We start from the raw sequence: 538,852 nt of genomic DNA on the forward strand, positions 1-538,852 counted from the left end.
GTCTTCCTTCCGTTGGTTCACTCCCCAGTTGGCTGCAATGGCTGGAGCTGTGCTAATCTGAAGCCAGGAGCCAGGAGTTTCTTCTGGGTCTCCCATGTGGGTGCAGGGGCCCAGGGAGTTGGGCCATCTTCTACTGCTTTCCCAGGCCATAGCAGAGAGCTGGGTTGGAAGTAGAGCAGCTGAGACTAGAACTGGTGCTCATATGGGATGCCAGCGCCGCAGGCGGAGGATTAACCTGTGCCACGGCACCGGCCCCTGGTGCAAAAAAATTTTTTAAGTCTGGGGCCGGTGCCCTGGCGCAGTGTGTTAAGCCGCTGCCTGCAGTTCCAGCATCCATATGGCACTGGGCTGCTCCACTTCCAATCCAGCTCCCTGTTAATATGCCTGGGAGAGCAACAGAGGGTGGCCCACGAGCTCGAGCCCCTGCACTCACGTAGGAGGCGGAGATGAAGCTGCTGGTTCCCGGCTTCAGCCTGGTCTAGCCCTGATCGGTGTCTCTGCAGCCATTTTGGGAGGGAACTAGTGGATGAAAGATCTCTCTCTCTCTCTTTCTCCCCACCTTGCTGCAACTCTGACTTTCAAATAAATAAATAAATAAATCTTTTTTTTTTTTTTTGACAGAGTGGACAGTGAGAGAGAGAGACAGAGAGAAAGGTCTTCCTTTTTCCATTGGTTCACCCTCCAATGGCCGCCGTGACTGGGGCACTGTGGCCGGCGCATCGCGCTGATCCAAAGCCAGGAGCCAGGTGCTTTTCCTGGTCTCCCATGGGGTGCAGGGCCCAAGCACTTGGGCCATCCTCCACTGCACTCCCTGGCCACAGCAGAGAGCTGGCCTGGAAGAGGGGCAACCGGGACAGAATCCGGCACCCCGACCGGGACTAGAACCCAGTGTGCCAGCACCGCAAGGCGGAGGATTAGCCTATTGAGCCACTGCGCCAGCCAATAAATAAATCTTTATAAAAATTTTTTTGAAGTCTGAAAAATTTTTTTCGTAGTATATATTTTCCATGGACATTTTTAATCATAAAGATAATTAATTAATCTGGGAGGTATAGAGAGAGGGAGAGAGAGACCCCTCCCCAAATTCCTACAACCACTGGAACTGGGCTGAGCTGAAGCTGGGATCTGGGAACTCCAACCAAGTGTCCTGTGTGGGTGGCAGGAACCACTGGACCATCACTGCTGCCTCCCATAGTCTGTATCAGCAGGAAGCTGGAGTCAGGAGCCGGAGCTGGGAATTGAACCCGGGTACTCCAGTGTGGGACATGGACATCTTAAGTGCTAGATCCTTTGGAAACTTTTTGAAACACCATTATATATGCACAATTTTATCATGAATGTATAATAAACACACACCTTGTGTCATATATGTAAGGATCACTCGGTTTTGGTCATTGTTATACCCAAGGTGAAACATATACATACTTTGGTCATCTTTTCCAACTCAATAAATTTCACGTGTCAGTCCTTCACCTGATAAAGGTCTAAATAATTTTTTTTTTTTTTTTTTTGACAGGCAGAGTGGACAGTGAGAGAGAGAGAGACAGAGAGAAAGGTCTTCCTTTTGCCGTTGGTTCACCCTCCAATGGCCGCCGCTGCAGCCGGCGCACCGCGCTGATCCTGGCAGGAGCCAGGAGCCAGGTGCTTTTTTCCTGGTCTCCCATGGGGTGCAGGGCCCAAGCACCTGGGCCATCCTCCACTGCACTCCCTGGCCATAGCAGAGAGCTGGCCTGGAAGAGGGGCAACCGGGACAGAATCCGGCGTCCCGACCGGGACTAGAACCCGGTGTGCCGGCGCCGCAAGGTGGAGGATTAGCCTATTGAGCCACGGCGCCGGCTCGGTCTAAATAATTTTTAAAAAATATTTTATTTAGGCGCCGGCGCTATGGTGCAGCGGGTTAATGCCCTGCCTGAAGCGCCTGCATCCCATATGGGCACTGGTTCGAGTCCCGGCTGCTCCACTTTGATCCAGCTCTCTGCTACGGCCTGGGAAAGCACTAGAAGATGGTCCAAGTCCTTGGACCCCTGCACCTGCGTGGGAGGCCTGGAGGAGGCTCCTGGCTTCAGATTGGCGCAGCTGCGGCTGTTGCGGCCAGTTGGGGAGTGAACCATCAGATGGAAGACCTCTCTCTCTCTCTGCCTCTCTTCTCTCTGTGTAACTCTGACTCTCAAGTAAAAAATAAATAAAATCTCTAAAAATATTATTTATTTATTTGAAAGGCAGACTTACAGAGAGACAGGGACAAAGCCATCCTCCATCTGTTTGTTCACTCTCCCAAATAGCCGCAATGGCCAGGGCTGGGCCAGACTGAAGCCAGCAGCCAGGACCTCCTTCCTGGTCTCCCACACGGGTACAGGGCCCTAACCACTTGGGCCATCTTCCACTGCTTTCCTAGGCACAGTAGCAAGTAGCTGGATGGGAAGTGCAGCCGGGACACAACATGAACCAGCACTCACATGGGATGCCAAGTGTTGCAGGTGGCTTAACCTGCTGGGCCACAATGCTGACTCCCTAAGTTATTTCTTACATATTTTGTTTTTGTTTATTCGTTTTTTATCCCTTTTTTAATCTGCTAGAGCTCCTTGACAATTTTGACATAAACCTTCCATGTAACAAAATTTTCCCTAATCTGTTGTTCCCCTCTTCACTTTGTGGCATCTTGTGTTATTAAACATTTTGTTTTTTAAAGATTTACCTACTGAAAAGGCACAATGACAGAGAGAGGCAGAGAGATTAAGATCTTCATTCACTGGCTCATTCCCCCGAAGTCTGTAGCAGCCAGAGCTAAGCCAGGCCAAGAACTCCATCTGGGTCTCCCTTGAGGGTGGCACAAACCCAAGGACTTGGGTCATCACCTGCTGTCTCCCAGATGCATTAGCAGGGAGCGGGGCTGGAAGTGCCAGGACTTGAACTGGCACTCTGATTTGGGATGCTGGTGTTGCAAGCTGTGGCTTAACCCACCGCACCTCAGTGTTGGCCCCTATTTTTAATTTTTAAAATACATTTAAAAATTATTTTTAATTTGCTTTTTTAAAAAAAGATTTACTTACTTATTTGAAAGTAAGAGTTATATATAGAGAGGGAGAGAGTGTGCTTCTATCCACTGATTCACTTCCCAGTTAGCCTCAACAGCCAGGGCTTGGCCAGGCTGAAGCCAGGAGCCAGGGACTCTATCTGGGTCCCCCACATGAGTGGCAGGGGCCATCTTCTGCTACTTTCCCAGGCACATTAGCAGGGAGCTGGAATGGAATGCAACAGCTAGGACTCGAACTGGCGCCCATATGGAATGCCAACATTACAAATGGCAGGGTAACATATTGTGCCACAATGCCAGCCCATTGGGTAATATTTTTAAAAATTTATTTATTTATTTGAAAGTCAAAGTTACACAGAGAGGCACAGAGAGGTCTTCCATCTGATGGTTCACTCCCCAATTGGCCGCAACGGCCGGAGCTGCACCAATCCAAAACCAGGAGCCAGGAGCTTCTTCTGGGTCTCCCACATGGGTGCAGGGGCCCAAGGACTTGGGCCATCTTCCACTGCTATCCCAGGCCATAGCAGAAAGCTGGATCAGAAGTGGAGCAGCCGGGTCTCGAATAGGCGACCATATGGGATGCCGGCGCTTCAGGCCAGGGCGTTAACCCGCTGTGCCACAGCGCTGGCCCCCCATTGGATAATTTTTAAAAAAGATTTATTTGTTAGGTAGAGTTACAAAAAAAGAGATCTTTTTCATCTGCTGGTTCATTCCCCAAATGGCCCCAATGACCAGGACTGGGCCAGGCAGGAGCCAGGAGCTTTATCCTGGTCTCCTTCATGGGTGGCAGGGACCCAAGCACTTGCGTCATCTGCTGCTGCTTTCCCAGGTGCATTAGCAGAGAGCTGGGTTGGAAGAGGAACAGCTGGGACTCAAACCAGTGCCCATATGGGATGCTGGTGTTTGCAGGCAGGTGGCTTACACTACACCATAGTGCAGGCCCTGCGTAAGTATTTCTAAAAATGTTCATTTTCAACTAAAAAGTAAAAAGCAAAGTGACGCAAAGAGAGCGAGAGAGAGATCTTATTCTGGTTCACTCCCACAAGTTAGGGCTGGGCTGGGCTGGAGCCAGGAACCCCATTCAGGTCTTCAGATGTGTGTGGCATTTGAGCCCGTATCTGCTTCTTTCCAGGTACCTTAGTAGGAAGCTGGAGCAGAGGCAGGGCAGCCAGAACTGGGACTGGCACTCTGTGTGGTGCGTGGGTGTCCAAGCAGGGGCTTCGTCTGCTGTGCCGCTTCTGCTCCTATTAATTGACTTGCAGCAGTTTTGCACATGTATTGGGTACAGTGCAAGATTCTAATACGTGTATACAGTATGTAATGATCATCCCTCAGATTTTTATTTCTATGTGTTGGAAACATTCAAAATCCTCTTTACTAGCTATTTTGAAATGCACATTATTATTTGTTATCAATGATAATTATCCTGTGCTATAGGACGTAAGTTTTCCCTTCTATCCAACTGTACCCCTGTAGTTTTGGAGAGGAGGTATAATTTTTTTTTTCAATTATTTATTTATTTGAAAGGCAGAGTTACAGAGAGGCAGAGACAGAGAGTCTTCCATCTGCTGGCTTACTCCTCAGGTGGCAGCAACAGCCAAAGCTGCACCAATCTGAAGCCAGGAGTCAGGAGCTTCTTCCAGGTCTCCCATGCAGGTCAGGGGTCCAAGCACTTGGGCCATCTTCCACTGCTGTCCCAGGCCACCCCAGAGAGCTGGATCAGAAGTGGAGCAGCTGGGACTCAAACTGGAGACCATATGGGAAGCTGGCACTGCAGGCAGCAGTTTTACCTGCTAAGCCACAGTGCCAGCCCTGGAGGTATAATATTTTTAATCCAGTGTATTCTATTTAGAGATTTTGCATCTATATTTATTAATTTGTTTTTTAATATATTCATCAGGCTTTGTTAATATTAGCAAAGCCAGCATAATTGTAAATTAATTTGGGATTTCATTCTTTTTTTCTTATGACCCATAAATATTTAATCTTTTTTTTTCTTTTTTCCTTTAAGACTTATTTACTTGGAAGGCAGAGAGGTCCTCCATCTGCTGGTTCACTCCCCTGTTGGTCACAATGGCCGGAGCTGCGCCAATTGGAAGCCAGGAGCCAGGAACTCCATCTGGGCCTCCCATGTGGGTTCAGGGACTGAAGCACTGGGAGCATCCTCTGCTTCTCACTGCTTTCCCAGGCACATTATCAGGGAGCTGGATCAAAAGTGGCACAGCTGGAACTTGAACTGGCTCCTGTATGGGAGGCCAGCATTGCAGGCAGTGGCTTTATCCACCACCCCACAGTGCCAGCCCCAAACTCTTTGTTTTTTGATCATTCTTTTTTCCCTCAGTCCAGTGCTCCAGTTTTTCTTTTAAAACATATCTCAGTAATTAAAAAAAAAAAAAAAAACTCCTGTTTTTAAGTTTATCTTTTTACTCAAATTTTCCTTTTTGCGCTATTTCAGTTTGTATCGCTGATGTCGGGATGCATTCCAGATTTTTCCCCTTTTTGCTCTTTAATTCTTTTTATTTGCGAGGCAGATGGAGAAGGGCACAGGCAGAGAAATCTCATCTGCCATCAGTTCGCCCTCGGATGCCTGCAACAGTCAGGACTGGGCCAGGCTGAAGCCAGGATCCAGAAACTCAATCCAGGTTTCCCACATGGTTGGCAGGGACAAGAGCACTTGAACTACCTGCTTCCCAGTTTCTGAATTGGCAGGAAGCTGGAATCAGGGAAACACTGCCCCACACTCTGCTACTTATTTATTTGAAAGGCAGAGTTAGAGGGAGAGATGGAATCTTCCATCCACTGGTTCACTCCCCACGGGCCACAGTGACAAGGGCCAGGCCGGGCCCAGGCCAGGAGCCAGGAGCTTCTTTTCATCTCCCACACGGGTGCAGAGGCCCAGGGACTCGGCCCATCTTCCAGATGCATTAACAGGCAGCTGAATCAGAAGTGGAGCAGCCGGGACTTAATGCCGGTGCTGCAGGCTGCAGCTTAACCTGCTGAGCCACAGTGCCTGGACCCCAGAATACAACTTGCTCTCTGCTATGGCCTGGGAAAGCAGTGGAAGATGGCCCAAGTCCTTGGGCCCCTGCACCCACGTGGGAGACCCAGAAGCTCCTGGCTCCTGGTTTCAGATCAGATCAGCTCTGGCCATTACAGCCAAAGCCAACTGGGGAGTGAACCTGTAGATGGAAGACTCTCTCTCTCCTTCTCTGTTACTGACCTTCAAGTAATTAAATCAATCTTAGAACAAACAAACAAACAAACAAAAAAAACCAGAAGCCAATAAGTGGAACCAGAGAGGTTAAAGATTCACTGAGGGTCAAACAGCTCATAGCAGAGCCGGCCTGAACACCCAGGCCTCAGGGTTCTCAGGGCACACAGATCCATCAGCTCGCACCGGAGGGGATCCGTGGAGGCAGAGTGGATCTACTTCCCAGGGAAGAGCGGCAGTGCAGCCAGAGCCAGGGACACCGCCTGAAGTGCTGAGGGCGCGCGGACGCTGGCTGTGCATCAGAACCGGTGGTTTCTGCTCCCCTGGATTTTGCAGAGTCCTTGCCCTCAGCCCGGGTGGTGACTGTGTGAGGCTGGAACCTGATTACAAGGAGCATTGCACAGCGCATGCATGCGGCACATCACCAACCTGTGAATCCCGGCGTCCTGGGCTCAACTGTGCTCCCAGAAGGAAAAGAGGGGGAAAAAGGGGGGTTCTCGAGGTGACCTGTCCACAGGAGCGAGGAGACGGAGTTTCAGGAGCGGGTAGGGTGGGAGCCGAGTTAAGTGTCGGCTCTGGCATTCCCAAGCTAGGAAAGAAAAACGTGGTCTCGAAGGCAGGGACCCTGCGTGGCAAGGCGAGGGCTCAGGGGTGCGGGTGTTCTGGGCCTGGCTGATGGGCCTGGCAAGACGGTGGCCTTGGAGTCCCTCCACCCCCGAGGAGGCAGGACAGCCAAGTAGCGTCTCAGGCCGCAGTGGGTGGTGGGGAGAGCCCGCCCTGCCCCCTCCCTGGGAGCTGGCCACACTGAAGAACAGAGCGGGCAGGGGTACCCGAGCTCCCCAACCCCGACTCTCCTCCCTACCCCAAGAAGCCCTTTGAAAGGTTTTCCTGGCAGGGTTTAAAGCTTCAATTCATCCAGCCACCTGGCATGAGGCCCAGGATGAGGGGATGCCGGGAAGGCCCCAACCCTCACCTTAGCTGCCCCTACTTTCCTAGGACCCCGGCTGGCAAGTCTCCCACTTCATTCAGTAGCGCCCAACCCCTCTGTCCCCTTGGGAACCCAGGTACCCTGGCCCTTCCCTGCGGAGCAGATGGCCACCCCAGAGGCTCAGGCTTGCTAAATCAGACATTTAAATCCCATAATCCTTGGTGAGAGGCTGCCGAGGGGGCAGCAGCCCAACCCTAGAAGCAGGGGCGGGAGGGAACCTTGTGCCAGCCCTGGTGGGAGGGGAGGAGGGACAGTTGGTTCCCAGTTATGAATGGTCACCCCCTCCCTTGTTGTCATGCAGCCCGCAGGCTGACCCAGTCTCCAGCCTTTGTTTCCCTCCTGGAACTCGGGCCTCAGGCCCCCCCACAACCCCCTCCAGCTCACACTCTCTGGAGACTCAGGTGGCCGGCTCCCAAGTTCACCTCCTCACTTGGCCCTGCACCTGTGGCCCCGGCAGCCCGCACAGGCACCTGCCTCTGAGACACAGGATGGTAGTCAAGTTTTATTGCAAAATAAGAAACCGATATAAAAAGGGGATATAAAAAGGGAAGTGGACTGGGGGTGACAAATGCAAGGTGCAAAAGAAATTGACCCTGAGCATTGGGGGGAAAGTGAAACAGGTCTTGGTAGACACAGATGGTACACGATGGAATCCTCCAGGCGTGGGATGGGGCCATTGTCACTAAGAGGCTGGGCAGGATTTGGCTGCACCAGCGCAGACCAGCTGCCCAACCAGTGAAGCTATCAACCCAGCCGGCAGAAGGGTAGGGAACCAGCACCCATGAGGGGGCCACGTCCCAGCCACCCTATAATAAAGGGTGCTTTCCAGGCCAGTCACACAGCATTTCATTAATCCTCACAGCAGACCCCGTGAGGTAGGCATGATCAGCATTTCATGAAGTCGTGGCCGTGTCCCTGGTCAGCACAGCGGGAGGGCTGGGCTTCCCACCCGGCCTAGGGCTGCTTCTCAGAGCCTTTTTTTTTTTTCTTTAATTTCCCCAAACATTCCTCACAGTCAAAATTTTAAAAGCTAAGGCTGGCCCGTCCTAGCTCCCACCACCTCCCCCCCAATACCACCAGTGCAGGCCAAGCAAGTGGAAGAATTCCTGGGAGTTCTGAGGCACACCTCTACCAAGTGGGGTTCAAGCACCTGAGTCCCAAAATGCCAGGGTAGGAGGGCGTGGGGGTTGTCAACGGGGGCCAGAGGGTGAGGACATCAGTCTGAGTCAGGCCCCTCTCTCTTGAACATTGGTTTTTTATGGCGGGAGGTAGACTGCCCCTTCTTGGCCTTCAGGTAGCTGTAGGGGAGACAGGAGATGAGAGGGAGAGATATCACATGAGTGACAGTGCCTGGGGCCTCTCCCCTCCACCTAAGGCTGGGAGAAGGGGAATTTAAGTTCCGATGGTAGAGCACTATTGATGGTGGAGCACTATTGTGCTGTCACTCTCTTCATGGTCCCACCCCCATTTTATCAGCCACCGGAGCAGGGGTAGAAGAGGGCCCAGCACTCACCTGGAGTGAGCCCTGCTCCCCCCGGGCTCCTTCTCGGCCTGGGCATCCTTGAGCTCCAGGGCCTCGTTCAGCTCTCGGAACATCTCGAAGCGTTCACGCCCGCGGATCTGCAGCAGGGGAGAACGGGGTGGAGGATCACCGGCCAAAGCCACATCCATTTTCCTGCTCTCTTGAACAATTTTCTCTTTGAAAGGTGGTCCTTTAAAATGATTACAGATGGTCCCTGACTTGGATCGTCTGAACGAAGGCATACAGGCCACAGGCATCCAGCAGGAACCATCCTTCCAAAGTGGCTCCAAGCAGGCCCCAGGACAAACAACTGCTCTGCCCCAGCGCTGCTAGGCGGTGGTGTCTGGTAGGTCAGGTGTATTCAATGCCTCTGACTTAATGACCGACTCAGTAGGCTTAACAGGATGTGACCCCATCCGAAGTGCAGGGGCAACTTTAATGTGCTACAATGTGTCCTGTCCTGTGTCCTGTGTGTCCTGTCTCTGGGCCCTAACTACAGGCAAAGCAGCCAGGATGGAAACTGCATTTTGAGTGCCTGACTAGGAACTTAACCCAACAGTGTTTCGGGAGTCAGGGCCGCCAACAAAGCAAAGAATGGGCACAGGAACTGGCCATAATCGGGTAGTCCCTCCGTGTCCATCTTTTCTTCCCTTACCCAATCCCACTTGGTCTACACAGGAGACTGCGCATCTGCCTGTCTTAGACGTGATACCTTAAGGATGAAATATTCTCCATCCAGCGGCTTCTTCTTTGTCTGGGGAGAGGAGTCGGTGGTGGTGGTCGGCAGTGCTGGGGAGGATGAGAAAACGGTGATTATGGGATGGAACTGCACCTCCCTGGCCTTCTGTGCCTCCTCCTGTCCTGTCCACTCACCTCGCTTAGAGCTCCCAGGGGGCAGTTCGGGGCAGGGCTCCCCTTTCTTGCGGAAATTTTCTTCCTCCGTGCGGCGGTCCCTCCCAGGACAGGCACACACTCGCACCTCAAAGCTGTTCCGTCCCAGCAGGTTCCCACTGCGTGGAGCAAGGAGAGAGCAGCGGGCCCCATCAGCCCTGTTCTGATGCCCAACCACCCCGTCATCTAGAGGGTGAGCTCCAAGTGCCCGGCACCCTGGGAGAGGTCTCAGAGCCGAAGGAAGGAAAATCGACAGAGAACAGCAGGGGGCAGTCGCATGATGGGTGAGACAGAGAGTAGGGCCGAGGGGACAGCAGCCAGGCAGAGGCGGGGAGGGCAGCAGGCGGCTCCTGTCCCTACCTGGAGTCTTCCAGTGTGATGATGGTGAGGATGGGCCGCCGGTTCATGCCCCCCATGCAGGAGCTGTTACACATGTAATTATAGTGGATGGTGGTACAGTCAGAGCCAACCTGCAGAACAGAGGGCCCAGATGAGGCCGGCCAGCCCTGCGAACTTGAGTTGCCCACTTAGGGGAAGACCCACCTGTTCACACACCTCAAGGATGGCGGGGAGATGGAGAAGGCCCTCTTGCACCCAACGTCTGTGACACCCACCTCCAGCCCCTCCCCACCGAGGCCCCAGCCGCCAAACCAGACCTCAGGCGGCTCGTAGGGCACCACCACACTGTGTCGGAAGGTGTTTCTGTCATCCAAATACTCCGCACGCAGATTTCCCTCCACCCGGATGAGATGCTGAGGGGGGGCCAGACCTACGAGAGATCAGGGAGGAATTAGAGACCTGGGGACCCAGCTGGCCGGCTGCCCAGTCTCCCAGCCCCTGCCCGCTCACCATCGCTGTCGGAGCAGCGCTCGTGGTGGGGGCAGCGTCTGACAACTTCCGTCATGTGCTGAGACTTCTTGTAGATGGCCATGGCCCGGACGCGGGTGCCAGGTGGGGGCGTCGAGTCGACCCACAGCTGCACAGGGCAGGTCTTTGCTAGCTGGCAGAACAGCTTGTTGAGGCAGGGGGAGTACTGTAGGGACGGAAGGCCAGAGTTCAAGGTCAGGAGACAAGTGAATGGGGGGGGTCAAGTCAACTACTAGAAACGGAGCGCTGTGTGGGAGGGAGCCAGAGACCGCAGCCTCATTGGGGTCTACACCTCGCAAGCTCATTTTCAAAGGCTAAGAAACACATGGAGTGGCTCCCCCGTGAGAGAAATCAAGTATGATGGGATGGATTTTCATATAGGGTCAAGTGGAAAACTCAGCTTTGGGACAGAGGTCAAAGGTCAGACTAAGGGGGCAAAATGCAGTAAGGCTGATAAGACACCAAAGGCTGAAGAGGAACCCCAAAGTTCTGGGGGCTGGGGATGGGGGTAGGGCATGGATTGTGGGCGCGCACTGGACGGTCACCCAGGAACCAGCCCCACAGGGACACTGACCGTGCAGGTGACAGACTTGGCCGTCCCAGAGTGCAGGAAGCCCAGCCGGAAACCGTAGTTGCCATGGTAGGTCTTTTGGGAAGGGACAGAGGATGACAGGGGCCAGGAGGTGGCTGGTGCAGGGGCCGCCAGCGCAGGGGCAGCTGGGGCGGGGGCCTCTGGCGCAGGAGCTGCTGGTACTCGGAGCCCTTCTTCTGGGTCTTCGTTGAGCCAGTTTGCAACGTCTTCTGCAGACAGCAGATCATCCACGGGAGGGTTCAGCGAGGTGGTCTGCGGATGGACCAGCCAGGAGTCAAGAGGGCCGGGATCCCAGGCCCCTCGCCCCCCTCATCCCCGCCTACTCCCAGGCCTTACCAGCAGGTTGTTCTCAGGAAGCCTGAAAGACAAGAGCAGAAAGTTAGTGCTGGCTTCTGTGGGGGGCGGGGCGGGGGGAGGGGGCTGTGCGCCAGGCAGGGAGCCCACTCTTCCGGAGAGCCACTCACAGTTTCCACAGGTCTGAAAACGTCTCCTGACTCAGGGGAGGCTCGAGGCTGAGATCCGACTGTGACTCCTCCATGGCGGCGGCCGGGTCGCTGTGAGGGCAAAGGGAGACGTGGCCCATCTGGAGCCGCCAGGTGGGAGCCACGGCTCAGGGAAGGGGCTCCTCCTCCCTTCTCTCTTTCTGTCTTTTACCACCAGCCAGGCTGCCCCTGTCCTAGCCCTCACCAGGCTGAGAAGGCCGCCGGGCCGAGACCTCCAGCCTCCCTGGCACTGAAGGCAGGTGCCTCCGCCCTGCGCTCTGGGGCCACCCCCTCCACAGGGAGGTCACCTCCTGCCCACAGCGTCCTAGTGCTGCCACACAGCTCACAGGTCTCTCAAATCTTTAGTATGTGAATGGCAGAGAAAGAGAGAGACAATCAGGGAGAGCGCGCCCACCCTCTGGTTCACCCTCCAAGGGCCTACCACAGCCCGGTGCTGGGCCTGGCTTTTGCCAGGAGCCAGGAGCCTAGTACTTGCACCATCCCTACCTGCTGTCTCCCAGGCTGTGGATTTGCAGGAGGCTGGGATGGGGCGCAGAGCCAGGACTTGAACCCAGGCGCTCCGAGAGCGGAAGCCGGAATCCTAAGCAGTGTCTTAACTGCTCTGACAAATGCTCACCTCTTATCACAAATCTGTTTCACCTCTCCCTCCCTCAGCCCTCAGGGCTCCTGGCTCCTGAGTCCCCTACCTCCTGCCCCAGAAGTCTTGGTGAGCCGGCCCCACCCTCCCTCTCCATCTCCTCCTCCCAACCACTCCCTCTGGTTCCCAGGGCTCTATCCATCCTGGCTTCCCTATTCAACATTGATGGGTGGCTCCTCCACCAGGCACACCCCCCTTCCCTAGCCGGCCAGCCACCTGTCTTAACCCTCACGGTAAGTACACTCTGATTTTTTGCTTGCTGGTTCCCTGTGGCCTCTAGTTAAGATAGAAACTTGCTCCCTGCAGGGAGGGGCTCTACCCCGTTCACCATGCCCTTAGTGCAGCGCCATGCACCTGGGCGGGCTCCCTGTGTTTTAACAGCAAATCGCTCTGCTCTGGTTGTGAATGGTGGCGAGTGGGTAAGGGAGCAAGGCGGTCAGCTGGCCAGGTCTTGCACGACACCATGCGCTGTCATCTCACTCCCCCCGACCAGCTTCCCAACTGCTTCTCTGAGCTTTTCTTGATGCAGTCTTTGCCATTAGCTTTAAGAAACACACGCAGCACCTGTACCTTGCACTGGCCGAGCCTCCCTACCAAGCAGCTTCCTTAAGGGCAGGGCGTTCTAATCTGCCTTCACCTGACTTCCACCCTTATGTAGATAGAGGGCTTGCTTGCTTATGTGCTTAAGAGTTTGCAAAATCCTTTCACATGGCTTATCTGATTTGTTCTGATAACTACACCTGCCGTTTGACAGGTGAAGAGCTCCCTGAGGGGTCAAGCAGCCTGCCTTCAGGCACACAGGCAAGTGAATGACCTTTTATTAAAAAGGAGGATTCAAACATCCATGATTAAAAGAAGAAACTTATGGGAAGGGGCTCAGAAGTCAAAAGCTTCGGGCCGTGTGTTATGGCACAGCTGGTTAGGCTGTCACTGTGACACGGGCAGCCCATACCGGAGAGCCGGTTCAGGCCCCAGCAGCTCTACTTTCAATCCAGCTTGGGAAAGCAGCAGAAGATGGCACAGGTACTTGGGCCCCTGCCACTCGTGGGAGACCGGGGTGGAGTTCTAGGCTCCTGGCTTCAATCCAGCTTGGGAAAGCAGCAGAAGATGGCACAGGTACTTGGGCCCCTGCCACTCGTGGGAGACCTGGGTGGAGTTCTAGGCTCCTGGCTTCAGCCTGGCCCAGCCTCAGCTGCTGCAGCCAAATAAATTTGGGGAGAGAACTAGTGGATGGAAGATTCTTTCTCTGTAACTCTGCCTTTCAAATAAACAAACAAACCTTAAAAAACAAAGACAAAACCCTGGGTCTGACATTGCACTGTTCTTAACTTTACCCATCTTAAAAAGATGACTCTTTTTTGGGGGGCCGGTGCTGCGGTATAGTGGGTAATGCCACCACTTGCAGTGCCGGCATCCCATATGGGCGCTGGTTCAAGTCCTGGTGCTCCACTCCTGACCCAGCTCTCACTAGGCCTGGGAAAGCAGCAGATGGCCCAAGTCCATGGGCCCCTGCTGCCGTGTGGGAGACCCAGAAGAAGCTCCTGGCTCTGGACTGGCCCAGCTTTAGCCATTGTGGCAACTTGGGGCGTGAACCTGTGGATGGAAGATCTCTCTCTCTGTCTCTCTGCAACTCTGCCTTTCAAATAAATAAATCAATCCTTTAAAAAAAAAAATGAAATTTTGGCTCCTAAGTTCTAAGAATTGAAGGTTACCCTTCTTTGCATCTTCGGTGTAAATCACCTAGGGGCTGGGAAACACAGGCAGCCATAGCAGGCCATGGGCCGTGGAGGCAGCGGGTAGACCTGCACCCTAACCTCACCATCTCACAGTGGGGCTGCCTTGGGGACTACTGAGGTCAGCCTCAGTGTCCCCCGGGTCTTACTTATTTACTGCTGGAAATACAGACAGCCGAGAAAACTGCCTGGCACGTGGTAAGTGCTCAACAAACGCTGGCTGCTCATGGAACTGTTCTGTTTGCTCTCAGGGGAACTCTGTGACCAGGAGTTAGGGCAGCACTGTGGCCTCTCCCCACCTTAGGAGTGCACATTGACCTCTGTCAGGGAACGGGACTGCTCTGAGGTCACAGTCCCCCGGGGAGGGAGCAGCCCGACAGAGGTGTCCCTTCGGGACATCCCCTGCCTCTCAGCAGCAACACGGTCAGCGTTTCCCTGCTGGGCAGGCAGGTACCACTAACAGATCAGAGCACACACCGGCGCCAGGGCCCCCGGAACACATGTGTCAGGTGGAAGGGCACCTTCGAGATGGTTAGCGCAGGGCAACGCAGGCCCCTGGGAGGGACAGGCCCAGCCCTGACTGTGACAATGGTCGCACTCAGAGGTCCTAGTGGCTGACAAGGCACTGCTTTCCACCGCAATCTCATTTAATCCTCTCAAAAATCAGCAAAGCAGGTATGACAGATGTGGGAAATGAGAGTTAAAGGAATTAAAGTCGCTTACCAGGCTCCTAAAGCTCCCAAGTGACAGAACTAGAGCTCTAACTGGACTGTCTGAAAGCACATTCAAGGGCTAAATAATTATGCTCCTACGGTTTCCCCGAGTCTGAAATAAAAGCTTTTCTGGATGAGAGCTACTTGACTGGCAAGTGACAAGAAACGGGAATCCGTGGGCAGGGAGCAGGTGGTTAAGACGTGTATACACAATTTGCAGGAAAATGCAAAACAGTCATGGAAGCAAACAGTTTACACAAATTAAAAAGACACAGAACCATTTATTGCTTAGGAATGTATGGATGTAAAAGTGTGAGTGCCGATCAAGAATACAAGTTCCTAAAACCTACGGCCGCACAGCAGGGACATGCAACATGTTCACAGGGCTAGGAGTGAAAGCCAGAGCACCGCAGCTTTATTAACAAAGGGAAATGAACAGGGGGTAACCCAGGCAGGTGAACCACCCAGGTGAAGTTAAAACACAGAGGGACTGGTCTTGTGGCACAGTGAGTTAAGCCGCTGCTTCCCGTAGCAGCATCCCCTATCAGAGGGTTGGTGTGAAGCCCGGCTGCTCTGTGTCTGATCCAGCTCCCTGCTAAGACGGCTGGGAAGGCAGCAGATGATGGCCCAAGTACTTGGGCCTCTGCCACACAAGTGGGAGACCCGGATGGAGTTCAGGGCTTCGACCTGGCCCAGCCCCAACTGTTGTGGCCATTTGGGGAGCGAACCAGCGGAGAGAAGATCTCAGTCACTCCGCCTTTCAAATAAATAAATAAACAGATATTAGAAAAAACAGAAACAACAAACAGCGTTACGTGTACGCATCACCCAGCTTTGCCAACAATCACCATTCAGCCTGCTACGTCTCCTTCTCTTTAAAGGTTTCAGTCTACTCCCATCTCAAACTGATTATTGTGTGTTGCGGGTGTGAAGCAGGGGTCAGGGGTCATTTTTCCCTTCAAGTTGTTCCACCACCTTTTGTTGATTTCGCTTTCTCCCTAGATTTGCTTGGGCACTTTTGAAGAAAGTCATTTGGCCACATTTATTTGTTTTTCTGACTGCAACATGTTCATTCGTTCTTACGTCTTACCACAGCCTCAACGTTACCTTGAAATCAAGACAGTGTTAGACTCCCAACTTCACACTACTTTTTCGTTTTGGAACCAGCTTGTTAATCTCAACAGAGGAGCCAGGGCCAGGAGCCTCATCCGGGTCTCCCATGTGGGTGGAAGGGGCCTGAGCACTTGCGAGAGACAGAATCTTCTGCTGCCTTTTCCAGGCCATTAGCAGGGAGCTGGATTGGAAGTGGAGTGGCTGGGACTTGAACCAGTGCCCATATGGGATGCTGGTGTTGCAGGCTTTACCTGCTATGCCACAATGCCGGCCCAAGTTAGGATTTTTAATGTACACAATCAAACCGGCTGTAAGAGTTTTACTCCTTCCCTTTAATATGTCTGGATGTCCTCTTAGCAGACTAAACTTCTTTTCTCCAATTTGCTAGGAAGTTTCTTTGAAATCATGAGCAGCCATTGAATATTGGCAATTGTTTTCCCTGCAGTTGTTGAAATGACCATAAGATTTCTTATCCTTCAATCTGTTAATGCAGTAAATTACCTGGATTAATTTTTGAATGTTAAACCAACATTGCAATCCTGGGATAAGCCCCACTTGGTCAGAAGGCATAAATCATTTTTATACATTGCCAGATTTAATTTGCTAAAACTTATTATACTTTTGCATGTACTGTATTGAAAAAAGCAAAAGTGAGCACTGTGGCTCACTAGACTAATCCTCCACCTTGCGGCGCCGGCACCCGGGTTCTAGTCCCGGTTGGGGCGCCGGATTCTGTCCCAGTTGCCCCTCTTCCAGGCCAGCTCTCTGCTGTGGCCAGGGAGTGCAGTGGAGGATGGCCCAAGTGCTTGGGCCCTGCACCTCATGGGAGACCAGGATAAGCACCTGGCTCCTGCCTTCGGATCAGTCCGGTGCGACGGCTGCAACGGCCATTGGGGGGTGAACCAATGGAAGGAAGACCTTTCTCTCTGTCTCTTTCACTGTTTGTAACTCTACCTGTCAAACAAATAAAATTTTAAAAACAAACAAACAAAACAATGTTGCATTGTTGACCAAGTATACCAGGTAGGCAGATGTGTGGTGGTTGGGAACCCTTTATCTTGTCATTATTCCCTGAGCAACACGGTGAAGCAACAATTTACATGGTATTCACAATGAATTGGGAACCGCAAGTATCCCCGAGAGACTGTAACTATATGGAGAGTGTACCCAAGTTATATGCAAGCACTATCCATTAAAAGTATCCCAGCACTCGGATTTTGTTATCTGCAGGGTTCTAGGAAAGCTGAATAAAAAGGACAAGTACAGACATATGTGACAACATGGGTAGGTATCACTTCACACACACATACAGGGCTGTTTGGGCACAGCTGGTGAAACCACGGGTTTGCATCCCACACGGGCCTGCAGGTCTGAGTCCTGGCTGCTCTGCTTCGGATCCAACTTCCTGCTACTGTGCCTGGAAAGGCGGCAGATTAATGCTCCGACTGCCTGGGCCCCAACCACCCCCATGGGAGACAAGGACAGAGTACCTGGCTTCCTGGTTTCCCCCTGGCCCAGCCTGGGCTGTTGCCGACATTTGCAGAGTGAACCAGCAGATGGAAGAGCTCCCTTGCAAATAAATGAAATTCTCCAACAAGCCAAAAAAAAAAAAAAAAAAAAAAGGACCGAAACAGAACAAGCACGGATGACCAGGGAGAAGCTGCGTCTTTGGTCTGTATCTAGGTGGTTAGAGAAACCGCCGCTTTGAGAATAGCTTCAAAAAGCTGTCTTTCCGCGCACAAAAATTTATATTTACCCACATTAGTGCACTGCAAAGGCAAATCAAGTGGATATTCCGTCTTTTGTGCCCTGAAAAGATCTTTTCACATTCAAACGATGGCGGGGGTCTGACAGCCCGCCCCGCGGAGCCCACCAGGGCCGGTTCCCGGGGAGACGCCATCCGCCGCCTCCCGCAAGGCCATTTCCACCTTGCCTTGCCTATCTCCCGTTCATCTCACAGGCTGAAATTACGCCAGGTGCCGAGGGGAAGAGAAGCACTTAAGCTTCCGCAAAGGACAGTTTAGAAAAGAGACAGGCACATCGGGCCACGGCGCCCAGGGCCTGGGACACACCGGGGCACCGCCACGCCCCGCGCGGTGCAGCAGCAGGACACACGGACCCCGCCGGCCCCGCCGCCGCCCGCGGGCAGGACCCCGCCGGCCCGCCCCTTCCGCTTTTACGACGTCCGGACTGCGTTTGGAATTGGTATGGCTTAGCCCAAAACCGGATACTAGAGAAGCTGTTTCCCCTACACAGACGAAAGGCCTGTCATTGCACACTTCCAGAATTCGATTCCCCAGCGGACCCATTTCCGAAAATACTTGGTTTTGCCATCTGTAACGTGTTCGCCTCCCCCCCCCGTCCCACAGAATGGTAGCGTCCACCTAGGCTACGAGGGGGGCAGGGTGGAGCGCACCATTCAGAGGCGGGGGGAGGGACGGAGGTGTGCATCAAAACAAATCCTCCCTCCTTAGCAAAAGCAGGAGCCAAGTCATCCAGAGGGCAGAAAAGGTGGGAAATGATAGACACCTCTCCCGCAAGGAACAGAAATCAGCCTGAAAGACACTAGTTTCTCTCTCCCCCCACCCCCCGCATAGGGGGAACCGTGAGCCGCTCCGCAAAAAAGAAACCGGAAATGCTCCTGCAAGTGGCAGAAATGTAAATGTGGAGCCAAACAATAACAGGGCTGCCGAGCCTCTCAGGCCGGGACGGTCTCCCCGGCTGCCGTGAGCAAACCCTCTGCTCGGCGCGTCCCACGGCCGCCCGGCTTTGATCGGAGTTTCTCCATCCGGCGGAGCCGGCGGCCGGCTGCGATGACCACTTCGGGGAGACAAAGGTCCGGAAGTCCCGAGACCCGAGCGCTCTCTTCGGAACGGAGCCCGAGGTTTCCCTCCGCTGCCCTGGACCCTACCATCTCGGGCCTAGAGGTCCGAGTCTCGCGATGTGGAAACCTCAGCCCCCAAGGCTTAGTGCATGTTATTTCGGGGGCGAAGTAAACCTGGGGCTGGCTCAGGTCCCCCCGAAAGCCCCACTCCCCTGCCCAGCGTTCGCACCCAGGCCTCCCGACGCGGCACTCCTCTGTTCCTCCCGCCAGCCGGCCTCTCGCTCCCACCGAGCCCCCGTCCACCCCCACTGCCCCACCCCCAGCTGCGCCCCTAGATGAAAATGCAAGGTGCCCAGAGCCAAATCCCTTAGAAGGGACGCATCAGTCCCAGTCAAGGCCTTACCCAGTCCTCAGGAGAGCGTGTCACGGCCCCGGGCGGCACGCTCCGGCCACGGACGCCAGGTGCCCCCGCAGCCCAGCGGCTACCTGCTTCCCGGACGGTGGCCCCGGACTTTTGAGGCGCTCAAAACTTTTAGCGCCAGTCCGAGCACATGGGAGGGGAAAACCCCAATCCCATCAGCCCCCGCGAGGCTCCTGGACGGTCGCCATGACAAGTAAGGGCAAGTCATTCGCCTGCCGGCGTGAGGCGAAGGAAATGGAGGGTGTGTGTGTGGAGAGAGTCCGGGTTCTTGCAGTCTCGGTGCTGTAGCGGCTAACATTTTGTCGCGGCGAAGTTCTGCAGGCCAGGGCTGTGAGGGCAGAATTGGCGGAAACCATTTTGAATATAAAGGGTGGAAGGAAGAAAGCTCTTTCTTCGCCGCTTCCCTCTTGTCCGCAACACTGCCCTGATAGCTAGTTTCTTCTCATCAGCTCAACCGTAACCTTCTAGAAGGGCTTTCCTTAACGTCCCAGTCTAACGCGTCCCCCAAGTACTTCATATCACACCATCTTGTTTAGTTTCCCTCACAACCGTTCTCACTATCTGCAGATCTAGTCACCCTTTCCCACACAGCAATGCAACCTTCTGAGGACAGAGAACCTGTCTATTGTCATCGTTGTGTTCCCCAGTGCCTCGTGCAGTGCTGGGTAGCAAGAGCTTGATAATACATATTTACTGAATGAATGGAGAGAGACAGAGGGCTGAGGAATTGGCGAATGGGATGCAGAAGAGGTGTAAAAGCTGCAAGGTCAGGCGCCCTCTGCAGGCTGTGGCGGGTAGGCGCTTTGAAATTGTCGTGGGAGACGGTAGGGGGCGCTCTGGTACTTCTCGCCGAGGCGGACGCGTTCAGACTACAACTCCCAGCAGCCACGAGGAGCCGTAGGGCTTTATGGGAATTGTAAGTCTTAAACCTGTAAGGCCCCCGCCTCGCCCCGACGTGGTTCGCCCGCGAAATCCGCTCCGGGGTGCGGAGGTCCAATCGGGACGAAGGTGGGCCCAAGTCCCGCGAGAGCCAGTGGCGTGTAGCTACCACGGTGCTGAGAGACGCCGGCTCTCAGTGCTGTTCTCGCCTCCCGCTCCCGGAGGAGGCGGGAAGGCGCGGGTGGGCTCCTCCAGGTCTGCGTCGCGGTTCCCGGGAGCTTCGGAGCCGTCCTGGCCGCCCGGCCGAGGCCAATGCCTGCCGCACTGCTTCTGCAGTATGAAGGCGTCGGAGGCTCAGCCCTCAGCTCCGGGGGACCAGGCCCCCGCTGCAGCCGGTCAGTCTCCGCGGGCTTCCTCGGTGGATAAAACTCCGGATCCCGAACCGATGCCGCCGGCGCCCGAAGGCAGCGATCGGCCCCGGGCGTCCCCGGGTGCGGTGCCTGGCTCAGGGTTCCCCCAGGAGCTGGGCGCAGGAGACCCAGATTCTCTGTCCGCTCTGCAAGCCGAGTTCGATACCGAGCTGGGTCCGCCGGTGCAGGAGCAAGAACTTGGCGAAGAGGCGAGCCTCGCTGCAGAAGCCGCGGACGGGGCGGCCGCGGAAGGCCTGTCGGAGGAGGGAGACACGTAAGTGGTGGCGGCGGCTGGCCGTGGCCTCCGAGGCGAGTGCAGGTGTGAGCAGGACCTTGACCGCCGGCCCCCAGGCCCGTCTGCCCGTGGCTCAGCGCCCCAGGTTTGTTGTTCCTCCGTCTTCATTCCAGCCTTTGGAACTACAGCTTCTCCCAGCTGCCCCGATTTCTCAGCGGCTCCTGGTCGGAGTTCTGCGCCCAACCCGAGAACTTTCTGAAAGGCTGTAAGTGGTGAGTAAGGGTAGCGGGGCCAGAGGTTTGCACCTTAAAGCAGCGTGGGAGAGGGGTGAGGCGCCCTTTTTAGGACCTAGGCCTTTGTGTCTTGCACCCCCAGAGGTCAGCTTAGCCCTAGCGCTCAGCTTGGGCCGCTTGGCTCTGGCCAGGATTCTAACCCTTTCTTAATTTTAGGGCTCCTGACGGTTCCTGCATCTTGACCAACAGTGCTGATAACATCCTGCGGATTTACAACCTGCCCCCGGAGCTGTACACTGGGGAGGAGCAGGTGGAATATGCCGAAATGGTAAGGGGAGGGGCTTGGCAGGCACCTTCATGTAGCTGGAGAAAGTGTAGACCACGGCTTTCCTGTTCACACACTTGTCTTCCCTGTGAATTTACAGATCTACATATCTGTTTGAAAGGCAGAGTTATAGAGAGAGGGGGAGAGTGGGAGAGAGATCTTCCGTCCACTGTTTCACTCCCCAGATGGCCGCCAACAGCCATGGCTGGCCAATGCTGGGAGCCAGGAACTCTGCCTGGTCTCCCACATGGGTGGCAGGGGCCTAAGCACTGGGGCCATCTTCCGCTGCCTTCCCAGGCGCATTGGCAGTGAGTTTGGATAGGAAGTGGAGCAGCGGGACTGGCATTCATATGGGATGCTGGTGTCACAGGTGGCAGCTTAACCCACTGTGTCACAATGTCGCCCCTATATGTAACATTTTCTGCTTTGAATCGTGAAGTTATTCAAAAGGGTGTTTGTCCCTTCTTAGGTATAGGATGTGTTGTTTCTTTTTTCTTTTTCTTTTTTTTCTTTTTTTTGACAGGCAGAGTGGACAGGGAGAGAGAGAGAGACAGAGAGAAAGGTCTTCCTTTGCCATTGGTTCACTTTCCAATGGCCGTCGCGGCCAGTGTGCTGCGGCCAGTGTGCTGCGGCCGGCGCACCGCGCTGATCCAAAGCCAGGAGCCAGGTGCTTCTCCTGGTCTCCCATGGGGTGTGGGGCCCAAGCACTTGGGCCATCCTCCACTGCACTCCCTGGCCACAGCAGAGAGCTGGCCTGGAAGAGGGGCAACCGGGACAGAATCCGGCGCCCCGGCCAGGACTAGAACCCAGTGTGCCTGCGCCGCAAGGTGGAAGATTAGCCTGTTGAGCTGTGGCGCTGGCCAGGTATAGGATGTGTTTGTCCGAAAAAAAAAAGGTAGTAGATTTCTCGGAACAGTATGTATGTATCCAGATGTTTACTGAATGACTGCCAATACAGTAGGCATTGTTTTTGGTGCTGGGGTAACGTGGCGATCGATATAGACAAGAGCTGTTTGCTTTCTTGTGTGGGAAATGGATAACACACAGGTTAACCGATAAGATCATTACAAATGGTAATGAGTGCCTGTACAGTTATTATGTACTAAAAGAATATATATAACATCCTTGTGGAATATTAAAACATGAACAAGTCGCTGGCAGTGAAATAATTGTTTTTTTCCACACAAAATTTGTTCTCGAATTGGCTGTGAAGGAAATAGAAGGCGAGATGAGCTAGTGTTTCAGAGGAAGTGGGCAGGAAAGGACATGATGAGCCTTGGGCCAGCCTTGGAGAGAGCCTTCCAGGAAGAGGCAGGGAGATCAGGGAGACCAGAGCCGGGAAGAAATTCCGTGTTTGGAGAACAGAAAGAACACCTGTGGGGCTGGGCTGCAGCCAGTGAGGGGGAGGTAGGTGAGGGCAAGGGGTGCCCCCAGCTGCGGCCTGTGGGATCTCCTGATGCGGCCTTTGGAGATGACTTGGGAAGCCACGGAAGAGCTTTGGAATGGAAGAGTGGAGAGACTGAGGGTGGGCCAGAGTGAAATCGGCTCCCAGGTGAGAGGTGGGTGATGTCAGGAGGGGCGTGGGTGGGTTTGGGGTGTCTTTTGTAGGACTGGGAGATACGTTGGGCGTGGAGGTGCAGGGAAGGAAGCAGTCGAAGGTGGCAGGGTTTGCAGCAAGTTTGGGGGGGGGCCCAGTGTACGCCGAGGAGGAAACGGGGACAGGAGCAGGCAATGGGACAAATCGGGGGTTTCTAAGGACACTAACTGAAATGTGGGGCTACGGGGAGAAGGGGGCTGGGGCTGTAACTCGAGAAATGGGAGGGTGTGTCCATGGCATCTCATGGCTGGACAAGTGGGTTCAGTCCTGGGAGTGTGGACCCAGGAGGAGAAGGCCCCAGCGGAGCCCGAGTGCTGCAGTGTGTGGAGGGGGTGCAGGAGAAGTGACAAAGGCGGAGGCCGAGACGCACGACTGGCGCTGCCGAGAGACCGGAGCTGGGTCTGGAGAAGGCCCGAGAGCACGTCAGGACCGCCCTGGAGATGCGGTGGAGGCAGAGCCGAGCAGGGTGGGGGGGTAAAGAGCGTGGACAACTCTTCGTAGTGGTGCTTTGAAAGGGAGCCTAGAAATGGATTGGTGACCAGAGGGAATGTGGGCTTTTAGGGTACATCTGTGATGTCAGGAACAACCAAGCAGACAGGGAGGCCTTGGTGCTACAGGGGAGAGCAGAGCCCCCAGTGGTGGCCCAAGGAAGGCAGGGTCTGGATCACGCTGGAGAACTTGGCCTTGAGAGGCAGAGTCCAGCCTCACGGCAGCAAGAGGTTGGAAGGTTTGTGTCTGCCTCGGCAGAAAAGGAGAGCCACGGAGGAATGTTCTCTGCTCAGCGCCTCTCAGAGTTGCAGTCATTTTTTTTTTTTTTTTTAAGATTCATTTTATTTATTCGAAAGAGTTAGAGAGGTAGAGACAGAGAGAGAGGTCTTACATCTGCTGGTTCACTCTCCAGATGGCTGCAACGGCCGGAGCTACACCAATCTGAAGCCAGGAGCCAGAGCTTCTTCCACGTCTCCCACGTGGGTGCAGGGGCCCAAGGACTTGTCCCATCTTCTACTGCTTTCCCAGGCCATAGCAGAGAGATGGATAGGAAGAGGAGCAGCTGGGACTCGAACCAACGCCCATATGGGATTCCGGCGCCTCAGGCCAGGGCTTTAACCCGCTATGCCACAGCACCGGCCCCAAGAGTTGCCATCATTTAAAGCAACACTAGTGACAGGCATTTGTCACCGCAGTGAGAAGCCACAGCGTGGGGCTCCTGCATCCGTCCGGGTGTGCCTTGTTTGAGCTCTGGCGACTCCACTTCTGTTTTAGCTTCCTGCTGATGTGCGTCTTGGGAGGCAGCAGGTGGTGCCTCAAGCACTTGGTCCTTGCAGGTGGAGGTCTATGCTCTGGCTTTGGCCTGGCCCCAGCTATTGGGAGTATTTGGGGAGTGAACCAGCAGACAGATGATCTCTCTCTCTCTATTTTTCTGCCTTTCAAAGAAAATAATACATAAAAATTTTGAAAAGTGAGACTACTATAGTTGTACATCTTTTCCAGTGAGTTAAATGACTGGAGTTTTTCAGTTTGTAAAACAAGGATGATTAATAGAACTGAGAGAATTTAACAGGGGGCCAGTGTTGTGATGCAGTGGGTTAAGCTGTGACTTGTGACGCCAGCATCTGTACTGGAGCAGGGTGTCTTGGCGGACTAGAGAGAGATTGTGGATGTTCCCGGAATAGCAGAGCGAGCGAGCTGCGTGGGCCAGAGGTGATCCTCCGAGGCTGCAATGGCGGTGCACTGCCGCCGGGATGAGTGGGAAGAGGAGGCTGATGTGGACCCAAGGCGGCGGCTGTGGGGGCCAAGGAGATCAAGGCACAGAGAGGCCAGCGTTGGGCAGATCCATCCATCCTTTTTTCTTTTTTAAAGATTCATTTATTTATTTGAAAGAGTTACACAGAGAGAGAAGGAGAGACAGAGAGTCTTCCATCTGCTGGTTCACTCCCTAGTTGGCCGCAATGGCCAGAGCTGTGCCGATCTGAAGCCAGGAGCCTCTTCCAGGTCTCCCACACGGGTGCAGGGGCCCAAGGACTTGGGCCATCCTCTACTGCTTTCCCAGGCCATAGCAGAGAGCTGGATCGGAAGTGGAGCAGCCGGGACTCGAACCTGCATCCATATGGGATGTGGGCACTGCAGCTGGCAGCTTTACCCGCTACACCACAGCACCGGCCCCCCATTCATTCTTCTGCTGATTCATTCATTCAGCGCATTTTTGTGGAGCATGTTCTGGGTACCAGGCTTTGCCCCCGGGCCTTGGGGATTAGTCAGATGCAAGCCTGGCACGAATCCTCGTCCTTATGAAGCTTCTATTCCAGCGTGGGTGACAGGCGGTGAGGAGGTAACCAGGTAAACTGCACGTGTGATGAGGGCAGCGGGGAGGGCTGGCAGTGAGGAGGTAACCAGGTAAACTGCACGTGTGATGAGGGCAGCGGGGAGGGCTGGCGGTGAGGAGGTAACCAGGCAAACTGCACGTGTGATGAGGGCGGCGGGGAGGGCTGGCGGTGAGGAGGTAACCAGGCAAACTGCACGTGTGATGAGGGCAGCGGGGAGGGCTGGCGGTGAGGAGGTAACCAGGTAAACTGCACGTGTGATGAGTGCAGCGGGGAGGGCTGGCGGTGAGGAGGTAACCAGGCAAACTGCACGTGTGATGAGTGCAGCGGGGAGGGCTGGCGGTGAGGAGGTAACCAGGTAAACTGCACGTGTGATGAGGGCAGCGGGGAGGGCTGGCGGTGAGGAGGTAACCAGGCAAACTGCACGTGTGATGAGGGCAGCGGGGAGGGCTGGCGGTGAGGAGGTAACCAGGCAAACTGCACGTGTGATGAGGGCAGCGGGGAGGGCTGGCGGTGAGGAGGTAACCAGGTAAACTGCACGTGTGATGAGTGCAGCGGGGAGGGCTGGCGGTGAGGAGGTAACCAGGCAAACTCCACGTGTGATGAGTGCAGCGGGGAGGGCTGGCGGTGAGGAGGTAACCAGGTAAACTGCACGTGTGATGAGTGCAGCGGGGAGAGGGCGGGGGAGTGATTGGAGAAGCCCTCTGTGTGAGGAGATCTGAGCTGACACTCGGGGAGAACAGTGGATTTGCAGGCCCTGTGGACCTAGACATCAGCAAGAACAGCAGGAGGTGGCCACCCAGGAGCTAAAGCCTCAGTGAGCTGGAGGCTGACGGCAAGAGCTGCAGAGGAGCTGGGCCTTGGGGAAGTGAAGAGGTGTGGAGATGACAGTGGGGACAAGGTGACAGCTCCCCGCAACCTCTCACCCCTGAAACGTGCTGGAGAGGGTTGTGGGCGTTGGCGCCGTCTCAGCTCGGGAGGCCATGGGACAGCCAGGTCCAGGCATGTCCAGCCGGGCGAGTGAAACTTTCTGAGATGAGAAATCAGGGTTTTTAGCTCCTCCAGTGGGATTTCGTAGGCTCCAGGTTAAAGGTTTGGGAGGGCAGGTGAGGATGTGACTAGAGCAGTGTACTGGCCGTGGTGATCCGGGTGGCCTGGAAGCCTGGGACTTCTCCGGGCCTGAGGTCAGTGGGGGAGAAGATGAGTCCTGATGGGTTCCTAAAAGAAGAAGGTGCGGGGCCGGTGCTGTGGTGTAACGGGTAAAGCCACTGCCTTTAGTGCCGGCATCCCATATGGGCACTGGTTCCAGTCCCGGCTGCTCCACTTCCAGTTCAGCTCTGCTGTGGCCTGGGAAAGCAGAGGAAGATGGCCCAAGTCCTTGGGCCCCTGCACCCACGTGGGAGACCCGGAGGAGGCTCCTGGCTTCAGATTGGCGCAGCTCTGGCGTTTGAGGCCACCTGAGGAGTGAACCAGTGGAGGCATCTCTGCCTCTCTGCAACTGCCTTTCAAATAAAATAAATAATTAATCTTTAAAAAAAAAAAAAAGAAGAAAGGTGCCAAGTCCCTGGCTGGTCCTGACACTCACCCGCTGTGTGCCTTAGACTAAAGGCTGCAGGCGTGAGTTCTTTGGGCAAGTTCTTTTTTTTTTTTTTTTTTTTTTGACAGGCAGAGTAGACAGAGACAGAGAGAAAGGTCTTCCTTTTGCCATTGGTTCACCCTCCAATGGCCGCCGCGGCTGGTGCACCCCACTGATCTGAAGCCAGGAGCCAGGTGCTTCTCCTGGTCTCCCATGGAGTGCAGGGCCCAAGCACTTGGGCCATCCTCCACTGCACTCCCGGGCCACAGCAGAGAGCTGGCCTGGAAGAGGGGCAACCGGGACAGAATCCAGCGCCCCGACCAGGACTAGAACCTGGGGTGCTGGTGCTACAAGGCGGAGGATTAGCCTATTGAGCCACGGCGCCAGCCTGGGCAAGTTCTAAGCCTTGGTTCCTACGACAGAAATTGGCAGTGTCACGGGCCAGGGTCTGTGCAGCAGCCATCATGAAGGAGTTCAGGAGCAGGGAGGTCATTTCACACAGAGCTGGAGACTGGGGACATAGGAGATTGTGGCACAAACTCCTTTAAGAGAGGGGTGGGAGAAGTCATTACCCACCTCTCTGTGAAGTTCAGCACTTTCAGTTTTTTTAATTTTTCTACTTTGTTTCCAAGCTCTGTTAAAAGTACTGAACTGTGTTTTTGTTTTAAAGATTTATTTTTTATTTTATTTTTTTAAATATTTATTTACTTATTTGAGAGTCAGTTGCCCAAGGAGAGGAGAGGCATAGAGAGAGAGAGAAGAGAGGTCTTCCATTTGATGGTTCACTCTCCAGTTGGCAACAATGACTGGAGCTGCGCCAATCCGAAGCCAGGAGCCAGGAGTTTCTTCCTGGTCTCCCATGTGGGTGCAGATGCCCAAGGACTTGAACCATCTTCCACTGCTTTCCCAGGCTATAGCAGAGAGCTGGATTGGAAGTAGAGCAGCTGGGTTTCGAACCGGCGCCCAAATGGGATGCTGGCGCTTCAGGCCAGGGTGTTAACCCGCTGCGCCACAGCGCCGGCCCCTATTTTTTATTTTTTAAAAGGATTTATTTGGGGGCCAGCTCTCTGCTATGGCCTGGGAAAGCAGTAGAAGATGTCCCAAGTCCTTGGGCCCCTGCACCCACATGGGAGACCAGGAAGAAACTCCTGGCTCCTGGCTTCGGATCGGCGTAGCTCCGGCCGTTGCAGCCAATTGGAGAGTGAACCAGTGGATGGAAGACCTCTCTCTCTCTCTGCCTCTCCTCTCTCTGTGTAACTCTGACTTTCAAATAAATTAATAAATCTTAAAAAAAAAAAAAGCTTTAAAAAAAAAGGATTTATTTATTTATTTGATTGGCACCTGTGCTATGGCACAGTAGGTTAATCTTCCACCTGCAGTGCTGGCATCCTATATGGGGGCCAGTTTGATTCCCGGCTGCTCCTCTTCCAATCCAGCTCTCTGCTATGGCATGGGAAAGCAATGGAAGATGGCCCAAGTCCTTAGGCCCTTGCACCCATATGGGAGACCCAGAAGAGGCTCCTGGCTCCTAGCCTCGGATTGGTCTAGCTCCAGCCATTGCAGCTATTTGGTGAATGAACCAGTGGATAGAAGGCCTTTCTGGGGCCGACGCTGTGGCACAGTGGGTTAAAGCCCTGAACTGAAGCACCAACATCCTATATGGGTGCTGGTTCTAGTCTTGGCTGCTCCTCTTCCTATCCAGCTCTCTGCTATGGCCTGGGAAAGCAGTAGAAGATGGCCCAAGTCCTTGGGCCCCTGCATCATGCAGATGGGAGACCTGGAAGAAGCTTCAGATTGGCACAGCTTCTGCCATTGTGGCCATCTAGGGATGAACCAGTGGATGGAAGACCTCTCTCTGTGTCTCTACCTCTCTCTGTAACTCTGTCTTTCAAATAAATAAAAATAAAATCTTTAAAAAAAGGTCTTTCTCTCTGTTTTTCTCTCTCACTGTCTGTAACTCTGCCTCTCAAATAAATAAATAAAATCTTTTTTAAAAATTCAAAAAATAAAAAAGTTAAAAGATGTATTTATTTGAAAGGCAGAGGCAGAGAGAGAGATCCTCTATCCACTGGTCTACTCCCAAAATGGCCGCAAAGGCTGGAGCTGAGCCGATCCGAAGTCAAGAGCCAGAAGCTTCCTCTGGGTCCTCCAGGTGGGTGCAGGGGCCCAAGGACTTGGGCCAACTTCTTTTTATTTTTTATTTTTATTTATTTATTTATTTTTGACAGAGTGGACAGTGAGAGAGAGAGAGAGAAAGGTCTTCCTTTGCCGTTGGTTCACTTTCCAATGGCCGCCACAACCGGTGTGCTGTGGCCGGCGCACCGTGCTGATCCGAAGGCAGGAGCCAGGTGCTTCTCCTGGTCTCCCATGGGGTGCAGGGCCCAAGCACCTGGGCCATCCTCCACTGCACTCCCTGGCCACAGCAGAGAGCTGGCCTGGAAGAGGGGCAACCGGGACAGAATTCAGTGCCCTGACCGGGACTAGAACCTGGCGTGCTGGCGCCGCAATTTGGAGGATTAGCCTATTGAGCCGTGGTGCCGGCCTCTCGGGCCATCTTCTACTGCTATCCCAGGCCATAGCAGAGAGCTGGACTAGAAGTGGAGCAGCCAGGACTGAAACCAGCACCCATATGGGATGGTGGCACTGCAGGCGGCAGTTTTACCCACTACACCACAGTGCTGACCCCTAAAGATTTATTTGTTTTAAAAGGCAGAGTTACAGAGAGCTAGAGATGGAGGGAGAGAGAGAGATCATCCATCTGCTGGTTTACTTCTCAAATGGCTGCAACAGCCAGGGCTGGGTAAGGCCGACACGCAGAGCCAAGAACTGCATCCGGATCGCCCACTTGGGTGGGTGGGGGGCCCCAAGTGCTTGGGCCATCATCTTGCTTGCCAGATGAAATAGCAGGGAGCGGACTGGAAGCAGAGCGGCCTGGGACTGAAGGGGCCCTTAGGCGTTGACTATGGGCTCCCAGCGGCAGCTTCACCTGCTGCACCACAGTGCCCACCCCTGCTGAAGCTCTCTGTGTCATGGTAATCCTGTAGCAGGTGGTTTTGTACACTACCTTTTCCTTTTTAACAATCATATCCTAAATCTTTTGTGTAGTGGTCCAGTCTTTATGTTTAATGATGTCATATTGCATTGAGTGCTTAGGATAATTTTCTTACCTCTTTGCCCATTTGGAAATTTGGGTTATTTCCAGGATTTTTTTTTTAATTTATTTTATTTATTTGAAAGGTAGAGTTAGAGAGAGATAAAGAGCGAGCTCTTCCATTCTCTGGTTTACTGTTCATGTGGCCGCAGTGGCCGGGGCTAGGCCAGGCTGGAGCCAGGAGCTTCATCCGGGTCTCCCACAAGGGTTCATGGATCCAAGGATCTGGGCCATCTGCTGTTGCTTTCCCAGGCACATTAGCAGAGAGCTGGATCAGAAGTGGAGCAGTTGGGCCTTAAACTGGTGTTCATATGGGATGCTGGGTGTTGTATGTAGCAGCTTAACCCATCACGCCACAACGCAGGCCCCTATTTCCAGGAATTTTATATCAAAGTATTCTTCATTGATAATTTTTGTGTATTTTGAGGGAGATTCTTGTTTTTAAATTTTTATATGTTTTCCTTTTATGAGAGAGAGAGAGAGAGAGAGAAATAGACAAATAGATCTTTCACCTGCTGGTTCACTCCCCAAATGGCTACAACAGCCAGAAGCCTGGAACTCCAACCAGGTCTCCCATGTGGGTGGAAGGAGCCTAAACACCTGGGCCTTCATCTTCTGCCTTCCCAGGCTTATTAGCAAGAAGCTGATTTAGAAGCAGAGTAGGGGCTGGTGCTGTGGTGTAGCAGGTAAAGCCGTTGCCTGTGATGCCAGCATCCCATATGGGCACCAATTCAAGTCCCTGCTGTTCTACTTCCAATCCGGCTCTCTGCTATGGCCTGGAGAAGCAGTAGAAGGTGGCATAGGAGGCCATTTGGGGAGTAAACCAGCAGATAGAAGACCTCCCTCCCTCTCTGTCTCTCTCTCTCTGTGTAACTGTACCTCTCAAGGAAATAAATAAATTTTTAAAACAGTATCTGGCAGCCGGCACTATGGCATAGTGGGTAAAGCTGCCACCTACAGTGCCCACATCCCATATGGGCACTGGTTCGAGTCTCAGCTGCTCCACTTCTGACCCAGCTCCCTGCTATGGCCTGGGAAAGCAGTGGAAGATGGCCCAAGTCCTTGGACCCCCGCACCCGTGTTGGAGACCTGGAAGGAGCTCCTGGCTCCTGGCTTTGGATTGGTGCAGCTCTGGTCATTGCTGCCATCTGGGGAGTGAACCAGTGGATGGAAGATCTCTCTCTCTCTATCCTTCTGTAACTCTGCCTTTCATATAAATAAATAAATAAATAAATAAATAAATAAAAACAAACCCCGATATCTGTAAGTTTAGCATTTGGAAGTAGATAACACATATGTAGGTGGGGAAAATGGGGAGGACATTTTCCCTGTACCAGTGTGCACTGAGTCTGCCTCCCAGTATAATCTCCCAATGCCTTTCTACCTTCTCACAGAACTTTCTGGACCTCTTATCCGTAGCTGCTTCCTTGAGCACCTACCTCAGCCTATGGCTCTTGCATGAGGCCCTGACTTTTCCAGGGAGAGTCTGCGTCCTCTGTGTCCCCCCATCTCTCAGGCCAGGGCCAGGGTGGGCACCACATTCCAGTGCTGTAGCCAGGAGGCTGCTTTGTGCTCCCTGTCACTCATGCCTCATGGCCTTCCTGTGGCTCCCAAGACCTCTGCCTTCTTGGTGACCTGGGGCTTCCACGTCAAAAGCCAGGGTCCTCATCCTTTAATCTTCCTTTTCCTAACTCCCCGTATCCAATTAATTACCAGATCCCATCAAGCCTGCCTAATCGTTCTAATCCACCCTCTTCTCCACTCCACTGCCACCACATTAATCCAGGGTGCTGCGACGGGGGGTTGTGTCACTGAAGCAGCCTCCTGTCTGCCTGCAGCTGCTCAGGAAGACACCGCCTGCCTGCTGCTGCTGCACTAGGCGTTGGGAGGTTGCAACGAGCGGGACGGACGTGCCTCCTGCCGTCTCAGGTACAGACGGCTATAGGAACGTGGAGCACTTCTAAGGGACCCACAGGGAGACTCGTATTCAAAGGAGTTGTTGGGGAGGCCAAGGAGGGAGTCTCCAGGCTTGGGGACAGGGCCGTGTGGAAACCTGAGGGTTGAGAACGTGAGGAGTTGGAACTAGCAGGGGTCTGCAGAGGTTTTATTAAGTCACAGAGGAGAGCCTCAGGGGGTCCGAGGTGGGAGAGGTGATAGAAGACGGTAAGGAGATGGGGCTTTGTACTGAGGCCCACATGGAGGCACTGAAGTGCTTTACGCAGGGGAAATGTACAGAATTCCAGTTGTTTTGGGAAAAGATTTATTTTATTTATTTGAAAGAAAGAGTTACAGGGAGAAGTAGAGACAGAGAGGTCTTCCATCCACTAGTTCACTCCCCAAATGGCCGCAACAGCTAGAGCTAAGCCGATCAGAAGCCAGGAAGCAGGAGCTTCTTCCGGGTCTCCCACATAGATTCAAGGGCCCAAGCACTTGGGTCATCCTCTGCTGTGTTCTCAGGCACATTAGCAGGGAACTGAATCGGAAGTGGAGCAGCTGCACCCATATGGGATGCAGCACTGCAGGTGGGGTCTTAACCCACTGCGCCACAGCGCTGGCCCCCAGAGTTCCAATATTACCAGATCTGGGGCCGCCATGTGGCTGCAAGCGTGGAGAATGGGTGTGTAGGTTGGAGTGGGGGGCACAGGGACATCCAGAGAACACACACAGGGTTGCAGAGATGCTAGCAAGAGGGCAGTGGCTGGTGATGGGGTCTTAGAAGTAGGAATGAAAGGGAGAGGACAGATCCAAGAGAGATGTAGGAGGGGGAGTTGGCTGTGATACTGGGCTGGGCCAGAAATGGACAGGGAGTGAGGAAGGGGAGCAGTGGAGGTGGGGGGTGGGGGGTTGGGTGGAACCCGGGAAGAGCAGCAGGTGTGTGGGCCGGTGACGCTGGGTCTGTCATGGACAAGGGCAGAACGAGGTCGCTGTGGGATGTCCGAGTGCAGCCGTCTGCCTTGCGGTCGGATCTATGCGTTCAGAGTAATGAGGTGGAAACTGAGGGTCACATCACTCTGAGTGTCAGCAAGTGACTGGCAAAGGACCGTGTCCAGACTGCTTAAAGATTTCCTGCAAATCAGAGAGAAAAAGACAAAAAACCCTGGTAGGGAAACACTGGGCAGAAAAATGAGCAAAAATTATGAAAAGATGCATCTAACTGGCTAAAAAAAAAATGTCCACCTCACAGTAATGACGGAAATGCAAATTTATGCCATAGTGAAATGCCATTTCACAGCCTTCAAATTGGGAAAGATTTAGAAGCCTGGCAGTGTCAGCAGGGCGAAGAGCAACAGGCACACTTAGATGCTGATGCCGAGAAAGTAAATTGAGATGAGCACTTTGGGGGAGAAATTTGACATTACCTCACCAAGTTGGCAGAGCACACAGTGTAAAGACCCATAACTTACTGTTAAGCAGAAACTGTAGAGAATCCCGTCCACACGCAAACCGGAATTAAAGCCCGCTGGCCGAGCAGCACGAAACCATCAGCTGTCCGTAGGAGGATCCATCAGTCTGGCTACGTTCCTGAGTGGAGTGCTACTCCAAAAGGTTCCTGGAAAAATGGAAGGAAAATTAAGTTTCTTTTGGTGCAAAAATGTTTGAAATCCTTGCATAGTTTTTTGTGGACTTAATTTTTTTTTTTTTTAATTTATTTATGTGAAAGAGAGACAGAGATCTTCCGTCTGCTGGTTCACTTTCCAAATTCCTGCAACAGCAGGAGCTGGGCCTGATTGAAGCTAGGAGCCAGGGACTCCGTTTGGGTCTCCCACATGGGTGGCAGGGACCCGGGTGTTTGAGACATCCTCTGCTGCCTTCCCAGGCACATTAGCAGGAAGCTGGGTCAGAAGTGGAGCAGCCAGGATTCGAAGCAGGCACCCTGATGTGGGATGCCATGCCGGTGTTACAGTGGCAGCTTAACTTTCTCTGCCACATGCTGGCCCTAGGATCCAGGTTCTTAAGCCTCAGGAACATATCTGCAGGCAGCTGGAACTGGGCTGGAGCTGAACCTAGAAGCTAGGCACTCTGATATGGGGTGTGGACTGCTAGGCCAAGTGCCCACTCCTCCACGAACATTTTGGAGACCCCGGTGTATTGCAGTGAAAACGTCTGAACCGGGGCAAGATGTGGCCCTGTAGTTGACTCACAGTCACAGAGGGAGGGGCTCATGCAATGTGATACCATTAATACTAACTTTAAAGACATGCTAGCTTCTGCTTTTTGTCTGTATGAATATGCATGAGGATGGCAAATTCAGGGTAGTGCTTACCTCTGAGAAGGGTTTCTGTTAGCAAAGGGGTTTTACATGATATTTTTTCCTTAAACATGTATTTATGTAAAAGGCAGAGTTAGAGAGAGGGAAATAGGTAGATCTATCCACTTGTCCCCAAATGCCCATAACAGCCAAGTATGGCCCATGCTGAACCCAGGAACTTGGAACTCCATTTGGGTCTCCCATGTGGGTGGCAGGAGCCCAAGCGCTTGCGCCGTCTTTCGCTGCTTTCCCAGGTGTAATAGCAGGGAGCTGGATTGGAAGTGGAGCAGCTGGGAGTTGAACGGCTTTTATATGGGATGCCAGCATTGCCTGTGGTGACTTAACTTGCTGTGCCACAAAGCCCATTATTTTTTTCTTAAGCTAGGGAGAGGGGTTGCAGGAATTTTTTCTTTTTTAGTGCTTTGCATGTAATAACACTTGTGCATTTTTATGAGATACCGTGCAGAGTTTCAATGTATATAGAGTACACACCACAAGAATCAAATCAGACAATTAACGTTTCCATTTCTTTTTCTTTGTGTTTGAAGACTTCCAGTTCTTGGCACAGTAGTGTATAATACATTGTTGGGACCCACAGTCATTCCACTCTGCTCCGGAACACCAGGCCTATTTCTCCTGTTTTGTGACCCCTTCTCCACCTTCCCTCTGTCCTCCCCACCACCTCCCCAGCCTATAGGAACCACAGTTATAAATTCAGATGGACTTGTCTTAATTTTTTAAAGGATCAAATGGCTCTTCATTGATGCTCAGTAAATATTCATATTATTGGGTGGTTCTTTGTGTCTGAGTTGGAGTGTTATTCTTTTCTTCCTCTCTGTTTAGAAAGAAAAAATGTGGGGCCAGCATTGTGATGTAGCAGGCAAAGTCACTGCCCCCATATGGGTACCACTTTGGGCTCAATTTCTAATCCAGCTCCCTGCAAATGGACTGGAGAAAGCAGCAGAAGATGGCCCTAGTGCTTGGGGTTCCGCCTTCCATGTGGGAGACCTGGAAGAAGCTCCTGAATCCTGGCTTCAGCCTGGCCCAGCCCCAGCCATTTCAGCTACCTGGGGATGGAAACAGTAGATGGAAAATCACGGTCTGTCTCTCCCTCTCTCTTTGTAACTCTGACTTTCAAATAAATTAATAAATCTTAAAAAAAAAAAAAGTCTGAATCTACAGTTTCTGGTGGCCTAAATCTGATTGACACTAGATTCTGAGTGAGCCCTTGAATATTGTGATAAAAATCATTATTATTATTATTATTATTGACAGGCAGAGTGGATAGTAAGAGAGAGAGACAGAGAGAAAGGTCTTCCTTTGCCATTGGTTCACCCTCCAATGGCCGCCGCGGCTGGCGCACCCCACTGATCTGAAGCCAGGAGCCAGGTGCTTCTCCTGGTCTCCCATGGGGTGCAGGGCCCAAGCACTTGGGCCAGCCTCCACTGCACTCCCGGGCCACAGCAGAGAGCTGGCCTGGAAGAGGGGCAACTGGGACAGAACCCGGCGTCCCGATCGGGACTAGAACCCGGTGTGCCGGCGCCGCTAGGTGGAGGATTAGCCTATTGAGCCGCGGCGCCGGCCAAAAATTATATTTTTAAAAAAGGTTTATTTATCTGAAAGAGTGCTAGAGAGGGAGAGAGAGAAACAGAAAGAGATAGAGATAAGGTCTATCTGTGGTAAGCCGGAGCTGAGCCAAGTCAAAGCCAGGAGCCAGGAGCTCCATCCAGGCCTCCCACATGGGTGGCAAGAGCTCAGGTTCTTGGGCCATCTTCTGCTGCCTCCCAGGCTGCATTAGTAGGGAGTTGGAGTGGAAGTGCCAGTAGCCAGGACTCAACACAGGCGCTCTGATATGGGATGTGTAGTGGAGGCTTAACTCATCGCATCACAATGCCCAGCTCAAGATTTTATTCTTTACATATGAGGGTACTTTAGAAAGTTCATGGACAAATTTAATGAAAAGATAAGTTTATTTTGGTATAAAAATTTCTGAAATCCATGCTAGTTTTCTGATGTTTGTTTTTAAATTAAGAATGTGTGTGTGTGTGTGTGTGTGTGTGTGAAAGATTTATTTATTTGAAAGAGAGAAAAGAGAGAATCTTCCATCCGCTGGTTCATTCCCCAAATGGCCACAATGGCCAGAGCTGGGCTGATCCAATGCCAAGAGCTAGGAGCTTCTGGGTCTCCCACGCAAGTGCAGGGGTCCAAAGACTTGGGCCATCTTTCATTGCTTTCCCAGGCCACTAGCAGAGAGCTGGATCGGAAGTGGAGCAGCTAGGACATGAATCAGTGCCCATATGGGATGCTGGTACCACAGGTGGAGACTTAGCCTACTATGTCACCTTGCTGGTCCCAGATTTATTTATTTATTTGAAAGGCAAAGTTACAGAGAGGCAGAGGCAGGAAGAGAGAGGTCTTCCATTCCCTAGTTCACTCCCCAGATGGCCACAATGGCTGGAGCTGAGCCAGTCCAAAGCCAGGAACCTGGAGCTTCTTCCAGGTCTCCCATGCAGGTGCAGAGGTCCAAGGACTTGGGTCATAGCAGAGAGCTGGATGGGAAGTGGAGCAGTCAGGACTCAAACCAGTGCCCATATGGGATGCCGCACTGCAGGCTGCAGCCTTAATCTCTATGCCACAGTATCAGCCCAATTTTTTTTTTTTTCCCCCGAAGGCAGAGTGACAGAGATTGAGGGAGAGAAAGAGATCTTCTGGTTAGCTCCGCAGATGCTCATAACACCCAGGGCTGGGCCAGGCCAAAGCCAGGAGCCTGGAACACCATCCAGGCCTCCCACATGGGTGCAGGGATCCAAGCACTTGGGTCATTTCCCACTCTTTTGCAGGGGAACTCGATCATAAGCAGAGCAGCCAGAACTTGAACTGGTGCTCCTAGGTGATGCAGGTGTTGCTAGCAGTGCCTTAGCCCACTGCACCACAATGCTGTTACCCTCTGTACCCCATCGCCTTCTGCCTGGTTAGGGGCTCACAGATGGCCTTCTTTTCTTTTTCTTTTTTAAGACTTACTGATTTATTTGAAAGGTATAGAGAGGTAGAGAGAGAGGTCTTCCATCCACTGGTTCGCTCCCTAAATGGCTGCAAAAGCTGGAGCTGGGCCAGTCTGAAGCCAGGAGCCAGGAGCTTCTGGATCTCCCACGTGGATGCAGGGGCACAAGCACTTGGGCCATCCTCCACTGCTTCCCAGGCCATAGCAGAGAGCTGGAAAATCAGAAGTGGGACTCGAACTGGCACCCATATGGGATGCTGGCACTGCAGGCTGGGGCTTTACCCACTACACTACAGCTCAGGCCGCAGATGGTCTTCCTCTCTGCCAGGGGCACAAGTCTGACTCTGAGTCCCATACTCCCCTCGGCCCCCCAGTGACCCAGGCATTCCCTCCTCTCTGTCTAGACCCCTGTCCTTCGAATGGTGGAAGGTGACACCATCTACGATTACTGCTGGTATTCTCTGATGTCTTCAGCCCAGCCAGACACCTCCTAGTAAGTGATGCCCTTTGCCCTCCTACTCGCCCCACCCTCAGTTCCAGTGGGGCCCTTTATGAGTGGGTCAAGGGCTGCCAGGGGCCTGGTGGGAGGAGGGCTCCGTGTGCCCTTCAGATGGGAGCTGGTCAGTTGGCTTCCTCCACTTCCTTTGACAGCACTGGGGCCTCAGTGTCCGTGTCTCTCTCAGCGTGGCCAGCAGCAGCCGGGAGAACCCGATTCACATCTGGGACGCGTTCACTGGCGAGCTCCGGGCTTCCTTTCGGGCCTACAACCACCTGGTAGGGACCTCCCTGCCCAGCCCCAGCGCTCTTCCTGGCCCAGCTCTCCCCTGAGGAGGGCTGAGCCTTCGCGAGGTCTGTCTTCAGCACTTCCCTGTCCCCAGGATGAGCTGACCGCTGCCCATTCGCTCTGCTTCTCCCCGGATGGTGCCCAGCTCTTCTGCGGCTTCAACCGGACCGTGCGTGTCTTCTCCACGGCCCGGCCCGGCCGGGACTGCGAGGTCCGAGCCACATTTGGTAAGCATTTGTGCCTGCAAGGGGGGAGGAAAGGAGAGGGCACCGTGTGAGTCCAGGCCCACCTGAGGGCCTTCTTTGGGTCCTCAACAACAGGTTGTGCACAGTTGGCAGAGGAGAAAACACTCAGGCCCAGGGAACACTGCCCAGGGGCGCCCAGCTGGTCAGAGAACTGGCGCACTCCTCATCGTGGGCCTCATCGGCTGTGTGCCTTTTGGTTTCTAAAATCTTTGTCTCTCGAAAATTTGAGATGAAGCTGGGTCCATTTTCTTTGAACCTTCTGTCCTTTCCTGGAAAAACTGGGATTGGAGCGGGAAGGGGGGCTGATGGGAATTAAGGTCTTTTTGGGGGGATGAAGGGATGTGGGGAGCATTAGAGGCCTTTGACAAGCAGGACTAGGGGCATCCCCACACACTGGTGCTGCAGCAGGGGGCAAGTGTGCCTCTGCTGAGCCTGGTGAATGCCAGGAACCACTGCCTTCCCCCAGCTTCATTCTTGTCTTCCCTTTCCAGCAAAAAAGCAGGGCCAGAGTGGCATCATCTCCTGCATAGCCTTCAGCCCAACCCAGCCCCTCTACGCCTGTGGCTCCTATAGCCGCTCCCTGGGTCTGTATGCCTGGGAAGACGGCTCCCCTCTCGCCTTGCTGGGTGGCCACCAAGGGGGCGTCACCCACATCTGCTTTCACCCTGATGGCAACCGCTTCTTCTCAGGGGCCCGCAAGGTAGGGGTCAGCCCCGAGAACCCGTGGGCAGCAGGGCAGGAGTGGGATAACAGAGTGCCTGTCAACCTGGAGGGCGGCAGAGCTGTCTGGGAGTTGGGGGTGTCCGGGTCAGCAGGCCCCTGTGCTGTGTCTTCAGGATGCTGAGCTTCTGTGCTGGGATCTCCGGCAGCCTGGTCAGCCACTGTGGTCCCTACGTCGCGAAGTGACCACCAATCAGCGCATCTACTTCGATTTGGACCCGTGAGTGGAGGGCACTCCTTCCTGCCGGGGGCCCTGGTCCCCTGCAGGGATGCCAGAGCCAGCTGGAGGGTCCCAGGAGTGAGAGTTTCTTGCTGTAGGGGTGATGTAGGGGAGAGAGGTGACTCGCTATGCTAGCAAGTCACCTCTCTCCTAGGACCGGACAGTTCCTGGTGAGTGGCAGCACCAGCGGGGCTGTCTCCGTGTGGGACACCAGCGGGGCTGAGGATGCTGGAAAACCGGAGCCACTGCTGAGCTTTCTGCCCCAGAAGGACTGCACCAACGGCGTGAGGTCCTCAGTTCAATGGCACAGATCTTGGGACATGGGCCCGGGAGGGGTGGGGTGGGGAGGCAGAGCCCTATGGGAGCAAGCATCACCCAGGTACTGACAGATCCTGCCTGTCGCTCCCTCCAGCCTGCACCCTAGCCTGCCTCTCCTGGCCACTGCCTCAGGTCAGCGTGTGTTCCCGGAGCCCACAGAGAGTGAGGATGAAGGGGAACAGGAGCTGGAGCTTCCTTTGCTGTCCCTGCGCAACGTCCACCTTGAATGTCAGCTTCAGCTCTGGTGGTGTGGGGGCGCCCCAGAGCCCAGTAGCCCTGAGGACCAGGGCGAGAAGGGACAAGAAGGGACAGAGGGAGGGGGGGATGAGCCTATATAAAAAGGTTTTATATGATACTAGAGTCTGTGTCTGTCTGGGGAGGCAGGTGACAGCAGTGGGGTCCAGGTCTGGGGACTGGTGGGCTCCCTAGTCCTGCAGCGGTGGGACGGGCATATTGTTCCCGAAAAGGGTTGAGAGGTGGGACTAGGCAGGAGCCAATGGGGTGGCTGAGCTTGGTGTGAAGTCAAGTGGGTGGGGGTGGGACTTCATGCCATTGACTGGTTGGTTGCTAGGCAACTTGGTAAACTGAAGGGGGAAACCTGTTTGAAATCTCACTCCCAAGGTGGGGGCTGCAGGGGTCAGGGTGAGCAGGGCTGAGCAGGAGTGGCGGGAGCTCTGTGTCAGACTGTTGGGTGTGACTGTGTGAGACTGCAGACGGGTGACAGACCAGACGCTGATGGTGATGCCGGCTTGCTCGCACCCCACCGCTCGCACTCACACTATTTACCAGCACCCAGCAGCAGAGGGACCATTACTCAGCTCTGGGGGAAGGGGAGCTGGAGCACTCGCCTCCCCTCCTTGGACTCCCCCAGGAGACAGGCAACCCGGTAGCCAGAGTCAAGGACACACATGAGAGTAAAGGTGCTGAAAAATACAGACGTCATGTTCAGCATTCGCGTTAGATGCAAGACAAGGGCAGAGGGGCTTAGTCATGGGGCTGCCGGCGCCGGTCTCCTGGTGTCTCCCTGGGCTCCGTCTTTTGGGGGGGGGGTGTTGTTGGAAGCAGTGACTCCTCCCTCTGCCCCCCCCCACACCTTGCCACACAGAGAAGGGGGCGCTTCGAAGAGACTGGCGGCCGAGAGGTGATTTGGGACCTGTGGGGGCTTGAGAGGAATGTCGCCCTGCCCAGAGGTGCTGAAAGCCAGGGTTCTTACACCCACAAAGGCAACGCCTCCCTTCCCCCAGGATAATTGGAAACAGCCCTGCCGCCGGGCTGTAGGTACTGCCTTCCCTCCCCCAGCCTCACTTCTCCCCACAACCGCCTGAGAAGGGCCCAAGTTCACCCCTACATCGCGTGCCTTTCACCCAGCCCTCAGAGAACAGTAAAGAGCCCGGGAGGCCGGCGTCGGTTTCCGGCGCCTGCATCCCACTCTCCCCGTGTGACCTTGGGCAAGTCAAGGGGGCTCCCGTGAGCCTCGGTTTCTCCATCCTTGGCATGGGATCCCTGGCGCTGCCCCTCCCGCCTCACACAGTCACACAGGTGATCCAACGACAGACCAACTCAGCCGCACTTTGTCAAGTGCCAAGCCTTCAAGGTTATTATTATTCTCTAAAGACCTCCCGGGAGCAGCGGTGTTGTTTTGGGATGGACGAGGAGGAGGAGGTTCGCGGGAGAGAAGGGGTGGGTTCCGCAGGGGTGGAGAGGGCGAGAGCCTTTCCGGATTCGAGAGAGGAAGATTCCAACCCCCGGGCGATCCGAGGGCAGCAGGGAGACGGGCAGACGCTGGGCCAGAGACGCAGACTCGCAGAGACAAAGGGGGCGTGAGAGACCGCGCCAGGGCGTGAGGCGGGGCGGCGGCCGCGGCGGGCGGGAGGTGCGCGAGGTGAGGGAGGTGTGGGGGGCGTGGGCCCGGGATGCTGCCGCCCGCTCCGGCTCGAGCTCCAGCTCCAGTTTTTCCCTCCACCATCCTCTCCCCCTCCCCGCCTCTCCTTTAACTCCCCCCTCCTGGGCTCGGGACTGGTTTCCTCCCTTAGCCCGCTGCCCTCAATCCCGGCGAGGCTGGGGCTCCGGCGCGGCGCCCCCTTCCTCGCTCCGTCTTCCCGCACCCCATGCCGCCTCCGCCCGGCCCCCGGCTGCCCCAGTCCCCCACTTAGGCCAGCGCACAGATCCCGGGGTGCTGGCGCGTGGGCCGGGGGCGCGTCGGGCGCCTGCAGACGCCCCTGGAAGGGCTCCTGTGGGGCTGAGCGCTCCGCAGAGGGGGTGCGGGCAGAGCAGAAAGCGGGTCCGCGTGGGAGCGGTGGGGGGGCATCGGCCACCAGGGTGGCCGGGGCTGAATAGCCAGGCAGCCCAGGCAGTCGCCCCCGGGGTGAGCGACTTTAGGGGAGTTGGTGCCCCGCCCCCCAGGCCTTGGCGGGGTCATGGGGGCCCCCCATTCTGGGCCGGGGGGCGTGAGATTCGGGGCCCTGCTGCTGCTGGGGTGTTTGGGGCTGGTGTCTGGGCTCAGCCTGGAGCCTGTCTACTGGAACTCGGCGAATAAGAGGTGAGTGGTCTGGGGCTGGGGAGACCCCAGGCTCTGTGACGGGCCAGGGGGTATGGAGGCTTGGGGGGCTTGGGGGGCTTGGGGGCGGGGTTCTCTGAGCCTAGAGGAGGCTGGAGGGAAGGAGCTGGGGGCTTGATGGGAGGTGATGGGTGGCTGGAGAGGTGATCTTTGTGGACAGACTCCTGGGTCCCATACAGAGCTGGAGGTGGGTGGTGATACCCATGTGCTAGGAGTTTGGACACCCCAAGGGGGCAAGGATGGGAAAGTTTATGGGTAGCGGGAGGCAGCGGCGTGGTTATTTGGATCTGTGGGAGACCTGTGTCAGGCGGGGGGCTGGGCTTGGAGGGAGCCTGGTTAATGTCAGCTCTCAGGAGAGAGCCGCTGAGTAGGTGCTGCCGAGGGGAAGGCAGGCTGCTCCCTCCCCAGCGGGGACTGGGTGTTGCAGGCGGGAGGGAAGGGGGCTCAGCCGGGGGACTCTGGGGACCACGTCCCCAAGGCTCCTGAAGTTCTTCACAGCCTGTCTCCCAACTCTTGCCCACAGCCAGGGGGGCCATGAACCCTTGGCTGCATGGTTTTTGCCTTCCTGGCTTGGGGACTGCTTTCTGGCAGGAGCTGGGAGACCCCTGAAACCTCCTCCTTTTCCCCTCTGCATCTGGAGTTCTGAGCACTCCACCGCCCCCTCCCCCAGCTAGCTCTGCTACAAACTCTTCCATCAGACCCTCTGTTCCGTGGCATGCTTGCTTTGCTCTGAAAAGAGGCCAAGGGTCAGATGAAACTTCAAGCCACACAGTGGGTTGGGGGTGGGCGCGAACAGGACCTTTGGGAGGTCATCTGGGTGGGTCCCTTGCCTCCGTGCAGTTCCTATTCCCCTTAGCAAAAGAGTTCTGTGTCTGGAAAAACTTCCTGTTTCCCTGGGGAGCATGTGTGAGGCCAGGGGAAGGAGATGGGTTTGGGAGCTCTTCAGCTGCTTGGTCTCGACCTTGCTTCTGCTGTTCTGGGCTGTGTGGCCTTGAGCATGTCACCTAACCTTTCTGAGTTTGCATCCTCAGTCCCTGCAGCTGTTGGGAGGATTCAAGGTAAGGCGTAGGCCCAGAGTATACACTCATTACAGGAGAGTTAGGATTGCTGCTCTCCTCTTACTTTCCAGCCTCTCACTCTGCCCCGTCCAGCATTCCTCCCTTCCTCCCCTATCTCTTTGAATATAATCTCACTGCCTTTTCTATGCTCAATCTCCCACCCGCCAACTCCCAGCCACAGTTTGAGTCTCAGGTGTGGCTTGAGCACATAAATTAGGCTTATTCTGACAGGTTGGATAAAAGGGAGTTTAGGGTGTCCTGGGTGGGAGGGAGTGGGTCATTTGGCAGTCTGGAAAAATGCCAAACACAGACTCATGGGAGCCATGCTGGCACCTGTCTCAGCTGGGAATGCATAAGGAGAGGCTGCAGTGGTTGGCAACTTGTGACCCTGCTGGGCCAGTGGGTGCCTGGCGTGGTGACCCAGGGGGTGTGCGGCTTTGTCAGTTATGGTTGGAAAAGCCAATTTCTTCAATTCCAAAGCAATGGAGCACTTCCCCCAGGACGTCTAGGGTTGGGGAGGGAGGGGGCAGAGCAGGGCAATGATCCAGGCAGCTGGCCCCCCACCCTGATTTTCATTAGTCCTACTTAGGGCCATTGCTAAACCAGGCATTTGCTGCCTGTCACACTCCTTGGCTAACTTGGGACACATGTGTACAGCACCCTCCACGCCCCCTTTCCAGCCCCGCCCCTTTTGCCCTGAAATCCCTAAAATTTCGCTGCTGGCCTGGATGAGGGGAGGCTCTGCCCCATGGTCGACTGCCATGGAATAGTGAAATCACCTGGGAGGGGTGGGCTGTGTGGTTCCAGAGAGGCCAGCTCCTTGGTAACTGGCATCCTGTTGCCATGGCAACGGCGCTGGTGATGGAGCGGGAGATGGCAGTGTGCATGTGGTGAGGGCGGGCTGAAGAGTGCATTTGGGCACACCAAGGGGCAGGAGACCTCTGAGCCTGGCTTCCTGCTGTTTCTAATGTGAGCTCGCAGAGTCCTTGGTGCCTGCTCTGTAAGAACACACTTTTCCACCCAGACAAAGGCGGGCAGGGGCAGAGAACTGCTGTCCTGGGGGCCAGACCCCTGCCGTCTCCTCCTCCTTGCCCACCTCGCCCTCTTCTCCGTAGGTTCCAGGCGGAGGGTGGCTACGTGCTCTACCCCCAGATCGGGGACCGACTAGACCTGCTCTGCCCCCGGGCCCGGCCTCCTGGCCCTCACTCCTCTCCTAATTATGAGTTCTACAAGCTGTACCTGGTCGGGGGTGCCCAGGGCCGGCGCTGCGAGGCACCCCCTGCCCCAAACCTCCTTCTCACTTGCGATCGACCTGACCTGGATCTCCGTTTCACCATCAAGTTCCAGGAGTACAGCCCTAACCTCTGGGGCCACGAGTTCCGCTCCCACCACGATTACTACATAATTGGTACCGCCGGGCAGGGGGCAGGGGCAAGTGGGGAGCTGCTCCCCAACTTGAGGGTGGGTCAGGGTAGGGGGAGACCAGGGGCAGAACTGGGGCTAGGCCCTGCGTGCCAATCTTGCCCTCTGTGTTCTCTCCCAGCCACGTCGGATGGGACCCGAGAAGGCCTGGAGAGCTTGCAGGGGGGCGTGTGCCTAACCAGAGGCATGAAGGTGCTTCTCCGAGTGGGACAAAGTGAGTGGGGCGGGGGCACCTCTGGGAGTGGAAGAGTTTGGGCCGTGCCATCATGGTCAGGACTCAGTTGTCTCAGCCCATGTCTCTCTCCGATCTTTCTTGTCTCCAGGTCCCCGAGGAGGAGCTGCACCCCGAAAGCCTGTGTCTGAAATGCCCATGGAGAGAGACCGAGGGGCAGCCCACAGCCTGGAGCCCGGGAAGGAGAACGCAGTGCCAGGTAGGAGCCCTGGGGGTCGGCAGCTCTCTGCCTTCCCCACCTCCCTCTGCGCTCAGACCCCAGCTGCCCGGCCTTCAACCTCTCCCTCCCTCTTCAGTTTTGGGGGCGGTGATACAGGAAAGAGGAGAGGAGAGGATGGGAGGGTGGGAAGGGAATGGAAGCCAAATGAGGAAAAGACTCAATTAGAACTAATTAGCCAAGTCAGCGCTTCAATCAGTGCTGTCAGAGAAGTGGGGAGGACGGCGTGGCAGGGAGCTGAAGGGCTGGACACCTGGATTCTGAGCCGGCTTCTAGGGGAGGGGAGGCGGGGGTCTCCCTCAGGGCCAGGGCATTGCTGGGGAAGCCCACGGGGACCCCCAGGGCTGGGTGTTCCAGATGCCCAGGTGGCTCCTTCAGCCCCTCCCCCTCTTTCCTCCTTCACCCCTTCCCTGCCAGGTGACCCCACCAGCAATGCAACCTCCCGGGGTGCTGAAGGCCCCCTGCCCCCTCCCAGCATGCCCGCTGTGGCCGGGGCAGCAGGGGGGCTGGCGCTGCTCTTGCTGGGCGTGGCAGGGGCTGGGGGTGCCATGTGCTGGCGGAGACGGCGGGCCAAGCCTTCGGAGAGTCGCCACCCTGGGCCCGGCTCCTTCGGGAGGGGAGGGTCTCTGGGCTTGGGGGGCGGAGGCGGGCTGGGACCCCGGGAGGCTGAGCCTGGGGAGCTAGGGATAGCTCTGCGGGGTGGTGGGGCTGCAGATCCCCCCTTCTGTCCCCACTATGAGAAGGTGAGTGGCGACTATGGGCATCCTGTGTATATCGTGCAGGATGGGCCCCCGCAGAGCCCCCCGAACATCTACTACAAGGTATGAGGGCGCCTCCCGCCTAGCTCTCCTGAATCTGGCCCCTTGTCGAGTGCTCCTGAGTTGACTTAAAGGTTTCAGGGACACCGCCAGCATCCCCTCGGCCCCTCTGCCCCGCCGGCTCCTCTCCTTTTTCTGGCTGTTGCCCTTTTCTCCACGTGTAGGATTCCAGAGATTTCCACGGCACCCCTCTGTCTCCATGTCCCCTGGGAGGAGGCACAGGCTCAGCCTCCTCTGTGACTGTGACCCTGGTGTCCTTGCCCCCCACCCCAAGCTAAAGTGGGGGAACAGTCTGTCTTTTGGTTGGCACCTCTCTCCTTCTGCCTCTCACTGTTGTTTCTCTTCTCTCTGTGTCTTATTCTTTCTCTCTCTTCTGTCTTTAGGTCTGTTCCTCTCCCTAGCATCTCCTCCCTACACCTCCTCTTGCCCTCTTGGCTTCTTATCCTCTCCCGTCTCCTGGGTGGGGGCATCACAACATCTCTCCCCTTAGCTCTCGGCCCTCCTCTGACCTCGCATACCAACCACTCCTCAGCCCGCTGTAAATGGGGGCTTCTGGGGAAGGCTTTGGCACTCCACCCCAGCTCAGGGCACGGGCAGCAGGGCCTCCTTCTCTGCCCTGGCCCAGGCCTCTACGTACTTTCTCCAGCCATTTGGGGTGGTTGGGTCATGACAGCTACTATGAGAAGAAGTGTCCTGTTTTGTCCAGTGGCCAATGGCGAGATAAGAGCTGTCTGGGACATGTGTGGACTCGGTCTGATGCTGAATGGGCTACTTGGGACAGGAAGTGACCTGCTCCAGACAAGAAGTGGCCAGGCCTGCACAGAAATGGCCTGGGAAGTGGCAGAAGCAGTGCAGCGGGAACTGGAAGTGCCTTCGTCCAGGACAGGAAGTAGCACTTCTGAAATAGGAAGTGGTCTGGCTGGAACTCCAAGTGGCTTAGTGTGGGGTTGGGGGTGGGTGGGAGGTGGATGGTTCTTACCCTGTGGGGAAGAGGGCAGGAGAACTTCCTGTCTCAGGAGGAAGCTGGAGCTTGCTGTCAGAGGAAGGGGGTGGACTGAGGAGGACTCTCCTAGTGTTCAGTGGTACTTCCCAGGACCTCCCTTCCCTGGACTCTGTGTGGATTCTGGGACAGCTGAGATGACTGCCGTCTGCAGTGGCAGGCCCGATGCGTCTTGTTTTTCCCTTTCCGTCTCCCAGTATAATCTGTGTGAATCAACAGGCTACCCCAAGAACCTGTGTGTTCTCCTCAATGACCCAGATGGCTGTCTCGTTCATCCCGTTCTCCATTTCTACTCCCTCCGAACTCAACACAGCTTCCTTGTTAGTGACCGGAATGGTGGCCTACTGACTGGTCTGGCTGACAGTGGTTCTTAGCAACAGCCGCTGTTTCCATAGTGACCAGCGGATACCTCTTCCTGCCCTCTAGTGCACCACTGGGTGTGTTGCCTCAGTTTCTTCCCAGCTCGGTTTTGTTAGATCAAAACTGCCCGTGGGCACCAAGTTGGCCACCTCAATCACCAGCCAAGATGGTTGCTTTGTCCACCAGTGGCCACGTCATCTCTTTGGTGCCGTAGTGCCAGCTCCTTCCTGATTTTTCTGATTGCTCCTTCCAGAGAACAGGAAGTTGATACTGCCATGGGGGAGGTGGCGGGGTATGGCCGTCGCCTCGATAGTTTTATTGTAAAAGGGAAATTTGAACAACAAAAACAAAAAAAAAATAAAATAAAAAACTTCAAAAGTTGACAAGAAGGCTGGAAAATGACTGGACGTGAAACTGCGGGTTCGAGTGACTCCCAAGCCGAGGGCTGGATCTCACGTGCCGCCACTGAGGGGAATGGGTAGAGAGAGGGTTGGCTTGGAGAGGGGAGGTGGGTGGTAGGTACGTGGGGAGGGAGTCATGGGCTGGGGAAGAAGGCTGAGAAAGTGGCCGCCTGCAGGGGAGCAAGAGGGAGCCAGGCTGGTGTGTGTGTGTGTGTGTGTGTGTGTGCGTGCTGCCACTCACTCAGAGGGGGAGGTCCGAGGGTATCCACGCACACGTGGGGAGTGTGTTGCTGTTGCTAACACAAGCAAGTCACCGCAGGGAACACGGTGGCCAGACATGCATGGTCACAGCCTAGCATCTTTTCCCCGCCATGCCTAACTAGGGTGCTTCTGACTTGGGGAGTTTTGCTTTGGGAGACTGACAGGGGGAGAAGGGGTGGGGCCTGTGTCCGGGCTCCCTGTCTACCCAGAACTCAGGCTCTTCTGCCCTAAAACACCCAGGTGCCCAGCCCCCTAGGCTCAGCCCCCTTCTCCGGCCACAAAAGCAGCCGTCAGGAGCATCACTGGAGCGAGTCAGCAGGGGTCACAACCTCTGCCCTCCCTGTCCCTCCCCTGACTTTAGGTCCCCTCCTGCTGTCTCCCATCTGCCTGGAGGTCAAGGGGTCCCCCTTCCCCTCCTCTGTCCAGGGGTACCCCCTGCTCCTCCTCCTGTCTGAGCAGGATGCCTGGGTCCTGAGAGGTGCAGGCACTGCTGGAGGGGAGTTGAAAGCAGGCAGGCCAGGTGCTGGGCTGCCTGGAATTCACTGCTGCCTCTGAGCCCACACTGGAGCTGCCCGAGGGGGGTGGGAGGGCTGGTCCCTGCCCCTTAGTGGGGGTTGGTTGTCTTGGCAACATCCCCTTCTCCACACAATGGGAAGCCCCCCTCAGCCTCCCGCGTGGATGGAGCCGACAGCCCCATCGCTGGCTATCAGCCTCAGGGACTTGGCAACCGTCACTATGGCAACCAGAGCCCAGCAACAGGGCCCACTGAGAAAGGGAGGGGTCCAAGACTGGGGCAGGGCTGTGTGTGTGAGGGGGCAAGGGAGTGGAGGGAGACAACTCCCCCTGCACATGCAGAGGCACAGGTGGAGAGACAGGAGGGAAAAGAAGTGTAGATAAATACTCTGACAGCTCTTCACCACAGCAGCCAAGACATCAGAACAAGCGGAGAGACAGGACACCTGGGGATGGATGCACAGCTGGGGAGAGCAGCAGCACACACTGCTCGGTGCCCTGGGACACGCCCCTTCGGAGTACTAGGCTCCACGGGCTCCCTACCAACCCTGACCAGAGCAACCTGAGATCTGCAGCCTTCCACATGTCCAAGGACACTTGTGTGTGTTCTGAGCTAGGTGACTGCCAGGCAGAGCCTCGCCGTCCTGTTTGCTTTCTGTGTAAAAAATACACAAACATGCTCGGAGGGTAACAGCTACAACAGAAACAGAGGGGCAGAGGACCCCCATTTGTTCATCATTCATACATTGTCAGGATCCTGTTGAATGTCAGTTTCAAGACACTGGGAGTTTGTGGTGCACAAAGCAAAGTCGCTGCTTTCATCAAGTCTACATTTTGGTGGGGAAAATCACAATACAATTTCAGGTGGTTAGGCCTGCACCGCGGCTCACTAGGCTAATCCTCCGCCTGCGGCGCTGGCACACCGGGTTCTAGTCCCAGTCAGGGCGCTGGATTCTGTCCCAGTTGCTCCTCTTCTAGTCCAGCTCTCTGCTGTGGCCCAGGAGTGCAGTGGAGGATGGCTCAAGTGCTTGGGCCCTGTACCCGCATGGGAGACCAGGAGGAAGCACCTGGTTCCTGGCTTCGGATCAGCACGCGGCCACAGCGGCCATTGCGGGGTGAACCAACGGCAAAGGAAGACCTTTCTCTCTGTCTCTCTCACTGTCCACTCTGCCTGTCAAAAAAAATTCAGGTGGTTAGGTAAAGAATACAGGGGCAGGATGGGAAGTGAGGAGACCAGGAGGGTGCCTCTGAAATAATCAGGACCCGGATAACAGGAATAAGCGGTGCATGGTGGGGGACGGCATCCCAGACAGGAGGAACAGCAGGTAAGAAGGCAGAGGTGAAATCTTGGAGTGTTTCAGAATAGCACATTCATTCCAGATGTGTTCTGTTCTTTCCTCGATTCAGCCTTGTAGGGGACTGAGTCACTTAGGGTCTAGAACCCACATTTAGGGAGTTGTTGTAATGGGGTCTTCCATTCCCCCTTTTAAAAATTTTTTTACTTATTTTCATTTTATTTGAAATCAGGGGAAGAGAGGGAACCATCTACTGGTTCCTACCCCAAGTACCTGCAGAAGCTGGGGCTGAGCTAGACTGAAGCCAGAAGCCCCGGTCTCACTCTGGGTCTCCCATGTGGGTGGGAGGGACCCAGTGTATGCTGTCACTGCTGCCTCCTAGGGTGCACATTAGCAGGAAGCTGGAACAGGAAGCAGAGCCGGGACTTGAACCCAGACACTCTGATGTGGGTTGTGGGTTTCCCTAGCAGCGTCTTAACTGCTGTGCTGGATGTCTGCCCGTCTCCCTTGTTTATGTATCTGGGAGCTGCGTTTTCCTCAACAAAGTTTTGAGCTCTAGGAGAGCAGGGATGATGCGCTGAGCTCTTGGAGGGTGTGACAGCTTTGGGCAGAGTCCAGAGCAGAAATAAAAGAACTAAGAGGGTTGGGAACCAGAGACGCCGCAGGTGCCCCCATCCTGCCAACCACATAGGATGAAGGCTGTCCTGCGGCTTAGCCCTGTCCTTCCAGAAAGCACAGCTGAGGGACACAGATTCAGCCCGAGGGTGTGTGTGTGTGTGTGTGTGTGTGTGTGGTTTGTGTAGGGGGCGTTAGGGGAGGGGGATGGAGCAAGGGGCTGCAGTGGAAATCTGATGAAGAATGGCTGACATCACATCTGGAATTTCAGTTAAAAAGAAAAATGGAGCTTCCTAAGGGGTTACACGGGCGTTCACGGACACAGGGCTCCCTCTTCCCCTGGCAGACTGGGAGAAATGTTGCAGGGTGGTTTGGAGGCGGGAGATCGGCTGGCAAGGGCTCAGAGAATTGGGCAGGGGTAGGGAAGAGGACGCAGAGTGAATGGGCATGACAAGCGGCAGTGAAAGAGAGGGCGGGAAGGACTCAGGAAAGGTGGCATCCTGAAGGGAGTTCCGAGGGGAGCAGACCCTAGGGACCCCCAATTCCCACAGGGAGTGGAAGCATTTGGTCTCCTGGTGCTCTCTCTTCCCCCAGTTGCCATCAGAGACCCAGGCATCGGCTCCCCCCAAAGCCAATGGCCAGTGGGATGGGGGGGGGTGGATTGAGCAGCCTCAGGGGGCGGCAGCTGGTGAGTGAGGAGGAATCTGTGTGTTCAGCAAACAGCAGCCTCAGTGCCCAGGGACTGCCTCCTCCCTCATCAATCAGCTCTGGCCAAATGTCCTTGCATTCCCACCACCCCAAGGGGACTGGGGCTGGGCCAGGGTCCCCAGGGGAGTGCGATGGGGATGGGTGGAGGGAGGTGGGGGCGGTTCCCAGCCCTTGGCCTCGGTTCTCTACTCTCCTGGAAGCTCTCGGTGTCCTGGACTGTCTGTCCTGGACTGTCTGTCCTGGCCCCTACCATCACGGGGGTATCAGCTACAAATCACCTGTGGGGGGCTGCTGGGGGAGAAGGGGGGCAGAGGGATGAGCCAGGCTGCAGAGGGCTCTCTCTGGTTCTCACGGGACTGGCCTGGGCCACTGTCAGCAGGGAAGCTACTGGCACAGAAGCCTTGTCCCCCGGGGCTGGCCTCTTCATCCCTGATGGACGAGCTGGACAGCAGACTGAGACACTGACCCCTGAGTGCCCTTGTCCTTCCCACCTTCTCCTGCCGGCCCCCAGCCCTCATGCCCTGCTCTCTGCAAATGTGTAGAGGTCTGGGCCCTCAAGAGCACCCCAAATCTGCTTCCCTCTGGGGACTGGGGCCCCCAGACCTTGGCTTGTGGTTCATTCTCCCCCTCCTCAGCCCTTGCTCCCCTCAGGGACCCAGGCGTCCTGCCCACTCCCTTTACCATAACAACCATTCTTTTAGACTTGCCTAAGACTTTAATATCATTTCATTAAGTCAGCAAGTTCAGAGGAGGTTGGGGGTGGGCCAAGGAGGGCCAAGGTAGGGGGGAAGAAAGGGAAGAGCCCCTTCTAGCCCCCTCTCCGTGGAGATGGCTCTGAGAAATCAAATATTGACAGTGAGAGAGCAGAACTTATTAAAATCTGGGACAGGGGTGTGTGTAGGGGGCTGTGGGAATGGCCGGATGCCTGGGTTCCGAGGGTGATGAAGGTTCCGGGAGGAGGGAAAGGCCCGTGCCTGGGAGGATGCACAGGAGCCGAGGGCCTGAGGACACAGCCCTTCCAGCCCCTTTCCCTTGGATGCACCCAGTCTTGCGACCCTGGGTGTTTCTCAGCTGTCCATTAGAGCCCCTGGGAACAAGACCCCTGTCACAGCTGGGGTTGCTCCCCCATCCCTTCTCCCTACCTCCACCTCTGCTGATGAGCGTTAGCAGTGTTTAATCGGATTGAGCAGTAATTAGCAAAGCGAGATGTTTGATTACCTATTTAGCATAATGTGGGGGGCTGGGATCCCTAGGCACAGCCATCGGTGAGGACAGTCGGAAATGGAATGGGGTCTACCTCAAGTTCCTTTCCCCCAAGGGAGCCAGGATCCTTGCCTTGGAGGAGCCCCACCCCCTGCCTCCTTCAAATTTTTGCTCCCTTGGGACCTTTCCCTGGGGGTTCTGGTTCTGACCAAGTCCATCACCTCTCTCTCGTCACCCTTGGGGCCCAGCTTAGTAGAGGATTGCCAGCCTGTCCCATCTTAGCCCTGCTTGCTGTATAGCTGGTTTTGGGAGCCCTCTATCCTTCAACCTCTGCTCGAAGCAACAGGAGTCTGGGCTGGGCAGTAGGCCAGAAATCAGAGTTCAGAAACTCACCTATGGACAGCGGGAAGGGGAGCAAGAGCAGGGGCCCTCACTTCTGGCCACAAAGGTAGGGTAGCAGGTTGGTGAGGTGAAGGATGGGCCAGGGAGGGGATTCAATTCACCTGCCCCTCAGGAGCGCCAGCGACTGCAGCTCCTGGCTGTGCCAGGCTGGCATAACGAGACTTGTCAGGTGCAACCACCCGCCAGAGGAAGGGGCAACTGAGGTGCCAGCTTCTCTCTTCATCCGGCAAAGAAAATGTCATCAATTTAGCTCCTCATGGAAATGCAATCAGTGGGCTCACTGCTGGCTTTGTCTTAATTAGGCGCTATTGATGGAAGCGGGGAGGGCGCCTCCCCACCTCCCTGGCTCCCTGTATCTCCTGCATCTCCCTAACTGCTGCTCCCGCGGGCTCCAGGTACAGCTCAGTCTCGTGGGCGCCTCCTACGGCCCTGGCCCGCAGCGCCCCCTAGCACCCTTTGAGGTCTGCCCCTCCTCTCGCACCCCACTCCTCGCGCTTCCCCGGGACGCAGCCTTTGTTCCCATGGAGAGCGAAGCCCCGCCCCGGCCCGGTCACCTTCCCTAGGGAGTCCCCGCCTCCTGTCCCCCCCCACCCCTCCACCGCCCCTAGCAGCGACGCTTTCTAAAAGCCAATCCACAGACTCCAAAAATTCCAGTTCCAGTCTTCCCTCCCTCCCTCCGCCCCGCCGCCAGGCAGTCCGAGACCCCGGTCCAAACTCCGAAGGGGGACCGAGCAGGAGGGCAGGGGTGCTCCAGCCCCGTTTTTTCCCCCGGACCCAGCTGCAGCCACGGCTGCCTGGAAATCCTGGAGCGCCTTCGCGATCGCTGACGGGCCTCGCAGGCGGGACACCCGGCGCCATCTGCTGGACCCGTCGGGCTGCAGCCCGCACACCTGGGACCGGGGATCGGGCGCCTGGGTTCCCCCTGCCCTTTCAAGGTCTGCGGGACAGTGGCTCCCTGTTTGCAGCTCCAGCCCTTCCAACTCGGGCCTCACTCCAGACTCCCGGCAGCCTCCGCCCCACCTCCCCTACAGCCGCCAGGTTTAGTTCTTTCCCCTAGTCCCCCAGCCCGCTCTCTGCGGTCCCTGCGGGGGAGACCTGGGCGAGGTGGGGCAGCGCAGCCGGGACCCACGGCGCCTGCGCCGAGGCGGCGGTTCCGCGGACTCGCGAACCAGCCACTCGCCCCTCCCGGCCCTGGGTTGCCATGGCGACGCGTGCAGGCGCGGGCCCGAGAGGGCCACGCGGGGCAACTTCTTAGCTGGAGTGGCCCAGCGGGCGGCCTAGGGAGGAGAGGGTCGGCGTGGCGAGGTGTGTGTCGGGGAGAGGAAAGGAGGGGAGGAATGCTGAGGAAAAGGGGCAGCTGCGAGGGGCCAGGAAGCTGCAGCTGAGGGGGAGAAGGGGCAGTTGTACAGGGAGGGGGAGCAAGCGGTAGTCGGGGGCGGAGGGGAAGAGGGACAGTTGTGGGGGAGGGGAGGGCAAGGGGCAGTTGGGGAGGAGAGAGAGGGGCAGTTGGAGGAGAGGGAGGAGCAATTGTGGGCGGTTAGAGATGGGGCGTTTGTGAGGGAAGACGAGGAAGAAGGGCACTTGGTGTGGCGACCACGAAGTGACAGTTGTGTGGGGACTGTGAGGGGACCTGTGGTATTTCCAAGTAAGAGAGTGGGTCCCAGGCGACTAGGACGGTTCCTCCTCGCGGGCTGGGATCACGAGGTGAAGTGCGCGGTGAGGGGCCTGGGGCTGAGCGCAGCCCCCGCCTCCGCGGCCCCCGGGGGCGTGAGGCACGGGAGCCGCCTGACACTTCCCTGGAGGCCGGCGGCGGAAGCTGCGATGCTGTAGTTGGTTTTATCGATTTGTTGGCCTAACCGGACGTTTTTTCCTGGGAGCAAAGTACAAATCCTTCAAGTTTGAAATTCATAACCTGTGATCAATGCCCATGGCAGCCTGTGGGGCTGAGGGAGGAGAGCCACAGGTGGCCGTGAGGCTAAGGCTGGATGAAGAGGCGCTGCCCAGAAGTGGCGCATGGCCCTCGGGAGTCTGAACACCTGCCAGAGAGGCTGCCTCTTGCCAGCGTGGGGGTCTTCCTTCTGCGTCCATTTCCCTCCCCCTCCCGACACCCCCGTTACACAATTCACAATTGTGTATTGGGTGACGTTTGTCCTTCCTGCTTCCAGTCTGATCTCAGGGCGTTTGGGGATCAAGTGATCCCCATCTTTCTTATCAGTTAGCACGGAGCTACCCAGCCAGCTGTACTGGGAGACAGTCCACACAAAGCAGGGTTCCCGCCGGCAGGCAGGAATGCAACACTAAAGAGACACGTGGCAAATACTGTTTTTCTTTGTTTAAGACTGTTGCAGATTTCAGCGTGAGTAGAAGGAGCATTTTTTCATTTAACTTGGGAGGAAAGGAGCTACTGGGGAAAATCATCTTGCTTTGCTGCAGTGACAGAGATGGGGAACGTGGGGACAGTTTTGCCTTTCTGGGCTTCCTCTCTACCCTTGTCTGGGGGGTACACCATGGTTGAGGGTTTGGGGGAACCACCTCTAGGCTTAGGAGATCTTTTCTTGATTGTCTCGTTTCCATACCCTTGGCAGAGATAGGTGATCCTAAACCCTTATTAGTGGGGTGTCTGGTAGGCCACCATTTTTTTTAAAGGCTTATTTATTTGAAAGGCAGAGTTACAGAGAGAGAGAGAGGGATTGTCCATTGCTGGTTCATTCCACAAATGGCCAAAATGGCCAGAGCTGGGCCAGACTGAAGCCAAGAGCCAGAAGCTTCATCTGCGTCTCCCACTTGGGTGGCAGGGGACCAAGCACTTGGGTCATCCTCTGGTGCTTTCCCAGGTGCACCTGCAGGGAGCTGATCAGAAGTGGAGCAGACAGGACTCCAACTGGTGCCCATATGGGATGCTGGTGTCACAGGCTATGGCTTAACTTGCCACACACCAGGCCCGGGCCATCATCCTTTTTTTTTTTTTTTCTTTCTTTCTTTTCTTGACAGGCAGAATTAGACAGTGAGAGAGAGAGACAGAGAGAAAGGTCTTCCTTCCTTGGTTCACCCCCCAAATGGCCACTACGGCTGGTGCGCTGCCAGTGCGCTGCACGAGATCAGAAGGCAGGAGCCAGGTGCTTCCTCCTGGTCTCCCATGCGGGTACAGGGCCCAAGTACTTGGGCCATCCTCCACTGCACTCCCGGGCCACAGCAGAGAGCTGGACTGGAAGAGGAGCAACCAGGACAGAATCCGGCGCCCCGACCGGGATTAGAACCCGGGGTGCTGGTGCTGCAGGAGGAGGATTAGTCAAGTGAGCCATGGCGCTGGCCAGTTAGGCCATCATCTTTAATTTCTATTTGTTCCTAATGTTTTGAGGGGCTTTGATTTTTAACTCAATGCTCTGAGTAAAGTGGGGTATCCGGAAAAGAGAAAAGACTTTTCTCGACTACTTCTCCCCTAGGAGAAGGGAGCAGGGCGGGTACTCCGAGAAAGATGATCATGTTGAGGGTCTTGATCAATTTGAGAATTCAAAAGGGACTATGGGTATCACAGGGCTTGGCTGGGGATGGGATCTGGCTGTGGACTCCCAACTCTTGTTGCCTGCAGGTTTTGCCTGCACCATGTCCAGCAAAGCTGAGAAGAAATGGAGAGGGAGCCGTGGAGGCTCCCGGGCCGCCCGGGCGGGGCGAGCTGCTCAGGCCCCTCTGGCTACGCAGGCTGTGGAGGATGCACCACCCGCTGCTGTCCCTGAGCCGGAGCCCCAGCCTGAGCTCTCCAAGGAGGAATCTGGTGGGTACTTAGTAGGGCAAAGGGTGCTTAGAAATGGAGGGTAGGGAACTCAGTGGCCACCCTTGGCCCCCGCCCTGCCGGCCACAGGGGAAGAGCAGCAGATCCTGAGCCCTGCCACTGGGTCTCTTTTTGTGCCTTGTACTTCTTATTCTTTCTGTCCTAAAAAATTCCCACCAGAGCTCCAGGAGTCCACCAGCCAACGCTTTCTCTAGCCTCTTCCTCCTTATTTCAAGTGCTCCTGGTTGCTCCCACCCGACTGAAGAGGGTTTGATCTCTTCCTTTTTCCCATTTTCACCCTGGGTGGCAAAACAAATAATGTTTTTCTCCCATTAAGCCCATCACCATGGAGACTCAGCCTGCTCTGCCACCCTTTGAATCCTAAGCCCGGCTGATGCTTTCTGCCATCTGTTGAAGGCTCTTGTATCTCCGCCCTCATTTTGGCAGGGACTTGGTAGACCGCGGAGGTTCAGGTTCAGGGCGACAGGAAAAGAAGTCTAGATCCAGAGAGAAAAGAGCTTAAAGAGGCTGCCACTTGTGGCTTTGATTGGAGAGGTCCCTTTCCTGTGTGGAGAGTGGGAGCCAGCAGGGTTGCAAGGTTTTGGGTAGCTGTTGCTGTCACTGGGCTATTTGTTCAAACACTGCCAGTGTAGACAGGACCGTGAGCTGAGTGTTGGAGGGCGACCCTTTCACCCAGGCCTCCTGTACCCTGCCCGCCGCCTGTGGAGATGGAGAGAACTGCAGTCTCCCTTTTGATAACAAAGGCTGAGAGATTAGCTGTGGCCCTGGGAGGAGGCTAGGGCCATGGGCACCTGCCCTCGAATCCAGGACTTTAGAGACATGCAGCATTTTCCTTGCTGAGCGCTCAAGGACACAGCTGAAAGCAGTTGAAAATGGGGGCTGGCTCCTGGAGGCTGGGGATGAGGAGTGGTGGGGAGCAGGGGGAGGAGGGTTGGGGGAAGACAGGGAGGTTTCATTTGGAGAAGGAGCTGGGAAATGAATGTGTCAGCTCTCCCAGCTCCAGGCCGTCCTGTTGTTTGATGCACAGTCTTCCGCTGCTCCCTAACCCGGACCGAGGTTCAGAAAGAGCTTGGGCCCCCAAATCAGCCCTGAAACAAACGCTGGTCCCTGTAGTCTTTGGCACTGGGGAAGGGCTGTGGCCTGGTCTCCTGGAGACTGGTGGTGGTGGGGCTGGAACACTTCTGGGTGAGATGGTGGCTTGGAGAGCAGACACTGTCGAGGGCTATGTCCATATCCTTTGCTTCCTAAGGGCTCTTCAGTTCCCATTACAAGAAGAAGGAGAATGATAATCAGACTCATAACCCCTTTCCTGTGATTTTCAAAAGCTCTAACAATTGAAAGGTTTTTTTTTCCTCCCTAAAGTTTGGCATCTAAGCCTAACCCAGGCCAACGTGAAGGTATTTATAGTCTATTTAAGCTCCTTAGTGTAAGTAGTCACATATTTTGCTTCAGAAATACCCGTAATACTAAAAGTTCGATTGTTTTACCTGCTGATCTGGAGCCCCCTGGGGCTGGGGGAGAGGGCTGCACACCATGTGATGTGACTTCTGATATTCTCTTTTTAAAAAAGCCACTCACTAAATTTTTTTTTACAATTAATTTATTTGAAAGGCAGGGAGAGAGAGAGAGAGACAGAGAGACAGAGAGACAGAGCACACAAGAGCGGGTGCCTATCTATTGGCTCACTTCCTAAATGCCTGTAATAGCTGAGTTGGGCCAGGGTGAAGTCAGGGATGGGGAATTCCATCTGGGCCTCTCACGTGGGTGAGCCATTACCTGCTGCCTTCAAGAGTATGCAGCAGCAGGAAGCTGGAATCACAAATGGAGCCAGGTCTCAGACCCAGGCACGCCCATATGGGATGCAACCATTCCAGGAGATGTCTTAACCACTACACCAAACAGCCACCTCCACGGTTCTAAATTCTGAAATATACCTGACAGTGAATTTTTTTTAATTAAACAAAAAAAATTTTTTTGACAAGCAGAGATAGACAGTGAGAGAGAAAGAGACAGAAAGGTCTTCCTTCCGTTGGTTCACCCCCCAAATAGCCGCTACGGCGGGCGCACTGCGCTGACCTGAAGCCAGGAGCCAGGTGCTTCCTCCTGGTCTCCCATGGGGTGCAGGGCCCAAGCACTTGGGCCATCCTCCACTGCACTCCCGGGCCACAGCAGAGAGCTGAACTGGAAGAGGAGCAACCAGGACAGAATCCGGTGCCCCGACGGGGACTAGAACCTGGTGTGCCGGCGCTGCAAGGAGGAGGATTAGCCTGGTAAGCCGTGGCACCAGCCTAATTAAACAAAGTTTGAGCAGTAAAGGGATAGTGAGAGAGAGAGACAGTTACAGAGAGACACAGAGACAGAACTCCCATCCCTTGAGTCACTCCCCAAATGTCCACAACAAGCACCATGAGCAGGGAACTCAATCCAGCACTTACATGTTGGTGGCTGGGACCCTATTACTTGAGCTGACACCATTGCCTCCAAAAGCATGCATTAGCAGGAAGCTGGAACCGGGAGTTGCAGCCAGGAATTGAATCCAGGCACTCCCATGTGGGATTCGGGCATCCCAAACTGTTTTAACGCTAGACCAAATGCCCACCCCTCTGACCCCAAGGGTTTTGGGTAGGGATTTTTTTTAACTAATTATTTTATTTATTTTGAAAGAGGAATTACAGAGAGAGAGAGAGAGAGAGAGAGAGAGAGAGAGAGAGAGAGAGCGCGCACGTGCTTCCATTCTGCTGGTTCATTCCCCAAATGACTGTAATAGCCAGAGCTGAGCTGATCCGAAGCCAGGAGTCAGGAGCTTCTTCCAGGCTTCCCACATGGGTGCAGGGGCTCAAGGAGTTGGGCCATCTTCTACTGCTTTCCCAGGCCATAGCAGAGAGCTGGATCAGAAGAGGAGCAGCCGGGACTCGAACCGATGCCCATATGGGATACTGGCACTGCAGGCTGGGGCTTTAGCCCACTGTGCCACAGCACCAGCCCCTGGGTAGGGATTTTGTACCTGTATTTCAGAAAAAAAGAGAAAAAAAATAGAGAGAATAATATAGTAATTCCATAAATTGTGACAGCAGCAATTGACTGTCTCTAATTGTCTCTCCCCAAGCTGCCCTCTCTCTGCAGAGGTCACTGCTATTTTGAATAGTTAGTTGTCATTTTCAAGCTTGTTTTTAAATTTTTTTACTGCGTCTATCTATGGATGTTGTATGCCATTATAGTATTGCATGTTTTTAGGCCTTATAACAGTTGTGTTTAAAAAGACAAAGCCAGGGCCGGTGCCATGGCTCACTTGGCTAATCCTCTACCTGTGGTGCCAGTTGCTCCTCTTCTAGTCCAGGAAGGCAGTGGAGGATGGCCCAAGTGCTTGTGCCCCTGTGCCCACGTGGGAGACCAGAGGAAGCACCTGGCTCCTGGCTTCGGATCGGTATAGCTCTGGCTGTGGTGGCCTTTTGGGGGGTGAACCAACGGAAGGAAGTCTCTCTCACTGTCACTGTCTATAACTCTACCTGTCAAATAAATTAAAAAAAAAAAAAAAGGCAAAGCCAGATTACCCCTTAGGTTGTCCAGTCTTGCTCCCCTGGCCTCGTTCCTGTCTGAAATTTGGGAAACCAGCAGTGTGCCCAAGGAGGTTGGATTGTCCCGCTCACCACTAAGCTCCAGCAACCACCTGCTCATCTTCTCCTAACTTTGTTCCTTGGCCTCATTCCCCTCTTAGGTTCCCTTTTTGGAAGTCAGGGTGTCTTGCTCCCCAGGGTCTGCTGGTTCTCTCTCTTTTATTCCTTCCTCCTTTCCCCCCCATGGGGGATGGAAACCCCACCACTGTCAGCCTGATTTACATGAGCTGCAAGCCGGTCCCGGGACAGGGAAACAGAGCTGCCTGGGGCTGTGGGAGTCCAGAGTGGCCATGGCAGAACTGAGTGCCCAGGAGCCTGGTGGTTCCCAGGAGGGCTGATTCCTGGCAGCCTCAGCTTCTCCACGTGGAAAGAGGTTGGAGGAAGAACAGAAGAGCAGAACCTGAATGCTTGGAATAGCTTTAGTGCTGCCTGCACCAGGTCCAGTCAGCTTCTTAAATTAAGTTGACAGATCATTCATCTACTATAAAATTCACCCTATGAAAGTATCCAATTCATGGGACAGGCATGAAGCATAGCACTGGGAGGCAGCAGGTGACTGTTCAAATGCTTGGGTCTCTGTCACTCGTGTGAGAGACCTGGACTGAGTTCCCGTCTCCTGGCTTTGGACTGGCCCAGCCCCTGGCTTTTGCAGGCATTTGGGGAATGAACCAGTGAATGGAAGATCGATCTCCAAAATAAAATAAAAGAATAAAAAACTGTACAATTCAGTAGGCATTGGTATAATCACAAAGCTGTGTGACCATCTCCACCATCTGATTTTAGAACATTTCATTGTCTCAAAAGAAAGGCACTTGACTGCTCAGCGTTAGACAGCTCCTACATCTTTACTTTCAAATTACATCATAGCCTCCCCTCAGGGCAGTTTCTCCCCAGATTCTGGGAACCACTGATCTGTGTCCTGTCTATAGATTTGCCTACACTGGACATTTCCTATAAATGGAGTCGGCCAATGTGTAGTCTTTTGTGACTTCACTTCTTCATGTGTTCAAGGTTCATCCACGTTGTAGTGTGAATCACACCTTCACTCCTTCCCACGGTGAATAATCCAAGTGTCCCACTGTGTGTATGCATGTATGCTGTGTTGCATTCATACAGTCATCTGTCGATGGACACTTGGGTTATTTCCGTCTTTTGCCTGTTACGAAAAGTGCTGCTGTGCCATTGGCATACAAATATCTTGGGTCCTGCTTTGAAGTCTCCGGGGTGTCTACTTGGAAGTGAAGTGGCTAGGCCCATTGGTAGCTGTTTAACTTTCTAAGGAATGCCTTTGCTTCTGTCTTTTGTCTCCCCAGAGCCAGTACTGTATGTACCTGAAGTGGAGGAAGAGGAAGAGGTGGAGCCTGAAGCAGATGTGGTAGGTGTGGGTCTCCCCCAGGCTACACTTTCCCCCAGCACCGTCCTAGCCAGGTCGGTCGCTGTCTCCTCGGGCTGTAAGTGCAGTTCGCTGAGCAAAGCACCAAGGCACCCTTGCCCCCTCCAGGAAAAGAAGGCTTGAAGTGTGGGACGGGTCCCCCTGCTGTCCTGCCTTTGTCCCCTCCTTGGGTGGGATTTGATCAATTGTTTAGTGAAGGTCTGAGCAGAGTGGACAGATGTTGTCCCAATTAGGTACCATTTTTTGGGGGGGGGTAAAGATTTATTTCTTTGAGAGGCGAAGTTACAGAGAAAAAGGGAGAAAGGTGGGGAAGAGAAAGAGAGAGAGACATTTTCCATCTGCTGGTTTACTCTCCAAATTGCTGAAATGACTGGTGCTGGGCCAGACCAAAGCCAGGAGCCTGGAGTCAGGAACTCCAACACCAACCCTCTGGATACCAATTTCTCAGACCTTCTCTTGTCTTCTTACCTTGAGTTCTCTCCTTTGACTGAAGGATGTCCATCAGCCACCTTAAGAAACTGCACTAAATGACCCCCACATCTTTTCTTCCAAGTTGGAGCAGAGCTCAGTGAGAAGAATAGAGTGGTGACCTTGACATTGTTTAAAAAGAGAGAAAAAGGCCGGCGCCGCAGCTCACTAGGCTAATCCTCTGCCTTGCGGCACCAGCACACCGGGTTCTAGTCCCGGTCGGGGCACCGGATTCTGTCCCGGTTGCCCCTCTTCCAGGCCAGCTCTCTGCTGTGGCCCGGGAGTACAGTGGAGGATGGCCCAAGTCCTTGGGCCCTGCACCCCATGGGAGACCAGGATAAGTACCTGGCTCCTGCCATTGGATCAGCGCGGTGCGCCGGCCGCAGCGCGCCGGCCGCGGCGGCCATTGGAGGGTGAACCAACGGCAAAAGGAAGACCTTTCTGTCTCTCTCTCTCTCACTGTCCACTCTGCCTGTCAAAAAAAAAAAAAAAAAAAAAAAAGAGAGAGAGAGAGAAAAAGAATAACTCACCGTTGAAGAAAAAAGGGAATGGAGAAGTAAGAAAAAGAAAGGGGAAATAAGGGCCGGTGCTGTGGTGTAGCGGGTAAAGCCGCCGCCTGCAGTGCCAGCATTCCATATGGGTACCAGTTCGAGTCCCAGCTGTTCCACTTCCGATCCAGCTCTCTACTATGGCCTGGGAAAGCAGTAAAAGTCCTTGGACCCCTACACCCGTGTGGGAGACCTGGAAGAAGCTTTTGGCTCCTGGCTTCAGATTGGTGCAGCTCTGGTCATTGCAGCCAAATGGGGAGTGAACGAGCAGATGGAAGACCTCTCTTTCTCTCTGCCTCCCCTTTCTGTCTGTGTAACTCTGACTTCCAAATAAATAGATCTTTAAATTAAAAAAAAAAGGGAAAATAAAACTCATAGTATCCAGCACATCCAACGAAGATATCTTGATTTTTCTCTCTGTGCGTAGGTGTACAATTTCACTTTTTGTATAATCTTTTTAAAATTAATTAATTAATTAGGGCCGGCGCTGCAACTCACTAGGCTAATCCTCCGCCTGCGGCGCCGGCACCCTGGGTTCAAGTCCCCATCGGGGCACCGGATTCTGTCCTGGTTGCTCCTCTTCCAGGCCAGCTCTCTGCTGTGGCCCAGGAAGGCAGTGGAGGATGGCCCAAGTCCTTGGGTCCTGCACCTGCATGGGAGACCAGGAGGAAGCACCTGGCTCCTGCCTTCAGATCAGTGTGGTGCGCCAACTGCCGCAGCGTGCCGGCCACAGCGGCCTTTGCGGGGTGAACCAATGGAAAAGGAAGACCTTTCTCTCTGTCTCTCTCTCTCACTGTCCACTCTGCCTGTCTTTTCCTCAGAAGCTTTTTATTTGAGGAATACAAACTTCATGCATTTCATAAACACAACTTTAGGAATAGAGTGATTCTTTGCATAATCTTAGCTGCACTATGCTTTAGTATGGCCGGAGCGAGCACTTAACTGTACCATATATTACAAGTCTGTATTCAGATTTTCCACAAAATATGTTATCATTCTTCATGTTACTATGTACTTTTTGTGGACACGGTTGTAAAGGTCATGCAGTGTTCTCTTACATGCATGTACCTCCGTTAAAATATTTTTTTTTAAAGACTTATTTATTTATTTGAAAGACAGAGTTACAGAGAGGGAGAGGCAGAGGCTGAGGCAGAGAGAGAGAGGTTTTCCATCTGCTGGTTCACTCCCCAAATGGCTGCAACAGCTGGGGCTGGGCCAGACTGAAGCCAGGAGCCAGGAGCTTCTTCTGGGTCTCCCACGTGGGTGCAGGGGCCCAAGGACTTGGGCCATTCTCTGCTGCTTTTCCAGACTCTTATTCTTGAACATTTATCATTGTGAAATTTTGCTTTTATAATGATACTATGATGAATAATACAACACATAAAATGAACACATTAAAAAAACTAATATTTCCTTAACATAGGTTCCTATATTAGGAGTTACTGAGTCAAAGTATAAAGTGCATCTCTAAGTTTTTTTCTTTAATATTTATTTTATTTAAGAGACAGCATGACAGAGAGAGGGAGATTTCAAGTAAAATGAAACCTTTTTTCATGCATGCATTTTCTTTTTTTGGATATGACATGTCTGTTCATGTCCATTTTTTTATTTTGTACATTTCTCATTTTCTTTTAAATTTATTTATTTGATTGAAAGGCAGAGTTACAGAGAGAGACACTGAGGCAGAGAGAGAGAGAGGTCTTCCATCTGCTGGCTCACTCCTCAGATGGCCACAATGGCCAGAGCTGTGCCGATCCGAAGCCAGGAGCCAGGAGCTTCTTTTGGGTCTCCCATGTGGGTGCAGGAGCCCAAGGACTTGGGCCATCTTTTACTGCTTTCCCAGGCCACAGCAGAGAGCTGGAACGGAAGAGGAGCAGCCGGGACTTGAACTGTTGCCCATATGGGATGCTGGCACTGTGGCTGGAGGCTTTACCTGCTACACCACAGCACCGTCCCAGTCCCTTCTTCTTTAAAAGATTTTATTTGAAAGAGAGTGACCGAGAGACAGAGGGAGAGACAGAGAGATCTTCCATCTGCTGGTTCACTCCAGGTCTTCCATGTAGGTGGCAGAGACTCAAGTACATGGGCTGTCTTCCACTGCTTTCCCAGGCACGTACGTTAACAGGGAGCTGGATTGGAAGCAGAATCCGCACTACAATATGGGATGCCATTGTGGCAGGTGGCGGCTTCACCTGCTGCACCACTATACCGGCTCCCATTCATGTCCTTTGTCCATTTATTTATTGGGGTCTTAGTGTTTTCCTCTTAAGTTCATCCATGTATTCATGCAGGAAAGATTTTAGAGCCCTGTATACTAAATTTTCTTGACCTGGAAATGGACAGATCCCTCTCATCTTCTAGGAGGACTGGAGGGCCAGCAGGGGGCATCTCAAGTTCACTGAGCTCTATCTTCATCTCTTCTAGTTTCCTTAATTTATTTAGCAGAGTTCCATAGGTTAAGTTTTTTCTAGCTACTTACAACACCTAATCAGCTTATCCCTTGGTGTCTTCTGTTTTTCTTTTTTTTTTCCCTTTTCTTTTTCCAAAGTCAATGCTGACACACTCCAAGTTATACTAATCACCCTTTTTACTGGCTCATGCTCTCCATGCCTGATGCTAATTTCCTACACATCCCCTTAGTTCACTTTTACCTTTGAGTTTTGGGGTGGCTTGATAAGGTTTTTTTTTTTTTTTTTTTTTTTGACAGGCAGAGTGGACAGTGAGAGAGAGAGTGAGAAAGAAAGGTCTTCCTTTGCCGTTGGTTCACCCTCCAATGGCCGCTGTGGCCGGCGCACCGTGCTGATCCAAAGCCAGGAGCCAGGTGCTTCTCCTGGTCTCCCATGGGGTGCAGGGCCCAAGCACTTGGGCCATCCTCCACTGCACTCCCAGGTCACAGCAGAGAGCTGGCCTGGAAGAGGAGCAACCGGGACAGAATCTGGCGCCCCGACCGGGACTAGAACCTGGTGTGCCGGCGCCGCTAGGTGGAGGATTAGCCTATTGAGCCGCAGCACCGGCCTTGCTAAGGTGTTTTTTTTTTTTTTATTTTTTATTTTTATTTTTTACAGGCAGAGTGGACAGTGAGAGAGAGAGACAGAGAGAAAGGTCTTCCTTTGCCGTTGGTTCACCCTCCAATGGCCGCCGCGGCCAGCGCGCTGCGGCCGGCGCACCGCGCTGATCCGATGGCAGGAGCCAGGAGCCAGGTGCTTTTCCTGGTCTCCCATGGGGTGCAGGGCCCAAGCACCTGGGCCATCCTCCACTGCACTCCCGGGCCACAGCAGAGGGCTGGCCTGGAAGAGGGGCAACCGGGACAGAATCCGGCGCCCCGACCGGGACTAGAACCCGGTGTGCCGGCGCCGCTAGGCGGAGGATTAGCCTAGTGAGCCGCGGCGCCGGCCTGCTAAGGTGTTTTTATAAACGCAGATGCAGATGAAACATCGTGGACAGATATGGACCCGTGGTTTTCCTCTGTGACCCATTGTTTTTGTCCTAGAGGCGAGTGGCTCTTTGGTCTCATTTCTTCAGAGGCTCGGGTCCTATCCATCAGCCACCTTAGCTTCCCTTCACACTGGTGTGGCTGCTCCCGTCATCTCCCCCATCCTCACGTGTGACTGTGGTAGGAGAATGGCTCATCGCGGCACTGCCCCTGCTTTAACTGTCTGTTCTCCCTCCGTAGAAGCCCCTTTTCCTCTCCCGGGCTGTGCTGACGGGCCTGGCGGATGCTGTGTGGACAGAGGAGCACGATGCTGCTCTGGAGCAGTTTGCCCAGGACTCCACGCAGCCTGTCCTCACCCTCTACGTTGACCCCTGTTTTGGGCTGAAGCTTGACCTGGGCGTGCCAGTGCAGGTGGGTACTCTACTCTTGCAGGGAGCTGAGGGTTCCCCGGGTCTCTGTCATCCTTTGTTTTTCTTTTAAAGATTTATTTATTACTTGAAAGACAGAGAGAGAGAGAGAGAAGGTGAGAGAGAGAGAGAGAGAGAGATCTTCCATCTACTGGTTCACTCCTCAAATGGCCACAATGGCTGGAGCTGGACCAATTGAAAGCCAGGAGCCTCCTCCAGGTCTCCCATGTGGGTGCAGGTTCCCAACTACTTGGGTCATCCTCTGCTGCTTTCCCAGGCACATTAACAGGGAGCTGAATCCGAAATGGAGCAGCTGGGACACAACCTGGTGCCCATAATGGATGCTGGCACTGCAGGCAGTCTTAGCCTACTAGGTGCACACAGTGCTGGACCTTCTCTGTCATCCTTGACCTTTGTTCCCTGCAGTCCACTGAGCCCCACTATATTTTGGGCACCCCACTTGGCAGCAAGGATATGGAGGAGGAGGAGGAGGCAGTGTTTTGCTTTTGCTGATCTTGGGGTCCAGCAGAGAGGACAGATCTACAAGCAGACATTTACGCTACATTGTGGGGCATGGGCAAGACTTTCTGGGAGCAACCAGTGGAATTCTGGGAAGGGTTAGCCGTGGTGGTGATGTTTGACCTGGGGAGGAAGGTAAGTGGGATTGCACCAAGACTAAGTCAGAGCTGTTCTTTAAAGAACATTTTATGTGCAAAGAACAGAGGAGCAGGAAATGATACTGAAAAGGTGAGTTGGCCTTAGCTGGTAAAGGGCCTTATATGTTTACAGGAAAGAATTTGGTTTCTATCCCATAGAGAGCTATTGATGTCTTTTAAAAATTATTATTTTGGGGCGCTGACACCTGCAGTGCCGGCATCCCATATGGGTGCTGGTTTGAGTCCCAGCTGCTCCTCTTCTCATCCAGCTCTCTGCTATGGCCTGGGAAAGCAGTGGAGGATGGCCCAAGTCCTTGGGCCCCTGCACCCACGTGGGAGACCCAGAAGAAGCTCCTGGCTCCTGGCTTTGGATCGGTGCAGCTCCGGCCATTGTGGCCAATTGGGGAGTGAACCAGCAGATGGAAGACCTCTCTCTCTCTCTCTCTCTCTCTCTCTCTCTCTGCCTCTCCTCTCTCTCTGTAACTCTGACTTTCAAATAAATAAATAAGTAAATATTTAGAAAAATTGTATTTTTAAATATTAAGTGAGGTTTTTTTAAAAGATTTATTTTATTTATTTGAAAGACAGAGTTACAGAGAGAGATAGAGACACAGAGAGAGGTCTTCCGTCCACTGGTTCACTCCCTCCCCAGATGGCCACAACAGCTGGAGCTGCGCCAATCCAAAGCCACGAACCAGGAGCTTCTTCTGGGTCTCCCATGCGGGTGCAGGGGCCCAAGGACTTGGACCATCTTCTACTGCTTTCCCAGGCCACAGCAGAGAGCTGGATCAGAAGAGGAGCAGCCAGGACATGAACTGGTACCCATATGGGATTCTAGCGCTTCAGGCCAGGGCTTTAACCTGCTGTGCCACAGCACCAGCCCCAAGTGAGATTTTTTTTTTTTTTTTAAGATTTGTTTAATTTATTTGAAAGGCAGAGTTAGAGAGATAGAGAGCCAGAGAGAGAGAGAGAGAGAGAGAGAGAGAGAGAGATCTTCTATCCTGCTATTCACTCCCCAAAATGTCCATGATGGTCAGGGCTAGGCCAGGCCAAAGCCAGGAACTCCACCCTAGTCTCCCACGTGGGTGGCAGGGGCCCAAGTACCCGGACCACCTTCAGCTGCTTTCCCAGGTGCATTAGCAGGGAGCTGGATTGGAAGTGGCACAGCCGGGACTCAAACCAACATCCATATGGGATGCCTATATTGCAGGCAGTGGCTTAATCTGCTTTGCTTCAATGCCAAGCCCTGAATATAAATACTCAAAGTAACATTTATATGAAAGAAAACAACTTTGTCACTGGCTGCGAAAGATCTGACTCAATGGTGAGCCATGTCCTGGTTCTTGATCGGGAATCTCAGTAGAACAAAGATCATCTCATTTAAAAAAAAAAAAAAAAAACTCCATTATGCCCAAATGCTACATTCCCTAGACTCCCATGGAAAGGATTTTAAAATGTAACCAGAAAAACACACAATAATATCAAAGATCATGACAAAGATGGGAAGTAATGGAAGGGACTTGTGAACATGAGAATCTTTTGTTAAACCACAATAATTAAAACAGAGTTGTACAAGGTCGGGGGTACATATTGTAAGCAAGAGTACAAAAATGTAGAAAGTACAAAAATAGACATTATCAGCAACAGTACAGAAACATAGGAAATACCGAAAAATAGAAAGTACAGAAACAGATACGTAAGCATTTTCTATAAAAATGGCATTTCAAAATCTGTGAGGAAGGATGGGATTAGTCAACGAATAGAACTGGGGAACATATGGAACATGAAGTTTTTTAATTAAAAAAAGTCTAGTACGATGAAATACATTCTAAATAAAGCAAAGACTTAATAGTATTTTTATTAAAATGGTAGTTGAAACTTCCTTAGGAAATTATTACACTTGAGTACCTGATAAAATAAGCAAGAAACACAACGAACACAATATCACACAGAAAAACTCCCCAAGCATTAACAGACAAAAGAAGGGGCTTTAAAAATGGTGATATGGTGATGCCATGGGTAGGGGAGGGGGACTATCACTGTGGCACAAAGGGTTAGGCCACTGTCTGCGTTGCTGGCATTCCATATGAGCACTGGTTTGAGTCCAGGGTGTTCCACTTCTGGACCAACTCCCTGCTAATGCACCCAGGAAAGAAGCAGAAGATGGTCCAAGTGCTTGGATCCCTGCCACCCATGTGGGAGACTTGGTTGGAGCTCCTGGCTGCTGGTTTTAGCTTGGCCCAATCTGGGCTACTGAATGGAAGAGCTCTTTCTCTGTCATTTTCTCTCTGTAACTCAGCCTTTCAAATAAATCTCTCTCTCTTTTTTTTTTTTTTAAAAAAAAAAAGGTGATCGGGGTGGGCATTTGACCAGGCAATTAAGACACCCATCTCCCATTTTTCAGTGCCTGGGTTCAAGTCCTGGTTCACTCCTGATTCCAGCATTCCTGCTAACACATGCCCTGGGATGCAGCAGGTGATGGCACAAGTACTTGAGTACTTGGGTCCTTGCCACTCACGTGCGAGATTCCTGAATTGAGATCCAGGCTCCTGGCTTCAGCTGGCCTGTCCACAGTCCTTGTGGGGTTGGGAGAGTGAACCTGTGGATGGACGATTACTGTCTGTCTGTTTTCTTTCTCTCTGCCTCTCGAATAGGTTAAAAATAAATTTTTAAAAATGACAGCCAATGCAAAGCCTAAGCTCTGAGTTGAGGGGATCCATCCTGCCCCCAGGAATGATGCATCCCCAGGTGGATGGAGTGAACCTTTAGAGCATTTACAAAAATCTCCAAAGACAGAGAGAGCCTAGGTGTTTTAACAAAGATTTTACACTGCCTCAAATTAGCCTTAACCACCTGCCTGTTCCCTCATGCAATTCTCTCAGGCTAGAGCAAAGTGAATAAAACATAAAATACCCAATCCTTTCACTTTCACTTCAAGAGGCAAAATAAACTGGTCTCTCACAGTGGGGCATCGAAAAGTCGCCCACAGTACGTGAGAGCAAAAAGAATGAATTCACAGAGCTGCCCAAGCATGAGCAAAATGAAAGGAAATTGCACGGCAACAGCAAGCGTATTACATCCAGGAAGAGAAAAAAAGGAACAAAGCATGCAAAAGAGGAACACACACACGAGGGAGCAGAAGGGGACCCCTCACAATAGCGTCGTGGTAGAGTGCAACTTAAGAAGAACATGCATTCAATTAAAAAGCCAAGGGATGAAACGATAAAATTTGAGAATGAGATAATGGGGAGAGCGCAGATTTTAGGAAATGCATAAACCAGCACGTTACAAAACCAGTGGATCAGACACAGCAAGGAACTGAATCGCGATGGCTGAAAATCCTATCACCGACATGAGGAGAGGCTTGAAGTAGTCACAGTGCATGCAGAAGAAAGAGCCGAGGACATTAACACAATTAGAGAGAAATTAATAGACTTGAAAGACAGACCTGAGTGAGTTAGAAAGGGTGTAGTTATAGCCAGCAAATGAAACAATGTAAAATTAAAGACAAAAGGAAAAGGCTTTCCCCGAAATGCAGAAGGCACTGAATCCTGGAATTGAAAAAGACACACTCTGATGCACGACGTTGGTTAACGCCGTGCTTAGCATCAGCGCAAATCTTAGTTAAGCTACTGGAATCGCAGGGCATTTGTTCTTTGGGAACATCACCTATGTGGTACTTCTGCCAAGAATATTTAACATGAGTCTAACCACGGGGAAGCAATCTGATGAATCCAAATTAAGGGACATTTTGGAAAAACAGTTGTTCTGGAGTTCTCGAAATACCAATACCATGAACAAAGGGAAGGCTGGGGAACTGTTCAAAATTAAAAGAGAATAAGGGCACGTGACCATGTGTGATCCTGGATTGCATCGTGGGTGAGAAAGATATCATTTGGAACTTGGATTTGCGCTGTTATTTATTTATTTAAACACAATGCTGCCAATTTTTTTTGAAAATTATTTATTTGAAAGACAGAGGGGGCTGGCATTGTGGCATAGCAAGTTAAGTCTCCATCAATGACACCAGCACCCCATATGGGTGCTGGTTTGAGTCCCAGCTGCACTACTTTCAATCCAGATCTCAAGGCCAGACTGAAGCCAGGTGCCTGAAACTCACTTTGGGTCTCCCACATGGGTGGCAGGGCCCTGTGCACCCAAGCCATCATCGGCTGCCTCCCAAGGTGCACATTAGCAGGAAACTGGACTGGAAGTGGAACTAGGATTCAAATATGGCCACTCCAACATGGGGTGCAGGTGCCCTAAGTGGTTACCTACCCACTGTGCTGAACGCCCGCCCCTGGACTGCACGTTCTATAAAGTATTTAGCTAGCTTTTCTGAGTGTGAGCATTCCAGTGTTGAGTATGTTGGAGGGAACCCTCTCTCTGGGGAGGAAAGCGCTGGAAAATCTTCATGGCATCCTGTGATGAAGGCAGCAGCTAATTCTTTTTTTTTTTCTCTAAGATTTATTTATTTACTTGAAAGAGTTACACTGTTGTACCTGAGCGAGTGCAAACAGAGGAGCACCACACACTGATAAAATGTGATGGTCCTTTATTGCTGGCGGTGGAGAGTGGGCTCATGCCCTAAAGAACTCTCAACCCTGAGGCCCAAAGCTACAGGGTTTATAAAGGCAAAAACCACAAAATCGGGAGGGGAATTCATGGTTGCTAGGAACAGGGGGGAATACATGGTTACTGGGGTCAAGCTGACCTAAAACCTATGCGAAACTAGTATCAATTATAATCTTGACAATACCAGTTACAATCTTTTTTTTTTTTAAACAATTTCAATTATAATCTTGACATTAATCCAGGTATTGGTTTTAATCATACATAGGACATAGACAAATTACATTTTTATCATTAACCCAGGTGCAGCCTATCCACTTCCAAGCTTGAGCGATCATGCTAGGGGGTTTCTATGCTCTGCCAAGTGTGATGTAGTGGACTGGTATTGTTCAACTGTTTTAGATCATAGTTTCAGACCAGAGTCTCACGGTGTGTGTGTGGGGCGCGGGGGGGGGGCATCTTCCTAGAATGGAGTCTCAGGTTCTCCAAAATGGAGTCCCTACTGTAAAGGTGTTACTTCAACACAGAGAGAGGAGAGGCAGAAAGAGAGAGAGAGGTCTTCCATCCACTGGTTCACTCCCCCCAGTTGGCCGCAACGGCCGGAGCTGCGCCAATCCGAAGCCAGGAGTCAGGAGCTTCTTCCCGGTCTCTCACAAGGTGCAGGGGCCCAAGGACTTGGGCCATCTTCTACTGCTTTCCTAGGCTACAGCAGAGAGCTGGGCTGGAAGAGGAGCAGCCGGGTCTCGAACAGGCCAGGGCGTTAACCCGATGCGCCACAGTGTGGACCCGGCTGCAGCTAATTCTTAAATGGCTCAGCCTATTAGAGCAAACAGGGCCAAGTTGTTACCAGTGAGTGAATCTAGATGATGGCATGTTGTTGCTCATTGTGGCTTTTCTGCAACTTGTGTATGAACTATAATTATTTCAAAATAAAAAATTTGGGAAAATTTGTTAGGCCCCGCATCAAAACCCAAGTTATCTTCCTAAGGGGAGACCTTGGGCTAGACTTAGACTTCTAAGCCCAGACCAGTGGCATCCAGGAAAGGCATTGTGACCCAGCGGTTCCCAGCCATCATGGAATAGAAAGTCATTTTTAATTTTCTTTTTTAAAAAAGATTTATTTATTTATTTGAAGAGGGGTGTGTGTGTGTGTGTGTGTGTGTGTGTGTGTGTTTGAGAGAGAGAGAGGAAGAAAGAGAGAGAGAGAGAGAGAGAGAGAGAGGGATCTCCCATTCATTACTGGTTCGTTTCCTAAATGGCTGTATCAGTCAGGGCTGGTCCAGGCTGAAGCCAGGAGCCCAGGGCTCCATCTGGGTCTCTCGAGTAGGAGGACCATCCTCTGCTGCCTTCCAGGTGCATTAGCAGAGAGCTAGATGGGAAGTAGAGCAGCTGGAGCCGTAACTGGCACTCACATGAGATGCCAGCATTGCAGCAGCTTAGCTTGCTGTACCACAATGTCAGACCCTGTCATTTTATTTATTTATTTATTTTTTAAAGATTTATTTGAAGGGGCCAACGCTGTGGCACAGCAGGTTAAAGCCCTGGCCTGAAGTGCTGGCATCCCATATGGGTACTGGTTCTAGTCCCAGCTGCTCCTCTTTCGATCCAGCTCTCTGCAGTGGCCTGGGAAAGCAGTAGAAAATGGTCCAAGTCTTTGGGTCCCTGCACCTGTGTGGGAGACCTGGAAGAAGCTCCTGGCTCCTGGCTTCGAATTGGTGTAGCTCTGGCCATTGCGGTCATCTGGGGAGTGAACCAGTGGATGGAAGACCTCTCTCTGTAACTTTGTCTTTCAAATAAATAAAATAAATCTTTATAAAAATATATAAAAAAGATTTACTTGAAAGAGTGAGAGAGAGAGAGAGAAAGAGAGAGCGAGCGAGCTTTCATCCACTGGCTCACTCTCCGGATGGCCACAATGGTGAGCACTGAGCCAGGCTGAAGCCAGGAGCCAGGAGCTTCTTCTGAGTCTCACTCGTGGGTTACAGGGGCCCAAGCACTTGGACCATGTTCTTTTTTTTTTTTTTTTTAAGATTTATTTATTTATTTGAAAGTCAGAGTTACACAGAGAGAGGAGGGGCAGAGAGAGAGAGCGAGAACGAGCGAGGTCTTCCCACATGGGTGCATCTCCTTCTGCTTTCCCAGGCCATAGCAGGGAGCTGGATCAGAAGTGGAATAGCTGGGATTTGAACCAACACCCATATTGGATGCCGGCACTACAGGTGGTGGCTTTACCCAGTATGCCACAGCGTCAGACCCTGGGACCATGTTCTGTTGCTTTCCCAAGTGCATTAGCAGAGAGCTGGATTGGGAATGGAGCAGCTGGGACATGAACTGGCACCCATATGGGATGCCGGCATCACAGGTGGGGGCTGTTTCTGCTACACCACAATGCTGGCCCTAAGTTTACTTATTTATTTATTTTTGGGTAGGGAGAAGAAATCTCTCTTCAGGGTAAAGAAAAATTTTTTAAAAAATATTTATTTATTTATTTATTTATTTGAAAGACAGAGACAGAGACAGATGGAAAGAGATCTTCCATGAGGCCAGTGTTGTGGCACGGTGGGTTAAGCCATCACCTGTAATACCAGAATCCCCTATGAGTACTGATTGAGTCCCAGCTGCTCCACTTGTGATCCAGCTGCCTGCTAATGCACTTGTGAAAGCAGCATGAGATGGCCCAAGTACTTGGGCCCCTGCCACCCACATGGGAGACCTGGATGGAGTTCCCGGCCTCTGGCTTTTGCCTGGCCCAGCCTGGGCCACTGGGGCCATTTTGGGAGTGATCAGGTGGATGGAGGATCTCTCTGTCTTTCCCTTTCTCTCTGTAACTCTGCCTTTCAAATAAATAATAAATGAATTTTTGAAATAAAAAAGAGATCTTCTATTTGCTGATTCATTTCCCAGATGCTCATAACAGCAGTGGCTGGGCCAAGCCAAAGGAGCCAGGAACTCCATCTGAGTCTCCCATGTGGGTGGCATGGGCCCAAGTACACAGGCTATCATCTGCTGTCTTCCCAGGTGCACTAGCAGGGAGCTGGATCAGAAGCAGAGTAACTTGGATATGAACCAGGGCTCTGATATGGGTTGCAGACGTCCCAAGCAGTGGCTTAACCTTCCCCAGAAACATTTTTTATTTATTAATTAATTATTTGAGAGGTAGAGTTACAGACAGTGAGAAGGAGTGACAGAGACAAAGGTCTCCTTCTGTTGGTTTACTCCCCAAATGGCCACAACGGCTGGAGCTACACTAATCCAAAGCCAGGTGCTTCTTCCAGGTCTCCCATGCGGGTGCAGGGGCCCAAGCACTTGGGCCATCTTCTACTGCTTTCCCAGGCCACAGCAGAGAGCTGGATTGGATGAGAAGCAACCGGGACTAGAACCTGGCACCCATATGGTATGCCAGTGCCACAGGAGGATAATTAACCTACTGCGCCACAGTGCTGACCCCAGAAACATTTTTTTAAAAGAAATTTATTTATTTATTAATTTGAGGGAGAGAGAACAGGAGAGCTCCTATCTGCTTGTTCAGTCTCCAAATGTCTGCAGTGACTGGGAGGGGCAGGGCGGGGCAGTGAAGCCTGGAGCTAGCAGCTCCCTCCTGGCTTCCCTCCCACGTGAATGGCAGGAACCCAGTTACTTGAGACATCTTGGCTGCCTCTCATTAGAAGGAAGCTGGACTCAGTAGCCAGAACTAGATAATGAACCCAGACACTCCAGTGTGGGGGGTGTGGGTGCCCAATTGCTTGGCCAAATGCTCCCTCTTGGGTAAAGACACATGTATTTGAAGTTAGCAGTTCCTTTCTATCTGCTTTAATCTCTTTTTGCTCTGTGAAATTCAAGTGAAATTAAATCTAGCACTTTTAATTATAATAGCACGATCTGGGGCCTGCATCATTGTGACTGCTACAGATGCAGCTTCCTACTGATGTGCACCTTGGGAGGCAGCAGGTGGTGGCTCAAGGACTGAGTATCTGCCACCCACACGGGAGACCCAGATGGAGTTCCTGGCTCTGCCTTCAGCCTGGCCCAGACTGCTGTTGCAGGCATTTGGGGAGTATAGTAGCAGATGGAAGACTCCCTCTCTCTCTCGTTCCATCTTTCAAATCAATCAGTCAATCAGTCAATAAGCTTCAAAGAGGGGCTGGATAGTGGTGAAGCACGTTAAGCCGCTGCTTTCAATGTCATCCCATATCAGAGTGCTGGTTCAAGTTCTGGCTGTCTGCTTCTGATGCAGCTTCTGCTTGTGCCTGGGAAGACAGCAGATGACGGCCCAGGTGCTTGGACCCCTGCCACCCATATGGGAGACCCAGGGGAAGTGCTTGGCTCCTTGTCTTGGTTAGGTCCACACCTATGTTGCAGCCATCTGGGGAGTGAACCAGAAAATGGAAGATCTCTCTGTCTCTGTGTCTCTCTGTTGCTTTGCGTGTCAAATAAATAAAAAATATAGTTTTTTTTAAAATAAAATATTTTAGATTTATCTGTGAAAAATTATACATTTCTAGATATAAACAGCAGCAAAAACTCACCCTGAGCAAAATCTAAAGGTAAATGGCAAATCAGGAAAGAAGTGTATGCAACCCAAAAGGGAAACCTAGACAGTTGTCTCTTACTTCTAGTCCTTTTTTCTTCTTTTCTCATGGCTGAAATGCTTTATCCATTCCGTCCCAGCCTATCCATCCATCCATGTACGATCCATGCACCCATGCATGCATCCAGCCAGCAAACATGTATTAAATATGTACTACGCACCAGGCACTGTGCTAGGTTCTGGAGCCAAACTGGGTAAAATACAGGGTCGCAGCCTCCACGCCTGCTTCCCGCCTTTCTCCTCACATCTCCAGGTGTGGATTCTGTTATGTCCCCACAAAGAGCAGGAAATCTTTCATAGCACTTACATTAAGAAAGGGATCAGAATTCACCAAGAGACTTTGACAAGGAACTCAACCAAATTTTCATGATCAGAGCTTTAAGTTCCTTTGGGCATCCTGGGTAGGCCTGGGGACTGAGCTATGATCTCCTGTCTTCCCCACAGACCCAAAACCAGATTGCGTATTTCATTCGCCGAGCACCAGTTGCCATCACCCCAGAGAACTTTGAGGCGACCGTGCAGTTTGGGACAGTACGTGGAGCCTACATCCCGGCCCTGCTCCGGCTGCTCAGCGGCGTCTTTGCCCCTCAGATCTTTGCAAACACGACGTGGCCTGAGAGCATTCGTAATCATTTTGCATCTCACCTGCACAGGTTCTTGGCCTGCCTGACAGGTGAGCAGGAAGGCGGGGCCCAAGGGTTTCTCTTTAGTGCCATAGTTTCTCCTTTGTGCTTGTGAGGCAGGTGGGAGGTTTGTCCTCAATCCGTGTCTGTTGACTGAATGCAACTGGGCATGACCCTGCCTTCTGATCCAGACACACTTGGCCGCCACAGAACTGGTGGCTCAGGCCTGCCCAAACAGAGCAATTTCTAAGAGTGCATGTTGGGAGAGACAAATGTAGGTGGTGGGGAGACTGCGGGGGTGCTGCTTGTAGGGTGGTAGAGTGTGGAAGGCATGGTGTGGATTTTGATCCTATCCCCTGTCAGTTTCTTTTCTTTTTTCTTTCCTTTTTTTTTTTTTTTTTTTTTTTTGACAGGAAGAGTGGACAGTGAGAGAGAGAGAGAGACAGAGAGAAAGGTCTTCCTTTGCCATTGGTTCACCCTCCAATGGCCGCTGCAGCCGGCGCACCGCGCTGATCTGAAGCCAGGAGCCAGGTGCTTCTCCTGGTCTCCCATGGGGTGCAGGGCCCAAGCACTTGGCCCATCCTCCACTGCACTCCCGGGCCACAGCAGAGAGCTGGCCTGGAAGAGGGACAACCGGGACAGAATCTGGCGCCCCGACCGGGACTAGAACCCAGTGTGCCGGTGCCGCAAGGCAGAGGATTAGCCTAGTGAGCCGCAGCACCGGCCCCTGTCAGTTTCTTGTTACGCCCCTGTGAGCGTTCCGCTTGCTTCTCCTCACGATATAAAACATGCACAAGCCACTGTTTCTCCTGCCTGCTCGTCTGAAATCACATGTGCAGTTGTCCCTTGGTTCCCGTGAAATTGGTCCCAGGCTCGTTCCCCAGATGCCCATATCTGTGGATACTCAGGTCTCGTATATAAAATGGTGCAGTGTTTGCAAAGAACCTGTGCACCTCCTCCTGGTGCTTTGAGTCATCTCTAGAAGAAGGCTTCTAACACCCAACACCGTGGAAAAGCTACCTCAGCGGCTGTTACCGCCTAGTGCTTAGGGAGGGAAGACAGGAAGTCTGTACCTGTTCAGTAAAGATGCGATATTTTATGTGTGCATTTTCAACCCGGGCTTGGTTGTATTTATGGATGGGGGACCTGCAGCTACTAAGGGCCAACTGCACCTGCTGAGACCCCTGGACATCAACCCTGATTGATGCCAGGGCAGCAAAAACATGTTCTGCCCGTGTGACCCCACACGGTCCTTTCCTTTCCGTAGACACTCGGTACAAACTGGAGGGGCACACCGTCCTCTACATCCCCTCAGAGGCCATGAACATGAAGCCCGAGGTGGTCGTCAAGGACAAAGAGTTGGTGCAGCGGCTGGAAAGTGAGTGGCAGCTGTTGCCGGTGCTGGGTGGGAGTGGCAGGGGAGAGGAGAAGGGGCGGCCCAGATGCTGGCACAGGAGCTGAGTTAGGAGGGGTCAGGTGGTATTGTGGGGAGGGAAGGACAAAGAAGCAAGATTTTGTTTTTAAGGTTTGTTTTATTTGTTTGAAAGGCAGAGTAGAGAGAGAGGGAGCGGGAGGGAGGATCATACAGAGATCTTTCATCCTTTGATAGACTCCCAAAAACAGCCATGGCTGGGTCAGGCTGAAGCCAGGAGCCTGGAACTCCATCTGGCTCTGCCACGTGGGTGTCAGGGGCCCAAGCAGTTGGGCCATTGTCCACTGCTTTCCCAGGCGTGTTAGCAGGGAGCTGGATCAGAAGTGGAGCAGCTGGGACTCCAGCCGGCACCTATGTGGGATGCCAACATCACAGGTGGCGGCTTAGTCTGCTTTGCCATAATGCCAGCCCCATCACAAAGGTTTTGTACCTGCCCCTGCAGCCTCCATGATCCACTGGACCCGGCAGATAAAGGAGGTGCTGAGTGCCCAGGAGACGGTGGAGACCGGAGAAAATCTGGGCCCGCTGGAGGAGATTGAGTTCTGGCGGAACCGCTGCATGGACCTGTCCGGCATCAGCAAGCAGCTGGTGAAGCCGGGAGTGAAACACATCGAGTCCATCCTGCGGCTCGCCAAGTCCTCCTACCTGGCGCCCTTTGTGAAGCTCGCCCAGCAGATCCAGGTTTGTGAGAGCCTCCACGGCTGGGGCTTGGCAAGGAGTGGGCGTGGCCGGGATGATGAAGAGGAGGCCGATGCAATCAGCCGTAGGCTGACCCACCGAGCGCCTGGATCCGTCCTTGGGAGAGGAGGAGAGCAGCAGAGCAGAGGGTCTCCCAGGGGCTTACAGTTAGGTAGGGAGACACTGGTTAATCAATGCATAGGTGTTGAGTATCCTCTGCGAGCCCACCCCCTATAATCCGGCAGAGAAAAAAAAACTTGCAGAAAATAGGATTACTGGAGCCCGTGGGGCTCAGTCAAGAGAGTTACAAGCCACACGCTTACAAATAAATGTGCTGTAATATGACAGGCTGATTCTGTCAGCGCTGGGTCACACAGGAGGTGCCGGTGATCAGCGTGGAGATAGGAATTCCTGAGCGGAATCTGCAACCGGGGATTCAGGGACTGAGCCACACACAGCTGGCTGGCGAGCTTTAAAGCCCCGGGAAGAGAACAGGCCAGAGGAGGGAACTGGCTGAGCCCCACAGGGACAAGTGGGAGTGATGTCTGGTCGGTAGATCGACAACTTTGTACAGAGTTGTGAATTCAACTGGAGAAAACCATAGCATGGATACAAGACCTGGCGGGGGAGATGGCACTGTCATCTGAGAAAGAGCTATAAAGCACTTCCCCAGAAGGCAGTCAGTGAGTTCAGACCACCACGAGCCGACTCTGGTCCTGGGGGGTCACGGAGACCTGAACTTGTCACTGCTGGGTAGAGGGTAACTGGGAGGGCTTCCTGGAAGAGGCAGGCAGGTTGGAGTTTAGGGTGGATAAAGAGCACTTGTTATGAAGTAGTTCTCGTCAGTGGGTAAATCTGTCCTCCGTTTCCCTTCCCTGCCAGGACGGCTCTCGCCAAGCACAGTCGAACTTGACCTTTTTGTCGATCCTGAAGGAGCCCTACCAGGAACTGGCCTTCATGAGGCCCAAGGACATCTCTAGTAAGCTCCCTAAGTTGATCAGCCTCATCCGCATCATCTGGGTCAACTCTCCGCACTACAACACCCGGGAGAGGCTGACCTCCCTCTTCAGAAAGGTGCGCGTCCGCAGGGGGCGCCGCAGGGACGGAGCTTGGGCTTGCTGCAGGAGGTGGGATTCACCTGGCTGAGGGTCTGCGTGTGGGAAGGCCCCGAGGGCTGCCCTTCAGCCCAGACAGCCGCCAGAGGCCTGGGGCTGCACCAGCGGCTGCCTGGTGCTCGGGCGGGGGGCCTGGGCAGGACTGTTTCCTGGTGGAGGTCACCAGGCTGGAAGAGAGGCATTGAGAGGAGGAGTCAGGGAGCTTGGGGAGGGAGGCAGGAAGGACAGGGTCCTGGGCGGGTCGTGTGGTTGTCTGTTCCCCAAGAAGGGGATCACCGTGGGGGATGGGTAGACAGAGGAAAGGACACTGGCCCTTGGGGAGCAGGACCCACTGCATCTTACCCCAGGGTGACAGATCCAAAAAGTGGGAGAGAAGATGAGCTGCGCTTGCCGGCAGTGCGGCTGCAGAGGCCGTCCAGGCCAAGGAGCGGACGTGGCACTCAGAGGTGCTGGCCCGGTCAGCGGTGGGAAGACCAGGCGCAGGACGGGGGTCACATCAAGGAGCAGGAGGCCCAGGCACAGTCGGGGAGGCTGTGGGAAATGGTTGGCCGGAGGCGAGGTTGGGAACTGAGGCCCTGGGCCTCGTCCACAGATGAGCAATGAGATCATCCGCCTGTGCTGCCACTCCATCTCGCTGGATCGCATCTTTGAGGGATACGTCGTTTCCAGCAAGGAGGACCTGCAAGGCTGCATCTCCTGCTGCCACGCCTGGAAGGACCACTACCTCCGGGCCGTACAGATGCACACTCAGTACGATGGCTCCCGTGGCATCCCGGAGATGAACCCCTTGTCTTTCCCAGGAGATGAGACTCTGACTCCTTTCAGTCTAGGGGTCATATTCTCTATGCTCAGGAGTCTCTGCGTTGGTCCAGATCTTCTCTCTGAACACAGATATGCAGGCTCCCAGCCCTGGGTCCTCCTTACGCTCACTCCCCTCCTGCCCGATTCCCGGAGCCCCGGCTAGTGTGGGCCCCGTAGTCTCAACTCCCATTGTGCATTGCCTGCTGCTACAGCTTCCGTGCGATGTCCTCTCTCTCTCTCTCTCTCTCACCACAAGTCTCTTCCCTCAGCATTCACGAGAAGTGCTTCTCGGGCCCTTGTTTCCCAAGGGTCTCCCCAAACCCAGGGCTCCGGGCCGAGCTCAGCATGGGCAGAACGCTCCCTGGTGTTCCTGCTTCTTGACTCAGCCCATCATTCTCCTAACAGGTTCTCCAGCCGGGGCTGGGTCCTAGACCAGACCAGCATATTCGCTCAGGTGGATGCCTTCGTACAGCGCTGCAAGGACCTGATAGAGGTGGGAAGACCACAAACCCTCCAGATCCCTCTCCAGGAGCCAGGGGAGATGGGGCTGATGCTCTTATTAAGAGGCAAATTCTAGAACTTACCACTCTGGCTCTTCCTGCCCAATTGTGTGCCCTCTTCCCCCCCAGGATCTGGATGGTCCTCCCTGGTGCATAGACATTGGTGCTACACTCAGGACTCACGAGTGGAAAGCAGGGGAAGCCTCACTCTGGCTCTCGTTTAGGTATGCGACTGTCAGTACCACTTTGCCCGCTGGGAAGATGGCAAGCAAGGCCCCCTGCCCTGCTTCTTCGGCGCCCAGGGGCCCCAGATCACACGGAACCTGCTGGAGATCGAGGACATCTTCCACAAGAACCTGCACATGCTGCGAGCCGTGCGCGGGGGCATCCTGGACGTCAAGAACACGTCCTGGCACGAAGACTACAACAAGTGAGCGAGTCGCAGGCTGGCGCCAGGGTTGGCAGGGCAGGGAGATCAGGGCCAGGGGTCAGATCAGGGCTGGGGAGGGCAGGCAGGAACGGGCGCAAGGGAAGGGGGTGGCCGGTTGGGTTAAGTGTCCCGAGAAGGCCGCTTGAATCTTGGTCCTGCCGCACAACGTAAGTGACGTTGGGCAAGCTACCAGCTGGTGCCTCTGCTTCCTCATCTGAAAAGTCAGATGCGAGATAGAACAGACCTCTGAGTGCTGACTGGAGAGTTCAGTGGCTTCAAGGATGTTAAGCATTTAGCCCAGGGCCTCAGCACCCAGCACATGGGGTTTTTACTCAGGGCCATGCTTGGGGCCAGGCGAGGACCCCCCCACCCTCCAACACCCTGCTCTGGCCAATGGTGCAGGTTCCGTGCCGGAGTCAAGGACCTGGAGGTGATGACCCAGAACCTGATCACTTCCGCCTTCGAGTTGGTTCGTGACGTGGAGCACGGGGTGCTACTGCTGGACACCTTCCATAGACTGGCCACCCGCGAGGTCAGCGCCGCCGCCTCCTTGCCCCCGTTCCCACGCTGTCCTCTTGTAGGGGTGGGGGAATGTCTGGCCAGTGGGCTGTATAAGACTCATGAAATCATTTGGTCTGGCCCTGCCGAGGCAACCGCAGATGGGACTCGAAATTCAATCAGTCTATAGCAGGCTAATTTTTATTTATTTTATTTATTATTTTATTATTATTATATATTATATATTATTATATAATTTTTATTTATTTTATTTATTATTTATTTTATTTTATTTTTTTGACAGGCAGAGTGGACAGTGAGAGAGAGACGGAGTTGGTTCACCCTCTAATGGCCACCGCGGCCGGTGCACCGCACTGATCCGAAGCTAGGAGCCAGGTGCTTCCTCCTGGTCTCCCATGCAGGTGCAGGGCCCAAGCACTTGGGCCATCCTCCACTGCCTTCCCGGGCTACAGCAGAGAGCTGGACTGGGAGAGGAGCAACCGGGACAGAATCCAGCGCCCCGACCGGGACTAGAACCTGGGGTGCCGGCGCCACAGGCGGAGGATTAGCCTATTGAGCTGCGGCACCAGCACTAATTTTTATTTTTTAAGATTTATTTATTTATTTGAAAGTCAGAGTTACACCACAGAGAGAGGAGAGGCAGAGAGAGAGAGAGAGAAAGAGAGAGAGAGAGACAGAGAGAGATCTTCCATCTAATAGCTTACGCCCCAATTGGCCACACCGGCTGGAGCTGGGCCAATCCAAAGCCAGGAACCAGGAGCTTCCTCTGGGTCTCCCACGCAGGTGCAGGGGCCCAAGGACTTGGGCCATCCTCCACCGCTCTCCCAGGCCATAGCAGAACTGGATTGGAAGTGGAGCAGCCGGGATTAGAACCGGTACCCATAAGGGATGCCGGCGCTTCAGGCCAGGGCATTAACTTGCTGCACCACAGAGCTGGCCCCAAGCAGACTAATTTTTAAGGCGATAATTCTGTATGGGCTGCGGATGGTGTTGTAAATATCCCAATGGCCCTTGGCAGAAAAAGGGCTCCCTTCCCCTTCTAGGTCCTCCTGAGCCTCCGATGTGCCCTCCTGCCTCCCCGCAGGCCCTCTCCCAACCCCTGAACTGCTCCTGCCCTCCTCTGTTCCCCTGGCTGCACATCACGGAGGAGCAAGTCGAGGGAGCCCGCCACTGCTGGGAGCGTTGTCAGCCTCCTCCCCTCCGCTCCTCTGCAGGCGATCAAGCGCACATACGACAAGAAGGCCGTGGACCTCTACATGTTGTTCAACAGCGAACTGGCCCTCGTGAACCGTGAGCTGAACAAGAAATGGCCGTACCTGGAGCCCTACATCGCCCAGCACTCCGGACAGGCCCACTGGGTGCGGATCCTGCGGCGTCGCATCGACAGAGTCATGAACGTGAGTGTCCTTAGGAGGCCCTGGGGACTGCCCCCCAGGGGTTCCCTAGAGAGACTTCACGGCCAGTGACCATGCTGGACAGGAGAGGTAGATTGGATTCAGTGAGGTAGGCTGTGGGTTTGGATTCGCAGAGGTGGCCCAGTGTGACTGAAGAACGGCGTCATTTTTGGACATTCGTGTCCAGGTGGAGAGGAGGAATTGGGCCAGTATCTGGGGAGCTGGACCAGCAGAAGGTGACAGAACCACAAGGTCCAGAGGCCACACAGCCAAGACCCCGTAGGGTCTGGCCTTTCTGGAAGAATACGCATAAAGGAACAGAAGAAGCTTTTTTTAAAAAATGGGGGAGGTGGATATTAGTTGAAAACCATTGAGATACTGATCTGCTGGCATCTAATTGGTTCTGGGAGAAAATGAGGTAGCCTGCAGATACACAGGGACTGCCAAAAGTGCATGGGAAAATGGAATTGAAAGATAATATTGGCCGGCGCCGAGACTCACTAGGCTAATCCTCCACCTGCGGTGCTGGCACCCCGGGTTCTAGTCCTGGTTGGGGCGCCGGTTCTTTCCCACTTGCTCCTCTTCCAGTCCAGCTCTCTGCTGTGGCCCAAGAAGGCAGTAGAGGATGGCCCAAGTACTTGGGCCCTGCACCCGCATGGGAGACTAGGAGGAAGCACCTGGCTCCTGGCTTCGGATTGGCGCAGCGCGGTCCGTAGTGGCCATTTGGGAGTGAACCAACGAAAGGAAGACCTTTCTTTCTGTATCTCTCTCACTGTCTAACTCTGCCTATGAAAGAAAGAAAGAAAGGAAGGAAGAAAGGAAGAAAGGAAGGAAGGAAGGAAGGAAGGGAGGAAGGGAGGAAGGGAGGAAGGGAGGAAGGGAGGAAGGGAGAGAGAGAAAAAATGTGAGGGTGGGTGTTTGGCACAGTGTTTAAAACACTGCGTGGGAAGCCCACATCACATATTGAAGTGCTTGGGCTTGAGTCCTGGCATCACTCCTGATTCCAGCTTCCTCTCAGTGTACTTGGGAGGCAGCATGTGATGGTCCAAGTATTTGGGTCCCTGCCACCCACATGGGGAAACTGAATGGCGTTCCAGGCTCCTGGCTTTAGCCTGGCACAGCCCTGGCTGTTGTAGCCCTTTCTGGGAAATGAACCAGTGGATGGGAGATCTCTTTTTGTGTGTCTTTGTTTCTCTCTGTCTCTCTGCCTTTCAACTAAATAATAATTTTTGAAGATTTATTTATTTATTTGAAAGTCAGAGTTGAGAAAAAGAGAGAGAGAGAGAGAGAGAAACTTCCATCCACTGGTTTACTCCCCAAGTGGCCACAATTGCCAGAGCTAAGCCAAGCTGAGGCTGAGCTTCTGGTCAACTTGATACCTCTTAGGTCTTTTTTTTTTTATTTGACAGGTAGACTTATAGACAGTGAGAGAGAGAGAGAGAGAGAGAGAGAGAGAAAGGTCTTCCTTTCGTTGGTTCACTCCCCAAATGGCTGCTACGGACGGCGCTGTGCTGATCCGAAGCCAGGAGCCAGGTGCTTCCTCCTGGTCTCCCATGCGGGTGCAGGGGCCCAAGCACTTGGGCCATCCTCCACTACACTGCTGGGCCACAGCAGAAAGCTGGACTGGAAGAGGAGCAACCGGGACTAGAACCCGGCGCCGCAGGTGGAGGATTAACCAAGTAGCCACGGCGCCGGCCCTGCTCTTAAGTCTTTTGCCTTCTGTGATTTACTTGTTTTTCTCCTCTTTCTTCCTGAGCTGAATCTCTGTGCTTCTCTCTCCTCACTTTGACTTGCTTTATCTCATTGTGCCTTAGTCTATTCCTCTCACCTGACTGGCTGCCTTCCCCCCACGTTGTCAAAATCTGTCAGTCTCCACAGTGCAGGGTGTGTGTGTGTGTGTGTGTGTGTGTACAGGAGGAAACCTGGGGGGAGGTGGCCAGTGGGCTCCACCCACCTGTTCTCCCCTTGCCCCCCCCAGTGCCTTTCCAGTGCCCACTTCCTGCCCCATATTGGGACTGGAGAGGAGAGCGTGCACACCTATCAGCAGATGGTTCAGACCATTGATGAACTGGTCCGCAAAACCTTCCAAGACTGGACAGCAACACTGGACAAGGACTCCATTCGGCGGCTGGACACCCCATTGCTACGCATCAGCCAGGAGAAGGCGGGCATGCTGGATGTCAACTTTGACAAGTATGGAACCCAACCTGGCTCCTTCTCGCTATGCGTGGTGCCTGTTGCCTTCTCCAGCTCCCCCAGAAGTTTAATTCCCACCTCTTGGTTGCTCTCTCCATTCTTCTCTTTCTCTCGTACTCTAATATGTTTGCTATAACTTCTTAGTTTTAATTTTATATCTTAAAAAAAAAAAAAAAAAAAAAAAAAACCCTAGTAACTTCTTAGACCTGTGTTGTGCATGTTCTGCCACTAGATGGCCATGGTGCTCAGCCAAATCACCCAGCCTGAGCGTGGGCTGGGCCTTCCAGAGAATGGATGGGCCTGTCAGCGCATGTCAGGGCTGTCCTACAGCTTTATGGTTATGACATTTTTGTAGCATAATTATTTAAGATGTAATTGAGCCATTAATTAAATTATTAAAATATATAGTGAGTGGTCTTCCATAAGTCAGGAGCTGAGATAGGTATAGGAAATTTAAGAGAAAAAATATATTTTAATCTGAGAGGCAGAGAGAGAGAGATATCTCCCACCTACTGGTTCATTCCCCAAATGCCTGCAACAATTGTGACTGGGCCTAGAGCTGGGGACTCCATCCAGGTCTTCCACATGTGTGGCAGGGACCTGATGACTTAAGCCATCACCTGCCACCCCTCCAAGGTCTGCATTAACAGGAACCTGGAGTCAGGAGCCAGCGTGGGCGCTCTGTTTTGGATGCAGGCATCCTGACTGCCGTCTTAACCACTAGGCCACACGCCTGCCTCCACGGGGGTGTTTACAGTGACAGTGCTCCTGCCGTCAAGGAGGTCAGGCTGTCCCTTGTGAGTCAGCAGTGCTTTCCGTCTGAATGACACGCAGGAGGGGGGACTAAAGGAGGAGCTGCATGAGGCGCCCTCTGCAGAGATTTCACACCTTCTGGCGACAGGTTTTCCCCCACAGGAAGGAAATCGCTCTCTGCCGGCTTTTTCGGCCGCCTCTTACCAACACCTGTCTTAGGTATTGCTTCCCGTGCTTCCAGGCTATGGCCACAGGCATTGGCTTTAACTCATAAAATGTCTGTGCTTGTTGGGGGCAACCGTAGAAGGGCCTTTTCCCCAGAGGGCGGCTCTGGGATGGACGAGTGGAGTGTGTCTGTCGTGGGCAGCAGGAGACGGCCTAACAGGAGGAGATGGGTCGTGGCTGAGGAAGGAAGCAAAGCAACAGGGCAGAGGAGCAGTACTGATGTCAGGTCAGCCAGGTGGAGAGGGCATCAGAGAGGCGGACGGGGAAATCAGAGGCCACGTGGGTGAGGATGCAGTGAGGACATGAGTGTGCAGAAGGCCAGGGTAGGAGCTGGGGATACGGCTTTGCCAGTGAGGGCTGTTGGAGACCACGGTGAGTGAGGTACACCGAGCAGAACTGTGTAAAATTGCCTCATAAATCAACGATGACATCCGGAAGAGATGGGAAACTGGCCAAGAGTCATCTTAGTTACGACCTTTGTCATAGGGTTGAGTCTGCAAGATGTGTTCTCCCATCACACTGGGTGACTCCTAGACACCCCTGGAGTGCTATAAATATGAGCACACACAGCTCACCTGTTGCCCTCTTCCCACAAGATAAGGGGCTGTGTTCAAATCACAGAATGTCATTAATGGCCAGTTATCAGTATTTCCAATTTAAACATGAGAGGGGGCTGGTGCTGTGGTGCAGTAGGTTAATCCTCCGCCTATGGCGCCAGCATCCCATATAGGCACCAGTTCTAGTCCTGGCTGCCCATCTTCCGATCCAGCTCTCTGCTATGGCAAAGCAGTGGAAGATGGCCCAAGTGCTTGGGCCCCTGAGCCCATGTGGGAGACCCTGAAAAAGCACCTGGTTCCTGGGGCTTCGGATCCGTACTGGCCATTTGGGGAGAGAACCAGTGGATGGAAGATCTCTCTCTCTCACTGTCTCTCCCTCTCACTGTCTGTAACTCAACCTGATAAATAAAGAAATAAAATCTAAAAATAAATAAATAAATAAATAAACAAACATGAGAGAAAATGAAAGATGAGACCAGAAGGGAAGAAATGTCATGTGTCAGCCATGGTTGGTGACTCCTGTCTAAGCCTAAGGGTCAGCAGTGAGAGTGGGTGAAGTATGACCAGTGCCACCCAGGCCGTGGTTTGAACCCTGGGGCAGACCTGTGTTGTAATGGGACCTCAGGCAAGCCGCACAACTCCTCTGAGTCAAGATTTCCTCATTGATTTAAAAACTCCAAGGTGCTGGGCCAGCGCTGTGGCACATGGGGTTATAGCCCAAGCCTGCAGCGCTGGCATCCCATATGGGCGTCGGTTCGAGTCTCGGCTGCTCCTCTTCTGATCCAGCTCTCTGCTATGGCTTGGGAAAGCAGTAGAAGATGGCCCAAGTACTTGGAGTCCTGCACCTGTGTGGGAGATGTCGAAGAAGCTCCTGGATCCTGGCTTTGGATCAGTTCAGCTCTGACCATTGCAGTCATTTGGGAGTGAATCAGCGGAATGGAAGACCTCTCTCTCTCTCTCTCTCTCTCTCTGGCTCTACTTCTCTCTGTAACTCCTCTGTCTTTCAAAATAAATAAAATAATTCTTTAAAGAAAACTCCAAGGCGCTGGCATAGGGGGGTGAAGATGCTGTCTTGGTGGGCTATATCCCGTACTGGAGTGCCTGGGTTGGCGTCCAGGCTCTGCTCCCAATTCTGGCTTCCTGCTAATGTGCACCCTGGGAGGCAGCAGGTGATGGCTCAAGTAGTCGGGTCCCTGCTACCCATGTGGAAGACCTGGATTGAGTTCTTGGCTCCTGGCATTTGGGGAGTGAACTGGCAGATAAGCGATCTCTCTCTTTATATCTCTCTCTGACTTTCAAATACATAAATGATAAATTTTAAAAGATTCTATTTGTTTATTTGAAAGAGTTGTAGAGAGAGAAAAAGAGAGATAGTGAGAGAGAAAGATCCTGGCCAAAGCCAGGAACCAGGTTATGGGTTCTCCCACATGGGTGGCAGGGACCCAAACACTTGGGTCATCTTCTGCTACTTTTCCCAGGCCATTAGCAAGGAGATGGATCAGAAGTGGAGCAACTGGGACACACACCAGTGCCCATATGGGATGTTGGCAGGCACTGTAGGTGGCAACTTTACCCACTGGCCAGCCCCAATAACTAAAATGCTAACAATTAAAAACATCTTTTCATGAGGCAGAATGACATGAGTAAAGGTTCTTCCAAAGAATAAGTGATCCATACACATTATTTATATATTTTAAATGTTTATTTTTATCTACTTGAAAGGCAGAGTGACAAAAAGAGAGAAAGAGATATCTCTTTTTTAAAAAAAATATTTATTTATTTGAGAGGTAGAGTTACAGAGAGAAAGGTCTTCCTTCCATTGGTTCACTCCCCAGATGGCTGCAACGGCCAGAGCTGCAGCAATCCGAAGTCAGGAGCCAGGAACTTCTTCCTGGTCTTCCATGCGGGTGCAGGGGCTCAAGCACTTGGACCATCCTCCACTGCTTTCCCAGGCCATAGCAGAGAGCTGGATTGGAAGAGGGGTAGCCGGGACTAGAACTGGCATCCATATAGGATGCCAGCGCCGCAGGTGGAGGATTAACCTAGTGTGCCATGGAGCTGGCCCAAGAGATATCTCTTATTCTCTGGTTCACTCCCCAGTGCCTACAATAGCCAGGGCTGAACCAGGTGGAAGCCAGGGGCCAGGAATTTCATTTGGGTCTCCCAAGTGGGTGGCAAGGACTCAAATGCTTAAGCCATTCCTTATTGCCTTCCTGCACATTGGCAGGAAGCTGTATCAAAGTGGAGTAGCCAGGACTCAACAGAGAATTTTGATAAGTTAAGCCAAGTGGCTGGCTAACTACTCACCACGATGCCTGCCCCAATTTGGTGTACATGTTTTTACCACTCTTCTCCCACCCCCGTTTGGAAGGGTTGTTTTTCTTTAATATTTTTCATCCTTACTTTTTTTTTTTTTTTTTTTTTTTTTTTTTTTTTTAACAGGCAGAGTGGATAGTGAGAGAGAGAGACAGAGAGAAAGGTCTTCCTTTGCTGTTGGTTCACCCTCCAATGGCTGCCACGGCTGGCGCGCTGCGGCCGGCGCACCACGCTGATCTGAAGGCAGGAGCCAGGTGCTTCTCCTGGTTTCCCATGGGGTGCAGGGCCCAAGCACTTGGGCCATCCTCCACTGCCTTCCCGGGCCACAGCAGAGAGCTGGCCTGGAAGAGGGGCAACCGGGACAGAATCCGGCGCCTCGACTGGGACTAGAACCTGGTGTGCTGGCGCCGCTAGGTGGAGGATTAGCCTATTGAGCCACGGCGCCGGCCATCCTTTTTTTTTTTTTTTTTTAATTTGAGAGGGAGGAGAAGAGAGAGACAGAGATCACTTCCATCATTGATTTAATTCCCAAATGCCCACAACAGCAGGGACTGGACCAGGCCAAATCAGGACCTGGAAACTCAATCCAGATCTCCCATGTGGGTGGCAGGGACCCAAGTACTTGAGCCATCACCTGCTGCCTCCCAGGGTGCACATCAGCTGGGGGCTGCAGCCAGGAGCTAGAGTGGGACTCAGACCCAGTTATTTCAGTATGGGAGGGGCATCCTAACTGCGAGGCTCAAAGCCCACAGCTGCGTGTTTTTAAATTACCAAAGAAGTAGATGCTCAGTGTTTGGGAAAAAAAAAAAAGTATTGATGCAGAAATGTGTAAAGCAAAGAAGTGGAAATCCAGCACACAGCTCCAGTCCCTAGAGGTAGCCATGTATTAAAGATAGATACCACACACATAGAGTAGGATCGCATGTGAACAGTATTTTTGCAGCTTGCTTTTAAAAAAGACTTATTTATTTTTATTTTATTTGAAAGGCAGAGAGTCAGAGACTGAGAGAGAGAGAGAGATCTTCCATCTGCTATTTCACTCCCAAATGCCCACGACAGCCAGAGCTGGGCCAGACCAAAGCCAGAAGCCAGGAACTCCATCTGGTCTCCCTTGTGGATGGCAAGGTCTCAAATATCTGAGCCATCATTTGTTGCCTTCCAGCATATGCACCAGCAGGAAGCTGGGTGTGTGGTAGAGGTGGGACCTGCACCCAGGAACTCTGAGATGGGATGTGGGTGTCCCAAGCAGTGGCTTAACCTGCTGTGCCGTAACAGCCGCCCCCAAGACTTGCTTTTTTAAAGGTTCACAATGTATGTGGAGATTTTTCATTCTCTATGTGTAGAACTAATTGTTTTTCACAGCTTATACCATTCCACAGTATGGCTGTCATGTTGTTTAATTGACCAGTCCATTATTGATGGATTTATGAGTCATGGTACAATTTCCAGGAAGTTTCTGACATTGTCTGTACTGGGGGGGATTCATCGAGGCTTTCGCCACCCCATCGCCTTCCCTCTGCAGGGCTGTGCTCTGCTGAAGTTTGAGCAGTGTCCATCTACTTAGGATAAACGTGGGAGACAGCGTCTGTTGTCTGTTGTACTCTGGAATGTGCTTTGCATAATTTATAGCAGAGCTGAAGGAGGCAACTTGGGGCCAAATCTTTATGGCCTGGGTTTACCTGAAACCCAAATAATAACTAGACCCATCTTCCAGATGCAAGAGGTACCTGTTCCTGTCCTTTGATAGTTGTTTCCTGAGAGATGTGTTACAAGATGCTTTCCATTTTGTGGTTTTAGGATAAATCTGTCTCAATCTGCTAAGTAGTGAATGGGGCAGGACGTGATCACAGGCGAAGGATTTTTGAAATCCTTTTGAAAAGTCTGGACGCGTTCTACCAGTAAAGAAATCCAAGACAGTTTCAGCATCCAAAACTTATTAGCACTCCCAGGGAGCGCAGATAACTTGATCAGGTTTACTCTTTGTGTTCCAGTTCTGGGTTAGATCTTGAAATAAGCATGTTTTTCAAGATGTCCTGATGGTCTCAGCACTACCTGGCTCTCTTCTAGTGCTGGGAGCCTTCCAAGTCTCTAACAGCATCTGTTTTATCTGACAGGAGGTTTTGTTATCCCACCTTCTATCCCAAATTGGCTTTTACCACTTTTTACAGCCAGACCAGCTTTGCAGATTGCACTTAGCACAACATCTTGCAGGTGTCGTCTGTGCCCTGGCTGCAAGGGCTGGTTTATCACTGCAGGTAGCAGAGCTGGGGGAGGGGGCCCAGAGGGGACCTCTTTATGTCCCTCTCCTCCCCCAAGTCATCCAGTGCTCTCTCCGCTGGCTTAGTTCGTTCTGGGCTGTCTCCACCCGAACTCAGCCGGCCTCATTTTCCTACCTCCACTGCCTGACTTCTTGTTTGGGGATAAATTACAAATTATTTTTACAAAAATAGGGGCAGGTGTTGTGGTGCAGTGGGGTTAAGCCACCGATTGCAACTCCCACATCCCGTACTAGAGTGCCGGTTCCAGTCCTGGCTGCTCCACTTGTGATCCAGTTCCTTACCTAATGTTCTTGGGAGGGTAGTGGAAGATGGTCCAAATCCTTGGATCCCCACCACCCACATGAGAAACCCAGATGGAGTTCCTGGCTCCTGGCTTCCACCTGGCTGTTTCAGCCATTTGGGGAGTGAACCAGGAGATGGAAGATATGTCTCACTCTTTCTCTTTCTCTCTCTCATTCACCTTTCAAATATATAAATAAATTTAAAAATTCCCCAGGGTGGGTGTTGTGGAGCAGCAGGTTAAGCCTTCACTTGGGTTGTCTGCATGTTCTGTTGAAGTATCTGGATCAAATTTGGCCTCCACTTCTGATCCAGTTTACTGATAGTGTGCCTGGGGAGGCAGCAGATGATGGCCCAAGTACTTGGGTTTCTGTTACCCACATGGGAAACCTGGATGGGGTTCCTGGCTCCTGGTTTTGGCCTGGCCCAGCCGGGGCTGATGCAGGTACTGGGGAGTGAAACAGTGATAGAAGATCTCTGCCCCGTCCTCTCTGTGTTACTCCTCTGTCTTTCAAATAAATAGATGAACAAAACATACAAAAAAATAAATAAATAAAAGGCTAACCTAAAAAATGCTCTGTTTTTCAGATAGCCTTTCAGTAATATTCAGGATGCAAAGTTTCATTAAGATGTCTTTACGTTATAGGTTATTTTTTTTTTATCTTTTGTGATTCGTATTTCCTAAGAAAAAAAATCCAGAGATTTAAAAAAAATCAAGTGTTTTTTTTATTCAAGATTTTAAAAAGAATGTTTTTCTTTTTTAAGAGAGAGAAAGCGAGCTCCCATCTGCTGGTTTTCTGCCCAAATGCCCACAACAGTGGATACTGGCCCAGGCCAAGGCCAGGAGCTGGGAGTGCAGTACAGGTCTCCAACGTGCACAGCAGAGATCCGATAACTGGAACCCAGGGTGGGCACTTAGCAGGAAGCTGGAGTCAGGAGCCCAAGCTGGGCACGGAACCCAGGTTTTCTGATGTGGCACACGGGCCTCTTGACTGTTAGGCCAACTGCCTGCCCTTAAGATATTTTTATGTTAAAAAGAATTCCTGTTTTCTTGTGGTATTTTATGATTTTTTATTCTTTATGTTTAGATCGTTGATTCAAATTCTGATATAGGGAGAGAGGCTCAGATTTAACTTGAGTTTTGTACTTTTTCCCCCCAGATGGTAGCCTGTCAGTCTCATATATTGAACTACTATCTTTATAATAACAAATTTCCAAGTATATTTGTCTCTTTTTGGGATTCACTCTAGTTTGTTCCAGTATCTTTATCTATTCATGTACAAGGAACCAACTGTTATTTTTTAAAGTTTTATTTATTGATTTATTTTTATGAAAGGCAGAACAACAGAGGGAGAGTCAGAGAGACAGTCAGAGAGAGAGAGAGAGAGAGAGAGAGAGAGAGCAAGCTTCCATTTACTGATAAGCTACCCAAATGCATACAACAGCCAGGGCAGGGCCAGACTGAACCCAGGAGCCCAGAACTCAATATAGGGACCCAAGTACCTGAGCCATGACCTGCTGCCTCCCAAGGTGTGCGTTAGCAAGAAGTTGGAACTGGAAGTGGAGCTGGGACTTGAATCTTGACACTCCAGTATGGGATGTGGGCATCTCAACTGCTGCACCACAATGCTGGCCCCTCAAAATGATTTAATTGTTGTCCTCATTACTCTCCTTTTTCTGGTTTTCTGGCTATTTTTAATATTTATATCCCATAAAAATTTTATAATCCATTTCTTTGGTTCCAAAAATAGTCCCATTCCTATTTTTATAGGAACAGAGATTGGATTAAATTTATAGGTTAACTTTAGAAGAAGGCACATCTTTATGATTTTAGTTCTTTCTTTCCAAGAATAGCACTTTTTCTTTCAATTTATTTAAGTTCTACTTTTTGCCCATATGTCATTTGTTCTATATATATAAAATTCCTGGTATTTTATTTTTATTGTTTTAATTATGCTTGGTCTCCTTTCCTTCAAGATAATGTCTAACTGTTTAAAGGTTTTATATTGGAAGACTTTGATTTTTATGTTAATTTTTTTACTCAGCCTCTTTTACAAATCTTATTATTGAAAATCTTTTTATTCCTTTGAAAAATTTTTATTATGAAACATGCATACACAGAGACATGCTTAAAGCGTATATGTTCAGCTTAAACACCCTTGCAGCTACCACCCACGTCAAGGATAGAAGGAACCTTGCCAGCATCCAGACCCCTTCCCCCGCCCCGGCCTTGATCATTTTTTCTTTGGATTGGTGGTTAGTAGCGCTTACAATTTAGAAAGACCTTATATAAAAACCCACGTTCTAGTTTCTCTTGAAAAAGAAAATGCAGCCAAATGGGCCTGCATTCCCATATGGCCACAATTGCCTGTGGCTCTGTGGCCGTGGCTCCTTCAGATGGAGCGCGCGCCCTTTCTCTCAACTGTAGGCCAAGTGTCAGTTGCTGCTTATCACCACGCTTGAGCTACACTTGCCTTGGAGAGAGCTCAATTTCTATACTTTGCTCATGGGTGCCCTGAGTTTGAAGTGCTTGTGGGATGAGCGAGGGAGAGAGATGGAGGAGACCCTTGGGCTTAGGAGGCTACTTCAGAAAGCATTCATGAGGGCTGACATTTGGTGCAGGCGTTAAGATGCTGATCGGGGCCGGCGCCGCGGCTCACTAGGCTAATCCTCCACCTGCGGCACCGGCACACCGGATTCTAGTCCCGGTCGGGGCGCCGGATTCTGTCCCGGTTGCCCCTCTTCCAGGCCAGCTCTCTGCTGTGGCCTGGGAGTGCAGTGGAGGATGGCCCAGGTGCTTGGGCCCTGCACCCCATGGGAGACCAGGAGAAGCACCTGGCTCCTGCCATCAGATCAGCGCGGTGCGCCAGCCACAGCACGCCGGCAGTGGCAGCCATTGGAGGGTGAACTAATGGCAAAGGAAGACCTTTCTCTCTGTTTCTCTCTCTCACTGTCCATTCTGCCTGTCAAAAAAAAAAAAAAAAAATGATGCTGATCGGGACATCTAGATCCTATATTGGAGTGCCTGGGTTTGAGTCCTGGCTCCACTTCCTATCTCAGTTTCCTGCAATAGATGATGGCTTGGGTGTTGAGTCCCTCCACCCAGGTGAGAGATCTGGATTGAGTTTCCTGCTTCTGGTTTTGGCCTTGTCCTTCCCTGACTGTTGTGGACATTTTGGGGGTGAACCAGTGGATAGAAGGTCTCTGTCTCTCTGCCTTTCAAATAAATAAATAAAATTACTTAAAGGTCATGGGAAATGGGATTAAGAGATAAATTTGTTCATAATAAACATTTTCCTTTTTCCTTTTCCTTTTTTTTTTTTTTAAAGATTTATCTTATTTACTCAAAAAGCAGTTACAAAAGAGGGAGAATCTCCTATTTGTTGGCTCACTCCCCAAATGACTACAATGGTAGGGCTGGGCCAAGCTGAAGCCAGGAACCAGGAACTCCATCTGGGTCTCTCATGTGGGTGGGTGGCAGGGGCTCTAGCACTTGGGCCATCCTCTGCTGCCTTCCCAGGTACATTAGCAGGGAGCTAGACTGGAAGCGGAGCAGCCATGGCTTGAGCTGGTGTTCCAGTATGGGATGCCAATGTGGTAGGCAAAGGCTTAACCCACTGTGTCACAGACCCCAGTATGCTTTGTCTTAAAAAAAAAAAAAAAAACTTTTGAGAGAGAGAGAGAGAGAGAGAGAGAGATCTCCCACCTACTGCTTTACTCCCCAAATGTCTGCAAGAATGGAGACTAGACCAGGCCAAGACTGGGAGCTGGAAAGTCAGTCTGAGTCTCCCACAAGGGTGGTGGGTCCCAAGGACTTGAGCCATCTCTGCTGCCTCCCGGAGTCTGCATTAGCGGGAAGCTGGATTCAGCAGCCAGGTTGAAATCCCGACTCCCCTTCCACTCCCATTAGCTTTCTTCTGATGCACATCCTGGGAGGCAGCCGATGGCGACTCAAGTACCTGGGCCTCTGCATCCGCAAGGGAGACCCAGACTGAGTTCCAGGCCCCTGACTTTGGTCTGACCTCATCCCTGGCTGTTGTGGGCATCTGGGGAGTGAACCAGTGGATGGAAGATCCCTCTCTCTCCAGGGTCTGTGGAGGAGGAAGTAGGGATGGGAGAGGACTCGCAGGCAGGAAGAAAGACCAGGGGTCAGTGGCCTGAAGGGTCTGGTGTGGCCAGAGGACAGTGGCTGGGGAGCAAGCGGGGCTCAGCTGAGGGGTCTGATGGGAGGGGCTGTGAGCAGCACCAAGGCTGGGGTGCAGGGAGGTGAGGGTCCCTGGGTGTGTGGTGGGGAAGCTCGCGTACAACCAGGGCAGCGTGTGCAGCTCCAGACATCCATTCTCTCATTTAAAAAGGAAAAGAATCAAGTGGAAATAATTTTCATAGTCAACTAAACCTTCCTAAAATATCATTTCAATACAGAATCAATATAAAATTATTGATGGGATATTTTCTTTTTTTTTTTCATACAAAGCCTTGGTTTTCCATCTCTTTCTCCCGTTTCTGAGAGGTTTTTGTCAACTTTATCTTAAACTTTAAAAAAATTATTTATTTATCTATTACATAGTTATTTATTTAAAGTCATAGTTATAGAGATAAAGGGAGAGACGGAGAGAGATCTTCTACCTGCTGGTTCACTCCCCGGATGGTTGCAACAGCTGGGGCTGGGCCAGGCTGAACGCAGGAGCCAGGAGCTTCAGCTGGGTCTTCTACGTGGGTTCCAGGGTAGCTCATGTACTTGGGCAATCTTCCACTGCTTTTACTAGGCCATTAGCAGGGAGCTGAATTGAAAAGTGGAGCAGCCAGGACATGTGCTGGTACTCATATGGGATGGAGGCATTGCAGGTGGTAGCTTGACCCATCATGCCCCATACTGGCCTCATACCTTTTTTTTTTTTTAAGATTTATTATTTACTTATTTATTTGAAAGGCAGATTTATAGAGAGACAATCTTACATCTGCTGGTTCACTCCCCAAAGAGCCACAACTGCTGGGACTGGGCCAGGCTGAAGCTAAGAGCCAAGAGTTTCATCCAGATCTCCCATGTAGGTGGCAGGGGCTCAAGGACTTGGGCCATCTTCCCAGGCACACTAACAGGGAGCTGGATTGGAAGTGGAGCAGCTGGGACTTGAACTGGCTGCTCATATAGGATGCTGGTATTGTAGGCTTAACCCACTTCACCACAAGACTGGCTCCACCTTTATTTCTTTTTCTTTTTTAAATTAATTAATTTATTTGAAAGGCAGTTAGAGGCAGAAGCAGAGAGAGAGAGAGAGAGAGAGAGAGAGAGAGAGGAGAGAGAGGAGGTCTTCTATCTGCTGGTTCACTCCCCAGAAGGCCGCAACAGCTGGAGCTGTGCCAATCCAAAGCCAGGAGCCAGGAGCAGCTTCACTAGTCTCCCACACGGGTGCAGGGGCCCAAGCACTTGGGCCATCTTCTACTGCTTTCCCAGGCCACAGCAGAGAGCTGGATTGGAAGTGGAGCAGTCGGGACTGGAACCGGCGCCAATGTGGGATGCTGGCACTGCAGGCTTTTACCTGCTATACCACAGCGCGGGCCCCTCCCACCTTTCTTTTGATTTTTTAAAATTTCCTACTTTTTAAAAAGATTTTATTTATTTATTTAAAAGGTAGAGTTACAGTTAGAGAGAGGGAGAGACAGAAAGGTCTTCCTTCCGTTGGTTCACTCCCCAAATGGCTGCAATGGCCAGAGCTACGCTGATCTGAAGCCAGGAGCCAAGAGCTTCTTCCCGGTCTCCCATGTGGGTGCAGTGGCCCAAGTGCCGGGGCCATTTTCTGCTGCTTCCCCAGGCCATAGCAGAGAGCTGGATTGGAAAAGGAGCCGCCGGGACTAAAATCGGTGCCCATATGGGATGCTGGTGCCATAGGTGGAGGATTAATGTAATTCGCCATAGTGCCAGCCCCCTCCTCTACTATTTTTGTAACTTCTTTTAAGGTTTCTTTTAACAGCATTTTGTTTCTTAAAATTTTATTGGACAGGCACAAGACAGATATTGAGCAGGTATCTATCTGCTGGTTCACTCATCAAATGTCTGCAATGGCCAGGGCCAAAGCCGGCAGTTCAATGTAGGTCTCCTATATGGGTGTCAGGAACCCAACTACTTGAGCCGTCACCACGTCCTCCAGGACACTGGAGAGAGGAGCCAGAGCTGGGAAGCCGATCCAGGCACTGCAGCGTGGGACTTGGGCATCCTAACCGCTAAGCAAAGCACCTGTACTCTAGCATCTTGTTCTTGTTTCTCGTGTTCCTGAGGATGTTAGTGAGAGTTCTGTGTGTCCTGCTGGGGGTGACCTGGCTTCTTGTTCCCCTCTAGTTGCTCGTTTTGGCGTCCACCCTTTGTTGCTGGCGAAGATAGAGACCAATGTCTGTGAGCCCCACCGCCAGCTTAGGGCTCCTGTTCTGCTGCCTACCCGCCTGCTTCTCGCCTTCCCGCCTCTTGCTATTGTCTCCTCACGCTCAACACCCACAGAAGATCCCTTCACTGTTGTTTTGACGGTTTGGGGCAGGAGAAGAATTAAGCATGTCCCGTGTGCCTTCTTCCCCCTGCAGGCCCTTCCTCATTTCCTGCCTCTCCCTCTCTTTGAGCTGTGCAGGCCACCCGCTGGCTCCCCCGCCCCCAGCAGTCCCTCAGCGGCTCCTCTCTGCTTCCTCTCAAAGGACCCTCCTGATCCTCTTCGCGGAGATCGACTACTGGGAGCGGCTGCTGTTCGAGACTCCCCATTATGTGATGAACGTGGCCGAGCGGGCCGAGGACCTGCGCATTCTGCGGGAGAACCTGCTCCTTGTGGCTCGAGACTACAACAGGTGGGGCCGTGGACCGGTCCTCCGGGTGGCCCTTATCCCAGCCGCTCTCGGCTCCTCCTCCCTGTCTTGTCTCCCTGCAATGTTGTCTGCTTCCTTCAGTTCCTGTCCTTTTCAGAGATGGAAGTGGCTTCCTATACTACTGCTGGTGGCCCCATTTCCAGGGTAGGGCTCCTTATCCATCTGCAGTGGTTCCTGAACCATGGAGGTTGTCTTCTAGCTGTATGGTAGACAGCAGAACAACTGTGTCCCGTCCTGCCCCAGAGGGTGCTGGGGCAGTATATACTGAAGGTCTGGGTCATTTCTCTAGGAAGGAAATGGGGAAATGCCCCCCCGCCTTTAAAGATTTTATTTATTTATTTGAGAGACAGAGTTACAGACAGTAAGAGGGACAGACAGAGAGAAAGATCTTTCATCCACTGGTTCATTCCCCAAATGGCTGCAATGGCTGGAGCTGGACCGATCCGAAGCCTGGAGCCAGGAACTTCTTCTGGGTCTCCCACGTGGGTGCAGGGGCCCAAGCATCTAGGCCATCTTCTACTGCTTTCCCAGGCCATAGCAGAGAGCTGGATTGGAAGAGGATCAGCCAGGACTAGAACCGACACCCATATGGGATGCTGGCGCCACAGGTGGAGGATTACTGTGCACAGTGCCGGTCCCCCAAATGCCTTTGTACTCATCTCTGCAGGGAGGCTATGATCTGGGTGCTGTCAGTGTGTTTGGGCCAACAGAACAAATAGCACTGACTTGTTTACTTATTAACAACAGAAATTCACTGTTCACAGCTCTGAAGCCCAAGTTCAATTGTTGGCCTACTACGGGGCATCTTCTCACTGTCTCCTCATATTGTGGAAGGGACAAGGGAGGGCACTGACCCCATTCATGAAGGCTTCACCCACATGATCTACTCACCCCAAAGGCCTCACCTAACACCATCACCTTGGGAGTGAGGATTTTAACCTGTGGATTTTGGGGGCACACAAACATTCAGGCCATAACAGAGAACTTTCTTAGCCCAGCACAAGTTCAAAGGGGTGGAACCAGAATCTTTTTTTTTTTTTAAGATTTATTTATTTGAAAGTCAGAAGAGTTAGAGAGAGAGAGAGAGAGAGAGGGAGAGAGATCTTCCACCACTCATTGATTCACTCCCCAGATGGTCATTACAGTCAGTGCTGGGTCAGGCTGAAGCCAGGAGCTTCTTTCAGATCTCCCACATGGGTGGCAGGGACCCAAGTACTTGGGCCGTCTTCTGCTGCTTTTCCCAGGCCATTATCAGGGAGCTGGATGGGAAGTGGAGCAGCTGGGACACAATTGGTGTCCATTATGGGACATTGGCATTGCAGGTGGCAGCTCTGCCCGCCATACCACAGCACTGGGCCCAGAGCCAGCAGTCTTGTTTGAATGTCTCAAACCACAGTGTCTGATATGGCAGCCTCCAGCCACATGTGAATATCTCCATTGGAATTAATTGGCACAGGCTGCATTGCAAGGGCTTCAATGCCACGGGTGACCAGCGGCTGCCATATTGGACAGCAGATGCTGTAGAAGGTTCCGTCATCGCAGAAAACTTTTTGGAGGCCGGCGCCGTGGCTCACTAGGCTAATTCTCCACCTTGCGGCGCCAGCACACCGGGCTCTAGTCCCGGTCGGGGCGCCGGATTCTGTTCCGGTTGCCCCTCTTCCAGGCCAGCTCTCTGCTGTGGCCAGGGAGTGCAGTGGAGGATGGCCCAAGTGCTTGGGCCCTGCACCCCATGGGAGACCAGGAGAAGCACCTGGCTCCTGCCATCGGATCAGCGCGGTGCGCCGGCCGCAGCATGCTGGCCGCGGCGGCCATTGGAGGGTGAACCAACGGCAAAGGAAGACCTTTCTCTCTGTCTCTCTCCCTCACTGTCCACTCTGCCTGTAAAAAAAAAAAAAAGAAAAAAGAAAGAAAGAAAGAAAACTTTTTTGGAAAGCACCAGTCTAGGGTCAGGGACTTTGAGGTTTCTCCACCAAGTTTGCTGGCGCAGAGGAGGGACTCTCCAGGGCTTGTCCCCACCAGCCGTGTATCCTCTTCTGCCCAGGATTATTGCCATGCTGTCCCCAGATGAGCAGGCCCTGTTCAAGGAGCGGATCCGATTTCTGGATAAGAAGATTCACCCTGGACTCAAGAAGCTTCACTGGGCCTTGAAGGGGGCCAGTGCCTTCTTCATCACAGAGTGCCGTATCCACGCCAGCAAGGTAAGCCGTAGCTGTCAGACCGGAGAGGTCTGTGAGGCTGATGGAAAGGCTGGTGTGTGTGGAGTTAATTCCTGGGTCCTGGGTGGTGATGGGGAGATGGGAGTAGTGCAAAAGAAATCAGGTATTAGGGGAAGGACTTTTTTAATTAATAAAGTAATTTGAAAGGCAGAGTTACAGAGAGAGAGAGAGAGGGAGAGAGAAAAAAAGAGAGAGGAAAAGAGATCTTCCATTTCTGGTTCACTCCCCAAATGGCCACAACAGCCAGGTCTGGGTAATTTCATCCTGGTCTCCCCATGGGTGGCAGGAGCCCAAGTACTCAAGTCACCATCTACTGCCTCCCAGGCACTTAGCTGGGAGTTGGATTGGAAGTGAGCCAGAACTTGGACAGGCACTCTGATATGGGATGCCATTGTTTCAAGTGGTGGCTTAACCTTCTGTACCACAAGACCCACCCTACGAGGATGGACATTTTTTAACGTCAGCAGCCCTAGCTGGTGGTCAGGTGGGAGAGTGTTGTTAGCCTCAGTTCTCTTCCCAAGCCGAAGCTCCTCCATGGGTGGGATCTGCCTCCAGGTTCAGATGATCGTGAATGAGTTCAAGGCCTCCACTCTGACCATTGGCTGGCGGGCCCAAGAGATATCGGAGACGCTGCTGGTACGAATTAGTGGCAAACGGGTGTACAGGGACCTGGAGTTTGAGGAGGACCAAAGAGAGCATCGGGCAGCCGTGCAGCAGAAGTTGATGAGCCTGCACCAGGACGTGGTGAACATCTTGACCAACTCCTATGAAGTCTTCAAGAATGACGGCCCTGAGGTAGCGGTCTTGAGGCCAAGGCTTCGCGGTTGGAAAAGCCCCGGTCTCCCAGTGCCCTCAGACAACTCTCTTGCCCCCGCTCCCGTTTTTACCCAGTGTGTGCTGCTCCAATCTCAAGCTCAGCCACCCTCAGCCCTTCAAGCTTCTCCCGCAGGACTCAGTGGCTGCCTTTCTACCAAACCAGCTTGCTTCTGTCCCTGCTGGCAGATTTCCGTGTCCTAGGGCCTCCCCTGTGTTCCCCGAGGGGTTCTCCTCCCCGCACACGCTGCTTCCCCACCAGATCCAGCAGCAGTGGATGCTCTACACTGTCCGGCTGAACCACATGATGGAGGATGCCCTGCGCCTGAACGTGAAGTGGTCGCTGCTGGAACTGTCCAAGGCCATCAACGGGGATGGAAAGACCACCCCTAACCCACTCTTCCGAGTCCTTGTCATCCTGCAGAATGATGCGCAGGGAGGTGTGGCCCAGGTAGGGACCATTCTGCCCTCAGCACCCCCAAATTGTCACACCTTGTCCATCAGTTGCTCCTGATCCCTAAACTTGGTCCTTGGCCCTGACTTTCCCTGAAGGCCTCCAGGCGTGGTTCTGAGATGTTCAGCCCCCCTAGTCCAGAGCTTTGTCTCCTCCATGGGCCACACTGAAGCTTTCTTGGTTGTGTTCCCTGCAGGTGGAATTCTCACCCACTCTGCAAACTTTGGCAAATGTGGTCAATGACATTGGCAACCAACTCTTTTCCACTATCTCCGTCTTCCGCCACCTCCCTGAAATTCTCATCAAGCGCAAGTTCCACCGCGAACCCATCCATATAATCGTGGGTGAGTGGGCATTGGGGGAGGCACCAGGTGTCGGACGTACCATCGTCTTAGGAATGAGCAGAGCTGGGAGGAGAGTCCAGGGCTGTTTCGAGACACACGGAGCCATCATTGTCATGACTGCTGGAAGACACAGTCAAAGGACCAGACTGGGGGCCAGCGCCATAGCTCACTAGGTTAATCCTCCGCCTGCGGCGCTTGCATCCCATATGGGCGCCGGGTTCTAGTCCCGGTTGCTCCTCTTCCAGTCCAGCTCTCTGCTGTGGCCTGGGAAGGCAGTGGAGGATGGCCCAAGTGCTTGGGCTCTGCACCCCATGGGAGACCAAGAGGAAGCACTTGGCTCCTGGCTTTGGATCATCATAGCTTCGGCCGTAGTGGCCATTTGGGGGGTGAACCAATGGAAGGAAGACCTTTCTTTCTGTCTCTCTCTCTCACTGTCTAACTCTATCTGTCAAAAAAAATAAAAATAAAAAAAAATAAAAAGGTGGGGGCCAGAGTGGGAAGGGGATGAGATTAGATGATTGATGCCCAAGGATTGGGGTTTGGAGTGGGATTGAGGAAAGACAAGATCCCAGTAGGTGAGGCCTCTGATCCCATGGAAGAGACACCAAAAGCCATACTTTTATTTTTCTGCCTCCTCCTTTGTTTTCTTTTTAAAGATTTATTTATTTGAGAGGCAGAGTGACAGAGAGAGAAGGAAAGGGAAAGAGAGAGTGAAAGAGAAAAATATATCTTTTTCTTTTTTTTAAAGACTTTTATTATTTATTTATTTAAAAGGTGGAGTTACAGAGAGGCAGAGATAGAGAGAGACAGAGAGAGGGAGGACTTTCATCTGCTGGTTCACTCCCCAAATGGCTGAAACAGCTGGAGCTGGGCCGATCCAAAGCCAGGAGCCAGGAGCCTCTTCCAGGTCTCCCACAAGGGTACAGGGGACCAAGGACTTGGGCCATCTTCTACTGCATTCCCAGGCCATAGCAGAGAGCCAAATTGAAAGTACAGCAGCCGGGACTCAAACTGGTGCCCATGTGGGATGTTGGCACTGCAGGCAGCAACTTTACCCCCTATGCTGCAGCTCCAGCCCCCAAGAAAGAGATTTTCCATCTGCTGGTTCACTTCCCAGATGGCCACAAAAGCCAGGGCTGGGCCAGGCCAAAGCCAGGAGCTCAGAATTTCATCAAAATCTCCCATGTGGGTGGTAGGGGCCCAAGCTCTTGGGCCATCTTCTGCTTCTTTCCCAGGAGCATTAGCAGGGAGCTGGCTGGGAAATGGAGCAGCCAATATGCTGACCTGGGAGACATGGGATGCTCAACCCACTTGCACCTCGATGCCTTTCCCTTTCTCCTTTGTTTTCCAAGGCTTACACTGAAGCTGTGTTTCCTTGGGGAGTTGGTGTTGGAGCAGAAGATCTTGGACAGTTTCTAGGGGCCGGGTAGAAGCGTGGCCTGGGGTGGGAGTCCGTGAGAATCCTTTTTCTGGGGCCTTCGCAGAGCGGGATGAGGACATTAAGAAGATCCAGGCGCAGATCAGCAGCGGCATGAACAACAACGCCAGCCTGCTGCAGAGCTACCTCAGGACCTGGGACATGTATCGGGAGATCTGGGAGATCAACAAGGACTCGTTCATCCGTCGCTACCAGCGCCTCAACCCCCCAGTCTCTTCCTTTGATGCCGACATTGCCCGGTGAGGGGGAAGCTGCGGGTGGAGGAGGAGGTGGGGGCGGAGACCCCGCAGGGGCCTGGGGGCGGCGAAGGTGGAGTATGTGTCCTCAGTTACAGAAGAGTGGGATCCAGGGCCTTGGGCCTGCATTCCTCAGGAGAAGGGGTCAGGGAAGAGCTGGACCAGGTTGAGAGGAAAAGTGATTGGGGGGCTGGCGCCGCGGCTCACTAGGCTAATCCTCTGCCTGTGGCGCCGGCACCCTGGGTTCTAGTCCCGGTTGCCCCTCTTCCAGGCCAGCTCTCTGCTGTGGCCAGGGAGTGCAGTGGAGGATGGCCCAGGTGCTTGGGCCCTGCACCCCATGGGAGACCAGGATAAGTACCTGGCTCCTGCCATTGGATCAGCATGGTGCACTGGCTGCAGTGCGTCGGCCGAGGCGGCCATTGGAGGGTGAACCAATGGCAAAGGAAGACCTTTCTCTCTGTCTCTCTCTCTGTCTCTCACTGTCCACTCTGCCTGTCCAAAAAAAAAAAGTGATCGGGGGAGCACCGTGGGTTCTGTCGGGAAAGAAGAAATGCGCAGGGCCTGGAGGATGCAAGAAGTGAGCACTGTGCTCCAAGAGGGCAGATTGGAGTAAAACCGAAGGAGATTCTTACCTTCCGATCTTTGTTTTTTAAAAAAAGATTTATTTATTGATGGGGCCGGCCAGTGTTTGGGAAAATGACACAGTCACAACAGCTGACCTGGAAAGCCCCTGGGGGTAGAGCTCTCTAGAGCTGCTGCACCGGGCCGAGTAGGGGCAGAGACCTGTCCGTGAGGAAGAAACATCCTGGGGGGAACTGGGGCCCTTACAGCTACACGGAGGTTGCCAATAACGTGCAGAAGGAGGAGACCGTCCTCAACATCCAGTTTGTGTTGCTGGACTGCTCGCATCTCAAGTTCTCGCTGGTGCAGCACTGCAACGACTGGCAGAACAAGTTCACCACTCTGCTCAAGGAGATGGCGGCCGGGCGCCTCTTGGAGCTGCACACCTACCTGAAGGAGAACGCAGAGAAGTACGGGCTCGGCAGGGGCGGGCACGGGGCGGGGGCGGGGGGCACCGTGCTCCCCACCGACCAGTGTGCTCCTTGCCTGCCTTCAGAATCAGCCGCCCACCCCAGACGCTGGAGGAGCTGGGGGTCAGTTTGCAGCTCATGGACACCCTGCAGCACGACCTGCCAAACCTGGAGTCTCAGATTCCTCCCATTCACGAGCAGTTTGCCATTCTTGAGAAGTACGAGGTGCCAGTTCCGGACAGTGTGAGTTCCAGCAGTGTCTGACCCTCTGAAGCTGGGCTCACACCACCAGCAGCAGACTGTGTGTGTTGGGGGGGACTCTTATTCTGTTGGGGGGCAGGGAGTGGCACATAGAGAAGTGAGAGGGGAGAAGACTCGATTCAAAAGCCACTGAGAGGGGCCGGCGCTGTGGCACAGTGGGTAAAGCTGCTGCCTGCAGTGCCCACATCTCATATAGGCACTGGTACAAGACCTGGCTGCTCCACTTCTGATCCAGCTCTCTGCTATGGCCTGACTAAGCCGTAGAAGATGACCCAAATCCTTGGGCCCCTGCATCTGCACCTGCATGGGAGATCTGGAGGAAGCTCCTGGCTCCTGGCTTAGGATCAGCACAGCACCCGCCATTGCAGCCATCTTGGGAGTGAACCAGCGAATGGAAGACTTCTCTCTTTCTGCCTCTCTGTAACTCTGCCTTTCAAATAGATACATAAATTAAAAAAAAAAAAAAAGTCACTGAGAACCAAAGGCAACTCCAGTTACATTTGACATCCATTTATAGGTTTCTTGTAGACTCAGCAATTCTTCTCTCTCTCTTTCTTTCTTTCTTTCTTTCTTTCTTTCTTTCTTTCTTTCTTTCTTTCTTTCTTTCTTTCTTTCTTTCTTTCTTGTTTTAAAGATTTATTTTAGTTATTTGAAAGGTAGAATTACAGAGAGAGAAAGGGAGAGACAGAGAGATATTCCTTCCGCTGATTCATTCCCCAAATGGCCACAATGGCTGGAGCTGGGCTTATCCGAAGCCAGGAGCCAGGAGCTTCTTCCAGGTTTCCCACGTGAGTGCAGGGGCCCCAGTACTTGGGCCATCTTCTGCTGCTTTCCCAGACCACAGCAGAGAGCTGGATCAGAAGTGGAGCAGCCGGGACTCAAACCACGCCTATATGGGATGCCAGTGTCACAGGTGCCAGCTTTACCCACTATGCCACAACACTGGCACCTTCTTTTTATTAAATTTAAATTTATCATTTATTTTCATATTATTCAAGAGACAGAGAGACAGACATACATGGAGGTCCTACGTTTACCAGTTCACTCCCCAAAGGCTCACAAGAGTCAGGCCTGGGTCAGGCTGAAGCCAGCAGCCTGGAACTCTGTCTGGGTCTCCTCCATGGCTGGCAGGGACCCAAGTACTTGAGCTTTCACCTGCTGTCCCTCAGGGTGCACATGAGCAGGAAACTGGATTGGAAGTGAGGTTGGGACTCAAGCCCAGGCACTCAGATATGGGACGTGAGCATCCCAAGTGGCGTCTGAGCCTTTGCGCCAAACACTGGCTTCTCATTGTGGTTTCTCTGGGCCTCATGGCACACATAGAACTTGTCTCTGGTGTTGCAGTCAGCCTTTTGCTACTGGAACTAGAATACCAAAGGGAAGCTACTTATGAAGAAGGTTTATTTTTGGCTCATGGTTTTGGAGGTTCCCAGTCTGTGATCAGGCAGCCCCACTGGTCTGGTGTCCAATGAAGGTGGTGAAAGGAGGGGGGTCCCGTGGCAATCCAGGAAACAGAGACACAGGGAGCAAGCTAGTCCATGTGGGTCTCCCCTTATACAGCTACCACGATTCCATCATGGGGCTCCACTCTGGTGTCCTAATGAAATCTGGTCTTCTCCCAGAGGCCCTGCCTTCAGACACCATAATGAGATTAAGTTCCTAACCTCTCAGCATAGTAAGGGTTTGGGGTTTGAATTTGTGCTTGAGTTTGGGAACCAAATCATGTTCAAACTGTAGCACATGGGCTTGGTCTGGAGGCTCAGAAAAGAGTCCCTAACAGTATGGGTGAGAAGGACCCACCTGCTGCTCAGAGGTCAACCTTCCCTCTTCGATGCCCCAGGTACTGGAGATGCTGGACAGTCTCAATGGGGAGTGGGTTGCGTTCCAACAAACTCTGCTGGACAGCGAACAAATGCTGAAGAAAAACAAGGAAAAGTTCAAGACCGGCCTTATTCACTCAGCTGATGATTTCAAGAAGAAAGCACATACTCTTCTGGAAGATTTTGAATTCAAAGGTTCTCCTTTTCCCAGCTCTTCCCTCTACTTTAGCCTTTGTTTTGAGACCGAGTCTTCAAAGCTTAGGTCCTGGTAAGGTGAGAACGAGGATGGGAGGAGGCAGATGCCAGGTGCCAGGTGCAGGGGAAGCACCACAGGGAACAAAGGGTGAGAACACCGGAAGTCACTCAGGTTTGGTTAGAAGGCAGAGGCCCAGCTCATAACATTTCTGGTTTTCTTTCACTTTTTTTTTTTTTTTTTTTTTTTTTTGACAGGCAGAGTGGACAGTGTGAGAGAGAGACAGAGAGAAAGGTCTTCCTTTGCCGTTGGTTCACCCTCCAATGGCCGCCGCGGCCGGTGCGCTGCGGCCGGCGCACCGCGCTGATCCGATGGCAGGAGCCAGGAGCCAGGTGCTTTTCCTGGTCTCCCATGGGGTGCAGGGCCCAAGCACCTGGGCCATCCTCCACTGCACTCCCTGGCCACAGCAGAGGGCTGGCCTGGAAGAGGGGCAACCGGGACAGAATCCGGCGCCCCGACCGGGACTAGAACCCGGTGTGCCGGCGCTGCTAGGCGGAGGATTAGCCTAGTGAGCCACGGTGCCAGCCAACTTTTTTTTTTTTTTTTTTTTTTTGAGATTTATTTATTTACGTGAAAGGCAGAGCTACAGAGAGGCAGAGGCAGAGAGAGAAAGAGAGGTCTTCCATCTGCTGGCCCACTCTCCAGAGGGCTGCAACAGCTGGAGCTGAACCGATCTGAAGCCAGGAGCCAGGAGCCTTTTCCTGGTCTCCCATGTGGGTGCAGGGGCCCAAGCACTTGGGCCATCTTCCACTGCTTTCTCAGGCCATAGAGAGCTGGATCGGAAGTGGAGCAGCCAAGACTCGAACCAGTGCCCATATGGGATGCCAGCACTGCAGGCGGAGGCCTTACCTGCTAAGCCACAGCACTGGCTCCTTACTTTAAAAAATTATTTTTTGTTTATTTGAAAGGCAGAGTTAGAGAGAGAGAGAGAGGGAGGGAGGGAGGGAGGGACAGATCTTCCATCTGCTGGTTCACTCCCCAAATGGCCTCAAGAGCTGGGGCTTGGCCAGGTCAAAGTCAGGAGCCAGGAACTTCACTCAGGTCTCCTACATGGGTGCAGGAACCCAAGGACTTGGGCCATGTTCCGCTGTTTTCCCAGGCGCATTAGCAGGGAGCTGGATTGGAAGTGGAGCAGCTGGGACATGAACTAGTGCCCATATGGGATGCTGACATTGCAGGTGGTGGTCTAACCTGTTATGCCACAATGCCAGCCTCTTCCGGTTTTCTTATACCAGCTTCCCATGTTCCATCTGTTTCTTACTTATTGATTTTTATTTTAAAGGCAGAAAGACAGAGATTTCCCATCTGCAGGTTTATTCCTCAAATGCCCACAACAGCCAGGACTGGGCTAGGCTGAATAAGGGAGCCAGAAACTCAATCCAGGTCTCCCAATTGGGTGGCAGGGACCCAAGTACTTGGGCCATCACCTGCTATGTCCTCATGAGTAGGAAGCTGGAATTGGAAGCAGAACTGGGACTCAAACCCAGGCACTCTGATATTGAGGGGAGGTGTCCCAAGTACCAGGTGTCTTAACCATCAGACCAAGCACCCACCCCTGTTCTGTTTCTGATTCTTGAATCACATTTGTAGTTTCCACTAAATTTATCCATCGTTCTTCCAACACATTCTCTCTTCTCCTCCGTGCCCTCCCTCTCTCCTGTGAGAAGATTTCCGCACAGGGAGATGGGAGGGCCAGGACTGTCCTTTCAAGAGACCAAGGGCTCGGGTTGGGTGCTGAGTTACATCCTGACCTCCCCACAGGCCCCTTCACCAGTAACGTGGGCCACGTGGTTGCCCTGGACCAGATCACGCAGGTGCGGGCCACGCTGATGGCCATGCGGGAAGAAGAAAACAATCTCCGCCACAACCTGGGCATCTTCAAGATCGAGCAGCCCATCTCCAAGGACCTTCAGAACCTGGAGAAGGTAGCGAACTGAGCGGGCCCCATGGCAACCAGGGAGAACGGGTCCCCGGGGCCTGGGAAAACAGTTGGGACCAGGAGATGAGCTCACAAGGAGCAGGGTTTTTTGGTTTTTCAATTTAAGTAAAATTCACCTAATAAAAGTAACCGTTTCCACTGATCCAGTGGCATTTAGTACATTCACCACTGTGGGGAGCAACTGGGAGCAACTCGGACTAGACTGTTACTGGAATTAAGACTTATTCTATGCATCTGCTCTCCCACAATATGGCGCTGGGAGAGGAGGAAACAGCTTCTACACAGTTGCCTCCAGTTCAACCAATAAACTGTAGGACCTGCTCCTGATTGGAGGAGAGCAGCGTACTCCGCGTGTGGGTAGCAGAGTTGGGATTGGTGGAAGAGGACTATAAAGGAGGAGAAAGACAACATGCACCAGGAACATCTATCTGAAGGAACACCTGAGCAGCCCCCGAGAGAGCCGGCCGGCGGTGTGCCGCTCCCCCGCGGAAGTGGGGAAAGTGGCTGGGGGAACCGCCCTTCCACGGAGGTGGAAGGGTCGGTAGCCAACCCGGGAAGAACCAGCAGCAAACCCGGGAAGGGCCGAGCAGACAAAAGAACAGCGCAGGGTCCTGTGTCGTTCCTCCACAAAGAGGGGGAGCGACATAATGGTGCCGTGACTCGGATAGGAAACCTAGGCAGGGTCCTGTGTCGTTCCTCCACGAAGAGGGGGAGCGACACACCACATTCTGTGACCATCACCGTTATCTAGTCCCAAAGCATATTCATTATCTACCATGAACAGAAACCCTGGACCTGTTAGCAGCCACTCCCCACCCCCTCTCCCTAGCCCCTGTCAGTTACTAGTTTGTTTCCATGCACATGGATTTGCCTGTTCTAGACATTTCATATAAATGGGAATATGCCATAGAATATGCCTTTTCTGTATCAGACTTCTTTCACCTGTCACAATGTCTTTAAGGCTCATCCATAATGTAGCATATATCAAGTCCTTCATTCCTTTTTGTGGTTGAATAATATCCTGTTTGGATGTCCTGTGCTTTTAAAAATTTTACTTATTTTCATTTAATCTGAAAGAGAGAGAGAGAGAGAGAGAGGAGGAGGAGTGAAATCTTCCATCCTTTGGTTCCTCCCCCCCAATGCCTACAACAGCCAGGGTTGGGCCAAGCCAAAGCTGGGAGCTGGGAACTTCATCAGGGTCTCCCTTGGGCCATCTTCGGCTGCTTTCCCAGATATATCAGCAGGAGGTTGGATCCGAAGTGGAGCAACCTGGATTTAAACCTGGTACTCCACTATGTGATGCAGGTGTCCCAAGTTGGACTTACCTGAAGTGTCAAATACCCACCCTTGGATTTGCCACATTTTAAAATATAATCCATTCAGCAATCAATGGGCATTTGGGTTGTTTCTACCTTTCAGCCATCGTGAGTAGTGCTGCTACCATCATGAGTGTACTTGTATTCTTTCTGAACACCTGCTCCCTTCCCTGTGAGAGCAAACCTGGGAGCAGAATTGCTGGATTATATGGTGACTCAATGTTTAATGTTTTGAGGAGCTGTCAAGCTATATTCCACAGAAGCTGTGCCATTAAACATTCTCACTGGCCAAATAGGGTTCCCGTTTCTCCGTGTCCTTGCCAACACTCATTTTCCACAACTGTTTTACCCAATTCTAACCATCTAGTGGATGTGTGGTTATATCTATATCTGGTTGAGGGTTTTTTCTTTTTAATTAATTGATTTCATTTGAGAGAAGGAGAGACATACGGTGATCTCCCACCTATTGGTTCACTCAAACGCCGGCAACAGCCAGGCTGGGCCAGGAGCTAGAAACTCCATCTGGGTCTCCCACATGGATGGCAGGGATCCAACGACTTGAGCCATCACCTGCTGCCTCCCAGGGTGGGCACCAGGAGGAAGCTGGAATCGGGAGCAGAGCCACAACTTGAACCCTGTCGCTCCACCGTGGGGTGTGGGAATCCCAAGCAGCGTCTTAACTGCTGTGTTAAACACTCGCCCCTTGTTGAGGGTTTGATTTGCATTCCTCTGATAACTGATGGTGTTGAAGGTTTTTTCGGGTGCTTATTACTTGAGCTATTAAGGCAAGAGAGTAGAGAAAAAAAAGTGTGAACTCAGGAGGCAGCTCTGTCACCTGGAGTGAGGAGCTTCAAGAAATGAGAGGAGAAAAGGGCCCGAGCAGGTGGCTGGCAGAGAGGAAGGGGGCAGGTCTCACTCTGCACAACATGTCTTTCCACTGTCACCCGTGTAGGAGCTGGACGCACTCCAGCAGGTCTGGGAGATCACACGGGACTGGGAGGAGAACTGGAACCAGTGGAAGACTGGCCGGTTCCTGACCCTGCAGACGGAGAGCATGGAGAGCATGGCCCACGGGCTGTTTCGTCGCCTCACAAGACTAGCCAAAGAGTATAAGGTGTGTGGGGACAGGAGGCAAGGAGCGTGAGCTGGGGAGCAAGTGGAACTGTCGGGGTCTGGCCGGTCTTCTGACACCTCTCACTTTTACTCAGGACCGAAACTGGGAAATTATTGAAACCACTCGCTCCAAAATCGAGCAGTTCAAGAGGACCATGCCTCTCATCTCCGACCTGCGGAACCCTGCCCTCCGAGACAGGTGAGGCTGCTGCTCCCTCCTGGGGCAGCTGCTTTGTCCCCTCCCAGGCTGTGCCACCACCCAGGTCTTTCCATTCCCTCCCACTCAAGTACTCACAGTGGTCATAGCTCTCTCTTGTTCTCTGTCCACGCACAAGTATCCCCGCCCCCACAAAGTTTTTTTTATCTTTTTAAAGATTATTTATTTGAAAAGGGGAGAAGGCCGGCGCCGCGGCTCACTAGGCTAATCCTCCGCCTTGCGGCGCCGGCACACCGGGTTCTAGTCCTGGTCGGGGCGCCAGATTCTGTCCTGGTTGCCCCTCTTCCAGGCCAGCTCTCTGCTGTGGCCAGGGAGTGCAGTGGAGGATGGCCCAAGTGCTTGGGCCCTGCACCCCATGGGAGACCAGGATAAGTACCTGGCTCCTGCCATCGGATCATCACGGTGCGCCGGCCGCAGTGCGCCAGCCGTGGTGGCCATTGGAGGGTGAACCGACGGCAAAGGAAGACCTTTCTCTCTGTCTCTCTCTCACTGTCCACTCTGCCTGTCAAAAAAAAAAAAAAAAAAAAAAAAAAAAAAAAAAGAGAGAGAGAGAGAGAGAAAAGGGGAGAGAGTTCTGTCTGCTGGTTCATTCCCCATATGGCCACAATGGCTGGAGCTGGGCCATGCCAAGAGCCGGGATCTACATCTGGGTCCCCCGTGTGGGTGGCAGGGGCCCAAGCACTTGGTGTATCTTCTGCTGCCTTCCCAGAAGCACTCTTAGCAAAGAGCTGGATTGGAAATAGAGCAGCTGGGACTCAAGCTGGCACTCCAGTATGGGATGCCAGAGTCCTGAGATACTTAAAATGCTTAACCTGCTGTGCCACAATGCTGGCCCCCTAAAATACTTTATTTTTAAATTGACAAATAAAAATTATATATATGTATATATATATATATATTTCTGGTGTGCAGCATGCTGTTTTGAAATACGTATACATCATGGTAGAGCTCATTAACATGCATCCCCTCACACACTTGTGGTGAGCACACTGAGGATCTACTCGGCGATTTTCAAGTAGGCAGTGGAGCATTATTGACTACAGTCACCGTGTTACTCAGTGGCTCTCTTGGACTTCCTCCTCTGTCTAGCTGAAATTTCATACCCTTGACTAATATCTCCCCAACACCCCTGCTTTCCACCTCATTCTACCCTCGCTTTTGTGAGTCTGACTTTTTCAGTGCCATGCATGACGTGGGATGATGCAGCACTTGTCTTTCTATGTCTGACTGATGTCACTTTAGAGAACGTCGTACAGGTTCATCTGTGCTATTGCAAATGACAGGGTTCCCAGCATGGTGCCTACACCATCCTTACCTCGGCTGCTCATGCATTGAGGACAGTTGGTGGCTCTGTGTCTTCACTGTTGTGCCCAGTTATGCAGTGGACACGGGGTGCAGACATCACACCTGCTGCTGTCACCTGGCACCATGTTGGATTCTGCTTGACTGTGTTCTCTGCCTCCTGCCCTGGCGCCTCTCCTGTCTACTTTATGTTGCCTATGATGGCTAAGTCCAATGTCTTTTGCCATAACAAAGGCTTTTTTTATGTAGCTGAAAATATGGCTTTCTTTATGTTTTTTGCTTCTGAGGCTTGTTTAAGACCTTCTTCATCAAAGTTTTTTTAAAAAATATTTATTTATTTGTTTGAAAATCAGAGTTACAGAGAGGGGTTGGGGAAAGAGACAGAGATCTTTTATCTGCTGGTTCACTCTCCAAATGACCACAGTGGCTGGGGCTGCCCAGGCCAAAGCCAGGAGCCAGGAGCTTCATCTAGGTCTTCCACATGGGTGGCAGGGACCCATACACTTGGGCCATCTTCCATTGCTTTCCTAGGCCATCAGCTGGGAGCTGGATTGGGAACAGGGCAGTTGGGACATGAACTGGTCCTCTATGGGATGCTGTCATCCCAGGCAGTGGCTAGACCCAGTATACCATAAAGCTGCAACACTAGCCCCCTCCCGCCCCTTCCCCCAAAGTTCCAAGTTCCTTCTCTCCATTATTTCCTCTAATACTCTTCCTTTGTGTTGTGCAAGTTTAACTCTTTTGATGCATCTGGCATTTTTTATAGGATCCAGGAGACATTACAAACCACTGGGGCACGGAATAAAGTATTTTAGAGGCCGGCATTGTGTTGTAGTGGATAAAGCCACCACCCGCAATGCGGGCATCCCATATGGGCCTGACCCAGTGCTGGTCATTGTGGTCATCTGGGGAGTGAACTAGCAGATGGAAGATCTCTCTACCTCTTTCAAATAAATAAGTAAATCCTAAAAAAAAAAAAAAGTATTTTATAAGCGGTGTTTGAATTGCTGCCTGTCCATTTGGGAGAAAATAGTTGTGCTTGTGCATTGCCTCCAGTGTCATGCTGCTGGCAGAGTTCCATAGTTTACATGGAAAAGTCTAACCTAACCACTTTATTCAGTTAAAGTCTTAACATCTTTGAGCCTCAGTTTCCTCATCTATAGGTGGGATGATAATGATTGGTAATTTATGAAATAGTTATGAGGATTAGAATGCTTCATGTTAGAACATTAGCACAGAGCGTTTACTGTAGGACTCCTACAGTAACTATATTTGGGTGCATATCTGTCTCAACTCCCTCCCAGAGAATCAATTCCCGGAGGGCGTACCCTCAGTCTCTGTACCTCTCCTGGTGCCCAAGATTGCAGCTGAGAGCCTGTTTAGTAAAATCTATCAGGTCATGACTCAAGAGGGAGGACGCGTAGGGAGCAATGCCCTGGTGTCTGGTCCCCTGATCCGATCTCCTGTCCCTGGCTGCAGGCACTGGGACCAAGTCAGGAATGAGATTCAACGGGAGTTTGATCAGGAATCTGAAAGCTTCACCCTGGAGCAGATTGTCGAGCTTGGGATGGATCAGCATGTGGAGAAAATTGGGGAGATCTCTGCCTCGGCAACCAAAGAGCTGGCCATAGAACTGGTAACGGCACAGCCTCCACCTCCCGCATTGCCTGGCCCCCTGGAGTCCAGGCTCCCAGCTGTCCACTGCCTGGTGGCCCAGCCATCTCCTCTTCCCTTTGTGGACTAGGTACCTGATTGTCCCGCCCCCTGCCTTCCCTCCTCAGGCGTTACAGAACATTGCCAAGACCTGGGATGTGACTCAGCTAGACATTGTGCCCTACAAGGATAAGGGCCATCACCGGATCAGGTAGAAGAGGAGCCCAGGGCTCGAGAGGAGAGGAGGGCAGGGCCATATGAGCTGGGCTGCAGGGGAGGGACCAACGTTCGGTTGATGGGGATGGGACTACGATTTTGACTTCTTATGCCCCAGAGGTACAGAAGAAGTTTTCCAGGCACTGGAAGATAACCAGGTAGCCCTGTCGACCATGAAGGCATCTCGTTTCGTCAAAGCCTTTGAGAAGGACGTGGACCACTGGGAACGCTGCCTCTCCCTCATCCTGGAGGTTATTGAGATGGTGCTCACGGTACAGCGCCAGTGGATGTATCTTGAGGTCAGAATTCAGTGCCTGAGCCCTTCCTACTTCCTGCTGCCGCTCCTGTATTTCCTGAGGACCGACACATTTGCCCTGTCGTCAGCCTCCCGTTACCACTTTTGCAGTCACTTTTCGTCCATGATCCAGCCATCCGACCCTGAGGTGCCCTCCCCAACAAGCCTCTGCCCTTCCCTGATTCTCATTCCATTTTTCTTCTTGACCCAGAGACCCAGCCTCTCAATCCCAGCTTCCCTTGGACATCTTGGCCTTTGGCTTCTGATGTGTTCTATCTTCTACCCAGCTGTCAGCTCAGACCCCGAGAGCAGTGGGGGATGTGGGAGAAACAGCCTCTCACCCCGATTCTTGACCCCTCAGAATATCTTCCTGGGAGAGGACATCCGCAAGCAGCTGCCCAACGAGTCAGCCTTGTTTGACCAGGTCAACAACAACTGGAAGTCCATCATGGACCGGATGAACAAGGACAACAATGCTCTCCGGAGCACCCACCACCCAGGTCAGAACCCCACACTTCTAGCCCTGACAGAGCCTCGTTGGTACTATAGATATATGAAGTCAGGGCCACATGCTTCCATTGTTAAAACACTAACTGTTGCACATGGCTGTTGTAATACTTGCCATCACTGTTGCCCCTTCTAAGCATTAAATAATTATTCAGCTAGTTAAATTCAGCAAATATCTGAGTAGAGTATAACCCAGTTTTAAGACCAGGGGATTTAGAATCAGACTGGAGTTCAGACTCTGACTCAGGCCTCACTGACTGTGTGCTCCTGGGCAGCTTGCTTCCCCCACGTGACAGCCTGCTCATCTTTAGTAGGGAGTTAGTGGTAGCTCTTTCCCCAGGTTTTTGTGAGGATTGTCAAGGAGTACAGGACACCCACAGGCCAGGGTCTGACATCAAGTTAGTACTCCGTTAACAGCCTTGTGTCTCAGCAAGCCCTGGCGGAGGAGACGTGCTCTCTAGCAAGTCACTGAATGTGCACATTTGTGCAAGAACACAGGTAACTGAGATGCCACAAATAAAGCACTCGCCACATGCAATGGCACCTGGAAAGCCATTATTATCATTGTATTGGCTTTATTGGAGATAATATCTAGTCTTCATTGGAGATACTTTGGTAGGTATGGAGATGGGGTAGGGGTGGGGAAGAGAGGGATGAGTAGAGAGGTGGACTCACAGTGAGGCCTGGCTAGCTAGGGTAGAGTCAGGGACCTGTGCTTTTGCTGATGGGTACCTAGCATGGGAATTCTGAGGACAAGAGACTGAGAGCTTCTTTGTTTTACCTAGGGCTGATCTAACAATTCTTCATTTTCCCCAAAGCCTGGAATATACACATAAAACTTAAAATCATTGCTCTGACAGCGTGTAACTGTATGATATGCAAAGCTGGGTGTCAACAAGTGATAATATTGAAAATAACTGGCAAAAATGATATTTTAGCCGGCACCGTGGCTCACTAGGCTAATCCTCCACCTTGCGGCACCGGCACACCGGGTTCTAGTCCCGGTCAGGGCGCCGGATTCTGTCCCAGTTGCCCCTCTTCCAGGCCAGCTCTCTGTTGTGGCCAGGGAGTGCAGTGGAGGATGGCCCAAGTGCTTGGGCCCTGCACCCCATGGGAGACCAGGATAAGTACCTGGCTCCTGCCATCGGATCAGCGCGGTGTGCCGGCCGCAGCGCGCCAGCCGTGGCGGCCATTGAAGGGTGAACCAACGGCAAAAGGAAGACCTTTCTCTCTGTCTCTCTCTCTCACTATCCACTCTGCCTGTCAAAAAAAAAATTATATTTTAGAACAACTTGAAGCAAAATTATAAAAACCATTACCCCTTTGTTGAATGGACAAAACAAATCCATCTTGTCCACAGTTACTGAGATTCCCTGAGGTACCTAGGGGTCACTCAAGTAGTCACTCAAAGGCTCCAGCAGCCAAAGACTTTGTGTGGAAGGCCTGAGGGTCACCTCAGACTTCACACTCGTGAGCATCCGTATTCTCTTCAGGAAGCTAGAAACTGAGGGGCTGGCATTGTGGCATAGCAGATGAAGCCTCCTGTGATTTCAGCATCCATGTAGGTGCCAGCTGGAGTCCTAGCTGCTCCATTTCTCATCCAGCTCCCTGCTAATCGCCTGGGAAGAGCAGTGGAAGATGGCCCAAGTATTTGGGACCCCTGCACCCACATGGGAGACCTGGAAGAAGTTCTGAGCTCCTGCCTTGGGCCTGGCTTAGTCCCAACTCTTGCAGTCATTTGAGGCGTGAACCAGCAGATAGAAGATCTCTCTCTCTCTCTCTCTCTCCTCTAATCAAGAACTAAGGCATTGGGATGTTGGCTGGAGGAAACTAAGATTACTAAGAATGTTACAAATATGAATGCATTTCATTTTTTTGAAGATTTATTTATTTGAGGCCGGTGCCGCGGCTCACTAGGCTAATCCTCCGCCTAGCGGCGCTGGCACACCGGGTTCTAGTCCCGGTCAGGGCACCGGATTCTGTCCCGGTTGCCCCTCTTCCAGGCCAGCTCTCTGCTGTGGCCAGGGAGTGCAGTGGAGGATGGCCCAAGTGCTTGGGCCCTGCACACGCATGGGAGACCAGGAGAAGCACCTGGCTCCTGCCTTCGGATCAGCGTGATGTGCCGTCTGCGGCGGCCATTGGAGGGTGAACCAACGGTAAAGGAAGACCTTTCTTTCTGTCACTCTCTCTCTCACTGTCCACTCTGCCTGTCAAAAATTAAAAAAAAAAAAAGATTTGGCCGGCGCCGTGGCTCAATAGGCTAATCCTCCACCTTGCGGCGCCGGCACACCGGGTTCTAGTCCCGGTTGGGGCGCCGGATTCTGTCCCGGTTGCCCCTCTTCCAGGCCAGCTCTCTGCTATGGCCAGGGAGTGCAGTGGAGGATGGCCCAGGTGCTTGGGCCCTGCACCCCATGGGAGACCAGGAAAAGCACCTGGATCCTGGCTCCTGCCATCGGATCAGCGCGGTGCGCTGGCCGCAGCGTGCCGGCCGCGGCGGCCATTGGAGGGTGAACCAACGGCAAAGGAAGACCTTTCTCTCTCTGTCTCTCTCTCTCACTGTCCACTCTGCCTGTCAAAAATAAAAAAAAAAAATAAAAAAAAAAAAGATTTATTTATTTGAAAGGCAGTTAGAGAGAGGGAAATCGTCCATCTGCTGGTTCACTCCCCAAATGGCTGCCATGGTCAGGGATGGGCCAGTCTGAAGACAGGAGCCTGGAACTCTATCTAGGTCTCTCATGTGGGTGTCGGGGGCCCAAGCACTTGGACCATCTTCCACTGCCTTCCTCCAGGAGCATCAGTGGGGAGCGGGATATGAAACAGAGCAGCTGGGATTCAAACCGGTGTTCTTATGGGTTGATGGCATCACCAACAGTGGCTTAACCTGCTGCACCACAATGCTGGTCCCAATACATTTTATTTAATGTCTCATATTGCTCTTTGAGGTGAGGTGAGTCAGGTTGCCATTTTACAGCCAACAAAGTCAGTGAGGTTGATTGACATACTAGTGAGCAAAATCCTTGTCATTTGGATGCTGCCTTCCCCGCCCAGGCTCATGCTCTTCTTGCTGTGTCATGCAGGACACTGGTGACCCCGTCATTGCAGACCTCTGCCATGTGCATGTGATATGTATTTAAATCTACTGACTTAACTTGTTAGATTGTATAAATGCAGATTAAAGTCTAATTTTCAGAAGCTGTTGGGCTGACCTGTGAAGCCCTACATTCTTAGATGGCATGAGACTGATACTTCCAAAGGCCAATGGGAGATGGGGTTATATGAACAAAATCATATATGATGTATAATTAACCTATAAACTATAACATGTGCAGTGTTCAACTATAGTATGTATAATGGGTACTTATAGATGAATTAGTGAAGAGAGTGGGGCAAGTGTGATAGAAGGGTTGGAGATACTTCTCTGCTCCCTCCCAACTCCTTGTGACAATCTGTACCCCAACACTCAAGAGTTGGTAAAGTGGATACATCTGGGGACTCCAGATCTACAGGGAAGTGGTCAAAAGGCCATCAGGCTGGTGCCGCGGCTCACTAGGCTAATCCTCCGCCTGCGGCGCCGGCACACCGGGTTCTAGCTCTGGTCGGGGCACCAGATTCTGTCCCAGTTGCTCCTCTTCCAGTCCAGCTCTCTGCTGAGGCCCGGGAAGGCAGTGGAGGATGGCCCAAGTGCTTGGGCCCTGCACCCGTATGGGAGACCAGGAGGAAGCACCTGGCTCCTGGCTTCGGATTGGCGCAGCACGCCAGCTGTAGCGGCCACTGGGGTGGTGGTGGTGGTGGTGAACCAATGGAAAGGAAGACCTTTTTCTCTCTCTCTCTCTCTCACTGTCTAACTCTGCCTGTAAAAAAAAAAAAAAAAAAAGCCATCAGATGTCATTCATTGCCCTTCTTTGTAGGCCTCCTGGACAAATTGACAGAAATGAACACAATCCTGGAAGACATCCAGAAGTCTCTGGATATGTATTTGGAGACCAAGCGCCACATTTTCCCCCGCTTCTACTTCTTGTCTAACGATGACCTGCTGGAGATTCTGGGCCAGTCCCGCAACCCGGAGGCTGTGCAGCCACACCTCAAAAAATGCTTTGACAACATCAAACTGCTGAAGATCCAGAAGGTTCACAGTGGTGGCTGGGGGGGGGGGGCATGCCCTCCCAACAGGAGGGTGGTGCTGATGAGTGGCTCCAGATTCTAGAACTTCTCGAGGACTGGTAATATCGCGAGGAGGGGAAAGGAGCAGAGATTACCCTCTCAAGGCCCAAATACTTCTAAGCAGTTAGCAAGAGGAGGCGGGCAAAGCCATTCATAGCTTCTCTCTTCTGCAGGCTGGGGGACCCAGCAGCAAGTGGGAAGCCATAGGGATGTACTCAGGCGACGGCGAGTACGTGGACTTCCTCCACCTCGTACTTTTAGAAGGGCCTGTGGAGGTGAGTGGTGAGGGTCTAAGAACCAAGCTGGTTCTTCCTCCTCTTAGAAAGTTCACTTGGCTTTGTGAAGAGGGAACATCTCTGGGGAGGAAGATTAGTTGCTTTTATTCCCCTCCCACCTGCCATTCCTGACAGCTATAACCTCTGCCTTGTACCCATTTCCTTTGGGAAACCAGACAATTTGCCTGCTAGTCTCCCACTACTCGCAGGGGCCTGCACCACCTTTGTCCAGCTCTTGCCTTTTTCTTGAAGCCAAAGCCCTGGAGTCCTGTTTCCTGAGTACCTTTCCTTTGGAAGACCTAGACTCTGACCCCCGAGGCTGCGCCAACCTGTTCTTTCACCTCCCCCTAGTCCTGGCTTGGCGACGTGGAACGGACCATGAGGGTGACCCTGCGGGACCTTCTCCGGAACTGCCGCCTGGCTCTCAAGAAGTTCCTCAACAAGAGAGACAAATGGGTGAAGGAGTGGGCTGGCCAGGTAGGCTGGGGGGGGCAGCAAGAAAGATGGCACCAAGAGGGAGCAGTGAACAGAAAGACAGGGTCTCGATCTTTACAAAGTGAAGATTTCTCGCTCTCTTTCTGGACTGTGGCTTTGGTACTCCGCTTGCCATACCCTGAGCTCCTGACCTGAGCCTCATGCCCCATCCCTTACAACAGATTAGGTGTAGCGAGAGATGCCTCCATAGCATCTAATCCTGGGGAAGCTGCGCTTGGGATCTGGGCTGTGCGGGAGTCCAGGGCAGGGCTTTGGCATACAGCTTCTGCACCTGCCCAGGTGGTGATCACCGCCAGCCAGATCCAGTGGACGGCTGATGTCACCAAGTGCCTGATGACAGCCAAGGAGCGGGGAGACAAGAAAATCCTCAAGGTCATGAAGAAGAAGCAGGTGGGGAGCTCAGCAGACGTGGGATCAGCCTGGAGTTAGAACGCGGAGGAGGGGTGATTTGTTAGGGACAGAACTAGAGGGAAGCTGATGGCAAAGGGTCAGGTTGAGGAGCTTTGCGATGGAAGCCAGAGAAGAAAGTCTGGGGCGCAGCAGAGTCATGTTTTCCTGTACCGATGCTGGGTGTCGGGAGTTGCAATGGGTATGATCAGCAGTGACTGGGGATTGCTGTGGTCAGGTTTTGGTGGCGCTGCTCCATCTGCTCTCCTCGACGGCCTCTTTTCCACAGGTGTCAATACTGAATAAGTACTCAGAAGCCATCAGGGGGAACTTGACCAAGATCATGCGGCTTAAAATCGTGGCTCTGGTGACGATAGAGATCCACGCCCGGGACGTCTTGGAGAAGCTCTACAAGAGTGGCCTCATGGACGTCAACTCCTTCGACTGGCTTAGCCAGCTTCGGTTCTACTGGGAGAAGGTGCTGGACGGCTCATTCCCCACTCTGTTCCCCCCACACTGAATCCTGATGCTCTCTAACTACAGTGATATCCTGCCTGACCCGTAGTCTATCACAGCATCCCAGCCGGCTTCCTGACTCTGTCGCAGTTCCTCAATCAAGAGTGACAAGGTGGCCAGTGCCGCGGCTCAATAGGCTAATCCTCCACCTAGCGGCGTCGGCACACCAGGTTCTAGTCCCAGTCGGGGCGCCGGATTAAGTCCCGGTTGCCCCTCTTCCAGGCCAGCTCTCTGCTGTGGCCAGGGAGTGCAGTGGAGGATGGCCCAAGTGCTTGGGCCCTGCACCCCATGGGAGACCAGGAGAAGCACCTGGCTCCTGCCTTCGGATCAGCGCGGTGTGCCGGCCGCAGTGCGCCAGCCGTGGCGGCCATTGGAGGGTGAACCAATGGCAAAAGGAAGACCTTTCTCTCTGTCTCTCTCTCTCTCCACTATCCACTCTGCCTGTCCAAAAAAAAAAAAAAAAATTAAAAAAAAAATTAAAAAAAAGAGTGACAAGGCATTGTTCCAGCCAGGGCTCACTCTGTGTGTCACTTGATGGGGACTCGAAAAACACGCCACCAGGCAGTGGTGTCATCCATCTTGGCTATAAACGCTTCCTTCCATTTAGCTCTCAAACCAAACTCCTGATCTTCCACCTGCACCCTCCCTTTCCTTCCTGATCCCTTCTCTCAGCCATTTTCCCAGCCCTCTCTGTTCCTCCAAGCCCACCCCTTTCTCCTTCTGCCCTGTCTCCCCAGGATCTCGATGACTGTATGATCCGTCAGACCAATACACAATTCCAGTATGGCTACGAGTACTTGGGCAACTCCGGGCGGCTGGTCATCACTCCCCTGACAGACAGGTCCACCACGGGGGATGAGAGAGGTGGTTGGGGTAGGAGCAGCAGGGGCTGAGAGGAGGCTATGGGAGGCTGACTCGGGTCCTGTCCTCTATTCTCAGGTGTTACATGACACTGACCACGGCGTTGCACCTGCATCGAGGAGGCTCCCCTAAAGGTCCAGCTGGCACAGGAAAGACTGAGACCGTCAAGGACCTGGGCAAGGCCCTTGGCATATACGTCATCGTGGTCAACTGCTCTGAGGGTCTGGACTACAAGTCCATGGGCCGAATGTACTCAGGCCTGGCCCAAGTGAGTGTCCTGCCTCCCTGTCCCAGAGACCCCTTAAATATCAAATTCCCAGATATTGGGTGGTGCTTTGGAGCTTACAACGTCGCATCGCCTCAGGTGGTTCTTGCATTCAGGGAAGTCTCTTCACCCTCCTGAGCTTCAGGTCGCTCATTTGCCAAATCAGATGGTTGCGTAAGGCTCAAGGAAGGTCCTGGACGCAAACTGCCCGGCACGCAGTGCTTCCCCCGCACACATGTTCTCCAGCCCATCCCTTTTCTAGAGTTGTCCCCCACTGGTGGGAAGCTCTGGACAGAGCCACCGTAGTGCCACTCTGGTGCCCTTCTCCCCACTGCCCTAGAGGCCACCTTGCATATCAAAACATGTTTTTTTAAAGATTTATTTTATTTATTTGAAAAGCAGAGTAACAGAGAGAAAGGGAGAGCTACCATCTGCTGATTCACTCCCCAGATGGCCACAGTGGCCAGGGCTGGACTAGGCTGAAGCCAGGAATCTGAAACTCCATCCAGGTCTCCCATGTGGGTGGCAGGGGCCCTAGTAGTTGGTCCGTCTTTTGCTGCCTTCCCTGGCACACTAGCAGAGAGCTGGATGGGAAGCCGGGCAGCTGGGACTCGAACCCGCGCTCCAAGGTGGAATGCCAGTGTTGTAGGTGGCGGCTTCCCCTGCTGTGCCACAGTGCTGGCCCTCAGTGCTAACAGATTTTAAGGAAGAGTGTATTACTCATGCTCTCCAGTATCTTGGGGCGCTTCTCTTGCTCCCAGTCACTCTGCTCCCTCCCACAGACTGGCGCCTGGGGCTGCTTCGATGAGTTCAATCGCATCAACATCGAGGTGCTGTCAGTGGTGGCCCAGCAGATCCTGTCCATCCTGTCCGCCTTGACTGCTGGCCTCACTCGCTTCCATTTTGAGGGCTTTGAAATCAATCTGGTGTGGTCCTGTGGGATCTTCATTACCATGAATCCCGGTAGGTGGTAGGGAGGAGATGGGGCTCCCCCGGGCAGAACTGAGTATCGGGGCAAATGGCCACATATCCTCCCCTGCTCCCTCCAAGAGCAATCTGGTGGGAGGTAGCAAAGGGTGAGGGAAGGCTAAGCAGTTTCTGGGAGAAGGGGAGGCTCTTACTGTTCTCTCCAAGGGGGTTAGTGACCACCTGGGTGTACATACGTAGCCCTATTTTTAAGGTACCCAGAATTCTGGTCTACCTGCCCCTCCCCCTTTTTGGGGAATGGGAGCATCTCCCCCCAGTGTGGGGCCTAAGATCTGTCATTGACGTCCCTAGGAGCAGCTGTGAGGGATAGGTCTAGGATTGCAGCACAGGCATGTGCAAGGGTTTAGGTTCTGAGGAATCGGAGAGACAGCTGTGATTTCTGTTAGGACTGGCGTGAGTTATACATAGAACCGGAAGCAGTGGGAAATTGATGGCTCTGTGATTTCAGTTTGGAACTGGGCCACATAGAAAGTACGGAAAGGACCAGAAACGGGGAAGGAAGACCACAATGGAAAGGGAAGAGCCAGGGCTGAGATGAGGAAGGAAGTGGTGTTGGAGTCAGAGCATGGAGCTAGGGGCGGGGGCGGGGGCGGGGGCGGGGCTGACTGGGAAGTGGGTTTGGGAAAAGAAGTCAAGACGAGGACCTGAGGACCCATGTGGACTCTGAACGAATGGCGTTGTTTCCCAGGCTATGCTGGCCGCACGGAGCTCCCCGAGAACCTCAAGTCCATGTTCCGCCCCATTGCCATGGTGGTGCCCGATTCTACCCTTATTGCCGAAATCATTCTTTTTGGGGAAGGCTTTGGCAACTGCAAGGTATTCTGATAATGCATTTTATCCCGTTGTTTTGTTTCCTATCCACAATTATTCCCTGGACAGAGTGCCCCACCCCCGCCCCGCAAAGGCCTCACAATCAGATTACACTACAAAGAGCTTGGACTGTTGGCAGTAGGATGTGGAGGCAGAAAAAAGTCAAAGGAGGAAAGTGCCCCACTGTGATGCCACTGGTCCATAATTTCACCAGTAGGGAGATCTTGGCGCTGGGTTGTCCACACAGCACCCCTGCTCAGTTGCTGCAGGTCTGGGGACCTAGCTTCTCGTATCCATCGCCACCCTTGGATGAAGCAGAGGGATCTGGGGGACAAACGAACAGTTCCCACCTCTGTTTCTGTTACGCAGATCCTGGCCAAGAAGGTGTACACACTTTACTCACTGGCCGTGCAACAGCTCTCCCGACAGGATCACTACGACTTTGGCCTGCGTGCCCTCACCTCCCTCTTGCGCTACGCAGGCAAGAAGCGCCGCCTACAGCCTGACCTGACTGATGAGGAGGTAACCACAAACACGGCCCTTGGGCCTTAACCTCCACTGTCCCTGGTCCTACCCGCCGGCACCAAGGTGTTTTGGATGCTTTCCTCCCAGATGGAGATGCCCACCCTCCTGTCTTGCCCCCTGTGTTACCCAAGTTCTACCTGTTGTCCCGCTTACGACCAACTCTGGTATATCCCATTGTTCTTGGCTCCTGCACCTGAGGCTCAAGCCTGGGGCCTGTCTTTTCCCCCTCCAGGTTCTGTTGCTGTCAATGAGGGATATGAACATTGCCAAGCTAACCTCGGTCGACGTGCCTCTGTTCAACGCCATCGTACAAGATCTCTTTCCCAGCGTCGAGCTGCCTGTCATCGACTACGGCAAGGTATGTATTCCTCAGTATCCTGCCTGACCTCATCTCCGAATGTGTGTCTGGGAACAAGGAAATGTGGCTTCCTCCCATTGTCCTGCCATCCTCTAGCCATGACTGCGCAAGACGGTGGAGCTCTGTGGGCTTCCTTACCTATAAAATGCTGCCGCCTACCCTCTGGCCACACTCACCCACCCCCGCTCACTCCCGTGCAGCGGTTCTCTGTCTTTACTGAAACCTTGAGCCCACTGGCCTTTCCACTTCCACATTACCCATTGCTTCTCTCCTGCCTCCACTTATCTCCTCACTGAGGGAGTCTGGAGGAGAGATTTCCAATTCAGAGCAGTGAAGTAGAGGGGGTGGGGAGAAGGGGGCTTTTAGAAAGTTTAAGAACTTTCTTCTCCAGCAGTATGGTAACAGAGGCACCGTGAAAAATCTTTTCCATTGAAACTACTAAAATGCTGGCTAGAAACGTAAGATAGCATCTTTTCTGAATGCCTTGCTAAGCTGGCAAGAAAGAAGGAATTCGGGAGATGTGGGAGTAAAAGCAGAAATCCCGAGAGGGAAGTGAGTGCCAAAGCTGGCTCTCTCCCTCGGAATTTTTGTCGAGCGTGAGGCACTGCGGGTAGGAGAGAAAGCTGCCCAAATTTGGAGGTGTGGCAGAGAACCCAGCGTGCAGAACTCTCAGCCCAGAAGGGACAACACCCTCATTCCACCATGCAGAAGGCCAAATACAGAAAACAAGCTTGCTCTTCACGTTTATTTATTTTATTTATAAGGGGTGGGGGAGAGACAGAGAGAGACATCTCCCATCTGGTGGCTTACTCCCCAGATGACCCCAGCAGCCAGGACTGGGGCAGGCTGAAACAAGGAGCCAGGAACTCGATCTGAGTCTCCCACGTGGGTGGCAGTGACCCAAGTACTTGAGCCACCGCCTGCCTCCTCCCAGGGTGCATCAGCAGGAAGCTGCAATGAAGATCAGAGCCGGGACTCAAACTCAGGCACCCTGCTATGGGATGTGGGCCCCCCTAGCGACAGGCTAACCGCTGCCCCAAAGGCCTGCCAGCAATGCGTGCTTGTCTGACCTGTTACAATGGAACAAAGGAGCAACATCTCCTTAGAGACTTCCTGACCGCAAGCCAGCCCTCACAGGATTATAAATAATTCTACTGTGTCAAAACACAAATATCAAGCTTAGATTCTAATTTTAAACAGCAATTAGGTTGTAAGTGACCCCGCGTGACTGACGGGGGTCAGTCTCTGGAGGACTGAGACTTCAACTTTTGCCTCCAAGAATTCTCACACATAAAAGTTCAAGGAAACGGGGGCAGGCGTTTTGCCTCTGGGGACACCTTTTGCCCACTGGTTAAGTCCCCTCTTGGGACACTCGCATCTCACATCAGAATGTCTGGTTCGTGTCCCATCTCCTCCAGTTCTGATCAGCTTCCTGCTAATGCACACCCTGGGAGGCAGAAGAACAACACACAGTGGAGTCAGATCCATGAAGACTTTAACTCCTGAAACTATAGGCACAGATTTTAAAAATAGCTACATTGGGGCCGGCTGCTCAACTGGCTGCTCCTCTTCAGACCCAGCTCTCTGATGGTGGCCTGGGAGGGCAGTGGAGGATGGTCCAAGTTCTTGGGCCCTTGCACCCATGTGGGAGACCTGGAGGAGGCTCCTGGCTCCTGGCTTCGGATCGGCGCAGCTCCGGCCGTTGCAGCCATTTGGGGAGTGAACCAGTGGATGGAAGACCTCTGTCTCTGTCTCTCCCTCTCCCTGTGTCTGTAATTCTGCCTCTCAAATAAATAAATAAATCTTTTTTAAAAAGCTGTGTTCACCAGCTTTGGCCCCCTGCCAAGAACCACTATGGACATTTGGAGAGTGAACTGGGAGATGGAAGCTCGCTTGCTCGCTCTCTCTTTCTCAAATAAATTTTAAAAAATTTAAAGTGGATTAAAATCTGCCACAACTAAGTAAACTAATTCATGAGGCACACATACACAAAATGATTGGGAGAGTGGGAGAAGGATAGGCAAGTCTTAGGCACACGAAGAAAATGGATAGATTGTGGCCTAGTTAGCAAGCCTGAGCAGGCCAGAAGTGGGGGACACTGAAAGGCTGCCTTCACAGGGCCAACTAAGCGTTTGTGGGGAGTAGGGGAGGGAGTGAAGGGGGCGTAACTGAAGTACAGAGGCAAAAGACGTTAGCTAGGCTGGATCTCTGGCTCTGCCTCTCCTCTGTGGCCCTGCGTGACTGCTCCTCCCGTACCCAGGAAGGAGATGGTGGGGCAAAACGCAGGCGTCTGGACCTGGCGACACCAAGTGCAGTCGGTTGAGCCCCATTGCAGGAGTCACAGGATGAGCCCCATTACAAGTGGGGATTAAGCGGATATCTCCTCAGGGAATACAGACACCTCAGTCTGCTTTCATCTTGCGGCTCCCAGAATGGTGGCGGCCAGACAGGCAGCTGGGGGACTTATCTCTGGGGAATCTGGCTGGCCGGAGAGGAGTGACTAAGACACAGACAACGGAAATGTCTCAGCAGAGGCCCAGGCCAATCACCTACAGACCCTCAAAGCCCACAGGTTCCACCCACACACTCAGAGACTCCTTTTGGATTTTGGTCCCCTTGCCTTAATGTGAACAGAAGTCCGTGGCTCTGTGGGTACTGAGGAAAAGCCTCTACTGTGGGAGAAGCCAAAACAAATAGGAAAAAGCAAGTGGGAGAAAACAGATAAAGGAGAGAGAAGAAAAAAAAAATAGGTAAATCCATCAGTAGTAATCTCACAGGAAAGATTAAGGTGCTATACTTAGGAAATGCTATTTAAAAAGGGGATAGTCCAGAGAATAGAGCAAAGGAGGAAAGAGGTAAGATTCAAAAGCCGGTATAGGAAAGATAGTATCCAAATACCAGGAGTTTCAAAAAGTAGAAACCGCACATGGAAGGAGTGGCATCAGTAACGAAGCGGTTCAGGAAGAGCACCCGGAGATGAAGGATGTGCTTCCGACATGAAAGTGTCCACAAGCGACAACGTAAATCCTTACAAAGTCCTATCGCTGTGAAATTTCAAAACACCAGGACACGGAAAAGATTACCAAGCGTCCAAAGAGAGAAGACGGGGTGAGGGTGGGTGATTGGCACCGCGGTTAAGCTGCCACTGGGAGCACCTGCCACGTTGGAGTTCAAGGCCCAGCTCCTGTGCTCACAATCCAGCTTCCTGCTAACGCACACATTGGGAAGCAGCAGGTGACGGCCCAGATGCTTGGGTCCCCACCACCCACAGGGGAGACCCAGATGGAGTTCATGGCTCTTGGCTTTGGAGTGCACAGCCCTGGCTGTTGTGGACGTTTGGGGAATAAACAAGTGGAAAAAAGTTCTCTAGGTCCGTCTGTCTCTCTGCCTTTCAAATAAAATGAAAATAAATGAGCAAATTATTTGAAAAAAGTTTGAACCATACAATAACAATCTTGATATAGGTATCTATAGAAATTGAAGAATAACCACTGTTTTCCAAGCACATATAGAATATTTAGGAACATTGACTAGGTAGACTCTAAGTCTGCCTCAAATAAATTTAAATAAATAAGTAATTGCCTAGAAATGGTTTAACTGTTACCAGATAACTATGTTTTTTTTGACAGGCAGAGTTAGACAGTGAGAGAGGGAGACAGAGAGAAAGGTCTTCCTTCTGTTGGTTCACCCCCCAAATGGCTGCTACGGCCAGCGCACAGCGCTGATCCAAAGCTGGGAGCCAGGTGCTTCCTCCTGGTCTCCCATGTGGGTGCAGGGCCTAAGCACCTGGGCCATCCTCCACTGCCTTCCCGGGCCACAGCAGAGAGCTGGCCTGGAAGAGGAGCAACCGGGACAGAATCTGGCATCCTGACTGGGACTGGAACCTGGGGTGCCGGCGCCGCAGGCGGAGGATTAGCCTAGTGAGCCGTGGTGCCGGCCAGATAACTATTTTTTTTTTTTTTTTTTTGACAGGCAGAGTGGACAGTGAGAGAGAGACAGAGAGAGAGGTCTTCCTTTTTGCCGTTGGTTCACCCTCCAATGGCTGCTGCGGCCAGCGTGCTGCGGCCAGCGCACCGCGCTAATCCGAAGGCAGGAACCAGGTGCTTCTCCTGGTCTCCCATGGGGTGCAGGGCCCAAGCGCTTGGGCCATCCTCCACTGCACTCCTGGGCCACAGCAGAGAGCTGGCCTGGAAGAGGGGCAACCAGGACAGAATCCAGCACCCTGACTGGGACAAGAACCCGCTGTACCGGTGCCGCAGGCGGAGGATTAGCCTATTGAGCCACGGCGCCGGCCCAGATAACTATTTTTTTAAAAGATTTATTTATTTATTTGAAAGTCAGAGTTACACAGAGAAGGAGAGGCAGGGGGAGAGAGAGAGAGAAGTCCTCCATCTGCTAATTCACTCTTCAATTGTCTGCAATGGCTGGAGCTGTGCTGATCTGAAGCCAGGAACCAGGAGCTTCCTCCAGGTCTCCCACATAGATGCAAGGGTCCAAGGACTTTGGCTATCTTCTGCTGCTTTCCTAGGCCATAGCAGAGAGCTGGATCAGAAGTGGAGCATCCAGGACTCGAACCAGCACCCATATATATGGGATGCCGACACTGCAGGCGGCGGCTTTACCTACTATGCCACAGCGACGTCCCCAGATAACTTAGCTATTAAAATGGTATTAGCAGCAAGTAAGATCTGTAAGACTGTATGTCATTCCTCTTACAGTCAATACCAATAAAAATCCATAGGTGAACTGACAAGGTCACGTGTTCTTAGCCATGTTCCTAGCACCCAACACAGTGCTTAGCACCTACTGGGGAGACCTGATAAATATTTGCTGGATACTAACAGAAAAGATTTATAAAATTCCATCTCAGAGATGGCGCAGACACGGACACAGAGGCTCAGAACCAGCCCGGCTGACCCCAGAGCCAGCCCCTTAACTCTGCAGCTGGCCAGTTTCCTGGTGAGCAAACACTGGCCAGAGTGCAGAGGGCCCTGGCAGCACCTTTATCAGTGTGCAGCGTCCTCCCCGGCGTTGGGGAGGTTTTGGAAGTCCTCTGGGGGCCGCATCCTCTTTGTTCCATTCCTTTGTTCTCCCCCACCCCCCCAGCTGCAGGAGGCCATCGAGCAGGAGATTCGAGACATGGGCCTGCAGAGCACACCATTCACCATCACCAAGGTTTTCCAGTTGTATGAAACCAAGAACTCCCGCCACTCCACCATGATCGTGGGCTGCACGGGCAGTGGCAAGACTGCCTCATGGCGAATCCTACAGGCCTCCTTGTCCTCTCTGTGCCGCGCCGGGGACCCCAACTTCAACATCGTTAGAGTATGGAGTTGGGGCAGTGGAGTCAGGCGGGTGGTGGACAAGGCTGCTTGGGTATCAGGGAGGGCCATGCCTGGTCCAGAGAGGCCTGGGAGAGATGAGACAGAGAAGGGCAAGTGCCAAGAGGGGACTGGAGATAAAGGAGGCTCTGGGGATTTTTAATTACTTCTGTGTTGTTTTTAGGAGTTCCCTTTGAACCCCAAGGCTTTGTCCCTTGGAGAACTCTACGGGGAATATGACCTGAACACTAATGAATGGACAGATGGCATCTTGTCCAGTGTCATGAGAACAGCATGTGCAGGTAGCCAAAGGGTCATGGGATGGGGGAGAGCAGATGTTTGAGTCTCCTAAGGGGATGGGCACCCTGGGGGTTGGAGGCTCAAATTCGGGAGAGAGATGCTTGGGGCCTGGGGGGCAGAGCCTGCATCCCCATGGAACGTGTGTGTGTGTGTGTGTGTGTGTGTGGCACCGAGACGATAAGTTTCCTGGCTTCCTGATTGTCCATCTCCTGCTAAGACGAGAAGCCGGATGAGAAGTGGATCCTTTTCGATGGGCCTGTGGACACTTTGTGGATCGAGAGCATGAACTCCGTCATGGACGACAACAAAGTGTTGACCCTCATCAACGGCGAGCGCATCGCAATGCCTGAGCAGGTACAGGGGTGCAGCCAGGTACCCAGGGCCCTGCAGAAGCAGGACCGAGGGCGTGGGCCGGGGACTGGGGCAGGAGGCCCAGAAGTCTAAAGGAAGAGTAAGTTCCATCAGAGAGCTGAGGAGGAGGGTGCCCAGATCCAGGGAGAGCTGCGACTGAAGGGAAAAATGCTTTGCCAACCTTGGGTGTGGAGAACGATGGTGCAGAAAAGAACTTTGTGTCCCAGGAAGCCCCGTGTTGGCTTGGGTGACCATCCTCAGCCTCACCGCCACTGACATCTGAGGCACGGCCTTCATTTGTGACAACAGCCAGGGTTATGAATTCAGAGGCTGTGGAGCCCACTCCCTCCACCCACTCAGACAATGCGAGCGAGAGTGATTTTTCATAAGCATAATCTTGAATACACTCTAATTTCTTTTAAAGACCAAACTGTTCATACACCTCAACTCTCTATTCTTTTTGCCACTTGACGGAAGCATTGCAGGGCGTCAGACTTCTGGAGTCTTTATTTTTTATAGATGGGGAGGGGCAGAGAGCAAGGCAAAATTCTGACCAGAGTGCATCCTTAGGTGTCTCTCCTGTTCGAAGTGGAGAACTTGGCGGTGGCCTCTCCAGCCACTGTGTCTCGCTGCGGGATGGTCTACACCGACTACGTCGACCTGGGCTGGAAGCCCTATGTCCAGTCGTGGCTGGAGAAGAGGCCAAAGGTGCACAGGGGATTGAGGAGTGGGAACGTAGCCAGGCGGCCTGTGGGCCACGGATGAGTAAGTGAAGAGCCTCCTTCTTAACTCCCCCGCAGGGTGAGGTGGAGCCCCTGCAGCGCATGTTTGAGAAGTTCATCAACAAGATCCTGGCCTTTAAGAAGGACAACTGCAATGAGCTGGTGCCACTCCCCGAGTACAGCGGCATCATCTCACTCTGCAAGCTGTACTCAGCCCTGGCCACGCCAGAGAATGGGGTGAGGGGACCCCCCGCCCAGGACCAGGGCTGGGGAGGGCTCATACGCTCAGGGGGACAACCTTAGGGCACAAGCGCGTTTGAGAAATGGTTTGAAGGCTTGAGTAGAGCAGACACTCCAAAACACACTGGAGGCAGTGGTGTGTGTGTGTGTTTGTGTGTGTGTGTGTGTGTATGTGTGTATGTGTGTTGAGTTGGGAGGCCAGACTGGGTATTGTACATTAAATGTAGTACCCACTTGGGCACACTGTAATTTTCATCCATGTTTTGGGAGCTGAGAACAGTACACTTGGTGTCTGCCCTCACCATCCCTTTGAAACAGGGACACCAGGTCTCGGTATACATGAGGCCTCACACTCTATTTCAGCTGGAAGTAGTTCCCGGTCTCTTCGGATGAGGGGTTTTAGAAAATTTCAAATTAATTAATGTTTAGGAAAAAATTTGTTCAGTTCAGAATTAAGGGGTAAAGACCAAAAATTTTTTTGTTGGTGTTTAGATTAAACCAATGCCTAGAGCAGTAGGCATTTGGCATATTAGGATACCACTTGGGATGCTCCCATCCCTTACCTCAGAGTGCCTGGTTCTGATTCCAGCTCAGCTTCCAATGCCTGCTTCCTGCTACGGTGCATTTGGGGGGGATCAGCAGGTGAGGGCTCAAGTACTTGGATCTCGGCCACCCACGTGGGAGACCTGGATTGAGTTCAGGGCTCCTGGCTTCAGCCTGGCCCAATCTGGGCTGTTGAGGGCATTTGGGGAGTGAACCAGTGGATGGCTGATCTCTGTGTGTCTGTCTTTCTCTGTCTGTCTTCATCTTTCTGTCTTTCAAACAAAATGAAAAATAAATTTCAAAAAAATAGCACACCATATGCCACAAGATGCTTGTTAAATAACAATGTGTTTTGAGTTTTATATCGTTACATGTTGATTCATTTCATTGCTTTAATGGCTGTGCCAGAGATCTTCATTCATTTTATGAACAAAGTACATGAATTTCAAAGTATTTTTACACCAAAATAAACTTATCTTTACTTAAGGACAAAGCTCCCTAAGAGCTGGCACTACCCTCCGAAGTTTTAAAGACATTTTAGAAGTCCCTCCACTTTACTGTCCTCGAGAGAACACTATATCCTATTTTTCCATCTCTCTCATTTTTCTGTGGTTACCAACCAGTCACCAGGAGTGTCCCTGTCCCTGTCTCCTTGAGCCCCCTTGGCAGGCAGGCCTAGGGTGAGGGGGCAGATGGCAGCTGCATCATTGTGACCGAGCGGAGAGGAAGCTTGGGGAAACTGCCAAGCTTCAAGTTCTCAGTTTATCTAAATCTTTCAGGAGGTTGTATGCCAACATGCACGTTCCATTTATTTGTTTATTTAAAAAATTTTATGTATTTTGTTTGAAAGGCAGAGTTACAGAGACAGGGAGAGAGACAGATCTTCCATCTGCCGATTCACTCCCCAAATAGCCACAATGGTCAGGGCTGGACCAGACCAAAGCGAGGGGCCTGGAATTCAATCCAGGTCTCACATGTGGGTGGCAGGGACCCAAGTACTTGGGCCATCTTCCACTGCTTTCCCAGTCGCATTAGCAAGGGGGCTGGGTTGGAAGTGGAGCAGCACATTTTAATTTTAAAAAGCAGCCACGTGGTTTTCCGGTCAAAACCAGGATAGGAAGTCTCTAGGCTGTGGCAGTGACCTCTGCTGTCCAGTAGATCCCTCCAGCTCTCAAAGGCCCTTTTTTACCTTTCCTTGCATCTAGGTGAACCCAGGGGATGGTGAAGTCTACACCACCATGGTTGAGATGATGTTTGTGTTCAGCATGATCTGGTCTGTGTGTGCCTCTGTGGATGAAGACGGCCGCAAGAAGATCGACAGTTTCCTCCGAGAGATCGAGGGCTCCTTTCCCAACAAGGTCAGGGCCCTCGAGCCCACCTGTCCAATTTGTCCTATTTTTCCCTGTTGCTCAGTGTCTGCCACCCACCCAGCTCTCTTCCTTCCACCTGATGGTCTGTGAGCCCCTCTCCTGGCCTGGGGAGAGCTGGAGGAAGGCCCTGGTGACCCGACACCCTTGCCCTCTGTAGGACACAGTGTACGAGTATTTTGTGAACCCCAAGATGCGGAGCTGGACGTCGTTTGAAGACAAGCTCCCTAAGAGCTGGCGCTACCCTCCGAAGTGAGAATGGGGTCCAGGACGAGGATAGGGTTTGGGACAGCAGTAATGGGAGACACAGCGAACCTGAGGGAACCCAGAAGTAGCAGTGGGTGGTGGAAAGAAGGAGCTTCTGGAGGAGAGAGGGGTCTCGAGTACAAGAGACGGGATCCAGAGCACCCGGGGCAGGGTCCTGAAGGAGAGTGGCTGAGCCCCAGCCCCCAGGAAGGCCGGGTCGGTGATTGGATGGAAGACAAACACGGAGGGGAAGGGTGAAGCGGGAGCTGGGAGGGGTGGATGGGCTGGTGATCCCCGCTTCCTTTGCTCCCCAAGCGCCCCTTTCTACAAGATCATGGTGCCCACTGTCGACACTGTTCGCTACAACTACCTGGTGAGCACCTTGGTGGCCAACCAGAATCCTGTCCTGCTGGTGGGGCCCGTGGGGACTGGAAAGACCTCCATAGCCCAAAGCGTCCTGCAGTCCTTGCCCTCCAGCCAGTGGTCGGTGCTCATCGTCAACATGTCTGCACAGGTGTGTTGGGGCCCCATGCCTGGCCATCCCTCCCTTCTGCTGTCCCCTGGGGCTCAACCGCCTGGCCGATGCTCCTCTCTGAATCCCTGTTTCTCCTGGGGGACCCAAGACTTCCTTCTGTGCCTCTTCCACCAGACCACATCCAACAACGTGCAGAGCATCATTGAGAGCAGGGTGGAGAAGCGAACTAAGGGGGTCTATGTGCCGTTCGGGGGCAAGAGCATGATCACCTTTATGGATGACCTGAACATGCCAGCTAAGGACGCATTCGGCTCCCAGCCACCCCTGGAGCTGATTCGCCTCTGGATTGACTATGGCTTCTGGTATGACCGCTCAAAGCAGACCATCAAGTACATCCGGGTGAGTATCCAAGAGCCCCCCCTCCACTGGGACCCCACACCCTAGTTCTACAGTCCTATAACACCTCTCCGCACAGCACTGGCCTGCTTCTTCCCTGGTACCCAGACTCTGGCCCCTACGTTGTCAACTCCCATTAGTAACTCTCTTCATTCTCACTGACCTTTGTGGCCGAAGGATGCTTTCCTGCAACCTGCACTTCTGTTCCAGGCCTCTCAGCCCTCGCTCACAGGTGGGCCCAGCCTTCCCCTAGAACTGCCTGGGAGGCTGGGGTCCACAGCCACACACGCCGGGTCTTCCTGCCTCCTGTTGCCACTGTGGCTGCCTCCATGGTGTCAGGCCTGGCTCTTCTGGTGGGTGGGGTTCCTGGGCATCCTGTTTGTTTCTCTTTCTTTAATCACTGGGCGGCAGCCACTCCAGTGTGATTTATGGGGTGCCCATCTGTCTGGCACTCTGTATCCCAGACTCACCTAATACCACACTCACAGGTTACTGAGAGCACAAAAATGCACATACACGTATAAACAGATTAAAAAGGAAAATAGAGAATATCTGGAAGATGCAATCAAATTTGTTTTTTACTTACTGATTTTTTTAAAAGATTTATTTATTTATTTGAAAGGCAGAGAGAGAGAGAGAGTGAGAGAGAGAGAGAGAGGTATCTTCCATCTACCAGTTCACTCCACAAATGGCCATAAGCTAGGCGCCCAGAACCCCGCCTAGGTCTTCCCTTGGGTTCAGGGGCCCGAGTACTAGGGCCATCTTCTGTTGCCTTCCTGGGCACCTTAGTGAGGAACTGGATCAGAAGGGAGCAACTGGGACTAGAACCAGTGCTCATAAGGGATGCTGGCATCTTGGGCAGTAGCTTAACCTGCTGTGGCACAATGCTGGTCTCCGCTACCTGTGTTTTCTAATTTGAATCCATGGATTAGGGTAAGAAAATAAAGACAAATGTATCAGGGCCAGTGCTGTGGCGCAGCGGGTTAAAGCCTGGGCCTGAAGCGCCGGCATCCCGTATGGGCACCAGTTCGAGTCCTGGCTGCTCCTCTTCCAATCCAGCTCTCTGCTATGGCTTGGGAAAACAGTAGAAGATGGCCTAAGTCCTTGGGCCCCTGCACCCATGTGGGAGACCTGGAAGAAGCTTCTGGTTCCTGGCTTTGGATCATTGCAGCTCCGGCCATTATGGCCACCTGGGAAGTGAACCAGTGGATGGAAGACCTCTCTCTCTGTCTCTACTTCTCTCTGTAACTCTGTCTTTCAAATAAATAAAATAAAAAATATATATCATTTTAATAATTTTTGAAAGATATTTATTTATTTATTTGAAAGGCAGAATTACAGAGAGGCAGAGAGAGAGAGAGAGAGATATCTTCCATTCGATGGTTCACTCCCCAAATGGCTGCAATGGCTGGACCTAGGCCGATCTAAAGCCAGGAGCTTCTTCCAAGTCTCCCACAGGGGTACAGGGGCTGAAGCATTTGGGCCATCCTCTGCTGCTTTCCCCGGCCATAGCAGAGAGCTGGATCAGAAGAGGAGCAGCCAGGACTTGAACTGGCGCCCATGTGGGATGCCAGCGCCATGGGTGGAGGCTTAGCCTACTATGCCACAGTGCCGGCCCCATTTTAATAATTCTTAAAAGGAATCCTCTTGTCCCCTCCTCTTCGGCTGCCTCTGCCCCGCTGTTCCATGCTTCCCCTGCTGACGCTGTCCCTGTCCCTCCCTGCGTCTCTCCAGCCACTATCTTTCTCCCTACTCCTTTTGCAACCTCCCTGTTTCTCTTTAATATTTTATCCAAAAAGTTAAAATGGAGTTAAATGGACGCCTGGGAATCGTGCAGGGTGACATTTCAGTGCGTGTGATCCTTAGGGCAGGGCCGCTGGCGTGGCCGTCACCCCACACACTCCTTTCTTTGTATGGGGAGCATTCAGAATCCTGGCCCTCCAGCTCCTGTGACGACGCCTCCCGTTTCTGCGCTTCATCTCCTCTCCCCATCTTCTTCTCCAGGACATGTTCCTGATGGCCGCCATGGGCCCCCCTGGCGGGGGGCGGACCATCATCTCCCCGCGGCTGCAGAGTCGCTTCAACATCATCAACATGACCTTCCCCACGGTGAGGGTCTCGTGGGAGCTGCTGGGAGGGGCTCCCAGAGAAGGAGGGGGCAGGTCAAGGAGGGAATGGAGGGATGCTGAGCCGAGTTGCATGCTGGGAGCCGAACGCCACAGCAGTGGGACTGTCTGTAGGAGCCCTTGTCAAATCCTGATCTAGGGTAGCTGCACGTGGGAAAGGCGGCTTGCTGGCCTTGGAATGTAAAGCCCTGTGGTCCCAGTGGATGGACCGTGGTGGGGCCCAAGCAGACTAAGGAAGGGAGATCCAACAAAGCTGGGAGCCAAAGCAACGCCAGGATGCTCACTCCAGTACAGAATTTAAGGGGCCGTCAAGAAAAGTCAGTCATCAGGAAAAATGATATTTTATTTTATAAAAGATTTATTTATTTGAAAGACAAAATGTTGATGTGTGTGTATGTGTGTGTGTGTGTGAGAGAGAGAGAGAGACAGAGACAGAGACAGAGACAGAGAGAGAGAGAGCAAGCTTCCATCTGCTGGTTCACTTCAAATGGCACAACAGCCAGGACTGGGTGAGACCAAAGCCAGCAGCCAGGAACTCCATTCTGGGTGGCAGCGGCCCAAGTACTTGGGCCGTCTTCTGCTGCCTTTCCAGGCACATTAGCAGGAAGCTGGATAGGAAGTAGAGCAGCAGGGACTCAAACTGGCACTCTGATATGGGATGACAGCTTTGCAAGTAAGTGGTGGCTCAACCACTGCACTATATGCTAATCTCAAGAAATACCATTTCAATGTGATATTAAAAACATTAGAGGGGGGCCCACACTGTGGCTCACTAGGTTAATCCTTTGCCTGCGGTGCCAGCATCCCATATGAGCACCGGGTTCTAGTCCCGGTTGCTCCTTTTCCAGTCCAGCTCTCTGCTGTGGCCCGGGAAGGTAGTGGAGGATGGCCCAAGTGCTTGGGCACCTGCACCCACATGGGAGACCAGGAGGAAGTACCTGGCTCTTGGCTTCGGATCGGTGCAGCGTGCTGGCCGTAGTGGCCATTTGGGGGGTGAACCAACGGAAGGAAGACCTTTCTCTCTGTCTCTCTCTCACTGTCTAACTCTGTCTGTCAAAAACAACAACAACAACAGCAACAACATTAGAGGTGGATGTTTAGCTTAGCAGTTAAGATGTCCGTGTTCCACATTGGAGTGCCTTGGTTTGATACCTGGCGCTGGCTCCTGACCCTGGGAAGCAGCAGTGATGGCCCAGGTATTTGGATCCCTTCTACCCACTTAGGAGAACTGGCCTGAGTTCCTGGCTCCCAGCTTCAGCCCTGGTCCAGTCCTGGACATTGTGGGCATTTGGAGAGTGAACCAGCAAAGGAGCGCTCTGTCTCTGTCTCTCAAATAAATAAACAAAAAAAATTTTAGTCCAATAATGCCAAAAATTACCGATAAACAAATACCAAAGTTGTAAAAGAGTAGAAGATCATAACAATGCAGGGTGATATTGGAGCCTGAGGCAAAAGGAAAAATCGGTAACACTGATCCAGTCTTTATTTAAATGTTTGTATTTGCTCATCATGGGTTGTTTACATTAATTTTGATTTTAAAATGTTACATTAAAATATTGTTGCTGTTGGCTTCTGATTTTTTTTTTTTGGTGCCCACTTAAATCTTGCCCATGAGTCAAGCTCTTCAACCCCCTCACTCTCCTCCTGGCCCTGGTTGAAAGACGGGGAGCCTTGGAGAGTGAGTGTGAGGGCCTGTTTCCAGGAGTCCCAGATCACCCGCATCTTTGGCACCATGATCAATCAGAAGCTCCAGGACTTTGAGGAAGAGGTGAAGCCCATCGGGAACGTGGTGACCGAGGCCACCCTGGACCTGTACAACACTGTGGTGCAGCGCTTCCTGCCCACGCCCGCCAAGATCCATTACCTGTTCAACCTTCGCGACATCTCCAAGGTGAGAGTCCGTCTGACCTCGCCCCTTTTGCCTGGCGTGGCCTCCCTGGAGGCATCCACTTCTTCTCCAAATGAGCCTGAGACCGCACACTGGCGGGTCACCCCAGCTCTAAAACGCCCTGCCCTCACCTCCAAAACTGCTGGATCCGCTTCCTGCCTCTGGCGAATGGTCACCTCCCCTCCTCAGGTCTTCCAGGGAATGCTGAGAGCCAACAAGGACTTCCACGATACCAAGGCCAGCATCACACGGCTCTGGATTCACGAATGCTTCAGGTGACTGCTGTGTGTCCTGGCCAGAGGCAGGCTTTCTCAGGCTTGCGCCCAACCCCAGCCTCACCCCTGGCCCCGCCCTCCCTTCCCCAGGGCCATCCTCTTTTGTGGTCCCAGATCTCTCCCCAACGCCCTCCTAACAGAGTCTTCTCTGACCGCCTGGTGGATGCGACGGACATGGAAGCCTTCGTGGCCATCCTAAGCGACAAACTCGGCTCCTTCTTTGACCTCACGTTTCACAATCTCTGTCCCAACAAGCGTCCTCCTATCTTTGGTGAGCCGGGAGCTGTGACACCTGTAGGCTGGTGACCCTTAAGAGAGACAGGGGTTAGGAGGAGAGCCAGAGCATCAGGGTCTGGTGCTTAGGGCCCTGGAGGAGGTCTGGGGAGGACCATGTAGTTCAGACTGTGACCTCCGCATCTCACGGCCCAGGGGACTTCCTGAAGGAGCCCAAGGTGTACGAGGACCTGACAGATCTGACGGTACTGAAGACGGCCATAGAGAATGCTCTGAATGAGTACAACCTGTCACCCGCTGTCGTGCCCATGCAGCTCGTGCTCTTCCGGGAGGCCATCGAACACAGTGAGCACCTGCTACGCCCACCCTCTTCCCCTCACCCCAGTTACGTGGTATTGCTAAGGACACAGTGATCCCTTCCCGGGAATCCCAAATCAACTCCCAGAAGTCGCCTCCCTGGCCCCAGATGCCCTTGTGTCGATGGGTTTTAGTGGACAAAGTGGAGGCTCAAGTTTGGATCACTACCAGGGCCTGAGGCTCCAACCTCTTCCCACACCCCTGGGTTCCTCCGCTTCAGTTTAGGGGGGGGAGAGGGAGCCCAGTTGCTCACCTCAGGCCCAGAGACTCCCTTGGGTTTGCTCATCCAACTCATCCCCCCTCCTTGCACCTTCACCCCAGTCACACGGATCGTGCGGGTGATTGGACAGCCTCGGGGCAACATGCTCTTGGTGGGCATCGGGGGCAGTGGGCGCCAGAGTCTGGCCCGCTTGGCGTCGTCCATCTGCGACTACATCACCTTCCAGATCGAAGTCACCAAACACTATCGGAAGCAGGAGTTCCGGGATGGTATGGCTGGGTTTCTGGAGCAGAAGTGGGGTTGGGACTGGGAATGAAAGAGGCGATGCCTGAGTCTGTTGGTGCCAAGAGAGGAGAGAGAGGGAGGCCAGACTGTGGGACACGCCTTGCCGGTGTGGGGCACAGGTGGGTGCTGCGTGTGCACTGGGCTGGAGGGAGCATATCCATCCTGTGTCCCCCGGCCCTCTTTCCGTCTGGCCAGATATCAAGCGCCTGTATCGCCAGGCTGGGGTGGAGCTCAAGACCACGTCCTTCCTTTTTGTGGACACCCAGATTGCTGATGAGTCCTTCCTAGAGGACATTAACAACATCCTCAGCTCGGGGGAGGTCCCGAATCTCTACAAGACTGATGAATTTGAAGAGGTACCTACGTTCCTTCCACACCTGCCAGTCCTTTGCCCTTCTTAACCCCTGAGAAGCCACGGGTTCCTAGAGGCGCTCTGCAGGACCGCCCTGAGGCCAGCTCTCTTCCCCCCAGGAACCCTGCTGAGCCAGGCTGTTTTGTAAAACAAAATGTAAAAAAAGACTTATTTGAAAAGCAGAGAGAGAGAGAGAGAGAGAGAGAGAGAGAGAGAGAGAGAGAGATATTTCATCCCCTTGTTGGCTTCCCAAAATCCCACAACAGCTAGGGCTGGGCCAGGCCAAAGCCAGGAGCCTGGAACTCAGTCTGGGTCTTCCACATAGGTAGTAGGGACCCAAGTACTTGAGCCATCACTGCCTCCCAGGGTGGGGGAAGGTGGGCTTGAAGTGGAGGAGGGACACAAACCCACGCACTCTAATGTGGGATGTGGATGTCCCAAGCAGCGACTTAACTGCCAGGTCAAATGTCCACCCCCAGAGCCGCTTTAAAACACACACGTGGGGTGGACGTTGTGGTGCAGTGGGTTAAGCCACCACTTGGGACATCCATATCCCATATTGGAGCGCCTGTTTTGAGTCTTGCCTCCAGTTCCGACTCAGCTTCCTGCTAATGTGCACCCTGGGAGGCGACAGATGCTGGCTCAGGTACTTGGGCCCCTGGCACCTATGTGGGGGATCAGAGTTCCTGGCTCCTGGCCTCAGCCTGGCCCAGCCCTAGGTGTTACAGGCATTTAGGGAATGAACCAGAGGGTGGAAGCTCTTGGTCTCTCCCTGCCTCTCTGCCTTTCAAGTAAATGAAAAGACATAAATGAAGATTAAAAAAAAATATATATATACAGTCAGTCTACCTAACCTGCTGCCCTGCTGACTCGGCCTTGGAGGCTTCAGCCCTCTGACCCTGTGTGGCTTCTGTCAGATCCAGGCACACATCATAGATCAGGCACGGGCCGAGCAGGTGCCTGAGTCCTCGGACAGCCTCTTTGCCTACCTCATCGAGCGCGTGCGGAACAACCTGCACATCGTGCTCTGCCTCAGCCCCGTGGGGGACCCCTTCAGGTGACTCCTCCACGTCCTTCTTCTCCCTGTGGGCCCCAGCACTCTCCCATAGCCCCCCTCCCCTTGTTGCTGGGTACCCCTGCCCCTCCTCGGACCTTCTGGAAGTTAGTCTTTTTTTTTTTTTTTTAAGATTTATTTTATTTATTTGAAAGACAGAGTTACAGAGAAATGTAGAGCCAGGGAGAGAGAAAGGTCTTCCATCCACTGGTTCACTCCCCAAATTGCCGCAAGGGCCAGAGTTGAGCTGATCTGAGTGAGCCGATCCGAAGCCAGGAGCCAGGAGCTTCTCCCATGCGGGTACGGGGGCCCAAGGATTTGGGCCAGCTTCCTCTGATTTCCCAGGCCATAGCAGAGAGCTGGAGCTGGATCAGAAGTGGAGCAGCCAGGACTTGAACCGGCGCCAGGGATGCTGGCACTGCAGGCCAGAGCTTTAACCCGCTGTGCCACAGCACCAGTCCTGGAAGTTAGTCTTGAGTGACAGTTACTCTCCCGCCCAGCTCACCCATCTCTGTGCCTTCTTTCAGGACAGTCCTACAGCTGACATGGGAGTCATCCGTCCTCTTGGTGTGACTACATTCTTTTGTTGTTAGTAGTTGTGGAGTTTTTTGTTTGCTTGCTTTTAATCTTTAATCATAGTTTTTTTAAAAAAAAAAAAAAGTATAAACCAATTACCCAGGTCATTTTTGAGCATCCCCTTCTGTAGTGTGAGGTATGTTCATATTGTCGTGCCACAGATCGCTAGAACTTCTTTGTTTTCGCAAACTAAAACTCTGTACCCATTATGTACTAACCCCTCATGCCTCCTTCTCCCAGCCCCCAGCAACCCCATTCTCCTTTCTGTCTCTGTGAGTCTATGGTGCTTGTCTTTCTGTGACAGGCTTGTGTCATTCAGCATAAGTCCTTGAGGCCCATCTGCAATGTGCCATGTGACCAGTTGCCTTCTCTTTAAGACTGAATAGTAGCTCACCCCATGTACAGAGCATGTTTTCTTTACCCACTCTCGATATGACTGGATTTTTTTAAAGGCATCAGAGAACTCGGGTGGGGAGGCAAGCTGGGCTGCCCTGGGGTTTAGTCTTGAATGGGTACAGTGCGTGGTAGATTTGCCTTGTGACAGGTGCCATGCTTAGCATCTTATATGCATCGGTCCCCCAACTGAGCCCCGCAGCCACCATCATGTGTAATCCGACCCCCACGTTACAGAAGGGGAAGCTAACATCCAGGTCCTTTCTTGAGTCCCACGCCTCTCAAGTCTGACTCCAGACTGTGTTTCTAAGTGCCACGTGACCCCGCTGTAAAGGGGCAGGGTCCAACAGGGAGGTACAGGGACGCGGGGCGGCTGTAGCCTGTGCCACAAATGGACGTGACTGCCTCTGGAAACCTCTCCCCAGGAACTGGATCCGCCAGTACCCCGCCTTGGTGAACTGCACCACCATCAACTGGTTCTCGGAGTGGCCCCACGAGGCCCTGCTGGAGGTGGCTGAGAAGTACCTCGTGGGAGTAGACCTGGGGACACAAGAGAATGTGAGCCCCCACTCTCGTCACACCCGATCTCCCCCCACATTTCCCTCTCCAGCTCCTTCATCCTCTGTCCGTTATCATTGGCCTCAGATCCACAAGAAGGTGGCCCGGATCTTTGTCACCATGCACTGGTCGGTGGCGCAGTACTCCCAGAAGATGCTGCTGGAGCTGCGAAGACACAACTACGTCACACCCACCAACTACCTGGAGCTCGTGTCTGGATATAAGAAGTATCAAGAAGAGCAGGGGGATGGGGGCCAGGGGGCTGAGTGGCTGCTGAGGGCACCTTGCGGAGTGATGTAGTGGAAAGTGCCCAGGAGCTGGCTGAAGGGACTGGCTTAAGGACCTGGGTGCTCGCGGGTGGCAGCAGTGCAAAGTGTTTTTCTTTTCTTTTCTTTTTTTTTTAAGATTCATTTATTTGAAACGCAGTTACAGAGAAAGAGAGAGATGATCCATCTGCTGGTTCACACCCCAGATGGCTGCAACAGCCTGCAATTGGGCAAGGCTGAAGCCAGGAGCCAGGAATTCCATCCAGGTCTCCTACATGGGTGGCAGGTGCCCAAGCACCTGAGCCATCTTCTGTTTTCTCACGAGCACTAGCAGGGAGCTGGATTGGAATTGGAGCAGCTGGACTTGCACCAGCACTCATCTGTGATGCTATTGTAGGCTGTGGCTTAACCTGCTGTGCCACAACAAAGAGTTTTAGTTGTGCCCAGGAAGTTAAGAAGGAAGATGGGATGTCCATTGGGAGAGACCACCTCTAGAGCCCTTTGCCTCCCACCCTCTGTCCAGAAATGGAATGCTATTTCTCTCTTTTTCTGGCCATCACACACCTTAAACACCACTATACATACCCAGGCCTTTCCTCTCTGGCTTCGATGCACTCCAGACTTTTCAGCTGTATGGGAGACTGCAACCAAAGTGCATTCCCTTCTCACATTCAACACAACACTGCACTTCTGACACCAGATGTAGGAGGTCTTCCCCACACAGCAAGCAATTCTCCAGGGAACACTGGCTGGGCGTCTACAGTTTAGTAGTAGTTTAGTTTCATCTACTCGGAGTTACAGTCACATCCCTCAGGTTTCCCACAAGACTGCCCTCTGCTGCAGATGCCAGTCAAGTGTTCCTGAGTGCCAGCTCTAAATGGGGTGTTCCCATGACTCCTGCCGGGGTTCAGTTTTATTTGCTGGAGTGGCTCACAGAACTGAAGAAGATACTTCACATAGTATTGTCAGCTTATTGCGACAGATATTTCATTTATTTGAAAGGCAGAAAGAGAAAGGGAGAGAGATCTTCCATCTTCTGGCTCATTCCCTAAATGGACTCAATAGTCAAGGCTTGACCAAGCAGTAGCCGGGAGCTTCATCCAGGTCTCCCCTTGTGGGTGGCAGGGGCCCAAGCACTTGGGCCATCCTCCACTGCTCTCCCAGGTGCATTAGCAGTGCCCATTTGGGATGCTGGCGTTGCAGGCAGCAGCTTAACCCACTACACCACAACGCCAGCCCCTACAACAGATATTTTAGAAGGTACTAATAAGGAGAGACATTTGGCATAGCAGTTAAGGCACAGCTTGGGATGCCTGTATCCCATATTGAAGTGATTGGGTTTGAATCCTGGCTCTACTCCTGCCTCCAGCTTCCTGCTAATGCAGACTTTGGGAGGCAGCAGTGATGGCCCAGATGGCTGGATCCCTGACACCCACGTGGGAGACCTGAATTGAGCTCCTGGTTTCAGCCTAATCCAGCCTCATCTCTCGTGGGCTTTTGGGGAGTGAATCAGCAGATGGGAATTCTCTCTGTCTCCCTGCTTCTTTCTCTGTCTCTCTGACTTTCAAATAAAATCAATAGAATTTGAAAGACACAGATGAACGTACAGTGAGGTCTCTAAGGATCCCGAGCACAGGCACTCCTGTCCCTATGGAGCTGGGCTACCACCCTCTCGTCATGTGGATGTGGTGGTCACCAACCTGAAGCCCCCCCGCCCCGACCCTGCCCTTCTTGTTTTTTTGTTTTTTTGTGTTTTTTTGGTGGCTCCATGACCTCTCCATGTCTGGTTAAATCCCTGGTCATTGGTAATCAACTCAACCTTTAGTCTCTCTTGCTTTCCCTGGAGATCAGGGGATGGGGCTGGGGGGCTGGGGTTCTAGCTGATCATAGGTTCGGTTCCCCTGCCTCATCTGGAAGCTGACCAGGAGCCCCAGCCACCTGTGTGCCCATTAACTGCAAAAAGACACTTGGCACTTTGGAAGGGGAGCTGGCATGATGGGAACAGTGCTTCCCAAGCAGATTTTGACAGTGGTGTGAAGAATGAACTAGAAGGAGAAGACCAGTGGGAAGCTGTAGGCACCGATCCAGGCAGGAAATAATGCAACCCTGACTAGGAAAGAAAGGAAAGACAGGCCCAAGCCCACCCCCTACCCCCCACCCCAGGCAGGCTGGTGGTGTGGGACAACCCCCCCCTCCCTGGGAGCCCCACCCCTCCACATTCCTCACTGTGCCCTCTCCCCCAGACTGTTGGCAGAAAAACACCAGGAGCTGCTGGACCAAGCCAACAAGCTGCGGACCGGCCTGTTCAAGATCGATGAGACAAGGGAGAAGGTGGAAGTGATGTCGTTGGAGCTGGAGGACGCCAAGAAGAAGGTGGCCGAGTTCCAGAAGCAGTGTGAGGAGTACCTGGTCATCATCGTGCAGCAGAAGCGGGAAGCAGATGAGCAGCAGAAGGTGCCCCCCACCCCCACCCCCACCCCGTGCTGGGAAGAGGCTCCCAGGGCTCCCTCAGTTCCTGCATCCGGGACACCTACTGCACTCCTCACAATTTTTAAAAAATATTTATTTATTTGAAAGACATAGTTCAGAGAAAGAGAGAGAGAGAGACAGAGTAAGATCTTCCATCCGCTGGCTCACTCCCCAAACAGCTACAATGGCAGAGCTGAAGCCAGTAGCTTCATCTGGGTCTTCCTAAGTGGGTGTCAGGAGCCTAAGGACTTGGGCCATCTCCTGTTGCTTTCCCAGGCACATCAGCAGGGAGCTGGATCCGAAGTGGAGCAGCTGGGACTCAAACCAGCGCTCATCAGGGATGCCAGTGTCCCAGGTGGCCACTTAACCTGCTGTGCCATGATGCCAGCCCACCTCCTCACATTTTCTTTAGCCTTCTCCTTCATCCCCTCCCCCACTACTGTCACTCTCACTTTTGCCCGAGAGGGAAGCCAGGAAACCCTTGTCCTCTGTTCATCCGCAGGCCGTAACAGCCAACAGTGAGAAGATTGCAGTTGAGGAAATCAAATGTCAGGCCCTGGCTGACAATGCCCAGAAGGACCTCGAAGAGGCACTGCCTGCCCTGGAAGAGGCCATGCGGGTACCAGGGGCGGGTGCTAGGCTGGGTGCTGGGAGCAGGCGTGTCCGGGGAAGGAGCGAGGCTTGTCCTTGAAGTCCCTGGGGAAGCGTGGGGACAGAATGCAACCTCCGCTGGTCCCTGGGTTGGCTGTGTCCCAGCTCCCTCTGTGAATCCTTTTCCCAGGCCCTGGAGTCTCTGAACAAGAAGGATATAGGGGAGATCAAGTCTTACGGACGGCCCCCTGCCCAGGTGGAGATTGTGATGCAGGCCGTCATGATTCTGCGAGGCAACGAGCCCACCTGGGCGGAGGCCAAGAGGCAGCTGGGTAAGCTGGGGATGCCTGCCTTCAGCCCCCAGGGTCACCGATCGTCCGGAGGTGGGGACAAGCAAGGCTTGGTGCTGACCCCCAGGAGCGGGGAGCCTGGGAGGGAAAGAAGGCATCGGTGTCCACCAAGAGTCTTTGGTGGTAACAGTCAAAACAGCTTTAAAAAAAATTTTGGTTATGTATTTGAAAGGCTGAGTGGCATAGAGAAAGAGTCAGAGAGATTTTCCATCCACTGGTTCACTCCCCCGATGGTCACAACAGACAGGCCTGGGCCAGGCCAAAGTCAGGAGCCAGAAACTCCATCCAGGTCTCTCACATGGGTGGTAGGATCTCAGGTACTTTGGCCATTGTCTGCTGTCTTCCCACACACATTACCAGGATACTGGATAAGAAGTGGAGGAGCTCAGACTTGAACCTGTGCTCTGATATGGGATGTGGGCATCCCAAGTGGTGGCTTAACCTGCTATGCCACAACCCTGGTGCCAGCTCACCTTCAGATAGGCCAACAAAGGGAAGTTGCCATCAACATGTAGGAACGTACTGCAGACTCCATGGGCAAGAAAGCCTTGTCCCTGTCCCTAAAACACACAGGAATCAGACATCGGAGACAAGCTCCAATTTTTGTTTCATGTGGGTGGTTTCCCCTGCTTTGGGTCCCCAGAGTGGAATATGGCTTGGGAGCTGCAGTTTGGTGAAAGGTAGTGTGGTGTGCAGAAAGGATGACGTGTAGAGTGGCAGTGCTGTGAGGGCCAGAGGTGAGCGATGGGAGATCAGACTGGGAAGACTGGGAGCTGTGGGAGCTGAGAGCTCATTGACGATATTCTTGCCCCGGGAACTGGGCCCAGGATGGATGTAACTACATCTAAGAAGTGGTGGTCAAGGGCCGATGTTGTGGCGTAGCAGGAAAGCCACCGCCCGCAACGCTGGCATCCCATATGGATGCCAGTTCAAGTGGCCCAGCCAGCCCTGGCCATTATGACCATTTGGGGAGTGAACCAGCCAATCTCTCTCTCTCTCTCTCTGTCTCTCTGGCGTTCTCTCTCTCTCTCTCTCTAACTCTGGATTTCAAATAAATAAAATAAATCTTAAAAAGGAAGAAGAAGTGGTGGTGAGGGGCTGACATTGTAGCATAGGGGTTAAGCTGCTGCCTGCAATGCTGGCATTCCATATGGGCACCTCCAGCTCCCTGCTAATGGTCTGGGAAAGCAGCAGAAGATGGCCCAAGTACCCGGGCCCCTTCCACCCACATGGGAGATTTAGAAGAAACTCCTGGCTCCTGGCTTTGGCCTGGCCCAGCCCTGGCCATTGTGGCCATCTGATGAGCAAATCAGTGGATAGAAGATGTCTCTCTCTCTTTCTCTCTCTCTGTAACTCTTTCAAAATAAATAAATAAATCTTTTTTCTTAAAAAAAAAAAAAAAAAAAAGAGTGGTGGGCTGGCGCCACGGCTCACTAGGCTAATCCTCCGCCTGCAGCACCGGCATCCCATATGGGTGCCAGGTTCTAGTCCGGTTGCTCTTCTTCCAGTCCAGCTCTCTGCTGTAGCCCGGGAGGGCAGTGGAGGATGGCCCAAGTGCTTGGGCCCCTGCACCCGCATGGGAGACCAGGAGGAAGCACCTGGCTCCTGGCTTCGGATTGGCGCAGTGCGCCGGCCGTAGCAGCCATCTGGGGGGTGAACCAACGGAAGGAAGACCTTTCTCTCTTTCTCTCTCACTATCTATAACTCTGCCTGTCAAAAAAAAAAAAAAAAAAAAAAAAAGGAGTGGTGGTGAAACCTGGACAAGGAGGGTGGGATTGGGGGGTCTGGCTAAGGCCCCCAACTGCTGTCCCACAGGGGAGCAGAACTTTATCAAGTCCCTGATCCACTTCGACAAAGACAACATCTCTGACAAGGTTCTGAAGAAGATCGGGGCCTACTGTGCGCAGCCTGACTTCCAGCCGGACATCATCGGCCGTGTCTCCCTGGCCGCCAAGTCCCTCTGCATGTGGGTGCGGGCCATGGAGGTGAGTGAAGCGGCAGCGAGGGCAGGCCCAGAGGGAGCTGGGGAGCGGCAGACCCAGAGGGTGGGCAGCTCCGCAGCCTGGTCGTCTGCCCACAGCTGTACGGGCGGCTGTACCGGGTGGTGGAGCCCAAACGAATCCGCATGAACGCAGCCTTGGCCCAGCTGCAGGAGAAGCAGGCGGCCCTTGCTGAAGCCCAGGAGAAGCTGCGGGAGGTAGGCCTCACCCCATCCTTCCGCCCTGCTCCCTGATTTCCAGGTCGTTTTGTTACCATCTATTTCTCCCTGTCCGATTCGACTCCCCTTTCCCACATGATTCCAGTCCTTGCTCCCCTGCACCGTGTGCACCTCCTGCCTCTGGCTCAGGGGGCTCAGGGCCACTGTCACCCAAGAGCCCTCCTACAGGCTGACATGGGCATTGCCACCTTCTGGCCTGGCCTCTCCAGATGGGCTCCAGGGTATTCATTGATGAAACCCCAGGGGTGTGGGTCAACGCTGTCCCTATCACTGTTGTGGTCAGGGAGCAGCTGGAGTGGGCAAGTGACTCTCAAAGCAGAATGGCTGAGTGCTACTATCAAGAGTTCACACTTCACACTTCCACTTCAGGTCTTTTTCTTTTTTTTTTTTTTTTTTTTTTTTGACAGGCAGAGTGGACAGTGAGAGAGAGAGACAGAGAGAGAAAGGTCTTCCTTTGCCCTTGGTTCACCCTCCAATGGCCGCCGCTGCAGCCGGCGCACCGCGCTGATCCGATGGCAGGAGCCAGGTGCTTCTCCTGGTCTCCCATGGGGTGCAGGGCCCAAGCACCTGGGCCATCCTCCACTGCACTCCCAGGCCACAGCAGAGAGCTGGCCTGGAAGAGGGGCAACCGGGACAGAATCCGGCGCCCCGACCGGGACTAGAACCCGGTGTGCCGGCGGCGCAAGGTGGAGGATTAGCCTATTGAGCCGCGGCGCCGGCCAGGTCTTTTTCTTATCATAGACTTAACAAGGATATAAAAGAAAATCTGAAAACAAGTCACCCCCTGTTCTGCACCTCGCTTCTCTCCCTGGAAGCTGGTGCACGTTCCTGTTTATCCCTGCAGGTGTGGCCTATGTCTACATAAGCAACTACGTAAGCGAGAGGGTTTCAGAAAGTTTGTGGGAGAACAGAAGTAAAAGATAAGTTTATCTTGGTGCACAGCAGTATGGAAATGCACAGTGTGCACTCCCCACGGGCCTGGGAAGACCTCTCATATGTGTTGTCTGTGTGTCCAAGGTTCTGTGCCTTCCCGTGTTGCCTACGAGCTCGAGATGGCGCCTGTCAGCACACACAGAGTTTCTGCTTTCTTTGTACTGCTGCGTGATACTCCAGTGAATGGCCTCACCATCATTTACTCAACCATTCCTATTTATTTATTTTTAATTTAATTTATCATGAGAGGCAGACACACACACACACACACACACACACACAGAGTGATGAGAATGAGAGAGAAAGGGAAGAAAGAGAGAAAGAGAGCTCTCTGCTGGTTCACTCCCCAAATGCCCACAACAGTCCCAACTTGGGGCTTGACTGAAGCTGGGAGCCAGAAACTGAATCCAATGCCACTCCAGGGGCAAGGACCCAGCCACTTGAGCCGTCACTGCAGCCTCTCGGGGTCTGTATTAGCAGGAAGCCGCAGTCAGGAGCCAGGGCCAGGGATCGACCTGAAGCACTCCCACGTGGTGTGCAGTGTCTTAACTGCCAAGCTAAATGCACGCTGCCTTGCCATTCCTCTTCTGATGGACATATTTATTATCTCCAGATCTTTTGATCCTTGTCTTCTGACTTTGCTGATGCTATCTTTATATAGAACATTTTTTTGAAATTTGTATATAATTGAAGCTGGCCATACAATTTCAAAATGTTTAACTGAAACCAACTGTGGAAGACATCCAAGTCCAGTGGTCTTAAGCTGGACGAAGAGCCTGAGGTTCAATGACTTGCCAAGGTCACTGGCTGGTTCCTGACAGAGCCAGGGCTGGGGCCCAGGTTTCCTGACTCCACGCCACACCGCCCATGGCTCCTCCCTGTCTTCTCCTGCCGTGGGCATCTTCGCTGGCAGAAATGAAGCCGCCTCGAGGCCTCTGCTGATTCTGCCTGTGCTGAGCGAGCGGCTTCTCCACGGCCCCGTCCCTGCCGCCACTGCCACCTGCAGCCACCCACGACACCTTCACTCTTCCACTCTCTCTCCTTCCAAGAGTGCATAATCATGGTGCGGCAAGCCACCCGGAGAGCCTTCTCACCGGATGAATCATTTCCTGGGCACGTAGTTAGGGGTGTTTTCTTCACATACAAAAAATGCCAGCACTCGCTTCTGCTGCCAGCGTCATTCATTGGGCAAACAACTTACCGAGCACCCAGGGCTGGGTGTCTCGGAGGAGGAGCCGCACCCACACTTGAGAACCCGTAGCTGATCAGCATAAGCAGATAGGGAACCGAAAATTTCCTCTGTGTTACGATAAAGGCTGTGCAAGGTTTCTTTTTTATTTTTTTTGTTTCCAAAGAATCGTTTGTTTATGTGAAATGCAGAGTGACAGAGACAGAGAGAGGTCTTCCATCTGCAGGTTCACTCCCCAAATGCCTGCAACAGCTGGGGCTGGGTCAGGTTGAAGTCAGCAGCCTGGAACTCCATCCAGGTCTCCCATATGGGTGGCAGGAACTCAAGGACTGGAGCCTGCTGCTCCCCAGGCACACTGGTAGGGAGCTGGGTTGGAAATGGAGCATCTAGGACTCAAACTGACAGATGTGAGATGTGGGCATGCCAAACGACGGCTTAACCTGCTGCAACCCAATATGCAGCCCAGGCTGTGAAGGTAGGAGTCAGATGTAGGTTTTTTTTAAGAAAACAGGTGCACTCCCGTCACCCCCCAAATGCCTATAGTATCTGGGACTGGGACTGGGCCGTAGCCAAAGCCAGGTCTCCCCCACAGGCGACGGGAACACACTACTTGAGCCATCATTGCTACCTTCCGGTGTCCACATTAGCAGGAAGTTGGAGTCAGGTATCTTAACTGAGGCACTCTGATACAGGACTGGTGGCTTAATCACTAGGTCAGATGCCTGCCCTGAAATGTGCTTTTTAACCAAACGTCAGAGCCAGGCACTGTGTTGATAACCGGGCCCCACCCCGGGCCAGTTAAGTAAGAAACCCTGGTACAGCCTGTGGACCAGCATTTTTTAAAGCTTCCCTGTCCCAAGCACTTCTGCTGCTTTCCTGGGCACATAATCAGGGAGCTGGAGCAGAAGTGGAGCAGCCAGGACTTGAACTGGTGCCCATAGGGGATGCCGGCATCGCAGGCAGTGGCTTAGCTGGCTATGCCACAGGCCCGGCCCCCAGATCTGTTTTCTTAAGCAATGACCCGGGCTGGCTCTCCCTGGAAATGGATGTGGTTCCTTCAAGGCCTCAAAATCAAGACTCTTCATGAGTGTCACGTGATGGTGAAAAGAGAACTGGACGACCTAATAAAGTACACACGACTTCAGATAGAGCTATGTTCACAAAAACAAAACAACAACAAAAAAACAGTTGTTATTGTCCCCAAAGACCATGATCGAAACTCAGTAATATTTGAGGGAGGAGAGCTCCATGGAGAAAATCTTGACCAGCCTCACCAAGATGTCAGTTAGGTGGCAAACATGACCAGGGGCCTGGGTTTAACTGGGAGAACTCTCCAGCAATACGGCCATCTGGTAGAACTTTCTCATCACCCCAAAGGGAAACACTTGTATATCTTTTTAATTTCCCTGCCCACCTTGAACTCTGGGTTCCCTGCCCTGAGGTGTGGTCAGGCCTGGTCAACAGGTGCCACAGTGGCTGGTGTTGCTGCCTACAAGCGGCCTCTTAGCGAGGGTGTTCCCCTCGTGCTTACCTGGCAGGGTAACTTCACCAGACCCTGAGCTGAAGCTGCTGAAGTCCATGGTCCAAGGCCTCTTAGGGAGCACATCTTCTGCCATTAGTGTCTCAGGACACTTTTGAACCCCTAGATTGCCCAGGCACACTCCCTCAAGACGTTGGTGGCACCTGCACGCCCACCTGCCCAGCCTGGACCACCCTGCATCTCTACCCAGAGGGAATATTTTCAACCCATCTGCCCATGGGCGAACCACATGGATCTAAGGATTCTTTTTTTATTTTTATTTATTTATTTTTTTGACAGGCAGAGTGGACAGTGAGAGAGAGAGACAGAGAGAAAGGTCTTCCTTTTGCCGTTGGTTCACCCTCCAATGGCTGCTGCGGCCGGCGCGCTGCGGCCGGCGCATCACACTGATCTGAAGCCAGGAGCCAGGTGCTTCTCCTGGTCTCCCATGTGGGTGCAGGGCCCAAGGACTTGGGCCATCCTCCACTGCACTCCCGGGCCATAGCAGAGGGCTGGCCTGGAAGAGGGGCAACCGGGACAGAATCCGGTGCCCCGACTGGGACTAGAACCCAGTGTGCCGGTGCCGCAGGCAGAGGATTAGCCTATTGAGCCATGGCGCCGGGCCGGATCTAAGGATTCTAATCATAATCGCCTCTTTAGCCCTGAATAGAAAGCTGAAGATGAGCTAATTGATCTAGTGCTGTCCACCTGGGCCTGACAGCAACGACTTAACGCTGGAACCTGTAGTACAGGCAAAAACCAGAGGCCTTGCCACTGGGAAGAAGCAAATTAATAGTCTGTCCATCAGTGAAGGGCTACAAATGACCTACAAATGAGAGGTTACAAATACCTCCACTCCAGCCAGGCCCGTGTGATAAAAGCTCTAGAACCTTCTACCTCTTAGGTGCGGTCACCCTCACAGCCCATGTCTTTTCCTTTGCCCAGGTCTGAGTGGCCCAAGCTCAGTCTCCCTGAGGCTGCTTTGCATCAAACAGTCCTACCTCTAGAAGCAGCCACTCCTCTGTGGGCAAACCACAGTCATCAGCCAAGGTTAAAACAATACACACTTGGCCCAAAGCCTTTTACCCGGGCCATGTGGCTAAACAGTAGCCATTCAAGTGTTAAAAAAAAAAAAAAAAAAAAAAAAAAAAAAAAAAAGCACCTGATCTAATGTGAGCCTCTGCCTCACCCGTGTCAAGACACCTGCCCATACCAAGAACACGAGCCCCACCCAGGGCTTCTTCTTGGGTTTTTCTGGTTGGCCAGTATACCCCTGAGGGGGACCAAGAAGTGGCAGCTGCCTTCTATGCCTAGGTCCTAAACAAACAGAAATGAAGCAAAAGATGTTTGGCCAAAATAGCACCTTTGTCACCTGTAGGAGGCTAGGGTAGGGGATGTGACTGACGTCTATGAGCAGCCCCCCCACCCCACCCCAGTAGGCACTCCATATTTATTTACTAGTTTTTAAATTTTTGTTTATTTATTTGAAATTTTATTTGAAAAGGCAGAAATAGAGAGGAAAGAGACCATCTTGTATTTGCTGGTTCACACCCCAGATGCCCCCAACAGCTGGGGCTGGGCCAAAGTCAGGATCTCGGAATCCAGTCCAGGTCTGGATTGTGGGTGGCAGGGACCCAGCTACCTGAGCCATCATCTGGGGCCTCTCAGGGCATACATTTGCAGGAAGCTGGAATCAGAAGCACAACTAGGACTTTTTTTTATTTGACAGGTAGAGAGAGAGAGAGAGAGAGAGAGAAGGGTCTTTCTTCTGTTGGTTCACTCCCCAAATGGCCGCTATGGCCGGCACTGTGCCGATCTGAAGCCAGGAGCCAGGTGCTTCTTCCTGGTCTCCCATGCAGGTGCAGGGGCCCAAGCACTTGGGCCATCCTCTACTGCCCTCCCAGGCCACAGCAGAGAGCTAGACTGGAAGAGGAGCAACCGGGACTAGAACCTGGCACCCATATAGGATGCTGGTGCTGCAGGCAGAGGATTAACCAAGTGAGCCACGGCGCCAGCCCCACACCTGGGACTTAAACCCAGGTGGTTGATAGTATGTGGGCATCCCAAGTGGCATCTTAATAGCTGTGCCTCATGCCTGCCCAGTGACCCTATGTTTACACTGAAGTACCTGGTCTCAGCCCAAATTTGGCCAGGTGGGCCTCCTGTACCCTGGAGTGGCAGAGGGCAACTTGTGCTCCCTGTGGTTCAGCTCAGCCCTAAAAGGAAAAGAGTTGGCCTCAGTTGAACAGTCTAGTTTATTCTCCCCAGTTTCAACAATCAGAGCAGTCATGTGCCTCCCCTGGAGAGAAGGTGTGAGTCAAAGGGTGGGGAAGCTTTGCAAGCCACGAGGGGATGACCATGGCAGAAAATGACGACAAAGCCTGGTCCCTGGGGCAGGGGAGCCAGTGATAACTCAGCTCCCAGAGAAACCTAATCTAATTAGTATCCCCAGAAAGTAATTAAAGGAGAGATTCCATTCCCAAGTCAGCAACGGGATGCTAAAGAGGAAAGTCCACATAGACAAAAAGAAAGGCTTCCGGGAGAGTCTTATATGATCAAAGTATAGAAGATGGAGCCAAGGAATGTGAGTCCAGTCAACAAGCATTTCTGAAAGAGGGGCTGGTGTTGCCGTGCAGTGGGATAGGCCGCCCACCGCCCGCACTGCCAGCACCCCATATCGCAGCTCTGGTTCGAATCCTGGTTGCTCTGCTTCTGATTCAGCACCCTCCCTGCTAGTGCTTCTGGGAAAGCAGAAGATGGTCCAAGTGCTTGGGCCCCTGCCACTCCCATGGGAGGCAGGAATGGAGTTCCTGGCTTCCAGCTTTGGCCTGGTCCAGTCCTGGCCATTGCAAGGCATTTCGGAGAACGAAGCAGTGAATGGCAGCTCTGTCTAGCTCTCTCTCTCACTCTCTCTTCCTCTCAATCTCTTGAAAAAAAAAAGTTGATAAAAAATTCATATTATGGGCCAGCGCCATGGCTCGCTAGGTTAATCCTCCGCCTGTGGCGCCGGCACCCCAGGTTCTAGTCCCGGTTGGGACGCCAGTTCTGGTCCCGGTTGCTCCTCTTCCAGTCCAGCTCTCTGCTGTGGCCCGGGAGTGCAGTGGAGGATGGCCCAAGTGCTTGGGCCCTGCACCCGCATGGGAGACCAGGAGGAAGCACCTGGCTCCTGGCTTCGGATTGGTGCAGCGCGCCTGCCGTAGCGGCCATTTGGGGGGTGAACCAATGGAAGGAAGACCTTTCTCTCTGTCTGTCTCTCACTGTCTAACTCTGCCTGTCAAACAAAATGCATATTATAAAAAAAGCATGCATAGATTTCAACTTGTTTTGCACCAGGTTAAACTTGTCTTCTAATTCCACTTTTCCGTGTGCTTTTTGAAGTCCCTTCCTATATAGGCAGGAAGTTACAGGACCTGGTGGAGAACTAGATGGGTGGGGAACAAAGCTGGAAGGAAGGCTTTTCATGCTTTCATACCTTCGTGCCTTTAGCATTTTTTTTTATTTTATTTTTTATTTTTGACAGGCAGAGTGGACAGTGAGAGAGAGAGAGACAGAGAGAGAAAGGTCTTCCTTTTGCCGTTGGTTCACCCTCCAATGGCCGCCGCTGCAGCCGGCGCACCGCGCTGATCCGATGGCAGGAGCCAGGATCCAGGTGCTTTTCCTGGTCTCCCATGGGGTGCAGGGCCCAAGCACCTGGGCCATCCTCCACTGCACTCCCTGGCCATAGCAGAGAGCTGGCCTGGAAGAGGGGCAACCGGGACAGAATCCGGCACCCCGACCGGGACTAGAACCCGGTGTGCGGGCACCGCAAGGTGGAGGATTAGCCTAGTGAGCCGCGGCGCCGGCCCAGCCTTTAGCATTTTTAAGTTACCTGTTCACAAAGTAAACAAAATGAAAGGAGACCTGCTGTGCAGGCTGTGGCTCAGTCACACGCAGAGTTCTTCTGCAGCCACTCAGAACTAGGCTAGTGCTGGAAGCTAGTGCAGAGCACAGTCATTCCGTTAAAAAGTGGTTGAGCACCAGGTGTTACTCTAGGACTAAGGATTTAGGCGGGAGCAAGTCCCTGTCCTCACTATGCTTATATATTCACTATATTCTGTGCATGGACCATTCTAGAAAGCCACACAGGAAACTAGGGCAGGGCATCAGGCCAAGGTCAGGAATGGGAGTAAACTTATTCTTTGCTGTATATATTTTTTAAAAAGATTTATTTATTATTTATTTGAAAGTCAGAGTTACACAGAAGGAAAGAGAGAGAGAGAGAGAAAGAGAGGTCTTCCGTCCACTGGTTCAGTCCCCGATTGGCCGAAATGGCCAGAGCTGTGCCGATCCAAAGCCAGGAGCCAGGAGCTTCTTCTGGATCTCCCATGCAGGTGCAGGGCCCAAGCACATGGGCCATCTTCTACTGCTTTCCTAGGCCATAGCAGTGAGCTGGACTGAAAGAGGAGCAGCCGGGATTTGAACCAGCACCTATATGGGATGTTGGCCCTGCAGTTGGTGGCTTTACCCACTACACCACAGCGCAGGCCTAGCTGTATATATTTCCCTTTGAATTTTAACTTCTATGAATGCATTCACAATTTAAAACAGATACATAGTAAAAAAAAATACTTTATAAAATAAGGGGCCAGCACTACTGTGCAGTGAGTTAAGCTGCAGCCTGTGTTGTCACTGGCATCCCGTATCAGAGGGCCTATTGGAGTCCTGGCTGTTCCACTTCCCATTCAGCTCCTTGCTATTGTGTCTGGGAAGGCAGCAGATGATGACCCAAGGCACCCACGTGGGAGACCACAGTGGAGTTCCTGGCTTCTGATTTCAGCCTGTCCCAGCCCTAGCTGTTGTAGTCATTTGGAGAATGAACCAGCAAATGGCAGATCTCTCTCTCTCTCCCTCTCTCTCTGCTTTTCAAATAAATCTTTTTTAAAAATGACATTAGGTATGATGATGTAGGAAAATCTCCTAATTATTATTTTTCAGAGATGGGTTATGAAGTATTTACACTTGAAATTTCCTGAGTTTGTAATTTATGTTAACATACTCTGGCAAAAAAAATAAGTAGATGAAATAAATATAGCAACATTTAACCACTGTTATATCTAGCTGATGTGTTTTCCAGGCTTGAACATTTTCATGATAGTTTCTTAATTAAAAAGGTTAAAACTGCAAAGAGATTAAAATATTAAAAAAAAAAAAAAAAACAACCCAGTGGCATGAGCATGTTGTTCAGATACCTGGAGACAGCACCAGAAGTGAGGAGAGAAATGGTTAAAAAGTAGTTTGCCCCAAGGGACTGGGACTGAGCACAGAAAAGGTGAGTGGGGGGCTGTGCCTTTTCCTCATAGCCTTTTCTTTTCTTTTCTTTTTTAAGATTTGTTTATTTATTTGAAAGTCAGAGAGAAGGAGAGGCAGAGAGAGAGAGGTCTTCCATCTGCTGGTTCACTCCCCAAACGGCTGCAACAGCCAGAGCTGGGCCAATCCAAAGCCAGGAGCCAGGAGCTCCTTCCAGGTCTCCCACGTAGGTGGCAGCAAGGACTTGGGCCATCTTGTTCTGCTTTCCCAGGCCATAGCAGAGCGTTGGATTGAAAGTGGAACAGCTGGGACTGGAACTGGCACCCATGTGGGATGCCAGCACTGCAGTCGGCAGCTTTACCTGCTACGCCACAGCACCGGCCCCCCTCAAGGTCTTTTCTTTGACTTTAAGTAAGTGGTGCCTCCAGCCAGTGTTCCCTCTGAGCTGTCCAGCCAACCAAACCCCTTCTGCGTGACCCCTTCTTTCTTTTTTTTTTTTTTTTTTTTTTTTTTGACAGGCAGAGTGGACAGTGAGAGAGAGAGACAGAGAGAAAGGTCTTCCTTTGCCGTTGGTTCACCCTCCAATGGCCGCCGCGGCCGGCGCGCTGCGGCCGGCGCACCGCGCTGATCCGATGGCAGGAGCCAGGAGCCAGGTGCTTTTCCTGGTCTCCCATGGGGTGCAGGGCCCAAGCACTTGGGCCATCCTCCACTGCACTCCCTGGCCACAGCAGAGGGCTGGCCTGGAAGAAGGGCAACCGGGACAGGATCCGGCGCCCCGACCGGGACTAGAACCCGGTGTGCCGGCGCCGCTAGGCGGAGGATTAGCCTAGTGAGCCGCGGCGCCGGCCGACCCCTTCTTTCTTTAGATGTTCATCCTTCCAATAGATTGCCACCAAGGCGCACTGTGAGTGGTCCTGTCATTCAGGGGTGGTATTTTGAATCTTCACTTTGGGACTACATTATTTGGAGTGTTCCTGGGCCCTGGTGGCGCTTGTTCACTTTGCCCTCAGCATTGTGCGGTAGCCCAGGTTTATCCGTTTTGCACAGCAACCCAGATGAGGCTCCGAGAGGTTGAAACTTACTGGGGAAGCCGGCGCCGCGGCTCACTAGGCTAATCCTCCACCTAGCGGTGCCAGCACACCGGGTTCTAGTCCCGGTCGGGGCGCCGGATTCTGTCCCAGTTGCCCCTCTTCCAGGCCAGCTCTCTGCTGTGGCCCGGGAAGGCAGTGGAGGATGGCCCAAGTGCTTGGGTCCTGCACCCCATGGGAGACCAGGAGAAGCACCTGGCTCCTGCCATCAGATCAGCGTGGTGTGCCAGCTGTGGTGGCCATTGGGGGGTGAACCAACGGCAAAGGAAGACCTTTCTCTCTGTCTCTCTCTCTCACTGTCCACTCTGCCTGTCAAAAAATAAAAAATAAAAAAATAAAAAAAAAAAGAAAAGAAACTTACTGGGGATCCTTGAGTACAGCAAAGCTATTTCCCCGTGTTAGGGGCAGAGCGGTCTCCACGCATGCAGGCTGCCTCTCCCAGCATGGACAGCAGCGGGGAAGGGAACTAATGCTTAAGGCGCGCACCATGCATAACCCCAGCCCTGTGTTCCCCAGGATGAGAAAGACAGGTCATACCTTTGGTACCCAGACACAAGCACTGTTGGCCAGTCAGGCACGCACAGGGGATCTTGGGAAAGTGTCCTTGACCTCAGGTTTTTAAAATCTTTTACTTAAAAGGCAGAGAGACAGAGACACAGAGATGAGAGGGAAAGAGAGAGCTTCCATCTACTGGTTCACTCCCCGAATGCCTCCAACAGCTGGGGCTGGGCCAGGCTGAAGCCAGGAGCACAGAGCTGTTTGGGTCTCCCACGTGGGCCACCAATTGCTGCCTCCCAAGGTGCGCATTAGCAGGAAGCAGAGCTGGGGCTCAAACCAAAGACCCCCGAGGTGGGATGCAGTGTCCCGGGTGACGCCTCGCCAGTCGTACCCAGCACTGGCCCCGTAGACCTCAGATTCAGGTGACATTTCCAGCCTCAGCCGAGCTCACAGGGCGGCGACGTCCACTCCAGGATGCACGGTCCCTTCCCCGACGGCCATCTCTGCTGTGGCACTTGGACCTTTTTCTTTTCTTTTTTTTTTTTTTTTTAATATTTATTTATGAGAGAGAGAGAGAGAGAGAGAGAAATCTTCCTTTCACTCCCCAGATGCCCACAATAGCTCCAGGCCAAAGCCAGGAGCCAGGAACCCCATCCAAGTCTCCCACTTGGTGACAGGAACCCGCGTCCTTGGGCTGTTCATCTGCTGCCTCCCAGGAGGGGCATTAGCAGGAAGCTGGGTTGGAAGCGGAGGCAGGACTTGCAGCGCCCCAACAGCTGCTTGGGCCTTTCTCTGGAACGGGCACCCTCTCTTCCTCTCCCTAACTGCCCCTGGGATCATTCCCAGCTCTCTCGTCCTTTCTCAAGCACCCCCCCACACACACCTCAGGTGGGCGTGGCGGTCCTTGCTGAGCTGTCTGCTCCTCTCTTGTGCGCTGCCTTCGGTCTCAGGAGCTCGCGTCCCTCCCCAGCCTTGAGCTTCGTGACCAAGGAGCGCCTGGCAGGGAGGGGAAGAAAGCTCATCCCCCTTGTTCGATCTCACTTCCCCTTGACGGCAACCCTAAAGGGTCAGTCTTGTTCTTCCTTCACCCATGGGTCCTCCAGCTACCTGACGGAGTCGTGACCTGAGCCGGAACAAACTGGCCTCGAGTCCTGTGTCTGAGGCCCCGGTCCCTGATCCCACCCAGGTGGCGGAGAAGCTGGAGATGCTGAAGAAGCAGTACGACGAGAAGCTGGCCCAGAAGGAGGAGCTGCGCAAGAAGTCTGAGGAGATGGAGCTGAAGCTGGAGCGAGCCGGCATGCTGGTGTCCGGGCTGGCCGGCGAGAAGGCCCGCTGGGAGGAGACAGTGAAGGTGAGCCCCGTGGAGGCCCCCGGCTCACCTCCCTCTCAGCCCGCCAGCGCCACGAAACCCACCCCCTTCCGAGCGAGGCGCATTCTGGGAGAGTGGGGGACACCCGGGTGCAGCTGGTGGGGGTCTGCTTCAGTGTCCTGGGAGGGAGCAGGCACGGGCCACCTCATCTCGACCCTCAGGGTACTCCTGGCTTCACGAGTCAGGCCTTGTCCCCCAGATGTGAGCACTGCTGCTGGAGGCGGGGACCTCAAAACTCACCAGAGCCAGGTCAGAGTTGAGAGCGATGTCTGAGAGAAGCCTCGCCTGGAAGCATCCCCCAGAATCTCCCATAGGGCTGGGGGCCCAAGAGCTTACACCTCCCTGCCACCCACCAGGGCCTGGAGGAGGACCTGGGCTACCTGGTGGGTGACTGTCTGCTGGCAGCCGCCTTCCTGTCCTACATGGGGCCCTTCCTGACCAACTACCGGGATGAGATCGTCAACCAGATCTGGATCAGGAAGGTGAGCCGTGGCTCAGGCCGGGGCTGGGGGCCGGGCGAGAGGGCGGGAGCTGCTGGACTGGGGGGCCGGGGCTCTTCTCTCCTCAGATCTGGGAGCTTCAGGTTCCTTGCTCGCCTCGCTTTGCCATCGAAAACTTCCTGTCCAACCCTACCAAAGTCCGGGACTGGAACATCCAGGGGTTGCCTTCGGACGCCTTCTCCACTGAGAACGGCATCATCGTCACTCGTGGCAACAGGTGAGGAGGCTGCAGGGGAGGTCCCCAGCCTCTCTCTCTCTCTTTTTTTTTTTTTTTTTTTTTCAAAGATTTATTTATTTGAAAAGTCTGAGTTACAGAGAAAGAATCTTCTATCCGCTGGTTCGGTGGCCAGGGCTGGGCCAGGCTGGAGCCAGGAGCCAGGAGCTTCATCCGGGCTCTCCTACATGGGCGGCTATAGCACAAACACTTGGGCCACCTTCCGCTGCTTTTCCCAGGCCATTAGCAGGGAGCTGGATTGGACATGGAGCAGCCAGGACTCGAACCGGCGCCCATCTGGGAGGCCGGCATCTCAGGCGATGGCTTTCACTGCTGTGCCACAGCACTGGCCCAAGCCTGCCTTTGACTGACTCTTCCTCCTGCAGGTGGGCCCTGATGATTGACCCTCAGGCCCAGGCCTTGAAATGGATCAAGAACATGGAGGGAAACCAGGTGCAGATGGAGAGTGTGGGGCTGGTCTTGTCACCTTGACCCTTCCCGAGCCCCTGCCCGTGGGCTGTTTCCTCCCTGGGGATGCCATCTTCTCCCTGTGCTCCAGGGCCTCAGGATCATTGACCTGCAGATGAGCGACTACCTTCGAGTCCTGGAAAAGGCCATCCAGTTTGGATACCCAGTGCTGCTCCAGAACGTGCAGGAATATCTGGACCCCTCGCTCAACCCAGTGCTCAACAAATCCGTCTCCCGAATTGGTCAGGGCCTGAGCTTATTGTGGGGTTGGGTCGTGGGATGTGAGCTGGAGACCAGCCGGGCAGCCCACCTGGGAGGAAAAGGTGGCTCGCTGGCTGTGTCCTCTGCTTAGCTGTCCCTCCGTTCAGACAGTGCTGGGCTGGGCCCTTTAGGGCAGGGCTAGGCATGGCCCCTGGATGCCTTTGAATGGCTCAGCCCACTCCAGGTCACCTGATGTCTTTGTCCTTGAAGGTGGTCGGCTGCTGATCCGCATTGGAGATAAGGAGGTGGAATACAACCCCAATTTCCGTTTCTACATCACCACCAAGCTCTCCAACCCCCACTACAGCCCAGAGACCTCAGCCAAGACTACCATTGTGAACTTTGCCGTTAAAGAACAGGTGGGTGGGGGCCCGCGCCTGGGCTGAGCTGGAGTGAGGAGCTGCAGAGCTGGGGGAGATGGACACTGGAGGGTCTTGGGTGCGCAGGGGTGGGGAGGGCAGAGGTTACAGGGTAAGCCCCTCACCACAGGGACTGGAGGCCCAGCTGCTAGGCATTGTGGTCCGGAAGGAGCGGCCTGAGCTGGAGGAGCAGAAGGACTCGCTGGTCATCAACATTGCCGCCGGCAAGAGGAAGCTCAAGGAGCTGGAGGACGAGATCCTCCGGTGAGACCTTGACCTTCCCTCCTGCAGGCCCAGGGGCCACTCCCAACCGGCATCCCCAGGGGAGCTGATGGGGGGGTCCCTTCGCTCCGCCCAGAGCCCCCACCCAGCTACTTGGTCCAAGTGCCTGCTGGCTGCCCCCTCCCCCCCACCAGGCTTCTGAACGAGGCCACGGGCTCCCTGCTGGACGACGTGCAGCTGGTGAACACCCTGCGGACCTCCAAGGTGACGGCCGCGGAGGTGACGGAGCAGCTGGAAACCAGCGAGACCACGGAGATCAACATCGACATAGCCCGCGAGGTGAGCGCCCGCGAGGTGAGCGCCCTCCCAGGGGGGAAGCACACCCCCCCGGGGGGAGGCCCTGACCGCCGCCCGCCCGTCCGTCTGTCCGTCCGCAGGCTTACCGTCCGTGTGCCCAGCGGGCGTCCGTGCTGTTCTTTGTGCTCAATGACATGGGCCACATCGACCCCATGTACCAGTTCTCGCTGGACGCCTACATCAGCCTCTTCGTGCTCAGCATAGACAAGAGCCACCGTAGCAACAAACTGGAGGACCGCATAGACTACCTCAACGACTACCACACCTACGCCGTCTACAGGTCTGCAGCCGCCCCTGGAACGCCGGCCTTGGCCGTGAGCTGTCCCCTGTAGCAGTTCTTCTTGGTGTTGGTGGGCACTGGGTGGTTAGGGTGGAGTGGGGATGGGGCCTTGTTCAGGCACTGATTCGGATCCAGGGGGTCCGGGGAGGGGCCCAAGACCTTGCATCTCTAACAAGCCCCCAAGGGCTGCTCCCGGTCTGGGGGTCCCCCCTCGGAGCAGCAAGGTGCTTGCCTTCTCGACTTGGGCAGCCCACAGGCCGCCCCTCGAGTTCCACTCGCTGCAGGCCAAGCTCCTGGTCTTCCCTCCTCCTTCAAGGTGCGTGTCCCTGGATGGCGCCGACGCCCACCCCCCAGTCACCCATGCCAGGTTGTCCCGGAGGGTGGCAGGTTCTGCTCATGAGTCTCTGTAAAGTGCCACGCACGCTCCCCCACCCCCTGCTCTCTGCCCCACCCGAGACGGTAGTGCAGGCCTTCCACCCCCAGCCTCCAACAGGCCCACCGTCCTGCCTCTCCCCTTGCCCCTCTCCATCTGGCCTCCCGCGGCTGCCCGCAAGTCAGACCCTGTCCTCGCCTGCAGGCCTCAAGGCCCCTGGTGCCCCCCGCCCCACCTCAGCCTGCTCTGTGCACCGCCCTCTTCTCACTCTGCTTCTGCTACCGCTGTGAGCCCAACCCGGGGCGCTGTGCTCTCGCCCCTCGGGCGGTTCATCACAGTCTACTAACCGATGCTCTCAGGTCGCTGTGTCACGCTCCAGCACTGCCACCCCCACCCCCTCAAGGTCAGGGACTCCTCTCAGCGTTGTCAGGGCTCAGCTGGGGGCCTGGCAGGGTAGCAGGGGGAGTAATCTGCGGAAAATCCCGGCTTCTCTCCAGCCTCGTCCTGGGCTGTTTCCCCGTGAGGTTTGGATTCCACGCTGTACTAAGCCCTTTTTCTCCGTGAGGCTTGTCACCGAAGGGTCCCCCTCCGTGAGTATGAGTGCCCCGCCCTCCCCCCCCGCCAGGTACACCTGCCGCACCCTTTTCGAGCGCCACAAGCTACTGTTCAGTTTCCACATGTGTGCCAAAATCCTGGAGACTTCGGGCAAGCTCAACATGGACGAGTACAGCTTCTTTCTCCGCGGGGGTGTGGTGAGTGGGGCACAGGGCGCCTCCCAGCCTCGGGGCGGGGGCGGGGTCAGGGCTGTGTGGTGAAGACCCTCAGCCCAGAGGGTCAGGCCTGAGGCTCTGGTGAGTGAGCTGAGAAAAACCACACCGGGAGCAGGTGCCCGCCAAGCTCCCAGGGCCATAGGGGTAACCTGCCACGCATCTCCTTGCGCTTGGCAAAACCAGCGCCCTGGCTGGACCCAGCCCTTCCTTCCCCTGTCCCCCTATGGCCCACGCAGCTGAACGTGGCTGTGGAAAAACACACCCACACTGAACTCACTGTCAATCCACATCCGTGAACCTCAAGTGAGCCCTGAAGGCCGTCAGCCAACCCGGGGGCCAGGCCACCCCCACCTCCCCTCCCTTTGCCACTCCCACTTCACCTCTCGCCTGGACATTAGCAGCAGCCTCCCAACGCCCCCAGTCCCACCCCAAACTTCAACACGGCACCCAGAGAGATCCTTTTTGTCCTGTGTTTGTTTCTGCTTTTTTTTTTTTTTTTTTTTTTTTTGAGTCAGAGACAGAGACAGACAATCAGACCAACAGACAGAGCTCCCACCCACTGGTTCACTCCCCAGATGCCCGAGAGATGGCTGGGTCCTGGGAACTCCATCCAGGTCTCCCACGAGGGTGACAAGGACCCAACCACTTGAGCTGTCACCTGCTGCCTCCCAGGGTCTGCATCAGCAGGAAGCCAGAATTGGGAGCTGGGGCCAGGCACTGAGCCCAGGCACTCTCATAGGGGATGTGGGCATCTTAACCCCAAGGTCACACGGCCACCCTCAGGGAGGTCCTTTTGACATGGACACCACTTTGGCGGGATGCCCTCAGTGATGTTGTCCCCTACTGCCCAGCCCCCAGGGCCTCTGCATTGGCTGCGCCTTCTGCTAGGAGACGACCCCCCCCCCCCAGCTGTGCACTTGGTCCCTCTCTGGAATTCAAGCCTCACCTGCAGCAGACCCTCATCTTAGCACTTCAGAATACCCCAGCACTCCCAACCCCCCTTACCCTCCAGCTCATCCTGCTTTCCCATGGCACTGCCATCCCTAGCGTGCCAGACAATTTGCCTATTTGTTATGTTTTTGGTTCATAATCTGTCCATGGGTCCATAATCCCATGGTGGAAAAACAAGCTTCTCAAGGCAGAGAGATTTGTCCTTTTAGTTCAGTGATGCATCCCAACTGCTTTAAACAAATCACTGGCTGGCAGTAGACATTTGTTCTAAGGAATGAGGATGGATGGATGGATGATGGGTGGATGGGTAGAAGGATGAAGAGTTTGTACTTCCCTGAAGGGAGAGGCTACCAATTGAAGTTCTTATGGTTGGAGACGTTATTACACGGCAGCCACCAGAGGGCGCCAGCTTCCTAAAGTTGAACTGTACCATCGCAGGGTAGTGCCCAGGGAAGGTGAGCTCTCTTCCAGCCTGGGTTCCTGGATTCGGCTCTTCATTCTGTTTCCTGTGAGACCTATCTTGGATTTTTCGCTCTCAGTAAAAAATATATAAATGAATAAATAAATAAATAAATAAATAAAAAGGGAAATATCACTTTAAAAAAAGACTTTTGCCTACTATCCGGCAAAGGGTCCATATGGCTGTCATGTCAGACCACTTGCTGTCCTGCCGATGAAGGAGGGGTGTCCTCAGGCTCCTGGCAGCAGGCGCCCGCCTGGGTGGCATCCGCCTTGCCTTCCACATGGAGCAGTGCATCAAGAAAGGGAAACGGATGGCATCTACACCGCCCACCTGAAGGGGACCTGGGAGAAGCCTCCGTGGGCGGCTCGTGCCATGGTTGTCCTTGGAAACCCTGCTGCTGTCCGTGTGGTGTCCTCCAGGAACACTGGCCAGAGGGCTGGGCTGAAGGTTGCTGCTCCTCTCGCTGGCCGCTTCGCGCCTGGAACCTTCCCTGACCCCAGGGCTGCCCACCAGCCTCTCGCAGAGGCGTGTTAGGTGAACCTGCCTGCGACGTTGCCGTCCACGCCACAATGAGGGAGCCCACCCAGTGGGTCTGATGTAGATGCTGGCCCCGGAGGTTCTGCGCATGCGTGGTGCCGTCTCCCGTGAACACCTGTAGGAGTTCCTGCCTGATCTCCCCTTCTGCAGAGACCCTGAAGAGATCGAAAGAGAAGAGCAGACCGCCACTGAAAAAGCTGTGACCGAAGAGGAGTTTCAGGGGGAAGGGACGGCCCTGCTGCTCACCCTGAGGTCGCAGACTGGTCCGAAGGCGTGCACACGCCCCCTGTGCCTACTCAGCTGTTCCCCACTGGAGCCTGGGCCGCAGCTCCCACTGCTCAGGCCACGGAATGGGAACACCACTCTGAAGCTGCTCTTCACGGGCTCTGAAGCAAAAGTGGAAAAGAGGTTGATGGAAAATGAACACCGGTTTCTACAAAAAAAAAAATTTTTTTTCTTGCAAGGCAGAGTGATAGAGGGACAGTCAGAGTGACTTAGAGAGAGACCTATCTACTGGTTCGCTCCTCAAATAACTGCAACAGGCCTGGGCAGGCTAAAGCCAGGAGCCAGGAATTCCATTCTTGTGGTGCAGCGGGTTAAGCCACCACCTGTGACACTGGCTTCCCTCATGAGCTCAAGTTCAAGTTCCAGGTTCCTGGCTTTGGCCTGGCCCAGCCACGGCCATTGTGGCCATTTTGGGAATGAACCAGCAGGTGGAAGATTCTTTCTCACTCTCACTCTCGCTCTCGTTCTCACGCTCGCTCTAACTCTGGCTTTCAAATAAATAAATAAACATTGAAAAGAGAAGAAAAAGCAGAAGCGCGGCGGCAGTTGTGACTCAAACGGGAACCCCCCACGGGATGCTGGTATCACAAGCCGCAGCTTCACCTGCTGTGCCACAGCGCCGGCTGGGGACACCTCGGAGCTGTTCCCAGCCAATCCCTTTCTCCTCTCTCCTTCCCCGAAAGGTCCTGGATCGGGAAGGCCAAATGGATAACCCGTGTACGAGCTGGCTGGCAGATGCCTACTGGGATAACATCACAGAGCTGGACAAACTGACCAACTTCCACGGGCTCATGAACTCCTTTGAGCAGTACCCGCGGGACTGGCACCTGTGGTACACCAATGCTGCCCCCGAGAAGGCCATGCTGCCAGGTAGCCGGGCTCCCTGCCTCTCTCCTCCTTCCCTCCCCTCAGCGTCTGCCCTCTCCTCGGCCCCCCTCGGCCGGCCGGTGCACCTGCCTTCCCCGGGTCTGCGGGCTCACTCTCCGCCCATCCCCAGGTGAGTGGGAAAACGCCTGCAACGAGATGCAGCGCATGCTGATTGTCCGCTCCCTGCGCCAGGACCGGGTGGCCTTCTGCGTCACCTCCTTCATCGTCTCCAACCTAGGCTCCCGCTTCGTTGAGCCTCCGGTGCTAAACATGAAGCTGGTCAGTGGCCCTGCATCCCCCCCCCCCCCCGCCACAACGCCCCACGCCTTGCTCGCTCCCTCCGTACAGCCTCCTCCATCTCTGGCTTGGGCTCCGCGGCCTTCCGCCTGACACGCCTGTGCTTCCGGCAGGTGATGGAGGATTCGACCCCACGCTCCCCACTCGTGTTCATCCTGTCCCCGGGCGTGGACCCCACCGGCGCCCTGCTGCAGCTGGCAGAGCACACAGGCATGGCCCAGCGCTTCCATGCCTTGTCCCTGGGCCAGGGCCAAGCCCCCATCGCTGCCCGGCTCCTCCGAGACGGTGTGGCTCAGGGTCAGTGTCCACCCGGTTCTTTCACCCCTGCCCTCAGCCCTCACCGGGACCTCCAATCTCAAGCACAGCTCGGAAGGGCAGCTCTCACTGGCCCGGAAGGCCCCAGGAGTGGCCCCAAGCAGGGGACACCGCCCCTGCCTTCCCCACTGCCCCGTGGGACACACGGGGAAGAGGAGCTGAGGTGCTTACTCCACCAACCCGAGTGTCTCCTTGCAGGACACTGGGTGTTCCTGGCAAACTGCCACCTGTCACTGTCTTGGATGCCTAACTTGGACAAGCTGGTGGAGCAGCTGCAGGTGGAGGACCCTCACCCCTCCTTCCGCCTGTGGCTCAGCTCCAGCCCCCACCCAGACTTCCCCATCTCAATCTTGCAGGCCAGCATCAAGATGACCACAGAGCCACCAAAGGTATGGGGGCCGAAGAGAGCCAGCGGCCGCTGGTCATCTGGGCTAGCTTTCTCCCTCTAGCGCCAGACAGCAGCCTGCACTTCACCAACTGTGTGGCTTTGTTTGATTCCAATGCCCTCTGGAACACAATCCCACCCATTTATTTCTTCTTTGTGCCCAAATCCTAGAAGGCGGTTCCTTGCATTTATCAAATCACTTAACACACATGACAAACACATGCTACTATCCCCATTTTACAGAGGGAGAGGGAGAGGGAGAAGGGGAGAGGGGACGGGGGAGAGGGGGAGAGGGAGCTTCCTCTGGGTCTTCCCATGAGGGTGCAGGGGCCCAAGGTTTTGAGCCATCTTCTACTGCTTTCCTAGGCCACAGCAGAGAGCTGGATTGGGAAGTGGAGCAGCTGGGACTCGAACCAGCGCTCATATAGGACCATGCCAGCACTGCAGGCAACAGCTTTACCTGCTATACCACATTGCCAGCTCCTAAATAAAAACATCTTAAAAAAAAAAAAAAAGAAAGAAAAGAAAAGAAAAGAAGAGGGGCCAGTGCTATGGCATAGTGAGTAAAGCCGCCGCCTGCAGTGCCAGCATCCCATAAGGGCACTGGTTCGAGACCCGGCTGCTTCACTTCCGCTCCAGCTCTCTGCTATAGTCTGGGAAAGCAGTAGAAGATGGCCCAAGTCCTTGGGCCCCTGCACCCACATGGGAGACCCGGAAGAAGCTCCCGGCTTCGGATCGGCACACCTCCAACCGTTGTAGCCATCTGGGAAATGAACCAGTGGATGGAAGACCTTGCTCTCTCTCTCACTGCCTCTGTCTCTCTGTGGCTCTTTCAAATAAATAAATAAATCTTAAAAAAAAAAAAAAAAAAAGGAGTTAGAAGAAGAAGAGCATTATGGCTGAGGGGATCAAAAGTGGAAGGAGCAGGCCGCTCACCGTCACCTGTGTGTACCTAGAGAGGGGCACCCGCCTTGGGAATGAGCACACACTTGGGCGTGCAGGTGAGGCCTTGGGCCTCCGCTTCGGCTCAGCTCTTCAGCCAGTGCCTCTGTGCAGTGAGCAACCTCCACAGCCGTACACAGGGACAGGGATGTTAATGATGCTAACGGGCAGGTCTGAGCACGACGTTTATTGTCATGCTCATGAGCTCTTGAACTCCGTTGTCCCCAGGGCCTAAAGGCCAACATGACAAGACTTTACCAGCTGATGTCAGAATTCCAGTTTTCCCGCTGCTCCAAACCCGCCAAGTACAAGAAGCTGCTGTTTGCACTCTGCTTCTTCCACTCCGTGTTACTGGAACGCAAGAAGTTCCTGCAGCTGGGCTGGAACATCATCTACGGCTTCAATGACTCCGACTTTGAGGTTGGTGCTCCGCAGGGGTCCCTCGGCCCAGCCCTCTCTCCTGTCCTGTCCCCGCAGGAACGCCGCTGGCAGACAGCCTGTGCCTGACTGTGGGCGGGGTCGTGGGTTGGCACCCCTCCCCCCGCCAGGTGTCGGAGAACTTGCTGAGCCTCTATCTGGATGAGTACGAGGAGACGCCCTGGGACGCACTCAAGTACCTCATTGCTGGCGTCAACTACGGCGGCCACATCACGGATGACTGGGACCGGCGCCTGCTCACCACCTACATCAATGACTACTTCTCTGAGCAGGCTCTGTCAACTCCCTCCTACCGGTGAGGGGGCTGGAGGCACAGTCAGAGCTGGAGTAAGGACCGGGGGTGGGGACGTGGGGTTGGGAGAAGCAAGGACGTGGCGGTGACGATGCTGGCTCCGCAGGCTGTCGGTGCTGGAGACCTACTTCATCCCCAAGGACGGCAGCCTGGCCTCTTACAAGGAATACATCAGCTTGTTGCCAAGCATGGACCCCCCGGAGGCCTTTGGCCAGCACCCCAACGCCGACGTGGCCTCCCAGATCACTGAGGCGCGGACTCTCTTTGACACCCTGCTTTCCCTGCAACCCCAGGTTACACCCACCAGGGCCGGAGGCCAGAGCCGGGAAGAGAAGGTAGGGGCGAGACAGCGGCCGGCCGGGCGGGCCGGGGAAGCCATGGGGCGGGGAGGGCCAACGCCCGCGGCTCCGGCCTCCGCAGGTGCTTGAGCTGGCTGCCGATGTGAAACAGAAGATCCCCGAAATGATCGACTACGAGGGGACCCGCAAGCTGCTGGCTCTCGACCCCTCCCCGCTCAATGTGGTCCTCCTGCAGGAGATCCAGAGATACAACAAGCTCATGGAGACCATCCTGTGAGACGCCGGGCGGGCGGCTCTGCAGGGGGGAGCGGGCAGGGTGTACCTGCCGGGCCTGCCCCGTGTCCAACACTCCCGCCTCCTCCTGCTCAGCCTCTCACTGACAGACCTCGAGAAAGGCATCCAGGGCCAAATCGTCATGTCGACGAGCCTGGAGGAGATTTTCAACTGCATCTTTGATGCCCACGTGCCTCCGCTCTGGGGAAAGGCAAGATTACACCGCTGGTGCTCCTCCCTGACACTGAGCTCCCTCTCCACACCCCAGATCTCCTGGGAGCGAGGGAGGCACAGGGCGAATTGCAGAGAGCCTGGGCTTCAAAGCCAGACAGGTTCAAGGTTGAAAGCTGGCTTTGCCATTCACTGGCCGACTCTGCACGATTTAACACACAGACCTACTCGGGATGCTTCAACGGTGCAGGACACCAGAGGATGATACCTGGTTGATCTTCCACACTGAGCATCCCTAAACGCAAAGCCTGATCCCAAAGACACCAGAATTGGAAACCTTTTCAGTGTCAACATGATCCTCAAAAAAAAAAAAAAAAAAAAAAAAAAAATTCCGAGTTTTGGAGCAGATTTTCAGATTAGGGATGTGCAACTGCAAAAAGTCTACGCAGGGATCCCAAATTCCCAAAAACTCTAGAATCCACAGCATGTCTGGCCCCAGGCGTTTCAGATCAGGGGTGCTCACCCTGTTTTTAATAAATGGCCGCTGCTTCACGCCTGTCTTGTGGGAGCTGGCTTCGGGAGAGCTTTGCCCAACTGCTGTTGGAGAACAGGGGCTGACACCACACAGTCTTCCCGCAGCTGCTCCAGGCCCTCCAAACAAGCATGTCAATGCATGGTGAACGCAGTGCCTCCTCCCGCAGGCGTATCCCTCACAAAAGCCCTTGGCCTCGTGGACCCGGGACCTGGCCATGCGCGTGGAGCAGTTTGAGACCTGGGCTAGCCGCGCCCGGCCGCCCGTGATCTTCTGGCTGTCCGGCTTCACCTTTCCCACGGGCTTCCTCACCGCTGTGCTGCAGGCCTCAGCTCGCCAAAACAACGTGAGCCACGTGGCCTGTGGGAGGGGGCATGGATGCCGGGGACCGGCACAGGCTGCGGGCTCCGGGGCCCTCCCTCACGCTCACTTCACACCCCAGATTTCAGTGGACAGCCTCTCCTGGGAGTTCATCGTCTCCACCGTGGACGACAGCAATCTCGTGTACCCACCCAAGGTGGGAGCCGGATGTGCCGGGGGCCCTGGGCAGAAGAGGGTCTGGACGGAGGGTGCTGGGAGGCCAAAGTGGCAAGTAACTGGACAAGAGGGGAGGAGAGAGGCGACAAGTTCCCCACCTGCCCCCTCAGGACGGTGCCTGGGTTCGTGGTCTGTACCTGGAAGGTGCCGGCTGGGATCGGAAGAACTCCTGCTTGGTGGAGGCCGAGCCCATGCAACTGGTCTGCCTCATGCCCACCATCCACTTCCGGCCAGCAGAGAGCCGCAAGAAGAGTGCCAAGGGTGGGACTGCCCGCCCCCCCCCCCATTGGATCCTAACCCACTCTCTGCCCCAGCCCCGCACACCTGCCCCTGTCTTGTTCTCCCAGAGGCCCCTGGAGTCTGACTCCTGCTCTTCTGCCTCCCCCCAGGCATGTACTCCTGCCCTTGCTATTACTATCCCAACCGGGCGGGCAGCTCCGACCGAGCGTCCTTCGTCATCGGCATCGACCTCCGGTCTGGAGCCATGTCCTCGGATCACTGGATCAAGAGGGGCACTGCTCTGCTCATGAGCCTGGACAACTGAGGCGGCCCCCGCCTCCCTTCCCCGCAAGAGAGAGTCGGTGACTCCAGCAGCTGGGGCTGGACCTCACCGGGGCATAGGCTGTGGCCGGGTTTGGCGTGTGAGGGGCCCCGGGGCCACCGCTGTGCTTAGCCATAAAGGTTGGAAGAGTTGCACCGGAGCTCGGTGCAAACAGCCGCGACCACAGCTCTGCGTCTTTCAATGGGATGGTGGGGTCAGGGAGAGCGGAAGCCCCGGCCACCCCGAAACTACTGGGGAGCTGCTGCGAGACTGGGGAAACAGCACAGGAAACGGGGCGGCCTTGAAACAGGGGGCGTGGCCTTGCAGCGATGGGCAGGGCGGTGGGGCCCTAAGAGGGTGCGGCCACACCGTGGGGCGGGACTCGAGTGGGTGGGCGGGGCTTGACTTGGAAGAGCGCGTGATCCAAACCAAGCCGGGGCCTGTCGGGCGGGGATTGGGGGAACACCCCGTACCCTGCGCCCCGCACCCGGCACCCCACACGGGCATCCCACACGGCACCAGCGCTGAGACAAGCACCACCCGCAGAAGGAGGGGCGGGGCCGAAGGGGGGGACTTGGGCGGAGGGGCGGGACCTCGGGAAGGGGGCGGGGCTGAGCAGCGGGGGGAGCGGTGTTTGTGTTGGAAAATCCAACTGCGCCACGGGGCGGAGCGGCCCCCCCAGCCCCGGCCTGGGAGAGGGGGGGCCGCTCGACCCCCTGGGAGACCTTGGGGAACCCGAACACCTGGGACCCCCCCGGAAGCAGGTAACGGGGAGCCGCGAGGGCGTCTGGAAAGAGGGAAACCATCTCCGTGCAAGGGGGCGGGACGCCAGAGTCGCAGGAGGGGGAGAGCCGGGAAGGGACGTTGGGGTCTCCGGAGGGGTACTAGGAAGAAGATCGGGGTTCAGGACATCCGGGTCCCCTAGGGGCGAGCCGGGCAGGAGTGGGGGACCCGGTGGAGGCAGATGTCTTAGGTTCTGGAGGTCAAGAGGGGCCTGAAAGGACTCCCAGGCCCGCTAGGCTGGGATTCCCCCTGGGGGCACGGCGGTCCTGCCTGAAGGGCAGAGTTCGCAGAGAGGCCAGTGTGATGGCCCTTTGAGGTCCGGTGTGGTCAGACAGCCCTGCGGTCCCGGGGCCACCGTCAAATTTTCCTCCAGTCCCTCCCCAAGATGAGGTGCATAACGTCAGCCCTGACCTCCCCGCTGGGAGCCTTGGTCCCTGGTCCCCCACCCCCCGGCCTCGCCTTGCCGGGCCCCGCACCCCCAGGGCCGCCCTGACTCCCCGGCTCGGGCCCTTCACGGGGAACCTCCCCAGCCTAGCCGCGAGATGGCGAGGACGAGACGTGCGCCCGAAGCCCGCAGGCGCACGGGGTGGGAGATGCGACAGGGAAGGCCGCTGCAGCCCACTGCCGCGCCCTGGGCTGAGGCCCCGCACTGGAAACTGTGGGCGGGAGGGCACAGGTGGTGAGGGCGCTGGGGACTCCGCGTCCATCTCTCACGGCCGGAGGGGGACGCGCGAGGTGGTTACTAAGCAACGTAGATTCGCTTCCCGTCTGCTGTGAGGGTGGACGGAATGGGGGCCGGGCAGACCGAGGGCAGCTCGCCTGGTTCCCGCTACCGGGAAGCAACCTGACAGGAAGGCGGGCAGGCGGCAGAGATGGACTCGGGCAGCCCGGAGCGCGCGCAGGGACAGGCGCGGCTCATTCCTCCGCCTCCCGGGGGTTGCTTGCCCCGTTGCCCGAGTAACTGGAGAGCCAGACTCGGGAGCCGATTCCCGAACGCTCCCGTCCGCCCAATCAGCTCCAGCAGACGCCCCTGACATCAAGGCCCGGGCAGCCAATGGGCAGAGGGCATCGTAGAGCGACAGGAAGAGGGGAGGAGATGAGGATGAGGACGGGAGGAGGTAGCAGCCCGGGACCCGCACGTGCACTCCCACACGCTCGCACCCACCCTCTCCACCGCACGCGCCCGAGCGCACCCCCCCCCCCTTGCGCCTGCGCGGCGAGTCGGGTGCTCCCCCGCCCCCAGCCCCAAATCGGTGTTTGCAAACTAGTCCCGAGCTGCGCTGCTCTGCCCCTCCGGACCCGGACGACACGGTTCGTCTCCGGTTTCTCCTGAGGTCTTGACTATTAATGCCCAATCTCGAGTGGGAGGGTCGGCTACCTGTTCCCCGCCGTCCCCCGCCCCCTCCCCAGCTGGCGCCCCACGCTCCCAGGTGGGCTGGGCGGAGCTGCGGTTTCCGGCCCCATCTGCTCAGCCGCTGCCTTCCGCGGCTCCGGCTTAGGTTGCTTCCCCAAGAGAAAGGGAGAGGGTACCGGTGCCCCTTGCCGAGGCTTCACCGCCGGGCCCGGCTGCTGCCGCTGCTGGGGGCGGGGGCCCAAGGAGGGGGGACACTGTGGGGGGAACCCCGGACTGCTCAGGCGCCTCGATGTGGACTAAACGCCCCCAACCCCGTGCCTAACGCTTCCTTCTCGCTGGCCCCGGTGTGCGGTGCACCTCCCTTGGCTCCGACCGGGCTGGCTGTCCCCGTATCCACTCGCCCCTCTCCGCTTCTCCCGGGTTATATAACTTCCTCTCGCCGTGTCCTGGTTTCAACTCCACAGACTCCGCCCTGGAACGGCGCAGGGAGGGGCGGCAGAGTTGGGGACCCAGACAGATTCCGGCTGGCGGCCGGCTGGGACTCGGGGGATCCCGCGGACAGGAGACGGAGCCCCGCGGGGTCCGCTGCCCCGGCTCCCGTCCCCGGCCGGAGATCTCGCCCACGGGAGAGAAGGCACAGTATCTCCGAGGGGCGTGTCGTGTCGGGGCTCTCGTCAGAAATGTGGGTTGGGAGGTCAGCCCCGGAGGCGGGGGGCAGGAGGCAGGCGCGAGCCCCGAGTCTCTGGGACTGAACTCGCACTGGGGGGCAGCAGGCAGGACGCCTGGGTCCCCTCCCGCGTCCCCTTTTTCGGTTCCCAGAATTCCTGACGCTATTTCCCAGGAAGCTCCGCCAGCCGCCCTCCTCCGCCCCGCAGGGGTCAAAGGTCTGTGTTAGAGGTGGCCGGGGATGATGTCACCCGTGCACGTGCCCCGGGACGGTTGCCAGGCAATGAGGTCTCCTCCCCCTTCCATTCCCTCCCACCTCTGTCCCGAGTCCAGTTCCAGACCCGTGCCGTCTCTTTCCCTTCTCCCTTCCCTTGGCCTTAGCATCCTGCAGGTGGGAAAGCCCGGCCTGGAGTTTTGTGAGAGGGAGGGTCACAGCTGCGGTGTGGCCGAGAGAGACTTTGCCCTTTGGCTTGGTTGAGAGCCCTGGGTCACTCTGCCCTAGGTTGGCACAGGAAGGCGTCCCCGGGCAAGCCTCCTCCCCCTTGGAAGAGCCTCCAGCAGTCTTTTTTTTCCTTTCCCACCTGCTGCGGTGGCCGGGTGTCCTGCTGAAGCGGGAGTAGGTGCCCGAGAGCCAGCCCCAGGAACAGAGCTGTGCGTGGGGTGGGAGATTCACCGGACACCTGCCCGTGCTGACTGTGCCTTCATCATGCCTCCTCCCCACCAACAGGGAGGGAAAGGGCCGGGGAGCACCCTTAGGCTGGGAAGTCAGGTCTTTATTCTGAGTAGGTGGGTGGACCAGTTTGTGGCATCCCACCTGGGGAAGGAAGAACCAGGACCCACTGTGTTAAGTACCGGGATTGGGGCTGATGCTAGAAAAAATCAGTTTTGTCTTCCTTAGAGTATGTCAAAGGCGGGTCAGGTCAGACCTGGATTCTAATCCCAGCTCTGCCACTTTGTGGCTATTGGGACTTGAACAGGTCACAACCCCTCCTAATTCTTAATCTGGAAAATTTAAATATCAATACCTAGCTTCCAGGCAGACAGGAGGGGAAAAGGTAATGTATGCAAAGCACTTAGCACAGTACCTGGCACCCAGTGAAAGTGAGTGAACGTTTGTAGTTACTACCGGAAGGTGTTATTATTTTTACTGTAGTTGGGGGCCTGTTCCAAAGTAGCCATGACCTTAGTTTGTGTAACGTGGAGGTGAGAGTGGCCTGGGGATTACTTGGACTGTTTTGTGCACTTTATTTGATGAAGGCTTTAGTTAGATTTGCATTGCTTTCTTTAGGATTATTTTTCCCCCTCTTGGAGAAGAAATAGCTAAGATTATTCCTTTGGCTGCGAATTATAAAATAATTGTGTTGTGGTTGGCGATTTTGAAGCAAGACCCCAGTCCCCTCCCATGTAGCTGTCTGGAGCCTTTCATTTTGCAAAGGGACTCCACAGTTTGCCTAGCGGGGACAGGGCCAGGCTGAGGGTGTGTAAAAGGCTGGGGTGGGGGGGGTGTGGAGAGAGACTAGTGCTGGGGGCTGAGGGGGCGGCGGGTAGTTAAAGGAAGAAACCGGAAGGGAGGAGGAGGGAGCTTGCTGGTGGGGAGGGAGGGAGGGGAGGAGGAGGAGGAGGAGGAGGAGGAGGTGGAGGAGGAGGAGGAGGAGGAGGAGGAGGAGGAGGGAGGGGGTTGGGGAGAGCCTGCTACAGTTCTTTGTTTGACTCCGGGACTCAGGGACGGGGAGGAGGAGGGAGGGAGGCAGAGGCTGCAAGCGCCGGGGCAGGCCCAGGAGGCAGAGGAGGGACCGTCTCCCCCGCCCCCCCAGCCCCCACTCCCCCCCCTGCTGCTTCCCCCCCTCCCTACCCGGACTCTGGGGGCACCGCCGGGGGACAGACACCCAGCAGGTAACCCTGGCCTGGCTGGCCCTCCCCGCTCTGGTTTTCCTCCACACCCTCCCGGATGAACCCCTTCCCCGGCTCCGTCTCCCCGCCGTCCCGGCCTTGCCTCCGGTCCCTGGCCCTCCTTGTTCCATCGCCCCGACTCGGGCTTGTCGCCCGCTGGCCGCGCCGCCGTCTCGTGCAGCCTGACTGGCTTCTCCTCGCCCGACAGCCTGTGCGCCCCAGGTCTGCCCAAGGCACCTTTTGGGGCTCTGTCTTCTGCTTCTCTGGGATCTTGCTTCCCTTCCGACCTGTCCCCTGGGGCTCTGAGGGAGGAGGGAGTCCCTGTCCTTTTCTCAGTCCCCCCAGTTCCCTGCCCCCTCCCCAACTCTGGCCCCCTTTCTCCTTCTAGCAGTCTCTAGGGGTGGGGAGAAAGCCGGAATTTGGGGGGCCCTCTGGAGGGGCACGGGGCTGTGTGTCGCTGGGGAAAGGGGCTATGTGTGGAGGATTTGGGTGGGGGGCAGTTAGAGACCCGGCTACCTTTCTGTGGTCCCTTTAAATGGCCCTCACATTTCTGGGGACTCATAGGGGGGAGGTGGCATGCCGCCTGCCTGGGGGGCAGGGCCCTTGGTTCATCCACACAATCAGGGGTGGTAATGATTTAAAGGGACAGCCTCGGTGTGGCCGCTGCCACCCTGTGGCCAGCAGGAGGGGGGAGCCGGCAGGCATGTCTGCGGGGGCTTGGCTGGTGAGCAGAGCTTCGGAGGCCGGAGGCTGAGTCTGTTGCCTGGCCTGCCAGGTCTGGGGTGGTGCTGTGGCTGGGACGCTGTGAGGAGGGTGACAGCTGGCCTGCAGGGGTACTCAGCCTGCGCTTCCTCCAATGCTCCACCTTCGCGTCCATGGACTGCTTAGCCAAGAATTCTTGAGTCCAAACTACAGAGCCTGCCGGCCACCAGGTGGGGACCACCGGCAGGTCCCAGGTCGGCAAGCTGGCCTAGACACTTCGGAGCTGGCCCTGCAGCTTCTCCTTTTGTTGTTTGGCTCTGTGCACTAGAAAGCCCCAGCCCCTCCCCCAGCTCCCTCTTCCCGTCCACATGCCCCCCCCTACACACACCCACCCCAGCTGTTGGACAGATGAATTACAGCCTCCGGCTTTGGGGCCAGGGCTGGTGAGGGATTAAAGCTCTGGGGCTGGCCCTTTAAATGGCTGTTGGCCCCTCCCCCACTCGAGTGTCCAGACACCCTCACACACCCCTCTGACCTCTTTGGCAGCCCCTCACTGCCCCTGTTGGTGTGTCCTAAGGTCTGCCCAGTCCCCTGTCTTTAGGCTAGACCCTCCCCAGTGTCCCCTCCCCCCAACACAACCACATAACAAAATTCTACAGAGTATACCACACACACACACACACACACACACACACACAAACACGCAGGTCCCACATTCTGAGCCTCCCGGTCCTGGAGGGGAGGCCTGGAGGCCTCCAGCCTGCAGCTCAGTCCCCTTGCCCGCCTGGCCTCCCTAGCTTGCAGCTCAGCACCACCTTGGGCCGGTGTGTGGGGGCCTTTCTCAGGTCAGAAATAGCAGCTCCCTGGGGGCAGTGTCAGCAGCAGCCACGAAAGCTTGCAGCATGTTGCATCATGGATGCTGGGGGCCAGAGGCCTGAGTCTCTGGGGCAGGGGGAAGGCTGGGCGCTGGAAGGCTGAGGAATGGAGGGACTAGGCGGGGAGCCCAACGGTCTGGGTCTGTAGGGGTGGAGAGCTGTGGCCGAGGGAGAGAAAACATGGGTCCCTGAGGAGGCCTAGTGAGGCCTGACCTCAGGGTGGACACCTGGTTCTTGGCCCTGGACTTAATGTTAAATAAGACCTAGCTGCTTGTCTCTGGGGGTTGGGAGGGAAGGGAGTGGGCCTCTGTCACCTTCTTGGGCCACACAGAGGAAGGAGGTGATGGGGAAACAGGATATGGCCTTGATGGGTGGGATGGAGGGGAGGCCTGCCGCAGGCTCAGGCTGAGTCCGAGTTCTTGCAAAGGGGGAAGGCTCCTCCCTGCGGGGCTCGTTCATCCAGTCTGGCCACCTGTGCTGCTCGCCAAGACCTGCCTGTGCCCGCCTAGGGGAAGGGGCGGGAGCAGAGTCCGGAGGGTGGGGTGGACTGTCTGCTGTCCTGATAAGGTTGGAGAGGAAGCACACGGAAAGGGGAGGGGGGCTTGGGGGGAACGCCAGGGGCAGCTGGAGCTACTCTGGGCCCAGGGAGTCTGAGCAAGAGGGCCCAGGCAGAAGAGGGCTCCTGGGTTGGGTGGCCACTGGAGACCTACCCAAGTGCCACAGCATACGCACCCCCCCTCAGTGGCTGGTGCAAGCTTGTGAAGGGGAAGGATGGAGGACCACTTTGGGGATGGCGTTTTTTCTGGTTGCCATGGAAACAGATGCTTCCCATCCTGTGTGACCACCAAAGCCAGGTTTCTCCTTAGTGAGAGGGGGCAGTGAGCACAGGGAGATCCTGCGGCCTGGGAGACAGTACTTCTAACTGACTTTCCTTCCTTTTAGGTTCCCCCCAGGCACGATGTCAGCCCCATAGCACCGCTCACCCCACCCATTGTGGTCTGCTGCACCCCACTGCAGGGGCACTAGTTCCAATGAGACAGAGCACACCAAGCTCCATCTGGTAAGTCCTGCACCTGCGTGTGCCCCTCCCCAGCAGTCCAACTCTGTGTCACGTGCTTGAAGATGCTTGCTATGATCAGGATCGTGCCCACTGGCAGAATGGTCCAGTCCAAGGGCCTCCCCCCACCCTGTGGCGCTTGAGTGGTTCAGCCCTCTTGGTTTATGGAGCTCCCCTCTGTGTCCTATGAATGGTTCAGCCTGTGCTTCACCAGCCTCTCCACTACCACCAAAAAATTCTAACCCCCAGCCCCCCCCCCCCCCCCCCCGCCACCCCAGGTGCTGTAATTCAGGTGCTTATTGAATTAAGGTGCGGCTTGCAGGTTGGAAAGCGGCTGTGAGATACCTTGAGGAAGTTTTTCTGGGGAGGGGGACAGCTTTGCCCCTGTGAGTTGTGGAACAGCCAGGCTTTTGGAGGGTGTCTGGAAATCGCTTTGGGGAGATACAGGGCATCACTGCCTTGGCTTACAGTTGCCATGGCAGTCTTGGCATCTCACCGTTCCTCCCAGAACCCTTTCTGTTCCAGCCCCCCCCCCACTAAGCCTCTTCTGATTCCCTCTCTCCCGTCAGTCCTCTACCTGCGCCCCTGCTCCATTCCCCTTTCCTCTGTCAGAGAAGAGGGTGGATCCCGGGGACTGCCTGCTGAGCCCCCAGTCTTCCCCACTACTAAGTTTCTGGAGTGCAACTGTTGCCTTCTATGTATCTCTCACTCTTTGGCGTGGCGGCTGGCGCGCTGGGGTGGCTCTGTGGATTTGTGTTGAATGAATGTGTGAGCTGAATGAACTTCATTGCCAAGAAGCCTACGGCTTCTGGGATCTGCTGCACAGCCTCCTACCCACACCTCTCCAGAGGACACGGGACACTGGGAGGGTGACAGGGTACTGAGAGGAGGGCTGACTCAGGAGATGGCTCGTGAGGATAAAACCCAAGGAGGGGCACTAGGACAGAGGCGGTGCAGAATAATAAGAACGTAGCTCTGAAAAGAAGGCCCGCTCTTCCATGTTTGCAGAATGACCTTGGACAAGTTACCTAACCCGTCTGAGCCTCCATCTTCTCATCTGTAAAACGGGGTAATCAAAGTATGTCAGGTTTCGGGGGGGGGGAGAATTTTTCAAAATGCATGTAAAAATGCTTAGCACAGTGCCTGGCACGCAATGACTATTCGCTGAACGCTAGCAATGAGCGTCAGAAGTGAGGATGTTGAGGAACAGCACGGAGGCTGAGCGGAGGCAGCGAGCCCCAGCAGGCGTCAGGGCTCCGGGCTCCGGGTCAGCCTGCTCCGGTGTTCCCCTGACACCGTCCAGGAACACGAAGGCAAACACAGAAGGGCATGTGCAGAGACACACGTGATCACGCTAGCGATGCAGAGGCAGACCCAGACAAAAGACGGAGCCGGGGGAGCCGGGCGGACACACAGACAGAGACAGCCCTGCGGAGTCGTGTAGACAGGGATAATGACAGGAACGCGTCAGACGCAGGCACGGCGGGAGGCGGGATGAGCAGATACGCAGGTGCACACGGAGACAGACACCGGGACCCACACACAGCGACCTTGTCAGACACCCTGGGGAACACAGCGCCCAGTCAGAGGCAGACACAAGGCCCGCAGTGACACACAGCGGGCCGGGGCCGGCACTGTCACTCCTCGGTGGGGGGCGGGGAGGGGCCGGCAGCGGGGGAAGACTGGGAAGGGAATCCCGGGCGGGCGGCCTGCCCGGGTGGCTGAGTCACAGCGGAGCCTCGGCAGGCGGCCCTCCCCTCGGCGCCCCCCTCCCCCAGGTAAGAAGCGAGTCTGTAACCCCTCGCTTCCACCGCACCAAAGGAGGAAAGGGCCGGGAGCTGGACGCCGCGGGGACCCGAGACCGGCCCCACCCGCGGGCCTGTGCAGCGCGCCCAGCTGCCTGCTCGGTGAAACCCTATCTGCAGGGTCTTGTCCCCGGCAGTCATGTGAGAGTCTCCGTCCCGCGCGGCCGGGGCGCAGTGAGGAGGGGGCTGCCCGGCCTCAAGCCTAGAGAGAGTTAAGTGGGTGTGATTGATGGAGTGGTTCTCTCTTGGGGCCCGGAGGAGCCGGGGCGCACGCGGGGGTGTATGGGGGGGGGTCGGTTAAAGTCCCCGAGTCCAGAGCCCGGATGGAGGGGGCGGAGCTGGGCTCTGCCGGGAGTGCCCGGATGGGGAGGGCGTGGCCTCGTGCAGATCAGAATTAACCCTTTCAGAGCGGCTGGCTCCCGGGATTGTGGGTCGGGTTTGGAGAGGCTGGAATGTTTGCCCCAGAAGTGTACCGACCTCCCAGTGTGGCCCTGGCCGCGTGCGTCCACCGCTCGCCTGTCTTCGAGTGGGTGTCTTTGTGCCTCTCCGTGGTTGTCCCCTCCCCTTGGTTAATCTGGACACCGGGAGTCGGGGAGGGCTGTTCCTGCCCCAAAGCGAGAGTGGAGGTGAGAGTGGCCGGCCGGCCGGCGGCGGCCGGGGAACAGGTGCGAGCGCCGCGCCGGGGCTGCCGGGCGCGGGGAGGGGCCGCGGCGGGGGCAGCCCGGAGGGGAAATTCCGCGGGAGCGGTGGCGAGCAGCGTGTGGGCTGAGGAGTTGTGTCTGCCTCTGACTGTGTGTCTGTGTGCGCTCGGGGAGGCGGGGGCTGAGTCAGTGGGAACAGGGGAAGGTTTTCGGGGTGACTCACGCTCCCCCACTCGGAGCCTGAATCAGACCTCGAGGGAAGGCTGCGTACCGGGGGCGGGCGGGATCCGAGCCGGCTGGCCCGGAGCGAGCGTGTGTTTGGCGTGCGGGAAGTTCGCGCTGAGAGGAAGGCTCTGTGCTCCCGGGGCGCCGGGCGCGGGGCCCCCGGCGGGGGGGGGGGTGTCGGTGGGTAAAGGTGGACGAGCAGGGGCCGGAGACGCGCTGGTTTAGGGAAAGCTGAGTCAGTTCCCCGTGGGAAAGGGGAAGTGGCATCATCGCAGAAGGGGAAGCTGCTTTTCCTGGTAACTGGCAGCGCTCTCGGCACCACTTCCCTAGCCGGGACCTGCTCCTCTGGTGTGTGGTGCCCCGGGACACGGCCAGGGCTATACCTGACTACAATGAAGTGTAGTGCTTTGCCCAGGGCTGCCGCCTCCGGTGAGGAGCGAGTTCTGACAGAAACTCCGCACCGACTGCGGAGGGGGTCCGCGGCGCCCCAGCGCCGACTCCGGCTGGGCACGGGGTGGGCACACCGGGACCTGCGGGGTCCGAGCGGCGGCCTTGCCCTACGGCGGGCAGAGCTGCTACGACCAGAAACCTGTCTGCCCTTGTGGGCTGGGTGGAAATTTCCCCGCTGCGCAGACCTGAGGCGGCGAAGGCGAACTTTCCAGCCGCCCCCAGCCCCCAGGTCGCGCGCTCTCCCCCGGCTTCCTGCCCGGCGCTCGCTCCAGCTGGAGCGCTGGCCCCGCCCCCGCCGCTTTGTACTCGACACTCGCCTCTCGCCGCTCTTTGTACTCTAGACTCTCCGTGCACCGATCCCGGGAGCGGAGCCGGCTCCCGCACTGCGGGGACGCGGGGTAGGCGCCGCCACGCAGCTGCTGGGCTCCGGGAGCCGAGGAGGGTGGGCCCGGGCTAAGGGGTCGGTGCCCGGGAGACGGGAGCGCCGTGCCTGTCGTGGGACGAGGTAGCACCTACGGGAAGGGGGGGGGCGTGAAGGAGGAAGTGAAACGGGTGCTGGGTTCTTTAAGGGAGTGGGCGGCGAGAGTGGGACAAGGGTGATGTCACTGCCTGTCGGGCCCCGCCCTCTTCCCTCCCGAAGGACCCCCCCCCCCCCGCGCGCGCCGTACACTTACACACACGGCTTCCGCTGCGCAAGTGGCCACGTCACGGGCAACCCCCGAAATCCCCCCCTCCCCTGGGGGGCGGGGGCCACGTGGGCCGTGGGGAACCGCGTGGCCCCGGCGGGGAAGGGCATAGAGGATACGGGAGCCACGCGAGAGGGGCCACTGGAGACCACGGCGCCCGACTTCACAGAAGTCGGGGGACCGGAGGGGGGTTGTTTTTGCGTGTCACCGGTACTGAAGACCCAGAGAGCCGGGGGAAGTGGAAGAGCCGAAGGAACTGGGTATGAGGCTAGGGGTTCGGCGCCGGTTTGGGACTGAGGCTGGCGCTGGGGGGTTGGAGCGCCGGTAGTGGTGCGGACAGGTTCGAGTGCCGCAGAAGTCGCTGAGGCTGGCTAGCCGTGAGCAGGTCCAGGGAGCGCTCGGGCTGGGGTGGCCGGTTAGTGGGCGAGGCGGAGTGGGTACAGGGAGACGTCTTTGTCTACGATCTGCCACTCGTCGGTCCTGCGGTGGCTGAGCGTGGGGAGGACTCGAGTGGTCTGGCCGGGATCGCCGGCGGCTCTCGTGGGTGCGTGAGGCTTGCAAATAGCGCCGTTCCGCGGGCCGGCAGGAGCGTGCGACCCGCAGCCTACACCCGCACGGGTCTCACCCTGCTCACCTGCTGTCTCTGTGGCCCCGCCGGCCCAGGTGTCAGATGCGAGATGGAGACCCTCGTTGGGAGCCGTGGGGTCAGGTCGGGGTCACCCCGGGCCTAGCCCGTCTGACCGGCTCCGCCGCCCCTCCTCCCGGGACCGCCGCCTGCCCGGCTAACCTCGCTCCTATTGGTTCCGGCCAGGCTGTTACTGAGGCGGAGACACGGGTGATGATTGGCTTTCTGGGGAGAGAGGAAGTCCTGTGATTGGCCAGAGCCCCGGAGCTCGCCGACGCGGTGAGAGGACGTTCTCACGGAGGCCGGGTAAGCGGCGGCGGCGTTGCGGGTCTGCCCCGGTGGCTCGGGGCTGGAAGCCCCGAAGCGCAGCCCCCCGATCCCACCGGCGGGCCTTGCAGCTCGCTGCCCCTCGTTCCGGCTCCCCAGTCACTCTCCCTGGGCCCCTGGGGCTCCTCAGGCCGCGTGCGCCTGCCCTCGGAGAAAGCCACGGCTGCCCCTTTGCACCTATGACAGACGTCCGGGCGCCGCAGGCCACCCAGCCCAGCCCCTGGGCCCTGGCTGTGTGCGGGCCAGCTCACTGCACGCCCTTCCCTCCTTCCCTCTGTAGAATTGGCTGGGAAAGGCCCAGGCGGCCATCTAGGGGCAGTGTCTTGTCTGAGCGGCTGGAGCTGGACCGTCGTCCCAGAGAGCTGGGGCAGGGGGCCGTGCCCGATCTCCAGGGCTCCTGGGGCCACTGCTGACCTGGTAAGGGAGACGGGCCGGCTGGGAGTAGCTGGCGGCTCCGGTGGGGCCGCTCCCTGAGAGCACAATCTCTTGTCTCTCCAGGCTGGATGCATCGGGCAGTGGACCCTCCAGGGGCCCGCGCTGCTCGCGAAGCCTTTGCCCTTGGGGGCCTGAGCTGTGCTGGGGCCTGGAGCTCCTGCCCGCCCCATCCCCCTCCTCGGAGCGCATGGCTGCCTGGAGGCAGGTGAGAACTCGGGCCGGCCTCCCTCCCTCCGGCTCCAGGTACTCTTCCTCCCATGCTCTTTGCCCCTCAGCCTCTGTATGGCTCTTCATGGATTTCTCTGACTGTGGACTGTCCTCAGTCGCCTCCTTCCTAGGTAGGGCCCGGACTGTCCCTTGGTAACAGACCCCGTCTCTCTGCAGATGCTCGGCCAGCATTGGGCAGCCCCCGCTCCCTGCTCCCCTACCCCCTTCACACGGCAGTAGCTCTGGGCACCCCAACAAACCATATTATGCTCCAGGGTGAGTAGGGGACTCAGGGGTTCCGGGGTGGTCGGTAAGGCTGGGGGCCAGGGAGGAGTTCCCTTGAGCCTGACCCCTCCCCCTACTCTGTAGGACACCTACCCCACGACCCCTCCATGGGAAGCTGGAATCCCTGCATGGCTGCGTGCAGGCCTTGCTCCGGGAGCCCGCCCAGCCGGGGCTGTGGGAGCAGCTTGGGCAGCTGTACGAGTCGGAGCATGACAGTGAGGAGGCCATATGCTGCTACCACAGCGCCCTTCGGTACGGAGGAAGCTTTGCGGAGCTGGGCCCCCGAATCGGCCGCCTGCAGCAGGTGAGATGAGGCGGGACACGCGGGCCCAGGACCGTGCCCTCTGGCTCAGCGCCCTCACCTTCCGCCTTCCTCTGCCCTGTGCCCCTGCAGGCCCAGCTCTGGAACTTCCATGCTGGCTCCTGCCAGCACCGAGCCAAGGTCCTGCCCCCGCTGGAGCAAGTGTGGAACTTGCTGCACCTTGAGGTGAGGCCGGGCAAGGTGCGCTAGGGCGGAGGGCTGGGCTAGGCCTGCACCTGTGACATCCCGTCTCCTCCCTGTGTCCTCAGCACAAACGGAACTATGGGGCCAAGCGGGGGGGACCGCCGGTGAAACGAGCTGCCGAACCCCCAGTGGTGCAGCCTGTGCCTCCCGCAGCGCTCTCAGGCCCCCCGGGGGAGGAGGGCCTCAGTCCTGGGGGCAAGCGAAGAAGAGGCTGCAGTTCTGAGCAGGTATGGTTGAGCGGGCCAGCTGGCAGTGAGCAGGCGGCCGCGGGGCAAGGAGTGAGAGCCTCACACCCTCTTCTCTCCTAGACTGGCCTCCCCCCAGGGCTGCCACTGCCTCCGCCACCATTACCACCACCACCACCACCACCACCACCACCACCACCACCACTGCCTGGCCTGGCTACCAGCCCCCCATTTCAGCTGACCAAGCCAGGTTTGTGGAGTACCCTGCATGGAGATGCTTGGGGCCCCGAGCGCAAGGGTTCAGCACCCCCAGAGCGCCAGGTGAGCTCCTATCTGTTGCCTCTCACCTCTTCCCTACAGGCCCCAGGCCCTCCACGCCTTACCCTGTGTGCTTATCTGTCTCCCCTAGGAGCAGCGCCACTCGCTGCCTCACCCATATCCATACCCAGCTCCGGCCTACACCGCGCACCCCCCTGGCCACCGGCTAGTCCCAGCTGCACCCCCAGGCCCGGGCCCCCGCCCCCCAGGAGCAGAGAGCCATGGCTGCCTGCCTGCCACCCGTCCCCCCGGAAGTGACCTTAGAGAGAGCAGAGTTCAGAGGTCGCGGATGGACTCCAGCGTTTCACCAGCAGCAACCACCGCCTGCGTGCCTTACGCCCCCTCCCGGCCCCCTGGCCTCCCCGGCACCACCGCCACCACCAGCAGCAGTAGCAGCAGCAGCAGCAGCATGGGTCTCCGGGGCGTGGAGCCGAGCCCAGGCATCGTGAGTGTCCGTCTCCGCTGGGGGCTGGGTGCGGGGCCCTGCTGGAGCTCGCCTGCGGTGGCCGGAGCAGCGCCCTGACCGCCTCCCCCTGCACTTGCAGCCCGGCGCTGACCATTACCAAACGCCCGCGCTGGAGGCCTCCTCTCACCAGGCCCGCCTGGGGCCCTCGGCACACGGCAGTCGGAAACCGTTCTTGGCGGCTCCCCCTGCCACTCCCCACCTGCCCCTGACACATGGACCCCCGTCACCCCCTCCGCCCCCCTGTCCCCGCCTCCTGCGCCCCCCACCACCCCCTGCCTGGCTGAAGGGCCCGGCTTGCCGGGCAGCTCGAGAGGATGGAGAGTTCTTAGAGGAGCTCTTCTTTGGGGCTGAGGGACCACCCCGCCCTCCTCCCCCATCCCTCCCGCACCGTGAGGGCTTCTTGGGGCCTCCAACCCCCCGTTTTTCCGTGGGCACTCAGGATTCGCACACCCCTCCCACTCCCCCAACCACCAGCAGTAGCAGCAGCAACAGTGGCAGCCACAGCAGCAGCCCTACTGGGCCTGTGTCCTTTCCCCCACCTCCCTATCTAGCCAGAAGTATGGACCCCCTTCCCCGGCCGCCCAGCCCCACACTGAGCCCCCAGGACCCACCTCTTGCACCTCTGACTCTTGCCCTGCCTCCAGCCCCTCCCTCCTCCTGCCACCAAAATACCTCAGGAAGCTTCAGGCGCTCGGAGAGCCCCCGGCCCAGGGTCTCCTTCCCAAAGACCCCCGAGGTGGGGCCGGGGCCATCCCCGGGCCCCCTGAGTAAAGCCCCCCAGCCTGTGCCGCCCGGGGTTGGGGAGCTGCCTGCCCGAGGCCCACGACTTTTCGATTTCCCCCCTACCCCGCTGGAGGACCAGTTTGAGGAGCCAGCTGAGTTCAAGATCCTACCTGACGGGCTGGCCAACATCATGAAGATGCTGGACGAGTCCATCCGCAAGGAGGAGGAGCAGCAACAGCAGGAGGCAGGCGTGGTCCCCCCGCCCCCGCTGAAGGAGCCCTTTGTATCTCTGCAGCCCCCATTCCCCACCGACACAGCCCCCAGCACCACTGCTGCCGCCGCCCCCACCACCACAGCCACAACCACCACGCCCACCGCCACCGCCACCGCCACCACGGTCACCCAGGAAGAGGAGAAGAAGCCACCGCCAGCCCTGCCACCACCGCCGCCTCTAGCCAAGTTCCCTCCGCCCCAGCCCCAGCCGCCCCCGGCCCCCCCAGCCCCAGCCCCAGCCCCAGCCGCCAGCCCAGCCAGCCTGCTCAAATCCTTGGCCTGCGTGCTGGAGGGACAGAAGCACTGTTACCGGGGCACTGGAGCAGCTGTTGCCACCCGGCCCGGGCCCTTACCCACCACTCAGTATTCCCCCGGTCCCCCTTCAGGTGCTACCGCGCCGCCGCCCGCCTCGGCGGCCCCCAGCGCCCAGGGCTCCCCACAGCCCTCCGCTTCCTCGTCATCTCAGTTCTCTACCTCAGGCGGGCCCTGGGCCCGGGAGCGCAGGGCGGGCGAAGAGCCAGCCCCGGGCCCCACGACCCCCACCCAGCCACCCCCACCCCTGTCACTGCCCCCTGCTCGCTCCGAGTCTGAGGTGCTAGAAGAGATCAGCCGGGCTTGTGAGACCCTCGTGGAGCGCGTGGGCCGCAGCGCCACCGGCCCAGCAGACCCAGGGGAGACAGCAGACCCAGTGGACAGTGGGACTGAGCGGCTGCTGCCTTCTGCACAGACCAAGGAGGAGAGTGGCGGGGCTGCCGGGGCCACAGCGGCGGTGGTGGCGGCGGGAGGGCCAGGCAGCGGCAAGCGGCGGCAGAAGGAGCACCAGAAAGAGCATCGGCGGCACAGGCGGGCCTGCAAGGACAGTGTGGGCCGGCGGCCCCGCGAAGGCAGGGCTAAGGCCAAGGCCAAAGCCCCCAAAGAAAAGAGCCGCCGGGTGCTGGGGAACCTAGACCTGCAGAGCGAGGAGATCCAGGGGCGTGAGAAGGCGCGGCCCGAGCTTGGTGGGGCCTCCAAGGCCAAACCACCTACGGCTCCAGCCCCTCCACCAGCTCCTGCACCCTCTGCCCAGCCCCCAGCCCCATCAGCCCCTGTCGCTGGGAAGAAGGCCCGGGAGGAAACTCCAGGGCCACCGGGTGTCAGCCGGGCCGACATGCTGAAGCTGCGCTCCCTCAGCGAGGGGCCCCCCAAGGAGCTGAAGATCCGGCTCATCAAGGTGGAGAGCGGGGACAAGGAGACCTTCATCGCCTCCGAGGTGGAAGAGCGGCGGCTGCGGATGGCGGACCTCACCATCAGCCACTGCGCCGCTGACGTCCTGCGTGCCAGCAAGTGAGTCGGGGCCGGCACCCAGCGGGCCCGCCTGGCCCAGGCCCAGGCTGTCTTCCCCAGTCACCGTCTCTGTCTCCCCAGGAATGCCAAGGTGAAAGGAAAGTTCAGAGAGTCCTACCTTTCCCCCGCCCAGTCTGTGAAACCCAAGATCAACACTGAGGAGAAGCTGCCCCGGGAGAAGCTCAACCCCCCCACACCCAGCATCTATGTACGTGTGCCGTCGGCCTCAGGCACACCCGGAAGAGGGTTCTAAGGCAGTGTCGGGGGCAGCTGGGGTCGGGGTGCTTGGAGCCTGGGACAAGGCTCTGACCCCAGCCTGTCTTGGTCACCTCAGCTGGAGAGCAAACGGGACGCCTTCTCGCCGGTGCTGCTGCAGTTCTGTACGGACCCCCGCAATCCCATCACCGTGATCCGGGGCCTGGCGGGCTCCCTGCGGCTCAGTGAGTGAGGGGTGCAGCAAGGGGCTGCGGCCCCCGGGGCAGGGGCCCTCGGAGCGCTCCTCAGTTGCACTTAGGCCCTATCTGAGGAGTGCGGGATGGGTCAGCTGGCCTTGGGCCTCTGTGCCCTGTCTGTGGGGAGGTGGGAGGGGGGTGCGTCTCAATCTGGTGAGAGTCACCTCTGGGGAGAGTGCAGATGGTAGAACCTCCCAGAGACCCCTGGCTTGGCGCTTTCTCCTTTGCAACTTTTGGGAGGGGAGTAGGGTGCAGAATTTATATAGAAATATCACCTGTTGTTAGTCGTAGTTCCTTTACGTCTGCATCCTCACAGTCCCTCACTGAGTTGCATGCTTTTGCTTGACTGAATCCTTAGTTGGATCCAATGATAACTTTAAGAAGCTGCCAGGTTCTTGGCGCCAGGCACCAAGGTTGTGTCAGGTGCCGTGCACAGCTGAGGAGTCCGGCTGAAGGGTTGAGGCCCAGAGCCGCTGTGTGAGGAAAGGGGCTGGTGAGGCCCCAGGTAGAGGCCAGCGCTCCCTATCTGCGGGGGCCTGGGGTCCTTAGCCCATCACTCCCAGGCTGAGCTTTGCTAAGTCTGCGTCCACCCTGTCGGGGGCCATGGGAGTTCGGGAGGAGGGGTCCCGTCACCGTTTTGTGTCTGCCCCAACGCCCTGCCTGGCCCTGCCTTGCAGACCTGGGCCTCTTCTCCACCAAGACGCTGGTGGAGGCGAGCGGCGAGCACGCGGTGGAGGTGCGCACCCAGGTGCAGCAGCCGTCGGACGAGAACTGGGATCTGACCGGCACCCGGCAGATCTGGCCCTGCGAGAGCTCCCGCTCCCACACCACCATCGCCAAGTATGCACAGTACCAGGCCTCCTCCTTCCAGGAGTCGCTGCAGGTGAGGGGAGCAGTGCGCGCTGGGCTCGGGGGTTTCTGTTGGGAGGGCCCCCAGAGAGCCACTGACCGGCCCGCCCACCCCTCTGCCGGGCAGGAAGAGAAGGAGAGCGAGGACGAGGAGTCGGAGGAGCCCGACAGCACCACAGGAACCCCTCCGAGGTACGGTTGCCCTGCGCCCCTTCCCCTCGTGACTGGCCCTCCCCTCTGCTCCCCACCAACCTGTGCTCTTCACCCCGCAGCAGCGCCCCCGATCCCAAGAACCATCATATCATCAAATTTGGCACCAACATCGATCTGTCGGATGCCAAGCGGTTAGTGGCGCTTTCAACCAGCGAAGCCGGGGCAGGGGGGCAGGGGTGCGGCCGGGCGGGCCGAGGCCGGGCTCGCCTCTCATCTTTGCCGCACCCTGGTCCCGGCAGGTGGAAGCCCCAGCTGCAGGAGCTGCTGAAGCTGCCCGCCTTCATGCGGGTAACATCCACGGGCAACATGCTGAGCCACGTGGGCCACACCATCCTGGGCATGAACACCGTGCAGCTGTACATGAAGGTCCCCGGCAGCCGGACGCCAGGTGCGTGGGGGCGGGCCGGGGGTCGCGCGCAGGCAGGGGCTGGCGCGGTTCTCATCGCCAGCCCACAGCGGGAAGGGTGGGGTGTCGCGAGGCGCAGGCTCCGAGCGGGCCGGGTATCCTGTCCTCTGTTGCCCCCTCCAGGTCACCAGGAGAACAACAACTTCTGCTCCGTCAACATCAACATCGGCCCTGGCGACTGTGAGTGGTTCGCGGTGCACGAGCACTACTGGGAGACCATCAGCGCCTTCTGCGACCGGTGCGCGCCGTCCCCCTGCTGGTGACCCCACTGTGTCCCGTCCCTGGGTCCCCAGGCTTCCCTCTTGAACCTCTGGCCGCCTTGCAGGCACGGCGTGGACTACTTGACAGGTTCCTGGTGGCCAATTCTGGATGACCTCTACGCGTCCAATATCCCCGTGTACCGCTTCGTGCAGCGCCCTGGGGACCTCGTGTGGATTAACGCGGGGACTGTGCACTGGGTGCAGGCCACGGGCTGGTGCAACAACATTGCCTGGAACGTGGGGCCCCTCACCGGTGAGAGGGTGGGGCCCGTGGGGAGAGGGCCCCGCTGGGGGGTGAGCCCCGCGGGCGGGCTGGGAGGGAATAGGCGCGGGCTCCAGCGGCCGGGCACTGCACTGCTCATCCTTCTGGCCCTCAGCCTATCAGTACCAGCTGGCCCTGGAACGATACGAGTGGAATGAGGTGAAGAACGTCAAGTCCATCGTGCCCATGATCCACGTGTCCTGGAATGTGGCGCGCACTGTCAAAATCAGCGACCCCGACCTGTTCAAGATGATCAAGTGAGGGTGCTGCCCCCCCGGGCGGGAGCCCACCCCCACCTCCCCCCCTGCTCTCCAGCCACGTCCGTGGGGGTGCCGTGGGGGGCCCCTGGCCTGCATGGCGTCCTCCTTGCCGTAACGCCGCCTCGCCGCCCTGCAGGTTCTGCCTCCTGCAGTCCATGAAGCACTGTCAGGTGCAGCGGGAGAGCCTGGTGCGGGCCGGGAAGAAAATCGCGTACCAGGGCCGGGTCAAGGACGAGCCCGCCTACTACTGCAACGAGTGCGACGTGAGTGGGCCCGCCCGCGCCGTCCGGCCCGCCCCCGTCCCGGCCCCGCCCGGCGTGACCGCCCCCGCCTCCCCGCCCGCCGCAGGTGGAGGTGTTCAACATCCTGTTCGTGACGAGTGAGAACGGCAGTCGCAACACGTACCTGGTGCACTGCGAGGGCTGCGCGCGGCGGCGCAGCGCGGGCCTGCAGGGCGTGGTGGTGCTGGAGCAATACCGCACCGAGGAGCTGGCGCAGGCCTACGACGCCTTCACGCTGGTGAGGGGCCGGCGGGGTCTGTGTGCGTGTGTGCGTGTGCGCGCCGCGGAGCCGGCGGGGCGTGGGTCTGTGTGCGTGTGCGCGTGCCGTGGAGCCGGCGGGTGTGTGTGTGTGTGTGTGTGTGCGCGCGCGCGCGCGCGGCGGGGCGCGGGGCGCGGGTCTGTGTGCGTGTGCATGTGCGCGCCGCGGAGCCGGCGGGGTGCGGGTTTGTGTGCGTGTGTGCGTGTGCGCGCGGCGGAGCCGGCGGGGCGCGGGTCTGTGTGTGTGTGCGTGTGGGCGCGCCGCAGCCCCGCCTGCCCCTGACCCCCGCCTTGTCCCCCGCAGGCCCCCGCCGGCACATCGCGATGAGGCCGACACCCGCCCGCCCGCGCGGGGCGCCGCGGGGCCACCAGCACACGCCTGGGCTGGACCTGGGTCCCGCCTCTGGCCGGGAAGGGGGTCGGGCCCAGCCCCTCTACCTTATTGGCAGCTCCCCTCACTTAATTTATTAAGAAAAAATTTTTTTAACAAATATGAGGAAAAAAAGGAAAAAAAAAAAAGGGAGACGGGGAGGGGGCTGGCAGCCCCTCGCCCAGCAGCGCCTCCCCTCACCGACTTTGGCCTTTCTAGCAACAGACACAAGGACCAGGCTCCGGCGGCGGCGGGGGTCGCATACGGGTTCCTGGGCCCGCCCGCCGCCGGCGCCCGGCCAGGTGCACGCGGCCGTATGTACATAGACGTCACGGCAGCCGAGGTTCCCGGGGCCCCGCGGGGCTCCCCTCCCCCGGAACCTCCTCTGTTACCCCAGTGCTCGCTGTGACCCCTGTACATGTCTCTTGTTTATTCACTTGGTTATGATTTGTACTTTTTTTGTTCTTTTTTTTTTTTGATTTTTTAATTTATAACAGTCCCACTCACCTCTATTTATTCATTTTTGGGAAAAACCCGACTTCCCGCATCCCCAAGCCATCCCGCCCGCCCCTCCAGGGACCGCCCGGCACCCCAGCGCGTGCCCCGGCCCGGCCCGGCCGGGTTCTCATGGTGCTCAGACCCGCTCCCCTCCCCTGCGTCCTGCACTTTCTCGGACCAGTCCCCCACCCGCCCCTGCCCCTGCCCCGCCTGAGGGTGAGCGACTCCTGTACTGTAGGGGAAGAAGTGGGAACTGAAATGGTATTTTGTAAAAAAAAGAAAAAAGAAAAAAGAAAAGAAAAAAAGAAAAATAAATAAATAAAAAAAATTTAAAGTTTTAAAGAAAGAACTATGAGGAAGAGGAACCCTGCCCTCCGCAGCCCGGCCCTTCGCCCCAGCCCTTTTAGTGTGAAACAGCCCAGGGCCAGGGACACCCCGGGGTGACGCTCTGGGGCTGGCTTCTCCTTTTGTTGTTGTGTTTTTTTTTTTTTTTTCTTTTTCCTCCATGCTGGGCTGCGGAGGGGTGGGGGGTTTACAGTCCCGCCCCCTCGCACTGCACTGTCTCTCTGCCCCAGGGGCAGAGGGGTCTTCCCAACCCTACCCCAACTTCGGTGATTTTTGTGTGAGAATATTAATATTAAAAATAAAAGAAAAAAAAACCACCCAAAGCCCTGTTTTGATAACGTGACAGCGGGGCGAGCTCCGGGCGGAGGGCCGCCTGGCCGTGATGGATGGGGACGCGCTGCGCAGACCCCGGCGCGGCGCCTGTGGAATGTCCAGCGGAGGCTCCGTGCTGCTCCTCGGGCTGGGGGGTGCCTAATCCTAGAACCGCATTCCAGGATAAGGGGGGTGGGAAGAGGCTGGGCCGGGGGAGGGGCAGGAAAGAGGGCTATAAGGGCCGCGGCCCAGCGGGCGGGAACCAGGCGGGCCATGGCGGATGTCCCCGGGGCGCAGCGAGCGGGGCCCGGCGGTGGCCCGGAGCCCCGCGACCCCCTGGACTGCTGGGCCTGCGCGGTCCTGGTGACGGCCCAGAATCTCCTGGTGGCTGCTTTCAACCTGCTCCTGTTGGCGCTGGTGCTGGGGACCATCTTGCTACCCGCTGTCACCATGCTGGGCTTCGGTTTCCTCTGCCACTCCCAGGTGAGCACGAGCCCCCGGGCGCGCGTGAGTGCGGGTGTTTAGTGTGCGGTGATGCTGTCTGCTGTCGGGGTGTGTGTTGGGGGTGGTGTCTCTGCGGGTCGCAGGTTCCGCCTGCCTGGGCTGCTCCCACCGTGTGCACGGCGTGGCCAGGGGCAGCGTGGGCCTGACGCCACTTCTCCTCCCACAGTTCCTGCGTTCCCAGGCACCCCCTTGCACCGCACACCTGCGGGACCCGGGCTTCACGGCCCTGCTGGTCACCGGATTCCTGCTCCTCGTGCCGCTGCTCGTGCTTGCCCTGGCCAGCTACCGCCGCCTCTGCCTGCGCCTCCGCCTGGCGGATTGCCTCGTGCCCTACAGCCGAGCCCTCTATCGGCGCCGGCGCGCCTCACAGCCCCGGCAGCCCCGGGCCTCGTCGGGGTCCCAGGCCGGTCCCACACCCGGGAAGGTTTGGGTCTGAGGACCCTCCACTGGAGAGCAGCCCCGGCGTCTGCGCTCCCTCCCTCTCAGCCCAAGGACCCGAAGCCCCTGGGATCTTCTGTCCTGCCCCGCCCCCACCCCGGCCTGAGCCTGGTCCTAGCCCCGCTTGGCGAAGAGCAGTCCCCTGGACCCGATGCTGGTGAAATGCTCGCATCCCAGAACACCCGCTTGCCTCCTGCTACGCACATCCGAATTCTGAACGTCTGGGCTGGACCCTGCACCGCCTCCCCCCCCCCCCCCCCCGCCCCAGCTCCTCTCGCTGACCACGAACAGGAGGAGCAAATCTTGTTAGTCCCCTCCTTTTCTGGTGCAGCTCCTCTAGCACTGGCCGAGCGGAGGGGAAGCAGTGACCACACATCAATAAAGCATTAATGAACTGAATGCGCTCTCCGAACAGAGGGGTGGCCCGAGGACTGTCACCCGGCCTCGTGCCCAGGAGCAGGAAATGAGTGGAGCGCCTGGGGCCGCACACGCGCGGGCCCCCAGCATCCTTATCGCACCGGCGCCTTCTTCCGGGCCAGACCCCAGAGCTCCGGCCCTGACTCCAGTCACCTCCCCAGCAGCAGAACGGTGGGGGCTCGCTCCAGGCAGCCTGCCTTTCTCCCCTTGGGGACCCGAGCCCGTTCTCTGACCCCAGCTCAGAGGAACTCCGTGCTGCCAGGCCGGGCTGGGAAACAATGGGCTTTCCGGAGCAGGATGACGCCCCCTCCCTCCGCAGTCCTGGGAGAGCAGCGTGGGCGGGAAGATGCAGGGGCCCAACCCTGGGGCCTTGCTGGTTTACAGCTCGGTCCGCTCCCCACTCCCAGCCCTGAACTTGAGGGAAGCGTTGCCACTCTTAAGGGTGAGGGCTGACAGTGCTCGGGGCTCCGGACCTCAAACCCTCTCCTCCTGCCCTGGCGCCCCCGCTACACACAGACACGGGCCACTTCGGTCATGGGTTTAATGAAGTCTGCCAAGGCGTGCGCGACTGTGGTCAGAGATACGGAGGCCCCGCCAGGCTCTCCCTCTGCACCTCAATAGAAACGATGTGGTGTCCGGGTACCATGGCCAGGCCCAGCACACGGGGCTCCCCGGCAGAGAAGGAATCTGGAAAGAAGGGTGAGAGCATCAGGGAGGCAGGCCGGGGGCGGTCCCGCCCCTCCAGTGCCACGAAAACCAGGGGCAGGGGGCGCAGCCAGGCCCTGCAGGGGGGATGCCTTGGTGGAGCTTCCGCCGCTTGGCGAGGCGGGCGTGCGTTTCCGGGCACTGACCCGACGGCTTGAGGAACTCCTGCGCAGAACCCAGGATGACATTGCAGTCGCGGTCCGTGCAAAGGAAGCAGCCGACCAGCGTCCGTCCGTCGGTCATGCGGATGCGCATAGTCTTGTTAAGCAGCGCCTCCAGCTGCTGCCGGGCGCGCGCAGCCGGCGAGTCCTCCCGCTCCCCGTCCGAGTCCTGGGCGGGGCGGGACGCGCGCTCACACCCCGCGGCCCCGGCTGCCCGCCCGCTCGCCTGCGGAACCACAGCTCCCGGCAGCCCGCGGGGCGCGCACGCGCAGCCCGGAGGCTGCCGGGAGCTGGAGTCCCCCCGCCCTCGTACCCCATCTTGCAGCCCGACAGCCCCTCGATCCCAGAACCCGAGCCCGCGCTAACCCCGGCGCTGGAGCTGCTCTGACGCCGACTGCAACAGCCGTTCTCCTCGCGTAGCAGCATGGTCGGCCCAGCTCCAGCCATTGGCCCCAGGGCCTCCTCTGGGCCCCTAAACTTCCCCGGAACCTTTCGGGTCCGGTGCTGTGAGATCTCGCGAGCGCTCTCGACCTTTTTCCTTTCGCGAGATCGCCTCTCCCCCGCCGAGTCTCCGCGGCACCTGCCGGGATCTCGCGAGCTTTCGCCCGCTTCTCCAGCGCCGCAGGCTCACAAGATATCGCGAGAGGTTTACCTCTAGCCAGCCTTTGGGAGCCACGTGACTTAGCGAGGCTGCCTTCTTTCGTGCTGGCCTTCCTCACTTTATGTTTCTGCCTCGGGAGACAGTTCGTCCTAAACATCTCGTGCAGCACAGGCCATTGAGTTTAGATGAAGTGTGTTCGCTTTCTCTCGGAACTAACTCGATTGCTCGATACAATGATCGGGACGAGTTCAGACTACGTTTCCCAGGAGCGCACGCAGCCCAAGCCCCGCCTCGGCTACGGTGGGTAATCTCAGGCTACGGTGGCCGGGAGAGGACAATGGTTTCCATGTCAGCGGACAAACGCACTCAGCTTAGCTCCTGGACCAGCGGGAGCAGGCAGTAGTTTCTGCTGACGAGCGAGGAAGCCACAAAAGGGGCCGGCGACCAGTAGGGCGAGAGCCATGCCGCGCCGGGGCCTAGTGGCCGGGCCGGAGTTCGAGTATTTCAAGCGGCGCTTTTTCACGCCCGCGGAGGTGGCCGAACATAACCAGCCCGAGGACCTCTGGGTGTCCTACCTAGGATACGTGTACGACCTCACGCCGTTGGCAGAGGAATACAAGGGTAAGGGCCCCGCGACGGGCCGGGGTGTGTGTTCTTTGCGCGAGAGGGGTGGTGTCCGGTTCTGGGGTGGCCGGCGCTGACGGCAGCTGCCCCTTCCCAGGGGACCTGCTGTTGAAACCCATCGTGGAAGCTGCGGGCCAGGACATCAGCCACTGGTTTGATCCCAAGACCAAAGACGTGAGCTGTGCTGGACCTCGGGGCTGGGAGGAGGGGCACCGGAGAGCTGGGGTGGGGAGGAAAAGCGGGGGTCCCCTGAGCCTGCGCCGCTGACCCCCCCCCCCCCGGCTTTGCTTTAAAGATCCGCAAGCACATAGATCCGTTGACGGGCTGCCTGAGGTACCGCACCCCGCGGGGCCGCTTTGTGCACGTTCCGCCTCAGCTGCCCCGCTCGGACTGGGCCAATGACTTCGGGAAGCCCTGGTGGCTGGGCTCACAATACGAGGTGGGACGGCTGTCTCCCAAAACCCGGAACATCCGCATCATTAACACGCTCACGTCGCAGGAGCACACGCTGGAGGTGAGAACTGGTGCCGGGGACAGTTTGGAAGGAGCTGGGGATCCCGCAGACGTTCAGGCTGTCCGTGCCCCAGAACAGCTGGGACTGTTTTCCCCCTTTACCCTGAGGTGGCTGGGGGAAGCAGGCTGCGTGGGCCCCAGGGCGGGGGCCTGTAGGGTGTCCGGCTTGTGAGGCTATGAGACGGCTTCCTTCTCGTGCCGGGACCGCATTCTCGCAGCCAGGGACGGTGGGTCTTGGAAACTCCTACACTGCTGATTTGGACGGCAGTCCAACGTTATTATTAGCCTACTCTGATGCAAGCAGGCAGAAAGTGAGGGGCTGCTGGCTTGGACCCTAAATTCAGGGCCACCTGAGAACTGTCTGCTGTCCAGACAGGTGGGCCTGTGCGCCCCCTCCTTGCATGCTTTCCTCCTGAGGCTGTGGTGCCAGGGCTGGGCTGCTTCCCTGTCTCTCCAGGTGGGGGCTCTGGAGTCAATGTGGGAAATCCTCCACCGCTACCTGCCCTATAACGTACATGCAGCCAGCTACACGTGGAAATACGAAGGGAAGAATCTGAACATGAATGATACCCTGGAGGAGAATGGGATCCGGGATGAGGAGGAGGAATTTGACTTTCTCAGCATGGATGGTTCGCTCCACATTCCTGCAATACTGCTCTACTTCAATGACGACCTCACAGAGCTGTAGGAAAGGAGATTATGCTCATGTGGACTCGACAGATCTCGAGTCTGACTTTTTCTGTGCTGAGGAAAAGAGGTGGGGAGCCTGGGCCTAGACCCCCTCACCCCTCTGTGGTCCCTGCTCTTCCGAAGTGTGAAGCTGCTCCCCAGCTCCACCACCAGGTGCTCTGAGGGAATCGGGGAGAATGCCAGACGTGAGCAGATGTTTAGGAAAGACACAGGAAGGCACGGTGTCTTGGATCAGGGAGATCCAGGAGTCCGAGCTCAGGTAGGACGTTCTGATAGAAACAGAAAGAGGAGTGCCACACAGGGACGAGGGATGGAGGACAGCTGTGGCCATCATGGAGATGGGACAGCAGTAGAGATGGGATTTACAGACAGGGACAGAAATGGCCTAGCGACCACACAGAACTGGCTTCTCTCCCTTCTGAAGAGCATCCGGCTCGCTCAGACTAGATACTGTGCTGGGGACATTATATTCCCCAATATAACTACCCCCAAAAGTGGGCATCCTACTGCTATTTTATGCATAACTCTTCTGAAACCCAGAAAGACTTAATGTCATTATGGCATGTTAGTTAGGGAGCGTCAGAGCCGGAAGGCGAATCCAAGACTTCCCAACCCCAAGTCTGAGCTCTGTTCACTGTCAAGGGACCGTCTCCATGTCTGTCTTCACGCCAGCCTCAGAGCACTCTCTGGGACACTGGCTTGTTTAGGCTTCGTGCGCACTGGGGAGCAGTTACCGTCTCCGTAAGGGAGCTCCCCAGCGGCAAAGGCGAGGCAGTGAGGACGGCCAACTACTTCCTTGTTAGCCTCAGCAAAGCGCCTCTCCTGAATTTCTCTGGGCAGAGGTGGGTACTCACGGACTCAAAAGCAAGCTGCAGTGGGGGAGAGCCTGTGCACTGGGACGCTTCGGTGAGCAGCTTCTCTGACGAAGGGCCCTGCACTTAGGCGAGGGAGACGGGGTTGACTGTGAAATGCTGACTCCCAAAAGGAGGGGCTAAGTCAGGCAGAAAGCTCTCCTGGTGGCTGAGAGAGAACCTCTACAGGGGCCACAGTCACATCTGGTTCCCTTTAACCCTGGCAGCAGCAGCAAGAACAGAAGTGCGGGTTCAAGTCCCAGCGCCGTAGTTCTGATAGAGCTTCCTGCTAATGCGCCTGGGAAGGCAGCCTAGGATGGCCCAAGTAATTTTCCCAGTTACCACCACCGCTTGTGTAAACTGCTGTACAGAGTTCCTACTTGTCCTTGCATTTCCACTTCTGCCCTTCACGCCCTGTGGTCAGTGAGCTCTTGCTTCCCCGCTTCCTGTTGTGTTTGCAATAAAGTTCTAAATCCAAAGGCCCTGCACCACTTGTCTCGCAGCACCCCTGTGGGTCCGCTGTGCCCGCACACCAGGCCTCACCAAGCGTCGTCCTGCCTCATGGCCAAAGGTGGTCGCTGCTCGCCACACTCTCCCGCTTCCCACCTGGCAGGTCCTAAATCTTTCTTCTCAGACCTTTTTTGTCGCTGTTCATTTCTTGGTGTAGGTCAAGACTGTTAGATCTCCCCTGTGCACCATGCGTTTTTCAGGGTTCTCGCTCCACTGTCAAGTGCTGTCAGTGGTTGGCTGACTGCTAGGTAAGCTTGCTGCGCGGAGAGCTGGCCCACCTTGCTCACTGCTGTGTTCCCACTGCTGGCTACACAGTTGCTGCTCAATAAACTGATGGAATGCAGTGTTCAGTATAATAACGGCTGGGTGGGTTGCTGTGTCCTGGGAGGCAGTGTGGGACCAAGGGCTAGGACTGCTGGCTCGTGTGCTGTAGTCTTTACCCACAGGTTTCTCTCCGCTTCCCGCAGATCTAAGAACAAAAGTTACTCCATAGAGGTTTTTTCTGTCCAGATTTTTCTGGGCCACTCCCTCTGTCATTTCCCCATATGGCCACCAGATGGCTGTAAATGCCTACAGAGTCAGGGAGAGGGCCCTTTAAACCCCGCCAAGTTCCCAAGAAGTCAGTACTGAGGGCGCCCTTTCAGATTGAAACAGGGGAGGGAAAGATCAGAAGGCAAAACCACAGGGCCACCATTCTGTTACATCAGGTCTATTCCTGCTGTGAATACATGCCAGGGAAGAGTGCCTATGGGAAGTGACTTGTGGGATGGTGAGCAGGGTCTTGCCTACAGGTGTGTGTGGTGCGGGGCAAGGGGCACAGCTGAGGGAGCTGAAAGGCAGCAGAGTGCAGTCGTGTGTTGTGTGCAAAGCTCCACCAGACACTGTCTTGTTCTCTCAGTATCTGCACGAGGAGTCTGTAAGTAACGCCTCAACCTAAGACCTAGAAAGTAAACAGAACACGAGCCGAGGGCCCACGTCCTCCTGCAGTGACCTCTCGTTGTGGAAGCAGAGCTGCCTGCCCTCAGTAAGCCACAGCAGCCTCAGAGGACTCAAGTGGCAAATATTTCCCATGAGCCATGGCCCCTGCACGCACCCGTCACTGGGGAGTAATGAGGAGGCACTGGTTCCTTGCGGGAAGCCTGCCTACTCGTTGGGATCATAAAGCATACACACGAGACAAGTGAAAAGGTAGAGGAAGAAGGATCAAATTAGGGTACAGAATGTTTCCTCCCTCATGGCAAGTCACAGGTGGATTTGTAACCTGGACATCGTGAAAATGTTTCTAAATTCTACATGTGTGTGTGCAGGTATTTATTATTCTTGAGAAAGACGCTATAATTTCCATCAGCTTCTCAAAATAATATCTGTCCTGAAGTAACAGCTATCCTGAAATAGCACACACACACACAACTTTAAAGACCCTAAAACGTAAAATACCAACAGTGATATACAAAGTGGTCCCAGGATTCTTCGCACCTGTCTCAGTAGCCTGTCTCCACCTGTGTTACATTCACCACATTTCTATGGCAAAAATTCCTGAAGCTTTTAAAGCTGAATTCCTGACTAGATTCAAGGGTTTTCTTACTGTCTCCGACTTGGCTGCACTTTGGAGCTGAGTGAGGGGACACATCATTTGGACTTGGGACTGGAGCACTCAGCGATGACATCAGGGTCAGGTGAACGCACCCGGCCTCAGAGCTGAGTCTGGGGAGACGACGTAGGTATGTTCATGTCAGAACAGTCACTGTGACGGGTCAGCAAAAACACTTGGCTTTGTTGTAAAAAAGCACACAAATTTAGAAACCTGGATGATCTGTATCTTAGAAGTCAAATGTTAGACATTCAAAATACAGACAAATAGGCAGCCTAAGTACTGGGTATTCTAGCCACATGGGAAGCATTTTTGAAAACTGGTGAATAAGTCGGTGAAGTGAGACCATTAAAAGTGGGGATGAGGATGAGGAAAGAAGCTGAGGTGACGAACAAGCTGGTACGGAGACTGCTAGCACTGGTCTCCTTACCGGGAGCCGCTCAACTACTGTCCTTGGGGAGCTTACTGTGTAGTGGGGACTCAGACATCTCGCCTCAGCCGTCTGAAGAAGTCACCTCTGTACCCCAGCAGCCACACAGGGCCTGCCACAGAGCAGCAATAAACGCTTCCTTCAGGAGGGAATGGTATAAGTAGCCCCCACTATCTGACTCCGGGAACTCAAGAGCCAGAGGTGGGGTCCCTTGCTATCTGATCACTGTCAGTCTTTGAACAGAACTGGAGAGAGTGATATTTCTGGTGAGAAATTCTTCCAAGTCTCCTAAAATACTAAGGAAGATGAATTACATAAGTTTTCCCCGAGAGCTCAACCTCGAGGGACAAATACTACTCCACCATAGTGTATGGGTTGAGACTATACTTGGCCATTTGTAGCAGAAGCCTAACCCTACAAGGTGTTAATTTTATTCACATAATAAGAGGTATGGAGCTAGTGCAATAGTGAATCTGCTAGGTCATCAGTGTACCAGGTTTCTCCCGTCTCCTCATTGTTGTCCTCATGGTTACCAACTTTTTGGCTGCAGGAATGTAGGCAGGAATGAAGAAAAGATGACAGAAGAAAAGGCAGTGCCTATAAAAAGAAGGCAAACATTTTTCTAGATTTTTGACTATATCTCATTGAAATGAAACACATAATATGATGACCCTTAGCCGCAAGGGAGTCTGGGATAGTGAATATTTTATACTGACATCCAAAATGCAGGTCTCTTACTAGGCAAGGCCAGAATGGATACTGGGTGGGAACTAGTGACATTTTAGACAAGCAGTGTTGAAAATGCCACTCATCCACTTATTAACGAAGATATTAAGCTCTTTGTCCCAGAGGCTCTGTTCTAGGGATTGGGGATCTATCAGTGAATGAGACAGAAAAGATCTCTGACTTCCAGGGGCTTACACTAGGGCAGGATAAATAATAAACAAGGAGAGAAGATCATTTCAGATAGTTATGCTAAATACCTACAGTTCTGTGTCCGAGAACCTTTTGGTCAACAACAGATCTGCATGCACGACTGTGGTCCCCTAAGATTACACACCTATGACACTGTGGCCATCCCGGCTCGTGTAGTGCACTCTATGATGTTCTCACAATGATGGAGCTGCCTAATGATACATTTCTCAGGATGTGTCCCCATCATTAGGACCATAAGGCTGAGGTCAGTGAGCGTGCACACACACACTCATACACTAAAGATCTGCAAAGACAATCATGAGAGTGCTGGCGGGATGGTCAGGCTTGTCTCTGATGATCACAGTGATGATCTGTGTTACCTGCACAGCTGCATTTACTGCATTAAATCACTTAATCTTCTCAACGCATAACACAATGGTGGACTCTGGATACAATAATGAGACACAATTTCTGCCCTCAAACAGCCTACAGTTTAGTTGGAGATTCAGAGAAGTTTGTCAGCATCTTATCATGAATCCATTTTTACACAGCAGCCAAGGAGAGCTTTCAAAGTTCCACCTTTGGGGCCGGCTCACTTGGTTAATCCTCCGCCTGTGGCGCCGGCATCCCTTATGGGCACCAGATTCTAGTCCTGGTTGCTCCTCTTCCAGTCCAGCTCTCTGCTGTGGCCTGGGAAGGCAGTGGAGGATGGCCCAAGTGCTTGGGCCCCTGCGCCTGCGTGGGAGACCAGGAAAAAGCACCTGGCTCCTGACTTCAGATCTGCGCAGTGCCAGCCGTGGCGGCCATTTTGGGGAGTGAACCAACGGAAGGATGACCTTTCTCTCTGTCCCTCTCTCACTGTCTATAACTCTACGTGTCAAAAAAAAAAAAAAAAAAAAAAAAAAAAGTTCCACCTTTAATGTCTTCAAAGACTTTCTACTTCTTAAGACGAAGTAGGAAACTCTTCCCAAGATCCAGGGTCCTGCGTGATCTGGCTCTCAGGCGCTCTCTCTCATGTTGGCCCCTCGGTTTCTCAGGCCCCCACCCTGACTCCTGTCAGAGCCTTCTTGCTAACTGTCCCACCCTCCACGCTTCATTTGGCCAACTCCTGCTCCTGGAAGTTGCTCAAATGTCACCTCCTTGGGGAAGTCTTTTCTGCCCCCTCCAATTATGTCAAGTCTTGTCACATCCACTGTGAAATGCCATAATTATAATTATTTAGTAAACTTACTGCTTAATATCCATCTTTTTAAGCTCTGAGCTCTATGAGGACAGGGGCCACCCATTTTCCTTACCAATAAATGCTCAGCACCCAGCCCAGAACAGCTGCTCAGTAAGTCCCTATGGGCGGAGGAATACAACGTGGCCGAGTTCGAATGCCTCAGGAACACACATCAGAAGAACCTATCTCGGTCAGAGGGAACTCGAGGCGGCTTTCTGGGGAGCCGTGAAGGACAAGGAGAAGTCAGCCAAGTGAAGAGGATGGAGAGGGTGAGAGTGGAGGAGAGAATAAGCGGCTCATGCTAACCTCAGACAAGTGGAGAGCTAAGGAGGACGAGCAGCGTGGATGCTGAGGCTGGGAGGGGCCGGGGTGAGGGGAGCAGGGCAACAGAGATGCAGAAGCGAGACCCGGCCCTTGGAGGCTTTGTAAACTAGGTCAAGCTATCATTTTATTTGTTAAACTAAGAAATAATTCATATACCATAAAGATGCATCCTTTTCAAGTGTACAACTCAGGGTTAAGGATTCATAGGGAGGGCATGATCAAGTGAAGATCTTAAAGAGGTGACGCCTGACTGTGGTGTCAAGGAACTGCAACGGAGAGATCACGTGCAGACAAAGACCAGTGACACCACTGCGGCAGTCTGGGGGAAATGCAGGCAGGCGGGACCGGGTTAGTGGCACTGGAGAGCAGAGAAGATGGACCGAAGTTGCTCAGTCACTGACTGGGAAGGGGTCTGCAGGACAGGGTGGGGTCAAGGTGACTGGGAGGCTGGGGAGTCCGCTGGTGGGAAGGGGCTGCTGGGAGAGGACTCTGCTGCTCACGTGAGGTGCCGGGGGCGTGCAGGTACACATGTCCAGACAGTGCTGGATGCAGGGCACTCGGTCCTGAGGAAGGCGCTGGGCTGCAGCCTGAGCTGTGGGAATCGCTGGCAGACGGTGACTGGAGCCAGCGTCCCGGGGAGGTCACCGCGAGATGTGATCCAGGCACAGGGCTTGGCAGGAACAGCACCCACAGGAGGGGGGTGGTTCCAGAGGAGGAGCTGGGGGCTGGCGCTGTGGGGTAGTAGGTTGGGCCTCTGCCTGCCACGCCAGCATCCCATACGGGCACCGGTTCGAGTCCCAGCTGCTTAGCTTCCATTCCAGCTCTCTGCTCTGGCCTGGGAAAGCAGTGGAAGATGGCCCAAGTGCTTGGGCCCTGCACCCTCATGGGAGACCTGGACGAGGCTCCTGGCTCCTGTGGCCTAGCTTCGGCCATTGAGGCCATTTGGGGAGTGAACCAGCAGATGGAAGATATCTCTTTGTCTCTGTCTCTCCCTAGCTCGGTCTGTAACTCTGCCTCTCAAATCAATCAATCAATCTTTGGGTGAGGGGGAAAGAGCTATAGAGGCATGACAGCCCCAGCAGAACAGTGCCACGGAAGCCAAAGGAAGAGAGAGAAGGGAGTGGTGCCACTGTGAAGGGTCACACAGCGGTGAAGTAAGACTGGACTTGGTGTCCATGGATCCAGCAAACAGGAGGCAGCCGCGGCTTTCTTAGAAGTCAGGCTGCAGCTGGACAGGTATGCATGGATATTCTTAGGAAAGAGTCCGGGCAGAAGGAATGGTGTTCTGGCTTTGATACATGCACAGACAGAATACTTACCTTCCTTTGGATTTCATTTTGTCAACCATAAGTAGGGGTAATAGAAGGTGATGGGAAGGACAGCAGGCATCATGCAGGACCCAGTCACCCAGACAGAAGCCTCTCACACTGTTGCTGACAACATTACATGAGAAGGTCTGGGAAATGCCGAGCCCTGTATAGGGTCCTTAGAAAGGTATTCAACAATTTTCGTTTACTTTCCTGTTTCTTGCACTAGCCACTCCTTATTTAGTAAGAAATGCTTCCCTCGGGATCTCCAGGGATGTGGCATTACTCAGCATTCAGGTAACATCTGTCATGATTAGAAAATTCACAGACCGTATCTGTGACTAATACTCAGTTCCCAACCCAGTAGTGTTTGTACCTCAACGAGGAGTTATCTGAGTCGAGTAAAATGTGGTTTCCTATCACGTCAGAGCTGAGTTACTATGAAGTGAGGCAAAGTAAGAAAGTGGGGCCAGCTACTGGGAACGAGAGGAACTGGAGCCAGCCCTCTGCGCCTTCAGTTTAAGGTGCAATTCCTAACTCGGGTCAGGAATACTCTCACCTGGCAACCATCTTAAGTGAATCTCTTGGAAGTAATTAATGGCTAATAGTAAACAGATTGTTTAGAGGGACAGCTTCCAGTTAGCAAGTGTCTTCTTTTTAAACATTATTTATTTATTAAAAAGGTGAGAGGAAGAGAGAGAGAAGAGGAAGATGGAGGGGAGGGGAGAGAGACAGACTCTTCCATCCACTTCCCAAATGCCTGCAATGGGAGGGACTGAACAATGGTAGAGCCAGGAACTCACTAGGTCTCCCATGTGGGTGGCAGGAACCTAGTCACTTGAGGCATCACTGCTGCTCCCAGAATGTGCATGAGCAGGAAGCCGGAACCAGGAGCCAGAAGCCAGGTACTGATCCAGGCACTCCGGTATAGGATATCTGCTACACCAAACACCTTCCCCAGAACGCCGCCTTATAGCCAGTGCTTTACATAAGTTAGGTCACTTAATCCTCACCACAACCCTGTGAGGTGGACATTAATATCCCTGGCTTATGGATGAGGGAGCTGACCCCTGAGAATCAAAAGTCAGTATGTTGGGACAGATACTGGGGCGTGGCGGGTTAAACTGCTGCTTGGAACGCCCATCGTGTACTGGAGTGCAGGTTTAAGTCCCAGCTCCTCTGCTTCTGATTCAGCTTCCTACTAACACACTCAGGAAGGTAACAGGTGATGGCCCAAACACCTGGGTCCCTGCTACCCACGTGGGAGGCCTGCGTGGAGTTTCTGGCTCCTGGCCAGCCTGGTCCAGCTCTAGCTGTTGGAAGGCATTTGGGGAGTGAACCAAAGGATGGAGGATCTCTGTCTCTCCCTCTGTCACCCTACCTTTCAAATAAAAATAAATCTTAAAACAATCAACCAAACAAAAAAACCAGGGACACCACTGTGGCATAGTAGGTAAGGCTGTTGCCTACAGTGTGGGCATCCCATATGGGCACTGGTTCAAGTCCCGGTTGCTCCACTTCCAATCCAGCTCCCTGCTATGGTCTGGGAAAGCAGTACAAGATGGCTCAAGTGCTTGGGCCCCTGCACCCTTGTGGGAGTCCCAGAAGAAGCTCCTGGCTCTTGGCTTGGGATTGGCCCAGCTCCAGCAGTTGCAGCCATTTGGGGAGTGAACCAGCGGATGGAAAATCTCTCTCTCTGTCTCTGCCTTTCTGTAACTCTGACTTTCAAATAAATAAATAAATCTTAAAAAAAAAAAAAAAAAGCCCAAAAGAACAGTAAGTGGCTGACCTTGGAGTCCAGGTGTTACCTCTGATTTAAACTTCCTCTAATGGAGAGAGAGGGCAACTTCAATATTGTCTCTGAAATACATTTTAGGAATTATACAATTTTGGAATATAGCATCTTTTAAAAATTAGTTGATTTTAATTTCCTCATTATGGCTAATTTAGTTTGAAATGAAAAAGATTCTCCTGTGCTGAGAGCTGGAGGGTGAAAGGGCCTGAGAGCAAGAGGAGGGGAAGCAGGAAGTCCGCCTGGGCAGTGAAGCCGCCGGCCAGGTGATTCTGCTGGGACAGCAGGGGCTTTGCCCGCAGCACAGGAGGCACTGCGACCTCTGCAGCGCTTCAAATTTTGGATTTTTTTTTATTCTGGAATATTTGCATATACAAAATATTATATCTTGGGGATGAGACCTAAGTCCAACCTGAAATTCATGTTTCATTTACACCTTATACATAACAGCTTGAAGGGAATTTTATACAATATTTTTAGTGCACTTGAGTTCTGACTGCAAACTATCTCGTGTGTAAGCTGTGGAATTTTCCACTCGTGCTATCCTATCAATATTAAACAAGTTTCAGATTTCGAAGCATTTTAGATTTTGGATTTTCAGATTAGGGATGTTCAACCTGTATTAAGAAATTGCAAATGGGAGAAGAAAGGTGTTTGGTTCTGCCATGTTGTATGCAGCTATCCAGTGTTCATCAAAATTGTCATTCAAGGCAGATCAAACTAGCAGGGGGCCAGCGCTGTGGCACAGCAGCTGGTTCAAGTCCCAGCTGCTCCGCTTCCAATCCAGCTCCCTGCTGATGTGTCTGGGAAACTAGTGGAGGATGGCTCAAGTGCTTTGGCCCCTGCACCTACGGTGGGAGACCTGGAGGAAGCCCCTGGCCCCTGGCTTCGGATCATCTCAGCTCTGGCCACTGCGGCCATCTGGGGAGTGAATCAGTGGATGGAAGACGTCTCTCTCTGTCTCTACTTCTCCCTGTAACTCTGTCTTTCAAATAAATAAATCTTAAAAAAAAAAAAAAAAAAGAAAAAGTTAAAAAAAATAGTAGAAGGCAAAGACAAAAATTTGGGGCTTAAATCTTCCTCTTCTTATTAATGTACCCCTTATTTGATGGAAAGGGGCCAGTACACCACAACACCAGCTCCTATGGCAAACTTTTGTATGCATCTGAAACTGTGGAAAATTAAGGAGTTACAAGTGGGAAGGGAACTAATGTCAAAGGAAAGACAGTGGCCGGCGCCGTGGCTCAATAGGCTAATCCTCCACCTTGCAGCGCCGGCACACCGGGTTCTAGTCCCGGTTGGGGCGCCGGATTCTGTCCCGGTTGCCCCTCTTCCAGGCCAGCTCTCTGCTATGGCCAGGGAGTGCAGTGGAGGATGGCCCAGGTGCTTGGGCCCTGCACCCCATGGGAGACCAGGATAAGCACCTGGATCCTGGCTCCTGCCATCGGATCAGCGCGGTGCGCCGGCTGCAGCGGCGGCCATTGGAGGGTGAACCAACGGCAAAGGAAGACCTTTCTCTCTCTGTCTCTCTCTCTCACTGTCCACTCTGCCTGTCAAAAATAAAAAAAAAAAAGGAAAGACAGGAAATAATAAGCACAAGTTCAGGATACAGGGGATGGGACAGGAGAGTAAGGTGGAAGATATGACCACATGAGGCCACATGAGGTTTTAAAGACATTACTAATATCATATTGAATAAGCCACATTAATAAATGTTTATTTTAGTATTATGCTTTGTGGTTGATATAGGTTATATTCTTTTAAGCCATCAAACAGTTCTCAGTAATAGATAAAATTTTAAATTAAAAACCTCCATAAATAATATCTTAATGGTTTCTCACAATTTTTTTTTTCTCTGACAGGCAGAGTTAGACAGTGAGAGAGACAGAGAGAAAGGTCTTCCTTCCATTGGTTCACTCCCCAAATGGACGCTAATGGTGGCTCACTATGTGATCCGAAGCCAGGAGCCAGGTGCTTCTCCTGGTCTCCCATGGGGTGCAGGGCCCAAGCACTTGGGCCACCCTCCACTGCACTCCCGGGCCACAGCAGAGAGCTGGCCTGGAAGAGGGGCAACCGGGACAGAATCCGGCGCCCCAACCGGGACTAGAACCTGGTGTGCCGGCGCCGCAAGGTGGAGGATTAGCCTAGTGAGCCACGGCGCCGGCCACCATGTATTTAATTTTTTAACAAGGTTTTATTTTTCCCCAAAATTTAGTTTTTTATTTATTTGAGAGGCAGAGAAAGCAAGCCTCCCATTCACTCGGTCACTCCTCAGATGCTTAAAATGCGCAGGCCACAGTCAGGAGCTGTGAACTCAAGTAAGTCTCCCGTGCAGGAAGTCAGTCACAACTGCCTGCCTGGCAGGAGGCTGGAAGGAGGAGCTGGGGCTGGGGCTGTTCACACTGGACACAGGTGTCTTAACTACCTGCCCCAAATACTTCTGTTGTTGTTTATAAAGATTCACTTATTTATTTGAAAGAGTGTCAGAGAGAGGGAAAGAGATCTTCTATCTGCTGGTTCACTCCCCAGATAGCCACAACAGTCAATTCTGGGCCAGGCTGAAGCCAGGAGCCAGGAACCAGGAACTCCATCCTGGTCTGACACACGGATGCCAGGGGAGCAAGCAGGTACATGGGCCATTTCCTGCTGCCTTCCCAGGGGCATCAGTGGGGAGCTGTATCAGAAGTGGAACAGCCAGGACTTGAACTGGTGCTCTGGTAATGGGATGGCAGTGTTGCAATCCACAGCTCAACCTGCTATGCTACAATGCTGGCACGCACAGGCCCTGCCACCCTAAATCCTTTCTTACTTAGACTGCCTTTCTCCCTCCTCTACTATATAAATCCTGTTTATCTTTTGGGGCTAACTTTAAATACAACTACATATGGCAGCTCTCCACTGATGTTCCCCCTCCCCAAGATCTCTCTTCTCTGAATGCTTGGGTTTTATAATCATCATATTATTAACTTTTTTTTAAGATTTTACTTATTTATTTTGCAAAGTAGAGTTACAGACAGAAGAGAGGGAGAGATAGAATGAAAGGTCTTCCATCCACTGGTTCAATCCCCTCAAATGGCTGCAACGGCTAGAACTGGGCCCATCTGAAGCCAGGAGCTTCTTCCGGGTCTCCCACGCAGGTGCAGGGGCCCAAGCAGGCCACAGCAGAGAGCTGGATTGGAAGAGGAGCAGCCGGGACTTGAACCAGCACCCATATGGGATGCTGGTGCCACAGGCAGAAGCTTAGCTTACTATGCCACAGCGTCAGCCCCTATTAGGTAACTTTTCTGTGTGCTCAAGCCTGATCTCAGATACACCTCCCCTCCCTCCACCTGGTCTTCTGTTTCCCCTCTTGATCACTAAAAATTTTTATGCAGCTTTTAGAGATGCACGATGTAAAAATAAGTTCCTCTTCCCATTGGTAACTAGTAGTCTTTCTGGGTTCTCTCAAAACGTACCCTGTTTTTTTCCCGTAATATCAGGATATGCACTTGTGTACCTTGCCTTTTTCTCTTTGTTTCAGTCTTCACGGCGGAGCCTCCCTAGTGCTCCCAGCTCTACCACATCACATCCACTCACTTACTCGGCTGCCACGTTCTCCTGTCAAAGAGCTAGAGGTGGGTGAGGAAGGATTTCTTTAGAGAAATCGTACTACTTTGTACCCCCCTTGGCTCCCTTTGCTAATGTGATCAATGAGACTACTTAAATCTGTTTACACAAATAATAAATAAATACTTCATCACTGCAGATTCAAAGTGAACAATGAAACCAAATGCCCCCTAATGATCCTTTGCCAAAGCATTCTTTCTTTTATTGGTTAGTATGTACACCTCAAGAATTTTTAAAGACATTTAGATACATATAAATTAATTTGTAAAAAGGCAGCATTGTTTTTAGTTTGTTTAAACATAAACTAAAATACCATAATGTGTACATTGTTTAGCAGCTTGCTTTCCATTCAACTATATGGTAAAGAATCTTACCATGTCTATACACGTGGATACAACCAATTTTTCTTATTTCTGTGTAGTTTATTTAGCTATTCCTTACTACTGCAGTTTTTTTTTTTTTTTTTTTTTTTGGACAGGCAGAGTGGACAGTAAGAGAGAGAGACAGAGAGAAAGGTCTTCCTTTGCCATTGGTTCACCCTCCAATGGCCGCTGCACCGTGCTGATCCAATGGCAGGAGCCAGGTACTTATCCTGGTCTCCCATGGGGTGCAGGGCCCAAGCACTTGGGCCGTCCTCCACTGCACTCCCGGGACACAGCTGAGAGAGCTGGCCTGGAAGAGGGGCAACCGGGACAGAATCCGGCGCCCCGACCGGAACTAGAACCCAGTGTGCCGGCGCCGCAAGGCGGAGGATTAGCCTTGTGAGCCACGGCTCCGGCACACTACTGCAGATTTATATATGTCTGAAACTTCCTCCTTCGTGAAATGAAGAGACAGTTAGATTAAAGGATAAATCCCAGACTTTTAGATTTCAACAGCCAATAAAATTTAAAAAGAAATGTTAATGATCAACATGGGATTGCTGATTTTTCACTCTGCTAATAAGGACATTAGAAAAACAATACCCAAACCTATACCTTCATCACTATTATTTCTTAAGATATTAAAAATGTTTTGTAATTACAAAAGAGATGGGGCTGGCGCTGTAGCATAGTGGGTCCTGCGACATCTGCATCCCATGTGGATACCAGTTCAAGTCCCAGCTGCTCCACTTCTGATCCAGCTCCTTGCTAATGCGCCTGGGAGAGCAGTGGAGGATGGCCCAAGTGCTTGAGCTCCTGCCACCGTGTGGGGGACCCAAAGGGAAGCACCCGGCTCATAGCTCCTGGCTTCAGATCAGCCCAGCTCTGGCTGTTGCAGTCATTTAGGAAGTGAAATAGTGATGGAGGAAATCTCTCTGTGTCACTACTACCCTATCTGACTCACTCTCAAATAAATAAATCTTAAAAAAATTATAAAAGAGGTACATGTATGTATACTGAAGATTTTTCAAAGGAGTTTTCAAATATAGTAAGTATAAAAAGTAATTTTCTTGCTCTCTCTCTCAAATCTATTCATGAACAGATCTCTCTATACATGTCCATAAATGGACAAATATATTCCATACACATCTATCTGACTTTTAGAAAGGATATTGTTGCCGGCGCTGCGGCTCACTAGGCTAATCCTCCGCCTAGCGGCGCCGGCACACCGGGTTCTAGTCCCGGTCGGGGCGCCGGATTCTGTCCCGGTTGCCCCTCTTCCAGGCCAGCTCTCTGCTGTGGCCAGGGAGTGCAGAGGAGGATGGCCCAAGTGCTTGGGCCCTGCACCCCATGGGAGACCAGGAGAAGCACCTGGCTCCTGCCATCGGATCAGCGCGGTGCGCAGGCTGCAGCGCACCGGCCGCGGCGGCCATTGGAGGGTGAACCAATGGCAAAGGAAGACCTTTCTCTCTGTCTCTCTCTCACTGTCCACTCTGCCTGTCAAAAAAAAAAAAAAAAAAAAGGATATTGTTAACATTATAAACATAGGAGTGTTTGTGTTATATATGCATTTAACAATACATATTAATATGTACTATATAATAATATAAAATGTAAGCATATACCCATAGTATGTAAATTATCTACTTATTCTATGTAAGAAATATATAACCTCAGGATAAAGGACAGACTTTTCCAGAAAGGAGAGGTGGCAACCTTAGCCATTTGGGAATCACTGATTTAGATGATCTCTAAAATTCTATGATGAAATCTAGAATATCCTCAGCATTTACATACCTTTCAAAAGACAACTAAGGGCCAGCACTGCGGCTCACTTGGCTAATCCTCCACCTGCGGCGCCGGCACCCGGGGTTCTAGTCCCGGTCGGGGCACCGGATTCTGTCCCGGTTGCTCCTCTTCCAGTCCAGCTCTCTGCTGTGGCCAGGGAGTGCAGTGGAGGATGGCCCAGGTGCTTGGGCCCTGCACCCGCATGGGAAACCAGGAGAAGCACCTGGCTCCTGGCTTCGGATTGGTGCAGTGCGCTGGCCGTGGCGGCCATTTAGGGGGTAAACCAACGGAAAGAAGACCTTTCTCTCTGTCTTTCTCTCTCACTAACTCTGCCTGTCAAAAAAAAAAAAAAAAAAAAAAAAAAAAAAGACAACTAGGAATCTCTTAACATCTCTCTGGAGAATCACAGATTGCAAAGTGTGTTTCTAGTCATCTGATCTGCTTGTTGCATTAGGACGTGTCTAGTTGTGTTACTCTCATTGGTCCCCAACACCAGAGTTTTAACCTGGAGTCAGAGTCTTTAGAATACTTATAACACCATGAAAAACAAACATGATATTTTGCATATATATATTTTATGGGGGAAATGTTTATAACTTTCTGTGATCCAAAAGAGGAACTATTACTTTAGGTAAGTTTCTTGCTTTTGCTTCAAATAAATCGTGTAATTATTGGCTTGGGAGTCCCCTGCAATGTTTTCTCTGGGTCTTTTTCTTGGCGAGGTGGGTCTACCTAATTTCTGATTTGCGTCTGACAGCAGTCTGAAGTTCCTTATCCCCCACCTTTGTGGCCTTCTCATTAGAAACAAAAATATTCTCTTTTACCAATTTTTAAAAAAATTTTTTTTTGACAGGCAGAGTGGACAGTGAGAGAGAGAGAGACAGAGAAAGGTCTTCCTTTTGCCGTTGGTTCACCCTCCAATGGCCGCCGCGGCCGGCGTGCTGTGGCTGGCGCACCGCACTGATCCGATGGCAGGAGCCAGGTGCTTCTCCTGGTCTCCCATACGGGTGCAGGGCCCAAGCACTTGGGCCATCCTCCACTGCACTCCCTGGCCACAGCAGAGAGCTGGCCTGGAAGAGGGGCAAACTGGGACAGAATCCGGCACCCCAACCGGGACTAGAACCCGGTGTGCCGGTGCCACAAGGTGGAGGATTAGCCTATTGAGTCGCGGTGCCAGCCCAATTTTACCAATTAGTCATAAGGGATTTTCATCTTTTAATTTTTTGAAGTACAGAAAGAAGCAGAGAGTGATGCCCATGTTGAAACAGAAGCAGAAAGAGAAGCAGCTGGAGACACTGAGACACACAGGTGCAGATAAAAGGCCTCAGGACAGAACAGACAGGCAAAAGAAGTATAGAGAAACCTGAAAACACAGAAGGACAGACACAGAACTGAGCTAGAAGCAGCTTGCAGAAAAATAGACAGGCCAGCAGGGAGAAAAAGGAGAGTGACTGACAGAGAGGTAGGCAAGATCACGGACAGGAGTGCAGATAAGTGGACAGAAAGGAGAGAGAAGGAAGGAAACAATCGAGTAAGGAGGAAGACAAAGTGATCACAGTGTTGTATGTAACAGTGCTTTCTAATTTATAGAGTGCTATCACATCACAGTGCAGGCAGGCAGAGAGGATCCAGCAGACAGATGGGGTGATGGAGGGATACAGGCCAATCAGACAGGAGAGAGGGGCGGCGGCCAATCAGAACGAAGGCTAGAATGGAGACCAAGACAGGCCCAAGAAAAGAGAAGTGAGGGAGGGAAAGCCACAGACGTGAGGCTGACACAGTTACCTTCAGGAGTACAGGCAGCAGAAAAGCAGCAATGGAACAGTGCCTGGTGTAGAAGTTCTGTCATCACCTTTCTCAGAGACCTGGCTAGGGGCTCACTGCACCCTCCAAGGAGTTACAATGTCTCTACGGTGGCTCAGGAGAAGAGACAGAGGAAGGGCAGGAAGGGAGAAACGTTGCAATAAGGAGCCAGACTTTTTAGACTAGAAGGACAAACTTCTTGGGCAGGCCTATGTCAACAGCCTAAAAGGATGGAGGTGCAGGTGCCTTTAAAGAATTCAAACAGACCAAGTGGGACACGCAGCCTGGGCTTGCGGCTCCTCTGTGTGAGCACAGGGCTGCGGGCAGCCTTTCCACACTCATTATCCATGCCTGTACCAACCTGGTGTCTCTCCTGCACTGCGGTGCTTTCAGGTCTTTTCTTAATTAATATTTCTGGGATGAAGAGACCAACAAGGGTGAGCTGTCATCAAGGCAGCTTACTATGCCGAGTAGAAAAGGAGATTAGGAGAGAGCAAGCCCTCCCGAAGCACTCTCGAGGTATGATAATAAAAGCATGCAACCAGCAAGCACTCGATCAACAGACAAGCGCCATAAAGGAGAATCAAAAAGACAAGAGGCGAGAGGTGGCAAACCCAGCGCAGTGAGGAAGTCGCACTGACAGGCTGACAGAAGAAGGAGCCTCCTGCAGACCTAGGAGAGAAGTAGGAAGCTCAGCGAAGCCCAGGCAGACTTGGATGTGTGTAGACTTCTCTGGAGCGGAATCCAAGAAAAGTAAAACTGCGGCTGTCTCTGGGGAGAGGGGCTGAGCATGGGGAGGAGGCTTAGGATCGGGCTTACTTTTCCCTGTATACTTTTTGTACGTTAAAAATTGTATACCATGGGTATCTACTACCAATTTAAAATGACTGGGGGCGGGAATGGGGACAAGAAAGAAAAGCAAACAGATGTGGACAGCAAGAGTCTGCCAAGCAGATAGACAGCAAAAAGGCAGGAAGACAGCGAGAGACTGGGGAGCAGCGGAAACACTGCACGGTGGCTTCCTCAGCCATCCCAGAGACAGAAGGAAAAGACGACAACCACAGTGGAGGCGAGCGGCCGAGAGGGCAGGGCAGGGCGTGGCAGAAAGGCAGGGAAGCCTGTGGGGCGAGGGGGTCACCTACGAGGTTTAGGGGAGAGCGAGGTCACCCCCAAAGAGGGGAAGTTGGCAGAGGGGAAGCAAAGGGGGGAAAATAGATCAATAGGAAGACTGAAAAGAAAGAAACATTAAACCATGGGATGGATAGTCGCAAGCAAGCGGGGGGCAGACAGGCAAGAAGACAGACCAAATGACAGCCAAGGAAAAATGATGAACGTGGGCATGAGTAAGAGGAGCAACAAGCAGAAGGGCAAAATAAGAGGCAAACCAAGATGAGGAGCCATCGCAGGGCCTGGAAGGTAGATAAACCGAGAGATGCAGGCTCAAGAAGTGATGGAGACAGGCAGGCAAGGAGACAGATGGCTGGAGAGAGAGTGGTGGGCAAACAGCCAGAGAAGCAGACAGACAACCAGGGAGAGGGAGAGGGAGAGGCCGCCAGCCAGTCAAGGCGGAGCAGGCAGACAGGCAGGCGGGCAGAACCGAGGGGTCAGCATGGAGAAAGGGGGGAGCAGGCAGGAGAGATGTCAGACAGGTAGAGGGAGAGACAGACAAGGAGAGGGAGAATCCAGCAAGTAAGTAAACCCACAGGCAAAGCACATTCAAGAGAGAAAACAATGAAGGTTTGTAAGGGACGCACGCAGCCCCCTTTGGCTGCCCACACCTGCAGATCACAGCATGGGTGGCAGGCAGGGAGGGCACAGAGGCTGCACAATGTGGAGACTCTTTTCCCAGACACAGTGTGATCCACAGATACACAGAGAGGGGGCCAGGAAGAGGGAGAGTCGGGCGCACACGAGGAAGAGCCACACGCAGCCAGAGACCGGAAGACAGAAGTAAACAGCAGACAGAGAGGGAACGTCACTTGGAGGTGATAAAGTCTGAGAATCAAAGGGATGAAAAAAGTCTCAGTGAGAAACAGACACACACACACACACACACACACGCACACACGCCCCTCTGGAGAGGAGGGGGAGACTCAGATGGACTAGTGCAGACTGCCAAAAAGAACAGGAGAGCGAAGTCGAATGGGAGAGGAAGAGGAGTCGGACTCAGCTCAGGAATGACACAGGAGCAGAGGCGAGAGCACCCGAAGGCCAGGTTACAAAATATAAAGACGAAAACTGAGCCAGTGAGTGCATCAGCAGAACACCACTAGAGAACGTTTTAGCCAATATACAACGGTCAGCGTGGCCCCCTTTGTCACAGACACCTTCTGACCGCGGCCCACCTGCCCCTCCCTCGTAGGGTGCTGTGGAGCCCTGCGGGAGCTGGGTGGCTGGCACCTCCACTGGACACGGAGAGGAACGACCCAGACAGAAACAACTCCCTCGGCTGGCTTGGGATGGGAAGCGACAGAAGGGGCAAAGCGAGACCAGAAGAACGCAAGGGCAGGGAGAGTGAGGGAAGGGGGACAGGAAGGAAAAAGGGGAGGACGGAGGGCCCGGCCCTCCCTTCTTTGCTCCATGGGCAAGGTCTATGTTATGTCTGGTCCTCTCTGGACTCTTTTCCAGCAACTTCTGCACTCTTTTCCAGCTGTCCATGTGCTCCCTGGTACCACTTTAAGATAAACACTCGGGTGGTCAGGAAGTTCGACTGTGTGTGACCCCTACCTCTTTCTTTCTCTCAGTCTCAGTCACTTTTCTCTTCCACCGTACCTGCTGCTTCTACTTTATCAGTGTTGGAGATCATGCAGGAAGGGAATCGCGCTGAAATGGGAGAGAACAGAAAACCATTTCACAATCTTCAGACTTGACTCTTTCCCCTTTATTGTAAAAATTCGTTCCATTTTCCCCAAATTAATTTCTCAAGTCAGATGAATTTTACAACTGAGCAATGGGGGGAGGGAAAGGCGAGGAAAAGGGGGAAACAGTGACGATAAAATTTACAACAATTACAAATCACCGAAAAGGCTGGGCAAAGGGGAGAATCAAACATGGACTCCTTTGAAAAAACTCAATCATCGTATCTATTCATATCTCTCCCCCAAAAGTCACTGGGATTTTTGTCACTTTTTTTTAAAGAAAGAAGAAAAAAATCCTGTACCACTTCTAATTTAAAAGATACGTACACAATTAAATGCGTTTTGACTTCAATGAGGTATGTAGAAACAGAGTTATATGTAAACATATATTTCATCTTTTTCCTTTTCAATGCCTGAAGGGGAAAAAAAAACCCTTCACATCAAACCACTCCCTTCTGAAGTATTCAAAAAAAAAAAAAAGCTTTTCTTTAGAGAGGGGAGGTGGGGAGGAAGAGACTAGTAAAGAAAAGAAAAAAATTAAATCTAGTTGTACTAGTATCTAACTAGTTAACCTTTAACAATTTATGCTGATGTCAGACTGAGCATGAGTACTGATTAATGCCCCCCCTCAAATATTTTTTATAAGGGGGGGAGTCAGTCACAGCAGCCATTTTTGTTTTATGCAGAAATCCTTCATGCCCCCCCAACACACACACACACACACACACACTTCAGTACACAAGGAAAATATCTCTATTAATCTGTTCACTAATCAGTTATGAAAAAAGGGGGAAATTTGTGGGTTTCTGGGTAGAAGCTTGGAGATGGGGGTACAACAGAGAGGAGAATGGGGGGGGTGAAACATGAAATATTAAGCCAGCCATTTTGTTTAAAAGGGGATTTTCCCCCCTCTCTTTCTTTATGGAGGGGGTGGCGGTGCTGGAGGGGGGGTTGTTTTAAAAATAATTTCAAGGCGGCCATCTTAGTGCCTCAGCTCTGTGAAATATTTCTGAGCGCCCCCCTCAGAATTTAAATATATTTAAAGCAACGGAGAGGGGGGTAGAGAAAAGTCGAAAACTTTTATATATATACATATATATATACACACACACACATATACACACACACAATTTTTTTTAATTCCCCTTTCTTGTTCTCTTGGGAGGAAAGAAAGAGGGTTAAAAGTCTCTCAATTTTTTCCAAGAAAATTTTAAGGGGTGGTTTGGCCCCCCTCCTCAGACGGCCGCCCCGAGGGTGGGGGTTTTGGAGGGGGGTGGCCCGGGGGTTTGGGGGGCTGGGGGAGGCGGTGAGGAGGAGGAGGAGGACGCTGCCGCCGAGGAGGAGGAGGAGGAGGAGGAGGAGGAGGAGGAGGAGGAGGTGGTGGTGGTAGCGGTGGGGGAGGCGGGCGGGCGGTGGGTGGGGGGGTGGTGGGGGGGCCAGAGCCACAGGATGGCTTCCCCTCTGAGGGACGAGGAGGAGGAGGAGGAGGAGATGGTGGTGTCGGAGGAGGAAGAAGAAGAGGAAGAAGAGGGCGACGAGGAGGAGGAGGAGGTGGAGGCGGCCGACGAGGACGATGAGGAGGACGACGACGAGGGAGTACTCGGGCGCGGGCCGGGCCACGACCGGGGCCGCGACCGCCACAACCCCCCCGGCTGCCACCTCTTCCCGCCGCCGCCGCCGCCGCCGCCGCTGCCCCCGCCGCCGCCGCCGCCCCCGCCGCCAGGTAAGCGGCCGCCCCAACTCCCCCCCGCCCCCAGCCCGAGTGGGAGACGCGGGCGCGCGAAGCCGGGCGGGGGCGAGGCACCCACCGCGCGGCCGAGCCGAGGCGAATCCGGGGCGCGGGGCGCCGTCTCGGGCCCGGCGGCCCGCGGCGGTCCGGGCGGTCCGGGCGGGTGGCGGCGACGGCCGCCGGGCCAGGCCTCCTCCCCTCCCCCGCCGCACCCCTCCCCCGCCGCCGCCGCCGCCGCCGCCGCCACCGCCACCGCCGCCGCCGCCGCCCGGGCTGGAGAGCGCTGGGCGCGAGCTGCGCGCGCGGACCGGGCCACTCGGTCGCGGCTTTCGGGGGAGGAGGAGGAGGAGATTTTTTTTTTTTACTCTCGGCGGGGAGGGGGTAGGCAGGAAACGGCCGAGGCGAAGCCAGGGCCCCCTCCCTGGCCAAGCGAAGGACCGCGGAGACCCTGGTGGCCGGACGGCGGCGTGGGGGAGGGGCGCGTGGGGGAGGGGCGGCCGCGGGAGCTCCCCCTCGGGTCTCGGCCCCGGTGGGTTTGGACTGAGGGAGAGTGGGGTTTCCGTGTGTGGAGCAGACGGCTGCTCTGGCCCCTCTGGCCAGGATTGGGACAGGCAGGGCGGGGGACGGTGTCCTTTGGAACCCCACCTCCACCTGCGGGGACTTCTTCGGTGCCCGCCAACTCCAGGGCGTGCGGTGACACGCGGGGAGGGGTCGCGTGAATGTTTGCGGGCGGTTGAGGACTACTGCCACACTTCGGCGCAGACCACTTCCTGGAGTAAGACTTGAGCCGGCCCCTCCAACCCCGGGATAGGGAGAGCAGAGTCCCTTAAGATAGGGAGCGAGAGGAGAGTGTCTGGGGACCGAGGGTGCCCCCAGCTCCACCCACTTCTGCTCTGCTCTGGGCTCTTTTGTGTCAAGTGCAGGGGAGTTCCCCCCCATGACCCCGTCTGTCTGGGGTGGCCGAACTGCCCAGCTGTGACGCTCACGTGGCTGCCATTCACTGTCACTCACTCCGCTCAAACCACCTACACGCTGACCACGCTGGGGGTGGGGGTGGGGAACTGCCCACCCAGCTGTGCTGCAGCTTGACCATCACTGGCACCCCTCCCCGGGGTGACAAGTCACCGGGCACCCTGCAGGGGTGGAGAGGACAGACCGCTGCTGTGCAGTAAGCACCTAGCAGTGACCGGACAGGGACCACCCTGCCTGGGGAGTGACTTCTAGGCTTTAGGCTAGCTGAGCATCTCGGTGGCCGGGGCCGCTTAGGGAATGAGATGGGACAGCCCAGCCCCAGGCCTCCGGCAGCCACGCAGCACAAATGCACCAAACTTCATGATCTTTGTAAAGCTGTCATATTGATTGGTGTGGCTTAGGTGGCAAGTGTTCCTGTGTGATTGAGACAACTTTTGAGGGAGTGTGAGGTGCTTTGCCCCGTGGGGCCCCGTGGGGGAGAAAGTAAAGTGTTTCTGAGGGAAATTGGATAGAGATCCCCGTCCGGGAGGCTGGTCTGAAGAGGGGAAAGTTTTGCAAAAAGTTATCCCAGAGAGCCCGCTGCTTCCGCGCTGAGAACGGGAATAAAGAAAGTGGGGAGAGGGCTGCCTGCAGCAGGGGTGCTAAAAAGGGGGCGAGAAAGCAGGGCAGGTCCCGTTAGGCGGTTGGCAGCTCTCACCTATCTGTATCCCCGACTCGGAATCTGGGGTATTTTCGTATTTTCAGCCCTCGATCCGCATGCGTGAGGGGGAGAAGCGTGAAGGAACCCGAGGTTGAGCTGGGTCTTTGTGTCAGTCCTCCCTCCCCTTCCCCTCTTTGGTTTCTGAATAGACGAACAACCGGCAGACGCTTCAAAAATTTCATATCTGAAATGAAACCCCCTCGCCTCGGGTGCCCGGGGTGATTTCCTCTCCTTTTCCGCCCTCCCAAGTCAAACGAATGACCCAGATAGACCCCCTCCAATGACTTACTGAGGTAAAACTTTGGGGAAATATTTTTAGCTTGCTCAATTATTTCTGTCTGCCTTAGTGCGGGGAAAATAAGCCTCCTCTAAGGAAATTCGTTCTGGCTGCCCCCCCCCCCATCCCTCTCTAGAACCTGAATTCGTACAGAGCTGAGGTTTCCATTGTTTTTCATTCCTACTGCCTTGATTCTCACCATTTTGTTTTACATTCTTACCCAAGACCAATTTTATCCCTTCCCCCTCTCTCCAGTCTCCTTACATTGTTAAACGTTTAAAATAATAGCACTCGTGTTGGTGGGGGAAGGGAGCAGGAAGCCCAAAACTCATTTCTTCTCCCTCCCCCTTCTGGCAAGTCTAGAGAAATAATATAACATAATATATAGACGTGATTCCTTGGGGGTGTGGGGGTGGGGAATGATTGTGGGTGGTGCGGAAAATTCTGGTAGTTTCTTTGCAAAAGGTCTGAAAATACAAACCCACCCCCTACAAGCAGTACGCATGTGCAGCAGACCTATTATGGTGGTTCGTTGTGGGGGAGGGAGGGGAATTTGAGAAAAAATAAATATATGTGTGAGAGATTGATGGTGAGATTAGGAGAGAGGGGCGGGCGAGAGGCGAGGCTTCGGCCGAGACTCCTCCCGCTTCCTCGGCCGCCAGGCTCCGCCTCCGTTCCGCGCCCGCCCTCCTCTCTCCCCGCCTTCCCGAGATCCGAGCCGGGATGTGGGAGAGTCTGGGCTCCAGGCCAGCATTGAGTGGCTGCTGAGACAGAGGTTGGGACTTAGATTTGCTTTATTACCCTCCCTTGCTCTCCTCGCCCTTCTTTGCGTCTCGCCGCCACCGACGTCTGCCCAAGTTCGGGAACCTCCTGCTGGGGTGACCAGTGGAGTTCACAGGCTGTGTTCCCCGCTCCCTCCCCCACCCCCAGGCTGGGGTGACCGAGGCCACTTCCCTGATCCTTAGCCAGTTGGCCTGCCTTTGCCACTGCCCCAGCAGCCCCTGTTAGTCCCAGGCCCTGGGGCTAGGGGGAGCGGCTCCCTGACATTCTACTACAGCCATTTTCACACGGGGGCTTTGGACAGGTGCACCTCCCCCCCCCCCCCCAACACACACAGAGAGAGTTCTCCCTGCACCAGAGGATGCAGGGTTCTGGAATTAGGAGGAAAGGTAGCACTGAAGGAAGGAGGTATGTCGGGATGCTGAGGCAATGGAAACTGCGGCCTCCCGTGTATTAATCGTGGCAGTGTTCCTTTGGCTGTGGAAGGAGGAAAGATTGTGTGTCCTAGAGCGAGGGGATGGGTCAGGCCCAGGCTTTCCCTTCCACATCAGCTGCTCTGCCCAAACAAGACAGGTCTGGCTGGTTAGTCTAGTGCTTAGTGGGGGCGGGAGGCAAACAGGTCCCATGTCAGTGTGGCGTCCAGTCTTAGTCCGCGCTGAGCAGTTGGCCCCCAAGCCTCTGCAGACTGGCAGGGGTCACGGAGAATGGGGGGAGGGTGGGGGCACATCAGAGAGGAACCTGCCCCAGGCCCTCTGACAGAACCATCTGGGGAGAAAGCCAGGGGCCTTTCCCCGCAGGTACAGACCTCCCTCTGGATTTGTGCACCTGAGCGGTGTGTGTGTGTGAGTGGGTGCATGCGTGCGTTTAGGAAAGCACACGCTGGGTGCGTCTGTGCCTGCACCTGTGTGGGACTCCCATACTGCATATATCTGGACAGGTTAGGATGTCTGAGGTGAGATACGGAGGTGGGGTGAGACCGGGGGGCAAAGGGCACAACTCCTGAGCTCTCAGAGGGGTTAGGATACGGGCAGACTTGAAGGCAGGTTCCAGGCTGGGGGGAGGAGGAGGAGCCTCCTTCACAGGACTTCCCCCTGCGGGGTTAAGCTGTGATGGAGGAGGCGGACACTTACCATCCCGCGGGCAAGAAGTGAAAATGACCAGCTGAGGGTTTCCTCTCCTCCAGGACCGCGTTAGGGTGACGGGTGCCTGGTGATTAACCCGAGAAATGTAAATAGAGGCCTCCCTTTTGGCAAAAGCGACCGTCAGGGCCCCAGGGTGTTAGTGTGAGAACCCAGGTGTCCACCTTTGGCTCTCCCTTCTCAGCATCTGGCTTAGGGAGCTGCCAGCTTGTGTCTCCCCACTCCAAGTGCTGGGGTCAGGCCAGGCCAGCAGCTGGGCATGGCTTCCCCAGTTCCTGGGCAGGATGCCAGCTGGCGAAGTGAGGGGGAAGGCAGGAGGAGCCCTGGCGGCGACTGAAAGGACCTGCCACAGTCAGAGCCCATGGCCTAAAGCCTGGTCCCTTGTTAGTAGGAGGGGAGAGAAGGGAGTGGCTTGGCCGCGATTCCCTTCTGACCCCTGACCTCCCATTCAGAACCAGAGCATCCCAGAGTACTGGAAACACTTTGTTTGCATCCAGCGAAGGGAGGCAAGGTTTGGAGGCTTTAAGTCTTGTGTTCCTAGAGAGTGCGAACCGAGGAGATGGGGAAGGGGCCATGGGTCCAGGGGCATCGGAGGCTGAGGGCCTAGAGGCTTAGGTGCTGTGCTACTCTTTGCTCCAAAGATAAGGATGACATTCGACTGCTGCCTTCAGCACTGGGTGTGAAGAAGAGAAAGCGAGGACCCAAGAAGCAGAAGGAGAATAAGCCGGGAAAACCCCGAAAACGCAAAAAGCTTGTAAGTGTCAAGAATTCCTGCCTCTGGCGAGATGCAGGAGACTCAGTCCCAGGGACACACATTTTCTCTGGTCCTCATTATTTGGGTGGGAGTGGAGGGATTGTCCTGGAGTCAGAGGCCTGAACCACCCCCTGCCCAGGCCCCATTGGCCGGTGCCTCACAGCCCTGGGGCCCCGACCTCTCTGCAGCCTCGTGAAGAGCTGGGTTGTCCTCGTGTTTGCACCTTAGCAGCAAAGAGAAGCCGTTGAAAGCACAGGTTCTGCAGGAAGACCGAGTTCAGAGCCCAGCAGTCCTCTGTCTTCCTGGGCAGTTTATTGAGGTCACCGTGCCTCAGTTTCTTCATCTGTTAAAAAGAAAGTGAATAAAAATGAGTTGGTTGCTTTGTCACAGGACTGTCATGACGATGAAGAGAGAGATCAGATATGTTACGTGCCGAGAACGGCTCCTGGCGACGGTGAAGAGGAAGACATGTTGTTTCTCTTTCTCTTCCTCAGGACAGTGAGGAGGAGTTTGGCTCCGAGCGAGATGAGTACCGGGAGAAGTCAGAGAGTGGGGGCAGTGAATATGGGACCGGACCGGGTCGGAAACGAAGACGGAAGCACCGGGAAAAAAAGGAGAAGAAGACGAAAAGGAGGAAAAAAGGGGAAGGCGACGGGGGGCAGAAGGTGAGTGGGATTAGGGAGCAAAGGTGAGAAGTCGGCATCCAAGGTAGGCTGAGCAGAGGGGGACGCCGCGGGCGCTGTGGTGAGAGGCAGCCAGCGGGGGGAAGCCCAGGAGAGCTGGTGGGTGAGTGGGAAGGCGTGCCCGGGCTCACTGACGCCTGCTTGTCTCTGCAGCAGGTGGAGCAGAAGTCCTCAGCAACCCTGCTTCTCACGTGGGGCCTGGAGGACGTGGAGCACGTGTTCTCTGAGGAGGATTACCACACGCTCACCAACTACAAAGCCTTCAGCCAGTTCATGAGGTACGGCAAGACTGGGAGAGCCTAGACAGCCTAGGGAGGCCCTGACCCCTTCTAGGAGCTGTTGAAGGCTAGGAAGCCGCTCTCCAGAGAAATGCACAGCACATGCACACAAAATCCCCGTGTATAGTTCCAAGGAACCCCCGGCCTCGCGAGGATCCTGGGATCCCAGTTAAGAAGCCTTCACTGAGGGGTGGGGTGGGCGAGAGCAGATCCTAGTGGTCGGCTGGCGAACTGTTCAGCAGCAGTGTCCGGTGAGGGTAGGGCGGAGTGGGCCTCCGCTGCTCTGACAGGTCCATCTTCTCTTCCATGACTCCCCTTGGACTGGACACGCAGGAGACCATCCGCGTTCTTGCATTTTCTCTACTCGGTCATCCAGTTCTCTGCCCCTTCCTTGGGGTCAGGTCACGGTGGAAGATGCCCTGCTGGCAGTGGGACCTCAGGTGGCTCTCAGAGCAGAGGAGAGGACAGTGAGGATGTTTTGGGGAGGAGGCACCTGAACATAGCAGTTCAGTGCCCTGGTTACAGCCACTCAGGTTCAGGATCTGGCGTCACCTTGGGCAAGTTGTTTAACTTCTTTGATCTGCAGGTTCCTTATCTGTACAGTAACAGCACATGCCTCATTGGAATCGGTACGGATTTGGTGACTATTGAACGATTGGAAACCAGTACAGTCAGTGCCTGGCGCCTAGGGCGTGTTCAGAGCCCACTGCTGTCTTGAGACATGCTGTCTCACCTGTGTCAGTGCCAAGAGCAGTGCTTTTTGTACTTGGAGCCCTCAGAAGGTCTTAGCAGAACCGGCCTGGCCCAGCTCTTTCACACTGCGTCCCATGAGAACCCTTCTTCAGGGCCTCTGGAACGTGTTAGTAAAATGCAGAGCGCATAGCAACTCATGCTGTCAGTGTGAGATGAGATAGGACCGTGACGTGTGTGAAAGCGTTTTATGAACTGTAAAATGGTGTGCAAAAGCAGACATTACTCTTTTTGTTTCGTTTCTTGTACTTGTTGAAACTTGCTCCTTTTGAAACTTTTTTATTTATTTATTTTTCAAATCGATGTTTTTCTTAACGGGACATTTTCTCACCACGCAGGAATCCTAGCGTGGATGTAGGCTTGACAGACTTGGGGAGATGGCAGTTTTCCCAGACCATCTGTGATGGGTCCGAGTTTCTGCTGCTGTTTTTACAGGCCCCTGATCGCTAAGAAGAATCCTAAGATCCCAATGTCCAAGATGATGACCATCCTTGGGGCCAAGTGGAGAGAGTTCAGCGCCAATAACCCCTTCAAGGGGTCAGCAGCTGCTGTGGCGGCGGCGGCGGCGGCGGCAGCAGCAGCCGTAGCTGAGCAGGTGTCAGCTGCTGTCTCATCGGCTACCCCCATAGCACCTTCCGGACCCCCCACCCTTCCACCACCCCCTGCTGTTGATATCCAGCCCCCACCCATCCGAAGAGCCAAAACCAAAGAGGGCAAAGGTAGGGGGCCTCTTCTTGCAGCAGCTCTATCCCACCCTCCAAACAGCCCATGCCTTCCCCGGGGAGGGGAGATACTTTCCAGGAAGGGGATCTTAGTGAAACCGTAGCTCACGGAGGAGTCCAGAGGCCCCGTGACCTCTGTTGTTCCAGGGGACGTCATTACCTGTTTTCTCCCCTCATCTCTGCACCTCATCCAGGTCCAGGGCACAAGAGGCGGAGTAAGAGCCCCCGAGTGCCTGATGGACGCAAGAAGCTCCGGGGAAAGAAGATGGCACCACTCAAAATCAAGCTAGGGCTGCTGGGTGGCAAGAGGAAGAAGGGGGGCTCGGTGAGTGGCCCCCCTGTCTGCTGAACGCCTGGGGCCTGTGAGGAAGCAGGAGCCAGAGGCCTGGGAGGGGGGGTGCAGCGAGGGCCGCCTCACTGACGGCCACGGGGCTATGGGCAGTATGTTTTTCAGAGTGATGAGGGCCCTGAACCCGAGGCTGAGGAGTCAGACCTGGACAGTGGCAGTGTCCATAGTGCCTCAGGCCGGCCTGACGGCCCTGTCCGCACCAAGAAGCTAAAGAGAGGGCGGCCAGGACGGAAGAAGAAGAAGGGTAAGGGGTGTTGGCTGGGTGCGTGCTGTCGGTCAGCCTTCCTCTTTCTTTGCTCTTTATTTCCAATTTTGACTTTTGTATTCAATCTGTTTCTCCCTCTCTCCCTCCCTCCCTGTCTTTCTCTCTGTCCCCTTTGCCTCCACTGGGGTATATGACAGTCCTGGGCTGTCCTGCAGTGGCCGGGGAGGAGGAGGTTGATGGCTACGAGACGGATCACCAGGATTACTGTGAGGTGTGCCAGCAGGGTGGGGAAATTATTCTGTGCGACACCTGCCCTCGTGCCTACCACCTCGTCTGCCTTGATCCTGAGCTGGACCGGGCTCCTGAGGGCAAATGGAGCTGCCCCCACTGTGTGAGTACTTGGAGCCCTCAGAAACCCACCCGTCTCTTCCTCCTCAGCCTCACTCCTCCCCTTCTCACACCCAGGTGCCTGGGCTTCTCGTAAACAGATGTTTCTGTGTCGGGATCCTAGCTTGAACCTTGCCCACATCTCTACCCCTGGAATTGGCGTGTGTGGGAAGCTGGGGAGCCGTGTTCCTCAGTTGCCCTCCAGGCCGCCCTGCACCTCTAGGATTCGGGTGTCCTGTCCCTGCTGCTGTCTTGCAGCCCTGCCATCTCACTGTTTATCTCCTTTCTTCTGTCCACCTCTGTGTCTGTCCTCGCCCCCACCCCCCAGGAGAAGGAGGGGGTCCAGTGGGAGGCCAAGGAGGAAGAGGAAGAATACGAGGAGGAGGGGGAGGAGGAAGGCGAGAAGGAGGAGGAGGACGACCACATGGAGTACTGCCGCGTGTGCAAGGACGGCGGGGAGCTCCTGTGCTGCGACGCGTGCATCTCCTCCTACCACATCCACTGTCTCAACCCTCCCCTGCCCGACATCCCCAATGGCGAATGGCTCTGTCCCCGATGCACAGTGAGTGCAGCCGCGTCTTGATGTTTATGGTCAGCCCTGACCCCTGTCCAACCTGAGGCCCAGATGTCCACCTCTTCCTTTCTCCGTCCCCTATCCTAATGACAGGCTGTTTTTTTTTTGCCTCTTTGTTTCTCCCTCCTTGTTTGTGTACATCCAAAGTGCCCCGTGCTAAAGGGTCGTGTACAGAAGATCCTGCATTGGCGATGGGGGGAGCCACCTGTGGCAGTGCCTGCTGCCCCCCAGCAGGCAGATGGGAACCCAGATGTCCCACCTCCCCGTCCTCTTCAAGGCAGATCGGAGCGAGAGTTCTTCGTCAAGTGGGTGGGACTGTCCTACTGGCACTGCTCCTGGGCCAAGGAGCTGCAGGTACACGGGGCTGTCCTCTCCCCCTCTCCTGAGACCCCCCCTCTGCTGCCATTCTCATCTCTCGTAGCCGTCTGTTCTCTGGGCTCCTTCAGGCCTGTGGCCTTCGCAGCCGACCCACTCCTTGAGTTTGCTCTGCAGTCCTGTCTCTGGGAGCTTTCTTCCCTTAGATATGACAGTCTTCCTTACCTTCCTCTCCTCCCTTGTCTACGTTTTTCCACGTCCTGTCAGTGTCCCCAGTCTCAGGAACCCCATTTCCTGCTTCTTTTTGCTCATGGCATACCCAGCAGGTCCTGTCTTCTGGCTGTTTTTTTTTTTTTTTTTAAGATTTATTTATTTATTTGAAAGTCAGAGCTACACAAAGAGAGGAGAGGGAGAGGGAGAGGGGGAGAGAGAGAGAGAGAAAGAGAGGTCTTCCATCCATTGGTTTACTCCCTAATTGGCCGCAGTAGCTGAAACTGTGCCGACCGAAGCCAGGAGCCAGGAGCTACTTCCGGGTCTCCCACATAGATGCAGGAGCCCAAGCACTTGGGCCATCTTCTACTGCTTTCCCAGGCCACAGCAGAGAGCTGGATTGGAAGTGGAGCAGCTGGGTCTTGAACCGGCGCCCATATGGGATGCCAGTGCTTCAGGCCAGGGCGTTAACCCACTGCACCACAGTGCCAGCCCTTCTGGCTGTTCTGAACAGTACACCGCATCTGTTCTCCTGCCTCTCTCATGGCTCCCCTTCCCCATCCCATTCCCGCTGGCCTCTGTTGCCTCTGTTCTCTCTGGATGTGGGGACCACCTCTTCGCCCTTTCTCTCCGACCCATCAGCTGGAGATCTTCCACTTGGTCATGTACCGGAACTATCAGCGGAAGAATGACATGGATGAGCCCCCACCCCTAGACTACGGCTCTGGTGAGGATGATGGGAAGAGTGACAAACGCAAGGTGAAAGACCCACACTATGCCGAGATGGAGGAGAAGTACTATCGCTTCGGCATCAAGCCCGAGTGGATGACTGTGCACCGGATTATTAACCACAGGTGACGCCCTGGTCCAGGGAAGGCCCCATGCTCCTGTTTGCTGATTAAACCAAGTCATCAGTGGAAACCCTGATAGCTCCTGCTGGAGCTGCAGCCCTTCTGGGGATAAAAGAAACCGGGAGCAAAGTCCAGCCGAGTGCTGCCTCTTTTGTCTTTTCTATTATTATTATTATTATTATTATTATTATTAATTTATTTACTTGAAAGGCAAAGCAACGGAAGGAGGGAGAGGGATCTTCCATCTACTGTTTCACTCCTTGCATGGCCACAATGGCCGAGGCTGGGCCAGGCTAAAGCCAGGAGCCTGGAACTCCATCTGGGTCTCCCACATGGGTGGCAGGGTTCCAAGTACTTGGGCCGTCTTCCGCTACTTTCCCAGGCACATTAGCAGGGAGCTGGGTTGAAAACAGCAGTCAAGACTCTTAACTGGTGCTCTGTATGGGATACTTTCATCACAGGCTGCCACTTAACGCTCTGCACCACACCACTGGCCCCTTCTTTTGTCTTTGTTGCCTCTGATCTCTGGCAGCATAAGACATGATGTGTGGGGCCGGTGCTGTGGCACAGCAGTTAAAGCTACTGCCTGTAGTCCCGGAATCCCATAGGGGTGCCGGTTTAAGTCCTGGCTGCTCCACTTCCGATCCAGCTCTGGCCTGGAAAAGCAGTGGAAGATGGCCCAAGTCCTTGGGCCCCTGTACCCATGTGGGAGACCTGGAAGAAGCTCCTGGCTCCTGGCTTCGGATCAGCCCAGTTCCGGCTGTTGCAACCATTTGGAAAATGAACCAGAGGATGGAAGACCTCTCTCTCTCTCTGTCTCTGCCTCTCCACAACTCTGACTTTCAAATAAATAAATCTTTTTTAAAAAGAAGACACAATGCATGAGTTGGCAGTGGGGACATGAAAGCAAGATGAGAGATCAGATCAGTGCCCCGAGTACTTCTTCTAAGTATTTACTACTGCCTAACATTATGCAGTATCTGTACATATGTATGTGAATCTGACTACTGCCTTCCCGGTAGAATGAGAACTCTGTGAAAAAATAAGGTCATTTTTCTGATCATGGCTGAATCTCCGGTGCCCAGAGCAGTGTCTGGCACATAGTAGAGAGATGTTCAGTGAATACTTAGAGGCTGACCAACAGGTGACATCGAGGGATCCCCAGGGATGCCCTGTGATAGCTGAGAGGGGGAAGATGGCACTTCAGCCATTCTAGCCTCCCTGCCAGTGGCCTGCGCAGGGTTAGGTGACAAGTTGTGTGCACGTTTGCTGATAATTATGTCCGTCAGGACTTCTATTTGTGATCCACACTGCTTCAGTCTCCTTGGCCTTCTGCCCTACAGTGTGGATAAAAAAGGGAATTACCACTATCTCGTGAAATGGAGGGATTTGCCCTATGACCAGTCCACGTGGGAGGAAGACGAGATGAACATCCCTGAATATGAAGACCACAAGCAAAGCTACTGGAGACACCGGTGAGGGGTGGGCTGTGGATTGGAGGGAGGCCGAGGACGGGAGCCTGGAAGCTAAGCCTCCGGCGTACAATGAAGACACAGTGGGGAGAGCGCGAAGCTATCTAGGGCAGACACAGTCGTAGGGTGAGGTTGGCGACGAGGCAGGGTAGGAACAGGCAGAAGCTGTGGCCTGGGCGATGGATAAGAGGATGCTCAGGACCGGGATGGTTGGCTCCACTGGCTGCAAAGGAGCGAGGGTGAAGAACCTGGGAGAAAGAGGTGTGAGGAGGAGTGGCTTCCAGGCGGTGGGATGTGGGTCGGGAATGGGCTCAGGAAAGAGCAGGGGATCCCGAGGACCAGGCCTGGCTCAGACCTGCTCCTTTCCCAGAGAACTCATTATGGGCGAGGACCCCGCCCAGCCCCGCAAGTATAAAAAGAAGAAGAAGGAGCTGCAGGGCGACGGGCCTCCCAGTTCTCCTACCAACGACGTAAGTCCCTCCTCTCGCTTGGCCCTCCTCCCGGAGTCCTGATGAATGATTTCCCTGGGGTGACCGACAGCACTTCCCAGAGGTTCAAGGGCCTCTTGGAATGGTAGCTCTCCCCTCAGCGTCCAGCCCAGCCCCAAGAGTGGCTAGGAATTTTGGCAGAAGAGTGAGGGAGCCACCAGAGACAGCAGCTGCGTGTGGTTCTGTCACCAGCCTACCGGCTCCGCGACGCCCCTGGGCGTGATGTTAAGGGGGACTTGGGCGATGGCAGAGGGAGCTATGATCCAGCTGGCCGTCCGTGCCAGGGAGTGGGGAGGGGCACCACAACCCGGGGTGCTGCCGGGCGTTCCCCTGAGCCTTCTCCTTGCCTCTACAGCCCACTGTGAAATATGAGACTCAGCCACGGTTTATCACGGCCACGGGCGGCACACTGCACATGTATCAGCTGGAAGGGCTGAACTGGCTGCGCTTCTCGTGGGCCCAGGGCACCGACACCATTCTGGCTGATGAGATGGGGCTGGGCAAGACCATACAAACCATCGTCTTTCTCTACTCCCTCTATAAGGAGGTGCTGGCTTTTAGCCCCTGAGGAGGATGGCAGGGCTGAGGCCTGGAGGGGGTGGTGGGGGTGGCGGGGGGCAGTTGGCAGAGGCCTGGAGTACACACCTGATGGGCCCCCTTCCCTTGACTCCCAGGGCCACACTAAAGGTCCCTTCCTGGTGAGCGCCCCGCTTTCTACCATCATTAACTGGGAGCGGGAGTTCCAGATGTGGGCACCCAAGTTCTACGTGGTGACATACACGGGCGACAAGGACAGCCGGGCCATCATTCGTGAGAATGAGTTCTCTTTTGAGGACAACGCTATAAAAGGTGGCAAGAAAGCTTTTAAGATGAAGGTAAGCTCATATGCTCGAAGACCCTCTCTACCCCCGTCAGGAGTCCAGTTCCTTTGTTCCCCACTCACCTCCCCCTCTCCCCCATCCTTGTGCCTCTTGTGCTCCCGGGAGTTGCGTGGGTCTGTCACTGCTGGACCTGTAGTGGAAGTCGGGGGGCTGTGTCAGCTGTGCCTGCTCGGAGTTGAAGTTGACGGACAGGAGTAGCTGACTCCCTCTGGGAATCGCGGTCAGGCCGGGGCGTCTGGTGAAAGCATGGAGCTGGAGGTGTGTGCGCTGTGTCGGGTGGCAGCGGCACGTGGGCAACGCTTGTCTTGGCAGAGGGAGGCACAGGTGAAGTTCCACGTTCTCCTGACATCATACGAGTTGATCACCATCGATCAGGCAGCTCTTGGCTCCATCCGTTGGGCCTGTCTGGTGGTGGATGAGGCCCATCGACTCAAGAACAATCAGTCCAAGGTGAGTGAGAGTCCAGGCCCTGAAAAGCGTGGGGCAGTGGGCGCCCACTGCCCTGGCCCTCAGAAGAGAGAGTTCTGGGCCCTTTCCCCAGGGTGGGAGGCGGGACTCCAGGGAGCCTCGGGGGAGAGGTCCAGGTTGGAAGAGGAGGAGGGCTAGGGAATTGGGGCCCCTGATCCCGAGGGGTTTGGGAGCTGGAGGGGGAATGACCAGTGCTGAGGGTCAGCCGATGAACCCTTTGTCCTGCCTTGCCTTGCCCTGTCCTCTAGTTTTTCAGGGTCCTTAATGGCTACAAAATAGATCATAAGTTGCTGCTGACGGGGACCCCACTGCAGAACAACCTGGAGGAGCTCTTCCATCTGCTGAACTTTCTCACCCCAGAGAGGTTTAAGTAAGTGACTCACAAGGGTCATCTCAGAGATGCGGGCCGCGCCGCCGAGAGGAGCTGGGGGGCAGCAGCCCTGACGGCCTGTTCACTCATCTCGCTTTCTCCTGCCTGTTAGCAACTTGGAGGGCTTCCTGGAGGAATTTGCTGATATATCCAAAGAGGACCAGATTAAGAAACTACATGACTTGCTGGGGCCACACATGCTGCGGAGGCTTAAAGCGGATGTCTTTAAGAACATGCCGGCCAAGACGGAGCTCATCGTCCGAGTGGAGCTGAGCCCCATGCAGAAGTGAGCCGCCAGGCGGGCCGCTCGAGCGAGGGCTTGGGGATTTGGGGGTAGCCGTCCAGGAGCTGGTGGCCGAGTGCAGTGTCGTGATTGCTTCCCTTGCTGTGTCTCTTCTGTGCCCCTTTCCCGGCCTTCAGGAAATACTACAAGTACATCCTCACTCGAAATTTTGAGGCCTTGAACTCACGAGGCGGAGGGAACCAGGTGTCACTGCTCAACATCATGATGGATCTTAAGAAGTGCTGCAACCACCCGTACCTCTTTCCCGTGGCTGCTATGGTAAATCCACAGAGCAACGCCCAGTTCTCTGACAGCATGCAGGTGGCGGTGGGCACAGGGGTGCAGCTGGGCGGGGGCCGGGGACTGGGTGCTTGAGTAGAGGAGTTTGAAAAGTGACGCTGGATTTGGGTGTCTGGCACAGTGGGCCGCTAAGAACATGGGATGTGTTTGCCGATCCTCTCCTCCTCCCTCTTTTCAGGAGTCCCCCAAACTCCCCAGTGGGGCTTACGAGGGTGGGGCGCTCATTAAGTCGTCCGGGAAGCTCATGCTGCTGCAGAAGATGCTGCGGAAGCTGAAGGAGCAGGGGCACCGAGTGCTCATCTTCTCGCAGGTGAGCCGGCCGCGGGCCCTCCTGCCGCTCAGCACCAGCAAGAGCTCCTCACCGCCCGCCTGTGGCCGGAGGACCGATGCGAAGGAAGCCCCAAGGGATTTATGGCGCAGCTAGTTCACTCCTGGCCTCTGTTCCCCTTTGGAAGGTGTAGTCCAGCTCCTACACGGACTGGAGGAGCCATGCGCCCCCAGGGAGCACTCTGGGACTGGCCCTGTTTTTTTTTTTTTTTTTTTTTTTTAATTTATTTGAAAGAGTTAGAGAGAGAGAGGGAGAGACAGAGAGAGGGAGCTCCTCCACCTGCTGCTTCACTCCCCAGATGGCTGCAACAGTCAGGACTGGGCCAAGCCAAAGCAAAGAGCCAGGAACTTCATCTGGGTCTCCCGTGTGCATGCAGGGGCCCAAACACTTGGGCCATCTTCTGCTGCTTTTCCCAAGCCATTAGCAGGGAGTGGAATCAGCAGTGGAGCAGCCCGGACACAAACTGGCACCCATGGGATGCTGGCACTGCAGGCGGCAGCTTTACCTGCTATGCCACAGCGCCAGCCCCACGGCCCTGTTTCTTAACGACAGATGGGGGTGGGGGGCGCAGAGCCTTTGGAGCTCTAATGAAAGTCATGGGTCCCCTCTCCGGAAAACCACACACAAAATTACAGTTTTATGCAGTCTTCAGAAGGCCCATAGATTTCCCTGCGGTGTCTTCACGGGTCTCAGAGAAGAACCTGTGTCTGAAAGGGAGAGTGTGGCAGAAATGTGGGATGACGGGCGGGCAGCGGGAGGCGCACCGCGGGAGCTGACAGGGCTGGGGTCGGAGTGAAGGGACCCTTCAGGACAGGCCCGTCCCTCTGCCTCGGTGTTCTGCACTCCCGCCTTTGCTCTTGCTCCAGATGACCAAAATGTTGGACTTGCTGGAGGACTTCCTAGACTACGAAGGCTACAAATATGAGCGCATCGACGGTGGCATCACCGGCGCCCTGAGGCAGGAGGCCATCGATCGGTTCAATGGTGAGAGGGAAATGCCTTGGTCTCTGGTGGGCATGGGAGACCCCAGAAACCTGTGCCAAGTCCCTGGGATGGGAGGGGGCTGGTGTGGGGCACATGGGGCATGTGGATTCTCAGCTGGGACCATGGTTGCCTGTGGTCAGGGAACATCATGTGGCACATGGACAGAACCGCTGGGTACAAGAAAAACTCGGTCCTCTAATTCTCACCTCCAGCTCCTGGGGCCCAGCAGTTCTGCTTCCTGCTGTCCACTCGAGCCGGGGGCCTGGGCATCAACCTGGCCACTGCTGACACTGTCATCATCTTTGATTCTGACTGGAACCCCCATAATGACATCCAGGTGGGAACCCACGTCGTGGTGCCCCGTTTAGCAAGGAGCCGTGGGTTCACAGGGGGGGTTGCCGTGCTTTGGGGTCAGACGCAGACCTCTCCTGGGAGGGAGAAGACCCTCCTGGCCAGCCTCCTTTCCTGAGCGTGTGAGCAGCCTCTCTTCTGCTCCCCCTGCCCGCCCCTGCCTTCTCCCACTGCAGGCCTTCAGCAGGGCTCATCGCATCGGCCAGGCCAACAAAGTGATGATTTACCGCTTTGTGACTCGGGCGTCGGTGGAAGAGCGAATCACGCAGGTGGCCAAGAGGAAGATGATGCTGACACACCTGGTGGTGCGGCCGGGGCTGGGCTCCAAGGCGGGCTCCATGTCCAAGCAGGAGCTTGACGACATCCTCAAATTTGGCACCGAGGAACTGTTCAAGGACGAAAATGAGGGTGAGACCCTCTCCCGCAGCTCCCTGAGAGCAGACCCCTGCCCTCCCGTGAGTCCCTGGCTCCTGCGGCCCCCTGGCGGGAAAACGGCTCTGCCGCCATTGCAGGGAGAAAAGCCTGCTTCCGGTGGTCCTGGGAGGAGAGCTGGCCTTTCTCCTGCCTGTAGGGTTAAAAAACCAAACCAAACCAAACCAAACCTGGAATCGGCTCCCAGGGAGAGAACCTCCTCCAGGCTTCTCCAGAAAGAGGCAGAAATGAGGGCTCTCCTCAGACCTTCCTGGAGCTGTGCCTGGGGTCCTGGTGGGAAACCCCAACCCTGTCCTGTTTCCCGACCCCAGGGGAGAACAAGGAGGAGGACAGCAGCGTGATCCACTATGACAATGAGGCCATAGCCAGGCTGCTGGACCGGAACCAGGATGCCACGGAGGACACGGACGTGCAGAACATGAACGAGTACCTCAGCTCCTTCAAGGTGGCCCAGTACGTCGTGCGGGAAGAGGACAAGGTGAGGGGCGTGGGGGCCGGACGCTGTCTGTCCCAAGCTGTCTCTGATGCCGTGTCTCTGGAGCTCCAAGCGGGAGCCTTCAAGCAGGACCCATTGCTCTTGTTTTTTTATTGCTCTCTTGACCTAGCACCCAGCAAAGCAGAGTGGATCTTAAACAACTTTAAAAAAGTTTTCTGAAAGGCAGTTTGCTGGTTTACTTCCTACGTGGCCACAACAGTTGGGGCTGGGCTGAGCTTTACAAAGCCAGGAGCCTGGAACTCAGTCTGGGGCTCCCATGTGGGTGGCAGGGACCTAAGCAATTGAGCCTTTGTTTGCTGCTCCCGGGGTGCACCTTAGCAGGAGCCAGGTCTCAGCCCCAGGCACTCTGATGTGTGATGTGGGCGTCCCCAAGTGGCATCTTTTTTTTAAGATTTATTTGTTTGAAAGGCAGAGCTACAGAAAGGGAAAGAGCGAGCAACGGCCAGAACTGAGCCAATCCTGAGCCAGGAGCCAGGAGCTTCATACAGGTCTCCCACATGGGTGCAGCATACCCAGGCCATAGCAGAGAGCTGGATAGGAAGTGGAGCAGCCAGGACTCGCACCGGTGCCCATATGGGATGCCGGCACTGCAGGAGGTGGCTTTACCCACCATGCCACGGTGCTGCCCACCTCCAGTGGCATCTGTATCACTATGGCAAAGGCTTGCCCCTTAAACAACCTGTAGTCTCACACATGAGACTAGGCTTTAGAGAGTGACTTCGGCACAAAGTCCCGGTGAGCACAAAAGGGCACTTGCGACTCAGTGCAGGGGCACGCAGAGGGTTAGGGAAGGGGCTTCGCAGTGACAGAGAGGCACAGGGTGCAGTGCAGCAAGGGCTGGCGCAGGAGATGTCCAGTGTCCAACAAAGGTCGGCAGAGCTGAGGAGGAGGCCGGGGGTGGGGTGCTGCCAGAGGCAGTGGTGCAAGGACCGGAGAAGGAGGCCCCAGCAGTCGCTGTGCTGCCCTTCAGATCGAGGAGATCGAGCGAGAGATCATCAAGCAGGAGGAGAACGTGGACCCCGACTACTGGGAGAAGCTGCTGAGGCACCACTACGAGCAGCAGCAGGAGGACCTGGCCCGCAACCTCGGCAAGGGCAAGCGGGTCCGCAAGCAGGTCAACTACAACGATGCTGCTCAGGAGGACCAGGGTGAGGACCCCGGATGCAGGAAGCGGGGAGGGAAGACGTGATCGTGATGGGTAGGGGCCTGGAGGCTGGGGCTGCCTAGAGAGAGAGCGGCGTGGAGGCGGGGCCTTCCCCTGCTCGGGAGAACGCAGTCAGGAGGGGTCGGTAGGAACCATCAGAGGTCAGGTGGGCTTGCAGGCAACTTAGACGGTCTGGGGGCTGCAGAGGAATCCTGTGGACGCCCACAGGTCATTGCTTCGAGTAGGTTCAGCAGGACTCGGGGCAGTACAAGAGACGCCCAGTGAGTGCACAAGGCCGAGGATATGTGGCCGTGAGGTCAGGCTGCAGGCAGTGACCTAGCACCCCCAAGGGGGCCGAGGCCAGAGAGGAGGGGACCCCAGCGTGGCCTACCCAGGAAGCCGTCACTGACCGCGGAGCCCTCGTTTCCCTCACAGATAACCAGTCGGAGTACTCGGTGGGATCAGAGGAGGAGGACGAAGACTTTGACGAGCGTCCTGAAGGTGGCTGTTTTCCTGACTTTCTCCCTGTGCTCTTCCCTCATGGTTTTTTGGTAGAAAAACTAAAGATTGCAGATGGGCAGGAAGAGAGAAGTGTCTGTAACCTCGCCATTGTGATGGTCTGCGGGCTTAGGAAGGTTCCATCATTTTACTTCCCTGCCGTGTCCAATAGTTGTTGTTAATGTTTTAGTAAGACTTGATTCTTTTAGACTCTCTGGGTGAGTAGTTCTGAAAAGGCTCAGAAGAAAATTAGAAGTACCTCAGACATAACCCAGGGCGCCCCTGAGTTCCGTGTGTTGCGGGAGTGGGTGCTGACGCTGGTGGATGCGCTCAATAACCCGTGTCACCTCGGCCCTCAGGGCGCCGCCAGTCAAAGAGGCAGCTCCGGAATGAAAAGGACAAGCCACTGCCTCCACTGCTGGCTCGAGTTGGGGGCAACATTGAGGTGAGAGCTGGGCCCAGGCCCGTCAGGGGCTGTGGGCACTGAAGGCTGGGGCCCGGGTCAAGACCTGCCTCCTTGCCCTCGCCCTCAGGTGTTGGGGTTCAACACGCGCCAGCGGAAGGCCTTCCTCAATGCTGTGATGCGCTGGGGGATGCCGCCGCAGGATGCCTTCACCACGCAGTGGCTGGTGCGGGACCTGAGGGGCAAGACGGAGAAGGAGTTCAAGTGAGTGCGGGGACGCGGCGCTGAGTGGGACAGAAGGGGAAGCCTTGGGCGTTGCTGTCTTCCTCTTGGCCACCACGTGATGTGACCTTACTCAACTGATCCCACCCTCCCTGCTGTGTGACATGTCCTGGCTCAGTTTCCTGGGGGATGAGCTCAGCCTCCCCCACCTCCCCTCAGCTGAGCCTAGAGGAGACAGGCCAGGCACCTGCCCCCTGGAGAGGCGTTTAAGTAAGCAGCCTCGCCTGGCTGCCCTGGCCTCACATTTACTTGGCCTCAGCCACGTGGCAGGAGGAGCTGGTGGAACGGATGAAGAGCTGACTGATGGGGCCCAGGAACAAAGCACCAAGGCCTAAGAGTTGTGGGGGAGGGCAGAAGGGCATAACGGAGAGTTAGGATTTGGGGGGCTGAGAGTGGCAAGGGGGAGAGGCCCAGGGGAGGAACCTGGGGGCACCTGAGTTCAGTAATTCCTGTGCCTCCCTCACTGCCCTGTACCCCTTCTGAGGCTCCCTAACCCCCTCCCACCCCCATGCTCCTAGGGCCTATGTGTCTCTGTTCATGCGCCATCTGTGTGAGCCGGGGGCAGACGGCTCAGAGACCTTCGCTGATGGAGTCCCCCGGGAGGGACTGAGTCGCCAGCAGGTGCTGACCCGCATCGGAGTCATGTCTCTCGTGAAGAAGAAGGTATCAGTCTTCCCGTCGCCCAAAGCGTCAGCTGGCCCCTTGGCCCTGTCTTTCCTCCGTCTTCCATTCTTGGGTTGTGCAGTCACACTAGGGCAAGACACGGGCTAGGAGCTTCCCGAGTGTCCAGTGCCTCGAGCTGACCTCTGGCCCATGACGCCCACCCGCCAGGTGCAGGAGTTTGAGCACATCAACGGGCGCTGGTCAATGCCAGAGCTGATGCCTGATCCCAGCGCCGACTCCAAGCGCTCCTCCCGAGCCTCCTCTCCGACCAAAACGTCTCCTACCACTCCCGAGGCTTCTGCCACCAACAGTCCCTGCACCTCCAAGCCTGGTAACTAGGGGCAGGGAGGGCGGGGCAGACAGAGGTGGGGTCAGGAGTCGGGGTCCGGGAACGCTGCCTTGCTCACTCCGCCTTCCCCTCTGCAGCTACTCCAGCTCCAAGCGAGAAAGGAGAAGGCATAAGGACGCCTCTTGAGAAAGATGAAGCTGGAAGCCAAGAGGAGAAGCCAGAGAAGAACAGCAGACTTGGGGAGAAGATGGAGACAGAGGTGTGTGGCTGCCCGGCTCCCCTGAAGACAGGGCCTGTAGGGTCCCGGGGGCTGGAGCCTGGGAACGTCCAGCTCATCCTGACTCCATTGTCCTCTAGGCCGAGGCTCCCAGCCCTGCCCCCTCTCTTGGGGAGCGGCTGGAGCCAAGGAGGATTCCCTTAGAGGATGAGATCCCAGGGGCGCCTGGAGAGATGGAGCCGGAACCTGGGTTCCGAGGGGACAGAGAGAAGTCAGGTGAGTGCCGGGCCTGAGGGATGATGGGGCCTTAGAACCTGGGGATCCCCTCTCCCAGGGCCAGGGGATGAGGGTGACGGCCTCCCTTCCTATCCCCTGCCCCCTCCCACAGCCACAGAGTCGACGCCAGGAGAAAGGGGGGAGGAGAAGCCGCTGGATGGACAGGAACACAGGGAGAGGCCGGAGAGGGAAACGGGGGATTTGGGCAAGAGAGGTAATGAGTGGAAGGACTGGACACCCGGGGCCTGGAGGGAATCAGGGGAGGTGGAGTCTGGGGTTGCAAATGCCTGGGTCCTGGGTGGGCCACTGTTCCAGTGGCCAGTACAGTGCAGGTGGTAGTCTGGGACGTGGGAGGAGACCGTCCCGAGGGGTGAGCCTTGCCCTGTCTGTCGCAGCAGAAGATGCGAAAGGTGACCGGGAGCTTCGACCTGGGCCCCGGGATGAGCCACGGTCCAGTGGGCGCCGCGAGGAGAAGACAGAGAAGCCCCGGTTCATGTTCAATATCGCAGACGGTGGCTTCACAGGTACAGGAAGTTCTTGGCCCTGTCTGCGCCTCACTGGGAGTTGCTCGTGGCGGGGGAGGGGAGGGAATTCTCATTGTGCCTGAGCCTTCTGCTCGAGTGACTCCAACGAGGTGGTGCGTGCTGACGCTGGCCCCTGCTCTGCATCGTCCTTCGGTCACCTCCCAACTGCATCTCTAATCCCACCCTCACTCTTCAACCGAACTTGAATCCTGCTCCTAACTTCATTCCTCACCTAACCTCTACCTGGTCTACGGCGCCCTTTGTGTCCCACTGTTGCTGTCTTCCCACCTGTACTTGTCTGTCGGACGCGATGTGGTTTGCAGCCCCCGATACCTGTTCTGTCTGCTGTCTTCTCTTCAGAGCTTCATACGCTGTGGCAGAACGAGGAGCGGGCAGCTATTTCTTCCGGGAAACTCAACGAGATCTGGCACCGAAGACATGACTATTGGCTTCTGGCCGGGATTGTCCTGTATCCTTCGATACAAATACAGGAAGAGAAAGGTCCTCTTAGGGAGAGGGGAGCCATGGAGAAGACAGAGTTCACATTGAGAGCAGGGGCTTTCGTGCCAGACTTTGGGGAGATCAGACCAAAGGGAGGAGGTTTTCGCAGGCACGTCCCTGTTAAATTCCTTGACGGTTCCCTCCCCTTCATTGGCAGCCATGGCTACGCACGGTGGCAGGACATCCAGAATGATGCTCAGTTTGCCATTATCAATGAGCCATTTAAAACTGAGGCCAATAAGGGGAACTTTCTGGAGATGAAAAACAAATTCCTGGCCCGGAGGTTCAAGGTGGGAATGAGGGAGGAATGGAACAGAGTGCAGGAGGGCCCGGGGCCGGGCTGGGAGTGGGCCAGGTCTGGTGGAGCCCTGGGAAGGGGCACACCTCCGAGGCTGAGACCAAGGCGGAGCTTCGTGTTTGGGGCTGCGGTCCGGATCAGGGTTGATGCTGGGGTCACAGTGTGGAGCCGGGGGCGGGGGGGGGGGGCAGTGCCCTGGGCCTGCAGTGAGGACCCAGTGGGTCTCCAGTGCTGTGGGGTCTTCCGTTGTCTCACCCACTGCTGGCAGAGCCCGCGTTCACCCCCAGCCCCAACCCCTGTGTCCTCAGCTCCTGGAGCAGGCGCTGGTGATAGAGGAGCAGCTGCGGCGGGCGGCCTACCTGAACCTGTCGCAGGAGCCGGCGCACCCCGCCATGGCCCTCCACGCCCGCTTCGCCGAGGCCGAGTGCCTGGCCGAGAGCCACCAGCACCTCTCCAAGGAGTCTCTGGCGGGGAACAAGCCGGCCAACGCCGTCCTGCACAAGGGTAAGGGCCGCGGCGGCCCCGCGCGGGGGAGGGCCCACAACGCTGCGTAAGTCTTCACCCCGCACCCCTCAAAATCTCCCCACCCCTCTGAACCCTTTACCCTCTGAACCACCCCCCCACCCCTAACCCCCACCCCTAGCCCACTTGGCACTCGCTTGGTTTGTAGCCTCTAAGATGAGCCGAGCCTCATCCATGCCTGAGAGCATTCACATCAGTGCCCAGTAGAGGGACCCCTACCCCGAGAGTCCCTGCCCACGCCACACAGTGGGACCTCCTCACTGGCCACTGGCGGTGGAGCTGCACGCCTGCCACCCTGCTCTGACCGCCCCATTGGGAGTCTTGGCTGTGTGCATGCCACGGAAAGTCTCAGCTGCAACCCTGCAGATCACATTGGCTCATGAGGCAGAATCTACCACCCACCCACCCCTCTGCCCCGCCCCCACGGAACTTCCCTGTGACCCTCAACCCTGCCTTCCACACCCTCCTACCTCGTTAATGATAGATTCCATCCCAGAGCCCTGTAACCATCTAATCCTGCCTGGCGGAGGGACTGACTCCTGGCCCCTGTGACCCTCATAATTCTTTGAATCTGTACTTACTGATCCTCTAACCTCCCTCTTCCCTGACATATTAAAGCTTTGATTCCTTAAGTCTTTGACACGACTTCCCGCCTCCCGTGCCCCTGCCGTTTCCTCCCCCCCTCCCCCACCCCAAACCTCACTCTTCCAGTACGGGATGTTCTGACAACTCCCCGCCCCCGTGTCTTCCAATGTCCCCCCATCTCCCTCCTCTCCACGTTCTCCTTTCCTTCCTTCTTCCTCTCTCTGTCCTCTGGTGGCCTGGTCTCTGTCTCTTTTCCTAACACTTCTTCTCTTCCCCTGAGTTGCTTTCCTTTTTCCATATACTTCTGTCACTTTCTTGGTCTCTGGCTCTTCGACACCCCTGCCCCCTTTCTCTGTCTCTCTCTGTCTCTCTCTCTACCTGACTCCTGTCTTTTCCTGGCTCCACCTCTCTCTTTCCCTGTCTTTCTCTTGCCCTTCTTTCTCCGTGGCCCGGGCCCCAGTTCTGAACCAGCTGGAGGAGTTGCTGAGCGACATGAAGGCGGACGTGACCCGCCTGCCAGCCACGCTGTCCAGAATACCCCCCATCGCAGCCCGCCTTCAGATGTCCGAGCGCAGCATCCTCAGCCGGCTGGCCAGCAAGGGCGCGGAGCCGCACCCCACACCGGTAACCCTCTTGCCCCTAACTCCAGTTCTCCCTGTGGGTGCTCCTCACGCACACATGTAAACACCTCCATCAGAATCCTAAACAGTGTGGAAAAACAACTTGCTAGACGCAGTCATCACCCCCGAGTGAGTCTCCCTGCCTGCGTGGTTGCCCCTGCAGCTTCCTGGCTCTCCAGGACCCTGGACTGACTCTGACTGACTCCTCTCTGTTCCAGGCCTTCCCCCCGGGTCCCTATGCCACACCCCCGGGGTACGGGGTGGCCTTCAGCGCCGCCCCCGTAGGGGCTCTGGCCGCCGCAGGCGCCAATTACAGCCAGATGCCTGCAGGGTCCTTCATCACAGGTGAGCCGTGGTTTCTGCTCCCGCCGCTCCCCTCCCCTCCTCCCTTGCCAGGCGCATCCCTGCCGCCTGGGCTCCGTTCTTCCCATCCCTTTCTTAACCCCTCTTCATCCCCATTGTCAAAAACCTCACCCAGGGTTTTGGTAGTTTTGCGGCTGGGTTAGCTCCTACCCAAGCCTCTTGCATCCGGGGCCCTTCAAGGGTAGGTGAAGGTGACGTCAGAATGGTATAGAAAGAGCTGGAACTGGAGCTCAGTGCTGCGGCACAACAGGGGACCTCAGCAGGAGGGAGGGCTCCGTGCAGGCCTCCCCAGCCCTTCCCAGGAGAACCATGTGGCAGGAGACTGACAGACGGGATGCGACCTTGGGAGTGCCGCAGGGTTCACCTCTCCCTACCCGCTTCGCAAACAGCCGCCACCAACGGCCCTCCAGTGCTGGTGAAGAAGGAGAAGGAAGCGGTGGGGGCACTGGTGCCAGACGGGCTGGATCGGAAGGAGCCCCGAGCCGGGGAGGTGATCTGTATAGACGACTGACTGGACCCCAGGCCTGCCCTTCACCCAGGCCCCGTCCCCGAGGCCGACCCCCTGCTCAGGCTCTGGGGCCTGCTGCCGACCCTCCGCCTTCCCCACCCCTGGGGCCACCGCTGGACTAGGCGCCCCGCGGCCCCTCTCTGCAACTCCTGTCTTCAGGAAGGGCCCTTTGTCTTTCTCCACGCCCCCGCACCTGTCCCACCGAGCTCTGAGGACTGTGCCGGTGAGAAGAGCCCTGGGTGGGGGACTGTTCGCAGGGTCTTCGTGTACCTTGATCCCCCCACTGCCAGATAGACGCAGCTTCCCAGTAAGCGGTTGTGGGGAGGAAAGAGGCGGCGCCTCCCTGGTCTCCCCCCCTCCCAACCACAATATCAGCTCCATCTCCTGCAGACGTAGGGGACTAGCCTTGCCTGGCCTTTAGGAAATTTTGTGGGGGAAGAAGAGCTTTGCAGAGAGGAGGGGGACTTTTAGAGAGGGATGAAATGAACGCTGGGAGGGAGAAAGGGAAGAGGCGGGGTGGCTGCATGTTACCCCCCCATCTCTCCCCCAACGGAGGGGGGAGCAGTTACGAGGGAGGGAGCCCATTGCTGTTCAGCCTCAGAATAAAGGCGCCGTTCACTGGCTGTTACCTCCTGCGTACCGGCATCTTGTGTTGGGATTCTTAACCCTCCAAGGACCCCCCCACACACAAAAAGAATAATGGTTGGGCGATACTCCCTCAAGCCAAAGAGGAGCTCCCCAACCTGTTCTAGGGACCCAGGTAACCTAGAAAGGGTGGGAGAGAAGACCACAGGCCAGCCTTGGGGGAACGCCCGGGGCCAGGGCTCGGCTTCTGGAGGACTTCTGCCCGCCCTCCGAGGGCCTGCACACAGACCACATTTGAGTGTGTCAGGCAAGGGGCCTAGTCAGGGGACTGTTCTGCCTTTGGGACTAGAGCAAAATAGTGGAGGGCAGGCCAGGAGATGTGGGCACATCCCCGTCCCCACGGGTCGGGGACAGTGGCAGTTTGCATGGCGAACCCCCCACTTCTGCGCTGCCCCTTCACTTCTTGCTGCCCCTCTCCCAGTCTCTCTCCACACCCGCTCCTGTCTGCCCGATCCCCTCTTCTGTATCAGGTTTATTGGTTGTACATATAAATTATACTTTCCTTTCTGTGTGCTCTGTTATTTTTGGCTGGGGGTGGGTAAGGGATTAAGAAAGGTTATCGCTTTCTGCCATTTCATATTATCCATCTTTTTCATTTTATTTTAAAAAAATCTTCAGTTAACTTCCTTTTCTTCGTTTTTATTTCTCGGATCATTCAGGAAACGCGGGGCTCCTTTTCCACCCTAGCCACGTGGTGAGCTCAGTGTGGAGGTGGCTGCCTCCGTGGCCTCGGGGAGGCGCAGCGGAGCGGGGCTTCTGGGCGAGGTGCGGTGGAGGCTGCGCAGCGGGGTTCCGAGCTGTGCGGCCTGATCCCCGAGCAGTCAGTAGAGGGCACTGCAGCCCCACGGGTTCAGTTCCACTCTGCAGCAAAGGGACACACTCTTCTTTAATGGGGTCAGACCTGTGTGTGTGCCTTGCCAAAAACTGGGCAGCCGCACTTGTCCCTAGCAGGGGCTCTCAGAGGCTGAGAGGCCAGACACTGAGTTCTTGAGGCTATCATTAAAGAGCAGAGACAAGCCCAACAGTTACGTACTCAGGACAGATAACGCAGGCTGGTGCTGGCCCTAGAGCTAGAAACTCCCAAGTCAGTACTCAGAGGACTCCAGTGGGGGACACCCCAACACCTCAAGAGAGAGACGACAAAAAGACACAAAAGGAGGAACTAAATTTAAGCCGATACTTATGGACAGGAAAACGCCAAGGTACAGTTCTTAAGAACTGAGATCTGTAAGCCGTACATGTATACATCTGTGATTCGTCACTGGTCACTTCTCAGCCGTTTGGCTAAGATCAAGTGTATGATTTGTCCATCAGAGTAACAACCTGGAGACCTCCTAAAAAGTTGTTTATCTTTAAGGTCATATTTTTGGCTCAGAGAAAAACAGATTTATCTTTTTCTGTTAAAGATTTATTTGTTTGAAAGGCAGAATTACAGAGAGGTGAGACAGATCTTCCACCCATCGGTTCACTCCCTAAATGGCCGCAACAGCTGAGGCTGGGCCAGACTGAAGCCAGCAGCCAGGAACCTCTTCCGGGTCTCCCACTTGGATGCAGGGGCCCACGGACTTGGGCCATCTTCTGCTGCTTTCCCAGGCACATCAGCAGGGAGCTGGATCACAAGTGGAGCAGCCAGGACTCGAACCGGCGCCCACAGGGGATGCTGGCACTGCAGACTGCAGCTACTCTACAGCACCGGCCACAAAAAAACTTTTTTTTTTTTTTTTTTAAGCAACACAGCATTACTTTAGAACTTTTCAATAAAACAGTATCAGTTACGTTTCCAGTATTCCACCCACAGTTGGTGACATCCTAGAGTATCCAGACGAGTGCTTCTTAAATCTTACATGCACACAAACCACCTGGGATTGTTAAAACGCAGGGTCTGATTTAATAGTCGAGTGAGATTCTGCAGTTCCAGCACGTTCCTGGTGACACCAGTGCTGTGAGCCCTTCACTATGACTATACCGGATCATAAAACAATTTCAAAACAGACCATGATTTATAATAAGGACATCCCACTATGGGATACGAGTTTAAACCTGTACGAGCATCTTGTTTTTTAAGTAGTCAGTGTTTCCCTATGACTAAAGATAGCACAATATCAGAACTTTAAAATCTGATGCCTTTACCAAGTAGCTCGCTCTTTCATCCCTGAGAAGCCCTAATGAGGTGACTCCTGGATTCTAAAATGAAGCAAGGCTCCTAATCTGAGAGGCAGGGGAGTCATCCCAGTTTTTGGGAACACAGGCCTGGGACTGAAGAGCCCACACACCCGCATCCTTCTGGATGCCAGAGTGAGATGACTATGACACAGTCTGCCTCGTCTCTCCCGTGCCATGGGCAAGTGCTAAAATGGGACCTGTTGCTCCCACACACCAGCGCCGCCCTGGACAGAAGCCAAAGTCACAGCTCAGAAAACAGTCTGGCTTCTTCCCACGGTAACGCAGGCTTTGTTTACATCCTCCGTGAGCCACTCCATCCTGGAAATGTAGGGCTGGCAGTCAGCAGATGGGGGCGAGATGGTTTAGCAGCCTCCCCAGCTCAGCACCAACTCCTCCCGGGGCGTTCCCTCCTGCCCTCGTCTCAACTCCCTCATCAGAGGTCAATTCCGGGCTCCACACAGTCTTGACATCAGCTCCCTGGACTAAAACGCACGGCGGAGACGGCAGCTCCCACCTTGCTTCTGCCACAGCTCCCGAGATCCTCGGTTACAGCGTGCAACGGGTCATGTGTGCAATGTCCTTAATCTCCGGACAGTAGAGCACTGCGGGGGGGAAAGGAACGTGGTCAGAGGCGGCAGCGCGGTGCAGCCCGAGCCCCGCATCCTCCGGCCGCAGCCCCTCACCGTTGCTAGGCAGCGGACGCCGCCAGCGGCGCGCGGGCGCGAGCACCCGGTCCCAGAGGCGCCGGAGCGCGCGCCACCCCGCGCTCCTAGGCCCCGCCCCGTCCTCGCTCTCCTCTTCCTCGCGGTCGGCCTCTGGGTCGGCGTCGCCGCTCTCCTTGACCGGGCTCCCCGCCACATCTCGTTCGCCCTGGGCCCGCGCTTTCTCTTCCAGTCGCGACCACAAGCCGGGGTCCACAGCTACCTCCGTGACGCCTCCACGCGGGAGCGGGGTGGGCGCGCGGCAGAACGGACACGTGACGACGCGGCGCAGGCGCACCACGCGCGCGGCCGCCCCGCCGCCGTCGCCGCGCGCCGCGAGTTCGCGCAGGCAGGCGGTGCAGAGCGTGTGGCCGCAGCGGGCGCGCGCCGTGCCGGGCAGGCGGCGGGGCGCGCGGTCCCCGAGGTCGAAAGGCCGGTAGCAGATACTGCAGTCCAGCTCGCCCCGTTCCGGCAGGGAGGGCACCCTCACCAGGAGCTGCATCGTGCCCCGCGCCGTGGATAGAACGATCGGGCCCTCCTGGGGCCCGGGTCGCGTCCTGGGGCCGGCGCCGCGGCCTCTCGCTCCTTTTAATAGTGGGGCCCAGCCCTGGAGGCGTCACGCGGCGGGCGGGCCGCTCCCAGCGGCGGCACGCGTGGGGGCGGCAGAGGCGAGGTCCGGAATGCCAGCGATGGCGGAGTGGGGCCGGCGGCCCGGGCTGCGCCAGGACTGGGACCCCGGAGACGCACCACGCATTCTTCCGTCCACATCTTTCAGAAACCCTAGCACAGCGCTAGAGCCCCCTTAACTGCATTGTGTACGGATCTCCAGGTCCCTTCCGCAGCCCATATCTCAGGTCTCTAAAGCCCCCTTGTCCTGTTGGCTCCCTGCTCATGCTTTCACAACCCCACCCAACGAAGCTGCCCAGGCCGGGTAGTTCCCCGGCTTTTAGGGAGTTCCTGGGCATTTGAAGCGATCCTGCCCCACAGTCAGCTCCCATTCCGCCGTGGTTCTGATGCAAGACCTCGTGGGACGTAAGCCTGGCTCCCCAAATTTCATTCTCCACCATCTAAAGCCTAGGCGCATGGCCTTAGGAATGCTGGGAATCTTTCCCTTCAGGAGTATCAGGACACCCACACTCCAGCAGGGTGCCCAGCATATGACTTGTGACTCAGGGGTCTGACTTCCCCCACAGGTAAACAGGACGTGGCGCTCCCTCGTGGGGCCACACCCACAGCCAGTGCCTCCTCCTGGTGTGGTGGACTTAGCCCAGGGTCTGTCGCAGAGGGTGATGGCACAGTCTGGGACCAGCTGGCTTGAGTTCAAACCCTGCCCTACCACACAGTCTTTCCACTCCTGTTTAAGACCTTTTAATGTGCCGGTGCATCCATGACCCCCATTTTATTTGCACCTGACTTCGCTGCTTCTCCCAGCAAGAATTGGGGTCTACTTCCCTACCCCTTGAATGCAGGCCGGCCGCCCGACTCAGTTTGAAGGAGAGAAGGCGGAGAGTTCTGGAGCCCAGGCCTTCGGAGACACCTTGCAGCTTCTGCCTTTGTCTCTGCCGCTCCCCCACCCCCATACTGCGCTGAATTGGCGTGGAGGGAAGGTGGCCGGGACCCCTGGAGGACGAGGCCCCGCGGAGGAGGACGGAGGAGCCCTTTCCTGAGCTGGCACCAGCTGCCAGGCCAGCCTGAATGTCCCCGCTCAGCCCACCTGCCAGCTGGGTGCAGGCCAGGTGAAAACAGCCAAGGCCCTCCAGGCCAACCTACAGTCGGGGAGGGGAGGAGGGACAATTTTTTTTTTTTTTTTTGACAGGCAGAGTGGACAGTGAGAGAGAGAGAGACAGAGAGAAAGGTCTTCCTTTGCCGTTGGTTCACCCTCCAATGGCCGCCGCGGCCGGCGCACTGCACTGATCCGATGGCAGGAGCCAGGTGCTTCTCCCTGGTCTCCCATGGAGTGCAGGGCCCAAGCACTTGGGCCATCCTCCACTGCACTCCCGGGCCACAGCAGAGAGCTGGCCTGGAAGAGGGGCAACCGGGACAGAATCCGGTGCCCCGACCAGGACTAGAACCCCGTGTGCTGGCACCGCAGGCAGAGGATTAGCCTAGTGAGCCGCGGCGCCGGCCAAGGGGACAATTTTTAAAAGTTGTTTCAAGCCATTTAGTTTTTGAGGCAATTTATTGGGATATTAGAGCGTTTCCTCTGTCCTTAGGAGAAAGATAATATTCCCAAGTGCCCCGTGAGGCCCTAAACTCCCCCGGGACTCACAGTCTGCTTCCATTCCCTTGGCGATCTTGCCTTGCTCAGGGCCTGTGCATGTGCTGTGGCTCTAAGGCTCTCGGTCTCACCTTATTGACACCCGCACATCACTCAGCACTCGGTCCAGCCTCACTGTGTCAAACACGCTCTGGAAGCACCGTGTGCGTTCCTCTGGACTTTGGACAACCGAAGTTGTATTTGTTTAGTGGTTGTGTGATTGCCTCTCCTGTCAGTAACCCACATGGTTTTTCTGCATCTCCCCCCACCCCGTGCCACTGTATTCCTGTGCCACACCATGGAAGGACTCCATAAACAGACACTTGTTAAATCAACGAGTGAGGTGAATGCTAAGTAGAGCAGATGTTTAAATGCAAAGGAGGCATGGCAGTAAATGAAGCTTTTTTTTTTTTCCTTCAGAGGCAGGTAATTCTTTTTTTTTTTTTTTTTTTTTAATATTTAGTTACTTACTTGAGAGTCAGAGTTACACAGAGAGAGAAGGAGATGCAGAGAGAGAGAGAGAGAAGTCTTCCATCCATTGGCTCACTTCCCAATTGGCTGCAGCAGCTGGAGCTGCGCTGATCTGAAGCCAGGAGCCAGGAGCTTCTTCCAGGTCTCCCACGTGGGTGCAGGGGCCCAAGGACTTGGGCCATCTTCTACTGCTATCCCAGGCCATAGCAGAGAGCTGGATCAGAAGTGGAGCAGCCAGGACTGGAACTGGTGCCCATATGGGATGCCGGCACTGGAGGTGGCAGCTTACCCACTACACCACAGCACCACCCCCAAGGGGGTTTATTCTACAAGAAGTTTGTAAGATGTTTTATGCAAGGTCAGGAGTGGGAGGGGCGAGGCATCACTAAATTTAGAGTATATGCGGGAGGTAACTCTGGAGAATACTGCTGGAAGGGATCTGCTAGGGTGTGTTTGCTGCAGAATAACTCATCACAGTCTAGCCATGCCTTTTACTTTGCTTCCTCCACTCTTCCAGGAGGGGAGTGGAGCGTGCTCCCGAGTTGCTCTGGTTGGTGCTAATCCAGTAAATGGCATGCTGCTGGCTTTTCTCTTTGGAAAGCAGTGCCCTCGGCTCTCCTGGCCTCAAGATCAAGGCTGCCTGGGGCTGGGTAGAAGGGAGACTGCCGGGTTGTATGGAAGGCGGCGGGGCTCCTCCTGTGACCTGCACAGGTTGTTACTTTCCACCTGTTCTCTTTCCCCTGGAAATGAGAGTTCTCTGGGGGAAGAACAGGACTCAGCCCCATTTCATCTGCTTTTCCACCACCCTCACACCTGATCTTTCACTTATTTTATTATTTTTTAAAAAATTGTATCTCTGCCGGCGCCGCGGCTCACTAGGCTAATCCTCCTCCTTGCGGCGCCGGCACACCGGGTTCTAGTCCCGGTCGGGGCGCCAGATTCTGTCCCGGTTGCCCCTCTTCCAGGCCAGCTCTCTGCTGTGGCCAGGGAGTGCAGTGGAGGATGGCCCAAGTGCTTGGGCCCTGCACTCCATGGGAGACCAGGAGAAGCACCTGGCTCCTGCCATCGGCTCAGCGCGGTGCGCCGGCCACAGCGTGCCTGCCGCGGCGGCCATTGGAGGGTGAACCAATGGCAAAGGAAGACCTTTCTGTCTCTCTCTCTCACTGTCCACTCTGCCTGTCAAAAAAAAAAAAAAATGTATCTCTGTTTTGCTCCGACCAGTGACCAGTCTTCACTTCATCTCTCCTCCTGCACACCCGAATCCTCACCACCCTCAGAACAGCCTCTCCACCCAACCAGTTCCTGGGCATAGGCGTGGGCATCGGGCCAGGGGGAAGGGAGGACAGGGAAGTCAACTGAGGCTCACGGACAGACAGAGACGATGGTAAGGTGTCACACCGTGGGACTTTCACAGAAAGAGGAGCCGAATCTCTGGGTTCTAAGGACTGTGACCCCCTCGGGGCCCGGGTCCTTGTGAGAGCAGTGACCAGGAGCCAGGTCCCCAAGGTGGAGGATCAGTGGACGCAAAGGAGCCCGGCCCCTGTGAGCCCGCAACCCTGACCTCTCCCAGACACACAGCCTGCAGCTTAGACACTGTGAGGCTCAAGCTGAGGTTTTATTTACAGTTCCCTGGGAAGTCCTACAGAAGAGGGGCCACGTTATTGCTGTAGGATTATTGCCGGGAGCAAGGCTGCTATCCTCCACCGCCAGGCAGGAAGTCCTGCCCCAGGTCTTCACCACGGCCCCACGCCTCTGGCCTGAGCCAAAGGCTGGGGAGCACAGCCCCCATTTCACCTGGAGCCATCCTGGCCATGGTGCCACACCACGTTGTGCATCGGCGGTGACATTTCCCTAGGCCTTGCTCACTGTGCTGCGGCCCTGAATCGCGTGCCCCTTCTTTGCAAGAACAAGGGGCGCTGCTACTTCTAGATGCAAGCCCTCCACTGCCGGCCTGGGAGCGGGGTCCCTGGTTTTCCGACAAGTATCATTTACTTCCGGCCAGGACCAGCCTGGCTTCCTCCATGCTGCACAGCCGTGGAGCCCCGCTTAGGTCCCAGATGACGTCACAACTCATTCATTAGGTCATCGCCACGGAGAACATTTCAAGGGCCACTTTTGGGGTGCTCTGCATATTTCTTATATCTGCTGGTGTCTTCCTTTTTTTTTTTTTTTTTCCTGGCCTCGGCAATAGAGGGTTGAGAGAAAGGCATGAGACCAAGAGGCAGAGAGGGGGTGGCCCGTAGCTCGTGCCGGGATTAGCAAGGAGGCCTAGAGGGAGCAGCCGGGGTGGGCGGACTACTTTCTCTCGGCAGCCCCGCTGCGGGAGGATATGGCTTTATTCGTCATGCGTTTCGCTACTCGGCCGGAACTCGTTGGTGGGCGGGGCGACCCTGGCTCCGGTGGCTGCCCGGGGTGGGGTTCCGGAGGGGGAAAGAGGCGGCGCCGGGAAGCTGTTGTTGGGCAGGTGCGGTTGCTCCGGGCTGCGTTCCTGCGCCGCCCGGGCTGGGTCCCCGCGCCCTCGATGGACTATTTCTTGGGATGTGGCTTGTTCCCCAGGAGCACGTCTATCTCCATCACTGTCTGCGGGGTCAGCTGGCTGAGCACCTGCAGGACAACGGGGCGGTGGGGAGGGCAGCAGATTGGAGAACCCAAGGAAGTGGCGGCTGTGCACCTGCCACACACAGCTGGTCGCCCTGAGAGCTCCCGCCAGCAAAGGGAGGACTCTGTAGTGTGACGCCAGCATGGCTGGGACGCCTGGGCAAAGGGACAGGGGGCCTCTGCCCCTGTCTCCAGCTCACCTGTAGGGCGCCCAGGTGTTCCATCAGCTGCTCTGCACTCGACACCCCTAGCAAGACGGAGCTGACACCCTCGCTGCGGAGACACCAGGCTGAGGCCAGAGGAGGAAACACAGAGAACTGATGGGAACGGGGTGCACAGGGGCTTCGGAAGTGTGGCAAGCCGAGGGTCCTCCCAAGGGGCCAACCAGACTTAGGACGGGTCTGGGAGGAGACGGGGGCCCTGCAGGGTCCAAGGCTACCGGTGTCTCACCGATAGCAAGCTGAGCCGCAGTGCAGCCCAGCTGGTTGGCGATGGGGAGAAGGTCCATCACTTTGGCTTGTTGCTTCTTGCCATCCTCACTCTGCACTTTGTCCTTGAGCCACTGGTAGCCCTGCAGACCAAGCAGAATCAGCAAAGGACACCTCCCGCCCACGGCCATACACACACAGCAGCCCGAACCTCACCTTGATGGCGGCCCTGCACGTATCTGGGACTCGCCCATCATACTTGCTGGTGATGAGGCCGCAGGCCAGGGGGGACCAGGTGACTGAGCCAACACCTAAGAGGAACAGGGGAGTGGGTGTGGGGAAGGGGACCTGGGCGGCAGGTCAGGCTGAGGGGAAGGCAGGAATGAGGGGGCTGCGAACCGATCTTGTGGTAGAGCTCTGGCAGCTGCATCTCCACCTTCTCCCTCTGAAAGAGGTGGTTCTCCGCTTGTTCACACACAGGAGGGGTCAGATTGAACTGTCTGGCCATGGAGTAGGCCTCCTGGGTTGGAGCGGGGGACAGAGACGGGGTCATGGCACTCCTGCCATTCCTTCCCTGCCCCTCCCCCTGGTGCAGTGGGAAGCCGTGTGGCGTAGGGCGCCAGGGGTGGGTTTACACACTCACCATGATTTCCGCAGCCCCCCATCGGGATGTCCCCCAGTATAGGGCCAGGCCCTGGTTGATGACGTAGGTCATGGCTCGCACAATCTCTAGGCACACGGGAGGACAGGGAGAGCTTCACTACTGGGCTCCTGCCCACCTGCAGACCTCCACCTGCCCCAAGGAAACCCCCAGGCAGCTCTGCGTGTGGCTCATTGGCTGTCCTCTGCCCCCCCCCATCCAACTCGTGGGTCTGAGCCTCCACTGTGGGTCTTAGGAAATGCTCAGCTTGAGAGGACTGGTTCGGGGACACTGCTTTTACCCTCCATAGGGCTGTTGGGGTCTGAGCGATTGGCGAAGACAATGTCCACATATCCCAGCTGGAGGCGCTCCAGGGACCCTCGCAAACCTGCAGGTTGGGGTGGGGAGACAGCCTGCGTTTACGCAGCGTTCAGGCCGTACCCCCTTGTCGGGGCCGTCTACCTCCCCATTCAGCGCCTCCAGCCCAGGGCTTCAGAGCACCCCCTGCTCCTCAGGCTGCCAGACCCAGCCTGAACTCACCCTCGATGATGTGTTTGCGGCTCAGGCCTCGTTCAGTTTCTGCCCTGTAGGAAAAGGTGAAGTGAAAGATGAGATGTGACGAAGAGACAGAACCAGGGCTGGTCAGGAGCCATGAGCACTGGGTGGGGGAGGGTCCCTGTGGACAGGATGTGGACCTGCAGCAGCAGATGACGGACAGCTGTCCCCACGCCCATGCCATATACCTCCTCCGCAGGGCTTCTTCCTAACCCTAGTGGGGCAGCCACTTACTGTCCTCCCCAAAAAATCTTGGTGGTGATGACATAGCTTGATCTCCTGGAGGAAAAAAAAAAACAAATTGCAGAAACAGCAATTTTGGATGACCATGTGCTCAGCAGCTGCCGCCACCCCCCCAACCCCACCTCCGTCTCACCTCCAACCTTTGCTTTTCAGGATGTTGCCTAGGGTTCTTTCAGCCCTGGAAGAAAGGCAAGGCAGAGGCGCTGACCCCGCCGGAGTGGGTCAGTTCCTGCCTCCCCCCCACTTTCCTCTTATGATGCAGAACATAGGCCAGGAGCCCTTGTGGGCTTTCAGTCCCATCCCAGAATGAGGGGTGCAGCAGTCGTACTGTTTTCATTCACTCAGTTAAATATCTGGTGTGTGAGCCCTGTTGTGGGTGCTAATGGGCCAGAACAGACTGAGAGGCGAGGCCCAGACTGTGGCGGTCCCAGCGAGGACACTGCCTGTCCTGCTTTCAGCGACTTAAGCTGCCTTCCCTTCTTTTGAGCCTCTGCAAGCATCCCACCCATCCTCCTAAACTCAGCTTGGATTCGCTCTCATTCTTGAAATGTGCTCTGGTCGCCACAGGCTGTGGTCAGTCCTGCGTGTCAGCTTCCGCAGAATTAGCTACACGATTCTTGAGCATGCAGTTATGAGCTAACGTGTGACAAGTCTGAAATTGTTACGGTGACTGTTACAGTCAGTCTTTCCTATCTTCCCTTCATTTTTGTTTGTTTATCCACTTAGAGTGTGCACTTTTGGAGAACATGTTGAGTTCATGCCAGAAGTGGTGCCTGCTTTGTGTAGGCTCTGGGTTGGTACTCGGGGAAGGGCAAGACTTGTTCCCTGGAAGGAGGGGCTCCGAGTTGAGCAGGGAAGGTGGCTGCATAATTAAGTAACGGTGGACCAGAGGCAGTATAAAGTGCTATGGGGCTCACGGGAGATGGTGGCCACTTTGCGCGAGCTGGGCAAGGGCTTCCTGAGGACTGACATTTGAGCCAAATCCTGAAGATGAGCAGAGGTATTTGCTGGGTGGACAAAAAACAGGGGTAGCTCTTCCTAGGTTTTGGCTACTCCCAAGGGTGAAGTCCCCGGTGTGTGATGTGGCATGGAGTGTCTGAAAACCCAGCTTAGTCCTTACGTCGTTGTACTTTACTGACGCCCAGGATATGTGTTATGGGCTGCTTTATTCATTGTGAGCCACCGTATGCTCACTGACCTCGGAGTCAGAAAGGCATGGATGTCAGCACTACAACTCCCAGAATGCTTTGGGTGCCCCAAGCTAAAAGGCTGGAGTGGAATGTTCTCAGAATTCCCAGGGTTCTTTGGAGGAAAAACAAGAAGGCCCGGTGTTCTCTCAACCTTGCAGCATAACAGCTCTTTCTCCCGGTCCTTACTTTCCTGCTGCGTACACTTCGGCAGTGTCAAACAGGTTTATGCCATGCTCATAGGCTACTGTCAGCACATCCTCTGCTGTCTAGGGAGGTGAGAGAAAGGTGAAGGTCAACCCCGGGCCCCCCAGTTACCTCATTCCCCATGCTTGTGCCCCAACGCAGGTGCACTGCCCCTTTCTCTGCTTCTGTCACCACCACCACCACCCAGCCCTTCTAGGTCCCGTCACTTATACCTCATCTGAGATCTGAGAACCAAACGTGACCCAGGTACCTGTGAGAGAGAAGCCAGGCACATGAGAACCTCGGGAGGCAGGCCGTAGAAGAATGCCCCTTCCCTTAATTCCTATTTCAACTCACCTAGGCCAAGACAGGACACCCGAAGACCAGACTTTCCTAGGTTCCTGCAGAATACAGAAGCAGCAGGAGGGGCAGAGCCTCTGTTAGGGACCCAGATGGTCAGCCCCTAGCTCCTGTCCCAGCCCTAAGGAACTGGACCCAGTGGGTCTATAGGCTTGGGCAGTGATATGCTCGTGGCTGAGGCCCTAGGAACAGTGTTGAAAGAATAAGTGAACCAACATGTGACTGTTCCCCTACAGCCACTGTCCAGTGCCTTCATTTCCTCCTGTCACGCGGCAGGTGTGCCGTCTGGTGTGCCTCCTTCTTCTGGGCACGGTCTCGTCTGGGTTTGAGTCATCTCTGGCTCATGTGGAGTGGGGGGTCCTGGGAGGGATTTGGCTGGCTGACTGTGGTGACTTTATCAGAAGAGAGCGAGCGAGCTATGCTCAAGGGCAACAGCAGTGTGGAGGAGGTAAACCAAGCCACACTTAGGCACTCAGATGGACAAGGGTCCCTGGCTAGGCTTGGCAGACAGGACAGCTGGGGGAGGGCCGAGTACCACTAGTTCTCCCTCTTCTGCTGGCTTGTGAAAAATGTCTCAGAACCTGTGAGCCTTCTCCTCCTTCCCCCAAAGTCCCCCACCCAGGCAGTGGGTTCATGGCCACCACCTGGAGGGGATCGGATTCTTAGGTGACAAAAGCCAGATCAGATCAGTGACCTTGGCTCACTTCCAAGCAGAAGCCCCTGCCCTCCCGCCTACTGTGAGCTTCAAGAAACTCCAGCCAGGCAGTTCTCCGGAATAAAGTCAGTTACATTTCCCGGCCCCTTCTCTGCACATCCCTGTCCCTTGGCTGGCATGCGGATGAGAGCTGTGGTCCATCCTTCCCATAGGCCCCACTCCCTTCCTGGCCAAGAAAGGCCGCTGGAGACTGGGCCCTTGGGGCAGGCGGGGACAGTATCTGGGTCAGGTGCCCTGAGCCTGCGGCCACAGTGAGAAGCTGTTTCCCTCTCTCCTCTCCCCAGGACAGCGACCCAAGGACACGCCATTGGAGGGCAGGTGCAGAGAGGGGTGAATCTCTGGCCTTCCTAGGAGTATGGAGGGAGGTTCGGGGCATCCCTGGAGTCTGACAGGTCCCAGTCAGCCCTGGTAAACTTCATTCTCTCATAGTCAGAGAGGAGACTAAGAGAGGGACCAAGTAAGGGTAGAAACCAAGACCTTCTGAGCAAAGTTTGAAGGGGTCTTGGCAGCCATCCCGGGAAGCCTCAGGGGTTCCGAAAGGGGAGCGGATAGGGTGGGCTGCCCGGTCACCCCCATACCTGTATTTCATGCCAGTGCCTCGGCCGGTGCTCTCTCGGAGGGCCCCAGCGGGTGCTGGGGGTCGGGGGACCAGTGCGACTCGGGCCTTGGAGCCCGGCCCTCCACCCCCGGGAGGATTTCCGTGCCCCCCGCCAACCTGCCCCCCATTACCGCCCCCGGGGCCCGGCCGGGGTCCGCACAGGCGGTCTTCGCTGCTCCGGCTGCGAAGGTTCTGCTCGGTACACGCGATGGATACCTGCATGCCGGCCGGGAGGGAGGGAGAGGGGGCTCCGAGGGGGCGGGAGCAGGAGGCAGGGAAACTCGAGAGCGGACTCCCGGCGGCGTAGTGGGGCGAGCCCCCGGAGCGGGAAGGCCGAGGAGGCTGCGGAGGGAGCCGCCAGTCGGATCAGGCCCGCGGGGGCGGACTGCTGGAGGTCGCGGGGCTCCAGGCGGGCTCGGAGAAACGCGAGGGGCGCCCGGAATGGAAAAACTCAAATAAGGGGGCGCTGGTGTAGGGAGGAGGGGGAAAGGAACGGGGTGAAGGTCGAGGGCGGTCCCCGGAGGGTAGGGACTTAGCGACGAGGGGTGGCAGCCGAGGGATGCCACTTCTGCCCGAACCGCAGCGGGACCCGCCAGGCTGCCAGCCGCGTCGGCAGCTGGCCCAGCTTATCAACATGCAGGCACCGCCCCCTTATCTGCATAGAGCCGCCCGCCTCCCTGCTGAACCTGCGGTGCATCTGCATAAGCCCCGCCTGCGGAAGGCGCCGCTGTGTGAACGTCTGGGAGCTCAGATCCTAGCTGGGCCGTCACAGCCCGCGGGACCGCAGGCAGGTCCGCTTCCCCCTGCCCGGCCGCGCTCAGTTGGAGGGATTTTTTTTTTTTTTTTTTTTTTTTTTTGTCTCCCAGGGGATGTGTGGCAAGGCTTGGACACACTCGTGGTAGTTAGGAGAGGCGGTGAGGCGGGATGTGCTACATCTAGTGAGTGACATCCAGGGATGCTGCTAAAAATCCAACAGAACACAAGGCTGCTCCCACAGCACAGCACTAGCCAGCCCGAAATGTCGGCCTTGGGGGAGGGAGGGTGCGGCCACCCAGGGTCCCACCTGCCTGAGCAGGGCAGGACTGGGAAGGCCCACGCAAGCCAACACACTCAGGCTGCACAGGGTGACAAAAGCTTTATTTTGTGCGTCTCACAGCGTCAGGAAAGGATAAAACTGGAGAAAGGGCCTGGTTTAGAGGTGTAGGGATTCCTGGGGCCACCAGAGCACGGCTTTAGGGTGTAAACCTGGGAGGGAGTGGATGGGGGGGTTTACAGTGGGGGCCCCCAGGCACCACAGGTTAGGAAGGCCCCAGGCAAATTCAGATTCTCCTGAGAGAGGAGGCAAGCTGCGTCAGCCAGCCCGGGCAGAGAAGAAGGGCAGAGAGCGGACGTAGGAGTCCAGTCGGGAGCGGAAGAGCTCACTCTGCACAGTCTGGCCGAGGGGACACAGAGGATTCTTCACCACCAGCTCCACGTACAGCTACGGAGAGCAAGGCTATTAGAGCAGAGCTTTGCACACGTCTCCTTTCAACCCCAAACCTAGTACAACCTCAGAGGTGTGTGAACGCACTCAGAGTAGGGGCTGAGAGGCAAGCAAGGAGTTACTAGGTGGTGGCCGTGTTGACTTCAACAGAGATATAACACAATAGGATCAGGGCAGGTAAGCTGGGGCGTTCGGGGCTCTGACTACCTCCCTGGCTGTTAAGGGGCTCTGAGAAAGGGTCCCTGGGGCTGGCACTGACCGCGCTGTAGATATGGTGCAGCACATCTCGGATGGGTCCCACACCCAGGTCGGTATTCATGACAACCTTGATCCCAGTGGGCGTCTCGTAGTAATGGAGTTTGTAACGGCTAGTTTGGAAGGCCAGAAAGCCATCTTTCCTAGAGATGAGGACGGTGTTAAAGAATGGGAGTGGAAGTTCTCCCAAAGAAATCCTTTGGATCCCCTTCAAGGCCGACCCCCGCTTCGTCTAAGCATAGCCTCGGTGGGATATGGAGTGAACACGCCTCCCATCTGCGTCCCTCAATTTAGCCCCTGTGCAATCTCTCTACTTTGAGCCCTTCCCCACCCCCCGCTCCTGCAGGCTCCTGCACACTCGATCCGAACTCAGCCTCTCTCTTTAAGCCCCCTTCCACCCCAGGCAGTTCCGCTCTGCCACAAACTCCCAAGGCTAGCCCTCCTCGCCACACCCCCCTCGGACACCGTACATGTCTAGCGGGGACATCTTGCTGACAAACGAGCGGATGGAGAAAAGCATCCCATACATCAGCTTGTACTCCTGGAGGGAGAGGGGCAAAGTTAGTCTCGGCTGTTGAGGGAGACGGGGTGAGGGAGGGAATGCACCGGGGTTTGGAGAAGCGGGGCTGGGCTGGGACTCTGTGCATTTAGAGATGCGAGGACCCCCGGGCTGCGCCGACGCCCTCTCGTCACCTCCTCCTTGGGGATCCCTGCTTGCTTCTTGCGGTGCCACTCGCTGTAGTGCAGACACACTCCATTCCGGTCAAACAGGTACAGATTGTGGACAGTCATCTGCAGGGCAGGAGATGTGAGCCCCGCTACGGGACCGCCCCCACCCCGCGGACTCAGGTTCTCAGCCCCGGATCGCTAAAACAGGTGGGGGCCCCGCCACCGGACTCACCGGAACTGCTCCGAGTGCCCGTCAAGGGCCACTTCCGGCTTCCGAAGAGCCCCGCCTTACCGGGTCCTCAAGCTGCCGCGACCGGACATTAACTCCGCCCCGATAACGCCTGTTAGACTCCGCCTCCCTCTCTCTCAGCCAATCCGTGGCCTCCGAGGCTGCGCACGCGCACCCGGGCACCTTCGAATCCAGAAAGAGGGGCCGCCGGTCTGGTCTCGCGGGCTGGTGACGTCATCGAGGCGAGCGAGGTGGGGCTGCGGGCAGTGGGCGGAGGCTGCCAACGGTTTTGAGTGTGGAGGACGGCGGGAGAGGAGGGGGCTTTGGTCTTTTGGGGCCGGGGCTCAGTGGTGGGGGAAATCCCTGTTTCCACCTTGGCAAGTTGAGGCCTGAGGACCGGAGGTGTGGGGAGGAATCGGAACGGGGTGGTTGGAGGCGAGGGTCTCAGGCTAGGCTTGCGGGCGGCGTGCTTGTGAGAGCCGTCTGAGATCGTGACTGAGGGTTCCCGGGGTTTCTTTTGGGGCGGCAGAGGAGGTATTCTGGGGGGCCCTGCTATGGCTCTCTTGCCAGGAGGGGTCAGAGGGGCTCTGCAAGGGAGTTGACCCTGGGTAGAGCGGTGAAGTGGGCGGGGTGAGGTTCCTGCGTCTCTTGAAAATGGAGCCAGTGAGGCGCCCATGAGGCAGCCGGACAGAAGCTGGAGCCCTTGCTGGGCCTGGGTGTGAGAGCTGACCATGGGTAGCCGGTGCCGGTGCCGGAGCTGATGTGCAGCTTCCGGCCCTCCTAGCTGGCACCCGGGCCTGCGGAGGTGCTGTGGCCCGCAGCTGCCCCTCCGCCCACCCCTCTGCGTTGTGCTCTCCTCTCCCACCCTTCCTGAGAGCTGGGGAAAGGGAGGTCTTTGCCCTCTCCATGGCCTGTGGAAAACTTTTCTGTAACCAGAAAGTCTCCATACCCTTATTCACCGAGGACCCTGGGCTTGGGGTCTTCCTCCTTTTTCCTAAATCTTCCTTGTCTGTGAACTGTGCCCCCTGGACGCTGCTAAAGTGGAACCAGGAGTTCCCAGCTTTGTGCTGCCCCGGGGTGTCCATCCCCTGTGCTCATGGCAGCCTCAGCAACCAGCCCCAGTTCACCCCTCCGGCCGGAGGATCTCCTGAGTGAGTCTTCAGAGCCCCCTGGCCTGAACCAGGCGTCCTCGGAGGTGACCTCCCAGCTCTATGCGTCTTTGCACCTCAGCCGTCAGGCCGAGGCCACAGCCCGCGCCCAGCTGTATTTACCCTCCACCTCCTTGCCTCCCGGTGAGGCTGTAGACGGCTTGGCCCAAGAGTTGAGCCGCAGCTTGTCGGTCGGATTGGAGAACAACCTGAAGAAAAAGGTGAGGGAGGGGCATGTGTCTTGGAGACCTTTAGGGGACCAGACACCAGAGTCTTTGGTTTGGGGACAGAAAAAACAAAACAGCTATGCCGAGATGTGCCAACTGAGATTTGTACTCCTGCTGCCAGATTTTAAATTGCCTTTAAGTACATAGTCATGCTAATTCCTGGGAGCAAATGTTTATGAGCCAGAGAATGACCTGGAACGTTATAATTTGGAAAATTGTGAAACTCCTTGGTGTGTTTTGTCAGAGACACCTGCACTCTGGGGCAGGCTGGTGTGCCATGGCTGGGACCTGGGCGTGGCGGGTCTGGGCGAGGTTTCCTGGTCTCAGGAGGGAACTGGGAACTTCAGGATAGAGGCGGACTATGCTAGGATCCTCGCAGCGCCAAAGCTCTTTGACTGTGTGGTTCACAGTTTGGCACGTAAATCAGTACAACACGGTTTAATCAATGACACACGTTGCACAGAAGGTAGTAATTAGTGTTGGATGGAAGAGGTGTCATAGTCTTCAGACGGCCCAGGTCTTCCAGCGTTTGAAAACTGGTAGCCATGGGCCACACGGTCTGTGGACAGGGTGTTTGCCCTCGCTGGAACGAGTTGCTGTTTACTTGGCAAGAATCCCGGCCACCTTAGTCTTAACACCCGCCCACTTGATTCACTCCTTTCTGCTCTTTGCAGGCCCTTGGGTTCAAGGTTAAGGCCTTGTTTTTTGGGTCTGTTTTGCTTTTCTCACTCTCCCAGGTGCTGGAGTAAAACTTCTACCCTGGGCATGGTAGAATATAGATTATACCAGTTGCCTATTATTTCCCTGTGTTTATTTCCAGGATGGTTCTAAGCATATCTTTGAGATGGAAAGTGTTCGGGGTCAGCTTCAGACCATGCTGCAGGCCTCTCGGGAGTCGGCCTACAGTGAGTAACGCTTCCCTTGAGCTGTGAGGGACAGCCTGGGTGTAAGGGGCGGGAGCACGGGGGAGGAAGCAGGAGGAAAGCGAGACCTCGGAGGTAGATTCCAGAAGAGGCTGCTGCTGTTAGGGGGCGGGAAGGGGGGGGGGCAAAGAAAGCACACTCCTCTTCACCCTCAAGTGGTCTCTCTTTCCTGTCCTGACCTGACCCCGGCTGTGGGGTCTCTCTGGCTGCCACAGGGGATTCCCTTGCTGCAGGTGCTGGCTCAGAGAGACGGGAGGAGGACTCCTTTGACAGCGACAGCACGGCTGCCTTGCTCACGTGAGTGCTCCCTGGGGCGTTCCTGTCTCGTTGTGTTCTTGGACATCTAAAAGTTCTCTTTGTCAGTTCCCCATGTGCTGCCTTCGTGATTCTTAAGGACCCAGTAAGCTTGTTGGCTGGCTCTGTTTGCATCTTTTGCCATCTCCTGCCCCCGTTACTCCTTCAGGAACCTGGGCACCTGCTGCCTGGGACCTGGCTTGGTCTCAGCCTCCAGTCCTCCTTCCCCCAGAAGAGTCAGCTTCGTTTCTGCTGAGACTTTTGCTTCTGGGAGTGTGCTAGAGAACAGGGCTGGGAACCTTTCTTTCTGCCAGCTGCCATTTGGATATTTGCAACATCATTCACAGGTCAAACGCAGTCATCAACTTCATCACCCTGCTCTAGACTTATTAAGTTTCATGTCCCACCTGTGATTGCCTTGGTAGGGCCAGGGCTAATGGTCTGTGGCCCTTATCCAGCCTGAGGGTGGGGTGTTCCCAACCCCTGACATAGAGGAAGGAGCATTATAGAATGAACCACTGACCTATGTGTTATTAATGGCTCTTTTTTTTTTTTTTTAAGATTTATTTATTTATTTGAAAGGCAGAGTTACAGAGAGGCAGAGGCAGAGAGTGAGAGGTCTTCCATCCACTGTTTCACTCATCAAATGGCCTCAATGGCCAGAGCTGAGCCGATCCAGAGCCAGGAGCTTCTAGGTCTCCCACGCGGGTGCAGGGGCCCATATACTTGGGCCATTTTCTACTGCTTTCCCAGGCCATTAGCAGGGAGCTGGATTGGAAGTGGAGCAGCCAGGACTTGAACTGGTACCCATATGGGATGCCGGTGTTGCAGGCAGATGCTTAACCTACTGTGCCACAGCGCCACTCCTCCCTTTTTCTTTTTTTTTTAAAGATTATTTATTTAAAAGGCAGAGTTAGAGAGAGTAAGAGATGTTCTGTCTGCTGGTTGACTCCCCACATGAGTGCAACAGCCAGGGTTGAGCCAAGTTTGAGCCAGGAGCCTGGCACTCCATCTGGGTCCCCTATGTGGGTGCAGAGGCTCAAACACTTGGGCCATCTTCCACTGCTTTTCCCAGGGCACTGACAGGGAACTGAATCGGAAGTGGAGCTGCCAGGACTTGAACAGGCGGTTGTATGGGATGCTAGCGTCACAGGCTGCAGCTTAACCTGCTGCAGCACAGCGCCTGCCCTGCAGTTATAGCTCTGTTGCTGTCTAGGCTGTGACTTTGAACACATCGCCTGCCCTTTCTGGGTGTGAGGTTTTTGTTTATAAAATCTCACCACTGGGCTAGTGGATCTCAAAAGCTGTCCCGGCTCAAACATCCTCATTCTGATTTGCTCAGCACCCGGCCCCTGCCAGACTTGTCTTCACCTAGCTCGGCGCAAGCCCTGGAGGAGCTGTTCCCCCGCTATACCAGCCTTCGGGCAGGGCCCCCGCTCAATCCCCCGGATTTCCAGGGCCTGAAAGACGCACTGGATTCAGAGCACACCCGCCGCAAGGTAAGACCTGAGGGCCAAAGATTGGAAACCGGGAGCCTGAATGCTGAAGAGGGCTGAGGGTTAAGAGCCTAACAGCTGGTTTGGTCCAAATGCTTCTTCATGGTTTCTTCTTTAACCACCCAGCTAATGTGGCCGCACCTGCCCTCTAGTTGTCAGTCGGCTCTCTCTCTTACTTCCGTCGTGTAGTTTATCACTCTGATACACGAGGGCACTTCAGAGAGTTCACGGAGAATGAACTCAAAAGATAAGCGTACGTGGGTACAAAAATTTTCCAAGTTGTACACGGTTTCTCCGTAATAGGCGTTTCCCATGAAGCTTTTGAAGACACCTCATATGTTGTTTGTGTCTCCCCTCTAAAACCTGAACTCTCTGAGGTCAGTACCTTATCTTGTTCAACACTGGCTTCCTCTGGTCTAGAATATTCCTGACAAGGTGGAAACCCTCCATGCGTGTATGTTGTGTGGACAGCCACATTTGTCAGCTTGTACAAAGGGTTTGTAGCTCTTGGTGATGAGAGCTTTATCTCAGTGAGCCTCAGCCTTAATGTCTAAAGGGGACAGTGGGAGAGACAGCGTGAAGGGACAGAACCATTGGTTGTCACTTTGGGCACCGTCTCTCCTGTTTGAAACTGCCTGGGCGTGTGTGGAAGGTTGTCCCCTTGGCTCGCTGTGCTGCGTCTTGGTGTCCAGGGAGCTTCTGAGGGCAGGAGTGACTTCCCTCCGCAGCAGGGTGGGCTGCCGCACCTCTGCTAGGAGGTCTGTGGGGATTTCCCTCAGGAGACCCGGGGAGTGAAGAGCCTGGAAGCTAAGCACTGGCTTCCTGAGAAGGCAGAGGAAGGCGTTGGAGGTCTTGGACCGTAAGCTTCCTGCTCCAGAATTCCTGCTCCTCTCTCTCCAAACCGTATCCTTGTTCCGGAGGCCCAGGCTTCCTGGCTCCAGCTCATTTCCCCTGAGAGAGCTGGACCGTTCGGCCGCACTGAGGATGGTAGCACCCAGACTCCTCCCCCTTGTTGCAGCATTGTGAGCGCCATATTCAGAGCCTGCAGACCCGGGTGCTAGAGCTTCAGCAGCAGTTGGCCGTGGCTGTGGCTGCCGACCGCAAGAAAGATGTCATGATTGAGCAACTGGACAAGGTGCCTGGGGAGCAAGAGGCGGGTGGGTCCCTCCACGGAGCACTGAGTAAGGGAGTAGCCAGCCAGTGTTTCTCTGTGTCTGCTAGCAGCTGAGCAAAGGGGTGGATGTGTCCTGGGAGAAAGTGCCTGTCAACCTTGAAATTATTTTTATTATTTTTAATTTGAGAGCCACAGAGACAAAGAGCTTCCAATGCATTGGTTCACTCTCCAAATGTTCCTAACGGTGTGGGCTGAGGCAGGCTGAGAGTGGAGATCCAGTCTGGGTCTCCCTTTTAGATGGCAGGGACCCAGCTACTTGAGCCATCGCCTGCTGCCTCCCAGGGTGCACTTCAGCAGGAAGCTGGAATTGGAATCAGAGCCAGGACTCGAACCCAGGCACCCCAAGATGGGATGTTGGCATCCCTAGTGGCATCTTAAATGCTAGGCCAAATGCTCACTCCCCAAAAAGTTGTTCTAAAGTTTCATTTTATTTGTTTCTCCTGAGACTCTGGCCCGTGTGGTGGAAGGCTGGAACCGGCATGAGGCTGAGAGGGCGGAGGTGCTTCGAGGACTTCAAGAGGAGCGCCGGGTGGCAGAGCTCACCAGGAGTAAGCAGCAGGAGGTGAGCGACCTGGCCCGTGTGGCGTCTGCACGTGGAAAGGGGCAGGAGGAGCTCTACAAGTGGGCTCCCGTCAGACCAGCCTCAGCCTTGCAGTAACCACCCTGACTCTTGTCCCCTCTTCCTCTCCCTTCCCTGTTCCTGCCGACACACTTGCGTCACTGATGGCCTCCACTTGTCCTCACATCATGCCGTCTCCTCTTCCCTTTGGCCCCCAAGTCATTCAGTTGACGGTGTGAGTGAGTTTCCGCCTGTTCATCTGTCTCTGTTCCTCTCTCCTGGAAAGACAGTGACCCGCCTGGAACAGAGCCTCTCTGAGGCCATGGAGGCCCTGACGCGGGAGCAGGAAGCCGCCAGACTGCGGCAACAGGAAAGAGAGACGCTGGTGAGAAGGCTGCGCTGCGCTGATTCCGTTGGAAGCTGTCGTTTCTAGAGAGCTGCGGGCGGGCGGTGGAGTGTGAGAGTTGATAACGGAATTTGCACTGGGGCAGTGCTTCCCAAAGTGTGTTTCTTAGAACGCTAGTTCTGCTCAGTATTCTACAATAAGCTCGGCCACCAGTGAAGTGTGAGAGACTGCCAGTTGTATCTCCAGTAGAGTACTGGAATCTCATCCGGGACCTGTTTTCAAATAGAGATTTCTGGAACTTGTTCCCAGAGGTTGTGATTCAGGAGGGACTGAGGGAACCAAATATTTTCAGAATTTTTCTAGGTGGTTTTGTTCAGCCTGGTTTGGAAGCTCTGACCTAGGGCAAGGCCAGAAATGGTGGAGATTTCTGAGAGTGGAAATGAAATGACCTCTGTGAGTTGGCAGCCAGGCTCGGAACTTGCTGCTGTAGGCCACACGCACGCTGCTTGAGTGCTGCCACTTGGGCCTTAGCAGGCTAATGCAGCAGTGCCCCGGGAGTCACTGCTTGGCCTGTCCGTGATTATAAGTTGGATTTTTCTAGTCTGTGTGGAATGTCTTGTGATGGTAACGGTGATAGCTGTTGTGTACCAAGTGCTGCCTGTGTGCTAAATACAATACTTTTTACTTTAACCCTTGCAATATAGATCCTGTTATTATCTCTGTTTTACATATAAGGGGGTGTGTCTAAGAATGATAGAATTAAGATTCAAGCTGAGCTTGGACCTGCGTCTCCTAACTCTAGAACAGGAGCTCTTATCTACTGTGCTGTAATCTTGGGGGGTTTGTCAACTCCTGTCTTTTTTTTTTTTTTTTTTTTTTAATTTTATTTATTTATTCGAGAGGTAGAGCTACAGACAGTGAGAGGGAGACAGAGAGAGAGGTCTTTCATCCTCTGGTTAACTTCCCAAATGGCCAAATCTGGGCCAATCCGAAACCTGGAGCCAGGAGTTTCTTCTGGGTCTCCCATGCAGGTGCTGGGGCCCAAGTACTTGGGCCATCTCCCACTGCTCTTCCAGGCCACAGCAGAGAACTGGACTGGAAGAGGAGCAGCCAAGACTAGAACTGGTGCCCATATGGGATGCTGGCACTGCAGGCAGAGGATTAACCTACTATGCCACAGCATTGGCCCACTCCTAGGCATAATTCTCAGCGGGCACAGTGATTGAGGGGGAGGGGACAGATTGCTGGTTCCTTGAGGTCGACTAAAGATCTTGGTTTTCTGAGGCTGTAGGAAGAGGAAAGGCAAGCACTAACCCTGACCTTGGAGGTGGAGCAGCAGCGGAGCCGTGCCCTGCAGCAGGAGCGGGATGAGGCTCGGGCTGGGCAGCTCAGTGAGCGTCGGAAGCTGGAGACCCTTCAGGTCGCCCTGGAGGAGGAGCGGCAGAGCTGGGCCCAGCAAGAGCGCCAGCTGAAGGAACGCTGCCAGGCACTGCTGGAGGAGGGCCAGGCTCAGCTGGAGAGGGAGAAGGTAGCAGTGGCGTTGGAAGAGCTGGGGACTGGGACGAGGTGAAGAGCGAAGTCTTCAGGTGGGATGGGATGTAGGACATGGGATAGAGAGTCAAGGGCTGTGTGTGCGAGATAAGGCTGAGGGCCCGGGGGAGCGAGGAGGCTTCAAGTACGTGAAAGGCCCAGGAGTGAAGTTAAACAGAGATGGGGAACAGGACGATGATCGTTATTTAGGGTACGGGGTGATGAGCTGGGGGGTGGAGGCGACCAGGGGGTGGCGAATGAAGTCTGTACCTGAGTGTGATTTCTCTCCCCTAGGGAAGCAGCCAGAGGGAGGCCCAGGCGGCGCGGGAGGCGCAGCAGCAGCTGGCGCTGGCGCAGTCCGAGGTGCGGCGGTTGGAAGGAGAGCTCGACACGGCTCGGAGAGAGAGAGACGCCCTGCAGCTGGAAATGAGCCTGGTGCAGGTCGGAGGCGCGGGCTCTTGAGGCCACTTTTTCTGGTTGAGGAAAGTAGGTCTGAGGCAGAGTGGCCACTGAGGGGTCCTGGGAGAGGCCCCATTTCCAGTATTTGGAATTTACTCCAGTGGCTTAGTCTGTTACGCTGCTGTAACACAGTGCCTGAGACTGGGCCGTTTTGAAGAGCAGAAAACCATTTCTTAGAGCTCTGGAGGCTCACAGTCCAGGTCAGGGGCTCCTATCTGTGAGGGCCTCTTGCTGAGTCACAGCTCGGTGAGGGAGCCGAAGATCAAAGCTGCAGACTCAAAGGCCTTTGTGATCCCGCGAATCCATTCATGAGGGCAGAGCCCCCGGAGCCCACGCACCCACCGTGAGGCCCCACTCCCAGCACTGTTGAACTGGGGATTACATCTCCAACACAGGCTTTTTGGAAGACACATTCAAACCGCACAAACAGCTCCTGTGTAGTGTGGGTTACACTCTGTCCTGAACTCAGAGCCAGTTCTCGCTGAGTGACGGTTTCCCCATAGCGTGTCGGATTGAGCTAGTGTCACTTTGGGGAGTCAGTAGACGAAATTCTATTAAATATACCTTATGTTGTTTTAAAAGAGGTGACAGCACACTTGGTGAATTGACTGCTCTAAGCAGGAGAGCACTTTGTTCAGGGCCCCGACTGCAGTCGGCAGGCTGCTGTGGAATTCCCAGGACCTGAATGGCATTCATCCCTCTGGGTGCCCAGAGGCCCAGGCGGTGGTGCTCATTTACTTGGTGCATCCCTATAATAGCACAGGACACCATAGTGCTCACAAGTTGTTTGTGGGACAGAATTAGATTTTTTGAAAAAGATTTATTTTCATTTATTTGAAAGGCAGAGAGGAAGAAAGAGAGAGAGATCGTCATCCTCTGGTTCACTCCCTAAATAGACACAATGGCCAGGGCTGGGCCGGGCTGAAGCCAGGAGTCTGGAACTCCATACAGGTCTCCCACTTGGGCCTTCTGCTGCTGCTTTCTCAGGCGCATTAGCAGGGAGCTGGATCGGAAGCAGAACAAGTGGGACTCGAACCAGTGCCCATATGGGATGCTGATGTTACAGGCAGTGGCTTAAACTTACACTAAGCCATAATGCCAGCCCTAATGTAACTGGACTTAGAAAAACACTTTCTACCTAGCTAAGACAGTGACTCTTCGGTTCGAGCCAGTCAGGTCCTTGCCATGGACTAGAGCAGGAGTTGGCAAGCTTTTGCTGTAAAAGGTGAGACAGTAACTGTTTTTGTCTCTGTAAGTCAGATGGTGTCAGTTGCAACTCCTCAACTCTGCTGTTATTGCTCAGAAGTAGCTATGGACAGTATGTAAACAAATGGGCATGGCTGTGCTCCAACAAAACTGTTTACAAGAACAGGCAGTGGAGGGCTGGATTGGGCGCCAGTTGCTGATTCCTGGAGTAGAGGAAAGGGTTAAAGCTCATGGTGGAGGCGCAACATTGCAGAGGAAGGAGCACTGGAGAGGGAACCAAGACACTCAGTTCTACCTGTAACTAGAGTTTTGACCTTTAGGGGCCTGGTTTGTTTGCTTGCTTGTTTTTCTTTTTTTCCTGAGAAAAGCAGGAGGGTCAGAGGTGGGCAGGTTTAATGTGTAACACGTGCTAAGGGCACATTGGTGGGTTCCTAAGAACAAGTCAAGCTGGAGAATGAGTGACCCGTTGGAAGGGAGTTAAGAAGTAAGAGGAGGCACCGGTGTGGAGGCACGGTGTGTAAGCTCTGCCTGCAGTCCGCACAGCCCGTATTGGATGCCGGTTTGAGTCTGCTTCTGATCCAGCTCCCTTCTAATGCACCTGGGAGGTAGCGGAAGATGGCCCAAGTGCTTGGGCCTCTGCCACCCATGTGAGAGACCCGAAAGGAGTTTGTGGCTCTTGGCTTTGGTCTGGCCAAGCCCTGGCCATTGCAGCTGTTTGGGGAGTGAACTAGTGGATACAAGATCTGTTTATCTCTCTGTCTCTCCTGTTCTGTCACTCTGCCTTTCAAATAAATAAAATAAATCTTAAAAAAAAAAAAAAAAGTAGTAGGAGGAGGGGTGGTGTTTGTTACAGCAGTTAGGGCACTGTGTGGGATGTCCATATTCCATGTCAGAGTGCCTGGTTCAAGTCCCAGATACTCCGCTTCTGATCCAGCTGCCTGCTGATGTGCACCCTGGGAGGCGGCAGATCATGGCTCAAGTACTTGGGTCCCTACCACCCTTATGGGAGTCTTGGATAGAGTCCAGGGCTCCTGGCTTCAGCCTCACCCAACCCTGTTTGTTGTGGGCATTTTGGGAATAAACCCAAAAATGGAAAAAAATCTACCTTCTCTCTGTCTCCTTCAAATAAGATGTAAATAAATAAATACAAAGTTAAAAAGGAAAAGAAGTAACAAGAGTAAAAAATGACTGCAGATGTCACAGAGCTTGGGTGTTTCAGTGGGGAGCAGTGCCATTGGGGCAGGAGGTACAATAATGACAGCTTTGAGGGTAGAAAACCAAATAAGCTGAATTCAGGATGTGCTGTATTTGGGGTGTAGCCATAGAGAGCTGGGTGCGTGGACTTAAAACTTGGGGGAAAGGTGTAGACTAAAGAGATTTATGAGAAGTGTTAAGATATAAATGGTAGCAAAAAACCTGGCCTAAATGCCGAAAGTTTTATTATACACATGTGAATCATCAGTGACCCAAACGTGGGCATACAGTGGGAAAGAGGACCAGGGAGAGAACGCCAGGAAACATTCCGCCTTATGGGCAGCTGGAGGAAGAGCAGTGAGAACAAGGCGATGTGGCATCGTGGGAGCTGAAGGAGGAACGTTTGTGGGGGGAAGAATTGACCTAGCGTGTCGGTGTTGCAGTGACATCACATAAAGGAAAGACTGAGCCTTCACCACAGTGGATTTAGAACTGAGCTCTGGGCCGGCGCTGTGGCGTAGCAGGTCAAGCTGCCGCCTGCAGTGCCTGCATCCCATATGGGTGCCAGTTTTGAGTCCTCGCTGCTCTACTTCCCATTGAGCTCTCTGCTATGGCCTGGGAAAGCAGTGGAAGGTGGCCCAAGTGCTTGGGCCCTGCACCCATGTGGGAGACGTGGAAGAAGCTCCTGATTCTTGGCTTTCTGGCCTGGCTTAGCCTCAGCTATTGCAGCCATTTGGGGAGTGAACCGGTGATGGGAAACCCCTCTCTCTGTCTCTCCTTTTCTCTCTCTGTAATTCTGCCTTTCAAATAAAATATAAATCTTTAAAAAAATATAAAAAAGAAAAAGAATGAAACTCTTTGCAGGGAAGCCCTGAAGCTGGAAAGCAGGAGTATGAGGGGCAGGTGGACGCAGCAGTTCTGGACGCTGCTTTGGGAGGGCGGGGCTGTGGCTCACTGCGTGCCTGCTGGCTGTGGGCACTGTGCCAGGGGCCAGGCTGTCCTCTCAGACACAGAGAACGGATTTGATTGCTCTGTCAGACATTTCTTTTGGTGAAAATTGTATTTCTTTTGCCCAAAGTCATTTTTTTCTTTTGTGTTCAGATAAGGTGTTTCGTGGTTTAAAAGCAAAGGGAACCTCTCTCACTCCTTGTGGCAGAATTTTTGTTCTTCCTGCCTCTGGCCTCTCCCCGAACCTCTTCCCAGTCCCAGCAGAGCTGAGCTGACTCGTCCCATCTTGCTTCACCGCCAGGCCCGGTATGAAAGCCAGCGGATCCAGATGGAGTCGGAGCTGGCTGTGCAGCTGGAGCAGCGGGTGACAGAGCGGCTGGCGCAGGCTCAAGAAAGCAGCATACGGCAGGCCGCCTCCCTGAGGGAGCATCACAGGTGCCTGAGGACTGCCGCGTGCCACTTCTCCCCGACACGGGCTGCTGTCAGCGCGCTGGCTCCCTTTACTGATATTTTATTTCTTTTCATTCTTTTTTCTTTTCTTTCTTTCAAGATTTATCTGGAAGACAGTTACAGAGTAGGGGGAGAGACAGAGATCTCTGGCCACAATGGCCGGTGCTGAGCTGGGCTGAAGCCAGGAGCCTGGAGCTCCATCTGGGTCACTCGTGGGTGGCAGGGGCTCAAACTCTTGGGCCGTCCTCTGCTGCTTTCCCAGGCCATTAGCAGGGAGCTGGATCAGAAATGGGACAGCCAGGACTGGACTGGTGCTCATAGGGGATGCCGGCGTCGCAGGCTGTGGCTTAACCCACTGTGCTGCAGCATCTGGCATGTCCCTTTTCTGGTTTCTAATCTGCTGGCTCCCAGTGGACTTTCACTCCTGTCAGCCAGGAAAAAGCCCCTCCTGGGAAGGCCGCCGTCAGGTGCTCAGGGAGAGGCAGAAGTGCCTGGGAATTCTCATTCCTTAGGGAACAGCCCTTAACAAACTGCTGAAGGGCATGGGACTGGAATTCCCAGTTCCCATGGCTGGTGCTGTGGCATAGCAGGTAAAACCACCACCTGCAGTACCCCATATGAGTGCCGGTTCGAGTCCTAGCTGCTCCACTTCCAATCCAGCTCCCTGCTAATGTGCCTGGGAAAGCAGGAGAAGATGGCCAAGTGCTTGGGCCCCTACCAGCCACAAGGAAGACCTGGTTGTGCTCTTGGCTCCTGGTTTTAGCTTGGTCCAGCCCTGGCCATTCTAGCCATTTGGGAAGTGAACCAGCAGATGGAAGATTTCTCTCTCTCTCTCTGCCTCTACCTCTGCCTCTGCCTCACCTTCTCTATAACTATTGCAGATAAATAAATAAATAGATAAATAAGTTTTTGGGAAAAAAAAAAGAATTCCCAGTTCCCCGCTGGGGTAGCTCCAAGCTGCGTCCTCCGGGCCTCCTTCCCATCTGTTTCACCTCTCTTCACCCTCACTCCCTTCCCCTATGGAAACACTTCTTAAATAAATCACTTTCCTATTTAAAAAAAAAAAAAAAAAAAAAAGAATTCCTGTAATTTGCAACAGAATGGATGAAACTGGAAAACCTCATACTTAGTGAAACAAGCCAGTGTTCCCCCTGATCTGTGATAACTAACAGAGCACCTAAAAGGTAACTTGTGTGTGAAATCGACACGTTGGATGCAGTGACTTTGAACAGCCTTTGTCTCAATTGTTGAGGAACAGTTTTTTTTCCATACTACTTAGTATAGAGTTAATCATATGTATATAAAGTGAATTGAAAATAGATCTTAGTAAAAAATAAGAATGGGACTAGGAGAGGGAGGAGGAAGAGGGGTGAGGGCGGGTACAGTGGGGAGAATCACCGTGTTCCTAAAGTTCTTATGAAATGCAGGAAGTTTGTATTCCTTAAATAAAAGGTTTCTGGGGGGACAAAAGGGAAAAAAAATCACTTTCTCATAAATGCTCATCTCAGCCTCTGTGTCTGAGACCCCAGCTCCGTCCTGTCTCTGTGCTGTGCCCTACAGTGCTCGGTCTCTCACTGTCTCCCGTGCCCACAGTCTGGCCCTTCTCACGTGATCACTCCTGTCCCTGGTCTCAGTCTTCTCTCACCTGTGTCCCCACAGGAAGCAGCTGCAGGACCTCAACGGACAGCACCAGCAGGAACTGGCCACTCAGCTGGCTCAGTTCAAGGTGGAAATGGCAGAGCGCGAGGAAAGACAGCAGCAGGTGGCGCAGGACTACGAGCTCAGGTGCTGTGCCCCGGAGGATCCCCCGAGACCCCGGATAGCGTCTGCGGAAGAAGTGCACCCCGGGAGGTCTGCCCGCTTTCAAGTGGGCCCGGGCTGCTTTCAGAGTTTCCCATGCCTGCCGGTCCACCCTGGCCCTTCCTAGCCTCCAAGCCTCTGCTTTCATAAAGGCCCTGTGCTACCCCTCTCTCCCCTCCACAGACTGGCCCGGGAGCAGGCGCGAGTGCGGGAGCTGCAGAGTGGGAATCGGCAGCTGGAGGAGCAGCGGGTGGAGCTGGTGGAGCGACTCCAGGCCATGCTGCAGGCCCACTGGGACGAGGCCAGCCAGCTGCTCGGGGCCTCCCTCCCGCCTGCCGACCTGCTGGTATGCAGTGCCCCCGGCCAAGTCTCAGAGCCCCTCCTCTGGACGTCCCGCTCCCTCTCCCTCTCCAGGGAAGTGCTGAGTTCCTGGGGCCTACATCAGGGGAAAAAATGCGGGGACTTTCCCCAAGAGTGACTGTCTCACCAAAGGAGTCTCTTCCCTGGCCGCAGCTCCCCCAGGCTGGCCCCGTCTCCCCGTCCCGAGAGGTGATGACTGATTTGTACCAGTTTTAGGGAATGACAGCCAAGTTCATCCAAAAATTGGCACTAAGTCCTACCCTGGAGTAGGGTAGGGAGTCTTACCCTGGCCCTTCTTGTGTTGCTGTCTCCTACTCCCTTCTTTTAATTATGAAATTTTTATTACTAGCTAAAATATTCTGGGGGAGGTGGGTGTTTGGTGTGCAGAGGTTAGGACACATCCCATGCTAGAGTGCCTAGGTTCAAGTCCTAGCTCCACTCCTGATTCCAGCTTCCTGCCAATGCACACCCATGGGAGGCAGCAGGTGCGTATCCCTTCCCCAACATGGGAGACTCAGACGGAGTTCCCAGTTCCTGGCTCCAGCCCTGGCTCAGCCCCAGGTATTACAGGCATTTGGGAGGTGACTCAGCAGATGGGAGCTAGCTCTGTCTTGCAAATAAGTAAGCACTTTTTGCAATAGGTAATAACACACACACACACACACACACAATAATATCCACATGATTTTTTAAAAGTCTAAGCTGCTCAAGATGGTATAGAGAGAAAATTTACCTTCTTCTGTCCTTGTACCCCAGTCTCCCAGTTCCCCTCCGCAGAAGCAACCTCTGCAGGTCTCCAGTGCCTCCCCCTGCCTCCCTGCCCGCTGCCCCCACCAAATGGTTGCCTTTTGTACCCTGCTGTAATAGCTTCTATTCAGCCAAGCACTGCCTGAAGGTATCTTTGTGTACTAGAAAATTCCTAGAAATAGATCAGCAATGAGCAGCGGGATATTTGATAGAAATTTGACAGATACAACCCAGTCCCCTCGTAAAGAAGGTCTATTGATGTCTTAACCTTATTAGCACATCTGTTTAGCACATCTGTACCGTGTCGCCTCTTGAAACCCATCGGGCTTTGGTCCTTGCATCTGTCTCTTGGCCAGGTTCCTCCCGCCTGCCCCGCCAGCCCTGGGCCTCAGGAACCAGAGAAGGGGGACAGGAGGTTCTGGCCCGTGCCCCCCGTGGCCGTGGCCCTGAAGCCAGTGTTGCAGCAGAGCCGCGAAGCGAGGGAGGAGCCTCCGGGGGCGCCGCCTCTTCTCTGCAGCCCCTCTTCAGATCTCAGCCTCCTGCTGGGGCCCCCCTCGCACAGCCAGCATTCCTTCCAGCCCCTGGAGCCCAAGCCAGATCTCACTCCGCCCACAGGTAACTGGGGTTCGCCCTATACTCATGAGGCGGCCCCCTCCCACCTAGCTTTCCTTCAACGAGAGCTGGAGTTGGGCACTGGGGTGCCGTCAGGAGCTGAGGCTGCCAACCCTCCTGTCCTTGGGCGCTCATGGCCTCCCCTTGCACGCCCACGCCTTTCTCTTGCTAGACCAGCGCTCTCTCTCCCTGGACGTTCTTGCTCCTCATAACCTGACTCGCACCAGTCAGTCATGGCACTGCCTCTAGCCAGGATCCCAGACATTCACACAGAAATCCTAGGTTCAGTTAGAGGCTTGGTAACCATTCTTTGGATCAGCTGACATCGGGTTTAGTGTTCACCCCAGGATAGCCAGCTGTGACTTGGGTGGTGTTCTGTGTGGCACACACGTGCCAACCTACGTCAGACTAAGGAGGAGGAATCAGTTATATCACAGTTTAAAAGTTTTTCTTTATGTACTAATAATAGAAGGGGGCCACACATGTCTGTCCATCATTTCTGTTCTCTGAGGGGTGTTTGTTTAAAGTTGGAACACCACAACTCTCTTCTTAGAGTTCAGCTGCGCTGTCTCCCAGTCACCTTGAACCCTTCCCTCGGCAGCTCTTTCAAACTCCCATTGGCTCCCACCCGACGTCCCTCGGTCCCTGGGCATTGGGTAAATTGGTTTGTGGGGCAGCCCTTCCACCTAACAAGGCACGCGCACCCACCCACCCCCGTTTCACTCCAGCCGGGGCCTTCTCGGCCCTCGAGGCCTTCCCTGGCGACCACGGGGCGGAGCGGCCGTTCCCTGAGGAGGATCCTGGGTCTGACGGCGATGGCTTCCTGAAGCAAGGGCTGCCGCCGCCGGCTTCCCAGCTGGAGGGCCTCAAGAACTTCCTGCAGCAGGTGAGGCCCTCCTCCCTGTGTGCGCCGCCTCCCCTCCCGCCTCCCCCTACTCCAGCACCCGGGGCTCTGGCTCCATTTCTCTTCAGGACCAGTGCTCTGTCTCCACTCCTTACATAGTATCTCAGTCCTACTGTGTGATTCCCTCCTGGATCTTAGCCCTCGCTTCACACTCCGCCTCCCTTGGATACTGGCCTCCGCCCTCATCGGTCCTCTAGGGAACTTTGCTCTCTTGTCCCCCCAGCTGCTGGAGACAGCTCCCCAGAGCCACGAAAACCCCCCCACTGACCTGCTGCCCTCGAAGTCTGGTGAGTCCCAACTCTGAAGGGAGGGCCTGGGGCCAGCGGAGGGTGGGAGCTGGTTTCCCAGGACGGTAGCTCTTGGTGCCGGCCCTCACTCATGGGTCTCTTTCTGCTAGGTGCGCGGACTGTCCCGGCATGGGAGGATGCCCCTCAAGTGCCACGCCTTCCACCCCCTGTCCATAAAACTAAAGTCCCCTTGACCATGGCGTCCAGTCTTTTCCGAGCCCATGAACCTCCGTCCTCCCAGTCACAAGGCAGTGGTCCTAGCAGTGGCTCCCCAGAGAGAGGTGAGCACGTCCTGGCTTCCCAGGGAGAGAAGAGGGGATGTGGAGCCCGGAGCTGGACTTAGGGGGGTCCTGGGGAGGTGGGATGAAGGCTGGGGGAAGCGGCCCTCGGGTGAGGACCGATACTGACACACCCCAGGTGGAGATGGACTCGCATCCCCGAAGCAGCTGATGGAGGTGTCCCAGCTGTTGCGACTGTACCAGGCTCGGGGCTGGGGGGCTCTGCCTGCCGAGGACCTGCTGCTCTACTTGAAGAGGCTGGAACACGGCGGGTATGAGCCTGGGAGGGAGGAGGGCGGGACGGTGCGCGGGGGGGAAGAATGGAGCAGGTGGCTTGTGTGGTGCACACTGCATAGTCTTTTGTCTTCCTCGGGGGGGGGGGGGTGAGATGCAGACCCCCAGGTCCCCTTCTCTCACTGAACCCTGCTCCCTTCCGTCTCTTCCTCTCTACTGCTGTCTTTCTTTTCTTAATGTTTATTTTCATATACTTGAAAGAGCAACAGAGAGAGAGAGAGAGAGAGTCTTTTATCCACTGGTTTGCTTCCCAAATGCCTGCAACAGCCAGGGCTGGGCCAGGCTGAAGCCAGGAGCCAGGAACTCCATCTGGGTCTCCCACATGGGTGGCAGAGGCCCAAGCACTTGACCTGCTGCCTCCCAGGGTGTGCATGGGAGCGGAAGCAGAGGCGGGACTCAATCCCGGACACTCCAAGGGGATGCAGGCGTCCCAAGGGACAGTTTGACCTGCTGTGCCATAAGGCCCACCCCTAACTGCCTTTTTCTTCAAAACAAAACTCTTTGTCTTTTTTTTTTTTTTAATATTTTTTATTTATTTGAGAGGCAGAGTAACAAATAGGGAAGGAAAGAGAGAGAATCTTCTACCCACTGGTTCACTCCCCAATTGGCTGCAACAGCCAGAGCCAGGCCAATTTGAAGCCAGGAGCCAGGAGCTTCTTCCAGGTCTCCCATGCAGGTGCAGGGGCCCAAGGACTTGGGCCATCTTCTACTGATTTCCCAGGCCATAGCAGAGCGCTGGATCAGAACTGGAGTAGCCGGGACTCGAACCGGCACTGCAGGTGGAGGCTTAGCCCACTACACCACAGCGCCGGCCCCTTTTCTCTGTCTTTCTACTGTGGTTTTCCCCTCTTTTTGTCCTGCAGCTTGAAACTCAGACGCCCAGGATTTGGCTGTCTAGTATAACATTAAGGTCTCCCCGATTTGATCCCCAGTCCTAGTGCGTTTATCCTGGTTCTTAGGAGACAGAATTGGCGAGCAGCTCTTCCGTGCATGCAGTGTTGGGTAGGGTTGGGGGTGGGAGAACAGCTCCCTGTCCTCACAGCCCTGGTTTGCACGGCAGGACCGATGGCCGAGGGGATCCTGTCCCCAGACGGAACACAGACTCCCGCTTGGGTGAGATGCCCCGGAAAGAGGTGAGGCAGAGCTGGGCAGGGAGCAGGGGTGGACAGGGCCCCTGAGCAGGTCCTTCCGCTGCACCATCCCCGCCACCTCCACCCCTGCAGGCCCAGCCCCCGCCTGGTGCAGCGTGGACGCCTGGGGGTTCGGCTCCCGCCTCGCCTTCCCCACGATGCTGACTTTTTCTTCTCTTCCTCAACTCTGATTCCCTCACAGGCCCTCCCGCGCCGCCTCGCCACAGCCCCCAAGACTGAGAAGGCCCCCGCACGGAAGAAAAGTGCACACTCTGCTCCTGGCAGCGTGAGGGGCCGAGGGGGGGTGTGGAGATAGGCCCTGCCCCCATCATCTTCTTCCTCCTCTCGTTACTATTCTAATAAACACGTAGTAGCCTGTATTAGAATCTGTGACTCACAGGAATGTGGGAAATGAAGATATTTGTAGGCACCGACTTCGTAGAGAAACCACATTCTGTTGGCTGTTTCTGATGCGTTCTGTGTGTATGTGTGATGTTCTCTGGGAGAGAACACGAGTACTTGGAAGATGGGCTCTGACTGGATCCCAGGAGTTCAAGTGAGCTTTGACGAACTCTGGTTGGTAACGGAATTATGGATGTTCGCTATTTTTTTAAAATACATTTCTGTATTTTCTAAATTTTCTAAAGCAAGTATGTGTTATTCCAGTAATTGGAAAAAATATACTTTTAATAAAAAAGAGTAAGTTATTGTGTAAAAAGTTTGAGTAACAGTGTGGTTGTTGGAGGAGTGTTCTCCTTTGAAAGCAGAAGCTGCCGTCAGGGTGCGCTGGTGGGATTCCTACCAGCTGAGTCTGCATCAGCTGGCCGTGTGTGGCCAGTGTCCTCACTCTGGGCGCTTTAAATGCGTGAGATCAGCGTCCTGGCAAAGAAAAGAAAAAAGCCATGTTTACAAAACTTCCATCCCACCTCTCAGCAAAGCTAACCCAAAAAACAGCATTAGGGAAGAAAATGACATCTGGGGGCCTCCGGAGAGTTCATGGAAAACACGTATGATGAAAAACTGCCGGAGTTCCATTGAAACCCACAGGAAAAGTGGGTGCAGCCCTTAACCTACGGCTCATTTCTGGCTATCTTTTAAATATTACTCATTTGGAAGTCAAGGAAAAGGCTCCCATCTGCTGTTCACTCCACACATGCCTGTGGTCCCAGGTTGCACTGGGCTGAAACTGGGAGCAGGGACTCGCTGCAGGTCTCCCTGACGGTGGCAGGGACCCAGCTGCTCAAGCGTCGCTGCTGCCCCCCAGGGGCTGTATTAGCAGGCAGCGCTGATGCGGGATTAATCAGCATCTTAATGACGAGGCCAGATGCCTGCCTCTGAATTCCCTTTCCACAGGGTTTCTGAAGTAACCTCAGACATGAAGTCCCCAGTTCATGGTGCATCGCTGTAGAACGCATAGTCCCATTTTCATTACACTGGACGAGGAGGCCCAGGGCACAGTGCAGGGGGGAGGGCCCTAGGGGGTGTTGAGGGAGAGAATTTAGCAGGTTCCGAGGAGGGCGGGCCCCTCTGTTGGACCCTGAGTTATTGGATTAGCTCGAGGACAGGCCTGCTCATGTAGAAACGCACGTAGTGTTTCATATGAATAAGCAGGCCTGAGTTCCTTCCACCTCAGCGACTTCCCAGCCCCGAGGGATGGGAAACGGAAGAAAGATGAAGATGGGTATCCAGCAATTGTGTGGCTTCTCCCGCTCCGCTGAGTCCAGGACAATGAGGCCCTCAACCCAGCTCAGGGCTACTTTCTGTAGCAAGGACAAGCGAGAAGCAAAAGGCAAATGGGTGCGAGATGGCACCAGGCTCAGGCTCAGCGCCCGTATGAGCCCTGTCTGCCCACCTACGGAAATGGTTGCTTTTCCGTTTTTTGGTTTGTTTTTTTTTTTTTTTTAATAATTATTTGGTTTCTGATGGCCATGCTGGCTCCTTTTTCTTTTCTAAGATTTATTTATTTGAAAGGCAGAGATGCAGTGTACGAGGTGGGGGTGGAGAATCAGAGAGAAAGAGATCTTCCATCCGCTGGTTCACTCCCCTACTGGCTACAGTGGTTAGGGGCTGGGTCAGGCCAAAGCCAGAAGCCAGGAACTTCTTCCAGGTCTCCCACACGGGTGCAGGGGCCCAAGGACTTGGGCCATCTTCCTCTGCTTTCCCAGGCCATTAGCAGGGAGCTGGATCGGAAGTGGAGCAGCAGGGACACAAACTGGTGCCCATGTGGGATGTTGGCGCTTCAGGCAGAGGTTTACCCTTCTATACCACAGCACCGGCCCTGCGAACTCGAATTTACGGCACAGTCATCAGCAAGAGATGATTTTGTACCATTCCAAAAAGCTGGCCAGGTGACCCTCCAGTTCCTTCTTGCCTCCTTATCTCCTGGAGTCCAGCCTGCTGACGCCCATCAGCATGCCCCATATTTTTCCTGACGTGCAGCTCTGACAGGGGAATGTTCCCCGAAACAGTGTCCCAAAACCAAATCAGGAAACGGCGCGGTGCTGACAGAGCCGGTCTGTGACACTGACATCTCTGTGCATGCAATCCCTTCCCTGCAGACCACCCAGCAGGCTGGGGAGGAAGGGAAAACCCAGAGCCAAGGAGCGTCCCACTCTTTCCCTCCACAATCTTCTTGGAAACATTCTCAGATAAGGAAAAGCAATTTCAGGAGTTCTTAAAATCACACTTGCAGAATAAAACAGGTATAACCTTTAAGCGCAGGGTTCACTTGGTATAGACGAGGTGTTGATGCGGAACTTTGTCTCCTGAGGACGCACTTGGTGCTGGGGCTGGGGGTCCCTGGCGGTGAGCTGAGTCAGGGTGAAGGCTCAGGTGCCACAACAAAGAAACACAGTGACTCAGTGGCTTTTGGACGAAGTCTGTTTCCCTAGGTTTGGTCCTGAGCAGCGGCTGGTCCTGCTCCACACGGCCCCTCAGGGCCTCTGGCTCCATCCTGCTGCACTGCCGTTAGCTGTGCGAATGAAGCAGGATCACTGTGGAGGACTCCCTGCTGGCGAGGAGGGGACCAGAGTCCAACGACCTGGAAATGGCACACATCAGTCACATGGCCACATCTGACTGCAGGAGACTCAGGAGCAAGGCCCAGCTGGCCTGCCACGCACGCAGGCACGCACGCAGCTGTGACTATTATCACGCAAGAACGAGGCTGGGTGGGGGGGGGCAGCTTGGGCTGCCGTGGCCAACTAGCAGTCTGCTCTAAAGAGGACGGGACCCCAGGGCCGGCGCCGCGGCTCACTAGGCTAATCCTCCGCCTAGCGGCGCCGGCACACCGGGTTCTAGTCCCGGTCGGGGCGCCGGATTCTGTCCCGGTTGCCCCTCTTCCAGCTCTCTGCTGTGGCCCGGGAGTGCAGTGGAGGATGGCCCAAGTGCTTGGGCCCTGCACCCCATGGGAGACCAGGATAAGTACCTGGCTCCTGCCATCGGATCAGCGTGGTGCGCTGGCTGCAGCGCGCCGGCCGCGGTGGCCATTGGAGGGTGAACCAACGGCAAAGGAAGACCTTTCTCTCTGTCTCTCTCTCTCACTGTCCACTCTGCCTGTCAAAAAAAAAAAAAAAAAAAAAAAAGAGGACGGGACCCCAAATAACTGCTGAGACCACCCAGGAAGGACTGTGCAGATAATGAAAACAGTGCACCTGACGTGTGGGAATCGGCCTGAGCTGCAGCTCCAAACCAGAGAGAATTCAGGACAAAGGAAAAAAATGTGAATTCCAACCAGCATTCTGAGAAGAGAAAGAAGGTATGGAAAAGAAGCTGTCAGAGTGAGAATTTAGAAATGACCCCAAAAGCTCAGTGGACTCTACTGGGAAACATGAGAGCTCCCTCAAAGTGTCAATGGCAAATGCACACTACACATGACTGCATGGTTTCAAGGTTGTTGTTTTTTTTCCCCACACTTTTTTTTTTTTTTTGGACAGGCAGAGTGGACAGTGAGAGAGAGAGACAGAGAGAGAAAGGTCTTCCTTTTGCCGTTGGTTCACCCTCCAATGGCCGCCGCTGCAGCCGGCGCACCGCGCTGATCCGATGGCAGGAGCCAGGATCCAGGTGCTTTTCCTGGTCTCCCATGGGGTGCAGGGCCCAAGCACCTGGGCCATCCTCCACTGCACTCCCTGGCCATAGCAGAGAGCTGGCCTGGAAGAGGGGCAACCGGGACAGAATCCGGCGCCCCAACCGGGACTAGAACCCGGTGTGCCGGCGCCGCAAGGTGGAGGATTAGCCTATTGAGCCACGGCGCCGGCTCGCCCCACACCTTTTAATCCCATTTTTCCAAGATTTTTGAAGTATCCTCCTTATATTAATTACAAGAAAAACTTAGGAAATCTCCAACTTTGCAAAAGAGAGTAGATGTGCAAACGAGAGAAATGACAGAAAAAGAGTAGACCCAGGAGAACAACTATTTCAAAGGGGACATTTCAGTGATAATAAAGACATGCTAGAAAGTTCTGATTCGGAAAGTGTGGTTGACTGCGTCACGCGGAGGATTTGCCTGCTAACATCCATCTGGATCTCGCTGTTCCAATAGACACAGCCATATCCGGCGGGGCTGGCGAGAAAGTAAGGGAAAAGGAACTGTCTCTAGCAGACAGTGGGCCTGCACAACCTGACGGAGCTCCCTAATGAAATAACCGAAAAACATTAGATAAAATGTGTTTTTAAAAATCTTAAATGTGGAGGGCTGCCGCCTGAGATGCCGGCATCCCATACAGGCGCCGGTTCGAGTCCCGGCTGCTCCACTTCCAATCCAGCTCCCTACTAATGCGCCTGGGAAAGTAGCAAAGGATGACTCAAGTCCTTGGGCCCTTGCTCCCATGTGGGAGACCCAGAAGAAGCTCCTGGCTTCGGCCTGGCTCTGCCCTGGCCGTTGTGGCCATTAGGGAAGTGAACCAGTGGATGGAAAATCTCTGTTTCTCCCTCTCTCTGTGTAACTCTAGCTTTCAAACAAATTTTGAAAAAAAAAAAAAAATCTTAAAATGATCATCTCAGCTGCAGTAAAATCATACAAAAACTTTAAAAAGAAGAACATTTCTTTAACCTGACACATGTTATCTATAAAAACCCACAGCAAATAGCTTTTTTTTTTTTAAAGGTACAGGCACCTTTGGAAAACCTTTGTCAGTCTGTCTCTTTGTCTTTCCCTGCCATTCAATTTAAAATAGTTATAGAAAATAGGTCAATTTTAGCATAATTAATTAAAAAGTGTTGGTTTAACTAAAGACTTTTTTAGAGGGAGATGCACCAACATGCATCTCACAGCAGAGTAAACTCAAACAGCCAGGAAACACTGGACGAGCTGCTCTGCCTCACTAGGGAGAAAGGCAGGGCCCCTGAGAGCTCCCCTCTGCTGGCCCAGGCAACAGCCAGGGCCAGGGACCAGGAACTCACGCCCTGTCTTCCACGCAGGTGGCACACAGTGAGCCGTCACTGCTGCATCCCAGCGTCTACACTGGCAGGAACCTAACCCTGCTGTTCCAACACAGGCGTCTTAGCCATGGCTAAACACCCACTCCAGAGAGGCAACATTTAAATTAATTAACTGATGAATTAGAAAGGCAGAGAGAGACAGAGCGCTTCATCCACACTAGTTCAACTCCCCAAATGCCTGCAATGGCTGGGGCTGGGCCAGGCTGAAGCCAGGAGCTGGGCACTCAGTCTGGGTCTCCCAGGTGGGTGGCAGGGACCCAGGTACTTGAGCCATCCCTGCTGCCTCCCGGGGTGCACATTAGCAGGAAGCTGGAATCAAAATCAGAGCCAGTACTGGGACCTAGGCACCCTAATACGGAATGTGGGTGTCCCAAGTGATGTCATAACCACGCACCCAACACCCACCCTGGATAGGCAAGGCTTTAAAGTCTGAATCTGTCAGGCGTCAGAGAGGGTATGGAGCAATGGAAGGGCTCCTCATTCTTTGCTAGTGAGAGAACCAGGAGAGGAAAAGCAAACCATCTGGGGACACATTTTGGCATCGTCTCATAAATATGCTGATGTGGACACCTTATGACACCGTAAATCCATCCCTAGGGATGTGTTCTAGAAAAACTTGCCTACGTGTGCAGCAGGAGACAGGGACAGGAATATCCTAGCAAAAATCTGCACGCAAGCCAGTGTCCCTCCATGATGGTAGTTTCCTATTTTTAAAAAAACCACCCAGCTGTGCAAACGGATGAATATCAATGCCGATGCATTTCAACAACATAAGGTCAAGTGCAAAAAGCTCACCGAAGGTCGAATCAGAACATTAGCACAGGGCAGTCCGGGCCAGCGAGGGGCTGGGTGGGAGCAGGGTGACGCGAGGGCTGCACAGGTGCCAGCCTGCTTCAGTGTTTTGTTTTTGTTATTAAATTAATATCTATTTATTTATTTGAAAGGCAGAGTTAGAGAGAGAGAGATCTTCCACCCATTGGTTCACTCTCTAAATGGCCGCAGTGGCCTGGGCTGGGCCAGGCCGAAGCCAGGAGCCAGGAGTTTCTTCCAGGTCTCCCACAAGGGTGCAGGGGCCCAAGCACATGGGTCATCTGCTGCTGCTTGGCCAGGTGCATTAGCAGAGAGCTGGGTCAGAGATGGAGTAGCCGGGGGTCCCTGAACTCGTGCGCCTATGGGATGCTGGTGTCACAGGCAGCAGCCCAACCCACTGCGTGCTGGCTCCATGCCGGAGGTGAGCAGCAGGGCCCGGCAAGGCGTCAGAGCACGCAGGGTGGGACAGGGCATCCGTGTGCAGGGGGCTGTGGTGGAGGTGGCTCCCTAGGAGGCTGCATTGTGAGTTAGGTTAGAATTGAACACATGGGTGTGGGTTCGCCGGCTTCGATACCCAGAGACAGACCTGGCGGTCCATTCCAAGGACGCCGTGTGCCCGCCTCTTGCAGTCCCAGGTTCGCAAGCAGCACCTCTGCTTGAGTTTCCCAGGACGGCACAGACCAGTGCGGCACGCGAGCCCTGCCTCCTGGGCTCCCGGCCTCGGTGCATGCTCGTGGCCTGGCCGTCCCCAGTGGGATGCTCGGCCCTGCCGCACACCAGCCCTCAGGCGTGTGTGTCTCTGTCCCTGTTGCGTGCGCAGGTGTGCAGGGGGGAGGACACTGGGAAGTTTTACAAACCCTGATCCTGTGTGCAACACTCAGGGGCGCAGACGCGCGACCCACAGGTTGTGAGAGGCCCAGGCAGTCGCCAGGTCTGGCCCTGACCTGGAAAATGCAAGGGGACTCCATCCCTGGCACGCGGACAGCTCAACCTGCTGCGCCACAAGGCCCACCCACTGGATTTTATATAATTTTTTAATCATGAAAGTAATACTTTCTTCTATAGATGTAGAAAATTTGGAATGTATAAGGAAGAAGTTAAAATCTTTCTCTCATTCTTTCACATAAATAAATCTTATAAGAAAAAAAGACAAAAAGTTATGGAAATATTCATAATAAAGGAAGCACTTAAAAGACTGATCATAATTTTGATATCATTATGGACTGAATTAGTGTTTCTTTTTTTCCTATTAAGGTTGGACTTCAACAAAATTTCATCATGAGTGGTATTACTATTTTGTAAATAATTTCATTTCCTTTGATAAAACAGGTTTTGATCATCACATCTATTAAGAATATAAAAAAATTCAGTAATTTCATGAATGAATAGCTAAGCAAAAATTACAGATAAAATTTCAGCCATCAGAATATAACATAACTCCAAAAGAAATGTATCGTATACTTTAATAACTTATGGAATTGTTTCCCACTAAAGCTCAAATGTCAGGCATAGTCAATAATACTATTGAAAAAAATGGTGGATTCATGTAAGTATTTTGTAAAATGCCAAAAGAGAATTCTTCATTAAAACTCTCCCTAAAGGGAAGAAAAGGGTGCCTCTTTAAGATGACAAAAAGGCTCTATTGAAACCCCACTTAATGGGGAAACATGAATTATTCCTCTTTAACACAGGAACAAGGCAAGGAGGTACCAACACCACTGCTTAACTTGGCTCCAAAAATTCTGACAAAGCTATTTGAGAAAACAAAGAGATACAAAAGGAAGGAGAAGAAATCAAACTCTCATGTTTTACAAATGAAGTGAAAAGCACCCCTTGATCACTAGAGCTAATAAATGCACCAAGGAAACAAGAGGTTACAAATCAGTGGGGAATGTTTATCCTAAGGATAGCACATAGCACCTCTTATTTCTCTCCACTTAGCCATTTCTTTTTTATTCTTTAGTGAAGCCCTGTAATTTTATACGGGAAAAGTCCTGTACATTTTTTTTTTCCACATTTTAAAGATTTTCTTGCTACTGTGAGAAGATTCTTTTTTGGTCATTACACCTACTTTCTTGTTCTTAAATGTTCAAAATAAGGTGTTTATCATGTGTTCCAGGGAGAACATAGCACTTGAACTGATGTTGAATTGCTTTTTTTTTTTTTAAAGATTTACTTTATTTATTTGAAAGGCAAAATGACAGAGAGAAACAAACACTCCCAGATGGTCTGGACCAGGCAGAAAGCAGGAGCCAAGAACTCCATCTGGGTCTCCCATGTGGGTGGCAGGGGTCTGAGTAACTTGAGCCATCATCTGCTGCCTGCCCAAGGTGCATTAGCAGGGAGCCGGATCAGAAGCAGAGCAGCCGGGACTTGAACTGTTACTGGAGAACTGCAGGGTCCTTGTCTTCATGCAAGAAAGAATTCAGGTGTGAGACAGAGAGTGGTGGAAAGCAAATAGCAAGGTTTATTAGGTCAGGGACATCCGTAAGAATGGATGGGTGCCTCTCCAGACAGGACCTGAGAGAGAGTGCCCAGTTGCTCAGACTGGGGGAGAGCGGGGCTACCTGGTTGAGTGGAGAGATTACACCTGTAGAGAGGCCAGGCGGGCAGCTCAGCAGAGAGGCAGAGGGCTGAGCGCGCAGTCCTGTTGAGGCCGGGGGTTTTTAAGGGGATGGGTCTTGTCTTCCCACATCTTCTCCTCCTAGAACAAAGGACTTTTTGGATGTAAATACTAAAAATTCCTTTCTGAGTTTTACCCCTGAAGTTATCAGACAGGAGGAAGTCTGGCTGGCGTCGACCTGGTTAGAGGAAGGATGGGCAGGATGTCTGAAGTGCAGATATGGGCTGCCCCTGGCAGGTTATCGGGATGACTTTGAGATGCATGTGCTGGACGTAGATGTCTCCTTAGGCCTTTGTCACACACACATAAGCTCACATCTGACTTCCTACCTAACAGAACTAGTGCTCCTGTGTGGGATGCTGGCATTTGCCGGTGGCAGCTTACTCACTGCACCACAATGCTGGCCCCGGCACTGTCTTTCATTTCTGTTTTTCTATCACGTGGAAGAAGCATCAGTGACAGGTGCACCATGTGAATACAGTGGGAAAACCTTAAAAAGTTCAGAAGTTCATTTTTCTGGCTTCCATGTTGCTATGCAGCTCCCACCCTTTTTGTGTGGAACCCCAAAGCTGAGGTCCCCTCACGGGAAGTGAGAAAAGCCACACGCCGACACCAGGGTGCTGGAACAAAGTAGGAATTTAATTCTGCAAAGCACTGAGGCAGAGCTGGGGAATCTTCTGGCCAAGGGCCATTGGGATATTCCAACATCACTCGCAGGCCATTCAAAATTATCAACTTCAAAATGAGCCTGCTGGAGATTTACTGCATTTTAAGTCCCTCCCATGGTTGCCTTGGCAGGGCCAGAACAAACGATTTCTTTCTTTCTTTTTTAAGATTTTATTTATTTATTTGACAGGTAGAGTTACAGACAGTGTGAGAGAGAGACAGAGAGAAAGGTTTTCCCTCCATTGGTTCACCCCCCAAATGGCTGCAACGGCCAGAGCTACACCAATCCGAAGCCAGGAGCCAGGTGCTTCCTCCTGGTTTCCCATGTGGGTGCGAGGCCCAAGCACTTGGGCCATCCTCCACTGCCCTCCCAGGCTACAGTAGAGAGCTGGACTGGAAGAGGAGCAACCGGGACCAGAACTGGTGTCCACATGGGGTGCCAGCACCATAGGCGGATTAACCTAGTGCGCCACAGCACCAGCCCCAAATGATTTCTGTACCCAGCTGTACTCAGCCTGCGATCGGCCATTTCCCACCCCTGGCAGAGCAGGGAACATGGGCAACTCTCCCTCCATCCCCGGACTCCCTGAGGATCAAGGGGAAGGAATCTTCTAGGTGGCAGCAGGCATCGAGACATGCAGATGCACCTCCCGCGCGGGTCCAGGTCGGTGCTCAGAGCTCAGGGTCTTCCTCTGACTGGTCAGTGACGGGGCAGCACGACAGTCTCTTGGCAAGTTTGGTGATGGCAAAGCTGGGCTCCAGGCAGCCTGGGGGCTATGTGCAGGAGGCTGTCTGGCTGTGGTGTCTCTGAAGAAGCTCCCCAGACAGGGCCTGAGAGCAAGATGCTATCTACCGGGGTGGGCACAGGTGCTGTGTGGGATGCCCTCACCCCTACCAGGTGCCTGATCTGAGTGCTGGTTCTGCTTCCGCTCCAGCTTCCTGCTAACGTGCACCGTGGGAGGCAGCGGGTGACAGCCCAAATACCTGGATCCCTGCATCGAGTTCTGGGTCCCTGGCCTTGGCCTGGCCTAGCTCCTGCATACTGCAGGAATCTGAGGATTGAACCAGCAGATGGACTACCTTTTAGTCCCTCTGCGTTCAAATCAAAGGAAAGTAATAAATGAAAAGTTTAAAAAGAAGTTATCTGTAGAGGAGACTAACGTGTCTTGTGACCTGGGACCCAGGCAGCACTCCCTAAATTGAGGGATTCAGTCTTTAGTTGCAGGTTGATTTGCAGTCATCAGAGCAGGGCACAAAAGCTTCAAGCTAAGGGAGGGATGTTGAGAGATCCACATGGTGGTAGGGACCCAAGCACCTGGGCCACCACCTGCTGCCTCCCAGGCTGTATTAGCAGGAAGCTGGGTTGGAAGTGGAGAAGCCAGGACTCAAACCAGTGTTCCGACATGGGATGGTGCGGTATGCCAGTGAGCCGGCTGTACCACAGCATTTGTGTGTGTGTGTGTGTTTAATCAGTCTTTTTTCATTTTAGCCATCCTAGTGGATAGGAACTGGTATCTTGAGGTTTCAGTTTGCATTTCTTTGATGGCATTCTTCTCACGTGCTTACTGGCCATTGTTATGCCTTCTTTAGAAAAATGTCTGTCTAGATGCTTTGCCCATTTTAAAATCGGGTTCTTTGTCTCTCCGTTTCTTGTGCCAAGAAAATTTTAAGAGCAAGGAGCAGCAACTTCCTGACCACCCAGGAGCTGACGTCTTGCTCATTTCCAAACCTACTTTTGCGTGGGGCTGGACTTTTTTTTTTCTTCTTCTCAGAACTGCATTTGAACAATCATGTGGGAAAAAGAAAAAAAAACCATAAATTTAAATGGAGGGGTTCCCTCGGCGCCCGGCTCCGGAGCAGGCAGCCGCTTAGCGGAATGCTGTCTGCCAGGGGCCTGCGCGAGCGGCGTGGAGACTCCATCTTCGACTCAATTAGGCTCAATCAATCTTGTCGCCGAGTTCCCGAGGAAATTCAATGACAGGTCAAGTGGAGGAAGCCCCGTAATTGTGGCTTCGGCGGCGGCTGACAGGTGGTCGATGGCCGCCCGCGGCTGTCTGACGTCCAAGGCCCGGCCTCCGCCGTGGGCAGAGCCGGCGGGAGCAGGGCTGGGGCACGAGGCTCCTGCGGCTGCAGAACCCAGCCCCGAGCTGGGGCAGAGAGGGCCCCAGGGGCGGCCCCCTCCCCAGTCACCGGCCCGCCCGGGGCCGTGGGGTGGTCGCTGAGCCAGGGGTGCGGGGAGCTCCTGTGGGGAGGGGGCGTCAGGAGCCTCAGCGGCCACGTCCCCAGCCTGGCCCAGCGGTCTGCGAGGCCAGAAACTGTGACACTCAGGCCACGGTCAAGGCCAGAGGCTAGGGCTGTGAAAAGTGGGCTCGTGGGGAGAGTGAAGTCAAGAAGGCGCAGAGAACCCCTGGGCGGGGGCGTCTCCAGGAATCCCCCTCTCCTCCTAGTCTGAAACGCACAGGAGGACCTGCGCCCTCTAATGGTGACACAGATATTGCAAGGGAATAATCCAGAAGCTACGTTAACAGTAACAATGACAGACTTGTGTGTGGGGAAAAATCATAAGTACATTGTGCTCTAGTTTTCAATGCGCTACCTCTGGGGGAGGCTGGCGGAAGAGTACCACGTATGAATATGTACAGTATGAAGGGCATGCTGTATCTGAGTATCTGGGTTCAATACCCAGCTCCAGCACAGACTCTGGGAGACAGCAGGTGATGGTTCAAGGAATTGGATTCCGGCCACCCACATGGAAGCCAGCCCCAGCCATGGCGATATTCTGGGCATGGGCCAGTGGACAGGAGTTTTCTCCTTGTCTGTCTCTCTGTCTTAAATACACATACAGGAGCCGGCACTGTGGCATAGTGGATAAAGTTGTGCAGGTTTGAGTCCCAGCTACCCCACTTCCAATCCGGCTCTCTGCTAATGGCCTGGGAAAGCAATAGAAGATGGCCCAAGTGCTTGGGCCTATGCACCCACGTGGGAGACCTGGAGGAAGCTCATGGCTTTGGACTGGCCCAGCTCCAGCCATTGCAGCCATTTGAGGAGTGAACCAACAGATGGAAGACCTCTCTTGGGGTCTGTGCTGTGGTGCAGTGGGTTAAAGCCCTTGCCTGAAGTGCCAGCATCCCAAATGGGCGCCGGTTTGAGTCCTGGCTGCTCCACTTCTGATCCAGCTCTCTGCTATAGCCTGGGAAAGCAGTAAAAAATGGCCCAAGTCCTTGGGCCCCTGCACCCACGTGGGAGACCCAGAAGAAGCTCCTGGCTCTTGGCTCCTAGCTTTGGATCGGCACAGCTCCAGCCATTATGGCCATCTGGGGAATGGATCAGCAGATGGAAGACCTCTCTCTCTGTCTCTACCTCTCTCTATAACTCTTTTTTTTTTTCTTTTCTTTTTTTTTTGGGGGGGGCAGAGTTAGACAGTGATATAACTCTGTCTTTCAAATAAATAGAAATAACTCTTTAAAAAATACTTCTTTCTCTCTCTGCCTCTGCTTATCCCTCTCTATAACTGACTTTCAAATAAATAAATAAAATCTAAAAAGCAGTATACATACATACAGCCTATGCTGCCTCTTAGGGAAGAATGTATATTTGTAAAATTGTTCCTCTACTAGAGGGAGGAAGGGAGGGGAAGTGAAGCACGGAAGGGTGGAGACAGGCTCGTCGGTGAAGTCTTCTTAGGTAGTTGTGCATCCTATGCATGTGCTACTCATTTTTTAAAAATCCCAAGACTTGATTTTTTTTTTTTTTTTTTTGGCCAGGAGGAGTTAGACAGTGAGAGAGAGAGAGAGAGAGAGAGACAAAGAGAGAGTTATAGACAGTGAGAGAGAGACAGAGAGAAAGGTCATCCTTCTGTTGGTTCACTCCCCTAATGGCTGCTACGGCCAGTGCACCACGCTGATCCGAAGCCAGGAGCCAGGTGCTTCCTCCTTGTTTCCCATGCAGGTGCAGGGTCCAAGCACTTGGGCCGTCCTCCACTGCCTTCCTGGGCCACAGCAGAGAGCTGGACTGGAAGAGGAGCAACCGGGACTAGAACCCAGCGCCCGTATGGGATGCTGGTGCTGCAGGCGGAGGATTAACCAAGTGAGCCACGGCGCCAGCCCCTGATGGAAATATTTCTAAAAGTCCTTCCTACCCTCAGAGAGCAGAGCCCACTGCACATGACTTCACCCTCCCCCCACATGCACACACTGACTTGGTCTGCAGGGATTCAGCCTGACCTGGGCGTGGCTTCTTTGGATGTGACCTCCATATTGCCCTTTAGGTAACCCTGCCGGTCCTAAGGATAACCTGACAGGGTAACCAAAATCCGTAAGATTCCCTGCTGGTGGGGCAGGTGGCACAGGGGGCTAAGCCACTTTTTTGGGACACACACATCTCATATCAAAGTGCCTGAGATTGAGTCCCACCTCCACTTCTGATCTAGCTCCCTGTTAATGTGCCTGGAAGGCAGCAAATGATGGCCCAAATGCTTGGGTTCCTGCCACCCTATGGGAAATTCCTGGCTCCTGGCTTTGGCCTGCCCAACCCTGGTTGTTGCAAGTATTGGGGGAGTGACCAACCTATGGAGGCTCATTCGCTCTCTCTGTCTCTCTCACTCTGCTTTATAAAGCTACAAATAAATATATTTTTAAAATTTAAAAATACTTTTAAAACATTTATTTTTTATTTTTTTTTTATTTTTTGACAGGCAGAGTGGACAGTGAGAGAGAGAGACAGAGAGAAAGGTCTTCCTTTTGCCGTTGGTTCACCCTCCAATGGCCGCCGCGGCCGGCGCGCTGCGGCCGGCGCACCGCGCTGATCCGATGGCAGGAGCCAGGAGCCAGGTGCTTTTCCTGGTCTCCCATGGGGTGCAGGGCCCAAGCACCTGGGCCATCCTCCACTGCACTCCCTGGCCACAGCAGAGGGCTGGCCTGGAAGAGGGGCAACCGGGACAGAATCCGGCGCCCTGACCGGGACTAGAACCCGGTGTGCCGGCGCCGCTAGGCGGAGGATTAGCCTAGTGAGCCGCGGCATCGGCTCTAAAACATTTATTTATTTATTTGAAAGTCAGAGCTACAGAGAGAGAAGGAGACACACACACACACACACACACACAGAGAGAGAGAGAGAGAGAGAGAGAGAGAGATCTTCAACTGCTGGTTCACCCCCAGATAGCCACAAAGGCCACAGCTGAGCCAGGCCAAAGCCAGGAGCCAGGAGCTTCATCCGGGTCTCCCACATGGGTAGCAGGAACCCAAGCACTTGGACCATCTCCTGCTGCTTTCCCCAGGCACATTAGCAGGGCGCTGGATCAAAATGGAGCAGCCAGGACACAAACAGCTGCCCATATCGGATGCCAACATCATAGGCAGTGGCTTTATCTGCTAGGCCACAATGCTGGCCCCTACAAAATTATTTAAAAAGACTCTCTGGGGGCCGGCACTGTGGCATAGTTGGTTAAGCATCCCAGTTCTCCATCTGAAGCGTGAGGTATTAATGGTTCCTGAAAAGATGCAGGTGCAACCTGATTAACCACAGGCCCCTTTTGTCTATGAAATCATTTTTCCCCCACCTGATGGTGGGAGGTCCATTGTCTCCTTTTGGCATTATTAAATTTTTATTTGCTTATTTTCATATTTTTTCCTTTTTTTTTTTTTTGACAGGCAAAGTGGACAGTGAGACAGAAAGATAGAGAGAAAGAGACAGAGAGAAAGGTCTTCCTTTTTCCATTGGTTCACCCCTCAATGGCCGCTGCGGCCGGCGCACCGCACTGATCTGAAGCCAGGAGCCAGGTGCTTCTCCTGGGCTTCCATGCAGGTGCAGGGCCCAAGGACCTGGGCCATCCTCCACTGCACTCCCGGGCCACAGCAGAGAGATGGACTGAAAGAGGGGTAACTGGGACAGAATCCAGCGCCCTGACAGGGACTAGAACCCGGAGTGCCGGCACCGCAGGTGGAGGATTAGCCTATTGAGCCACGGCACCGGCCTATTTTCATATTTTTTAATTTGAACACGAGAAAGAGGCAGAGATCCAACTTCTATCCAGTGGTTCATTCCCCAGATGTCTGCAATGGCCTTTGGCTGGGGCCAAAGCCAGGAGCCTGCTTTCCACATGGGTGGCAGGCACCCAATTACTTGAGCCATCACCTATTCTCCCAAGGTTGGCATTAACAAGGAGCTGGGATCAGAAGCAGTCAGTAATGGGACCCAGACACTGGAATCCAAAACATGGGTGTCCCTGTAGAGGCATCTTAACCACGGTGCCAACCTCCTGCCTGACCCGGCTTGAGACCCCGCTTCTGTCTCCATGTCCCTCAGGTAATTACACCTTATGCAACCTTGGATTTGTCCCTTTCTTCAGTTCCGTGGTCCCTTCCACTTTTAGGGGCCGGTTCGGTTTGCACTCACTGAGTTTTTGCCAAACCACGGTGCCATCATTATAAAATTGAACCACCCTGGCCTGTGACACAGAGCTGTCCCCAGGGGACTCTTGCAGTGTGAAGGCAAAGTCTTGGGCCCTGGCACCAGTAGACCGCTCTTGGTCCTGAGACCCCATGGGCATTAGTGGCCTCCCTGGGCTGACGGTGCCAGGATTTGGAAGGGGAGGAAGTCCCTCCTCTGCGCCAAGGCTGTCATTCTTTCAAGGTCTCTCTGAGATCCCCCTGACCTTTCCATTGCCCTGCATCAGGGGCCGTGGTTCCCACCACAACCTGCGCAAGGTAGATGTAAAGCCCATTCAGTCACGGCTGCCTCTCTGCTGCCTGTTGGTTCCTCGCCCTGGAAGCAGCCTTCCGCTGCAGCCTACTCTCCCTTACCTTCATGTCACGGCCTCTGGAATTCTGCCCAAGGCAAACAAACGTCCCTGAGTCTATTTTAAAAATTAATTCTATAGGGGCTGGCACTGTGGCGTAGTGGGTAAAGCCGCCACCTGCAGCGCCAGCATCCCATATGGACACCAGTTTGAGTCCCAGCTGCTCCACTTCCGATCCAGCTCTCTGCTCTGGTGTGGGAAAACAGTAGAAGATGGCCCAAGTCCTTGGGCCCCTGTATCTGTGTGGGAGACCTGGAAGAAGCTCCTGGTTCCTGGCTTCAGATCAGCCCAGCTCTGGCCATTGTGCCTATTTGGGGAGTGAACCAGCAGAGGAAAGACCTCCCTCTCTCTGCCTATCAATAACTGCCTTTCAAATAAATAAATAAATATTTTTAAAACATTAATTCTGTAGTCAGCCAAGTCATGTGATCACATAGTTAAAGCCATCGAATGTTCCAAAGGTTTCTGGAAGAAATGGCAGTGCTCCATCGCACCCCTGCCCTCTTCCCTAGGCCCACAGTGCAGAGGGAAGTCTCATTTAGCTGCTGCTTCTGGTATTTGTTAATTTTTTTTATTTTTTTATTTTTTTATTTTATTTTTTGACAGGCAGAGTGGACAGTGAGAGAGAGAGAAACAGAGAGAAAGGTCTTCCTTTGCCGTTGGTTCACCCTCCAATGGCCGCCATGGCCGGCGCGCTGCGGCCAGCGCACCGCACTGATCTGATGGCAGGAGCCAGGAGCCAGGTGCTTTTCCTGGTCTCCCATGGGGTGCAGGGCCATCCTCCACTGCACTCCCTGGCCACAGCAGAGAGCTGGCCTGGAAGAGGGGCAACCGGGACAGAATCTGGCGCCCCGACCAGGACTAGAACCCGGTGTGCCGGCACCGCTAGGCAGAGGATTAGCCTAGTGAGCCGCGGCGCCGGCCCAGTATTTGTTAATTTTTTAAAGAATTATTTCTTTATTTGAGAGGTAGGGTTACAGGCAGACAGAAGGAGAGACAGAGAGAAAGGCCTTCCAATCGCTGGTTCACTCCCTAGATGGCCACAGCAGAAGGAGCTGGGCTGACCCAAAACCAGGAGCCAGGAGCTTCTTCCGAGTATCCCACATGGGTGCAGGGGCCCAAGGACTTGGGCTGCCTTCTACTGCTTTCCCAGGCACATTAGCAGGGAGCTGGATTGGAATGAAGCAGCTGGGACTCGAACCAGTGCCCACGTGGGATACTGGCACTGCAGGCGCTGGCTTTTCCTGCTACACCACAGCGCCAGCCCCATATCCTTTTAAGTCTTTGTATGAACAAAAATTTTCTTTTCTTCTTGGTTAATCCTTAGGAATAAAACAGCTAAATTTATGGTGAGTATATGTTTAATTTTCAAAGAAATTGCCAAACTATTTTCCAAAATGGTTGAGCCACTTTATTTTCCTATGAGCAATATATACAGGCTCCAGTTGCCCTACATCATCTCCAATGCTTGCTTCTGTCAGAGTTTTTAAAAATTTTTTGCAAGATTTATGTTTGTTTATTTGAAAGACAGAGTGACAGAAAAAGGAGAAATAAGAGAGAGAAAGCGATCTCCCATATGCTGATTCATTTCCCAAATGGCTGCAACAGCCAGGACTGGGCCAGGCCAAATCCAAGAGCCTGGAACTCCATCTAGGTCTCCCATGTGGGTGGCAGGGACCCAAGCACTTAGCCATGTTCTGCTGCTTTCCCAGGCACATTAGCAGGGAGCTGGATCAGAAGCGGAGCAGCTAAGACTCAAACCGGTGCCTGATATGGGTGCCAGGGTTGTAAGCAGCAACTTAACCCCCTGGGCCACAATGATGGCACCTCAGACTTTTTCATTTTTTTCCATTCTGATGGTACAGGGCATCTCTGTGTGGTTTTGCATTTCCCTGGTGACTGATGACGTTAAACATCCTTTTCATGTGCTTATTTGACATTCCTATCTTCTTTTGTGATGATTCTGTTCCAATTGTTTTGCCAGTTGTTTATTCGAGTTGTTTGTACTTGTAATATTGAACTGTAAGAGTTCTTTATACATGCTGGGTGTAAGTCTTTTGTCAAACACAGCCATACGTTTGTTGCTTAAGATCATGGAGAGATTCTCAGAAATGCCTTGTTGGACAATGTCATCACTGTGGGAACATCAGAGTGCACAGATACAAACCTATACGGGGTCGTCTCCTACACACCCAGGCTCCTCAGACAAACCCACACAGCGTGTCAGTGTACCACACACTGCAGACAACCTGTGTGTCCACACAGTGGCTGTGATGTCTGCCAGCAGCCCCAATTCCATCGCCTGACCACTGCCACAGACGTCGCCCACTGCTGGCCAAAGCATCTCTACGCGGTGCCTGGCTGTGCATGTCGTGAACAGGTATCTGCTGTCCCCTAAACTCCCTGCTCTCCGTTTAAATCCAAACTTCCCTGCCTCTGGGAGGGACGTCAGGTTTGGCCAGGTGATAGTCCAAAAAGCGATCGGCAATCCTATTCTAGAAAGTTCTTTCCTGTCAGTTCACCGCCACTCAGGCAGGGTGGGGTTACAGAGGCACAGAACTAGAAAGTTCTTTTGCCCATATTCATGATTAACCCCACATTTGCCAGGTGGATAGACACACAACCCACCCCATGCGACCCTCGGGAACTCTGCAGCACAGGTTGAAAAGGAGGGTTACTTGGATCATCCTGCCTCTGGTACCCGCAGCTGCACCTCTGGTCCAGAGATCACTACACTAGGTAGGAGGAAAAAAAAAAAAAAAAAAAAGAAGAAGAAGAAGAAGAAGAGATGACATGAGAAAGAACTGTGTGATCGTGCCAGCATTCTCCCCTTCCCCAGAGCGATCCGTCTGCCCGGGACCCCCCCTCCGCCCCGGCCCCAGACACGCTGAGGGTGAGCCAGCCTCTCATGCCTTTGTCTGCTCCCATCTCCATGGTCTGGTCCACTTTCTGTCCTACCGTTCCTCTGACGGTGACAATGTGTGCCGTGCTCTGAAGAAGGGGCACGCGGCCATCAAAATCCACGCAGCACTTTCTGTCTCGATGCTTCTGTCAGCTCCCTGGGGTTTGTATCTACCACTTGGCTGTGCAGCGCCTCGTCCAGAGCGTGTGTCTGTTGCTTTTGTGACCCATGTGTAGCCTGCCCAGGCTAATGGCATCGATCCAACGGACCGGCCATCTGTGGGGCCTTCCCCTCGGGGACATTCTCTGTGGTCGCTTCTGTCTTGTTGGCAGTCAGAACAGTGCTTGTTGGCGTGTTGTGCCTGCGAGCGGCCAAGAGGAGCAGGGCTAGACCCAGCCCACCTCTGCACAGCCGTGGCCCCTTCCCACTTCACGGATCCAGGAGGCCACCATGGCCGGCACAGTAGGATGCAGACCGCCCTCGTCCTCCACTGCTGGAGGGAGGGCCTTCCAGTGACCACGGGAGTGGCCTGCTTGAATACACTCCTTACATTTCCATAGAGAACATGTTCCGTACTGGGATCCCTTGAACAGTCCAGTTCCTGCCCTCCCTTCTGCATGACACTACAGCCAATCAGCCAATGCTCAGCAGTTAGGAGAAACCCAAACACGGGGCCAGATGGCACGCAGTACAGCCCACATGGCTCATCTGTCTTTGCCTTCTTTAATGCAAGCAGGATGCTACCTGTTTGCTTCGGAACTGCCACCCATCGCCCGGGAGGCATTTTGGTCACAGGCTAGATTAGCCTAGACGGACTGTACTCAGTGTTAATGACTGGGCAGGACCCTGCTAATGTAATGTGCCAGTGTCTTCCAGCTACTGCCCCCCTGTAATACAGTGTCAACACTGACCCTGTTGCTAAGATTCAACTACCTTATGTAAACATGCCTTGTCATATTGACAACCCAATGTACTGGCGAACAACTGGACTTAGCTAACTGTTGGGTAATCTCTGTGCTACCTTGCTCTGCGAAGCCCAAGCTATGTGGCAATATGACATTGAGAGGTACAGAGGTCCTCACCTGACTGTCTCAGCGGAGCGACCAGACAGCCGCAGCACCAGCTGCTGGCCACGCCCATGAGTCACCTTGCACGTCCCAGGCAGCACAGGGAGCACAAGAACCATCCAGGTGAACCCAGTACATTCACTGAATCATTTTTTTTAAGATTTATTAATTTATTTGAAAGGCAGAATGAGAGAGAGCAAGAGAGAGAGAGAGAATCCTCCATCTGCTAGTTCATTCCCCCCAATACATGCAGCAGCCAGGGCTGAATCAGGTCAGAGCCAGGAGCCAGGAGCTCCATCCGGGTCTCCCATGAGGGTGACAAGAACCTCAAGTACTCAGGCCAGCCTCCACAGCCTCCCAGGTGCATTGGTAGATTCGCTGGATCGGAAGCACCAAGCAGCCAAGACTGCAGCCAGCCCTCCACTACGGGACGTGGGCTTCCCAAGACGCAGCTTGACCCGCCGCCCCACAGCACCTGCCTCCATTCACAGAACCTTGAAATCGGAAATGACTCTTGCTTGAAGCCACTGAACATCGGAGCATTCCATTTCCTACATAACTACACAAACGCCTGCTATTTCCAGTCCCGAGGTTTCAGGCTCTTGTCGGATTTGATGCCCACCTCCCACCTCCCACCTCCCACCTCCCACTGCTGGCACTGATTTGAGCTCCCTCAGTCCCCGCTCAACCACCCTCTCCCCACCTTCCAGAACGCTTGCTCTCTTCTCCCACCTGTTCTCGTTTCCGGCCCTGCTCTTCCTGTCCTGGTGGGTTTACGTCTTTTTAAAAAAATCCCTTTACTGTGATTGTAGTGGGGCTCAGGGAGGGAGAGGGGAGAAGTCGATGTGCTTCATCCATCCTGTTTCATTCAGCGTCCACTGCCTTCTTAGCTTATTACAGAATCGCCCCTCCACCCGCTCTGTCCTCAAGATCTGACTGCTCAGCGGCTCCTCCCAGATCCCGCATCCCCCAGAGTCAGTCACCCCCCTTTCTCCCCCCGCCTGGCTTCCCGGAGGTGGGGTCCCTCCCTCCCATCCACCCCTATCCCTGGTAATCACCACCATTCTGCCAGCAGCGAGCTCTGGCGTGTCTCACTCCGGTGACTGCCCCATCTCCATGATCCACCCACCAACACCACCCCCCGCCTCCTGAGCCTTTACTGCTGTGGTCTCCTTTCCTCCCCTGGCCGCCTCCTCCACCTCCTTCAGCCAACCCCCACCAAGGGACCAAATGCCGATGGCGTCAGCTCCCAGAGCGGCCCCAGTGGAGTTTGCCGCTGCCGGGAGCTGATCCGGGGGTCCAGCCACCTGCTCTCTGTTCCGAGGCCCCCACCTCCACCGGCCTCACGGCACCTGCCTTGTGTCTCCATCATCTCGATTTCTGAGGCCTTCCCAGCACCCAGCCACTCAGCTTGCAGGAACAGAGCCCGACTCTGTCCACGCCATCAGGGCAGGGCTCCTTGCACCCTCAGCCTCACGTGACGCAGGCCTTCCCAGCCTACCATGTTCCCCAGTGACCAAGAGGGACACAGGGTGGACACCTGGCCAGAGTCAGGCCAATTGGTCACAGGATCTAGTGAAGCCATCAGCTAAGTGGGTTGAAGTCTGGGAGGCTGGGAGGCAGCCCTGTTGCAGCCACTTTGGGGCTATGAGGGGAAAGAGCCTCACCTGGGGGGCATCTCTGAACCCTGCTGTGCCTGAACTCAAACCTATACCTTGCGTTTTCCATGAAAAGAACTCTTTCAGATTTCCTGCTCTTGCCTGGTCTTGCCACCCACACCGACTCTGCCGACAGGATAATCTTACCATTATCATTTTTTGTTGTTCAATTGGCACAGCAAAGACAAAGAAACATCTCTGGGAAAAAGTCTTCAGACAAAGTCTACAGCTCCCCCTGGTGGAAAATGTTTTTCAGCATCTAGATAAACGCACCAGCTTTCAACCCACCACGTGTACCAAATAGTCTTATAAATCTAGCCCAATTTAGAACATTTTTTCTACTTCAAAAAATATGTAATTGCTGCTATTTATAATCCTGATTACAGCCCATTCTGATAATGCTTTTTCGCTCAGAACTTTAATTTCCAAGGAAACATGTTTCACAATCAGGCAGTGAATATAGACGGTGCTAGCCCATTAGGAATCAATTTTTAAAGCAATCAAAAAGAAAAATACGAAGGAAGAAAGGATCAGAGGCACAGAAAATTAGAACGCGGCAGAAGTTTAACATCCAGTCAAGTAAAACTTCATTGGCCTCCGGTGCCACACGCGCCTTTTTTCCCCAGATCCCACGGAAACGATCAAAGAGAGAACCTTAAAAAAAAAAAAAGTTTCAGCCAAAAACCTGGAGGGAATGCCATTCACAGAAATGAACACCAGGAGTCCGAGGAAATACCGTGGCTCCGCGCTAAGCACTCACCTCAGAGGAGGGGCGCCCCGGAAGGTGGGGAAGGGCTCCCCCAAAGAGCAGCGGGCCCCGGAAGGTGGGGAAGGGCTCCCCCAAAGAGCAGCGGGCCCCGGAAGGGGGCCCGGGCGCTGGGCCGACGCCTGGTGACCGACGGACGCGCTGACCCTCCCCGCTAGGTCAGCGGAGCGCTCGGTGCAGACGCCAGAGATGCGGGCGCAGCAGCCAGGGGCCCGCTGCACCCGGACCACTGTGAGGTCCACCCGCCCAGGCCAGAGGAGGAGAGCCGGGGACCGAGTGGCCCTGCCGGGCCCTGGCCGCCACAGAGCCGCGGACAGAGACGCGCCCGGTGACCTGGGTACTTGCGCGGCCTCGGCGTCGCGGCGCCCTCTGGCGGCCGGTGCAGTCTCTGCAGGAGAACGTGCCCAGTGCCCGCCCGGTGCGCTCTGCGGAGCTGAGGAGGTGCTGGGGAGAGGAGAGACCCGGATGGAGGAAGCAAAGGATTATGGGCGCACATCTTGAGGGAGCCCTCACCAGCCTCCGGCGCGTCCGCCTCCGTCTCCCCTCCCTGTGTGAACAGATCCCGGGGAACCACCTCAGAAGGACATCCCGGAAAAGGGGCTGAGGAGGGGCAACCCGCCAGGAAGGCCCCCAGCGATGGCACCAGCACGAATGCACAGAGAAGCCTCACGTCCACGTTCTCAATAATATGAGCTCGCAAAAACGCAACTTGGTGTCCTGGGCGTGGCGTCTACATACAACGGAATATGATTCAGCCCGTAAAACGGAAGGAAATTCTGACGCCTTCTATACACGGCTGAACCCCGAAAGCGCTGAGCTAAGTGAACGTGGCGCCTGACACAGAAGGGCGGGGATTGCATGGTCGTGCGCGTGTGAGGTAACCGTGTTGGTGGAGACGGAAACAGAACCAACGGAGACGCCCTGGGCTGCAGGAGGGGGAGATGCGCACGTGACTGGTGAATGGGTCGAGATCGGCCGGGGATGATGAAAGACAGCGGTGATGGCTGCGCAAAATGGTGATGCTATTTAATGCCACTGAACTGCATTCTTAAAAGTAGTTCGATGATGGGTGGCCCTGTAGGGTAGCGGGTAATGCCGCAGCCTGGGCGCGGGCATCCCGTATGGGTGCTGGTTCGGGTCCCTGCTGCTCCATTTCCAATCTTGCTCCTTGCTAATGCGCCTGGGAAAGCAATGGGAGATGGCCCAAGTGCTTGGACCACTGCCACCCATGTGGGAGACCCAGAAGAAGAGTGGCTCCTGGCTTTGGCCTGGCTCAGTGCTGGTCATTGTGGCCATCCAGGAAGGGAATGGAACTAGTGGACGGAAGATGTGTGTGTGTGTGTGTGTGTGTCTGGGGAACTATGACTTTAAAATGTTTATTTAAAAATAGGTGATAAATTTTAGGAGTATTTTTCCACAATAATCACCCCCCAAAAACCCAACTTGTTGTAAAAAAAAAAAAGGAGCAATCAGAAAACAAGAATTCTTAGAAGTTGAGAACATAGGGCAAATGTTTGGATCTTTGCTTGGGACACCCACATCCCCTGTTGGGGTCCCAGCTCTTCTGCTAATGCACGCCCTGGGGCACAGCAGATGCTGGCTCAAGTACTCGGGTCCCTGCCAGCCACGTGGGACGCCTGGATTGAGTTTACAGCTCCTGGCTTTGGCCTGGCCCAGCTCTGGCTATTGCAGGCATTTGGGGAGGGAACCAGTGGACGGGAGATCTCTGTCTCCCTACCTTCCAAACAAAATGAAAATAAATAAATAAATGAGACAAATATTTTTAAAAGGAATTTCGAGCATAATGGTGGCAAAAATGAACAAACGGAAGCAGGGAAGAATGGAAAGGATATTGCTTTAAAAGCATTGTGAGTTCGGAGGCCCGCGAAGGAGCCCTCCTGGAAACACTCTGAGTGCCCAATCTGGATTTACAGTGACTGCCGTCCGTACTGAGGCCCATGCCCAATGCAAAAAATAAATAAATAAAAACCAGGCAGCAACTCTGAAACACAGCATTTATTCTGCAGTGTAAAGAAAACATCCCTTGCACCTCTCATCCCTTGAGGCTGAGGGGTGGGACTGGGGTCCCCAAGAGGTGAAAGGGGAGACAGACAGGGACAGGAAGTGCCTGTGGAGAGGAAGGGAGCGGGCCCAGTGCTGCGGGCCCTGGCGGGGAAGAGAAGGAGGTCATCAGAGAGGTCAGGCAGGCAAACCTGCTCTTGTTTTCCCGTCTGGGTTCGGAACTGGGAGTCCTGCATGGCGGAACCTTCCAGACAGGCGTGGGGAGTGCATGGACACAGACTGGAGGAGGCCAGGAGCAGGTTGCCTCATTCAGCAGGGGCAGGAGGAGGGGGACGGAAAAGCCAGAAAGAGCCCTGTATCGCCTCATGTTGCAGTGTGGTGTGGGGGACCCAGGACCCTCAGCAGGACACAGCGAGGGGCACCCATGTGCTAAGGGACCTTCTACCTCCAGACTGTGGCCTGCGGGAGAAGGAGGGGGCCATCAGTGACCAGCAGCAGTGGACTCCATTGCAAGGCCAAAGCTAGGTGGGACCTGCTGTCTTCCCTAGCAGAGATGGGACGAGCCACCCTGGGTCAGGGACCAGCGATGTCAGCGCAGGGCCATGACACTCAGATGCCACCAAAGGTGGTGACAGGGGCAGGACAGTGCTGTTGAGAAGATGAACTTGGCAACGGGAGCATCTGGTCCGCATTCCCTGCATGTGCTTGGTCCCTGCTGCCAGGCTGAGACAGGAAGATCAGTTACAGCCACACAGCCTCCGTCGTCCGCGCATGGCAGTGAGCCAGGCGCGCTCAGGGCTCCGCTCCTTAAACAAGGTCGGCCCGCAGAGCAGGACACCCGGCAAAGGAGAAACAATAGTGGGAAAGGAAACCAGCCAACATATGGCTACGTCGTCACTGCTGTTCCTAAATGTTGCAGGAGCTTCGTGCAACTGATAAGAAGGAATCACAGAAATAGAAAAGAACAAACATCTCTAATGGTTCTTTTTAAGACTTATTTTTTAAAGAGGTCAAATATTTCTAAAAGACAACATTTTTTAAAATTCTGGAACTAAAATAGTAAAACATGGACTCTTTCAACTGACTGGGTATATTTATTATTTATAAATTATACCTCAATAATTTTGATTTAGGGGCTGACGTTGTGGTGTGTCTGTATTGCTGGCATCCCATATGGGCAAAGGGTTCGAGTTCTGGCTGCTCCACTTTCGATCCAGCCTCCTGATAATGCACCTGGGAAAGCAGTGGAAGATAGCCCAAGGGCTTGGGCCCCTGCCACCCACATGGGAGACCCGGATGGAGTTCCAGGCTCCTGGCTTCAGCCAGGATGTTCATGGGACTAAGCTGCGAAACCTGACAGACTGTGTTCAGTTACTAAGAAAAGAAACAAAACACACAAAGTCCTGGAAATTTGGAGATTGAGTGTAGAAGGTTCTATATTATTAGGGTCTTAAGATTGAATATATTTGATGGTGTATTCATGTTCTTTGGGAAGAGAACCTTCTTTATAGCCTGTTGGGCCAATTTTCCCATGTGAGATGAGTTGCACGTTTGGGTGTGCCACACAACATATATGGAAGACCCCTGCATTCATCTCCTGGGGACTGTAATAAATTGCCACAAATTTGGTGGCTTATAATAACATGATGCACTCATAGGGCTGAGCTCAGCAGCCTGAAATTCATTTAACTGTGTACAACTCAAGAGGGAGGCTCCAGGGAGAAGCAACTTCCTGGCCACCTCCAGCCTCCTGAGCTACCACCTGTGTACTTTGGACTCACTGCCCCTGCAGCCCCCGCCAGGAGCGTGGGTGGCTGGGGTGTCACATTGCCCTTCTGTGTCGGGGCTCCTGCTGCCTCCCTTCTCAGGAAGACACTTGTGATTATGTCAGGGCCCACTTGGATAATCCGGGACAGTTTCCCCATCTCAGGATCCTCACCTTTCTGTACACTCAAATGGAGGTAACAAAGGAAATGTGTATCTCAGAACGCCTGAAATGTCCAAAACATGTTGCTGGGCCAGGTGTTCCACGTGGCGGTTAAGATGCCATGTGGAACGCCTGCATCCCGTGCAGAGTAGCACTGGGTTGGAGCCCCAGCTCAGCTTCCAACTCTACTTTCCTGCTAATGCGCACTCTGGGATGCAGCAAATGATGGCGCGTGTACTTTGGATCTTTGCCACCCATGTGAGAGACCTGGGTGGAGTTCCTGGCTCCTGACTTTGGCTTGGTCCAGCCCCAGCTATTGCAGGAATTTGGAGAGTGAAACAGTGGATGGGAGTTCTGTCTTTCTTTCTGCCTTTCAAATAAATTAAATAAATGCATTTTAATGAAAAACTGACATTAATAATCAGCAACCACTTAGGAGATAGGATAAAAGAAAAGAATCTACAGGAGTAATATAAAAGATACAATGCCTTCTAATAAACTTAACAAGAAACATGGCAAACTTATTTAAGGGAAAGTTTAAAATGCTACAGAAGGGCTCACAAGTAGGCTTGGTCAAATTAAAAAAAATGTCATATTCTTGCACAGAAAGGCTCAGCCTCATAAAATATGAAGTTCCCATCTGAATAACACAAAAAGATACTAATACTTTTTGTAAACTAGGAAATTCAATTATAAAGGCTATATAAAAACAGTGCAGAAGAGTAGTCAAGAAAATTGTGGAGTGGAGAGTTAATTCAACAGAGGGTGAGAAGTAACTCTATTAGTTAGCTAGAAACATGCTGATATTTCAGGAGTGAAAACAGTACACACCACAGGGCAGGCATTTGGCACAGCTGTTAGGATGCTGCTTAGGCGCCCATAGCTTCTATCCAAGTGCCTGGGTGTGAGTTCCCACTCCATTTCTGTTGCCAGCTTCCTGCTAAGGCACACCTGGGAGGCAGTGGTCATGACTTAAGTACTTTGGTCCCTGCCACTCACATGGGAGACCCGGATTGAGCTCCTGTCTTCTGCCTGCCCCAGCCCTAGTTGTTGCAGGCATTTGGGGAGTGAACCAACAGATGGGAGATTTCTGTCACTCTCTGTCCTCTTTCCTTCCTTTCCTCCCTCCCCCATCTGTCTCTCTCCCCACCCCACCCCCCATCTAGAAAGAAAGAAAGAAAGAAAGAAAGAAAGAAAGAAAGAAATTTTTTTTTAAGGGAAAACAGTATGGTGCTGGTTCATAATAGATGGATCAAAGGAACAGATGAAAAAGTCCTTACCTGGCTCCTCACAAACAGAAAGTTCCGAAGGGATCACCAATTGACACACAAAACGGAAAAACTAAGTTCTTGAAGAAAACATTGGAGAGTTTGTTTATTCCCATCTTTTCTAATAAGGACTTCAAATCCAAAAGGTATTTAGAATTTAAAACAATGACATTTAAAAATCACGGTGGGCAATCACATACCCACATTGTAAGAAGACAATGAACACATAAAGCAGGGATTTTTTTTTTGTAAGTCACATCACAAATATGTTTTATCCAAATATTTAAAGGCCTATCAAAAAAAAAAAAAACACAAAAGACAAAGATTTATAACCCAACGGAAAAGTGAGCAAAAGGTATAAACAGTTCTCAGAAAATGATATGTAAATGGCTTATAAACATGAAAATATATTCAGCCTCACTCATAAGAGAAATGCAAATTTAAACTACACCAAGATACCTTTTTTTTTTTTCAGATGACATTTCTTTTTCAAGTATCAGATTGGAAAATTTAAAAAGACACTCTGCATGTGGCCTGTGGCAAAGAGACATGGCAGTCATTGCTGATGGGAGTGAAAAAGCTGTGTAACCCCATAGGAGACAATTTGGCAACACCCACCCAAGTGACCGTGTATTTACCCTGACCGTGAGCCCTGTAGGTGCGCTGGCACGCAAGCAGAATGAGGTTTGTGCAAGGTAGTTGTTGAAGCAATGTTACTAGGAATCAAAATTAGCTGCTTAACCACATTGGGTTGCTTTCTTTGGTAGAATATTATGCAGCTATAAACAGCAGCCTGAGAAGCAAAGAATAAGACCTCCAAGATAGGGTTAAAAAAAAAAAAAAAAAAAAAGGCAAGATACCGAACGGTGTTACCTTTTCCGTAACAAGGAGAGGCTGAGAAAGCAGCCCTGGCATCCACTGTGCATGCACAGACTCCCAGAGGGTACAAGAGAACCTGACAGTGGCTCCTTCTCTGGGGGAACCGAGGTGACAGGAAAGGGAACGGGAGGGAGACTTTAGCAGATGCTGTGTTGTTTCTTTGTTTGCATAGAACAATGTAAAATAAAATATCTTTAAGGAGGGAAGTAAATTGCAAAGCAATACATAAAATGCATTTTTAAAAGCTTCTGACAGCGGTCATCTTTGAAGGGCTTTCATTTTTTACTTACACATTTTTTATTTATGCATTTTTTTGACAGACAGAGTTAGACAGTGAGAGAGAGAGAGAGACAGAGAGAAAGGTCTTCCTTTTTCCGATGGTTCAACCCCCAAGTGGCTGCTATAGCCGGCACGCTGCGCCGATCCGAAGCCAGGAGCCAGGTGCTTCTCCTGGTCTCCCATGCAGGTGCAGGGCCCAAGCACTTGGGCCATCCTCCACTGCATTCCCAGGCCACAGCAGAGAGCTGGACTGGAAGAGGAGCAACTGGGACAGAACCGGTGCCCCAACCGGAACTAGAACCCTGTGTGCCGGTGCCTCAAGGCGGAGGATTAGCCTAGTGAGCCGCGGCGCGGGCCTATTTATGCATTTTTGTATGCCTTAATTTGTACAAGACATGAGCACTGTTGCTGTGATCAGAAAGAATGAAAATGGTGATTTAGTTTCCTAGGGAAAATGATATTTTTGCATAGTTCCTCATCACTAGTCTTTTTAAAAATTAAATTATTTGAGAGAAAGATATATATCATATTTATTTATACTTATATATGATAAACAGAGAGAGAAAGTGAGAGGATGAGAGAGTTCATTCCCATCTGCTGGTTCACTCCCCAAATGCTGCATCAGCCGGAGTCAGGAGTCAGGAGCCGGGTATCAAACCCAGGCAACTCTGATGTGGGATATGAGGTCCCTCGTTGCTATTCCTGAGCTACAGCATAATTCTTAAGCTACAGCATAATGGAATCCTGGTTTTCCCCTTCTACTTTAGATTCAGTATTCCTTTCTAATTCAACTTCAATAGTTTTTTTCTTTTGTTTTTTAGAATCAGACTCTCCCTCCCACCTACCCCTCCCCAGCCCCCAGGACTTCTCTGTGACTCTGAAATTCAGGCCAAATTGGTTTTGAAAGTCATTTTGCCTCGTTTAAAATTAAGGAATATTTTCCCCTTATGTGCTGCTGTGGTGATGGCACAAACAGAAACTCCCAGTTCCTTCTGTCCACTCCTCCAAATGTTGTGACTTTGTGGGGGACAGAGGAAGGACTAAAAACATCCTGAATAAAGACATTTTTCCTTCCCTCTAAAGCCAAAAGAGAGGACGCTCCACCTGCAGCCGAGGTTATTTATAGTAACTGGATTTAAATATAATTCTGCCCTCCAGTAACTCCCGCTCTAAGACTTGGCCCCACTCTTTCTGCTAGGGGGCGTGGCTTGGCTGGGTAGCTTGCAGACTGAATACATATTCAGCAGGCAACAGATAAGAAACAGAAACAAGCTCCAGTATGGGTCACTGGAAGGGAGGGGCAGTGCTTCGGCTGGAGGCTGGCTGAGTAACCTTGGCCTGTGGACCAGGACGGATTTGAAGTGTTCCAGCCCTCACGTTCACATGGTGCAGCCGCATCAAGAGACCGTGCCTTCGTCCCCGCAGACAATCAAGCGTAGAATTATCACCGGACCCTGCAATACCACTTCTAGGTGTGCACCCACAAAAACTCAAAACAGGCACTCAGAAACGTAGCAATTTTATTCACAACAGCCAAAAAGCAACCCAGGTGTCTGTGAATGGATAAATAAAGTGCCCAGGAGGTAAGACAGTAGTTAAAATGCCAGTTGAGACGTCCGCGTTCCATACCGGAGTGCCTGAGTTCAGGTACAGATTCCAGCTCCCTGTAGTGCACACCAGGGAGACAGCAGGTGATGGCTCTAGTAGTTGGGTCCCAGGTGGGAGAGCTGGATTGAGTCCCTGATGCTAGTCCAGCCCTGGCAGTTGCAGGTATTGCGTAGGAGGGGGATTAACCAGAAGTTGGAAGATCTCTGTCTCCCTCCCTGTCTCTGCCTTTCAAAAAAAAAAAAAAAAAAAAAAAAAAAAAGGTAAGAAATAAGTTTAAGAAGTTTTTACAATGTGTTATACATATAACAGAATATTACTCAGCTTTAAAAACAAATGGGACCTGGCACATGCTCCAGGCTGGGGTAGACCCTGCAAACATTGTGCTAAATGAAATAAGCAGGAAAGAAAGGACACGTGTTGTAAGATTCTATTTCTATGACACTTCTAAAATAGTCACGTTTGCAGAGTCAGACGGTGGTTACCAGGGAGTGGGGAGAGGTGGGTTTGGGAGTTAGTGTTTACGGGGTCCAGAGTTTCAGTGTGGGACGATGGAGGGTGGTGATGATTAAACACAACGTGAATATAATTAAGACACCCATGTCCTATAGCAGAGCACTGGCTCTGGCTCCTGATGCCAGCTTCCTGCCAGTGCAGATCTGGAATCAACCAATGGTGGCTGGAGGAGCTGGGCCCTTGCCACTCATGTGGGCGACCTGGCTTGCATCCCGGGCTCCTGTTGCATCTGGAGAGTGAACCAGCAGATAAGAGAGCTGTCTCTTTGTATGTCTCTCTCTCAAATAAATTTTTTTAAACGATCAAAGAGGCAAATCTATGTTGAATATATTTTACTGTTAAAAAAGATTTTTAAAAATCTGCCCTTCATCTTTATCTACCTTACTTGCAGGTCCAGAGGAGAACTGAGAGATTATCCATTCAGCCCAGTCCGTTGCTCAGCCTCCTCACCTGTGAAAGGGAAGGGTTGGGTAGAGTTCCCACAATTCCAAGCAGAGCTGTTGTGTCAAGACAGGAGATGGAGGGAAATAACCTGTATCGATGGTAGGGAGCACAGGACTAAGTAAATGAACTTGGCTCTACTATAGGTTATTACATTTTTGTTTTAAAAATAATTTTAAAAGCTTAAATTATAAAATTTTAAAATTTACATAAAATCCTGGCAGGCGCTGCGGCTCACTAAGATAATCCTCCACCTGTGGCGCCGGCACCCCGGGTTCTAGTCCTGGTTGGGCACCGGTTCTGTCCAGGTTGCCCCTCTTCCAGGCCAGCTCTCTGCTGTGGCCCGGGAAGGCAGTGGAGGATGGCCCAAGTGCTTGGGCCCTGCACCTGCATGGGAGACCAGGAGGAAGCACCTGGCTCCTGGCTTCGGATCGGCACAGCGTGCCGGCTGTAGCAGCCACTTGGGGGTTGAACCATCAGAAAAAGGAAGACCTTTCTCTCTGTCTCTCTCTCAATGTCTAACTCTGCCTGTCAAAAAATAAATAAATAAATAAATTTACAGAAAATCCCTAAATATAGCAATTACTTAAGTGTCTAAAACCACAAATGAACAGGTGTTTGTATTTTGCCCTGCATACTATATATTTTACTTTTGGTCTTGCTTATTATCTTTATTTTTTTAATTTATTTATTTTATTTGAAAGGCAGAGTTACAGAGAGGCAGAGGCAGAGAGAGAGAGAGGTCTTCCATCGATGGTTCACTCCCCAAATGGCCTCAATGGCTGGAGCTGGGCTGATCCGAAGCTAGGAGCCAGGAGCTTCTTCCAGGTCTCCCATGCGGGTGCAGGGGTCCAAGCACTTGGGCCATCCTCCACGGCTTTCCCAGGCCACAGCAGAGAGCTGGGTTGGAAGTGGAGCATCTGGGTCTCGAACCAGCACCCATTTGGGATACCGACACTGCAGGCAGCAGCTTTACCCACTACACCACAGTGCTGGCCCCTTGCTTATTATCTTTAATCTTCACAAGGATATAAGCTATCTGGCACACAGTAGAAATTCAATAAATGTGTTTTTTTAAATTTAACTTTTTAAATATTTTATTTATTTGAAAGGTAGACTGACAGAGAGTGGGGGAGACACACACAGAAAGAGATCGTTCACTACCCATTTGGCTGCAGCAGTCAGGGCTGGGCCAGGTTGAAGCCAGGAACCCTGAATTCCATCCAGGTCTCCCATGTGGGTAGCAGGGGCCCAAGTACTTCATCTGCTGCTTCCCCAGGCGCATCAGCAGGGAGCTGCATCAGAAGTGGAGCAGCCAAACCAGCACTCTGCAATATGGGATGCTGGCTTTGCAGGCAGTACCTTAGGTCACTGCTGCCACAGTGCAAGCCCCTTTAGGCATTTCTCAATCCAGTCAAGTTGACACTTATATTAACCATTGCAACCCAATGTATTATTTGAAATATATAATACAAATATATGTACATATGTAATGTATATCATATTTTCTAAACTATTGGAGAGTAGGTTACATACATAATGGTGCTTTAACAATAAATACTGAAGTGTGTATCTGCTAATGGCTTGAGGAAGCAGTGAAAGATGGCCCAAGTACCTGGGCTCCTGCCACCTACATGGGAGACCCAGAAGAAGCTCCTGGCTCAGGGCTTTGGCCTGGCCCAGCCCCCAGCAGATGCAGTCATCTGGGGAGTGAACCAGCAGATGAAGATCTCTCACTTTGTAAATCTGGCTTTCAAATAAATCAATAAATCTTTAGAATGCATCTCCCATCCATATTCCAATTTTTTCAGATATCAAATTTTGGGTTGATGTGGATAGTCTTTGTAGCATTTTACCTTAGAGCAATTTTTTTTTTAAATTTATTTATTTATTTGACAGGCAGAGTGGACAGTGAGAGAGAGAAAGAGAGGTCTTCTTTGCCGTTGGTTCACCCTCCAATGGCCGCCGCAGCTGGCGCACTGCGGCTGCCGCACTGTGCTGATCCGATGGCAGGAGCCAGGTACTTCTCCTGGTCTCCCATGGGGTGCAGGGCCCAAGCACTTGGGCCATCCTCCACTGCACTCACGGGCCACAGCAGAGAGCTGGACAGAAAGAGGGGCAACCGGGACAGAATACGGCGCCCCGACCGGGACTAGAACCCCGTGTGCCGGCGCCACAAGGCAGAGGATTAGCTTAGTGAGCCGCGGCGCCGGCCTACCTTAGAGCAATTTTCAAAATCCTGCAGTTTGGGATCCAAACTAAGAGCAGATCTTGCACTTCAGTGTCATGCCTTTTTGGCTTCCTTTAATCTGGAATAGTTCTTCAACTTTCATATACCTTCTGTACATTGACTTTTTCTAAAAAAAAAAAAGATTTTATTTATTTGAAAGGCACAGTTAGACAGGAAGGAAGAGAGAGAGAGAGAGAGAGAGAGAGAGAGAGAGACATCTTTGCCTGCTGGTTCACTCCCCAAATGTCCACAACAGCCTGTGCTGGGCCAGGCTGAAGCCAGGAGCCTGGAACTCCATCAGGGTCTCCCATGTGGGTGCTAGGTGCCCAAGTTCTTGGGCCACTTCCTGCTGCTTTCCCAGGTGCATTAGCAGGCAGCTGGATCGGAAGTGGTGCAGCCGGGACTCAAACCCGTGCTCATATGGGATGCCAATGTTTCAGGTCATTGCAACACTGGCATTTTTTAAGGAGTTCAGTGCCACCCCCCTTTTTTAGTAGAATGTTCCTCCTGTTGTGTTTGATGTTTCCCTGTGACTAGATGGAAAGAATGCACTCCTGGTGGAATACAGTACCCTGGCGATGCTGTCTTGTGCAGTACTGTGCAGACCAGGTCCCGTGTCCTTCTCAGGGAATCACTGCTGGAGGCTCATGATGTCCGCCTGCCCCGCACCTGTTACATCTGATCACCTGACCAGATTGGTGCCCTATTTGTCCATTGTGCATGTACTGCTATTTATTTATGTATTCCCTTCCAGTTCATATGCAATCAGTAGAGGAACTCTAGGATTATGCAAATATTCTGCACCTCTTCAAAATGTCTCCCTAGATTTAGCATCCACTGATGATTCTTACCTGATTCAGTGCTTTCCGTGGTGGTTGAAAAAAAGAGTCATTGAAAAAGGCTTTGTTTTTCACATAAAGGTCTTTAATCTGGAATCCACAGTGTATGGTGTGAGATAGGGATCTTACTCCCCCACCCCACCCCAGTACCTAGTCAGCCCTGGGCTGCCGAGATGCAGGGACAGATTCCCCCCGGAGAGGCGCAGTAGGGGCTCCCATCCTCCCGGAGCCCGCCCCTCCCTGCCTGATTAAGGGACCCTAATCAGCTTGGGGGAGATTAAGGGCTCGGCCGGCTGTTCCCACACCCCCGCACTGAGCTGGGCTGGCAGAGGAGACCTGAGGGCGGGCGACAGAAGGGGGATCGGCCCTGTGACCCCTCACCCGGGCCCTAAGCCGGAGCCCCGGACCTTCCGGTGAGTGGCAAAGGCCCCTGGGCACTCTCACTCCGTGCGCCTGAGAGCCTGGGCCCGTCGAGGGGGAGGGGCGGGCGGGTGAGGAGGAGGGAGGCAGGGCGGGCCTGAGGGGGCGTCCAGACCTCACCTTCTCCCTCCACAGGGTCGTCACAGCCGGGCGAGGTGGCTGTGGGCACGGAGAAACCTCATGGGTTAATCGGGGTTTGAGAAACAGAGGGTTGCGGGGGGAGACCCCCAAGGGAGTTCTGGAGGGGGGGTCTCAATAGCTCTTCCTGCTCCGTCTGTGCTCGAAGAAGCGGTAATGACCGCCTGCGCCCTCCGGGCGGGGGGGCTTCCCGGCCCCCTGCCCTGCACCCCCGAGCGATGGGCTCGGTCCCCTCCCGGCCTCCCGCAGGCCCTGCCCTGGCCCGGACTCCTGCTTCTGTTCCTGCTGCTCCTCCCGCCGCCCACCGCCCTCTCCAAAGTGTTCACAGTGGGGGTGCTGGGCCCCTGGGCTTGCGACCCCCTCTTCGCCCGGGCGCGCCCGGACCTGGCCGCCCGTCTAGCCGCCGCCCGCCTGAACCACGACCCTGCCCTGCAAGGCGGCCCCCGCTTCGAGATCGCGCTGCTGCCCGAGCCGTGCCGGACTCCCGGCTCGCTGGGGGCTGTGTCCTCAGCGCTGCCCCGCGTCTCGGGCCTTGTGGGTCCCGTGAACCCTGCCGCCTGCCGGCCAGCCGAGCTGTTAGCCCAAGAAGCCGGGGTCGCGCTGGTGCCTTGGGGCTGCCCCGGGACGCAGGCAGTGGGCACCACGGCCCCTGCCATGACTCCCGCCGCGGAGGCCCTCTACGCCTTCTTCAGAGCTTTCCGCTGGGCGCGTGTGGCCGTGGTCACCGCGCCCCAGGACCTGTGGGTAGAGGCGGGACGCGCCCTGGCCGCTGCGCTCAGGGCCCGGGGCCTGCCCGTCGCCCTGGTGACCTCCATGGAGCCCGCGGACCCGTCTGGAGCCCGGGAGGCCTTGAAGAGGGTCCGGGACGGGCCCCGGGTCAGAGGTATGCTCGCCTACAGGGCGTGGGGAGGTCGGCGGGTTCTGGGCCCCGCGGGGCAGCGGGCGAACCCAGCGTCTGTGTCGGCAGTGGTCATCATGGTGATGCACTCGGTACTGCTGGGCGGCGAGGAGCAGCGCTACCTGCTGGAGGCCGCAGAGGAGCTGGGTCTGACCGATGGCTCCCTGGTCTTCGTGCCCTTCGACACGCTCCACTATGCCTTGTCCCCAAGCCGGGAGGCCTTGGCCGCGCTGGCCAACAGTTCCCAGCTTCGCAGGGCCCACGACGCGGTGCTCACCCTCACGCGTCACTGTCCGCTGGGAGGCAGCGTGCTGGACAACCTGCGCAAGGCCCAAGAGCACCAGGAGCTGCCCTCTGACCTCAATGTGCAACAGGTGGATGGAGCACGAGAGGGATGGGGGGAAGGGTGTGAAGAAGCCACCGTGGAGGGCTGGAAGCGGCAGCTACCTGCTGAGCAGGTTCCTGAGTGTGCAGAGGTCACACAGCAGCCATGTTAGGAGGGTACTTCCGAAAGTTCGTGAAAACATGGGATTACAAGATAAGTTGATTTTGGTGTGAAGACATTTTGAAATCCATGCAGGTTTTTTTTTTTTTCATAATATTTATTCACATGAGCTTTTTGAAGACCTGTCGTATGCATGGATTTAAAAAGTGTATGCAGCAAAATCAGCTTTTCTTTCAACTCCACTTTCCACGAAGCTTCTGGAGTGTTAGGACTGCCTCCGGGGAGCGGGCAGCGAGGCCTCCCAGGTGCAGCCCCAAGGGGGTGAGCGCTAACCACCCCTGCACTGCAGCGGCTGCCGAGGTCTGCTTCCAAGTGGCCCCACTGCCGGCACCATAGCGACTTAGTCTGCCGCACACGACTAGTGTGCAGAGCGGGAAGGAGGGAAGGTGCAGACGCAGCCACCATGTCCAGTGCAGAGGCATTTCCTCTGGGGCTCCATCTGGAGGCCTTGAGCTTTTTAAGGACACCTTGTAAGAAACAACAGGGTCGCCGGCGCCGCGGCTCACTAGGCTAATCCTCTGCCTTGCGGCGCCGGCGGCACACTGGGTTCTAGTCCCGGTTGGGGCGCCGGATTCTGTCCCGTTGTCCCTCTTCCAGGCCAGCTCTCTGCTGTGGCCAGGGAGTGCAGTGGAGGATGGCCCAAGTGCTTGGGCCCTGCACCCCATGGGAGACCAGGAGAAGCACCTGGCTCCTGCCATCAGATCCATACTTTATTCCCAACATCCAGCTAATAACCCAGATTCCCCTGAGTCCTCAGAATCCCGGTTCAGCCCGTCTAGCTCCTCCTCCCAAAAGGAAGGCCAGATAGATACAGGGTGATTTAGATGTCAGTGGGCAGTAAGTTACTGCCTCAAAGGCCCTACACAAAGGGAACTGGTGGCGACAGAGTGGGAATAGTCATCAAGAAGAGTGAGACGGGATGGAGGGGAAGCCGGTGGAGAACGTGGGATGCAGAGGTGGTGTACAACATGCTTCACTTCTCTGCCCGTGGCTCAGCCTCCCCAGCCCCCGCTGCCCAAGTGGGCCCCATGTGAGCTCCACCTGACTCCTCTACCTCTTCCCCCCTCGGCCAGACGGCAAGCCCTGTCACTTTCATCTCCTAAACGTCATTTAGTCCATCATTTTCTCCATTTCCGCTGTCAACACCCTGGTCCAGGTCACAGCAGCACCACACCATCCCAAATCCCCGGTCTCCCAGATGTTCGGCTTCAACTCTCACATGGCCCGCAGCCTTCTCCACACAACCACCAGATCAAACTCTGGAAATCTGGCAATCTGACCCTGCCCTGCTCCCGGTCCCAGCCTCCCAGTGGCTTCTACTGTGCCGGATGGGTGCGGTTCTCTTCCCAGTTTACCAGGCATTTTGTCTCCAGCTCTTCTATCACCCGTGAACTTGAGCCACACCCAGCAGCTTTGGGTTCCTTGAATGTGTCCTTATCTTTTGCCTCCCAGCCACTGGGTGTGCTTTTGCCTCTCCCCTGCCCCTCCCCTCCTCACTGAGCTGCTCTCACATCCTCCTCTGTCTCCCGGGTGACACAAAAGATTCCTTGAGACAAGGACTATCTTGTACACGATCTATCCCTAGGGCTTTACACAGGCCAGGCACTCTGAGGGATGGAGACTGGAATAATAGAGAGGCCCCATGAGATCTGGTTGCATGCAACCTTGGGAAAAGAAAAGAAGGGAAAATAGCAAATAGGAAACAACAAAAAGACTGGAAAGAAGACTTAGGGGAATAGGTGATGATATTAAAGATATATGGCCGGCGCCGCGGCTCACTAGGCTAATCCTCCACCTAGCGGCGCCAGCATACCGGATTCTAGTCCCGGTAGGGGCGCCGGATTCTGTCCCAGTTGCCCCTCTTCCAGGCCAGCTCTCTGCTGTGGCCAGGGAGTGCAGTGGAGGGTGGCCCAAGTACTTGGGCCCTGCACCCCATGGGAGACCAGGAGAAGCACCTGGCTCCTGGCTTCGGATAGGCACAGTGCGCCGGCCACAGCAGCCATTGGAGAGTGAACCAATGGCAAAAGGAAGACCTTTCTCTCTCTCTCTCTCACTGTCCACTCTGTCTGTAAAAAAAAAAAAAAATGATATATGCAGGGCAACCAACAGGAAGAAAGGAGCTATGAGTGGTTGATCGGCCAATGGGCAGAGAAGAGTCTGAGTGCTGGAAAAAAGTTAGTGGGGAGGAGAGACCCAATGAAAAGAAAGGAAGAGGTAGCCAGTAGGGAAATGGAAACAAATGGAAACAGGGGAGAAAGAGACTGCCAATGGGAATAGGGAAGAGAGAGCCAATGGGGAGAGAGATAGGGAACAACTAACAAGTGGGGGGGAGGGTCAGTACACCTAGCACTGGAAGGGCCCAGGGAAGAATGGGTGGGGTCAGCCGAGCCTGAGCCCTGAGTCCCTCGCTCTTTCTCCAGGTCTCCCCGCTCTTTGGCACCATCTACGACGCAGTCTTCTTGTTGGCAAGGGGCGTGGCAGGAGCACGGGCCACCGCAGGGGGCGGCTGGGTGTCGGGAGCAGCAGTGGCCCGCCACGTCCAGGATGCCCAGGTCCCTGGTTTCTGCGGGTCCTTGGGAAGAACCGGGGAGCCCTCGTTTGTGCTGCTGGACACGGACGCAGCGGGTGACCAGCTGTTCGTCACATACATGCTGGACCCCGCCCGGGGGTCCCTGCTCTCCGCCGGGACCCCCGTGCACTTCCCTCGTGGGGGCCCAGGGCCTGGACCCGATCCCTCATGCTGGTTCGATCCAGACGTCATCTGCAACGGAGGTGAGGGGGGACACCCCAATCCCCACTGGGGCCACCATGGACGAGGCACCAAGTGGTGAAAGAAAGCTGATGCAGGGCCTGTAATACTCCGTGGAGGCTCCTCCAGGTCCTCCTCCACCCCCTGGCTTGCCCGCTGCAAAGCTCTCTGGGAAACTCTCTAGCCTTCTCACACGTTCTCCTTTGAGGAACCTATAACCCTGCCCTAAACGCCTGGCCAGCTCCAGGGCTTGGCGAGCTGTGCTGGAGCCTGGCTGTATCACCAGCCACCATCCTGAGTGTCCCTGCTCTCACTGTCCCTTCAGGAGTGGAGCCTGGCCTCGTCTTTGTTGGCTTCCTCCTGCTGGTTGGCCTGGGGCTGTTGGGGGCCTTCCTGGCCCATTATGTGAGGTGAGTGAAGATCCAGGTAAGTAAGAGGGGAGCTTGGCGCCCGCACCTGCTGAAATGAGGTGTGTGGCGAGGACAGCAGGCTGGGGCTGCTAAGAGGAGGCGCAGGGAGGGATTTTCCTGGGCAAGGAGGTAGGAATCTCCGGCCGCGGCGGCCATTGGAGGGTGAACCAACGGCAAAGGAAGACCTTTCTCTCTGTCTCTCTCTCTCACTGTCCACTCTGCCTGTCAAAAAAAAAAAAAAAAAAAAAAGGAGGTAGGAATCCAGGAGGGCTGGCGGAGTCCCAGGGTGTGTGTTGGGGGAGGGGCTGCCCTCTGGTACCCCTCCCTTGGCCCTTTTCCTTACTGGCCTCTTCTCATGGGCCTTGGTCCCTCCCACCAGGCACCGGCTCCTTCATATGCAAATGGCCTCTGGCCCCAACAAGATCATCCTGACTGTGCAGGACGTCACCTTCCTCCAGCCACAGGGGGGCAGGAAGGTGGGTGAGGCGGTCTTCTCCCTCTACGTGGTCTCTGCCCTGAGCCAGCCCTCACTCCCTCCCCACCCCGCACCCCCCACCCCGCTCCGGGGGAGGCCTGCCCTAGCTGTGTCCCAGGTCGAGCCTCAGGGATGTGCGGCCCCATCTGTGCCATGGGGGTGGGAGCTGTGCGGGCAATCATGGCAGGACCGCCTTCCCTCAGACTCCTTCCCTTCCCTCTTCAGCCCCCAACCCAGCCTGACCCCAGCTCAGGACTCGGACTTCCAGAGTGTGTTCAGGCCCCCTGCGTTGCCTCTTTCCCTCCCTCCAGGTGGTCCAGGGCAGTCGCTCGAGTCTGGCTGCCCGCAGTGTGTCAGACATTCGCAGTGTCCCCAGCCAGCCCACGGACAGCTCCAACATTGGCCTCTTTGAGGTGAGCCTGTCCCGCCGCTGCCGCCGGGCCTGCTGTTCTCCGGGAGGGGCAAAGAGGACCAATCTCAGGCAGGAGAGGGGGGTGGGCATCCAGATGGGAGAGGGCATGGCTTCCTCAAATGGAAGCATCTGGAAATCCCCTCTGCCATTAGAGTTTCCCTTTAGCCATTACTCAGGTGAGGGCTCCTCCAAGGCCCGGCAAGGTAGCCAGAGGGTGGAGGCAAGAGCTGCTGGGGAGTCTGCTGGAAGTAGCGTGCGGCCTGGGGTGGCCCCGGAGGGCACCTCCTGCCCTTTCAGCATTCCCCCCACCCCAACAAATCAGATCAGACTCAGGGACAGCGAGCCCTAGAGGGGGAACGAAAATCATCTAAGGGCACTGATGTTACCAATGGGCTAGAGACTGTAACCGGTGCGATGGCTGGAAGACAATGAGAACAGATTGAGAGCGGAGAGAGCTCAGCCAGTGCACAGGAAAGTGGAAATACAGCGCTCCAAGAGCTCAGACTAGGGGAGAATGCACAGGCTTCAGTCACAGCGCCGGGAGCCCATCACTCTCATCTCAGAGTGGGCATCGTTATCACTTGGGGCGGGCTCTTCTTCACTGTAGGGAACCACCTTGTGCGTGTGTCTCCTGTCTCTGGCCTTATCCACTAAATGCAGTCCCCAGCTTCTGTGACACCTAACATCCTTGTGTTTATTTCCAAATGCTCCCTAAGGTTCAACGCCAAACCCCAACAGTTCCCTTCTAGTCCAAATTCCTTTCCCAACAGACAAGACCACATGCACAGATTGCAAGATCCAGACAAAAATGAGAATGGGGTCCCTTGTTCATTCAAGGGTTCATCGAACCAAGCTCAGGTCCTGCTGAGCATGGGGCCCTGTGTGACAGCATGAGTTACATGCCCTTGAACCTGCCCTACCAATAGCTGGGGGCTGCAAGGCCCAGGGCCTGGAGGGGAGCTGCCTGTACTTCACACTGTACTATAAAGCTATGACGTTTACCTGGACCTCTGACTCCCAACACAGTGCTCGCTCTCACTGCCAGCAGATGGTGGGATGGTTGTGATGTCAGTGGCACCGGTGGTTGTAAGAATTCACTTACTTGGACTCTCAGTGGGGGCACATCCGCGACGGTGAGGACAGCCATGCATGCCTGCTGCAGCTTTCTCACCCAGCCCACTGGGAAGTGGAGGAGCAGACAGCAAACTTCCTGCTCCCAATGCTCTTGCTCCCAAGGCAGATGTGTTCTGGGCCAGTGGGGAAGTGGGGATCCTGGGGCTCCCTGCATCATGGAGCTTTAGGACCCCGAGATCCCTAATCCTATCTTCTCTGCTGTAGGGTGACTGGGTTTGGCTGAAGAAATTCCCCGGGGATCAGCACGTAACTATCCGCCCAGCGACCAAGACAGCCTTCTCCAAGGTGAGAGCTGGGCCAGTGATGGGGTAATGGGGTGGGCCTCGGCGGCTCCTGCGCCTTCACCCTGCAGCTGGGAACAGAAGCAGATCTCAGGAATCCCCTTCACTCTGGAGCAGGGATTCCAACATTCTCCTAACACTTGTTCTTGCCTTTGATTTTTTTTTTAAAAGATTTATCTATTTTTTGGAAGGCAGAATGACAGAGAGAAGGAGAGACAAAGAGAGATTTTCTATCTAGTGGTTCACTCCCCAAATGACTGCAATGGCTAGGGTTAGGCCAAGCTGAAGCCAGGAGCCTGAAACTCCGTCCAGGTCTCCCACATGGGATGCCCGGGCCCAAGTGCTTGAGCCACATTCCGCTGCTTTCCTAGGTGCATTAGCAGGAAGCTGGAACAGAAGTAGAGCTGAACAAGCACTCAGATATGGGGTACCAGCGTTGCAAGCAGTGGCCTCGCTCGCTGCGCCACAGTGCTAGTCCTCTGCCTTTGATGTTTTTTATCACAACTAAAAGTCGTGTGTTCCTCTTTGAGCTGGTTTATTTCCTATCTGCTTCCCAGCTTGGACTGCAAGCTGAGTGAGGGCTTCTCCATGCCCTTGCATTGAATTCCCAGACCCAGCACAGTGTCGGGACCATTGAGGAGACCTAGCGAATGTTTGTTGAGTGAATGATAGGAAAAAAAATAAGTTTTAGTTCTGCCACAAACTTGTGCAGAATGGCCCTAGCTGGCCCTGAATGAAATGGAAAGTTGCCAAAGAAGCCACCAAGTGGCTTATTCTAGCCCTTCCCACTTCTAATCCTCGTCCCCTGGTCACCTTGTGGCTTTGGTCTGGCCTTCTTCCTGAGCTCTTGGTGAGAGCTGTAGAATGGCTGAAGTGGACAGTGACCTGTTGGGGTCAAGAGACAGAGCCATCATTGAGCACCAGGCATCTACAATGAGAGGAAGCCCCGAATCGGGCGTGTGGGCCAAAGAAAAGCTGGAAAGCGCACCAGCCAGCTGGCCGGCGGCCCCCACTTCCCCAGCATGCCCGCCTGGTGAGGGCACTGTCCAGCTGGGTGGGCGTGGCTTCACTGAGAGCCCTGGGACCAGGGGACCTTGGCTTGACCGCTCAGCCCGCCTTCCCTCACTCGGGGAGAGTCTGTGCCTCAGCCACGTTTGGTGCAATGACTTAACAGGAAGCAGCCCCAGGCTGCAGGCACAAATCCGTCTGGTGTTCTTTGAAAGTAGCACAGCATCTCCCTAGCTGTCCCCAACAAGGGCTGTTACGCCAGGAGTTCCAGCTGCTTCCTCCTGACCGTGTTCCCATAAGATCTGCCCACTTCCAGGGTTACATAGAACTTGTCTGAGTCCTGGTCACAAGACTGCCTGCCTTTCCTTCTTTCTTTTTTAAAGATGTATTTGTCTATTCGTAAGGTAGAGTTACAGAGAAGGAAGGAAAGACAGAGGCGAGTGACCTTCCATCTCTGGTTCAATCCCCAAATGGCTGCAACAGCTCAAGCCAGGAGCTGGAACTCCATCCGGGTCTCCCACATGGGTGGCAGGGGCTCAAGCACTTGGGCCCTCCTCTGCTGCTTTCCCAGACACATTAGCAGGGAGCTGGATCTGAAGTGGAGCAGCAGGGACTTGAATGCGCGTCCATATGGGATGCCGGTGCTGCAGGCCTTGGCTTACTTTAAGCTCAGTCACACTCAATGTCTGCACTGTGGCCTTTTGTCTGTGTTTTTTTTTTTTTTTTTCCCCTCAGATAAAGAAAAGAACCCCTGTGGGTCCCCAAGACCATTTCATTGGCCCACTTTGTCCCACACTCAAACCACACCCTGACTAACAGCCCCCTCCCCGCGTTGCCCCCAGCTCCGAGAGCTCCGGCATGAGAATGTGGCCCTCTACCTGGGGCTCTTCCTGGCGGGGGCAGCAGACGGCCCCCAGGGCCCTGGGGAGGCCATGCTGGCTGTGGTCTCGGAGCACTGCGCACGGGGCTCCCTCCACGACCTCCTCGCCAACAGAGACATCAAGCTGGACTGGATGTTCAAGTCCTCCCTCCTGCTGGACCTCATCAAGGTGTGGAGTGGGGGGGCAGGAGAGGGGAGCCCTGGGGGCCGAGGGCAGGGGAACCGCGCGGCTGAGGCTGCCTCTCTGCCTGCCCCGTCTCAGGGAATGAGGTATCTGCACCACCGAGGCGTGGCTCACGGGAGGCTCAAGTCCCGGAACTGCGTGGTGGACGGGAGGTTTGTGCTCAAGGTCACCGACCACGGCCACGGGCGGCTGCTGGAAGCACAGAGGGTGTTACCAGAGCTCCCCAACGCCGAGGGTAGGGGTCCCCCGCTGCCTCCCGGCACGCGAGCATCCCCCGGGATCCCCATCATCTCAGGGTCCCCCCTCCCTTTCCTCCATCGCAGTCCCCGAAGGCACTGGACCCCTGCTGCAGGAAGGGTCTTGTGTCCTCCGCGAGCCGCGGAGGGTGGGCTGGGTGACGAGGCAGGCAGGGGCTTCCCAGGGGGCGGGACTTGTGCCTGAGCGCGGACCGGTGCCCCGGGATCTGCTGGTTGTGGGGGGCCGCTCTGCCTAAGGACCCGGCCGGTGTCCAATAGCTTGGCAGGGTCTTTCCTGGGTACCAACTTGTCCATTGGGCGGGGCCTATTGGAGAGGGATGGGCTTTGCGTGTCAGGCTGGCTGGCCGTCTCTCCCCGGGGTAGCGGCAGGGCCACACGGTGGCGGCTGCGGGGCTGGTACGAGCCTGGGCTTTGCGATGAGGTTGGGGGTCTGCCCTCCGCGTGCACACGCCCCCTGCCGTATCCCCAGACCAGCTATGGACTGCCCCGGAGCTGCTTCGAGACCCGGCCCTGGAGCGCCGGGGGACACTGGCGGGCGACGTCTTCAGCCTGGGCATCATTCTGCAGGAGGTGGTGTGCCGCAGCGCCCCCTATGCCATGTTGGAGCTCACGGCCGAGGGTGAGGCCGGACACGCCCCCTGCGTTGGGGCGGGGCCAGGCAAGGCCTGGTTAGCCCTTGATCCCAAGCGAAGCCCAGGGCTGAGACTTAATTAATGTGGTGCTGTTTCCCTGATGGGGTCTGATGGGTCAGGACAGTGGGAAACCAAACATCGGGATTGGGGTGGGCGGGTTGCTCCAGGGCCAGGGCTGCAACAGCTGCTTGCGTCCTGATCCAGGATCCAAATGGCTCCCACACACCCACACACAGAGCAGGGGTCCCAGGGGTCCCAGGGAGGCAGCAGGGTTAAAAGCACGATCCAGTCTAATTCAAATCCACATCACTTAAAGCCTCCAGGCGCTGAGCAAACTGCTCTTGAATCCTCACTTTCCTTAGGCACAGTGAACGCCAGTTTCTTTGCCTGTATCGCTTCTTACTGACAGCCAGGGCTCAGGGTCCTCTGAGTCCTCCCCTTCTTCCTACACTCCGCCACCCACTGAAGCGCTGATGCCAGGCCCCCATCATGGGCTGCACCCGTCAGGCCAGGCTCAGACGGGATTCTGTTCTGGAGGCCCTCTCCTCACAGACCCCTCACGCCCACAGAGGTGGTGCAGAGAGTGCGGAGTCCCCCTCCGCTGTGTCGGCCCCTGGTGTCCATGGACCAGGCCCCCATGGAGTGCATCCAGCTGATGAAGCAGTGCTGGGAGGAGCAGCCGGAACTTCGGCCCTCCATGGACCGCACCTTCGACCTGGTCAGGGCAGGGATTGGGCAGGGGCTGGGCTGGCCACTGGGACCCCAGATTCTTGTCTGCAGTTGGGAGGGCTGCAGGCTGGCAGGGCCTCTGACCTCCTAAGGGGTAGCATGAGGACTGCGAGTTTGGTGGGGGCAGAGCTGGAACGGGGGATGAGGCAGAACAGAGGGGCAGGAGTCCTTGGAGTGGGAGAAAGACTTCGTTTGACTCAAATAACTAACCTCCGGGAGCTCCATTTTCCACGTTCCTCCTCTGCACGTGTGCCCAACACCCTGGAGGGGGAACTTGAGGAGTAGGAGCTGAATGTGGGGTCCAGCGGGGATCAGGAGTACACAGCCCCCGGGAGAGGGCCCGGGTCCTCAGCGCCTTTACCAGCTTCCTCCCGCTAGTTCAAGCGCATCAACAAGGGCCGGAGGATGAACATCATCGACTCGATGCTGCGGATGCTGGAGCAGTACTCCAGCAACCTGGAGGACCTGATCCGCGAGCGCACGGAGGAGCTGGAGCTGGAGAAGCAGAAAACGGACCGGCTGCTCACGCAGATGCTGCCCCCGTGGGTGCCCCGGGGCTGGGGAGGGCAGCCGCCGCTCAGCCAGGTGGGGGCGGCCTCCAGGCCACCTCACTGGCTGCCGTCCCTAGATCTGTGGCCGAGGCCTTGAAGATGGGGACGCCCGTGGAGCCCGAGTACTTCGAGGAGGTTACGCTGTATTTCAGCGACATCGTGGGCTTCACCACCATCTCAGCCATGAGCGAGCCCATCGAGGTGGTAGACCTGCTCAATGACCTCTACACCCTCTTCGACGCCATCATCGGCTCCCACGATGTCTACAAGGTGCCAGGGACAAGCCCTCCTGACCTGCAATCCACCTTCACCGGCCTCCAGCCCAGGCCCTCCTGCTCAGCCCCTGGCCCACTTGCCCCTCCCTCCCGGGGGGGGCACCAACCCAGTCCTCCTTGCCCCGCCCTCATCCCCGCCTCCAGTTCCCCAGCATGTCAGCCCTAACCCCAGTTTAGGCCTGGAGTCGCTGCTTTGTGTGCAGAGGGGGAGCGGGGCTCAGCCCTGATGCGCGCACGACCCCTTTCCCCAGGTGGAGACCATCGGGGACGCCTACATGGTGTCTTCAGGGCTGCCCCAGCGGAACGGACAGCGGCACGCAGCCGAGATCGCCAACATGTCGCTGGACATCCTCAGCGCCGTGGGCTCCTTCCGCATGCGCCATATGCCTGAGGTGCCCGTGCGCATCCGCATCGGCCTGCACTCGGGTAACTCCCGGGCCCGCCTCCCTCTTTAGGGGCGGCCTGCAGATTTCCTATGTAGAAGGCAAACCCATGGACTGAGGGGGGCGCGACAGGGCTCGTAGAGGATTCGCTTGGGGACATTTTCTTCCCGGAGCTGGGGAGATGACGGGGTGCCAAGGTCACTCAGGGCCCCAGGTGCCATCCAGGCACTGGGCAAGGCCAGCTTCAGCCCAGGCCCCGCGCATCTCCGCAGGCCCGTGCGTGGCGGGCGTGGTGGGGCTCACCATGCCTCGGTACTGCCTGTTTGGGGACACGGTCAACACCGCTTCGCGCATGGAGTCCACCGGCCTGCGTGAGTGTGATGCGGCCAGGAGGGTTGGGGGAGGTAGAGGGGGCGGGGCGGGGCCCGGCCCAGCAGGGGACCCCGGCGATGAGTCCCGAGCTCATGGCGTCCCCGACACCCCCAGCTTACCGCATCCACGTGAACATGAGCACCGTGCGGATTCTTGGCGCTCTGAACGAGGGCTTCCAGCTGGAGCTGCGAGGCCGCACCGAGCTGAAGGTGAGGTCGGGCTCCGCCCCCGCCGCGAGGCCCCGCCCCCGCCACCGGCAAGGCCCAACTAAGGCCTCCCCTCTCGCGTGTCCCCCCAGGGCAAGGGTGCCGAGGACACGTACTGGCTGGTGGGCAGGCGCGGCTTCAACAAGCCTCTCCCCAAACCGCCCGATCTGCAACCGGGGTGAGCGCCCAGCCCGCGCGGGCCCCTTCACCCCCTGCCTGCCTCCCTCTCCGGGTCTGAGCAGCGGACTCCCATCACCCACTCCCCTCCCTGAGGCCAGCGCCCCCTCCCCGCAGGGCCAGCAACCACGGCATCAGCCTGCAGGAGATCCCTCCGGAGCGGCGCTTGAAGTTGGAGAAGGCTCGGCCGGGCCAGTTCTCGGGGAAGTGAGACCGCGTGGAGCAGGTGCTGCCCCCGAGGCTCTCACGCGCAGCTGCAGGGATCCAGACTCCGGGGTCCCACGCCCAGACTCTGGGGTCCCGCACCTCAGGGGGATGCTGCGTGAGCCTCTGACTTCCCACCCGGCCCCAGGCCTTCCCAGGCAGGGGCTAGCGCCCTCCTCCTTTCCCCCTTCCCCCACAAGTCCAGAAGGCTCTGCAGTGCACAAGGGGCAACTCTAGGGGGCGGCATTCACCAGGCACTCCGCGAGAGTTGCCCTTGGAGTTCTGTTAGACAGAACCCTGCCAGCTACTTAATCTGCCTCCAGATACTCCCTAGGGGAGCTCCTTTCTCGTACGGCCCTCTGAGATGCTTCTCTTCCCCTCAGGATTATTCTGGAAGGTCCTTTTCCTGAAAGTTGCTGCTATAGGTGACCAAAAGTCTGGTGAACGTCGCTGGCTCCTGTCCAGTTCTGCCTCAAAGGATTCTGGGCAAACCAACCACGTGACCTTGGGAACGTGGCATGAACTTTTCGGGGCTTGGGGTCCCCTCCGTGGTGAATGAGGGGTGGCCTAAGGGGTTTCCACAGCTCCCGTGACCCTGAGCAAGGCTTGAGAATGGCTGGCCTTGGGAGGTGGATACTGTGGCAGGTGGCTCCCGCCCCAAGGGCCCTGAGTAAGGGATGTTGGGCTGGGGGACCCTTCACTTTCCAGAGCCTCTCAGGGCCCCAGGAAAGAGGATCTGGGAGAGGAGGCCCCAGGGAAGGTGGAGGGCTCAGGTTCCACCAGAACCTGAGGGTGGAGGTGTGGCCTCAGGGGGCGGGGCCTGTGTTCAGCCTCCAGCTTCATGGCCACCTCCACCCCCCACCAGTGGGAAACCGGCTCCCTTTCCTGTGGGCAAAACCAGGCCACTTGCCCAAGTGCAGAGAAAAGCTTGGAGAAAGGAACCTGCACCAGACCTTGGCTAACCAGAACCCCCAGGGAACAGCCCACGTCCTGGGCCCCGTCAGGCCAACAGGTGCACAGAAAATCCTGCCTGCTTAGGTCCTGAGGACACATGTCAGTGTCCTGGCAGGTCCCCCCCACCCCCTGAGGTTTCCTTCTTGGAACTCTGCTGTTCCAGAACCTGGGCCTTGGCATGTTTTGACTCTTGCTGTCCTTGGCCTTTGCTATAAGCCAGCAGGCTGCCCCTGTGGGTAGTGAGTGTCCCATCCCTGGAGGTGTGCAAGCAGAACTGAAGATATCACGGCCAGGGATATGACAGGGAGAAGGAACGCACAGGCAGGAGGGTGGCACCAAATCCTCACGACGTGACGCGTGGTTGGTGGGCCCGCAGCGTTGGGACGGCCCGGGAGCATGTTAGAAATGCAGAATCTCAGGTCCCGGCCCAGACCTGCTGAATCAGAACCTGCTCTTTAACAAGTTCCTTCAGTGTCTTTACACACACGTTAAACTCTGACTCATAGAACTGGGCAATCCTAGGAGCCCTTAAATCTTGGAATCTCTAAGATTGTGTAAAAACCAGGCTAGCAAGAAGCCATTACATTTGTTTTCTTGGGTCTATGGGGTGTTTTGAGCTAACATTTAAAATCAATGTTAAATCAACACTTTTATGTAAATGTATCCAGTTTTTTTTTTTCTTGGTATTCCCAGAGGATTGGCTCCAGGCGCCCCTGAGGATATCCACATCTTCACAGGACCAAGTCCCTTCTGTGAAATGGCGCAGGACTTAGTATTCACGTAGCACCTGCACGCATTCCCCCCTTTGCTTTCGTGCATCTCTAGGTTGCTTATCATACCTAACACAAGCGGAGTCGTTCTACTGTGCAGGGAATAATGACAGGGAGAGACAGTCTATCCAGGTCCAGGGTGCACACAGCCGTCACAGGCCTAACCCCGCACAGCCCCGCGGGAGCTTGGTCGAATCTCTGGGTGGGGAGCGCGTGGCTGACGCTAAAGACATCGCGCCACATCGCCCTCTTCTGCTGACTTCCTGTGCTCCACCTGGGGCTTGCGTCTCCTCTGAGCGCCGGTCCCCTGTACACAGGGCACCATGCTTCAGTTCCCATGGACCCCCAGCTCCCCACCCACTCCAAGATCCCAAGAGTTTCTAAACCTCCCTCGTGCACCTGTCCATCAGGAGCTGCCGTCTCGCCGGGCAGCACGTGTTGGGATTATGGTGCCCCTCAGTTGCTTCGCCTTTGTCAAAACAAACAAACCAAAAGCAGATCCGTGCATTCCGCGAGCTTAGTGTCCATCTGCTTGTTCCAAGTAAAAGAAAGGACGTGTGCGAATCTGGCGTGCAGCACTTGGGAGTTCTGGTTACCTAAGGCGGTGCTGCTGCTGGCGGTAAAGCACTGCAATTTAAAAAACATTTCTACCCACGTTCAACGATGGCTTAGAGGTTAAAACAAAACAAGCAAGCCATTCTTTTTTTTTTTTTTTTTAATCTTTTGACAGGCAGAGTGGACAGTGAGAGAGAAAGAGAGAAAGGTCTTCCTTTGCCGTTGGTTCACCCTCCAATGGCCGCCGCGGCCAGCGCACTACGGCCGGCGCACTGCGCTGATCCGATGGCAGGAGCCAGGTACTTATCCTGGTCTCCCATGGGGTGCAGGGCCCAAGCACTTGGGCCATCCTCCACTGCACTCCCGGGCCATAGCAGAGGGCTAGCCTGGAAGAGGGGCAACCAGGACAGAATCCGGTGCCCCGACCGGGACTAGAACCCAGTATGCCGGCGCTGCAAGGCAGAGGATTAGCCTAGTGAGCCGCGGCACTGGCTGCAAACCATTCTTAAACATCTCCTTTAAGATTTTCTCTGTACTTTGGTCCCAGGGATTAAAGGGCAGAGTCCACCTGGCTGGCCTTGAACCTGACAGTGTGGTTATGGCTGTGTCTCCTGCCTGGCCCTCCCTTCCCTCTCTGCCTGCCTGGAAGAGCCTGGAGTGGTTCTTGGCTTGTGGTTCAGGGAAGTCGCCCAGGATTAAGTGCAGGAGGATTAGCCTGGGCAGACTTGGGCAGGGAGGAGGAGGTGCATGAACTTGGACCCAAACCGTGCTTGGGGAGGAAGCAGGATGGGCAGGGCTGAGCAGGTCCCTTCTCCCCTTTGACTCAGCCTCATCCTCAAGCCGGCTCGCTGCCTGGATCTCAAATGACCAGAAGTGACAGAGGGTGGGAGGAGTCCCATTCTCTTGCCTCCCTGGGAGAACTCGGGACTCCCTCCCCCAGTACGCAAGCGGCCAGAGGGAGAAGACCAAGCCTCAGCCACGTCTCTGCCCCAGTCGTCCCTCTCTGTCCACCTCTCCCTGTCACCGCCAGCCTCCCCTCTCTGTGTCCCCAGTGTCTCCTGCCCATCAGCTTCTCCCTGCCTTTCTCTGTAGTTTCCCTGCTTCTGCGGAAGCTTTCCTCCTGGCTCCAGTCCTCCAGTCTTAGAGCCCTGACTCAGGTACTCCCCACTCCCCCACTCTGTTGATCCTGGGACGCAGGCAGCTCCCAGCCCCCGAGAGAGCACCTGGCTGGTCCCTGGGCACTGCCCACCCTCAGATGTGTTTACACTACCTCTGCCAGCTGGCCTGTGCCGGGAGCCGACACCGGGGGGGGGGGGGGCGGGGGGGGGCGGGGGAGGGGCTGTCCTTGCCTGGGCGATGGCCCTGTGGCTGGGACCAGTGACGGCCAAAGCAGGACCTCCCTGCGTGGCTTCCCTTCTACAGCAGGAACTCCCACCTGTTGCGGGGCTCACCTGGCGCCTTTTCTCTGTGCTGCTTCTCGGGGTCTGGGCCCTGATCCCCACCCCTGTCTGCAGTGGGCCCCAGACACCCTCTTTGTGGGGGTGGGGTGACTGCTCCTGGGGAGGGATTTGTGACTCTGCCTTGTTGGGCCGTGTGCACTTGCCCTGTGGGCACCAGGCCCTGTGCCGGGAGGGTCCTGGGAGGGTAGGGGCTGAATAATAAAGGTGTGTGCGTTCTTCCGTTCCGTGGCCTGTGGTCCTTTGCGTGGGGGTGAAGGGTGAGCTGAACACCTTGCAGGTAGAGGTGAACCACAGAGGTGACCAGGGCTGGGGGAGGTTAGCGGGGCCGGACAGCCCCCAGGAGTTCCATAGCACAGGAGGCCTGCTCCCAGGAGACCAGGCAGGGACGCCCCAGTCCTCCGTGGCTTCTGGAAAAGACGAGGGTCTGTGATGCTGTGGAAGTGGGTGACGTGGCTTCTCCATCCCTCAACAACAAGCAGGACAGAGGGAGGGAGGGAGGGAGGGAGAGGCAGCGCTCTCCTACGCCATGACCCATGACCCTCAGAAGCCTGAGTCCAAAACGGTGCATACAGGGCCCCCAGGTGGAGCAGCTGACGCCCGCCCACAGGACCCCACCAACAACCCACCCTCTGACTCCTCAAGGACCCGCCTCTGGGGCCTGAGTGCCGGACAGAACGCTGCACCTCCGAGCCACTAAGGGGCGACTTAACCCATTCATTTTCTTGGCACCCAGCTGTCTCTGTCCCAGGCCCAGAGTCCCTGAATGATGAACTGGAGCAGCACCCATCAGTCTGCATCCCTCGTGGCCACCCCGCTGGACAGAGGCCACCATCCGCTCCCTGCTCCCAGTCCCGTAGGCCTGGATCAAACCGATTCCCGCCTCCCCCACCAGTCCAGGTGATCATTGTGTTCTTCTGGCCCCGGAACGCTTCTAGGACAGGCAGTTGCCTCAGGCCAGGCAGGGAGCTGCATGCTCGCAGGGTCAGAGACTAAGTCCTAGTTAAGCCTTTTAGTGCTTGCCTGGCCTCCAGCCGGCGCTAGCTGTCTCAGGGCCAGCAAACAGTTTTCTTTGCTTAAGCCAGACTGAATTGGCTGAAGGAGGAGTGACTAAGAGAAGGCCGTGGCCAAGCCCTGACTCCACCGAGGGAGAGTGAGCGGGGCTGTCCCCACCTGGAAAGCAAGGTGAAGGCCTGCGGTGAGAAGAGCCGCCCCGGGGAGCCCTGCTCAGCACTCCTGTAGCTCAGGCATTGCAGGAAGTGGTGCTCCGGGCAGCCCTGGTGTCCTCATCCGACGGGGAGGTTGGGGGAGGGAGCAGAGGTAATGGGTGGAGGCAGCTGTCTGTCTGGGAAGCCTCTGTGCCCGCAGAGAGGCTGCGCTGTCACATTCTGAACCCTCATCCAAGCTAAAGCCATTTGTCACCTCCTCCAGGGGCGTCTACCTCACCACCCACCCTGAACCAGGATCTTTGGCCCAGGCTCCAGAGAGCAGGGTCAGGGGTTATTAGTGCCCGGGCCGCCCTTTCAAATCTTCACACACCAATTTCACACATGGGAAAGTGGAGGCTCCCAGCAGAGCCTCAGCTGCTTTGGCTTTTTCATTGCACAGACGTTGGGATGAGGAAGCAGTGTGGGCGTTCCAACCCTGGGTCCCAGTACAGTCCTGGAGTCTTCCCTGCCAACGGGATAGAAACTCCCAGAGGACGTCTGTGCAATCAGAGCACAGAGGGGCTGATCTGATGAGGTGGGAGCGTGGACGTATGGTGCATTTTCTAGCCGCTGCCTTCAAAAGTGAGTCTGTGGGGGCCGGTGTTGTGGCCCACAGTTGAGACACTGCTTGTGAGACAGGCATTCCATACTGGAGCGCCAGTTCGAGTCCTGGCAGTTCCACTTTGGATCCAGTTCCTCGTTAACGTACTGGAAAGCAGTGGACGATGGCCCAAGTACTTGAGCCCCTGCCATCCATGTGGGAGACCTGGAGGGAGCTCCTGGCTTCATCTTGGTCCAGACCTGACTGTTGTAGCCATTTGGGAGTAAACCAATATATGGAAGATCTCCCTTTCTCTCTCTCCCTCCTTCCCTCCTTCTCTTTCTCCTTCTGGCTTTCAAATAAATAATTTTTTCAAAAAAGATTTATTTATTTATGTATTTGAAAGAGTTACAGAGGCAGAGAGAGAGAGAGAGAGGTCTTCCATCCGCTGGTTCACCCCCCACATGGCCACAACTGCTGGAGCTGAGCCAATCCGAAGCCAGGAACCAGGAGCTTCTTCTGGGTCTCCTACGCGGGTACAGGGGCCCAAGCACTTGGGCCATCTTCTGCTGCTTTTCCTAGCCATAGCAGAGAGCTGGATCAGAAGTGGAGCAACCTGGACTCGAATCGGTGACCATATGGGATGCCAGCACTGTAGGCAGCAGCTTTACCCACTATGGCACAGCGCCGGCCCTTAAATAATTTTTTTTTTCAGTTGCATCTAGGGGTGAGCATTCAGTGTAGCAGTTGAGGCACTGCACACTGGAGTACTTGGGTTTGGGTCCTGGCTCCACCCCAGACTGCAGCTTCCTGCTCCTGTGCACCCTGGTGAGGTCACACCTTGACAGTAGGGACTCCATCTTGAGAAAGCACCCGCCCCCTCGCCCCGCCCACCATGAGACTCTGGTCTGAGATTATGATCTAAAACACTTGGACAACAGCAGTCCACTACATCACACCTGGCGGCCTGCGTCACGCTTGGCAGAGCATAGAAACCCCAGCACGATTGCTCAAGCTGGGAAGCGAATAGGCTGCACCTGGGTTAATGATGAAACTGTAATTTGTCTATGTCCTACGTATGATTTAGGCCAATACTTGGATTAATGTCAAGATTATAATTGAAATTAAGATTGTAACTGTTATTTTTTTCTTTTTTGTAACTGTTACTGTTAAGAGTATAACTGATATTAATTTGGCATAGGTTTTAGGTTAGCTTGACCCCAGTAACCATGTATTCTCCCCTGATCCTAGCTACTATGTATTCCCCTCCCAATTTTGTGTTTTTTGCCTTGATAAACCCTATTGGCTTGGGCTTCGGGGTCGAGAGTTCTTTAGGGCATGAGCCCACTCTCCGCAGCCGGCAAGCCAGGACCATCAGGTTTTGTCAGTGTGTGGGGCTCCTCCGCGCGCACTCGCTCAGTACAACATTTTGGAGGCCCCAGCGAGATTTGGAGACCACCTCCCACCTCCAGGAAGACCTCGATCCGATCCTTCCAGGCTGGTGCTCCGACTGGGAGGCTCGGCTCTACCTTTTCACTGACCAGTTGGTCGACTCCTGTTTTCTGGGGGCGCCTTCTGGGTATTGGAGGTCTGACGAGACGCCAATGCAGACTCCCTTCTGTTTGAGCACGAGGGTGTTAGGACGGAAGACTCGATCTGGTTAAAGAAAGGCCTTCCCGGGATATACTGGCTTCTGTTCCTGGTTCGTGGCCACTTTCCGATGCACTGTCTGCATTCGTAATCCCAGGAAGTAAATTATTTTCCCTGTCCTGCCTGTCTCCTTTATTCCCTTATCTCTGGAGCCTCTCTGTCCCTCCCATTGAGCGTGGGCTCTGATCAGTCTAAGCGGACGCCTTTTCAGTGTGTGTTCAAAATTTTTCTCTCTTAAATCTAGAAATTTCTGTCTTAAAAACTGCTTTGTAACTTGCCAAAGTTCTGTGGCTTGGTTTTTACAGATCTGAATGAAAAATAACAATGGGCCGGCGCCGCAGCGCAATAAGCTAATCCTCCACCTAGCGGCGCCGGCACACCGGGTTCTAGTCCCGGTCGGGGTGCCGGATTCTGTCCTGGTTGCCCCTCTTCCAGGCCAGCCCTCTGCTGTGTCCAGGGAGTGCAGTGGAGGATGGCCCAAGTGCTTGGGTCCTGCACCCCATGGGAGACCAGGAGAAGCACCTGGCTCTTGCCATCAGATCAGTAGTGCGCCGGCCGAGACGGCCATTGGAGGGTGAACCAATGGCAAAGGAAGACCTTTCTCTCTCTCTCTCTCTCTCTCTCACTGTCCACTCTGCCTGTCAAAAAAAAAAAAAAAAAAAAGAAAAGAAAAAAAGAAAAAAGAAAAAAAAAAAGAAAAATAACAATGGGTGATCAGCCCTGATGTGGATTTTTTCAGTCTCTGGTTTATGTCATTGATTTCTAGCTGGAGTTTTATAAAAAGAGTAAAATTCCATGTAATGTAACTTTGACCTTAATTCAGATAAAGGTATTATATAATGTCAACATCTTAATTCATCGAGGCATAACTGCTAAATATAAATTGGGTAATGGTAAATGAGATAAATGTGTCTAACAAACATGTTTTCATGAGTCCATATATAAAGAATAATTCAAGACCGCTTAAAAATAACTAAGGTTAGGGGCCGGCGCTGTAGTGTAGTAGGTAAAGCTGCCTCCTGCAGTACCGGTATCCTATATGAGCGCCTGTGAGGGCATCCCATATGAGAGCTGGTTTGAATCCTGGATGCTCCGCTTCTGATCCAGGTCTGTGATGGCCTGGGAAAGCAGTAGAAGACGGCCCAAGGCCTTGGGCCCCTGCACCCGAATGGGAGACCTGGAAGAAGCTCCTGGCTCCTGGCTTTGGATCAGCGCAACTCCAGCTGTTGCGGCCAATTAGGGAGTGAACCAGTGGATGGAAGACCTCTCTCTCTGTCTCTCCTTCTCTCTATTTCAAATAAATAAATCTTCTTTTAAAAAAGTAACTAAGGTTAAAATTGGATGTGTTAGGCCGGCGCCGCGGCTCACTAGGCTAATCCTCCGCCTAGCGGCGCTGGCACACCGGGTTCTAGTCCCGGTCGGGGCGCCGGATTCTGTCCCGGTTGCCCCTCTTCCAGGCCAGCCCTCTGCTGTGGCCAGGGAGTGCAGTGGAGGATGGCCCAGGTGCTTGGGCCCTGCACCCCATGGGAGACCAGGAAAAGCACCTGGCTCCTGGCTCCTGCCATCGGATCAGCGCGGTGCGCCGGCCGCAGCGCGCTGGCCGCGGCGGCCATTGGAGGGTGAACCAACGGCAAAAGGAAGACCTTTCTCTCTGTCTCTCTCTCTCACTGTCCACTCTGCCTGTCAAAAAAAAAAAAAAAAAATAAAAAAAAAATAAAATTGGATGTGTTATCTTATCTAAAAAAGGGGGGGGGTCACAAGTATAAAATTGTCCTTGGTAAGGAAAGGTAAGAAAGAAAGAGGTTTAAAAAATAGGCTAAAGTTGTAGAAAGAAGTTAAAAACAAGTTTAATTTGTAAAAGGTGTGAGAAAGTCACAAATGGTAATGAAAAATTTTCTGGATACAAAAGCTATTAATTAAAATCTGATCCTCTGTTAAAACAATTAAGTTTTTGTAATACATATATTTTAGTAAATATTTTTACTTTTTTTAGATTTATTTATTTATTTATTTGAAAGTCAGAATTACACATTATTTGAAAGGCAGTTAGAGGCAGAAGCAGAGAGAGAGAGAGAGAGAGAGAGAGAGAGAGGGGTCTTCTATCTGCTGGTTCACTCCCCATTTGGCCACAATGGCCACAATGGCCAGAGCTGTGCCAATCTGAAGCCAGGAGCCAGGAGCTTCTCCTGGGTCTCCCACGCAGGTGCAGGGGCCCAAGGACGTGGGCCGTCTTCCACTGCTTTCCCAGGCCATAGCAGAGAACTGGACAGGAAGAGGAGCAGCCAGGTCTCGAACAGGAGCCCATATGGGATGCCGGCGCTTCAGGCCAGGGCATTGATCCACTGTACCATAGCGTCAGCCCCTTAGTAAATATTTTAAAATAGTCTTTAAAAACTACAACATCTCCTTTTAATAGCTTTTATTTAATTGCTGACTCTGTCATTTTTCTAGCTGGATCCAGTAAGATCTCTCCTCTTTCCTAGTTCTGACTCTGCTAAAATTATCCAAGTTATGGGATGATTCCATGTGCTAACTTGTATTTAAGGATTTTACTTCCCATTTTAGTGACAATGAAACATCAATTTTGTATCCTATTGATGTTCTCTATCTCTTTAAATTCTGATTGTTTAAAAACAGCTGTGTTTTTAATTAACAGAATTAGGGTTTGGTTAAATATATACTCATCCTAAAACATTTGAATGATCACTTTGTAACATTAATAAAATCTGGTCTATATCAATGCTACTCATACAAATGTCCAAAAGTTACAAAAGTCTGATAATCTTGTTGTGTTATTAGTCACAATGATTGTCTTAATCAAAAAAGGCCCAGAGGACTAAAAAGGGACACATGTTTAATAAAATCTTCCAGGTACTTTCTAAAATACTGTGTGGAGTAAACAAGCGCCTCTTCTTGTTGGTTAATAAGTTTCATAATTTTAAGCATGGCTATTTAAAGCCTTTTGTCATTCGCAGTTTTGTATTTTCCTCTAAATGCTAAAAATCAGATTTACTGCTCATAAAAATTAAAGCATTTTTGGTTCTGTGTTTTAATATGTCCTCTTTTAGGTTTCAAAGGACTTCTTTTTCCTACCTTTATTGTATTCAGTACTTAGGTATGGCTCTACAAATAGATAAAGCCAAAGTTTAACAGGTTCCAAGTAAAAAAAAAGTATGGTTAATTCAGGTTACTAAAAACAGAAAGCAATTCTAATTAACTGGTAATAAAAAGTTAAAAATCTTTTTTTAAAGATTTATTTATTTATTGGAAAGAGTTATACAGAGAGAGGAGAGGCAGAGAGAGAGAGAGAGAGAGAGAGAGAGGGAGGTCTTCCATACGATGGTTCACTCCCCAATTGGCTGCAACGACCAGAACTGCGCTGATCCAAAGCCAGAAGCCAGGAGCCTCCTCTGGGTCTCCTACGCGGGTGCTGGGGCCCATGAACTTGGGCCATCTTCTACTGCTTTCCCAGGCCACAGCAGAGAGCTGGATCGGAAGTGGAGCAGCCAGGTCTCAAACTGGCGCCCATATGGGATGCCGGCGCTTCAGGCCAGGGCATTAACCCGCTGTACCACAGCACCGGCCCCAACAGTTAAAAATCTTAAAAAGCTGTTACTAAGACTGGTTTTTTGGGCCGGCGCCGCGGCTCACTAGGCTAATCCTCCGCCTAGCGGCGCCGGCACACCGGGTTCTAGTCCCGGTCGGGGTGCCGGATTCTGTCCCGGTTGCCCCTCTTCCAGGCCAGCCCTCTGCTGTGGCCAGGGAGTGCAGTGGAGGATGGCCCAGGTGCTTGGGCCCTGCACCCCATGGGAGACCAGGAAAAGCACCTGGCTCCTGGCTCCTGCCATCGGATCAGCGCGGTGCGCCGGCCACATCGCGCTGGCCGCGGCGGCCATTGGAGGGTGAACCAACGGCAAAGGAAGACCTTTCTCTCTGTCTCTCTCTCTCACTGTCCACTCTGCCTGTCAAAAAAAAAATAAAAAAAATAAATAAATAACTAAGACTGGTTTTTTGCTCTATCCTGTAATGTAAGTTATGTGTCATATGTGTATATATTGTATGTCTACATAAAAAATTTATTAAGAGCTCTGTTTTAATTGGCTTATAGATATAAGATTCCTCATAAATTTAAACTACTAAGTTAACCCAAAATACATTTTGTTTCACATGACTTAAATAAACCTCTGTATCAGGTGTTTTAAACTTGGTGGTACAGAGAAACCAAAAATGCTTTTTTTTTTTTTTTTTTGACAGGCAGAGTGGACAGTGAGAGAGAGAGAGACAGAGAGAAAGATCTTCCTTTTTGCCATTGGTTCACCCTCCAATGGCCGCCACAGCCAGTGTGCTACGGCCGTGCACTGCGCTGATCCGAAGGCAGGAGCCAGGTGCTTCTCCTGGTCTCCCATGGGGTGCAGGGCCCAAGCACCTGGGCCATCCTCCACTGCACTCCTGGACCACAGCAGAGAGCTGGCCTGGAAGAGGGGCAACCGGGACAGAATCCGGCGCCCCGACCGGGACTAGAACCTGGTGTGCCGGCACCACAGGCGGAGGATTAGCCTAGTGAGCTGCGGTGCTGGCCCAAAAATGCTTTTTTTAAGTTATTGACATGTTTATGCTTGGGTTTGCTGGTCGAACAAGTTATATTTGTGCTAGATATTCAAAATATATTTCCAACTACAGGTACTCTTTTAATTTATAAAAGACTTTAGACTTTTTGGCAAATACTTTCATAAGTTGTTATTTGACAATAAAATCGCTTGCTAAGTTTTCACTTAATATTAAATTATTGACAGTAAGTAATCTAAAAAGCCTGTATTCTCTTTAAGATGAGAAACTGATTCTGCTCTCAATTCTCCATCAGGACATACAGTTTGATCTTCAGACCTTATAAAAGTAATGGCTAACGTTTTTCTGTCGTCGTGCCTGGCCACATATAACAGCTAGATTTATTTTGCTATGAATACAGTAAACAGGCAAAACCTTCCTTTTCTCTTTTTAAAGATTTATTTTATTTACTTGAAAGACAGAGTTACAGAGGTAGAGACTGAGAGAGAGGTCTTCCATCCGCTGGTTCACTCCCCAGATGGCCACAATGGCCAGAGCTGCGCCTATCCGAAGCCAGGAGCCAGGAGATTCTTCCGGGTCTCCCACATGGGTGCAGGGGCCCAAGGATATGGGCCATCTTCCACTGCTTTCCCAGGCCATAGCAGAGAGCTGGACAGGAAGAGGAGCAGCCGGGACTAGAACCATTGCTTCATGCCAGGGCTTTAACCTGCTGTGCCTCAGCGCCAGCCCCCAAACCTCTCTTTTCAAACCAAACTAATGGAGAGATCCAAAGTCTTACTAATTGGTTCAAAATGGTTTGGATAAAGTGCTCTTCATGTTTGATTTTATAGATGCCTATGACAACACATTTCTAGCCCAGGCCACCAGAGTAGTGACGGGACTGAGCACTCCCTTGGCTGACATCCTAAAGGCCTCCTCTGTGGTCTGCTTTAACAAGGAGGAGTGAGCTGGACAACAGGAACAAAGTAAGCACAGGTGACAGCCAGTTAATACCAGCTTTCCACAGTGATCTGCCCTCCAGGACACCCAACAGGCCAGTCCACCCTACACGGCATTGGTTTTCGATGTGCAAACCAGGGCTTCAGACAGACGGAAGCCAGTCTCTGAAGAGCCCTGTTAGCTCTGCCAGCCCAGAGCTGGGTCACTGGGAACGGAACTGCCCTGGAGTCGAAGGACTCCTAGGTCAGAGCCGCAGGTCTTGTTGGCTCTAAGCTAAAACGCCCTTCACTCTGCTCAGCTTCCAAAGTGACCACCGCCATCAGGGGGACAGCCTAGGGCCAGTAACCTTGTAGGCAGAGCTGTAGGGTTGCTTTGAGAGACCCTGTCTATTCTTTTTTTTTTTTTTTTTTTTTTTTTTTTTGACAGGCAGAGTGGATAGTGAGAGAGAGAGACAGAGAGAAAGGTCTTCCTTTTGCCGTTGGTTCACCCTCCAATGGCCGCCGCGGCCGGCGCACCGCGCTGATCCGATGGCAGGAGCCAGGAGCCAGGTGCTTTTCCTGGTCTCCCCATGGGGTGCAGGGCCCAAGCACTTGGGCCATCCTCCACTGCACTCCCTGGCCACAGCAGAGGGCTGGCCTGGAAGAGGGGCAACCAGGACAGAATCCGGCGCCCCGACCGGGACTAGAACCCGGTGTGCCGGCGCCGCTAGGCGGAGGATTAGCCTAATGAGCCACGGCGCCGGCCCAAGACCCTGTCTATTCTATACTGACCTCTTATTCAGGCCAGCTCTGCTCCCAGGCCACCTAGGCAATGGGAGTCAACAGGGTGCCTGCCCCAAGAAGGTTCACACCCACCTGGCTTGGACAGCACCTTTCATAGGTCCTCTAATAATGACTCTGTCCTTTGTTTTAGTCCCCGTGTACTTAATGTGCTTGTTGGATTTGTTTTCTCCAGATTTAAAGCAGTGAACTCTAGATGGCCATGCACATGAAATCCTGGGTGAAAGCAGTTTTTGGAAGTTAACACTGCCGCCCCCTTGAGAGGCCACCTCCTGTTGGAACCCTGTTTTGACTGCCACTCCCCACTCCACACCCTAAGGGACCCCCAGGACAATGACCCCCTGTCAGCAGGAAGTAGCCAAGATGAGATTGATGCTTTGGGTCCCTACAATGGAAGGGTGTGGATTACAAGAGGGGGAGGGCTGAGGCCGTCTGGTTGGGCTAAGTGTCTGTGGGCCCCTCAGGCTTTAACAAAAAGTCTTGTACACACAGGCTGTAAGCTGTGAACAAAGGATTTACTCTGAGACCTGATTCCAACTCTGTCCACTGTGTACACTGTACCCAAAGCTAGCAAAAAGGGGCTGGGTCCACCAAAGCCAACACTGGCTCTTAGCACCTGCCATTCCGGCTGTCACCAAAGGCCCCGTGGTAGTTCTGGTCCTAGTTGGGTCAGTGTGGCAGGCACTGCTGCCCTCAGCACAGCACTCTTGGTTCTGGGTGGGCTAAGTACTTCCCAGATGCCAACATCAGCCAGCGCCAATCTTCTATTGACCTGTTACACAGCCTAGAGTCTCTTCCAGGGGTTGTCCTAATTGAAGGACCCTACATTCTTAACCAGTTACTAAATTTCATTAGACAAAGTAACAAAGCTTCTGTTAAACTCATGTATATACATACCTATTACTCTGCCCTAAATATCCTTCCAGATCCATACAATGTGGCTGAATCAAGGATTTGCTTATTGTCAAAACATGAAGGGGGGAATGAGGTAACACCTTGACAGTAGGGACTTCATTTTGGAGCACCTGAGACTCCATCTTGAGAAAGCACCCGCCCCCCGCCCCTCCACCATGAGACGCTGGTGGGAGACCATGATCTAAAATACTCGGACAACAGCAGTCCACTACATCACACCTGGCAGCCTGCGTCACACTTGGCAGAGCATAGAAACCCCCAGCATGATTGCTCAAGCTGGGGAGTGGATAGGCTGCACCTGGGTTAATGATGAAACTGCAATTTGTCTATGTCCTACGTATGATTTAGGCCAATGCCTGGATTAATGTCAAGATTGTAATTCATATTGACAAGGTTGTAACTGGTATTGCCAAGAATATAATTGATATTAGTTTCGCATAGGTTTTAGGTCAGCTTGACCCCGGTAACCATGTGTTCCCCCCTGATCCTAGCAACCATGTATTCTTCTCCCGATTTTGCGGTTTCTGCCTGTAGCTTTGGGCTTCGGGGTTGAGAATTCTTTAGGGCATGAGCCCACTCCACCGCTGGCAATAAAGGACCATCACATTCTATCCACGTGTGGTGCTCCTCTGTTTGCACTCGCTCAGTACAACACTGGGAAGCAGTGGTGACAGCTCAAGTTCGTGGGTCCCTGCCGGTCACAGGGGGGCTCCAGAAAGAATTCACAGCTTCCCACTCTGGCCTGGCCCAGCCATGGCTGCTGCAGGCACTTGGAGAGTCAATCAGCAGATGGGAGATTCTCCCTCTCACTCCTCTCTCTCTCTCTCTCCCCCCTCTCAAAAAAAAAAAAAATTTTTTTTTTAAATTTTACAGGTTATAAAAAGTTGAGTTCGCTTGAAAACACGGGACTTACCCTACCCTACCTACTTGGAATGTCTGCTCCCAGCACCCTCCATCGGAGACCTGAGCTGGGTGGTCCTGGCTGCCCCTTTCCCCACCACCACCCCTGCTTGGTCAAGGAAAGAGGGACATGGGGGGCGCTGGGTAATCCTTTGATCCCTGCCCCGCCCTCTCCAGAGTGATTGACACATGCAAGCTTAACTGCTGAGTTGTGGCTGGGGCGATTTCCTGGTCTGGCTTTGGCTCAGCTGCCTCTGAGGGGCCTCCTTGCAAAGCCAACGAAGTGGAGACCTCACATCACCTGGTTTTGTGGGGTCTTCCCTCAGTATGGGAGGGGGGGAGATCGGTTCTGGACCCCACCCGCCAAAATTACCGGGATACAAGTTCCCTGTTGCGGTGGAGCTGCTACGCCGTGTCGCTGAGGAACCATGACAAGAAAAACCTGTACGCGGTCAGTCAGTACAGATCCAATTTCATTTAAAAAAAAAAAAACAAAACTTTCCATCCAAGCTCAGCGGAAGCCATGAATGCAAACCCCTGGGTCTAGAGAATTTTTTTTCTTCAAGGTTGTCTTAAACTTGGGTAGGCTTGGGGTTCCCACAACGTGTGGCTCCCCCCGACTGAAATTCACTCGCGCCTCTTCATCCCCAAGGACCCCTCAAAGGGCAGCAGGTGTGTCTCCGCAGCCTGGCAGTGGGCGGCCCCCCACCCCCACCGCGTGCTCTCTGGGAGGCCCACGGGGGTGCTGGGCTGGGGCTTCCACTGGCTTCTTCCCAGGTCCTCTGCGCGGGGCACCCACTCCCGCTCTGGAGGGCTCCTCCTTCCTGGATCAGCGAGCCTTCCCCATGGCATTTGCTGGAGGAAAGGCAGCCCTTAGCCCACACACTGCCTCCCGCCCACCCCTACTCCCCTCCCTCACCTCCTGGGCCCCGGGGGGGCTGGGATGCCGGAGGACAGGCGATGGCAGGGTGGGTTCCACGAAGTCTCAGAAGGCCTTGAGGGGAGGGCGGCTGACAATGCCCATGGGTTTTCTCTTTCTGAGACGGGGACCACTTCGTACCTGATGGTTTCAGCCATGGGTCTTGGTGCTAATTCTGCGGCCATGGACAGGCTTCACGCCAACACCTTATCACACAGAACTGAAGGACAGTCGCCCTTCTGCTCCAGCCAACCGCAGATCAACGATATCTGGGGAAATGCTATTACCTGGCTGCCGCCGAGGGGCATGTGGTTAAGCCTAGGACGGCGGCATGTGCCCTGAACACTCACGGACTTTGTCCTTGTCCTGGTTCCCGCCGCGATCCAGTACAGCAACGTTTACGCTCTGTGAGGTCTTGTAAGTAATCCAGAGACGACTGAACTCACAGGAGGGCCGCAGAAGTTCTCCAGGGGTATTTTATAGAAAGAATCTGGGAGCCCTTGGAGTTTGGCGTGCCAGAGAGTTCAGGCTGAATTCCCCGGGGGTACTGAGGGGCGGCTCTCTGCCTTTCACGAATGGGCTTGCGCCAGCCAGTGTGGGCTATCGCCACGCACCATTCCTTTAATGCCACACGCGAGAACTTCTGTTCCTCACCCCGGTGACGTCTTCATTGTGATGAGATGTTGGTCCACCTGCTTAAAATGTGGAGCAGGCATTCGTTGTAGCAGGTAAGACGTCACTGGGGACACCCACACCTCACATCCCAGTGCCTGGGTTTGAGTCCCTACTCCTCCGCTTCTGATTCCAGCTTCCTGCTAATGTACACTTGGGGCAGGGGCGCGCTGGCGATGGCGATGGCAATGACAATGGTGATAGCGATGGCTTTGGCTTAGCCCGAAACTGTAGTGGGCCTTTTGGGAGTGAACCAGTGGATGGACTCTGCCTCTCCCCCCCCCCCACTCCCTTTCAAATAAAATGAAAATAAATGTTTATTGACTTGAAAACTGGAAAAGCAGATGAATTGCTTTTCCAAAACTGTGCTCATGACTGCAGATTCAACAAATGGCTTTCTCTTCTTCTCCGCCTCCTCCCCCAAACCAGCAAGCCCAGCACCTAGATGACGGTGACCACCCTTTGTCACTGGCCGCCCGCCCGTTGTCTCCTGGGCCTCTCTGGGCTCTCACAACACCTCCTCAGCCCTGGGCCTCCGCCAGAACACCCCTGTCTCTCCCACCTACTCTGCCTCACCTAGGGCCGCGTGGGTTCTCCCGTATGTCATTGGCAGGTGCCTGGGTCACCCCCCCACACCAAGGCTGAGCCTTTATCTCAGGTCGGGTGGGCACCAGAGCTCCGGTCACCCTCTCTGCGTGGGCCGGGAGCCAGGTGGTGGCTTCGCCTGGAGTCGACTTGCAGGGTTGGTGTTAGAGGTCTGCAGTGAGAGGCTCTAGGAGCCCTGAACCCCGCTTCATGCTGTACAGTGCCACCAAGTGGCAGAAGCCTTCCTGGCTCTCGGAGAACAGGCCCAGGCCCCGGCTCTTCGTGGATGAATTCCTGTGTCCCCGGGGCAGGGCCTGCACACCTCAGCTGTCCCCAGACCAGAGCTTGTCCCACAGACTGGACCTGCCAGGGGTCAGAGTCTCCCAGAAAAGGCCAGGAGCCGAACATGTTCCTGCAGGAGCCAGAGAGGGGGCAGCGTGGGCGGAGACGTTGGCTTCCCTTTGAAGGGAGAATTCTGCCCGCAGACGAACATGCTGCTTCAAGGAGCCAGACTAGCGAGACCCTGAGGCAGGAGCCGGGGCCAGGGGGCCAGAGCCTGGCACGGGAGGGATTACCGGGACTGCAGGAGGAGAAGTCCTCCTAAGAGGATTAGAGAGGGCGGCTTGGCCTGGGAGTAGGTGCTTTGTGGTCCAGAGAGTTGCAGATTCCAGGACTTTCCCCCGAGGTTCCTGTTTTCTCCTAAAGCAGGAGGTGAGCTCAGCTTCCAAGCCCTGTCTTCCTGGGTGCTGGCTAGAAGCTGCGCTAAGCACTTGACTTGAGAAAGCTCACTGAGCACCTGGGTCTCCTCCCAGCGGAACTCCATCTTACGGGAGACCCCGCAGAGGTTCAGACAGGCCACGTGACCGCCAGAGTTCCCGGCAGACATTTGAGAAAAGGCTGATAAAGGGCTTTCTTCCCAGCGTCCTTGGGGATGAGGGTGGTCAGGTGTCAGCCATTAGCAGGATGAGACGGGAGAGGCAGGGAGAGGGCTTGGGGAAGAGGAGTCACCCCAGAGCCCTGGCTCTCCCAGGCCTTTAGCCTCCTGCAGCCTGGAGTCCCTGGGTGTGGAGGCCCCGAGGAAGGGCCCGCTCTGTGTCAGGGCCCCCTGAGGCTTCAGGGAGTCAGCACAGCACCCAGGGGTGAGGCAACCACGGAGCTGGGGCAGGGGAGGCGCCGCTCAGGGAAGGAAGATGGAGTGCCGGGGCCTGTTCACTCATTGCTGGAGACCACGGCTACTTCCCCCCCAGCAGGGAAGACCCCCACCCACAGAGTGGGGTTGGCATTGTGGTGCGCTGTGGGTTAAGCCTCCGCCTGTGACGCCAGCATCCCATATGGGCTCTGGCTCAAGCCCCAACTTTTCCACTTCCAGTCCTGCTCCTTGCTAATGCTCCTGGGAATGGAGTAGACGATGGCCCAAGTGCTTGGGTCCCTGCACCCACGTGGGAGACCTGGATGGAGCTCCAGGTTCCTGGCTTCACCCTGGCCCAGCCCTGGCTGTTGTGGCCATTTGGGGAGTGAACCAGTGGATAGAAGATCACTCTCTTTTCCTGGCTCTCCCTCTTAAATAAATAAATAGCTAGCTAGATAAATAAATAAATAAATCTTGGGGCTGGTGCTGTGGCGAAGCGGATTAACGCCCTGGCCTAAAGCGCTGGCATTCCATATGGACGCCGGTTCGAGTCCCAGCTGCTCCACTTCCAATCCAGCTCTCTGCTATGCCCTGGGAAAGCAGTAGAAGATGGCCCAAGTCCTTGGGCCCCTGCACCTGCGTGGGAGACCCGGAAGAAACTCCTGGCTCCTGGCTTCGGATGGGCGCAGCTCCGGCCGCGGCCAATTGGGGAGTGAATCAGCAGATGGAAGACACCTCTCTCTCTCTCTCTCTCTGCCTCTCCTTCTCTTTCTGTGTAACTCTTTCAAGTAAAATAAATAAAATCTTTAAAAATACATAAATAAATAAATCTTTAAAAAATGCCCTGAACGCCAGCCAGAGCTGGCAGAGGCTGTGGATGGCTTGGAAATGTGTGGCATTCATCACACAACAGCCTAGGGGAGCCAGAGCTTCTCTCTCAGTGCTGGCTGACGGTCCTCGGAGTGTGCCCGTGACTTTCCCTAGTGTGGCTCTGCAGCCCAATGCGGGGGCTCCACCAGGGCCATCTGGGGACAAGACAGGGTGGCAGGAGGATTTCAGGGGAAGCATCCTGGACACTGACTAGCACATTAGCTACCTCCTGTGAGAAGCATGACCTACCTCGGGGCTGTGTGTTGCCCAGGGTTTACCGCTGCCTGGGCACGCTCTCCTCACTACTTCTGAGAAGTCTCACCTCCCCACGGTGCATCAGTGCCAGCGTGGTGGGAAGCACGCAGCCAGCCTGGCGTCTTGCAGGAGTCCTCCCCACTTGGCACAGCGGCTGCACCCAGGGGTGGGTCCCTGGTCCCAGCCAGCAGTGCTGACACTTGGCTGGGTACTTAGACCAGGAATGAAGATGCTCCCACACCCATCTCCTGCCTTAGACAGAGAAGGTGAAAACAGGAGCTGTGGGGGCAGCGGGGTGGGGTGGGGTGGGGGTAGGAGTGGGACAACTAGCCATTCCTAAATTCCTACTGTGCTCCAGGCCCTCGCTGCAGCCCAGCTATCTCCTTAGACTCCTCTTATAATAAATGCTCCTTTTTGCTCAAGTTCTCCCTAGTGAGCCTGTGTTGCCTACCCACAAAAGAGTTCCATTAACCCCATGTCCCCAGTCTACCTCCTATTCCAGACCCACCATGGGCCTGAGCCGTATCTTACCTTGAAGATGACACTAATGTATTTTTTTTTAAGATTTATTTATTTGAAAAGCAGAGTTACAGAGAAGCAGAGGCAGAGGCAGAGAGAGAGGGGGAGAGAGAGAGAGAGAGAGAGAGAGAGAGAGAGAAGTCTTCCATCTGTTGGTTCACTCCCCAGATGGCCGCAATGGCTGGAGCTGCGCCGATCTGAAGCCAAGAGCCAGGAGCTTCTTCGGGTATCTCACACAGGTGCAGGGCCCAAGGACTTGGGCCATCTCCTACTGCTTTCCCAGGCCATGGCAGAGAGCTGGATTGGAAGTGGAGCAGCTGGGACTCAAAACTGTGCCCATATGGGATGGCGGCGCTGCAGGTGGCAGCTTTACCCACTATGCCACAGCGCTGTGCCCTCCCCCCCCCCCCCAGTTTGGTTTTTAAAAACTTTTTTTTTTTTAATACAAGGAAAGTTAATTTCTTTCTGTGCAAGCATCTTCAGGTCTCTCCAGTTTTACAGTTTGTGCTCATACCTATGATTTTAGATGATTAAGAAAGAGATTCATTTTTATAGGTTGAAGAGGTCCCGAGGAAAGTGTCTGCTTTTGTTCTGTGGTTTTGCGGCCACGGCATTGGCTCTGAGCTCCTGACGCTCTGAAAGGAACCACACTCCCGGTGCCATGGAGCCGTCCTCATGAGCAGCACTGCCAGCCCCTGGCCTCCTCCGTGTCCATACGACGGGTCCCGTCCTGGCTAGGGGCGTTTAAAGAGGCTGCTTTTAGGCTTTTATTATCATCCAGGAATCCTTAATCAAAGGACATGCCCAAGCCAGTTGGAACAACACCACAGCCCTTACTGGTGTGCACTGTATTGCCAGGCAGAGTGACAGTCAGGGAGGGCAGAACCACCAGGATTCACCCCCAGGAGCAGCCACGGTCTCAACCCCACCCACTGCTCCTACTCTCACAAGCAGGAGGGCTGGATTTTAGGTTGGAGAAGCCATAAGCGGCCAGCGTTGCGGCGCAGCCGGTTAAGCTACCGCCTGTGATGCCAGCATCTCACACTGAAGGGCCTGCTTCCAACCCAGCTCCCTGCTAATGCGCCTGGGAAAGCAGTGGAGGATGGCTTGGGGCCCTGCTACTCACAAGGGAGACCCGGATGGAGCTCCAAGCTCCTGGTTAGAGCCTGGCCCGAGCCTGGTTCTTGCAGCCATCTGGGGAAGGAACCAGCAGATGGAAGATGTCTCTCTATATCTCTCCCTCTCTGACACTGGTTTTCAAATAAATAAAACAAAAACACTTTCTTTAAAAAAAAAGAAGCTATAAAGCATCGCCACTGTTTCCTAGACTCACTGCATCTGGGCACACAGATGCGTGTGATACTGATATGTATTATGAGAGTGACCTACAACCAAAAAAATATTTAAAGTGTGCCTTATGCAAATTGCATATGTAAATGTGTCCTAGATGCAAATTCCATGTGAATTGCTCTTGCCTATGATTCACATGATAAACTAAAATTTGCCCAGGCAAGAGATAATAATTAAGGATGATTGATTTGGGCAAAGGACATTAACGGGCATTGCTACAAAACTAATATGCAAACAGCCAATAAACACATGTATATGTGACATCGCTAATCACTAGGGAAACGCAAATCAAAGCCACAATGAGATACCACTTAATTAAGAAAGGCTATCATCAGATAAACAATGCGGTGAGCACGCAGACAAGTCCAACCCCTTGCGCCCTGCTGGTGGGAAAGGATGATGGCATCGCCGCTGTGGAAAACAGTACGGTGACTCCTCAAACACTTAAACAGAGGCTTTGCATGTCATCCTGCAGCTCTGTTGCTACATCTGTCCCCTGAAGAGCTGCAAGCAGGCATTCCCACAGAGCCCAGCCAGGGATGAGGCTGGGGACCCGGGCGCCCTCCGCCCACAATGCACACTGTTGGCCCATCCTCGGACTTTAAGTTTGGTGTCCCACCCACGGCTCTATCTGCTCAAGTTCATCCCCTGTAGAAAACAAATCTCCCAGGACCTGGGGAGTCGGGAAGGATTCTCTCTTTAATAGTTACATGAGGTGCAGAAGTGTGTCTGGGGGAGGGGGCGCTTAACTGCCTCTAATAAACCAACAAAAACTCTACCGGGGCCCAGAGTTGTGTTGCGGCAGGTTGAGCTGCTGCCCACGACACCCGCATCCCATGTGAACGCCAGTTCAAGTCCCTGCTGCTCCACTTCCGAACTAGCTCCCTGCTAATGTGCCTGGGAAAGCAGCAGAGGATGGACCAAGTGCTTGGGCCCCTGCTACCCATGTGGGAGACCCAGATAAAGTTCCAAGTTCCTGGCTTCTGCCTGGCTCAGCCCTGGCCCTTGCAGCCCGTGGATGGAAGACCTCTCTCTCTCTGTGTCACTCTGCCTTTCAAATAAATAAAATAAATCTTTTAAAAAACAATTCATCCAATCACATCCCATTTCCAGCATCACCTGCATCCCATCCCCAGAAGCGTCAGTCTCCCGCCTCCTATGGCTCGAGGCAGCTTTAGGGTGGGGCCAATCTACTTCTGGACTTCCGCCCTCCCCTGTGTGTTAAATCCATTGCTGTCACCTCCATGCTCGTTTTCCTGCCCTTGCAGGTTTACACTTCAAGCCTGGTGTGTGTGTGTGTGTGTGGCTGCAAGTCCATCGGTCACTCTGACTGCACCCCCATCACTGCTCCAGGCAAAGTCGCCAGGCTGACAGTGGGATTCCGTCTTGTGCCCTCCTTGCTTGCACAGAACTGGGTTGATCCTCTGGGTCATGTTGCTCAGTGGGTGGCACATACTCCAAGAGCTTGTTGGCAGATCCAGGGGTCACTTCTTTGCCTCCCTCTCATCTAGCCTCTTAGCAACACGGAACACAATTGACCCATCCCTCCCTGTTTCTTCCCCCCCCCCCCCCACCTTGCATTGGCTGCTTCTGCCTGCCTTGGGCAACTGCCAAGCCTTGGAAGGCCTCGGGGCCCAGTCTGCTCCCCCTTCTCTTCCTTCCAACCTGTGACTCAGCACACCTGTGGGCTGGACGCTCCAGCCCAAGCTCCGTGCCAGGTGAGGCTTTTCCTCTTGGCTGTTGCAGTTCCAGGTCCAAGCCTCCAAATTTGTCACACACACCCCACGCCAAAACCTCTCAGTTCCCCTTGACATCTGTCTCCTTCACTGCACTCCCGCCTTCAACTCTCCAGCAAGCCGACCTCCTGCTCACCTGTGTGAGCTCTGGCACACACAGCTCCCTCTGCATACAGCCTTCCTCAGGCGTCCCCTCTCTGGGATCCAGCCTCTCTCCCCAGCACCCCCCCCCCATGCCAGCCTGTGTGACTTCCGTCTGCGCTCCCGGGTATCTGAAACTGTTAAATGAAGTATTCATTTCCTCATTGACTTCTCTTCGCACTTGATTTTTAATCTCCATGACAGCCAACACCGGGGTCTTCCTTGGGTCTTGCCAACAGCACCGAATTAGTTCTTAAATGAAATAAAATCATGTAAATAGTTCAAGGAGAGCTATAGGGAGTGGGAGGTGATGATGCCCAGGTTTTAAGGAAAAATGAATAGGGGCTGGCGTTGTGGTGCAGCGGGTTAAGCGGCCAACTGCGACACCAGCAGTGCATGTGAGCCCCACCTGCTTCCCATCCCACCCAGCTCCTTGCTAATGTGATTGGGACAGCCACGGAGGCTGCCCCCAAGTGCTTGGGCCCCTGCACTCACGTGGGAGACCCAGAAGAAGCTCCTGGCTTTGGCCTGGCCCAGCCCTGGCTGTTGTGACCATCTGGGGGGTGAACCAGCAGATGGAAGCTCGCTCTCTCTCTCTCTCTCTCTCTCTGTAACTGACTTTCAAATAAATAAACACATCTTTAAAAAAAAATAAAATAAACAAAAGGGGCAGGGCCACGTAGAACCTGGGTACCTGCTGGGTCCCAATCCTGGGTCTCTTCCCAGAATCTTGGCTCAAAGATGCTGTTCCCCAGACCTCAGCAGTTCCAGCCAGTCTGTGTCCCGGTAGCGCTCTAACTCCTCCCATCCCCCCGCCCCATGCACCAGCATCCTGCCTATCCCCCCTCCAGTCTCTCACTCCTCCACCACCCCCACCCCCACCAATCCCGGGCACTCGGGGGTAGTGGTAACAACCAGCCTGGCCTGAACAGGGCCTGTTGGGGCGGGATGGGGCGGGGCGTGTCCCCTGAGAGCCAGCCATAAAGCTCTGCAGTCCCACTCCACAGGACCAGACTCAGGCTGGCACCATGGCCAAGTTCACAGTGAAGGTTTCCACCGGAAAGGCCTTCGGGGCTGGCACGTGGGACAAAGTGTCCATCAGCATCGTGGGGACCCTGGGGGAGAGCCCCCCACTGCCCCTGGACCATTTCGGCAAGGAGTTCACCGCGGGCGCTGTGAGTGCGTGGAGGAGGTGGGCAGGGTTGGAGGGGGAGGGCTGGACAAGAGGGGGGCCCTCCGCAAGCTGACCCTCCCCCCAGGAGGAGGACTTCGAAGTGACGCTGCCCCAAGATGTGGGCCCTGTGCTGCTGCTGCGTCTGCACCTGGCGCCCCCCGCGCTGTCCCGCCCGCTCTGCCTCGCGGCGGCCGGCGACGCCTGGTTCTGCCGCTGGGTCCAGCTCACGCCGCCGGGAGGTGCCCCGCTGCGCTTCCCCTGCTACCAGTGGCTCGAGGCGCCGAGTAGCCTGGCGCTGCGGGAAGGGGCAGGTGAGGGCTGGGGCTGGCGCTGGGACGAGGGCCACGGGGAGTGTGGAAGGGTTAGCGGGTGTGGCCAGGGGGAAGGGGGCAGCAGAGAGGGACGGGGAAGGGGATCGTGGGGAGCAGCCCTACTAGAGGGAAATTGCTCTTGGGGCGAGAGGACCTGGTCAGAGGGTGGCTGGCGCCAGAGGTCGAGGGCTTCTCCTTTTCCCTCTCACGCACTCCAGTCTTCCCGCAGCCAGAGTCTCACGGGCCGACCAGCACCCCGCGCTCTGGCAGCAGCGGCAAGAGGAGCTGCAGGCCCGGCGCCAGGCGTACGGGTGAGGAGGCAGCCGCTGCTGGGGGCGGGGGGGGGGGCGGGCGCCTGTGACGGCACAGACTAGAGCTCAGCACCCAAGCCCTCCTATGAAATGCAAACTCTCAGGCCCCTGGGACCTACAGAATCAGACCTGGGTGGGCGGGGAAGTTTTTGTCCTAGGCCCCCCACAGCGCCCTTGAGGTTTGAAAACCCTGCTGAAGCCGGCGCCGTGGCTCAATAGGCTAATCCTCCACCTTGCGGCGCCGGCACACCGGGTTCTAGTCCCGGTTGGGGCGCCGGATTCTGTCCCGGTTGCCCCTCTTCCAGGCCAGCTCTCTGCTATGGCCAGGGAGTGCAGTGGAGGATGGCCCAAGTGCTTGGGCCCTGCACCCCATGGGAGACCAGGAAAAGCACCTGGCTCCTGGCTCCTGCCAGGATCAGCGCGGTGCGCCGGCTGCAGCGGCGGCCATTGGAGGGTGAACCAGCGGCAAAGGAAGACCTTTCTCTCTGTCTCTCTCTCTCACTGTCCACTCTGCCTGTCAAAAAAAAAAAAAAAAAAAAAAAGAAAACCCTGCTGAGTGCCTTATGCCGGCTGGCTCTCCCTTGCCCTGGGGCGTTCTCACAGATCCACTGGCTGTGTCCTCCAGAGATGAAATACACCACCCAGGCCCCCCCCCCCCCAATTCACCTTCCAGGACGACAACGCCCGGATGGGGATGGGGGCTCTTCCTCTGCCCTAGTCTCAGCCCTGGAGGTCAGAGAGCAGAGGTGGCCTCGGGAGGGCTGCAAAGGGAGCAGAAAACCCAGAATTGTTCTCAGGTGCCTACGTTCCCTGATCTTAACTTTGGCTGCTGTCTGCAGCCTGGGCCAGAGGCGTGTGCTGTGGGTCACAGCAGGCACAGGCTCACTTGGTTCCTGATGATTCTACAGGCGTCATGAATTATACCCTCAAGAGAACCACTGAGCCAGATCTGCCAGCAACACCCCCCTCCACCCCAGGGGGGCGGGGGTGGCCCAATGTTGAGACCTGCCGTATCCATGGAGATCCAGGGCCAAAGAGCTGTGAGGCCTTGGGCAAGTCATTAATTTCAGCAATCCTTCTTTTCTTTCAAAATATATTTACTGTATCTGAGAGGCAGAGAGACAGAAAGACAAGTAGAGTCCATCCCAGATGCCTACAGTGGTGCTGGCTGGGGCTTGAAGCCAGGAGTCGGAAACTCCCTCCAGGGCTTCTACATGGGTAGCAGGGACCCAAGTGGTAGAGCTGGCTTCCGAGATGCTGCGGCAGGACTCCAACCCAGGCACTCCAATATGTGAGCAATGCTGGTGTCTTGATCACTAGGTCAAATCCTTCCCTCATGTTCTTCCACGAAAGAAACCTATCCTATTTGCATTATTAGATAGAACAAATGAGAAAATGGTACAAATGCAGCTAGTGTCTAAATATGTGCTGTTAACAGCTAACTCCGTGGGTCCCAGCCCTCAGTACCCAGTGGGGGTCAGACGCACAGCCCCTCCTGGGAGCTGTTGGAAAAGCAGGCTCTGGGGCCCGCCCCTGGCCTACTAAATCAGAATCTGCATTTTTAAAAGGTCCCTGGGTGAACCTGAAAGCACACAGAAGTTTGAGTAGTGGGGTTTGGCCACCACCTGGTGGCAGTGTTCTCTAAGTGCAAATTGTTCTTTGAAGTCGAAAGCGCAAACCCTAGAGCAGTTATTGCAGGAACCAAAGAATGAGCGAATAAGAGGCGAGCTGCTGGGGGAAGCGATTTTGCTGTTAGCTGTGGGCTTGCTTCCCAGTTGGGTTTAGGGGTGCCTTAGGCCGGGGGATGAGGAGACGCCAGCGAGCTGGGCCGCCTGCTACAGCCCCCTCCCCAGATCAGCCTCCCCGCAGCACGACGGCCTGTGGTGGTCAGGAATTCTATGCTTGCAAGAACAAAACCCAATTCCGACTAGCAGATAGAAAAAAAAAAGGGGGAGTTTGTTAGCAGGACACAGAGGCACTTACAGGAGTGAGGGTAGGGAGTGAAGACCAGGAGCCAAGGTGACTCTCGCTTCTCTCTCTCGCTCTTTCTCTCCCTCTCTCTGCAGTGCAGGCTTTCCCAACTCCCCCGTGGAAAACGGTCTCAGCCCAAGCGAAGGGTCCTGGCTTGGGCCCAATCTCAGATTCCCTGGGAAGGACTCTGATTGGCTCAGCTCTGGTCGGGGGCTTAACCCTGGATCAGCCAGCCACGCCCAGGGGAAGTCTCCCTGCGGGAACAGGGCCAGAGCACATCCCAGGAAGGGTGGCTGGCCCTGGCTCCCTCTGCCCCCGTCCAGGGGCTCCCTCTGACCTGCCGCTGGCCCCCTGCCTGCTCTGACTTCCAGCTGGAAGACTTACCTCCCTGGCTGGCCTCACTGCCTCAACGAGGCGACGGTGAAAGACCTGGACCTCAACCTCAAATACCCTGCAGCCAAGAACGCCGCCTTCTACCTGAACATCGGCTCTGTGTGAGGGGGGCCTCCTGCCGGCCCCGCCCCTCCGCCTGCCCCCCCTCGGCGATACCAGCCCTACCCGGGCTCCTGTCCTCAACACCTCCCAAAAAGCAGTGGGGCCCCAAGCAGCGGGAACTGGGTCCAGATGCCAGGAGGGCTGAGGCTGGCTGGTGGGGCAGGGTCTCCCAGGGCCCCCTGCCCCCTCCCCAGCCCTGGCATCCCCCGGCAGGGTGGCAGAGCTGAAGATCAAGGGGCTGCTGGACCGCAAAGGGCTCTGGAGGAGCCTCCGGGAGATGAGAAGAATATTCAACTTCCACAGGATGCCAGCCATCGGTGAGGAGCGCGGGCTGGGCTTGTGGCCTCCTCCTGGGACGTCCCCTCCGTGGCTGTCAGGAGTCTCGGGAATCCGGGCACCGATGCCCTTGGTGCAGCCTGGAGGGATCCCTGGCCTTCCAGGAAACAGACATGTGTTGAGCTCCTGTCCATCAGACGCTGGGCTGCAGTGCAGTCCTTGTGCTCCCAGGGCCAGTGGCTATGGATTGGACTCAAAGTCAAATCATTCATTGCACTGGGGAGATGCACCCATTGGCTCCAAGGGCAAAAGGAGGGCCTACCCAAGCCTGGAGGGGACACTGGAGAGCTCTCCCTAGAGAGTGACTTATACGGAGGCCTCAAAATTGAGGCGGCCTCAACAGCACCAAAGATGGGATGTGGGGACACAGAGGGCTCCAGGCTCAGGGGCCAGTGGAGGGGACGGCCCCTGACACCTTCAGGGGAATGGAAGACGCTGTGGCCTGAGTGGGCTGAGCACGGGGAGGAAGCAGGAGAGCGGGGCACAGCGCACAGTGGTGCAGGACTGTGTGGGCCACAGCAAGTCTGTCCCGGACTGCTGGCTGGCAGGGGTCACCCAGCCAGATGTGCCCTGTAAGGGGGCTGTTGGGGGCAGGAGTGGAAACAGGACCATGAGCCACGAGGTGGTGGTCCAGTGAGGCAGAGCAGTAGAGACAGAGTGGGCAGGTGGGTCAAGAGGCACCAGGACTGAGCATCCGTGGGGCTTGATGGGCAGCGGAGGGGCGGGGCTGCCAAGGGAGAGGTCCCTGGGGTCTGCCGCACCCCACTGAGGGGATGACGGGCAGGGGGCGGGGCCGAGCCTACCTGTGGTATCTGATTTGTTGCATTTGCGGCTGGTGAGCCATGGGGGAAAAGGATGGCAGGTGCACCACGGGCTGGGAGATAAAGTTTGCTGTTTTGTCATGCGCAGTGACGGAAACTCGAGAAAGGTACAGGATGCCCAGAAGGCAACCACCTTGAATCCAGAGGTGACCAGTCCCCATGTCCCCTGCCCCTGCAGAGTACGTGTTTGACCACTGGCAGGAAGACGCCTTCTTTGCCTCCCAGTTCCTGAATGGCCTCAACCCTGTCCTGATCCGCCGCTGCCACCACCTCCCAAAGAACTTCCCAGTCACCGATGCCATGGTGGCCCCCGTGCTGGGCCCCGGGAGCAGTCTGCAGGCTGAGCTAGAGGTGGGGCGAGGTGGTAGAACATGGCGTCCAGGATCAAGCATGCGAGCCCACCCCCTGTGGGAGAGGGAGGGGTGCACTTACAGTTGTTAGGGCCCTACTGTGCATGTTCTCCCCAGACACATTCCTCCCCCAGCCTGGAATCCCCTCCCTGCCACCACTGCCCCACTCCGGCTCTAGAAAACCAGGTGCAGCCCCCAGCTCCCCTCTTTTCTCCCACAGAGGGGCTCCCTGTTCTTGGTGGACCACGGCATCCTCTCCAGTATCCGTACCAATGTCGTTAATGGGAGGCCTCAGTTCTCTGCAGCGCCCTTGACCCTGCTACACCAGCGCCCGGGGCGTGGGCCCTTGGTGCCGCTCGCCATCCAGGTCTCAGTGCAGCAGGGGCGGAGAGGGTCTCACAGAGTGATTGGCAGGCATTCACAGCCGCTTCCTCTCCACTGGTCCCCACTCAGCTCAGCCAGACCCCTGGGCCCAATAGCCCCATCTTCCTGCCCAGCGACGACAAGTGGGACTGGCTGCTGGCCAAGACCTGGGTGCGCAACGCCGAGTTCTCCGTACACGAGGCCCTCACGCATCTGCTGCAGGGACACCTGCTGCCCGAGGTCTTCACGCTGGCCATGCTGCGCCAGCTGCCCCACTGCCACCCGCTCTTCAAGGTCAGTGGCTCCACCAGGGGGGCCCAGACCTGCCCCTCGTGATGCCCCTTCTGAGCACTCTTCCCAGAGCCTGTGCGCAGAGTCCCCACCCTGCATCGGCAGCTTCTCCATGCACAGCTCTGGGCTGGGCTCTGAAGGGCCCCCAGATGTCCACAGGCCTGACGCATGCGAAGGGATGGGATTTCCTGTCCTGGGGTCCACAGCTGCTCAGTCTCTCTGGCTCTCACTGAGACAGGCTCCTGGGTCTTGCAGGCAGGCTCTGGTCTGTGCTCTCCAAGCCCAGCTGGTTCTCTCTGCCTGTCTGCAGCCCCCAGAGCCTGGCACTCGGAGGTGGGCTCTGGGGAAGTGCTCTGTAGTGCCAGGTCCCAGAGGTTAGGCAATCGCAGGAGGTCTGAGCTGGGAGGGTCACAGGTCTCATGCAAACCAGCCCTTCCTTCGGCAAAACAATCTGATGCCAAGAGAGAGGCAGGAGTGCACCCAGCATTGGCGGGACTAGCCCCCGTCATGGAGCCTGGAGTCCCGTCTTGCCCCTTGGAGTCTGCCAGTGAAAGAGCTGGGAGGAGGTCTGGGGCCTCCCTCAGCGCCGCCATCTCCCGCCCCTGCAGCTGCTGATCCCGCACACACGGTACACCTTGCACATCAACACACTGGCCCGTGAGCTGCTCATCGCTCCGGGGCAGGTCGTGGACAGGGTAAGAGCTGCTTTGGGGTGGGAGTGGGACATTCCTCCAACGTGAAGAATCAGGGGCCGTGGGGGGTGGGAGCGGCCTCTTCTTCCCCACACGAGCACTAGAGCAAGCGCCCAGATTCCCAGGACCCTGTCCTGTCTTCCAGTCCACAGGCCTCGGCATCGGAGGCTTCTCCGAGCTGATACAGAGGAACATGGAGCAGCTGAGCTATGCCACCCTGTGTCTGCCGGAAGATATCCGAGCCCGAGGAGTTGAAGACCTCCCGGGCTACTACTACCGGGATGACGGCATGCAGATCTGGGGGGCGATGGAGCGGTGAGACAGCTAGGAGCCTGGGAGGGAGACGGGGGGCCCCGGGGGGACTCACGGTGAGGGGAGGGCTGCGCATTACCGACACTGGGCAGAGTGGGCTTCAGGGATTGGTCAGGGCTGGAGGTGGGGACTGAACACAGGTGCACCTTGCAGTTTTGTCTCCGAAATAGTCGGCATCTACTACCCGAGCGATGCAGCAGTACAGGATGACCAGGAGCTCCAGGCCTGGGTGAGAGAGGTCTTCACCAAGGGCTTCTTATCCCGGGAGAGCTCAGGTACGTACGGGGACCCTGGCCCTTGGGCCCCACCCTCAGGTCTCTGCAGTGCAGCTCTCAGGACCGTGCCAGCCCCAGCCCCAGCCCCAGCCCAGATGTCCCTGCAGGTGTACCCTCCTCACTGGAGACCCGGGGAGCCCTGGTGCAGTACGTCACCATGGTGATATTCACCTGCTCAGCCAGGCACTCCTCTATCAGCGCAGGGCAGGTGAGGAAGGGCAGTGCAGGGGTGGTGGGATGTGGGGTGCTGGTGCCTCCACTTCATTCTGTCCCTTCCGGCTTCAGTTTGACTCCTGTGCGTGGATGCCCAATCTGCCGCCCACCATGCAGCTGCCCCCGCCCACCTCCAAAGGCCAGGCAACACCTGAGGGCTTCTTAGCCACCCTCCCGCCAGTCAATGCCACGTGCGACGTCGTCGTTGCCCTCCGGGTGCTGAGCAAGGAGCCTGGAGTCCGAGTGAGTCCAGGGCAGGAAGCCAGGCCAGCGGGACTGAGATCAGGGAGGGCGTGGAGTTGTCCCCCAGACGCAGCCCTGCCACGGGTCCCTTCCCTGGGGGACTTCCCGGCCTTGGGCGTCTCACCGTGAGGGCCAAGCAGCCAGATGAGATGATGATGAGAGACGCTAATAGCTGCAAGGGCAAGGTGGCATCCCGCTCATTTAAAACCCTGAACTTCAGACTCCCAGGATTTTGCTGCAGGGTGTGTGTGGGGAGAAGATCTGTTTGGTGGGAGGGCGTGAGTCTCAGAGGCTGCTTTGGGTCTGCACACCCCCTCCACCCAGGATGAGGGTCAAGGGCCCGAGCCAGCTAGGGAGGGTCACAGCGGCTCAGACGATGGGGACCTCAGCAGCCCCTCGGCCACCCTTGTGGTTGCCCCCAGAGGCCGCTGGGCACGTACCCGGATGAGCACTTCACGGAGGACGCCCTGCGGCGCAGCATCGCCGCCTTCCAGAGCCGCCTGGCCCAGATCTCGAGAGACATCCGGGAGCGGAACCGGGGCCTGGCGCTGCCCTACGCCTACCTGGACCCGCCGCTCATCGAGAACAGCGTCTCCATCTAAATCCCCGGAGAACACAGCCCCTCGTGGCAAACTCCTTTGACCACATTGCTTACTCTAGGCTAACGGACACCAGGGAAAAGACTCCCCCAGAAAAACAGGCCCCATTATACTCACTCCCCACCACCCGGAGAAACAAAATCAAAACCGAGAAGCCATAAGCCGACGGAGGACAGAATGCCCCACAGCGCCCTGCCAGGGTTTTGTTGCTTTGGCTCCCGGTGGTGGCAAGTGCATGATCCCGGCCTCTGACCACTGCTGGTGGACCGCAAGGTCACTTGACTCAAGGGCAGTCACTGTTTAGGCCGCTCAGCCACACAAGGAATGGTTCTACCCAAACTCGGCCTGGTGGGCAGGCGTGTGGCTCCCTCATTAAGATGCCATTTGGGACACCTGCCTCTCACATTGGAGTGCCTGAGTTCCAGTCCCGGCTCCTCCTCCAATTCCAGCTTCCTGCAAATGTGCACCCTGGGGGGTGCAGCTCACGGCTTAAGTGCTTGGGTCCCTGCCACCCATAGAGGAGAGCTGGACTGGGTTCCCAGCTCCTGGCTTTGACCTGGCTCGGCCCAGCTGTTGCAGACATTTGAAGTGAACCAGCAGATGGGAAAGAGACCTCTCTCTCTCTGACCTCTGCCTTTTAAATAAAAGTAAAATAAGTAAAGAATAATAAGTTAATTAAGTTTAAAAAATATATTGAAACCGCGCGAGAAGTTGGCTGTGACCTGCTGTCCCAGCTTTGAAATGAGAACACTGAGACAGGGCCGTTGGAGGCTCCGCAGGAAGAGGACTTCCAGCCCCAGGGTAGTGCACCTGTGCCCACTGAGATTTCCTCCAAATTTCCTCCCACCTGGACAAAAGGCACGTGCTGTACAGCAGGTCCCACTTCCCGGGGAGACACTCCCGGAGGCCCCTGTACCCTCCGTGCAGTGGGGGCACGCCTGCACCTCGCACGCCCTTGCTAACTCTGCTTCTCGCTCCTGCCTCAGATTCAGGTGAGGTCTGTTAGGGGCCCAAACATGGCCTTTTGAATTCATCCGCTGATGTTCCTGTCTCAAACGGCAGGTGCTGGTGCTTGGGGTTTTCCATTTCAATCATGTGTACAAAACAAAGGAGATAAAATGCCAAGTGTATACCCACATGTGCACCCCCAAATGCACAAACACAGCCACCAAAGTCCCTGGGGCAATGCCCAGAGGGCAGTTGTGAGTGACAGGCACTGGAACCACCCACCCCTCGTGGAGAGTCAGTGACCCTACGGTGACCTAGAATATAACTTCTTTGCTTTTAATCAACCAAAACAATTCCTGCTAACTTAAGCAAGAAAGGACTTTGTGGGAAAGAAGCAGTGCCATGAGGGGTGAAAGGGTTAAACTTTGCCATCTCAGGAAAGACCGGAAGCTGGGCAGCACCAGGCAACAGCACCAGCATCCCATATGGGTGCCGGTTCGAGTCCCAGCTGCTCCACTTCCAATCCAGCTCCCTGCTAATGCACCTGGGAAAGCAGTGGAAGATGGCCCAAGCGCTTGGGCCCCTGCACCCATGTGGGAGACCCAGAAGAAGCTCTTGGCTCCTGGCTTCAGATTGGCCCAGCTCCGGCCATTGCTGCCATTTAGGGAGTGAACCAGTGGATGGAAGACCTCTCTGTGTCTCTCCCTCTCTCTCTTTCTCTGTAACTCTGTCTTTAAAAGAAATAAATCTTCGAACGAGAGAGAGGAGGGCAGGCATGGAGTACAGCGGTGCAGATGCTGCTTGAGACGCCTGCATCCCATACTGGAATTTCTGGGTTCAAGTCCTGGCTCCAGTCTGCACTCCAGCCTTTTTGATAATGGGTACTGGGAAGGCAGCAGGGGATAGTTCAAGGATTTGGGTCCCTACCACCCATGTAGATGGAATTCCAAGCTCCCAGCTTCCGCCTGGCCCAGCCTCAGCTATTGTGGGCATTTGGGGAGTAAACCAGCAGATGGAAGACCTCTCTGTTTCTCTGCCCTTCAAATAAGAGTGGAAATGAACATTTTTTAAAAAATTAAGAAAATCGGGGCCAGCACTGTGGCCTAGCAGGTAAAGCCACTGCCTGCAGTGCCAGCATCCCACATGGGTGCCAGTTCAAGTCCTGGCTGCTCCACTTCCTACCCTGCTCTCTGCTGTAGCCTGCGAAAGCAGAACATGGCCCAAGTCCTTGGGCCCCTGCACCCATGTGGGAGACCCAAAGGAAGCTCCTGGCTCCTGGCTTCAGATCGCCACAGCTCCGGCCATTTTGGCCATCTGGGGAGTGAACCAGCAGATGGAAGACTTCTCTCCGTCTCTCCCTCTCTCTCTCTCTCTTTTTCTCTCTGACTCTCCTTCTCTCTCGGTGTAACTCTGACTTTCAAATAAATAAATAATAACAATAAATAAAATTTAGAAAAATAATGTAGCTGTTAATAAAGTCAACTCATAAATGCTGACATGGCAAAAATATTTATGGTACATTGTTATATAGGCGGGAAACAATTCACATATTTATATGCATATGATCCCTTTTATGGCTTAAAGCAAGCTAAAAAGCTGGCGCCGTGGCTCACTAGGCTAATCCTCCGCCTGCGGCGCCGGTACTCCGGGTTCTAGTCTTAGTTGGGGTGCCAGATTCTGTCCCGGTTGCTCCTCTTCCAGGCCAGCTCTCTGCTGTGGCCTGGGAAGGAAGTGGAGGATGGCCCAAGTGCTTGGGCCCTGCACCTGCACGGGAGACCAGGAGGAAGCACCTGGCTCCTGGTTTCGGATCAGCGCAGCGCACCAGCCATAGCAGCCATTTGGGGCGTGAACCAATGGAAGGAAGACCTTTCTCTCTGTCTCTCTCCCTCTAACTCTAACTCTGCCTGTAAAAAAAAAAAAAAAAAGAGCAAGCTTTTAAAAAAAGCGCGATTCAAACTTGAAGGAAGGTCTGGAAAAAATGCCATTTGAGACAGGAAGTGGAATTTTATAGCATAGCCACTTGGGGAGGAAGAGCGGGGACCTCAAATTGAGAGAGAGAAAGAAAAGAAACCCCAAAAGGAGAGCTCCAGGACTTTCTGATCAAACACTGGGAACAGCCTTGTTAATAAAGTCAGCCAGCCAAAGCCATCTGGGAGTGTGGCTGCCCTCTGCTCCACACCCAGGGCCAGGTCTAGATTAAGGAAAGCCGGCCGAGACACTGGTGGCGCCACCAGGATGTGAGGAGAACCCTTGGAGACCCCTCCTCTTGCATCTGCCTGCCCAGTGTTCTGGGGACAAAAGGGTTCCCTAGCTCCTGCCCTCTGAAGTCAGTTCTGATGGGGAGGAGCCCACCCGCAGTCCTGGCGTACACCCCCCAGCCCCAGAGAGCCAGAATTGGAACATTCTGGAAATCACAGGACATGCCCCTGTCCTTCTCAGACCCTCTTGTCTGCCCTGAGGAGGCGCACTTACTGCCAGCAGGTGATGGTGGGGGTGGGGAGTCTGAGGGCTCCACCCCCAATCTCCTCCCTCCTGGGTCACCCAGCCACTCCCAGCTCCTAGGGTTCCCACAGTGGCCAGAAAGTAAATTCTGTCAACTCAACTGCTTTGTCAAGCTCAGCCAGGATTACAAACGCTGCTGGCACCAAGCCTCCTTCTGCACGCTCGGGACACCTGCAGCCTCCATCCCAAAGCTGGTGAAGCTGAGTCAAGACCATGGAGTTGGTGTGCTGGCCATACCCCCCCACACACACACACACTCTATCCCTCCCTCTTTAAAAAATTTTTTTTTCACTAATTTATTTGAGAAGAAGAGTTAGAGAGAGAGAAGAGACAGAGAGAGGATTTCCATCCACTGGTTCACTTCCCAGATGGCCTCAACGGCCAGAGCTGAGTTGATCTGAAGCCAGGAGCCAGACTCCACTCTCACCCTAGAGCAGTCTAAGTAACCCCCCACCACCACCACCGAGTGCCTTAGCCTTCCTCCCAGAGCAGGCGGGATTCAGGAGACCCCTCGGGCAGCACCCAGACCTCATTTCTGAGAAACTCCTCAATGGCAGTCACCCAGCCAGCTGGAGCAGGGAGGCGGGGAACCCAGCTGTCCCGCACCTGCCACAGAGAGCAACGGCGCTGGCTGGAGGAGGGGTCAGGGGAGGCAGGGGACTGGTGACCCCCTGTGTGACCATCCACCTCCAGAGTCCACGTGTGAGCACTGGCGGGAGGACGCCTTCTTCATGCCCCCAGTTCCTGAATGGCCTCAACCCAGTCCTGATCTGCCACTGTCACTGCTTCCCAAAGAACTTAATGCCATGGGGGCCCCTTGCTGGGCCCTGAGCTTAGTCTGCAGGCTGAGCTGGAGGTAGGGGCTCAAGGCCAGCCTCCTTTCCCCGTGCTGCAGGAGCCACGTGCCCCAGGCCGCTACCCAGCCCTGGCTGCTCTCTCTCCCCTCCACTCCTGCCGCCCTCCTGGCTTTCAGCTCCTCCAGTGTTTTCTTTGGGTCAGCGACTCCCACTCACCCCCAAGGGAGGGGTGTTGTTCTGAGGCACCAAGGGGCTGGGGACAGGGCTGAGGGCGGCACGCTCTCTCCAGGTACTTTGCCAGCCTCCACGCTTCAGCAGAGCCTGACGGCTCAGAAACCATGGTGATGAGTTGGTTGTCATGGTTACTGAGGATGCCCTACCCCGCTCTCAGCCAGGGGCTCCTCAGAGCTGCCAGCTCTCTGGATGACCAAATGAGCTGCACCCTTAGCCTGGGACGGTGCCTTCTGCTTCACAAAGCTCTGATCTCCCGTGGGGTTCACCTCTCGATGATGCCTGGGCCTGACCACAGCACAGGCACCTGTCATTCTTGGGCTGGAACAACCCCACTGGCTCAAGAGAATGGGATCCCTTTCAGTGAAATCCTTCCGTATCCAGAGTGATCCCTCCTCCCGCTCCCCCTCCTCCTCCTTCCCCTCCCCCTCCCCTCCTCCTTTAGAGGGGCTCTGTATCTGCTGGACTGCACCATCCCCTCGAGCCTCCTTCCCAGCATTATTAGCGAGAAGCCCTAGCTCCTGGCCACAGCCCTGACCCTGCTGCCCCTCAGCTTCCAGGTCAGGTTGTCCTCAGACAGCCTCCTCCCGGGGCTGCGCTTCCTGATCCTGCCCAGCCCCTAGGGTTTGGCTTTGTTTGATTTGGTTCGGTGCTCCTTGATTTCCATCTTACTAAAAAAGACAGCGGTGATACTTAGTGTCAGAACAAATTGCACCTTGACTTAGATGTCGGAATCGCCTCCACTGTGAGAGTCCGTCAGGCTAATTAGCTTTCCCAAGATCACAGTTAAGCAGGGCGCTGGCTGCCCATCCTCACTGTACCGCACACCCAGTGCACTCAGACACCGGGGTCCAGGCAGCGCCATCTACCTGCCCAGTGACCCAGCTGAGGCCTGGCTCCTGCCCTGGGGTCCACACTCGGGTTTCCCGGTGCACGAGATGGTCACGCATTTGCTTCAAACCCACTTCGTAGCAGTCACACCTTGGCTGTGTCCATGCTGCGGCAGCTGCCCGCATGCCACCCCATCTTTAAGCTAGGGAGGAGCCCTCTGCTCGGTGCTGGGAGCTGGGAGCCGGGAGCCGAATGGGGCAGCCTCATCTGACCCCTGCCTGGGGCTCTCCCTCATCCCCACTACGCCTTCCACATCAACACCCAGAACCCCCTGGGCCTCTTTGCAGGGCCATGGAGCAGGGCAGGGAGGGTTGTGGTCCATCCTGGAGCCCCCGCCTGCCCCAGGCAGCAGTGAGCTCTTCACTTGGCACCACTCGGATGGCAGGGCTACCTGCAGCTGAAGGCCAAAGGGCTGGCAGCTGTTACCTACCGCTCCCTCTGCCTGCCACCTGGCCGATCCCCAGATCCAGGTCCTAGTCCTCTACTACAACCCCGACAATGTGCTCCAGTTCAGGACGGCCGCAGAGAGGTGAGGATCCCCGGGGCGGGGCCTGAGGGCTCTGGACCCCGCACCCTCTGCTTCACCAACCTGTCCCTACCTCCTGCCCAAACACACCTCGACCTCATAGTGCCTCCCTGCCTCCTCTTCCCAGCTGTGTGACCTTGGGCTAGCCCCTTAACCTCTCTGTGCCTGTTTGTTCATCTGACCTTAGGAGCAATAAGGGTGCCCCATCTTGTAGTTATATGAGCCTTCCATGGAGGGAGGGCCCCCCTGATTATTCACCCCATAAACAAAGTCACTGTGTCTGCCTCAGAGGAGACCGCGGGAAATACCCACACCCTCCACCCTGATGGTCAGGTCCTCCGGATGTCCCGCCTCCTGGTGGACAGCCGCCCTCAGTCTCTGGGGCTTAAGATGCTGCAGCGTAGGAGCCTCACTGGGCTCCCGGTTCCTGCCACGTGGGGCGACTCATTCCCTGCAGTGTCTCAGCCCCTCACTCCGCGGGCCCCTCCGCCTCACCCCACCCCTGCCCTGGTCTCCCTGTCCAAACACTGCCCCTGCTCCAAGTCCAGCTCATGTCCTGCCTCCTCCTTGAAGTTGTCCAGCTCCGCTGTGGGGACCCCGCTGGCAGGGGTTGCCTGTGCCACAGCCTTCCCAGCAGAGGCTCCCCATGTCTGTCCTGAGCCCTGCAGGGGCCGGGGGCGCGGGGGAGCTGCGTGGTCCTGAGCCCGGTCAGACAGTCCCGACCCAGAGGGGCCTGGGGCAGACTGCTCCTTCCTTGTGGCTTGATCTAGCTCAAAAGGCCGGAATGCCTACACCTGCCGGACCCTCAAGCAGGTCGGAGCTGGAGGACTGAGGCAGGCAGGCAAGCAGGCAGGCAGGCAGGGACGGTGGCCGGACACTTCTGCTAGTTCGAGGTCAGCAAGTGATTCAACTTGAAAAGCAAAGCCCTCGACAGCCACTCAAGGTGCAGCCGCAGATCACCTGTGGCTCAGGCCCTGTGTTTGCCGCTCAGGGGTTCTGAGCTCCAGGCCTGGGCCCAGGACATCCGCCAGGAGGGTTTTGTGGGCCACATGCGCCCAGGTGAGGCCACCGATCTCGGCTTCAGTTCTCCAGACCCCGCCTCTCCACAGCAGCCGTCTCTTTAATGCCAGCTCCACGCTCTCCACCCCGCTCCCACCTGGGGGTTCCCTCCGCCCTGGCCAGCTGCGCTAACCTCACCCCGTACCTCCCCATGACCACCTTCACCTGCGCAGCCCAGCATGCTGCCAGCCACAATGGCCAGGTGAGCCAGGGGCAGCCCTGAGGAACAGAGCGGACACGGGCATAGTGTACCTCGTGGGAGCACTGGCAGCCTTGTGCCTACTGAGTTTGGGGAGCCACTTGGATTCAGTGCCTGCATACCCCACATTCTTACCACCCTGTGGCTGCCCCCACCCACTGCCAGTGGCCAGCCAGACCTGTGGCCTGGCTCCCTGAGGTCAATGCTCTGTGCCACGCCCTCCTGCTCTTCTGTAAGCAAGTGTGGTTGAGGAGCAGGGGGTCTCAACTCCCAGGAGAGTGGGTGAGGTCAGGGAGGGATCCTGGGGACAGTGGGCCACTTGGAGGCTGCACTTAGCGGGCTGGGCTCCTCTGTGGGCGGGCCATGGTGGGAGTGGGCTGCCAGAGGTGTGGCTCAGGGTGGCATGGGTTCCTAGCAGGTGGAGCGAGAGTGGTCTGAGTTTCTTGCAGGCAGTGGTCTTTAGGTGGGTGGGTGGCTTGTGTTTCACCTTGGATGGGTCTCAGGTAATGGGGGGGGGGGCTCTATGTGGGCTGGACTTGGGCAGACTAAAGCCCAGGTAGGGGGATGTAAGATGGTCTGGGCTGGCTGGGAGTTGCAAGAGCGGGGTCGACAGCCTTTTCCCCTGCCTGGGCCCCGCGGTGGAGCACCCCCGCCTTCCGGAGCCAGCCGTCTGGCCTGGCCGGGATTCCCTGAGGCCCCGCGCTGGCCTCCGCCCCCACCCCCACCTCCACCCCCACCCCCAAGCCCCCGCCCCGCAGTGGCTTGCGGCAGCAGCGCGGTGCCGCAGTTTGAAGTCTTTTTATTGGAAATCAGGAAGGCGCTAGATGGAAATGCTGTTCTCGATCAGCACCGGGTCCAGGTAGTAGTAGGGGACGGGCAGGCACTTGTTGCGCTGGCGGATGCGGTGCGAGATCTCGGCCAGGCGCTGGCGCAGGGTCGCGATGCTGCGCCGCGGAGCGTCCTCCACGAAGTGGATGTCGGGGAAGTGGCCCAGGGGCCGCTGCGGGCGAGAGCCGGGCCGCTGGGACGGAGCTGAGTCAGCCCGGCCCCACAGCCCAGCCCCGTGCCCCCTTCCTTCCTCAGCTCCCAGCCCCCGCACCTGCGCCCAGAGGCCCCGCGCCCGCAGCACGCACCCTGTCGTCAGGCTCCCGGCTCAGGGTCCAGAGCACCAGGAGGATGATGCCCGTGGTCTTTACGTCTGGCAACGTGTCCAGGAAGACCTGCGGAGTGGTCAGGCCTTTGGCCTGCATCGGTGGGTTCCGCATGGTGGAGGGGAAGTTGGGCATCCAGGCGGTGAACTCCAGCTGGGGGCAGGTGGACGACGGCTCTGGGTCAGCACGCCCCGAGGGGTTCGCATCTCCCGGGCTCCCCAAGGCCAAGCCAAGGCCACCCACTCCCACCATTGCCTTGAGCACCGTGCCGCTGGGCTGCTTTGGTTCCGCCCGGTTCTGGGTCAAGACTGGCCCTGGGGCTATGTTTAGGAAGTGTGGGGAGGGGGCACAGGTACCTGGCCTGTGTTGACAGCTGCGTGCTTGGCAGAGCAGGTGTAGATGATGATGGTGACATAGCGGATCAGCTCCGGCACCGTTCGCAAACACCTGGGGAAACCTGAGCCACGGGGGATGGGGGAAGAGGCCCAGGCAGCTTCAGTGCCGCCCTGGTCCTGGCTGGCAGCAGAGGGCGCCCCAGAGCCCAGCTCGCCCGGTGCGCCTGCCTCCGGTGGCCACAACCCCACCCTGCCCAGTCCAAGCCACAAGGCTGGGGCCAGGGCCTTCACTGGCCCTGGCCAGACGTCCTCCAGGACTGCTCATGATACCTGCTCCGGGTGGGGCACTCAGATGGCTCTTCCAGCTCCCCTGTGGGGCCTCTCCAGTCCCAGCCTTGGGGGCAGGGGGTGCTCCCCTCCTTTGGGAAGAGCCCTGGTTTTCCAGCCCCCCATACAGTCTGGAGATTTCCCAGTTGCTTCCCTGCCAGCTGCTTGCTGCTCTCTCCCATTGTCCTGGGGAGAGGCCAGCCCTAGTTGCCATGGTGACCCCAGGTTTCCCCAAACCCCACACAGTCAAGCCTGACCCACAATGTTCCTCCCCTGGGAACTCCAGCTGCAGGGATAGCGCACCTCCACCCAGCTGAAAAACTCCTAAACTCAGGAGTCACCCACGGCCCCTCCCTCTGCACACCCACCCCAAACTCAGAGCAATCACCAGGTCCTGTCATTTGAAGCTCCGGAGTAGCTCTAGAATTTTCTGTACCCCCATAGCCCTCACGCTGGCCAGGTCCCTGTCACCTCCCTCCTGGACAGGGCAGCAGCTTCCCAAGTCATCCCCTGACCGTGAGTACAACCAGACACCCTGACGTACAGCTCTGGCCTGAGACCCGGCTCCCTCGGGCACCCAGGCAGTCCCACCTCCTTAAGCAGGCTGCACACTGACGCCTGTCCAGGGCTCTGGGCGCTCACTGCTGCTCTCCTGCAGCCAGAAGCTCCTGGCCCCCAGCACATTCTGCCCTTCTGCGTTGGAGCCCCATTTCCCAGCCCACAACGGTTGGTGTGTGGTGGGGAGGAGGGGGCCGGCCGGGACCCTACCTGAGCTCTCACGCCCCAGGAGGCACTCGTTGAATATCTCCTGCACCCAGCACTGCAACTCCAGGTCGCCTTCCACGGCCGCGTCACAGGGGTAGTAATAGCTGATGATCTCTGTCACGTACCTGAGCGCGGGGACAGGGCCGCAGTTGGGATCCTGCCCTTGCCCTCCCCTGGGCCTGCTTCTGCCACTGCCCCGATGATGCCCTGGCCTTGGCTGGTCCCAGAGCTGCCCCAAGCCCGCGAGTGGGCGGAGGCGGACAGGTGGCTTGGCATGGTGAGAAGACCCCCCCCCCAGAGCACCTCTGGCAGGAGTTGCATGAGGCCCACAGGCAGCACGGAGCCCAGAGGGGTGGAAGGAAGGAAGGAAGGAAGGGGCCCGCCAGGCCCAGGGAGCAGGTGTGTGAGGAGCACACAGACCCCAGACCCTCTCCCCAAAGCCAAGCCCCTGGATAACACCAGGTCACAGCTCAGGCTCCCCCCAGGTCCCCTCCAACATGCCAGGGGCCACCCACTGCTGTCCCGACCTCACCTCTCCAGTGCATCCCACACGGCCAAGCTGTCGTCGCGGTAATAATATCTGGGCATGTCCTGGACCCCACGCTTCACGAAGTCATCGGGGAGGTAGAGGCTATCATAGGTGAGCTCGGACAGGCCCCGCACCATCACCTCGGCAAAGCCCTTCAAGCCCAGGGACATGCCCTGCCAGGGAGGAGGCGTGGGTGGAGCCGGGTAGGCTCCTAGCCAGGCCTCTGGGGTTCCCACCTGCCTCAGGTCCTCCAGGAGTCCAGTGAGGGCCTCTCTCTAACCCCAGGACCGCCCCCCCCAGTCCCAGGCCAGCACCACAGCCCCTGCCTCGGCTCCCTTCTCAACACAACACCCCGATCCCTTCCTCACACCCTCTCGCCACCCCTCGCAAGTGGGAAGTCCTTATTGTAGCTGGACTGCAAAGCCAGGGGGAAAGCAAGGGTCTCCTTGGGGCTGGGGGCAGAGGTCTCACCCTGGCGGACAGGCCGCCTTCGTTGAGCAGCAGTGCCCGCCCGATGCTGTTGATCTGGACAGTGTAGCGCGTGTGGGGGATGAGGAGCTGCAGGGTACACACGGACAGTGAAGGAGCCCTGAGGGGGCTGCCCTAAAGGATCTTGGCACCCACGACCCTCGCTTGGGAAGCCCCCACCCTGAGCCCTCTCTCGTGGGTCCCCAGGCGCCTACTGACAGCTGAGCTTCCCAGCAGGGCAACACAGCTCCACAGAACCCTCTCGCCCAAGCCCGCACCTTGTAGAGGGGGTGGCACATGGGCAGGTGTCTCAGCATGGCCAGGAAGAAGGCCTCCGCGATGAGGTGGGTCTCCAGCAGGTGGGCGTTGGCCTCGTGGCAGTAGAACTCAGCATAGCGCACCCACGTCTTGGCCAGCAGCCAGTCCCACTCCGAGTCGCTGGGCAGGAAGATGGGGCAATCAGGCCCGGGGGTCTGGCTGAGCTGGGGGTGGGGAAAGAGGGAGGGTGTCGGAGGAGGGAAAAGCCCCACCCACACACTTGATCCCCTCCCATCCCCCCTCCCAACAGCGATCCCCGCTGAGCCTTCTGCCTGCATTATCTTTCCTCTGTCCCCATCTCTACTTGGCAGCTCCTACTCCTTCTGCAAGTACCAGCTCACAAGCTCCCTCCTCTGAGACGCCTTCCTTGCTTCTGCCCCAGGGCCACCACAGTCAGCTGTGCAGGTTGGGCACAGAGTGCCCAGCCCCCTTGCATGGCAGTTCCCCTAACAAGCCAGGAGCACCAAGACTTGGCTGACTCCCCCGAAAGGAGTGCCTTTGTCTGATCTGTGGTCCACCATGGCTCCCCCTCCGGCCACACTGCCTGCTGAGGCCGCGGCAGAGTCTGGTTAGCCTGGTGCTTCCAGCAGAGGCCAGCCCCGGAGCACAGCCTGATTTACCGAGTGGTTGGACGAATGAGATCAAAGAGCCACCACACACATGCCCATGTGGTCACCTCCGTGCACAGTCGCGGCACGCACACTTCACACACGTGCGCCTCAGGACCCAGGTTCACATACGTTCACACAGGCACAGGGTGCAGCACAGGATGGGAGGGCAGGGACCCTTGGGAATTCTGCAGGCTTTCACGCACATGTCACACATGGAGAGAGACATGCATCAACACAGGTGTACGAGGGTATGTCCAAAAGCTCACGGAAAATGATGTTTCTTTTGGTGCAAAAACTTTTGCAATCCATGCATAGTTTTTATGCAATATGCATATTCCACTAAGTTTTTAAAGACACCTCATATGCATGTATTTTTTTTTTTTTTTGCACCAGAATAAATTTATCTTTTAATTCCATTTTCCAAGCCTTCTGGAGATACCCTGGGATGTATTCTCCATCGTCGCACACACAGGGAGCTTCGTAGAGGCTACACACACACACAGGCAACGGACACAGGCACACGCGGAGGAACCCCTGCCCACGAGCGCGGAGCCTCGCACACAGCCCCGCCCGCGCCCCGGGCACCTGGATGGCGATGGGCATCAGGTTGCCCTCGGGGCCCAAGTGCAGCAGGCAGAGCGGGGCGCAGTGGTACTGAGTCTGGCCGTTGAGCTCCACGGTGGGGATGCCCTCCAGGATGCGGTAGTCTGCCAGGTAAATGTTCCCCTTCTGCAGGGGAGCCGCGATGGACGCGTAGGTAGGCACCACGCGTCCTTGGCCCACGCCTTGGGGTAGAGCGCTCAAGGGATGGGCCGGGAAGGGATGGGGGGTGTCTGAGTCTCCCCTGGAGAGGGCCTCACCTCCAGCTCCGCCTGCAGGCACGTGCCCTCGCCCAGGCTCGGGGCCACCATGTCATCTGTGACGGGGAACTTGTCTGGGATCCGCGTGCAGCGGCGGATCAAGCCTGGGTTGACGCCGTTAAGGTACTGGTACCCAAAGAAGCTGTCCTCCGCCCAGTGCTCGGCCACGTACTCTGGGGGCACAGCGCAGGGGCGTCACCACGCCACCCAGTCCCCCCTTGGGTGGACAATGGGCACAGCTCAGGGTCGGCGAGGAAAACCGCGCCCCCAGGGGCACAGGGCGACCATTTCCAAGACGCCACCAGGGGGCGCACCCACCGCCGGCCAGGGTCCGCCCCCGGCCGCATTTGGGGTGGCCCGGCTCCATACCGGAGACGACAGACTTGTGGCCAGGGAAAATTTTCTTAATATCCTTGAGTCTCTTCCACGAGCGTTTGCAGTCCAACAGGCCGCGGACTTTGAATGCCAGCGCCCTAGGAGACGGGATTCGGGGTGCGGGTGGGGGATCAGGGAGGCTGCCAGGTGTGGGCTGGGGCAGGCGGCGGGTGGCAGGGCCCCCCAACCCCGCCTAGGTCTCTGCGTCTCGTGTGTGATGTTCTCTAGATTTGTCCCTTCTGCGCCCTATGTCCTGGGACTGCCCTGGAGGTGGGCGTGGAGCGGGGGTGGGGGGTGGGGAGCGATGGCCTCCTGGGAGCGCCCAGCCCTCCTTTCACTCACATGGGCCCCAGCCGGTAGAAGAAGGAGGCCGTTTTGAGGAAGGAGTAGCGAAGATTTAAGTTCAGGTACTTGGTGGCCTTGATATTGATGAGAATGGGGAATCCCGGGATATAGCCATTCCACCTGCAGAGACAAATGCGGAGCTGGGGCCTGGGCACAGGGGAGGAGCCACAGGAGCCACAGCTGGGGCCCTGCACAGCCCTGGGTCCTTACTCCGGCCGGTTGGGGTTTCGGAAGCGCCGGACAGGAGGGCGGTAACTGGGGATGTGCACGTAGTTGGGCAGGCCAGGCACGAAGACCCTCCAGCTGCCAAGAGAAGGCAAAGACGGTGGCTCCCGCCGCCCCGCCCCCGCCCAGCCCCGAGCAGCACCCCCGCTCCCCACTCGCCCCCAGCCCCCGCGCCCTCCCCCTCACTGGTAGTAGTCCTGCTTGGCTCTGAGCTCCTCTTGTCTGTGTTCCAAAAGGACGGGGAGGCAGTCCTCCGCTGCTGTCTTTCCTGTAAGGGGAGCAAGGCGGGGGCTCAAGTACCGCCCCCCCTCCCCGCCCCGACCCCTGCCCACCTTGGCCTGCCCTAGGCATGGGCTCAGGGCTCAGCGTCCCCTCCCCCCATCAGTGGACCCGGCCCATGGCCTTCTGGGATCTCAGCCAAAAAGGTCAGGGACCGCCCCCTCGGCTCCGCGTGCCAGGCCCACTTCTAGACCCACTGGAATGTCAGTAGCCGGCAGCTGTCGGCACCTACAGGGCACCAGGCTTTCTAGTCACTGTATGGGTAGCCACAGTTGGAAAACTGTGTAGGGACAACGCTAGCACACAGGCAGCCATGCGAGGCCCAGCACGCCCGCTTTGCAATTCCAGGCGCAAAGGCAGTGGAGCCCAAGTTTGCTTTTGGACAACAGGTTCATTGATTGGCAAAACCTGCTCCTAGTTTCCCCGCGGCTTTACACAGTATTTATTGAACTCACTTGGTGTCACACCTCATAGTTTCTGCTGAGAAATATTGGAAGGCCCTGGTGGTGAATCCTTCACACAATACGATTCTAGAATCCAAAGTCCAGGGCAGGCATTCTGGCACAGCGGCCCAAGCCACTGCCTGCCACACTGGCGTCCCACAGGATCACTGACTGCAGTCCCGGCTGCTCCACTTCCGATCCAGCCCCCTGCCAATGCGCCTGGGAAAGCAGCAAAGGATGGCCCAAGTGCTTGGGCCCCTGCACCCATGTGGGAGACCTGGATGGAGTTCCAGGCTCCTGGCTTTGGCCAGGCCCACCCCTAACTGATTAGCCATTTGGGGAGTGAACCAGTGGATGGGAGACCTCTCTCTCTGTCTCTCCTTCTCTCTGTAACTCTGTCTTTTAAATAAATAAATATTTTTAAAAAATAAAAAATTTAAAAATCCAAATATTTGAAACATGTTAGCACTGACGTAAGCCAAATGGAAGATTCCACACTTGACCTTATACGATAGATCATGATCGAAATGCAGGCACATGAAAATTATTGTGTAAAATTATCTTCAGGCTGTGTGTATACAGGGTATGTATGAAACAGAAGTGGATTTCGTTTCAGATTGGGTCCCCTTTCCAAGATATGTCATTCTGTGTATGCAAAATCCAAAATCCAAAATGCTTCTGGCCCCAAGTATTTTGGATCAAGGATAAATAGCCTATATAGATAGATATGAAACTCTCCACGGACATACACGTGTGTATAGCTTCTAAATAAAATCTAAATTTCTGTTTTTTAAAGTTTTTTTTTAATTTATTTGCAAGGTAGAGACAGACAGAAGAGAGAAAGATCTTCCATCTGCTGGTTCACTCCCTAAATGACCCCAACAGCCCAGGCTGTACCAGGTTGAAGCCAGGAACCTGGAACTCCATTGAGGTTTCCCACGTGGGTGCAGGGGCCAAGCACTTGGGCCATCTTCTGCTGCTTTCCCAGGTGCATTAGCAGGGAGCTGGATCAGAAGTGGAGCAGCCGGGACTTGAACCGGCGCTCTGATATGAGGTGCTGGCAGCTTCCTCAGCTGCATCACAGCACCGACCCCTAAAATCGAAACTTCACAACCCCTCGGCACCTTGGCTTCAGCAGAGGACTATGCTCCCGGGCCCATTACACAGAGAGGAAGCATCTAGGCTGGGACTTCACCCAGCCACCCAGCCACCACCCAGTAACAGCCACCACAGCTGTGAGGCCTTTTAAACTCCTCTTGGAAGCTAGGGTGCAGCAAGCAGCCAACTTGAATACCACATGGGAAACCCAGAAGAAGCTCCTGGTTCCTGGCTTCAGCCTGGCCAGTCCTGGCTGTTGTGGCCATTTAGGGAGTGAACCAGCAGATGGAAGATCCCTCTCTCTCTCTCTCTCTCTCTCTGCCTTTCACATAAATAAAAATATTTGAAAACAAAAGAAAGAAGTTGTCTCGTCAGATTCTCACATCAACCTTATGCAGTGGGTTCTGCTGTCAGCTCCATTTTATAGATGTGGCTGCTGAGGCTTAGAGTAATTCTGGAGTGTACCAGACGTCCGGAGAGATAGTGGTAGAACCGAGATTGAAGTCCACGCCTCCTGACTGGTGGGCCCTCTGCTGGCTGGTGCCTGTCACTACAGCCCCACAAGGTCCTCACGTCTCCACTCCCTCCCCCTCCCATCTGGCTCAGCTCTCGCGGTGTTCTGGAAGAATGGTGTCCCCTGGAGTTATGCAACCCAGAGCCCAGTTCACCTTCATCCCCAGGGCGGGCGCCTCACTCCTTCGAGGGCCCAGCAGGTGACTCAGGTCTCCCTGCCCTGGCGTTGCGTGGCTGTCACCCCACCCAACCCCATTCCTGCCCAGCCACCAGTGTCACCCTGCCGGTCTCCTGCTTCTACGTCATATGTCAGGCAGACCTATCCCTGCGGGGAGGCACTCTGTCCCCGGGGAGACCCTCCCTAGCCCCCCACCCCTCAGGCCTGCCTGCGAGTGCCTGCCTCTTCTTTCCTGGGCTCGTGCCCCCCTCTTGGGGAAGGCTCTAGCACAAGAGAGAAATGGGAGAAGGGCGGTTGGCTGGGGGGGGGGGGGGCTCCAGGCCCAGCTGTGCTCAGCTCTGCCTTCCCTGCCCATTAGGGGAAGCTGGCAGAGCCGAGGTGGCGACGCCAGGGGTAGAGAGAAGACAGGCGTCTGCCCGGGTGCGGCGGCCACATCTGGGACCCTGACCCAAGGCAGGGCAGGCTGCAAGGAGCTCAGGCATCCAGGCTCCGTCCCTCTCCCTGGTGAGCAGACCTGCAGCTGGGAAGACAGCCAGATGGCCTCGGCTAGCTCCCGCGGAGAAGCCTGTGGGATGGGCTGGACCCTTCCTGGATGGAGGGGGCATTTGGAGAAGCAGTGAGTCCTGCTAGCGACACGAGGGGTCCCATTGTGGGGCTGGGAGGGGGTAATGGAGCCCTTTGGGGCAGCACATCAGCCCATCGGCTCACCAAACACCCCATCAGAAAACCACGGCACTGGGAAAGTCTGGGGCCACAGTGCCATCCGGACCTGCGGCATGAGCAGGACTTCTGAACAGAATACCAAGGCCCCGCCGGGAAGAACGGGCTTCCCTGCTGGAGCGGCAGCTCCCGGTTAGAGTGCCTGGGGAGTGTGCATGGGAGCAGCGGGCAGGCGTCTCCAAGTAGCAAGCAGGGTATCCTCTAGGGGAACTGAGGCTGAGCTTAGAGAAGAAGCCAGGGACCGTCAGAGCGTGCAGGGTGCCCTGGAAGGGGGCGGGGAGCCCTGCATGGGGGTAACAGGGAGCATGCTCTGGGGTGCGCCTGGGACGCAGTGTGCAGCCCCTCGTAGGTCCAGCGCGGCCGCAGAGGCTGAGGCTGACGTACAAGGGCAGCAGTAGCTCGCACTATGGGCGTGGTCATTTCTGAGCCTCCACACCCAGGACACGTGGGGGAAGACGGGGCTGCCTCGGCCACCTCTGCCCAACCTGCCACTACAGGATGCTTGGGAGCCCCTGGTGGGGCTGGCCGTGCTGGGGTTGCCTGGAGGAAGAGCGAGGGCAAGGGCGGGGAGGGGTTACCTGTGGCCTCCCGGAGGGCCAGGGTCTCGTAGCCATCCATCCACTGGTAGGCAGGGAAGTGGTAGACGCGGCAGTCTGGGGCGCAGATCTGCACATAGTTGCAATACCAGGGGCTCTTGGGGAAGAAGGAGTAGCGCTCTTTGTGCAGGCGGACGATGAGGAGCTCACCCAGGTCCTGCTGGCACTGCACCGTGTAGTCGTCCACCTGGTGGGACACAGGGCTCAGCCTGGCTCTTGGCGGGGACAGAGTGGTGGAGGGGGCGGAGGAAGAGGCACATCGGCCTGACCCTTGGGCGCCCCTCTTTGCCTCCTGTAAGCTGACTTTTCCCTGCTGGGCCGGTCCATCCAGGACTGGGCAGGACCCCAGTGCCCAGCCCCCTCCCCTGCGGACCCCCAGCGGCTGCCCTTGTCACAGTAGCATAGCAGGAGGTAGCCCAGCCAGCACCTCATCCTCCCACTTCGCAGGGGTTCAGAGATGCCCCCACAGACACTGCGACCCGTTCGGGACTACAGAGCAGCAGGGGCCTGGGCCTGGCTCCAAATCAGCGCTGAGGGGTAAGGACCCATGGGACAGGCAGGTCCCTACCCGATAGGCTGGTCTGATGCCATTTTTAAGTCACCAAGAATCCAATGCAAATTTCAGCCACTGATGATGCAACTGACAGGGGAAGCGTAAGAATGGGAGAGAGAGGGATGAGGGAAGGGGAGACGGCAGTGGAGAGGGGACCATGAAGGAAGAGACAGCAGGGGCAGGAGTGGGAGAGGTGGGGGGGGCAGAGAAGCAGAGAGAAAGGGGAGGAGACGATGGGAAAAGCCATAGGGGATGAGGGGAGAGGTGTGGGGAGGACAGGGACGGAGCAGAGGCTCAGAGCCAGTGGAGGGAGGCTCTGGGAGCCCCCTGGGGAGTGGAAGCCTCTGTAGCCATGCTGGCTCCCTCCCTCCCCCTGCTCTGTACCCCTCCATCCCCCGGTTGCCAGCTGCACGCCACACACACACACACACACACACACACTCACCGCCCCAGTGGCAAAGTCTCTCCCAAAGTGGTTCAGCAGCTGCTTATGGCTCTCGCCTTGAGTCCCGACGATGGTCAGCGAGATGTTGTCCAGTGTCCCGGACAAGAGGTCCGTGCCCGTGGCCACCCTCACTTTATATGTGGCCATGGCTGCTCTCCCAGGAGGAAGAGGGGGGCTCAATCCTGGCTGCTGCAGGAGGCCAGCCGAGAGCCAGCCCGGGGCCAGATGGCTTGGAGGAAAGCTGCAGGCTACCTGGAGCCTGAAGGAGCTGCTGCCCGGGCAGGGGCCGGGCCGGCCGGGTGGCACAGGCGGCAGCAAGCAGGCGTCTGGGAGCTGGCGGGCGCGCAGCTGGGCAGGGCGCTGGGCCTGCCTCTGAGAGGGCGGATGGTGATGCCGCGGATGAAGGAGTCTCCCGGGGCGGGAGCACGTCCCGCCTGAGCCAGGGCCTCCGGCAAGTGCGGGGAGAGGGCTGGGCGGGTCCCCAGATCTTTATCGGCCTAATAAGCTCCTTCCTCACCCCCCCCCATTGGCAGCAGCAGTGCCCGGCCCCCTGGCCAGCAGGGCCCACCCCCATGCAGCGGTGACCTGCATTGGTTCTGGGGCTGCGGTGGGTGGAGGAAGGAGGGGTAGTGATGTGAACTTGATGCCCTGCTGGGAAATGGGGCCAGTAGGGGTCCAGGGCCCATGGCAGCCAGGGAGTCCAAGAGAGCAGCTACTTGGGCCTGGGGTGGGGGTGAGGGCATGCTACAGGGAAAGAAGACGGATCAGGGTGGGATACTGAGCACGGGCTGCTCAGCACAGGAGGGCCCGGGGACTGAACACAGAAATCAGCAGATGGGATGCAATTTGGGGCGTAAGAACCAAACTACCCACTACATGGGGAGACTCACAAAGATGGATGGAGTGACCAAGGGCCCACGCGGTCATCCCATCCATGGGTGGGTGGGTGGGGTATCCAGAAAGGCACAACCAGGCCATCCTCTTTTTTTTTAAGATTTTATTTGTTTTTTGGAAAGCAGAGTGACAGAGAGAGGGAGAGGCAGAGAGAGAGAGAGAGAGAGAGTTTTCTATTCACTGGTTTCTACCCAGATGAAGTCAACAAGCCAAGGGCTGGGCCAAGCGGAAGCCAGGAGCCAGGAACCCCATCCGGTCTACCACACGGGTGCAGAAGCTCAAGGACCTGGGCCATTCCCCGCTGCTTTCCCAGGCGATTAGGAGGGAGCTGGATCGGAAGTGGAGCAGCCGAGACTCGAACCGGCGCCCATATGGGATGCTGGCATGGCAGGCGGTGGTTTAAGCTGCTACGCCACAGCACCGGCCCCCCATCCATTTGATAAAGCACACACACTCCACCACCACAAAAAACAACGAGGCCAGGAAGGGGGCTGGGACGCGGGCTGAGTGCCATCAGGATCAGGTTTGCAGGGAGTCAGCTCCGTCCTCCCTCCCGCCCGCCCCAAGTGTGCGTGCAACACGATGCCTGGTGCTCTCTGGGCACCGCCAACACGAGGAAGAGCACGGGGAGGAAGGGCGAGGAGCCATACTTGACCTGCTCACTGTAGTTTTGTCACGTAAGTCCTCTGAAGAAAATAAATGAGGGGTTGGAGGGGCGTGGGGGTTGGCACTACTGTGCCAGGGTGGGCCTTATACCCCCGCAGCAGCACTTGGGGGACAGGGAGAGTGAGGAGAGAGTCAGGTTCCTCTCCCCTTTTTCTGGACCTGCCCTCTTTCCTTCCACCTCCCAGGGACAGCTCCTGCCCGACCAGGAAGTGCCAGCCCTGGTTTCCTCCCTGACAGCACCCAGTGCCCAGGGTGAGTGAGGCACGTAGCGGGGTGGGGTGGGGGGGCTGGCTTCTGGGACAGGGAGAAGGTTCCAGTAGGTTTGGGATTGCATGAGGAGTGGGATGGGGCTGCAATTATTTTAGCGGCAGCACTGTGGTCAGAGTTAGGGATGGGGACAATCTTTCTAAGACCCTGATCTGCTGGCGTCACTGCCTACCCAGGTGTCGCCAACCCCAGGGCAGCCCCTCTTTGCCTTTGGTGCACTGACAGTGTCCCTTCCCCCAGCCCTCACTGTCCTCACTCCCCCCCCCCCAAATGCCCCTTTGCCCCCTCTGTCTGGGGCTGTGTGATCGTCATTCACTGTCAGGAGACAGTAACCCAGCCGCTGCTGCCTGCTGCTACCTGCCCAGAGCTGTGGCAGCCCCAGGAATACAATGTAACCAAAGCCAATCCCAGTACTGCTGCAGCTGGTGTTCTAGTGGGAGACACAGACACTGCTACCCAATAACCAAATAGATGAGATTGTGTGTCAAGCTGTGATAAGTGCTGAAGAGAAAAACCAAAGCAGGAAACGATATATAGAGCACACGAGAAGAAATGTCCCTTTCTACCTCTTAAACCTGACTGCTTCCTCCTCTTCCTTCAAATCTTAACTCACTAAGTACTTTTTGAAAGAAAGCCAAATGTAGCTATTAATGTCTCTCACAGCAGCATGATGTCCTTTTCCCCTGCTAGCTTAGACTGTCCAGAATTCGATTTGGTTCTGTTTTCTCCCCATCTCCTTGCATGGTTTGAAACATGGTTCTCGACAGCAGGACAGGATCGTGGCTGGGGGCCGAGTCATCAGTGGCTTTGGAATGAAAGTGAAGTTGCAGCGAGGGGAGCTGGCCGGGGCTAAGAGTGGAGGAGGACAGGGAGTGATGGGGGAGAGTGGAGAACGCTGAGGATGTGGGTCCTGCCTGGCTCTGGGTGATGGGCAGGCTCACTCATCCCCCAGGGACCATGCTATCCCAGGATGAGAGCAGGAGTGGCCAGGCAGGTCAGCCCACCCTCCTGGGCCCTGCTCTGACACCCTGATGCCTCTCCTGGGATGCTGGGAACCTGGAGATGCAAATTTGCACCCCAACATGCAAATATTCCCAGGCTGCTGCTTTCCAGCCCCTACCTTCAGTGTCTATGCCCCCAGGGGGCTGCCTGTGACCTGGTGAGGAGCCGGGCAGTGGAGCAGACAAGTGGAGGCTCAGGGGTGAAGGAAATGACCCCCCCTCCCCGGGCTCCTCGGGGACGCAGGGTCCTGAGGAATTTGGGGTGAGAGATCCAGCCCAACAGTGGTTCAGATCACTCTGCCCGGGGGGTGGGGAGGTGGCAGCGACGCACAGGCAGCTCTGAGGACACCGAGGAGGGGACCAGGGTGTAGAACAGGATGGGCGCGACCTCCTCCATCCCCTGGAAGCTGCCTCCCCGGGTCAGAGCCTGGTCTCTCCTCCAGCCAATCCCTCTCCCCAAAAAGGCTGGTGTGACAGTTCTGGGTCTGATCAGGTCTCAGATCAGGGATGGGAATGAGGTTTCGGGGTGGGGGGTGGGGGCTGGAGGAGAGAGGGAGGTGGGGCTGGTGGGGGCTGTGGATGGGAGCAGGCATGAGGATGCAACACTCCCCGCCGATGACCAAGACTGGACGCATGACTCTTGGCAAGTGCTCATTGGGCTGAAGAACTGGTTCTCCTGGGCCAGGGGTGGGACCAGGGAGCAGGAGAGGCCCATGGGAGGATGCGAGCTCGTCAGGGCAGCCACCCACACAGGAAGCTGAGCCTCACTGCTGGGCATCCCCCTACCCTCCGCCTCAAGCCACCCCAGGGAGGCCCTGCTCCCCCAGGACATAGAGACAACAAAATCCCCCAGAGTTCCAAACGGGGTTGTCCCAAAAATCAAATTCAAGGGCTTGGACTTGGCTCCACCCTTTCCTGTAGCCACCCTGCTAGAGCCGTCTCTGCTTTTGCATCTGCTGCCAGTGCACCTGCCCTGTCCCCGATGGGTAACACCTGCCTCGACAGATGTACTTGTCAGCTGGGTCTCAGGTCTTGCCTGACTGTCTGCCCCGCCAGCACTGCCCAGCTCTGCTTTCCTCCTGTACTCACCACCTTCTGGAGGGTTCCCCCATGGGCGCATTCATGGTCTGTGGGGTCCTCTCTGGGGAGCTCACAGCTGCTTCCCTGAAGGCAGTGTGGGGAGGCTGGAGCCACGAGGCAAGCAGCCCCTGGAGTGTTGACACTGGAAGGGACTTTCCAGGTCTTCTTGTCCCACCTGTTTACTGGCAGATTTTGCTCAAGGCCAGCCTGGGAAAAGGGGCTGGCATGCTTGCCACTGTGCCAGCCAGCCGGCCCCACTAACCGAAAGATATGGGGGGTTGGGGGGGAGCAGCGTTGTGATGTAGCAGGTTAAGCTGCCGTTTACGGGAGCGAGGCTGCAAGCCCCGGCTGCTCTGCGTCTGATCCAGCTCCCTGATAACACACCTGGAAAGGCAGCAGGTGGTGGTCCAACTACTTGGGTCCCTGCCACCCACGTGGGAGACTCAGATGGAGTTTCTGGCTTCTGGCTTCAGCCTGTCCCTATCCCGGCTGTTGTGGGTATTTGGGGAGTGAACCAGTAGATGGAAAATCTTCGTTTCTCTTTACCTTTCAGATAAATAAAAACCTCTCTCTCTTGCTCTGTGTTTTAAATAAATAAATCTCAAAGAAAAAAAAAAAAAAAAGGGCAGGGGCAGCCCAGAGTCCTGAGCCGGGAGAAGTCCTCAGCGAGCCAGGTGTGGCTCCCTGTGAATCTTCTTCCAAGCTGGCTTTCTGGGAAACCAGATTCCAATGATCCGCCCTGGTCCCTCCCTCTCCGGCTTGGGAGCATTTTTTTTGGGATGGGCATGCCTTCTAATGGAGCCTTGGGCCTGTCCTCCTGGGGGACCGCAGACCTGAACCAGTCTTGGCCCTCCAGTCTGGGCGGAGTGGAAGGGACCCATGCCTCCAGCCTCTGAAGCAGCCTGGCTGGCCACAAGGGGGCGCCTCTGAGTCTGAATCTGTTCAGAAGAGATCAAAATCTGATGGTTTGGGCTACATCTGGAGGCTGGGATCTGCAAGGGAGATATCCCCCCAAATGCACTTCTTCATGCACCGTGGCACAGGAGTTCTCTTCTCCTAAGGTTACGGGAATTGTCCCAGGCCCTGTCCCGCCACCATGCACGCGTCCTCTGGAGCAAAGAGAAGGGGCTTGGTTGAGCCGGGAGAAGATTCTGGGGCTGGGAGGGGGAAGCCATGGGCAGTGTGCTGCCCTGTCTGTGAAACAGGGGGCTCAGGGATGGCACTGAGTAGAGGGGGAGATGCTGTGAGATCTCAAGCTTTTTGGGAGCTGTGCCTGGCATACGTTTCCTTCAATGCTAGCACCTGGGGGTCCCCACAGACGGTGGGAATAGACGTTGATGGGGCAGACATGGCTCTGGGAGTGGAGAGGTCAAGGGTTATTCTGGCCCTAAAGCCATCTGACCCCCACCCCCACCCCGCCGCACCACCAGCATCGTAGGGATGCAGGGGCAGTCACCCTGCCCCAAAGACGCTATGCCCAGGGTGTGGTCAGGCAGAGCGTGTGGCTCAGGTGGCGGAGGGGTCTCCGCCAGCAGGTGTGAGCAGCAGAGGAGGGGGAAGACGTGCGTGAGCTACTCAGGGCTCCACGCGTCTCTAATACGGGCTGTGGAACCGGAAGGGAGGCACTCAGATGCCCCGGGTCACCAACCATATTAGCCAGGCTGGATCACAATGCAACAAGAGCCCCAAAGTTTCTTTCCTCCTTACATTTCTTTTTCAAGATTCACTTATTTAGGGGCCAGCACTGTGGCACAGCTGATAAAGCTGCACCTTGCAACACAGGCATCCCGTGTGGGCAGTGGTTTGATGCCCGACTGCTCCCTGGCCTGGGAAGGCAGCAGAGGGTGGCCCAAGTCCTTGGCCCTGCACCCATGTGGGAGACCCAGAAGAATCTCCTAGCTCTTGGCTTCAGCCTGGCCCAGCCCTGGCTGTTGCGATCATCTGGGGAGTGAACCAGAGGACGGAAGACTCTCCCTCTCTCTCTCTCTCTCTCTCTCTCTCTCTCTCTCTCTCGTGCTCTCTGTAACTCTTTCAAATAAATAAATTTTTAAAAATTTACCTATTTGTTTGAAGGCACAGTTAGAGAAATAGAGAGAAAGAGAGAGAACCTCCATCCACAAATGGGAGTGACAGTCAGGGCTGGGCCAGGCCAAAGCCGGGAACCTAGAACTCCATCCAGGTCTCCTTTGTTGGTGGTAGGGACCCTAGCACTTGGGGCCACCTGCTGCTGCTTTCCCAGGTGTTGGATCAGAAGCAGAACAGCCGGGACTTGAACCTGTGCTCATTTGGGATGCCGGCATCACAGGTGATGGAGCAACCAGCTGTGCCACAATGCCACCACCATCCAGCCCAAAATTTGAGCAGCTGCACCCCACAGAAGTCCATGTCAGTTACATCAGAGCCTTGCTCTAATCCATCAGGCCCCATCTGGTGCTTCTAGAATGGAGATGCAGACAGGAGCAACCCTGGAGGGTCTGCACGCCGCCGGGAGGCGACCCCCATCACTGGTGCCAGCCCCCCCCCCAACTGGGAGATGCCACCCACCCACAGACGCCCGGAGGGCGAGTCTGCCCTGTGTCCGGGAGGAGAACCGGATTGCGATGGCAACACTAGCTCGCCACACCCAGAAGCTGGATTCCGGAACTTCGCAGAGACTTCATTTTTTTTCCTGTCAGTTCGCTATGTCCGAGTTTCTCTTCACCTCCCAGTGACACACGCAGGGAGACAAGGGCAGGAATGTGGGGCTCAACGGGGCGGGAGGTTGAGACAGCAGACTTCCTGTCTCCCGAGCAAAGGACCCGTGGACCCACTGCCCTGCCCCTACCCCACCCCTGAAAACTGTGGGAAGGCAGGGCCAAGGAGGCGAGCACCGCGCCACCTCACTCACACGCAGAATCCGAGAGAGTCGGAGTCATAGACAATGACAGAGGTGGTGGCTGCCAGAGCCGGGGGTGGGGAAGGGCTGGTTAATGGGCACTCAGTATAGTTAGATGGGAGAAACGCGTTCTGATGCTCTAGTGTGCTCAGGTGACTACAGATAATGAGAATGGAATGCATACATATATTTACATTTTATTCATTGGTAATGCAGAGAGACAGAGACAAATGTCCTTCCAGATGCCTGTAACAGCTGGGACTGGGCCAGGCTGGGGCCAAGAACCTGGAACTCAGTCTGGGTCTTCCACATGGATAGCAGGACCCCAAGTACCGCAGCCATCAGCTGCTACCGCTCAGGGTGCCCATAAGCAGGCAGCGAAGTGGGGGCTCAGCCCCAGGGGCTCTGACGTGGGCTGTGGGCATGGCAAGCACACGCCCGCCCCTGTATGTATACTTTATCTCAAAAGCTGGAAGAAAAGATTTTGAATGTTTTCACCATAAAGAAAGGCTTGCAGAGGTAGATTTGCACACTACACAACACATACAAGTACCGACACTCACCCATATATAGTTTTTCTTAAGCAATTTATTTATTGACAGGCAGAGTGGACAGTGAGAGAGACAGGTCTTCCTTTGCCGTTGGTTCACCCTCCAATGGCTGCTATGCCCCGACCAGGACTAGAACCCGCTGTGCCGGTGCCGCAAGGCAGAGGATTAGCCTAGTGAGTCGCAGCGCTGGCCAGTTTATTTATTTGAAAGGCAGAGCATCAGAGTACAAGAAAAAGAGAGAGACTGCTCTCTCCCATCTACTGATTCCCTCCCCAAACAGCCACAACTGCCAGGGACCAGGAACTCCATCCAAGTCTCCCTCGTGGGTGGCAGGGGCCCAAGCACTTGAGCCATCTTCTGCCGCCTTCCCACGTGCCTAAGCAGGGAGCTGGATGGGAAGTGGAGCAGCCGGGACTTGAACCAGCCATCTGATATGGGATGCTGGCACCACAAGTGGTGGCCTAACCAACCCCTCGTGCCACAATTCCTGTACGGTTTGTATTTATCACTTTAAGAGAAAAATGGAAGGAGAGCCTACTGTGTTGGTTTTTATTGAACTCACTGGGCTCAAGGACACAGAAGAGGGAAAAGCGTTGAGGGGGGGCAGGCTGAGAGCCCCGTACCCACGTCCAGGCCAACGAGCTGGGGCTGGGACCTGCTGCTGCCAGCCCCAGTGAGCTGAGTCCAACTCTCCTCCTCCCCTACAGGCGCCCACCCCGGCTGTGCCCAGCTGCCGGGTTCTTCCCCAGGGACGCTGAGCTGCTCACTCCCTGGCTTGCAGGACATGCTGGGGGTGGGGGGAGGAAGAGGCCTGGGAAGGGGCTCAGGAACCCAGCTGGGGATGCCCACAGGAGGCGGCTGAGTGCCCCAGGGGCTGGACCAGGAGCCTGTCCACAGGAGGGCAAAGTGAAGGGGCTCCTTCCTTTCCGAGCTGCTCCACGGGGCTCTCACAGCCCAGGGCCCAGCTCCCGTGATGCAGGGGCCATCTGGGCGGGCAATGGTCCCACGTGCAGACAGAAGGTTCAGGAAGGAGGGGGAGGGTCTGGGCACCCTTGAGCAGCTTCCCCGTCCTCTCCCGTGGGGTGGGACGGGGACGCGTTAGATGGAGACGCTGTTCTCGATGAGCGGCGGGTCCAGGTAGGCGTAGGGCAGCGCCAGGCCCCGGTTCCGCTCCCTGATGTCTCTCGAGATCTGGGCCAGGCGGCTCTGGAAGGCGGCGATGCTGCGCCGCGGGGCGTCCTCCGTGAAGTGCTCATCCGGGTACGTGCCCAGCGGCCTCTGCAAGAAAACGGGGCGGGGACAATGAAGGCAGGTGCAAGCCCAGTCGCTCTCTGCGGCCTGACACGCCTGACACGGAACGGCCCCCCAGCCCCCTGTGCAGGAACCCAGCGAGATTGGGACAGGCAGCCCCTGCCCAGTGCCTCGTCGGCCGGGATCTGCTCTGTGCTGCTGCGACCCCTCAGCCCCCAGCGCCTGCGTCTAAGTGGACGGGAGAACTCTCCCTTCCGGGGCCGGGCAGGTGCCCTGCGAGGGAGAATGCAGCCGACCCCCACGCACGCGGCCAGGGCGCGGCCGCCACGGCCTCCCGGCCACACACACAGTTCCACCCAGAGACCAGCAGCGTCCTGGCTCTGAGGCCCTCAGCAGTGACCGACACGGCACGCAGCGGCTCTGGACAGGTGTCTCGCTGAGCTTCATCAAGGCTGTCCGAGAACGCGACCCACGGCTGGCCAGCCTCCTGCCCAGCAGCCGCGTCCCCACTGCCGTGCCCTTCGTGCGGTGTAACTGTTGCCGACACGACTGCGTTTAAAATTAGTTTTCTTGCTGTATCGTGTTGGCAAAGCCTTCCAGATCAGTGTTACACACAGCAATAATAGTGGGCATTTTTTTCTTGTCCCTGATTTTAATAGGCCTTTACTGTTTCAACCTAAGGAGTGTGTTTTCTGAACGCACTTTTAAAAAATAAATGTATGGGGGCGGGCGCTTGCTGCAGTGGGTTAAAGCCCTGCCTGAAGCGCCGGCATCCCATTTGGGCGCTGGTTCGAGTCCCGGCTGCTCCACTTCCAATCCAGCTCTCTGCTATGGCCTGGGAAGGCAGTAGAAGATGGCCCAAGTCCTTGGGCCCCTGCACCTGCGTTGGAGACCTGGAAGAAGCTCTTGGCTCCTGGCTTCAGATTGGCACGGCTCTGGCCATTGCGGCCATCTGGGGAGCGAACCAGCAGATGGAAGATCTCTCTCTCCTTTCTCTGTCACTCTTTATGCCTTTCAGATAAATAAACTAAATCTTTTGTGAAAAGTAATAAAAAAAGTTATAGTATTTATTTTGTATTAAATAAATGTATTTATTTGCCAGGAAGACAGAGACAGAGACAAATAGAGATCTTCCTCCCACTGATTCACTCCCCAAATGCCTGACACAGGCAGGCCTGGGCCAGGCCAAAGCTAAGATCTGGAACGCAACCCAGGCCGCCCACGTGGGGAGCAGGGACCCCAACTACTTGAGCCATCACCTCCTACCTCCCAGGGTGTGCACTTACAGGAAACTGGAAAGAATGTAGCCAGGGTGAAACCCAGGCATTCTAGCGCCTGATGTGGGCATCTCAAGCAGTGTCTCGACCATTGAACCAAATACCTGCCCCTCAAATACATATTTTATCAAAATCCCCTAAGAAAATATCATTGCGGGCCAGTGTTGTGGCGCAGCGAGGTCAGCCACCACCTGTGACACCACCGGCATCCCATAGGAGCAGCGGCTGGAGTCCAGGCGGCTCCACTTCGGGTCCAGCCCCCGGCTAGTGTGCCTGGCAAAGCAGCAGAAGATGGGCCACAAGACAGGAAGTGAACCAGCGGATGGAAGATCTCCGTCTCTCCCTCTCTCTGTCACTCTGCCTTTCAAATATATCAATACATCTTAAAAAAAAAAAAAAAGGATGTCATTGTACACCGAGTTTTTATTAGCAATGGCCTTTCACATTTGTCAAATGCTTTTTCGGTGTACATTAGGGTGATTATACGGTGGCCTCTTTATTGGGGTAAGGAGATTTCACAAGGTCAAAGCAGCCTTTCATTGCCTCCACTCCCCAGGTACAGTCTTTGTCGTGGCGTGTTATTATTGTTTTACTGCCCACTATGGGCCTTTATCAGCTGATGTAAGACAGTAGCTAAGTGGGGCGACTTTATAATTTCATTTTCTTAATGACAGCTAACATGTAAGCACCTCACAGGGACCATCGCGGCCTCACAGGAACCCTTGGGACGGGTCCTCTTATCATCCCCACTTTAAAGACGGGGAAATGGAGGCCCAGGGAGGCCAAATTACAGAGCCGGGGTCGCCGCGGAAGAAGTGTGGGCCCGGGATTACAGTCCTGTCTTCAGTCCTCCCTTTTTGAAGTGCATTATCGCTGTGGGTGCTGCTGTCAGGTTCTGCCACCAGGAACCCGCCTGCGGAAGCTTCTAGCGTTTTCTCTGCTCTCAGTCTGACTAGGGGGTTACTTCTGCCACAGTCTCTTTAGAAATCAGGTCTCCTGGGACCACTGACACTTGTGTGTGATTTTCATTTCTTCCGGAGTTCAGTTTTGACTGTTTTTGTTTTCCTAGGAAGTAATTCATTCGATGTAGATTTCCAAATTTGTTTGCATAAAACTGTAAATGGTATTTTCTTACAAGTTTCAAAGCCTTCTCTGTATTTGTGGCCAAATGCCATTCCTTTCCTAATGCTGTGTGTTAGGAATTCTCTCCCTCTCTCTCCCTCTCTCTTCCCCCTCTCCCTCTCTCTCCCCCCTCCCTCTCCCCCCTCCCTCCCCCCCCCTCTCAGAATCGTCTGTAGCTTACATTGTATCTACCAGGCTGACATCTCATAACTGTAGTGTAGACATCAAAAAGCAGAACCCAGAAATCCGACACACTGGATTCCAAACCCGCTTCCTGGGACGGTGAGCAGATTCCTTACTCCTCTGGGTTCTGCTTTCTACTCTGCAGAAGCCACCATTACTGAGCATATGGGCCAGCACTGCACTGAGCATTTAAATACAGCTGCTTGTTTTGTGCTGGAAGATAATGTACACAAAACTTCTGATGCAACATGACAGAGCCTCAGCAAGTGACACCTGCTGTTATTACTGCTGCTGTTAGACCCCAAGTGGGGCTGGCGCTGTGGCATAGCGGACAAAGCCTCCCTTATGGGCACCAGTTTGTGTCCCGGCTGCTCCCCTTCCGATCCAGCTCTCTGCTATAGCCTGGGAAAGCAGCAGAAGATGGCCCAAGGCCTTGGCCCCCTGCACCTACATAGGAGACCCGGGGGAAGTTCCTGACCAGCTCTGGTGGTTGCAGCCATTTTGGGGAGCAAACCAATGGATGAACCAGTGAACCAACTCTGCCTCTCAAAGAAATAAATAAATATCAAATAAATAAATAAATATTTAAATTAAAAATATGTATGTACACCAAAGGCCCTGGAAAGCAGCAGTGTGGCTCAAGTCATCGGGTTTCTGCCACCCACGTGGACGATCTGGGTTGAGTCCTACTCCTTGCCCATTTTGGGCGTTTGAGGAGTGAACCAGCAGATAGGAAATCTCGCTCTCTCTCTCTCTCTCTCTCTCCCTCCCTCCCTCCCTCCCTCTTAAATAAATAAACTTCTCACTGGTTTATGAGGTGGGAACCCTCTCTCCCATCCTCTTACCTTTAAAATATTTATTTATTTATGTTCTTATTTGAAAACAGAGATGGACTGAGATCTTGCCTCCACTAGTTCATACCAAATGCCAGCAACAGCCAGGGCTGGGCCAGCCCGAAGCCAGGAGCTGGGAACTCTGACGTGGGTGGCAGGGACCCAGGGACTTGAGCCATCACCTACTGCCCGAGTATGCACACAAGCAAGAAGTTAGACCAGAAGCAAAGCCAAGACGCAAACCCAGGCGTCCAGAAGGGGCTGTGGGCATCCCACGTGGTGCGCTAATGCCCTCATGTTCAACCTCTTGCCTACTCAGCCTACACCAGCAAGGGGAAGGACCCAGCACAAGTTCCTGCCATTCCCAGGGCACAGGTTGCCAAGTCAGATCCTGACACAAAGATACAACGGCTGCAGTCTTCCCAGCACCAAGACTCAGGGTGGGAAATGAGGATATTCACAGCTCAGGGAATTTGCAAACAAAACCAAAAAGGCAGAGGCCTGGCTGTGCACACAACGCGGAAATGGAGTCAGTGGTGACCGGTGACGTAAAGGGCTGGCCTCACCTGTGCGGCCGCCTCTGAGACTGCCCCTCACTCATTCACACGGCCCCGGGAGCTCCCCTGCTACAACTACTTTATCCACGTTGCCTGGGCCCCTGCGGTCCCCTAAACAAACACCGTGCCCTGTCTTCCTCCACACCCTGCTACTTCGCCGCCTGAACCATTTGTGATCGTATAGTGCACACTGCGCTCTCTCGCCTTCACTGCCTGGTCAAGCCCTTTCTTCTGCCTAGAAACAAACCCTGCCCCTCCTTTGTCTGCCAGACTCCTGCTGGTCCCACAGATTTCAGCCTAGAAGCCACGCCCTCCAGGGAGCATTCCTGGGTTCTCCTGGACCCAGTTAGATTCCACAGGGCCTCATCCTCACCTCCATCGCTAGACTGTAAGCTCACAAGGCAAGATCATAGCTACCCTACCACGTGCTTGGCACGCACCACAGGTGCTTCGGAAGTACATGCTGAGTGGAGGACTTAACACATAAGTGATCCTAAAATGCGCGGTGCCCTTTTGCATTTACTTGTGTGTCTCATCAGCTGGACCACAGGCTTCTTGGAGGCAGGGAGGTCTCCCTCAACCCTGAATGCCTGAGGGTCTGCGGCTGTGCTGCCAGGTGGTAGGCACCCCCAAATGCTTGTGCAATGTTTGGATGAATGATTGATGGGTGAAGGGACGGGATGGATGGACCAGTAAACTTATGGGTCGCATGGAAGTTGTGACCCAGCCACTCCACTGGTACTTGTTTCAATGTCTGCCTCTGGGGGTCGATTACCATCTCGTGGAGAATCAGAAGTACCCCAGGCAGCAGCTGTGGGCGTAAACCCCAGCCGCCAGTCCCATATACCCCCAGCAATAGCCTTGACCACCTCCACGGTGGAGCCCCATCCCTCTCACCCAGCCACCCCCCCCAACACACACCTGGTCCTTGGGCTCTTGGCTGACCAACCAGAAGAGGAGGAGGTTGTTACAGGTGATGTTCACTTCCGGGAGGGTGTCCAGGTAACTCTTCAGGGTGGTGGTCCCCTTGGTCTGCGGTGGGGGCTGCCTCATGGAGGATGGAGCGTTGGGCATCCAGGCCCCAAAGTCATGCTGTGGAGACCCCCAGCCTGGCTGAATCAGCTGGCCAGAGCAGGAGGACCGGCTCCCTCTTCATCACCCCTGATCCCAACCAGCCCAGGCCTTGCAGTGGGGAAGCAAGGGGATTGCTGAGAGGAAGCGGAGGATGGGGTACCGGGTGGAAAGTCCCGGAAGTGGGGCAGAAGTCACCCCCATCACTCCCCACCCAGGTTCCAGGCCCGGTGGAGTGGTCCCCAGAAGGGAGAGGGGGGACATTCTAGAGAGGGCCCTGGGCTGATACACCGCACAGAGCAATATGGCTGGGTCCCAACCATGACAGGAACCCGTAAGCTCTGCTCCCAACTGGAGTCGCCACTACACCCAGCCGTCACCTCCAACACAGCCCCCCACTGGTGCCACTCCAGCTTTCCTCCTCAACTCTGGTCTCCAGTCCACGGCGGCACCGGAACCTGATACCCCGGGCCGGCCCCGTGCAGCCTCACCTGCCCGCTGTTGACAGCCGCGTGCTGGGCGGAGCAGTTGAAGATGATTGCGGTGAGGAACTTCACCAGCTCTGCTGGGGTGCACAGCCGGCTTGGGAAGCCTGGGTGTGGGAGGGAGGGAGCAGGGTGTGGATGGAGGGTACCGGATTCCTGGGGGCAGCTCGGGGCCGGGGTTCAGCGTCGGGGGGACAGTGAGAGGGTGAGGGCTGATTGTTTCGCCACAGCTGTCTTGACACCAAGGTCAGGGTTGGAGACAGCTTCTGGTCTCTGAAGGGGGATGGGATAGGACCTGGGCGCTGGGATCTGACCAGGGCTTCTGATAGAACTGGGTTCCAGCCTAGCGCCAAGCTGCCTCTCCCCTAATTCCAAAGCACTCCCAGCTGCAGCCCACAGTAGCACCCAAGGATGTAATTCTGCCCAGTTCACCAAGATCTGAGTAGCAGACACAGGCGACCACAGAGAGCACACCTCGGAAGCTCCAGGGATGCATGCAGAGAAAGCTGGGAGGACAGAGCAGTTGGTGGGAGGGCGATCTTCCGGGAGAAGGGGGTGAACATTGAAGGGGGGTGGGGTGGAGGCGAGGGGAAAGACAGAGAAGAGCTCCAGGGGTCAGCCTTCCGTGCACTTCTCTCTGCCCCTCACCAATCTTACCCAAGCCTGTCACTCACTGACAACTCTCAAATCACACCTCTGGCTGCTCCCAGCTCCTGGGCTGCAGCCTTGGCAGTGGGCATCGCCAAGCTAACGTTTATGAAACCAGATCCCTGACTCCCAATCCCCCCATACACACTCTCCAAACCAGGCCCTCCCGCAGCAGCTCCCTCCACATCCGGGGGGTTCCATCTCAGTGAATTCAACCAACCAGAGCCAAAAACATCCAGGAGAAACCTGCATCCATAGTGAACAATGTGCAGATTTTTTTTTCACACCTGTCACTCCCACACAACACAGCAGAACGACTATCTACATAGCATTTACATCCTATTAGGGATTGCAAGCCATTATACAACACAGGGGAGGACTGTGTACATGATATGCAAATACAAGGACAGTTTGTCATTTTGTAGAAGGGACTTGAGCCTCCAGGGATTTATCCAACGAGGTCCCAGAACAAATTTCCCGGGGTACAAAGAAGGGGTACTTGGACTCTATCCAGTCACTCAGGCCCAAATCCCTGCCCTCACACCACACAGACCGGCCAAGAGTCACCACCTCAGTGCCTTACAGCCCGTTCTGCACGCACCAGCCAGAGGGTCCCTTTAAAATCCTCAGATGAGGGCACTCCTCACTCAGACCCAGGGTGGGGGGCTGTCCATCTCACTCGCCTTACCCCACCCTGCTGCAGCTGGCCCCAGCCCCTCTCAGAGCTCACTCCCTTCTCGGCTTTCCTCCCTCTCACTCACTGTAGCCACACAGGCCAGCAAGCTTGGACCTCAGGGCCTTCATCCCTCCTTCACCTCTGCCTGCATCGGCTGGCCCCAGTCATCCCAAGAGTGAGTCCCTCACCTCCCCCAGGTCTCCACTCGAGGGTCAGCTCCTCTCTGAGATGACCCCTGATGCTGGCCGGAGTTTCTTCTTGGCTTGCATAACTACCCACCATCTGTGTTTCTTGGCTCTCTGTGTCTCCCACCCCCAAGAGGATGCTCAGCTCTGGGAAGGCCAGGAGTTTTGTCTGTCTTGCTCACTGCTAACCCCCAGCACCTAGAACAATAGTTAATAAATCTTAAGAGCCCAGTGGTCACGGGCGGGATGCAGCTGATACACACGGGAGTGAGACACTTCGGGGAGGGCACTCGTGGGTGGCGGGGCAGCCGTGGAGCTGGGGCTGGGGAGCCCTGGGCAGCATTGCAGGGGATTAGCAGGGCTGTGGCCCCACAGGCTTGGTGAGCAAACAGCAGGTGCCTGGCAGAGGGAGAGCTGGTTGGGAAGCAGCTGTCGTGAGGACAGGGAGCAGGATGGTGACCATGGAAATGGGAAGGACGCAGGGCTTGGCCGCCCAGCTGGATTCAGGAAGACAGAGAGGGGAACAGGAGTCAGGGAGGGCTCCATGGTTTGGAGTCGGGTTCAGTGAAGGGAAGGTAACGCAGCAGAAGAGAGAGGGGGGTCCGGAGAAGGGACCTGGCGTCTGCCTGGGAGCGTGAGGGAATTTTCCAAAAGTTCCATTGGGGTTGCTGGTCTCATCTGGGAGGCTAGGAATAAAGAAGTAAATCTGTGCGTTTTCCTCCCCTTGAAACAAAGCCAGACTGATTGGGGTTACTGAGTGTGTTTTGCTTTTCAATACAAGGGTACTGGGGCTGGTGTTGTGTAGCAGGTTAAGCTGCCACTTGCAACACTAGCATGGCATATCAGAGCACCTGGGTTGAGTCCTGGTTGCTTTGCTTCTAATCCAGCTAATGCACACCCTGGGAGGCAGCAGGTCCCTTGCCAACCTTGTTTGAGACCTGGATGGGGTTCCTGGCTCCTGGCTGCAGCCTGACCCAGAGTTGGCTGTTGTACCCATTTAAAGGAGTGAGCCCGTGAATGGAGGATTTGTATGTGTGTGTGTGTTGTTCTGCCTTTCAAATAAGTAAAAAGTTCATAGAAAGTCTCATCAAAGATAAGTTAATCAAGAGAGAAGCTTATTTTATTGCAAAAACATCTGAAACCCATGCATAGGAGATATTAAAAAAATCATGGAAATGAGTATTATGAAAAAACTGCATGGATTTCAAAAATTTTGCATAAAAGTTATCTTGATTCTACTTTTCCATAAACTTTTTATTTATTTATTTATTTATTTGACAGGCAGAGTGGACAGTAAGAGAGAAAGACAGAGAGAAAGGTCTTCCTTTGCCATTGGTTCACCCTCCAATGGCCGCCACAGCTGGCGCACTGCGGCCAGTGCAATGCACTGATCCGATGGCAGGAGCCAGGTGCTTCTCCTGGTCTCCCATGGGGTGCAGGGCCCAAGTACTTGGGCCATCCTCCACTGCACTCCCAGGCCACAGCAGAGAGCTGGCCTAGAAGAGGGGCAACTGGGACAGGATCCAGCGCCCCGACCGAGACTAGAACCTGGTGTGCCGGCGCTGCAAGGCGGAGCCGCGGCACCGGCCTTCCATAAACTTTTTAAAAATTAGTGTTATTTATTATTATTATTTATTTTCATTCTAGTTGAAAGGCAGAAAAACATAGAGCCAGACATAAAGAGATCTTTGATCCACTGGTTCACTCCTCGAATGCCCACAAGAGCCAGGGCTGGCCCAGGACAAAGCCAGGAGGCCCAGATTGCAATTTAGGCCTCTCACTTCTGTAGCAGGAACTTAAGTAATGGAGCTACCACTGCTGCCTCCCAGGGTGCTCTTTGGCAGGAAGCTGGATGGGACGCAGGGGAGCAGAACCAGCATTGTGGTACAGTGGGGTAGACCCACCTCCTGGGATGCCAGCATCCCACATGGGAGTGCCTGTTAAAGTCCTGGCTGCCTGGCTCCCTATCCAGCTCCCTGCTAATGTGCCTGGGAGAGCAGCAGTAAGATGGCCCAAGCACGTGGGCCCCTGCACCCACAAGGGAGGCCAGGATGGAACTCCAGGCCCTCTGACCGTGGACGCAGGCAACCCAAGGGCGCATGTTAGCTGCTACGCCAAATGCCTACCCCTCCATGAACTTTCTGAAGTGCTCTTACATACGAATCTAGAATAAGTTTACAGCGGTTGGAAGAGGTGTATCAACCTGTAGAACGTGCTGCTGTATTAAATCAGAGGCAAGTTTAATAAAGATGGTGGGCAGGCATTTGGCACAGCAGTTAGAACACTGCTCGGGACGCCCACACTCCATCTCAGAGGGCCTGATTCCAGTCCTGACTCCACTCCTGATTCCAGCTTCACACCCTGGGAGGCGGCAGTGACGGCTTAAGTGGTTGGGTCTCTGCCACCTCTTTGGGGAAACCCAGACTGAGTTCCCAGCTCCTGGCTTTGGTCTGGGCCCAGTGCAGACTTCTGGCGAGTCTCCAGGGGATGGGAGACCCTCTCCCGTGTGTGTGTGTGTGTGTGTGTGTCCACTGTCTTTCAGATATGTAAAATAAATTCCTAATCAATACAGATAGAATTAAATCACCAGTACCGAGATCCCCCTCTGGGTCTCAAATAGGAAACAGATCCCTCCAAATAAGAAACGATCGCCCTAGGGAGAGAAGCAGAGAGAATCAGGATGGCTCATGATGAACAGCAGGTTTGCAAAACACAGGGAAGGGTCATCCTCTTAAAAACCCAACAGAGGCCGGCGCCGCGGCTCACTAGGTTAATCCTCTACCTTGCGGCACTGGCACACGGGGTTCTAGTCCCAGTTGGGGTGCCGGATTCTGTCCCGGTTGCCCCTCTTCCAGGCCAGCTCTCTGCTGTGGCCAGGGAGTGCAGTGGAGGATGGCCCAAGTGCTTGGGCCCTGCACCCCATGGGAGACCAGGAGAAGCACCTGGCTCCTGCCTTCGGATCAGCGCGGTGCACCGGCCGCAGCACGCCGGCCACGGCGGCCATTGGAGGGTGAACCAACGGCAAAGGAAGACCTTTCTCCCTTTCTCTCTCTCTCTCACTGTCCACTCTGCCTGTCCAAAAAAAAAAAAAAAAAAAAAAAAAAAAACAAACAAACAAACAAACAAAAAAAAAACCAGGGATGTGGCTGTCACCACCTTAACCGAGAAGTCACTTCTGGCCTCCCTGATGGTGAGACAAGCTGACTTCACACGCCTCCCTCCCAGCATGATGCAACACGGGGGACACGGCATCACCTGAGCCAGATTCTTGCCAAAAACGTTTAACGTATTGATACTATGTCCAGTCTGCAAAATCCACAGGATGCAGAGAACAAGCCGAACGAGGCAATTAGACAAACTCAGAGGGTGGGGCACCAACAGGACAACCAGTCTGGACTCTTATATAAGTGCCCTGGACTCTTATATAAGTGCACGTCGGGCAACTTTTAAAAGCAGAAGGCAGAGGCCTTGTTCCAAATTCAAAGAGACCTTAGAGGACAAAACCGAAACCACACAACACGCGGTCCTGCCCCGGCTCCTGAATCAACAGGATCCACTGGGGGAGAACGGGACAAGTGGAGAAACCGGAGTGTGGCCCAGATATGAGGGTGTCCCTGAGACCATTGTCAGTTCTGGGAAGTGTGATGCTGGCGCTACTCTGGCTGTGTAGGAAATGTCGTTGTGGGGCCGGCATTATGGCGTAGCAGGTTAAGGCCACCGCTTGCGATGCCGGCATCCCATGTGGGCGCCCAGTTCATGTCCCGAATGCCCCACTTCCCAACCAGCTCCCTACTATGGCCTGAGAAAAGCAGAAGATGGCCCAAGTGCTTGGGCCCCTAGCACCCATGTGGGAGACCTGGAGGAAGCTCCAGGCTCCTGGCTTTGGCCTGGTCCAGACCTAGCTCTTGTGGTTATCTGGGGGGTGAACCAGCAGATGGATGATCTCTCTCTCTCTCTCTCTCTCTCTTGCCCCCCCCATCTCTCTCTCTGTAACTCTGCCTTTCAAATAAAATTTTTTTAAATGTCATTTTTACAGTTGCATATTGATTAGGTATACAATTTGATGATTCACCTTAAAAGGCTTGGGCAATACATAAGCCAGAAATAACCAAATATGACAAAATACTGGCAATTGTTGGAGGTAAGTGGGTGCCTATTACGCAAAAAGTCTGTGGAGAGGGAGGCCCATGTCCCATATCACAGCACCTAAGTTCCAATGCAGCTCTGGCTCCGACTCCAGCTGCCTGCTAACGCAGACCCTGGAGGGCAGCGGCGATGGCTTGAGGCACTGGGCTCCTGCTGCCCATGTGGGAGACCTGGGTCAAGTTCTCGGCTCCCAGCTTCAGCTCGGCCCAGCTCAGTCCTGTCCATGGCAGGCATTTGGGAAGCAAACCACTAGATGTGAGTGTTCTCTCTCTCTCTCTCAAATAAAGTTTTAAAAACTTGTGGAGAAATAGCATTAAAAGACAAGTTTATAAAAAATTGTGGAAAATGGAGTTAAACGATGTTTATTTTGGTGCCAAAAAATTGAAATCCATGCAAATGGGGGAGAGGAGTCTTCAAAAAGCTCATGAAAATGCATATAATAAAAAGACTACACATGGATTCCAGAAATTGTGCACCAAAATAATCGTTATTTTTTTTTTAATATTTATTTGAAAGAGTTAGAGAGAGGACAGAAAGAGAGAGAGGTCTTCCATCCACTGGTTTACTTATCAAATGGCTGCAATGGCCAGAACTGGACCAGTCCGAAGCCAGGAGCTTCTTCCGGGTCTCCCATCCGGGTGCAGGGGCCCAAAGACTTGGGCTGTCTTCTGCTGCTTTCCCTGGAGCATCAGCAGGGAGCAGCCAGGACTTGAACCAGCGCCCATATGGGATGCCGGCATTACAGGTGGCGGCTTAACTTGCTGCACCACAGGGCTAGCCCCCAAAATAATCCCTCGGTTCCATTTCCCAAGAACTTTGGAAGTACCCTCCCACTCTCCTTTTCTGCATATTGGAGCACCGTTGTTTACAAGAAAAGCCCCTGAACCCACTGTGGTGGAGCTGCCACAGCTGCTCGCTCTGTGTGGAGGTGGCTGAGACAGGAGCTCCTCACGCCCCACCAGAAGCACTGAGCCCCAGCACTGCCCCGGGTCACAGGTCAGACATCTGTGCTGCTCTGGGCTTCTGCACTGCTTCCTCTGCTGTCATGGAAGCCTCTTCTACGTTCTGGGGCTTGGAGTACAGACCGCGCGTTGCAGGGGCCCGAGGAGTCAGGAAGGTGGAAATGGGATGGATACTTCAGGCAAGGTCAAAAGTCTTTCTATAGTGGGATCACCTGGCTTGCCCGAGCTGGTCTTCACGATGACAAGGAGACGCCAAAAGGAACATCCTCCTGGGGACAGTGAGCGGGGGCTTGGGGAGAGAGTTCTGAGTTTGGAAAGAGAGAGTTCTGAGAGTTCTGAGTTGGAAAGCTTCAGAGGAGAGATAAGAGAGAGGCCACTCCATGGGGGAGGGGAGAGAAAGGAGGCTGAGAGCCAGGACAAGCGGTGGGCTGGGAGGGGGAGACAGCGGGCCCCAGGGAGAAACAGGGCATCAGAAGGGCAAATCCTCCCCGGAGCTAAGGGAAGACATTGAAGAAAGGAGGGTGGGGGCAGGCACTTGGCACAGTGGCTCAGATGTGGTTTGCGATGTCCACATCTGACGTCAGGGTGCCTGGGTCTGAGTCCTGGTTCTGTTTCTGATTCCAGCTCCCTGCTAATGCACACCCTGGGGGGCAGCAGGTGATAAAGTGATGGCCCAAGTTCTTGGGCCCCTGCCACCCATGTAGGAGACCCAGATGGAATTTCTGGTTCCTGGCTTCAGCCTAGGCCAGCCCTGGCTGCTGCAGGCATTTAGGGAGTGAACCAAGATGGAAACTCACTCTCTCTCACTCTTTGGCAAATAAATGCTCTAGTGCGTGAGTTTGGTTAAAGGGCAGGAGACTAAAAGGGGCCACTTGGAGAGGTGTCTCCGCAGAGTCAAAAGACGGGGAGAGGTACAGTACGTGACAAGTGTCAGTATGTGACCAATCAGGCAGCAAGCAGCAAGACCAACACCCTCCATGCAGAGGCTTGCAGACAAAGCGATGAAGAGAGGCTGGTGGCCGGACCGGCCGCCTGGCCAGACAAGGCACAACAGGCAGGAGAGGAGGGTCCGGATCCTCTGAACTCAAGACCTGGCTCCCGCCACGTGGAGCAGGGCTTACACGGAACTCAGCCAGCTGGAGGGAACAGACGGGCCCAGATAAAAGTGGACTGTGAGGGGCAAAGGGTCGTGGGTGAAAGCCGGGCTTTGGAGACCTCAGGGGAGGGCTCTGAATCCTGCCTCTGCAACCTTCCCCGTGCTCGCTTCCTCCTCTGCTCCGTGGGCAGTAAGTGAGGACTGGTTAACGGGGTGGGGGTGAGGCGGGCGGAGTAGGGAGGGGGTGGGGACACACTGGGGTTACCTGAGCTCTCCCGACTCAGGAACGCCTGAGCAAAAATCTCGCCGACCCAGGCCTGCAGCTCCGAGTCCTGCTGCACGGAGGCCTCGCTGGGGTAATAGTAGCCCACGATGTCCGAGACAAAGCTGCAGGAGAGAGATGCTGGGGCCCCAGAGAAGAGCCCAGGGCTCAGGCCTGGCCAGAGCACTAAAGCTCACGGCACACGGGCTGGGGAACAGGTGCACGGCTGGAACTTGAGGACCCAGGTGTCCCTTAACTGCTGAGTCACCAGGTCTGGGGGAAAGGATACTGAGGGACAACCACCGCTGGGTCCTCCTGGCCCTGCCCCCTCTATCAGCAACCAGGGGGAGGCCGCCCCGCCAGCCTGGAGGCCTGGGGCACCCTTAGCCCCCGCACCCACACTGACCCTCTACCTCCTCCCCCACCCTCTCCTTCCCTCCCTCCCCTGCATTCACACTCCGGCCCTCTCCAGCTCACAGCCACCTCCCCTTCACTGCAATTCCCGCCCCCACCCCCACCCCCGCATCCCCTGTCCCCACACCCTCCCCGCCCCAGGATCAGCACAGGGCGGCTGGAGGGGCGGCCGGGACCCAACCACACCTCTCAATGGCCGCCCAGATCTTCATGCCGTCGTCACGGTAGTGATAGTTGGGGATGGCTAGGACGCCACGAGCCCGCAGGCTGTCGGGCAGGCAGAAGTTGGTGTAGGAGAAGTGGGCCAGACCGGTGCTCATGAGGTAGATGAGGCCTCGCCTCCCGATGGACGTGACCTGCGGACACGGCACAGCCCGGCTCCTCCATCCGCCCACTGCCCACCCCGGTGCGTGGAGTGGGAAGAGGCTAATGACGCCGGGTATAACCAGGCCGCCCACGACCACGGATCCAAAGCCCACAGGGGGCTTCCCTGGAGCGGGCTGTGCAGGTTGCGGCCCTACTATGCGCACACGAGGAGCTCCTGGGTGTTTGCCACCTAAATGATGAACTTGAAAAGCAGAGGGTAGCGCCGGGGCTCGGGCTGCCCAGCCAGTGGAAACGGTTTGAAGAGAGCAGATGGGGCCGGAGGGCGGGGACAAGGAGGGGACTGTGGAGGGGGCAGGGTTTGTGGCAAGGGAGGGAGCCTGGGAGCAGAGCAGGGCTTGTGGGAGGGGCAGGGCAGAGCGCCTCAGGGGCGTGGGAGGACGCACCTGGTCCACAAGGCCTTCGGGGTTGAGCAGCGTTGCCCTGGCGATGGTGTTCACCTGCAGTGTGTATCGGGTGTGCGGGAGCAGGAGCTGCGTGCGGAGCGGAGCGAGGCGGGAGGGCACGTGAGGCCCAGATCCCAGGAGCAGGCCTCCCAGGCTGCCCCTGCCCCCGTGCTCCCGTCCCGGGGCCGCGCAGACCTTGTAGATGGGGTGGCAGAGCGGCAGCTGGCGCAGGGTGGCCATGGAGAAGGCCTCGCACAGCAAATGCGTGCACAGGAAGTGCGTGTTGTTCTCGTGCACCAGGAACTCCGAGTTGCGCACCCACGTCTTGGCCAGCAGCCAGTCCCAGTCGGAATCGGTGGGCAGAAAGATGGGGCTCTCGGGCCCGGGGGTCTGGCTCAGCTACATCCAAGTGTGATGAAGAGGTGGAGCTCAAGGCGGTTTGCTCCCCAAGGCCCCACCCCAGAAGCCCCGCCCCCAGGCTCACCTGGATGGCCAAGGGTACCAGCGCCCCCTGGGGGTTGAGCCACAGCAGGCAGAGCGGTGCAGCCACGTATTGCGGGTGGCCATTAAGGCAGTGGACCGGGGCCTCGGCTAGGATCCAATAGTCAGCTAGGAAGATGTTCCCCCTCTGGAGAAGGGGCACAGGGCCTTAGAGAGCCCTCCCCAGCCCGCGCCCCGCTTCCCTCTCCCTTCTCTGCCCATGTCCACTCCAGCAAGGAGCTGAGGTCCCCAGTCCGGGCCTCACTAATTCTCGGTGCCTGCACTAAGCCTCGGGTACCCCACCCCTCCCAGAATGCCTGGAATGAGGTCCAGCAGAATCCCTCCTTATGCAAGTCCCGCCTGGCCTCTGGCTGGTACAAGCCAGCGTCCTCTCCTCCCCCGCTCCATACCTTCCTACTCTCTCAACTCCAGTGCAATCCTCTCCCGAGTTCTGACCATCACGTATCCAACAGCAGCAAAATCAACACACGGGGAGGGCTAGCCAGCCACCCCAAGCCTCATCAGGCCCTGGTCCAGATCTGTTCTACTTGGAAGGTACGGGGTCAAGGCAGACAGGGCCCAGGCCCGCCCACCCTCAACCTGCACACACAGGCCTCGTCTGTACCGGCAACCCAGCCGCCTCCTTCCCACCAGGCCCACGGCTGAGGGCCTCACCCACCTCTAGCTCCATCTGCAGGCAGGTGTCCTGTCCCAGCACGGGTGCCACCATGTCGTTGGTGACAGGCAGCTTGCTGGGCAAACTGGAGAGGCAGTGGATCATGACCGGGTTGACACCGTTCAGGTACTGGTACCCAAAGAAGTGGTCCTCGTGCCAGTGCTCCGTGACGTACTCTGGGGGGGGGGCAAGAGAGGGGCCCACTCAGAGTGGAAACTGCTGGCCCCGCCCCCGATCCTGCCCAGCCCCTCGCACATCCCTGTGTCGTAGGCTTTTGTCCCAGCCACTCGATGAAGTGGGGGCGTGATCGGACCTCCCGCTGAATACCTGGCCCTGGGGGGTCAGAGAGATAGTGACCTGTCCACTTAAGGAACACGGCAGGGACAGAACCCAAGCTTTTCCAGCCCAAAAGCCCAGAATGCCTGGGGTAGGAGCAGGGGAAGAGAGTTCTGTGGCCCTGGTGACAATTGGAACCTGCTAAATGACCACGACCCTCTCTCCCAGACGAGCGGAGTGTCTCTCTGTGCTCACTCCCCCCACCCCGGAGGGGGTGCCTGAGGTCCTGGCCAGAGTCTGGGGGTCACCACCAACAAAGCCAGGAGCCCCTCCGGCAGTAACCCAGCCATTTCCTGGGAAGGGCTGGGAAACAGAGGAAGGGCGGGAGCCCATGTTGGAAAGGACTGGTGTGGGGAGCAACTGAGACTAGACTAAGTTACTGGAATTAAGACTTATTCTATGCATCTGCTCTCCCACAATATGGCGCTGGGAGAGGAGTAAACAACTTCTACACAGCTGCCTCCAGTTCGACCAATAACCTGCAGGAGCTGATCCTGCTCCTGATTGGAGGAGAGCAGTGTACTCAGTCTGTGGGTAGCAGAGTTGGGATTGGTGGAAGAGGACTATAAAGGAGGAGAGAGACAACATGCACCAGGAACATCTAAGGGGAACATCCGAATAACATCTGAGCAGCCCCCGAGAGAGCCGGCCGGCGGTGTGCCGCTCCCCCGCGGAAGTGGGGAAAGTGGAAGGGTCAGCAGCCAACCCGGGAAGAACCAGCAGCAAACCCGGGAAGGGCCGAGCAGACAAAAGAACAGCGCAGGGTCCTGTGTCGTTCCTCCACGAAGAGGGGGAGCGACAGACTGGCATCTCCTGCCCAGCTCTGCCCACCTGACGTGAAGGTCCTGTGGCACCAAAAGATGTTGCGGATGTCCTCCAGCTTCTTCCAGGAGCCCCTGCGGTCCAGCAGCCCTCGAAGCTTCATGCCCAAGGACCTGAGGGGGTGGGGAGAAGGAGGCTGGGGGCCCCTGTGCTCCTGGCCTGGCAAGGACAATCCCCAGAGCAGGAGAGCCCAGCAGCCCACGTGGGAGGGAAGTCTGGTGCTTGGGGGAAGATCTGGAACCCCGGGAGTGCCCGGTTCAGATGCACCTGCCCCTGGGAGCAGTAACTGCAGGTGCGTGCCAGGGAGGTGCACATGGCTTCTCATGCGGACACGTGTCCCTCATGGTGTCCTGTGTGGCCTTCACCTGCAGGACAAAGCCCTAACTGCCCCGTCTGGCCGGCCCTTGAAGCCCCCTACACGCTGGTTTCTACCAACTGCCCAGAATCTCCTCCTTCCACGGGCACAAGGCCTGCTCTCCCAACACAACCAGAGACATGCTTTGTACGCTGGACTGCTAGGAGTGGGGGTGGCTGGCCGAGGGGGGAGGGCTCTTCACTGCACTGCTGTTTCTCTCCTGCTCACATTTTTTATGGTGAGCAACATTTTACAATCAAGAAAAAATGCTTAAGGGACCCAGCACTGTAGCAGCAGCAGCGTCCCATATGGGTGCCGGTTCAAGTCCTGGCTGCTCTGATCCAGCTCCCTGCTAATGTGCCTGAGAAAGCAGTGGGAGGCTGGCGCCGCGGCTCACTAGGCTAACCCTCTGCCTGCTGCACTGGCATCCTGGGTTCTAGTCCTGGTTGGGGCGCCGGATTCTGTTCCAGTTGCTCCTCTTCCAGTCCAGCTCTCTGCTGTGGCCTGGGAGTGCAGTGGAGGATGGCCCAAGTGCTTGGGCCCTGCACCCCATGGGAGACCAGGAGAAGTACCTGGCTCCTGCCATCGGATCAGCGCGGCGCGCCGGCTGCGGCGGCCATTGGAGGGTGAACCAACGGCAAAGGAAGACCTTTCTCTCTGTCTCTCTCTCTCACTGTCCACTCTGCCTGTCAAAAAATTAAAAAACAAAACAAAACAAAAACAACAACAACAACAACAAAAAAAACATGGTGCACAGCCCTCGTTGGCTAAGACTCCACAGGCCAAGAACTGGGCTCTGCGTGCCCTGATCTGCCCCGCTCCTACCAAGCCCTCCCTAAGTGGGCTGAACCAAAGGAAAGAGAATAGAATACAGAACGGCCAGGTTTTTTGGCCAATAGGGTCAACTGAGCAAAGGCGCTGATGGGCACCAGGGGAAGGCAGGGGTGGCAGGGGTGGGGTGGATCAGGAATCAGACAGACCCAGTGGCAACATCACCTGTGTTCACTCATGTAAACATTTGCTGCATGCCTGCCAATCAAAACCCAGGAGATGGAGCAGGCATTTGCCCTAGGCGTTAAGATGCCCATGTCCCTTATCCAAATGCCCGAGTTCAATGCCCATCTCTGCCCCTGATTCCAGTACCACGCTAATGTGGACCCTGGGAAGCCACGTTGATGACTCCGTGGGGAGACCTGCATTGGGTTTCTGGCTCCCAGATTTGGGCCCAGTGCAGCCCCAGCCATTGCAGGCATTTGGGGGAGTGAACCAGTAGTGGGAGCTCTCTCTCCCTCTCTCTGTTTCTCCAAAGAAAAAAATTGGTTTTTCAGCCTGAGAGATGGGAAATTTGGGCAGCAGCTCAGTCTGGAAGGCAGAGGCTGAGGGAGCAGACACAGGAGAAGGGGCGTTCCCCAGCCCACCTGCGCCCGCACTGACCCCACACTCAGACCCACTCCCACCACCCCTGCCTCCCTCCGGCCCTTCCCTGAGCCTGTACTGGCCGCCCTGAGGTCGCCCAGGCCTCCCCGAGTCCCCTGCCAGACCTACAGCTTCATCCAGGAACAGCTCGCAGAAGCTCCTGAAGCCCCTCAGCCCTGCACGGCCCGGCCAGGCCTTCCTGCCCCGAAGCCCGAGGCCGCGGGGCTGCCCGCACACCCCAGTCCTGACATCACAGGCCTCCTGAGCTTCGCCCACTCAACTCCAAGAGGCCCAGAAGACGAGGGCTCAGCTCCCCGGCCTGGCCTCCTTTGGGCCGCCGCTCAGGGGGCAGCTAAATTTCCTGCTCCTGCCAAGGATGTCGGCTCACTGGGCACACACGCCCTCCTCCCCTCTACTCCTCTCCCAGGCCGGCTTCAACCCCACCTCTCGTCCCCAAGAGCCACCCCCTGCCTCAGATAGCCACTCCCTTCTGTAGGCAACCAGGGGGCTCCCAGACTCCCCAGCTGTGGACTTGAGCTGCTGTTGAGCCTCCGGGTTGCTAATTAATTACATGGATGCCTCCCTAGTGACGCTGGGAATTCCTCACGGCCAAGGTGATCTCCTTATACCACCACTAAGCAGCGTGCATTGAGACACTACTCTGCACTGGGTGCTACCCCATCTGCTTCTCCTGTAACACTACAGTGGTTGGTACGGCTACTGTCATTCAACAAGCAAGGAACATCAAGGTCACACTGCTGGAAAGCCGTGGTTCTGGCCCTGGAATCCAGAGTGCTATGACTCCTCCTCCTCAGAACTTGAGGGCGGAGCCTCCATGCCCTGCACCTGCCTGGCACAGCCCTGCTCAGTGGGTTTGATTGGTTGAGGAATGGAAAGAAGGTGGTGAGGAAGGAGCAAAGAGGAGGTGGGGGATGGGGAGATGGAGGAAGGGGAGCCCCAGGAGAGAGCCAGGGGCATGAGGGGCAGATGGAGGGCAGAGGGGAGAGAACCAGGGAGCAAAGAGGGAGGGGGACTAGGGCAGAGAACAGAGACTTGGGAGGAGACGGGCAGCCGAGATGGGGCTGGGGGCTGAGAAGGAGGTCTGGGGGCCAGGGCTACAGGGATCTCCGAGGGCAGAAGGAGGGACTGGGCGGGAGAGATGGGAGCGTGGGTAGGGGAGCAGAGAGGGCGGGCCTCACGCGGGGATGGCATTGAAGAGCAGCGAGGTGGTCTTGGTGACCGAGTAGCGGATGTTGGGTTCCATGTGCAGCAGAGACGGGATGTCGATCTTCATGGGGAAGCCAGGCAGGTACCGACCCCCGCTGCTGCAGACGGGAGGTGGGATGGGGATGAGGGGTGGGACCTGCAGCCCCCCACCTCCCTTAATTCCTTCCCTTGGTCCTCCCTGAGGATCCCCAGGCCTCCCCCGCTCCCTCACTCCTCCCCTCCCTAAGATGACCCCTTTACTGTTGCCCTCTTTGCCCAACTCCCCCTCCCACCATGGCCTGGGGAGGGGGCATCCCTGGTCCCTGCAGCTCCTGTCACTTGAATATCAAACTCCAACTCTTCCTTTGCCACTGCCTGGCCCCAGCCCCCAACACACCCTCCCCTGGCTGTCCCCAGCCTCGGCCCTCACCCGTCATCGCCCTGGTCTGCACAAGGCGTCGTCTTGGTCAAGGCGAATTTCTTGTTGGATTCCATCTCCTCAAAGCTGCTGACGTCCACCATGCGGGGGAAGCCAGGGGCATAGATCTTCCAGCTGCCCAAGGAAAAGGGTTGGAGGTGGGTCAGAAGGTCGGGAGAGCCAGAAGCCTTTAGTTATCTGAGGACGACGTCCATGGTGGCTTACAGACGGCCTTTTGTTAAGGTTGAGCTACGACCAAGCTTGGTGAGCACCAGGGTCTTTCCAACGTGGGGACCAGGATGGTTGGGGTTGAGCACTGGGTCACGGAGGGTGCTGGGACAATTGTTGGCTGTGGTCTTCTGTGGCCAGACTGGGGGTCAGTCTTAGGGTTGGGGTGGGAGGGGGTAGAAGCCCAAGCCTGGAATTTTGACTCCAGCTTGGAACAACCTGACTGGGGCTGAGGTCAGAATACAGATGGGGGGGGGGGGGCTGTCACAGCCGGCCGACCTCACCGGTAGCACTCTTGTCGCGCCCGGAGTTCCCGCTTCCGGTGATCCACAAGGAGGGGAAGGGAGTCCTGACTGATAGTTCTTGCTGTGGGGAAGGAGAGGACAGCGCTGGTCAGACGGCTCCACCTCCACCACCCTGCCCAAGTCCCTAACCCCTGCCTGCAGTCCCACCACGGCCAGGGCAAGCACACGGGGACCGTGGCCCTGTGCAGTGGTCAGTGGAAGGAGCTCTGCTTGCCCGCAAACCACACCCATCTCCTGCCTGACCAGGACCTGCAGGGTACAAACCATGCTGCTCCCAGCAGCCTGGCACCAAGACAGGCGGATAAACAAGTACATTTTGTGAAGCTGTGGGTAGACGCCCCAGGGTCACAGCTCGCTCTAGGGACAGCTTGCTATTGGCGTTAGGGGAAGGTTCCTGCGCCTCGACCTAGTGTTCTGTCCTCATTGCCAATAATGCTCAGAGCAGGCAGCTCCGGAAGCTGAAGGGGCTTGACCCAGGCGCTCCCTAAATTCAACACCCCTTCACAGGGGCTTCACGCGCCCTAGAGAAGCCACAGTAGGGGACGGGGCTTCTCCAGGGAAATTCCCCAACCTGGTGGCTTCTCCCCAGGAGAGACTCAAGCACTTCAGCTTGTAGGGGAGTTTGTCTCTGCATCTAGAGGCATTTTCTTTGGGGAAAGCAAAGAGCCGCCCAAAGTGTGTGGGAAAATGAAATTCTGAGAGACGGTTATTCTGGTGCAAAAAAGTCTGAAATGCATTCATACCTTTTCACAATAGGGCGCTTTTTCATGAATTTTTGGAAGACCACTTATATGTACAGATTTGGAAAATTTTCACATCAAAAATTCTTTCTTAATTTCACTTTTCCACGAACTTTTCGAAGTACCCTCTTATGTCTGTACGAGCGCATGTGTCCCAGAGGAGTAAAATTGTCCCCCAACCCCCACATTTCAGGGTTTTAGAAATTCACTTTTTTTTTTTTAAGAAAGCATTTACTTGGGAGCCCAGAGTTCCTCACCTCAACCCCAGGTCCTACACCCCAGGCTCGGTGAGACCCCATCCAGCCTCAGCCGTGGCCCACCTGTTCCGGGCCGCAGTTCCACGGTGCAGTAGCCCTCGATCCACTGATAACAGGGGAAGTGGGAGACGGCTCCGTCGGGGGCAGTGACACTGATGCGGCTGCAGTACCACGAGTCCTTGCGGAAGAACGCGTAGCGCTCCTTGTGTAGACGCAGCAGCAAGAGCTCGCCCAGCTCGGCCGCGCAGTGCACCTTGTACTTCTGCACCTGGGGCGCGAGGGAGTGAGCGGCAGGGAATTACCAAGACACCTGGCAAGAGTCGGGTCTACACCCTCAGCTGATCCAGAGCAACCTCAGCTGCCACTAGCCACCCCTACGACAGGCTTCTAATCCATTCAGATTAGAAAAAGGAGAGTCGCTCCCCCAGGCAGAAGCACGCTCGGGGCAGGTGCGGGCGAACTGGAGAGTGTGGCTCCCTCGTGCAGCCCGCCAGCAAACCATCCCGGGGGCCGGCGAGAGCCCTCCAGGGAGAAGAGGAAGTGTAGGCTAACAGCAGAAATGACCTGTCCGGTGCCCACCACCAGCCTATGGGGAGCTAGGGAGGCAGAGAGCTAGCTCCCGGCTCTGCATTCCAGAAAAGACAGGGGCCACCATAGGAATAGTGACCGGGTCAGGGCCGGGAGGAACGCGCCTCCACACCTTCTTCGGGGTCCCCCCTGAGTCCTGCCCCTCCAGGACCGTCGTGGGGGCCCTCCTGGGGGGCCCTTCCCTCCTCCGCCGTACTCACCGAGCCCGGGGCAAAGTCCCTGCCTATCCGATCCAGCCGCTCCTTGGGGCTCTCCCCACACGTGCCCACCAGGGTGACGGAGATGTTGTCCATGGTGCCGGCCATCAGGTAGGGACCAGTGGTCACACGAAGGCGGTACACAGCCATGATGGGAAGGAAGGAGGGAAGTCCCGCAGCCTGCCTGGAGGAGGCGAGCGGCAGCCGGGCTGGGCTGGGGTCCTGGGGACAGGAGGACCCAGCTCTCTCTGGGACACTCCTGAGCTCTCGCCGAAGCTCTCAGGTGGCCGCTCGGGCTCGTTCTCTCCGCCCACACTCTTCCTTCCACCCTAATACTTGTTTGCTTGCCAGTCCCTCTGGCTGGCTCGCCCAGATGGAGATCAGGAGCCTGGGTCCCCTGGGGAGGGAGGGAGGGACCAGAGGCTGAGAGCTACAGGGAGGAGGCGCGACACCTGTGTGATTGGGACACTGACCTCTCTGCCTGGCCAGGGGCCCACCGCTCAGCTTCCCCCAGAGACCCTTTCTTCCTTTCCCTCCCCCCAGCTAGAAGTGAGCACGGGGCACCTGAATTCCTGCGTGTGAATCACCCGTGAATCACTGAACACAGGCGAGCGAGACTCGGCCACGAATCTCACATGACTGCAGCCACTCGCGAGTGAGTCGCGCTCTTACTCCTCCCACGCACACACACACAGCAGGGGGTGCCCCGCACGCCGTCTCACGCACCCCGCCCCTCACTCCCGGGACCCCGCTGTCCCAGCCTTCGGCACGCGCGACCTCAGTCGCTGCGCTGGGCCAGGGCGGGTCGCGGGGACCCAGCGGAGCCCGGGCGCACGGGGTCTGGAGGCCCCGCGTGGCATTCTTTCCGCTCCAGGGCGCCCTCGGCCTGCGGGACAGTGGGCGGGCGCCCGAGGGCCCAGGGCGTCCGGGATCTGGGTCGCACGCGACGGGGAGGAATCTTGGCCGCGAGAGCGGCCCGTAGTCCGCAGCGGCCCCGCGCGGCCAGTCCCGGCACCGCAGCGTTCCCGCTCCGCGCCGTTCCTGCCCCGGCTCCCCCGCCTCAGCGTGGGCGCCGAGGAAGCGGGCAGAGAAAGCGCAGCCAGTGGTGCCGGGCCTCGCTGGCGTCCTCCGAGTCCGTGCCCGAGTCGTGTGAATAGAAAGAGCCGGCTCCCTGCTGCGGTTGTGGGCCGGGATTGACGGCTGTATGAACCTCTTCTAGGTAGGAGAAGGCAACCCTAGCAAGGGCCCGGATAGCTCAGTCGGTAGAGCATCAGACTTTTAATCTGAGGGTCCAGGGTTCAAGTCCCTGTTCGGGCGTCTGCTTTTTCTCACTGCGGGAGACTTGTTTTCTTTAGGCGTGCAATGAAATACTGTACATTTTCAAATAAGGCACGGGGAAACAGCCAGAAAGATAAAACTACGTACCTTCATAAGGACCAGAGGGTGTCGTGTGCCAGTGTTTTAGAACGCGGCATCTGCGAGGCACGGATGGGAATGTACATTTTGCAGGAATTACATAATAAAAGATAAAAAAGAAACGGCAAAAAAACAGCATAATCATGTACTTTACTTAGTGTTGCAAAATCTTACTGTAACATGGAATCAGTACTTTGCAATTAGTGGAATTTTGTCTTTTTTGGCATGCAATCTTCTAACCACGACGTGTATTTAGACAATATATAGTAATTCAGATGCTCCGACAACGGGTTGGGGTTAGTTGGCTTTTTAACTATACTGGGAGGGGGGGAAATGGAAAATAGGAATTCCAGTAATGTGTATAATCTCGGAAAGGGGTGAGGCAAGTGGGGTTCCATGGTGTAATGGTTAGCACTCTGGACTCTGAATCCAGCGATCCGAGTTCAAATCTCGGTGGAACCTTAAGTTTTGGGTCGTCAGGTGTCACGTGTTGGTTTTGTGTGTGACTTTCACTTGGAGCTCGAACCGCGGGTCTTGGAGCTTTTCACACTGGTTCATGAGATCCCCCAGCTCACCATGGGGGTTCACAGGAACTTAGTCACTTGAATATTGGTGAAGAGCTGTGCGATAAGAATGCTCTGATGTCGATGATAAAGAGAGGTTTCCTCCAGGCCTTGGTGTAGGGGTGGGAATACTGCTGGGGCCCCGGAAAACCAAGGGAGCACCGCACAGGAACCCAGGCTTTGGGCCAGAAGGAGGGGTTCATTTAACGTGTGTAAAGGGAATTGAAAATAAGAATGGGAATAGGAGAGGGAGGAGGAAGAGGGGTGGGGCAGCAGACAGGGTGGGAAGCAGCACTGTGTTCTTCAAGTTGTATTTATGAAATGCATGTAGTCCTAAAATGAAAAGTTTCTGAGAGGAGGGTAGGGGGAAAAAGAGAAAGTAAAATTCCCGGCCTGGCAGCGGTGGGATTCGAACCCACGCCTCCGAAGAGACTGGAGCCTAAATCCAGCGCCTTAGACCGCTCGGCCACGCTACCTGCGTGCGGACCGGTCCCTCCGCTGTCTTCCTAAGAGAGGAGCGGGGCGCGAAGGCCGCGATGTGAGCGCTTCCCTCTCCCGTGTCTCAACCCGGGAGCGGAGGGCTGTGGAGACGGCGGGCTGGCAGAACACGGAGCGCAGAGAGACGCACAGGCAAGCGAGCTCATTTTGGGGTGGGGCTACAATTGGGCGTGCGGAGCGCCTGAGCGGGCGGCGGGGCTCGGCACACACGCGCGCGCGCGCCCGGACCCGCTCCGCCTCTCCCGGCGCCTGCCACCCGCGCGCGCCCTCACTCCCGCGTGGCTCCCGCGCTGTTTGCGGGCTGCCTCTGTCGGGCCGACCTCCGAGACCCGCATCGCACGTTGCACGCACACGCACACGCTTCCCCGCCTCGCCCCGCGCTGGTACCCGTAAGCCCTCAGACGTCGCCGCCCGCCAGGTGGCTCTGTGGCGCAATGGATAGCGCATTGGACTTCTAGTGACGAAAGAGCGATTCAAAGGTTGTGGGTTCGAATCCCACCAGAGTCGGTTTTATTTCAAAATTTTTTCCCCTTTTTTGCGGCTTTTTCTTAAAAGGTTCCCATCCCTTCCCCCACCCCTCCCCACTCCCGCCTCCTCTGTGTTTTCCGCGTAGTTTCCAGTTCCAACCTCAGTCTCCGCTCTGCTCCTTACTTACCTGGCTGCCCCGGGCTTGGGCCATGGAGAGCAGGACTGGGGATGGAAGACAGAAGGGAAGGGACAGTGGGCGTGGACGCCGACATAAAGGCAGGCCCCTGGCTCGGGGACACACGGGGATTTAATAACCACTTTATTCCATGCACTAGGGACTCGGGAAGCGACTGGGACTGGGCCGGGGACGGAGAGGGTACAATCCTAGACGCCAGGGGGTGGGGGTGGGGGCTCAGGGAAAAGGACAGGAAGCAGGGAAATATATATTTATATAGATACTCTAATATAGACCACATCTCACCCGCGCGCTGCGCCCGCGCGCCCCGCCGCCCTCCCCAACACCTCCTCGCCCGGACGCCCGGGTCCCTCTGCTGCCCTCGGGCTGGAGTCTCTACCCTGCCCCCAGCCCTCGCTCCCACCCCAGCCCCCACAGCTCAGGGCCAAGGTCTCCAGAAAGCGGGCGGCGGGAGCGGCGGGGCCTTGGGCGCCCCGTCTTGTCTGTGCGGCGGCGGCAGCAGTCCGGTGAGGGGCGCCGGCGCGCCGGAATCCCCGGCGCGGGGCGAGCGGCGGGCTGGGGACCATGTGCAGCGCGGGCTAGGGGGGCCCTGGTGCACTGGGGGGCGCTGGTGCAGCGCGGGGCCGAAGGCCGGTGCGGCGGGGTCCAGCGGTGGGCGCGGCGCCGGAGGCCTCGGATCCACCGGCTCGGGCCGGGGCGGTTTGGGGCGCAGGTAGCCGTGCAGCGCGGAGCAGAGCTGGGCGCGGGCGGCCGGGCTGGCGTCGTGCGCGAAGGCCGCCAAGCGGAGCAGGCACTCGCGGAAGCCGGACAGGTAGCAGCTGGCGAGCGCCTCGGCGTCCTGGCCTGGGGACCGGGGAACCCCTGGAGCCGCGGCGGCGGGCAGGGCAGGGGCCCAGCGGGGGTGAGGCAAGGGTCGGGGCGCAGGGGTACAGAGGCCGGACAGGCGCACAGACGGAGCCAGAAAGCCAGATGGACGGACAGAGGGAGAAGATGAGAGACACAGAGACAGACACGCGCGGGTGTTAGTAACCTCGCCTCGCAGCACAGCCTGCCACTCCCCAAGCCCACCGTCCACCGCAGGGCCCGCCCCGTCTCCCCGGCCCGGGCCTCTGGGGGTTCCCCCCCACCCTCCGACGCCGCCCCACCCCCGCGCTGTACCCGGGGGCTCCACCCGGCTGCGCTCCCTCAAGTAGCCCACGGCGAACTCCAGGATCTCCGCCTTCTCCAGCTTCGGGTTCCGGAGGTTCTACAGGCGGGAGGGGAGGGCGCAGAGACAAGACAGGGGTGGGGAGAGAGGGGGGAAGTGGCAGGGGGAAGAAGGGGGGCGGGGGCTGGGGGGTGCCCCCGGAACGCGAGGCCGAGCGCGGCGTGGAGACGGCCGAGAGTGGCCCTGGCCTGCCCTGAGACGAAACCGGCCCGCCCGAGGGGCAGGCAACCGACGCCGCCGCGTGCGCTAGGACGGGGGCCTGAAAACGGCCGCCCAGGGAGTGAAACCCGCCGGCCAAGCGGACGCTGGCTGATCTGGGGGGTGGGGGTGGGGGCGTGGAGGAGGCCGCGGGGACAGTCGGAGACCCAGAGGGTGAAACGGACCGGCCCTGGGAGCGACATTCGCAGAGCCGGACGTGACACTCACAGGCCCGAGGGGCAGCGGAGATCTCGTTCTAAGAGCGAGAAGCGGTCTGGGATGGGATTCCCAGGGCGGGGCTCGGGTGGCCAAGGCGCCAGCAGCCCCCACCCCCACCCGCACCGCCGGGGGAAGCCCTGGGCCCCGGGAGCAGGGCGCGGGGGCCGGCGCAGAGACTGACCTGGTCCCGGGTCCGCTCCAGCAGCAGCAGCCTCAGTTCTTCCAGGCTGCGGTTGATGCGGTCCCGGCGCCGCTTCTCCACCAGCGGCTTCAGCATCTGCGAGAGCGGGAGAGGGAGCGCGGGCCGACAGGGCCGAGACTCAGCGCGGCCCGCGGACGCCCGGCCCCCGCGCCAGGAGAATCCCGCTTCCGCCCCTTCCCCCGGACCCGGGCTAGTCTGGAACCGGGCCCGGTGTACCCCTCTCTGCGCGCCCTCCCCACGCGCCTCGATCCGTGTGCCTAGCTCTCTCCCCCCCTCTCTCCTCCTGTCTCGTCCCCCCTCCTCCTTTCCCTCCACCTCTCGGTCTCTGTGGAGAACTTTGGGGACCCTCTTTGCACCCATAGGCACATGGGCCGCCCGGTGCCAGGCTCAGAACTGGCGGCGTCCAGCGTGGCCGGGCTTCCCTCTCCCCCTCGGAGCCCGCTAGGCCGTCACCCTTCCCCACGGCTTCCCCTAACACCTTGCACCGGGCCTCGGGCCCCCTCTCTGCAAGCCGGGTGCGACCAGGCCCAGCGCACAGCCAGAGCAGAGCAATCGCCCAGCAGCGTCTGCCCGCATCCCCACTCTCTTCCCTGGGCTCCTTCCCTCTCTTGCTTATTTTGCTCAAACTTCCGCCCCCTTCCCACGCCCTCCAGGCCCAAGGTGCCCACCCCAGCAACTAGCACACAAGCCCCTCAGACCTCTGCTGCCACTGCCCATGCTGGCCCTGCTCAGCCCCTGTTCCATCTTCAAACTTTGTAACCTCCTCTCCAGCTCCTGGCCTCGCCCCGTTGCGCTTCGCCCTTCCCAACCCTGCATCCGCCGCCCCCAGCCCCCTGACCCACGGTGTCAGGGCCCTGGTGCGCTGGCCGGACCAATGCCCTTTGCTCCTTGCCCTCCCGCTTCTCACCTTGGGGCTGTCCCTATTCTCAGCTCGATCCCGGGTGACCATCGCTCCTCCGGACCCTGGTGTGGACCGGGTCTCTGCTCTCCCTGAGCCTTATATCCCGCCGCCCGGGGAAGGAGGGCTAGGACCCAGCCCCGCCCCTTGGGCACCCGGACCCCGCCCAGCTAGGACCCCGGCACGAGGCTCCCGGAAAGGCGAGGAGTGAAAGGGGGAGGGGAAGGAAAGGAATTGACCCTGGGAGTGTGGGAAGCGAGGGGCGAATGGGGGCCGTCTGCTTTAATAGGCCCATAAGGCTGTATAATGGGGTGGGAGCAGCTGACACGGGGAGGCTTCCCCGGGGAGAGGGAGTTGAAGTGATTGGGGACAGAACAGACACAGAGATGAGATGCAACTTTTGTCCTAAAATCACAGCACGCAGTGCCCAACGGTGACATAAGCTCCCCGCAAGCCCCAAGCCCGCAAGCCTACACCTTCCTCCAAATGCACCTCTTACCAGGACAGTGTGCCTGCCTGATGGGTGCCCCTGATTCGAGTGGGGCTCTGCCTGGAGGGACCTGGGGTGCGGTCCTACCCAAGTCCTTTATGCTCAGCCGCCTACATCTATCTGGGTGCACACGACTTTTGCTGGCCTAGGCCTGGACCCCCTCGTGCAGCAAAGTAGCTGTTCAAGAAGCAAAGTGAAGCAGGGGCTCCGGGGAGGGGAGGGGAGGAAGGGGAAAGCCTCCCACCCAACAGATTTGGTACAAAGTAATTAGAGGAGGCTCCCGAGTGCAGCAGGTGAGCCCCGTGTACAGGTGTGCCTGTGTTGTGGAGGGCCCCGTGACTGTAGGGGACAGACAGCGGGCACTTGTCCTACAGGGACAAGAAAGGGACACACAAAAGGGTTACTGCCCCTCTCAAACCGAGAGCATGACTCTCTGCAGAATGATATCCTTAGGACAAATGCCACACGGCTGGCGAGGGTAGGGGCAGACAGGGTCGCACACCGAGGTGGGAGACAGCCGTGGAGTCAGAGACCAGAGGGGCTTCCTCCAAGCCCTTCCAGCGCCCCCTCCCCACTCCGGCCACTCGGCCCTGGCTTGCTAAAGCCCCAGCCCAGCGCAGGCGCAGGGCGGGGGGGCAGACCTTGAGGAAGGGGCTTCCATTTGGGATCAGGGCCCCCAGCACATCCCACCTCCCCCCCTACCGCAGCCAAATGGGAGCGCAGATGTGTGGCCCCGACAGCCCCCGCCGCCCCCCTCCTTGGGAACCTGCGCTCGGGCTGAGTTTTTCTCACCTGCACGCGAGGCTTGGGGCCCGGGGCTGTTCGCACCCGGGTGTGGGGCCGCCCCTGGCCATATGGGGTGGCTTTATGGCCCGGTGGCCGGATCCGGCGCTCCACCCACGTCAGCCATCCGGGGCTGTTCCTTGCCCGAGCCCCTGGTCTGCGCCTTCAGTGTGGTCACTTCCGACTCAACCTCCTCAAAGGTCAGGGAGTACTGTCAGGTCTTCTCTATCACTTGCATTGGTGGTTCAGTGGTAGAATTCTCGCCTGCCACGCGGGAGGCCCGGGTTCGATTCCCGGCCAATGCACTTCTAGCTTTTTCCTTATCCTTTCTCTTCCTCTTATCTCCAAAGACGAGAGTCTAAATTTAATGACTTTCCAAGAAGCACCTTTGTTCAAACATTCCCAGTATAACTCTTTGGCTCAATGGCGGAGTTTAGTTCCAAACCCTAGGTCTAGGCCGTGATTCTGCACGGCTGATTGGCAGACAGACCCTCCCAGCCTGGGGGTCCTACAGCCTCCTCGCCCCTCCCTCTGTCCCCGGCCCGCACCTCTCCCGGGCGTGACCCTGAGAAAGGACGCGGCGCTCGGATCCCCGCCCCGGGGGTCCCCGGAGCCCTCCGCAGGGGAGGGGGAGCTCGCCCTGCCCCACACTCTCCACCCCTGCTGCTTTTTTCCACGGCTCTTCCTTTCTGGTTTTCCAAGCGCACTTCATTTTCCCGAGTCCGTGAGTCTCGGTCGTTCCCGTCCGGCCTCCCTCCACGTCTCTTGTCTCCGCTTCTCTCGCGTCCCCCCCGAGTCTCGTGGCGCCACCTCCTCTGTCGCCCCATCCCTGACTCGGGGTATCCCCGTGCTCCGCGTCTGCATCTCATCTGCGCTCTCGAGTCGCTGAGCTCGCTCGTCCCGGCTCCGTCTCGTCGTCTCTCCAGGGCTCTCTGCGCTCCCACGCTCCTGCAGTCCATGGGAAGCTCGCTCTCTCACACCTCCCGGTCCCCGACACCTCTGCGCCCCGCCCCTTCCCGCCGCTTTGATCCCGCACGCGTCGCGCCTGCAGGCGGGCGGGCGGGCGCGCGGCCACCTGCCGCGGCCTCCGTAGGCTGGAGCGGACGGCGCCCCGGCCGCCCTCCGCGCGCTCTTTGCCGGCCCCCGTAGCCCGTCTCTGGTCCGCCGAGCCCGCGTCTGGGTCTTTGCCGCAGGTGGCAGCAGCGCCTGGCACCGCCGTGACAGCGGCCCCCCCAGAAGGAAATGGCCAAACAATGGGGCGTCTTTATGTCTGTGTGACCAGCTGCTGGCGCATTTATTCACCCCGCCCATGGGCGCATTTATGGAATATTGCTGGGCATGGATCGTTCAGAGTGCGTCTGGGCTCCCCCGAGGCTCACAGGAGAGTGAGAGAGACAGGAAAAAAAAAAAAAAAAGTGAGAGAAGACACAAACGGACTTAAGTTCATTTCAGACGGTTGCAAGGCTGTGGGGACAGAACACGCGCGCAGGCGCACACACACGGGGCCGGGGCACCGACCTGAGCCTGATACCCAGAGAAGGCGTTCGTAAGGAGAGGATGTTTGAAAAGGAGGAGCAAGTGCAAGGGCCCTGGGGTAGGGAAGAGTTTTGCTGGTGGGAAGGAGAGAGAGGCCAGCGACCGTGTGGTGGAGAATGTGCAGAGGTCTCGTGGGAGCCCAGCACCCTGGTCCTTGGATGCGCTGAGGACCTGGGGTTGTAGTCTATGTGCAATGCCAGCCAGAGGGAGGATTCTCACCCAGAAAGTTTGTCTTCTGAGTTGTGTTTTTTTTTTTAACTTTTATTTAATGAATATAAATTTCCAAAGTACAGAATATGCATTACAATGGCTTCCCCCCATAACGTCCCTCCAACCCGCAACCCTCCCCTTATCCACTCCCTCTCCCCTTCCATTCACATCAAGATTCATTTTCGATTCTCTTTATCTGAGTTGTGTTTTTTAAACATCACCTCAGCTGCCACGTAGAGAAGGGAAGCACAGGGTTCCTTCGAGGAGCTGGAGCCGTCTCCTAGGAGGGATTTGTGGAATGTCGGTCATCCGGCGGGCAGTGTGCCTGGGCTTCCTAGGAAGTGGTGGCGCTGTAGAGGAAGTAGGAGCGGGTGACTGGCAGGCCCTTTGCCCAAGTAACTGGGTGGTGGTGCCGGTTCCCGAGACGGGAAACACTGCCAGGTTTCATGCCATGAAACATGCTGATGGTATGTGAGAGTGCATGTATACATGTGTATGTATGTGTGTACATGAGTGTGTGAGTGTAAGAGGGCATGCATGTATGTGTGTGTGCTTGTGTATGTATGTGCATGAGTGCGTGTGTGAGAGTGCATGTGTTTGTGAGTGTGTGTGTGTATGTATATGAGTGTGTGAGAGTGCATGTGTGCACGTGTGTGCTGGGGAAATCGCCGAGATCCCCTTACACACCCCAGTGGGGGTTTCAGGTAGCCTGGACATGTAAGAGCTTGGGGGATAAGAGCCCAGGGGTAGGTACTGGGCTGATTGGCAGACAGACAGCTTTTAATGCTGTGTGCCTGGGGTCCAAGGGCGAGCAGGTGCCAAGGGAGAGGCTGAGCCGGGCTCCCCAATCGTCAAAGGGTCAGTGGAAGAGGAGGAATTGGCAAAAGGGTCTAGAATGCCAGGGAGGCAGGGAAAACCAAGGTGTTGGATATTCTGGACACCGAGAGAGGTCTATACCAGAGCCTGAGGGGTGACCGCAGAGCGTGGCGACCATTGTTAACATCCATGCCTTGTGTGTTCCCAAATGGCGAGAGGGGTAGATCTTCAATATCTTCACCGCACACAAGACGATGTGAGGGGGACGCCCCTTGGCTGGATTTGATCAGCCAGGATCAAATGCCACATCGTACCCCCACAAATGTATGCACTCATTATCCTTAAAACAAAACAAGTTATATTAATGATAAAAGTAAACAAATAAATACATTTTTTAAAAGAGCAGTCAGCGGGACCTAAGCAGCTGGGAGGTCAAATCAGGCAAAGGCTGAGAAGCAACCATCAAGTTCAATGTTCCGGAAGTCACAGAGGCCCGGGGAAGAATCACTTCTGTACTGACCGCTAAGCGGGCCTGACCGGCGGGGTGGGGATGGGGGGGTGGGGTGGGAATCACTGTGAAGGCAGGTACAGGGCTCGCTCCAGCTCGGCTGGCTCGGGAGCGACTGCCAGAAGCAGCAGCAGCCGATGAGGGCTGTCAGAGGATACCTGATGCTGATGGGAACCAAGATCAAGGCCAATGCCAGGCGGAGAAAGCCCTCCGTAGCAAGGAAGCCTCTGTCCCCGGTGCAAGGTGCGGGGTTGGGGCATTGGGTCACCTGGGCTGCAGGAAGGGTGAGGCAGGCTTGCTCTCCGGCTTGCTATCCCTTCTAGGATAACTGGGTCAGGCTCACTGTCACAGGAGAGAGAGCTGCAGGTGGTTAGAAGAGAAAGAAGGTGTGAAATGTTCATTTTGAAAAGTGGGGAAGCCCACCTTTGAGGCTGGGAGAATGCAGGCTTTCTCAGGTTTTTCCAGGCCAGCTGAGTGCACTCTGAGTGGGAGGACTGAGAATTTCCAGCGCAGAGACCCAGTCAGAGCGCCCTGGGGAGGGCCTGGTAGCGTGCACATGCCTGTGTGAAATGTGCAGACGTCAGAGGCTATTTGAACGGCAGGTGGTGGGGAAGAGGAGGCTCCGAGCTCCCCTGAGCTCCCCTGTCTCTCGGCTACTCTCCCCCCCACTGGGTGCTGGGGTGGCTGAGGGCATTTGGGGTGACTGGGATGGAGAAGGAGAGCTGGAGAGAGAGTTTTCAGTTTCCCAGGATAAGTTTTGGTGATATATGGTCACTTTCACTTACTGTTAAGTAAGCCTGGCTTGGGCAGCTGCAGGGCCAGAGGGCACATAGGCCGAAACAGCTCCTAGCAGTGGTAAGAGAGAAGCAAGATTTCAAAGGCATGCGGCCATCGGCTGTGACACGCCTTGCAGACAGGTGCACGCAGCCAATCCATACCAATCACTGCTTTTGCACTGACATCGGTGGGCTTTTTATTTTTTTATTTATTTATTTTTTTTGACAGGCAGAGTGGACAGTGAGAGAGAGAGACAGAGACAGAGAGAAAGGTCTTCCTTTTGCCGTTGGTTCACCCTCCAATGGCCGCCGCGGCCAGCGCACTGCGGCCGGCGCACTGCGCTGATCCGATGGCAGGAGCCAGGAGCCAGGTGCTTTTCCTGGTCTCCCATGGGGTGCAGGGCCCAAGCACTTGGGCCATCCTCCACTGCACTCCCTGGCCACAGCAGAGAGCTGGCCTGGAAGAGGGGCAACCAGGACAGAATCCGGCGCTCCGACTGGGGCTAGAACCTGGTGTGCCGGTGCCGCTAGGCGGAGGATTAGCCTAGTGAGCCGCGGCGCCGGCCCGGTGGGCTTTTTAAATGGGTAAGTTGTGTTCTTATTACTAAGTATCACTCATATCTAATTTTGTTCTTTTTCCTCCAAAAGTTCTTCCCCTCAAGTTATATATGTCTCAGCACCCTCCCCCCGCCCAGTCTGAGCAGCCTGGGTGACTTTCTCCCTCTCATGGTTCTTGTGTGGATGTCCCCACCCACACCCTGCGCATCTCTTCAGAGATCACGCCTCGGCGACCGTGTGGGCATCTGTGGCTGTGGCCTGAGCCTGCAGCTCTTTCCTGACTGCCTTCGCAACAGGGGGTCACGCTGGGGCTCTAAGGGAGGGGAGCTCGCTTCCCCCACACTGGAGGCAGGGGGCAGGAAAGGACCTGGGAAGGCACAGCTGGCCGAGTGTCCCAGCTTCCCCTCCCTGCTGTGACCGCGCCCCCAGGCCTGGGTTCCGGGGCTCAGCTCCTCCCTCTTCTGTGCTTCAAAGGGAAGCCTGGCTTCCTGGGAACCCCCCCCACACACACACACCGGGTGCTGGGTAGGAGGAGTTCCTGCATGGTTGGGTCCTGGGGGTGGGGGTGGTGTAAGCCCACAAAGCAAACCCTCCTGGCCCTGTCTCCCCAGCGTGCCTTGGGTGTGAAAGCTAAGAAAAGGAGACAGGGCGGCACAGAGCCCCAGAAAACAGGCCTTCAGAAGCAGGTCCTGGCAGAGGCCAAAATCCTGCAACCCCAGCCCCTCCCCAACCCCCTTCATTGTCCAGCACCAGCACGGTGGACGCCAAGCTCCGCCCAGTGCGGCCTTGTGGGGTAGGCAGTGCCCAGCTCACAAAACCCATTTATTCGTCAGGTGGTAACAGAGGCTGTGGAACGCAGAGCAGAGAAGGGGAGTGGATAAGAGCTGTCAGGTTGCAGGGGTGACGGGGAGGGGCTCACAGGTGAGCTTTAAGAGGTGAAGGGCAGGCTCCAAGCAGGGGAAGGTTCTAGCAAACAGCCTGGCTCAGCCCCTGGTACGGGGCGTAGCTAGTGCAGGCACTGCAGAGGGTGAGAGCAGAGACCGAGGGAGGAGGCAGTTCCTGGAGAACCTTCTAGATCATCGTAAGGACTATACAGGGACTCATCTCCGAGTGAGGTGAGATGCTCTGAAGGCTCCCCACTCCTTTTTTTCTTTCTTTCTTTTCTTTTTTTTTTTTTTTTTTTTTTTTTGGTTTCATTCTGTTTTGGGAACTTCTGATTTTTATACAATTTCAAACTTCCAGAAAAGTTACAAGAACAGCACCAGGAACACTCCCAGGTGCATGAACGGCTCACATCAGCTCCACTCGCTTGACCATTTCTCTCCAAGTGTTAAAAGCTATGAAAGATTTGTTTTCTGAACCATTTGGGAATAACATGGAAATATGGGGCCCTTCCACCCCTAGCTACTCTGGGTGTATTTCCTAAGAACAAGGACATCCATAGCCTAATGATGACAATTACCAAAGTCAGGCCCTGAAGATTAAGATCCGGTGTTTTTAAGCCGATCGTTCCCATTCTCATCTCCTCCGTGTCCCAGTGATGTTCTCCGCCTTTCTCCTTTGTCCAAGATCACACACATCCCAAGCGGGCTTCCTTTCAGTCTGACTCAGCCTGGCCTTGACAATCTCAAAGAGCTCAGGAAGTGTTCTGCGGCTCCTCTTTCCCTTTGTTGGCCTGGAGCTTCTTGGTGATTAGATGCCAATCCTTCAGGCTGCGGCAGGGAGATCAGCTCAAAAGGGCGCTGTGTGCACCCTGCATCGCACCAGAAGATGCACACCGGTTAGATTTGCCCCGCTTATTTCTCCATGTAAAGTTACTTTCCTTTGTCGGTAGCAGGGATTTTCTGGGCAGAGCTGAGACTGGTTAGCACTCACACTTTATCAGAAGCTCGTCCACGCTTTAGAATCCCCTGTTCATTTATTTCTACCTCCAGCACTGCCTCTGTTTATTACTTGGCTACTACAACAGAGCATTCCTATCCCAACTTGATTTATTTGTTCGCTGGTATAAATTGGATTTGCATTTTATTCCATGTAATACCTCCTAGTCATTATTTATTTGAACAGCGAAATTGCCCCAGATTTAGCCACGGGAGTCTCTTTGGCTACAGCCTCTTGCTGCTGTGTGTTTTTGATAAATATTCAATGTTTTCTGAGCGCTTCTTTGCTTTCTAATGGAATAGTGTTCCAAGATCATCTCGCAATTCCCCACTCCCAGTCCTGGAATTGGTCTTATCTCCAAGGAGCTCTGGTTCTCTTAGTAGAGAGTGGTATTTAGTCACCAAGGTCTGGGTGCTTGGGTGTGCTCATTGCTTACTGACACATCATCACTCAGTGTTCAGAGCTAGGAAGTCTGTACAGTGTGTATATATGCACTTGTTTCTATATCTATACCCAGTAAAAACCATGAATCCAGGGCAAGCACGTAACCTCGCAGTCACGATGCCACTTGGGATGCCTGCCTCCCATATAGAGTGCTTGGGTGGGAGTCCTGGCTCCACTTCCTATTCCAGCTTCCTGCTAATGCACACCAAGTGCTTGGGTCCCCGCCGCCCATGGGGGAGACCCAGATTGAGTTCCTGGTTCCTGGCTTTGGCCTGGCCCAGCTCCAGCTGTTGCAGGCATTTGGAGAGTGAACCAGTTGACAGGAGCACGCTCTCTGTCTGTTCATCTCCCTGTATGTATCTCCCTGTATTCTTAATAAAAATTAAGAATAAAAATTAAAAAAAAAACACACACACACCCAGGAATCCATGAGCCCTCACTGGAAGATTTTGAAGAGAGGAATAACAGAATCTGGTATAAGCTGTTAGAAGAAGAGTGGAAGCCAGGCAATAATTGTAGGGGTTTTTCAGTAATGTCAGTGAGAGATGAAGATGGCTTGGGCCAGAGTGCAGGGAAGAGAGTGGCAAATTGTCATTGGAGTCAAGGTGGCATGTGAATGAGTGAAGAGCATCAGGGATGATTCCGAGGGTTGTCAGTGTAACCAGCTGCAGGGATGGCATCTCCACTTACCGAGGCGGCAGGTTTGGGGGAGCAGATGAGGAGTCTGGTTTGCAAGTGCTCGGGTCAGGTTGTGATCCACAGTGGCTGTCCGAGTAGAGAGGGCACGCGGGCAGTGGGTGGAAGCACTTGTCACCCAGGAATTACTGCTGCAGCTGGAGATGAACATTTGGGCTGCATAGAAGCCTTGAGGCTGGAGAGCACCTTGAGGCTGGTGGGGCAAAGGGAGAAGAGGTTATTACAATATTACAGCTCCAGAGGCTGAGGAAGCGGCCCGGGAACCCGCTGATGAGGCGCTGGAGTCAAGGGAGCTGCAGACACTAAGAGAAAGGAGCATTTCTAGGAGCGGAGAGGGGCCTCTGTGCCAGCTGCAACTCAGCGGTGACCAGTGCACTCGGCAACGCCACAGTCATTTGGTGACCCTGACCATGGGGTGGGGGTCAGGAGAATCCATTTTCTGTGGCTACAACCGAATGCCACAGACTAATGTACAAAGGATAGAAATTTATTTAGCTCACAGTTCTGGAAGCTGCGAAGTCCACGATCAGGCAACTTGACATCTGCTCATCCTAGGGTGACCTTTCTTGCTGCCTTAGAACCTGGTGCAAGGTGTCACTTGCCAAGACAGCCGTGAACTTGGCGGAGGGGGGCGGTTCACAGTCAAACCGTAGCCAGCAGCTGGTGTTGTCTCGCTTGTTCTAAACAGTGTGTCTGGGCTGGTGGGAATATCCCGGTAGACAAGGGAAGCGGGGTGACACCCTGGAGCGTCCCACAGGGTCTGGGAAAGCTAGCAGGTGTGGGGTTGGCCTTGGTCCGGGGTAACCGAGGGAAAGGCACGAGAATGTGAGAACAACTCGAGAAAGGAGGCAGGTGGATGAGAAACTCGCTGGGACAGGAAGCAAAGATGTCAAAGGTGTGCTGCTCTGCAGGGCGAGCAGTCGCTCTGGAGAGCAAGAGGCTGAAGGGGATTAGGTAAAGGTCCTGGGAACGCCCAGCAAACCACCTGACCCCGGCACTGAATCGGTTTTCGCAGGTGGGCAGGAGCCCAAAGCTCGCAAGAGGGCGCTCGCAGGTTGCTCCCGGGGGGGCTGGGTCCCCGCGATTTTCCGAATGCCGTTGTTGCATCTCCAAGGCAAGCGAGGACTCGAAAACAAACGGTGTCCTCCTCCCGAGTTACCAAAACTACCACCGCTGTGAGCAGGATTCGAACCTGCGCGGGGAGACCCCATTGGATTTCGAGTCCAACGCCTTAACCACTCGGCCATCACAGCCGCGTGCGGCTGGGGCCCTGCGCAAGTATAGCTGCCTATCAACGCGCCCGCCTCCCGCCGGCCCCGCCCCGCGGCCCGCCGGCGCCTGTGCGCGTGCGCATGCCGATGGCTGGGGCGCCGCGTTTCCGGGTTTCCCTCCGGTCGCCGAGCGGCGGGACGACCCCACCAAAATGAGAACAAGTCTGGGTCTCTCCTCCCGGGCCTTCGAGGGCGAAGTGAGACTTTGCACGAGAACGGGAGGCCGGTTGGGCTTGGTAAGAAGAAGAATCGTTGGAAGGGCCGCGTCGAGACGCGATGTGTGCGTGGCAATAAGAAACCACCCTCGGCTGCTGAGGCACCGCTGGGATTCGAACCCAGGATCTCCTGTTTACTAGACAGGCGCTTTAACCAGCTAAGCCACGGCGCCGGCGGGAAGGCGGGCCTGTCTCGCGGCACATCAGCTGTTTTGAGACACCATCGACGAGGCTGCGGAGAGGCCCGGCGCCGCGTCCTTCCACCCCCGGCTCGCCCCTGCCCCTCGGGGTCCGGGCTGGAGGTCAACGTCCCGCCCAGTTTTTCCCCATGGGTGCAGGACAACGGGTGCCCGTAGCACCTAGGCTGACGCTGCCCGAGGGCCTCCCCTACCCCACCCCCTCGGTGTGGTGACCTCAAGGAGCCGGGCCCCTTCCATCCATCTCTCCTTCCCGGGACACCAGCTGAGGCCATGCGCGGGCGAGCGTGGAGTCGGAGTTTGGTGCTGACGTCTGCAGCCGTCAAGGGCCCTCAGTGGAGGTGCAGGGAGAGCAGCGCCCACACCCTCAGGCAGCCCTCCGGGGGAGCGGGACCCCACCCCCCGCTCCAGCTCCCCGCTCCCAAACTTCATTCCACAAAGTCCTGATGGTTTTTGTTTTTCCGGTTTTGTATTACAAAAATAATAACAGACACGATATCAAAAACACAAATGCCATTGGTAGAGGGAACAGCTGAGAACGCCTGGGTCCCACCTGAGGGGCAGCACCAGGGACTCCGTGGTCCACCAACCTCCCCCACCCTGGAGCAGCTAGGGGCTCGAACCCCTGGGTCCTGCTTGGCCCTCAGTCCCTCGGCCCACGTGGGGAGGAGGTGGGAGAGAGAGCCATCTCCCCAATAAATAAGTGCAGTGAACCCTCGGGCTGACGCTGGGGCTCCGTGGGGTCCGGCGGGACTGCTTGAGCAGCTTGTCAGCAACCTGGGCTGGGGCAGGGCGCGCTCCTCACCAGGGGTGGCAGGGGACACCCCTCCAGGCTGCGCTGGGGAGCTCCACCCGCTGTTGCCTAACAGGACAGAGGCAGTCCCTGGACCCCGGGCTGGTGATGGGTCCAGCCCCCGCCCCCGACGAGCTGGGGCCGTTTCCTATTGGTCTGGCCACCTCTGGGTTCTGACATGAGGACACAGAAGGATGCCTCTCCCCGCCCAGAGGTGGCCCCCGGATGGAGCCTAGCTGGTGCCATTTTCCTCGGCGGGTAAGGCTGGACCGGATGAGCTCCCACCTTGCTCCTCCTCCTCCATGGCTGAGTCCTGGGAGCCGGAGACCTTGGCCTCCCCCTGGGCCCGGGCCTCCTCACCACCCTCACCCTCACCCTCACCACTGCCGCCACCGCCGCCGCCACCACCCTCGCCTCCACCCTCCTCCATGGGCTCCAGCCCCAGTCCCTCCAGCTCCGAGAAGACAGGGTCCTCAGGGTGGCCGGGGTCTTGGGCGCTACTGCCGCAGTCCACACAGGCCTTGGAGAGAGAAAGGGGGTACGAGTGAGGCAGGAGGCTCCTCAGGGCTGTCCGCCAACCCAGCTTCCCGGCCCCGGGGCCCAGCGGTGCTTCCCAATGTGTACCTGGGGTCCTACTGGCTACCCAGATGCCACTAGGGGACCATCACCACGGGCACGGGCAAGAGCAGGTGCATGGCAGTTCAGCCACGCCACCCAGCAGCTCATGGAATTCATGACCCAGCCCTTACCCTTTCTGCCTTGAACTTGAGCTCAATCCCCTGCCAGCCCCCCACCCCCAGACTTCTCTCACCATCACATCAAGGGCCCGAGGCAGCTGGCCCTTCCGGACCCAGGAGTGCACAGCCCCCAGTTCCCGCCGCTGGTCCTCAGAAAACCGAGGCTGCTGTTTCTGCATGGCCCGGAGCCGCTCCCGGTCCTGCTTCAGCACGGACGCCACGTCCCTGCCCGGGGAAGGTTCGAGGCAGAGGCTAGGATCCAGGACCAAGGCCAGGCGGCCAGGACCCCCGAGGCTGGCAGTCTGCCTCTAGCAACCTCCCCGCCCACTACCTCGTGCTCCTCCCCTCAGCTGGGGCGATGGAGGCTCATGGCTCTCGGAGCCCAGGCAACCTGCTCTCAAGTCGGGGAAACTACTGATGGGGCTCCAGGGGGCCAGGGGCTGGATGGAGCCTCCAGGACAGAGTCCCAGGGAAGAAAACTCCACGTTAGCTGGGGAGGGAGGGTGGGCTGGGGCTGCCTTCCCCACCACCTCAACAAGGGAGGTGGAAGAGGCCTGGGACCCGCCTCACCTGGAGGGCACCTGGTAGGTCATCATGACACGCTGGTCAGCATTGGCCATGAGCAGCCAAATGGGATCCTGGAGTACATACTTAATGACCTGGTCTCCAGGCTCAGCCCTGGCCCGCGCAGCCCCAGCCTCTGCCTCTGAAGAGTCCACGCTGCCGAAGTACTTGCTCGTGTGGCTGCTCTGACTGCTGCCTGTGAGTGAGGGGCAGCCGCTGAGTCGGGCTGCCCGGCGCGGGCCTGGCCTCCCAAGGCCCCTGCCAGGGAGGTGGGGGGGGTGGGCTTACGGGTGATGCTGGCCGAGGTGCTGCCCTCTTCGTGGGAGCCTAAGCCAGAGCCCAGGGAGCCCGAGGCTGCGGAGCCGGTGCCAGAGCGAGAGTCTTCCTGCAGCAGCAGCTCCAGCAGGTCGCTGGAGCCAGACAGCGCGTCCTGATTGGAGGACTCGGTCACCTCCACCTGGAGGGCGGCAGGGAACAGCAGCGATGGCGGGCTCCGCGCCTGGCCTTCCCTCCAGCTGTCCCCACTGTCTCCGCTCCCAACAGTGGGGCCCACCCAGGCCGAGAGAGGGGAGAGCTGGTGAAGAAATCCAGCTGGGGTCTCCCGCCCCACGACACCCACTCCTGGGGACAGAGACCCCAGCCCAGGTGACCCCAGGGCAGGAAGCTGCGCAGGCGCAGAGGGAGCAGACGTGGATGGGGAGGGCCTGGTGGGCCTGTAGGACGCAGGGGGTCGGTGCTCACCATTCTGGCCTCTGGCTCAGCGGCCTCCTCACTGGGAGGCGGGGGCCCAGCACTGCTCCCGGGACCCCCTGCAACGGCAGCCCCCTCGGCACGGGGGGGCTCCTCAAGCTGCAGCAGGTTTAGCTGGAGCGGGGAGCTACATCTTGACTGGAACAGTGGGGAGTCCGGACGTGGCGGGGGGCTGGGGGGCAGGGGGGGCAGGGAAGGGGACGGAGACTGGGAGGCAGGGGTGGGAGGCCCCTCCGCAGGGCTCTGGGGCACCCCATAGGGATAGGTGGATGTAGTGGGGAACAGATAGTTTGGGAGCACTAAGGCTACCATTGGGGTCACCAGGGGGGCAGGGAAAGTGGCAGGGGGCACAGATGTGGAGGCCGGGGGCAGAGCCTGGGGGCCTCCCCGAGGAGAGAACACTGGGAGAGGGTAGGGCTGGACCACGGCTGGGAATGGCGTGGTGGCCGGTGAGGAGGGCCAGGCAGCAGCGGGGGACACAGGTGAGGGGTGGGAAACGCAGCAAGGGGCTTCGGCCCGGGGAGTCTGGTGGTGGCGTGAGCGCTTGGCTTTGGATCGGCAGTGGTGTCGGCGGCCAGGGGGCGCAGGGCCGTGGTGGCAGCCTGTAGGGAAAGACGGCGTTAGCGAGGGCCTCAGCCTGAGGGTTAGTGCCCCTGCCTCCCCCAACCACCCTGACACTGACCAGACAGAAGCCGGGCAAAGGTTCCAGGGAGAGCTGCTCACCCACACAGAGCAGAGGGCACAGCGGGGGAGGGGGCTTCAGGGAACAATTACAGGAGTCAAACACCAGGGAATTTATTGAGAAAGGAGCCAGGGAAAAGAAAGGTTACATGAAGGTCAAGCTAGGGTGAGCAGGAGGCCCACCGGCAGGTGGGAGGAGGCAGTGTGGGTCCAGGGACCAGTGGGTAGGTGGCTCCAATTCATCCTCCAAACTCTGGAAGACACTGCCAGCCTGGTGCTGCTCTTTCTGCCTAGCTCTCCACAGTGGCAAGAGGTGGGCAGGACAGCCCAGGCCTCAGTCTGAATCTCGAGTCTCTTGAAACCCCAACTCCACCCAGAGTCGGCCCAGGGCCCACATGGATCTCTTCATCAGTGACAGCTGCGCCTCAGCCTGTGCCACCTCCTACCCTTGCCCCCAGCTAGGCCGGGGTAGCTTACCTGGAACACAGCACCTCCGCCTGCCTGTCTCAGAGCCAGACCCCAGGCTGCCCTGGCTGCAGCCAGGAACCCCGGCCTGGCAGGGAGAGGCTACCGTGGGGCCCGTCCTGAGGCAGGGCCCTGGTGGGGGAGGCAGCACCAGCCTGCATCCCTGGAGTAGGAACACCTCCCTCCAGACCCACCCGGGGCAGGCTGGTCCTGGACTGGGCAGAAGGCAGGCTCAGGGACGTCCCGGTGGCTACCTCGCTCGCCAGGGGCCGAGGGGGCCGTGGAAGAGCCGTCGAGTCTGCGCAGCCGGCCGAGGTCTCGGAAGCGGCTGAGGAAGGCTTGCTCTTCCTTCTGTGTGTGCAGGGACAGCACGGCCTTGGTCAAGCCCACTGGGCGGTAGGCATCTGGGGCTGGGTCAGGGGCTACTGTGGGGCTGGGGGCCGGACTGGGGGCCGGGCCTGGGGCTGGGCCAGGCAGGTCCTCCATGATGATGTCTAGGGAAGGGGAGATGGGGGAAAGGTCATCAGAATCACCTCCAGGTCAGCACAAGCCCACACACACCCTCCCCGTCCCACAGCATAGCTAAGCCCTGGGCCCCGAGCCCCTGAGCCCACCACTCCATGCAAAGCTGTCCCGGGACGCGAGCATTCCCGGTCTCCTCCAGTGGCTGCTGCCCCGCCAGCCAAGTTCCCGGGATGACACCGCCAGAGCTCTCGTAGGAGGGCAGGCCCCCTCCTCGCCCTCCCCTCACACATTCTCAAGGTCAGCAACCAGAGACCCTCTGGGGGTCTTCAGTAAGTTCCTCGCCACACACACCCTGATGTCAGCACCTCTAGGCTGAACCCTGCCACCCCCGAGATCTATGCTTCCAGAGACGGCGAGAACACAAGGAGCAGAGTGGGGCAAAGCAGACAGGCTGGCAGGGGCAGGGCGAGCCGCAGCAGCCCCCACTAAGAGGAGGCCTCTTTCTCTCCATAAGGCCTGGAGGGGGAGAGGGAGGGGGAGGGGAAGGGTAGGCAGGAAGGGGCTGGCTGGGGACCAAGTGGAGCCCGGGTGCTACGCCCTGGCTCCATGCCCATACCCGCCTCCGGGGGCTTCTTGTCTCCCACATGGACGATGGTGGAGCTGAAGCTACACTGGCTGGTGACGGACACCACGCTCTCTGCCTTATTGGCCAGGGCAAGCGGGCTCAGGGTGCCTCCCACCACCGCCTCCTTCTGCGGAGTCGCCCCCTCCCCAGAGAGCACTGCCGCCGCCGCATCTGTGCAGAGAGATGGCCCTGGTTACCACCCCGCCAGGGGTCGGGAGAGGGGCTATGGGGTGGGGGGGAGATCAGGAGGCAGGGCAGGGGGACAAGGCAGAGCGAGGTAGGGTCCCTGAGGCAGAGGGGCAGAGTCACGGGGTCACCAGGCTGGGGCGGGGACATCGTTACCTTTCTTGGTCCCCATGGGGACTGGACCTGCCCTCTGCCTGTCATCGTCCGAGGCGGAGGAGGCGGTGCAGGAGGAGGAGGAGGCGCACTTGCGCTTGGTTGTGCTGGGGATGTTGCAGCTCTCCAGGTACCTGCGGCCGACACAACAGGCAGCCTTAAGGGCAGGATCCAGGCGCGGGCGGGGGCAGAGACCGGGCCCAAGGGGGAGCCGGTGCAGGCACGCCTCACCTGAGGATGCTGTCCAGGCAGTTGATCTGCTGGTAGGAGCAGCTGGAGGCTTCCTTCTGCTCAGCCTCCTCAGGGACCAAGGCTAGCGGGGCCTGGATGGGAGCAGGGGCCACCTCCAGCTCTGGGTCTGGGGACTGGCTGGGAAGGGCCTTGGCTTTGAATGTGCCTGTAGCTGGGGCAAGATTCAGGGAAGCGGGTTGGAGGTGGAGGTCGGGGGAATCTTCTGGTCTCACGCCTCCCCCACCCCCGGGTCCTTGGCAAACTCACCGGGGAGGCGGGGCCGAGGTGGAGGCCGGGCCCGGGACTCAATGAAAAGCTGCTGCCCCTGGTGTTTCACCAGATGCACGTCCTTGCAGATCTGCTGGAAGGTCACCTGCAGGACACAGAGCAGCGGTGGGTGGCAGAGGACACGAGCAGGGAGGAGGGAGCCCCTACAGGAGCAAGGCGGGTGGGGGCAGGGGCGGGGACAGGAAGAGGCGGCCAAGGCAAGGCTGCGGGACTGGCAGGGCAGATCCCAGCACAGAAGGGCGACTCAGGGGCAGGTCACTCACTGGAGCAGGAGGCCCGGGCCCTTCCGCATCGCCCCCGTTGCTGTCACTGGAGGAGCCAGGGCTGTGCAGGGGGCCTGGGGACGTCATGGGGCCAACACCACAGAGCCCCGTGGGGCTGGAGCTGTGCACAGGCTGCCGTGGGGAAAGGGGCACGTGAGATGTCTGCAGCCTGCCTCCCGCCCTCCCGCCCCTCCTGCCCCTCCCAAGCCCCCTCCCCTCAACCCTCACCTGCAACAGCAGCCGGTGGATCTGCTCAGACAGCTCGTGGATGTCAGGGTCCAGGGACAGAGCCGGGCTGGGAGCAGGGGGCGTGAACACGTCCTCATTCAGGGGTGCCCTGCAGGGTAGGGGAGGGTGAGTCCTGCCCTGCCCCAGGTCCGCCCGACCCGTCCAGCCCTGCCCTGCCCCCAGTGTCAGCCGGGAGGCACAGCACACTTACGTGCGTACTTTGTGGCGGCCCAACACAAAGGCCACCTTGCGGCTCCAGGGGTGCACGAAGCCGGCCCAGCTGGTGTCCATGGTGACGTACTCCCCATTGCGGGCGCAGAAGCGGATAGGGGAGTGGTCAAAAGGCTGGCCTGCCAGCTGTAGGACTGATTGGCAGGAAGGGGGGGGGTGAGGCGTGTTGGCATGGGAAATGAGGAGGGGTCAGCGGGAGGGAGGGGTGAGACCCAGATGACCATGACACCCAAAGACAAAACCGTGAGGGCAGCTATTAGGAAGCCCCAGGGACTGCCAGGAAGGGAGAGCATGATGAGAGGAGCTCACTCTTCTTGTGGATGGCCAGCATGAGGGGTCGGTCCTCGGGATGCAGGAACAGGAGCACTGGGGCCCCGAGGAGGTCCTGGGGCAGATAGCCCAGCAACGGAGCAGCCCTGAACAAGAGGAGGAGTCAGAGAGACCCTGGCCTCCGCCCTGGCCACCCCCTGCCCTGCCTCTGGGCCCGGACCTCACCTTTCGTCCACATCCTGGAAAAGGCAGCTGGGTGTGTGCCGCGTGGTGAAGATCCTCTTGTCAGGAGGGATTCGGGGAGCTGAGGCACAGCGAAGGCAGTCATGGAGTTTCATCCGCAAGGGTTCAGCTCCCCGGCCCTCCACGCTGCCTCCCCATAGCCCTGCCTGGGGCCTGGCTGCCTGCAAAGACGGCCTGGGCCATCCTTTGTGCCTTGGATCAAAGAACTAAGGCGTTCTTTGCCCCCCACTATCTAAGGGCTCTACCTCTACCGGGGGCTGCAACCCTCACCCTCAGGACAGCTCGACTTGTTCCAAGACCCTACCGGCCTGGCTCCTGCCTCCCTGTCCTCCTCCCAGCCTGAGCCAGGCCCGCCCACCTTCATAGCCCGAGTGAATGCGTTCTGCGATGAGCAGGCAGCACGGCTGGGCGGGGGCCCCGTCTGAGACCCGGATCTTGGTCACATACGGAGTCAGGCGGAATGGCTGGTACCGAGGCCCTGGGTCCCGGTCAGGACCTCCTCTAGCCGGGGAGAGAGAAGCATTAGGGACCTTCAGTGTGGAACCACCCAGCCCTCCTCAAGATCATGGCCCACATGACAAAGAAATCAAGGAGATGGTGGGAGAGGGTGGCCTCCTCCCACTCCCCATACGCCGACCTACCTGATACGGCAGAAGACAGACTTCTCTTGGGTGAAGTCCTTGAGGCCTGAACCTGGGACAAGGCAGGCAGTGAGCACAGCTCCTGGCACTCCTGGCCCCGTCCCTGGGCCGAGAAGGGCCCAGCAGGGTAGAGCTTGCGTCCACTGGCCCCTCAAACAGCAGGGGCTTCTGGGACCGCTCATCCCTCTCCCAAGCACTGGAGCACCTCACCTGCCGAGGCTCCCGTGCCCCAGGTGGGCAGGCGAGACGGGGCAGTGGAACCGTAGAAAACGCCCACGTCCTGGGGAGCCAGGAGCTCCGAGAAGCGGGCACCTCGGAACACGTCCCGCTTGCAACGCAGCAGGATGGCCGCCTGCTCCGAGATGTACACGATCCGGCCGGTCAGGAAGGAGACGGCCACCGAGAAGGTATCCTGGTCGGCGGGCGAGAGCAGATTCAGGAGCTGGGGAGCGGGGGGGGTGGGGGTCGGGCGCGCTGGGGAGCAGGGGCCGGGCGGCGGCTGACCTGGTTGCGGAGCGTGTACTCGGACGTGATGTGCTCCAGCTCCTCCAGGGTGTAGGTGGACATGTCCATGGCGCACGGCTCGCCTTCTTCCAGGCTCCATTGCTGGTAGTACTCCTGGTTGGCTGCAGGGGGGCCATCGGTAAAAACGGGCTGCCCTCCCACAGCAGCCCAGGCCTGGGCCACTCCCTCCGGGTGGGCACCACTCACCCTGCACCTGCTTCACGCAGGCCAGTGCGTACTGCAGCGTGGCCAGCGTGCCGGAGCGGCCCTTGCCCCGGCGCTCTGGTGGCAGCCGAAGCTTCAGCTCCCGAAGCGCCGTCATGAGTTCCTTCTGCGTTCTCGCCCGGGCTGACTGTTCACTGCTGCAGGGCCCACGACAAGGAGAGGGTGAAGACGGGAGCCCCAGGAGGAGGCCCAGGAGCCCGCACCTTCCCCCTCCCAGCCCTCAGCCCACATACCTGCAGCCGCTGGTGGATGGGTTGTCCTGCTCTGAGCTGGCACTCAGAAGGCTATAGGCGATGGAACTGCTGGGTGGGGACGGGCTCTGAGAGTTTGTGCTAGGGGAGAAGCAACAGACCCAAGATGAGGGGCCTGTGGCCAGCAGCATGGGGCTCACTTACACCACCTCTGGGCCTTGAAAAACACACGCACACGCACTTACCTCTTGCTGCTCTCCGTGGTCTCCAGCAGGGCAGAGTCCTTGCCATTGCCGGAGGAAGAGCTGTGTGAGCTCCGCTGAGAGGCACCCCTGGACTCAGGCCCATTGGACTCATTGCCACTGGAGCCATTGCTGTTGGCATCGGTGTCATCGGCCAGGCTGGGGCCTGGCCGAGGCCGGTGCTGTGGGGGCCCTGGGGATGGGACCCCGCCTGGACAGAAGGATTCTCCGGGTCTGGGGTCCCCACCCCCATCAGCCCCTTCTAGGGGGCCACTCATGTCTGGGCCATGGGGAGGACAGGAGAAGAGAGAAGGCGGAGAGGCCACTACGGATGCACCCGGCGGCCAGCAGGCCTGTCCGAGGGAGTGAGGTGGGAGATCTATGTTTCGGAGGGTTGAGAAGTTGGATCACGGCCAGCACCTGGAGAGCGAGATCAGGAAAGAGAGCTTTAGGGAAAGCTGGGACGCTAACCCCACAGCACCTGCCGGCTTCTCAAGACCCTCCCCTTCCTGCTCCCATGCTCCCGGGCCCCGGGCCCAGGCCCAGGCCTTCTAACATGCAGCTGAGGGAGGTTCTGTTTTGTCTCTCCGTAGGAGTGCGGCAGGTGGGAGAGGGCTCCCTTGGCCTTCCCCCACATCCTCTGCCAGCGTGGCGCGAATTTGTACCGCCCGAGCAATCGACCAGGACTATGGCTGTGGGCCAAGGCCTGGACACTTCCCATGCCCAAGTTCCCAGCAGGGCCCCCCCCAACTCGGCCGGGGACTCTAAGGCCACAGAGCAGGGGGTGAGCCGATCGCCGCCTATATTTAGGCTTCCGGGCTAATTTTATCCGGGGGCGGTGCCACCCCCGCCGCACATGCGCGCCGACGTGCGCGGCCCCACCACGCGCTTCCGCCGCCGCGGTCGCCAGGGAAACCGACGTCAGCCACTGAGCTCAGCGGTTGCTGGAGGGACCACAGGAGGGCGGGAGGGGCGACCCCTCCCCCATTTCCCAGCGGAAGTGGGGGATCGACCCTCTCCCACACGGGCGGGCGGGCGCGGCCGAGGGTCGCCCACCCCTAAATATCCCCAGTGTCTGGACGGCGGGATGGCGTAAGAAAAAGGGCCGCCTCTCTGGGTTCCAGGGCTGGTCCTGGCCGCCCCAGGACGAAACACAACCACCACGGCCCTCCGTGCAGAAGCCCCCCAGCCTGGCTCTCGCCTGGGTCCCCGTCATTCTGGCGGAGACGACACAGCCCACCTTTCTCCGGCTCCTGCCCCCTTGCCGACCACCAGGGCCGAAACTGGCACCTGCTAGCGTCAAGGACCTGGGAATCCTCTCCCTACCCCACACTCCCCGTCCGAAGCTCTGGGCAGGGGTCGCACAACAGCCAGGGGACAGTTCTAACCCCACTCTCGGCCCAACCACACCCCCCCATCCTCAAGCATTTTCTACGCGCCAGGAGAAAGGCAGGCTGTGGCCAGCAACAGGAACTAGCGCCGGGAACGGGATGTTCCAGCCTGAAGCGGGCTGACATCACGGCCGGCGCGGGGCCAGGGCCCGGAAAGAGGAGGGAGCGCCGAGAGCCTGAAGGGGTCCTGATGTCAGGACAAGCCCGCAGACCCCCGAGTAACGAGAAAGGAAACAGGGCACGCTCGCTGAGGGTCGGCTATGGGGCCAGGGTGGCTGGGGCCGGAGGTAGGGAGGCGGAGTGGGGCGAAGCTGGAGGTAAGATGAGCGGGTCAGGAGTGCGGACGCCCGGTGCAGGGTTGCAAAGAGCACCCAGGTCCCTGGGGGCAAGAAGGGGGTGGACAGCGACAGGGACGGTGGATTATTGGTGTGCCGTCTGAGCTTCCGGGCTCCAAGTGGTCCATCGTGTAGGAAGTGGAGGCAGTCCGGCTCTGGGACCGAGACCGGCCCCAGGGTGGGCGCGGAGGTGCCTACCTGGCCTGGCGAGGGCCCTCCGCCGCCTGTCCGCTGCAGTTCCAGCCCGCAGCCGAGTGGAAGCTCCGCGGGGCGGGGAGGCGGGTTGCATAATGCCAGGCGCTGCCCCTCATTGGCCTCCTGCCGGCGGAGCCGCAAGCCCCGCCCCCGATTGGCTGGGGATCTCTTCCCGGCGCCCGATTGGCTGCCGGCCCCCACTGAGGTCAGGGCTGTGTCACACACACGGGCGCACGTGGACCTGGGTGCTGGCGCTGGGCTGAAGGGCCCCGGACACCGCCCAGCACAGTGAATAATAGCAGAGAGAAGAGGGAGGTCAACCGCCCCCTTCTGAGAGAAGATGCCCGGGCTCAAAGAGATGTCTACTTCCTGAACGGACAAGATTTGCAGAATAGGATGCCTTGGTCTTTTTGGGGGGGAGTGGGGGAGCTGGCCCCAGCTGGATGAGATGCCAGGCACCGAGAGGAGGGGCAGACAAACCTGGCTTGGCCTCTCCTGGGCTTCCCTCCCCAGCCTTGTCATCTGAGGTGAAGAAGCCCCTTCCTCTGACACTTAAAATCCCGGAGGATGGCAGTTGAGGGCCCACGTGTGACTGGGCTGAGTGGGCAGTGGGAAGAGGCAGACAATGGACGGGGCAGCCGGAGCCAATAGGGGCTGCGAAGGGCAACAATGGCAGGGGCTGCCGTGGCCAATCACGGCAAAGGTCTCCAGGCAGCCTCATTAGTCACTAGTGCTTCTCTCCGGAGGATGCAGCCGCCCACGGCGAGGGCTGCCCCGAGAGGAAGCCAGGGGCACAGAGGGAGAGAGTGGGCAGGAGTGAGAGGCGGCCAGCTGGGGCCCTATGCAGAGAAAGGTGGGGTAGGAAGGGCTTCAGATGCCCACCCCTTGGGAAACAGAAGGCTGAGGGCCGGGAACCCCGCAGAGGCCGCGTCTCCCCCATTCACCGTATTCCAGGAAGCCCAGGTCGGGACATGGCAGGTGGTCGGTAAACGTGATGATTCTGTTTTCAACAAGGATGGCAAGGAAAGACGGCGAGGGGCCTCAGTGGTGAAGAAGCCACGGGAAATTTCTAGAGAGAGGAGGAGCGGAACACGGAGTCCTAGGAAGGGAACGGGGGCCTGATTTGGGGGGCAAAGGGCCAGTCTGGGTCCAGGAGGCTGTGGTCGCACAGACCAGGGCTGTGAGGTGCCCTTCCTTCCAGGGCTCCCTGGACATGTGGGCAGCAAGTGGAGGCCCCCACGCAGCTGCTGACATAATCAGCTGTGGGTGCAGCCCCAGCACGGTCACGTGGTCTAAGCTTTCCTTAACAATCATGTTCCCCGCGGGGGGGCGGGGCAGAGGGGAGGGCCCTGTGGGGTGTTGTAAAATAACCTGGAAAAACTGAACCAGGGAGACAGAAAACAGACTTCTTAAAAAATGACCTGCGACACCTCCCCCCCAATACACACACAAATGTACACGCGCGTGCCGGCCCACGCTCATACACTGTGGCCCCGGGCCTGTCTCGCCGCAGACCCCTCTTCTCGGAAACATGGCTCTCCTCCCCGCCCAGGGCTCCTCGGGGATTTAGGTGCGATCGCTCCCATCTCCACCTCCGTCTCCGTATTCTTTCTGCACAAAGGGCCCGGCGCCCCGGCAGCCCCCGGCCGCTCGGCCTCACGGTCCCCACAGTAACCGGGCCCCGCTGCTGCCGTCAGTGCGGGAGACGGGGGCGGGGACCCGCGGTGACGTCAAAGCGGAGGAAGGGGGCGGGGCGAGACGGCCGGGGAATGTGGGGCAGGGAGGTTGGAGAGGCTGGAGAGGCAGCGGTTTGGGAGGCGGCCAGTCCCACAGGGCGGCGGCCAGCGCACTTGGGAACATCGTGTTCTCTTGGCTGGAGGCCCAGGACATGCACTCAGCTTGGGCGCCTCCCCCAAACCTAACGACAGCCGTCCTGTCCCAAAGCCAGAGATTCCTGGAGAGAGGATTAGGAGGAAGGGGTCCCCCGCCGCCGCCCCCAGGCCTGGCTCTCGGTCCAGGACTCGGCGTCTGCCAGCCCTTTGGCTTGTGCCCGGCAGTTTCTGGCGCTGGCTTTCCCCCTTCCCCATACTGTACACATCGGCTGGCCCGGTGCCCAGCAGCCGGGGCGGGGGAGCTCGGAGGCCCAGGTTCTGCGAGTGAACAGGCACCTTTGCTCCCTCCCGGAGGCCCCCTTCGGAGCCTGAATCTCTGGTTCCTATGGCAGCAGAAACCGAGCGAGGGAGGAGGGGCAGCAGAGAGAATGGGTGTAGGATGAGGAAATCAAACTGGGACAGAGCAGTGGCCCAGTCTGGGGCCTGGATGCTGGGAGAGGGATGGAAGGGAGGAATGAGGGAATCTGGGCTGGTGCCTGCAGACCAGGAAGAGGGAAACGGGGAGTCATCAAAAACTTCCAGAAAAACATGAGAATGCGCGCACAGTTCCCAGGCACAGCACACCCTGCCACTGTTGTTTTGTCACCCTAAAGCCAATTTTTTAAAGCTACATTTTATTTAAATGACCCAGGCATCGTGCTAAGCACTTTATATACATTATCTGATTTAATTTCCAGATGGATGGGTGTTATTATCCCCATTCCGTGGGAACAACTAAAGCCAAGGAGGCACTGAACCGGCCGAAAGTGTCTGCTCCCCGGCTTACTCTGAGCCTGTTAGCAAATGGAGTGCAGAGTTCAAATCCGAGCTCTAACAATGGCTTCTCATTCTGGCGTCTTACCCTTGGGGAACCTGGGAGGTCTCAGCCGGCCTCTAAGCTGCATTCCAGCAAACCTAGGCCTCTTGTACCCAGCTTAGATTCTAAGTCTGCTGCCTGGAACACAGACTCATCCAACCCCTCCTCTGCCCGGGACCCAATCTTGAGACATTCTGTGTGCACTCCCACACACTTCTCATCGCAATAGCCCATTCCCCGAGCTCACAAAGTCCTTGGGATCTCTCTAGCAGCCAGAAGCTCCAGTGATTTCCTAGGAACCCACTTCCAACAGGCCTGGTTGGTTGCACCAGAGCACCCTCTTAATGTCTCCCCACCTGCAGGGGCCCTGGAAGACGTGGGCACAGCCAGACTGCACATCCCGCAACCCTGTCCTCCCTCTCAGAACTCAACATTTGCTAATGGCCTGCTTCTATTCCCAAGAATGGTCTGGGAGAGACACCCAGAGTAAGTCATCGCACCTCCCTTTCTCAAATCCCCATGCTAACCCCGCGGTACCCTCCCAAGGTGCCAGGGTCTCCAGCCTCAGAGCTCTGCCTCCCTCCAGTCCTTAAGGCGCCCCCAAACGCCAGCCATGCGTTGGAACACCCCCATCAGCTCTCAGGAGTCTCGCTGGGAGCAGGGGCTTCAGCTCTTTCAGATCATGGAGGGCTTTTGAGCCCCTCCCCGGGCACTCAGGGGTCCAGGCATCCTAAGAGGCACAGGGATGTGATGACAGCAACTCCCACCCCTACCCGGACTTCTGGGTCTCCCTTCCTCACGGCCATCAGAGCTCTCGCTGCGAGGATCACGCATTCGCAGGCTGCCTCCTTCCTCTCCTCCCCTCCATTCTGTCCCTCCCCCAACTCAACACAACGACCCGGAAAAGCCCGTATCGACCGCCCTTCATCTCTTCCCCACCCCTGGGCACTCACCGCTCCGCGCGCACGCAGAAACCCAAATTTCTCCACAACTGGGACGGACCCTAGCGACTCCACAGGCTCCTCCCGACCCGCCCACTGGCCGGGTTGCCACGCCCCCCGAGCTCATTGGCTCACAGGCACCGACCCATGCCCCGCGCCGCGTGCAGCCGCTCGGCCCCCGCACAGCCTCCATTGGCGCCTCCGGCTGCCGGCCTCTTCTCATTGGTCAGTGTGCCAACCGGCAGTGATCCTTCCACGTGCGGGAGGGGCCACCCCGGCGCGTTGATTGGAAGCCTGGCCGGAAGATACGCCCCCATCCACTGCCGAAATTCTTATTGGCTGTGGGGACAACCCTCGACCTGCCTAGGGCCGTGACGCAAATGCCAGTCCTGCTCTCCAAACTTTTTCATAGGCTGAGAGGTCTCGGAGATGTAGGGGACACGTGCCGGCGGCCTCACGCGGCAACTTGTTTACCCAGAAGCTGGGGATTTTCCTTGACGACACACAGCACAGACTGCTGAGTGTGCGCAGGCGCAGCGAGCGGGCCCTGCACGCAGGCGCAGATGCAGCGGCGGTGGCGTAGGTGGAGGCGTTTTGTGCGGAGACCCGGGCGTGACGAGAGCGCCCACGACTCTTTTGCTTCCGGCCTTGCATCCGTGAGGCCGCCGAAGCTGGAGGGTGTATGAGACGGAGGCCCTCCTCAGATCTCAACGTGCGTGACGATGAGGGCGATGAAGACGATAGCGCTCTCCTGGTCGTTTCGTCTCGCGGACTCCGAGGCCAGCTCTGTTACTACCTCCCCACCCCCACAAAGGAGTGCGAGCCAGAGAAGTTACATAATCTGTCCGGACTAACACGTCAGTAATGGGCCTAACGTCTGAACTCGGGTCCCTAACACCATGAAGAGGGCGAATCCTAAGAACCGCGGGGACCTAAACCCGGAAGGGACTCAGGAGTTAAGCTGCAAACCCCTGGCGTATAGTGAGCCCTCGAGAAACGTGGAGAAACCTCCTAATCACAAGAATCACCTGCCCAACAATCTCCGGGGAGAGTCCTGAGAAAATGTTTTTTAATTTTAATAAAGATTTCAGGGGCCAGCGTTGTGGCGTAGGGAGTAAAGGTGACGCTGGCACCTCATATGGGCCTCGGTTCGAGTCCTGGCTGCTCCTCTTCGGATGCAGCTCCCTGCTAATGGCCTGGGAAAACAGCGGAAGACGGCCCGAGTCCGCGGGTCTGCAGAGTGAAACAAGGAGGGAGATTCCATCGGCTGGTTCACACCCCCACCCCCCAAAGAGCCTCAATGGCTAGAGCTGGGCCAGATCGCCCATGTGGCTGCAGGGGCCCAAGTGCTGGGCCATCTTTTGCTGCCTTCCCGGGCTGGATCGGAAGCGGAAGTGGAGCAGCATTCTAACCTGCACTTTGATATGGAATGCGTGTTGCCAGCAGCTGCATCTCTGCAACCCTGGAAGTCTATTTTTAACATATAGCACCCTTAGCTCTTAGGAGCCAACGGGTTTGTCAAACAGCGTGGGTTTCCTGTACTGCTGAATCTTCATGTTGCAGTCCGGAGAAGGCGGCCCTCCAGAACTCACCTAGCACTCTATCCACTGTTGAAACCTGCTGGGTGCCCCATCAGGGGCAGTTCAGGGTGGCGTCTAGAGTCACAAATTAGAGCTCAGAGTGCATGGGGAGCAGGCCACTTACAGCCAACGCTGCGCCTCGCTGGCCCTCAGCAGTATTGATTAACCCCCTCTGGACCGTGGCCCTGCTAAGCACAAAGGAGAAGAGATGCTTCACGGAAGCGCTGTGAACTTCAGGCCTAACGTGGACGCCCACGGGGGTGACTGCAGTGCGTCCGGGAGTTAAATCCTGGGCGAGAACGGAGTCCACCAACAAGAGTAGGTCCCAAGCAAGGGAGGGAGAAGCCGAGACGCCCGACCGCAGGGCTTCCCCGGGCTTCATACATTTCCGATTACCAACTTCTGGTGCCCCCTGTGGCCACTTTGGGAATCATATTTTGCGATGTCCAAGGTCAGGGCCTCCAGCGAAGCCCAGGCCCTCCCAATGCGTGTTCTCACCCTTCCTGTTACACCTGCAGATCCCATGATACCCTTCCCCCAACTGGTTAAGAAAAGATCTTAGAACAGACACCACTTGATTACTCATTACACATTTATTGTACATTTTCACAATCTGGATGCGCCACAGAATTGGGGGCATGGGGTGGGGAAAGAGGGGAGGCAGGGGACACTGGGATAATATGGGGGGTTCTAGAACACAGCACCCCCACCCCCAGCATCTCTCCTACCCTTTCACACCACAGTTTAGATCTCCCTGCTCCCCCTCCACACAGAAAATCTGGAGCGTGGGGGGGAGGGGAAGAGTTGGGGGCCCCCTCCAGTGGCAGGCTAAGGGACTGCACCCTCAGCCCCCTAAAATTGTGCCATTTAAAAAGACATTAGGCCCTCTATCACTTCACCCAATGAGGGGCCAGCTCGCTCGCTCTCTGGGCTCGACAGCCCTGGAGAGGGGCTAGGATCCCCATCATCCACCAAGTCCCACACACACATTGGCAGTGACTAATACCCCGCCCTGAATTGAGGGGCAGTCAGAGGAGCTGGGCAGTGATGGGGGCAACACCCCCAAACTGGGGAGGAGGGTTTTCAGCCCAACCCCAAGCGGGGTGAGGCCAGAGATCTCAGGCAGGGATTGGGGGGGTTCTCTGCCCTGCCCTACTCCTCCCCAAGGCAGTGATGACCCCCCAACACACACATACTGGTGGCCACCCCTCCCAAGGGAGACCAGATTGTGGCCATCCCCCAACTCTCCTGGTGGGAGGAGGAGGTGGATCAGGCAGACAGATGGGAGAGAGGGAGACCCCACGGGAATGTCAGTTGAGTGCCCCACATGAAAACTGGGGACAGGAATGTAGGGAGAGACCCCAAGTGGCAGAATTATTGGTCCATCATAACACACTGAACTCCAAGACACTTCCACGCCAGCTGAGGGGAGGGAGGGAAGGGCACAAGAGGTTTGGGAAATGGGGGTAGGGGCGGCAAACGACTAGAGGGCCTGGGAGTGGGCAGTTCCCCAAAAGCCCAGGCTCTCCACCGCCTGTAAGTAATGTCGTGCAAATGAGAGTGACACAAGGACTACTGGGGACTAACTTTCCAGTAAGAAAGAAATTGGTTCAAAGAAGAGTGATGGAACAAAAAACAAGGAAACCAAAGGGATGTTGGTGTGCAAATGATCTGCTAATTAACACGCTGGAAGCTCCCAGAAGATCTTGGGATTCTCAGGACCAAGTGGGGCCAGTCTCAGGGCCTCCCAATGGATGCAAAGAAGGTGCATGTAGGGAGGCCTGGCCAGGTGCTTTTGTCTGTTGTGGGAGGAGTGCAGAGGGGGAGGAGGGGGAAGGCAAGGAAGGATCAGCTGGATGGGGGAAGGAGAGGGGCTGTTGCATAGCAGATGCAAATGAGGGGACTTGGGACTGGTCAGGAGGGAAAGAGGGGGACAGGGACAGAGAGAGGCGAGGACGGGGACACCTCAGGAAGGGGTGTTAAGGACAACCGGAAAAATCTTCTAGTAATAAAACTACAAACAGACCAAATATATATAATATTATATATGTATAAATAACAGCTGGCTATTTACAGGGGGCACACACACAGACACACACACACACACACGGATCCGGGGAGGGGCTGAGAGATATGGCTGAGAGGTGGAGGAACGGCTGGGGGTGGGGGAGAGGCCCTTCTCTAGGCAGGGCAGACTCCTCGGGGATTTAAGTGCTGAAGTAAACTGTGGAGAGAGGGAAGAGGAAGAGGAAGAGGGAGGGGGGAGGGAGGGAGAGAGAGAGAGCTGGGTGTCAGGCCCGGCCCTGCTGCGGTCCTCCCCACCCCCTAGCTGGCTGGCTGCTGCCCCTTCCCCCAGCTCGAGGCCTCAGTCTCTCCATCTGTGAAGCAAGGGGCTGGCCAGATGGGTGCCTCCACGGGATGGCTTTGGAGCCACACCCCCACCCAATTCACCAGCTCTCAGACAGCGGCAGGACTGGCTTCCTGGCCATGTCTCCATTTCCGCCTCCCACTCCCCAGTTCCAGTTCCCAAACTGGGCTCTCAGGCCCAAAGGATGCTCAGTGAAGCAGTGGGAGATCACCGGCTTTCCCGTTGCCAACAGAGTCAGGCACCCGGCAGGCTGCACAGGCTTTCTGGCTCTAGGACCCACAGCTCCCTAAGCAGCTATGTGGCATTTGCCAGAGTGAAGACTAGGTTAGTGACCTTCACATCCCAGACTGCACCCACCGGGGGAGCCTCTCCAGAGAAGGGGCCCCGGCCACTCCCGCCCCACTCACCGATGATGATGATGAGGATGATGGCGCAAATCACTCCCAAGATGATCATCATCTGGGGGCGGGAGGGGAGGGTCAGTGAGACAAGCCCCCATCCTTCCATTCACCCCCCAGTTCTCCCGCCCCCGCCCTCACCTTGAGGTTTTTCCACCAGTATTTGCGCTTGAGCTTGGCTGCACTAGTTTCAAACTGGGAGGCCCCCGCCTGGAGTGCATCGGCGCGGTCGTCCAGCTCAGACAGCTTCTGGTCCCGCTCCAGGACTTTGTCCACATTCACCCTCATGATGTCCACCACCTGGGGGAGGGGCCCAGGAGGCAGGGGGTGTGCCAAGGCCCGCCGAAACGAGGGCACTCCTTGACCGTGTGCCCAGGGTGCCATACACAGAACATGCACCCAGATACCGCCAAGTTAACATGCCAAGGACACACAGAGAACATGCCTAGCATACCTGGGGACATGCAAGGAGCACACATCAGGGGCGTGCTGGCAGCCACACATTCAGATGTCAGAGCGACCCTCAGAGAGCCTGTCAGTCACCAGGGCAAACCTGCCCAGGCTGGCACACCGCAGGCTAGCAAGGCTGCTTGACACCCCAGCGCCCTTCCAAATGTGTGCTGACGCGAAGGCAGGGAGGAGGCTCGGCATGTCTTTGTCCCCACACCCACAGCTGTGAACTGTCATCACCCCCAACCCGCGATGGGCCCCACACCTGCGTGCCCACCGGCAGGCTCTGGCCTGCGGCCTCCCACCCGGCTCACACTCACCTCATCCACCTGGGCCTGGGTCTGCTGCAGTCTCCTGTTACTGGTGAGATTGGGAGGGGGCGCAGGGGGGCCGCCCTCCCCGGCCGGGGCGGCAGGGGGGGCGGTGGCAGCGGTAGCAGACCTGAGGAGCAGGCGCAGATTAAGGCCCAGGGTCCAGAGACTCCGGCCCCGCGGCCAGGGCTCCGCCCATCCACCTGTCCATCCGTCGTCCCTCCAGTCCTCCTTTTCGGGAGGAAGGCCGCCCGATGGGAGCCCTGGTCTCCGTCCAGCCCCATCGCCGCTGAGCTGCGTGACCTTGAGCGAGGCCCCCTCCCCCCTCCGGGCCTCAGTTTCCCCGCCTGCCAAATGAGAGCGACCTCACGGACGCGGTCCGGGGTCGACACCGGATGACAGGCGTCCGCGGTGACAGGGCCGGGGCGGGGCAAGGCAGACGCTGGGTCCGCACCCTCCCGCGCGGCCATCGCCCGCGCCGGCCAGCCCGGGGGCCGCGGGGGCTCTCCCCGGCCCGCCGCGCAGTCACGGGCGCCAGGCTGGCCCCGAGAGCACCGGGGGCGCGGGCGGGACCCCGGGCCCTCCCCGCGCGGTCCACTCCCAGGGCGGCGGCCGAGGCGGGGAAGCGCGGTACGGGCGGCGGGCGGCCGGCCGACTCACATGGCGGGGGCAGCGGGTGGAGGACTTGGCAGCGGCAGTGATGGCGGCGGCGGCGGCAGCGGCGGCGGCTCGCGCTGGCTCCGACTGGCGCTGGCTGCCCGGGACGGGAAGATGGCGGCCGCACGTCACCCGCACCCGGGCACTGCGGGCGGGGGCGGGGCTCGCAGGCGACACGTCGCGAGCGCGGCCGCGGGGGCGGGGCGGGGCCCGGCGGGGCGGGGGTCGAGCCGGGCGGGGCCGCCGCCGCGCGCCTCGCGGTCCCTCCCCGCACCTCGCGCGCCCTCCGCGCCACCCCGGGCTGACTGCTGCGGCTTTCCCCAAACCCCCGCGCCGCCGCGTCCTGGAGGCTCGCAGCCCCCTGCTACCCGGCCTTCCGCCGCGGAGCCCCGCACCTCACCCTAGGCCACCTCCTCCCTCTCCCGTGACTCCGATAAACCAACCAGTCCGCAGCCCCGTGGCCCGAGGTCTCGCCCTGGCCAGGTTGCAATGCCTGGTGACCCCCCAGCTTCGGCACTCGCAATGGGCTGGGCGTGGGGAAATCAGAAGGGCCCAGCGGAGAGCGGGAACGCTCCTGCCAGAGTGGAGGAGCGGGGTGATGCGCGCTGAGACCACCTGTCACCTGGCAGGTGGATGGCTGAAGGGAGGTTTGGGGCCCCTGCGGAGCAGGAGGAGGAGGAGGAGGACCCTTCCCCTCCCCAGGCCCCGCCCCCAACCAAATCCCCGAGGGGCTGCAGGCTATGAAAACTGCCAAGTTCAGAGCAGGGGCAGGCAAAGCTGGAGCAGACCCAGGGGGAGGGCGCATGCTGCCCCCCGCACTCACCCCCCCCGGGGGGGGGGACATCGTCACGTCTAGGCCGGCCACAGACCCAGCTGTGCCCCAGACTGGAGTCAGCTGCTGCGGGACACGCGAGGGCTTCGGCTTTGAACCTGGCCGCAGGCCGGGGGCTTTTTTTTTACCTTGGGAGGAAGGAGGACAGCAGGCAAGGGTGGCACTGCTATGTGGTGCTGCTTTACACGTGGGCTAGCCTCCTGGATGTGCCCCCCGGGCAGCTCCTTTTCTCTCTCTGGATCTCCAACACATTACACATCTAGGACTAAATATGTACGGCAGCAGCGGGATAGCTTGTAGGAGATGGTCCCCCTCCTAGGCCATCGCTCACTGGTCTCCACCTAGATCCTGCACGTAGTCCCAGCCAGCTTGCAGGAGAAAATGGGCACGGGTGAGCTGTGCCTCTGGAGTGGGCAGGATCAAGGCAAGCTTCCAGGATAGAGGAAGCATTTGGGGGGGGGGGGGCGATGGCTGTGGGGTGGGGGCGCTCAAACATTCCTGGAAGTGGGGGACGGAGACTGGTGGCCTTGATCTGTGAGACAAACAGGAGCCAGCTTCTTCCCTCCCCCACGCCGGCTTCCCAGGGCCTGCGGTGTGAGATCCTCCTCCACTGCCGCACCCCACCCCCTCCCGGCAGAAGCCTGGGGACCGGCTCTGTCACCAGAGGTGTCATTTCCCAGCTGTCTGGGGGAGGTGAGTTGGTGGGGGAGGGGCGGAACTCAGCCCAACCTAAGCTGCTCTTGGCTCTCTGGTGGCCCTCGGAGGAGCAGCCACATCCCTGGTCCTTGTGCACGGCTGTGGCGCATCTGGGCGAGCTCAGCCTGTGTGATGACCAACCGGGAAAAGAGCAGCTTTCCTGGGTGGGGGGTGGGGGGTGGTGGAGTGTCTCAGATCAGGCTGTGGGGTGCTGGCTCTGGCTTTGTGGTCAGAGAACAAAGCCAAATACCAGGCTTTAAAGTTCAAATGCCTCAGCTGGTTGGAAGGAGGTTGGTACAAAGGGGCAGAGCCCCCCACAGCCTGCCTTAGCAGAGCGGGGGCCAGGCAAGACACCACACATTGGTCCAGGCGTGACCCTCATTTTCCCCTGGCTGAGTCCAGGGAACATGGAAGGCACAAAGCCCCAAACTTAGGGAGCCAAAGCCACGGGTGTGGCTTGGAAACCTGGCACATGGCTGTTGCTATTGGATCCTGGGGGCAGGAGCTGTGGAGTTGACATGACCATGGAGGTGGAGGTGAGGGACCCAGGAGGCTCCATCGTGGGGAGAGGAGCCCCTCCCCAGCTAGGCTCGCGTGCTGGGGAGCTCACCAGATTTAGATGGGTGATGGAGGCGGAGGAGGGCTGAGTTCACCTGGAAATGAGTAAGAGGATGAGTTCTGCAAGCAGGTAGAACGGAGGCCCGAGATGGAGGTGAGCTGAGCTGGGCCCCCAAAGCAGCTGCTTGCATAAGTGAGAAGGCTGAGCCAGCGGCTTCCACACCCACCTGCTGCAGGGTGCGCAGTGGCACCCCTGGGGCTGGGGGGCGGGGTGGAGGGCCAGGCTCTGTGTCACAGCTCTGGTGACACGGAGACCACGCTTTGAGGAAGCTGCTCTCTTACCCTTGTTGTCTTCCTCTTCCGACAGCTCCCAGTTTGCAAACTGGGATGGGAGGGAGCTGGGTCATTCCCATTCTGACTCATGAACTTGCTCCATCCAAGTGAGTCAAACCTGACGGAACTGCTAATTACCTCTGGGGCCCTTGTGTGTCCCTCGGTTGGCTTGTTGGGAACAGACACACAGGGCCTGGGATAGCGACTGGGCAGCCGTCCCCACCGCCACCGCCACTGCAACCTGCGGCTCAACCCTGGCCTGGTGCAGCCTCAGCTACGGCTGGCATTTGGAGAGGCAGCCAGTGGAGGGAAGGTGTGTGCTTACTCTCTTTCCCTCACTGCCTTTTAAATACATGATTAAAAAAAAAAAACACATTTATTTTCAAAATCTCCAAATTTCCAAAGAGCATATGGAGAAAATCCAGCTGCCCAGCACTTTTGCCTGTGTCCTGGCCACTCCACCTTCTTCCTCACGGCCACCAGTACTCCCAGGCACCTGAATTTTCCACCTTTTTACACCGATGGGAGCACACTAGATGCACTGTTCTGCACCTTGATTTGTCACTTAACAGATCTTGACGATTGTTCCATGATGCACGCATCAAGTATGCTTTCTGGCGGCACAGTATTCTACTGTATGGGTGTATCATAATATATTCTTAAAGATTTATTTGAGGTCGGCACCATAGCTCACTAGGCTAATCCTCCGCCTGCGGCGCCAGCACCCCAGGTTCTAGTCCTGGTCAGGGCGCCGGATTCTGTCCCGGTTGCTCCTCTTCCAGTCCAGCTCTCTGCTGTGGCCCGGGAGGGCAGTGGAGGATGGCCCAGGTCATTGGGCCCTGCACCCCATGGGAGACCAGGAGGAAGCACCTGGCTCCTGGCTTCAGATTGGCACAGGGCGCTGGCCACAATGCACCGGCTGTGGTGGCCACTTGGGGGGTAAACCAACGGAAAAAGGAACACCTTTCTCTCTCTCTCTCTCTCTCACTGTCTAACCCTGCCTGTCAAAAAAATATATATATATATATTTGAAAGGCAGAGCAAGAGAGAGAGAGAGAGAGAGAGAGAGAGAGAGAGAGATATCTTTCATCTACCTGTTCACTCCCCAGATGGCCTCAATAGGTAAGGTTAGGTCAGGCCAAAGCCAGGAGCCAGAAACTCCATCCAGGTCTCCTACATGGGTGGCAGGGGCCCAAGCACTTGGGTCATCTCCTGCTGCTTTCCCGGGTGCATTAGCTGGATTGGAAGTGGAGCAGCCAGGACTGGAACCAATGCCCCGCATGGGATGCTGGTGACCTGACGCCAGCTTTAGGGTTTAACAAGCCCTCTGTTGATGGACATGTAGAGCACACTACTTTCTTTTTGCCAATATAAGACAGGCTACGGAGAGCAACCTACACATCCTCATTTCACCTGTGTGCAAATACGTAGCACTGATTCCTATACACGGAACTCCTAAGTCAAAGGCTGTGGGTGTTTGTGACTTTGGCTGCCTTCGCTTTTTGACGGATATTTCCAAATTGCACTCCAGGGAGTGTGAACTATTTGACTGCCACCAACACACAGGTGCCGCCTGTTTACCCACTCCATCTCCAACACTCTATGAATTAGTGCTTTTGGGGTTGGCCTTGTATCATAGCAGGTTCAGCTGCTGCCTGTGACGTAAGCATCCCATGTGAGTGCCATCAGCTGCTCTACTTTCTGATCCAGCTCCCTGTTAATGTGCCTGGGAAGGCAGCAGATAGCCGAAGTACTTGGGACCCTGCTACCCACGTGGGACACCTCAGTGGAGTTCCAGGCTCCTGGCTTCGGCCTGGCCCCACCCTACCCATTACAGCCATCTGGGGGAATAAACCAGCAGATGCAAGCTCGCTCTCTATGTGACTCTGCATTTCAAATAAATAAATACATCTTTTTTAAGAAAAAGAAATTTTAAAAATTTCAGTTCTCTGCAGAATGAATTTCAAACAGTTTGCCTAGACTACCACCTACCTTTCCATATTTGCTTATGATTTTTCTTACTGTGCATGGTGTTAACATTTCTACTTATGTTTAAATGTATAATATTTTCTTTTACAGATTCCATGCTTTGCTATCATACTTAGAAATATCTTCCCCACCCCAAATTTTTTTAAGGATTTATTTATTTGTTTGGAAAGCAGAGTTAGAGAGAGAGAGGGAGAGAGGGAAAGAGAGAGAGAGAGGGAGGGAGAGAGAGAGAGAGGGAGAGAGAGAGAGATCTTCCATCCACTGGCTCACTTCCCAAATGGCCTCAATGGCCAGAGCTGGGCCAATCTGAAGCCAGGAGCTTCTTCTGGGTCTCCCACATGGGTACCAGGGGCCCAAGAACTTGAGGCACTTTCTGTTGCTTTCCCAGGGAGCAGGGTGCTGGATTGGAAGTGGAGCAGCCAGGACTTGAAACAGTGCCCATAGGGGATGCTGGCATCGCAGGTGGCAGCTTTACCTGCTATGACATATTGGTCCCCTCCAAATTTATTTTTAAAAACTCCCTAGAAGAGTATATTACTCTGTGGTATTCTTGCCAAAATGTATACCCTAAATCTAACTGTGAAAAATACAGGACAAATCATATTGAGGAGCACACAGGTGAAATGAGGATATTCAAATACCTTTGAAATGGGTCAAGGTCACGAACAAGAGGTGCAGAGGTTTAAGTCACCCCTTGGGATGCCCACATCCCATACTGGAATCCCAGGTTTGAGTCCCTGCTCTGCCTCTGATCCAGCTTCTGGCTAACAGGCACCCTGGGAGGGGGCAGAAGATGGCCCAAGTACTTGGGTCCCTACTACCCACATGGGAGACCCAGATTGAGTTGCAGGCTCCTGGCTTCAACCTGGCCCAGTCCCAGCTGTGGTGGTCATTTGGGGAGTGACCCAGAGGATGGGAGGTGTTTGTCCTCTCTCTGCCTCTCTTTTTCTCTCTCTGCCTTTCAAATAAATAAGTAATGTAAATAAATGTTTTTTAAGCACAAAAGGAAAAAGAAGGATGAACTTAACCCAGGAGGAAAAACCCAAGGAGATGTGACAACTAAATGTACCAGGAGACCCAGGATTAGACCCTGAACCAGGAATTGGCAGAATCCAGATAATATGTGTAGATTAGCTATTGGTATGGTACAGTGCTAATTTCCTCATTTCCATAATTGCATCATGGTTTTATGCAAGATGTGATCATATAGGGAATGGGTGAAGGGTGTTTGGCAGGAACTTTGTACTCTTTTTGCAGATCTGAGAATATTCCAAATAAAAAGGTTCAAAATCCAAGCTTTCTTCATGGCTTTTTTTTTTTCCTTTTAAGATTTATTTATTTGAAAGAGAGTTACAGAGAGAGATAGAGCCAGAGAGAGAGAGAGAGAGAGAGAGGTCTTTCATCTGTTGGTTCACCCCCCCCCCCCCAAATGACCGCAACAGCCAGAGCTGGGCCGATCTGAAGCCAGGAGCCAGGAGCTTCTTCTGCGTCTCCCAAGTGGATGCAGGGGCCCAAGGACTTGGGCCATCTTCCTCTGCTTTCCCAGGCCATAGCAGAAGGATGCATCAGAAGTGGAGCAGCTGGGACTCGAACTGGCGCCCACATGGGATGCCGGTGCTGTAGACCAGGGCTTTAACCTGCTATACCACAGCACTGGCCCTCCCCCTATATTTATTTTTTTTTAAACAGACAGAGAGAGGGCTTTCCTCCACTGGTTCCCTTCCAAAATGCCTGCACTGGCCAGCACCATGGCCAGGCTGGGAGCCAGGAACGCAATCCAGATCTCCCTCACTGCTAGCAGGGCCCGAGCCACTGGAACCTCCACTTGCTGCCTCCCAGGGTGCACACGAGCAAGAAGCTGGAATCTAGAGCACAGCCGGGGCTCAAACCCAGGTGTCCTGATACAGGACAAGAGCATCCCAACCAGAGTCTTAGCCAGTAGCCAAACACCCGCTCCCGGATTCTTTGAGTCCTTTATGTGGTCCTTCTCTCTCTCTCTCTCTCTCTCTCTCTCTCTCTCTCTCTCTCTCTCTCTCTCTCTTTTTAACGCTCTGAAGCGTTATTCAATATTTCCCCCAGATGGCTAGCTACTCAGTTCTTCTAATGATTTTCGTTGACTAATCCCTGTTTTCCCTACTGTCTGAAAACTTTTTGTCTTTTAAAAAACATGTATTTCTTTGAAAGGTGGTGAACCAGAGCAAGAGAGAAGAGAGGAGAGGAGAGGAGGGGAGGGGAGGGGAGGAGAGGAGAGGGGGGAGGGGAGGAGAGGAGAGGGGGGAGGGGAGGGGAGAGGGGAGAGGGGAGGGGAGGGGAGAGGGGAGAGGGGAGGAGAGGGGAGGAGAAGAGAGGGGGGAGGGGAGGGGAGGGGAGGGGAGGAGAGGAGAGGAGAGGGAGGAGGGGAGGGGAGGGGAGGGGAGGGGAGGGGAGAGGAGAGGAGAGGGGAGGAGAGGGGAGGAGAGGAGAGGAGAGGAGGGGAGGGGAGGGGAGAGGGAGAGAGAGATCAACCATCTGCCTATTGACTCCTCAAATGGTCTCAATAGACAGTCTGGGCCAGGCTTATGCCAAGAGTCTGGAACTCTGTCTGGGTCTCCCGTATGGGGGACAGGAACCAAGTCCTCGGGCCACATCCACTGCCTTCCCAGGCTCATCAGCAGAGTAGCTGGGACTCCATCTGGTGCTCCAGTATGGGATGCCAGCATTGCAAATGACGGTTTAACCCCCGTGAGATTTTCTATCTGTCGGGTCTGTCGGGTCACTCCCCAAGTGCCCACAACAGCCAGAGCTGGACTAGGCTGAAGCCAGGAGCCTAGAACTCAATCTGGGTCTCCCACATGGGTGCTGGGACCCGAGTACTGGAGCCATCAGCTGTCTTTCAGCTCGAATCAGGAGCAGAGCCCAGCGTACCTAATGGGATATGGGTGCTCACCTATATGGCACATGGGTGTCCCTAGCAGGCTCTTAACCATTGCACCAAACCTTCCCAATACTGATATTTTTTTTTTGTTTTAAGATTATCTTCCATCCACTGGTTCACTCCACAAATGGCTGCAATGGCCAGGAGTGGACCAGGCCGAAGTCAGGAGTTTCATCTGTGGGGCAGGGACCCAAGGACTTGAGCTATCCTCTGCCACCTTCCCAGGTGCTTTAGCTGGAAGCTGGATTGGAAGTAGGACAGCCAGAACTGGATGTGGCCGGGTGGAATGCCAACATTGCAGGCGGAGGCTTAACCCGTTACACTACAATGCCAGCCCCACGCACACTGATTTTTAAGTAACCTCCTTATCATCTACTAAATTCTATATATTGAGTCCTGTGTCTGGGCTGTCTTACGTCTTCCATTGGCCTAGCCGGTCACCGCACTGGTGTTTCCATCATTTTATTCCACAGGGTGCTTTTATTTCTCAGACTAGGATCCTCTTTCCCAAAACTTCCCGCAAAAGTCCTGGATTGGCAAGGTTCATGCCTCAGCCAATCACTGTGGCTGGGAAAAATGGGACATTCTTACTGGCCAGGCTTGGACCTCGTGGCCAACATGGGAAAATCCCAAAGGAAAATGGGGGTGCTGCTACCAGGAAGAAAAATAAAAAAGGATCGGTGGTGAACGGGGACAGACAACAGATGTCACCGGGATAGGATGGAAGTCAACTCTCCCCACACAGGCACCTGGATTATCCCAGCTCATCCTCTCAACAACCGAAGAAGAGATATTGCTGTGAACTAACCGGAGCCAATTTGGTCCCTTTGATAGGCATCGGCAGCTTGCCCTCCCCCTCCCCCAACTCCACCACCTGGAACAAAGCTTGAGCTGTGGGAGAATTCTGCTGTACCTACAGGTACTTCTCCCGGAGAGTTAGCAATCAGATTTGAAACCATTCATGCAGGAACTCCATCCGGGTCTCCCACAAGAGTGGCGAGAACCCAAGTACTTGGGCCATCGTGCACTGCTCCTGGGCCCATCAATGGGAAGCTGGATCTTACGTCTGCTCTCTCAGGTCAGTGAGGTCCCTGACCCGTGCAGGAACAGGTTCACCGGGGCAGCCTCAGCAGTCTCCTAACCACACACTTCTTATCCTCATTGCAGACAAGGGACAGCCAGGAACCTCCCAGACCAAAGAGACCCCAGGAAGCAGGCCGCGGCGCCACCGATCAGGGTTCAGGCTGCAGGCCTTTGTTGGAGACGGTGAAGCCTCTCTACCATCTCCGCGGCAGCCCTCCTCTCTAGAACACCACTAGTTTCACAATAGAGATGCTAACCGGCAAAGCCCCTGGTCTGGGTCAAGACAGGAGTTCATGGTAGCTACTGCTGGAGTACGGATGAGGGAACTGAGGCAGAGAGAGGGTAGGTGACCTGCTGCCCCTCTCACAGGCAAGAAGGGGAGAAAGTGCTCTTGGACCTGGAAGGTAGGGTGAGGGCTCACATTGTTGGTTGAGGACAAGAGGTGGGTGAAGTCGCCCAAGGAGACAAGCAGAGGAGACAGACCCGTACTGCGTCCCCAGAGATGGACGCACCGTGGGCACTCAAGCCAGGGGCAGCACTATTCCGGAGCCGAGGGAGGAGAAGGTTCAGAAGGCGGCGAAGTCAACACTTCAGAGCTGTGGAGCTCGAGTCTGAGCGGCGACTCTGAATTTGGGAACAAGGCAGTCCCTGGTGATGGCAGGGGCAGAGTGTGCGTGCTGGCGAATGGTTAACAGCCAGCTCTCAAAACCGGTATGCATTTCTGTACATATGTACGTTTATTATAAACTGTACTGATAAAAATACATATAGTACAGAATTTACAAATAATAAAGTGTACCATATTCTTTATTGTAAATTCCTCTTCTGTGGTATAGTGGTAAAGCCACACTTACAGTGCTGGCATCCCATATGGGAGCCAGTTCAAGCGCCGCGGCCTGCTTCCTAGAGTCTCTGGTCTGGGGGGTTCCTGGCTGTCCCTTGTCTGCAATGAGGATAAGAAGTGTGTGGTTAGGAGACTGCTGCAGCTGCCTCTGTTATGGCCCTCTTGGATAGCCCAAGTCCTTGGGTCCCTGCACTTCCGTGGGAGACCAGGAAGAAGCTCCTGGCTCCTGGCTTCGGATTAGCGTAGCTCTGGCCGTTGTGGCCATCTGGGGAGTGAACCACTGGGTGGAAGACCTCTCTCTCTGCCTCTCTGTAACTCTGCTTTCAAATAAAATAAATAAATCTTTCAAAAATTAATATATTATTTCATAAATGTTGCATCCAAACTACAAGCTTAGTCCAATGTGAATGTTGGTTCCTATCTTCATTCATGACAAAATGAAACAATGATGTTATCTGTTGAGACTTCACTGCTTTCACAGGTACTTCTTTATTGGCTCTGATAATAGTTCTCAAATTCTGGGAGAATATTTTCTCAGATTTGTGTGCTATTCACAATGTGACAGTTGCAGAGATAACACTTTGAAGTTTAATCTGCATTATTAATATTTTTCTCCATCTCTGTCTTAAAATCCAGACAACCTACAAGGACTGATTTGTAGCATCCGCCGATTTCTTTGGTGTATAGATTTCCACCAATGCCAACTCATCACTAAGAGAAGAGATGCACAGTCGAAAATCATTATACAGTATTTCCACCATACAAATGCAGTCAACCTTAAGAACATTTTATAGTAAAATGATCAGGAAGTAATGGGCTTTGAGTACTTATTATCTCGTTGAAAATATTTAACTGTAAGTTTACATAATTAAATTTTAATAATGTCTGTGTTTATCACCTGGCTCAGAAAGTTACTGAAGAACAGTCATTTCCCCCAAGGTGGTCGGAGCACTGCACTGGGTGGGACTGAGAGGCAGACTGTGACGGGACGGAACCCTCCAGATCAAGTCTCCTACTCCTCTCTGCTCCGGTCACGCTCTCATGGAACTGACACCACTCCTGCCTCCTTGAGCAAAGTAACCCCTGTTCCACAGCAGGGTCGACTGAGTAGGGGTCAGGGCTCAGGGCTTTCTGCATTCAGTGTGTGCTCAATTAGCACTCACTGAATGAATGTTATGGATGAAGGGCTGCAGTGCCAGGGGGCAGAAGGAAAGGTTATGTGTGTGAGGCAGCACCTGAAAGGCAACACCAGACGCTTTTCGGTTATTTGGAACAGCTTGGACTCCACCACTCTGGGTTAAAAAACCTACAGAGAAACCTTCCCAGCTTACACAGAACCCTGAGAATATTTATATGACAGAACTGTAGACTCTTGTAAACTCGCCTATCTGTACAGTGTCCTATTGTGTCAATGCGTTTTAACAGCTTTCTTCAGGAGGTGGTCTCATCAGACAAGACTGAACAGGGGTGCATCGTCAGGTTTTCAGGTGGGGTACCCACCAGAGGAGTCCACCCTTCTTGCCAGGACCATTAAATAAAACACTTGTGACACCCAGGGTGGCTGATAGGAACCACCATTTCACAGGAAATCAAAAGATGTGCTCTGCTCAGGGCAGTTAGCTAAAATTGTGAAGAGTTTCTCCAGGGCTTCCAATGTGGGCCGAGGGGAGAAAGTAGACCACCAGGGACAGGAATCACGCAGGCGCACGGAAAAACACAGTACCGGCAGGAAAACATTCTCAGGAAAAAATGAAACTTCTATCTACCAGAACACAAACCAGTGTACCCCAAGCCAAAACAACTCTCCCACAATCCACATCTATCATTTAGCACAAACCAAAAAGATGAAGGTGATCGTCAGGAAGAATCAGATAGGAGCAATCAGGGTGTTGCAAGTCCTGATTACGCAGAGACGCTAATCACGCATCATGCGAACTCCAATCATCATGTTCTATCTGCCCTCCAAAAGGAGGAACAGGTAAGGATTATCCCACCTGACGATACCGGCCCGCCCCGGCCATTCCATATTCAGAGGAGCAGATGCCCCTAAGACCTAGGGTGAATACGCAACGCGTTAGTCGGAGAAACCCAGTTGCTTTGAATTATTTCAATCATATTTCGACATTTATTTGTAACGTTAAAAAAAAAACTTCTTACATTCGATTGCCAAAAAGGAATAAACTAACTCCTCCCAGAATGCTCTGCTCCCTCACGTGCTCGTGAGTTCTGAGCATACACAATCTTATTTACATATCTCCGCCCATCCCTGCCGCCAGCACTCTACCGTAATACCCAAAATAGAAGCGACCCCTGTTGTTCTATGGGCTGGAAAGCAGTCTCTCTGCAGTAGTTTGGCCAACTCAACTGTTCCCTGAAAATTGTATAAATTTTGATCTTATTATAAAATAGATTTTATTTATTACAAAGCACTGACTAAAACGCTATCCCAGACAATTATCCCAACACCGACATCCTCCACCAGAAGCAGTTTCCGGGGCGCGGCGACGCTGTCCTGCCAGGAACGGGAGCTTCTGGCTCCCCCAGCCCTGTTCTCCACGTTCTTGCAGTGAGGATGATCAGAAGGGTTTCTTTTTCAGCCCAAAGACGGCGATGAATAATGCCACTTCAGTGACAGCTGGGAGGGCGCTGTGGAAGGCAGGTGGTGGGGTCAGGCCCCCTTCCAACATAAATACCCGAATCTCCAAACCAGACATCCCAGCCCCGAAGTGTAGAGGGTGGGATTGGAGGGGGGACTTCAAAGGACCACAGGATGTGGTCTTGGTGTCTCAAACATTCAGGGAAGAGCTGGATGGGGCGAGCCTTCCTCCCCACCCCCCAAGACTGGGTGCTAACCGCACCTGCAGAACACAAAAATGTACCAGTACGTGGTGCACTCCCAGCGCTCGAATATGAAGAACGACAGGGCTACAGATGCACTACAGTGCGCTGCGATGGCTTGTGGGCGACACACAGGAGTCAAGGAAAGTCTTGGGGCCACAACAGCGACGGGCTATGGCAGGCCAGTGGTGGAGCTCCCAGGCCTTGTGCGACGGCGGGAGTCAGCAGCCCTGCCTTCTGATTTTAACAGGCCCACGTGTAGCGGCCTGCGCTGAGCCTGCACTGCCGAGACCCCAGGCTACCCTCACCCCACATGGAGGGGCCAGCCTGCACCCCCGAGGGGAGGTCAGAGCAGGCCCCCATGGACCCCACAGGAATGCGGACAGCGACTTGATCCTCTCTGCTGGAATCACTCTCCACCAGGAGGCCCGCAACTGGAGAGTCAAGCGCCTCCCTCAATCCTTGGCTCTTTTACCCCCTCCTAGAGGATAGTGGGGGGTGTGTGTGTGTGTGTGTGTCTGCCTCCGCCTCACCCCCATTTACCTCCAGGGCCCGGTGCACAGCGGCATCCACAACTGTTTGAGGATTGTGTCAAATCCCTGCACTGCCTAAGCAGAGGCGGGGCTGGGAGGGGGGGAAGGGGGTCGCTGAAGGGAGTCGCGCTGGAAACGGGTCGTGGGGGCAGAAAGGATACAGATGAGGCTCTGGGTGCTGTTGAACATGGACACTCCTGAGAGGAAGCCGGCCAGCTCCACGGCAAAGAGGCCCAGGGTGACCGAGAGGGCGGCCACCAGCCTGCAGAGAGGAAGGGGAGCGGCTCAGGACCCCCGGCCTCCGGGACTCCCACCGCCTCTTCCTTCGAACCCCCACCCCCCCAAGAGCTCACTGCACGTCCTGCTTCTCATACTCCTCGGGGGTGAATCGGAGGGGCAGGCAGGCCTGGACGTTGCTGTCCTGGGGAGCGGGCAGAAAAGGAAAGGAAGTGAGAGAGGCCGGCTGAGACCCCGGGCGGGGTGGGCGCGGCGACCACGGCGAGATGGCGACGCGGAGTGGCGGCCGTGGGTCTTACCCGCGACCAGAATAAGGTGATGACGACCACCAGATGCGCCAGCAGCGTCAGGAAGCGGGAGGGCACGAGCCCCGAGATCCGGCTCATGCTCCTCAGGGCCGCGGGCGGCGGCGCTGGGAAACCTCTCCCGGCCCGCGGCCTTCGCGCGCCTCAGGGGCCGCCCCGTTGCCTTGGTAACTGCGTACGCGGACCGTGCGCCTCGGGTTCTGAAGATCTCGCGAGAGCCGTAAATTCTCGAGCCGCCGTCGTGCAAGTGCGCCGTGTTCGGGGACCCCGCTGCGGCCGCCAGCCTCCTAAACCGGAGGACTACGTCCGGGGGTTCGCTGGCTGCTCAGGTCCGGAGCGGCGCGGCCCCAGGCTGCATTGCCGGGAATGGCCTGTCCGCGGAGGAGGTGCTCGCGGACTGCTGCGGCCGGCGTGCCGGTCTTAGGTTGGAGGCTCAGACGCGGTCTTCCCTTTCCGTCCTCGTAGCTTCCTTGTGCCCTGAGCCCAACGTGGAACGTTCACTGGACCTACCTTGTCCGGCAGGCCCGTTGTCACGGAGCCCTTGGTGGTCGGAGCACCCCAGACATCTTTGCCGGGTTCGGTGAGGGATTTGCATAGTGCAGAAGATGGTGGCAGCCTCAGCCTAGGGACGGCCCCGCCGGGACTGGACAGGGCGAGCGTGGACGAAGCGTCCCGCACAGGAGGTTTGGAGCTGCCTGGGACGCAAGGCTCAGCTCTGGTTCCGGGGTCTCCGAGGTACCGGCCGCACGGGCTCCAGGAAGACCCCTGCTGCTTGCGCACACCCAAGGGGCTTCCCTCCCCGCTTCGGAGGAGAGTAACCCCAGCCTTCAAGTCAGCCTGCACTGCAAAGCCTAGTGGTAGGCAGCCCAAAAGGAGGTGGAGCGTGGTCGCGGCAGGCCTTGCAGCCACCAGGCGCGACGTGGCCAGATTCGTATTCTCCACGACCCAGGTTGCAATATGGAGAGACTAACGAGGAAGCCATAGAAGTATCCAGAAAGGACAGGGTGAAGCAAAGACGATGGAGCAAAGCAGAAGGATTGGGGAGAGGGTCTGGCTCGGGGCCTGTGGGTGGGTGAGGAAAAAGGAGAGTCAAGGTGACCCAAGGATTTTGCGTTCAACAGCTGCAGGTTTGGAGCATTCGGCTCAGTAGGCGTTCTGCCTAGGAGACGGGCTAGACAGTACAAACCGAGTTCTCAGGTCCTTAGGTGTGGACTCATGAACAGGGAGTGGGCAGCCTAGGTTTGCTTTGTCCTTGTCCACACCTTGGTTCACAGAAACTTGCCTCAGAGAAAGTCGTTCCTTGCCTGCGTTTTCGAGCCTGCTGGTGGCCATGGGCTGTGCTGCGGGTGACCAGCTGTCCTCCCGTAGGTGGCCACTCACTCCAGGGCTGGATTCAGCATCTCAGCATTTGAACTGGTGACAAAAGAACTTGCAAACTTTTCATTTTTTGGCATCCTTGGAAATTTCAAACACAACGTAAAAATGAAACAGTATAACAACCCCCTGGGAGGGCCACTGCTCTGCCTCAACAGTTGTCAGCACGTGGTCAGCTTTGTTGCCCCCTCCCCTCCACCACAACCCCACACGTGTGCATTGGGGTACAAATAAAGTCCACTTGGCTGACATGTCTGAAATCTCTGTTAATCTTGGGTTTGCCCTCCTCCCCATCACCTCACCTTCTTTCTTTTCTTGCTGAAGATACTGGGCCACGTGTGGCGTCATTTCATTCTCTCCTGGCCCTGTGTTTCCTGCAAACTGATGGTCAGGTCTAATGGTTGATCTATGTGTCATTCAGTTTTCTCGTAAGATCACATCCCGAGGGATGGTTTGTACTTTCTGTTCACCTCATCAGGAATCCTGCTTGTCTGTGTGTCTGTCTGTCTGTGGTGCTGAAGTCTGAGTGGTGGCTTCGGGTGCGGTCAGGCTGAGCCACCCGTGATAAAATTCTTCATTCTCACCTAATGGTACCACGGGTCCTCATTGCCTAACTGCATGATTTCAATAGCGATTGCAAAATGGGGATGGCCTAATTCGAGCCCTCTTCTGCATCTACCAGCTAGAATTCTTTTATCAGTAAGAATTTTCCATGAGATACGAGTCATACAGGAAAGGCAGGATAAATGGGTCCTTTTTTTTTTTTTCATTATTTGCCAGTTTTCAGAATCCTGGTTCAGTAGTGTCCTACAAACACAACTAGATCTTTTTAGTAGCATGGTGACCACATAGATTTTAACATCTTTTGTGTATTTCAATCTACCTTTTTTTAAAAGATGCATTTATTTTATTTGAAAAGTGGAGTTACAGAGAGGAAGAGGCAGAGAAAGATCTTGCATCCACTCGTTAACTCCCCCAGATGGCCACAACAGCCAGGGCTGGGCCAGGCGGAAACCAGGAGCAGGGAACTCCATCCAGGTGTCCCTTGTGGGTGATGGGTCCAAGCACTTGGGCCATCTTGCTGCTTTCCCAGGTGCATTAGCAAGGAGCTGGATTAGAAGTGGAGTCAGGACTTGAACTGGCGCCCATATGGTTTGCCAGTGCTGCAGGCTGGGCCTTTAACCCACTGTGCCACAGAGCTGGCCCTTTAACTTCTTCTTCTTTCTTTCTTTTTTTTTTTTTTTGTTTGTTTGTTTAATTGGATTGTTTGTCTTTTCACTGTTGAGTTACAAGTGTTCTTCATGTATTATGATTTCTATACCTTTATGAGATACACGAAAGTATGCCAAACCAGTTTATGCAAATTGCATAGTAAAACAAACTATCCCTGGATTCCATTTTTTTTGTATCAAAGTATCTTTTAGTTCCATTTTCCATGAACTTTTGGATATGCCCTGGTTTTAAAGCCCTAACCCTTCACGCGGCGGCATTTTGAGGTGGGAGATGATTAGGTTTAGATTAGGTCAGGGTGGTAGGACCCTCTTGAGGAAGACATGTGTCTCTCCAAGTGTGAGCACTCAGGGAGAAGGGAGCAAGGCCTCCCCAGGAAACACATCTGCCTGCAGCTTGATCTTGTACTTCCCAGCCTTCACCACTGTGAGACAGAAATGTCTGCTGTTTAAGCCAACCGGTCTGCAGCATGTTGTTACAGCAGCCTGAGCTAAGATATTCCCTAAGACAGACACAATAACTAAGCCATCAATCAAGTGATTACAGAGTTAAAGGACTAGTGTGGCCGTGAAGAGCTCAGATGCCCGAGTCAGGCTGGGTTACAAGCTCTAAGACCTCAAACAGGTAAATATATCACCTTGTGCCTCAGTTTCTCCGCCTGTACCTCTTAGACAAAGGGGTTTCAATGACAACGCACCTCAGCAGCACTCAATACTGTTGCTTGCTTCTTTCCTCTTGAAATACTTTTTGTTTGTTTCTTCACTTACCCTCCTGTTTTCCTGAGCACCTAGCAGAGCCTCTGTGTTGGTGTGGGGGTGGCACAGGATGCAAGCCCTTTAAGGCCCCCTGGATGGAGTGTGTGTTGCAAGGAGGAGCAGGGCACCACAGACAGGAAGTTCCTTGAGATCAGTAGAAACAACGCCCACGTGTTTGAGGTGAGGAGGTGAGAGAGGGGGTCGGTGCTGCCCAGCTCAGCTTCCACAGCCTGGACAGAAGCCAAGTCCAGTGCCTCTAGATTGCTTGTTTGGGTTACTTCCTCTCATCCTGGTCTTAAATGTTGGTCTCCACAACTTGAAAATGAAAAACAAATAAGAAAAAATAACCTTGAAGACCACGGGACCCAGCCCTCAGCCTACTAAGCTTTTGCGCTCCGGACCCTCTGCTGTGATGACGGAAGGAAAGAGTGCACATTGTCTGTGTCCACCGTGGCAGCCCACCAGCTCCATGTGGCACCAGAACACTTTGAGATGAGGCTAGCGGGACTGAGGGACTGAGATTTTTTTTTTTTTATTTTTTATTTTTTGACAGGCAGAGTGGACAGTGAGAGAGACAGAGAGAAAGGTCTTCCTTTGCCGTTGGTTCACCCTCCAATGGCCGCCGCTGCAGCCGGCGCACCGCGCTGATCCGATGGCAGGAGCCAGGATCCAGGTGCTTTTCCTGGTCTCCCATGGGGTGCAGGGCCCAAGCACCTGGGCCATCCTCCACTGCACTCCCTGGCCATAGCAGAGAGCTGGCCTGGAAGAGGGGCAACCGGGACAGAATCCGGCGCCCCGACCGGGACTAGAACCCGGTGTGCCGGCGCCGCAAGGTGGAGGATTAGCCTATTGAGCCACGGCGCCGGCTAGGGACTGAGATTTTAAGATTAAGTTTCATTCGGGTAGCCCTAGATTGAAGAGTCAACCCAGTGACTGCCATATTGGGCCATGCAGTAGGGTTACTTAATGGCTTCTAAAATGTGGAAACCAGGGGGATGAATGAAAGCATCAACAACAGAGTGCCACAGACCACTCTGTGCCTAGACATCGAGTCCCTAGTCCCCGGTAACCATAGTCACTGGGCCAACTTCCCTTTCAACCAAAATGATCCGCCTCACCCCGTGTCCTTCAGGTGCCCACACAAACCTTCCTCTGTAAGCCACTCTGTGGCCCACTTCCTGCTCTTGCTAAAGCTAGCCCTCCTTAACTTCACAAATACTTACTGAAACACACATTGCAGGAATTGTGCTGTGTGCTAGGAATACATTTTTCCTACTTTCTTACTAGAAAGGGACAGGACATCCCGAAGAAACAAAATGTCAATTTTCTCTCTTTTAAACATGTTTTATTTATAGAGAAGGGTTCCCATCCACTGCGTTGGTTTCAGACATCTCTAATGGTGCTGACCAAAGCTGGGAACCCTGGGATTTGGGCCAGGCTGATGCCAGGGGCCAGGAACCCAATCCAGGTCTCCCATGTGAGTGGCCGGGACCCAACTATTTGAGCCATCACCACTGCCCCCCAGGCTCTGCATTGTCAGGAAGCTGGAATTGGGAGCCAGGACACAAATCCAGATAGGGGACACGGGTGCCCTAACTTCTAGACCAAACGCTTGCCCTTAAAATGTAAAATTCTCAGTGCTCTCTTAGAGAAGACAAAGGGCCTTTTCTTGCAGAAGTGGGGAGGACGGTGAGCCTTGAGTGGCATGTAAGGACTTGAAAAATTATCATGCAATAGCAGGGATAATGACATAGAGACAAGGGACCATTGTGCACAAGTGGTGAGGGGGGAGTGGCTGAAGATCAGGCAAGGACCCAATAGTACTATTACTAAGAACAAATTCTCGCTCCATGATCACCACTGGCCAGGCTCCGAGCCTGTGATCTGTAGCAGACAGATACCATAGTGATGTGTTACCATCTTTGCCATTTCAGGGATGAGGTCACTGAGGCACGGGGAGGTTGAAAAACCAGTCCAAGTTACACCACCAGTTAAGCCGCAAAGCCCGTATGTGAACTCTGGTAACATGGTTCTGTAACCAGGCACAGGGTGATCTGAAAAAGGCTGGGCTTGGTTCTCGGCGAAATCAGCAAAATCAAATGCGAGGCGGCAGATTTCACCACAGTGCACAAGTCTGCTCCCACTGAGTCCAGCCAAACGCTGGCTTCCAGGCCGCCATCACAAAGCATATGTTATGTTAGGCTTCAAGGCCAGGCCACAGGCTTCTCTGTTTGCCCATGCTGTGGGAACGCTTTAACTCTTAGGACTTGCTCTTACAGACAACCCGGCACTCTCCGCACCTGCACACTTTCACAAGGATTACGTGGCAGTCTGCTGTGGCATTCTCGGTAGCTGGCTGAGCGGTGTTGGCCTTGACCACAGCTACTCCCAAAATGGGCCACCCCTCCCGCATTTCTGTGAAGCCAGCCCCCCCCCCCCCCCCCCCCCGCAGCTCTTACTAAGCAGTACAGTAGCGCTTGAGTTTGCTAATCTGCTCCCGGCCCTGTCCACAGAGATTAAACTTTCTCCTTCCTTTGTCCTCCAGCCTTGTCCTTGTCACTTTGATTCGGCACCGGGGACAGAGACCAAGCTTTCAGGGACTGTCCCGGAGCCAAATGGTCTTGCTGTCTGACCTTGTGAATCCACTCAACAAATTAGGTCTGACTTTGAGCCAAGGCCTGGTGGAATCACGTTTGCATTTTGAAAGAGACTATTCTCTTTGCGGACTCTGGAGGCAAGGAGGTGAGAAAGGAGTCTTAAAAATAATCTGGCAGGAGAAGGTGTGGGGGTGGGAGTGGGAATGGGGAGCAGGGGCCGGCTGGAAAAATCACCAAGGAGAATGGAACTGACCGGATGTGGGGGCCGGAAGTGGGAAGTGAGTTCTGAGGACCCTTAGGAGAGCCTCTTCCAGGCTGGCCTGGAAGATGGTGGGATCCCCCATGGCTTATTCCTCCACCCCGGCTGGCTGAGCCCCTCTCAAGCTTCTAGAAGCACCGGGGCCTCTTCCGGCGGCAGGTGGACTTCCTTGCAAGTGCCCAGCTCTGTGTCACGTGGGGAGCTTTACAAACCGCTAACGTCCACGGCGATGGGAATTACGGCCGCGCACAGAGGGGCGGGCGTCCCTCGGGAGCGGACACGAGAGAACTTTCTAGAGTGATGCGGCCGTCCTGTGTCTTCAAGGAGTGAGTCGCACAGGAGTACGCGGTTGTCGAAGCACGCATTTAAGATCTGTGCGAATCACCCCAAGAACGTTTGAGGCTATCAATAGGGTGTCAGGGGCGTCCTTCCCCCGAGGAGTTGAATCAGAATCCTCCGAGGCCGGGACGGTGCGTGGGGTCCCGCTGAGCGCGCCGCCCGCGATGGCAACGCGCGGACAGCAGGGAGCCGACGTCCCGCCGCTCACAGGTGCCCCCTGGACCCTACCCTGGCTCCACCACGGTCCGCCGATATCTGTCCCGCAGCGCGGTGCTGGGCGAGCCGTCCCAGTGAGGCTGCGACCTCTGTGACCCGCCCGGGGACCAGCTCCAAGCCCTCTACCGGCTCGTCCTCCAAGCTCGGCTGGACCCACGGGACAGGTGGGCAAACGCAGCCCCCACCCCACCCCTGCCGCCACGCAGGAGACCCTCAGCCTTCGCGCATCTGGGTCCTTAGGACCCCTGCAGCACGCCCAGGCCGCAGTGGTCATGAATGGACCTGTCCCCCGCCTTGGCCGGCCGACCTCGTGGCGCAACGGTAGCGTGTCTGACTCCAGATCAGAAGGTTGCGTGTTCAAATCACGTCGGGGTCACTTCCTTTTCTGGTTCCTCAATCGCTTTTTTATTTAGCTCCCCTTTATTTCAACTGGGGGTCCAGCGCCAGCGCTGCCGCCGGAGCACGGAGAACGTGCAGCTCCTTCTCAAGGGCCGGAAAGGGGAGGGGTCTTGTGGCGCCAAACCGCGAAGCCTCCCCCGTCGGAAGAGCCCGCCGGCCTCGCGGGGCGTCTGCGACGGATCCAGTACCGAGACCCTGCGGGATCGCGGGCCCGGAGGGCTCAGCCCAGAGGGAGGAGGGGCGGGCGCTCGCGCCTCAGGGCCGGGCGCTGGGTCCGGCGCGGCGCGTTCTCCTCACGGGGCCGGGCGGGCTCCCCCGGGCGCGCGGCCCTGACTGACGATGGAGGCGCGTGCCGCAGGCGGCGGGCAGAGTTCAGGTGCCTGAGAGAAGAACGAGTGAGGCGGACGTGTGGACGAGGTGGCCGAGTGGTTAAGGCGATGGACTGCTAATCCATTGTGCTCTGCACGCGTGGGTTCGAATCCCATCCTCGTCGGCGCGCCGTCGTGAGCGCTCGCTTTCCGTTTTGTAATTCCCAACGCGAGGATCTCTCTTTCCTCCGCCAGATTCACTGCGTTTCGGTCCCGTTCGTGTCTTGCTTCTCTCCCCGCCCTCTGCGACCACATTTTCCCGCACGACCACAAAAACCACGTGCTTGCCATCCTCCTCCCCGGACCTGACCGGGCCAAGGAAACATGGCGCCACTTCCCATCAAGCGGGCGCCGTGGCTTAGTTGGTTAAAGCGCCTGTCTAGTAAACAGGAGATCCTGGGTTCGAATCCCAGCGGTGCCTCCTCGGGTGTTCTCGCTTTTGCGAAGGCTGGGAAGAGCCCCGGTGCTGTCAGTGGCATTCGTCCCCACTCCGCGAATCCGCCTCGCGGGCTCTCAGGCATTTTACCCTATTGACCGTGTGTGCGTGAGGACGAGGACGAGGACGTGGACGTGGTCGTGGCGTGCGTTTGTCCCTCGGGCATGCGGAATTTGCCTGCAGTCACATCATCTGTGCTTCCGTGCTTGTCGGTATCGAATCTTGGCTGTTAACTCGTGGAAAGTGTTCAGCGAATCCATTTCTCGTTTTTTTTTTTTTTTTTTTTTTTTTTTTTACACTCACGTTTCCCAAGCAGTTCTACTCTTAAGGGTTCAGAGGGCGGAGCAATGATATAAGTTTATATACCTTTTTGTTGAGACCCAATGCCATCTGGCCGGTTAGCTCAGTTGGTTAGAGCGTGGTGCTAATAACGCCAAGGTCGCGGGTTCGATCCCCGTACGGGCCAGTGGGCTTACATTTTCAGCTTACTTCTAATCGTTTTTTAGTTACAAATCGTGCACTTGAAGTAAATTAGTAAAGCAACCTTTCCAATCCCAAAGCATTTTACACCGAAAGAGAAACGCTGGAATTCGGTCCGAAGTGGGCATGGCTTACGGAGGAGTTCAGAGAAAACTCGGATGTGTGATTTGTTTTTATTTTATTTTTGACAGGCAGAGTGGACAGTGAGTGAGAGAGAGACAGAGAGAAAGGTCTTCCTTTTGCCGTTGGTGTGTGATTTGTTTCTAAGTCTCAGGACCACAACATGTGGCTCTTGAGCTTACTGCGTGGACAGTAGAGAGCTTGGACACAGGCGCCTCAGACCGTTACATGCGGCGCAGATCAGCAGCAAGGGTCAGGCACGGAGTTGGAGCTGTTCCCAGTCTCTTCCAGGCCACTGTGTACAATCAGGGCGGGAGAAGACAAGCCCTTCTCTTCCTCCCCCAGAGACCCTCGCTTACCTCTGCTTTCACTGGGCCCTAGGCCCCTGTGTGTGATGCTCCTTATCTCACATTTCCCCTCGGATCTGCCGACAGCGGGGACCGTACTCTCCCGCATCTAGCCTGGGACCCCACCCCCCACCCCCCAGCACCCGCCCCGAGAACCAGGCCCATACTCCTTTGCATTTCTTTGGCCCCTGCAACCCGCACAAACACAGGCTCAGCCTTAGCAGCAGCAGCACTTTTAATTCCACAAAAACTCAGAAAGCCCAAACTGATCCAAACACTGCACAACAGGTGGGCCTCAAAACCAGCAACAATTCTACCTGAACCCTGAGAGCAGTGAGACGCCTCCCACCTCAGCCCCTCCGCCGCCGTGCAAAGCATCCCTCCGAGTTCCACCCGGGGTTCCGGCTGGGGAAGTGGTAGGGTAAGGGGGGCCAGAGGGCAGGTGTGCATCCAAGGTACCACTGGAGCTCCCACAGCCCCCGGCACCTGAGATGCGGCCACCGGATTCAGGGTGACCGCAGCGGGGGCTGGGGCCGCCTCCCCTCCCTTCTCCTGATCACAAGTGGGAGTCATGTTCCCTCCCCCTTCAGAGACCTAATGCCCTGGGTTCCCAGGGATGCCGCCCTGGCTGAGGACGGGGGGTAGGGACGGACAGGGTAGCTACAGAAGCAGAGAAGAACCGTGAGAGCTTCCCCATGAACACCTGCCCGAGGCTCAGCGCGCGCGCGCGCATCTGGAGGGGCCGCCAGCTCCCGGGCCTCCCCTCCTCAGGCAGTTCCCGCCGGAGCTCCTTGGAAAGTCCTTAGGGTCCAGGCCTTGTGGTCACTTGCACAGGGCCTCGAGCACCTCCAGAGTGCGTCGGATATCCCGCACTTGGCGCGCCAGCCCCTGCACGGGCTGCAGCGCCCTCTCCAGCTCCTCGCAGCGCGCCAGCAGGGTGTACATGCCCTTGATGCTCATGTCCACGGCTTCGCCCAACGAGTCCACGGCGTCGCGGTAGGTCTGGATGCAGCCGACGCTCAGAGCCGTCAGCTCCTGCACCGCCCCACCCAGCCCGCGGAGCAGACGGTCCACCCGGCCGCCCAGCTCCCGACTCAGCCGCTCCAGATCCCGCAGCACGTCGGGGTCGATGGGCGGGATGGCGGGAGTAGGTGCGGGCGCTGGGCAGGGCCGCGCAGGGGCTGGGGGCGGGGGCGGAGGGGCGCCGCTCAGACGGATCTTGAGCTGCAGATTGTTGGCGACGAAGTGGGTGAGGTCGCCGTGGCGGCTGACGGTGCCCTCGAGCTCCAGGGGACTGGAGATGGTGGCGCGGCGTCCGCCTCCCGCGGCGCACTCCGCGCCGCCGCCGCACGCTCCGCTCAGCCCGTCCAGGCTGCGGCTGTCCTGCAGGCGGCTGGAGAACGAGCGGCCCGCCCTACCAGCCGCCGCCTCCACCTCCTCGTCGCGGTCTTCCTCCGGCGGCGGCTGCTCCACATCCATCCCGCCGTCTCCCAGGCTCCCCCGACGGCAGACCTTGTCGGATGCGGGCTCGTCCTGGGGACGCTCAGGGTCCCTGTGCCGGGAGGGCAGGGGCGGGTCGCACTCGGGCCCAGTCGGCGACCCTCGGGGGCCGGGCTCGTCCTGCCGAGCCTCGCGTTCCGGCCGGTGGACCACACCGCCGCAGCTCGAAGTCTTAGGGGACGCCCTGGGGTGGCGACTCGAGCCCGCTCTGCTCTCGGCCTCTTCCTCCCCGGGCACCCAAAGGCCTGAGGGCGGCTCGGAGGGCGTTCGGCCCGGTCCGCCGCGGAAGATCGCGGCCTGCTGGACCGGCAAAGCCAGGAGGTCCGTCTCGGGCCCGGGCCGCCCCCGAGACGACTCCATACTGCAGGTGGGGGGCCGGAACCTCCTAATTGGTCCGGCCGGGCTGCTTAGGCAGCGGCGGCGCCTTTAAGGGGCGTTGGTAGAGGCGCACCGATTGGCGGCGGGCTGACAATGGTAAGGACAGGAAGAATGCGCTGATTGGTTGAGGTGACCAGGAAGTCCCGGAAGAAGAGCTGTTATTGAACAGCCCGGCACACGTGAGAGCCGGCAGGCTGGGGAGAAGGTGGTGACAGCTGCGCTCGCCGCCCCGCCCTCCCAGAAAGTGGAGGGGGCAGATCTTAAAGGCCCAGGTCCCGAAATACGCGAGTCTCGCGGGGGCGGGGCTCGGAGTCTTTCCACCCAGAACCGTACCGCCCACAAAGATTGCGGAGCAAACACACCAAGTGGGGTCCAGGATTGAGGTTCCTAGATGGGATGGAAATTATATATATATATAATTATATATTATAATACATATAAATCTCCAGCTTGGACGTTCAGGGTTGAACTGCACGCAGTTGACCAAGACAGATGAAACCCGCATTCTCAACAGAGCCTAAGGGCATCGTTCCATCATCTCTTGTTGACAGAACTGGCCGTTAAACTGCCCACTGCGACTCACGGACCTAGGAGTTTTCTGTACTCAGTGTCCTGATGCCTCCGCGCTCAACATCTCTCTCGCTGGAGGACGATGTGTGTACTTCTTGCCACGAGATGTAATCTCCAGCACGTGAAATGACCCCAACTTTTGATAAGCATGGAACAGGACGCGAAGAGTTGTGATTACGAATGACTGGGCAGACACTAGGTGGTTAAAGGGTCAGGCAAGGCATCTTTGATGAGAAGACGTTTAACTGAAAAAGAGCCGCAAAGGGTCAGCCATCTTTCAGGGCTGCCAGAGGTTCAGGGACAACCCTGATGGACCCGAGGAACTGGAGAGCAAGGAGAGGCGACCCCTGGGTGGGGAGGATTTCAAGCCAGTGGTTAAAGAAGCAGGCAGGGGCGACATGGTGAGGGCCTTGTAGTTCGTGTTAGGGAGTGGAGATTTCTCCTAAGCGCAAAGGCACAGCAAACAACGAAAGGGTTGTTTGTTGCAAAAATATAGCCAAAGCCCTGAGATATCAGTATTTAATAGAAAATGTGTTAACTCTTCTTGGCTGTTCTTATTAGGATAGAGGTCAGGCAAGCCAGCATTTCAAAGTGCAGCTCCCCAGACTTCCAGCATCAGCACGTGTGTGTGTGTGTGTGTGTGTGCATGCGTACAGGCGCATGGCTGCCAGGGTCCTGGCCAGTCCACCCTGTTGATAGTATCTTGCTTGTTCACCAGGCCTGAAGTTGTATCTTATAGTCACCCACAGCTTGATAAAACCCTAGACATTTCTCTGCTCTTAAAAAAGTAAAATGCCATATATTTTGGGCTGGGTAGATATTCCTTAGAACACGGGAGACCTTCCCTTGAAAATAGGAAGAGAGTGATGGGAGGGAACTGGTGCTGGGATTACTGCCGTCATAGATGACAGTGTAGACGGAGGACAGGTGCCCGGGGATGGCACCCTCACGTGATAGCGACAGAATTGGGCATGTGCACACATTGCAGATGCATCTTGAAGGTTGTCGTGGACGAATGTTCCGCTACCCAACATCTCCTGGTATAGGGGACCCTCCTGTCCCCACCCCCCGCAGGCCCACTCTGTGAGCTGTTGATGAGGTGACAACCTCCTTTACCCAAGCTGGCCAATCTGAATACTTCATCCTTCTGACTGCAGACTGGCACAACACTCAGGGCAGGGGCAGTACAAGGCCCCAGAACTTGGCTGTAGCTTTACCAGCGCCAACCCCATGGGGTGGGGTCAGGGGGAAGCCAGCATTTGACCTGGCAGCTAAGACATCTCTAAGAATCTCACATCCCATGTAACAGTGCTTGGGTTTGATAACTGGATCTAGCTCCCGGTTCCAGCTTTCTGCCCGTGCAGACCCTAGGAAGCAATGGTGGTGGTGACTCAAGAAATTGGTGCCTTATGGGAGACCTACATTGAGTTCCTTGCTACTGGCTGCAGCCGTAACCCTTGTGGGTGCTTGGGGAGCGAGCCAGCAGCTGGGACATCTGTCTGACCCTCTATGTTTCACTATCTCTCAAATAAAAAAGGAAAAGCACATTTTAAAAAAGTACAGCCACTTTCCCAAGCAAGTCCCTGACTTTTGTCCGAAGCCCTGGCTGTGACATGTCGATCGTGGGTGATGTGAGCTCTCTGAGACCAGAGCTTCCCGTCTGTTGTTCTCATCTGTGTCCCCAGTGATGGCGCTGTTCATTAAGTAATTACTAAGTAAGCGACCAAAGCTGTTAATTCCCCCTCTTTTTTGGCTTAAATGTATTCAGGATGTGTTTCTGTCACTTGCACCCAGAGTCCTGAAAATACACCCTGACGCCTGCATTCCATCATATATGGCAGAGCACAAGTGTGCAACCAGCAAAGACAGCAGCGGAATCAACTGTTTCGTGCAATAACGGTCTTCAGACTGAGTGGACTTTGGAGATTACGGGGTCTTTGGCTGTCAGCAAAGGCCTGGCTTCTGTCTGTGGGGGGTCTCTTGATCCCGAGTGGGCTTCCCCATGGAGGCCCAGTGGTGATTAATGCCATTTACCTTTCTCTTGCGAATCCTCATTTCAGCATCTGTTTTTTTTTTTTTTTTGGCCGCCCAGGATCCGTATCCCAGTGTCTGAGGACCCTCCCACCGCGTAGGCAGAGCCCACCTCGCACTACCAGTACGAGATGCCAGCACCCGCAGCTTTCTCACACGAGATGGAGGCTCCGCCATGGTCCGCAGCAGAATTTGTCCTGGCTCTGTTCTATGTACAGCAGAGTGACTAGTTCGCCACAGTTCACTGTATATCCTATAAAGATCTAGAAGAGTTTCAAGTTTCCCAACACCAAAAAATGACACGTTTAAGCTGCAAATGCTCATTATTTTCATTTAATAACCCTGCATTATATGCATGTACCAAATTGTACACACCATGTCCCATAAATATATACAATTATTATGTTCATTAAAACCCAAAATAATAAATGTTAAAACAATTAAGTGATCAGGCTGAAACAGGGATGCTCCTCTTGGAGCTAGAGATGGATGGGTTCCCTCCATCCTCCGGTGGCTGCAACTCCACAGGGGAGAGCCAGGAGAGGCGATGGGGGCGGCCGCTGTGGCTACCGCAGCACAGCCAAGAAAGCGTGACCCACGGGCCAGATACAGCTCCCTGCCTGGTTTCCTATAAGGCCTGAGAGCTAAGAATGCTGTTTACATCTTTTTCTTTCAATTGGAAAGAGAGATAAGACAGAGAGTGAACCTCCATCTGGTGGTTCACTTCCCACATATCTGCAACAGCCAAGGCTGGGCCAGGCCAAAGCCAGGAGCCAGAAACTCCAGTCAAGTCTTGTGTGTGTGTGGCAGGGAGCGAGGACCTGCTACCTCCCAGGATGTACCTTAGTAGGAAGATGGATCAGAAGTGGAGAGTGGAGGCAGGACTCCATCCCAAGCTTACCCATATGTGATGCCTGGGTCCCAAGCGACAGATTAACCTGTTGTCCCACAATGCCCATTTATGCTTTTAGAATCATATATATATATATATATATATATATATACATATATATATATATATATATATCCTGGTTCACTCCCTAAATGGCTGCAATGGCCAGGTTTGGTCCAGGCTGAAACCAGGAGCCTAGAGCTCCATCTGGGTCTCGCTCGGGGATAGCAGGGGCCCAAGCACTTGGGCCATCTTCTGCTGCCTTCACAGGTGCATTAGCAGGGAGCTGGAACAGAAGTGGAGCAGCTGGAGACTTGAACTGGCTCCACTATGGGATGCTGGGATGCCGGTGCTGCAGGCAGCAGCTTAGCTCACTGGGCCACAATGCCAGCCTTGTCTTTATGTTTCAAAATGTTGGGGAAAAAATACAAAGGAAATAAGAAGTTTCCTAATGCTGAACCAACAGAACTTTGGCTTAATCCAGCCTCTGAACTTGACCCAAAGTAGCCTCCGAATTGAAAGAGCAATAACCTAGCTTGGGGAGTAGACAAACTGTACTCCTGTTTGTTTATTGTTAAGGGATAGGGGCTCCCTCTGCTTGGTGCCACCGAACAATCCTCAAGTGCGAGCTGCTTAGAAGAGAGCTTTCATTTACTTGTGAGGAGAAAAGGAGACAGAAGGACCCTACAGCTCCCTAAAAAAAAACCCTGCCTCTCTGGCTTGACAATTTGCCAGTGCTTTTACAGCCGGGGTCAGGGGCATGTGTGAGATAACAGCAACAGAGGGAAGAGACCTCCTGCTCATACATGTAAGCAACACGCATCATGGACTGTATGTTCAGAAAATGGTGGCACCGCCCTCCGCCCTCCCCTAAGTGGAGAATTGCCTATTACAAAAGTTCATTCCAACCCATTTCTTGCAGCTGGAGAGGGGCTCCCTGTCTGTGGTGGTCTGCCCCCCACCCCCAACCTCTGAGTGCAACTTTACAATCAAAGTGTCCTGGAAAAAGAAGCTCCAGGGAGTTCAAGTTCCCAGGCCTCCTCCCGCGGTTGCCTATACCCTGCACTCTTGGTTATGTTACCTCTGTCGGCAGTGGAGCTTTGCAATGTTCTTTTCCATGTGTTGTAAAAACATCATTTGATCAAAAAGGCCTGTGTGCACCTATATTCTCTGCGGGGACAGGGGTGACTGTTGCTGCGATGCCCGCGGCCCCGGGAATGCAGGCATGTTTGTGGTGGATTTTGTACTTCCTGCACGAGAGTTTAGTGCTTGCAGACAGTGATGGCATTTTTGAGTCCAATTATATGAATGTTGCATGTGTCAGAGAGCAGCCTCCGCGAACAAGACCAAATCCCAAACAGAAAACAATTATTCATTCCTTACATTCATGTAAATTACATTTCAGTGCGCATTCCGCATGAAGAGTCCTGCGAGAAGACAGAGGTAGAATGTGTTTTCATAAACTCTCCGTAATGAAGGTGTTTTAAAATAAGAGCAAATGCGGACAGCACAAAGCCACAAGATAATAAACAGACAACAAAGAACTGGAAAACTTCAACACGGAGAAACCGCTTGATGTTAAAAGACCAAATGCAGAAGGACAATACATTGGCGGTGTACCTGGGCACTTCAGGGTGATTTTGCACCAAAATAAACTTTTCATTTTTTTTCCATGACCACTTTTGAGGTCCCCTGGTGCCTCTCAGTGTGTTCCTTTGAATGGCAGAGGAATTCTCATTTTCCAAGGAAGTTGTGCAGGAAGGACCTCTTGCTGTATCCTGGACCTGCTCCAGCCCCAGCCCCCGCTGTGGGAGCCCCGGCCCAGGGCTTCCCAGGGAGGCAGTTTCTTTAGGGAACTCGGCCTTCCCACTGTCTCCCTTACTGTCACACAGAGTACAAGCCTCCTCGGAGCGTTCCTGCTGGAGGCTGATTATTTGGTAACACCCCAAGCTAACTAACAGACACTTTGTGTCTCCTGACAAGATGCCTTGTGTGCAGTTTTGGAAGAAAACTGTAAAACCGATTCCCCAGGTGGCTGTAAGGTGGCCGTACCCGCCGCGCGTTCACCTGGCATTGTCAGGTATGGTTATGCTTATTTACTTAGTCGTTTCAGTAGGTGTGTTGTCACATCTCCTGATCTGGTTCTGATCTGCACTCCCTGCTGACTGGCAACACCGGGCATCTTTTAAGGTATCTATTTACCATACCTAATATTCACTGGTGAAAAGTATTCCCAATAAAAAATGTATTTATTTACTTTCATCTTATTTGAGAGGTAGAGGGACAGAAAGATCTTCCATCTGCTAGTTCACTCCCCAAATGTCTGTAACAGCCAGGGTTGGGTCAGCTGAAGCCAGGGGTGTGGAGCCCCAGCCAGGTCTCCCACATGAGACACAGGGACCCAAGTACTTGACCATGGTCGGCTTCCTCCCAGGGCGGGCTTTAGATGGAAGCTGGGTCAGAGGGGGAGTACCTGGACCCAGGCACCCTGACATGGGGCGGATATCACAAGTGGTGATCTAACTGCTGTGTCATGCCCACCCCAGCCACTTCTCATTTATGTAATTTATATATTTTGTAAACCGCTTTAAGTACATTGTAGAATAAGACAAAGTATAAATAGCATTTTAAAATTTAGAATTTTGTGGGGAGTTTTTTTTTTTTCTTTTAAAGATTTATTTATTTATTTGAAAGGCAGATTTACAGAAAGGCAGAGAGAGAGAGAGAGAGAAAGAGAGAGGTCTTCCACCCATTGGTTCACTCCTCAAATGGCCACAATGGCTGGAGCTGTGTTGATCTGAAGCCAGGAGACAGGAGCTTCTTCCAGGTCTCCCATGTAGGTGCAGGGGCCTAAGGACTTGGGCCATCTTCTCCTGCTTTCCAGGCCACAGCAGAGAGCTGGATCAAAAGTGGAGCAGCTGGGACTCAAACTGGTGCCCATATGGGATGCCGGCACTGCAGGTGGCAGCTTTACCTGCTAAGCCACAGTGTCGGCCCATAGTATTTTGTTTTTAAATAAACCTTGGTGTGCAGGCGTTTGGCTCATGGGTGAAGATGCCTGTGTCCCACGTTGCCTGGGCTTGACTCCTGCTCCTGACTCCAGCTTCCTGTTAATGTGGACCTTGGGGGACAGCAGTGATGGCTCTAATGACTGGGCCTTTGCCACCCACAAAGGAGACCTGGATTGTGCTCCCAAGGAGCTAAGCTGGCCTAGACCTTGCTGCTGTGGGCTTTTGGGGAGTGAATCAGCAGATGATGAGAATTCTGTATGTCTGCTTCTTGAATATATAAATAAAAGTTTATGGCTTCAGAACTGTGAGAGAATAAACAAGTTTGGAGCCACCACATGCATGACTGAGATACACCTCGTATAAGGACATGCATTAATGTACTCACCCACTGAATAAAAATGCATCTGATAAAAATCAATGCCCATACGTGATATAAAATAGGCGGGGAAAAAAAAACAACCTAGGACAAGAATAGGCCTCCCTTAACCTGATAAAGGAGATCGGCCAGAGGCTGGTGTGCGTAGCAGGTAAAACCTCCCCCTGTGATGCTGGCAGCCCATATGGACACTGGCTTGTGTCCTGGATGTTCCACTTCTGTCTGATCCAGATGCTTGGGAAAGGCAATGGAAGACAGCCCAAATATTTGGGCCCCTACCACCCACATGGGAGACAGACGCTGCTGGCTGCAGCCTGGCCCAGCCCTGGTCGCTGTGGCCATCTGGGGAGTGAGCCAGCAGATGGAAGATCTTCTCTCTCTCTCTGTACTCTTTCAAAAATATTTTTTAAAAATCTTAAAAAAAATATCCATCAAGGCCAGCAAGCATCATACGTAACAGTGAGACCTAACATCAGTAACAAGACCCCATCACTGCTCGTCCGTCCCCTCCCCTTCCATCTTGGCCAGAGGAGTAAAACGAACAACTTCTAGGGCATAGCCACGTTCAGTCACTCCTAGGTCGGTGGGCAAAGGGGAACAGAATAACCAGGAGAGAGAAAAACCAGAGGTCAGACAATCGACTGGCGGGAGAGGTGGGTGGTGTTTGAGCACAGTGAGGGCATCTGAGGTCTCCCAACACCCCCAGGCTCTGGGGCTCTGAGTCTGAGCAGGGGAAAGAAATGGCCGGGGGGGTGACGGTGGCTGGGATCTGGGAGGGCGAGCTCTTACCGGGGGCAGTGACCCAGTATCCCTTGCACCAGCCGGGGCAGGCAACCTCTCCTACCCATAGGGAACCGTCGCCTCCACCCAGAGACATCTACACTCAATGTACAAAAGCCTCGGCTTTTATTAAAAAGGAGGTAGAAGACAGATAAGGGAACAGGCCAGACTCCCTCCTTCCCCCTACACACACAAACACACACACACACACACACACACACAACACTGAGTGAATGACAGGGTCCATCAGGCGACAGACTGCATGGCCGAGGGAGGCAGCACCCGGCGAGAGTGGGCCCGGACCCAAGGGTGGGCTGAGACCTGGGCCAAGGTCAGCCGATCAGAGGGGTTGTGCCTGAGCAGCTTGGAGATAAGGTCCTGGGCCCCCGCGGGCACAGAGGCGGGGAACTTCAGGTCCACCTGCAGGAGGGGAGAAAGGAGCAGAAACCGCCTGTGTTCCACCCCAGTGGCCACAAAGACCCGCGCGTCCAACCCTGCCCTCCCCAGCCCCTGGCCTCTGCAGCCTGGAGCGCCGGCAGTGTGACCCACCTTGACGATGCGCCGGTATGTCTCGTTGTGTGATGCGCTCTCAAAGGGCGGGTTCCCCACCAGCAGCTCGTAGCAGAGCACCCCGATGCACCACAAGTCCACCTTCTCATTGTGCGTGCGCCCCTCAATCATCTCGGGGGGCAGGTAGTCTAGGGTGCCACACATCGTCTTCCTCCTGTGGGATGAAGGGCATGCCAGGGGTCCTGGGACCAGGCAACCATGCTCATCCACCCTCTCCCCCCCAGGCAGCCAAGAGACCCTGGGAGGCAGCAGGGGAGTGCTCCATCCAGGTCACGCCTCTGGGGATGGGGTGGGCGGTGGCCTCCACATTGCCCCCCAGTACTTCCACTGGGGGACTAAAACAGATAAGGCAGGAGGGCAGTGCTGACGTGGGGAAGAAACCCTGGAGGCCTCTCTCATGCCCGCCAAGCGGGTTCTGCTTAAGTAGCTCGGGGTGCTTCTCCACTGGCATTAGAAATGAAGGGTGGGCCGGCGCCGCGGCTCACTAGGCTTATCCTCCGCCTGTGACGCCGGCACATCCGGGTTCTAGTCCCGGTCGGGGTGCCAGATTCTGTCCCGGTTGCCCCTCTTCCAGGCTAGCTCTCTGCTGTGGCCAGGGAGTACAGTGGAGGATGGCCCAAGTGCTTGGGCCCTGCACCCCATGGGAGACCAGGATAAGCACCTGGCTCCTGGCTCCTGCCTTCGGATCAGTGCGGTGCACCGGCTGCAGCGCGCCGGCCACGGCGGCCATTGGAGGGTGAACCAATGGCAAAGGAAGACCTTTCTCTCTGTCTCTCACTGTCCACCCTGCCCGTAAAAAAAAAAAAAAAAAAAAAAAAAGGGTGGGAAGCACCTGGGGTCAGAACTCTGCGTCTCCTACTTTCCTACCGGGATTGCCCAGAGGTGCCGCCTGCCAGGGCCGGCTTCCCAGCGCCACGTACCGCAGGGAGGGCGCGTGCACAGACCAGCCGAAGTCGGCGATCTTCAGCTCCCCCTGCAGCCCCAGGAGCAGGTTCTCCGGCTTGATGTCCCTGTGAATCACTTTCTTCTCGTGGCAGTAGCGCAGGGCATCTGCCAGCTCCTCCATGATCTGGGAGGGCGGGGACAGGCAGTCAGACAAGGACAGGCCCGCGGCCACAGGCAGCGTGCCCCCAGCCTCAAGCCCCCAGCCGGGGTCCCAGGTGCCCACCCGCCCCGACCGTGGCTGTTCGCTGCTCGTCAAAAGTGCGGCTTTTCTGCAGCTCCTTGTACAGCTCGCCGCGCGGGGCGTACTCCAGGATCAGGTAGATCCTCCTCCGGTCGTAGAAATAGTTGTAGAGACGCAGAATGTTGGGATGCCTGCAGCAGGAGACAGGAGGCCTCAGGCCACATCCGGGCATAAAGGGAAGATGATAGGGCCCAGCTCTCAGGGGGCCACAGTCTGGACTCCCGGGGCGGGGGCGTACTGCAGGTGCGCCTGGATCTCGATCTCCCTGCGCAGCTGGTGCTCCACACCCTCTTTCTCGATCTGAGACTTGAAGAGGACCTTGAGTGCCACGATGAAATGGCTCTTCTTCTCCCGGGCCAAGTACACGTTTCCAAATTTGCCTTTGCCCAGAGGACGGCCGATCTCGAAGTCGTCGATGGTGAAGGGCCGCCTGCTCAGCAAGTGGGGGACACAGCTCAGCGCCGGCCTGCCGGGCAGCCCAGGAGTCTGCTTTCTCCCCACTCCCTCAGCCCCCCCCCTCCACAGCGGCTCCCCCACTTCTGCCGGTCCCGGGCCGTCCCTTCCCGCTGGCCACCTCCAGGCTGGGAGCACTCACGTGAAGTTGGGTGCCCCACTGCTGTTCTCCATCCCCTTCTGCCCAAGGACAGCTAAGGAGAGAGCGGGAGAGGTGAGACCCTGCTGGGACATCCTCCCTACCCCTCCCATAGACTCCAGCCCCCCAGTCCCTGCTTTCCCTCCTGGGCCACTTGCCTGTGGGCGGGGCGTTGGAGCGGTTCATGAGGACAAGGGCAGAGGGGGTGGCAGCCTCCTTCCGGAGGATTCTCTGAGGCAGAGTGTTCAGGCCAGACTGAGGCTAAGGAGGAGAAGGCGGAGCGCTCAGGGCGCCTTTGTCCCAGGGACCCGGCTGGAATGTGCCACGAGCAGCTTTTCTGCTCCTGCCTAAACAGCTTCCCACGTGCTATCCACCCCCAGTGCTGAGAAAAACCCTGATACCACAGTTTTGGCCTCCAGCCCCAAGACTCTGTTCAGAGTCTCATGTTAAAATGGGTTATTAATCCTCTGCCTGCGGCGCCGGCACACCGGATTCTAGTCCCGGTCAGGGCGCCGGATTCTGTCCCGGTTGCCCCTCTTCCAGGCCAGCTCTCTGCTGTGGCCAGGGAGTGCAGTGGAGGATGGCCCAAGTGCTTGGGCCCTGCACCCCACGGGAGACCAGGAGAAGCACCTGGCTCCTGCCATCGGATCAGCGCGGTGCACCAGCCACAGCGTGCCGGCCGCGGCGGCCATTGGAGGGTGAACCAAAGGCAAAAGGAAGACCTTTCTCTCTGTCTCTGTCTCTCTCTCTCTCTTACTGTCCACTCTGCCTAGAGGTGGGGCAGGGGGCGGCACTGGTGCAGCGGGTAAAGCCACCTGCAGTGCCAGCATCCCATATGGGCCCTCCACTTCCCATCCAGCTCCCTACTCATACATCTGGGAAAGCAGTGGAGGATGGCCCAAGTGCTTGGGCCCCTGCACCCGTGTGGGAGACCCAGAGGAAGCTCCTGGCTCTGGCCTGACCCAGCTCTGCCTGTCATGAGCATTTGAGGAGTGAACCAGCGGATGGAAGAACTCTCTCTCTGTATCTTTCAAATAAATAAATAAATCCTTAAAAAATAATAATAATAACCCAAGTGGGCCAAAAACAGGGGACTCCTCCCCAACACCTAACATTTCACCTCCTTGGCCCTGGCCTGTGCCACCGTCTCAGGCATGACTGTCTAGTCTTGTAGTCCTGTCCATGACACCGCACCGGCTCCCCCAACCCTCACACCAGGGGCCAGGTGAGGGCCTGGTCAACCAACCCCACAGCGTCAGCACACTGGCAAGCTCAGCCGATTAGAGCTTAGATGAGGCCAGAGAGGCAGCCAATGCCACTTCAGGACAGACTTCTTCCTTTTGGCAGTGACAATGGCGGCTCATTCAGACCCGCTCTTGATGGCCTCGCTCAGTGCTCCGCGAGGGAGGCAGCCGGCGCACAGGGGAGACATGGACCCTCCACCACCAGACCAGAACCAAAGGGGAGACATGGACCCTCCACCACCAGACCAGAACCAAAGCCTCACCAATAGACGGCACAAGTTCAGCCGGAAGGAGGCGGCTCCGGGGGCCCTGAAAACCTGCTTCCCAACAGTGATCGACGCATGGCCAAGTGGAACAAAACACGCTTAGGGCATAAGGGGGCAGGCGGTGCCGAGGGGGTGGTCCAGCGCGTCCCGCGGGGCGGGGTGGCCTTACCGTGGGTCGGCTGTAGGGCCAGGGGTAGGCGTTCTCCTTCTGGGCCATCCTCACGGGGTAGCGGGGAGGGCGCCTGGGCGGAGAAGGGAAAGAGTCCTGAGAAGCAGAAAGGGGAATTAAAAAACAAACAAACAAACAAACAAACAAACAAACAAAAAACAGCGGTGGGATCGGATGGATCCAGCCAGAAGCGCCGTCCGGGCTGGTGAGAGGGCTGGCCACACCCCGGACGCTCGTCCCGCAGCCCCGGCGCCGGGACCCGCCCAGCCCCCTTCCAGGACCCTCTCTCTCCACCCCTGAGCGCTCAGGAGCCCCGCGATCCGCCTGAGCCCCTGGCCGCACCGGGCCGAGGCCCGCGAACGGAGGCCGGCTCACCTGAGGCCGCCGGGAACTACCGAACCTGCCGGGCAGCGCCTCCGCCGAGGCGCTTTCAAATCTCCCGCTCTGGCCCCATTGGCTGCCGGCGCCACCCTCGCCCAATTCTCATTGGATCTCTCGCCTATGACGTAGGCCAAGGGGACCCAATGGGAACCGCGGAAGGCGAGCCGCCGCCGACTCCGTTCCGGTTTGGGAAAAGTTCCCCCGGTGACCCGGGGAGAGGAGTTTTTGCTTTCTCTTCGTTTTTAAAAGTGTGAATTTTTAATATAAACGGAGACTGTGTGAGCCAGGATCGAAGTTCGTTTCCTTCCGGGCCGCCGATGCCGGCACCGTGGGTGAAGCGAGCTGCCCCGGTTCCCAGCGGGATTTAAACGCGGGCCTTGGGTCCCCGTGCGGGGGGACCGGGTCTTCAAACCCGAACAAAGGTGCATCGATTAGCTGCAGGCGCTAGCCAGGAAGAAACGGCGACTGGGGCCTGGGCCTGCCACGGGCTGAGTGACAGGTGGAAGTGGTGAGCCTGGTGAGCAAGGCAGGCGTTCGGTGCCTCGCGTCTACACTGGCGGCAGCCAGAGGCCCGCTGTCCCCGTGCGAGGCAGGCTTGGCAGTAGGTAGGGTAGTCCAGGAGGAGCAGCAAGCCGGGCTCCTGCATGGGGCCGCGGCTCCCACCAGGATGCTGTGGGGCTTCAGGCCTGAGTTAAGGTGTTAACCGACACTCACGAATGCAAAATGGCGGTGGCTGAGACCCTCCAGGGGCAAAGGCTCGGGGCGACCAGCGAAGGAGGTGTTTGCTGAAATCAGAGGGTAATATGGAAGGGATAGCGGGAGGGTGGTTATAGATACCAGCTACGACCTTGTGACCAGCTGCGGAAATAATGAGTGTGATTCTCATGTGCACTGCTTCCTATTTTGTTATGGGTGTGTGTGTGTGAGAGAGAGACATGTAGGCGAGAAGACGGATTGCCTCTTTGCGTCTTCTTATAGAATAACTAACGCAAGTCAGGGGCTCGAGTTTGGATGGGCAGCGAGGGCAGCGGGCGTGTCGGGGGCTAGCCTCACACCCTCTCCTGTCCGCCTCCGTCTCGCTCTATAGGACGCCCTAGACATTGGGACCACTCTGGCAGGAGGAGGGCCAGGGGCGACGGAGCGGAGGGGAGCGGAGGGCAAGGCCCAGGTTCCAGCCTGGACAGCGGGTGCCGTGTGGACGGCGGGGAGGTAGGACACATTCCTTGCCAGCCACCCAAGCCTGCCTCACCAGCAAAGGCACTATCAGTCAAGGAAAGAGATGGCAAGAAAAGGAGGGCCAGGCTCGCTGGGCGCTGGGCGGCCGGGCTGCATTTCTTTGTTTTTCTGTTGTTTACTTTCAGCGTAGTAGAAGCAGGGAGATACATACGCCTCCAGGCTAGCGCCCTCTGAGAAATCTGGAGACAGCTAACAGTAGTATTTAATGCCTTGTGTTCCATGCTAAGTTGACAAAGATAGAGCATCAGAGATCATTGAAAACACTTAAAAAACGTGGACCCGAATTCTGAACACAAGAAAAAAAATTATTAAAAAGAGCAAAATAATGAATAGATCACCTTTGGGAAAGTCGTACGGCCCTTTGGACAGCAGCAGTTGGCAGTTCAGCTAAGGGGACCTTTTACTTGGGAACTTGGAAGTTTCAGGAATTTATGCCACAAACCTAATTCGGTAGGGGCAGAGTAAAAATGAATCACAAAGATGCTCAGGGCAACCTTTTAAATACTAAGAAAAAAAGTGCAGATCATCAGAAAACCAAACTACCGAGCTGTGGAAGAGCTGTTTAAGAATTCGCAGAACTGCCATCAGACGTTAGGTGGCCATTAAAAAGATAAGGACTGTAGAGCCATATTTTATTGCATTGAATGACATTAACCGAGGACAAGTTACGGGCACCACTGACAAGTAGGTACATCGCCAAAAATGAAAACAGTGATTAGGAGAATGATTGTGAGTATTATTGTTTTCACAATGATTAATTATTACTACATTCTTTCTAAGAGAGAACATTTGTTGCTCCAAATGGGAACCAGAATTGTGGGTTGTTCCTGAACAATTTCTGTGTTAGGATACCTGACGTACTCACGAGGTTAAATGTATTACTATATTAATTGATTGATTTGATGGAAACAGTGAAGTGAAATAAATGTACCCACAGCTGTATTTTAGGAGAAAATCCAGACAGTTTAGGAAAATGTTGCAGACACACTGAGGTTCCTATTTTTCCCATGTAACAAATCTTCCAGGAATTTCTTTCCATTGTCTTGGAAAAGACAGCTCTTAGCCGAAAATGAGTGTCTCCCGTGACCCCGACGTGATTTGAACACGCAACCTTCTGATCTGGAGTCAGACGCGCTACCGTTGCGCCACGAGGCCGCTGTGAGTCAGTAGCCTGACGGGTCGTGTGAACCGACATCTCGTCAGCAGCGAGGGGCGGAGTCTCCAGCCTCACGCCCCGCCTCCACGGCCGCGCGCGAACGCACGTGGGGTTTAAACTCGGCGTCTGGGTGCGGGCCGTGCCAGGGCGCCGCTGGTTCCAGCCCAGTTCTGCGGCCTCGGGACGCCTGGGGCTCGCGCGCTGCAGAGGCGGCTTCACGCATTTGGGCCTGTTTTTCTGGGGAGGAGACGTGGGGACGGTGTCCCCGCGGCCCACGCTCTCAGTCTGTTACTGAGTTAGCTGAAGACGCGCAGCGTGGGTTCCTCCGTGCGGACCCGAGGGTGAGCGGCGCGTCCAGCCGCATCGCTTTGAGAGGCTGTGGGAAAACCTTGTGCGCGTCAGCGTTGGTGGTATAGTGGTGAGCATAGCTGCCTTCCAAGCAGTTGACCCGGGTTCGATTCCCGGCCAACGCAGTTTTAATTTTTGTTTCTTTTACCCCCCTTTCCGCTCTCCCTGGTGGACGGGGACCCAATCTGCGGCATCCACGTGGTCTGTGAGGTCACCTCTTCTCCTAGACTCGGCTCGCGACCTCCGCCTGGAACCGCGGGCTCCGCACGGACTCAGGCGGGTCCAGCCGCGGACCGCGAAGTAGGAAGGGGCTTGGACACCAGGAACGCGGAGTCGGCCGCCGCGGGGTCGTGCGGGGCCGAAGCGACTGGCTGAGGCCGAGTAGGGAATGCTCGTTTTAAGGCAAGGTCAGGTCTAAGGGGGGCGACGGAGGCGGGTCCGGGGCATGCTGTTTGCCCATCGTGTTTTCCTGTCACAAATGCGGGGTATATGGAGACAAGCACGGCTACTTTAGCCACACGTTTAAATGGCAAACACACACCGGAAACATAAAACGTGAGTTCGAGAGCCGGGTCTGAGTCCCCAACTCCCCTAAATGATTTCTCTAAGCCTTGGCCCAGCGCGGGTCGTCTTCAGGGGCGATGGAGGAAAAAAACACTATTGCACGCCTCCCCGTCGGGGAATCGAACCCCGGTCTCCCGCGTGACAGGCGGGGATACTCACCACTATACTAACGAGGAGTGAGCTGGGAAGGCCTCCTTCCGAACGCTTGATCTGGGTCCTCAGTGCTGCCTGCGGAGCCCCCCTCCAGCCCCTCGGACCTCAGAACGGGTGACAGAAAGGGACAGGCGTCCTCCAACGCTGTCGAGACCCAGCTCTGACGGCCCCAGGCTCCCCCTCCCCCTCCTGGACAGCCAGCGCCGTCACCTCGGACCCAGACCGTGCCTGCCGCGGCAAGGCGCCCCGCAGAGCAGCAGGCCGGATCGGGCACCCCACTCCTGCTCGGACAAAAGACTAGGCCGCCTCCCAGGGGACACGCCGGGTGTCCTTGCTTTGCAGCTCGCCCGGGTCCCGCGTGGTCGCGGGAACCACACAGATTCTCCATACCCAGCAAAAGCCAAAGGAGGGCTCGTCCGGGATTTGAACCCGGGACCTCTCGCACCCGAAGCGAGAATCATACCCCTAGACCAACGAGCCGACGCGAGCTACTGGCCGCGAACGCCCTTAGAGGTCGTCGCGGCGCGGCCGCGGTCCCGGGGGCGCCACGTTAGGCGCGCGCGCTCGGTGGCCGGAGTCCCGCAGCCGAGCGCCGTGGGGCGGAGGTTTTGACGTCTGGCTCCTGGCCCGCGAGCCCAGACTCCTCCCAGGAAATAGCGTCGAGGAAGTGGATGGGAGTGGTCTCGGGCTCGCGCCGGCTGCGCCCCCGGTGCCGGCTGGCTGCCCGCCGCCTGCCCAGCGTGGGTTCGGTCCCCCCAGCCCCCAGCGCTGAGATTGGGAGGCCGGCGGTGGAGTTGATTCCCTGGTTGGGGACATTTAGGAAGCCCTGAAACCCCCAGGTGAACACGAGCAGCCTTCTCGTAATGCATGCCTGCTCCTGCGCGTCCGCCTGGGGTGACGGGCCGGCGAACCCCACCCGTCCGTAGCGCTCGGTCAGTGGCGGCGCGAAAGACACGGAGCGCTGCCTGGGGCTAAGAGCCGCGGAGGAGGCGACATTGAACTAGCTGGGTGGCTGGCCATGCCTAACCCCCTGCCAGCTGTGGGCCCAGGGCTAACCTGGACGATCGGCTTACCCCTGCCCCCGGTCCATCCCCCCGCCCCCCCAGGGCCTGGAATCCTCATCTTTGTAGTCAGCCTCCTGGCCTGCCTTTAAGCACCCTGACAAGATCTGGTGGGGTCAGTTGCAAACCCGGGCCCGTCTTCCCTCAGCGCAGGCACTGGGCCTCTCAGCAGGTGGGGGGAGGGTCTGCCTTGCAGGCTGAACCACCGTGTTCCACACCCCAGGCCTGTGATTGTGGGACCAGGTCCTTCTTAATGTGCAAACCACAGAAACCTTGTGGGGTGGGGGCGGGGCACTTAACGGGAGGGTCCCGCCCTTAGTTTATTCCTTCCCTGGTGTCTCTGGCCAGGCGGTGGGGGAGGGCAGCAGAGGTCAACGCAGCCTTTGCGTCAGTGCCCTGGGCCTTTCGGTGGCTGCAGAGGGTCTTTGGACTGACCTGGTGTGTCCTCTCCCCCTCTTCCCCTCCCCCTCTCCCCCCCTCTTATTTTCCCTCTCTCCCTCTTCCCCTCCCTCTCTTCCTCTCCCTCTCCCTTTCCCAGCCACTATTGCGTCTTGCCGAGGGGGAGGCCTCAATCCTTTTGTCTTCCTAAAAAATTGCATACAATCCCCGGGAGTTCACAGATACCCTGAACCCAAGAACGAAGTGTCCACAGCTGGTGGCCGTGCAGTGCTTTGGAGGGGGGGTTGTCACGGCTTCAACACTGTGCCCTGGGAGGCTGAGGTCTGAGGTGTGACTTTGGGCGGTCCCAGTTGTGGGAAAGAGATCGAGTAGGAGAGGGTGAGATGGTAGCCCCTCCACGCCCCTCCGCGCCGGGCTCTCCCCTGAAGTCCTCGTCTGCAGACTCTATGCTCGGTCAGTTACTGAGTCCTGCGGGTTTTTAATCCTGCATACGTCTTGGAGTCACCGATTCCTACACCCACTGTGGAGCATTTTTGTAATCAGCCTGCACCTTCCCCCGACACACCTACCCTCTGATTGAAGCCTTTTGTGGAGCATAGTCTGTCATTTAGTGGAACACTTTAGTTGTGTTTGTTGTCTGTCACTCCTTCCCACGAGCCAGCATGAACTCCAGTAGGGCAAAACTTGGGATCCACGCAGGGCTCCCTGCTGTACCCTGGGCCCAATGCTACGCAGGGCTCAGCACTGAGCTCAGGTTTTCCAGCCAGTCTCCCCGGCCACAGCCGGGACCGCCGTCTGCACACAGGCCCCAGGACATGCCCCCTTCATCCCACAATGTTCTGCCAGCGCCCTGTGCCTGCCCTGGCCTGGCGGTGTCCCTGTTGTGTCCCCAGGAGCTCTGGGTCACAGGGCCGTGCCTGATTCGTGTGGTCCCCCCCCCCCGCCATGCATTCAAGCCGACATCTTCCCCCAGCAAGGGCTAGTGTCCAGTCTCCTCTGTTTTCCAAGGAGGTTCAGGCCCAGCCAGCGGGCCGTGGAGCGTGTTTTCTGGCTTCCTCGCCAGTATTTCCTTCAGTGCTCCAGGGAGGCCCCCTGTCGGTCCACCCCGGGATCCTCGGAGTGGAGTTCGTTTCTCCTCCCCGTTCAGCTGGCCCAGCTCCTGACCTTTGACAACCACGGGTGGAGAGGGATGGGCTCAGCTTGGCTTGATACAGCAAGGCTTGATACAGGACTGGCAGTGTCTAGACGCGGAGCCAAATTCAGAGTATACAAATGCAGGAGTTATGCACAGAATATAAAAAGTGTGAGGTTCCCAAAGCAAAGAAATGCAATAAAGACGCAAACGAAGCACAGTGGTTCAGGGTCTAGCAGACGTCATGGGTAGGGGATGAGGGTGGGGTGGCCCAGGGGACAAGCTCCCGGCGGGGTGTGGCATCGGCTGAACAGACTCCAACTCCAGCCCTGGTCTCCACAAGCCCACTTTCGGAGCGGCAGCAAAGCAGGGTGTTTTGGTGGCGGGATTGAAGTCCTGCGTTCTCTGTTAATAAAACAAAACAAAAGCGGGCGGCTCCAGTTCCAGCCACAAAAGTGGAAGAAGGCTTCCTCTCCCGTGCTGAATAAAGGCACCGCTGGGATTCGAACCCAGGATCTCCTGTTTACTAGACAGGCGCTTTAACCAACTAAGCCACGGCGCCAAAGCTGGCGGATGTACTTCTGAGGCTGGGCTACTGGAAGAGACCGCTTGGCGCCAGAACAGCGCCTCGATTAGCTCTCTCGCATCTGATTTCGCAAAACAACTGGATTGTGCGTCACCTGTCCGTCTATGGGATTCAAAAGAAACATCCGAAATTTCCGCTCAGCCGGAAGTGCTAGGCTGAGGAACCCCCAGACCCCGGGGCTGCCGAGCGGATCCACGTGTTGCCCCGGAGAGGGGGGAAGTGCGTTTTAAAAGAACAAGCACCACGTAGTCGGCAGGATTCGAACCTGCGCGGGGAGACCCCAATGGATTTCTAGTCCATCGCCTTAACCACTCGGCCACGACTACCCGGTTGTAACAAACAGCTCTTTCCTCTACCTTTCTTATTTCCCATGCCCCGCACACACGGTGCTTTGCACACTGCTTTTTGGGTTCCAGGCCCCAAGGCCCGCACAAATGCAGCAGGATCGAGTCGGAAAACCCCTGGCTCGCGGCCCCGCTCCCTCGTCTCGGATACTCGTGCCCGCTCTCCCTCCCGGCTCCCAGGAAGAGAGGACGCAGGAGCCCCCAATCCGTCCCAGCCCACCTCGGGGGTCTCTGCCAGGATTCGGAAGGTCGTTCAGAGGCCAGAAGGCTCCGGGTAAGAAAGCTGCCGGCAGCGGGCGGAGGGTGCGCAAAGAAAAGGAAACCGCCTGGCCCGTACGGGGATCGAACCCGCGACCTTGGCGTTATTAGCACCACGCTCTAACCAACTGAGCTAACCGGCCAGCTACGTGAAAGTGCATCCTCAGATGTCCACATATATGGCATGCCCAAAATAAACCTTGGCGCAAGCCCAAACGGGATCCCAAGGGCTCCAAAACTCCGACTGGAACCAATCCCTAGCGGCAAGACTGAACAGCCGCAAGAGGTGTATCTGAAGTCTCCAGTCTGTGAGCAGCTCCTAGGAGAGAAGCGGACCAACACCAGCCAAGGCACTAGCACCCCCAAATAGTCTGCTCCTGCAAACCTCACTTCTCCGAGTTCCTGCCAGTCCCAGGGAGCTGACCTCAGAGCCACCTTAGACTTTGCCCTGCCCAAACCCAGCCGGGCCCTCTGATGCCTCACTTCCCAGCAGCTCCACGTTCCTTCTCATCCTTCACTGTTTCCCAGGCCAATTGGCCGGCTGCCTGCATCACAGCCATGCTCCCCGCCCTGCCCCCACTCCCCAGCCTGTTCTCTGTGGGCCTCAACTAGGGTACCAGCAGCTCTTCTCCACATCATTCTCCACTTTGGCACTGTGGCGAATAAAGGGGTGAGATGCTGGTAAACGACAGAGCAGCCACCAGGGAGTCAGGAGACCTGGGGCCCTGAGATGAGTTCAAGCGAGAAACGTCAATCGAGAGCTTTATTGCAGGCCAAAGGGCCTGTCCTCAGCACCCCGCTCCTGTCACACAGACACAACACAGGTGCTAGAGCCGCCTGTGAGTGCAGGCACCCTGACCCCAACCAGAGGAGAAGTGCCCACAGCACTGCGATCTGTCCCCACAACTCGTCCCGAGGCATGCGGGCACCGATGACCAAGGAGGAGAAATTACAGTGGGAGAGCAGTTTGTGAATCCATGTTCAGCCACTGAGAAAGCAGGAGCCCAAACAAGGGGAGAGTCCGGCTCAGGCCTCCAGGTTTCCAGCGAGGCAGGGAGAACTTGCAGGTAATCCTTGCAGTTCACGTCAGCAGGAGGAAGCGGAAGCCCCTAGGGAGCTGGGGTGCTCTGGCTCCCGGATGGAAAGGCAGGACAGCCGGAGCCTGGGATTCACACGCGTCAGGAGAGGGTGTTCTCCACACTGGAACCGCTGGAGCCGAGGAGGTTCTGAGATGCAAAGAGAGAAGTATCTCCTTCGCCACGGTTTTTAGTTCCTACCCACCAACCTCCCCCCAACTTCAGAAACCCCATCCATCCCTCATCCCTCTTCCTCCCCAGGAACCACCCAACTGCAACACTGTCTGCTCCCCCACTGCCAGCTCCCCCCGTACCTAATGGGGTGATCTTAGAGGGTTTCCTCTCAAGCTCAAAAGCAAGCACGATGGGGCGGAGGACACAGGGGCTGGTACAAAGCGTCCGGAGGAAGAGGGTCAAGGGCTCATCATCCGTGGCTGAAGACTAGAAAGGGAAACTCCAGATTAACCAGAACCGCAGAGCCTACAGCTTCTGCCAAGGCCCCGGGAAGCTGGGTGTCTGAGCCCCCAGCTCCCAGCCCCATCTCACCTCCAGCTGAGCTCCTGGCCCCGTAAATTGCAAGGCTACTCTCCCCGGCCCTCGGACAAGCTCAAGGAGGGCTGTCCACTCACTGGGACACAGCCCCAGTGCTGCTGCCACATGGTGATGGTTACAGGTCACCAGGGCTGTGGCGGTTCCGTCCTCCACCAGGAGCCTGGGGCAGAAGTGGGGGAAGAAGAAACAGACACTTCACCGCAAACGCCGGTGGCCAGTGCCCTGACCCACAGCAGGCCTCCCTCCCCTCTTTTTCCATTCTGTAGCTCACTTTACTCCCATTCATGCATGCAAAAAATATTAAGCAACTCCCACCAGCAGAGAATTATGCTAACACAGGGAGAACAGAGTTATGTCGCAGGATCAGGAAGTACATGGTGCAGTGGGCGGCTGCCCAGTGCCCTCACCTGATGCTGGCCTGGCTTACAGACGTCTGAGTGGAACAAGCAGGGCTCTGAAGAATGCACCTCCCCTGGGATGAAGACAGTGGTGGGAAAATCCTGTAAGTCCTGGCACAGCCCTCTGGCACTCCACCCAGCTCAGCCTGCACCCTCCCTTACCTGGGGGCAGGGACTGGTACAATGAGCACAAACCCAGCGGAGCTGAAGGCTGAAGACGGAAACAATATGGCAAGAGGCAGTGGCCTGGAAGGGGGTCTGGCCACCCTTCAGAAGTTCAGCCAGGTGGACGGTGGGCAGTGGAACACTAGGGAGAAAGAGGGAGCCGTCGGGAAGTAGGCAGAGAGGTTCTGAAAGTAGGGTGGGTCTGTTAGGATCCAGCAGATATAGGGAAGGGACAGTAGTGGGTTCCATGCTCTCCTGGAAACCCCTTGGCCCCTGCTCCCATTTGGATCCTGGAGTTCTGATAGTCAATACTTATTTCTCAGTTTGAACACCAAGATGTTGGGCCCAGAAAGAGAGACTTGCCTTTTAAACCGAAAAGCCTTCGAGAGACTAGAACATTCAGTCTCTGGGTAAAATGACAGGTGGTGGGCCTTTGTTATCTGAGGCAAAGGGAATTCTCCTGACTCAACAACACGTTCTGCTAGGATTGGAGAAGACCACAATCATGGCAAAACTGGGGCCAGGGACAGGCGTGAGATGTGGGTGTGAGGCCATGAAGCTCAGGGGCCAGGGCCCAGGGATGCTGACCTGATTGTGGTCTCCGGAGGAAAACTCAAGATCCGCACGTACGTGGATGACCGGAAACAACAGTAAACATTGTGGGATCTACAAGTGGAGGAACAGTGGGGAGGAGAAAGCCGTCAAACCGAGGGGAGCTGGGACGCAAAGATCGTGACTCACAGGCCTGGCCACCTGCCTGGGCTCTCCCAAAGCAGGGGGAAGAAGAGGGGAGGGCAGAGAGCACACTCAGCAGATTAACGCAGAGAGGGGGCGCTGCGGCACACGGAGGAGAGCTGGGCACTGGAGAGTGTCCATGAGCGCAGCGGAGCCACAGGACACACCTCCTCACCTGGAAACCCTTCTCTCCAGCTGGCTGAAGTGGACCCGGGCTCCTGGAAGGAGTCCCTGCAGGGAAGGCCAGAGTGGGTCTTCGATATATATGTCCAAGTGAGGGGGGAATTCACAGTCAGCAGTCTCCAGCGCTACAGCCAGCTTCACACACCGCCGCATGGCCCTAGTGTTTGCTACAGAAGGGGGGGTACGTGGTGAGACGGGTCAGGACCATACGGTTCTGCCACTCTACCTCACACCGTTCCCCAAAGCAGGGGTCATTACCAGGCTTCTTCCTGACAGGGCCCACCAGTGGCTCACACAGCGTGCGTGACAAAATCTCAGCTGAGAAAGTCACCAGGGAGTCGGCAGAGCTGGAAGGGCAGAGAAACACACTGAGAATGGAGGCACACGAAAGCACGCAGTGCAGAGTCAGACCACAGACGGAAAAAACAGCAGAAGCGTCTGCTCGAAGGCCACAAACAAAAGGTCCTGGAAAACATTAAGCTTTGCCAAACTGCACGCTAAAAGTGACAGGGCTTGGGGGAAAACAGGACTGGGCAGAAGAAACCCGTGCGACCTTGTGACAGGAGGCCTCAGCGGCAGTAAAATCTGCACTTGCACCGGGCATCTCTCAGGCCACCTTCTGCGCGCTACGCGTCGAGGCTCATGCCCCCTCCCTCAAGTCCCAGGTCCCTAAAGCTTTCACCTCCAACAGAGACCAGTTTCATGACAATTACAGACACTCCACTAGGATCTTGTTGGCCCCTCCTAGGGGTAAACCATCTCGGCAGCCACGCCAAAAAGCTGACATGAGGAAAGCACAGTTGTTCCTGAAGTCCTAAGCTGGCCACATTTGGCACTAAGGGAAGGCCTTTCCCTAAAAGGTTTTTCCTTTCTATCTTCTTATATTTCCTTTTATTGCTACAGTGTTTCCTTAATTCTGAGAAGGCTTGCTCCTGATCATTTCCAGTTAACATGCTGGGGGCGGGGGAAAATCAGCTATGAAACTCAGCTTCCCTCCTCCTACGCTGACACCATTCATGCACATTTAAGAAAGACGCACAGGCCTCCTGGGCGCAGGGGAGCAGAGCGTGGCCAGGGGGACCGCAGGGGCTGGTGGACATTTACTTGCTACTGAGCAGGTTGGTCAGGGATGATTCCGGCAGCGCCTTGTTCACACTCAGCTCATCTGTGATGTCTGGGGAGCGCTCAAGCTCCAGGGTCCACTCGTTCTGAACAGTGAGGCAGGACACACAGCCAGCCAGCTCCAGCGGACGCTGAGATCTGCAGGCTGACCCGTCCGCCTCGAACACTGCTGGTGTCTGCGGGAAACGGGGAGATCGCCTCTGAGTGCATCCTGGCCCACAGGGAGCTCACAAAATAGCAGGGCTCAGTGCTGTGAAGGAGTGATCTCGATGCAGGCAGGCCATCTGGTTGATCTAAATCCAGCCTTTTTCTAGGCGATCAGGGGGACTAGGCACTGGCACAGCTCTCCACACTCCAACCCAAAGTCAGCTCTTTGGGGAAGGGTATGATGGAGTAGGGTACTCACAGGGGGGCCGGGAGCCACGAGTCGATACACTTGCCCAGGGTGCAAGAATGCAAACCAGCGGACTGACGAACCAAAGAAGATGAGGAAAACCTGCGAGCAAGGGGAGCCGTGTGCTGCAGTCACAGCCGGGGACTCGGGGCACAGGAGGTCAGGTCCTAGGTCTCCGAGTCCTGGTTTACCTTCTGGTCCTCATTCTCATCTCCCTGGGGCTCAGGCGGGCCCCATCCAGTCCCCTCCTTCCTCTGGGTGCCCCCAAGCCAGCTCCCTGACACACAGAAACTGAAGGTTGGCGTGGGTGCCTCGGAACTGGTTCCTGGAGGGGCACAAAAATTCCGCTTCATGAGAGCTTCCTTGTGGGACACTAAGAACAGCCGGCTCTGTCCTTCGTGGGGTCCCTCTGGGCAGCAGTGGGGCTCTGTTGGGGGCGTGGCTGAGTAAAGGATGGCTCTAGGCACAGGCAGGATCAGGGCATCAGTCAGAGAGAACTGTGCGTAGACTCTGTTGGGAGGACAGAGAATAGGAGATTTAGTCCCAGCATCCCCACCTGCACCAGGCCTTTCCCTCCTCTCAGGCTCGGGAGAGCAGCCGCTGCCCCAGGGAGCCAACCTGGCCTGCCGCTTCCGGATGAAGTCTGCTTCACTCAGCTCCTTCCAGGAAGGGAAAGCGCTTCTGACATTCCGCTCTATGACCAGCTGGAACTTCTCCACCCGCACCAGGCAGCCTACAACAAGACAGGTCTCTATTTTGGTAAGAAGAGGACGTGAGAGAGAACCCCCTGCAAGTCTCACTGCCCACCCAGAACTGCTCCTTTCCTAAAGCAATGTCAGGACCCACCCCTGGCCTCCCTCTGGGAGGGGCACTACCTCCGAGAAGCCACTGCATGTGCCCAGTCCTGTCCCTGGCCGCCTAGGCTGACAGGCTCTGACTGCACTTTCTCGCATATCCCTAAAAGGGCCTGTGCCTGCATCTGGGAAACTTTCCTCTTCAGGATTTCTCACCCAGAAATTCCAATAAGCCCAAATAGGAGCATTATTCTGCTAAACTAAGAATTGCAATCCTATCAAAATCCACAGTGGGAGCTACAGGAGAGACGGACGCTGGGAACTGTGGCTCTGGTGAGGAGCTCCCTTGCTCCTTCTCCCAAAGTTGGTGATCCACATGCTCCCTCCCAGGTTACCCCCAGTTCTACCCCACTACCGTCTTCTTTCCGTCTTTGCTCAAACCTATGAGCTGCGGGTCCATGAGGGGTTGCTGGTTCTCGGCCAGGAGCAGGCAGGGCAGGGAACCGCTTTGGTCCCGAAGTTGCAGATAACCTTTATGAGATGAAGCCACCAGAACCCCAAGTAAAACCTGCATGAAGATGAAGGCCAAAGTACCAAATATTTATTAAACGAATATGGGGCATTCACTCTGCGATAACACCCATGTTAAATCCCTGACCTCAAAACACGTACATTCAGGGCAGGGAGAAGAGCAATGTGTCTAGCAGCAGGACAGAAAGTGCATAAACTGGGGCTGGAGGTGAGAGGCCACGCACGACTTCACAGGACATGGAGAGGGAGTTTGGCTTTATTTCATATGCCCTGAGAGAACCATGAATTTCTGGGTTCTCTGGGAGAAGCACTGGGATTTAAGCAAGAGTTCTGCAATTCAAGTGACATTTTTACCTCCTTTCTAGGTGCTGCAGGAAGAATACATTGGTAAGGGCCAAGAACATATAAACAGTCTAGGTAGAAGGCCAGTACAGTCAAAATGACAAGAAGTGACAGTGACGATGGGAAAAGCAGCCCCCTGAGCCTGATAGAGCCCCTTACCTGGGCTGGGTGGAAGGCAGAGGGCAGCAGACAGAGCCAGGACCAGGCCAGGCGGTGATTGAGTTGGCAGCTGGTCAGGTGGGCAGCTTCTGGGAGGGGCAGGAGGGCCTTTGGTTCAAACGAGGCCCATGCCCTGCGCTCTGCTTCCTCCCTCAGGGAGGCCAGGGTGGGGAAACAGTAGGGAGTCTGCAGCCTCGCATACTGTGGGGAAGAGAAGAGAATCAGACCGTGCCCCTTGTTCCCAGGTGTCCCAGGCGTTAGCTCCGCCACCCGCCTTCCCCACTTCCCATACTTTCTGAAGGGGACAGTGATGCGGCTCGGTGAGGATCTCACTGAAGACTTTCCGCCCGGTGCTGGGTGGTGGAGCGAGAACATCCAGCGTGGGAGCCAGGAGCTGCAATCCTAGGCTGGGGCTCCCAGGAGAGGAATGCTGCAGGAACTGGTAGTGTCTCAGCATGTGGGGACATAGCCTTGGGCAGAGAAACGGGGCAGTCACTTCCCCCAAAGACTCTGCCGCTTCCAGGCTTCTGCCTCCCTGACAGAGGGAGTGTCCTACTCCCACCGCCTCCCGACCCCAGACCCTAGACCCTCGTGCTCACTTGCAGGCCAACTCCTCCAGGGCCTTGGCGGCCCAAAGGTAGAGAGGAAGTCCCAGGTGCCGTTCCCAAATCAGGTGCTCGTACAGGGAGGCCCCGTGGGCCTGGTGAGAGCACTGATTGCCAGGCTTCTGACAAGAGAAGCTCTGAAGCAGGACGGCGCCGCGGCAGCAGGTAGCCAACACTGGCCTTTTTGTCCCTCCACCCACCGACTGCAGGAGGTGAACATCCAGGAGCTGCGGAAAGCAGAAAGAGTGAAAGACGCAGAGGTGAAGCCGCCAACTCAACAACCCCAGGCAGAGGTGGCTGAGGTTTCCACTCCTGGGTCCTGGAGGAGACACAACTTCCCCTACACTGGCTGGTGTTAGCTCCAGCCTCCATGCCCTACATTCCATGAGCACCCACTCTCCCTCTAAGGGAAGCCTCCACTTCCACAAGCTCTGGTCCAGCTCTCTGCAGCCAGGCGGCTCCTGGCTGGACAGGTGCAGCTCCGGCTTCTCAGCAGACCCCTGCCGCCATCCTGGGCCTGCTTCAGGCCCTCCACTGAAGGAGATGTTCTGGCCTCATCCCTTCCTCCCAGTGCCCGACATGACTTCTTGCCAGTTTAAGGTCTGGTCCGAATCATTCTTAAAGAGAACCAGCCCTAACAACACACTGATTATTTGTATATTTTTGCTGTGGAAGTTCCCACCCTCTTAAAAAAATAAAATAAACAGCCCATCAAATCAGAAGCTGCTCAGAGGGTCCCTTGTCCTCAGCCTGACCTCTCACGTACCTTCAGAGAGACCCCGGGTCGCATCACCCGCCTGAGGCTGTGGAACTGCTGGTAGGCGAGGCAGAGCCCCAGCTGCCCGTCCAGCTCATAGAGGCCAGCGGGCTCATTCACCACGCCCGTGACCGTTCCCTGTAAAGAGGCCATAGGGCCAGTTAATCACCAGTGCCTTCCTCTTTGGTGACACACAACTTCTATCCCGGGAGTTCCAGCATCTCTCCCTCATGCTCACCCCATAATGCAGGAGTGTAGAGTCCCGGTCAAGATCTTTTTGCCGCCCGGTGTCCTGGGAGCTGCTGTCCTGGGAGCTGCTGGGCACAGTAAGTGGTGTGGGGTCAGCCTTCAAGAGGGATTCTTCCAACTCCAGCTCCCGCACGCATTCCGGTTTCAGCAGCATCAGACGGGAGGAAGGACTGGTCGTCCAAACCCGGTCACGGTAACCACGGATCTTGGATGCGCGCACTCCTGTCAGCACATAAGCCTTATCAGGCTGAAGGGCTCGGTGCCACACCAGCTGGCCGGGGATCTGGTTGAAGCAGAGGCAGGCAAGACGATGCATGAGACACTTCTTGCAGCACTGCCCCTCTGCTAGAGTCCTCTCCATCACAACTGGGGCTCAGTGACCGGCTCCGCATGAGTCTTTCCTTGCCACTCCATCTTCTGTAGGTTTGCCAATGAAATCTTAAGCCAGAGAACTGTCAGGATCTCTCTTCTCTCACAGAAAGTGCCAAATATTCCCTAATCCCTTTCCCAGGAAATAAACCACCCCTAAAATTTCCTTCAAAATGTATAAACATGGCTGGCGCCGCGGCTCACTAGGCTAATCCTCTGCCTTGCGGCGCCGGCACACCAGGTTCTAGTCCCGGGCGGGGCGCCGGATTCTGTCCTGGTTGCCCCTCTTCCAGGCCAGCTCTCTGCTGTGGCCAGGGAGTGCAGTGGAGGATGGCCCAAGTGCCTGGGCCCTGCACCCACATGGGAGACCAGGAGAAGCACCTGGCTCCTGCCATCGGATCAGCACAGTGCGCCGGCAGCCATTGGGGAGACCTTTCTCTCTGTCTCTCTCACTGTCCACTCTGCTGTCCAAAAAAAAAAAAAAAAAAAAAGTATAAACAGGGCTGGCGCTGTGGCTTAGTAGGCTAAGCCTCCATCTGCAGCAGCACCAGCATCCCATATGGGCGCCAGTTCAAGTTCTGGCTGCTCCTCTTCTGATCCAGCTCTTTGCCGATGGCCTGGGAAAGCAATGCAAGATGGTCCAACTGCCTGGGGCCCTCCACGTGGGAGACCTAGAAGAAGCTCGTGGCTCCTGGGTCCTGGCTTTGGATTGGCCCAGCTCTGGCTGTTGCGGCCATTTGGGGAGTGAACCAATGGAAGGAAGACCTTTCTGTTTCTACCTCTCTGTATGTAACTCTACCTCTCAAATAAATATATAATATATATATATATAATATTTTTAAATTGAGAAAGTTATGCCCTTTTCAGTACAGAAATATTCATTTACATAGTCAATATATATTGAGTACACAAGTATCTGGTATTGGAACAGATGTTAAGGAAAGTATGACAAAACCAGGGAACACAGAGTTAAACCTAAGAAATAACATAGAGCCATTTATGATCAAGTGTCAAAAACAATATGTGTTCTGCAAGGGTACAATATATATTCAAAAGAGAGGGTCAAAACAGGCTGGAATGATCATAAACCCCTAGTGAACTTGAACAGTCATGTTCTGAAGGAGCAAGTATCTCTTATCCAAAATGCTTGAGGCTTGCTACAGTTTGAACATGATTTGACTTCCCAAATCATGAAGACACTTGAATCCCAAAGTCTGATGTTAACAGAAGATAGATTAATGTTAATGACTGATGGATTAAGGGGTGGAGAGTTGATCCAATTATGATGTTTGGGAGGCAGGCCTGATAGGAAGGCCACAACATCCTCCTCTCTTCTAGTAAGTCACACCCTACCCCCTCTTCAAGACCCAGGTCAAGCCTAAATTTCCTCATAAAGCCTGCTCCCGCACAATAAGCTATAGCTGACTTGTTGGAGCACTTGCAAACTACACCACACACCTTAAAAATTACATACGGCTTTGAATTATTGTTTAATTCATAAACCAATACCACATGGGCTCTACAGTAAGATAATAGCCCACTTCAGGCACCCTGTAGAAATTCAACCACATTTCAGAAATTTCCCCCTTGATATATACTGTAATACATGAAAGAGCCAACAGAATTTCCTAATGGTGTCTGGGAGATTTAGAACATTCTCATGTAGAGAAAATATTTAAGATTCTCTTTAAGCTAGGAAGAGAAATCAAGATCAGAAATTTGAGCAACTACTAAGCATTTTACTTTCAACATTTTTCATTACTTACACTCTAATTGCTGTCATTCAACACATACATATCAATTCTTTTTTTTTTTTTTTTTTTGACAGGCAGAGGGGACAGTGAGAGAGAGAGACAGAGAGAAAGGTCTTCCTTTGCCGTTGGTTCACCCTCCAATGGCCGCCGCCACCAGCGCACCGTGCTGATCTGAAGGCAGGGGCCAGGTGCTTCTCCTGGTCTCCCATGGGGTGCAGGGCCCAAGCACTTGGGCCATCCTCCACTGCACTCCCTGGCCACAGCAGAGAGCTGGCCTGGAAGAAGGGCAACTGGGACAGAATCCGGCGCCCTGACTGGGACTAGAACCTGGTGTGCCGGTGCCGCAAGGCGGAGGATTAGCCTAGTGAGCCGCGGCGCCGGCCATGAATTCATGAAGTGCTAATAAATGCCATCATGTCCTATTTTGATATGGACAAAGTTTTCCTTTAATTTTTTAATGTTTCCAAGACATATTCAGATAATTATATGTTATAAAGCAATGATTAGTAAAAAAATCAGTGGTTTTAAAACCTTACCAATTGATATAAACAGTCAATGATAAGTACAAGATCTTTTGTTTTTTTGGGTTTTTTGGTGTACATATTCAATGTCTTAATGGTGCTAAGATGAATGACAGCTTGGTCACACTCTTTAAAAAATATATATTTATTTGAAAAACAGAGCAGCAGACAGGGAGGGAGAGAGGGTGAGAGAGAGATTTTCCATCCTCTGATTTACTCTCCAAATGCCTACAACAACCAGGGGTAAGCCAGGCGGAAGCCAGGAGCCAGGAACTTCATCAGAGTCTCCCATGTGTGTGGCAGGAAGCCAAGCATTTGGCCCATCATTCACAACGCTCCCTGGGACTGCCCTCCACAGCCCTGTTCTAGAAATAGTTCTCCCAGTTGTCCTCCTTTCCTATGTGGATCCTCCTATCACGTTAACTTCCTCATGAAGGGCTCCAGCACTCCTTCCACACGCCGTGCCCCTGAATTGACACTAATCCTCACCTGCACGATGACAGGCACGCGGCTAACAGCTGGGGATGATCCGCCTAGAGACAGGATGAAGTAAGCTTTCTTCTGACTTCTCACCAGGGCACTCAGTCCAACCAGATTTCCAGCCAGGTTTGGCTGTGTTACTCTGGGCTTGCTAAGGAGGAAGAGGAGAGGGAGAAGTCATGTTGTCTTTTTTCCCTACAAATATCTTCCTTCCACTGTAAATAACCTGGTAGTGATGTAAACTGTCCATCGGCCAAAGTCATTATTCTAAAAACTTAACTCTTCTTACCTTTAAATAAGGCACAGTTCCCTTGAACAAGCCAACTTTGAACATCCACACGTGCAGCCCCACTGCTCCCTTGATTTGGAACATCCCATTTATATTATGATCAATACTTTCCCTTCTTTCCACTGACCCACCAGCCTCCTCCAAATGCCCGAGTGCTTCTCCCTCCCCTGGAGGGGCAAGTATTACCCGTGTGTGAGTAGGCGGGAGGCAGTCTCCGGGTAGAGGACAGGGATGGGCACAAGGGGGTCAGGGCTGATGGTCAAAGGAAACACCGGCACAGGGGTAGCCCAGAGCTCCAAGTGTCCTTCCTCTGAGAAATTCCATTTGGCAGGAGGGAGGTAACTCCAACTGGGGAACAAAAAGAGATGGCCCAACCAAGAGAGGTCCAGATCTATGAGCTAGAAAAGACGGAGAACACAGGTTACCCAGGGCGCTGCTCCTGCCTTGCTCCCTAGACACCCACTCATGTTAGGATCTGATCATCTGACCTCCCCCTTCTACTCACCTCACAGCCCAGGACCCCAGTGTTATCTTTCACGTACAGGCTTCCGTTCCTGCAGTCTTGTTCCGAGTCCCCCAGCGAGTCAGTCAGAGTCCCTAGGAGGATCAGCTGCTCCCGGGGCAGGGGGGTTCCATTTGGTTCAGCCTTTTTGGCCCAAGCCTGGTAGTCACTACTGCTCCAGGAGAGGTGGCTGCAGCATGGGTGATGCTGGTGGGTCCTGAGGTCCTGTGCCGAGACAAAGCTGTAGAGCAAAGAGCGTGGAGGTCCTGCAAAGCCAGGTCCAAATCTAGGAGGCTGCCCTTAAGCGTGGGAGAACCCCAAGACACCAAGGAAAGGGTGAAGGGAAACGTAGACTGAGATGAATTTGTTTGATTGAACGAAGGGGAAAAATGAGAAAATGAGGATGGGGATTCAGTCTGAGGGCTGGGCAGTACCTAGGGAAAAAAGAAAATCTGTGCTCAAAGTCTTGAAAAAGATGATGTCAGAGAGAGGCCCTGGAAAAATGAAGTAGGAAAGAGGAGGAGCTGAGGAAACGAGTATGTGGGGAGACCACTTTATAGATACCACAAACAGCTCCCCGGAAAGCGTCTCCGCCCTCAGTTCCATGGACTCCAATGGGGCTACAAAGGCAGCTGCCTAGTGGCTCAACTGCAGTGGCCTCAGCCAGGTTTCTTATCTAGTCTAGGGTATCACAGTACAAAAGACTGGCTGGGAAAGTGAAGCTGAGATAACGGGTGTTGTACTTGATATAAATAAATCATTAAAGTTGTGTTAAATCCACAGTTTTATAATAGCATTACTCTTACTCACTTATATCCCCATGATTTTTTTAAGCAGAAAAGAAATAGGATAGGGTTACAAACATCACAGTTAATCCTCCTTGTTGTACTCAGGAACACCATCTATGTGTGAGTGCTAACGGCGGGGCATACTGTTCTAGACAGCTACCTCCTTCTGCATCTGCTGTCATTGTTTCCCTAAGGGAGCAGGAAACTAACATGTGTTGAGTCCCTGGTATGCACATTGTACTACATTGGGTCACAATCAATACTTCATTTACTCCATTAAAAAAAAAAAAAAAACTTCCTGTAAACACTATCAAAGATGAAACTAAGTGAGGTTAAGGTACACAGAGGCATAGGTGGCAAAGCTAAGCCTCATTTGAAAAATCCCTGTTCTTTCTCTAGTTTCCCTACTTCTCTGAAGGCCCAAGAAAAAGCAACCAGAGAGAAGTGTCGCTTTACCCTAGACACCTCAGGACAGAAAACAGTAAGGTGAGGGGTTAGTCTTCCCAGATTCTTCAGGGTCTGGTCAGGAAGCCATAGATGACAATCTCTGTCCTTTGCATCTGCCCTGCTCTGTAGCTTCCAAGCCCTAGCACAGTGCCTGGCACACGCCATGCACTTGAAAAAGGGGAATGGAAATGAATGAATCAAATTGTATTTGTATCTGCACTGGAGCCGGCGCTGTGGCGTGGCAGGTAGAGCCGTCTGCAGTGCTGGCATCCAATGGGGGCGCCGGTTTGAGTCCCGGCTGCTCCACTTCCAATCCAGCTCTCTGCTATGGCCTGGGAAAGCAGTAGAAGATGGCCCAAGTCCTTGGGACCCTGCACCCGGGACCCTGTACCCATGTGGGAGACCTGGAAGAAGCTCCTGGCTCCGGCCGTTGTGGACATCTGCAGAGTGAACCAGTGGATGGAAGATCTCTCTCTCTCTACCTATGCCTCTTTCTAACTCTGCCTTTCAAATAAATAAATGAATCTTTATTTTTTAAAAGATTTAATTTATGTATTAAATTTATGTCTTCCATCCACTGGTTCACTCCCCAGATGGCCGCAACAGCCACAGCTGTGAGAGAGAGACAGAAAGGTCTTCCTTTGCGGTTGGTTCACCCCCCAGTGGCTGCTGCGGCCCACGCACCACGCTGACCCGAAGCCAGGAACCAGGTGCTTCTCCTGGTCTCCCACACGTGGGCCATCCTCCACTGCACTCCCGGGCCACAACAGAGAGCTGGACTGGAAGAAGAGCAACTGGGACAGAATCCAGCGCCCCGACCGGGACTAGAACCCAGGGTGCTGGCACTGCAGGCGGAGGATTAGCCTAGTGAGGCACGGCGCCAGCCACTTCCCCTTTTATAATCTTAGGTCGTTCTTTGTCAATCCCCGGTTCAGCCTCCCCTGCCCCTCCTGCACCTTACCTGTAGCTGAGGGGCAGCGTAAAGTCCTGGTTCCTTCCCTGGGACAGCCAGACCGTCTTTACACAATCAATCACCAGCTGAGTCAACTGGCCATTAGACTCCTCGCTACTGGGACACAGCGTCTTCTGGACGAAGGTCTGGGCAGCCTCAAGCCAGGCTTGCTCCTGAGGAAAGTGTATCCAGTTAAAACACCTTCGTGACTGTCCTGGAAACTTTGCAGAATAAAGGAATAGAGGGCATGTGCAATGATCAAAGCACAGGAGTTCAGAACTTGAAACCTTAAGTCTTAGTCCAGCCATAAAGTTACCTCAGCGCTGGCCATCTGTCTGGCTTTGGTCTTGTCTCTTTCTCTAGCAAACCTACAGTAATCCTTAAAATGGTCAACTAGAACATTGATTTCTCTGTAGAGCCATCTGACTGTACCAGGCTGAAGACTGCTCTTTCCTGGAAGCTCACACACACACACACACACACACACACACACCTGTATTAAGAGTGACAAGCCTGGGCTGGTATTGTGGCATATTGGCACTGGTTCCAGTCCCGGCCGCTCGACTTCTGACCCAGCTCCAAGCCAATGAGCCTGGGAAAGCAGAGGAAGATGCCCAAGTGCTTGAGCTGCTGAACCCACATGGGAGACCCGGAAGAAGCTCCTTGCTCCTGGCTTTGGTCTTGCCCAGCGCTGGCCATTGTGGCCATTTGGGGAGTGAACCAACAAATGGAAGATCTCTCTGTCTTTCCCTCTCTCTCTGTAACTCTACCTTTCAAACAAATAAAATAAATTTAAAAAAAGAGCAATTATTCCCATGTTTAGTGCCAGATCTTACATAGAACTGGTTCCAGAGTTAGCAAGAATGGTCAAAATTGTCTTTTAAAAAATCCTTTAAGGGGCTGGGGCTATGTCTTAGTGGGCTAAGGCTCCACTTGCAGTGCCAGAATCCCATATGGGCACCAATTTGTGTCCCATCTGCTCCTCTTCCAATCCAGCTCTCTGCTATGTCCTGGGAAAGCAGCAGATGATGGCTCAAGTGCTTGGGACCCTGTACCACGAGGGAGACCTGGAATAAGCTCCTGGCTCCTGATCATCTCAGCTCTGGCCATTGCAGCCATCTGGGGAATGAACCAGCGGATGGAAGACCTGTTTCTCCCTCTTTCTGTTTGCAACTCCACCTCTCAAATAAATAAATAAAACCTTTATTTAAAAAAAAAAAAATCCTTCAAACTGGCCTATAAAGAACGGGACACAGTACTTTACTATGATATGTGTGATATATGCATGTTTACTTATGTATAAGTGTAAGTAAAATGAATAGCAGACAGTACATAAAAAGGACATAGGCAGGGCTGGGTGCTGTGGCTTAGCAAGCTAAGGCTCCCCATGGACACCCACATCCCATTTCAGAGTGCCTGAGATCCAGCCCTGCCTCTGCTTCTGATCTAGCTTCCTGTGCATGTGAATCCCAGGAGCCAGGCGGACGATGACCCAACTCCTGGCTTTGGCCTGGGCCAGTCCTGGCTGCTGCAGGCATTTGGGGAGTAAACAAATGGGAGATCTGTCTCTGTCACTCTGCCTTTCAAATAATAATAATAAAGGACATAAGCAGAGTATAATTTTAATCATTTTTTTAAAATTCAAGGGTATGAATTTGAGTTCTCATAGACCATATATACAGGAGACAATTCCACTGTATTTGTTTCCTATTCTGTCTTTTCAGCTAAGATGTCAGTTTCCTAAGATGTGACGTAGACCAATGGATCATCTGTGTATACTTGATACACACCTGGACAGAGAGTTGCCATTCCCTGTGCCTCCTTTTCATGTTTTTTATTTTAACTTGATATATATATATATATATATTTTTTTTTTTTTTTCTTTTTTGACAGGCAGAGTAGACAGTGAGAGAGAGAGACAGAGAGAAAGCTCTTCCTTTGCCGTTGGTTCACCCTCCAATGGCCGCTGCGGCCGGCGCACCGCGCTGATCCGATGGCAGGAGCCAGGTACTTATCCTGGTCTCCCATGGGGTGCAGGGCCCAAGCACTTGGGCCATCCTCCACTGCACTCCCTGGCCACAGCAGAGAGCTGGCCTGGAAGAGGGGCAACCGGGATAGAATCCGGCGCCCCGACCGGAACTAGAACCCAGTGTGCCGGCGCTGCAAGTCAGAGGATTAGCCTAGTGAGCCATGGCGCCAGCCTTGATATTGATCTAAAAATAAGAAAAAAATTTGTTTTTCTCTCTGAGAATCCACCAAATTGGCAGAGAAATTAGATTGCTTTGGCAGTGGTGTAAGGACTGGGTTCTATCAACTTCCTTAATTTGGTTGTGTCTTCTAAAGATTTATTTTATTTACTGGAAAGGCAGAGTTACAGAGAGAGAGGCAGATCTTCCATCCATTCATTGTTCATTCCGCAAACGGCCTCAGCAACTGGAACTGGGCCAGGTTGAAGCCAGGAGCTTCCTCCAGGTCTCCCACATGGGTGCAGGGGCCCAAGTATTGAGGCCATCCTCCGCTGCATTTCCCAGGCACATTAGCAAGCAGCTGGATCAGAAGTGGAACAGCCAGGACTCAAACTGGTGCTCTTATGGGACGCCTGTGTTGCAGGCAGCAGCTTAACCTGTTGTGCCACAGTGCCGGTCCCTGGCTGCCTCATATTTCTTATTTTTTTCTCCATAATTTTTCCCCATTCAAATGGTTCAGATGAAGAGAAGCACAGGGTGAGGTATGGGAGAAGGGGCACAGAGCTTCTGTGCCCTCTCTGGGCTCACCACCCTCCAGGAGCCTCAGGTTCAGCTCTAAGGAAGTTGCTGTTGTACACGGGGAACTTTAGGGAAGGGGCTAGCTTGACTGTAGAATTCTGACACAGTTCAACAGCACTTAGGGGCTGGCCCTTTATCCTTCTTGGTCCTTGGTGCTGCTTGAAACCTTTATGCGTCCATCCCTGCACCCCCGAGGCTCCTCTGTTGCTCTTCCACATTCAGAGAATCTTCAGCAGCTTGAAAAATCAGCCTTCAAGTTCTAGCTGATTTTGGCCACCGTCAGGACAGCTCTATCGCTGACCTTCCTCTTCACTCCACCTCAGCTAGAAACTCATTCCTGGTTGGAGTGGTGGACACTGTTCAGGTCATCATCCAGAGCTGACCCACCAGCAGAATCAAATCCTGGATCCTCATACTTTTTTGTCTTGCTTTATCAGTCTTCCCTTGTAGTTGCTATTCCTCTGACAGCTTGTCCATGGCCTGGTACACTGAATCCATGTGTAACACTGCTGCCTCAAAAGTGAAATCACCTAGGTTTTGTTAAAAGGCAAATACATATCCTTTTGTGGTTCCTAGGTGTGATAATTGGGTCTTCGGGGAGTTGTCTCCCTCAAAATTTGTTGCAACGTTTACAAAGTACCCATTGGAATCTGTGGATGTCATAGACTGAATCAGCTAGGGGGCGAGGGGCCGGCTCTGCGGCAGAGCAGGTAAACCCATATGGGCGCCGGTTTGAGTCCCGGCTGCTCCACTTCCAATCCAGCTCTCTGCTGTGGCCTGGGAAAGCAGTCGAAGATGGCCCAAGTCCTTGGGCTCCTGCACTCACGTGGGAGACCCAAAGGAAGCTCCTGGCTCCTGGCTTCAGATCAGTGCAGCTCCAGCTATTGCAGTCAATAGGGGGAGTAAACCAGCGTACGGAAGACCTCTCTCTCTCTGCCTCTCCTTCTCTCTCTGTGTAACTCTTTCAAATAAATAAATCTTTAAAAAAAAAAAAAAAAGCAAGGGGGCAAGAGCCTGTATTTTAATTATCTCCATAGATTAATATTGCTATGGCTGAAGCTTAAGAAGCCTGCACTTTCTCCCTAATAACCTCACCCGCTGCATGGCTTTAACTGATAGAGACTGACATACGTAGATCTCTACCTTAGCTGAGCTCTCTCTCCTGAACTTCAGTTCCATCCAGCTGTCTACCTTGGCCAACGTACAGACAGCACATAAGCCCAACACTGACCATTTCCTAAAACCCACGCCTCCTCTAGCTCTCATCTCATGCTATGTTCACTAACTTAGCAAACAGCACCTTCCACGAAGTACACCAAATAGCTGTTCTAGCCTGCAACCTGGACGATCTCTTGAACGCCTTCCTTCCCCTCTACAAGATCCAGTTGTTTAGATTCTAGCTCCTTAGGCCAGGTCGGAGTCACCATCCTCTGTCACTGCATTTCAACCACAAGCTCCTAGCCGGGACTTTCCTGTCCACTCTCGACACAGCTACCTCCGTAAACTAACATGCCAATGTCACCCAATCGCTCCTGAGTGCCAACACTCAGTGATGCCCAGGCTCAAGTCGCCGCTCAGCAGGGCTGTCAGCTCTGACCCCTCCTCCTGCTCTATCTCTTGCTTTGATCCTGTGTCAGCTCCCACCATGAAACCCTTCAGCACGATTTTTGTTTTCCTCGCTAACTCCTACACACGCTTGGGTATCGACTATCAACGGTCCCCTCTAGGAATCCTCACTTCCCCCATCAACTAGCTCCGGGTTTCCCCCTGGGCTAGAACCCTAGGGCGTGGACGGAGAACGTGTTTACGGCTCACGAAGAGCGCCGCACCAACGAAGGAATCAAACTATTCGCAGAACCAGTCAGACACGTGCGAGCGAACCGCCTCACCCCGGGCCCAGGTGCGGCCAATGAGGTGACGAGGCCAGAGAGACACGGCAAGAACACGAGAAGAAAGAAAATCCAAATAGACAAGAAAAAACGGACAACGGACGGATGGCAGCACTCACGGAGCTAGGAGGCTGAGCCCCGCACGAAGCCATGACGCCGAAGCTCCGCCTCTGGGTAGCGCGCGAACCGCCGGCGCGGGTGCTCTCGGGAGGGCCGCTCGCTGACGTCATCCGTGGGCGCGTCCTGGCGGTCAAGCTCTCTGCTCTAGCCAAGGGGAGAAGGCTTTCCTCCCTAACGCAGCCGGAACACTCGTTCCTTTGTGCTAAAGCCTTAACTCGGTGATACAACTGGTTGTTGGTTTTTGGTTTTTGTTTTTTTTTTTTTTTTTTTTTACTTTGTTTCTCGCACTGAACTGTGAGCTCCTAGGAGTCAAGAGCCTTGTTCTATTTATCTTTGTATTCTGAGCCAAGAAAAGCACTTATTGCTAAATAACTTGGTAACTGTGGATCCATTAATGAAGGCTTCTGCTCCTAATTCGGTCAACTAGCCGATCAGTCCACAGCTTGGTAGGCAGTAGAGTCCATAGAACTCACTCAGCGGTGCGCAGGCACATTCCAAGTTTCTGGGGTATAGCAGTGAACAAAACATAAAATCCCTGTTCACATGGAACTTACAGACTTAAAAATAAACAGGAAAAGGGGCTGGCGCTGTGGCGTAGCAGGTAAACCCACTGCCTGCAGTACTGGCTGCTCCACTTCCGATCCAGCTCCCTGTTAATGTGCCTGGGAAAGCAATGGAACATGGCCAAGTCCTTGGGCCCCTGCACCTATGTGGGAGACCCGGAATTTCGAAGCTCCAGCCTCCTGACTTGCAATCGGCCTAGTGCCAGCTATTGTGGCCATCTGGGAAGTGAACCAGGGGATGGAAGACCACCCCCCTTGCTCTCTCTCTGCCCCTGCCTCTCTGTAATTCTGCCTTTCAAATAAATAAATAAATCTTTAAAAATTAGTAAAGTGTGGAGAATTAAGAAAGTTCTATGAAAAGACTGCTGCGCCTGAGCAAGTGCAAACAGAGGAGCACCGTACATTGATAAAATTTGTCCTTTGTTGGGGTCCGCACTGTGGTGCAGCGGGTTAATGCCCTAGTCTGAAGTGTTGGCAATGCCCTAGTCTGAAGTGTTGGCATCCCATATGGGCTCCAGTTTGAGACCCGGCTGCTCCACTTCTGATCCACTTCTCTGCTATAGCCTGGGAAAGCAGTAGAAGATGGCCCAGGTCCTTGGGCCCCTGCACCCATGTGGGAGACCCAGAAGAAGCTCCTGGCTTCTGATCGGCGCAGCTCCAGCTGTTGCGGCCAGTTGGGGAGTGAGCCATTGGATGGAAAACCTCTCTCTGCTTCTTCTCTCTCTGTGTAAGTCTGACTTTCAAATAAATATATAAATCTTTAAAAAAAAAAATTTGTCCTTTATTTCCAGAGGTCAAAGCAACAGGGTTTTTAATGGCAAAAACCACAGTGAGGGGCGGAATAGGAGGAGGCCTAAGGGAAACTAATATGAATTACAATCTTGACAATAGACAAAGTACAATGTTAACATTAATCCTGGTGTTTTAAGCTTGAGCTTGAGGATGCTAACGAGTTTCTATGCTCTGCCAAGTGGGATGCAGTGTACTGTCATTGTATGAGTGCAATTATTGTCTGAGTTTTAGATCATAGTTTCAGACCAGAATCTCACAGTGGAGGAGGGGGTGGTGCTGTCTCAAGATGGAGTCTCCGGTGCTCTAAAATGGAGTCCCTACTGGTAAGGTGTTACTTCAAGACAAATAGAAAATTCAGGGTTTGATGTGTCCCACTGTAATGATAAGGTCTTGCTGAAAAAGGAGGATGAAGAAAGAGATAAAGGATTTAAATGATGGGGATCAGGAAGAAAGAAAAGACAGAGGGATCGACAAACAAGAGGCCCAGTAGTGGGAGGAAATACAGTGAAGTCAGTGAGGCTGGAGGGGAGGGGAGGAGATTGAGGTAAGGCGAGAGAGGGACATTTCAGTCCATGATACTCTTTTAGCCAAATCATCTGTGTGTGGAACTATATACACATTGACTACAGTAGAGTAAGTATAAACATTTAGACAACAGCAATACTTCAGTCCTTTAGTAGGAAAACAAAGACTGTTCAACTCCACAAGTTAGGATATCCTGTAATTCAACTTCACTTTGGATGCAAACTATTCCTTATTCTATAAACTAGGTATGCACTGTGGTGACAAGGTCTTTATCACATCAGAGATATGTTTCTTCTTCTTCCACCAAAGAGACAACAAAAACTCCCTTAGAAGGGGAAATTTCTGTACTGCATTCAGACCACACTGGCGTTCTTGTTAGAATGCCTGTTAGGCCTAGTCAAAGTCCCAAACGTAAATATTTCTTTTGCTTGCAAGCATTTTTGGGTGGTAGGGGCCCAAGCATTTGAACCATCATCTGCTGCCTCTCAGGATGCATTAGCAGGAAACTGGATTGGAAGTGGAGATGCCCTAACTTGAACCAGCTCTCCGATATGGGATACAGGTATCCCAAGCAACTGCTTAACCTGCTGTGCCACAACACCTGCCCATCCCAGGATTTACTTCTATGGTTCATAGGAGGAAGGCTACAGTTTAAGCTACAGTGACCAGAGACAGTTGTACTGGATCCTCTCCCCTTACTCCCACTTCTACTGATGTGGTTAAATATCTGCTTGGGAATCTGGTGTTATTACAAAAGAACAAATGAGAAGAGCACAAGAGAACAGGAGGCCACCTCAGTGGATCAGGCTTGAGCTAAGAAGTCTATTCAACGTAATTTACAGGAGGCCATTGTTTTAAATTCTGCTTAAGTAACAGACCAGGCTAAAAATCAAAGTAACATTATTCACGCTAAAGTTCACCATGCTGAAACTAAGCTGTTTACCCAACCTACTCAGAAATCAGAACTAGAAAGATAACTGCAGAATATCGCAAATGGACCAGTTTCAACTGGCTGATAATCAGGTTCCCTGCTTTAATCCTAACCTCCTCCCTGCCCCTCCCCATAGGTAACCTGAGTAGCCAAATGTTGACTAATCAGCTGCTTTTCTATTGTTTGGTGGTCCTGTCTGTAACTTTGAAATGACCAATTAAAAATAAAGAAAGAGGACACAGTGTAAGCCACCACTTACACACTAGAGTGCCAGTTAGAGTCCCAGCTGTTATGCTTCTTATCCAGCTCCCTGCTGATGCACCTGGGAAGACAGACAGTGGAAGATGGCCCAAGTACCTGGGCGCCTGCCGCTCATGTGGGAGACCGGACCTGCCTGTTGCAGCCATTTGGGGACTGAACCAGCAGGTGGAAGGTCAGTCTCTCTCTATCTCTCTCTTTCTCTCCCTATCACTGTGCCTTTCAAATAAATAAATCTTTAAAAAAGCTTTTAAAAGACAGTGGTATTGTGTGTTTGCACAGCGGTGCCACTCCAATCTCCTTACTCTCAGGCTTCAGGGTAGGTCTGGCAAATGAAAAGATGATGATAATTTGCCCCAGACGTGAGCAAATGAGAGAATCCAGGAATTATCTCCTCTCCATCAACAATGTACTTAGGACAGTGGCTTCATTTGTCCTGTTGGCTGCCCTCTCCATGGCGCCAACGTCCCCAGCTACTAACACTATTTCCTCAGACCAGGAGTAGTAAGCACTCTGTGCCCTCCCTGTCGCTGCTGTACACTGTGGGTTCTTTAACCCTGCCCATAGCTCTGTAAACACACTCTAGCAAGTTCTTACTCATTAGACCCTTTTGACCATGCCATCTGTTTTCTCATAGGGCCTAACACAGCCATGTATTCATGTATTATAATGCGTTTTTAAATGTTCAAAAGTATGCACATCGATAGAAAAGTACTAAGGATTTTCATTACAAAACTAAAAAGTAAGGGGCAGTGTTAATGTGCCTCCCCTTAAGCCATAGCCTGCAACTCCAGCATCCCATATGGGTGCTAGTTCGAATCCTGGCTGCTCCACACCGACCCAGCTCCCTGCTAATGTGCTTGGGAAAGCAGTGGAAGATGGCCCAGGTGCTTGGGCCCCTGCACCCACGTGGGAGACCCGGCTGGAGTTCCAGCCTCCTGGTTTCAGCCTGGCCAAGGCTGGGCAGTTGGGGAGTGAACCACAGGATGGAAGAAGATCTCTCTCTTTCCCTCTGTTAGCTCTTTCAAATAAACAAATAAATATATATATTAAAAAAACTTAAGAAGTGATTGCAGCAAGTCTTAGCTTCTGCGTTTGTTAAAACGGGGTGTTTGTAAAGATCACATAACATGTAATGTGGCTCGCTTAATGGATGCTGAATGTTATTATTGTTACTGTAACTAGCAAGACTATGGAAAGGAAAAATATGTGTCTCCCACTCTTCTAGGAATTAAATTCGTTCATTCGGAAAAGAAGGTTCAAGAAAGCCAAGAGAGAAGGAATAAGGAGACAGTCCCGCAGGCTCTCGTGCAGCTCCCCGCACTCAGAGCATGCACGGGGACTGGAGAACTGCGGCCACGGAACTCAACGTCCGCCAGTTTCACAGCCCTGAGTTAGAAGACGCAGCGAGAACGATTTCGTGCAAGACCAGCCGGTCTCAGGCTGCAGCGGCCCCGCCCACGATGGGAGGAAGTGGGCGAGGCGTAGTCGCACGGTCGCCGCGTACCCCACGAGGCCTGCGGCGCACGCGGATGACGTAACCGGCGCGCCAAGATTCGAGGCTCACCGGACAGCGGTAGCTGCTTCCACGTGAGTAGAGCTACTTTAGCGTGGGGCTTTTCGTTACTACAATGAGAAAACTGAGGAGGAAAACTGAATGGTTTGTTTTGGCCCACGGTTTTGGAAGTTCCAGTCCAAGATCGGCAGCGCCGTTGTTTTGGCCTCTGATGAGGATGGCCGTGGTGCGGAGTGCGGAGGGGGTCGAGCCAGGAAGCAGAGGGAGAGAGCAGTTGGGCCAGACTCAGGCTCTTATTTATTTATTTAAAGCCAGAGCGCTCTCCTGTCCGCCTGTTCACTCTCCAAATGCCTCCAGCGGCTGGGAACTCAATCCAAGTATCCCACATGGGTTGCAGGAACCCAATCAGTTCAGCCATCACAGCTGCCTTCCAGGGTCTGCATTTCCAAAAAGCTAGAGTCGGAAGCCAGAGCAGGGAATCAGATCCAGCCCTCCGACGTGGGAAGTGTACAGGCATCTTAGACTATAGGCTAAATGTCCGCTCTCACAACTCAACGTTTTGTAACCAACCGCTTCGTAGACACCCGTGACTCTTCCACAGATCCCACCTGTAATCACCGTAACTGGATTGTTTCCACCTTTTTAAGTGCCATTGATTTATTTGGGAATTATATCCTTCGTGAATTTGGGAGCCAACTCATGTTCAAACCATAGCAGCCAGGAGGTACACAGCTCGTTGGCCTTAAACTCGCTGGACATGAAATGTCTGGGTGCTTGCCTGAATCCCTCAGTACAAGGTAAGCTATATGAGGGCAGAAATGGCCTCTGTCTTGTGCCTAAGATGTCAGCTGGATGTTGGATCTGAGCCCTGCTGCGTGGGCCAGGAGCTGGAAGGACACTTGTGGAGCCAGGAGTCAATGGGACATTCTTTTTTTGTAAAGATTTATTTATTTATTTGAAGGCAGAGCTACAGAGAAGCAGAGAAAGAGAGGGAGAGAGAGAGATCTTCCATTCGCTGGTTCAATCCCCAAGTGGCCACAATGGCCAGAGCTGAGGTGATCCAAACCAGGAGCCAGGAGCTTCTTCCTGATCTCCCACACCGGTGCAGGGGCCCAAGGACTTGGGCCATCCTCTACTGGTTTCCAAAAAGGCCACAGCAGAGAGCTGGATCGGAAGTGGAACAGCCGGGACTAGAACTGGTGCCCATGTGGGATGCCGGCCCTGCAAGTGGTGGCTTTACTCAGTATGCCACAGCGCTGACCCTGGGACATTCTTTATTTAGCTAGCATGGTGGCAGCAGCAGCAGCAACAGCCAACAAAGTTTCTGAGTTGGCTTTTATAGGGGGTTTCCACAGTAGTGGCCACTAGGCAAGTAGTCCCCCCCAGCAGAAAATGTATCAGCCTTTCTGGGCCTGTTGACTGGCAGAACATGTGTCAGCGACCACAGGCTGCTGAGCTGTCACAGAAACACAGAGAGCAGTGTAGAAATGAATACACATCATTCCTTCTGTGTACCTGGACTTCTTATGTTCCAACACTGGGGCCCAGGAAACAGGTGCTTCAGGAACTTGTGTCAAGGGTGTGCATGTACTACTACTACTTTTTTTTTTTTTTTAAGATTTATTTATTCATATGAAAGGCAGAGAGAGAGAGAGAGAGATAACTCCCCAAATGGCTGCAACAGCTGGGACTGGGCCAGACTGAAGCCAGGAGCCTTGAACTCTGTCTGGGTCTCCTATGTGGGTGCAGGGGCCCAGGACTTGGGCCATCTTCCACTGCTTCCCCAGGCACAGTAGCAGGGAGGTGGATTGGAAGTGAAGCAGCCGAGACTCAAAACTGGCGCTTACGTGGGATGCTGGTGTTGCAGGGGATGGCTTAGCCTGCTACACCACCACACCTGCCCACCCCTCACATTATTAAAGCCCGCATTTGGCGGGGCTATTTAAAATATTCAGCTATATTTTTCAGGTTACTCTGTTTATCTGCCCCTGTTTCTTTCCCTACCTCATCCTTAATGCCTCCGCTGTCCCTGAAACTTCAGATAAGTTACTTTTTAAGAACCCAACTCATCTCTCCAGCAGGGACAGCTGCCAAGATGGCCCTGGTCCTTCGCTTCTATGTCCGGCCCTCTGGCCATGAGGGGGCAGCCTCTGGACACACTCGAAGAAAACTGCAGGGGAAGCTGGCAGAGCTGCAGGGTGTGGAAACTGAGCTGTGCTACAACGTGAACTGGACAGGTGGGCCCAGGTACTGGATTCTTGGGGGAGGTGCCCCAGTGCTGGGGCAGTGTCTTGAGGTGTCCTTGCCCTGTCTGCCTGCAGCCGAGGCCCTCCCAGGTGCTAAGGAGATGAAGAAGCTGATGTGGCTGTTTGGCTGCCCCTTGCTGCTGGATGATGTTGCTCAGGAGTCCTGGCTCACCCCCGGCGCCAATGACCTGCTGTTGGAGGTCGGGCCCAGGTGAGTGTGTGGTCCTGAAGCATCTTTTTATCATTCCAAGGCACAGGTGTTTGGCACTGCTGTTCAGACACCCTTTGAGATGCCCATATCGCGTATCTGAGTGCATAGGTTCAAGTCCAAGCTCCACTTTCTTTCTTTGTTTTTCTTTTTCTTTTTTTTTTTTTAAGATTTATTTTATTTATTTGAGTTACAGAGATAGGTAACGACAGAGAGAGGTAGAGGTCTTCCATCTGCTGGTTCACTCCCCAATTGACCACAACAGCCAGAGCTGTGCAGATCCAAGCCAGGAGCTTCTTCCTGGTCTCCCACACCGGTGTGGGGCCCAAGGACTTGGGCCATCTTCTACTGCTTTCCCAGGCCATAGCAGAGAGCTGGATCAGAAGAGGAACAGCCAGGACTAGAGCCGGCACCTCAGGCCAGGGCTTTAACCCGCTGTGCCACAGTGCTAGCCCCCAAGCTCCACTTTGAATTCCAACTTCCTGCTGGTGCACACCCTGGGAGGCAACAAGTGATAGACAAAATCCTTGGGTCCCTGCTGCCCACGTGGGAGATCTGGATGGAGTTCCAGGCTCCTGGCTTCAACCTGGCTGGTCCTAGTTGTTAGGGGCATTTAAGGAGTGAACCAGAAGATGGAAGATCTTTCTCTGTGTTAGTCACTGTCTGATCTGCCTTTCAAGTAAATGAAAAATTAATAATTTTTAAAAAGATTTATTGGTTTATTTGAATGGTAGAGATACAGAGAGAGAAAGAGAATTGATCTTCCGTCTGTTGGTTCACTCCCCCAAATGGCCACAATGGGTGGGGCTGGGCCAGGCCAAAGCCAGGAGCCAAGAGCTTCTCTCAGGTCTCCTATGTGGTTGCAGGAGCCCAAGCACTTGGACCATCTTCTGATGCTTTCTCAGGCACATTAGCAGGGAGCTGGATGGGAAATGGAGCAGCTGGGACTGAATTAGGCACCCGTATGGGATGCCGGCTCTGCAGGCAGAGGCTTAACCTTTTTTTTTTTTTTTTTCAAAAGATATGTATTTATTTGAAAGTCAGAGTCACACAGAGAGAAAAGAGAGGCAGAGAGAGTGAGAGAGGTCTCCCATCCACTGGTTCAATCCCCAATTGGCCACAACGGCCGGAGCTGGGCTGATTAGGAGCCAGGAGCTTCTTCCAGATCTCCCACATGGGTGTGGGTCCCAAGGACTTGGGCCATCTTCTACTGCATTCCCAGGCCACAGAAGAGAGCGTAGAGCCACAGCGTAGAAGATTTATATATATTTAATATATTTATATATACTTAAAAATAAAAAAACAATGATAGAATTAAAAATCAGTGAAAGCAAAGCAGTTTTGGTGCCAGAAGAACACTTACTGTTTAATTGAAGTGACCTTTGAAAGCAGGTTTTTTTTTGTCCCCAGTCTGAGCCTGGAGGCTAATGCTAAGAGAGTGGTGGTAGGTAGATAGCTGGATAGCCATGGGCAGAATCCCATTTCCCAGCTGAGGCTGCTGGGAGCTGTCAGGTCCTAACCATCTTGTGTACTCCTCAGGCTGAACTTCTCCACCCCGACATCCACCAACATTGTGTCCGTGTGCCACGCTGCTGGGCTGGGGGCTGTGGATCGTGTGGAGGTTACCCGGCGCTACCGGCTTTCGGTGAGGCAGTGGGCAGTTAGGAGAAGATGAGCCGGAGATAAGTGATTAGGTCCTAAACTCCAGAGAAATAGCAGGAGAAGCAGAGGAAGGAGCTCTTGGCTATAGTTCTGTCCTGTGTGGTTGTGCAGGTTGCTCGCTGCACGAGGGTAGTTGGTTGAGGAGTGAAGGGGGCAGAAGCCCAGCCCTTGCTCCCCTCACTCACCTGTGTCTCCCGGCATGGATTCACGCCTGGAAGGGACATGCCTTTGTAATCTGAGCAGAGGTGCCCTATGGGGTGGCAGTAGGCTATCCCTGTGCGACTTAGAGGGCCGAGGGTGGGGTGTTTCTTTCCATTCTTAACTTTCCACCCCCCTGCCTCCCTGTGTGTCCCATCCCCTAGTTTACCCACCCTCCTTCGGCTGAGGTGGAGGCTGTTGCTGTGGCTACCCTCCATGACCGGATGACGGAGCAGCACTTCCCCCACCCCATCAAGAGCTTCTCCCCTGACAGCATCCCAGCCCCGCTCCACGGCCCCATCGATATCCTGGCTGAGGGGCGCTGTGCTCTGGAGAAGGCCAACCAGGAGCTAGGTGAGCAGGGGTCCCTGGAGGAGGGACTGAGACTTGGCCTGCGCAGCCCAAGTCCCACCGTCAGCCCTTCTGGGCTTTGTTTCCTAGGCCTGGCCCTAGACTCCTGGGACCTGGATTTTTATACCAAACGCTTCCAGGAGCTGCAGCGGAACCCCAGCACCGTGGAAGCCTTTGACTTGGCTCAGTCCAATAGGTGAGGAGGAATGGGGTCCTTCTGACATCTGAGCCCGCAGAGGGTGGAAGGGAAGACCACAGCAACCTGCCTTCATGGCTCTCCCTTGCCTTGGGGTCGCCTGGGTTCTTCAGGGTCTGGGCTACCCTGGAAGTCCAGGTGTCTTCATTTGGATCATGGTTTTGGCTTCGTTGTTACTCTGGGTAGTCCAAGATGATGACTTTTTGGAATATATCTTGATCTGTCATCTCAGTATGAGTTGACCATAGCTCGTGTTGTTAAATGCTGGTGAGAGGACATGACACTGAGCGATGATCACCCCATTTCCGCCCTGCCTTCCTCTCCCCACATCACCCCTTCAGCGAGCACAGCCGACACTGGTTCTTCAAAGGTCAGCTCCATGTGGACGGGCAGCAGCTGGCACACTCGCTGTTCGAGTCCATTATGAGCACCCAGGCGTCCTCCAACCCCAACAATATCCTCAAGTTCTGTGACAACAGCAGGTGAGCTGTCCCCTAGACTGGGGGAGGCCCTGTGCCTGGGGGAGGGCAGGAAGCAGGGTCAGAATGGGTGTGTCCACAGCGCAATCCGAGGGAAGGAGGTCCATTTCCTGCGGCCTGCGGACCCTACACAGCCAAGCCCCTTCCAGCAACAGCAGGGGCTGAGGCATGTCGTCTTCACAGCAGAGACTCACAACTTCCCTACAGGTGAGGGACAGATGGGATCGGGAGTGGGGTAGAGGTCTGGGATAGAGGAGCTGGGGGTTCTGATTTTCCGTGGGGGTGGTTGGGGTGGGACTTGTCTCTGCAGCACCCATACCTCTTCTGCTCTCTCTCTTTGCAGGGGTGGCCCCCTTCAGTGGTGCTACCACAGGCACTGGGGGCCGGATCCGAGATGTCCAGTGCACAGGCCGTGGGGCCCATGTGGTGGCCGGCACTGCTGGTTATTGCTTTGGAAACCTGCATATCCCAGGTCCCATCTCCTTCTTGCACCCACCTTTCCTTCCAGACTCGTGTCTCAGTGGGCGTGGATGGCTTTTACCTCTTAGGTTAAAGGGTCTCCTGGGTGCCTTTCCTTGAGAGGGAGGCCTCTACATTGCTGGCCGTGATCACAAGGAGTGTAGGCCTGCAGAGATCAAGTTTGCCAGACTGGCTTTGCACAAGCACAGTCCCTAGAAAGTAGCAGGCACTCAAGTCAGAAAGCATGAGAGCAGGCTGGGCTTATGATCACCGCCTGGCCCCAAATTCAGTTCCTCAGGAAGTCGGAAAAAGTCTGGCTTGAGTCAGAAGGGAGAGTGGTGTGGGAGGAGGGGTAAGCCCAGGGCTTCCCAGCAGGCTCTACCCATTCCTGAAATCCCAACCACATGCTAGTCCTTGGTGGCTTCGACCTTTCCTGAGGGCGCTGGCTCGTCCATCTCCCATCTCTACCATCCATTCCACTTTCTCCTTCCTGCCCAGGTTACAGTCTACCCTGGGAGGATTCCAGCTTCCAGTATCCTGGGAACTTTGCCCTGCCCCTGGAGGTTGCCATTGAGGCCAGTAACGGGGCATCTGACTATGGCAACAAGTTTGGGGAACCAGTGCTGGCTGGTGAGGCTGGGGGTGTGGAGGGATAACTCGGAGGGGCTTGGGTGGGGCGTGTGACCCAGGGGCAGGGGTATTGGGTCAGTGCTAGGGGAACTGGGTAACTGGTCTCTGTCCGTCTTCCCTCTGATGTCCGTGCACCAGGCTTTGCCCGTTCCTTCGGGCTCCAGCTCCCAGATGGCCAGCGGCGTGAGTGGATCAAGCCTATCATGTTTAGTGGGGGCATTGGGTCCATGGAGGCTGAGCATGTGAGCAAGGAGCCTCCAGAGCCAGGTAAGAACCCCCGTCTGATCTAGCCAGCTTTCTCAGTGCAGCTGCAGAGGAGGGGGAGCTAGGGGACACTTGAGTGGTCAGTTTCCAATCTGACTCGTGTCTCTTCTGCCCAGTAGTTGTCAAGGCGGGACCCAGCTTTATGCCAGTCTGTGTTGGTGTTTCCTCCAGGTTGTGCATGGCAAGGGCCCTCCTCACCGCACCCTTGTGTTCTGGGTCACACCCTGCTAAGTCAAGGCAGCCAGTGTTTATTCGGTACCTGCCATGTGCCAGGGGCCCTGAATTACCTGCTAGTGCACTTCAGTCAAGCAAACATTTATTTATTGAGTGCCCGTTGTATGCTGGGCACTGTGCTAAGTGCTGTGATAGAATCGAGATAAAGTCAAGGTGCCATCTATGGAATAGGTGACCCAGTCACAAGGCTTAAAATTCTAAAGGTAAAAAACGTTATACAGCAAATACTGTTCATCCCCTGGCCTCCAGCCACCCGGTTCCCTCCCTAGAGAAGGAAACACCTTGGATAGGTGTTCATGTGTATATTAAATACATGGCATAGTGTATGTGTTATTTAAATAACCGCTTTGTTGAGATGTAAGTTGTGCACCATAAAGTTCACCCTTTGAACATGTACAAGTCCGTGGTGGTCGGCTGTTCACTGAGCTGTGCATTGCTCACCGCTGATTCCAGAACATTTTTGTCAGCCTAGGAAGGAGCTGTGTACCTGTGTGGTGTCACTCCCCATCTCCTAGCCTCTGGCAGCCACTCATCCACTTCCTGTTTCTGTGGGTTTACTTGTTCTAGACATCACATACAAAGGGGAGGTCAATATGCAGCCTTTTGTGTTTGGTTTCTTTCACTTAGCATCATGTTTTTAATTTATTTGACAGGTAGAGTTATAGACAGAGAGAGAGAGAAAGGTCTTCCTTCCGTTGGTTCACCCCGCAAATGGCCACCACGGCCGGCGCTGCGCGGATCCAAAACCTGGAGCCAAGTGCTTCTTCCTGGTCTCCCATGCGGGTACAGGGGCCCAAGCACTTGGGCCATTCTTCACTGCCCTCCCGGGCCACAGCAGAGAGCTGGACTGGAAGCGGAGCAACCGGGACTAGAACCTGGTGCCCATATGGGATGCCAGCGCCGCAGGCGGAGGATTAACCAAATGAGCCATGGCGCCAGCCCTGTAGCATCATGTTTTCAAGGTTCATTCATATTGCAGTATGTATCACTACTTAATTCCTTTTTAAAAAAATTTTTAGAGGCCGCCGCCGTGGCTCACTAGGCTAATCCTCCGCCTGTGGCGCCAGCATCCCGGGTTCTAGTCCCTGTTGGGGCGCCGTATTCTGTCCCAGTTGCTCCTCTTCCAGTCCAGCTCTCTGCTGTGGCCTGGGAGTGCAGTGGAGGATGGCCCGGGTGCTTGGGCCCTGCACCTGCATGGGAGACCAGGAGGAAGCACCTGGCTCCTGGCTTCAGATCGGCGCATTGCACCGGCCGCAGTGTGCCGGCCTTGGCCACTTGGAGGGTGAACCAATGGAAAAAAGGAAGACTTTTCTCTCTGTCTCTCTCTCTCACTGTCCACTCTGCCTATCAAAAAAATAAAAATAAAAAAAAATTTTTAGAAGGTGTATTGATTTTGTTTGAAAGGCAAAGCAACAGAAAGAGGGAGAGACAGAAAGATCTATCTACTGGTTTACTCCCTAAATGGCTGCAACATCCAGGTCTGGCCTAGGGTGAGGCCAGGAGCCAGAAACTCCATCCTAGTCTCCCACATGGAGGACAGGGGCCCAAGTACTTGGGACACCTGAATCAGAAGCAGAGCAACTGGGACTTGAACCAGCACTAGTATATGGGATACCAGTGTTGCAAGTAAATGCTTAACCCACTGCACAATAACACCAGGCCCTGACATTCCTTTTTGTTTTGTTTTGTTTTAAGACTTATTACTGATTTTGAAACTCAGAATTACAGAGAGGGGGGACAGAGAGAGAGAGAGAGAGAGATTTTCCATCTACTGGTTCACTCCCCAGATAGCCTCAGCAGCCAGTGCTGAGCCAGACCAAAGCCAGGAGCCAGGAGCTTCATCTGAATTTCCCACGTGAGTGCCAGGCACCCAAGCAATTGGGCCATTTTCTGCTGTTTTTCCTAGGCCATTAGCAGTGAGCTGGATTGAAAGTGGACCAGCCAGGACATGAACTGGTGCCTTTTTTTTTTTTTTTAAATTGGACTTCAATGATGAACCTCTTTTAATATATATATGTGTGTGTGTGTGTGTGTATGTAAAATTTATTTTTATTTACTTGAGAAACAAAGGTTTTCCATTAACTGTTTCATTCCTGAAAGGCCCACAGTACTGGCTTGACCAGGTTGAAGCCAGGGTTCTAGACCTCAGTCTGGGTCTTCCGTGTGGTGTCAGGGGCCCAAGCACTGGAGCCATCGCCTACTGCTTCCCAGGTGTATACCACCTGGAAGCTGGAATCAGATGTAGAGCCGGGACTTGAACCCAGGACTAGAACCCAGGCACCCTGACATGGGACGTGGCATCTCAACAGCATTTTAACCACTGTACCTAATACCACTCTATCCCCCACTTTTTAACTGTTTTCTTTTTTAATTTTTCTGTTTGAAGGGCAGACAGGCAGAAAGCTCTCATCTGCTGGCTCACTCCCCAAATGTCCACAGTGATCAGAGCCAGGAACTGGAAAGTGGTCCAGGTCTCCCATGAGTGGCAAGGACCCACCTCCTTGAGTGCACATGTGCAAGGAGCAGGGACTCAAACCTAGGCACTCTAATGTGGGCCACAGCACCAAACGGCAAATGCCCACCCTACGTCATTCCTTCTGGGGCTACATAATATCCCATTATATAGATATGTCTTACTTTATTATTCATTCGTGTGTGTTTTGGTTTTTGGGAATAATGCTGCTATGAACATTCGAGTACAAGTGTGTGTGTGGACGTATGTCCTCACAAACATGAGTATCTAACTGTGAGTGGAATTGCTGGGTCATGTGAGAACTTCCCAAGAAACTGCCAGGCTGTTTTCCAGAGTGGCTCTACCGTTTTCTAATCCCACTCCCCGTGTGAGGATTCCAGTTTCTCCACATCCTTAATGACACACCTTATTATTTATCCTTTTGATTATAGATATGATAGCAAATAGGGGGGTGGTGTTTCCTTGTGTGTGTATGTGTGTGTGTGTTTTTAAATTCATTTACTTATTTGAAAGGCAGAGTTACAGAGAGGCAGAGAGAGGTCTTCCATCTGCTGGTTTACTCCCCAGATGGCCACAATGGCTGGAGCTGGGCTGATCTGAAGCCAGGGGCCCAACCACTTGGCCCATCTTCTGCTACTTTACTAGGTGATAGCAGAGAGCTGGCTCAGAAGCGGAGCAGCTGGGTCTCGAACCAGCACCCATATGGGATGTTAGCACTGCAGGTGGCAGCTTTACCTTCTACGCCACAGCGCCGGCCCCATTTAGTAACTTAGAAGTAGAAAGACTAGGCTGGCGCCGTGGCTCACAGGGCTAATCCTCCGCCTGTGGCACTGGCATTCCGGGTTCTAGTCCCGGTTGGGGCGCCGTATTCTGTCCCGGTTGCCCCTCTTCCAGGCCAACTCTCTTCTGTGGCCTGGGAGTGCAGTGGAGGATGGCCTGGGTGCTTGGGCCCTGCACCCGCATGGGAGACCAGGAGAAGCACCTGGCTCCTAGCTTTGGATTGTCGCAGTGCACAGGCCACAGCAGCCATTTAGGGGTGAACCAATGGAAGGAAGACCTTTCTCTCTCACTGTCTAACTCTGCCTGCCAAAAAAAAAAAAAAAAGAAAAAAGAAAGAAAGATTGTTTTGACTTTTTAGGTCCCTTACATTTCCATGTCATTTTTAGGATCAGTTTATCAATTTCTTTTTTTTTTTTTAAGTTTTTTGACAGGCAGAGTGGACAGAGAGAGAGAGAGAGAGAAAGGTCTTCCTTTGCCGTTGGTTCACCCTCCAATGGCCGCTGTGGCTGGTGTGCTGCGGCTGGCGCATCGCACTGATCAGGAGCCAGGAGCCAGGTGCTTCTCCTGGTCTCCCATGGGGTGCAGGGCCCAAGCACTTGGGCCATCCTCCACTGCACTCCCTGGCCACAGCAGAGAGCTGGCCTGGAAGAGGGGCAACCGGGACAGAATCCGGCAACCCGACCGGGACTAGAACTCAGTGTGCCCGCGCCGCAGGCGGAGGATTACCTATTGAGCCACGGCGCCGGCCCATCAATTCCTGAAAAAAAAAAAAAAAAAAAAGCAACCTAAATTTTGATAAAGGTTGCATTAAATTTGCGGGTCAATTAGGAGAGTATTGCTGTCTTACCAATATTTTAACAATATTGTTTTTCATTCTATGAAGGTAAGGTGTCTTTCTATTTGTATAAGTCTTTTTTTTTTTAATCATTATTTATTTGAAAGGCAGACTTACAGAGAGAGAGGGAGAGCGAGCGAGGTCGAGATCTTCTATCCACTGGTTTGCTTTCCAAGTGGCTACAAGCCAGGAACTCCAGCCTGGTCTCACATGTGGGTGACGGGGCCAATGACTTGGGCCTTTTCCGCTAGTTTCCCAGGTGCATTAATAGGGAGCTGGATTGGAAGTGGAACAGCCAGGACTCGAACCAGTGCCCATATGGGATGCTGACACTGCAGGCAGCAGTTAACCTGCTGAGCTACAATGTTTGCCTCTTGTGTAGGTCCTATAAGATGTTTTGTAGTTGTTAGTGTGTAAGTCTGTATTTCTATTGTTGAATTTATTCCTAAATGTTCTTTTTTGCACCTTGTTTTCTCTATGTAATACAGTATCTTGGCAATTGCTTCGGATTGATAGAATCCTATACTTCATCACATTCATATGTAATTCTCTTTTCTGGTAACTTGGTGTTTCACTGTATGGACATACCATAATTAATCAGTTCTTTCTCAACGTGTAGATTATTTCCTGACTTTGGTTATTAATACAAGTAATACTGCAGTTTTTAGCTCCTACATAGTTGACTTTGTATGTGTATTTATTTATAAATATGTAGGATGGATTCCTCTGAGTGTATTTACCCTGTCAAAGGATGTATGCATTTGTGATTTGATTGACAGAACGTTGTCCTCCAGAGAGGTACCAGTTTACTCTCCCATCAGCCCGGTGAACTCTTAATTAAGTCACCTGCTGCCATATACTAACTTCCTTTCTCCTTATATTGCCTTCCTTTAAATTTCTAAACATTAATTTATTTTGAGAGACATACAGAAAAATAAAAAATCCCATCTGCTGGTTTACTTTCCAAATGCCTGCAGCTTCCAAACTGGAAGTCAGGAACCCAATCCAGGTCTCCCATGTAGGCAGCAGGGGCCCAACTACTTCAGTTTCCTGCTGCTTGCCAGGGTGCAGGAAGCTGAAATCACGGACAGAGCTGGGACTCAGACCCAGGCCCTGCAATGTAGGATCCAGGTGCCTTAAGCTCTGGGCCAAACGCATGCCCCACGCTGCCTTGCTTTAGAGGCCTCTTTTGGTGGCTGCCCCATGTTCTGATTCTGCCCTCCTTCCTCACAGGCATGGAGGTTGTAAAGGTGGGGGGTCCTGTCTACAGGATTGGAGTTGGGGGTGGAGCAGCTTCGTCGGTGCAGGTGAGTGCCCCGGGCACAGGTGGGTGGACTTGGTAGCTCCCAGCCTCCCTGAACTGAGCCGAGCCTGATGTCCCCCAGGTGCAGGGAGATAATGCCAGCGAGCTGGACTATGGAGCAGTGCAGCGGGGAGACCCGGAGATGGAACAGAAGATGAATCGCGTGATCCGAGCTTGTGTGGAGGCCCCCACGAGGAACCCCATCTGCAGCCTCCATGACCAGGGTGCTGGTGGCAATGGTGAGGAAAGGGATTAGGACAAGGGGCCAGGCCTCCCTGCTCTCTTGCTAGATTTGGTTTAGGGAGAGGCCTTGAAAATCTGTGACCAACTGTTTAGACCTGGGTCCCATATTCAGCCCTTGTGCATTCCAACCGGGTTCAAGGTTGGGGTGGTGGAGGCCTTCTTTTATTTATTTTTTTAAAAGACTTATTTATTTACTTTGAAAGTCAGAGTTACACAGAGAGAGAAGGAGAGGCAGGGTGGGATGTGGGTCTTCCATTTGCTGGTTCACTCCCCAATTGGCCACTGCGCCGATCCGAAGCCAGGAGCCAAGAGCTTCCTCTGGGTCTCCCACGCGGGTGCAGTGGCCCAAGGACTTGGGCCATCTTCTACTGCTTTCCCAGGCTGTAGCAGAGAGCTGGATCAGAAGTGGAGCTGCCAGGTCTTGAACTGGTGCCCATATGGGATGCTGGCACTGCAGGCAGTGGCTTTACCCGCTAAGCCACAGCACCGGCCCCAGTGGAGGCCTTCTGTCGTGGACAGTTGGTGGGGAGGGTGCAGCTGTGGCTCATGCAGGGACACACAGAACTAGAGGCTCCTGGAGGCTGGGGCATGCCATTTGTTCACCTGGTTGTTCACCTGGAGCCGCCGTGACCAGATGGCCACTTCTCCCTGCACCCCTCTCAACAGGCAACGTCCTGAAGGAGCTGAGCGAGCCAGCGGGAGCCATCATTTACACCAGCCGCTTCCAGGTGGGTCTCAGCCCTAGAGCCTGGCGGTGCCCCCGCCCACCCCAGCCGGTCCCCCTGTGCTCCTGCCAGCAACATGAGACCCAGGAGCACCTTCTCTCTTCCTCCCCGCTGTGGCTGTGCAGCTGGGGGACCCCACCCTGAATGCCCTGGAAATCTGGGGGGCTGAGTACCAGGAGTCAAACGCGCTGTTGCTAAGGCCCCTGCACCGGGACTTCCTGACTCGCGTCAGTGTGCGGGAGCGCTGCCCGGCTAGCTTCGTGGGCACCATCACTGGAGACAGGAGGGTGAGTTGGCCCAGGGACTCTGGAGTGGGCATGGACCGGCAGGCTTGGTCTGCCTGGGTGTGGCCACAGGGAGAACAGGCAAGGGAGAGACAAGGGGAGCGTAGGAGCCTGTGGTGAACAAGGTGTGGGGAACAGGATATAGACAGGAGGGGAAGGGAGGGACTCATGGGGAGGCCACAACGGGTGGAAAGCACTGGAGTTCACAGCCTCGTCCCTCTGGGTGGTGTCCCTGTGGTCTGTAGATTGTGCTGGTGGATGATCGCCAGTGTCCTCTGGGAGGAAATGGCCAGGGGGATGCTCCCCCAACCCCCGTGGACCTGGAGCTCGACTGGGTGCTGGGCAAGATGCCTCAGAAGGTATGTGAAATGGGGTTGGGAGGGTGCATCTCTCCTTCTGTGGCCGTCCGCAGACCACCTGACATCCGTGTGTTACCCGCCCTGGGCTCTCACTCCTGTTGCCATCTGTGTTGCAGAAGTTCATCCTCCAGAGGGAACCCCCTGTGCTGCAGCCCCTGGCCTTGCCCCCAGGACTGAGTGTGCGCCAGGCTCTGGAGCGGGTTCTGAGGCTGCCTGCAGTGGCCAGCAAGCGCTACCTCACCAACAAGGTCCTTGCTGCACCCTGACTCTGCTCCCTTCCCCCCACTCACACCCTGCCGCCAGCCACTGAGGACAGTGGGAATGTTCCATGCCCTGGGGGGAAGTGGCAGGGGCAGGGCGGCCAACTGATGTCCTGGTTTCCCACCTGTCTGCTCTGACTCCATGTAGAGCTCTTGTCTGATGCTGGGAGAAGCCAGGCCCGCAGAGTCCTGTGTCCCTGTCCCTTGTGCCCTCACCAAGCCCACCTGGTTCTATAGGTGGACCGCTCCGTGGGAGGCCTGGTGGCCCAGCAGCAGTGTGTGGGGCCTCTGCAGACTCCCCTGGCAGACGTAGCAGTGGTGGCACTGAGTCACCAGGAGCTTGTAGGGGCCGCCACAGCCCTGGGAGAGCAGCCAATCAAGAGCCTGCTGGACCCCAAGGTCGCCGCCCGCCTGGCTGTGGCTGAAGCCCTCACCAACCTGGTGTTTGCTCTGGTCACCGACCTCCGGGTAGGTGCCTGCACCTTCCACCCTGTTGCCCCAGGCTTTGGGCCCCTTCTACATGCCCCACACACTCGCCCTCTTGTCCTTTCTTTTTCTGCTTATAACCTCCCCATCCCTGGACATCCCCCAGGTGCTCCACCTCCCCCCTCCCTTCTAATGCCCCCATCTCTGCTGCTCTCACTCAGGACGTGAAGTGCAGTGGGAACTGGATGTGGGCAGCCAAGCTCCCTGGGGAGGGTGCAGCTCTGGCTGATGCCTGTGAGGCTATGGTGGCCATGATGGCGACCCTGGGTGTGGCAGTGGACGGTGGCAAGGACTCTCTCAGCATGGCTGCCCGAGTCGGCACTGAGACTGTGCGGGCTCCTGGTGAGGCTGGGGGCCCTGGCAAGAAGGGGAGGAGCCGTGGTGCAGGGCTGCTGTGGCACTCACTGATTATGACTCCTCGCTGGGCAGGGTCGCTGGTCATCTCGGCCTATGCTGTCTGTCCAGACATCACAGCCACCGTGACCCCAGACCTCAAGCATCCTGGAGGGGCAGGTATGGCTTTGTGTGTTCTGAGCTTGGTCCTTGGTTTGTCCTTGTGTGCTGTGAGGCCCAGAGCCCCTTGTCTGGGCTCTGGGCTGTGGCGCTTTCTGGGACTGGTGGCCTGGGGGATCTCACACGTGCTGGAAATGGCAGTGCTGTGAGCACGTCACATGTTGGCCCACAGCTGACCTGTCCATGTCCCCTCCCCACTCCACCGTCTCCCCAGGCCGTGTGCTCTACGTGCCCCTGAGCCCTGGGCGGCACCGGCTGGGGGGCACTGCCCTGGCCCAGTGCTTCTCCCAGCTCGGGGATCAGCCTCCTGACCTGGACCTTCCTGAGAACTTGGTGCGTGCTTTCTGCATCACCCAGGGGCTGCTGAAAGGTGAGCGAGGCCCTGGGGGAAGGGACATCTGGGGGGCCAGGCATGGGGCGGGGGGCTTGGCGGCCTCCTGATTCTGTGCTGTCTGCTGGTCCTCATGTACTCGGCCGACCTCCGGGAGACGAGGTGGCACCGTGGGATGTGCGACCCAAGGTTGCTGAACGTTGTTCTTCCTGCAGACCGCCTGCTCTGCTCAGGCCATGACGTCAGCGACGGAGGCCTCGTCACCTGCCTGCTGGAGATGGCCTTCGCTGGCAACTGTGGGATAGAGGTCGATGTGCCTGCCCCTGGGGCCGACGGTGAGGAGCTGCCTTCCCCACCCTGTGGACCTCATCCCCTGCTGAAGAGGGGGGGTTCCCCGGCCCCTTTTCTTTTTCTTTTTTTTTTTAAGATTTATTTATTTACTTGAAAGAGTTACACAGAGAGAGAAGGGGAGGCAGAGAGAGAGAATGAGAGAGAGAGAGAGAGAGAGAGAGAGAGAGGAAGGTCTTCCATCCACTGGTTCACTCCCCAGATGGCCACAATGGCCAGAGCTGTGCTGATCCAAAGCCAGGAGCCAAGAGCTTCTTCCCAGTCCCCCACATGGGTGCAGGAGCCCAAGCACTTGGGCCATCTTCCACTGCTTTCCCAGGCCATAGCAGGGAGCTGGATCAGAAGTGGAGCAGCTGGGACTTGAACCAGCGCCCTTATGGGATGCCAGCACTGCAGATGGCGGCTTTACCGCTACGTTACAGTGCTGGTCCCCCCCAGCCCCTTTTCTGAGTCTTCCGGACTCTGCATCCCGTGCTGTCTTCTCTGACAGCTGAACCGGGTGGCACCCACTGTGTTCCTGTCTGCGTGCCTCTGAGACCTCCCGTGGTCCCCGATGTGACACCGTTGCTCTAGCCCTCACCCCACCCCTACCCCTGCCATCTCCCTGGGCTGTATCTCACTGACTCTTCCCCCACTGTTTTCTCAGTGTTGCCGGTGCTGTTTGCTGAGGAGCCGGGCCTGGTGCTGGAAGTGCAGGAGGCACACCTGGCTTCCGTGCTGCAGCGTTTCCGGGGTGCTGGCCTGCAGTGCCTGGAGCTGGGCCGCACAGGCGAGGCCGGGCCCCACGCCACGGTGAGGAAGCAAGAGGCGGAGAGTAGCACACAGTGGGGAGGCCATGGTTCGCTCTGCCTGCCGTGGCGGGGGCCATCCTTTCTCCTCGCCCTTGATCTATTTGCCTGTCCCTAGGTCCGCGTGTCGGTGAACGGATCTGTGGTTCTGGAAGAGCCTGTGGGGCAGCTGCGAGCCCTGTGGGAGGAGACGAGCTTCCAGCTGGACCGGCTGCAGGCGGAGCCACGCTGTGTGGCAGAGGAGGAACAGGGCCTGAGGGAGAGGACAGGGCCCAGCTACTGCCTGCCCCCCACCTTTCCCAAAGTCTCTGTGCCCCGTGAACCTGGTGAGGAAATGTGTGCAGAGGTTTGGCCTGAGGGGTGGAGCCCAAGCCTGGGTGCTGGGCCTACCCTGGGGAAGGGGTCTGGGGAGTCAGGGCAGCCCAGAGACACTCCTCCTCCTGCCAGGAGGCCCTGCGCCCCGAGTTGCCATCCTTCGAGAAGAGGGCAGTAATGGGGACCGGGAGATGGCTGATGCCTTCCACTTGGCTGGGTTTGAGGTGAGCAGGGCAGCTGGGCAGGCCTGGGGGTGTGATCCAGCCTCGGACTGTGCCTTCTCCAACATTGCCACATCCTGCCAGGTGTGGGATGTGACCATGCAGGACCTCTGCTCTGGGGCCATCGGGCTGGACACGTTCCGTGGTGTGGCCTTCGTGGGCGGCTTCAGCTACGCAGACGTCCTGGGCTCTGGCAAAGGTGGGTGTGCCGGCTTCTGCTCCCTCCCTCCCCGCATATTCTGGGAGAGTTGCCCTTAACGTCCATCTTCTGGGCTGGGGAATGGGTTCTGGGACTGCTGCCCACAGAATACCTGGAGGGAAGGGAAATGAGGCAGCTGGGCAGAGTGGGGCTGTGCCAACCCAGATGGCATATGTCGAGGGGCTGCTGCTGCCCAGCTCTGCCACACCGTCCTGTTGGAAGGTGGCTCCATATTGCCAGCGCCTTCCATTTTTCTAAAGAAGCCACAAATTTAGATTTTTACCTGAAATCTTAGTTTATATTCTGTTTATTTATTTATTTATTTCACTTTATTTGTGAGACAGACAGAGACCTTCCATCCCCAATGGTTTATTCCCCACATATCCAAAACAGCAGAGGCTGGGCCAGCCTGATGCCAAGAGTAGGAACTGAATCCACATGAGTGTCAGGAACCCAAGTACGTGAGCCACCACCATGTTGCCGCTGGCATGCACATTAGCAGGCAGCTGGAATTGGGATTGGAGCTGGGACTAGAACGCAGGTCATTCCGATGTGGGTTGTGAGCATAACAAACAGCATCTCAGCTGCTCCCCCAAATCCCCAAACGCCCAACCCTGACATCAGAATTAGGCAGAGTTAGAGAAGGAGGGAGGGAGGGAGATGTCTTCTATGGCTGATTCATTCCACAAATGGCCACAATGAACAGGGCTGGGCCGTGGAGCCAGGAGCCAGGAACTCAATCCAGGCCTCTCACGTGGGCGGTGGGGACCCAGTCACTTGAGCCATCACTACTCCCTCTCAGGATCTGCATTAGAAGGAAGCTTGAGGCCGTACCGTGGCTCACTAGGCTAATCCTCCACTTGCGGCGCCGGCACCCCGGGTTCTAGTCCCAGTCGGGGCGCTGGATTCTGTCCCGGTCACTCCTCTTCCAGTGCAGCTCTCTGCTGTGGCCCGGGAGTGCAGTGGAGGATGGCCCAAATGCTTGGGCCCTGCACCTGCTTGGGAGACCAGGAGGAAGCACCTGGCTTCTGGCTTCGAATCAGTGCGGTGCGCCGGCCATAGCAGCCATTTGGGGGGTGAACCAACAGAGGGAAGACCTTTCTCTACAAAAAAGGAAAAAAAAAAAATTAAAAAAAGGACGCTTGAGTCAGGAACCAGAGCCAGGTATTAAACCCAGGTGCTCAGGTAGATATATGTCCACCTCTGAACTCTTTTTCTTTCTTATTCTTTAAGATTTATTTATTTATTTGGAAGTCAGAGTTACAGAGACAAAGGGAGAGACAGAGACAGAGCTCTTCCTTTTGCTGGTTTACTCCCCAATGGCTGCAACAGCTGGGGCTGGACTAGGCCAAAGCCAGGAGCCAGAAACTCCATCTAGGTCTCCCACGTGGGTGCAGGGGCCCAAGCACTTGACCATCTTCCACTGCCTTCCCAAGTGCATTAGCAGGAAGACAGATCAGAAGTAGAGTAGTCAGGACTCCATCCGACGCCCACGTGAGATGCCAGCTCCTATCCTTGAATTCTTTTATTTTTTTTTTAATTTTTTAAAAAATTTACTTATTTACTTGAAAATCAGGTACAGAGAGGGAGGGAGAGATAGACAGAGGTCTTCCATTCACTGCTTTGCTCCCCAAGTGGCCACAGTGTCCAGGGCTAATCCAGGAGCTTCATCTAAATCTCCCACATGGACCATTATCTGCTGTTTCCTTGGGGAAAGCAGGGAGCTGGATTGGAAATGGAGCAACCGGGACACAAATCAGTGCCCGATTGGATGCGGCATCACAGGCAGCAGCTTTACCTGCAGTGCCACAATGCCAGCCCTGAATTCTTTCATTTAAATGTTAGGCAACTAAACAAAAATTTTTGAAAATGTTCTTGGCAGCAAAAAAATGCATGGGCCACCTGTGGCCAGGAGTTGGAAACATCTGATGCAGACAGAAGAACTCATTTCTTTCCCTGACTTTACCCCTGCTCTGCAGAGGGGCAGTGCTTGCTGGGAGAGTGCAGCGGCTGTCCCCTGCATCTCCGGCTTCCCCTTTTCCGAGGCCTTCCACCTCTCACTGGACTTCCCTGTTCGCTCCTAGGATGGGCTGCGGCTGTGACCTTTAATCCACAGGCTGGAGGTGAGCTGAGGCGCTTCCGGAAGCGGCCAGATACCTTCAGCCTGGGCGTGTGTAACGGCTGTCAGCTGCTGGCTCTGCTGGGCTGGGTGGGAGGCGACCCCGAGAAGGAGGAGGAGGCAGGCCATGACTCCTGGCCAGCCCAGCCCGGCCTCCTGCTGCGCCACAACCTGTCCGGGCGTTTTGAGTCTCGCTGGACCAGCATTCGCGTGGGTCCTGGGCCATCCGTGATGCTGCGAGGAATGGAGGGTGCCGTGTTGCCTGTGTGGAGCGCCCACGGGGAAGGTCAGGCTGGGGCGAGCCATGGGCAGGGTCCCGGGGCAGGGGCTGGATGGAGGGCATGAAGGGGCCTGACTCTCCTCCTCTCCTTCCTCCCAGGCTACATGGCATTTTCTTCTCCTGAACTCCAAGCCCAGATTGAGTCCCGGGGCTTGGCCCCACTGCACTGGGCAGACGACGATGGGAACCCGACGGAACAGTACCCTCTGAATCCCAACGGGTCTCCAGGGGGCGTGGCTGGCATCTGCTCCCGTGATGGGCGCCACCTGGCTCTCATGCCTCACCCCGAGCGGGCTGTGAGGCCGTGGCAGTGGGCTTGGCGGCCCCCTCCGTTTGACACCCTGACCACCTCCCCCTGGCTCCAGCTCTTCATCAATGCCCGAAACTGGACCCAGGAAGGAAGCCGCTGAGGGAGGCTCACCAGGCCTCATGATTTGGCCGTCCCCTGAGGGTCTGCTGCTCTGCTCTCCATGCCACCACCCCTTCAGGGGCAGCTGTGTTTCCAGAAGGATCTCGGACAGACAAGGACCACGGTGCCAGCCACATCCCAGGGGACTTGATGAGACTCCACCTGTTTCTGCTCTGATGTGCAGGGCATGTGGCTCAGAGGAGGGAGCCTGCAGTGGGAAGTCAGGGTGCAGGGAGGGGTTCCCCAGGCTGCCCCTGGTTTCCCCCATAAGCAGCAGCCATATTGCGCCCCAGTTGCCTCCTCTGGGCTCCGAGCCGTGCTTTATGTCCCCTTTCCTCACCCCTGGGGGTTCGAGGATGGGGCCAGGGCCACACAAGGTACAGCTCAGCCCTGGGACCTCGTATGCTCATCTGGAAAACAGAAGCTTCCTGTTGTCCTGCTAAAACGCTGAGCTGTGCTGAGCATAAGGAATTCTGCAGACGTTTCCTTGACAAGGTTTCCTGCAGCCAGTGTGGTGCTGGCCCCTGAGCTCCATATTCCCAGTAGCTGCTTCTGCTCATTGTAGCAGCCCCCTTGCTGATAAAAGTGGTTCGCATGGCACCCTCACCCCTGGATCAGAGCCTTAGGGCACTGGAGCGCTACCTCTTCCTTCCCTTCATGTTCGCTGACAGCCTCGCTGTTCCCAGGAAGCTTATGGTCTGAAAGAATTGAAAATAATAGCTGTATATAGCACCACAAGCCAGGCAGGTGCTAGCTATTTTGTGTGTATTTCACTGAATTCTCACAAAAGGTCAGCAAAGATACTTGACCACCCTCTCTTTAACAAAGGGAGAATCAAAGTTAGTGAAGTTGCCTAGGGTCTCACTCTTTGTAAGTTACAGCCGGGAGACCCTGCTCCTTGGGGCTGGAGAGACCTGGATGGAGTTCCAGTCTTTTGGCTTCAGCCTGGCTATTGGGGCCACTGGAGAGTGAACCAGTGGATGGACGGTCTGCTCTGCCTCTGTACTCTACCTTTGAAATCGATAAGTAGATCTTGGGGGCCGGCGCTGTGGCTTACTTGGTTAATCCTCCACCTGCGGTGACAGTATCCCATATGGGCACCAGGTTCTAGTCCTGGTTGCTCCTCTTCCAGTCTCGCTCTCTGCTGTGGCCCAGGAGGGCAATGGAGGATGGCCAGGTGCCTGTGCCCCTGCACCCACATGGGAGACCAGGAAGAAGCACCTGGCTCCTGGCTTCGGGTCAGCACAGCACCAGCCATAGTGGCCATTTGGGGAGTGAACCAACAGAGGGAGGACCTTTCTCTCTGTCTCTCTCTCACTGTCTAACTCTGTCAAATTAAAAAAAAAAAAAAACCTCTGTCAAAAAAAAAAAGGTAAATCTTTAAAAAAAACCAAAAAACATGCTGTAAACTGCAGATAATGATGACCTCCACTTTGTATGCCTGAGTTCTACAAACTTTAAACCATTTACAACAACACCCAAGACTAATAACCTAACACCATGCACCATGCCCGGCACCTACTATATACTCAATAAACGTGATGAAAAAATACAATTATGGATGATAAAATGAGTAAAGCTTGGGACAGGCATTTGGCACAGCAGCTAAGAAGCTACCTGGGATACCTGTGGTCCATACTGGAGTGCCTGGCGTCAGGCCCTGGCTCTGCTTCCAATTCCAGCTTCCTGCTGTTGCACACCCTCGGAGGCAGCATGCAATGGCTCCCCTGCCACTCATGAGGGAGACCTGGATAGAATTCCTGGCTCCTGACTTCGGCCTCGTCCCGCCCCAGCTGTCTCTCTGCCTTTCAAATAAAAGAAAATACATTTAAAACTTTGTTTTAAGTTGGTAAAAGTTGGCAGGTATTTTTTTCCCTTGCTGGAAGAATGAACTTAGTGACTGGGTTTATGAGTGGTTTGGTTTTTACACATCCTCTGAAGCATTTCTCCTTTTTGCCTCATTTATAGTCATTCAAGGTTATATATTTTTTTCTTTTTTAAAGTTTATTTGTTTGAAAGAGGGAGAGACAGAGAGGGAGATCTTCCATTCAAATGGCCACAATGGCTGAGGCAGATGCCAGGCCAGAGCCAGGAGCTTGGTCTCCCACATGGATTCAGGTGCCCAAGCACTTGGGCCCTCTTCCACTGCTTTCCCAGACTTACTGGCAAGGGAGCTGGATCAGAAGTGGAGCAGCTGGGACTCAAACCAGCACCCACATGGGATGCCCTTTAATTGCTGTGTCAAAATGCTGGCCCCAAAGGTTGTATGTTTTTATTATCAGGCCAAATGAAGGACACTGGGGTGGCAGTGGAAAGATATAACATGAGGTTTTTAATATTTATTTATTTTGAATGTGTTAACAGAACTTCCATCCCCTAATTTCCCCCCGAAATGGCCATAATGGCCAGTGCTGGGCCACGCTGAAGCCAGGAACTAGGAGCTTCATCTGGGTCTCCCACATGGGTGCAGGGGCCCAACACTTGGGCCATCATCTACTGCTTTTCCCCAGGCCATTAGCAGGGAGCTGGATCAGAAGTGGAGCAGCCAGGACATGAACTGGTGCCAATATGGGCTGTCAGCATTGCAGGTGGCAGCTTTCCCTGCTACACCACAGTGCTGACCTCCGTAAGTCAGTCTAGCACCTGTCTGGCAGCCCACAGGGCCCTTCAGCTTCACAGAGAAAGCACAGGACAGCTTGCATCACTGTCATCTTCAGTCTAGCTGGTTGCTGGAAGGAGTGCTACTGGTAGGGAGGCAGCAGATGGACTGGGCATGGAGGGGGGGATGTGGGTGACAGGGTCCAGATGGGCCCCCTGGTGGGAGCTGCCTTCTTCAGGTAACAGGATGGCCAATGGGGTCGGGTGGGGAGCACCCCCCAGGGAGGCCAACTTGAAACAACTGATTTCAATCCAATGCCTTTTAGGGAAAGCTCAGGATGCCACCAGAGTCCATAGCAGGGCACATGGCCTGGAGTGACAGACCTGAAGGATGGGGAAAGGAGGTAGCACTATAGCAAAACAGAACCATAGTTGCAAAACTTCAGAGACGAGAGACAAAGCAACAAAAGTGAGTGGGCCTGGAATATGCAGTAGAACTGGGAAAGAGGCCAGGCGGGAGCCCAGCAGAGCATGTGAAAGGTTCTGGACTTGGAGAGCAACAGGAAACCACCCGAAGGGGCTTACGTGGAAGACAGACAGGAGCACATCTGGGGTTTGAGACATCACCCTGGCTGCAGAGGGGCATGCAGAGAGGACGAGGGGAGACCCAGGAGGAAGCTGCGCTGTCTGCGAGCAGAAGCGGTGCTGGCGGGACCATGCAGGTGGCGGTGGGGATGGTGAGAAATGGAGGGGCCCAAGAGACAGAAGGAGGTAGAATCGCCAGGGGAGGGGAAGCGACGAGTCCCGGGCTCCCTTCCTGGACCACTGGGCACATGATCGGTTCACTGACTGGGGTAGGAACGTTGGCTGGGAAGAAAGTGATGTGCTTTGATTAGGACACATTGAGTTTGAGGTCTTGGTGGGACACATGAGCTGGGGTATCCAGGAGGCAGGCAGGAGAGATCAGGCATGGAGACTGGAAGGCACAGGTCGTGGCTGGGTAGGGGTGTCTAGAGGGGTGCGCAGGGCCTGGTGGCCCAGAACTGAAAAGAGGAGGCTGAGAAGGAATGGCCGCCACCAACAGAACAGCCTGACCAGTCGTGTGGCTTTCCACTGCCTGCAGCACTGAGTATCCTGGGATGCCCCTGAGAAGGTATCCAGGGCAACAGAAGGGACTGGGGAGCTGGCCCGTTCTGTCTCTACCCGGAGGCAAACTCCTCTATCCTAGATCCGTTCCCAGCAGAGCAAGGAAAGCCCTCCCCGCTCCCAAACATCTCCCCTGTGGAAAATGGCCTTGGCTCAACAAAGCACAGGAACAGAGCTCAGTCGAGTGGTGCTATGGAGGGTGGGAGCCTCCAGGAGGCCCCAGTGGGAGGCACGGGGGCTGCCCCACTGGGTGCAAGTCACAGGGGTCCGCCTCATCCCGCTCCCAGTGCTGCCTGTTCCCCATGGGGGTCCACAGGATTCTGTGCACCTGTGATGGGGGCCCCTGTTGCCCTTCTCAGGCTCAGGACCACCAGAGTTGCTGTTCACCTCCCCACACTGCCTCTTCCTCCCGCTTCTGGAACAGGTGTTGAACGACAGGTGCATGATGCAGGAGGGTCATAACAAAGCAGTACCAGAAACAGGCTGAAGGCTCCTGTAACCCACTCAGAGGATTGGATCCTTATGAGAGTGACCCAGCATGGGCAGATGGTCCTGCTGTCCCTGCTGCATGGCCCAGTGAGAATCCTACACTGAAAGGGGATGGGGAATGGCACAGTCAGAGGCACTGGGCTCCATTGCTGGGGAGTAGGGGACAGAGGGTAAAAGTGCCCAGTCTCATCAGTTAGGGGAAACAGCAGAGGTCCTCTTTCCTCATTTAAAAAATTATTTATTTAGGGGACAGCTCTGGCGCAGCAAGTTAAGCCATGGCCAGCAGTGCCAGCATCCCATATGGGCATCCATTCAGGTTCTGGCTGCTCCACTTTTTTTTTTTTTAAAGGATTTATTTATTTATTTTAAAGGCAGAGAGAGAGAGAGAGAGAGAGAGGTCTTCCATCCACTGGTTCACTCCCCAAATGGCAGCAATGGCTGGAGCTGGGCCAATCAGGAGCCAGGAGCTTCTTCCAGGTCTCCCACGCGGGTGCAGGGACCCAAGGACTTGGGCCATCTTCCACTGCTTTCCCAGGCCATAGCAGAGAGCTGGATTGGAAGTGAAGCAGCCGGGACTTGAACTGGAGCCCATATGGGATGCCGGCACTATAGGCAGCGGCTTTAACAGCTATGCCACAGTGCCGGCCCCTGCTCCATTTCTGATGCAGCTCCCTGATGGTGTGCCCTGGCAAATCAGCAAAGGAAGGCTGGGGTGCTTGGACCCCTGAACCTACGTAGGAGACCTGGAGGGAGCTCTTGACTCCTGGCTTTGGCCTGGCCCAGCCCTGGATGTTTCGGCCGCTTAGGGAGTAAAATAGCAGATGGAAAGTCTCTCTTTCCACCCCCACCCCATAACTCTGCCCTTCAAGTAAATAGAAAGAAATTGCTGTGGGCACTGCGGGTTGCTTCATGACCCTGGGCAAGTCTCCAAGACAGAGTCCTCAGCTG

The 538,852-nt window shown here is 55.4% G+C and overlaps 25 protein-coding genes, 4 long non-coding RNA genes, 19 other non-coding genes and 1 pseudogene across 135 annotated transcripts; 22 read left to right on the forward strand and 27 right to left on the reverse strand.

Annotated features, from left to right (window-relative positions):
• Positions 1–4,529: 4,529 nt before the first annotated feature.
• LOC149121239 (uncharacterized) lies at positions 4,530–6,834 on the reverse strand. Of its 2 annotated transcripts, none has more exons than XR_016223636.1 (2): positions 6,675–6,834; positions 4,530–4,748 (listed from the first exon to the last, which is right to left on the reverse strand). It is a non-coding gene; the product is annotated as an uncharacterized LOC149121239 (long non-coding RNA). The 2 variants fall into 2 exon arrangements; XR_016223637.1 differs by lacking the exon at positions 4,530–4,748 and adding an exon at positions 4,991–5,238 and having other exon boundaries at positions 6,675–6,794.
• Positions 6,835–7,722: 888 nt separating this feature from the next.
• TP53 (tumor protein p53) lies at positions 7,723–19,168 on the reverse strand. 7 transcript variants are annotated; one of them, XM_089316614.1, is made up of 12 exons: positions 19,032–19,168; positions 17,115–17,221; positions 11,570–11,659; positions 11,442–11,463; positions 11,088–11,357; positions 10,496–10,679; positions 10,303–10,415; positions 10,007–10,116; positions 9,629–9,765; positions 9,468–9,544; positions 8,747–8,853; positions 7,723–8,531 (listed from the first exon to the last, which is right to left on the reverse strand). In XM_089316614.1, the coding sequence occupies exons 2-12, from the start codon at positions 17,153–17,155 to the stop codon at positions 8,450–8,452; spliced, it is 1,233 nt and encodes a 410-aa protein (XP_089172740.1). In that variant the 5' UTR covers positions 17,156–17,221; positions 19,032–19,168; the 3' UTR covers positions 7,723–8,449.
• A 172-nt stretch (positions 19,169–19,340) lies between these two features.
• WRAP53 (WD repeat containing antisense to TP53) lies at positions 19,341–39,666 on the forward strand. 15 transcript variants are annotated; one of them, XR_016223632.1, is made up of 11 exons: positions 19,863–20,612; positions 20,747–20,845; positions 21,023–21,134; positions 31,615–31,705; positions 37,431–37,519; positions 37,678–37,800; positions 37,905–38,037; positions 38,131–38,755; positions 38,892–38,995; positions 39,150–39,284; positions 39,408–39,666. XR_016223632.1 is itself a non-coding variant. In XM_017348829.4 (10 exons), exons 1-10 carry the CDS (start codon positions 19,957–19,959, stop codon positions 39,649–39,651), a joined length of 1,890 nt encoding a protein of 629 aa, XP_017204318.3. In that variant the 5' UTR covers positions 19,341–19,956; the 3' UTR covers positions 39,652–39,666. The 15 variants fall into 15 exon arrangements, 7 of the variants coding, with proteins under 7 accessions (XP_017204318.3, XP_002719032.4, XP_089173178.1 ...); XR_016223631.1 differs by having other exon boundaries at positions 38,547–38,755; XR_016223630.1 differs by having other exon boundaries at positions 19,864–20,612; positions 37,710–37,800; positions 38,547–38,755.
• A 1,542-nt stretch (positions 39,667–41,208) lies between these two features.
• On the forward strand, positions 41,209–47,357 carry EFNB3 (ephrin B3). Of its 2 annotated transcripts, none has more exons than XM_002718787.6 (5): positions 41,209–41,852; positions 44,044–44,336; positions 44,472–44,564; positions 44,674–44,781; positions 45,217–47,357. In XM_002718787.6, the coding sequence occupies exons 1-5, from the start codon at positions 41,731–41,733 to the stop codon at positions 45,624–45,626; spliced, it is 1,026 nt and encodes a 341-aa protein (XP_002718833.1). In that variant the 5' UTR covers positions 41,209–41,730; the 3' UTR covers positions 45,627–47,357. The 2 variants fall into 2 exon arrangements, with proteins under 2 accessions (XP_002718833.1, XP_089173183.1); XM_089317057.1 differs by having other exon boundaries at positions 41,210–41,852; positions 46,001–47,354.
• Positions 47,358–53,298: 5,941 nt separating this feature from the next.
• Positions 53,299–174,138, forward strand: DNAH2 (dynein axonemal heavy chain 2). 6 transcript variants are annotated; one of them, XM_089317168.1, is made up of 88 exons: positions 53,309–53,680; positions 55,965–56,147; positions 61,093–61,154; positions 65,862–66,032; positions 76,289–76,517; positions 77,735–77,845; positions 78,342–78,580; positions 79,460–79,651; positions 80,285–80,442; positions 80,899–80,986; positions 81,218–81,423; positions 81,826–81,955; positions 83,157–83,339; positions 85,315–85,529; positions 98,620–98,766; positions 100,826–100,982; positions 101,556–101,795; positions 102,076–102,264; positions 102,464–102,611; positions 104,096–104,288; positions 105,116–105,316; positions 105,403–105,559; positions 107,418–107,592; positions 109,412–109,575; positions 111,858–112,019; positions 112,114–112,217; positions 115,017–115,173; positions 115,319–115,401; positions 115,525–115,705; positions 116,063–116,201; positions 120,117–120,334; positions 120,543–120,644; positions 120,996–121,121; positions 121,419–121,529; positions 121,816–122,004; positions 122,780–122,883; positions 122,982–123,171; positions 123,951–124,131; positions 124,844–124,971; positions 125,335–125,487; positions 125,723–125,848; positions 130,955–131,173; positions 131,354–131,471; positions 131,687–131,823; positions 132,391–132,528; positions 132,621–132,779; positions 134,531–134,683; positions 134,853–134,944; positions 135,254–135,452; positions 135,588–135,812; positions 137,814–137,918; positions 139,638–139,826; positions 140,013–140,098; positions 140,239–140,369; positions 140,528–140,677; positions 141,011–141,178; positions 141,390–141,550; positions 142,464–142,603; positions 143,995–144,127; positions 144,215–144,354; positions 146,637–146,847; positions 147,365–147,481; positions 147,644–147,785; positions 149,619–149,788; positions 149,884–150,000; positions 161,721–161,885; positions 162,260–162,385; positions 162,472–162,620; positions 163,004–163,070; positions 163,177–163,327; positions 163,557–163,705; positions 163,836–163,969; positions 164,122–164,281; positions 164,365–164,564; positions 165,563–165,689; positions 168,627–168,813; positions 168,941–169,089; positions 169,221–169,404; positions 169,621–169,811; positions 170,978–171,169; positions 171,298–171,482; positions 171,586–171,814; positions 171,900–172,051; positions 172,148–172,262; positions 172,924–173,100; positions 173,197–173,271; positions 173,402–173,552; positions 173,681–174,138. In XM_089317168.1, exons 2-88 carry the CDS (start codon positions 55,979–55,981, stop codon positions 173,833–173,835), a joined length of 13,548 nt encoding a protein of 4,515 aa, XP_089173294.1. In that variant the 5' UTR covers positions 53,309–53,680; positions 55,965–55,978; the 3' UTR covers positions 173,836–174,138. The 6 variants fall into 6 exon arrangements, 5 of the variants coding, with proteins under 5 accessions (XP_089173297.1, XP_089173294.1, XP_051681166.3 ...); XM_051825206.3 differs by having other exon boundaries at positions 53,310–53,680; positions 164,122–164,266; positions 173,681–174,137; XR_016223774.1 differs by lacking the exon at positions 172,148–172,262 and having other exon boundaries at positions 53,305–53,680.
• A 295-nt stretch (positions 174,139–174,433) lies between these two features.
• Positions 174,434–194,802, forward strand: KDM6B (lysine demethylase 6B). 17 transcript variants are annotated; one of them, XM_051825220.3, is made up of 24 exons: positions 174,434–174,596; positions 181,045–181,162; positions 185,778–185,897; positions 186,199–186,335; positions 186,417–186,558; positions 186,738–186,836; positions 186,930–187,149; positions 187,240–187,332; positions 187,416–187,577; positions 187,659–187,856; positions 187,945–188,298; positions 188,399–190,638; positions 190,720–190,846; positions 190,973–191,078; positions 191,768–191,973; positions 192,067–192,131; positions 192,212–192,283; positions 192,392–192,540; positions 192,682–192,796; positions 192,884–193,071; positions 193,196–193,337; positions 193,477–193,603; positions 193,689–193,859; positions 194,184–194,802. In XM_051825220.3, exons 5-24 carry the CDS (start codon positions 186,422–186,424, stop codon positions 194,205–194,207), a joined length of 4,995 nt encoding a protein of 1,664 aa, XP_051681180.3. In that variant the 5' UTR covers positions 174,434–174,596; positions 181,045–181,162; positions 185,778–185,897; positions 186,199–186,335; positions 186,417–186,421; the 3' UTR covers positions 194,208–194,802. The 17 variants fall into 17 exon arrangements, with proteins under 17 accessions (XP_051681180.3, XP_089173322.1, XP_089173315.1 ...); XM_089317196.1 differs by having other exon boundaries at positions 192,215–192,283; XM_070061366.2 differs by lacking the exon at positions 174,434–174,596 and adding an exon at positions 176,465–176,603.
• Positions 194,803–195,668: 866 nt separating this feature from the next.
• TMEM88 (transmembrane protein 88) lies at positions 195,669–196,745 on the forward strand. The gene is made up of 2 exons (XM_002718783.6): positions 195,669–195,887; positions 196,075–196,745. Exons 1-2 carry the CDS (start codon positions 195,678–195,680, stop codon positions 196,342–196,344), a joined length of 480 nt encoding a protein of 159 aa, XP_002718829.1. The 5' UTR covers positions 195,669–195,677; the 3' UTR covers positions 196,345–196,745.
• A 545-nt stretch (positions 196,746–197,290) lies between these two features.
• NAA38 (N-alpha-acetyltransferase 38, NatC auxiliary subunit) lies at positions 197,291–198,180 on the reverse strand. The gene is made up of 3 exons (XM_002718777.6): positions 197,996–198,180; positions 197,615–197,798; positions 197,291–197,450 (listed from the first exon to the last, which is right to left on the reverse strand). Exons 1-3 carry the CDS (start codon positions 198,074–198,076, stop codon positions 197,338–197,340), a joined length of 378 nt encoding a protein of 125 aa, XP_002718823.1. The 5' UTR covers positions 198,077–198,180; the 3' UTR covers positions 197,291–197,337.
• A 116-nt stretch (positions 198,181–198,296) lies between these two features.
• Positions 198,297–219,948, forward strand: CYB5D1 (cytochrome b5 domain containing 1). 5 transcript variants are annotated; one of them, XM_070061368.2, is made up of 5 exons: positions 198,352–198,851; positions 198,952–199,028; positions 199,150–199,368; positions 212,520–212,613; positions 219,697–219,948. In XM_070061368.2, exons 1-5 carry the CDS (start codon positions 198,692–198,694, stop codon positions 219,831–219,833), a joined length of 687 nt encoding a protein of 228 aa, XP_069917469.1. In that variant the 5' UTR covers positions 198,352–198,691; the 3' UTR covers positions 219,834–219,948. The 5 variants fall into 5 exon arrangements, with proteins under 5 accessions (XP_002719113.1, XP_069917469.1, XP_069917470.1 ...); XM_002719067.6 differs by lacking the exons at positions 212,520–212,613; positions 219,697–219,948 and adding an exon at positions 199,825–201,387 and having other exon boundaries at positions 198,297–198,851; XM_070061369.2 differs by lacking the exon at positions 212,520–212,613 and having other exon boundaries at positions 219,697–219,768.
• LOC103351471 (uncharacterized) lies at positions 203,834–221,354 on the reverse strand. Of its 3 annotated transcripts, XR_016223777.1 has the most exons (5): positions 221,225–221,354; positions 219,286–219,381; positions 212,496–212,607; positions 208,997–209,067; positions 203,834–204,036 (listed from the first exon to the last, which is right to left on the reverse strand). It is a non-coding gene; the product is annotated as an uncharacterized LOC103351471 (long non-coding RNA). The 3 variants fall into 3 exon arrangements; XR_016223776.1 differs by lacking the exon at positions 208,997–209,067; XR_016223775.1 differs by lacking the exons at positions 208,997–209,067; positions 212,496–212,607.
• Positions 220,844–246,789, forward strand: CHD3 (chromodomain helicase DNA binding protein 3). 14 transcript variants are annotated; one of them, XM_051825211.3, is made up of 40 exons: positions 220,844–221,139; positions 225,655–225,767; positions 226,262–226,432; positions 226,604–226,728; positions 227,914–228,197; positions 228,395–228,525; positions 228,643–228,793; positions 228,952–229,145; positions 229,470–229,703; positions 229,863–230,069; positions 230,883–231,094; positions 232,435–232,566; positions 232,934–233,033; positions 233,407–233,598; positions 233,726–233,926; positions 234,245–234,382; positions 234,649–234,770; positions 234,883–235,056; positions 235,191–235,332; positions 235,532–235,663; positions 236,548–236,665; positions 236,878–237,002; positions 237,193–237,424; positions 237,760–237,926; positions 238,915–239,092; positions 239,524–239,589; positions 239,946–240,031; positions 240,120–240,253; positions 240,790–240,934; positions 241,103–241,265; positions 241,361–241,482; positions 241,581–241,716; positions 241,829–241,930; positions 242,112–242,240; positions 242,601–242,709; positions 242,899–243,031; positions 243,348–243,589; positions 244,607–244,770; positions 244,985–245,111; positions 245,519–246,789. In XM_051825211.3, the coding sequence occupies exons 1-40, from the start codon at positions 220,866–220,868 to the stop codon at positions 245,757–245,759; spliced, it is 6,348 nt and encodes a 2,115-aa protein (XP_051681171.3). In that variant the 5' UTR covers positions 220,844–220,865; the 3' UTR covers positions 245,760–246,789. The 14 variants fall into 14 exon arrangements, with proteins under 14 accessions (XP_051681171.3, XP_051681176.2, XP_051681172.3 ...); XM_051825216.3 differs by having other exon boundaries at positions 243,348–243,543; XM_051825212.3 differs by having other exon boundaries at positions 242,115–242,240.
• Positions 240,382–240,518, forward strand: LOC127484545 (small Cajal body-specific RNA 21). The gene has a single exon (XR_007911608.2).
• A 757-nt stretch (positions 246,790–247,546) lies between the features above and the next one.
• On the forward strand, positions 247,547–247,741 carry LOC127484573 (U2 spliceosomal RNA). Its single transcript, XR_011383844.1, has one exon. It is a non-coding gene; the product is annotated as a U2 spliceosomal RNA (small nuclear RNA).
• On the reverse strand, positions 247,669–249,755 carry RNF227 (ring finger protein 227). The gene is made up of 2 exons (XM_008270768.5): positions 249,129–249,755; positions 247,669–249,047 (listed from the first exon to the last, which is right to left on the reverse strand). The coding sequence occupies exons 1-2, from the start codon at positions 249,646–249,648 to the stop codon at positions 248,992–248,994; spliced, it is 576 nt and encodes a 191-aa protein (XP_008268990.2). The 5' UTR covers positions 249,649–249,755; the 3' UTR covers positions 247,669–248,991.
• Positions 249,756–253,470: 3,715 nt separating this feature from the next.
• Positions 253,471–260,018, reverse strand: KCNAB3 (potassium voltage-gated channel subfamily A regulatory beta subunit 3). Its single transcript, XM_002719064.6, has 14 exons — positions 259,365–260,018; positions 258,069–258,112; positions 257,945–257,982; positions 257,715–257,794; positions 256,472–256,516; positions 256,330–256,374; positions 256,081–256,124; positions 255,842–255,928; positions 255,544–255,629; positions 255,300–255,420; positions 255,117–255,211; positions 254,923–255,043; positions 254,673–254,761; positions 253,471–254,478 (listed from the first exon to the last, which is right to left on the reverse strand). The coding sequence occupies exons 1-14, from the start codon at positions 259,604–259,606 to the stop codon at positions 254,401–254,403; spliced, it is 1,215 nt and encodes a 404-aa protein (XP_002719110.3). The 5' UTR covers positions 259,607–260,018; the 3' UTR covers positions 253,471–254,400.
• Positions 260,019–260,500: 482 nt separating this feature from the next.
• Positions 260,501–262,213, reverse strand: TRAPPC1 (trafficking protein particle complex subunit 1). The gene is made up of 5 exons (XM_002719062.6): positions 262,024–262,213; positions 261,816–261,914; positions 261,593–261,663; positions 261,127–261,265; positions 260,501–260,864 (listed from the first exon to the last, which is right to left on the reverse strand). The coding sequence occupies exons 2-5, from the start codon at positions 261,912–261,914 to the stop codon at positions 260,736–260,738; spliced, it is 438 nt and encodes a 145-aa protein (XP_002719108.1). The 5' UTR covers positions 262,024–262,213; the 3' UTR covers positions 260,501–260,735.
• Positions 262,214–262,264: 51 nt separating this feature from the next.
• CNTROB (centrobin, centriole duplication and spindle assembly protein) lies at positions 262,265–281,104 on the forward strand. 6 transcript variants are annotated; one of them, XM_008270764.5, is made up of 19 exons: positions 262,265–263,389; positions 264,216–264,300; positions 264,534–264,615; positions 265,955–266,111; positions 267,127–267,243; positions 267,728–267,844; positions 268,128–268,226; positions 269,479–269,715; positions 270,012–270,158; positions 273,826–273,959; positions 275,634–275,759; positions 275,958–276,120; positions 277,238–277,496; positions 278,222–278,379; positions 278,621–278,684; positions 278,795–278,965; positions 279,102–279,234; positions 280,317–280,389; positions 280,589–281,104. In XM_008270764.5, exons 1-19 carry the CDS (start codon positions 263,117–263,119, stop codon positions 280,700–280,702), a joined length of 2,709 nt encoding a protein of 902 aa, XP_008268986.3. In that variant the 5' UTR covers positions 262,265–263,116; the 3' UTR covers positions 280,703–281,104. The 6 variants fall into 6 exon arrangements, with proteins under 6 accessions (XP_008268986.3, XP_017204509.4, XP_008268988.3 ...); XM_008270766.5 differs by having other exon boundaries at positions 262,274–263,389; positions 264,552–264,615; XM_070061370.2 differs by having other exon boundaries at positions 263,251–263,389; positions 264,216–264,304; positions 280,589–281,095.
• Positions 281,053–303,487, reverse strand: LOC138846203 (uncharacterized). 2 transcript variants are annotated; one of them, XR_011383655.2, is made up of 2 exons: positions 303,108–303,474; positions 281,053–281,265 (listed from the first exon to the last, which is right to left on the reverse strand). It is a non-coding gene; the product is annotated as an uncharacterized LOC138846203 (long non-coding RNA). The 2 variants fall into 2 exon arrangements; XR_016223778.1 differs by lacking the exon at positions 281,053–281,265 and adding an exon at positions 302,747–303,001 and having other exon boundaries at positions 303,108–303,487.
• A 12,313-nt stretch (positions 303,488–315,800) lies between these two features.
• On the forward strand, positions 315,801–328,551 carry GUCY2D (guanylate cyclase 2D, retinal). The gene is made up of 18 exons (XM_089318411.1): positions 315,801–316,560; positions 316,645–316,949; positions 319,501–319,852; positions 320,155–320,239; positions 320,619–320,715; positions 321,026–321,127; positions 322,465–322,545; positions 324,392–324,598; positions 324,692–324,848; positions 325,340–325,489; positions 326,072–326,220; positions 326,610–326,773; positions 326,860–327,052; positions 327,309–327,483; positions 327,713–327,811; positions 327,927–328,021; positions 328,111–328,196; positions 328,313–328,551. Exons 1-18 carry the CDS (start codon positions 315,834–315,836, stop codon positions 328,404–328,406), a joined length of 3,318 nt encoding a protein of 1,105 aa, XP_089174537.1. The 5' UTR covers positions 315,801–315,833; the 3' UTR covers positions 328,407–328,551.
• An 11,968-nt stretch (positions 328,552–340,519) lies between these two features.
• On the reverse strand, positions 340,520–344,808 carry LOC138846206 (uncharacterized). Its single transcript, XR_011383658.2, has 2 exons — positions 344,694–344,808; positions 340,520–340,748 (listed from the first exon to the last, which is right to left on the reverse strand). It is a non-coding gene; the product is annotated as an uncharacterized LOC138846206 (long non-coding RNA).
• A 101-nt stretch (positions 344,809–344,909) lies between these two features.
• ALOX15B (arachidonate 15-lipoxygenase type B) lies at positions 344,910–361,245 on the forward strand. Of its 2 annotated transcripts, XM_089317202.1 has the most exons (15): positions 344,910–345,280; positions 352,817–352,984; positions 353,069–353,294; positions 353,524–353,605; positions 355,948–356,070; positions 356,285–356,388; positions 357,407–357,579; positions 357,799–357,945; positions 358,032–358,235; positions 358,841–358,927; positions 359,070–359,239; positions 359,390–359,511; positions 359,619–359,719; positions 359,797–359,967; positions 360,390–361,245. In XM_089317202.1, exons 2-15 carry the CDS (start codon positions 352,838–352,840, stop codon positions 360,567–360,569), a joined length of 2,037 nt encoding a protein of 678 aa, XP_089173328.1. In that variant the 5' UTR covers positions 344,910–345,280; positions 352,817–352,837; the 3' UTR covers positions 360,570–361,245. The 2 variants fall into 2 exon arrangements, with proteins under 2 accessions (XP_089173328.1, XP_089173329.1); XM_089317203.1 differs by lacking the exon at positions 344,910–345,280 and having other exon boundaries at positions 352,801–352,984.
• A 7,262-nt stretch (positions 361,246–368,507) lies between these two features.
• Positions 368,508–379,307, reverse strand: ALOX12B (arachidonate 12-lipoxygenase, 12R type). Its single transcript, XM_051825202.3, has 15 exons — positions 378,854–379,307; positions 377,838–378,042; positions 374,215–374,296; positions 374,014–374,106; positions 373,801–373,923; positions 373,453–373,556; positions 373,084–373,256; positions 372,809–372,952; positions 371,573–371,776; positions 371,298–371,384; positions 370,830–370,999; positions 370,301–370,422; positions 369,227–369,327; positions 368,853–369,023; positions 368,508–368,719 (listed from the first exon to the last, which is right to left on the reverse strand). Exons 1-15 carry the CDS (start codon positions 378,998–379,000, stop codon positions 368,540–368,542), a joined length of 2,106 nt encoding a protein of 701 aa, XP_051681162.3. The 5' UTR covers positions 379,001–379,307; the 3' UTR covers positions 368,508–368,539.
• Positions 379,308–386,206: 6,899 nt separating this feature from the next.
• ALOXE3 (arachidonate epidermal lipoxygenase 3) lies at positions 386,207–411,037 on the reverse strand. 2 transcript variants are annotated; one of them, XM_008270760.5, is made up of 15 exons: positions 410,153–411,037; positions 409,428–409,632; positions 408,347–408,428; positions 407,847–407,969; positions 407,410–407,535; positions 404,449–404,552; positions 403,285–403,457; positions 402,610–402,753; positions 402,321–402,524; positions 402,126–402,212; positions 401,542–401,711; positions 400,945–401,066; positions 392,973–393,073; positions 392,332–392,502; positions 386,207–387,465 (listed from the first exon to the last, which is right to left on the reverse strand). In XM_008270760.5, exons 1-15 carry the CDS (start codon positions 410,297–410,299, stop codon positions 387,286–387,288), a joined length of 2,139 nt encoding a protein of 712 aa, XP_008268982.3. In that variant the 5' UTR covers positions 410,300–411,037; the 3' UTR covers positions 386,207–387,285. The 2 variants fall into 2 exon arrangements, with proteins under 2 accessions (XP_008268982.3, XP_089173331.1); XM_089317205.1 differs by lacking the exon at positions 410,153–411,037 and having other exon boundaries at positions 409,365–409,489.
• A 356-nt stretch (positions 411,038–411,393) lies between these two features.
• On the forward strand, positions 411,394–411,466 carry TRNAK-UUU (transfer RNA lysine (anticodon UUU)). The gene has a single exon. It is a non-coding gene; the product is annotated as a tRNA-Lys (tRNA).
• Positions 411,467–411,955: 489 nt separating this feature from the next.
• On the forward strand, positions 411,956–412,027 carry TRNAQ-CUG (transfer RNA glutamine (anticodon CUG)). The gene has a single exon. It is a non-coding gene; the product is annotated as a tRNA-Gln (tRNA).
• A 495-nt stretch (positions 412,028–412,522) lies between these two features.
• Positions 412,523–412,604, reverse strand: TRNAL-UAG (transfer RNA leucine (anticodon UAG)). The gene has a single exon. It is a non-coding gene; the product is annotated as a tRNA-Leu (tRNA).
• Positions 412,605–413,046: 442 nt separating this feature from the next.
• On the forward strand, positions 413,047–413,133 carry TRNAR-UCU (transfer RNA arginine (anticodon UCU)). The gene is given in 2 exon segments: positions 413,047–413,083; positions 413,098–413,133. It is a non-coding gene; the product is annotated as a tRNA-Arg (tRNA).
• Positions 413,134–413,398: 265 nt separating this feature from the next.
• Positions 413,399–417,194, reverse strand: HES7 (hes family bHLH transcription factor 7). The gene is made up of 4 exons (XM_089318333.1): positions 416,024–417,194; positions 415,096–415,191; positions 414,449–414,536; positions 413,399–414,151 (listed from the first exon to the last, which is right to left on the reverse strand). Exons 1-4 carry the CDS (start codon positions 416,063–416,065, stop codon positions 413,709–413,711), a joined length of 669 nt encoding a protein of 222 aa, XP_089174459.1. The 5' UTR covers positions 416,066–417,194; the 3' UTR covers positions 413,399–413,708.
• A 327-nt stretch (positions 417,195–417,521) lies between these two features.
• Positions 417,522–417,592, forward strand: TRNAG-GCC (transfer RNA glycine (anticodon GCC)). Its single transcript has one exon. It is a non-coding gene; the product is annotated as a tRNA-Gly (tRNA).
• Positions 417,593–425,883: 8,291 nt separating this feature from the next.
• TRNAS-CGA (transfer RNA serine (anticodon CGA)) lies at positions 425,884–425,965 on the reverse strand. The gene has a single exon. It is a non-coding gene; the product is annotated as a tRNA-Ser (tRNA).
• Positions 425,966–426,297: 332 nt separating this feature from the next.
• On the reverse strand, positions 426,298–426,371 carry TRNAT-AGU (transfer RNA threonine (anticodon AGU)). Its single transcript has one exon. It is a non-coding gene; the product is annotated as a tRNA-Thr (tRNA).
• A 474-nt stretch (positions 426,372–426,845) lies between these two features.
• Positions 426,846–441,067, reverse strand: PER1 (period circadian regulator 1). Of its 3 annotated transcripts, none has more exons than XM_070060047.2 (23): positions 440,934–441,067; positions 435,375–435,791; positions 435,172–435,270; positions 434,921–435,075; positions 434,714–434,835; positions 434,420–434,621; positions 434,210–434,261; positions 433,927–434,069; positions 433,551–433,629; positions 433,365–433,471; positions 433,036–433,189; positions 432,825–432,933; positions 432,597–432,728; positions 432,313–432,418; positions 432,046–432,217; positions 431,818–431,948; positions 431,467–431,646; positions 430,640–430,879; positions 429,231–429,841; positions 428,778–428,946; positions 428,496–428,685; positions 428,000–428,150; positions 426,846–427,708 (listed from the first exon to the last, which is right to left on the reverse strand). In XM_070060047.2, the coding sequence occupies exons 2-23, from the start codon at positions 435,647–435,649 to the stop codon at positions 427,421–427,423; spliced, it is 3,867 nt and encodes a 1,288-aa protein (XP_069916148.1). In that variant the 5' UTR covers positions 435,650–435,791; positions 440,934–441,067; the 3' UTR covers positions 426,846–427,420. The 3 variants fall into 3 exon arrangements, with proteins under 3 accessions (XP_069916148.1, XP_069916149.1, XP_069916147.1); XM_070060048.2 differs by lacking the exon at positions 440,934–441,067 and adding an exon at positions 438,237–438,391; XM_070060046.2 differs by lacking the exon at positions 440,934–441,067 and adding an exon at positions 437,296–437,424.
• A 2,008-nt stretch (positions 441,068–443,075) lies between these two features.
• On the reverse strand, positions 443,076–446,844 carry VAMP2 (vesicle associated membrane protein 2). Its single transcript, XM_051825200.3, has 5 exons — positions 446,689–446,844; positions 446,038–446,158; positions 445,409–445,567; positions 445,277–445,328; positions 443,076–444,725 (listed from the first exon to the last, which is right to left on the reverse strand). Coding segments are annotated over exons 1-5 (351 nt in total). The 5' UTR covers positions 446,691–446,844; the 3' UTR covers positions 443,076–444,708.
• Positions 446,845–457,800: 10,956 nt separating this feature from the next.
• Positions 457,801–457,935, reverse strand: LOC127489528 (U8 small nucleolar RNA). Its single transcript, XR_007917445.2, has one exon. It is a non-coding gene; the product is annotated as a U8 small nucleolar RNA (small nucleolar RNA).
• A 101-nt stretch (positions 457,936–458,036) lies between these two features.
• On the reverse strand, positions 458,037–461,302 carry TMEM107 (transmembrane protein 107). 8 transcript variants are annotated; one of them, XR_016224280.1, is made up of 5 exons: positions 459,842–460,062; positions 459,659–459,726; positions 459,467–459,567; positions 458,793–458,897; positions 458,037–458,580 (listed from the first exon to the last, which is right to left on the reverse strand). XR_016224280.1 is itself a non-coding variant. In XM_008270755.5 (5 exons), exons 1-5 carry the CDS (start codon positions 459,926–459,928, stop codon positions 458,511–458,513), a joined length of 402 nt encoding a protein of 133 aa, XP_008268977.2. In that variant the 5' UTR covers positions 459,929–461,302; the 3' UTR covers positions 458,037–458,510. The 8 variants fall into 8 exon arrangements, 7 of the variants coding, with proteins under 7 accessions (XP_008268977.2, XP_017204407.2, XP_089174461.1 ...); XM_008270755.5 differs by having other exon boundaries at positions 458,814–458,889; positions 459,842–461,302; XM_017348918.4 differs by having other exon boundaries at positions 458,793–458,889; positions 459,842–460,282.
• A 5,619-nt stretch (positions 461,303–466,921) lies between these two features.
• Positions 466,922–466,993, forward strand: TRNAW-CCA (transfer RNA tryptophan (anticodon CCA)). Its single transcript has one exon. It is a non-coding gene; the product is annotated as a tRNA-Trp (tRNA).
• A 434-nt stretch (positions 466,994–467,427) lies between these two features.
• On the forward strand, positions 467,428–467,509 carry TRNAS-GCU (transfer RNA serine (anticodon GCU)). Its single transcript has one exon. It is a non-coding gene; the product is annotated as a tRNA-Ser (tRNA).
• A 222-nt stretch (positions 467,510–467,731) lies between these two features.
• TRNAT-AGU (transfer RNA threonine (anticodon AGU)) lies at positions 467,732–467,805 on the forward strand. The gene has a single exon. It is a non-coding gene; the product is annotated as a tRNA-Thr (tRNA).
• A 407-nt stretch (positions 467,806–468,212) lies between these two features.
• TRNAI-AAU (transfer RNA isoleucine (anticodon AAU)) lies at positions 468,213–468,286 on the forward strand. Its single transcript has one exon. It is a non-coding gene; the product is annotated as a tRNA-Ile (tRNA).
• Positions 468,287–468,984: 698 nt separating this feature from the next.
• Positions 468,985–470,722, reverse strand: BORCS6 (BLOC-1 related complex subunit 6). Its single transcript, XM_008270754.4, has one exon. It carries the CDS (start codon positions 470,625–470,627, stop codon positions 469,590–469,592), a length of 1,038 nt encoding a protein of 345 aa, XP_008268976.4. The 5' UTR covers positions 470,628–470,722; the 3' UTR covers positions 468,985–469,589.
• A 7,690-nt stretch (positions 470,723–478,412) lies between these two features.
• AURKB (aurora kinase B) lies at positions 478,413–482,832 on the reverse strand. 5 transcript variants are annotated; one of them, XR_016223779.1, is made up of 9 exons: positions 482,708–482,832; positions 482,333–482,428; positions 480,812–480,914; positions 480,657–480,708; positions 480,300–480,491; positions 480,044–480,192; positions 479,796–479,944; positions 478,855–479,029; positions 478,413–478,725 (listed from the first exon to the last, which is right to left on the reverse strand). XR_016223779.1 is itself a non-coding variant. In XM_008270749.5 (9 exons), exons 2-9 carry the CDS (start codon positions 482,378–482,380, stop codon positions 478,552–478,554), a joined length of 1,032 nt encoding a protein of 343 aa, XP_008268971.2. In that variant the 5' UTR covers positions 482,381–482,428; positions 482,708–482,832; the 3' UTR covers positions 478,413–478,551. The 5 variants fall into 5 exon arrangements, 3 of the variants coding, with proteins under 3 accessions (XP_008268971.2, XP_069916153.1, XP_089173332.1); XR_016223780.1 differs by having other exon boundaries at positions 482,333–482,405; positions 482,708–482,814; XM_008270749.5 differs by having other exon boundaries at positions 480,054–480,192.
• A 2,200-nt stretch (positions 482,833–485,032) lies between these two features.
• On the reverse strand, positions 485,033–485,104 carry TRNAW-CCA (transfer RNA tryptophan (anticodon CCA)). Its single transcript has one exon. It is a non-coding gene; the product is annotated as a tRNA-Trp (tRNA).
• Positions 485,105–486,578: 1,474 nt separating this feature from the next.
• Positions 486,579–486,650, reverse strand: TRNAP-CGG (transfer RNA proline (anticodon CGG)). Its single transcript has one exon. It is a non-coding gene; the product is annotated as a tRNA-Pro (tRNA).
• A 2,600-nt stretch (positions 486,651–489,250) lies between these two features.
• TRNAT-AGU (transfer RNA threonine (anticodon AGU)) lies at positions 489,251–489,324 on the reverse strand. The gene has a single exon. It is a non-coding gene; the product is annotated as a tRNA-Thr (tRNA).
• Positions 489,325–489,592: 268 nt separating this feature from the next.
• On the reverse strand, positions 489,593–489,674 carry TRNAS-AGA (transfer RNA serine (anticodon AGA)). Its single transcript has one exon. It is a non-coding gene; the product is annotated as a tRNA-Ser (tRNA).
• Positions 489,675–490,019: 345 nt separating this feature from the next.
• Positions 490,020–490,093, reverse strand: TRNAI-AAU (transfer RNA isoleucine (anticodon AAU)). Its single transcript has one exon. It is a non-coding gene; the product is annotated as a tRNA-Ile (tRNA).
• Positions 490,094–490,695: 602 nt separating this feature from the next.
• CTC1 (CST telomere replication complex component 1) lies at positions 490,696–509,046 on the reverse strand. 4 transcript variants are annotated; one of them, XM_002719018.6, is made up of 23 exons: positions 508,888–509,046; positions 504,124–504,287; positions 501,931–502,168; positions 501,612–501,823; positions 501,146–501,287; positions 498,002–498,295; positions 497,773–497,901; positions 497,001–497,233; positions 496,694–496,871; positions 496,402–496,602; positions 495,811–495,937; positions 495,194–495,308; positions 494,767–495,085; positions 494,588–494,677; positions 494,164–494,357; positions 493,318–493,406; positions 493,052–493,226; positions 492,730–492,807; positions 492,139–492,283; positions 491,986–492,050; positions 491,573–491,738; positions 491,341–491,467; positions 490,696–491,176 (listed from the first exon to the last, which is right to left on the reverse strand). In XM_002719018.6, exons 1-23 carry the CDS (start codon positions 508,996–508,998, stop codon positions 491,037–491,039), a joined length of 3,732 nt encoding a protein of 1,243 aa, XP_002719064.3. In that variant the 5' UTR covers positions 508,999–509,046; the 3' UTR covers positions 490,696–491,036. The 4 variants fall into 4 exon arrangements, with proteins under 4 accessions (XP_002719064.3, XP_089173335.1, XP_089173334.1 ...); XM_089317209.1 differs by having other exon boundaries at positions 501,931–502,152; positions 508,888–508,944; XM_089317208.1 differs by having other exon boundaries at positions 498,002–498,234; positions 508,888–508,937.
• LOC127489529 (small nucleolar RNA U13) lies at positions 507,437–507,529 on the forward strand (annotated as a pseudogene).
• Positions 509,047–513,415: 4,369 nt separating the features above from the next.
• PFAS (phosphoribosylformylglycinamidine synthase) lies at positions 513,416–534,938 on the forward strand. Of its 2 annotated transcripts, none has more exons than XM_051841091.3 (28): positions 513,416–513,547; positions 515,552–515,710; positions 515,795–515,930; positions 517,467–517,572; positions 517,952–518,141; positions 518,229–518,334; positions 518,676–518,816; positions 518,896–519,020; positions 519,157–519,285; positions 519,771–519,902; positions 520,041–520,169; positions 525,722–525,795; positions 525,874–526,030; positions 526,701–526,762; positions 526,885–527,046; positions 527,289–527,402; positions 527,519–527,650; positions 527,900–528,130; positions 528,310–528,490; positions 528,578–528,661; positions 528,876–529,031; positions 529,208–529,327; positions 529,987–530,132; positions 530,247–530,454; positions 530,576–530,667; positions 530,749–530,863; positions 532,948–533,268; positions 533,362–534,938. In XM_051841091.3, the coding sequence occupies exons 2-28, from the start codon at positions 515,569–515,571 to the stop codon at positions 533,670–533,672; spliced, it is 4,002 nt and encodes a 1,333-aa protein (XP_051697051.3). In that variant the 5' UTR covers positions 513,416–513,547; positions 515,552–515,568; the 3' UTR covers positions 533,673–534,938. The 2 variants fall into 2 exon arrangements, with proteins under 2 accessions (XP_051697051.3, XP_051697052.3); XM_051841092.3 differs by having other exon boundaries at positions 513,423–513,547; positions 515,555–515,710.
• The last annotated feature ends 3,914 nt before the right edge of the window (positions 534,939–538,852 follow it).

The sequence above is a fragment of the Oryctolagus cuniculus genome, chromosome 17 (genome assembly GCF_051225735.1).
Source record: "Oryctolagus cuniculus isolate XC-2025 breed Fujian yellow rabbit chromosome 17, ASM5122573v1, whole genome shotgun sequence".
Taxonomy (NCBI): Eukaryota; Metazoa; Chordata; class Mammalia; order Lagomorpha; family Leporidae; genus Oryctolagus; species Oryctolagus cuniculus.

Coding starts and splice junctions, on each gene's coding strand:
- EFNB3 (XM_002718787.6), top strand. CDS start 41,731: ATGGGGGCCCCCCATTCTGGGCCGGGGGGCGTGAGATTCGGGGCCCTG. Junction 44,337..44,471: donor CCACGATTACTACATAATTG/GTACCGCCGGGC, acceptor GTTCTCTCCCAG/CCACGTCGGATGGGACCCGA. Junction 44,782..45,216: donor GAAGGAGAACGCAGTGCCAG/GTAGGAGCCCTG, acceptor CTTCCCTGCCAG/GTGACCCCACCAGCAATGCA.
- GUCY2D (XM_089318411.1), top strand. CDS start 315,834: ATGACCGCCTGCGCCCTCCGGGCGGGGGGGCTTCCCGGCCCCCTGCCC. Junction 320,716..321,025: donor AGCCACAGGGGGGCAGGAAG/GTGGGTGAGGCG, acceptor CCCTCCCTCCAG/GTGGTCCAGGGCAGTCGCTC. Junction 326,221..326,609: donor TGGACCGCACCTTCGACCTG/GTCAGGGCAGGG, acceptor TCCTCCCGCTAG/TTCAAGCGCATCAACAAGGG.
- AURKB (XM_008270749.5), bottom strand. CDS start 482,380: ATGGCCCAGAAGGAGAACGCCTACCCCTGGCCCTACAGCCGACCCACG. Junction 480,492..480,656: donor AGTGGGGCACCCAACTTCAC/GTGAGTGCTCCC, acceptor CTTGCTGAGCAG/GCGGCCCTTCACCATCGACG. Junction 479,030..479,795: donor GTGCACGCGCCCTCCCTGCG/GTACGTGGCGCT, acceptor TTCATCCCACAG/GAGGAAGACGATGTGTGGCA.
- KDM6B (XM_051825220.3), top strand. CDS start 186,422: ATGCATCGGGCAGTGGACCCTCCAGGGGCCCGCGCTGCTCGCGAAGCC. Junction 190,639..190,719: donor GACGTCCTGCGTGCCAGCAA/GTGAGTCGGGGC, acceptor CTGTCTCCCCAG/GAATGCCAAGGTGAAAGGAA. Junction 193,338..193,476: donor GACCTGTTCAAGATGATCAA/GTGAGGGTGCTG, acceptor GCCGCCCTGCAG/GTTCTGCCTCCTGCAGTCCA.
- TMEM107 (XM_070060049.2), bottom strand. CDS start 459,928: ATGAGCCGGATCTCGGGGCTCGTGCCCTCCCGCTTCCTGACGCTGCTG. Junction 459,727..459,841: donor TCACCTTATTCTGGTCGCGG/GTAAGACCCACG, acceptor CCCGCTCCCCAG/GACAGCAACGTCCAGGCCTG. Junction 458,898..459,466: donor CAGCACCCAGAGCCTCATCT/GTATCCTTTCTG, acceptor TCCTGTGTGTCG/CCCACAAGCCATCGCAGCGC.
- ALOX15B (XM_089317202.1), top strand. CDS start 352,838: ATGGCCAAGTTCACAGTGAAGGTTTCCACCGGAAAGGCCTTCGGGGCT. Junction 356,071..356,284: donor TACCTGAACATCGGCTCTGT/GTGAGGGGGGCC, acceptor ATCCCCCGGCAG/GGTGGCAGAGCTGAAGATCA. Junction 358,928..359,069: donor CGGGGCAGGTCGTGGACAGG/GTAAGAGCTGCT, acceptor CCTGTCTTCCAG/TCCACAGGCCTCGGCATCGG.
- CTC1 (XM_002719018.6), bottom strand. CDS start 508,998: ATGACGTCAGCGAGCGGCCCTCCCGAGAGCACCCGCGCCGGCGGTTCG. Junction 502,169..504,123: donor ACGCTGCCCCTCAGCTACAG/GTAAGGTGCAGG, acceptor TTTGCTCTACAG/CTTTGTCTCGGCACAGGACC. Junction 495,086..495,193: donor ATCCGGAAGCGGCAGGCCAG/GTTGGCTCCCTG, acceptor TCCTCCCAACAG/AGTCTACGCACAGTTCTCTC.
- TMEM88 (XM_002718783.6), top strand. CDS start 195,678: ATGGCGGATGTCCCCGGGGCGCAGCGAGCGGGGCCCGGCGGTGGCCCG. Junction 195,888..196,074: donor GTTTCCTCTGCCACTCCCAG/GTGAGCACGAGC, acceptor CTCCTCCCACAG/TTCCTGCGTTCCCAGGCACC.
- KCNAB3 (XM_002719064.6), bottom strand. CDS start 259,606: ATGCAGGTATCCATCGCGTGTACCGAGCAGAACCTTCGCAGCCGGAGC. Junction 257,983..258,068: donor GGTGTCCTGTCTTGGCCTAG/GTGAGTTGAAAT, acceptor TCTCTCTCACAG/GTACCTGGGTCACGTTTGGT. Junction 256,375..256,471: donor CTGAAAAGCAAAGGTTGGAG/GTGAGACGGAGG, acceptor TTTTTCCTCCAG/GAGATCAAGCTATGTCATCA.
- CNTROB (XM_008270764.5), top strand. CDS start 263,117: ATGGCAGCCTCAGCAACCAGCCCCAGTTCACCCCTCCGGCCGGAGGAT. Junction 264,301..264,533: donor CTCTCGGGAGTCGGCCTACA/GTGAGTAACGCT, acceptor TGGCTGCCACAG/GGGATTCCCTTGCTGCAGGT. Junction 267,244..267,727: donor TGATTGAGCAACTGGACAAG/GTGCCTGGGGAG, acceptor GTTTCTCCTGAG/ACTCTGGCCCGTGTGGTGGA.
- PFAS (XM_051841091.3), top strand. CDS start 515,569: ATGGCCCTGGTCCTTCGCTTCTATGTCCGGCCCTCTGGCCATGAGGGG. Junction 517,573..517,951: donor CCCGGCGCTACCGGCTTTCG/GTGAGGCAGTGG, acceptor CCCATCCCCTAG/TTTACCCACCCTCCTTCGGC. Junction 518,142..518,228: donor GAAGGCCAACCAGGAGCTAG/GTGAGCAGGGGT, acceptor TTTGTTTCCTAG/GCCTGGCCCTAGACTCCTGG.
- CYB5D1 (XM_002719067.6), top strand. CDS start 198,692: ATGCCGCGCCGGGGCCTAGTGGCCGGGCCGGAGTTCGAGTATTTCAAG. Junction 198,852..198,951: donor GTTGGCAGAGGAATACAAGG/GTAAGGGCCCCG, acceptor GCCCCTTCCCAG/GGGACCTGCTGTTGAAACCC. Junction 199,369..199,824: donor CGCAGGAGCACACGCTGGAG/GTGAGAACTGGT, acceptor CTGTCTCTCCAG/GTGGGGGCTCTGGAGTCAAT.
- DNAH2 (XM_089317168.1), top strand. CDS start 55,979: ATGTCCAGCAAAGCTGAGAAGAAATGGAGAGGGAGCCGTGGAGGCTCC. Junction 112,020..112,113: donor GACTAGCCAAAGAGTATAAG/GTGTGTGGGGAC, acceptor ACTTTTACTCAG/GACCGAAACTGGGAAATTAT. Junction 169,090..169,220: donor CGGTGCTAAACATGAAGCTG/GTCAGTGGCCCT, acceptor TGCTTCCGGCAG/GTGATGGAGGATTCGACCCC.
- HES7 (XM_089318333.1), bottom strand. CDS start 416,065: ATGGTCACCCGGGATCGAGCTGAGAATAGGGACAGCCCCAAG. Junction 415,192..416,023: donor AGAATAGGGACAGCCCCAAG/GTGAGAAGCGGG, acceptor CCGCTCTCGCAG/ATGCTGAAGCCGCTGGTGGA. Junction 414,537..415,095: donor TGGAGCGGACCCGGGACCAG/GTCAGTCTCTGC, acceptor TCCCGCCTGTAG/AACCTCCGGAACCCGAAGCT.
- ALOX12B (XM_051825202.3), bottom strand. CDS start 379,000: ATGGCCACATATAAAGTGAGGGTGGCCACGGGCACGGACCTCTTGTCC. Junction 373,557..373,800: donor TTCTACCGGCTGGGGCCCAT/GTGAGTGAAAGG, acceptor CCCGTCTCCTAG/GGCGCTGGCATTCAAAGTCC. Junction 369,024..369,226: donor CAGCTGTCAACACAGGCCAG/GTACCTGTGCCC, acceptor ACCTGCCCCCAG/CTGGAGTTCACCGCCTGGAT.
- PER1 (XM_070060047.2), bottom strand. CDS start 435,649: ATGAGTGGCCCCCTAGAAGGGGCTGATGGGGGTGGGGACCCCAGACCC. Junction 433,472..433,550: donor TTCCAGGATGTGGACGAAAG/GTGAGGTCCGGG, acceptor CCTCTTGTTCAG/GGCTGCTCCGTTGCTGGGCT. Junction 432,218..432,312: donor ACCTCGGCCCCGCCTCCCCG/GTGAGTTTGCCA, acceptor ATCTTGCCCCAG/CTACAGGCACATTCAAAGCC.
- TRAPPC1 (XM_002719062.6), bottom strand. CDS start 261,914: ATGACTGTCCACAATCTGTACCTGTTTGACCGGAATGGAGTGTGTCTG. Junction 261,266..261,592: donor AAGATGTCCCCGCTAGACAT/GTACGGTGTCCG, acceptor CCTCATCTCTAG/GAAAGATGGCTTTCTGGCCT. Junction 260,865..261,126: donor TGCACCATATCTACAGCGCG/GTCAGTGCCAGC, acceptor TGCTCTCCGTAG/CTGTACGTGGAGCTGGTGGT.
- BORCS6 (XM_008270754.4), bottom strand. CDS start 470,627: ATGGAGTCGTCTCGGGGGCGGCCCGGGCCCGAGACGGACCTCCTGGCT.
- NAA38 (XM_002718777.6), bottom strand. CDS start 198,076: ATGGCTGGAGCTGGGCCGACCATGCTGCTACGCGAGGAGAACGGCTGT. Junction 197,799..197,995: donor AGAGCAGCTCCAGCGCCGGG/GTTAGCGCGGGC, acceptor CGCCCCGCCCAG/GACTCGGACGGGGAGCGGGA. Junction 197,451..197,614: donor GGAGTTCCTCAAGCCGTCGG/GTCAGTGCCCGG, acceptor CCTTCTTTCCAG/ATTCCTTCTCTGCCGGGGAG.
- RNF227 (XM_008270768.5), bottom strand. CDS start 249,648: ATGCAGCTCCTGGTGAGGGTGCCCTCCCTGCCGGAACGGGGCGAGCTG. Junction 249,048..249,128: donor GCGTCCGCTGCCTAGCAACG/GTGAGGGGCTGC, acceptor TCCCCCCCGCAG/TGCTCTACTGTCCGGAGATT.
- VAMP2 (XM_051825200.3), bottom strand. Junction 445,568..446,037: donor CCCAGGCCCAGGTGGATGAG/GTGAGTGTGAGC, acceptor CCCCTCCCCCAG/GTGGTGGACATCATGAGGGT. Junction 445,329..445,408: donor ACTGGTGGAAAAACCTCAAG/GTGAGGGCGGGG, acceptor TCCCGCCCCCAG/ATGATGATCATCTTGGGAGT.
- CHD3 (XM_051825211.3), top strand. CDS start 220,866: ATGGCTTCCCCTCTGAGGGACGAGGAGGAGGAGGAGGAGGAGATGGTG. Junction 226,729..227,913: donor GCCTTCAGCCAGTTCATGAG/GTACGGCAAGAC, acceptor CTGTTTTTACAG/GCCCCTGATCGCTAAGAAGA. Junction 243,032..243,347: donor TCCTGGCCCGGAGGTTCAAG/GTGGGAATGAGG, acceptor CTGTGTCCTCAG/CTCCTGGAGCAGGCGCTGGT.
- ALOXE3 (XM_008270760.5), bottom strand. CDS start 410,299: ATGGCTGTGTACCGCCTTCGTGTGACCACTGGTCCCTACCTGATGGCC. Junction 407,970..408,346: donor GCGCGACAAGAGTGCTACCG/GTGAGGTCGGCC, acceptor TTCCTTGGGCAG/CTGGAAGATCTATGCCCCTG. Junction 387,466..392,331: donor GCCAAGAGCCCAAGGACCAG/GTGTGTGTTGGG, acceptor GTTTTCTTGCAG/AGGCCGCTGGGCACGTACCC.
- WRAP53 (XM_017348829.4), top strand. CDS start 19,957: ATGGGAATTGTAAGTCTTAAACCTGTAAGGCCCCCGCCTCGCCCCGAC. Junction 37,520..37,691: donor GCCCAGCCAGACACCTCCTA/GTAAGTGATGCC, acceptor CTGGGGCCTCAG/TGTCCGTGTCTCTCTCAGCG. Junction 38,996..39,149: donor ATCTACTTCGATTTGGACCC/GTGAGTGGAGGG, acceptor CCTCTCTCCTAG/GACCGGACAGTTCCTGGTGA.
- TP53 (XM_008270660.5), bottom strand. CDS start 17,341: ATGTCGGCAACAGCCCAGGCTGGGCCAGGGGGAAACCAGGAAGCCAG. Junction 10,117..10,302: donor TGCCCTACGAGCCGCCTGAG/GTCTGGTTTGGC, acceptor TCTGTTCTGCAG/GTTGGCTCTGACTGTACCAC. Junction 9,766..10,006: donor ATCACACTGGAAGACTCCAG/GTAGGGACAGGA, acceptor TGCTCCACGCAG/TGGGAACCTGCTGGGACGGA.